At 39.1% G+C, this 473,137-nt stretch overlaps 2 protein-coding genes across 2 annotated transcripts; one reads left to right on the top strand and one right to left on the bottom strand.

Moving 5' to 3' along the window:
- Nucleotides 1–34,244: 34,244 nt before the first annotated feature.
- GABBR2 (gamma-aminobutyric acid type B receptor subunit 2) lies at nucleotides 34,245–398,357 on the top strand. The gene is made up of 19 exons (XM_063298738.1): nucleotides 34,245–34,970; nucleotides 84,205–84,342; nucleotides 136,240–136,410; nucleotides 168,403–168,504; nucleotides 178,917–178,982; nucleotides 180,766–180,966; nucleotides 186,482–186,718; nucleotides 244,427–244,487; nucleotides 288,907–288,987; nucleotides 290,047–290,197; nucleotides 297,854–297,986; nucleotides 304,106–304,213; nucleotides 307,253–307,375; nucleotides 379,858–379,968; nucleotides 381,703–381,927; nucleotides 383,859–384,041; nucleotides 390,644–390,773; nucleotides 395,570–395,687; nucleotides 396,280–398,357. Exons 1-19 carry the CDS (start codon nucleotides 34,671–34,673, stop codon nucleotides 396,443–396,445), a joined length of 2,805 nt encoding a protein of 934 aa, XP_063154808.1. The 5' UTR covers nucleotides 34,245–34,670; the 3' UTR covers nucleotides 396,446–398,357.
- Nucleotides 398,358–406,822: 8,465 nt separating this feature from the next.
- On the bottom strand, nucleotides 406,823–461,502 carry ELP2 (elongator acetyltransferase complex subunit 2). Its single transcript, XM_063298739.1, has 22 exons — nucleotides 461,334–461,502; nucleotides 460,220–460,298; nucleotides 455,058–455,128; nucleotides 451,493–451,649; nucleotides 450,176–450,253; nucleotides 449,031–449,095; nucleotides 447,483–447,549; nucleotides 446,857–447,000; nucleotides 446,062–446,157; nucleotides 445,348–445,448; nucleotides 443,930–444,061; nucleotides 441,557–441,706; nucleotides 439,690–439,878; nucleotides 438,252–438,321; nucleotides 434,893–434,988; nucleotides 434,697–434,754; nucleotides 421,939–422,011; nucleotides 418,694–418,886; nucleotides 414,795–414,916; nucleotides 413,260–413,399; nucleotides 411,342–411,455; nucleotides 406,823–408,161 (listed from the first exon to the last, which is right to left on the bottom strand). Exons 1-22 carry the CDS (start codon nucleotides 461,463–461,465, stop codon nucleotides 408,005–408,007), a joined length of 2,484 nt encoding a protein of 827 aa, XP_063154809.1. The 5' UTR covers nucleotides 461,466–461,502; the 3' UTR covers nucleotides 406,823–408,004.
- Nucleotides 461,503–473,137: the final 11,635 nt, after the last annotated feature.

Genomic DNA, 473,137 nt, shown 5'->3' with positions numbered 1-473,137 from the left:
ACAGATATTCTGTCATAAGTCAATCCTATTTCCAATTTCCATATCAGTCTTAAAAACATCCATAAAAAATATTTGTGCACACCATTTTCCCTTACATATTAATATACGACTTTCCCTAATGCATTTTAATGTACTTTTGGCTAAGAACTACATTAAAAATATTGGAAAAGTGTGCATTTTGAAAAATAATTGTTCTAGATTAACACATGTTGATCTAGGAAGGGTGTATTGGCTCAGTTAAAGGCTTAATGAAAATTCTCCCCCATTACTAATTGAGTGCCAATTTCTAAAAAATAATGATTCTGTGTGCCAATATTTTTTAACAGGACAAAAAAAAATTTGCAGAAGCATTTGAAGGGGCACTTCGCAAGGTGCCCCTCTTCGAAGCACTAAGGCAAATGCATCTAGCAGCATGCTTTATTTCAGAAGATGTAGTTAAATGTTTTGAAAAGGAATGCTGTGGTCACTCCAGTGGACTTCAGAATGTGCCCTTTGAATGGTTTGTATTTTGTATCAAGTCGCTTCACTTGGCTTCAGAACCTAGTTCTCATTCCCTGACGAGCTCTAGCTTCCCAGTTTTGCTGATCTAGTTTTACTGACATTGAAAATACTGATATCCTGATTTTGTTGACATTAACACATGCAGAAGGTAGGATCTGCTTTAGCCATTCACAGGAATATTTGGAAGCTGGTAGCTAGAACTATACCAGTCATGGTGCCAGCCTGTCAAGTCAGTGCATGCTTTTTTGAAAGAAATAGCTCTTTGAATTTACTAGGCAAAAGATCCATCAGTGTTTTTGTCATAAACGTGAGTCTGGAACCCTACAGGTATAGAAATAGGTATGGAACAGGGGTCTCATGCCAGAGAAAGCGTATAGCTTTGCTTCCTCTCCTGTCTCTAATGCAAAAGGCTGTCTTTTGGAGATGGTTTGCAAAGGAGGACAGACACTGGGACTCTGTTTTATATGGATAAAAGGTAACTAGTGCTGTATCTTCTTAAAGTTCATTATACTTTAAAGGTTTAGTTAAGTTTTAGAGCAATTTTAAAATACCCTTAAGCAATTCATGTTCTAAATAAACTGATCTTAACATAGAATTTTACTGGATAACTATTGTAATGTTATGTGAGAACGACCTTGGGAGACGGGGTGGGGGTGTGGGGGGAAGAGATGCCTAGGAAACGATCAAATAAAATGGGGGGGGGAAGCCTGCAGCTGCATAATGGGCACAGAAAGAACCTCGGAAAGGATCCTCCTGAACTTATCAGGCTATAAAAAGAGATGGCTGGAGATTTGTACTTTCAGACTTGCAAGATTCTGTTAATGTAGCCTTACAATAAAGTAGAATTAGCTCATCTGGTTGTGTTCCCTGTCTGGTCTACCTAGGAAGGCTGACAACTATATAGAATACAGGTACAGGTAGTCCTCAACGTACAACCACAATTGGGACTAGAACTTCCATTGCTAAGTGAAGTGGTTGTTAAGTGAGTCATGCCAGATGTTATTACCTTTTTTGCAGCAGTTGTCAAATCACCATGATCGTTAAGTGAATCACATGGTTGTTAAGCGAATCTGGTTTCCCCCATTGACTTTGCTTGTTGGAAGCCAGCTGGGAAGGTTGCAAAAGGTGATCACATGGCTCTGGGATGCTGCAACTGTCGTAAATACATGCCAGTTGCCAAGCACTTGAATGTTGATCATGTGACCGCAGGGATGCTGCAACGGTCGTAAGTGCAAGGACTGGTCATAAGTAACTTTCTCCAACGCCATCGTAACTTCAAATGGTTACTAAATGAATGGTCATAAGTCAATAGTCCTTGTTTAGTGACCACAATTAGGACTGGCAACTTGGTCATTAAGCAAAGTGGTCGCTAAGTGAAACCACAACTATGCTTATGATTTTACTTCAGCTTTCCTTTGCTTTACAGATCTGTGAAGGTTGTAAATGTGAGGATTAGTTGAACAATTACTTTTTCATCACTGTCATAACTGAATGGTTGCTAAACGAGGCAGTCAGTAAATGAGGACTACCTGCATAACATGCTTTTTAAAAAAAATTGAGAAACATTTGGATAATGTCTCTGTGGTCTATCATGTAACTATGCATTCAGTAAAGGAAAATGCCATGCATGCATTGATGCTGATATATTAACATAAAGAATATATGCATGTATGTATAAGAGATCAGGGTATTGAGTGTGTCCTGAGAGTATTTTATGAGTAGGTTTCAACTTGGGAACTATACCATGGACAAGATATTCCCACTCTGCAGTGCCTAGCAATTCCCCATAATGCTTTTCTTTCCTGTCTGTCTTGAAGAGGGTAAGCAACTTGTTTCCCAAGTGAGCTGCAAGAGGAAGTCACCCAAAGAGATGGGATCAAATTTATTTGGCCTTTTTTGCAGTTTGGATTCTTTAAAGAATCAGATGGGGACCAAAACACTTCTGAAAGGTAAATCACTACCATTTCCACACTTTAAAAACAAAAGGCCAATTTCAGATAATTTTGAGAGCAGTTAGGAGAGTTTTAGGTGGAAAAGCAGTTTGCTTCCTAGAGGCTTCTTACTGCCATTCCCATCCTTCTTTTAAAAAAAAAACTTTTTGCTGTCCAAAATTGCCTTTTTTTTGTGCTGCATTTCAAAATAATTAATCTGTGGCCAGCTGATTGCCCATGTTTGTCAGGCTACTCTTATCCCTTCACTGTGTGCAGGACAACGATCCTTCAAGCCATTCAGGACCAGAGTACTAGCTGAATGGATAAGCCTGCTCATCTGCATGATACAACATGTAATTTGGTATGAGCCACACTGCCTTGCATTCTACTTTCTTCCCCGGATTATTCTCTAAATGTCTGATTGTGTGCTTAAACACAATTGTGCACTTTAAAGTAATTTTGTCTTTGTGGAGTTGGCATTTAAGTGGCATGTTGTGCATGCATCTATGAATAAAATTATAGCTTAAAGTTAGTTGGAAATAATTTTGTTTAATATGTGAATTATCTGTCTAATTGCATTCTTAAGTCCAATCATCTCACCTTGTTCTGCTATATTTAGGTCTGGACAACTTACCATGTTATATGTTAATGTAAACCATTATCAGCATGTTGTTACCACATTGTTCCTGAGTAAACAGAAGAATAAGGACATATTTTGCATACTGGAAAGATGATGCTGGTGAAGATCAAACACCACACTCCGTAAGATATGTGGTTGGGAAAAGAAAAATGGCTGCATATCCCTGTCATATAGGGAAATGAACTGCATTTAGCCAAAATCCAGATCATGAAAGGAAATGGGGTAATTTGATACAGCTCTGAATCCACTGGGTCCTGACCCTAAGCTTCCAAGAAGCTTTGTTTCTACTGTGTTTCTCAAATGCTCTGGTGTGTTGCACACATTAGCAGTTGTGCTCAAAAAAGGGGGATTATATTTTAAAGGATCATTGTTTGAAAACTCATGCCCTGGTTTCTATATAATTGGCACAATTCATCCACTTACAATTTAATCCAATGTATTAAAAACCAGATGTGAGTTTGTGCTTTTGTGTTTTCCCATAGTAGACTACAGAAGGAGAGATTTTCTTTTCTCACCGAATGTTGGAAATCTCCAGAGAGATCTGGGCCAAACGAGGCTGCTTCTGGACTCACAGCTTCTGCATTACTGAACTTCATTTTTCGAACTAGTTGATGCAAATGAGCTAATGAACAGCATTATTTTTATAAGAAAACGGTGTTATTAAAGCTATTTTCCAATGCTGTAGTGCCTAGCTAGCATTATATTTTATCAGTCCTTGGTCTTCACTGAACAGACCAGAACAGAAGAAATAAGGGCTTAAAATATGTTTGACAACTGCAGAAGCAAGGAAGTGCATAGGAAATTGAAAACATGGAAAGATTAGAGGAGGAGTTGGTATAATGTGCGTTCACTGGTGGTAATGATTTTTCAATATCAAAAAATTGACTTCATTGTTACTTTCTAGATAGGTAAGTGGTATGTTTAATTCTGACACACAAAGTGAGGGATCAATACATTAGAAATGTCAGCAAGAATATGTGCACTGTGAAATTATAGAGTACTTGGATGCTATTTCTTCCTACTTGTCTTAATATTTGCATTTTCTTACTCTGTTTAATAGCCTTGAGAGATTTTTGTCACTTGGAGCTTTGCAATTGCTGTTTTTACCTGAGTCCTGAGACCATTTACAAGTATGATTATTTGGCAGTAATTTCATAAATATTACTGTATTTTGTAATGCCTAGTGATATATGTGTTCTTCCAAAATTTGTAGAATCACATGTGAAGATTGCGTTTATGGTTCTTATAATGAGAACCACATTAATTAATTAATGAGATTAATACAATGCAATAAAATATTTGTTTTAAAGCTCACATTTCCAAGTGTTTTTTTTTAACTAATCACCTCTAGTCTTTTTTTTTTTTTTGACAACTTCCTTGTTCTGATAATATGAGTCTTTTCTCTCATGTTACTGTTGAATACAATACTAGGGTTAATTATAATGCAATGTTTACATTCTATTTGCATTTAGATAGCTGCTAGGTTTTGATCCATGAAATCTTAGGAATCTCAATAGGAGAGGTCAAACAGATTTCAGAAAGTGAAATAGACATTCATGGAATCATAAATAACACCAACCTTGTGACAGCATATCCGTATGGACAAAACTAAAACCCAAGTCAAGTCTAGACCAATTATAGTCTTGCCATAATGGAGAATATATGTAGCTCAGGATCGAACATTGGAACGGGAAATGGAGGTTGCATTGATGATGTTATCTAGCCTGGTCATGAAACATTTCCAGGAAGAGAGGCAAGCTCAGAAAGCATCAAGAACCCAATTTCTTTTATGCACCAAGTGAAGTTTACCTTGGGCTCTTGAGGAAGATGGTGATTTGATCTGCTGTATATTTTCTTAAAAATATTTTTAATGCTCTTTGTAAATTCATTTTTTTAAACTACATTCTTTGTGCTTTGATTCTCTGCTACATGCTGATAATTTGCTAATTGTTTTGATGCTTATAATGTCAAAAAGGCAGCATGTTTTTAAAGAAAAATTAAGATACTATAAGCTTTTCCTCTGTATTGGAAAGAATCACATTTTTTGTGCTATGCATAGCATGTAGTTTGCAATGGCCACTCTATGATACCCTGATTATTTGGATCAGCCTATATAGTCTCAGAATTAGCTGAAATAATATGAATGGAATGTGGGCACCATGTGTCATGCTCTCAGATCAAACATTCTCAGAACAATTGATTGGACTTGCATGCATGTTTCAGTCAACACGTGTATTCTTGCAAGTCGAAGGCACGGGAGGGGGAACATTGGAGTGTGAAATCATTTTATTTGGACTATCTTGTAATGCCAAGGTCGTTTGCGAGGAGCCGTTGAAGACAGCTTACACTAACTGGCACGAGAGGGAGGGATGCATACCTGAGATGGGGAGTGGGGGGGGATTTGAATTCACTGAAGATGTTTAATGGGGAAAAAAGTGTGGGCTTTTCCATTTGCATTTTTTTCATTTGTACAGAATGCTACACACCATTAAAGAGAATTCTAAGTAATTGCTTATTAGTCGGATTTAATGGGAAGTTGAATGTTCCAGTCATCACACCATGGCTGCTATGGTGGTAGTGCCAGAGTTTTGCTATTCTCAAAATCATTACCATAGTAGCATGGCCAATCAAAAGACAAGATATCTGGTGGATCACCAAGAGAAAGATACTGGGGTGCTTAGAGGCTCCAAGGTGAGGATTTAGCAGTGTACCACAAGAATCTCAGTGGGACCAAGGACGTCTCTATGCTTTCTGCACACATTACATTGAATATTCCCGTAGAAAGTGATGCCGTGTCTGGGGGCTGTGGGGGCCTGGATGGGGAACAGGCTTCAACTGAACCCTGGTAAGACCGAGTGGCTGTGGGTTAACGGTTCTTCTGTATCCGGGACATTAACATCTCTGGTTCTGGATAGGGTTGCACTTCCCCAGACAGACCTGGTGAGTAACTTGGGGGTCCTCCTGGACTCATGGCTCCTGCTTGAAGAGCAGGTGGCAGCTGTGGCCAGGAGAGCCTTTGTGCCGCTACATGCTGTGCACCAGTTACGCCCCTTCCTGGACCAGGAGGCCCTTCGAACAGTCACTCATGCCCTTGTTATCTCTCAGATAGACTATTGCAATGTGCTCTACATGGGGCTACCCTTGAAAAGTATCCGGAAGCTTCAGCTGGTCCAGAATGCAGCTGGGTGAGCTGTTTTTGGTGCCCCCAGAAGGGCACATGTAACACCAATGCTGCGTGAGCTGCATTGGGTACCAGTTTGCTTCCGGGTCCAATTCAAGGTGTTGGTTATTACCTTTAAAGCCCTACATGGCATGGGACCAGGTTTCCTGAGGGACTGCCTCTTCCCCATTACATCAACCCGTCCCACCTGATCATGCAGAGAGGGCATGCTATGGACCCCGTCTGTAAAAGAATTTCATCTGGCGGGGTCCAGGAAGCGGGCCTTCTCCGCAGTAGCTCCCGCCCTGTGGAACATGCTGCCCCCGGAGGTGAGATTGGCCCCATCGCTCCTGGCCTTTCGGCGGAGTCTGAAGACCTGGTTCTGCCGCCTCGCTTGGGGTGGAGAGGGGAATAGAGTTACATGGGGGTGGTTGTTATAGACCACTCCTCCCACACTTGGACTGTTTTAGATCTTTCATCGCTTGATTTTTATTCTTTATTTTTATTTTTATTTATAGTATTTTTATTGTATTCTATTATTCTGATGGTTTTAATCATTTGTTTTAAACCGCCCAGAGGCCTCTGACGGGAGGAGATGGGCGGGGATAAATTAGATAGATAGATAGAAAGATAGAAAGATAGAAAGATAGAAAGATAGAAAGCATACATGTTGTTGCAAACATGAGTGGGTCTACTTTCTGTAAATACTCACTTTTACAGGAAAAATTAAAGAATCATGCATAGGACCTTGGGAGGATCTGAACTCATTTTGGGAGATTTACTCTTGGGATGGTGATAGTGGTGATGGTCTTTCCTCACAGTGTTGCAGATTCCACCATCTCGGAGAATTCATAACAAGACTTGAGACATATTAGGAAAAGAGAAATAAAACTGTTATTTTTTAACCACATTATAGATGGCATTCTTTTTCCGCCTATTTTATGGATAAGTTGTTGAACTTGGCCCAGTGGTGGACTAGATCACTGTCAACTAATTGAGTCTCAACACTGGACTCAGAACCTAGGGGAATTGCTTGCTCCAGATGAAGTTGCACACAGTCGACCTGAAGGAACAATTTCACAGGTTTTTTTCTGGCTGCCCTGGACTTTGCATGGCATGCCAATAGCCACAGTCCAAACAAGAATAGGACCACTTTTTATTTTCTCCTAAATATTATGTTTTGTTGCATTGTTTTTATTTTAACATTTTATCTGATTTCAATGGATTTACGTTGGTAGCAAAATCCCCATACACCAATAAACTGCAGTTTCCTCCCCATCAGCAGTTAGGAGACATTTTTCAGTGTTATAGTTCCATCTACTGATAAAGAAAAATACTGCAGATTTTTAATTTCTTGTTAGCAGATGGTATCATATCTGAAGGCTTTTTTTTTGGTACTGGGGATGCTTCAGGGTGTTTAAGGGACTTTAAAAAAAACAAAACACACACTTGCACAATAAAATGTCATCACCATGGGGAAAGGGGAGAATATGGAGCTCCATCCAACCTCCTGTGGTGCTCATGCAGCCAGGAGAGGACTGTACATTTGCACAGCCAGTACAGATGACCTTTGTAGCTAGAAGCACTTGTCACCATTTGCGGCTAATATTTCAACTGTGCCCATTCTAGACAAGGATCATTTGGCCATAGTGAGTCATACATTGCTAACCTCAGGATGGGTTCCTACAATGTGCTCTGTATAGAGCTGCCCTTGGGGCTGGGTTGGACCTAAGATACTGCCTGTGATGTCTTACTGTATAATATTTATGGTACCCAGTTTGCTGTCATAGCAGGTGGCAGCTTCTAGTTCACCTTGGCCATCTTAGATGGGAGATCATCAGGAAATTCTGGCAATGTAGATCAGACTGGGGAAAAAATGCATTCAGAAAGAAGGCAAAGGCAGATCTCTTCCAAGTTGCTGCCAACAAGATTACATAGATATATCCATGTAATCAGTGGGAGGTGATCTCAACTTGAAAGGAAAAAAAGTCTACCAAACCATATTTAATGTGCTGGAATTAATATATAAAGCTATGAAAAACTCAGAACCAGTTTACCTAACAATGTCTGCAACTATATAATATTTGCCTAGACAGCTGCAATCCCAGGATACTCCTGATCTCCATGCGACAGCTTGCTGCGTGTCAGTTGGAGGTGATGCAGAGAAAGACCTTCTGTGTGGAGGCTCCTGCCCTGTGGAATAGCATCAAAAAGGTATTTCAGGCCTTTTATATTGACTTTCCCCAGGGACTAACACACACTATCCCACCTTCCTCAAATAGAACATTTTTATTCTGCTTTTATTGTATGGTTTTCTGTTATTGTGAATGGCTTTGGGAAGTTTAAAATAAGAAATGTATAAATATTTTTAATACATCAATTTTAATTAAATAATTATAAATTATAATCTTGAAATTTCTTCCAAAAAAATTACAAAACTTGATCCTTTCATTACAAACTGCATACTGTGTAAAAGTGTATCAATTATTCTTGCAACAGGTTTGGGTGTTGATATTATTGCTCCATTCCTGAAGAATTAGTAAGATAACAGGAATAATGATTATTTTCAATGTAAAATAAACCACATTTTAATCATTTTAATTACCATTTTTATCTATTTGATCCATATCTCTCTTGAAATATTTTAAAACACTTTGAGGCAGACTTGTAGAATGTTACATCCTCTTATTTGGTTAATGTAAAATAGAACATAGTATTAACATTTTTTTTATTTTATTCCATTTCCAGGAAATATGTAAGTAATATGTGTTCTACAATGGTGCTGTTTTAATGGTTAATCAATAGATTAATTTCATTTTATATGGAGTCAAACACCATTAGAGTTTTAAAGGATTTCTTATTACTGATCTTTGATTGTAACAATAAATTTGATTTTATTTAAAGGATTCCTTTAAACAAAATCAAATTTAACCCTAACCCTATTAATTATGACTAACTGTTCTATGGTGATCTCTCCCAGTCATTGCCAAATTTCTTCAGAAAGTCAACTTGTTAAGTTCTTCAATTCATGTTGACAATACAGTTCTCCTGCTTGACTACTTAATGGGTGCCTTGGATTCTGAGGTTTTTTTTCCTTCAACAGGAAAATTGCTTGAGCAGAGTTATGCTCCAGCAGCAGGCCCTATCAACAGGAAGGGAGGGGAAAAAACATTTGCCTTTGCTGTCTTCCCCACGCAGTCTATTGTATTCCAAAAAATCTACTCCAGAGGGATTATTTAGAGCATAGAAAGGAGGACTCAGTGAAAGTCACATCTGCCGTTCTTCCATGGACTGTAAGCTGTTTCACAAAAAGAAAGTTCCCTTCCATTTTCAGAACAAAACTCAAGAGCTAAACCAACATATTTCATCTGTCATTTACTAGAATACCGCTGCTTTTTTATTGTTTTCTGTAGTTATCTCAAAAATATAACATCCCTATCTGAAAATATTAAAATTGCCTAGGTGTACAAGGAACAGTCATGGTTCAGTTCAAAGTGCATGGTTTGCATAGAGGAAGTTCCACACCATTTCCTGATGTCTTCAGATCTAGTTGGAAAAGACCCTTTTCTGAAACTCTCAAAATCCATGTCCTGTCAATGCAGATGATGCTGAGTTAGATTGACAAACTACAGTTAGACTACAACCAAGTATGATTACAGTCCTGAAAATGTAGAATCTATTTAGGGTTTTTTTTTAAATCATTGACCTTTGAACAGATTGTGAACTCATTCTGTAATTGTGGATACTTCAGTATTCAAAGATGCATACAAGGGAGAAATCAGTAAGTCTGGGGAAATTCCAAAATTTGCAGGTTTAAGAACTACAGCAGCTTCAGAGACTTCAGAATGCTCATTTATTGTTCTGGGGAAAAACAAAGGAAAGGAAGGAGTGAAAATAAAATGGAGGACCCTAAAACTAGAATTCTTATCAGCAAAACACACCCATTAAGATACACTTCCTTCTAACATCAAATGTACTGTTTTGAAAATATATTAGGCTTATTGTTTGTTTATTAAATCAATCTCCCTAGATAATTATATTCACTAGTAAAGTAAGAAAAGGACTATCAATATTTCTTCTCTCTTATTGCCCATGAGAGAATCTGCTGAGCGTGTAGGACTCGCAAGAATACGTAAGGGTGAAACAAAATAAGTAAATGCAATGCAATACAGGAAATACTTCTGCAGAAGCTCCTAATAATTTACTGTGTTGTAGTAATAGAGCTTGAGGTTGTTAGGAAGGGTATAAAAGAGTGGTGAATTATAAACCCTCTGCAAGTACTGGAGATACTAAGATCTAAGATCTAATACTTTGAGAGTATTTTTCTAAGATTAGAACAATATCCTCAAAATATATGGACTAGATTAGAAAAATACCCTGAAAATATATGGACAAGCATCAGCTTAAATAGAAATAACAGATTCTTTTTAGGTGGACAGGAAGAGTACTTTTCTCTCTCTCATTCATCCAGAGCTACAAAGAAGTAAAAAACAACAACAAAGATTTACTGAGTCTGCTTCATTTACAAGCAGCCCCAATTGCACAAATGCAATTTTCATGTGGATGTAACAGTATCTGTAAATCACTGGAGAGAAATTGTTAGCGAATAGTATAGTTTCCTGTGCTGCTTGTAGCAAACATGCTTTATTTTCCACAAGTAGAGTAGGCTACTCAAAGTACATAGCATATAAAATTATATTGTGGGGAAGAAAACAAATCTAAAGCTCTAACAAGGGGGTTAACCTTATGGAGCCCAGGGGCACCACTAGATGGCAGCCACTGACTTCCAGAATAATAATAGGATCCTACATTAATTTACTTTTTAAATTTAAATGACAGAAATCACATGAGATATCTGTGCTCTGACATGAGTTCTCACCACTTTCATTATTTTTTTAAAACAATAATTGATATCTGAAACATTGCATGACAGTACCCAACAGTCGGTAAGGTTGTTATGGATGCTAACGTTCCCACAGCAAAGAATGTGTGTGAGAAGTGAAGTTAAAAAACGTTGTTACCTGCACCATATATGGAAATTTGAAGTGAGAGACAGAGAAAAGACACTTCTAATCTTCCCTCTCTCCAGGCCATTTCCTTCTCATCAACACACACAAACACACACACACACACACACACACACACTGTAGTAATCCTGGATGGGATTGAAGTAGGGAGATGCATGCCAGAAGATTAAAATCCAACAGGACACACTATCTGGAAGATCTTGAAAGGGATTTTCCCTTTCCAACTCCAGAACACTTCTACATCCTACATGCTGTTGCGGTCCCACTTATTTATCTTTACAGTATAAAAGTCACTTCTCTCTCTTTATTAAAAACTTCAATAAAATTATTTAAAAATAGTTAAAAATGAATACAAACTGAACTAGAAGAAAAAAGAAAAACAGAAGTTCAGAAGGTGCAGAAAAAAGGAAGAGAGAAAAGTAGAAGAGAAAAGAAAAAGGCAACAAAGACAATAGTAAAGAAGTGGCTTCCAACCTTCATCACACTGAGCATCATACTATCTTTTCACCCTCTTTTAAAGTTACAAATGAACAAACTCTTCCCCCATAGCCTAACTTTTATCTATCTTTTTTCAGTCCCAGTTCAGAAAAAAGTACATTAGGAGTTACCAGGAATATCAAACAAATATTTATCCCTGGTCAGATAGTCCAACTTTAAATACCTTCTTTTTGCTCTGCACAGTCTTGATCTTTAAATCATTCCAATAGCATCACAGGATTTGATCTTTCATCACTCTTTGGCATTCAATAGGATTCATCAAAGCTTTCACCAGCCTATTTTGTAAATCCCATAAAGAGGCATCGTCCAGGATTTCTTGCTGCAGTTGTTCCATTTCCAGATCCTTTTCTTGATTTGTCTTCTGTATTCCCATTTTGGTAATCTCAGTTTTGTCGTCTTCCATGCCTTCAAACTCTATAATGTCTATGTCAGGTAAAAGTTTTTAAAAGTTTTTCTCATCATCTTCTAAAAATTTATCCATGGAAATCTGTATCCTTTCTAAGATACTAGTTATTAATCTCTCAGCCCATGTTTCAAAACACTCTTTAAGATTAAAAAAAAGTTATAGCCGGCTTAGCCATTTTAACTCTTTTCTGCCTGGTCCTTTAGTTCTCTCTAGTGTCCATTTGTAAACTTCATCAAGCCTCAGTTCCTAATATGGGTTTAGTTCCATTTCAGTCATTTCTCACAAGTATATTATTTAATTGTATACTTGTTTTTCAAATTTTACAGCAAAAATAACCAATATTCCAAAACTCTCTGGTCTCCCAATCCATTTAAAACTTTTTTGAAGCAAAATCCTTTTTCTTTTTCTTTCTGCTAATTGTATATTATTTTAAATTCTAAAGTCTCTGTTTAAAATTTCTTAAATCCAAGCAGCAGCTACAACTCACCAGGTGTCAAACTAAACTTGCAGTTTTGAAGGTTCTCTTCAATTAGTTTTGAAGGTCTCTAATATCCATAAAGCGGTTAAATTGATTTGATGTGATTTGGAGATGGCTGGCTTAATGTCCATATTAAAGGCTCTGCCACTGCTGAGAGCAAAGATGTCACCTCCCTTGGCTCCTGGTGCTCAAATCCACGGGAGACCACTGTTTTATGATCTCCTCGTGAAGAGCTACCTTTCAGAGCACTTGTGGGCAATCTCCCATTCTCTCCTTCTCCAGAGAGATTCGAAGGACCAGTCTACTCGCCATTCTTTCATTCTTCACAGCAGTCGTCATCTCTGCTCATTCATGGAGACATCTTCAGTCAGCCATGACTCACACTGGAAGCCACAATATAAAAGTCACTTCTCATTATTACTTCTTTGTCACTAACAGGACTTATGACGAGGCTGCCTGATGCAAGGCAACGTTTCTTTCTCCGGTAGATCAGGTCACAAACTAGAAAACAAGCAGTTCATCCAAGCAATTTTGTTACAAATTGAAATGCATACATAATGTCCTAACAGCCAGGAACCACGCTGAGACAAGAATAGGTCTCTAGTGTTTTATTACTGCTACATGACAGAAAATCCTAACAAACTGAAGAAGCGTGGGAAAAACCCAGACATATAAACCCCAAAGGCTAAGGCGGGCCTGATCTGTCTCTTTGAATGGCTGCTTAACTCCTCAGTACTACGCATGCGTTTTCCACCCTGGATGGGAGCCCCCTGCTCGCCATCCTTACTCATGACACATAAGTTGCTGCTGCTCATCTGAATAACTGCCTGCCAGTAAATTCTCTGGAAAGATTCAGGTGGAAAATTCCAGATTTTAAAGGGGTTTTGAAGCCAAGCCACTGGGTATACAGATAGATCTAAGATAGAAGCCAAAGACATGGAGGAGCAAAGAGGGGACTGTATCTAATTTTAAAATGGCAGGTGTCATGAGTACTGATGGCAAGCAGGAGGGGCCTCTATCCAGGGGGGAAAACGCATGTGTAGTACTGAGGAATTAAGCAGCCATTCAAAGAGACACAGATCAGACCCACCTTAACTTTTGGGGTTTATCTGTCTGGGTTTTTCCCATGCTTCTTCAGTTTGTTAGGATTCTGTTTTATGTAGCGGTAATAAACACTAGAGACCTACTCCTCGTCTCAGCGTGATTTCTGACTGTTAGGACATCAATCCTAACAACCTCTTACTCCCATCGAAAGAGGGAGGAACAAAGAAAAATAAAGGAGAGACATTTGGAAAATGTCTTCGGAAAACCAGGAAATTCGGCAAGCCATCCAACAATTGGCAGCAGCCCTGCAACAACACCAACAACAAGTAGATCTCCAGATCAACACATTACAAGCTGCCATGCTACCGCAGTTACAACCAGCTCCGATTAACCCACAACCGGTGCCAGCAGCAGCAGCAGCAGCTCCGCCAGTAGTCTTGAGATCCCAGGGCAGTCTACCAGAGAAGTTTGGAGGAGAAGCAGGACAGCTGAGAACCTTTCTCACACAGTGCACAATGTTTTTCGACAGCAGACCGGCAGAGTTGCCCACAGACAGAACCAGAGTCACCTTCATTCTAAGTCTGCTAAAGGGAACAGCAGCCAAATGGGCTATTCCCATGGTAGAGAACACCGACCCAATTCTCAACGACTACCAGAATTTTCTGGCAGGGTTCCGAGCACACTTTGACGACCCGATCAGAGAGGTCAATGCCAGCCGGGAAATTCGGAAGCTCAAGCAAGGCAACAAGAGAATGGGAATCTACATTGCTGATTTCAAGCTGTTAGCAGGAGATCTGGACTGGAATGAGAGTGCCTTGAAAGACCAATTCAAACAGGGGCTGGATGAAGAAATTAAGAATGAATTAGTGCACCAGGGAACACCAGCTACCCTAGAAGCCTTATATCAGTTGTCTGTGGTCATAGATGCCAGGCTAGAAGAGCTCAGACAGATGCAGCCGGGGAGAGGCAGGGGCCTCAGGACGCTTCCAGGATTTCCAGCTCTCTCCACAGCACTTCCTTACTCAGGACCAAAGGAGCCGATGCAGATCGGGGCGAGCAGGAGGCTTACTTCCGAGGCTGAGAGACAGAGAAGGAGAGAGAGAGCCCTCTGTTTCTACTGCGGAGTCCAGGGGCACATGGTGAGAGCTTGCCCAGCGAGAAGTCAAGCAAATTCCATAAGAGCCCCAGGGCAAGCAGCTGAAACAAGAGCCACCTGGGCCAGAAGAGTTATCAGACCTGGAGAGCAGCACTGATTCGTCCTTGGAGGAGTTTTCCTTTGAAGACTTTCCATCGTTGCCCAGTTCCCATGGGAGCTTAGAAGGAGACGTAGACTCTTATCAAGCCTCTGGAAGGGAGGGGGCTGAAATGGAATGTGAATCTGGAGGGGAGGGTGATGTCATGAGTACTGATGGTGAGCAGGAGGGGGCCTCTATCCAGGGGGGAAAACGCATGCGTAGTACTGAGGAATTAAGCAGCCATTCAAAGAGACACAGATCAGACCTGCCTTAACTTTTGGGGTTTATCTGTCTGGGTTTTCCCATGCTTCTTCAGTTTGTTAGGATTCTGTTTTATGTAGCAGTAATAAACACTAGAGACCTACTCCTCGTCTCAGCATGATTCCTGACTGTTAGGACATCAGTCTTCCCTATACTATTACAAGTGCCCACTTGGTGCAATGGGTGAAATTGTAACCAGCAGGTGCATCTATGCATCCGCTGGGAATATAAGGAAGCCGGCATTTATCAAGACACCTGCTCCCTAGTTGTACACTTTGCTAGAGTGTCTCAGAGCCAGTGCTCTTCACAGAGCACAACAGGCCATGAAAACTGGAGAAGATAATTAGCCAGAGAATAATAGCTTGGTAATAAATAATTTCAGCTGTGGTCCAATGTACATATGAAAACAAACACAGTTTTTAATAGTGAAACCACAGTCCCATAAAATGATTGATATTTTAATACAGGATGTTTATGTAAATCCTGTATTTACCAAAAATAAAAGTAGCATTTAATGTTAGGTATGATTTGTTTAGCCTAACCATGGATTCTTGGAGCACCTAAATCCATCCCAGGGAACAAATCTCAATTTGAAACCATGAAAAGAAGATGGCCTCTAAATTTGGGATTGCTTTAACCAAGGTTTGTGATAGCTGGAATCTTGGTTTATTTCTCAGTTGTTTTGGATCCTACCCAAGTTTCTCTTGCCTACCCATTGAGATGCCAAGAGCAGCCCGCACAACACTGCTCTTTAAACTCAAATCTTGCTTTCTTTCCTTCAGACTCCATGTTTTCCCTGCCAACAATATTTTTGTACACAGAGACATGCATGCAAAACAATCTACCCCATAACTACAGAGGCAAAGAATACAACTGACTGTAAACAAAAAAATAGAGTTCCAAATAAAAAAAGAATTATTTACTGCTGTTAGGGACACCATCTTTGGTGACAGAGACAGAAGGAAAAGAAAACATAGATGTGTAGGCCTGTCTATATGCATTAACAGTGTTCTTAAACTAAAAATAAAGAATGAAACTTACCTCTTTAAGGTGAAACCTCTCCCGTATCTCGCATCATAAACTGAGAATTAATTCAACCAAATAAACATCATCCTACACAGTGTTGCCAGTTGGGCAGGTTTTGCACTCAACTGGGCTAGTTTTGGAGATCAGTTGTGGGAAATTTTTGGCATTTGCGGGTTGTGTGTGGTTTTTTGGGCTATTTTGGGCTATTTTCAAGGGTGTATACCCTTCTGAGCAACATATCAAATTTGTCATAATAACTGCAAAATGCATGGCAGAGACAGCAGCATTACTGAGCCTGATTGATTCAATAAACCCTGACTGAAACAAATCTTGACTTAGTGATATGCGTAGAAGCCAATGTCTCCATAGAGTGGCTAATGGATAGTTCATAGTATATGAGAACAAAGTACACCAGATAGAAGCTGATTTGTTTGGTATGTGAATTGAGACTGAAACACTGTAGATAGGATATAGGTAAAGGTAAAGGTTTCCATTGACATTAAGTCCAGTCGTGTCTGACTCTAGGGGGCGGTGCTCATCTCCGTTTCAAAGCCAAAGAGCCGGCGTTTGTCCGTAGACACTTCCGTGGTCATGTGGCCGGCATGGCTACACGGAACGCCGTTACCTGCCTGCCAAAGCGGTACCTATTAATCTACTCACATTTGCATGTTTTCAAACTGCTAGGTTGGCAGGAGCTGGGACTAGCAACGGGAGCTCACCCCATATGCAGATTCGAACCGCCGACCTTCCAATCCGCAAGCTCAGCAGCTCAGCGGTTTAACCCACAGCGCCACGGATATATGTACGTATAAATGTGTGTGCGTGTAATTTCCTTACTTCAGAATGGCATTCATAGTATAAATAAAAACAACACTGACATTACTGGTAACTTGCATAGGTAAGCAAATAGATTTTGGATTCTGTCAGACGGAGTAATGTCCTTCCCAATCACCACTAATCTCCTTTAAAGAGTTGATAGAGGTTTGGTGTTCAAAGACTGCCAGGAAGTTAATTCTGTAAAATCTCAACTTTCATGCAAAGATTATTGGGTTTGGAGTTCCTTAGGACTTTCTAGCTGTGATAACCATGCAGCTGCCTTAGCATGTCATTAGCACTATGCATGTAGCAGATTGCATTCTTGATTTGGTTTCTGCAGTTGGGTGGAAGGACAATATTTCAAAATTGGAGAAATAATTTATTATTTCTGTTGTCTTTGTTAGTTCACTTTAAACTGAGGTTTAAACTTTTGGTGGACATTGTCCTGTGCAAGGAGAAGAATCCTTTTCAGTAATATGGCCCCAGAAATTGATAAATTCCACTGGATTCTAGAGGGTTCTGCGGATATAGCTGTTACTTGCACTGAAATGCTGGAATGCAGAGATGATTTAAATCAGCCTTTCTCAACCTTTTGACCCTGGAGGAGGAACCCTTGAAATATTTTTCAGGCCTCAGGAAACCCCTGCACGTTCAGGCTCAAATATAGGCCAGCAGTTACAAAATCATTACATTCGTTTCATGTGTAGGTCTGTCTATATGCATTAACAGAGTTCTTAAACTAAAAATAAAGAATGAAACTTACCACTTTAAGGTGAAACCTCTCCTGTATCTCGCATCATAAACTGAGAATTAATTCAACCAAATAAACATCATCCTACACAGCGTTGCCAGTTGGGCGAGTTCTGCACTCAATTGGGCTAGTTTTGGAGATCAGTTGTGGGAAATTTTTGGCATTTGCAGGTTGTGTGTGGTTTTTTGGGCTATTTTGGGCTATTTTTAAGGGTGTATACCCTTCTGAGCGACATATCAAATTTGTCATAATAACTGCAAAATGCATGGCAGAGACAGAGATGACACCTGCGCTGAGTTGGGTTCGCTGGCCTCCTCCCCTCTCCCTGCTCCATCAGCACCTCATTCCCCAAATCCAGCTTCTCCTTTCTTAACCACCCCCTCACTTTCCACCTTGTCTCCTGAGGACCCCTTTGCAAAACTAGAGGGGAGCTGAAACCTTGCAACCTCCAACCCCCCCCCCCCAATATTTGGACTCCTCAACCTCTCCTGAAACCTTGGCACCCTGATGCCAAAGCCTCTACCACCACCACCACCACTTTTTCCTTTCCCCCTCCTGCCCCCCCGCCTTTGTGGGTGGCTCCTGCTGCTGCTGGTGCCCAGGCCAGCCCAGGCCCAGATTGCCTGAGCCCCACCCCCAGCCACTGTGCCTGCAGAAAAGCAGGTGTGCACTGGCAAGGAGACCCCCAGCAAGGAGAGCTGCATTTCCAAGTCTCCCTCCTCAGCTTGTGCTTTGCTCGCCTCCCCACTTGCATGCACACGTGCAATCCCCGCCACTGCCTGAGGTCCACATGCACTTCAGTGGGCCAACCCAGTGTTGGAGGTTGGAGGGTTTTTGTCTGATCTCTGCTCATCGCTGTAAGAGTATGTTGCCTGATTTGAAATAATTTTTTTTATTAATCATGATCTTCCAGGGAACCCCTAGTGACCTCTCGAGGAACTCTAGGCTTCCATGTTACTCCGGATGAGAAACCCTGATTTAAATAGTGGATACAATCACACCAGAATGTCCAGAGCCAAGGCTCTTTTTCACATACCTGAGTAGATGGTGGTGAAGCAAAAGCAGGAATCACTAGAATCAGGTGAAGAATAATTTTGTCAAGTCTGATCAAACAGAGTTCAAAACTTATTATTGAATCTATTATATGACTTTTATATTGATAAATACAGAGTACCATCTCCCTTAATTTCACACATTCTCAATACTGTTCAGCAGAATTTCGGAGTAGTTTATGGCCTGTTGTCAAGACAGGAACGGTAGAATCTTCAGTGATGCTGTATGACTAGCTGTTGAGACATTTGGATGATAAAGTTCCTTACATTTGTTTTTCTATGGTTCTGCAGTGACGTACAGTGTAGATCCATTAGTCAAAGTGCTCAACAAACTCATCCATCTAACTCATATAAATATCACAATGTTTTCAACTTCATCGCTCTTTAATCTTATCCAATAAAGCCACTCTCAAAGGACTGAGAGAGCTGTCCCATGAGTCTGGAGGTACTCAGGGGTGAGTCTCTGAGCTAAATCAGTTTCAGTCAGGTTTACTATATACTTTTTGGAAAATATTTCGCTTTGATCACCCTGTGAGATGATCTTTGCCAATAGAGAAGCAGGGAGAGTGCAACTTTGACGCCCAGAGTCATCATGTGTGATATGGGCAGCAGAGAAATTTGATAAACAAACAAACAAACAAACTTTGATGATTTGCTATATTTTTCACTGATCTTTGATATCTACATTATCTTTCTCAAATGGCTATCTGGGTTGGTATTGGAATATTGTATTGTAGTGGTTTTCTATTAAGACTACCACTTTCAGAAAATTAATACCAGAACATTTTTCCTTTGCCCTTCAGCAATTATACTATGGGATTTTAGACAGTTCTATTAACCCCCTACCACCAAAGCTAGTTCCAAAATGCTAGTAGTTTTAGGTCTAATTTCAAGCCATTTTTCAGGGACTGGAAAGTTTTAAGACTAGGGATGGGACCAGTGTGCCCTTCAGAGATTTCTCAATCCCATTCCCACTCTTAATTTTGAAAGGGAAAATGTGCCTTCAAAGTTCAGATATTTGTCTCCAAAATTCAGGATGAAATGATATGGGATCTTGGGGAATTATATGGAACCTGCAGTTTTCCCACTTCTGCCCTATACTTTAAGCTCTTTTACCAGTTCTATTTGCTTATTTAAAATATTTATGGGGTATTTTTCCAATGGAATAAACATTTACAATAATATATATGTATGCACTCATTCAATTTATATCAATGCCATATTTAATAAAAGACCTACAAATAGTTTTTTAAAAATTAAAACAGAGCTTCTGCAAAATGTGCATATGCTGGGTGAACTCTTACACTTTGTGTTATACGTTCTGTTGTAAAAGGGAGAAAGAGGAAAGTCCTGCAAGGTCAATCCTGAAACAAGAACCGTGCCTGTAGAAAATATGGTGAGAACATTTACCTGTTGGCTCATTACTTAATTTGTATGCGTTGAGTGTATGTGTTTTAGACAAACAGATAGAATGAATTGAAATTTCAATATGTATGAGCAATTCATAACATGGTTTCCATGTGTTTACATAATATATTGAATTTGTCTAAAAACCTGGACAGCTTAAAATTAATTGGCATCCTAATTCCACTTACTTGGAAGTTCTTGCTAATTTCCATATTAACCAAACTTTATACTTTTAACAACCTTCAATCATATTTAAGCCTCACCCTGACTTATGTAGTTATAAGTATTTCATTTGTGTATGAAGTGTAAATCTAAGAGACTGAATTCCCTGATTCAGAACTCATGTCCTCTTTTTCTTAGTCTGATTTAAAATAAATGCGATGAGCTTTCAATCAATTCCCTTGAGCAGACTTCCCTTTAATTTGATAAAACACTTTATCAGACTATAGTCAGAGAGCTAACATTCAGTAGAGTTATCTGAAATGAAATCTTTGCACATTTGATTTCGCATTAATAACTTGCTACAGAATTGTGCTTCAGGGCTAGTCCTGTGTGTTTCTGAATATCTACATTTGTTCAGTGCAATAAATAGGCTGATATAGTACTATTCTAATGAGTCTATATCTGTTAGTACTGCAATTATAATTAATTTGCTAACTTTTTACAATAATGTTACAAAAATTTTAAAACTTGCAATTATATGAATCAAAAATTGCCAGTAGGAATATCATCAAAATTTCAGAAAACCTAAGCCAAAAGTGTAAATATGAAATATTCTGGGATATATTTGTTATTGGAATATCCATTTTCTGAAATTTTATGCACTATTTTGAAATTATTTCTCTAGACATATTTTCAATTACAGCAATAAAATAATGAAACAAAAACAATCATTAATTAATGGTTGCTAATACCATCTATTCCTTTCTTAACTCACCATAGATCTAATTTGCAGGAATGCACTATTTACTGTAATTCAGCTATATCAAGGTAATTATTAATTATAGCCACTAGCATGTTTTTAGAAAAAAGCTTTGTTCAATTTTTGGGTAATGGATAAAGTGAAATATGTATACGATTGCAGCCTAATAAGTGCTCATCTTCTTGAATATTTTCTTCTTACTATATTATATTGGTTTGATCATTCTTCCCAAACAGTGAGAAAAATTATGCAGATGTATAAAACTGATATATAAGAAGGACTTTAGCATACATTAGAAGGTGCAGATTGGCAAAAGAAACAGAGATCTTAATTTAATATCTGTGGGAGTCAGGTAATTAAAGTATATTAGAGGATATTCATCTCCTGAAAGCAGTAAGACTGAAGAACTCCCTGTACACTTCATAACAGAAACCTTGTGAAATCTAAGATACCAGGAAATTATTAGTAACAATTTTGTCAACAATGAGTTTGAAAAGTCTTTGTGTTAGAACGGAATAGAATCATTTTCAAACACCTGTTTTCCTACTGTCGCAAATACTGAATGCACTGATTATAAGCCAGTTCTGCGAAGAATCTTAGAATGACCAGTCATGACAAAAGTGATGCATTGCACCTGGCAATTAATTTAGTAATGTTTTGATTCTGTGATTATTCACTGATGATAATAACAGAATTAACAGCACTGCATTTTACAGAATAGAAAGGGCAGGACTCTTAGCTGAGGGCACAAACCACAGGGCAAGGAAAGTGAAATAGTGAGAAAGGTTAACAAGAAAGTAATGTGTGATTATTTCAATTACATGTGCTTATGTTTAGTTACCAGCTTAGTAGGACATGAAAACTAGGGGATAGTGTGAAAGACATCATGCAAAAAATGCATTTAAGAATGAATTGCAACTAAGAAAATGTGTATATATGGACAGAGCAAGAAATTGCTGGGTGAACATCCTGAGTTTGTGTCAATATACTGAAAATATGTATAATGTATGAAATATGGGCACTAGAAGGTTAGCTTGCTATGTAGTCTTGAGATTAGAGATTCTAGTTTGCAGAATGTGAGCATGCTTAGAGTAAAAATGGCCTTTGGTGTACTTGTACCTATACTGGACAAAATGTACCCAAACTCTCAACTCTGTCCTTACCATTGATACAGAATGCTGCAAGGGGCACACATACAGTTAAGGTTAGTAATCTAGTCTGCATCTTCTCTAGCTTACTAAATAGCACTATGTGAATACCTTGAGTGGAACATTGCAAGGAATAAATTGTAAACAGCATGAAACAAATGAAAAAGAAAAATAGGTATGTTGTGTGTTTTCAAAGCTAAGAGAAAGGAGAAAGATAAAATAAGTCTGAATTAAGATGGTCTGATCTTGTGGGGTGGAGCTGATTAATATATATGCAGGGAAGTGAAACTATAGGTTTAATTATGAATGAAAGGGCTGACATTTATGTTAGAAATTATGAATTAGTGTCACTGAGGCATAACAGGTGTATATGTAAACAGGAATCCATGGGTTGGTGTTATGTTCTAGTGAGTGGTGACAATAGAAGAAACCCGACATGAGTTTTGGAAAAACTGCAACATTCTCAAATGAATGAAATCCGGGGGAAAAAATATTCTATAGGTGATGTGAATAGGTGTGATATGAGAATATGGAAAAAGTGATTGAGCCATTTGAAGATCCAAGAATGAATAAGAATGGTTCTTGCATTTGAAACAGATTTTTTTTACTCATCAGTGATTTACCTACATATGGGAAATGAATGAATATAGATCTAAAAGCATTATTCACTTGCTTATAATGAAAGTTGAAAGGCTTAGAGATCATATAAAAGTGACGAGAGGTCATTTTTGGGCGTGTCAAGAGTGGATCTTGGGGAAGAAAAGGAAATGGAAGAAGAGAACGAAGCAAATGAAGGAAGAAAAATGTTGAAAGATAGATTAATCTCCCAGTAGAATGAATGGGGAGTGGATATATAGAAAGGGGATGTGGAAACTGGTTGCAAGAGGGACAATTATGTTACAGAGTGATCATTGTAGGAGGAGAGCTGTGCTGGCCTATGGTACCATAAATCAAAAAGCATAAGCCATTGCATATGCATCTGATCAGCTGCAGTTTGCAAAAGTGTATGCTTTCGTTACTTTATAGTAAAGTAAAACATGCTACAGGCTCCTTCTGATCTTTGGTTAAAGCGTGCAGCCATCTTACTGGGAAGTATGAAAAAGTGTGCATATAAGCTCGATTGCTGCAAAATATGAGGATGAGAGAAAAATATTGTAGGAAGTGTATTGGAAGAAGAAGTTAATTGAAAAGAATATAGCCAAAGAGAACAAGGAAGTGTTAAAATGTTAAAAGGCAAAGGACAAACAGAGTGATTTGATGGAAATATCATTTTGGGCGTGGGTAAAGGCGGCTACACAAAAAATCTCCAGTGGAGCGAATGGAATTGAAAATAAATTATTATTAAATTATTTGGATAAAACTGAAGTGAGGGAATGTTGGAAAAGTATTTCAGAGATCTGTATCAGAATGATAGTGGAAGGGTTAAAATGATATGAATGCTACAACTGCTAGCATCCAAGGAAAAATTATGAAAAGGAAATTGTAAGTAAGTGAATGCTCAAAATGGTATGACTGCAGACGTTAGTATAACTGGAGAAAAGTTAAAAATTGGATGTTGTTTGCTTACAGAATGGCTATATGATTTATTTAATGTTTGTGAACACTGCATCATTGCCTGATGATTGGAATGATGCCATTATTTTCTCCCTATATATATAAACGGAAATGTGGTAAGAGTAACGCAAAACCAGCAGGGGAATAAATATTAACTATAGCTAAAAACATGGTTTGCAGAATTCTGATTAAAAGGGTGTAAGCACTGACAATGCAAAACTTTGGAAATGCAGTGTGGCTCTTTACTGGCCAGGGGTGTGTAGAGGCTAGATTTTTGCTTCTTAGGAGGTCTTTAAGAAGTATATGATTTTGAGAAATATTATGTACATTTGTTGGTTTAGATAAAATGTGTGATACAAGAAAGAAGTTTAAGTCATGAACATTCTGTTCAATGTGATGTCCCATTGGTTGTTTAATGTATTTATAGAGAAGTATATAAGGAATACTTGTCCCAGTGGTAGCTGCAGGAAACAGCAATTATGCCAATATGACATGCTTGCAATGCTGTTATCATGCAAATGCCTCCTGTATGTACGTGGCTATGGCTGGACTTAAACAATGTTCAGACTCGTTTAACCCAAATTCCATTATATAATTTGTCAATGGCTGCAATATATGTAAAATAATTTCACTGTGATAGTAGTGATATAGTAATCTTGATTTCAATATTGATTAGTTTAAGATTTATGCTATTCCATTCAGCTGAAAATTTTTCCTTTTCCAACTAACAAAATTTATTAAAGAGCATAAGCTTTCATGAGCTGCAGAGACACACAGAGTGGCTAGATTAAATTAGGATGAAGTGGGAATGGGGAAGGGAGGGGAAGACACCATCTGATGAAGTGAGCTGCAGCTCATGAAATTAGGCCTTTCAATAAAATTTGTTAGTTGGGAAAGGTGCTGCCAGACTCCTGATTTTTGCTATCTTAAACTAACACAGCTCTCTTCCTACAATGCCTATCCATCCCAGTAGTGGTTGGCCCTTGGCATGTCATGGATGTGACCAGAGTTATTTAATTTCTTGACTTAATGAAGCTATACACATTTGGACCTTGTTGTTGTTGTTTATTTGTTTAGTCGCTTCCGACTCTTCGTGACTTCATGGACCAGCCCACGCCAGAGCTTCCTGTCGGTCATCAACACCCCCAGCTCCCCCAGAGAAGAGTCCATCACCTCTAGAATATCATCCATCCATCTTGCCCTTGGTCGGCCCCTCTTCCTTTTGCCTTCCACTCTCCCTAGCGTCAGCATCTTCTCCAGGGTGTCCTGTCTTCTCATTATGTGGCCAAAGTATTTCAGTTTGGCCTTTAATATCATTCCCTCAAGTGAGCAGTCTGGCTTTATTGCCTGGAGGATGGACTGGTTTGATCTTTTTGCAGTCCAAGGCACTCTCAGAATTCTCCTCCAACACCACAGTTCCAAAGCATCTATCTTCCTTCTCTCAGCCTTCCTTATGGTCCAGCTCTCGCAGCCATATATTATTACGGGGAACACCATTGCTTTAACTATGCGGACCTTTGTTGTCAGTGTGATGTCTCTGCTCTTAACTATTTTATCGAGATTTGTCATTGCTCTTCTCCCAAGGATTAAGCGTCTTCTGATTTCCTGACTGCAGTCAGCATCTGCAGTAATCTTCGCACCTAGAAATACAAAGTCTTTCACTGCTTCTACATTTTCTCCCTCTATTTGCCAGTTATCAATCAAGCTGGTTGCCATAATCGGGTTTTTTTTCAGGTTTAGCTGCAAGCCAGCTTTTGCATTGTCTTCTTTCACCTTCATCATAAGGCTCCTCAGTTCCTCTTCGCTTTCAGCCATCAAAGTGGTATCATCTGCATATCTGAGATTGTTAATGTTTCTTCCAGCGATTTTAACTCCAGCCTTGGATTCCTCAAGCCCAGCATGTCGCATGATGTGTTCTGCGTACAAGTTGAATAGGTAGGGTGAGAGTATACAGCCCTGCCGTACTCCTTTCCCAATCTTAAACCAGTCCGTTGTTCCGTGGTCTGTTCTTACTGTTGCTACTTGGTTGTTATACAGATTCTTCAGGAGGCATACAAGATGACTTGGTATCCCCATACCACTAAGAACTTGCCACAATTTGTTATGGTCCACACAGTCAAAGGCTTTAGAAGAGTCAATAAAACAGAAATAGATGTTTTTCTGAAACTCCCTGGCTTTTTCCATTATCCAGCGGATATTGGCAATTTGGTCCCAAGTTCCTCTGCCTTTTCTAAACCCAGCTTGTACATCTGGCAATTCTCGCTCCATGAACTGCTGAAGTCTACCTTGCAGGATCTTGAGCATTACCTTACTGGCATGTGAAATGAGTGCCACTGTTCGATAGTTTGAACATTCTTTAGTGTTCCCCTTTTTTGGTATGGGGATATAAGTTGATTTTTTCCAGTCTGATGGCCATTCTTGTGTTTTCCAAATTTGCTGGCATATAGCATGCATTACCTTGACCGCATCATCTTGCAAGATTTTGAACAGTTCAGCTGGGATGCCGTCGTCTCCTGCTGCCTTGTTATTAGCAATGCTTCTTAAGGCCCATTCAACCTCACTCTTCAGGATGTCTGGCTCTAGCTCACTGACCACACCGTCAAAGCTATCCCTGATATTGTTATCCTTCCTATACAGGTCTTCTGTATATTCTTGCCACCTTTTCTTGATCTCTTCTTCTTCTGTTAGGTCCTTGCCATCTTTGTTTTTGATCATACCCATTTTGGCCTGGAATTTACCTCTGATGTTTCTAATTTTCTGGAAGAGGTCTCTTGTCCTTCCTATTCTATTGTCTTCTTTCACTTCCGCGCATTGCTTGTTTAAAAATAATTCCTTCTCTCTTCTGGCTAACCTCTGGAATTTTGCTTTTAATTGGGCATATCTCCCCCTATCACTGTTGCCTTTTGCTTTCCTTCTTTCTTGAGCTACTTCTAGTGTCTCAGCAGACAGCCATTTTGCCTTCTTGGTTTTCTCTTTCTTTGGGATGTATTTTGTTGCCGCCTCCTGAACAATGTTGCGAACTTCTGTCCATAGTTCTTCTGGGACCCTATCTACTAAGTCCAGTCCCTTAAATCTATTCTTCACCTCCACTGCATATTCCTTAGGAATATTAGTGAGCTCATATCTAGCTGATCAGTGGGTCTTCCCTAATCCCTTTAGTCTGATCCTAAATTGTGCAATAAGAAGTTCGTGATCTGTACTACAGTCAGCTCCAGGTCTTGTTTTTACCGACTGTATAGATGTCCGCCACCTTTGGCTGCAAAGGATGTAGTCAATCTGATTTCGGTGTTGTCCATCTGGTGAAGTCCATGTATAAAGCCGTCTCTTAGGTTGTTGGAAGAGAGTGTTTGTTATGCAGAGTGAGTTGTCTTGGCAAAATTCTATCAGCCTATGTCCTGCTTCATTTTGTTCTCCCAGGCCATGCTTACCTGTAATTCCAGGTGTCATTTGACTGCCCACCTTAGCATTCCAGTCTCTTGTGATGAAAATAACATCTCTTTTAGGCGTGTTGTCCAGTAGATGCTGCAGATTCTCATAGAACTGCTCTACTTCAGCTTCTTCAGCATCTGTGGTTGGGGCGTATATTTGGATCACTGTGATGTTAGATGGCTTGCCCTGAATTCGAATTGAGATCATTCTGTCATTTTTTGGATTGTATCCAAGCACTGCTTTAGCCACTTTACTATTAATTATGAAGGCTACTCCATTTCTTCTGTGGTCCTCTGGTGGTCATTTGATGTGAAGTGGCCCATTCCAGTCCATTTCAGTTCACTGACGCCCAAAATGTCTATCTTTAATCTTGACATCTCACCAATAACCACATCCAATTTGCCCTGGCTCATAGATCTTACATTCCAGGTTCCAATGGTATGTTGATCCTTAGAACATCGGATTCGCCGTTCACCACCAGCACCGTCGGCCACTAGCCGTCCTTTCGGCTTTGAGCTAGCTGCGTCATCACGTCTTGGTCTAGTTGAACTCATCCTCTGTTCCTCCCCAGTAGCATTTTGACCATCTTCTGACCTGGGGGTCTCATCTTCCGATGGTATACCAACATATCTCTGGTTGTACTGATCCATTTAGTTTTCACGGCAAGAATACTGGGGTGGGTTACCATTACCTTCCCCAGGGATCACATTTAGTCTGACCTCTCTGTCATGACCTTCCTGTCTTGGGTAGCCCTTCACAGTTTAGCTCATGGCATCATTGAGGTGCTCAAGCTCCAGCACCATGACGAGGTAACGATCCTTTGCTGAAGCATTTGGACCTTATGGGATGTAAATTGGAGCTTGATGCTGAATCTCTTGAACATTTAACTTTGTAGAAAAATCCTACTTTAAAAATAGCTGGGAAAATGTTGTATGGGAAAGTATGGGCAGAGTGTAGAATAGTTACTTTATATCAATCACTTTTTAATGATGTTTAAAGGACTTTCAACAACTACAGATAGAATTTTCTCTGCCTAATACACATCAATGGCAAGATAATCAACTTAAGATGGTTTTGAATATGGACCAGGCATCTTAGCTGCCTGAAATAAGCCTGAGGTGTCATCATTTTAGATGAGTCTGTTTCTGAAATAAACCAACTTTGAAATTATATCCAAAATTGAGAAAAGATCTTTAAAGTTGAAATTATGAATATTTATAATTTATGGAATAAAAAGTTGGTATATCCAATAATGGAGTATCAATGAATCCAAGTTTTTTTTAAATGTTAAGTTTGCTTCTTTGGACTTGAAATTCAAATTAATTTATCAGAAGATTTTGTTCTATTGGACCCCTCAAAGAATATATCAGAAAGGATGGATGGTAGATTTTCCCTGATGGTGAGATAAGAAATTTGAGGTACATTAACACATATGATTTGGTCATGTCCAGTTTTGGTTTCCTTTTGGAAGAATATTGTAACATATGTAAGTAGATGTCTGGGTAATGTTTTAAATTAAAGATGTCAATGTTATTTTGAATTATATACCAAAATTGTGATCTTATCATTTTAAAAGTATATTGGTTATATTGGGCATGGGAATAGCCAAGAGAATTATACTGAGTGATTGGAACAGTACTATTACCCTGGATTCCAGTCACATTTACCTGGCCCACCAGAGCGGGGAGGCAGGGTATGTTGCACGTCCCTTCAGTTAGGGAAGTACATCTAGTGGGGCCAAGGAAAAGAGCCTTCACTGTGGTGGCTCCCTCCCTTTGGAAGATCATTCCCCCAGAAATAAGATTGGCTCCCTCCTTGCTCCTATTCTAGAAGGCCCTGAAGACATGGTTTTGTCAGAGGGCCTGGGGACCCTAGATTGCTTTGGAGTGGTTGATATGAATGCGTTTGCTGCTGCCGTGGGGTGTGTATTGTGTTTTAATGGTTTTTAATTCTGTAAAGCACCTGGAGTCAACATGTGTGAATTGGGTGGTCTTATAAATTTATTTAATAAATAGTAAATAAATAAATAAAATATCAAAGGCTAAATTCAAGAAATGTATAATTTATCCATTTTTGAAAAGGCAGTTTTTTTCCTACTACTCAGAAAAATGGCACAATACTTTTTCCTTTGGCATAGATTTCTTACAATTTTAATGCACAACACATTGTTATTACATGATTAAATGAATATGTGATATATCTAGGTGATTTATATAAACTTACGTTAATTTTTAGGGGGGTTCTGTTCATTTGTTTATTTTTATTTTTGCTTGTTTTGGTATTACAATTAAAAATGGATGTGACCAGAGTGTATTTCCCCTTGCTGTTTCAGTACAAAGGCAACTGGTACTTGGTACTGAATGATGTTCTTGGCAGTAGAGGAAGGAAGGAGAAAGCAAATTCTTTGCAGCTGTTCTTAGCGACGATTAAAATAGGCCAAGTGGCCTTTTGACACTTAACTCATAGTAACGCAAGACTTGTTTCTCTTTGTTATTCTAGGACAAAGCTATCATTTTTTTAAATCAATAAACATAAAACTAGAAAAGTAACATCTAACATTAAGAATTCTAGTAGTATAATGGTGTACAATCACCATTCTTACAATTAACACTGGGCTATTAGAAATAAGATTGGTTTTAAGTACTCAATAAATAACAGAAAAATAGACCTTCTTAGAAAACCTCAGTATTGTCATCCAAGTCTATTTGTCACATAACCAAAAAGAACCATAGCCTTTTCCAACTTGGTTCCCTTCACAGATATTATGACTATACTTCTTAAATTCCCTGTCAACAGTCTGGGGAAGGTTAATTTACATTATGTGTTTTATTTGACATATTTTTTCAATGGAAAGCAGTTGTGCCTAGTTTGAATATTCTGAATGTAATTATCTTATGCCAAGACCAGGCTGAAAAGGCCAAGATTTACCCTAGCTTCAGTCTTAGTAGGCAATGTTTGTATTGACGAGATAGACTGTAAATCTTATAGAGACTTCTATGTGAAGATGATTAAGTGGGTAACTATTGATTTGACAAAATGTGTAGTAGTAGCTTTTTCTTACATGACTGTATATGATTGATGTATATATGTTGCATGGCTGGGATTCACAATAATGCTTAGCAGGATTTTGCTCCTGCCAAAAGAACTGTTCTTCATGATTCCTTCTTTCCTGAAAAGCTACTCTGAAAGGATTAAATTTAACCCAGTTTCTTCTTCTAAAAGTTCTGTTCTGTTCATTGCCATTCCTTTTTGTTGTCAGCATTGCCTGTGGTCTTCTTGCTTATATATCTATATCTATATCTATATCTCAGCACTGCATATTGTACTGTATTTTTCCACTTGAATGTTTAATCATATTCCAGTTTTTCTCTTTAGTTCAGATTTCTTTGCTATCTTAGTGCAGCTCTACTTTTTTAAAAGTTTATTTAATTGTATTTGTTTGAAAACAGCTTATCTTCTTCATCTTTGTTCGGTTCAGTATATGTTTAGACATTTGTAATGTTATCAATCAAATGATGACATAATACTAAAGCAAGAATACATTCACAATGCTCTTTAAAGATCTTTGGAAATACATCAAAAACTGTGAGTCAACTTGCATTCATAAGCAGTACGATTATAAATAAAGAATGAGGTTCATTACTTATAATCCACTTGCAAAGTCTTACTGCTGGAGATAGATAATCTGTAAAGGCATAGCTGCAATCTACAAAAGGAAGACTTTTCTGGGAAATACATGCTAACAAGCTTTGTTCATGCAGCATCCTTTAACATTTGACAAAGATAGGCATTATTGTTAGAATTAAACATGCTTTTGATGAAGCAGACTAGTCCATAAAAGTATGCACCTAATAAATGTCTTAATCTTTAAGGTAACCCAGAACTCTTCATTGTTTTAATTAATGGTTTTCATTCTTTAAAAACCACAAAGAATCTTGAAGCATCTTAACAATGAACAATTTATTATTGCATCTGCTTTTTTTGCTGCATCAGATACAGGCTTATTGCTATGAACGTGTGAGGTTTCTTTTGGTTAAACTGAATGCCTGCTTCATATTGAGCCTCCTACTTAAAACTATAGTCCACTTTGCTAATTTCAAATATATGAATACATGGTTTATTGAAAATGTATTTTTATTCATGCAGCATGATTTAACTATACAATAAAACAATACAGTAGAATGTCAAGGACCTAATTGTAGTTTCAGAATGTTTCTACTTACAAACTCATTACATCAATCAATATCTTGTTTCTATTTAAAAAAAGTCATTTCCTGGCACAAACAGTTTTCACAGATTCACATTTTATTATGCTAGTTGCATTTTCTGTCCTTGCTTATTTGAATACTGTGTTAGAGACTCTTTTGATGTCAAGTTATCCTCCATCTGACACAGTTTATAACTATAGCTCTCAATTTTTAAAATGCTCCAAGTTATATTAGATTCCTTCTCCACTTGGTTACTTATACATATGTATATACCTACAGAGAGAGAGAGAGCGCGTGCGCACTATGAAACTGTGAACTACTTTTATGGGGGAAAAATTGACATAAAAAGAAAAACAGCATCAAATTATAGAGAAGCCAAGCTGTCTGTAAAACAGAAATATCTTCATCATAAACAATGTATTTAGCTACCACATGAAAAACTTGAAAAAGATTTCCATGTGTCCATTATGTATGGTGTCCAATTAACATGGAAAGCATGCATTTGCTCCTTTGTTTTGTTGTTGTTTATTCGTTTAGTCGCTTCCGACTCTTCGTGACTTCATGAACCAGCCCACGCCAGAGCTTCCTGTCGGTCGTCAACACCCACAGCTCCCCCAGGGACGAGTCCGTCACCTCTAGAATATCATCCATCCACCTTGCCCTTGGTCGGCCCCTCTTCCTTTTGCCCTCCACTCTCCCTAGCATCAGCATCTTCTCCAGGGTGTCCTGTCTTCTCTTTATGTGGCCAAAGTATTCCACTTTTGCCTTTAATATCATTCCCTCAAGTGAGCAGTCTGGCTTTATTGCCTGGAGGATGGACTGGTTTGATCTTCTGGCAGTCCAAGGCACTCTCAGGATTTTCCTCCAACACCACAGTTCCAAAGCATCGATCTTCCTTTTCTCAGCCTTCCTTATGGTCCAGCTCTCGCAGCCATATGTTACTACGGGGAACACCATTGCTTTAACTATGCGGACCTTTGTTGTCAGTGTGATGTCTCTGCTCCTTAATGTCTTTGCTCCTTAATGGCACAATATTCTTGGAAATGGAAACAGCCTTTTCTAAGTCATTATGGAGAAAGGGCTAAAGTTTGAAATTATGGGCAGTTCCCTCTGAACCTCACAAAGTGACTAGGTTTGTGCAAACTGTGAGCCAACCATTTGAAATCGACTGAATATTTGATGGCAAGTCAGTTCTACCATTAGGCAAAATGAGGCGGATGTCATTAAAGGTAGCCAGGTGTTCTTTATTATTGTAGTTATTGGATGTTTACTGCTAGGGATGGGGGAGAAATACTTGTGTCTTGGGGGCCAAAATTATTCTACTAGCTCTGGGTAGTATAAGTGCTGCTTGCCCATGATCTGTAAATCTGCAGCAGACAGCAGCATATCTTATTTGGTGGCTCATCAGAGACTTTCATAAACTTTTCATTTGTTTAAAAACAATAAAAAAGAAAGTGGGGACTGAGTCATAGATCTCAGTACACAGGTGGTATATAGGGCATGGCTTAGTACAATTCAAGTTATATATGTCTTCTGTGGCACATAACCAAGGGTCTTAAACATGCTGGGAAGAAATTTTCGGGTTCAGTCCTTGTCATTATTTTTAATTTTAAAAAGTGAAAGCATCAAGTTACCTAAAGAGAGTGCAAGCTTTTGAGTTTCAGAGCGTTTATCTCATTGGACTGGAAAACTGAAAGCCTGCACATTATTTTTAACCTTTAATCGATCTAAAAGTATAATTTAAATATTTTCAGGTTCCAGTGACAGAACTTGTAGAGCTATTACTGCCCAAATCAAAACCAAGCAGAACCTGTGATCTGACAAGCTGGGCAAAACTCACCAACCCCACATGCAAGTCCCCAGCAGGAGCTTCATTTACCTGCAGTTTTGGCTACCTGCCCTTACACAACAAAACAGAAGGAGATGGAAAGGACTGTCAAACCTCTGCCAGGTCACAATACGTACCTAGCGGGCTGCAGTTGGTGGCTTCTGCAGAGCTGGAGTAGGCAGCACTAAGCTGGGCAGCTGATCGGAGCCAACCTAAGGCAGCTCCACACTTTCACGTCCTTCACTCATCTGTATTCCACGGACATGAAGGAGCCCTTGATCTTATTCTTGAAGATTTCGAAAGAAAAGAGAACTTTGTCAACGTCTATAGTGCAGGTGGCAGCTGGGCATCTCAGCCGCTTCCAAATGCCCCTCAGCGTATGCCCTTTAACTTAAGAGAATCGTCCATGTGTGCCTGTGCGCGCGCGCGCGTCTGCGAGTCAGAGGGAGGGCATTTCAGCACACAACCGCCTCGAGGAACGGGAACAGACGCGGTTGCCACCTCCCCCTGCCAAACCTTTCCTTTCTGTCTCCCCCGCTTCCACCGGCCGCGTTCTCTCCCTCCAATACCCCCTCCCGCCTTCCAATGGGCTATTGGACGTGCCCAAACCCTGCACCTCCTGCGTCTCCTTTCGGTGTCGGTGTCGTCTTCTCAGTGGCAGCGCGTAGGAACACGTTCCCAAGCAGGAGCACCGGTAGCAGCGGCGGCGGCGGCGGCGAAAGAAGCCCTATCTCGGATAGGAAAGAGGGAAACGGGAGAGGGACCGAAGCCAAGTAAGAGGACCCTCGGGCGAGTCCACGAAGGGACTCCGGCTTCCCATATTCTGGAGCTGCCGCGCCTGTCTCTCTCCTTCTCGCCGGTTGTGCGCGCCACTTGTGCGCGCCGTGTGGTGTGGCGCGGTGTCTGTTTGCAGCAACGGCCGCGGCGGCAGCAGCACGAAGCACGGCGTCGGGAAGGCTCCGGGGGAATGCGGCAGTAGCGTTCCCAGGCTGGAAGAGAGGAGACCCCCCACCCCCATGTTCCCCTCAGTCCTCCTCGCTTTTACGCGCCGGCTTCGGATCCTGCGCCAAGAAGACTGAGGGCGCCCTCGCCCAGCCTGGCTGTGGCTGAGTGAGGGGCTGAGAAGGTGCTCTCGTTCTTGTTGGACTGGGGGTGGGAGGAAGGGGGTGGCGGCGGCAGCTTGGTTGCTGCTGCTTCTTGGTTGCCTTTTAGCCCCCCAAGGAAAGAGCAGGCGCCATTGCCAGGAGGATCGAACCGAGGGGGCCGCAGCGCGCGCGCCCCTTCCTCTCTGCTCGCCGGAGGGCAGCGGGCGCCCGGGTACTACGCTCCCCCTGACGGTCCCCGCAGGATGCCTGCCTTGTCCTGGCGGCCGAGCGCGGCCATCCCTTCTGCCTGGCTTCTGCTGCCACTGTTCTCCCTAGCTTGGGCGCGGAGCAACTCTCGGGGACTGGCGGGGTTACCCCCCAACGCCGCCTCCTCCCCCACGACCCCCATCGCCATCATGGGCTTAATGCCGCTAAGCGACTCCGTGGAGAAGGGCAAAATCGGCCGGGGGGTCCTACCGGCCATGCAATTGGCAATGGAGCAGATCCTCAACGAATCGCTGCTCAACCCGTACTCTCTGGACCTGCGCTACTACGACACTGAGGTGAGTGTGGGGAAGGAAGCTCACTGTGTGGCCAGCGCCGGGCACCTTTCGGCGCTGGATTGGGAAGGAGGCGTCGTTGTCCTTGATTATGAGAAATGGGGCCGACGGGAGGCCGGTGTGTTGTTGGCCTGGGATGACAGACGTTCGTGTTAGGTGTTCCTTGCCACTGCCACTTGGGCTTTATGATGCCACTTCAAAGAGCAGTAGCTGGCCTAGGACAGAAATGATGCGGCTCTAACAGGGAAAGAGTAATGAATGTGGGAAGGATGCCAGTTGTTCAAAACGGAGTCCTGCTGGTGTATGTATCTCCCCAGCGTTTTGTTATGACCATCTGCTGCTGCTGCAGCGGTCGGCCGCGAACGGGAATAACACGAAGCAGTAAAGTCACTGGGAAAGAATTCCGGTCGTTTCATACGGAGTCACTTCAGGTTTTGTTTGCACTCCTCCCTCCAGCCCCCCCCCCCCGCGCGCTTAGTGACTGCAATTTAGCATTTGCTGCTTGTTTTCCCTGGGCAGCTTTCTGGCCCAGCAGCCTCGACTAAACCTGCAGCTTTAGCAGTATTGAGCAAGCGCCGCCCGTTATTTAAGCAACAGAGGCACGTCAGGGATTTGTGGTTGGTGAGCTTGGAGCAGGCGCTTGGCCACCTGCATAGCTGAGCTGAGGTGAACTGCATCCTTTGAGTACTTTGAGCGCCACTTGATGCTTTCTGTGATCTCCTGAAGGGCGAGAAGGAGGCTGCTACAGTAGTCGGATTTCTAGTGCTTAGCAGCGGGAGGCAAGCAGGACCGAGAGAGATGGAATGAGTGAGGACGTTTGCCCTTCCTTCTTAAGAGGTGTGTGCCAAAGCATGGAGGAGGAGGAGGAGGAGGAGGAGGGAAGATGCCGGCTCTTCCGGCTTCCCAGAGCAGTAGCAACAACTACCCTCCTTGGACACGAAGCCTCTTTTGCAGCATCCTTCTTTTCTTGTCTTCCAGCCGCACAAATAAATAGCTGCTAACGCGTTGGCAGGTGCACATTTCTAGCCCGGCACACAGTACACAGATAAGCTGACATGCCTGGAGAGCCCAGAAGAAGCGTAGATGAGACTATTTAACTGGCAGCTGAAACACTTAGTTGTGAATTCCGTTCAGCGCAAGCCCCTAAAGAGTTAATCCTGCAGCTTTTCTCTTCGTTGTTCGTAGTATGTCTGCCATGCATAATTCTTCTTGCAAACGCTGGTTTTCACATCCGTGCGCTTGGAGTGAGAGAGAAGGCCGATGGCTGCGGACCATACAGAATTCGTAGTAGGCAGGTTCTTAGGTTATTCAGCGTTGTTGTGGGATTGACCAAATGAAGTGCGATCATTGGGTGGCCTTTTCCCCCTGCAAACCTAAGAGGCTGATTGTTGTCTGCGAACGTGTTTGCGGCAAATAAATGTTGATTCAATGTTGAACCTTGCCTGAAGGGGGCAGCATTTTATTATGTAATGCTTGGGCCTGATGCTTTCTATCAAGGTACCTGCCGTTAAGAAGTTCCTGATGAAATTCAAGGTCTTAACTCTTTTTAAGTGATAGCACATAAGCTTCTGTTATTCTTATAGGGTGTTTGCTGTAAAAAATTATGAATGCGGGGGGCTCTTTTTCTCTTGAGATAGCAATTCAGGAAGAGTGTAGCTGTGATCAGACTTAGATTGCAATGACTTTTATATAGGAAAGATAGTATGGGTAATGATGAATTGTTTAAGAAAGGTAAGAATGGCGGTGGTCCTCCTTTTTGTATAGTATAAAATGTTTGCCAGTAAATTATTATCTGTGTCCCATTTGAACACAGGAAACAAATTTTGGGAAACAAAATTATAAGGATAAAAACAAGATAGGCAGATATTCAACATTTTCCCACATTTGTCAGATTTAGAAAAACTTTATTGGAAAAGCTTTGAAGTATGTATAATATTCCTGATCATCTGAAGTTCAGATAAACAGCTATGAGATTTTCCTAAGGTTACATTCATAATACTATGTTTTCATCTTCATTTGGGAAACGGGACTTTAGCAAAGAGAGAGTAGAACCAATTCCTTTGCATCACTTGATAACTTCAGCGTCAAATGACAGCAGGCATGCATGAATGCATAGAGGGAGAACCCTGCAGATGGACCTTTTTCTAACATCACCTCAAATTATCTTTATCTACGCTACAATGCTTTTAGTACCATGGGCCATATACTCTCAACTGTCTGTTGAAATGCATGTATAAACCAGGAGTCAAATAATGATGATTTAAAACTAGTATAGGAAGAGCTACCATTGATCTTTGAACAGCTTGCTATTGTGCACATATAAAACTAATATTTTCATTATTACTCTGTTCCAGTTTTAACTATACGTAGTTATATAAGACTGATTATCACTGAAAGCAATGAGATACGTAAAGATAACATTTGCAGCTGATGCATATTCAAAGAAACAGATGCATATTCTATGCAGATATTCAGAAAAGGAAGCATAGATCTTCTGATTAAACAGGTACTAAGTTTATAAACATATGTAGATATTGAAAGCTTCATTCATACATGAGTTAATGCTGACTTCGAACTAGTGACACCATGGTATCTTAGGTGGGCTTTACTAGAGATTTTTACATAATTTTCTTCTTTAGATTGATTCTGTTTCAAGGTAAGAATGCATTTGCATTTAAATATAAAGAGAAGGAAAAATGCCATTTAGAGGGGTATGAGAAATCACTTTTTGTGTTTTTGATCACTTAATATGAAGGCAATGTTACCTCTTAACACTGTGTTTCTAACATAATACTGATTTCTGAGGTATTATTCCATAGATATCAATATATTTAGATATTTAAAAAATAATGAAGACACAGAGTAGTTAGGCTAGGTGTTTAATATTTATATATTAATTCCACAAATCTATAGCTACAAGTGCTCATAAAGTACATCACATATTATGCTTTATTTTTTTTCTTCCCTGTTTTTTATGGGGTGTGTGTGTATGGCATTTTCAGAATCAGAAATAGTTTCCCAAAGGAGAAAGGGCAGGAGGGAAAGAAATTGTAGTCTTTGTTGTGGGGTTTCTACAAATGAGACACTTCAAGGTTATTCTGTGCAGAAATGGCAGAGCCACAGGAAATATGGAGCAGTTATAAACAAGAAAAGCCACAAATGAGCTGACCGTGGTGCTACCTTATTGCGACAGCATAAGCAAATTGGAATCTATAGCATACATCCTTTAGGGTAAAAAATTGGTAATGCCACTTAGTTTCATTGTAATAATAATTTCTGTTGAATAGAAGGTGGATGGCAACTTCAAGGAGCTTGGCAGTTAATACTCACTTCTTTGGAATGTTCCTGACAGCTTTCCCCCATCAAAAGCATTCAGATAAGACTGCAGTTTCTAAAATGCTCAAACTGGTGTTGGGGATTCTGGAATTTGTAGTATCAGCGCATCAGTCAGATGCCAGGCTGTGGAAGACTGATCTAAAAAATGATAGGAGGGTGTACAATAGGCAAAAGATCCTGATTTCTTTCTTCCACTCTGTAAATAAAAGCTTACCTTTCTGGGATTATAACAAGACTCTTTAGAAATTTTGAGCCCAAAATGAGAAACTGATGTATGTGGTTTATGAGGCATCAGGTACAAGAGTGCAGTGCCATCAGACCATTATAAGGTAGCTACCATTTACTGAGTTAAGAATTTAGAAATGGGCTTAATATATTGGAATTTAGTAACAGTACAGCCTTCACACTGTATGTTTTCCCCAAGGCAATACTATATTATCTCCACGGTTACTTCAGCAGCAGTTCAATTTTACCTCCACAATGTGGGGATGCTTCAGATGCCTGGATCAACAACTAGAATTCCCCAGCCAACAAAAGCATTGCATAAATATCCTGGACCAGATTGAAGGCATCCAGGTTGGACAAGGCTGAGTCAGTTCAGAGGTGGATAGAAATAAGGGCCAGCCTGCAGTTGCAGATTGGTGTTCAAGAGAACTGAGAGTTCAGTCTCTTTATTTTTGGAAAGCTACAGTCAAAGGTTTACTGAGGAGAGAGATAAAAGAAAAAAGCTACATGTTAATTCCACTTTCTCTTTTCTGATGAGACAAATAACATATTCAAAGGAACTCAAAAGGCTGCATTCCTACATACAGACTACTTATTATTATTTAATAATTTGTGAAGACTTTAACTGCCTAAACATGCACAGGATTGTTCTTGGAATCTTTGTGCAGGAAATAAGATAGCGAAATAAATGTTAAAAGAATGCAAGTTGTGCTGGCGTTTTCTCTGCAGTACAGTATTTAAAATGGTTATATTTCATCGGTTAAATACTTCAGTTGGCTTAATAGGTTGCTTTTATCTAGAAACAGAAGTGTAAAACCTGAGGCTCCAGGGCCATTTCAAGACTGGGAATTATGGACTTGTAGTCTGATACACCTGGAAAGCTCCAATCAGTGGAAGGCTGACCTTGGACATTTATACACTGGCTAGGAGTAAGAATAGACAATAGAAAAACCTTGCTATTTATACTGAATTCTAGAGGGTAGGATGTTCAGGGTCCAAATAAATACATTTCTTAAAAAGATAAGTGAATGAAAGACATTAATTATACACAGGAAACCAGATGCAGTATCCTTTATCTGATAAGCAAATATTTACTTGGGATTATTTGTATATTATTACTTACTAACACTAAAATGTTACAAATTATATAGTCTCCTAAAATAAACTTTAGGACTCAGTCACATCATGGCAAGCTGAAATTAAGCATTACAAGATTTCTGTTTAGATTAGTATTTAATTTAATTGCTTCATGAATTAATACAGTGCCATTCAAGTTATGCAATATTTTTTTTAAAAAATAAAATAATGAATTTCTAAACTGAACTATTTCCATGTGACAGTGAGAGGTATCTGCAGAAAAATGTCTACCTTACATCACTATAAATTTTATAGGTGATGCTGGGTGTGTAAAAGAATACATTACCTACTGAAGTGGTATTCTATCTAGATAGCTTTGTGTTTGAACACTGTATGCTGTCTTAAAAAATGGCACAAAATTCACATGGGCCATGGATCTCAAGTAGACTCATATCACATGTATAAGGTAAAGGTAAAGGTTTCCCTTGACATTAAGTCCAGTCGTGTCCGACTCTAGGGGGCGGTGCTCATCTCCGTTTCAAAGCCGAAGAGCCGGCGCTTGTCCATAGACACTTCCGTGGTCTTGTGGCCAGCATGACTACACGGAATGCCGTTACCTGCCCACCGAAGCGGTACCTATTAATCTACTCACATTTGCATGTTTTCGAACTGTTAGGTTGGCAGGAGCTGGGACTAGCAACGGGAGCTCACCCCATCACGTGGATTCGAACCGCCGACCTTCCGATCGGCAAGCTCAGCAGCTCAGCGGTTTAACCCGCAGTGGCACCGCGTCCCTTCACACATGTATGAAGTTTCTGATTTAAATGTGCATGGAATCCAGCACATTTATTGATTGATTGATTTTGCACATCCATTGTCCCTTTTTATTCAGGCCTCTGTTTTGACAGTGCCATTGTTTACATGTATACTTGAAGTAAGTAAGCCCTATTGAGCTTTTTATCAAGGAAATTTGAATAGTATTTCAGCTTTGGTTTTTAAAATAAGAGATTAAATATTTTAAATATTAAGTCATGTTAATGACTTAATATTTAAGTCATTAATATAGTTTTATTGTAAAATCAGGCAGCATGAAACCTGTATGTTCCAAATGTAATTTCCTAGACAACTTTGAATGTTCTCTCTGTTGAGTTAGGTAGCATCATGGGGAAAAGTGTGTTTCATAATGGCTTAAAGAAGGAAACAAGATTATGGTCACAGAAGCAAAGACAGATTTCACATTTTCTCATGTCTAGTAACCTAATATTAATTATTTTAATCTGCTAACAAACAAAACCTTTGATTCTTGCACTTCATTTTTTGGGTAAATATTAAATGAAAGGGTCAAAGTATATGATGATTCTGCATTACATACTCATTTGAAATTACACATAATGTTAAGCAAAGTTTGTTTTAATCACAACAAACATTGCTTTTCATTTTTATTGAAAAGCTATGTAATCACAGCTTCTTTGGCCGATCCTTTGTTGATTGTTCCTTCTGTTTTGCCAGTAATCAGACGTTATCCTAAACATCCTAGCAACAGTACAGAAGTGTTTTGCTTACATTTTGTATTTTGTGTTCATTTGATTTGGGATCTGTGAGGTAGTTTTATTTGTTCTGTATAGGGGGTAAGGTGTATGTTTTGCTTATGTGTTGGGTGTTCATTTTGAATAACTGTGGGACTGTTCACAAATATTTTTCTGAACCCTACCAGTTTCCATTCTGTAGAACAGGTAATTGTTGAGTGTTGTGAGGGGAGATAAGCAGTTTAGGATGTGGGAGTCAGATCTCCAACTTTGTGTCATGCTCAGTGAGAAGTTCTGTGTGGTAACAAGAATGAAGTTAGACATTTGGGGAAAAACCAAGAGAACACTATTTATTTATTTATTTATTTGTTTGTTTGTTTGTTCAATTACTATCTTCTGTGAATTTGTCCTCAGGAGTGGGAATATTCCCTTTTTGACTGCTTGTCAGTAGATGAGTAAGTGTCTTGTGTGGGGCACAAACAAACCAGGAATAAGACAGGATTCAGATTAACTCATAGCCCAGAATTAAAACAAATCAGAATACATCAACTATTTTCAAACCAGTGGGTTTTTTTTTATTTATGAAAAAGGAACTGTTGGATTATTGCCTAATGTGGTTCTGACATTTCAATAAGTAAAGTAGGGTAAATATGACGTGACCTTGTGTTATGTGCAAACCAGGCAGATATTCTCTATCAGTAAAGCCTGAAGCCTGACCTAATAAGTGGACAGCTCAGTTTATTGGCAGAAGAAAAAAATGGAAGATTAAGACCTGAGACTGCAATGTTTGTTCAGTTTTGCCCATTGCAGCTTGGGAAATAATGACAACTTGATGTGCAAAAATCAGCTGGTGACACATACAATACATGCAAACGTATCAAGCTGCATATTTGTTGGTGTACAGAAACTTTGAAAACGGTATTTTAATATATCATAATTTCAATGTACAGACATGCCTGTATTTTAAAAAATTATTATTCTAATTTGTGCATAAATTTGTCCTCTACAAGTGATGATTTCTGCTAGCAAAATGTCCAAAATGACAAATATTTAAAGTAAGATCTGGCAGAACATTTTGCCAATACTTTGAGAATTGTTCTTGTGAGGAACTGTTTCTCAGCAGCTCTGCTATGAGCAGGTTTACTATCCAAACTGGATAATCCAGCATTAGAGAATAGTTTATATTTTAATAACAATTGGCTGTGATCTTAGAGGGACATGGCACCCTGAGAAGGTATCAATTTCAGAATGTCAGACAGTTGAAGCCAGTTTCCTCCAGAGGTGAGAGCTCCAAATGAAGAAAGGAAGTCAGAAATAAAGTGACTCTTAAAGGGCTGTTATCCGGTGTAGGAGCAGGCAGAAAACTATGAGTATATAGAAGTGTTTACCATACTTCCAAACTCAATTCTGCCTCAGCAATGAAGAAGAATAGGGGTTCTGTCTACATGAGAAATGGGGGGATGAGAAAGGTGAAGTGGGAATGCCTTTTTGATGCCAACAAGTGGGAACAGAAGACTCTCTGCTGTCAGTTTTCCAGTCATTGTGATGATGCCAACTGAACAGCTCTTTCCATGCCAGTTCCCTTCCCCGTGGGAATGAAAGGGAAATTGGCTCTTCAGCCACCACTCCATGGGGGCTATATAGGGAGCCAGGGGGAGGGTTTTTTCCCTGTTATCTATGGATTGACAAGAAAGAGAGCGCAGGGGGGGGGGTCTTTGGCACAGTGGGAGAGACCTGACTCCTGCTGCCAAAAGGCTGCAAATCAGCAGCTAGGGACCACGGACGAAGCATGCCTGTCATAATCTCAGATGTTTAGTAGGAGCAGGCAGGTTCCTGCCTCTAATCTTATGTTGATATAATGTGCATTGGACCGACCAGACAGCACAACTTGGGCTGGAAAGATCAGGAAAACCCTCCTTTCCAACTGTAGCAGAAAGAGATGAGTTCAAACTGCCTTCTCAGTGGGTCAGGGGTGAGTTGAACATGATCTCATCCATTCATGTCTTCCACAATCCTTGGATGAAGTATCTCCAATCCGTGGTTAGCAGGTCATATGGAAGACCCCCTAAGAAAGATATGTACTTGAAAAGGGGGGTTGGCTATTTTAATAATTTGCATGTTGCTTACAATCAGAGATACAGTAATGAAGAGTGGCATTACCTCACACTCTCATATCTAAATTTGGACTTTGTCATGTCACTCATTTCACAGAATAAAGGTGCTTAACAGAAGCAATATTGCCTGCAGTTCATAAAGGCTTGCAACATTCATGCAGATAAAGAACTAAGTACAGGTTTTCAATTAGGGTTTAGATTAATTGCCTTCCATGGTGATTTAGGCTCTTGAAATTAAAAGGACAATATGTATAGTAGAAGAGGAAAAGGAGAAGGAGAAGTAGTAGCTAGGAAAGATTCCAAGTCACGTTTGGTAAGGCTTCTGAAGGGAACTTCCTCAGAAGCAAAAACTATTTTGCACTACACTGGGTCGAAAGCAACTCTCCTCACACTATATTGCCTTCTAAATGTATTGGGTTGGAAAACCTATCATTTAAAGTCATACCAAGGTATTTTGAGTTGTACTTCAACTCATCTGGAAGTCATCAGGTTGAAGAACCTGGTTTAATGTGTATAGTAGGCTGGAATTGCATTTTGTATTTCCTTATTATCTTTTAAAAACTATCTTCTGTCTTAGCTGGAAAATAGCTGTGATTTCCCAGCTACTTTTCTCACACAGCTGTTTTAAAGGGTAAACATTGCTCTGCCTGAAGTATAAAAAAAAATCAGAAAATATACATAGGGATAGGTACTTTGCTAGAATTCTACATCATAAAATTGTTGCTCGGTTGCTTCTGATTCTTCTTGACTCAATGGGACTTAGTTTTGCCAGGAAATTTTGTCCATCATTAACTGCTTCTTTGAGTTCTAACATGTCCTTGCTTGCCTTATCAGTTATAGTATCTTACAATCTTTTCTTCTGTCGGACTCGGTTAACTGTTCTTGATTTTTCAAAGTATTGGGGCCTTCTGCGACGACTTTTGCCTTCATATTACATGTCCAAAATATTTCAGCTTTAGCTCCATTGTTAGTATTTCCAGTCAGCACTCTGGTTTTATTTCATTTAGTATTGAATTATTTGTTCTTCCTGCAGTTCAATGTATTCTCACAATTTTCTCCAGCAACACAAATAAGAGGTATTAAATTTTTCTTCCTTCAGTCTTTTGGATGATTCAGTTTTCACAGCTGGTTCAGTCATGTCCACGACAATGCATACTTTGCTGTCAGTGTGATATTTCTGTACTTTCACATTTTGTCTAGATCTATTATAGTCTTTCTTCCAAGTAGTGGAATCTCTTTATTCCTTGGCTATGGTCACCATCTTATAAAATGCTACATACCAATGCTATACATAACTTTGCAGCATTAAACTTTCTGTCTGCATCTAGCCAGTGCAGCAGCTGGACATCTTTTCAACTAATTCAGCCACATCATAGACACCAGTGCTATTGCTTCTTGCCATGTGTTCTTTCCCAGTAACTTGCTAATCTTTCATCTTCCAGCATCAAGTTAACATTGTCCTGGTTTTGAATGTCCATTTAGTTTTTTGGGCAGGATACTGAAGTGGGTTGCCATTTTTCCTCCAGTGGATCATATTTAGTCTGATCCCTTTTTTATGATCTGCCCATCCTGGGTGATCCTTCCTGGAGTATACATTCCGCATAGTATCGTGCCATTGCAATGCTCAGGCCCCTTCACCACTACAAAGTAATGATCTATGATTATGTGCTATCAAGTCAGTGTCTACTCGACCAGATAGATTTTCTCCATGATGATCTGTCCCTAACCTGGTCTTTCAAGTCTTTAAGTGGTGCACTCATTGCCACTGTAACTAAGTTCATGCACCTTGCTGCTGGTCATTCTCTTCTTTTCTTTCCTTCTACCTTTCCCAGCATTAGAGTCTTCTCCAGAGAAATGATCCATGAAGGGAATCATAAAGTTAAAAGGGCCATCTAGGTCATCAAGTCTATAAGAGGGGAGGTGGTTGTGTATCTATCACCAAAAAAAAAAAGCCCATCCAATCCCTCACTGAGTTTTCTACCCTCCCATCTCCTCTACTTAAATTCTTGGGTGTGTGGGAGTGGCTGGTATCACCTACAGATAATTATGCTACCGTGACCTGTTCTTGAATAGGGGTATACCCCACTCCCTCCCCAGGACAAAACTTTTAAGCTTTAGTCTAGTTTTCCCTTTTAACCAGGATTGTCAGTCTCAAGTGGTTCTGGAGGATGAAGGATTTTCATTTCAAGAAATACAGCACAGAAAGAACTTGAGAAAGTAGGCTAGCTACAATAAGTTTACATGAGGCTGAGATCTGTATACCAAAGCTAGCACGCATTAGCTTGATCAAAGAAAGAGAGAGAAGAACAGAGAATTGAAGCAACAACTAAGGCAATAAAACAGAACAAATGTAGCAATGAAAAATAACCTGATGCAACTGCCCTATTTTTTCCCCTGCCAATTTTACTGGCTCTAGTTTTTCTTGGGCTTTTGAGCAGAGGGCACACTCAGACAAAAAAACTATTTCTTAACATCTTTGCTCCACTGTGGACTTCCAGCCAATGTTGCCTGGTGCAAGGAGAGAGAGAAAAAAGCCTAATTTCTCCCTTGACTTCCATCTCCTTGCCTCTCAGTGGAAGAGGGCAGAAGTTTTAGTGATACAGTGCACATTCCAGCATGCTACTCACAGCTAGTCAACAGCTAGCCTGCATGCCCCTAGCTCCATTACAGAGTCCAGCATCCTTGTCAAGGCTATCCAGTCTCTTCTTGAAGATATCTGGCAAACTGAAGGCCATCAGAGAAAAGGACAGTGCCCTCTCTCCTAGGGTTCTGGAAAGCTCTTAAAACCTGGCTTTAGTCCCAGGCCTGGGGTTGACAAATTAATGTATTCTGGAGGGGGCTGTTTTGTTTTGATTTGTGTTGCCTTTAAAATGGTTTTAGTCTGGGCTGCCTGTGTGGTTTTATATTTTATTTGTTTTTTATGGATTTGTTGGTTCTGTATGCCACCCAGAGTCCATTAGACTTGGGGGGCTATAACAAATTTGAATAAATAAATAAATACACAAATAAATAACTAAAATCGTGTCTCTAGTGAATTGCATCTATTTAACTGGAATCTGCATTTCTGTAATTTAAGATGGTTATTTTCTGTCCTGCAGTCTAGGACAATAGGTCATAGCTTTTTATATGTGATTACCCTTCGGGTAATTGGAGAGTGCTATTATATTTCCACCTTGGTCATCTTTTTTCAAAACTAAGCATACACAATTCCCCAAATGTCTCTTTATCAGATTTCTATTTCCTTGATTGTACTGGTTGCCTTTCTTTTGTACCTGTTCCAGTTTGTCTGAATCCTTATTAAAACATAGTATTACAAGCTTATTATTTGGTTGGGGAGATGTGGGCAAACAAAGATGGAAAATAGTAAAATCTCTTTTAGCTTCAGTTCACCACTCTCCTGTTTCCAGTCTAGCTAAGGACAATTGTGAACTCAGCCTTCTGCTTATATGGCTTGCTGAGCCTAAATAAAATGCATTCCCAAATGTGAATACTATCTCTGCAGTGCATAGCTTTCAGTGCTATGTGACTTTGGATGAATATTCCAGGCAGACAGGAATGCTGATTTGGATGCACTTAACATGTAACTGGCATTTTCCCTTACGTTTAAAGAATTGTTGAGGAAGAAATGTTCACTTGGAGAATGTTGAATCAAATCAAAATTTATTTATCCAAACTGAAAATAAAAATTTTATACAGATCTTCTATATAAAACAGAAAACCAGAAAACATATAATGCTTAATTATGAAAAGGTAAAATGCATAGCTAGTTGCCTTCTAACATGGAAACCATCTATTAGATCTTAATAATATCCGAAGTTTGCTTACAGCAATCATGATTGAACAATATTATGCTACCATGTTTGATGTTTCTAAGGATTTGTTGGTAATAAGAAAAACATATTCCCTTCCATAGAACATCTGGAGCAACTTACAAGGAAGGACAATATTAATTCAGAGCACTATGAATGGTACAACGGATACCTTAGCAAAATATGTGCTGTTGATCCAGTGACACCCTCCATGCAAGAGAGATTCTACAGTATCTGGGAAGGGAAGTTTCCTATATTTTGATTCCAGACTAACAACTTTTATTCAAAGCTGTAAGGCATTTTGTGTGTGACTTGTTGGGCTATGACAGTGCTCTTGGTGTAAATGTGGGGGCAAAGTACACATTAGGGCAGCCTTTCTCAACCTTTTGACCCTGGAGGAGCCCTTCAAACATTTTCAGGCCTCGGGGAACATCCTGCACATTCAGGCTCAAATACAGGGCAGAAGTTACAAAATTATTACATTCGTTTCATGTGTAGGCCTGTATATATGCATTTAGTTCTTAAACTAAAAATAATGAAACGTACCTCTTTAACGTGAAGTTGCCCAAATTTGAAATATTTTTTAAATAAATCGTGATCTCCCAGGGAACCCCTAGTGACTTCTTGTGGAACCCAGTGCCTGAGAAAGTGCAGTGTTATTGTCCAGCATAGGCTGTAGCTCACCCAGTGAAATCAGTAGACAAATCACTACAGCCAGATTGATTGCCAGGGAGATACACTACAAAAACAGAACAAACGAAGATCACTGCAGGTTATCACCTGTAAGTTACAGCTCAAGCCACTCAAATGCATTATTAATAAGCTACCCCACATTTATCCAACAGTACCATCACAGGCTTCAGAAAACTTCACACCCTCCATTACAGATCTCAAAGTAGCCATTTTGGAAAAAAGACATTTTAACAGCACAATTGAGCAAGAGCTTGCTAAACTCACGAATATCAAATGGTTTTAGGCTATCTCAGAAGGTCTCAGCTACACAGTGGATTTTAACACATAATTGTTAATTGATAAGATACTTGTAATTTGTCCTATGTAACCTGCATCTACGTAACCATCCTGCCTTCCCCTCTCTTTGCCCTCACTTACCTCATCTCTGTTTAAATCCTACAGCAGCTTCATGCATCTGATGAAGTAAGCTGTAGCTCACAAAAGTTTACGCCTTTTAATAAAATTCATTCGTCTGAAAACCTGCTACCAGACTCCTCCTGTTTTTGCCTACCATAGACTAACATGGTTCTCTTCCTACAGTGTTTATGTATGTATGTATGTATGTATGTATGTACGTACGTATGTACGTACAGAATTTATATGGCTGCCTATCTCATACAGTGATTCTAGGCAGCAAACAGCAAGCAAGAAAAACAGGATAAAACAAAATCACCCTTCCCCCCATCTATTATTTATATAGAAATGCATGTATTTTACTTCTTTAGAATTTTTTTTAAAAATTGCTGTGATTAAACTTTTCCACAGGGATAGGTTTCTATGGAACTTCTTTGCACTGTAGAGGATTCTGCAGCATATTTTAGGGAACACACTTGATTCTTATAAGATCTCTCTTTTCCAGTTGGGCCTCCCTGTCACCTTGTATGAATTAAGCCACCATTGAAACATGCCCCAAACTTCCTTTGTGGCTTCACCTTGCAGGGAAAATAGGACTGCTTGACAAGGTATCATTCAGAAAACTTTACTAAAAATGACCTAACTGAGAAATGCTTTCTCAGTTTCTAAAGAAGCAGAGATGAAAAACTGTGGACTTAAGAACATTTCTAAGGACATGCTGAAATGTTTTTGTTGTTGTTATTGTTGCAAATATGCAAAGAATCCTTGTCTTTGGCAGAAACCATTTCCCAAAGTCTTATAATTTAAAAGCTACCTGTTTATAATAAACATAGTTTTTTCTTTGCTTACATACTGGCTAGTTTTGTCTTCTACTGTAAGGTTAATCATGTTAGCTGTCATTTAACAGCTTTATCAGTGTCCCCCTAGATTTCCCTGTTGAAAGGAGGACTTAAAATGCATTAGAATTATTGGTAATTTCTCCTTGCTTCTCGGTGTATTCGCATGGAGATAGCTGCTATTTCTGAATTTCTGATGGTAGTGATTGACTTCTCCTTTTATTGTAAATGGAAGTACAGAAGTAATACAATAACTAAACAAGATTAGAAACTACTGCCAAAGCATAGTTGTGCCATATAACAGTGCTGCAGCATGTCTTCCAGTTAGTGACTGGAATTTCTTCAGCAGATGTTTACTAGTTTTTTTTATTTAAAATTAGTTAACAAGTGTCAAGCACTTGCACCATCAGAATTTTTATTTGATTACAAAACATTATACTAAAGCAATTTATGCTCATACTGAATATTGAAAACAATGATGTAAATATTAAGTTCATTTCAGAATTCAGACACCTTTATTCTGTTACCTGTGTGAGAGCCAACGAAGCTGAGGCATGGGGTTCAATGGATATAACAGGTGTTTCCTAAATTGGCTTTTCCTAAAAGTGAAGAGGATGACTTGACCCTCTGCCTTAATCATTTCATGTTAGATAAAGAAAAAGGGTAATTTTATGAAAATTATGAAGAAAATACATTTTAAGTTTTCTGATTCTGAATAATTTGAGACTAATCCAATGAGCCTGATAGCTGGTTTACAACTTGCAGAAGGAAGTTCTTCAGTATTTTCTAGAAGGTCCTGATTAATATTGGTCAGAAATAGGATTAATATTTAGCAAAACTCTGTAAAACTAAAGTGCATTTGTCCTTGGATCAATTTTTTTAGAAAAGTGGAAATAGCCTTGGCTGAAAAAATAATTTAACTGCACAGACTCTTGAGTGGCTTTATTGACATTTGGGCTCAATTTTTAGACATATCAATAGTATAATTCCTAATAGATTGCCTCAGTCTAGACCAGTACTTTTCTTGTTAGAAATATTCAATATGCATATTGAAAAGATTATATCTCTTCTTAAGAATGCAAATGTATATGCATATACATGTATTTCATTATTTTGTTTAAATCTTTTGCTGATCAATGTATGTTTAAATAAAATAAGAATAAAAATACATGAGTAAACATTTTCACTATGCATACATCAGTAATAGCAGACACAAACAAAATACAACATTTTTTTAACACACCAGAAATATTTAATTGGCTGGAGCTCCATGGAACATGTCCTCAGTGTATTTACAAAGTGAATCTCCAATTTACACTTCATTGGGTTCACTGCTGATACACAGAAGTGGCAAATGTCCTTGCCGTATAAAGTGTGAATTGGCCCAAACATAGTAAGAATTGTCAGTATTTTAATATTTTCATGTAGACTCATGAAAAGGCAAAAGAAAAGTATACTTTCTGGTATCATCTATCTATCTATCTATCTATCTATCTATCTATCTATCTATCTATCTATCTATCTATCTTCTATGATATTGACAACTTTAAGATGCTGGTTGGGGAATTCTAGGAGTTGAAGTCCACACATCTTAAAGTTGCCAAGGTTGAGAAACACTGATATATGGTATAGTGAATGGACAGACCTCTATTCACTCAGGCAAGTCATGGCAGGCCCTCTCCTCCATCACATTCAACCAGACAGCCAATACACATTTTCCAGACACATAAGCAAACAGGCAAAAGAATTCATAATGACTTCGAATGCAGACCGGTACACCAGGGATAACCCACGACCCCTCCTTTTTGGACAGAGAGAACAAAAGCTTTGGTGTTAGCCTCCAAGAAGGGGTGGGTAGGTGGCAGAATTTTGCCCAAACAAAACCAGGAGGAGATTCCCCAGCTTGTGACTGGAACACCAAAGTTGGAAGCATTAAAGAGGAAAATGTAGTTGGATTGTATGGTCAAGGAAACAGAAATGAAGCAGGAGACTGACGTATCAATTTCTGGCACCCCAATGATTTCTTCATAGCTAACACTGTCTTCAAACAATCAAAACAACACCTGTATACATAGACATCACCAGATGGAATATATAGAAATCAAATTTATTATATTATTGCTAAAAAGAGGTAGAAAAGCTCAATTGTAGCATGAATTATAGCATGGCCGGGTGCTGATTGTGGAACAGATCACAAACTGCTCATGTGCAAGTTCCAAGTTAAGTTAAAGAAGAATAAGAAAGCCAGTCAGTTTATATGATATGACCTCGAATATATACCCACCATTTTTAAGGAGAACATCAGGAATTGCTTTGAAGTCCTGAAACTTGTTAATAGAGAACCAGAGGAATTATGGAATTAACTTAAAGAAGTTGTTAAGGATAAATGTGAAATGAGACTACCAAAAATGGAGAAACAGAAGAAAACAAACTGGATGCCAGAACAAACTGTGGAAATTTCCAAGAAGAGAAGCCAAAGCTAAGAAAAACAAAAATCTAAGAAAGGAACTTAACGAAGTTTCAGAGAGCTGCTAGACAAGACAAGAAGCAATATTATAACAACATCTGTAAAGACACTGAAGATCAAAACAGATATGAAAAAACAAGGAAAGCCTTTCAAAAGATTTCTGAACTCAGAAGGAGGTTCCAGCATCAAATTGGTATGCTAAAGGACACCAATGGACAGATGGTAACTGATTCAAAGGAGATCAAACAAAGATGGAAGGAGTATATTGAAATAATGTACAGTTGAGATGTCAACATCGAAGATATGTTAGAAGGTATTCCCTACTTACAAGAACCTCTAGTGCTAGAAGATGAAGTTAAATCAGTACTCCAATTATTATCTAGTTGGAAGACTACAGGAACTGATGGAATGCCCACAGAAATATGGCCAGCAAGAGAAGAAGGATCAGTAAAGGTTAAAAGGATATTTAACAGAGTATGCAAACTATTGTATAATATTCTTAATTTCACATGCTACCAAAATAATGCTTAGGTTCATCCAACACAGATTAGAGTCCCACATGGAAAAGAGAGATGCCAGATGTTCTAGCTAGCTTTGGCAAAGTGGAAGGAACACAAGACATTACTGCTGATGCACACTGGATAATTGAGACAGCTAAAGAATACCAAAAAGAAGTCAGTATGTGCTTTACTGATTATAGAAAGGCCTTTGCCTGTGTTGATCATGTTAAGCTGTGGAATGTGCTCAGAAAAATGGGAATCCCAGAACATTTCATTGTCCCCATGAGAAGCTTATAGGAACAGTACTGTCAGGAACAGTATGGACAGAAGATGGTGAAACAGATTGGGTCCAGGTTGACAAAGGAGTGCAACAAGGAAAAAGGAAGAAACATCAATAACCTGTACTATGCTGATGATACTACCCTGATAGCCAAAAATGCAAAGGATCTACAAGCTCTAGTAATAAACGTCAAGGAGCACAGTGAAAAAGTGGGACTAAAATTAAATATAAAGAAGAGCAAACTAATGACAACAGGTAGAACAACCAACCTTAGAATTAACAATGAAGATATCAAAATGGTGGATAGTTTCTGCCTTTTAGGATCAACCATCAACATTAAAGGAACAAGCAGTCAAGAAATACACTGCAGTCTAGTGCTTGATAGAGCAGCTGTGAAGGCCTTAGAAAAAATATTCAAATGCTGTGATGTGTCTATACCTCTAAAGAATTGTGCAGGCCATGGTATTCCCTGTGACACTCTATGGAAGCGAAAGTTGGACTTTGAAGAAGCAGGATAGGAAAAGTATTAACACATTCAAAGCTCCTGAGAATACTGTGGACAGCCAAGAAAACAAACCAATGGGTCATCAAACAAATCAACCCAGAATTCTCACTCAAGGCACAAATGACCAGGTTCAAATTATCCTACTTCGGACACATTATGCAAAAACCTAGCTGTCTGGGAAGGCTCTAATTTTGGGAAAGGTGGAAGGAAAGAGACAGACCAGCAGCAAGGTGGATGGACTGAGTTATAGTGGCACTGAGTGAACAAGCGCAAGACCTGAAAGATGAGGTTATGGGCAGATTGTCATGGAGAAAGTCTATCTATGGACTAAGAATTGACAATGACTTGATGGCTATAATCAATCAATCAATCTACATGATATAAGACTGTGAAGCAAATTATAAATAATTTTAGAAATTCAGTTTTGTGACAAATGTGTGTATGTATGTGTGCGTGTATCAGTCTTCTGGTTTTTGGTGTGAAATGGCTGTGCAAAATTTCCTTCAATTAGGCAGCATTTAAAAAATGCTTAAAAAAGCAATCCTAAAATTAATTTTTACATTTTGGTGCCAGTTTGAAGCTACAACTTTCAAATGTTTTACCTAATTTGAGATGCAAAGGGTTGAAATGACAGGAAAAGATCTGCAGTGTACCAAAATAATTTATAGGAATAGCAGAGGAAGTAGAAGAGAGATGGAGCAAAATGTCTATAATGTAAGGATATTTTTTTCTCCTTTAGATACTGAGGTATTGAAACTTGATGGTTCAGCTGCCTAAATAAACATTTTTATTACTTCTTGCTTTGCAGAAAATATAGATCCTTCAAACAGTGAACTTCTAGGATTTAACTGCTATTGCAAACCATAACCTATCACTTAATTGTCCAGCACTGGTGGGCTATGTTGGGAGTGATAGTCAAACCCACCCTGGAAACATTAGATTGGTCTAGTGACTGAATGTCTGCAAATATTTTCTGCTTGTACAAAATGCCAGGGGGTTGTTTTAAAGACTCAGTGTAGTGTGTGTTCAGTTAAGCTGCTGTAAAACAAAATATAAAATTGATGTTACAAATTTACTTTAACATCTCTGAAAGATAAATGTTAGTAAAATGAAGTAGCTAAGATATTAAGCAATTCATCTGATGAATAAATAAACTTATTTTATCTATTAGTAATCTAAAATTGTAATTGTATATACTTTGGCGAAAGTATTCAGTCATGTTAACATTCATTAAATGAGTTTGCACTACCCAGTCAGCATTTTTATCTGACAAATAAAATATTAAAATCATATAAAACTACTGGCAAAGTAAGACATTTCAAATCTAAGATGACATGCTTTTAAAAATAAAATTTACTCAACTATTCTGAAGCCAATTTTAAGACAATTAGTACATCGTTTTCAAACCACAAATGTCTATACCATTCACATTGCAAATATTGCAAATATATAATTTTGAAAATATGTATATAAATTTAAGAATTTGCTAGACAGACTGGTGGAATGAACACAGTTTAAGGGGATTTGACCTTTATTATTGTCACATAAATTTTATTTACATTAGAAAAATAGAGAAATAAGCCTGTATTCTTGCCCACATTAATAGTGAGACAACTCAGCTATTTCCTTGCCAATTAAATTCCCAATTCCCAATAAAATAATATTTCCCAGAAAGGAAAAATAAATACATTATAGAAGAAAAAAGATAATAAGTTTGTTTATCAAACTGATATGTTGCCTGACTCCCAGTGACACTGGGTGGTTCCTGCTAAGTCTACAGAAAATTTAATTTGTAATATTTAATTACTAATATTGGTGTACACATTACTAATTAGGCCTTCTATATCTTGAATTGCTAAGAATAGAATCTTTGCCATAGCGTACTTATTTTAAATATCATTTCCAAATAAAAATGAGATTACAGTGTTCATATTATGAATATTTAAATTTCACAAGCTAATTATGAACAACCCAACATACATGCTTATAATGTCCTTGGACTTTTATTTTATTAGAAAGACTCCTTTAATAAATTATTACATTGAAACATAATCTAAAATAAGGGTAAATTGACTTGGATGAATTTTTTTCCCAAGTTCTTCATCAGTACTCAGCCAACAGACTCCAAGACTTTTTTTTAATGTTGTAGCTAAAGCTGTATGTTGAGATACATGCATATGAAGTTGAATCCTAAATTTGGTTGAATGGACTTGTACAGTTTGATATGAACTTATAAGATAGTATCATTTATTCAATATTTTACACTTTTATCTTACTCTTTTATCTCTTTTTTACCCTGCTGTATTTTATTGTATTTTATCTCACCTTAGTATATTTTATCTTATCTTATTGCATTTTATCTGTTTTATGGTACTATATTTTATTGTGGCTGATGCCCAACTTTTTGATATGGTCAACTGACTAATCAATAAAGTTATATTACTATTCAATTTATATCCTGCCTATCTATTCAACAGTCACTCTAAAAAGTTTGCTGAGTTGTAAATGTTACTGATGATGTGAGATTTTGGTAAAAAATTGTGGGACACTAGTTTTCCAATTTTCATTGGGAAGGGCATACATCCAAAATATTTGTCCAGAATACTAATTGACACTGAACTTAGGTTCATTTAAAATTATGTTCAAGAACTGACCTAAGTTTTGGAAAGGGGATATTTCCTGGTCATAGCCTGGGACAGGGCCAGCTTTCTTATAGGTAAAATTTGTCAGGAGGATCAAAAATTTAAATAAAATAAATAAAGTGTTAGAAATTGCGATAACCCAGCCATTCTTCTAACAGATTTTTTCTTCCCACCAAACCTATCCCTCTACTGGAAAATAAAGAATGTGTTCTTCATTTTTTAAACTATTATGTCTTGCAACCCTTAAACTAGTTTGATATCCTCACATGAGAATATTCCCTTTTTTATTAGAGTTTTTAAATACAGTAAAAGCATAAAGAATCAAAGATAAAAAAATTAAAAATTAAAAAAGCAATTATAGAAATACAACTTCCACCCTTCTTTCTATTGAGTAGTTACCATCTTACCATCTTCCCCTCCCTCTTTTTCTTCTTACTTTGTAATTCCCTTCCTCCTCCCTTTTAACCCCAAATCCATAAATCATCAATCTTTTCTTGTTTCAACAAAAAGTCCATAAGTTTTCCAGTATTTCAAAAGGTATTTATCCCTTTTCCCCTGACCAAACTCCTCAGCTCCACCATTTCCACCAGTTCCATGAGAATATTTCCAGTGTTGACATCTCTGCAGTGCTAAACCCAATTGAAGCCTAATGTAGGAAGTTACAATCTCTAATATAGACAGTTCCACTCTTTTCAGATGAGTTGTTTGTATTGTTAAGGGATCCTGCTTGTTTCTTCAAGTACCCAGCTATTGCAAGATTGGAGAGATGGAGCTGGTGAGCTCTCTGAGCTGGTTCAAGGCTTCTCAAGTCCTTACAAATGAGTAATAGAGGATAAAACACTTCTTATTTTTTTGTTGTTGTTGTATATTCGTTTAGTCGCTTCCGACTCTTCGTGACTTCATGGACCAGCCCACGCCAGAGCTTCCTGTCGGTCGTCAACACCCCCAGCTCCCCCAGGGACGAGTCCGTCACCTCTAGAATATCATCCATCCATCTTGCCCTTGGTCGGCCCCTCTTCCTTTTGCCTTCCACTCTCCCTAGCATCAGCATCTTCTCCAGGGTGTCCTGTCTTCTCATTATGTGGCCAAAGTATTTCAGTTTTGCCTTTAATATCATTCCCTCAAGTGAGCAGTCTGGCTTTATTTCCTGGAGGATGGACTGGTTGGATCTTCTTGCAGTCCAAGGCACTCTCAGAATTTTCCTCCAACACCACAGTTCAAAAGCATCGATCTTCCTTCGCTCAGCCTTCCTTATGGTCCAGCTCTCGCAGCCATATGTTACTACAGGGAACACCATTGCTTTAACTATGCGGGCCTTTGTTGTCAGTGTGATGTCTCTGCTCTTAACTATTTTATCAAGATTGGTCATTGCTCTTCTTCCAAGGATTAAGCGTCTTCTGATTTCCTGACTGCAGTCAGCATCTGCAGTAATCTTTGCACCTAGGAATACAAAGTCTTTCACTGCTTCTACATTTTCTCCCTCTATTTGCCAGTTATCAATCAAGCTGGTTGCCATAATCTTTGTTTTTTTGAGGTTTAGCTGCAAACCAGCTTTTGCACTTTCTTCTTTCACCTTCATCATAAGGCTCCTCAGTTCCTCTTCACTTTCAGCCATCAAAGTGGTATCATCTGCATATCTGAGATTGTTAATGTTTCTTCCAGAGATTTTAACTCCAGCCTTGGATTCCTCAAGCCCAGCTTGTCGCATGATGTGTTCTGCATACAAGTTGAATAGGTAGGGTGAGAGTATACAGCCCTGCCGTACTCCTTTCCCAATCTTAAACCAGTCTGTTGTTCCGTGGTCTGTTCTTACTGTTGCTACTTGGTCGTTATACAGATTCTTCAGGAGGCAGACAAGATGACTTGGTATCCCCATACCACTAAGAACTTGCCACAATTTGTTATGGTCCACACAGTCAAAGGCTTTAGAATAGTCAATAAAACAGAAATAGATGTTTTTCTGAAACTCCCTGGCTTTTTCCATTATCCAGCGGATATTGGCAATTTGGTCTCTAGTTCCTCTGCCTTTTCTAAACCCAGCTTGTACGTCTGGCAATTCTCGCTCCATGAACTGCTGAAGTCTACCTTGCAGGATCTTGAGCATTACCTTACTGGCATGTGAAATGAGTGCCACTGTTCGATAGTTTGAACATTCTTTAGTGTTCCCCTTTTTTGGTATGGGGATATAAGTTGATTTTTTCCAGTCTGATGGCCATTCTTGTGTTTTCCAAATTTGCTGGCATATAGCATGCATTACCTTGACAGCATCATCTTGCAAGATTTTGAACAGTTCAGCTGGGATGCCGTCGTCTCCTGTTGCCTTGTTATTAGCAATGCTTCTTAAGGCCCACTCAACCTCACTCTTCAGGATGTCTGGCTCTAGCTCACCGACCACACTGTCAAAGCTATCCCCGATATTGTTATCCTTCCTATACAGGTTTTCTGTATATTCTTGCCACCTTTTCTTGATCTCTTCTTCTTCTGTTAGGTCCTTGCCATCTTTGTTTTTGATCATGCCCATTTTTGCCTGGAATTTACCTCCAATGTTTCTAATTTTCTGGAAGAGGTCTCTTGTCCTTCCTATTCTATTGTCTTCTTCCACTTCCGCACATTGCTTGTTTAAAAATAATTCCTTATCTCTTCTGGCTAACCTCTGGAATTTTGCATTTAATTGGGCATATCTCCCCCTATCACTGTTGCCTTTTGCTTTCCTTCTTTCTTGGGCTACTTCTAGTGTCTCAGCAGACAGCCATTTTGCCTTCTTGGTTTTCTCTTTCTTTGGGATGTATTTTGTTGCCGCCTCCTGAACAATGCTGCCAACTTCTGTCCAGAGTTCTTCCGGGACCCTATCTACTAAGTCCAGTCCCTTAAATCTATTCTTCACCTCCACTGCATATTCCTTAGGAATATTAGTGAGCTCATATCTAGCTGATCTGTGGGTCTTCCCTAATCTCTTTAGTCTGATCCTAAATTGTGCAAGAAGAAGTTCGTGATCTGAACTACAGTCAGCTCCAGGCCTTGTTTTTACCGACTGTACAGATGTCCGCCACCTTTGGCTGCAAAGGATGTAATCAATCTGATTTCGGTGTTGTCCATCTGGTGAAGTCCATGTATAAAGCCGTCTCTTAGGTTGTTGGAAGAGAGTGTTTGTTATGCAGAGTGAATTGTCTTGGCAAAATTCTATCAGCCTGTGTCCTGCTTCGTTTTGTTCTCCCAGGCCATACTTACCTGTAATTCGAGGTGTCATTTGACTGCCCACCTTAGCATTCCAGTCTCCTGTGATGAAAATAACATCTCTTTTAGGCGTGTTGTCCAGTAGGTGCTGCAGATCCTCATAGAACTGCTCTACTTCAGCTTCTTCAGCATTTGTGGTTGGGGCGTATATTTGGATCACTGTGATGTTAGATGGCTTGCCCTGAATTCGAATTGAGATCATTCTATCATTTTTTGGGTTGTATCCAAGCACTGCTTTAGCCACTTTACTATTAATTATGAAGGCTACTCCATTTCTTCTGTGGTCCTCTTGTCCGCAGTAGTAGATCTGGTGGTCATTTGATGTGAAGTGGCCCATTCCAGTCCATTTCAGTTCACTGACGCCCAGAATGTCTATCTTTAATCTTGACATCTCACCAATAACCACATCCAATTTGCCCTGGCTCATAGATCTTACATTCCAGGTTCCGATGGTGTGTTGATCCTTAGAACATCGGATTCGCCGTTCACCACCAGCACCGTCGGCCGCTAGCCGTCCTTTCGGCTTTGAGCTAGCTGCGTCATCACGTCTGGGGCTAGTTGAGCTCATCCTCTGTTCCTCCCCAGTAGCATTTTGACCATCTTCCGACCTGGGGGTCTCATCTTCCGATGGTATACCGACATATCTCTGGTTGTACTGATCCATTTAGTTTTCACGGCAAGAATACTGAGGTGGGTTGCCATTACCTTCCCCAGGGATCGCATTTAGTCTGACCTCTCTGTCATGACCTTCCCGTCTTCTTCTTATTTATACAAAGGCAAATATGCAAAATGGAAAACACCAGTCATTTTATCCTGATTCAATGGGATGTGGCCCCAACGTAAGTTATGCTAATGTTAAGGCATCATAGGATTCTTTGTATAGATGTCTTATTTGGATTTTCCAAAATTTTCTGGGAAAACAAGAAGCAAGAGTATGGTAATATTGTAATAATTTTTCCTCCTTATGTCAGAAATAGAAATAGGTCAAATACCTTTTCTCTTTTAAAAATTCTGCACCTCATGTAATAACAACACCTTGGTGATCAATATGTATAACCCTTTGGACTTACTTCTATATTTCAGGAGATCTGTTACAGGCAGAGGCTTCCATGGAAATATTGGGGAGGCAAATGATGAAAGTAGCATTGTGCCATTGTGATGCAGGCTCCCCCTCTTTTGTATATGTGTCATAACATTGCATATATGCAGAAAAAAAGTAGAGCTTGCATCATAATGGTGCAAAGCTGCTTGTGTCGTTTTAACAAAAGAGTCAGATTCTGTGCATGCCCCTGCATACGGACTTGAGCTACTCAGTTCAGTCTGAATTCATGTGAGTTACACACATCCATTATTATGCTTATTAAGAGTGACTAGGATAGTATATTCTGCGGTGCATTTACACAAGGGGAGGTGGGAAGAAAGAAAAGAAAATACAGCTTGCAAATCACACTGATACCCATGTTACTCGCTGCTTTCCTAGATTCCCTGTCATTTACAAGAAATATCTTGATGGCACTGGGACCAGCAACATCAACACCAAATTCAACATGCTGTCTAAAAACCACCTTCCTGCTCCATTTGCTTGAAACACCCAGCCCCTCCCCCCCCCACAACAAAGCTCTGATGTGAGTCCACAGGACAAAGACAGGCACGGACTCAGCAGGCCAAGTGGAGATAGGCATCAGGTATGAGCAATACACCTCACACGTCTCCCTCATTTGCAAATAACATTTCAATTGCTACGTCCCCTTCCCTTGTTCTTGTGCCCTTGCCAAAGGGTGTCTTGGGTTTTTAGGTTGGTGCATTTGGATTTAGGAGTGTCGTTTTGTTTTGTTTTGTTTTGTTTAACCAGTTGTGGCTATAGATCCTGCAGTAAACAATAGAGTATAGAATGCAGCTGAATGCCTGCCAGTCATGCAGTAGGGAGACCTACTCGGTTTGGGGTCCTTGATATGCGTCTCCTTGCTTGCTTGTTTATATTATTGCCTGTCACTTTATATGCCACCTCAGCTCTTCAATTAAAAAAAAAAAGTGCCTGACTCAAGACACTGATGATGAAATTTCATGACTGAAATGAAGTTTCCCCAGACCAAGTTCACATTACATTCACTAATCATACAAAGTATAGTCAACCCTTGTATTTACAACCATACATCTCAACTTCATCCATTGTACATGCCACTGTAAGTGCTACTACATATACAATAAATACATTTTTTTCAGCTAAGGGGTAAATTGGCCCCAAGATAAGAATTGGAATTAACCCAGAATTCCTTGTATTGTAGGAGGAGAGCCGTGTTATTCTAGGGTGGCAAAAAATCAGAAGGAGCCTGGTAGCACCTTTTCAGACTACTTTAACACATTTTATTAAAAGGCATAAACTTTCATGAGTTGCTAGTCACCTTGGTGGAAGCAGTTTACCAAATTCTGTTACGTGATGTATGGATTGGGCAACAGTTTTAGGGAAAGGGAGGTATTGCGAAATGCACAGAATAAGTTCAGCACCCTTAAATGCATTCAAGCTTGTCAGTTCTTATAAAGAGTAGTATCCTTCACTCATTAACCTGTCAAAGAGATAGTATCATCATTTTAACATTCTTTTCTGGTATATTATTTTATTCACAAGTGTAAACCTTAAAGAGCAGAAAAGGTGTGAATTAAAAAAAGACTAAAATAGATGGATTTTGCTGAGGAAAGAAAATTAAACTGTTTCTTTTATTTCTAAAGTGAATCTCCTTTCTCTTGAATCAAGAACATATAGTTGCAACTATTGCATATAGCAACAGATCAAACATTCATATTTAGAATGTTTTCTTATACTCTAAACATGCTTCATATGCCAGTGTTTTTTTCTTTTTTGCTCTGAGGAAAACTGGTGCTCTGACAATCTTTTTCAGATTAAAAAGAAGAATTTCACACACAGGAAAGTTAAATGTTTTGCTCTTTGAGAAAGTTTATTTTAGGTCTAGCACCCCTATACTAGATCTGAACACTTTGAAATGAAGGGCAAAATCCAGGGAGCTTAATAATACTGTCATTCTTTTTATTTTTTGAACATACAAATCTGAAGTAGAGGAAAAGCTAATACTTAACTACGGTGGCTTTTCAAGAGAAGATGTTTGTCTGGATTTGGAATACAGGCTCCTCTGAAAATGCTAGAGTATCTCTTGATAGGGAGACTTGTAGATTTGCAATAATGCCTATGAAAGAAATCTTTCACTCAATTTTCTGGTCTCAAAAATTGTGTGTTTGTGTTTGTAGCTTTAGGCTGAAATTGTCATGCCATCTGAGATATAGGCTATTTTGTTTGACCACTTTGTATTTTCCTATCGCTTCCTTAGAATCCTTTTTCAAGCTTGTTTCATATTTATCTCTTCTCAGATATTCTAATGCTTAACATCATGCCATTTTGCAGAATCCAAAAGGTGGGGAAAATTTGCTGAGACTTTGTAACTGCAAAGAAGCAGCAGTTATGCTGCACATGTATCCGCTTTTCACTTCTGCTTTCAAAGGCTTTTGTGCAGACACACTGACAAATGTTTCCCTGATGTTAGAAAAATGGTCAGTTAGAATATATTGTGCTTGTAAACGGTTTGTGAGACTAAATGCATAGAATGAATGGGTTGAAAAGTCTTGATAATTTGAGTGGTAGAAACCTGGAATAATTTTTAAAAGTGATTATTTATTTATTTATTTATTTGATTTAGGTGCTATCCAGCTCCAAATGGAATTTGGGCAGCTCACAATATAACAAGCAGGACAAAAATATAATATAAATAAAGAACGAGATGGTGAATCTGCCAACTACACAAAGACATCTACAAAGACATCCAGCAAGAGGTTCCAGCTACCCTAGCCCAGAGCCTGGAGGAACAGCCAGGTCTTTAAGGACCCTTGGAATGCCATCAGGGTGGGAACCACCTGGATCTCAGGGGGAAACTCATTCCAGAGGGCAGGCACCATGACAGAGAAGGAACACTTCTTGGATCCCTATATATATAACACTGTTTAATTGAAAGAACCCAGAGTACACCAAACCTGTTGGCTCATATTGGTTGGTAAATAGGCAGTCTCTTAGATAACCAGGCCCTGTGCCATGTAGGGTTTTAAGAGATTATAAACAGCATCTTGAATTGCACCTGGAAGTGAACTGGCAGCTATCACGTAGGCATAACAAGGCATGCCCATCACTGCCCAAGTCACTGCATTCAGGACCAGTTAAAGCTTTTAGGTGGTCTTTAAGAGCAACCCCATACAGAGTGCAGTGCAGTAGTTGAGCCGTGAGGTGACTATGGATAAGTTGTCTGAAGGGCCTCCCAATCCACGAATGGACGCAACTGATGTACTAGCTGTACAGAGGCCTTTCTGGCCACAATTGCCACTTGCTGATTGAGCAGTAGCAGTGAGTCCAAGAAGACCCCCATATTGCATACCACTCCTGATTGGGAAAGTGCAGCTCCATCCAAGGTTAGAGAGGGAATATTCCAGATCTAGGTGGCCATAATATCCACAGCCACTTGGTCTTGGTAGGACTGATATGTTGATAGGGTTGATATATTCAATCTTTTATTGACTTTCTAGAACATCTGCCTACTCCTTTTGCAGAGAATGTGGGCAAGTTTCTTATCACCTTATTTTTATGCCCAGCATAAAGAAATGGCTTATTTTGAAAGGAAATTTCTAAAAATTGGTTCCTTTTTAAAACAATGATCTGCTTCCAGTAGTAAATTTAAATTCTGTTTACTTATTTGCAATAATTTAAACACACTTTCAGATACTGTTTTTGTTTAATTTGCCTAATAGCATGCTACTAATATTTACTTTCTGTTCACTCAAATGAAACAACAGCAGTATATATGCTGTCTACTAGCTTACAATTAAATGACCATTTAAGAACCTAGAAACTCAACTTGAATGAGTCCAAAATTACATTAAGCAGTGCTTACAAAGACATGTTTGAAGATATTAATTTCTTTTTGAGCATGATGAAGACATTTGTATTACTGTAGAGGCATTTTAGAAATTCACAAATAACATTTTAGATGAGAGCCAAGGGGAAGTAAAATGCCGAGGTGGGATAGAGATTAGGCCTGCTTGACTATAATTAGTGAGACTAAATCTATCCTGAGCCATGGAAACTCACTGGGTGACTTTGGGTCAGCCCAACAACTCACAAGGTTGTTACTATGAGGATGAAACTGGAGAAAGAGTATAATGTTCGTTGCTTTGAGCTTCAAGAGGAAAAAGAAAATTGGTTCTCTAAAATCTGTTTTTCTCGTTCTTCTCTCCTGCTTATAGTCTTTATTAAAATACATTTATTTTCTGTTTAATATACTTTATATTTCCTTTCTTGCCCCACATTATTGATGGCAGGTTTTTCTGGAGATTTGAATGCAGTGACATGTAAAAGGAGTAAATTCTATTTTTCTGTGTGGTGAATATGTGTTAAAGATGCTATTTGGTTCCCTTATTCTATGTCACTAACAGAATAGGCACAATCCTATCTATTCAGTCAGAAATAAACCCTATTGAATTCAGTGTGTCCTAGTCCTAGAATTGAAATCTTAGTTTGGCCTTGTCTTCGTTTAAGCTTTCAAGTTATGAACATACAAGTTTGCTCATAGGGATCACCTGTCACCACATTTTACCCTTTCTGTCCTCGTGCAACATAGATTTGCTGTCTGTTCTTTCGTGTACTGAAGTAAAAATACAAGCATTTCTTTTTACAGTGGTGGAAACTATAACTTGGAATCTCTTTCTTGAAAAATATGGACAAACTTTCTGTTCTTTTCCTGGTGGGTATCCAGTTTTATTCAGGAGAGTACTTCTTAGTTTGAACTACCAGATCTTGAATACAAAAATCCAGATGGCAGGAAAGAGATTAAAAACTCTTTCTTGCTATCCAATGATTGCCCCAATTTTTGTAACCCATATTTGATAGCTCTATTTTAAGTCTCATTTTGTCAACAGTTAATATTTCTGTGGTTGATTTTTAGATATTGTTTCGTTTTTTTCTTTTAATTTGTTAAATTAGTTGTCTTGGTTTTAATTAATTGAATAATAATCAACATATTGAATAGTTAATTAGCTAAATCATTAAATGATAATTATGCTATTAATATGTTCCAACACTGAGATTTGCTTTTTATCTCAGAAAGAGGAATTGAACCTGCATTTGGGCTGTATCACTTGATAATGCATGTGGGGACTGTCATGTTCACTGTTCCAATGTGCACTGTACATCGTAACGTTTCACATGCCATGTTGCTGACCTCCTGCCAAGCTCTGTATCTATGTTCATGTTAATGGGATGTGTTTGGGTTATGTGCTCGGCTCAAGGACTTTTCCACCGCAACGTCAAGAGCCGTTAGGAGCACCTGGGATTGTGAGCCTGGGAAGATTCTACGGGGGGAGGGATCTCATTTGTACCGAGGGGTTTTTAGTTTGCATTTGGTGCGCTTTTCTCATTCTCAGCTTTCTTTGTACTTGCATACTATTCTTAAATAAACCAGATTTTATTCAGCTTTTGCTTGTGAGTCTGAGAGTATTTTAGGATAGGCAAACATTACAGGGACACTGATTGCTCCTTTATATAAATACAAACGAACAAACAGATCTTCATGTAGAAAATAAGTACAGTAGGAAATTCATAACTTATTTTTCTAATGCAATTGTAATAAATAACTTACCTGCAGAAAATTAAGTGCAATATGCTTTTTGCTCAACAGGTTATTTTTCTATATAAAACAGCATTTTTTGTATCAATGAGCAATGTATTTTTTCTGTCAATTGACATGTACTATGAAGAGCTATATGCAGGACATTTTAAAAAATCCTTTGTTTTTTCTAGCAAGTGTCGTTTTCCTTCTACTTTTATTTTGTACGGTAAGCTACTCAGCTGGATAAGTCTCCTATTTATGCTGGAGCAGCTAATGGCACACTTTATACAATGCATGCGGTGCATCTTAAAAATGATAACTAAAAAAAAATCTCTGCCTCAGTGTCAGTAACAGCAGCCAGAATTTGCAGCCACAGAAAATAAGCAAGTGAAAATAACTCCTTCTAGCATGGAGATAATTAGTGGGAAAAGTTCCACCTATTTAATTTCTTCATGCCATGCTTCTAATAGCACAGGAACAAACTGGCAACCTTGTCAGTAGAGTGACAGCCCAAATTCCTTTCAGAATTCTTAATGTACTGTGGAGTTGTAATTCTGTTAAGAGTAGATTTCTGAAACTGAAGAAATCCTTATACTCCTTACACTCTCTTTCCTTCTCTCTCTTGCTCTCTTTTGGCTGTATTTGTGTAGTACATTAATCCATGGTTAATAATATTTATGGAATTAACATCTTTGCATAGGTTTATATAACATAGGATCACAAATTAAAGATATTGTCTGGGATTGCATTAGATAAAATGTTGGTTGTCTGGTTCTGATTCAGTGACTTGTGTGAACCCTGAACATTAGGATGAGTAAACTATGGTTCAGTTAACTATGTGTATGAATGTCTTGGAAACAGCTGCTAAACCAAAGCCCACTTTTGTGTAAACCCTAGTTTTTTCCATGTTTTTTTTTAATGTTTAGTGTGTATGGTCCTATAACTTCATTGGTGAAACCAGGGCCTCAACTGGGGGGGCACCAAAATAAGCACTGGGGGTGTGTGTCAAAATGAGTGCTGGGGGGGGCGCCAAAATGGGCGCGGAATCCATGTTTGCCCTGGGAGACACAGACCCTAGTTGCGGGCCTGGGTGAAACTCTTAGTGTAAAAGTATGTAAACAAAGCCAAACTACATTATAGCCTGTCCCCAGGAAAAAAAAATTGACAGATTGATGTAATTATGTTGCAATTAAGTTAACATTACATAATTTTTAGTGTTCCCTAAAGATGAGATTTAATCAAAACAGCAGTTCTGAATTCTGTTATGAATTAGTCTTTGAAAATTAATATATCCTGCATATCAATAACTCCTGTTGTCATGTTCACTGTTTCAGTGTGCACTGTACATCGTAACGTTTCACATGCCATGGTGCTGAAGCGCTTTTTTGTTTGGGAGGGAGCTGCTGTGAAACCTTGTGCCAAGCTCTGTATCTATGTTCATTTCAATGGAATGTGTTTGGGTTATGTGCTCTGCTCAAGGACTTTTCCCGTGGACCATCAGAAGCCGTTAGGAGCACCTGGGATTGTGAGCTTGGGAAGATTCTACGGGGGGAGGGATCTCATTTGCACCGAGGGTTTTTAGTTTGCATTTGGCGTGCTTTTATCATTCTCAGCTTTCTCTGTGATCCTGCATACTATTCTTTAATAAATCAGATATCTTTATGATCCTGCTCATGAATCTGATGGTATTTTAGGATAGGCAATCCTTACACCTGTTTTAACTAAAAAAGTTCATTGTTTTAAGAAAACATCAGAGCAAGATTGGCTAAACTATTACTTGGTAACTCTGTACTGTAAAGCACAATTCAGGTGAAACTGAAATTTCTATGGTAGTGTAGGTATCTAACAGCCCTGTCATGTTGGAAAGGTATAAAATCATCCCGTAGCGGTCAGAGAGCAGCAGGGCTCAGAAGATAATTTATCTTTTTCTTTCAGCTTTGAGAATTAATTTGATCTCTGTGCTGTGATCTCAGCAGCAGTAACTGCCAACACCACTCTAATACCATTATTTGGAAAGTCCCTACATGGCTGAGAGAAAACTTCTATCATTAAGAGTCCGTCCTGTAGACTCTTAAGAGCAGCGAGAGCTATACTATCCTTCTAAATGGCTATTCATTTTTTTCTGAATAAAAATCTACATAGCGATAGTATCAATTTATGAGACTAATTTGGGTTAATTTATAGAAATGTATTAAATTAGCTGAAAGGGGTGTGTTTTTATGAATTCTTGTGATAAAATGTATCTAAGTTATGCCAAATATCAGATCTCTGGTTATTTCTGGATATTCACTGGAACACGCTTATTTCACTTTATCTTTCTCTGAACTAATGGTGTCTTATGACCCACAGTTGTTCCTAACAGTTCGGATAATAGTGGTTACTCCCAAATCATATCACAAGGAAGTATTGTAAGGCCAATTCTGTAATTTTCAGAGACTTTTAATATGGAGGCAGCCTGCTAAACACAAGCAGAAAAGGTATGATGATCTATACCACTAAATTCTAACAGTTCCATTAGAGGCCACTCTGAAATAATTCTTTAATCATGCAATATTATAAAATCTTATTTGAGTCATGAGCCAAAGTTAATTAAAGCTGATACAGTAACACATAAAGTTGTGCAGGATATGAACAGAAAGTAGTCCTGTGTTTTTATTGCAATGGAAGCTAATGTACAAGGTGGTCTTAATCCAGAGCTGAGAATATAAAGAATGCAACTGAGGACCCATTTCCCTTGTGTAGACAAATATAGAGTAGGTTTACAAGATCAAGCAACAGTTGGAACATATCACATTGATTTAATTAGATACATCTTCTCCCTTTTTATCAGCATTTCCCATGATTTTATTGCATTTGTATGAAAATCTATTTCCTTGAATTCATACTATTGGACATAATTATTAATTGCTTTCATAATCAGCTTTAAGAGGGGAGCTATACACCGCTGCTGCAACAAAAAGTAGTCAGCTCCGACTTCATGCCCTCCACTTGTGTTTAGGTCTGACTGGAAAATATGGGAGACACTGTTCAACACAACTGGAGAGTGGGAAGATTAAGGATGGATTAGAAAACCTAAAGCAAACATCCAAACAAAGAAAATAGCTGCATCAATGTGTTAAGCTTGTTAACTCATTTCTGGGGGTGTCTCATTGTCAGGGAAATGGTTTTCATTGATTTTAAAATGTTAAAAGAAACTACTCAAAATCACTTTACTGTTAATTTACTGAGTTTACTTCTAATTCCATTCTAGTTTTTTTTGTTTGTTTGTTTGAGTTAGAAGTAAGGTAGTTCTCGTAGCTTCTTACAGAGTTTTCAAAACTAATGGAAAACATTCTTAATAAACAAATACATCTCAAATCTTGTTGGATCAATACTTCAGTACAGCTACAGGTAGTCCTCACTTAACAACAGTAATTGGGACCGGCAACTCTGTCGCTAAGTGATGCAGTCATAAAGCACAACATCATGTGACCACGCTAACTTATGTTGGCAGTTGTAGCAGTTCTGGTTGCTGTTTTTAAGCGAACCCCATGCAGTCGTTAGGTGCAATGTCACATGATCGCCATTTGCGACCTCCTGCTGGCTTCCCCATTGACTTTGCTTGTCAGAAGCGGGCAGTGAAGGTCGCAACTGGCAATCACATGACTGTGGGATGCTGCGACTATTGTAATTGTGTGCTGGTTGCCAAGTGCCCAAATCGCAATCGTGACTGCAGGGACACTGCAACGGCTGCAAGTATGAGGACTGGTCATAAGTCCTCTTGTAACTTCGAATGGTTGTTGAATGAGTGGTCGTTAAAGGAGGACTACCTGTATATTCTTAGTTTTACTTTGGGCAACCTCTTTGTTCCTAACTTGACCAATTTTTAATTACTGGTTTTGCATAAAAATTTGTCCTATTTTATAATTTAATAGTTATTTTGGGAATATTGAAACATTCGCCCAACCCAAGTATTCATTTTATATGTAATTATGTCAAGTTTACATAAAATCATTTTCTTTTCTATTCTTACGTCTACTTTTTTTTCTGACTTTGGGGTTCATTTAAACATGACAACGTTCAGTCTTGTTACAACAATAGCAATACAATTTTATATTATATAATCGCCATCCAATTTATTTTAAAATAAATTCGCCAGGAAGGCTGTTTCCACAATTAAAATATAATTCTGCTGATCCCCATCATAACAAGACAAGTATTATCTGACCTCTTTAACATAGGAGGTATGAACTACATAATGTGATCAGTATCAGGGTTACTGCTACAATGCAGCAAAGAAATATAGAGAACTCTTTTTTTGTCTTCTAATGGTCCTCTGGATTTTTCCCTCACTTTTAATGATTAGTACTCTAACTATCGGAAGTTCCAGAGTAAAAATCAGAATTATGATTGAAAACAAGAAAGAAGAATGAAGAACTGGGAATTACGAAGTTCCACGAATCCAGTATTTTCTTTCTTTAACTAAGGAACAGACATATGTTTTTCAAGTTCAGTATAGGAGTCATGATGTGCTAAGCTTTAGCCAGTCCAGACAGATTTCACATCTCATGGATGCTGAACGAGACTTGATTGGAATTGTTTGGAAAGGCTACTCATGTACCATGCAATAAATCTTTAGATGACATACAGAGAAAAATGGCATTCCAAGATCTGGATTATTTCCAGGAAAACAGATGTTGGTTCCATAACAATATGGATTTATTTGAGTACGTAAGTAGCAGAGTGGATTTGCTAAGAGATACCCAGATTATGAAAAGAAGAAGCAGGATTTGAAGGTTTGCATATTGCATTTGGTGTAAACGGAGTACTTTCAGGAATTTATTTGCTCGGCTGAGCATTTCCAAGAGAGTGAGAGGCCCTGGGAGTTGAAGAGATAGTGAAGGTATACATTCTGTTTTTCTATTTTTGAAAGATATGAATCCCTGCTGTCAGTGGTGGTCAAGCACCACTGTATGGCTGATGTGCACTTGGTTCCTCTTTCCTGTATCTTAATAAGTAAAAAACAAACAAACACCATGTATGAAGGGTGTCCTGTTCAGACTATGCAGCCAGACAAGGTCTTATAAAACACACTTTATTAAATGACTATTTACAATAATTAAGTCCTTGAATACAAAGACTCAAATCAAAAAGCCCGACTGGCAGAACAGGCAGCAAAACAGGACTCTCACTGGACAGGTAGACTGGATGCATCTGGAACGCAGTGTGCTGGAAGCAACAGATCTTGAACTGGAATGGTGTGCTGGAGCTGTTCTGATGCTGGATCACTGGCAATCTGGAACTGGGTTGGGTCTGGACATGGCAACTGGAGCTTGGAAGCAGGACTTGGTTGGAAGACCTGGACTAGGTGGAATTCTCAGGACTGGAGACTTGGAGCAAGACTCAGAACTCGGAACAAGACTGGACTCAACTGGACACCCTGGACTAGGCTAAATTCTCTGGACTAGGAACTTGGAGCAAGGCTGGAAACTGGAAGCAAGGCTGGACTTGGCTAGAAGTCCCGGACTAGGCTGAACTCTCTCGGCTGGGGGCTTGAGGCAAGGCTTGGAACTTGGATTGAGGCAGGACTTGGCTGGAAGCCCCGGACTAGACTGGATTTCCTGGATTGGAGACTTGGTACAAGGCTTGGAACTTGGAACAAGGCTAGACTCAACTGGAAACCCCGGACTAGACTGGGTTCTCTGGGCTGAGGGCTTGAAGCAAGACTTGGAGCTTGAAGCAAGGCTGGACTTGTCTGGAGACCTCGGACTGGACTGGCAACCAGATCCTGAGCAAGATAGATGTGAAATTCCTGGACCCGACTGAGTGGACGAAGCACCGTTGCTCCAGGCTGAGAACAAACAGCATCACTGAAGTTTCAAAGTGTGACTACGCTACTGAGGAGATCGCAGAATTTCGAGGCTGGAAGCAAAGTGGAGGCTGCTGGGCATGGCAGATGCTGATTCCTCTGTTGCAGCATACTCGGGATTCAGTCCTTCCTCGTAGTGGAGTGAAGGTGCTGGTTCCTCTTCGGCAACAGACGCTGTCTCTGATGTCAGCAGGGACTCTTCTTCCGAAGCTGCAGGCTTGGAGGATTGGTTGTCTCCGGCAGCTCGCTCTTTGTGTGGCTGCCTTTTATTCCGTTCTTTGGCGCGCTTGGAGTCTCCTGTAGCCAATCGGGCTGCCTTCTCCTTCACGCGCTTTTCAGCCTGTCGTTGGCACGTGCTGATTGGAGGATTCAAATCCTTCCCCAAATCTTGCCCAATCAATGCCGTGGATTCTTCCCGTGCTGCTGACTCATCCTGGAGTTTTGTTTTCCCGATCTCAGCCCAGTAAGTTTCCCTAATTCTTTCTTTTACTACTGAATTGGCCTTCTCCAGAGTTAGTTGGCCTACATATTCAGGTGACAGGCCAAATCTGCAAAATTCACAATATAAACATACTCACTATTAATGAAGTTCAGCACTAAATTTTAAAGTCCAGTTTATAATCCAGTTGTGTTTGAAACTGCAAATTGGTTTTAAAGTATTGCATTGTTTTAGAGATGAACATAGGTTTTCTTTTGGTGTATTTGTGTTCTTCCTAAACATGTTGGGGCTTCAGTTCTTTATCTGAATATTAGATCCTAAGCATGGCAAGCTGATGGACATATTTGGAATTTTAAATGTATATTTTTTTGGGGGGAGAGGTATTGTCTCTTCACGACATGGCTATTATAGTAGGCATGGCCAGATGTAAAAGACCCATAAACCACTTCCTATTGCCCCCAAGATGTTCTTCAGCATCCCTCTTTTATGGACAAATAAAGCTCTTAGCAGTAGCTACCGCCATTTTTATTTTCTAAGGAAATACCTGTCAGGCTTCCCTAATGATACTCTAGGCTTCTCATTTTGATTCTATTAAAATAATGCTTAAAAAAAAGTTTGATCATAAAGCTTGCCCTGAGCTACACTGGTATCTATTGTTTGGGAGATTAAACTAGTAAATTATTTAAAAATGTTACATCTGCCTAAATATAGGCATGATGTAACTATGTGGAATTCACTGTTTCATAAAGGAGATTTTAGCATATTCCTTTATGTCTTTGTGGAGAGGTTTGCATTTGTTACTGTTTTTTGATATTCATTTTTGCAGAGATTAGATTGAAAAAGAATAAAGAAATGCTGATTTAATGTTTTAAATTTGATTTTGCTTTTTTCTGTGCTGTTTTATAACTGTAATATGATGTGGAACATAAAAATCCTGATAGGCTGTTGCCGTCCTCTTTTTGACCAAGCAAAAACTATAAAGCATTTTTTATTTGAATGTTCTAACTCTTCAGGATTCATGAACTAGACTGTTTTTGATATTAGTGTAGCTGGGAATGTTTGCAGATGAGGATGAAATCCTTCTACCTCATGTGACTGAAAAATTGCTAGGCTTATTTTTTTTTTAAAGCCCAAGGGAAAAACTAGCTACTCAAGAAAAGAAACATCCTTACTTTTTTCTTCTTAAAAAAAAAAGGTTCTGCATGGTTGTGAACTAACAGCCTTCTCTGCATTAAGCAACAATATTAACCACTGTGCTATTTCAACAGTGCAGCTAAAAGGAAGTATAGAATTGATTAAAATAGAATAGAGTGCAAAGAAGTATTTTTTTAAAGCTAGATTAATAATAATAATGAAAATAATTACCCTTGGAGACAGCACAATAGAAGAGAAAGAACTGGAGAAAAATATAAAGATCTGCAAATAGAAGTAGAATGACTGTGGCAAAAGAAAGCAAAGATAGTACCAATAATACTAGGTGCCTTGGGTACAATTCCAAAACATCTGGAGTACCACTTGAACACCATCAGCATTGACAAAATCACCATCAGTCAAATTGCAAAAGGCAGCTTTACTTGGAACAGCTTACTCCTGTGACGATACCTTTAATATTATTAAACAACAATTTCTGCCTATCCCAGGTCCGAGGAAAGGACTTGATAGGTGGGGAAAAATGCCAAGTCCAGTCTAAACATCTGGATGACTGTGCAATCAACCATCATAATTTATTAAACTCGTATGCTGCCCAACTCTCAGTGGCTCTGGGTAGCTCACAACAATCAAACAAAAAAATTAAAATAAAATCAATAAAACATAAAACATAAAGATAAAAGATGGCAAGCACAATGAAGTGAGGGGTCTCATTCTCCCTCACCAAAGGCCTGAGTGAAGAGCTAACTCTTCATGGCTCTTCTAAACAACAGCAGAGTGGGGACCATCCAGATCTCTGGGGAAACCTTATTCTAGAGGGCAGGTGCTGCTATAGAGAAGTCGTGCTTCTGAGGTTGTGAGAGATGACATTGTTTAATCGAAGGAACCCAGAGCCTGCCAATTCCACTGAATTGATTGGCCAGATAGATATTATGGGAGACACTTGGTCCCTCAAGTAACAAGGACTTAGGCCATGTAGGGTTCTAACAACCAGCACCTAGAATCATACCTGGAAGCAAACTGGCAACCAGTGTAGCTTGCAGAGCAGAGGTGCTACATGGGCATATTGAGGCATTCCCATTACTGTTCATGCCACTGCATTCTGGACCAGTTGAAGGTTCCAGGTGGTCTTCAAGGGCAGCCCCATATAAAGTGCATTGTAGTAGTCAAGCTGCAAGGTGACTAGGGCATGAGTGGCTGTCTGAAGGACCCCCTGATCTAGGAAAGGGCACAAGAGGTGCACCAGATGGAGTTGTGCAAAGGCCTTCCAGGCCACAGCTGACACCTGCTCATCAAGCAGGAGCTGCAAGTTCAGGAAGACCCCCACGTTGCATACCAATCTTGAAGGGGGAAGTGCTTCTCCATCCAGGGTCAGAGATGGAATATCCCCAGATTTAGGTGGCCCAAGCACCCACAGTCACGCAGTCTTGGTAGGATTGAGTTGGAGATGGTTCTTCCCCTATATGACATAGATAGATAGATGCATAAAGAAAGAAAGAAAGAAAGAAAGAAAGAAAGAAAGAAAGAAAGAAAGAGTTGATAGATATATTAACTATATATGTATATAATTGCAATTTAATTTTTTGTGTGTGTATACATGCATGTACACATGGAGAGAGAGAGGGAGAGGGGGAGGGAGGGAGGGAGGGAGAAGTAAATATGTCCAGGAAGACCAGCCCATAAGAAGGAAAGGAACTGGTGGTAATTTTGCTGAAAGAAAAGTGGAATTGTGCAATGGGAGGCTGTGGTAGCTTGTAGTAGCTTGTAGTCTGGACTGTTTATCTGGCAAGGTGTTGTCAGAGTATCTCAGTCCAGATAGGATTTTCTTAAGCCAGATAAGAGTCAAGCTGACATAACTATAGGACAGAACCAGCTGAAATGGTAAGCGTAGATATGCCAATAATTCAAGACATAGATAATGTATTCTTTCTTTTAAGGTTTTTAATACAGACTTCATGCATTTCTTTCATAATACCATTCTCCAACGTTTTGTCTAATTCAGCATTCTTAGCTTCTATCATGGCATATAACATACCTTAGATTCTGTACAAAAATTACAATGAAGTAATCCACTGTAATATTCAGTAATTTGTCCAAGTTCTTTAAACAAGTTATACCTTTTCTCCAGCAGATCCAATTGACTCTGAACTTGAACAATGGCAGTTGTAATAAGGTTCAGAATCTCCTTCTTAAATAATATAAAGTCAAAGGTAGTTTTTTTGGCCAAGTAATGACTCTAGACCTCCTTTGATAACATATACAAATTAATCAACCACATTATTGTTCCAAGCCAATTTTGTTGTGTCCCAAGCAAATTGTTATGGAAACATATGAGTAGGTGGGACTCATAATAGGCAATTATTTTTGTTATTGTTGGCAACAACTTTAACATCTTACTTGAAAATACTGCATAATAAAGTTTGCTGCAAATAAAGTTCTGTGCACTTCCAGTGTCAATCACCATCTCTCGTGGCTTCCAATGAATATTCACAAATTATTTTTCTTTAGAATTTACAAAACAAACTCTTTCTCGTCCCCATCATTTTCTGTTGTCCTAACAGTTCTTACAAACTATTTCCTTGCATGTGGTTCTTTTATATCTTGGTTATGTGATTCATCCCCAGCTTTCTTGTAACAAATTAATGCTAAATATCCTTTTTTTTTTTTGCAATATAATGTTCATTGCACTAAATGGGGCAATAATCCACAGTGATAACAAGGAATTTCTGTCTTTGACAGACTTGAATCCTGGAACACTGTGTCCCCAGACATTTTTTTATTGTATTTTGCTGGCCTTTTCAACATCTTTTGGTGATGAACCTGATTAATGGTGATATCTATAGAGATACTCTTCATTGCTGCAATAGGCAACTTTCTTCTTCAGCATTTTTGTATAATCTGGCCATGGTAACTGTTTAATCCAATGTCAAATTTTCCTGCTGCAAGTATTTATCACACAATGCTTTGTTAATGCGTGCTCCCAACATTTGATCTCAAATAAATTCTGCTTCAAAATTTCCATACTCATTTAGCTGACTCCATAGGTGCAATAACATATGCATATATAGATTCATTAGGTGCTTATATTCTATCTCCAAATTTAAACCATTCCATCACAACATTTCTACATGGATGAAATAATTATGCAAAGCAGTTTTAGATTGTGAAAAGGTACCCTTTTCTCCTGATAAGTTTGAAAAATTAAATGACACTTTCTTGGCTTAAATAAAGGCAGTAAGATGTAAATATGCGTTAATATACTTCAAACACATTCACAACCAACATGTGAAACACTTTTTTTCCTTGCTAATGTGTCTATTCTGAACTTGTTAATATGGTTGTCATAGTATATAACATGGAAAATATTTTTTTAATCCAGATAAAAGCCTCTATTTATCTGACTGATTAATCTGAATGATGTCAAATTCATATTGTCCTAATGATTAAGCAAGAATACCAATGTAATTTCTGGATATGAAACATCTAATCTTCCTGACCAGCTGACCTCTCCTGTGATAATTGGAGAGATGGAAGGAGAGGCCTTAATATTGATCAGTGTGACCCCTTTCAAGAGACCCACATCATGAGAGGAGGTCACCCACAAAAAGGCAAGATCCTCCAGTTGGCCTCCTGACTGATCTTCCGGCTCCCCTTCTGCATCAAGGGCTAACAAAATACGCAGCAAAGATTTTTTTCTGGCAAGTCCAAATAAACTCTATCTGTGGTGCAATAAATTGTAGGGTTCTGTTAAGATGTCCCATCCTAGGAAGTTTAAAAGAGTATGAGTACTAAGGAGAAAGGCGTGTTCAGCAATAAGTGGATCCTCACAGCCTCAGAAAGAGAGTAAGGAGTCGGACTTTTCCCCACCCTGCCCATGTAGATAGAAGTCCCATAGGTAGGGAGATTGGGGAAAGAAGCAAATGGCTATAATTGGAGTGGAGCTTCTGGGCATTTGTTCCTTTCTCAGACTGAAGTCTGTCCCATATCTGAGTGCTGCATCCACTAAGATATCTAAGTCCTGTCTTCTCCAGTCTAAGATTGCACTGGTAAGTCTTCTACCGATTTCAGGTAAAAGTCCCCTAAAAATGGTCCACCCAGCTAATAAGCAAGTAGCAAGGACATTTGGATCCACTCCAGAACAGGGATAGAGTGCAATACAAAAACAAGCAATGTAATGTTCAGGATGCTCCTCAGGTCTGTTTTACTGTATGTTTTCAATCTTACCTCAATCATGTTGGGCAGGAACCATGGCAGTATTAGATTCTAGGAGGTGGTCCCGGTATTCTCTGAGACAGGTTCCTGGAGAGTCATGCATCCTGGAGGTTGTCAACTCAGGTTTTAGCTAAAAGAGCTTATTTTTGCTCAGGGTGAGCAGATCAGAAGGCAGCATTTTAATGTCACCCCAAATGGGGTTATAAATGGCAAATGGGCAAACTAGTTTCTGACAAAACTCACTAGGCTTTCTCTTAATTTAGGAAAAGTTGTGCTCCAATTTATATCATATCCTCTGGAATCCAGGGAACATGGACTACAGTAGAAGGCCCTCCTTGAATGTCTGGATAGGCATGCAAGGGGGCAACAGTAATGAAAGCATCAAGAAGGGTAGTTAGGAAAAGTCCTGGAAAGTTTTGTGGAATGAAAGCAAATTGAGCCACTTTGGATCTGGACTGTAATCTTCTTAATCTTCTATAAATAGTCCTGCCAAGGTGGCTTACTCCTAGTTACTTCCCTGTATGGTTTGGGGTAAGGACATAGGGCCCATTATAAGTCCAAAATAGTTAGGTAGTCTGGAAGTGGTCCAAGAAGGTTGGCAGGAGTATCGAGTAGGGTCATCTGCTGGAGGTGTGTTGGCATGCAGGGGGGAGTTGCTGGTGCTGCCTCCCTCATCGGAAACAATGGTGTACAGGAGGGGGTTGTTGTTGCTGAAACTGTAAGTGGTGGGATTGCGTTGTGGAGTCTAGGGAAGAATGACTGGGGTACCCATTCCTCTAAGGAACTTCTGATGCAGCGGGTTGAATTTTTGGAACACGAAAATCAGTTGGAAATACAGAAGCTCATTCAGCAGTGGAGCAAGCACTCACTGACTCAGAAGGAACCTGCTAGAGAAAGACCTGCAAGGGCACCCACGATCTCACAAGCAATTGGGGTTTCCCCCATTGCACATCTAGTGGCAACACTTCCCATGAGCAAGATCGACAGGACAACGCAGAGGGAAATAAACCAAAGAAATGTCCCTGTGAGTGTTGGCAGAATGCTGGGAAAGCCTTTAGCCCAGGAGAGATCAGAAAAGTCACACACCAGGCATTTCTATAAAAATAATTTATTTACAAAAAGCAAAATGAAAGCAAAACATATTTAAAGGACTTAGCTCTCATTGAGAGCAAGCCTGGCTTGCTACATATCGGCAGAGAGAAAAAAAAGAGAGTAAGAACAAGTCCGGGCAGGTTTCCTCCCCCCAGGCAATTTGCATGAAGCACGTGAGAGGAGACAATCAAATACAACCTCTTCACCCGGCCAAAATGATTAGGTACAATAGCAGTCTTAATCGTTAGTAGGAAAACCTCAACACTCCCCTTTTTACACTATAGATTAAGATGCAAACCAATCTTCTCTGACAACTTTATATGTCTTTCCATTCACATTACTTTACCATTATCTCCCCTTTGGTTTAACAGAAAGCTACCATCCTTCCTGTGTTTTTCCAAACCTAGGTTGTTATAATTCCAAAGCTTTTTAATGTGAAATGGCTTTTCATGCAGGCTTCAAAATCAAGCCTTTGTTTTTCTGTTGATGTGAACAGCAGCAAATCATCAACATAAATGCACAGATACATACAGCCTTGTTTGTCCTTCTTCATATATACACAGGGATCTGCTTTTCCTTTTTCAAAACCAAAATTCTGCAGTTTTTCATCTACTTTTTGGTTCCAGGATCTAGCAGCTTGTTTTAACCCATATATCGACTTCTGCAGTTCACAGACTAGATTCTCCCCTTTTTCATAGCCAGGGGGTTGCTGCATGTATAATTTGTGATCTAAATCTCCATAGAGAAATGCAGTTTGAATGTCATAGTGGTTAACTGACATTCCTTTCAGTGCAGCAACTTTTAACAGTAATCTAATTGATTCACCTTTAGTAACTGGTGCAAAAGTCTTGTCAAAGTCTAAATCTTTCCTTTGAGTGAACCCTTTTGCAACCAACCTTGCTTTATATTTTTGGATTTTGCCATCAGCATCCCTTTTCAGTTTGAAAACCCACCTACAACCCAGACAGCGTTCATTGGGAGGTAGATTTACCAGTTTCCATGTTTTATTTTCTTTCAAGGATGCTAATTCCTGTTGCATGGCAGAATGCCAATTTTGTGCAATCTCTGGTGGTAAAGCATTCACTTGTTCTAAAGACTCAGGTTCTGTGAATATGTGAAAAGCCTTTACTGTTTCAGCCTGAAAACGTGATGGAGGAACGCCTTTATTACTCCTCTGAGATCTGCGAGGTAATACAGGGCTTAAATTTTGACTCCTATCACTTTCCTGAGAAGCATCTGTCTCATCAGACAGATCTTCAGTTTGCTTTTCTGGTTTAATGTCCTCATCAGGCAAAAGATCACCATCAGCAAGTCCTTGCTGTTCTCTTGTGGTGGTCAGATCAACTGGAGAGCTAGAATTTAATCTCCCCCAGTTTTGTTCAGCAAAAGAAGCGCTTTTGCTGATTATTAATTTCTCTCCCATTATGAACCTGTAGCTCCTCTGGCTTTGTTCATAGCCAACAAAGATGGCTTTCTTTGTTGTGGGGCCTCCTTTCCTTCTCTGTTGTTTTGGAATATGAACCCATGCAGTGCTACCAAACACTCTAAGATGGCTTACCTTTGGTTTCACACCATAAAACAAATGGAATGGAGTGTCCTGAATCACAGAGTTATACAATCTGTTTTGTACATAAGTGGCAGTCGATATTGCCTCTCCCCAGTACTTAAAAGATAATCGTGAATCTTTAATCATGCATTCCATTGCATTTTGCAAGGTTCTGCCCTTTCTTTCAGCAACACCATTTTGCTGAGGGGTGTAAGGGTTAGAAAGAATTTGTTCTATCCCCTTTTCCACTAGGAACCTTCTGAATTTGTGAGAAAGGTATTCTCCTCCTCTATCACATTGGAGTGCAGATACAGGCCTAGGGAATTTTCCATTTGCCCATGTCACAAAACCTTTAAATTTCTCAAATGCCTCATCTTTATGTTTTAAGATGTAGATAAATGTGTATCTTGAGAAATCATCAATGATGGTCATTGCATACCTTGCTTGTCCAAGACTTGGAGCAAAAGGACCAATAATGTCAGAGTGTACAATTTCCAAAGGTCTAGTTGTAACTCTGTCACTGTGCTTACTCACAGGAGCTTTTAGTGTTTTGCATTCTTTGCAAACTACACAATCTAAGTATTTATCACAGGGTTTTATCTTTAGGTCAGCACACAGCTGTGGCATTTGTGCTATATACTTGAAATTAGCATGACCAAATCTCCTGTGCATCAGGTGTACACATTGGTCATGATATGGCGTGTTGCCAACTGCAGCCTTGCAGCTTGGCTTCCTTGCATTTTGCACAATGTACAAGGAGTCTTTTAATATACCAGTAGCACACAATTTCCCATTTTTTCGTATCTCACAACCATTTTTCTTAAATGTTATGATATACCCTGTTGCAGCCAATTTTGCCACAGATAAAAGGTTTGATTGTAAATTTGGCACATACAACACACCTTTTACAGTTTCTCCTAAGCAGGATAAATACAAGTCACCTTGTCCCATAATTTTGGTCACAGACCCATCAGCCAAAGATACACTTTGTCTTTCAGTTTTAGACAGTGACACAAAAGAGCTTTTACAATTACATAAATGACAACTGGCCCCAGAATCTAACACCCATACATCAGAATTACCCTTCTCAGCAACCTGTGCAATTTGGGTTGTCTGAAGAGCCTTCTTCTATGTTGCCCTTGTGTTCTTCTTCTCTGTCTTTCTACTCTTGGGTCTCATGGCACAGTCTCTTTGCAAATGTCCAGCTGAACCACAAGTGAAGCATCGCTGGCTAGCTAGCGCTGTGGCCTCAGGTTCCTTTCCCTTCTTTTCCCTCATTTTCTGGTCTTGCAGCTTTCCAGAAGAGATGGGGGGGGGATCTTTCCTCTCTCTTCTCCCATTCAGCGAGTAAGCGCTGTGTAACATACGATGGGGTGAGGTCTGCTTCAGGCATAGCCTCCAGGGTACAAATCAGCGTGTCCCACGTTGCATTCAGTGAGGACAGGAGGATATATGATTTTGTGAGAGGTGTAAATTCCATTCCTCTCTCCTGCAACTCAACAAACAGCTGCTGAATATAATGCAGGTGCTCAGGAAGGCTATCTCCTTCTGCAAGGTAGGCTCTGTACAGCTTTTTCGTCAGAGTAACTTTACTCCCTGCTGTTGCCTTTACATATAAGTCTCTCAAAGCGTCCCAAAGTTGCTTTGCAGACTGCATGCCTCGCACGTGGACTAGCTGATTGTCCTCAACTCCCAAGATAATGGTGGCTCTAGCCCGCTCATCCTGTCTCAGCCATTCGGCACTGGGATTTTGGGGGGTTTGCTCACCAATTGGCAGCCATAGATTCTCTTTGCGAAGATACATTTCCATCTTCAGGGCCCAATTCAAATAGTTGGTCTCTGATAGGCGCTCCAGAGGCATCACTGAGGGCTGGGAGGTAGCCATGGCTTCTTCCTTCTTTTGCAAGTCACCTCAGCTAGCTTCTTTGTCCTGTAGACCGGCAGTTGCTGGAAAATCTCCAGGCGGCTCCAAAGAAAATCTTCACAGGTCTTTGCTACCTGCCTTTAAATTGTGCATGAGGTGTGGAGCTGATCTCTCTTTTCTCTCTGGGTTTTACTGGGCTTACTGGGCTGCTCACTGGGCCCATAACCTGTTGGCAGAATGCTGGGAAAGCCTTTAGCCCAGGAGAGATCAGAAAAGTCACACACCAGGCATTTCTATAAAAATAATTTATTTACAAAAAGCAAAACAAAAGCAAAACATATTTAAAGGACTTAGCTCTCATTGAGAGCAAGCCTGGCTTGCTACATATCGGCAGAGAGAAAAAAAAAGAGAGTAAGAACAAGTCCGGGCAGGTTTCCTCGCCCCAGGCAATTTGCATGAAGCACGTGAGAGGAGACAATCAAATACAACCTCTTCACCCGGCCAAAATGATTAGGTACAATAGCAGTCTTAATCGTTAGTAGGAAAACTTCAACAGTGAGTGCTAGTGGTTGCCAGGTGACACAAAAGAAAGTGAAGACACAATCCTAATAACCCTTCCTCAACAGATGATTGCTGATTCTTGCTACAGAAGAGCTGCCATCACTTTAGTGTTTCCCGCTATCCCACTTCTGATACCAAATTGTAGCATAAGTTTCCGTTTAGAATTTGTTTCAGAAACCAGACCACCACCCCAGTAGCAGGCATCCCGTTTCTTACAGTACCAGAGGCAGCAGAAGCAAACTTACAAAGGGGCAGGAATGCAACCCTGCATATAGACTTAGGCAAATTCCAATAAACATATGATCACTACAGTGGAACTATTGATTGGATAGAGCAACGTAATTTGTATATGCATGTTGATGAGGTAAAGATAGTAAGGTAATGAGGGCTGACTAACAAAGACAGTAGCTCATTGAGTTAGACAAAGGCTCTGCTCTCTGAATAAAATTACCATTAATGTATTACTGTCTTGTAGGTGTTATCTCCCAGCAGCCTTGCTTCCCAGTGCCGTTTCCATTTCTTAGTTCCCTAATCAACATTTTTCATGTCTAAATATTTTATGGCTGAGGCAACAGTTTATTTCCCTGGGAAAGTAGATTTGAGGAGTGGGTAATTTATTTGCCTTACCTAATGCCATTTTCTTTCTACTTCATAGTTTACAATAAACATCCTTGGAATTCTTATATTTGTACAGAAATAGCTTCAAGAAAAGTCTCTATTATTTGTAAATTCTATTACGGAAAAGGCACATTTGAGATTGTATATACAGCTTAATTATTAGTAACCAATATTTGTTATAAGAAACAGCTAAATAGATCATTTTCAGGAAATAGAGGCATTTTCAAATGGGAATCTTTTTTGCAAATCAGTTTTGCAGTTTCAGCTGGTCTTTGACTAACTCCAGCAGACGAAATGTGTAGGCTCTGACCAGGAGGAGTGAGTTTCTGTAGTTTCAGTTAGTGTACCCACTCCAGATCCGTTTTGGCAGAAGTGGCCTCTGTTATGTGAGCTTTTGCTACATTACAACATACTCCAGGGGCACTTCTATACAACCATCAACAGCCAATGTTCCAGCCCTTTAACTTTTTTAGTTGCAACTGTGCTGCCCTATGAGAGTCTCACTTGATCTTGATCTACTTGAATTGGTCAGTTTTCCCTCCTCTGCCAGTTGGTTAACTGTAGAGTGGAAAAGTCAATGTTCCTCACATGCTTTGTGATGAGAGAGGAAAAAAAAAAGACCCAAATGGCCACTAGGAAGTGGGAGGCTGGACAAGTCAGGAGTTCCCACCAATGGGTAGCTTCCCACTATTAGCTCCAAAAGGAACATATTTTATGTATTTCCTCTAAAGTACTAGCTGAGTTGATTGGCTTGGCTTGTAGAAGAAGCCCCTTTGCATTGCGGGGATGAAGCACTACTTCTGGATCCAAAGCAGTCACTATATCGGAAGGAACCTGGGTATGAAGGGTGTCTGTTGTTTTTCACTACAGCTCCTACTGAGCATGGTTTGTTAACAGGGCCTCTTTATTCAGAGCATGTGACTTTGTTGCCACTTAATCTGTTTTGTGTTTCTGGGACCAATTCAGAATACTAGCTGGTCATAATGCAGTTTGGGGCCATGCTAGCAGAGGGACTGCCTGCTCCTTCATGGCTTTTCTGCTAGTTCAGGAACTTCTGCAATATGCCCTGTCACTATCAAAGGTGAACCGGTTGAATACATGCGACAGTGATGACCCCTCGGTATTAGAAAAGGTTCTTTTGTGATCTCTTACTGTATTGCCTTGTTTTAAACGTAGTCTTCAGAAAAATTTAAAATTATTTCTGTATATTCATGCTTTCTATGTTGTTTTGCTTATGATGGATGGTGTTGTTTCTTGTACGGTGGGTATTTTAAATTGTTACTGCTCTATTATGTGTACTGAATATTTTGGGGGAGTGGAGTTAAATGAGGAGCTGAAGAACAATATATAAATACTTATATAAATATCTAAACAGTGGTACAATAGAAATGTTGCAGGCATGTGATGTAAGGAATGTCCTTATAAAGTAACATTAATAATAACCAGTTTGGGCTAAGTACAAAATTAGATTTAAAAGTAGAACATGGATTTTGATAGACATTTTATTTATTTATGTAACATGCAATATATGATTTAAATAAATTTAATCATATATCATTTAATATCAAATTACATTTAATGAATTGTTTGTTTGTTTGTTTGTTTTCCCCAGTGTGACAATGCAAAGGGTCTTAAAGCCTTCTATGATGCAATAAAATATGGACCTACACATCTAATGGTTTTTGGTGGTGTATGTACAACTGTAACATCCATCATTGCTGAATCCTTAATAGGATGGAATTTGGTCCAGGTAAGTAACACTCAATTTTATATAGAAATATCTCCCATGCTTCAAAACATTTAGAACATTAGCTACATAATTCTAAAGGGGGTGACTGACTTGCATGACCTACTTCAAAATCCACAAACAAAATGTGGGTAGAGTTCAAAGAAATGTTTTCACTGGTATAACTATCAGTAGGATAGAGAGGAAATTATTTTTTTCCTCTGCATTTCCCATGAACTGTCATCATCTGAGAGTGGTATGGAGGTATGGAGAGTTTCAGTTGCAGGTTTTGTGAGGATGTGCGATGCTGAAGCATGTAGAGATGAATTGTGTAACTGTATATCTGTTTGGATTCAACTGGTTGCAAAGCCAGATTCAAAATGGGATCTTGAGGTAAAGTTAGTTAGATACAGCAATTCATTAACAACATTCTGAGACCATCCACACAGACAAGAACAAATTACTTCTGAATTATTAATTTGATATTACTATAAAAATAGTTTGGCAGGGATTGCTATAGGCATGATCAAAGGCACTATTAATTAGCTGCTTAATTAGAAGATAGGGGATCCTGAAGCTGAGAGATAAGTGCAGTCTGCCACTGAATACATTGCAAGGGATTTTGTTTTTGTATTTGCAACAATTAAAGTACAGCTAGTTGTATTACAATTCTGAATAATAAAATCTGATTTTAGAATAAAAAGGGGCTTAGACAGATAGCTATTGTTTAGAACAAGTAAATGTGCAAAGGGATACTCCTGACTTCTTCTGAGCTCTGGAAGGGCCAAATTTGTGAACCAAATGCCATGTTGTATCACATATATGTATTCTTTTTTTTTTTGTTTAAACTGGTCAGTTTGGATTTTGTGGTAAATGGGGATGAGCCAGAAACTTCTGTGTCTGGGCTATTCTCAGGTTCAACACAGGGTATCTTTATGAAATTAATTACAAGTCACCAGATAGTATTAGCAAGGTTTCATTTGGCAATCGATTTCATTCTTTTTGATATGGGTAAACTTTATATAATCACTTTGAAATCAGCTTTAATATATTACTGTATGTTTTTAACACATAACTTTGTCTATAACTGACCTCTGAACAATCATTTCATTGTACCAGTCAAAAATGACTTGATGGCACATAATCAATCACAAATCAATGAAAGCCTAAGTAAGTAATATTACCGAAAGAGGATTAGAAGAAGGCTGTAGGCTGGTAGTCTTAGCACCTGTCAGAACTACTAGCTATGATAGTCACCTGGAAAATTCATGTTGTGTGTAGTTTTGTTGACAAGTTCCTACATGAATCAGTAACGCAGTGTAGTAAGTCTCATTCCCAGGACTTTATTCATTAATTCATTTTAGGAATTTGAACCCAACAGTATTTATTTGCAGGTAAAACATGCATCTAATGGCACTGTGAATCTGCAATCTTCAATATAATCTAGTGAAAGTAGTGAGTATCAAAGATGACCACTTGTCTTAAATGCTATTAGTATACCCATTTTATAAGAACATATTCATGGTAGATCTCTGTTCTAGGTTAGGATTTATACTGTCAAATAGAAGTGTACAAACCATTTCAAAATGTTTTGATCTCAACACAAGAGATCAAAATGTCAAAATGGCTTTTTACAATGTCCCTTTTTTAGTTTGAACCAACTGTATCAAGTTTGAAATGGGTTGTTGTATCATCACCAGAAGCATTCTAATGCTGTTCTGCCTGCATCAAAAATGTTTTGAAGCTTGAAACAAGAAAATCTTGTGGTTTGGTGTTCTAGAGCAGCTGGTCCATTTCAAATTCAAAACAGATATTTTGAACTCAAAATGAGCATTTCAGCTTAAAACATTTTGAACTTGACATGCTTTTCTTACCTCTGATGTTAACCTATATTATGAAAGAATGCAGAGGAGATCTGAGTTAAGATTTCCTTAAGTCTTGATGATTAGGACTTGGCTAACAGAGAGGTGGCTTTTCAAGTATTAAGATATGTAGGAGAAGAGGGCCTCTTGAAGATTATCCTGGTTTTAGAACCATTTCTCTTACATGCCGGTGGGGGCTTTTCCTGCATGACTTTCAAGGGAATACATTCTCCTAGGCTTTGTATCTGTTCCCCCTTTCTCCACTGTCTCTTCAGCCAAGGTTTCTGAATTGTTTTATGATAGTTTAATTATTTATTAGTTTTTAAATTATTTCTCCTTGTTTATCTTATTTTGTATTTTTTTTAATATTATTACCATCCTGATTGGATGGAAAGGCAGGTTATTAATAAAATAAATGTGATTGATGCCATATCAGTAAATATTGATTAAATGTGTTGATATATAGCCATAACAATGCAGTTTTAATTGCGTATTTCCACAATTCTGTTTGATGAGCAGCTGAAGGATAAATCTTACACATTTGTTGGCTATTGTCAACAATAGATGCCATGGTGATACATAATCTTTCTTGACATAAGACTTTACTGGAAAAAGAACTGATTAACAATAAATGCTTTAAAAAGGAGGAGACAGAAGGTTAGAAAGCTATTGATAACATGTTACTGAAAGAAATGATGGAGAATTCAGTTGTAGCTTTGAATTTTCTTCTTTGACGCTCCTTTTTTCATTTTTTACTGGGAAAAGCTATAACAACAAGGCAGCCATGGGAAAGGATGTGTATACTTCAGGCCAGCATCAGAGGAAGAGTTAGGTTCTTTCCTGAAGATTATCTCCGTTTTAGAGAAAGGAGCTATGCAGATAATATTCTATTCAACTGCTCTCAGGAAATGTATCTGCTCTTTACTTCAAACCAGTTATTGATAACCTGTTGGATTTTTGGAAATTATTTTAAGCTTAGCAAAACAGAGTTCCATTTTTAAATTATTTAATAAGTTAAATAACTCCAGTTATATTACCTAATTTGCATGTTGTTTTTTATTGGATGATACACTGCATAAAGTGTAGCTAGTATGAATGGAAACAAATCTGACTGATTAATGTTGGTGTAAGTGGCACCTTTAAGGAGACAAAGAATTACAACAAACTTTTTTATTGAACAAACCCTGCAAAACCTCATTCAGTAAGTTGAGAAAATAAAATCTTATATAAGACCTGAATTATTTTAAAATATGGAATAGGTAAACAAAAATATTTATGTGTTCATGGAGCATTTTTTTAAAAATCAGCGGTAACTATACAATGGCATATACTCTTCTTCAAGAACATTGAGATGATTAGGTTCCCAATGATCGAGGAACTGTATATTTTCTTCCATTAACGATGTCAGGGCAGTTCAGGCAGAAGGGAGAATCATCACTATTTTCTCCCCCTTTCTTCCAACAGGATGGTCTCTTGGTTTTCTGTCCTTCTGCAAATGGAAAAAATTCTTCTTTTGTAGAAGTGCATTTGAATCCAATATTTTCTTTCCTTGTTATTTTATTGGACTCTGGTACATCTATCCTGCACCCCCTCCCCCAGATGACTGCCTTACTTTCATTATACCATTGGAATGGAATTTGGGAAATCTAATTTCAAATTCCATTCATCCATGAGGTTGACTGAATGACTTCTGACTAATGGTTATCACTTAACCTAATCCACTTCACAGGGTTATTATAAGGTTAAAATCATGGGGGTATTTCTATGTATATTTTCTTGACCACAGACAAACAAACAATCTAATGTGTAAAATAAACACTCCAAACCTAATATCTAATTAATTAAAAAATGCCCAAAGTAAAAATGTGATAGATAATATAAAACCCATAAAAACAATAAACTCTGTGACATTAGTACCGAATTGATTGAAAGTCCTTATTTCTTTGTTAAAAGGAGGCAGTTCATGAGTTCATAAAGAAAGTATATAAATTATCCTCTGTTTTTACCAATTTTGACTTTTCAAAGTTGTATCACAATTGTTATAGTTGTATCTTAGGTTCAGTGTCCATAACAGATTCCATAGACAGTTGCTTAAGAGAACATATGCATTTAGAGAAACAACATTGTAATAGGATGACTTCAGCAATCTCCTTATCTTCCTGCCTGTTAAAAAATTGTAAGTGTATTCACAGTTTATTAAAAGATTGCATAACACTTTGATTTTCAGCCCTTTGCTCATGGAGATCCAGCTGTCTGGGTGTCTGGTCAACATTTCACTGAAGGAGATGCAAGAGCAGCTGAAAATACTCCTGATGTAACTCTGTGTCTTTTCACACAGAAGCTGTATTTGCACAAATAAACTAGTGTGCTGTGTGAATCCAGCCTAAGAGGTTCGTTTATAGTTCAGTATGGTTTAGGAACCCAGATAACTGAGTTACTAGGTATAGCATGTTAACCATAGGTACCTCTGTCATTTGAACACAGCCCCTATCTCACTCTTGAAAGAAACAACATCTGTGTCAGCTAGAAAACAGATATTGGTTGGGAAATTGCATGGCTGAAAATGAATCATATTTTCTAGATTGATTTGGGGTATATTTGCTCATTGTCATAGTCTGTTAGAGACCCCAATAACCAATAATTAATTGTTCTCTTGGCAGAGCTGAGGAATCACGGTTAGAGCAATAGTATCACCTGGAATACAGCAGAAGCTTAATCAATGTTAAGACCTCACAAACTGCCTTTGAAATTGCCACAGGCCTCCCAAGTGGCTTGATGTTTGGCACGGAGGACTACTGTCTAGGGAGCACAATGCTACTTTGGGCATGTAGAACGCTCAGTATGCAGGAGTGAATAGTGGCCAACATTTCAGCGAATGTGGTGAATGTCTCAAATGGCAGCTGATGCTCTTGTTTGTGATGCATTTTATAACTTATTTTGATGGCTGATCATAGATTTAGCTAGGAATATTAGAACCATCCCCATGCACCAAGATATCTAAGTAAAGTGAACCAAGTTTTAAAAAAAACTGATAGAAATGGGACTTGGACAGATTAGAAGTAATTTGCTATTGCTGCAGTTTCTCCACCACCACCATAGCCAGTACCAGTCTCTAAAACATTGCTCAACATCAAAGGAAGTAAGGGAGGGAGGGACTCCTGTTTTTGAAGCTTGATTTCTGGCAAATGGGGCTTTGAGCAATGAAAGCCTCAGAGCTGCTTGCTACCTTAGGCAGGGTTTTTGATGCTGTTAAATAGGTTGCCTTATGGCTATATTGTAACAGCATTGTGTAATCCCAGTGGGAATTTCACACTGCTCCGAGCTGGAATAGCTTCTGATCTGATTGATGTACAGATATTTGGAAGACAGCTGGGAAGTTTTTACAGAGTGCATGCATTCTGTCTCATTGTGGCCTACAGTATAAATGAAGATGGTACAAAAAGGTGGCTGAAGTTTGACAAGATAATGGCACTATTTCTCTGCCATCCTGTTTTAAAACTTACAGATATAGGGCTACTGCTGCCTGTTAAAACAGCTGCTACTTAATGACAAAGTGTGCCTGCCTGCCTGTACTCTAGTAATTCATTAAACACTGGAAATAGCATTGACATATGGTAGTATGTGTCATAATGGATAAATTATTCTGTTAAAAATAAATGTCTGTATCACTCCTGATCAATCATAGCTTGAGCCAATAGTGATACTGCTGAACTATTTAAAAAGATGATAGACTGTTCCAGCTGTTTACTCAAGGAAGCACAAAGGAGTTTTTTTTAGTGTCTTTGCTAATCTTTAAAGCAAGGATGTGATTTCCAGTTGCAATTATGTAAATGAAGGTACAGGTTCTAATTGGAAGACTTCTTAGTGTTGGGAGGATAAATCTTCACCACTGAGTGTACACTTCAGGTGTTTATGGCTGGCATATTTAATTTAGCACTGAGAAGCGTGAGGCAGCAATGAAATAGTGAGATTCAAGTTTTAATTTATTGTGTTTGTATATGCTCAGTGTACTTTTTGAGCATCTGGTCCAATATATTGTATCGCCTGACTCCTTCCTCTCTCCATTGGTTCTTCAGTTGCAAGGATCTAGACATTCATATAGTGTAGGTAAATAAATGCGTATAACATGGCAGAAGGAGTTTAAGCAAGCTGACAATGCAGTATAGCATCAAAGGATTTGTCGCTAATACATTTATTATAACATATGTTTTTGTGGGCTATTTATGTCATAATAGTAAAAAGTTTGCATTCATATAGTACCACTTGTTACTGTCTTGTTTTTGTTAGAATTGTCATGACTATCCCTCCAGTTGCTGACATCGTATTGTCAGGACCAGCGTGTATCAAGTTGAAAAGAAGATATGAATAAAAGAGGAATCAATAGGTAGTTACCACACTCATAATGGCTAGATGAGCATATCTAATCTAGAATTTAATGTAGGAATTGGGCAGTATTATGGCATTTTAATTTCTGCCTTGTTACTAAGAGAATACACTGTTATTTGCCTGAATTGCATCAAGTGTCCTTCTCTGACTATATTCATTTCGAGTGCAGTAGGAGCAATGGCATCTAGATTCTTCAGGATTAGCACTCTGTCTAAATGCACAGTATATGGATCAAGAAGGAATTACTTAATGAGGATTAAGTTTTGTTGGCAAAGTTGTTTCCATTAAAAAAGAAGTCACATAGTTTTGTTCTTTTAACTTCAGGAGGATATATACTTAGAAATGTCTGGAGCACATTAATTGCAAAGAGAGAAATGATCAAATACTTGACAAATAATACATGTTTTACCATGGAAATTGTCAGGGAATTATTACCACAAGTTCCACAAATTATTCTTCTGTGTATGCATGTGTGTATATGTGTTCCCTGGACAAAGAATAAAAGTAACCTTTTTTCGGAAAGCATTGGTAGACAAAATATAAAATGGCTAATTATGGCAAGGGTTATTTGAAAAACAAAATCAAAGTGTGCTGTAGCTTGTTATAGTATTGTGAAATTTCCTCCTACTCCATTTAGCAATAGATTTCAGTTTTATAGACTTAGTTCTTAAAATCTGAAAAATTTCAGATTTTCTGATAATGATTTAGGAATGTATTAATATGTGTCATTTTTATTCAATTACCTGAAAGTATAGGATTGTTCAGGGTAAGGAGAAAGTCTTTTGTTGTGTCTAGACTTTTAAAAACTTTCTTAAAGTGATAATTTATGGTTTTAATTTTTCTGATTTTCAGTTTCATGATTGGGCATATCTTTAAAATTCTGTATTGTATTGGAACAAAAATATTAATAACATGCTGTTATGGAAAGCTTGTATTTGGCACCTTTGAAATCTTGACATGTGCTTGGTTCTAAGTGTAGTAGGAAGTTGGTTGTATTTCCATCATTTGGGTGGTCAAATTTATTTGGATGATATTGAATGAAAAATTAATATTTGATCCCTGCTTCCATGAGAAAGTGACTATTTGGAATAATACATATTTTAAAATGGGAGGTAAATATTTTTGTTGGAAAGCATGGGCTGTAAAAAGGATAGTTCCCTTAATCATATAATTAATTACACTTTAAACACTTTTGAAAGGTTACAAAAAGAATATTATTTGCCAAAGACAACTGAATGGTAATACATTCAGCATATGTTATGCTGTTTACTTGGATCAGAGTCATTGGCTACTTGAAATCCTTGTGCTTTTGAACATATTAGATAAAGCTTTTTTTAGAGACTAAACTAACAAATCAGATTTATCAACAATGAAACATTTTAACTAAAATTTGGATTATTTGTTTGAAGTGTTGTCAAAAAGATCTTTGTGTTCCTGGAAAGACTCTTAGGTACCAGATACAAAACACTGGCTTAATGAAATGTGCCAGCTCATAGTTTTTGAGTTGGCTCTTTCTCAGGAAATAGTGGACAGGATGATTCCATGTGGTAAGTATTCAGTTTGTTTTTTAAAAACTAAGTTGTAGCACTTTCTATATAGGTATAATTATTGTTGTATTGTATTTTGTTATGATTTAGATTATTTATTGTTTTATATTTAAAAAAATATCCTATTTTGTTCTATTTGAACTTTTCTGCTTTGTAGTTTCAGTCTGAATACTATATTATAGGTCACAAACTCAATATACATATCAAAACAATTAGATTAACTATAATAAAATAAGGCAGATAAATAAAAGAAGAGGGGAAAAAAGAGGAAAAGTACCATGTAATAAAAAAGGGAAAAACAATATAATGCTCTATATTATATAGAGCTCTACACTGTATAGCCAAAAAAAAAATCAGCCCCAAATTAATTGCCATTAATAAGACACAGGTTCTATATGCTACACTTACAAGCTTTTGTTATTTTAGGGTCCTTATCTGCATGAAGGAATTTTACATAAAATTCATCTGAATGTCAAGGGAATGGCCTAATAAAAGCTCCATATGCATATCTCTATACAACTTACAACAAAGTAAAATGTGGGCCAGTGATTCAGTGTTCCCAGACTGGCAAAGGCAAGTCCTTTCTGCATTGGGAATCTTCTGAAAGTTGCTCTTGTTGAAGAAATACCCTGAGAAAAAAACCCAGTGGCCTTCTCTCTTCTCTGCCACCTGGTTAGTGAGGGCTCAGATCCAGTCCTCTACTTAATCAGGACATGGTATAAAAGTATCCAAAACTTTATTAAGAGTCTGCAGAATCTTGGTCAGACACTGAAGTAACGGTCCTAGGTGAAAGACCCCAAATACACATACAAGCACGCTTATACAGTCAATTTCACACATGGCATTTCAAACAGTGCAATCCCATTAGCCAATCCACACTTGGTCACTTACACATTTCTAAGCAGGTGGAAAATCCCAAAGTTTTTACTTTTGTATAGGCATATAATAGAGAAATTTCCATAGCAACCTACTACAGGTAGTCCTTATTTAGCAACTGCCTCAGATAGCAACTCTTTACAAATATGATGGTAATGAAAAATTCATTTTCTGACCAATGCTTGCATTTATGATAAAAGCCTTCAGTGTGAAACTGATTAAGGTCTGGTCTGTTTCAGGCAGCAGCTGTGAGCTGGCTGGAGGGTTCCAATCAACTAATTAAGATTACAGAGTTGAGCTTGTTAACTTGCCCTTAGCACTTTTTAGGGAAGTGTTGCACTAAGGAAAAAAGCAGCTCAGGAAGAGATAGCTTGCTTAAGCAATCTCACCACCTGCAAGATGGCAAAAAAAGGAAAAAAAAAATAACGGGTCAGGCACAGGACACTGTACGAGAGAACTTTATCTGAATAAGACAGCAGCAACCAGTGATCTTCGCAGCATCTCTCTCTCTCTCTCTCTGTCATGTGTTCACTTCACATTGCTTGTGCTGGTCTAAGACTCTAATAAACTGACTGACTGACTGACACGTGTTCACTTAGCAACCATTTTGCTTAATGACAGAACCACTGGAACCAACTGCAGGCACTAAACGAGGACTACCTGTATAGGATTTGTCCTGTCATCTATAGCAGTTTCACCATACCCAAACTGTACCCTGTATCTATGTAAGCATGGCAACTGTTTGCTTATCTATTCTGTGCTGTTTCAGCTAACTTTACATCCTAATAATGAAGCCTATTTGGCTAAGGCTAAATCTCTTTATTAAGACTGAATTCCTCATGAATCCCCCAAATTCCTCTGGGTCTCCATCTCTTTTTGTGTTTACTGTATAAGGATGACCCTACCTTAGAAGCTGTTTCTGTTCCTAAAAGCCATACTCTGTGTCCCTCGCTCAACTTCAAATGCTCTTGTTCAAGTTAGAGCTTGGTTGCATTTCACTTGGGGCCCACCTGAGACTTTGTTGTGTCAGGTTTTGGCTGGAACAAATATTTTGGGTTGAGTCTCTAATAAATTTCACCTACTGGATAGGTTTTCCTCATCTCTGAGGAGGCAAATTGATTCTCATCTAGAATATTATGGCTTCTTACTCCATACATTATCTTTTCTCGGCCCAGATGAAGCCTTAATCAAACAGAGGATTTGGAATTTAGATTACTAAATAGGATGGCCAAAATTATCCACCCCTATTATAGTGCAATTGCAGGTTCCCTGTGGACAGCTCCTAGCTCTGTAACATCCTACATGTTTCATCTAGAAAACTTTTTATCTTGGCTTGAAGTGGCATATTACCTATTATGGAGACTATAGACAAATATGCTACAATAGTCTCTTGTACCACAATTGTATGTGTTTCCACTCAAATAGAGAGGTTGAGTCAGTAACCCATGTATTGTTACATTTCTTGTTATTCCGCCCAAGGTGTCTGGCACTCATAAACCTGATTACCAGAATTCCTGCTTGTTTTTCTGATCAAGAGAGTACAAGCTTTCTTCTGCAAGACCTAACTTAGACAACCACTACAAAGATTGCCAAGTTTCTAGCCATAGCTATGACTTGCAGAAGCCAGGTGATACCTTCTTGTTATTAATTGTTTCAGGGATTTTTTTGCCCTGTATTTTAATGTTTGTGTTTTTGTGTTTTAAATTTTGTATTTGTGTTTTATTGTTTTATTTGGGACTGTAAAGAGCCAGTTTGGTCTAGTGGCTAAGGCAGCAAGCAAGAAACCAGGAGTCTGAGTTCTAGTCCCGCCTTGGGCATGAAAGCCGGCTGGGTGGCCTTGGGCCAGTCACTCTCTCTCAGCCGAACTCACCTCACAGGGTTGTTGTTGTGGGGAAAAGAGAAGGAGGAAGGAGTATTAGGTATGTTCACTGTCTTGAGTTATTTATAAAAATAATAAAGGTGGGATAGAAAATAAATAAATTAAATTAAATTAAATCAAATCCATCTCTTATGCTTTCCAATACAGTTGACTGCAAAATGTCAAAAAACAACATCATAAAGGTCCTATAAAATTCTGTCCATTCCTCAGTTATAAGGTCCTTATTTTCCAGCCAGTCCAGCACTATATAGTTTACTGAGGAGGAGACATATCGGGCAATAATATTAAAATAAAACTTAAAAATAATAAAAAGCACATGAATAATGCACATATCTTATTTCTGTATCAACATTTCAGGCAAGGATACTAAAAGCATTAACTTTCCTTATTCCACTTGTATTTATTTCCAGATTAATCAGGAAAAGGGGGATTAAATCTGCCCGTAACGAAGAATTTAAATAATTTAAATAATCTTCATATGGTTTAGTGCGCTCTACTGTGGGATATAGTGCAATGAGATTTCTGTACTGATCAAAGAAACTTGATCTTTATGTAGTTAATAGTATTTTAGGATTAAAAAATAAGTGAAAGATGGATAACAGATTAATGGAAAGCAAATTAGGGAGCACTCCTAACCAATAAGCAGAAGTAACTGAATGGCTCATGAATGTTGCAGAACTTTTAGTTTTCTGTGGACATTGACTGGAAAGAAGTTTTGGAAACACTTAGTTGGGGGTGTTGGGATTGGAATATTAGCCCCTGCATGTTTTTCTTCCCAGTGTGAGCCATTAGATATCAGAAATTAATTAAACAAATTAAATAAGAATATATCCAAAATGCTATCTTAAAAAAGGGAGATTTTGTTATTAAAAAAAGCATTATGGCCAAGCAAGATGGTTTGTTACTTAGGAATACAGAAACTAAGGAATACAGGTAGTTATAGAATTTTGTTTTATAATAATTATGTACCTATATACCCATATGCATTAGCCACAGTTAATGTGGCAAAAATACTAATTCACCAAAAATAAAGGGCCAGCTATTAGTAGTTTCTTGTAAGATTGTAGTGAGAAGGGCAGAAAATAATTATACTTCTATTTAGAGTAGAAAGACAGCATGAGTAGATAGTAAAGAAGCAATCAGATTGCAATTCTATATACATTGATCAGGGAATAATCCTAGTGAATTCATTGTGATATGTATGATAAATATTTGTAAGATTATTCTGTTAGTATTTGGAGTAAAAAATTGGATATTTTAAATCTTAAATTATATGGCTGGACTGCCACTATCTAGTCCTTTGAATCCAGTTGGTTTAAAGGGCAGCTAGATGCATAGTTGCTGATTCTATTTTTTAATGTGTTAAGGATATTAAAGGGTAAAAAGCAGCTATAGTACAGAGATGAGAGTTACAGGTGGTATATGTCTAGTAGTCTGATATAAATGTAATCAGAAATTACTAGCCATATATTTTTATTAGCATATTTAATAAAAAGTGAATATTTCAATTTAAGTGGTCATTTTGGAAATTTAAATATTTGGGAAGGAAAAAAAAGCATTAAGTAAATACTGGAATATAGTGAATATATAGTAATTTCAACATACAAGCAATATAGCAGAAAAATAACATAACAAATAATATAAAAATAGCAGCCAAGAAAATTAATAAACACTCTAACCATGAAACGGGCTGACCTATGTTATCAGGGCCCCAGGCTCACTGACAAAGCTAGGTTTTTAGTGCCTTGAGAAAGGTCAGCACAGTTGGGGTAAGTCTAATTTCTGGATGGATGATGTTCCAGAAATAAGATCATCTGTTTTTGATGAAGAATAAAAGTATAAATTTAGACAAAAGAAAATGAAGGAGTTTGTGTAAGGAGAAAGTAAATTATAATCAATTTAGTTATGATTTTACATAAAGCACACATTCAACAGAAAATAAACAATGGCATATAAAGTACTGTATAGCAACTTTTATTTATAGAAGGATCTTGCATTTCTGATACCATCCACTAAAAAAAATTGTAGAATTGAAATTTAACTTCATGGATACTGTACAAAATATTTGAAACAGGAGAAGATATATGCTAGATTTCTCAAGAGCCAACCATTTTTTTCAGAGATCATGTGCTAAAAGTGTGAGAAAGCACATTCTTTTTAAGGATATAGATGTAATGGTACATGAGATTTCTCAGTTATATTCTGAGTGTAAACCAATGTTATTTAATTGTGCAAGAACTATCTTCCCCTATGATAAATGAAACCAGTTTTATGCATAGTTTTAAATAGGAGAATTATGTTTGCTAAATATGATAAAACAATAAATCTAGTAAAAGAAAGGATTTAAGAAAATGTTGGGCCAGTTTGAAATGGTAAAATTTACTGTCTGGCTGATTATATCTTAAAACTCCCTTAGTTATAGGTTTATTATATTTCAAAAAATAATTTCACACAGATAAGTTATATGATTTAAGAATGGTGGTTCAGGAAAAGAAGACTTTTTCTATTCCTTGGAAATGGATTGTAGAGTAATGGATACTGAAAAAGCTGCTGGCTTTTTTTTTTTTCTTTTTGGCCATGAAAGATAATAGGAACTCTGAAATCTCTAGGACAATGGCTTGTTGTCTGAAAGTTATAGTATTTCCTGGAAATTGCAAAAAAATTACCCCTTGATAAAAGACCAGATGGACAAATCCTGGGAAGAGTTACACTGACCAACACTTGGAATGACTTTTGAGATCACAAGTGCACTGTGGAAGTTTTGACTGCTGAAGAACTCCACCATACTCTGATGGAAGAACTCCTCTGCTATTTGATAATGTATTAATATTGATATTTTAATATTAATAGGAAACATTAATAAATAATAAAATAAAATAAAAACCTTGGTACAGTCATAAACCAGAATAGAATCAAAACATAGGTTGTTAAAAATAGAGGTAATAATAGTAATATCATAATAGTAATACAAGCCAAATCTTGATTCAGATGTCTTATTCAAGACAGTCCTTGGGGATTACAAGCATGTGCCTGATCCCTGTTGCAAACAAATCCTACATTTTACAAATGAAAATGTAATCTTAGAGTCTCTCACAGCTAAAAGAAATTAGCATAAATTTAATCTGACTGACCTGGAAAAGTTTTTAGTAGAGGTTGGATTAAGATTATCCAAGAGTCAGAGTATAATTTACAATATGGTAGAGGTTATTCAGTTGATTAAATCTTGCCTGAACTGCATGGACAAAGTCTCTGGAACTGGACTTTTTGGAATCTGCCCTTAAGAATGCCAAGGACAGAGTACTGAAGTGGGCTCTAGGGAATGCTCTAGATATTTAAGTGAATAAAAGTAAAGTGCTGGAGCAAATATCTGGGATTATTTTTAAGAGAGCAAGAAAATATTTAGGTAATTCTGGGGCTCTATGTCCTAGATCCTTTGAATGACCCTTTAGTCTTATCTAGTCCTTAAGATACTTGATCTTCTGGAGAAAGTGTCCTAACAGGCAGGAACCACGCTGAGACAAGGAACAGGTCTCTAGTGTTTTATTGCTGCTACGTAACAGGAAAATCCTAACAAACTGAAGAAGCGTGGGAAAAACCCAGACATATAAACCCCAAAGGCTAAGGTGGGCCCGATCTGTGTCTCTTGGAATGGCTACCTAATTCCTCAGTGCTATGCGTGCGCTTTACAGCCTGGATGGGAGCCCCCTGCTCGCCATCCTCACTCATGACAGAAAGTCCATATAGATGCAATTGGTATGTGATCTTCTTCTATCATGTGGATCTAAAATTATCAGATTATATTAATGGAAGCAAGCCAACTGGTGCTAGGTTAAGTCTTAACCAACCTGTCAAAATGGCTAAATTGATTTTCGCTTCAATTTTGGTTAACCTGTAATATTTATTTATTTATTTATTTTATTTTATTTTCTATCCCGCCTTTATTATTGTTTATAAATAACTCAAGGCGGCAAACATACCTAATACTCCTTCCTCCTCCTATTTTCCCCACAACAACCACCCTGTGAGGTGAGTTGGGCTGAGAGAGAGTGACTGGCCCAAGGTCACCCAGGCAGCTTTCAAGCCTAAGGCGGAACTGGAACTCAGTCTCCTGGTTTCTAGCTTGGGGCCTTACCCACTAGACCAGACTGGCTCTATACAGTATATTGTATATATATTATTATTTCTTTAATACAATTGAACTGTACTGATCTTACGATCTTATGTGTTGGTCTGTTTTTTACTTATTTAGTATGTCTCTCTAATGATCATGTAGTTCAAGACTGATTACGGTGGCCTGTGTAGGAGAACAAAATTATTAAACAGAATTATGCCTTAACTTCGTTCATGACAATTCTGTATACAGTAACTCATGTTCAGAATAATGACTTATTTTCTTGTTAAGAAGCAGATACGAACTAAATTCCATTGTGTGTCTTTTGGAGTGGAACAGGTTTCGGAGTTTACGTATCCTTGAAGATGATTCCATCTTCCAGTCATTAATCTCAGAAACAGAAACTGTCCTGTACAGAAGCACTCTTATCCCTAATAAAATCTGGAAAGAAGAGTTTCACAGTTACCAAATTTCTGTTTTACAGTGATACTGTTACCCTTTTTAATAGTGAGAATTACATGAAAAATCCCGAATGGATATTTAACTGGGTGTGTAATCTCAGTCATATTATTCAGAAACATTGTTTTTTCTCTTTCTTAGGAGTTAAATGGTTTAGCTTCCAGACAGTGTACAAAATGGAAGAAAATGCTCTGTGGGCTGCCATTTGATCATCACTACCCTATAGACTGGCTTTTTAACATTTATGTGTTACTTAAAATTTTTTTAAATCTGTCATACATATTCATAATTTGAGAAATAAACATAGTGCAGAGTTCCTAAGAGGCACAAGTTCACTCTGACTGCATTTCCTGTATATTAACAGTTGTGCTGATTTACAGAAATCACTGAGTTGGAAGATCCCATTTAGATCAAGCCCAACTTCCTGTTCAGGGCAGAAATCCCAATGTAAACTGCTCTAACAGATTATGTCTGGCTTTAGCTTAAACCCTACTACTCTAGGCAGAGTAATTGGTTCCACCATTGAATTACTTTTACCATTAGGGCATTTTTCTTAACATTCAACTAGCAACTGTTTTCTGTATCTTTTATATTCTCTCTCTGCAGCAACAGAGAACAGATCTTGGCCTTCCTTTGTGACACCCATACAGATATTTAAACAGTGATTTTATGCCCAACCGTGTCTTCTCCTCCCACAGTATCTTCCCATAGAATTTTGCCTCTGATCCTCCCTGCCCCCCTCCCTCCATCTGTCTGAATCTGTCCCCTATACTTCTGAAAGTATAGAATCTGACTAATGCAGACTGGGGTGGAACCGTTTTTCCCTTGATTTGGAAACTATATATACTTCTGTTAATACAACTTAAAGTTGCATTTCCTTTGTTTGCAGTCATGTCACAGTGATCATTATTATTCACCCTGTGATTGTCCACCGTTCCAAGATCTTTTTCACATGCACTGTTACCAAATCAGATGTCAACACTGCATGCCTTGTGCATTGGATTCTTTTTTCCTCAGTGAAATCATCAAATGGTTTATTATTTATTAGTTTATTATTATAAAATGCATAATAATAAATACATTACAGTGTGGCATTATCATGCTTAACTTCAGGAGTCAGATGATCCTCTACTCTTCCCTCCCTTTTTGTCTTACAGAGTGTGAGAATTTTTTTTCTTTTTCTTTTTTTTTTAAGGTATTTTCACTCTTGCACTCTGCTCCCCTTTCCCAGATGTGGCAGTTAAACAGTCTGTTGGAATTGTATGTGTGGGTTTTGAAAGGGGACAGGCTGAGATAGGAAAAGTAAAAATTTCCATCCTCGTGAGTGATGGTTGCAATCTTTATTGGGGCATTTTATGCTTATTCAAAGAAAACAAAAAAGTAGAGAGAGAGGCTGGCCAGACTGAGCTGGCATGACTGGGCTGTGTGGACAATGGTATCCAGCAAATGGGGGTCCTCATTGGAATGGAGGGTTTTGGTGTGCAGGTGGATAGTGACAGCAGGAGCAGGAACAGGTTGCAACTTAACCGTCCATGCGGTGCAGTGACTTTTTTGGTGATCTTCCCTGTTTTCCTCCTGGGCCTTGGAAGGACTGGGACCTGCCTGGTTTATAGGATTGCAGGCAGACCATCCAGAAGCTTCAATCAGTCCAGAATGCAGTGGTGCATACAGTTCTGGGCAGCCTGTGGTTTTTCTGGGTTATACCACTGCTGTGTAAGCTGCACTGGCTTCCAGTTTCCTTCCAGGTGAAAATCAAAATGCTGGTTATCACCTTTAAAGATCTGAATGGCATGTGGCCAGGTTATTTGTGGAACCACCTCTCTCTGACACCCTGGAGAAGATGTTGATGCTAGGGAGAGTGGAAGGCAAAAGGAAGAGGGGCCGACCAAAGGCAAGATGGATGGATGATATTCTAGAGGTGATGGACTCGTCCCTGGGGGAGCTGGGGGTGTTGACGACTGACAGGAAGCACTGGCGTGGGCTGGTCCATGAAGTCACAAAGAGTCAGAAGCAACTGAACGAATAAACAACAACAACCTCTCTCTGAGGTTATCTGTCCATCCACCACATCAGATAGAGTGGGTGTGCTCCAGATCCCCTCTATTAAACAATGTTATCTGGCAGGACCTAGACAGCAGACCTTCTCCATAGTGGAGCCTGCCCTATGGAACAGCCTCCCCTCTGAAATGATTCCAGGCCTCCCTGGAACTAGCATGTGGTATGGTGGATATATGTATGCATAAATCAAAATAAATTAACATGACATGAAAAAATGTAATTGAATCTGAATTAGATTCATCAAGGAAAGATATCAGAAGTCCCATAAGAGAATTTAACAAAAAATGTATGGATTTGTAGGATTATTATTCTAAGTTAAATATGTTGTCAGCTAAAACCCCAGAAAGTTGCTTTAAAGTAACATTTTAGTTGTGTATTCTCTATTACCAATCTTTAATGCTCAAGACCATCTGGATGGAGGTTTGCTATTTGAAACATTTGCTATTGTGATAGAATCTCCTTCACTTTCTGAGTGAAGCAGCATAGAAGACAGTGGCGGAGGTGATAGCTATGTGCTACATCCAGGGATCCTTTGGGGCTGCCGAACAAAACATGAAATAAAGTATTGAGTGTCCAGGAATCTCAGGTTGCAAATTCAAAGAAAAGTAACGTTTTAGAATATATGGCTTATAGAGATATGGAATGGAATAAAATGAGTGATTATATAGCTTTTAATCCCTTCATATGGCAAGGAAAATCTAAATTAATTAAGCAAAACATGAAGCACTATGCATATTTGCAGTTAAACATAGTGCATAATTCAGCTTTTGAGGTGATCCTGTGTGAAGAATTTGGATTGTCAAGGTACAGCCCTGACCGTGTCCCACGGATTAAGCTTGCATTCTTTCTGTGTGCGGAAGAGGCATATCTACAAAGCAAATCCTTGTTCAGGGCAAAGAGAGCACTATAACATCTTAATAAATCTCACCAGCTGTCTTTCTCCTGTCTTACTAATCACAAGAGCACACCCTCTGTGGCTCCTTGTTGGATAGGGCTACCTTTGGTTTCTCTTGATTGCTTTCAGGTGAGGAGCTACCCCAAAAGTCTGTTCTACGCTGATCTCTAACAGCACCATTTGGGTGACGTGCAGTGTGTCTAAATTACTATTGAACTAAAGCAGTGCACATATGATGACTTTAGCAACATTGTGGAAGATAAGTATATGGAAATCCCTACTTCTTCTTTTGACAGTTGTGCCTTTGACGGGCATAAATTGACAGGAGGTTAAGGTAGTGTGGCTGCATGTCTGCTGTTGGCTGCAGAATAGAAGGACATGCTTGCAGACAAATTATGCAAGCTATCAATTTGTATAAGTGTCATAAACATGAAAAGAAAAGCTGGTGTTACTGAGTCAGTTTTACTTTTGACAAAGTGTAAATGTTCTTGATAATTTTATTAATGGGTCCCCAAAGAATATTTAAAAACAAGTGGAGTGAGTTGATATAAATGTATAAAGTGATAGAATCACTGATTTGGGGAATTTCTTTACTTGTAAGAATCTAGCTTTGCTTTTATTGTTTTGGATCGCAGAATGAGGATAGGTTTCCTCTTGATTTCAGAGTAAATGTGATCTGTTTTTAAAAAAACTTTAGCCAACTTTAACCAAATGTTTCCATGCATTTGAATTACAGTACACTTATTAAAAATAATAGAATGGATGTATGAACCAGATCAGAATTCTAACAACAAAAATACTGTTGCTTAAAAATAACTTTTTTATTCATGTCAATAAATATTATTGTCATGGTTTTATATTAAAAAACCCTATACAGGTAGTCCTTGCTTACTGACTACCTTGTTCAGCAACTGTTCAAGTTATGACAGTGCTGAAAAAATAACTTTACGACCAATGCCCACATTTACAACCTTTGTAGCGTCCCTCAGTCATGTGATCACCATTATCGTCAATATTTGTTGACCTGTGCCTGACCTGTTGTTTTTCTTTCCCCCCCCCACCTTGCAGAGCAGAGAGATTGGAGAGGAAGGGATTACAAGACAGTAAGCAGGCACACAATGGGGAATACACATAGAAAGCAATGTGCTGGCACTGGGAGCCACTAGCATGCTACGCAAAACAATTTCTGTAGGCAATCTCCTGTGCCTGACCTGTTTCCCCCCCCCCCCCTTGCAGAGTGGAGAGATTGGAGAGGAAGGGATTACAAGAGAGGAAGCAGGCACACAATGGGGGAATGCACTGGGTTGTTTGCATAGCATGCCGGTGGCTGCCAACACCAGCACATTGCTTTCTATGTGTATTCCCCATTGTGTGCCTGCTTTCTCTCTTGTAATCCCTTCCTCTCCACTGAATGTAAATACAAACATTAATTCCATTCTTGTTAATTATCCCAGCGCCACGGTGAGTATTCCAAAGGGCAGGAGAGTGGTTAGGAAGCAAACAAAAGCCGAAGGTATGAAACTGATTAGTCTTATGGGTTTTGAGTCAGAAAGTTCAGTTGTGGCCACGTGATTTCCCATGTAGTGATGGAGTTGCTGGTCCCAATTGTGGTCACTAAACGAGGACTATCTGTAAATTCTACTAAACTTAGTTGATACTTGAATATGTCCAACAGTGAACAGCTTAGCCAAATTCAATATTAAAACATTGTGTACCATTTCTTAATACTGACAGGTACAGAACAGTGTTCCCTGAATTGTAAGTAAAGTGACACAAGAATAGGAAATAAATTCTATCTCTTGTCATTAATGCATACTAATCAGTAAGTTGCTTGCAGCAACTCAGACTTAGTAGTCTGAGATTATGGCCATGGAAGCATGAGAAGGAGAGGTTATTGTGCTTGTATTTTTTAAGTAATCAGGTTAGTCACTGTGAGAACAGAATTAGATTGGCCTTTGATCTTATTCGGCATGGCTGTTTATGTATTTGTTGAGTAATAAACTGCCACTTCTGTGTGCTGCATAAATGTGGATTTCTTTCAATGAACATGATGTCTTCTGGTGCAACTTGAGTATTAGGAACTGTATCACTTTACCAATAGAGCCATTTTCTCTGATTATGTAAGAAATTCCTTTCTTGGGTCAGCAATCCTAGGTGCTTAAGCTGTATCTTGTTGTTTATTCATTCAGTCGCTTCTGACTCTTCGTGACTTCATGGACCAGCCCACGCCAGAGCTTCCTGTCGGTCGTCAACACCCCCAGCTCCCCCAGGGATGAGTCCGTCACCTCTAGAATATCATCTATCCATCTTGCCCTTGGTCGGCCCCTCTTCCTTTTGCCTTCCACTCTCCCTAGCATCAGCATCTTCTCCAGGGTGTCCTGTCTTCTCATTGTGTGGCCAAAGTATTTCAGTTTTGCCTTTAATATCATTCCCTCAAGTGAGCAGCCTGGCTTTATTTCCTGGAGGATGGACTGGTTTGATCTTCTTGGAGTCCAAGGCACTCTCAGAATTTTCCTCCAACACCACAGTTCAAAAGCATCTATCTTCCTTCTCTCAGCCTTCCCTATGGTCCAGCTCTCGCAGCCATATGTTACTACTGGGAATACCATTGCTTTAGCTATGCAGACCTTTGTTGTCAGTGTGATGTCTCTGCTCTTGACTTCTTCTTCTGTCAGGTCCTTGCCATCTTTGTTTTTGATCATACCCATTTTTGCCTGAAACCTCCAATGTTTTCTAATTTTCTGGAAGAGGTCTCTTGTCCTTCCTATTCTATTGTCTTCTTCCAGTTCTGTGCATTGCTTGTTTAAAAATAATTCCTTATCTCTTCTGGCTAGCCAATGGAACTTTGCATTTAATTGGGCATATCTCCCCCTATCACTGCTGCCTTTTGCTTTCCTTCTTTCTTGGGCTACTTCTAGTGTCTCAGCAGACAGCCATTTTGCCTTCTTGGTTTTCTCTTTCTTTGGGATGTATTTTGTTGCCGCCTCCTGAACAATGTTGCGAACTTCTGTCCATAGTTCTTCCGGGACCCTATCTACTAAGTCCAGTCCCTTAAATCTATTCTTCACCTCCACTGCATATTCCTTAGGAATATTAGTGAGCTCATATCTAGCTGATCTGGGGGTCTTCCCTAATCTCTTTAGTCTGATCCTAAATTGTGCAAGAAGAAGTTAGTAATCTGAACTACAGTCAGCTCCAGGTCTTGTTTTTACCGACTGTATAGATGTCCGCCACCTTTGGCTGCAAAGGATGTAGTCAATCTGATTTCGGTGTTGTCCATCTGGTGAAGTCCATGTATAAAGCCATCTCTTAGGTTGTTGGAAGAGAGTGTTTGTTATGCAGAGTGAGTTGTCTTGGCAAAATTCTATTAGTCTATGTCCTGCTTCGTTTTGTTCTCCCAGGCCATGCTTACCTGTAATTCCAGGTGTCATTTGACTGCCCACCTTAGCATTCCAGTCTCCTGTGATGAAAATAACGTCTCTTTTAGGCATGTTGTCCAGTAGGTGCTGAAGATCCTCATAGAACTGCTCTACTTCAGCTTCTTCAGCATCTGTGGTTGGGGCATATATTTGGGTCACTGTGATGTTAGATGGCTTGCCCTGAATTAGAATTGAGATCATTCTATCGTTTTTTGGATTGCATCCAAGCACTGTGTTAGCCACTTTACTATTAATTATGAAGGCTACTCCATTTCTTCTGTGGTCCTCTTGTCCACAGTAGTAGATCTGGTGGTCATCTGATGTGAAGTGGCCCATTCCAGTCCATTTCAGTTCACTGATGCCAAAAATGTCTATCTTTAATCTTGACATCTCACCAATAACCACATCCAATTTGCCCTGGCTCATAGATCTTACATTCCAGGTTCCAATGGTGTGTTGACCCTTAGAACATCGGATTCGCTGTTCACCACCAGCACCGTCGGCCGCTAGCCGTCCTTTCGGCTTCGAGCTAGCTGTGTCATCACATCTGGGGCTAGATGAACTCATCCTCTGTTCCTCCCCAGTAGCATTTTGACCATCTTCCAACCTGGGAGTCTCATCTTCCAATGTATACCGACATATCTCTGGTTGTACTGATCCATTTAGTTTTCATGGCAAGAATACTGTGGTGGGTTGCCATTACCTTCCCCAGGGATCGCATTTAGTCTGACCTCTCTGTCATGACCTTCCCGTCTTGGGTGGCCCTTCACGGTTTAGCTCATGGCATCATTGAGGTGCTCAAGCTCCAGCACCACGACAAGGTAACAGTCCTTTGCTGAAGAACGATCCTTTGCTGAAGAAGCTGTATCTAGCCACCTGATAAGTACTACAAACACATAGCAGCTAAAGTAGAAGCAAAAGTGGTCTGGATAGAAGCACATCAATACAATACAGGTTGCTAGGGAAATACTTGAAAGTCCGCCACATATAAATCCAAGTTTTAAAAAGGGACACTCCAGTAAAGTTGGGCAAATTAATTCAGTCTCATTTCATCTCTTTTTTAAAAAATTGTTTCCTCTTTTCAAATACCTTATGTACATCTTTAACTCTTTATACGCATATCCTAGTAAATAGCTGTTGGAGTCTGGCGTGCTGTTTTTCTTCACCTCCATCATAATAGAAACAATGAATGAGAGGAAAAGGAGAGAGGGGTGAATCAAAAGGCATAGATAGGAGACTGCAAATTGAGAAGGACTGAAAAATCCAGATGTTGGGGAAGAAAAAGTACCTAGCACCATCCTTTTCAAGTTAAAATCTATCCCATTCCTTTGAGACTGATAGTCCTATGAGGGTCAGGAAACATTATTGATGGAAAGAAATAGAGCCACCTTTCTCTCTCTGCCTCCCCTTTATATATTTCTACTGCAGTAGAGAGTTAAGTTTTCTGATTGTCAATCTTCAGTTCTAGCAACAATGAAATGCCTCTCTCTCCAATTAATACTGCAGAAAACTTGAGATTACCAAGGCTGTAATCTTGCTTTAGATCTGATCCTCAAAGGAAAACCTGAAACTCAGAAGCATCTTCTTTTTCATTTTAACTTGCTTGTTAAACTTCCATAACAGCCCAAGCAAATCTTATAGTTTTGGCCTCCTTACTATGCAGGAGATCCCTCTAGATATTTGCCAGGGGAAAAGAGCATGGTGTTTGTACAGTGCTGGAATCTGAAGATGGGAAGCCTTTTAATATGCCTTTCCTTCCTTCCTTTCCCCAACAAACTCTTTATTTCCAACCCCATCTTTCAAGGAGCAAGTAGTCCATGTAAATTTGAGATATGATGACCTATCATGAAATTGATAGACATATGTTAAAATATTCACAAAACAAAACAGAATTTCATACTGGTGTAAAATTTTTAGCCAGGGGTTTCACAGGTATATCCACCACTATTGTGAAGTATCAGTCCTCCAGGAGGTTAATTGGAAAGAAAGCCAGATGTCTAATCTGTCTCACAGCTAAGATAAAATGGCAATATAGTCATAGTGCCCAGTGATTGGATGGGAAAGGTTGTGTGTGTGCCCACAGCAGATTTAGATGGCCAGTAGTACAGTAGCTGGGTGGATCACTGCACCTTGACTACATCATCCCCAGGCATTTCACCAAGGCACCTTAGATTTTCCCTATAGCAAAAGAAGGAATAGGTTTCATGTCTACAGTCCTAAATACTTCTCTAGATAAAAAGCCTGATTGAGAATAGTGGGATTCACTTTTAAGTAAACATAGGTAGGATTGCAATGTAAGACTTAAAAAATATGATGGTATTTAATTCCATATGATGATATATAATTGAATTACTGAATTATTCTTCACCTTGTCTCACTATTGATTGTTTGATACAACTTTCTTTCCAAATGAATGAACAGGCAGATTTATATAGTACAATTTCAACTCTGTTTAATCTGCCTTGGTTATGATTCTATTATGTTGATTTATACTGTATAAAATGTACAGGCTCTGCAAGCAGATGCAGTCTGAAGGAAAGGTTTATGGCAGATATGTCATAAGGAATATTTGTTCATGTCCACTGTTAAGATTAGAACACTGTTGAAAGCTCCTGTGGCAGCTGCTGTTTTTGCTGGCCATAAATGCAATTTCCACACTGAAATGGTCTGTTTTACCCTCTGTTAGAGAATCCATACATGAATTAATGCTGTTTCCCAGATTCGTTTAGAAATACTAGAATAATCACCATTCCAATGGACCTTTTACGGATTAAAACATGTTTTTGATGCACAAGCTGTAGGTTCTTTCACTCTCCCCTCACGCAATTTCAGCATTTTTACTTAATTAGAGTATGGCAATATGGAATGTTGAAGAAGGAAAGCAAGGATGTCGCTTCCTTAACTTAAGAATCTGTGCCATACTTATCTTGTGATGCCTGAGGAGTAATTACAAAAAGGCTGTCTTACCCTGTTGGTGCTCATATCTCAATATTTTCAACAAGATTAGTAAAATATATGTAATATCTTAAGAAACAAAGTTTCTGACTATGCCTTGTTTTTGTTTTGTTGTTGTTCCCTGTCATGCCAAAACATCATTGTTTTTACTGCTCTTACAGATAGTGAATTTGTTTTTCTACCAGCATCTCACTCTCTTCATAAAAAACCAAAACCACAGAGGGGTCTTACCACATACAAGAAACACTGACATGAAACTCTGCAGAAACCTGCAGGTAATATGAATGGTTTATTCATTCATATTGAATAAGCCTGCAAGTGTCCTACATCGTTTAAGAAAAGGTTTTGCTAGAAAGAATCTCTATATTGTATCCTCATACAATAACTAGAAACGTTTGCTGAAATAGAATTTAGATCCATTCATATTTCTATGAATGAGCCTAGATCTCCTGGGAATAGTCTTTGCTTTAAACTACAGGCATGAAAAAAATATTTTATTTCTTTGGTATTATCATCTGTCCATATGGTGGCATGAGGATTTTAATCTGTTAAAAATTGAATTTTTTTCTATGCATATCAAAACCATTATCCATCATATGCACATGATTATCCACAATTGGTTTAATTGCATATTTTCTTACATTGATCAGGCCTCCATTTTTTATTTTTGCAAATATAGATGCAAAACCTGTTATTTGTTTGGGATATTTATTTACATACAGTTTTACCTTGACATGAACAATTATGATATCCATGGCATCAGCGGCATGTATTTAGCTTGCTTTTGGATAATTAATCATTCATTGTGCCTGTGGTTTCTTGGGGTCAGTTTCTCAACATCTTGCAAGATTATTGTAACATGCTTTCTGTGATTATGGAATAAATGTAGTTTCTTGGCACCACGCACACACTCCTTTCCTAAGCATTATACCTGAAATATACAGTATTTAAATTTTATTATTAATACAAATAAGTTAATTGTATTTAGGCAACTTCCATTAATTTCCTGATTATAGCTGATGACCTTGAAATAACTTTTCCTTGACCCTTCTCTCATTATGTGCCAAGGAGAGAGAGCAAACTGATAGCTGCCCCAGCAGTTTAGTGTCTTAGTGTTCATGGTTATTTTTAGTTTTTAAAAAAGTTATTATTTTTGGAGGTCAACTGAATCACCTGTGTTTTCCCAAGAGTGTAAAATGGAGTCTGGAAGGAGTCCAGAAAGCACGCAGAGTCATTCATCCTTTCATAAAAAATTGCCTATAAATAGCAAGCTTTTGGTGCTATAAAAGGATGGAAGCAAAAGCCTAAAGATATTTAATCTATGGCATAACTAACAACTGCTTAGAAATGTGTGGCAATTTAGAAATGAAATGCACTTCAGAAACAAAAGGGGAATTGTTGTCATGGTTGTTTCAGGTTCCTTAGAAATGCAAGTAGTAATAAACTGTTCATTTTTGCATAATCCTGGCACTAGTGGAAAAAAAATAATCAAGTTGTAAAGGGTCTTGCTCCCCTGAGCCTGCCCCACCCAACCAGGACAGCCTGTGGTGCATATAGCAGTGATTGCTTATTTTCTCCCCCCCGCCCCCACCAGAAACAAAGTATAGGAGCAAAACCAAAAGAAAGAAAATGCCTTTCCTGAGGGTTAAAAAGGACAAGGGCAATTTAAACCCAGTGACTGATCTGCAGAGATCTAAGTCTTCTGAGGCATGATATCAACTTACAACCTCTAACATAGAGACTGGCATCAAAAATGTCTTTTTAAAATAGTATTTGCTTTATTAGAAGATACACAATAGCAAGGGAGACATGGATGGATGTTGAGCTTAGAGAAAAGAGCAGGTGTTAACAAAACAGCAGTTTGTTTGTTTATTTATTAAATTTATATACGTAGCTACCCATCTCAAGAAAGTGACTCTGGGCAGTTAACAATAACAGAATAAAAACAAAATTATAAATAACATAAATAACAGCTGAGACAACCCACAATGACACTAAAAATCATCACAGTTAACATAAACAAACGGGCTCACCCATACCATCAAGGCCCCAGGCTCGACAACAAAACCAGGCCTGGCAAAAGGCTAGCAGGGTTGGAGCAAATCTGATCTGCAGGGGAATGATGTTCCAGAGGGTGGGCACCATGGCAGAAAAGGCTCTCTTCCTGAGTTCCGATAGATGGCAGTCTTAAGAGGATGGATAGATACCACTGGGGAGAAACAGTCCTATAAGTGTGGAGTCCTTGGTGCTCCCTGAGCTTGGTTGTTTGCTAGGTAACATCATCAGTGTGAGGTTTACTCCCTGTTAATATACAGTAGCTTGCACTGCCAGTGTTGGTGGGGGTGTGGTTTTCTCCTTGGTGGTTCCTTGATTAGGGTGTTGTTTTCTGCTTGATTGTTTGCCTGGTGTTGATCCCTGCTTATCTGGGTGTTGGCTGCTGGAGAGGATGTGTTCTGGCCTTTTGTTTCCTTCTTAGTTTTTTATTGTCTCTTTTGAATGGTGTGTAAATGTTGTTTATCTCTGTGTCTATTGATGGCAGATTTGTCTGAATGCCAAGCTTCCAGGAATTCCCTAGTGTTTTTGGATTTAGCTTGGTCTAGGATGCTCACTGTTTCCCAGTTGAAATTATGGTTGAGTCTGTCCATGTGTTGTGAGATTAAGGAGTTTTCATCGTATCTGTCCTGGGACAGACAGGCAGGAGACTAGCAGAGCTCATCCATGAACACCAACTAACAGTGAGAAGACTGTGGTGGTTGCTAGCTGACTGGCTGATCTTGAAAATCTGCAGGTTTTTAAGGTTGGGGATCAATGTAGTTTTTCATCCAGATATTTCCTGCTTGCATTCCCACTGTTAACAGTGGGGAAAAAGCAACAAATACGCCACTGAGAATATGTCCGCTTGTCACTGAATATTGCTAACATGATCTTGAAGGGCTTCAGCTGGGGGTATTCACTGGACTGCCTATGTCTCTTCTGAAGGAATATCTTGTCACCATAGCAATAATTAGATGTAGTCAAACAAGTAACATAAAACATAATAAAAATAGCCAACGATTTTTTTAAAAAATTGTGATTATTTACCATGTATTTATATTAATTACTTTTTTACATGAGGAAGAAATAACCTCTTTAATAACTCATTACTTGAACTCAAAGCACATGTTGTTACCATAAACATTTATAGGCAAGGATTTTCCTAATGCAAAATTAATACATCATGAGTTTTATTGTAAAAATGAAACATTGGGAATGCAAGATTTTCAGAGATGATTCTCTTGGTTTCTCCCCCCCCCACCCCAAGGTTCAGATAATTTAATTCAGTATTTTCATAATATGGGTTTTCTTCTAAGCTATCTTTCTTGCTTTCTTTTGCATTTTATGTCACAAAATTCAGAGAGGTATAAATATGGAAGTAATATATCAATGATTTGTGTACTCTTTTGGGATAGGCAAACTCAACACATTTCTGCCCAATCTTCAGTGTGTTTTTGTGCAGCTCCATGGTTCTTATTGACATATAGATACTGTACATACTCATTGCTTTATTTCCATTCAGGCTAAGCAATATTATGCAAAGGGAAGACAGAGATTAAGAAGTAGTAAGTAAAGGACATTAAAGACAGAGATTAGAAAGAGAGAAAAGGAAAACTAAATTTCTTTGCACCAATACCATTCATGATATCTCTTCATACCTTTCTATTGTTGCAAACTATCCTTGTTTCTATTACATCCATATCCTGGTCCATACTTTGCTTTTTGTTTTTCAAACTTCTCACCTCTCTCTTTTTAAGGATCTCATCAACTCTATCCCACCACAGCTTTCTTTTTCCCTTGACCCATCCACTCGCTCTTCATGTATTTGTTTTATAATTTGATTCTCATTCATTCCTTATATGACAAAACCACTTCTTCAAAATGAATATTGATCACTCACTTTTGTATGCAATCTACATTCATTTATCAACCACTAATTCTTAACCCTATTTCTTCTTGCTTTGATTGATTGATGATTATGTGCCATCAAGTCATTTTTGACTCCTAGCGACCACATAGATACATCTATCTACAGTACGTAGTCACTTCTTGCTTTACCACACACATTCCCACTTCATTTACCATATATACTTGTGGACAAACCGAGAATTTTAGGTGCCAAAATACACCCCCATAATTGGGTTCAGCTTATCCACAGATGGGCTTATCTGCAAGTACATATGGTAATACTTTTTTAAAGTACCTGTGTATCCCATATGTACTTGCGGATAAGCCCATCTGTGGATAAGCCAAACTAAATTTTCATGGTATTTTGGTTACAAATTCAAGGATCGGCTTATCCGTGGATGGGCTTATACATGAGTATATACTGTAACTCATTTTCACGTTTTTTCTAATATATTCAACTCTCACTTCCACGTAACAAACTGGACAGAAGTATACTTTTATTCAAAGCTATTTTAGCTTCCCCAGACAAACATTGATTCCTTGCAATTGACCACCCCCTTTCTACCAGCATATGCACATTTTACACTTTTTCTATCTGTTTTGCCAAGTCTAATTAATATTCTATTAATGTATACAAATATATTTAATTAATTTCAGGACTGTACTTCTCATTGCATTATAGAACATACCTCACATTTGCTGCTAATCTTTCAGGTTCATAGCCAACAATGTGGCATCATCAACATTCAATATAAATCTATATTCATGTCCCCAACCAATACATATGGAATGACAGTGCAAGCATTCCTTATACGGTACATTTATTCATAAACACATCAAACAACTAAGAGGACAATACAGATCCTTGCTTTATTCCCTGCTCAGTATTGAACCATTCAGTAAGCATTCCATTAATTTTCATGCAAGTTGTATTTCCTTTATGTACAGCTGTTACTACATTCAGAAACCAACTTTCAACTCCATAATTCATGCAAAACACTCCATAACTTAAGCCTATTCACTTTATCATACATTTTCTCTAAATCAAGAAATGTACAAAAAGTTTCTTTCCCACTTTCATACATATTGAAGAATTAAGATCTGGCCTGTATACTATCTGTCTGGCAAAAAGCTGCACTGCATTCCTCAGTTTTTGCTCAGGGTGATGTCTTGTACCCTTTCATCAGGATTCTGCCAAACCCCCTTCCAGCCATACTTAATAGACTTATTCCTCTGTACTGGTTGCATTTACTGGTTTATCATCCCTTTAGCACTCTTCCAATAATCAGGCATGGATGCAATCTTCACTTACATGTTAAACACGTCTCACAGTTGCTCTATAAGCAAGTCACATCCATATTTTAATATTTCTTCACTTTCACTGTTGGGTATCTGTAGCCTTAATATTTTGTAACATGTATGATTTTTCTTTCATCCATTTGCTCCTTGGAGAGTAACATTTATAGTTTTCATTCTAGTTCCATGTTCAATATACTGTATCACATTCTCATTCAGATCTCCAAACTATTTCTTCCAGCTTTCTGTCACTTCAGTTTCATCTCAAGTCATTTCATTAGTTTCATTTTAATTCCATTCAATCTGCTGGAAGCTCCTTGTTTAGCCCTCTTCACCTACTTCCACTTTTTAAAGAAAAATTCCCATCAGAATGGTTCTACTATTCCTTCTGACTATTAATTGTAACTGTTCCTTATCCTTTTACTGCATTCTTTGCATTTTTTTCTCAACTGTCCTCCTTTTTTGCAGCACTCATTTTCTTACATTCATTTTGCTTTATCTACAGTCTCATTTTCCCACTAAGCATCCTTTTTCATACATATTAATAATTAATTGATTAATAGCTAATTATATTTTGCCTTTGCTCAAGGTGGATTACATAATTTTTTCTAAGCAACTTTCACATCATCTTTCCTTATGTTCACATTCTAATCATTCTGTTGGGAGATTGATCTATACAGGACTCATACTTTTCCCTGCAGTCTTTCTGCTTTCACTCTAGTTTGTTTCATTTCTTTCCCTTTCTTCCATGTCCATTTTTTTCTCAAGATCCAGTATTGACACTACCAAAAATTCATCTAGAACCTCTTAGTCAGGTTTCAGGCTCATTCACTGGAATGATCACATGCATCATTTGAATACCTGCTTCTTTATGCACTGCAGTATTCTGGATGGCCCTGTTTTGTACTTTCTGATATACATTTTAGTCCTTTCATCTGTAATTAAACCTACATCTTCATTTCTCTGTATTAATTCCACTTCAAAAGATCAGACCACCTTTATTCAGGTCTGTTAAATCTTTCTCCTTTTTCTTAATTTTACAGAGACACAATATATTGATTTTCATTTTATTTCATTCATGCTCTTGATCATATATTTCAGTTCTATTCCACCCTGTAAAATTCCATGTAACATGATCAGTATTCCCTCTGATTTTTGTTAAACGCAGTGCACAGCACATTTCTCTTGTGCAACTTTTTTCGACCAGAATTCGTATGTGTGTGCTGTGAGGTGAGTGCACCCAAACCAGTGTAATACAAATAAAATATAAACATTTAAAATTTTATTCTTAATTAGCAATGAAACCAATTTTACAGTATATTACATGAAACTCCAGCAATGTATACTAGATTGCTAAACTGTTATAAAACATATTAATTGATTGTAATGTTTTCAATAATGACTCTGTGTATTTTGAACATAGAAAAATGAGTTGCTCAGTTCCAAAACTGAACTCATACGGTGATGTTTCCACACAATCAAAACTAGAGCTCTCCTTTATTTTATTCTCTGGAAACCTGGACATAGTGAAAGTTTATAAATATAATTATGGAATTAATATTGACTTGATTATTTTCTTGAGAGTTCATAGCTATAAGAGTTTTTCCTTTATCACTCCATGAAATGGAATCATTGGTATTGTCCTCTAATATACTTCAATGCTAGATGAAATGCTTCAAGAGTGCCAAGCTGCATTTTTGAAAAAGCATATATAATGAAGTCAGCTCTGACAAAATATCATTCAAACTTTGTAACATTATTTGATATTCCAAGCATTTGAGCTCTTTGTGACAGTATTTAGAAATTGGATTATTATTTTTATCTTGCTCAAAGTATTCCAAAAGAAGATTGTAGCTGTGCATAGTTTTTTTGACATTCCAGCTGCCTAGATAACCAGCACACTTTATAGATAGACCTGGAAGCATCACATTCAAAAGCACTCACTAGTTCTTGAAATTTGAATTTTGCGTGGAAGACCAACAGAACTCTGTGCAGACAGTTCTCATTAAAGTTTCAATGTGTCTTATCAACTTGACACTTTCCATGAATCAGGAATAACCAGATCTTAATAGTATCTAATATAATATTGCTGTAAAATGGCACTTTTCAGTTGTGTTTCTACACTACTGAGTCTATCTGGTATCATGAGGCATAGGCAACTGTGAATATCAAAATTTTAATTAGGTCAAGCTTGTATTTTTATACTGCAACAGCATCATAACTTGTAATTTACCACATTTGTGCACATGAACACATATACAGCTTAGTGGGCCTTGCTCTTTGACAAATGGATTCATGATTCATTGCCCATCATGCCTTTGGTTAACTGAGGCTAACACTTTCTACTAAGAAAAAGAAAGAGAAGACTGGTTTATCAACCTGGCCAATCCAGAATTTTGTAATAATGATAAAGAAGCAATGTCAGTCAGTTTTGTCAAATTCTGGTCAGTATGCCACAAGAGTTCCTGGAAATGTTTCTGAATTAGAATTTTTAAAAATCATGCGGTCCAAAACATAGAAAATGGCTATATCCAACATTACATTAAGAGACCTCTGATCCCAAAGCAGACTACCATTCTTTCCTCTTTCCCTTCTACCCACTGTATATTATCCAAATCAGCTCTAGAGGCCTCCAATTAAATATGTTTGCAGGACTTCAGGAGTACAAGGGGCATGAAGAATCCATTCTTGAGGCTAATGCCATTCCCTCAGCAAATCTACAGTTATATGCAAATCAATTTATTTATTTATTTACTCACAATACTTTTATACCACTGTAGTTCAAAATAACTTCCAGTGGTTTATAGCATAAGAACAATAAAACACCACAGCTATAAATAAACCAATTAAAACAAGTTAAGTAATAATAATACCCCATATGCACCCTGTCTCAGTGATGACAGTTGAAACTCAAAGACTCTTTGGAACAACACTGGTTTTACAGCCTTTCTAAATATCAACAGGGTGGGTACCATCCAAAGCTCTGGAGGGAAAGGCTGTTCCAGAGCAAAGGGGCTACAGTGGAGAGACATTATGATATCTTACCTTATGCGGGGCAGTTTTAAACATTCTTTCATTATATTAGCCTACATGAAGAGATTTGTTTCATCTGAAGGGGAGGTCCTGAAAATACCTGGGAGCCTGGGAGCCTAACTGTGAAAGGATTTATAATTTATAATTAACACTTTGAATTATGCCCAGATGCCTATTGGAAGTCAATCCACTCTCTGCAAAATCGATATGGCTGTAATGGCTAATAATCACTAGCAAGTAGACAACTGTGTTTTGCAGTTTTTGAGTAGTCTTCAAAGCAGCTCCGTGTAGTCTAACCTTGAGATGGTAAGAACACGACATTTTTTCTCAAATATGTATATTGCTAAAATGACACTCTCTGGTTTGGTAACTAATTTGTGTAACTCTGAGTTCAAAAGATTTTTTGCGCCTAACCAGAATCACTGTACTTAAACCAGAACTGCCATATCTGGCCTCTGAAAATCCAGACACAGTGCATGTCAGCAATGATTATAATCTTAAATTGTCCCTGGGTTATATAAAGCCTGACTTGCATAATTCTGACATTATGCAAAGGGGTCTGAAAATGAGTGCCATAATTTGGGTGTATGTACATGGTGTGTAATCCAATGTGCATGAAAATTGATTTATGCAGGGGTTACCAGACTTGAATGTTTGAGTCACCTAGGACTGCCTATGTTTATCTGAAATTATCTGAAAAAATTAAAATTAAATAGTAGCAGTTCCATAGTTGCTTTAGTGCTTAAAAGATAGATACATTTTCTCAGCAGTCTTTACAACTGTTGTGTAAGGAAGATCAGTATTAAATTTATATTGCTTGTTGTGACAATATCCTTGAGGTAATAACCTGATGAATTCATGGCTGAAATGAGAGTTGAATTATTCTTTTGATCATCAGTCTTGTCATGGCCTAGTTTCAAGCTTCAGTAGAATAGAGCCAGATCACTGCTTAAAAGAAAAGAGAAAGCCATTGATTAAAGACATTAACAAGGGGATCAGGTAACCCTGGTTTTTTTGGCATGTAATACATTAGTCCATTGATGATGTTTGTTTATTCAGAAGGGTTGAATCCTGACAGAATCTCTCCCAGGAGAGTTGAATCACTAGAGAAGGAATAGAAACACTTATTATTAGTGTTTAAGTCTGTACTACCAGGATTTCACAAATTACAAAAAAAACACCAACTACCCTCTGAAGTTCCAATTAAATTGTGAGAACAAGTAATTGTCCTATGCTAATTGTCTAATATTCCGATGTCATAATCTCAAATTCTTTCCTGTGACTATTTAAGAGACTGAAGTTGGGTGAGCAAAATTCTTCAGCATCATTCTCTTGGGAATATGTGGCACAGTTACACTTGTCAGTGAAAATGTTTCTGTATAGAAAACTGGAACTTTGGTGACTTTATAAATTAGCTTATTAACAAGCAAAATCCTATGGGAAGCCCAGACTGGTTGTGCTGCCATGTCTTTAATATAGTATAATCCTCTTTTAAAATTCATAACTTGTGCTGTTGCAGAGTATAGGTCCAATATAATCCAAGGACTTAAAGACATTTATTGGATAGATAATTCTGTTCTTAATTTTGGTTCAAATATTTGCTTTCTAATTATGTTATTCTATAATAAATGGTCCTTTGCTCATTCTATTATAATAATAAAGATGTTGATCTAATAGGTAGAGTTAAATTTTATAAAGAACGAATTATAGCATCCCTATTCTTTGTCACCTTTTTCAGTCAGCAGTGTCTCTCCTTCCTAACTGTTGTACTGCTGAAAACCCATTTCTTTTGTTTGTTCACTTGGGCTGCTCTTACACTTGCACCCAGATAGGAAAGAAAAATAGAAAATAGAAGTGATCTTATTCCTATAAACAGTAAGGCATATTAAACTTTAAAGAAGGAAAACCCATACCCTTTGCTGATGTGTGAGATGTAATCTATAGATTACATACATGAATACATACATATGTACATAATATAGATTACATGCGGCATAGTTATAACTATGTGTGCATACATGCTTGTGTATATATACCCTTACCAGAAACCATACTTCTCAACTGGGCGGAGCAAAGAGAGAAATAAAAACATCAATAAATAAAAAATAATTTGAACTAATACTGTAAATAAGGCAACTTGTTTGTTAAATTCATTGATAGACTATCTTCATATATACACACAAATCACTCTCATACAAATTACTTTCTTTAACACCTACACACAAATACATGCATGCATTCCCACAGTGGAAATCTAGGGTTCACAAATATAAACCTATGCGTGACATTCTAGAGGGGACGGATTTGACCTTGGGGGAGCTGGGGGTGGTGACAACTGACAGGAACCTCTGGCGTGATCCATGAAGTCCCGAAGAGTCAGAAGCGACTGAACAAATAAACAACAACAAATGCCTATTCTTACTCCCAAGTAAATAGGCATAGGCGATTGCTGCATCAGAAAAGGGGAGATTTTGAGGTATTGAGCACTTCTGATAGAGATTTTGGATTTGGATGCAAGCACAAGGAAAGCTGCGCACAGTTATTCTATAGTGATGTCATGAGTGAGGATGGCAAGCAGGGGGCTCCCATCCAGGCTGTAAGGCACATGCGTAGTACTGAGGAATTAGGTGGCCATTCAAAGAGACACAGATCGGGCCCGCCTTAGTCTTTGGGGTTTATATGTCTGGGTTTTCCCACGCTTCTTCAGTTTGTTAGGATTCTCTGTTATGTAGCAGTAATAAAACACTAGAGACCTATTCCTTGTCTCAGCGTGGTTCCTGGCTGTTAGGACATCAATCCTAACAAACTCCTACTCCCATCGACAGAGGGAGGAACAAAGAATTTAAAGGGGAGACATTTGGAAATGTCTTCAGAAAACCAAGAAATTCAGCTCGCCATCCAACAATTGGCAACAGCCCTGCAGCAACACCAACAACAGGTAGATCTACAGGTCAACACATTACAAGCTGCCATGCTACAGCAGTTACAACAACCAGCTCCGATTAACCCACAACCGGCGCCAGCAGCAGCAGCAGCAGCTCCGCCAGTAGTCTTGAGATCCCAAGGCAGTCTACCAGAGAAGTTTGGAGGAGAAGCAGGACAGTTGAGAACCTTCCTCACACAGTGCACTATGTTTTTCGACAGCAGACCGGCAGAGTTTCCCACAGACAGAACTAGAGTCACCTTCATCCTAAGTCTGCTAAAGGGACCAGCAGCCAAATGGGCTATTCCCATGGTGGAGAACAACGACCTGATTCTCAACGACTACCAGAACTTTTTGGCAAGTTTCTGAGCACACTTTGACAACCCGATCAGAGAGGTCACTGCCAGCCGGGAAATTCGGAAACTCAAGCAAGGTAACAAGAGGGTGGGAATCTACATTGCTGATTTCAAGTTGTTAGCAGGAGATCTGGACTGGAATGAGAGTGCATTAAAAGACCAATTCAAACAGGGGCTGGATGAAGAAATTAAGAATGAATTAGTGCACCAGGGAACACCAGCTAACCTAGAAGCCTTATATCAGTTGTCTGTGGTCATAGATGCCAGGCTAGAAGAGCTCAGACAGATGCAGCCGGGGAGAACCAGGGCCCTCAGAGCGCTTCCAGGATTTCCAGCTCTCTCCGTGGCATCCACTCACTCAGGGCCAGAGGAGCCGATGCAGATCGGGGCAAGCAGGAGACTTATTTCCGAGGCTGAGAGGCAGAGAAGGAGAGAGAGAGCCCTGTGTTTCTACTGCGGAGCCCAGGGGCACATGGTGAGAGCTTGCCCAGCGAGAAACCAAACAACTTCAGTAAGACCCCCAGGGCAAGCAGCTGAAACAAGAGCCATCTCCGCCTCTGCTTCCAACCAGGGAAACGCCGTCGGTCTCCCTCCACAGAGCTCAGCAGGGAGACCATCAATCAATTAAGGAGGGCTCATTCCGAGGATTCCAGGCAATCCTTTTACTACTTACCAGTAATAATGCACGTCAACCCAGAGCACCAGGTCAAGCTAGAGGCCCTCGTGGATTCCGGAGCTTCAACCAATTTTATTGATGTGCAGACCGTACAAGACTTCAACATCCCGACCATAGAATTGCCATGTCCCATAGAAGTGGAGACCATTGACGGCCAGCCCCTCAAGGCAGGGCTGATTAGAAGGTTCACAGAACCGGTGCAACTGACTACGGGAGACCACACTGAGTGGATCCAGCTTTATGTTACTGCATCGCTTAATGTGCCTGTAATCCTAGGCATGCCTTGGCTGAGGATCCACAACCCATTGCTAAACTGGGCTACGGGAGCAATCTCCTTCCCAGCTAAGGAATGCCAGCACCACAAGATTCAAGCCTCTCTCCGCTCTCCAGCAGCCAACGCAGTCACGGAAGCAGGGGGGGTCCAGTTGCCAGCCAAGTATGCAGATTTCACAGATGTTTTCAGCGAACAAGAGGCCACAGCACTACCCCCCCATAGGGACTGTGATTGCACCATTGAGTTGATACCAGGAGCCAGGATTCCAGCAAGGAAACAATATCCCATGTCTCCCAAAGAACTAGCCACCTTAAAGAATTACTTGGATTCTAATCTCCAAAAGGGGTTCATCCGACCGTCTACTTCCCCAGCGTCTGCTCCTACCTTCTTCGTACCAAAGAAGCCTGACCCGTTGGCACCTGCAACCCAGGAGACACCCATGAGAGTGGTCCACGATTTCAGTTTTTTAAATAAACAAACAAAAAAAGCAACTTATCCGCTGCCTTTAATCTCTGATTTGCTGGATCGTTTACAGAAAGCATGCATTTTTACCAGGTTGGATCTCAGGAATGCGTACAATCTGATCCAGATGAAAGAGGGGCACAAATATCTAACTGCCTTCGACACCAGGTCTGGTAAATTTGAGTACCTTGTTTTGCCCTTTGGCTTGTCTAATGCAGGAGCCATATTTTCCAGATTTATGAATCAAATTTTCTCTGATTTACTAGATAAGTATCTGGTCATTTATCTAGATGACATATTAATTTTCTCTGAGGATGCTACAACTCATGTAACCCATGTACGTAATGTCTTACAAAGACTGAGAGAGAACAAGCTATTCGCCAAGCTAGAGAAGTGTGCCTTTGATTTAACTGAATTACATTTCCTGGGCTATAAAGTATCAACAGAAGGCATATCCATGGATCCTTCTAAGGTCCAGGCAATTCTCTCTTGGCCACCTCCCCGAAATGTTAAAGAAGTACAAAGATATCTAGGATTTTGCAATTTCTACAGGCGGTTCATAAAAAACTTTAGTGACAGGGCTAGACCCCTCACACAGCTTTTGAAGAAAGGATCAAAATTCATTTGTGGGGAGAGAGAGCAAGCAGCCTTCCAAGAATTTAAGCAACGCTTTGCATCCCAGCCGCTGTTAAGACACCCTGATCCCACGAAGCAATTCATAATGCATTCAGATGCTTCCGATATTGCCGTTGGGGCGGTGTTATTGCAATATACAAACAAAACCAAGAATACATTGCTTCCATGTGCCTTTTTTTCACGTATGCTCTCACCAGCAGAGAGAAACTATGATGTTTTTAACAAGAAGTTGCTGGCAATTAAAGCAGCATTCCAAGAGTGGAGGCACTGGCTAGAAGGTGCAGCCTTTCCTGTGAAAGTTGCACCGATCACAAGAATTTACAGCTTCTACAAAACACCAGATCCCTCACCCCACGCCAAATCAGATGGAGCCAGTTTTTCTCCTGTTTCAATTTTGTTATTTCTTATGTGCCTGGGGCGCAAAACTGCTTGGCAGACACCCTGTCTCGATCCTTTCAGGCAACCCCCGCTACTCACCAGGAGGTACAGGCTACTATATTACAACCTCACAACTTTCATCAGTCTATGAGGGGGAACCAAACAGAGATTTTAGCAGCAGGCAGACAAGCAGAGGACCTATTTACAAGAGTCAGAGCTCAGCAGCAACAGGACCCGTATGCCAGGGCCAGGATGGATGACCTCCAGAGGGCCCCGCAAGACACTGCCCCCCCATTCAATGTGGAGGCAGGAATCCTCTGGCATAGTGGGCAATTATATATTCCCCCTTCATTGAGGGAGGATGTACTGAGACTTTGCCATGACCACCAAATGGCAGGCCACGGAGGTGTTTTCAAAACTCTCCATAGAGTTCTGAGAGACTACTGGTGGCCTAAGATGACTGCAGACATAAAGGGTTACGTTGCTTCTTGTCACACCTGCAGACGAGCCAAGCCTCTCCCAGGGAAGCCCATAGGACTCTTGCAACCCCTACCCACCCCCAGTAGGCCTTGGGATACAATCTCCATGGATTTCATCACTGATTTACCCCCGGTCCAGGGACTGACTTCCATACTAGTGGTGGTGGACCTTTTCACAAAAATGGCGCATTTTATTCCTTGCAAGGGCCTCCTGTCCTAACAGCCAGGAAACACACTGAGACAAGGAACTGGTCTCTAATGTTTATTGCTTATACATAACAGGAATCCTAACAAACTGAAGAAGCATGGGAAAAACCCAGACATATAAATCTCAAAGGTTAAGGCGGTCCTGATCTGTGTCTCTTTGAATGGCTGACCAATTCCTCAGTGCTACGCATGCGCTTAACAGTCTGGATGGGAGCCCCCTGCTCGCCATCCTTACTCATGACACCTCCCATCTGCACCAGCAGTTGTTCATGGACCATGTTTTTAGGTATAGAGGCATGGTGAATCACTTGGTGAGTGACAGAGGCCCACAGTTCACTTCCAGGTTCTGGAGGGCCCTTTTCCAGTCATTAGGGGTCCAGATCCACCTGTCATCAGCGCATCATCCTGCTAGTAACGGGCAAGCCGAGAAAATTAACCAGTGGTTACAGCAGTATCTCAGGTGTTACACCACTTATCAGCAAGACAATTGGCCAGCCCTGCTCCCCATGGCAGAATTTACATATAATAATTCTGTACAGTCCTCTACCAAGATGTCCCCTTTCCAGGCACTCTACGGGGTTAACCCTCGGGTGTTGCCCACCTCCTCCCAGCAGGGAACTGTTCCAGCCGCGGCTGATTTTCTTAAAGAGCAACAAGCCGCACAGGAGTTGTTAAAGGAGCAGCTGAACAGGGCAAAGAGTACTTACAAGAGAGCCGCAGATGCTCACAGACAGGAAGGGCCAGCGATTGCGGTAGGAGACAAGGTGTGGCTCTCTACCAAGTTTTTGAACTCTACCAGACCCTCCAAGAAATTGGACTCTAAGTTTGTGGGCCCTTTCACTGTGGTACAGCAGATAAATCCAGTGGCTTATCGTTTACAGCTACCAGCATCCATGAACGTCCATCCAGTGTTTCACAGATCATTGCTAGCCAAAGACCCTCCCCCAAGTGCCTTACGATCGCAACTGCCCCCCACCCCCAGTAATTGTGGAGGGGGAGGAGGAATACGAAGTTGAGGAAATTCTGGACTCTAGGAGGAGGGGAAGGGGCATCCAATATTTCATACACTGGAAAGGGTACCCTGAGGAAGTGCGCACGTGGGAGAATGCCAGAGATGTACATGCTCCAGCACTGGTTCATCGATTCCATCAGCTTTTTCCTCACAAACCCAAGCCTCGCACTCTACCAGAGATTCCTCACTTGGATGAGCAGGCAGAGGAATTCGTAGGTTTGCACCTTCCACCCCCGCCTGAAGCCTTGACTCCAGTTACAGAGGAGGGGGGGGCACAGCCCTCCACCTCAGGCGTGCATTTCCCAGGGGGGAGGGGGGACGACTCTTCTAATTATCTAGCTATTTTCCAGCAGCAGCCACCTGGGCCAGACGCATTATCAGACCTGGAGAGCAGCACTGATTCGTCCCTGGAGGAGTTTTCCTTTGAAGACTTTCCATCGTTGCCCAGTTCCCATGGGAGCTTGGAGGGGGAGATGGCCTCTCATGAGACTCTGGAGGGAGGAAGGAACTCTGGAAGGGAGGGGGCTGAAATGGAATGTAAATCTGGAGGGGAGGGTGATGTCATGAGTGAGGATGGCAAGCAGGGGGCTCCCATCCAGGCTGTAAAGCGCATGCGTAGTATTGAGGAATTAGGTGGCCATTCAAAGAGACACAGATCGGGCCCGCCTTAGTCTTTGGGGTTTATATGTCTGGGTTTTCCCACACTTCTTCAGTTTGTTAGGATTCTCTGTTATGTAGCAGTAATAAAACACTAGAGACCTATTCCTTGTCTCAGCGTGGTTCCTGGCTGTTAGGACAAGTAAGTCTCATTGAGTTGTCTAGTCTTTTTCTTAGTTAGCTATGCTTAGGAATTCTACTTCTGCTGGGTCAGTTTCTTAATCTCATTTTCTTTATGTAGACATCTTCTAGAGGAGACTCTCCACTACAGATACTCATCCTTTACATATTGAGGTTAATTTCCCAAGTAATTGTCTTTTAAGGGGGGTGGGGGTGAGGAATCTTACATTTCCTAGAAGTAGAGTAATAGTGATGTTGTGGAAAGCAAGAGAATGGCTGGAAGGTGCAGTAATGAGATAGGAATCAGTGAAGTGATGGTGAAGCAGGAGAGAGGGAAGAGCTGCTGTGGGGGATAAACATGATTGCTCTGCCTTCCTTTCATCGCCTTTAATATGAAGAAGGTTAATAGTTGTAATGGAAAACTTCCAAATGCCAGATTTTCCCCTTCAACTTTGGGACTCTCACATTAGTTGCAGAAGATACTAGACAACAAATCTTTTTGTCCCTGTGATGCAGTTCCAGGGGCATTAGGGTTGTGCTTCTGATGCCTATGTCATTTACATAGTTATAGACTAAAAGAAAACAATTTAAGACTCCTCCTTTAGATCTCTCAAAGGCAATTCTTGTTGCAAATGGCTAAACAAATAGCCATTTGTTTGAAAGTTTTGTGGAATAGTTTCCAACTGAAAAAAATAACAGCAAAAATACACATTTTCCTTCTCCAAGGCACTGTGGAAGAATTAACCTTGATTTTACTATTGATTTACAACATCTGCTATCTCTGGTAGCATTTATCCCTACTATTAGGGCAAGTGTGTAAACCGGTTTATTTATCAAACTATTTAAAGCCTTGTTAAGAAGCACTTACAGGTACAACTATGCCCCAAATCTCACATTTAAATGGTATATTAATGATTCATTTGAAGTGAAGAAAGTGAGAGGAAAATATACAGGGGGATGCTGATTAAAAAGTTTCAAAGTAATGCTTGACCACTGCTATTTCATTTCCAGTCCATCTTAGTCTTAACCACTTACTGGAATATCAGCTCCACTGAATTTTGATGGGCTTTTTCTAGATAAATATTCTTGAAAAATATGCGTAGGAAAGTTTTGTATGCAAATGTCTGGTTTCATTCATTCATTCATTCATTCATTCATTCATTCATTCATTCATTCATTCAGCAATTATATGTTCGTTGATTTTTTTTGTAATGCTGATGTTGATATTTCAATTACAATCTGGTAACATTGATCACCTTTATGACTTGACATTCATAATGGCAGTTTCTTCTGGCAAGCAGCCAAGTGCCAAATTCCTTGGCATTCTCTGTCTTATAAATGTGTATCTGGCTGTTTGGACTATTTGCTTGTAACAGAAAAGAACTAAGTTCTGATTTTGGGTTTTGATGATTAAATGGTTTGATTTTAAAGAAATAATGTTACTAAATGTTTAATTAATAGCAAGAGATTAACTCTTATGTGCTTTTATATCTGTGTTGAAGAAGGTCAGAAGTCACCTGTCTTACATTTTTCTGTCTATTCTTGCACTGTTTTAGTTTTTCTTGTTTCTTTTTTAGACTTGTATTCTATCTGTTCTACAGTATATTCTGTATTTTGTATTTTAATTATGCAGTGTTGTGAAAGTTATATTTGGTTAAAGTTTTTCTACAAGAAAGCAGCTCTCTTCTTTATCTCTGCATATGCTTAATGTGCTTCCTTCTTATAAAAATGCAACGTGCATAGGTGTCCTTTCCTTATCATGATGATTCCAAAATTATGAAATGTGCATTGTGACATCACAACACAAAATCTCTGCTTTTTCATACTTGCGTTGCAATGTCACATGCAAGTCCAAAAGGAGCAGAGCTTGCATTGTGATATCACAACACATGTTTTGCACTCCTTCCCGCCCAGTGGACATATTGTAGAATGTGTACTATAATTCCTGACTGTCTCACAGGTGAAATAGAAGATACTAATTGGAGTTGGAGACTATAGGCAGTTAAGTAATTTGATTGTTGTTTCTGACATCATGATGCCATTTTCTACATCATCAATACATCTTCACAGATTTATAATTCATAATCTAGGCCTTGGTTATACATACTAGGATTACCTTATCTTTCCTGGCAGAATTTCAGTTTAACATTTGCATAATCAGCAAAAACTGAAAGTTGAACCTTCTTCTGCCATTCGACTTTTTCTTGGCTCAAAGGTGGAATGGAGAAAAAGTCTTTCCTGTTACTTCTGCTGTAACAGGTTTGTTCTATCATTCTTGCAAAGTGATTGTGAATTATATTATCTACACAATGCTCACGCAGTAATAAAATATAATAGATTCTGTACAAAAACCTTCAAAGTTTATTCCCAACTGAGTGTTCTGAATAATCATTTGCCAAAAAACACTGAATACCCATCACGTGTTTAGAAAGATCACTTCCATTTATGGATTTAAAATACATTGCAATCCTTTACTGATCACTCATTTTTATGTGACAAATAGTTATCTGTACTCCAAATACTTGTAAGACAAATTAGAGGTAGAGAGCTGACATGACTACCCAATTGTGATTATAAAGCAGTTACTGTCACAGCTGTTTTTACACTTACAAGTGCTCAGCTCTAAAGATGTCAGCTGATAGCCTTGTGTAATATTAAGTGTGAGTGTGAAGAATAACTGTGAGAGAAAAACTGTATTTAAGAGTAATTAAACTTTCCACTTGTTTTACCTGCAGAAGAATAGGTGTTCATATAGTAAATGGAGCCCTGCACTTAACATGATTTAAAAAGATGTTTCCTTCTGTTATTGTGCCAACAGGACTTGAGACATAAAGCACAGTTAGTCTAGGGAAGAACTAAGACCTTTGAGTCTGTGCTACCTTTGGTGGATTGCATGCCTGACATTTCCACAGCTTTTAGCTGAGTCTGTTTTTCTTGGAGAGATATATGGTATGTGTAAGGCTGTTGCAATTTACCTTAGCGAGGTACTCCTCAAGGCTGTTCCTGATGCTCCAAGGCCTTTTTCAACCCTTCCAGAAGCCAGCTGAAGGAACCAAAAGATGCTTCTGCACATGCACAGAAGTCTCCCCAAGTGACTGGAACTTCTGCACAAGGCATGTGATGCAAAGTGAAGCAATAGGATGTTTGTTTTCAGATGCCGAGAAAGGCCTTATTGCTTTGCAGTCCTGCTTTGAAGGGGTGCTTTGTGTGAATTTATTTATTTATTTATCCTATTTCTTCACCGCATCACTGCTTTCTTTCTTGCTTGCTTTTTTGTCCTTGAGTTGAGAGGAATGTATCTTGGTATAAAAAGCACTACCCTCATAGTCTACCATTCTACAGTATTGGCAGTACCTTGGCAAAAGGCCACTCAGTGCTACTGCCCAAATGCACTATAACTCTGGGTAGTTTCAAAATAGTGGTTGGTGGAATCTCTATCATCCTCCCTCCTCCCACCGTGTGTCACCTATCAGCAGAAAAATTAATCACCCAAAAAAGCATCTACCAATAATTCCAAAGATTAAAAAAAACCCTGGATAATATTCTGATTGTGGATGAAGCAGTAGGGGAACACTTGAAGATCTCCCAACCATGCCTCATCACATGTTCAGAGGAGTGATTGGACAAAGGAATCCAAATTGCCTCCATCTTGTCTTATGTGTCCTCATCCAGTCCAGAGGAACCATAGGAGGGATGGCAGGAAGCATTGTCATTAATTTGTATTCTGGTAAGTGAATGCATTTGGACTGGCTGTGCTCATCATAGCTGCCATTTTGTGAATAATCCAATCCCACAGTAGCAATTTTATAATAATGGTAGTATCATATACTCAACATTTCAATCATGCCCCTTAAAGATTACTCAACCCTCTAAAGCTTGCATCAACAATTGTATTCTTATGTTTAAATGTTCCCTTCCTCTTCCTTCTTTTTTCTTTTTTCTTTACCCCAGTCCCCCATCCACAGTGCTTATAGTGTGGCTGGAGGTTATGGGGGCTAGTGTTCTCATAATTTTAATCATTATCTGAAAGATATTTCTGGTTTGGCAGGTGCAGCTTGTCATACAAAGGTGAGGAAAGCTGCATGAGGTTATATTCAGGCTTAGCAGAAGTTCCCCCTGTCAGTTTAATGTCTTTTCAATTTGTTCTCAATAACTCTTGACACACTGTCAGTTCTTTGTACATCCTTTGAACGATTTCCTGGCTTTTGCTTTGTTTTTTGTTTTAAGTTGGCTGATGGACCGACCCAGATATCACAGAATGACATGACACAATAATGTCATTCAATGATGAAAAAGGCTTCATTCCCATGGCAAAAACTACATTGCAAGGATTAGGGTGAAAACTGTGAGCTAATTAGCCAATAATTCTTTGACAAACATGTCTCTAGTATAAAACTATTAATATGAATGAGATGAGAACATGTGGAAAATAAACTAAATAAAATAAACTACAATTTACATGTATTTTTCTTTCTTGGAGCCTGTTTTTTTTCCATAGCATTTATAACTTCTATCAATATATTTGGTCAGAAATAGCTAACACCAATGGTTAAAGCAGAATTCTTATACCTGGAGACTTTCATCCTAAATCAGAATCAAAATTCTATGAAATAATCTGAACAAAAATTAATTTTAAAAGCTTCCTTGATTAAGTTCTTAGTTTGTTGTCAGACTGATAAATGATTGGCAGTGGCTAATTAAATTGCTTTTTTCACAAAGGTACACATTTGATTGTTGATAAATATTAAATACACATTTTGTAATGCATCAACTGTCTATGACCATTATAAACTTTAACTAATATAATAAGCTTTATTTAAAAAGTATTTATTAATTCAGTTTGGTTGCCTGAACCAAAAATAATAAACAAAAACTTATTTTTGAACAATGCCTGAAAACATCAAGCAATTTTCATTTTATGTTTTTGTTAGAAAAAACAGAATCATATATAACTTTACTTATTTCTTTTGAGCTACTTTATTAAATAAAAGAACTTCAGAAATAAAAACAGTGACATACTACAAAATGTGTAAATATACACTATAATGACAATATGCTATAATACTTGAAACAAGTACACCTTAATCTCAACAATGGATTCCACTGTAATCTAGGGTCATGACAAATTTAAAGATATCCCATATTAGTGCACAAATGTGAGGTTATTTTTTCTTGTATTCAAAAAAATTGATAGATTTTTTTAAAAAATTGGGGTCCTGCCCTCGGCCCTGACTATGTGGGGTCCTGCAGGGTTTGGTGCTCTCCCCTCTCCTATTTAATATCTATGTGAGGCCACTGGGTGAGCTCATCCATCACCAAGGAGTGTGGTACTATCAGTACGCTGCTGATACCCAACTATATATCTCTGCTCCAGGTGAATTAAGTGATGCCGTGGACACCTTATTCTGGTGCCTGGAGGCTGTGAGGATCTGCATAAGGAATGAGAGGTTTCAGCTGAACTCTGGCAAGACTGAGTGGCTTTGGGTTTTGGGTCCTGCCAGTTCTGGGACAATGCCATCCTTGGTGCTGGGTGGGGTTGCACTACCCCAGACAGACCTGGTGCACAGTCCTCCTAGACTCTCGACTCTTGCTCAAAGAGCAAGTGGCAGTCGTGGCTAGGAGGGTCTTTGCACAGCTTTGTGTTGTGTGTCAGTTGCACCCTTTCCTGGATCGGGAGGCTCTGCTCACTGTCACTCATGCCTTATTCACCTCCAGATTGGACTATTGTAATGTACTGTATATGGGGCTGCTCTTGAAGTGTATCTGGTAGCTTCAACTGGTACAGAATGCAATAGCGTGGGCAGTGTGTGCCTGAAGAAGAGCACATATTACATCTCTGTTTTGTGAGTTGCATTGGCTGCCAGTTTGCTTCTGGGTCCAATTCAAGGTGCTGTTTTTGATCTTTAAAACCCATTATGGCATGGGGCTGGGATATCTGAGGGACTGCCTCTCCCCGATTGCATCAGCCCATCCCATTAGATCAAGCAGGGAAGGCATGTTATGGGTTCCATCCACCAGGGACTTGCATTTAGTGGGTCCCAGGAGGCGGGCCTTCTCTGCTGTGGCTCCCTCCTTGTGGAACATTCTCCCCCCTGAAATTAGGCTTGCTCCTTCTCTGCTATCATTTAGGAAGTCCCTCAAGACCTGGTTATGTTGTCAGGCCTGGGGGTCTTTGGGAATGGGAGACATTCTTAGATGGCTCCACTATGATTGATGTTCTTGCTCTCTCTTCAGGGTTGGTATATTTTTAAAATTTTAATAATCATTTTATCTTTTTATAATGATTGTTTTTATTTATTCAGTGTTTATATCTCATTGTTGCATGCTGCCCAGAGTTGACTTGTGTGACATGGGTGGCCATATAAATGTGAGCAATAAGTAAAATAAATAAAAACTATTCTTTGTTTTTTGTTATTCTTTGATTTCGCTCAGAATATAGTTCATATTTTTGAAATATTTGACATTCCCTCATCTGTGGTCTTATTTGGCCAATGGAGAAACAGTTGGTAATTTCCAATATCTTGCATAAAATACCAAGTCACTGCTGTCAAATTAATTCTTTAAAAATTGTTTTGCTTTTATTAATTAAATACAAAAACAGAAAAAAATAGTCACTTTAATTCTTGAACATTCTCTGCCATGGCACCTGCCCTCTGGAACATTCTCCCTCCATAAATTAGGATGTCCCCAACCCTGTTGGCCTTTTGTAAGGCTTTGAAGACCTGGTTATGTGCACAGGCCTGGGCCCCCAAATGTGTAAAGGGCCCTGTTTCCTGGCTGTATTAACACCTAAGGTTATAATTTTCTTGGGGTGTGTGTGTGCGTGTGCATGCACATATATGTTTATGTATATGTATATGTGTATTATGTTTGTGTTGGTTTTAACTGTTTCTATGATTGTTCGCTGCCCAGAGTCACTTGTCTGAGATGGGCGGCTATAGAAATTGAATGAATGAATAAATAAATAAATAAATAAAAAATGAGTGTGCGTTATTTTTTTGAATTTAATCATTAAAAATTCCTGATTTCTTTTTTCTTCCCCATTTAAGGTGGAAATTAATACTGTTACATTTATAGTTTTGTGTGCATTTTTATTAGTTTAGCACAAAAAAAGTTTTAAAAACAAGTGTATGAAAGAATAACAAATATCAAGAGGCCATAACAAGCAACTTTTCTTATTAAAAGCTACTCTTGAAAATATTTAACTGAGGAGTGGTTGCTGGGTTCATGTGAGAGTCACATATTCCCTTTCTTCAGCCTGCTACATCTATTATTTTTCTATCCCTAAATTGCATTTCTGGAACATTTGGTACATTGGTATAACACAGTGGCTAACACTGTGAGCTGTAAATCTGGAAGTCCTTGATCCCAATAGCATTCTTTTCTGTGACTTTTATTCCCAATTTACAGCAAGGATGGATAACCTGAGGCCTAGAGGCAATGTCTCTTCCCCTGAGGCTTTTGAGCAACCTGTGGAGCTCCCTATTTGTCCCCAAATGTTTGTTTTAGTTGCTTAATAACAGTCTGTCTACATAATGTTTAAGGCTAGTTATCTGAAAATAAAAAGTCTTTTTTCAGTTATAGACCTTGGTATGCTACACAATCTGTTGGCTTTATAGGTTGTTGTAAGAATAATGCATTGATTATACAATCAGAAGTATTGTAGAAATGAATTATGTTACTGTTATTTTTATTGTTATTAATACTGATTAGCATTTTGTATTTAGAACATGTTCAAGTCAGATAAATGTTAAAACTTTTTGTTGGCTTTTCAGTAATCACAGTCTCTTGGCATAAGATCCTTCCATTCTTTTACTGGAAGACTACTAGAAATAAACTAAAGGGGTCCTGGCATCCACATACAGAAGGAATGTCATGGCAAGAGAGCCCCTTATAGACTCCCAAAAGCATGAGACAAAAGTTATTTACAATGTTTTGCAAAATATACTGTATAAATATGTGCTCCATAGTAATAATTTTAAAAATTATCTGGATTGGGGAAAAGGTCACCTCTAAGTGAGGCTAGTTACTTTGTGACTGATGCCTGCTGTTAGCAGCCTGCCAATTGCAAATGAAGTATAATCTATCTATCTATCTAATTTCTATCACCGCCCATCTCTCCCAAAAGGGGACTCTTTTAGTAGTTACTTTTACTCCCAAAATAAATCTAATAACCTTAATGGGTTTTGAACTTATATTTTAAAGATCAAAAAATCAAGTTTTGAAAGGTCATTTACAACTATTCTGTTGCCTCTGACTGGCTTACAGTGATAGGCCCTTGAACTGCCAGATGATTGGTCAAATGGTCTTCACAGAGAATAAATATTCAAACTGGATTAGTTGGAATTGTGTGGTCTTATTGTGAGTAGAGAGAGTAGGCAAAGGAGAGTCTAGGAAGAAGCAAGAGGGTAGCTGCAAGGAACCTAGATAGGATGGACTCCAGAAGCAGTTTCAGGATAGCTTTTGCCAGCAAAAGCATTTGGCAGCAAGAAACAGAAGGACTCCAGGAAAGACAACCGTTACTTTTTAATTTTTGTTCATAACCTGATGAAAGTTTCACAGAAAGCTGTAGTAAGTCTGAGGAAGGAAATAGGACTCAAGATGGCAAAGGACAATTTGAATAAGAATGGAGGGAGCTGTATTCAATCTGATACCCTTTCATTGAACTCAGGATCAGAGGGAGAACTTTAAGTATTTTCTTTTATGAAACTAAAAAAGCTAACTGGAGTGAAGGAAAATTAGCATATACATTTTGCTTAAAGTCTTTAAGGTTGTTAAGGACATAACTTCAATAAAATGTTAGTTCACAGGTTATTAATGACATTTAATCTTAAATAAATAAAATTCTAATTTGTTCATTTTAAATAATTACCCATTTCTATTTATCCCATGTTTAAATAACCACTGTTGTAATATTGATGATATATTCAGAAGAGGGTTTAATTAGTGTTACAATGTCAGCAGTAGAATTTAAAGTGTAAAGAATTAATGTGAATTTATAGAACAGGTTAAGGAAGAAATGGGAGGCGGGAGCATTTCATATGCTGCCTTGAATTCTCCAAGATAAACCTGGGATATGGACCTAATATAAAATAAATAAATAGGCAACCAAATACTTCAGAGTTTGGTAAAGATTGTAAAAATCCATTGTTAGGTGGCACGTTCATCATGTTTTGTCTTGGCAGAAGGACTTAACACATCTACTCACCATTTTTTCCCATTTGGTAGTGGGAACAGTCTTAGGTGATCATTTCCTCTGCTCCTTAGACTGTGAAAGGTTTAATGGTTAAGATGGCTTGAAGGAGACTGCTATGGGAAAGGAAATGGATATAAATTGAATATAAATGTCTTGAATTAACAGTGCAATCAGTGAGTACGGAAAGCTTTTCCTATGCCTTCTTTCACAGTATTCAGAATAGCATTACAACTTTCTGGATAGGCTTTGGGAAATGCAGGTACTGTCAAGGAATGGGGAAAAAAAATCTCACTGAGAAGAAATCCTGTTCAGTAATGTTATAGAATTGTCATGGTATAGTAGTAGGGCATAACCTTGGCACTAAAAAAATGTTTCAAGTTCAACCCCCAGTATCTTCTCCAGGGCCGAGGCAAATGTTGTGCTTACAGAAAATGCCAATGGTCTCTGCAGAACTTTGCAAAAAATTAATACGAAATTATTTGAGATGATCATCTACTACTGCATATAGCAGAAGCAAGAAAGATAGTTGTAGCATGTGATAAAACTTGGACTAGAGTTTACCTCATTGGACTCATAAAAGTTGTTCTGAGTTGGCATGAATATTACTGTACAGGAAAATGAAATGGAAGAAATACAGACAGTAACATTTACATTAAGTTTATGTTGTACATAAAAAGCAATAATTCCTAAAGCAATAGCAGTATCTTAAACACCCTGGTATTAATAAACTGATCTAAAGGATCAAGACTCCTTTGAGTTAAGTTCAACCCTGATGACTACATGGTTATATATCCATGTAATTTTCTTGGCAGCAAAACAGAAGCTGTTTGCCATTACCTTCTTTCAGAATGGTTTTTGATTTCCCAGTTTTCCCTACAGCTGTGGGATTTCCTGGTGATCTCATCTCAATTACAGTCCAAACCTGCTGAGATTTTTCAGCCAAGGTTGGTTAGGTACTGCCACCTACTGTTAATTAACTTCTGCAATGGAATTATCTTGAATTAGATTTTACTATTACATACATTATAATCCAGATATTTTATTCTGGGGCATAAACATTTCTTCAAGAATAGCTATTTTAGGTTCAGTGTCCTGGAGGACTGAAATGTTCTCCTGTTGTTTCTCAATATTTCTCTTCTTGGTATCAGACCAATACCCGTTTATTCTTTTTTGTAAGTTCTGCCATCTTAATTTCCTTGAGGGAAGGTTATGTATCTAGCAGGCCCAGTCCAGCTCATGCAAACTAGCTGCTGCTGCAGCTATTATTATGATTATTTGGATATTCATGGGCTTTTTCCTAAGGGCATGATGGGTCCTGGCACCGAGCCTCCTGTTTCTCTTCTACATATTGTGTGTGTATACCTGGGCACATGTGTGCATGTTTGTATTAGCAATTTTGCCAGACTATGGCTGGTTGGCAGTCATGATGAATTATTGTGGAAACTTGTTGTTGCTAATTTACGCAACAGCCCTATATGTCTGGTAGCATTGTGTGAATGTTACCTGGGAATAGTGCTAGCGATCCTCTGCAGGGCACTTTCAAGAGCACCCTCACACCTAGCATTGGTCTGGTTCATATCCATCCATGCAGATGTGTCTATAGATTTCTAACTATTACCAGTTGTCATTCATTATTTTATCTGATTATGAAGTTATTTTTAGCAATGTGCACTCATTTTTAGTATCCCACTGACATTTTGTAACAGGAGGATATAGACATACCCCTATTTTTTCTTCATCTATATAACACTACCATTTCAGTCAATTTTAGATTAATAGATAATGCTGAAAGTTTTTTTAAACAACAACAATTGTTTTATTTTACAGCTCTCATTTGCAGCAACAACACCAGAGTTAGCAGATAAGAAAAAATATCCTTATTTCTTCCGGACAGTGCCATCCGATAATGCTGTGAACCCAGCAATTCTAAAGTTGCTCAAACATTATAAATGGAAACGAGTAGGAACTTTGACTCAAGATATACGAAGGTTTTCTGAGGTAAGACCTGCTAAATGTCTTGAATTAGAAGTTGGTTGCAAAAATGACCTGTTCTTGATATAGAGTGAAGCTAACAGTGGGGACTAAGAAACATTTCTAAAATAATTCATAAGTAACCAATTGCTGAACTAGCAGAAATTGCATATACATTTTCTGAAGACCATTTCTGAAGACAGATCAGGCATTTTATATTTGAAGCCTGTTAGGAAGGTTTTTTATCTAGCCCTTCTCTGTGATACTCTACTTTTCTGTCTGCCAAGAGTTATTTGTTTAAAAAAACTTAAGTATTCAGACTGCATAGCAGGAAAGCTTGAACAAATAGGTTCCTGGACTGTATCATTGTTGTTATTTTTTGTTAAGCTTAAGAATAAATATTATTGTTGCCGATAGATATTCATATAAAATTGTGTATACTTAGTACTTACTGTCCAATACTGAATGTGGGGTCTCCAAGGTCAAAGCAGAAACAAGAATAATCCAGCAAGGCAAAGGTATAATTTGACAAGCAACGTTTTTGATAGAATTGATCTGATGGAATTAAGATGTTAGTGCAGCCTTTTTTTCAGGTTTAAAATAAATAATAGAAATCTGGTAAAGTGAACCAGGACAATTTAAAATGTGTGTGTGTGTGTGTGTTTTCTATGCAGCAGTCTTCTTTGGCCACAGTGCCTGGTGATATTCTGATCAAATCCTTATTTATCTCTCAGTGTATAGGACACAGACTACAGGTTTACCATGCAGAAATTTTGTATGAATATATTGTCATATTCAGCCTACTTTTCTGAGTGCTAAGAATGAATATTGTTAATATTCCATTGGCTCCAGTAATTAAGGAGTATGTTTCATGTGATCAATACATGAACAAAAACTGCTATTATCTGGAAATCTTAAGAGAAAAAAAGATGCACAGACCAATCAAAATTAAGTAGAGTGGATAACATTTCATAAGCTGCATGTGGTCCAGTGAGTCTGTATGCAGGGAGAGGGGAATTTACCTAACTTCTGCCATCGATGTGTCACCATATCTTTTGGAGCTTCTACCCATAGCATACTGTTCATAGCTAAAAGTGAGGTAGTTTGGGCTTTCTTGGTATAAATTACCTACATTATATCCTATCAGTTTTTCTTTAGTATCTCCAGCCTACATTTGGTGTTCTATTTTCTCATCATAGTCTTCTGCAATTTTTCATATCCTGAGATAGGCAAACATACATGCCCAGGTCTTACCAATTGTAATGAACCATAGTCACACTTGCTGAGGACTAAAAAGTTCTACCTATGCTTCCCACCAACTTTGGTGGCTGCTGTTGCACTTCTTTAATTTGCTTAAACATTATTCTGCTTGGACTGCATTTGAATGAACTGAATTCTGGATGTGATTGTTGAATCATACCCTTCTATGGTTGTTGAGTTGGAAGAATTTTCCCCTCCTTTCTTTCTGGATTCTGTTGGTGGCAAGTGTGGAGCTGAACATGTTAGTGCAAGGTAGAAGTCTTATCTTTTGATTGTTTGTGGGTCTATGCTTAGATTTTTGAAGATTGGTACTGTAGAAATTAATTTAACCATACTGTAGAAATTAATTTAACCATACTGTAGAAATTAATTTAACCAGTTTTTTTGCCTAGTATCTACCCAACAGCTGTCATTTTGGCCAAAAACTTCATCTTAGAAAAGTGTGAGATACATATTTGTTGAAAGCTGATATATTTAACAAGACATACTGTATATACAAACACAAATAAGGAACACAAGACACTTTACTAAAACTGATTAACAATATAGAAAAACCTATGCTAAGATAATGCTCTTTGCAGAATGATACTTATATTCTCTTGCTACAAATAGTTAAAGGCTTACAGCCAGCTTATATTGGGATGACACCTCCAGTCAAATCCAGGGAAGACAAAACTTAGCTCAAAGAGAGATGTTTATAACTGGGACAGCAGCCCATCTAAAATACATCCACTCAAAAACATATGTCATACATTATCTACTATTAAGGACATATATGAGCTGGAGCCCCCATCTTTTTGTTATATTTCAGAATGTTGTGACAATGTTCACGATCAACTTCAAAATAATAATAATAATAATAATAATAATAATAATAATAGTAATAATAATAATAATAATAGTAGTAGTAGTAGTAGTAGTCAGGATTAACCATGAATACTATGCAAAGGAAAAGTGATTCCTTTTTCAATGAACAGAGCATGACTCAAAGAAAATACTAGAAGATTTTACTTCCTGCCTTGTAATTTTGGTCTCTGCCTGTATATTATAAGAAAGAGGAAACACAGAAGCATGGGTATGTATTAAAGGTGCAGGTTAGTAAAAAAAAAAAAAAAGGAAAAGTGATATAATGTAAGAATTACTTAAAGCTGGATAGAACATAGTCTGGTCTGCATATTTAATAAAATTGAAACAGATGGAGAAGCCCAAGCTCAAGCATTATAATGAGATAGGAAGGAATGGCACATCAGAGTTGGCAAAACTAGGATATATGGCTTCACAATAAGAGCAATGTGGACATTGATCATGAGGTCCAAGTACTTTAATCATTAGGCCTCTGGCTGCCAACTATAAAGGACAAAGGAAAACAACTTTTATAGTTCTCTAAATCTAAATCCAAATAGTCCCAAAGGAACAGAGAATGTGGATGTAAGCCAAAGCACAAGAAATTAAAGGTTGTATAAACTTATCTAGATGCAAAATGTAGGGACAGCTTTGAACAAAAGAGGAACCAGAGCACCTAGCAGAATTGGAAGGCTTTAAGCTGGGCTGGGGAACACCACACAAAACAAGGTCACAGTACTGTATCAAACTGACCAGCAACAGGAAAGCAGCAGCACTGGGAAAATGCAAAGTTACAACTGGAGGATATCACCTGTCTCTTCCTCTGTCCCCACCAATTCCATGCACAGTAAAAGTTTAACCTAGAAGCACCCATGATGTTACTGATAAGGGCAAGTGAGGACATTTTCAGAAGAAATGCTGAAAAAGGGAGGTATTTTTATGCGCAGCTGACAATGTTGGCAAAACTTATAAGTAGTTCTCTGAGCTAAGATTTGAGCCTTTGCCTGATGGATAGTTTGAACCAATAAAGAGGCATGCAGCCATAAAATCATGTAGAAAGAAACCTCAAAATCATATAGAAGTGTGGAGTTTTGTCCTAAAATAGCAGGTTCCTGATTTCATCATTCACTAGCCAAAATGTGTGTCAGCCCTCCCAGGTAAACCAGACAGAAAACACAACTAGATGAGCTACTTGTACTTTATTGTTGAGCTACATTAACAGAACCTTGCAAGTCTGAAAGTACAAACCTCCCACCCTCCCTATTTACCGCCTAACCAGTCAGGGCAGGTCCTTTCTAAGTTTCTTTCTCTGCCTGTTACTCAGTTGTGGGCTCCTCCCTCTATTATCCAATCATTCCCTAGGCAGCATCTCCTCCCCACCGCCACCCAAGGTCATTCTCACATTCTATTACAATGTGTGACTGATTTTTTTGACCATACACTATAAACTTATTTGTCATAAATTTAAAAGAAGTGTGGGTGTCTATGCCTGGATTGGCTCAAGAAAAGGTAGGGACCAATCTGAACTTTTCAAAAATGATTTCATATCTTATAAACCCTCAGTCTTTGTAAACCTGAAGCATATTATTGTAAGAGATAGATACTTTTTCATGTGAGATGTTTGATCACAGATTTCACATGGGACTCACTCTGTTCACCTTTCCCAGGTCACTAGACCTCTCTCATGATTGTGAAAACTTCTTCTTAAGGATACAAAATGCTGTAGCTTGCTTTTTGACAACTACATTTAAAAACAACCAAAAAAATAGACCCCACTATCATAGCCACAAGAAAACAGGGATAAATGGGTATTGCTTTCTTTTTATCTTTTCCCCAAAACGGTGCCTTTTACAGCTGTTCTGATTATAGAAGCTCCCATAGATTTATGAACCAATGGGAATGGGGTTTTCATATGTTGATTTGACATAAATTTTTCACTGGATGGGGACTGTTATTCTGATCCAGAAAATTGGGAGTAATAATGACCACTAGCTTGGGGATTATTATGAAGTCATGTATACATAAAAAGGATTATAAAACTAAGTGAAAATTAGCATGTGAGGTTTCCCTTCCCATTGTTAAGATAATAATACTGTACTTGAAGTATGAATAAAAGCATTAATGTAATTAACACATTAGGAGGGGCTGTTCCTTCATGTCAGATACTGTAGCAGTTAAGGCTTTGATCTAGAATTGGGCAGACTAGGTTCAAGTCTACTCCAGTTTGTGGAAGCTAACTAAATGATTTCAGGCCCATCACTCTCTCAGCCAACCTCTTGTGGGGAAAAATGGAGAAGAAATGTTGCCTTTCGTTCCTGGAAAGAAGATGGGATAGAACTCTAATGTAATAACATATTCAGTGCATGTCTTAGCTTATTATTATCATTATTGTTTTATTCCTATATAGAACATACCATTCCGGTATTAAATGGCAGAGGGAACAAAGGCCAGTCCATACTGCTTCATCAGTTTGGCTGTGTATCTTTGCATATACTTGCAAAGTTATTTACAATGTTTAGTCAAGTCAGGGTTTTTCCATAGCAGGTAATTGGCCTTCCTTATGCACCCCCAAGGGCTTAATTTGAAGATTATGGGAAAGGTCCCAAGTCTCACTGAGGCTGCACAACTGTTATTCCCAGGTATGAGATGTGTGAAGGAGGAAAATGAGACTTGATTTAGACCCTGAGCTGATTGCCACCAACCAAACATGGGTTCAGAAAGCAAAGCAAAACAAAACAAAAAACAACTCATCTTACTTGATTGGCAACGAGTTTCTCAGTAAATCTACCTTTTTGTTTGTAGTTCATATTTTGTAGATCTTTCAGTGTAAAGACTGGGCTGATGTAATACACTGTCTTTTAAGTCTTTTGTTTAACTATGATTTACTGAATAGTATTGTGGCATATTTTTTGTATATTTTAATAGCCTACTATTTTTATCTCTTTTCACTCTTGTTGAGTACAGTTATATTTTTATTTTTTTGTTATGCTAGCTGTTGTGGTGGATTGTTAGAACAGAGGTTGGTTATACAGTTTTTTATTATTACTATTACTATTTTAATTTTATTGTACCAGTGTATTATGGTTGACAACAACTCCTTTTTAAATGTAGACTCAGCAAACAAAGGTATGTTAATGCTCATTTCTGGAATGCCTTTACAGTGCATTTGGGAAGAATGATAGTGAACTCTTCAGGGTTCCACATGCAATCTCTAGCTCCCCACCTGTGGCCATCAAAGCACCTCAAGATCATATCATCAAAACTCAGCCACCCAAAATAAAACCCAAACCCTCATGAAAATAAGCATTGAAATAGGAATATGATGCTTCAAGGTTTAAAACCTTGAAAGAGGTCAAAATTGTACCTTCAAAATTTAGCAGCAGAATGTTCTGTTAAAAAATAGAGAAAATATGAGTGAAAGGTAGTGCAAGGTCTCTGGAAGATGAAACATATCCATTTCTTCCCTTACCATTCCTCTGCATGATTTAAAAAAAAATGGTCAAAAAACTTCAGCCTCATCTCATCTGGACCTCTCTGATCCAGAAGCTAAGTGTCAGCCCCCAACCCAAATAGGTTGCCCTTCCCTAACTCTAAAAATAAATGCCATTTTCTTGTTCTAAAAGATGGTGGTTATTGGATTGTTTTTGAGATCATAAAGATGGTATATTGTATCTGTGTACTGGGAACTAATTTGATTAGTCACTACATTCACTATGTAGCTGCTCTGATTATTTAAAATAAAGGATTGTGTGTAATTCAGGAAAGAATAGAGTACAAATTATGACGACTTGCTCCTAAAGCTATAATTGTTAGACTGTTATGTATCTTGAATTGGTGCAAATATGACTGACGCACATTTGTGTGTCTTTTCACCTGAAAGTTCAAATTACAATGCATATGTAGATATCTTTCAGCAGGTATACACTTACTGTAAGAGCAATCCCAAGCCCTGTTCCAAAGCAGTCTCCCCATTTATAGGTTATATTACTCGTAAGTGCTTCATATCTTTTACTGTGATTGCACTCTGCAGTTATCACAGCTATATTTGTGCATTTTAAAAGGGTCATCAGAACAATAACCTCAAAGTTCAGTTTCAAATATATTGGACATAATATTTAGGATTCAGTAGATAGGCAACTATTTGCTTCCAAATTTCGCTTTATTTTGTGTCTGGCCCACCCTGGCTTGAATATGGCATTGGCTACATTCCCATATTAATTAATCCAGTTATTCCACAATACCACTTGAAATTACCATTACTTAAATTCATGATATATGACCCCTCTTTATAACACAAGGATTAATTTCCTCTAAAACATTAATCAGGTTCTAGTCGCTAGCTGCTAGTAGATTTCTTTCTATTAACTGCAGCCTTTTACTGGAAGCTTTTACAAAGTACAGGATGTCATTTCAAATGTTCTTTAAGTAGCTGAATGCTCACTTAGTCCAGTCATTGGTTCCTCTGTGGCATTTATAAAACAAAGCGGCCGGAACTTTGCGCCCAGGATTCTCCAGCATGTTTTGAATGAATTTAGAAGCTGCATTGAAATGCAGTAAGACTTAATTTAATATCGTGTAATGATGAAATATTTCAGTCCTGCTGCACTCATTGTTTACTTTGTATTTGAGTTTGGGGGATTAATTTCAATTTTGTCCTTTTGAAATCCTACCAAACATCTGTTGTGCAAGATAAGAAAAAAAAAAGGAATTTGTTTAGATTTTGGCAGATTTAACAAGTGCTAAGGAAAAAGAATGATCAATGTTTATCCTTGGCACCCACCTTCCAGCAGACAAGCTAGCCATTGTACTTTTAAAAACCTTACTAAAATATGCAGAAGTGGTATTGACATATGCTGTTTCCCCTTAGTGTTTTCCACCAATACCAGTTTCACTTCTGAGATACATAGTACAGGACAAGTAGTCAGTCACAAGGAGGATAACAGATTAACAAAGACAGTTGCCTTCAATTTAGGAGCAGGCTGACTAGGACTTGATAAAGTCTAAAGAGATATGCATTGAACTGGGAGGAAATGTTACCTTTTTAATAAATGATTGCCTTTTAATATTTTCCATGCATCTAATCATTGTGGTAATTTATTTTCCCTATTCTAGATCTTAAAAGGTTAAAAGCAATGAAATATGTCCACCTCTGCCTGGAAGTTAAACTTGAAAAAGCCTTTCATTTTCAAAATCAGTTGCTACATGTGGAGGTGTGTGTACATGTGTATTTGGGTGAATTTGCAGATCTGAATTTCTGTGTGAGTATATGTTGCACATATCAGAGTATTTGTGTTGGCATGCACATTTTGCCTGAATGATGGGTTATTCAGATTGAAAAGTCATACTAGAAGCCAGAGTTTTACAGAATCAGGTTACCTGATCTTGCACATTTGGAGCCCATGCTACTCTTTGTAATGTTGGCACTATATCATAGGAGGAAGAAGACTAGCATTCTACTAGTAAATTGCCAAATTCTGGAAAGTGTTGGATGACTGTATCCCACTATGTATAGCTTATAATAGAAATATGAAGGTGATCTATAGACTGATATTTACTAATTCACAGTGTAGCTTGCTCTGTCACGATAAATATTTATGACATCTTTAATTAAGATGTGGTTAAATTTTGTTATGAGCTCTGCTATATTCTAGTCTAAAATTGTTATTAATAGGCATATTTTCTTGATTAAACCAATTCTTTGAATAACGTGTCCTCAGTCACATCATTTCCAATTAAGTAGATTGCAAATACAGTAGGGCCTCTCTTAAATAATGACCTCTTTGAAACTAAGCAAGATCCAAACTGTAATGAGAATAATGTAGCAATAAAAAGTACTCTGTACTTGAGTTGACTGTCAGTCATTCTCATTGAGGGTGTATCAACACAAATTGTAAAAACAACGTTGATCCAGGTATGTAAACACGGACTATTACCTTAACTGGTAAGAGCAAGATACTGTATATTCATAATTTTAAAAGATACTTATCTTTTTATATTGATTTCTCATCTTTAAATGTTTACTTAAAATTAGTTCCTCTGAGTTCACTGGAGATAATTTGGTAGAAATAATGGTTAAGATAGAAATTTTAACGTCATTCAAAAGTTGTCTAGAATACAGATATAAATTACTTTTAGCTATAAATTACTCATTAGCTTTCTTCTGGGAATCCTAAGAACTGTAGTTCTGTGGAAAAGGGAAAAGAAATTGAGATCTTTAATGGAGAATTTTGTTACCTTCACCAACCTACAGCGTGATTACACATTGTGACCCTTATATATGCAGACATATCTGTGCTTGCAGGTTAAGGGGAATTATGCAAAACATAAAATGTAAGAGAAAGTAAGAATGCATGCATGCACGCATGCATGCATGCATCTAAAGAAGATCTTCTTAAGGTCCCACCACTGTGAAAGGGATTTGGATAGAAGACAGGCTTTTGCAATTGCCCTCACATTATGGAACACACTGTGCTCAGAGGTGCATTCAGCCCTTTAACTCTTGGCATTTAGGGAGGTGTTATAAACCTTACTTTGTAAAAAAAAAGCATTCAGCAACCACTTTTAGCTACTTCATTATCTTAATGGTTTTATCAAAAGTAGTTTAGTAGCAAAAAGTTAAGGGTACTGGCAATTGCAGCAGAGAGCAGAGGGAAGGTACTGCCTGTAAGAATGGGGATTTGCAGGCTAGGAGGTATGCCTCTCTGGAACACCAACAGCTGAAGGGAAGGAAGAGATGCTCTGGGAACTTCCAGGATGGATGGGTTGGTGGGATATACCATGCTGAGATATTGAGGAGAGGGACAGAATGAAAGGTGCTGGGAAGATTGGCAGCTGGTGGGACATTAATGGCAGCTGAAGGAAAGAAAGAGGGAGGGAGGGAGCAAGGCAGAATAGAAAATGCCAGGTAGATTAGGGCAGGTGAGTTGTTTGGATGTACAGCAGCAGGTGCTCTTGAAGGGAAGAGTGGAGAGAAGGGCAACATGTACCAGCCTTGTCTTACTCTTCCCCATAAAATCACTCCAGAATTCCTCTGGGATTCTCTGGATTTTGTTTTGTCTGAGACCCTGGAACAAAACTTTCCAGCTTTTGTTTCTGCTGAACTACAGCCAATTGAAAATGGTTTAATAGTACCTCTGGATTCAGATGGTTTATTCTGTGTTCAAAATGAAACGTTTTTTCCAGGTTTGTGCATGCTTCTCTCTGTGGGTGTATCTGGTGACTGCCACTTTCATAATATAGGCTATCTGTTCCGTTTATGCACTTATTCCCTGGCTACTGCTCACATCAGCTACAACAAAACCTTTGAAGATTTGGAGAAGAAAGTAAGGCAATATTGCATGTTCACCTGAAAATTAATCTTGATCTATTGATCTAGCAGCAAGTATTGCAAGTGAGGAAATGAGCCAAACTGTAGCAGCCACAATAACTCCAGACAGTGTAATTCAAACAATATAGCAATGATAAACTGAAGGATGTGGAATTACTATTGGGAGTTCCTTGCAAAATGCTTGCTAAGAGAAAGACAGTGTAGAGGTGGGCATTACAATTGATCCTTGAAAAGTCACCACACATATGGGAGGCCCCCACTACCACCTAAGGGCATTTCTACTCTGCAGGCAGTTGAAGAAGTAGGATTTAGACTGATAATATTATAATCTATTCAATATAACATCTGCTTTGGTACTAAATCTCAATTCCTTTCTTTTCATGAGGTTTCTGGAGGTTGTTTTACAAGGACAGGGGTTTTTGTGGGATTGGTGATTGATTAGGACTAAAGTTACAAAGCAGTAATTTTTGGACATTCTTTTTTATTAACTAAATACAAAAAAACCCCCAAAAAGAATATACAAAACTATAAAAAAAGAGGGAAAAAAGGTGAAAAAAACATGTAGGGCATATATTCACAGACATATATAAAGTTGTACAATAAACATTCAACTAAATGGAAGCCATCATTTGTTAATTATCTGCACTTATCTATATTAATCAATTCTGCAGACCACAGAATAGTTAGAGCCATATGTTTGTCTTTCCCCTGCTGAAGAATAGGCCTTTGGGCTGTAGTAAGGTACAAAAAATCCAGATAAATCCAGAAAGAAACTATTTTGGACATTGTTTTCATCCACTTGTGTTCCTCTGGTGTGACAAGGGATAAGGTGATTTAGAATGAGATGACAGTTATTGAAGAGATGAATTTTGTAGAGGTAGAACAGGAACATGATGTCCTAACTACCAGGAAACACACTGAGACAATGAACTGGTCTCTAATATTTATTACTAGTACTTAACAAGAATCCTAACAAACTGAAGAAGCGTGGGAAAAACCCAGACATATAACCCCCAAGGGTTAAGGCGGTCCCGATCTGTGTCTCTTTGAATGGCTGAACAGTTCCTCAGTGCTACGCATGCGCTTGACAGTCTGGGTGGGAGCCCCCTGCTCGCCATCCTTACTCATGACACATGAGTTATCTAGACTTCGTATAGAACTGCTATAGTTGTTGCTGTTATTAGATGCAGCATTATTCAGTGGAAGGGAGAAATAAGATACCAGAGTAAAAGGACAACTTTTGAGAGAAGAGTTAGCATTTTGAGTTACTGAGGTACAGTTCTTTTAATACTGAAATCTATTTTTGATTGCCATCATGTTTTCCATTTGCAATGTGTAAATAGATTATTTAAGGTCTGGGGCTGTGCCTTGTTTAAGGGGATCTGAGTCCTCCTGGGGAAGGGAGACTTGGAGGTCTACCTTACAAGGCCATGTGGAGGAATTTGAAGAGTATCTGTTGGACAAAATCACTCACATTTGTTCCACATTGGATGCCAGCTTTGGTACAGGTCCAGGGGAAATGATTGGGGTACAGTCTTGCCCTGATATCTGGAACAGTTTGATCCTTTTGGGCCTGAGTAAGTGGACAGGGTCCTTATGACTGTGAGCTCAGCCACCTGCTCCTTAGATCCATGTCCCTCCTGGCTAGTTAAGGCTACCTGGCGGGTGTTGTGTGGTTATCCTAGCAGTGGTTAATTCTTTTTTGAGAGAGGAGGTTGTTCTGCCTTCCCCAAGGAGGCATTGGTTCACCCCCTCCTCAAGAAGCCATTGTGGGATCCTACCATACTGGACAATTTTCATCCAGTATCAAATCTACCTTTTTTAGGGAAGGTCATGGAGAAGGTAGCCCTGGATGAAGTGGATTATCTGGTCCCCTTTCAGTCGGGATTCAGCCCTGGACATGGGATGGAGACAGCATTGGTTGTCTTTTAGTTGATCTCTGGAGGGAGCGGGGCAGGGTTGGTCCATCTGTCCTTGCTCTTCTTGACTTCTTGATGGCCTTTGATACCATTGACCATGGTATTCTTCTGGATTGGCTCCGTGGGCTGGGAGTGGATGGCATAGTATTGTGCTGGTTCACTTCCTTTCTGTGGGGCTGGTACCAGTCAGTATTGATTGGTAGAGCCATTTTGATGGTACCAAAAAGTATTAAAAATGCCATCCTACGGGTAGAAATAGGTATAGTTTCATTGGATGTCAGAGCATGGTTCCTTCTTCTTACCTTCTGGCTAAAGTTAATTATGTTGCCTATAGGTTTAGCCCCATTAATATTTAGAGATCATTTTAAGTCATCTTGGCTAAAAAAAGCCTTAGACAAAATTAAATTGCTGGGCTTCTCTATGGAAAGTCTGTGCTCGTTAGGATTCGATAATGCTAGAACCACCCTGAAACAACGAATCTGGGATATAGATCTCCAAACAAATTTAAGTAAGGTGCTACACCCCAATATCTGTCATTATCTTCCAGAAGGGTTTGTTCCAGCTTCTTATTTATCATCTATCACAATTTTGAAATTTCGTAAAGCTTTCACTTTAGCCAGGCTGGACGCACTGCCCTCAGTAGTCCTATTTGGATGTTTTAAGGGTACTCCTATGCACCTTCGGTTATGTCCATGTGGTGACGGCTCAATAGAAGCCCTAAGTCATATGTTGTTATACTGTTCCCTATATAAGGACTCTAGACAGATCCTTATATATCCATTTTTGAAGAAACTTCCAGGCAGGGAGAGTGATTTTTGTCTAATGCTACTTCTTTCAGACAAGGACCCGAAAATATCTTCCCAGGTTGCCCAGTTTTGTGCTACTATCTGCACAATACGCCATACCATCACTTAGATTTAGAATGTATTAGCATAGTATTTTATTTCAATTTATTTTAGGATTTTCATTCTTAATTAATTTTGGATCATAGTATACTAATTGCTTTTGTTCTCTCTATATGTATTAATGTAAGATTGTTGCTATTGTATAGTTTTATTGTGTCTTAGGGCTGTAATAAACGTGATGATGATGATGATGATGATGATGATGATGATGATGATGATGATGATGATTGGGAATGAGAGGTACCACCCTCAACCCTTATTATGTGCAGTTCTGCAGGCTTCGGTACTCTCTCACTCCTACTCAACATTTACATGAAGCCACTGGGTGAGATCATACATCACCATTGGGTGAGGTATCAGCAGTATGCTGATGATACTCAATTATTGTCCTAACAGTCAGGAATCACGCTGAAATGAGGAGTAGGTCTCTAGTGTTTATTACTGCTACATAAGACAGAATCCTAACAAACTGAAGAAGCGTGGGAAAATCCAGACAGATAAACCCCAAAAGTTAAGGTGGGTCTGATCTGTGTCTCTTTGAATGGCTGCTTAATTCCTCAGTACTACACATGCGTTTTCCCCCCTGGATAGAGGCCCCCTCCTGCTCTCCATCAGTACTCATGACAGTTATATACAGTATCTCCACCCCTGGCAAACTAAGTGATGAGGTTGATGTCTTGTCCCAGTGCCTGGAGGCTGTAGGGGTTTGGGTGGCGAACAAGAGGCTTCAGCTGAACCCTGGCAAGACTGAGTGGCTCTGGGTTTTGGGGCCTTCTAGTTCTGGGACTTTACCATCTTTGGTACTGGATGGAGTGGCATTGCCCCAGACAGACCTGGTACACAATCTGAGCATCCTTCTAGACTCACAACTCCTGCTCGAGGAGCTAGGATGGTGTGAGGTTTGAGCCTGCTTCTGACTCCAAAAATGAATTCGGAGTCAGAAGGGGAAAACGAAACCAATCAGGAAGGATTTGGAGAATCAAAACTGGGAAGTGACTCAGCAGAGCAGGAGAAATCGCAGGCGCTGATTGGACAAACTCCAGAGGGAGATTTGAAGCCTCCAATCAGTGTTCAAGAGAGGAGAGCAGAGAAGCACACAAAAGAAAAAGAAGCCCAAAATGGGCTGCTAATGGGAAACAGTGGGAAAAGGAGCAAATAAAAAGGCAGGCGTGCCAAGAGCAAGCTGCCGGAGACAACTGATCCTTCGAGCTCACAGCACCTGTGGAAGAATCCTTACCAGCATCAGAAGCCTTGCCTGTAGCCAGTGTGGAACCAGCACCAGTGCCTTCTGCCCTCGCAGAACCGCCTTCTGCATGGGTCGCTCCAGTAGAGCCTCTCCTTGCCGTCCCAGCTGAGCACAGCCTCGCATCCAGCTCCAAGCCTCATCGCGTCACTCCAGCATGATCCAGGTGTGCCTCCAGATCTCAGCCTTGCCCAGACGCTCCAGTCCAGTCCAGCCTTGCCTCCAGATCTCAGCCTTGCCTAAGTGCTCCAGCCCAGTCTAGTCTTGTCTCCAGATTCAAGCCTTGCCTCAATGCTCCAGTCCAGTCCAGTCTTGTCTCCAGAACCAAGGCCTGCCTAGATACTCCAGCCAAGCCTTGTATAGCCTCTGTGTGCCAGCCGGATCCAGCCTGCGTGTCAGGATGCCAATCTGAGTGTTCAGCCTCTGCTTTGCCATGCGCTCTAGCTCCTTCCAGTCTTGCAGCTTCAATCAGAGGATTGGCCAAGTTCTGTCTTGCTGTCTTGCCACAGTCTGACCCTGCAATGTTGCCTAGGTGTCCTTTGCCACCTGGTTGGACTTGATTTGAACTACATAGTCTAATCTATTGTAGAACTTTTACTATTATAAATAGTTATTCAATAAAGAATTTTATTAGTACTCTGCCTAGCCATCTCATAGTCTGAACAGGACAGAGGGCCTTTGCACAGCTTCATATTGTGCATCAGTTGCACCCCTTCCTGGATCAGCTGTACTCACAGTCACTCATGCCCTGGTCCCTCCAAAATGGACTACTGTAACGTGCTGTACATGGAGCTGCCCTTGAAGAGCACCCAGAAGCTTCAGCTGGTGCAGAATGCAGCTGCGCAGACAGTTATGTGTGCTTCTAGCTGCAATTCAAGGTGCTGGTTTTGACCTTTAATGCCCTACATGGCATGGGACCAGGTTATTTGAAGGACTGCCTCTTCCTGTTTACATCTATCTGTCCCACCAGGTCAGGCAGGAGGGGTATGCTGCAGGTCCCATCTCCAAAGGAGCTCCATCTGGAGAGACCCAGGCAGTATGCCTTTTCTGCTGTGGCCCCTACCCTCTGGAACATCGTTCCCCTGAGATGAGATTAGCATCATCTCTGTAGCTTTCCAGAAGGCCCTTAAAACATGTTTTTTTCACCAGCCTTGGGAATCCCAGGGAGAGTCTGCAAGGTAGCTGTATGAGATTAAGTGACGCTTGTTCTCCTGCTTTCTTGGGTTTATCTGTTTATGTTTTTACTTTATCTGTTTATTTCATTTATTTTTTGTTTTTAGATTGTTACAGAGTTTTTAACTGTTTTGTACACTGCCTAGAGTCATGTTTGTGAGATGGGCAACTATATAGATATGCTAAAACAAACAAACAAAGAAATATCCATCATATATTCTATACAGCAACCATCCGATTCCATAGTGCAAAATATTTCATAATTCAAACCAGTTCACTTTCTCTAAATCAATAAACATGCAATACACTTTCTCATATTCATGCTTTTCTCAATGATTGCTGAAGAGCAATTACCTGTTCTTAAGAGCCCTTGTTTGATTTAAAGTTGCCTTGCAGTCCCCAAATTATGCTCATTGTTAACTCTCGCCCTGTTCGGCCTGAACTCTGTCAGGCACCTTCCCAGGCACACTTGTAGGTTTTGCGTTCACCCTTCTATCTTTCCCTTTGTATAATGGCACAGCAGGAGCAGTCTTCTCACTGTCTGGTGCAGCTACAGTCTTCACTCACACGAGTCCCACAAAAGTAAACCACAGCAATGTTTTAGCATTTCTTCAGTTATACCATCTATCCTTGAAAGCCATATCTGAAACACTAATATTTCTAGTAGTTGTTTCAATAATACTCTTCTAAGTATCACTGATATTTTCATTCAGATCTCTAAAATACCCCTGCTAGCAGTCCTTCAATTTAGTTTCATCTCAAACAATTTTCATCTCTTTCATTTGCAGTTCCATTCACTGTTGCTAAAGGTGCCTTATTTATCCTTTTCCACCAACTTCTAAACCAATATTTTTAATGCCATCAAAATCTTTCTTCATTTTCTCTGCTTCTTTTAACCATTCCTTGCTCTCTCTGACTACATTCTTTGCAGCTGTAATGATTGCCTATTCTGACATACTCAGTCTCACAAGGGGATTCTTTATGAAAACTGATTTATTGACAGAATAGTATGCAAATACGAAGAAAGCTGAGAATGAGCAAAAGCGCGCCAAATACAAACTAAAAACCCTCGCTTCAAAACCAGCCCCGCCCTTCCTCCCTCCTAGCAACCACCCCCTCCCAGGTGTTAGCAATCGTCACCCACATCGGCCTGAGAAAGTAACCTTGAACAGAGTCACTAACCCAAACATACATTCCACAGTTGCAGCAAGAAGATTACAGCCTGGCACGGCTGGAAATTTCCACCCCGCAAACACAGGGTAGAAAAGTGACATGCGAAACGTTACGATGTATACAGAACATTGAAATGATGAACATGACAGCAGCCTTCTTTTTCTCGTTGTACACTTTATTTATACATTTGTTAGGGGGGAGGGTTTCCCCCTCATTTATAGCCTCTTTCATTTCCTCATTCCAACAGGCATCCTTTTTCATACTTCCCAACAGCAAAACTTCTTTGCTACTCTGTAACATGGTTCTTTCCAAGCAACTTCCACGTTCTCTTTCCTTACCTCTCTTTTCTATTCATCCTTTTGGGGGATTAATTTATCTTCTAATACTTTTTCAGATAGGACTCATACTTTCTCTTCCTGGAGTCACTTTACTTTCACCCTGATTTCTTTTACTTCTTTTATTTTCTTCCATGTCCACCTTTTCCCAAGGTTCACTTTTCACATGACCAAAAAGTATTCTCTACATTCTCATGAACTTTGTACAAATCAGTCATTCTTTTAGTTTTAGTGTCATTCCTTTGCTGTATGAATAGACTTATGGTTAATATGATATTCAAAACAAGCAGAACTTTTTCTAAGCAAATACTCACTAGAGTCTCCAGATGGACCAGTCATATCTTAAATGAACATATTTTCCAAATATGTTTGGCAATTCTATTCATAACTTCCTGTTAAAAAATAGTGAACAAAATAATAATTGATTTATTGTAGAAAAATGTGCAACAACTGTACAGTTCAGTACTTTGAAAACGAATTATCTCTACTGATTTATTTGGAAGTAGCTGCCATTATAAATTAGATGTACAAGTTCTGGCAAGAAATGTATTTGGGAGAGAAAAAATCATTCAACTCTCAGTGGAATATTAGCAGATCTGAAATTTATTTTCTATAGCATTGGGCTGAGGCTTCATTGGGAGTTTATCGCTTTTTAAGAAAAACAAAAGGGACGCGGTGGCGCTGCGGGTTAAACCGCTGAGCTGTCGATCGGAAGGTCGGCGGTTCGAAACCGCGCGGCGGGGTGAGCTCCCATTGCTCGTCCCAGCTCCTGCACACCAAGCAGTTCGAAAACATGCAAATGTGAGTAGATTAATTGGTACCGCTTCGGCGGGAAGGTAACGGCGTTCCGTGAGTCATGGAGTGTCCTATGGACAACGCCGGCTCCAAGGCTTTGAAACGGAGATGAGCACCGCCCCCTAGAGTCGGACACGACTGGACTTTACGTCAAGGGAAACCTTTACCTTTACCTAAGAAAAACATGAAAATACTGGTTAGTGTGTACAGGAAAAAGAGATGTGTTGTTTCTTTTTGTTTTTGTTTTATCCAATTTTACTATTTTTATACTTACATATTTTACCTATATTCATTCTTACCGATACTTAATTGACTGTTTCTTAGATTTACCATTTTAAAGAAACATTGCATGTTTATGAAGAAACGTAAGTATTGTAAATGTACCCTCCTTGTCAGTCAATAAACTCAAAATTTACAGATATCCCCAGTCTACATCTGCATGAGGGAGAGATGCTCTCTGTCATGTACACAAAAGGAATTACCCCATTACTTCCCCTCTGCAGTAAAAAGAAAAAGAAAAAAAAAGTTGGTTCCTCTTAAAACAAAACAAAAGAAAGAAAGAAAATAAAAGGGAGAAGAGGCTGGACTGAGGCCTAAAGAGTAAGGTTTTCTACAAGTCTCTGAGAATGGGTTGGAATCTCCAGAAAACTAGGGGAAAAACCCAGGTAATTTGAAGTAAAGGAAAATACATTTCAGAAAATTGCCACTGTAGTAGAAACAAGTAACAGTCCAGCTAGGAAGCTGTGCTAGATTTAATTTTTGTTTTGATGGGATTATCCTTTCTTTTTCTTTTTTCTTTTAATGCTTTTCCCCCCTTTATTGTGTTGTTATAAATCTTGATACATTGTATTATTTCAATACAGTGATGTTTATATAACATATATAAAGGGTTTTTTAAAATATAATTTTTATTAATAATTTTGATTACAATAGTAAAAACAAATACAAATTCAGTGCAGAGAAAGAGAATAGAAAAAAGAATAAAAAGCATAGGGAAAAAGAAAAAGAAAGAAGAAAAAGAAAAATATATAAAGAAGTGACTTCCAACCTTCATCACAAGTATAAAAAAATTTAATAACTCTTCACCCCCTATAAGGTTAAACAGATATCTCTTCATCGCATATCCTATCCCTTATCTATAAGCAATTCCATAAAAGATGAACTCTTCAATCCTGGTGTCAGCAAAAAGTCCATAAAGGGTTGCCAGAACTTTGTAAAAAATGTCTTATTTTGTTGTTGTTGTTTATTCGTTTAGTCGCTTCCGACTCTTCGTGACTTCATGGACCAGCCCACGCCAGAGCTTCCTGTCGGTCGTCAACACCCCCAGCTCCCCCAGGGACGAGTCCGTCACCTCTAGAATATCATCCATCCATCTTGCCCTTGGTCGGCCCCTCTTCCTTTTGCCTTCCACTCTCCCTAGCATCAGCATCTTCTCCAGGGTGTCCTGTCTTCTCATTATGTGGCCAAAGTATTTCAGTTTTGCCTTTAATATCATTCCCTCAAGTGAGCAGTCTGGCTTTATTTCCTGGAGGATGGACTGGTTTGATCTTCTGGCAGTCCAAGGCACTCTCAGAATTTTCCTCCAACACCACAGTTCAAAAGCATCGATCTTCCTTCGCTCAGCCTTCCTTATGGTCCAGCTCTCGCAGCCATATGTTACTACAGGGAACACCATTGCTTTAACGATGCGGGCCTTTGTTGTCAGTGTGATGTCTCTGCTCTTAACTATTTTATCGAGATTTGTCATTGCTCTTCTTCCAAGGATTAAGCGTCTTCTGATTTCCTGACTGCAGTCAGCATCTGCAGTAATCTTTGCACCTAGGAATACAAAGTCTTTCACTGCTTCTACATTTTCTCCCTCTATTTGCCAGTTATCAATCAAGCTGGTTGCCATAATCTTGGTTTTTTTGAGGTTTAGCTGCAAACCAGCTTTTGCACTTTCTTCTTTCACCTTCATCATAAGGCTCCTCAGTTCCTCTTCACTTTCAGCCATCAAAGTGGTATCATCTGCATATCTGAGATTGTTAATGTTTCTTCCAGAGATTTTAACTCCAGCCTTGGATTCCTCAAGCCCAGCACGTCGCATGATGTGTTCTGCATACAAGTTGAATAGGTAGGGTGAGAGTATACAGCCCTGCCGTACTCCTTTCCCAATCTTAAACCAGTCTGTTGTTCCGTGGTCTGTTCTTACTGTTGCTACTTGGTCGTTATACAGATTCTTCAGGAGGCAGACAAGATGACTTGGTATCCCCATACCACTAAGAACTTGCCACAATTTGTTATGGTCCACACAGTCAAAGGCTTTAGAATAGTCAATAAAACAGAAATAGATGTTTTTCTGAAACTCCCTGGCTTTTTCCATTATCCAGCGGATATTGGCAATTTGGTCTCTAGTTCCTCTGCCTTTTCTAAACCCAGCTTGTACATCTGGCAATTCTCGCTCCATGAACTGCTGAAGTCTTATTTTAACCTTGATCAAATAAATGTACTTGATATTCCTTCCTTTTACTTCTAACAATCTTTAATTCAATAAAATATTGTCATAGGATTTGATTTCTCTTCAATTCTTTATCCTATCACACAGAATTGTACCAGGATTTAATAAGCCTCTTTTGTAGATCCAATAAGAAAACATTTTCCAGATCATTCTCTTTGTTTATCATTTGTATTTTCCTTTTAATTTTTAAAACTTCAGCCAAGTTTCCAAATCATTCTCTTGGCCTATTATTTGTAGTTCTACTTTCAGTACTTTCTCTATCTTGTCAGATAAAATTTCTCTGTCATTTCTTCATTAACATCTTTTGAACATAATCTATCCATAGAAGCAGACATTATTACTGACAGTGTTGATATTGTAGTTACTAATTTCTGACTCCATTCTTCAAAGATCATCTTTAATGTTTCCAATGTTATAACATTTTGTGTCATTTCGTAAGTCCCAGTATTAACTAATATCAAGAACAGGTTTGTATTTTTTTTCCTTCTGCTTAGAATCTTTAGTACCCGCTAGTGTCCAGTTTCCAAAATCATAAAGTAACTTATCTTTGTTATGACTTAAAATAGCCAGGATAGCCAAAATAAGTCTGGTTCTCACAAGAAGCTATTTGTTTTTTATAGTTAATTCTAAAATCTTATAGTAAAAGTCAATATTCCAAATTTCTCTGGACCCTTAATCTGGTTATAACTTCCTTAGGTCAAAATATTATTTAGCTTTTTGCTGTTTATTTCAAATCCTTTAACTTCTTAAGCATATAATTAATTTTTATTTTGTTCTGAGTTGGATAAAGCTCATGTGATGACTTTTCAAACTAGTTGTTCTGAAGGTTTGTAATAGCTTTAAGATAGGCAATTTCCAAAAGTGCTTAGAAAGTGAGATTTGTGAACTTAGGGTCCTTTAGAAAGCCCTGCCACTGTTGCGAGCAAGATGCCTAGTCCCATCTTCTCCTGGAGCAAAAGCCTACAGAAAACTGCTGTCCTGTTGTCTCCTTGCAGTAGTAGTAGTAGTAGTAGTAGTAGTAGTAGTATGGATTTATTCAGTCAATGACCAGCAAATATAAAAGAACAATAACAGAGTAAAACAAATTAATTCAACAGTATACTAAAAGACATATCACATTATATTATTACATACACTCCTCTAATACTGCATTAATATAAGGAGCAGCCATCTGGAGCGTATGTGGGTGATCTCCCATCCTCTCCTTATCTGGAGAGGTTCCAAGGGACTGGTCTACTCACCAGTTCCTTGGTCTTTGCCATAGTTGCAGGCTCTGCTTTTCCAGAGACATCTTCAGTTTGCCATACATCCCCTAGAAGTCCAATATAATTAAGATTATTGACATTCTATTATTTAGAGAGTTAGTTTGGTGCAGTGGTTAGGGCATCAGATTAGAAACCAGGAGACCGTGAGTTCTAGTCCTGCCTGAGACACAAAGCTGTGTGGAAAGGCAGCAAAGGGTTTGAGAACCCTGTTTTGCTGACTCACTGGGGTTAGGTGAAGCTCCCCCAGAATGATAGCTTGTGGCAGTGGGAATAACCAAACTGCTACCCCAAAGCAGGAGGCAAGGCCAAAGGGCTTCTGGGAGAAGTTGGAGACCTCCAGCTTCCATATTACAGATCCACTACAGTTAGCAGCTGAGATTTCCAGCAAAAACCACCTGAATATTTTTCTGCTGAAAGTCAGTTTTTGCTATTTGGGTCTTACTTAGAAAGCAAGATTATTCACAGAATAACCTTTTATAGGAGCAGTTCTGCTGTGAAGCCAAAGTATTGTAGATTGTGGAAGCAGACAGGCAGCAACCCACTGTTAGTTTTTTAAAACATCAATTTCCACAAAGCAACAGCACTTTTTTTCCCCTTAAAGGCCACGTGCAGTATTAAATCCTGTTTCTTTTTCACTGACTGCCTTCCAAAGTTGTTTCTTCCAGTCTCCATCCAGGCAAGTGGAAAACATCCAGTAGCTTGTGAACCCAACATCAAAAAACTTCAGTATACATTTAAGCAAGTATTATTTGGCCATCAATTTCCATTAAAATATTTATTTTATTTTCATTTCTTGAATTTATATTATGTCATTTCACCCCCAAAGGGATCACAAAGTAGTTTAAAATGGGTAACAGAAAATAATACAAAATAAATATGTAGACTACTATTTATCAAGCAATGAATTATTATTAAACAGTGATAAAGCTATTCAAAAAATAAAAGAAAGCTGTGTCTTGATGTTATTTCTAAATGTCAAGAAATTGAAAACTAATTAGAATCCAAGGGGAATATATTTCCATAGCCTGGAACCAAGACAATTGGTCTCTCCCACATGAACAACAAACAGGTCTGTGAGGAAAAACGTCCTAAAAATAAACATCTTCTGCAGATAACCAGGCATTAAATTAGTTGGAGCTTTAACAGTGAAAAAGTAATGCCTCAAACTGAGTTCTTTAAACTATTAGCAACCAGTGCAGTTTTGGTACAGAACACTACTTAACAACCTAGCTGCTACAGTAAAAAAGACTAAAATGGGGAGGGGAAGACCAAGAATGAGACTCTTCTCCTGTAATCAAAATGGATTACAGTAACAGAATATTATCAAAAGTGATCATGGGAGCTCTTTCTATGTGTCTCATCCCAGGTTATTGCAGTAACCATTGTGAAACTGATGAGCCAAGCAAGTGATGATAGTTATTCTCTAAACCATGGTTGCTGACAATGTATACTGGGGCGATAGTCCCCAGTTCCTAAAGTTTCTGCCAGAATTCTATAGGATACAACCATGTGGAAATAATTCTCATGTTGCTCTGGTAATATATAAATTAATGTAAAAATCATCTTTGATTCTTCTGACTTCCTTCTTGAGGTCTTTACTTTCTCTTTTCTTTTGACTAGCAAGCTGTTTGTCAGATTTCCTAGTCTGGGTGACTAATTATAATTTTATATTTATGAAGGTTTCTTTATTACTGTATTCCTGGAGTATGTCTTTGTGCTATATGCTTGGCTTTCCTCCAGTGCTTGACATAAAAATGTCTTCAAAGCATTCTTAATTCTTACCTATCAGCATCCCAGCATTTTCATTTTGTTCCATTATAGACATTGTATTCAATAGAATGTTCCCCAGCCTAAAACTTAAATCTTTTCTTTCTGTCCTACTGGAATCTATTCTGGAGGTGTAGTTCTTGTTCTTTCATTTCTTCCTGCACATTCTAGTTTTCTAAACATCAAAGTGTTTATCAGAATAAAATACAAATGAACCATTAGCTATTTGTTGCTTTATAAGCAATCATAAGAATTCTGAATATTCCCAGCAAGCAGTATACTTCATTTTTTTCTGGTACCAATTCATTATCCTCCAAAAGGCTTGTGTAGTAAATGAAGTTTCCTGAAGCAGCCTTAGTTTCAATAGTTGGAGGTTACCAGTTCATGGACAATGTAGGAAGATAAGAGAAATTATAGCAGCCACCCCATCAGACATCTGCTGCTGGAAGACACTGTATCCTGTAGAATTCATGAATCTACAGTGATAATGTTGCATTTAGTGGAACCCAAGACTATGAACATGATTTAGAATCCCATGACTAACACTGCTAGCTGACTGTCTATGTATAGGTAGCCTATTAATATTTGTAAGCATGTTGTTACTTTGTGGTGTTTCACCCCCAATCTCTGAATGATCTTACTAGTAGTTTAATGTAAAAAATTTTTTAAAAGAAGAACAAATTGGAACTTTCCAAGTTACTACAGTATACATTTCACAGGCAGAGAATAATAGCCCAGTCTGTGAAGTTACTGAAGTACTGTTTCTTCATATAGTTTTCTTCTGGATAAAAGCCAAGATGGGTAAGGTTTCAGAGGCAAATAATTGATTGCACCACAACCGGCATCTTGTTGATACCTCAGACAGCAAGAACATCTGAGGTCCTGCTCTGGTCCCAGGCTTTCACTCTCAGCATCTGGCTATTGGATGCTTGGTGGCCCTGGGTTCAGGCTGTTGCTCCTGATGGCTAGGTTGGTGTGTAAGAAAGCTGCCCTCATTCATGTTCTTATTATGCTGGCCTGGCATGTTTAACCAAGTCCTGATTGAGCCTAGGGGGGTGTACCCCTCTTGAGTTGTAACCTACCAAGTTTCAGGTTCTGCTCCATTTGAGACTCAGGGAAAGGGAAAGAGGGTGGCAGTTGTCATCTGTGAGTTGTTACAGACTTTCAGAGGCTCTACTCCACAGACAACAGGATGTGGGGTGCTCTGGCTGAAGTTGGGCTTAAGGGAGCAGTTGGAATTACAACTGGTGTCCCACCCTATGTGCTGCCCAGCAGGATCCCTGCCTGAGCTGCTGGATTCCATCACTGGGCTGGCAATAGAATTTCCAAGGCACTTAGTGCTTAGAGATTTCAATCTGCCTCCTAGTGGTGTTAAATCCAGGACAGCTCTGGATTTTTTGGCCTCCAAGGCAACCATGGAGCTGTCCCAAATCCTTGATTGCCCGGTGCATACTGGTGGCCACCCGCTAGATCTGGTTTTTGTCTCAGGGCTATTGAGATGTGATCTGGTAGTGGAGGAAATTAATATCAGTCAGTTGCCATGGTCAGATCACTTTCTGATTGCCTTTCAGATCACTGAGGTACCCTCCCACTCCTGCAGTGGAATCCCACTGGGTGACTAGTGGATCCAGTGGGATTCCAGAGAGAGTTTGAGGTTTTCTCTGAAGATCTGATGGGCAGATTGACTGAAGCCTTAACTGCTATCTAGAATGGGTGGGTAGCCAGGGCCTTGGACTGTATTGCTCCTAAACAGCCTCCCTCTGTGCACCAATCCCTGGATGTACAGTATCTTGGTTTACTGCAGAGCTCCAGGAGATTAAGCACCAGAAGAAGACCAGAGTGAGCTTGATCAAACATGGGTAAGAGCCCATATTCCTAATTATCTCATGGTAATAAGGGCAACAAAGCATCAGTGTTGTGTCCACCAATAGCCATCCGGTAGCCCTTTATAGGCCCTGCTGGGAAGGGACAGGGCACCGAAACATCTGCAGAGCCACTGTGAAGAATATTTGGCAGATAGTCCCTCAGATCCACTCCAAACATGACTGACTGGGCAGGTCTGGCTGAAGTGTGATCTGGGAAGAGTTTGAGTCATTGATGGGGGTTCTCTGTTTTGTTAGGTTATCCACCTGTTTATTGGACCCAGGTTCCTCCTGGGTTGTTAAGGCAGCCAGGAAGGAACCTGTAGTTGTGTCAATGAGGTGTCAGCCTCATTGAGAGAGGGAGTGGTGCGCTCCCTCCTCAAGAAGTTGGCCTCGGACCCAACAATTTTAAACAACTACCATCTTGTTTCCAATCTGTCCTGTCCCAGCCCAATCACACCCAATACACCAGGGAGGCAGTTGTAAAACTTTACTGAGAAACTGGTGAGGTAACGAACAGGTGGCAGCAAAGAAGTAAGAGTGCAAACAGAAACAAGCCCCCAAAGTCCCGCGAGCTTGCCTTAAGAGAGTTTCACGTTCCAAACAAGATTTGTCAGTTAGACGAGTCCAAAAGTCAGGAGTCAGGTCACGAGGTTTCTGATCAGGAGTCAAGGCACATGGAGTCCAGTAAGCAGATGGTTGTCTCCAACAATCAATCTGGGCTTGTGGCTCCCTTTTTATAGAGGCAGACCTGGGTGGAGCTTGTTTAGGAAGGCGGGCTGCTTTCTCACAGGAGAAGTAGGGAGGGCAGGAGATTTGTACTTTCAGACTTGCAAGATTCTGTTAATGTAGCCTTACAAAAAAAATAGAATTAGTTCATCTAGTCTTATTTCCTGCCTGGTTTACCTGGAAGGGCTGACAGCTTGTTAAGAAGGCAGTGGGTCTGCAGCTGCAGAGAAAGCAGATTATGGAGACCTGTTTTAGTCAAGTTTCAGGCCAGGATTCAGTTCTGAGACAGCTTTGGTTGCACTTGTTGATGACCTGTGGTGGAGCCAAGATGGAGATAGCGCATCCATCCTAGTACTCCTTGATCATTTAGCAGCCTTCAGTACCATTGACCATGGTACACTTCTGGACTGGCTGTGAGGCTTGGGAACTGGGGGCATTGTTTTACAGTGGTTCTCATTCTTCCTTCATGGCCATCCTAGTTGGCAGACCAGGAAATCAAGTCCACAGGACGGCTAAAACTACATTTGTTGACACTGGATATAATAACAGAATCTTGCAAGTCTAATTATGCTATAACTTCTCCACATTCTTGTACTTTAGTGAATTATGGAAGTGTCTCCCTGAGCTTCTTCTGCATATTTGCTGTCCGTTGTGGACTTAAGGTATGTTTTTCCTTTTGTCACTTTGGTGATGGAGCCTGCATACCGTCATCAAGGTCATCTTTCTTTTTCTCTGTGTTGGGTGAGGTCATCTGCCAATTTGGGATTGGGGATCATCAGTATGCTGATGATACCTAAGTATATGTTTTGATCCCCGGCCAGCCAGTGAGGCTCTTGAGGTCCTGTTCCAACACCTGGAGGCTATGTGAGTCTGGATGGGGAGGAACTGATAGACTCAGTCCCACCATCTGAGTGGCTGTGGATATTAGGACCACTTGGATCTGAGGACTTTCCATCCATACTCAAGAATGGTGTACAATCTGAGGGTCCTCTTGAACTCAGAGCTCCTGCTTAAAGAGCAGGTAGCAGCTGTGGCCAAGGAGGGGCTTTGCTGAGTTCCATATGGTGCACCGTTTTGCCCTTTCCTGGATTGAGAGGCCCTTCGGACAGTCACTCATTTCCTAGTCACCTCAAGGCTTGACTACTGTAATGTGCTCTACATGGGGCTGCCCTTAAAAGCTACTCAGAGACTTCAACTGATCCAGAATGCAGCAGTGCAGGCAGTGATGGGCAGGCATGATGGCCTTGTATATGTATACCTCTGCTCCACAAGCTGCACTGGTTGGCAGTCTGCTTCTGGGTACAATTCAAGATGTTGGCTATTACCTGTAAAGCCCTTCATGCCATAGGACAGGGTTGTTTGAGGGACTGCCTATCTCCTAAGGTTTTCTACCTGGCCAATACGTGCCCACAGAGTTGGCACGCTCCAGATCCCTTCAGTTAAACAGTGTCATCTATCGGGACACCAGGAAAATGCCATCTCTTTTGCTGTGCCTGACCTTTGAAATGAGACACCCCTGAAATCCATGTGGTTCCCACCCTGTTGGCATTCTGTAAAGCCTTGAAGACCAGGTAAAAGTATGCTAGGATCAATGAATGAAATCTTTCTAGTTTATAACCAGGTTCACAGTGCTGAAACTGAGGCTAGTCTGCCTGCTGTGACTTGTTTCAGTTTTGGTTTGCATTTTATAAAGAAATTACCAGTTTCCCCCCCTCCCAAATCATGTAGTGACTCACCCTATAATTTCTGCATCACAGGATCCCTGAGAAGAGAAATCAGGTGGTTCCTGTTGCCTTCCTTTCCCCATGCATGGCTAGATCAGAGCATCTGTCACTTCTCTATTTGTCCTCATTTTCTATGGCCTGCTAGTGCCAGAGCATACAGACTCCAGCAATTTTTCTCACTCGTCTCCAGCATGTCAGGGTTGAGGTTGCCAGACCTCAGAATGCCCTGGAAGTGTGATCTTAAGACTACCTGGGAAGGTTCACGGCCGGCTATGGAACTCAACCAATTTCATACATTCATAGTGCACTTGGTAAGCACTGTGCCAGCCAAACGTCAACAAACCTCAAAAGGGGCTTAAGTAGCTTTCTGTTTCCTGGCTATCACCTATTAGAGATACTCTTATAGCAAAAGGAAACAGTAAAACCTTGTATAGTGGCCCATTGAAATCCACATATAGATTATATTTAGTTTTCTACACAAAAACAGGAAAGGTAAAATAAATAGGGGGTCTGTGGCATACCTAGCCTAATCAGTCTTTTTCTGCTCTTACCTGATGGGTAGTAAAGTTTCTAAAATGCAAGTTCTCATATGGCATAACATTAAATACAATTTTTATGGACTGGATTTTAAAATGTCTGGCTTATTTCATTTTTTAAAAATAATTTTTAATGAAAATTTTGATTACAATAGTAAAAGCAAATACAAACTAAACTCAGAGAGAGAAAGAGAGACAGAAAGAAAGGAAGAATAAAAAGTGCAAGGAGAGAAAAAAAAAGGAAGTAAGATAAGAAAAAGCAGAGAAATATATAGAGAAGTGACTTCCGATCTTTATCACAACAAGTATAAACAAACTTAATAACTCGTCACCCCCTATAAGGTTACAAACAGATATTTCTTCTTCCCATAACCCATCCCTTATCTATATGCAAATCCATAAATCATCAACTTTTCAGTCCTAGTGTCAGCAAGAAGTCTGTAAAGGGTTACCAGAGCTTTATAGAAACACAACTTAATATTAATCTTGGTCAGATGAACTAACTTTATATTCCTTCCTTTTACTTCTAACAGTCTTGATCTTTAATTCATTCCAATGTTGTCATAGGACTTGATCTTTCTTCACTGTTTATTTTTCCCATCCCAAAGGCTTCTTTGTTTTGTAAATCCAACAAAAGTCCTTATCCAGGTCATAATCTTGGCTTGTCATACATTTTATGTATTCTTTCAGTTCAGGATCTGTTGATTTTATCACATATGATGAGAGCAGCTTCTTCTATCATTTCTGTAACACTTCTGTAACTTTTAGTGTTGGTAATTATTAGGCTTTGCAGAGCTTTTGAAAGAAGTGTTTCACAATGCTCCAGTGAAACTAAGTGGCTATGTGTACAGATACAAGCACACACAGCAACTGCCCAAAACTTGCAAATGATACAGCTACTTTAACTATTTGAAAATAGGTGTTTTGTATGTATTCCTGTACATCGAAAATGATCTCTTTCAAGGCTTTTCCCAACTCTTGTTCTTACAATGTGTACTTACTAAATTGTTGTAACTTTTGACATGTTTATCTCTTAAGAAAAAAATCTCACACTTTACTTCTCTTGTTTATGTGTTATTTTTTCTTTTTAGTCTTTTTTCCTCATTTTCTCCAGCTCCTTTTGTTGTTAGTTGCTATATTCCTTTCATTTTGAGCTCTCTTGTTTTTTTTTTCTTTTTCTCTTCCATCCCATCTTCTTTCTCCTGTTTCTTCCTTTTTCTCTAGTTACATCTTTGCATCCTTGTTAATGCCTGTTTGTCCATCTTTCTCTTTACACACACACAGATACTGGAAAGTACTTCATTAGTAATTTGATGAAATGTCAGAACTAGTAAAGTAAGTGCTAGCTGCTGGATAAACACTTCAGCTTTCTGTTATCAATAAGTGAAATAATTTATCAAAATATCATACATGATAGTATGACATTAAGGCTATGTGAACTATAATTTTTATATTAGTTTTAAAGTATTGTTTGACCTTATATTTTGTATCTGTAATATGTTGATTTTTGTCCTAATTACTTTGAGTGCTTACATTGCCAGAAAGCAAATAAATAAATACAACTTCTAAATTTTTATATGAGCATGCAAAGTTGCATTATAACTTATTGATTTTTCCCAGAGGTTACAGTGCTGTGGTAGATAATCTGTGTGTTAATACGTAACATAAATCCTAAATCTTTAAATTTAATCCCACACCAATATGCATTTAAGTCTTACCCAGATGAGCACAGTAAAAGAATTTTAAGAGAAGCAACTCTTACATTTCTGCATGTTCCTCTCTCCCTTTCTGTGACCAGCCTAGAGTGTGTACGGATGCCTGCATAGGAATTCTTTTTGTCTTTTTTGATTGACTTGTGTCATTAGGAAGATCTGTGTGCAGAGATAGCGAGCGTAGTACGCCTTGTGACAGGGTCTTCACCCCAACAGCTTTGAAGGCATGTTTCCCTCCTAGTGAATTTTATTTTATAAGGCATGTAGGACAAATAGGTTGTAAACAGGCATGCTCAGAGACATTTCAATTCTGGCTAATGCAACCAAGATGACTTATGAGTGGTTCTTTTAGTATGCCTCATGTATGACCCAACTAGAGAGGCCTGGTGAATTGTCTTTTCCTAATACTGTATGTATCTTGACAATGTCAGAAAGTTTCCTGTCCCTTTTGCGGGTCATGTCAGGAACTATGATAAACTCCCCATTTTTTGATGTAAATTGGAGTAAATTGGAGTAAACATGAAATCAAATTCAGCAGCACCAAGTAAAACTGGTTATAGAAAAAATGTGCAGAACATAACTGTGCAAAGATTAGCAGAGAAATAGCTGAGAAAGCAGTTACCTTTTCCCCCTGAATGCATTGGACGTCCCTTCTTATATACTAGCCATCCCATCCTAAAATATTTCTCAAATTAAAATTCTAGGTATGGACGTACACAACGTCTGAATATCTTTTCCAGCACCTTTGTTGCTCCCCTACAAATGCTAGTCCACAGAGTATTTGACTGCTGTTTCCTCTATTGTTAATAGTTGTTCCAAAAAGGTGGAAGCTATCCAGCGCTTCAGTATCTTCACATTATATACTGTATACACATGCACATATGGACATGTATATACATATAGGACCATCTGTCTCTGGTTATATTGGCCCATCCCACATGCTGTTCCAGGCTTGGCATCCTCCAGGTCCTTTCCTTGTTTCTATGTCATATGGTGATATCTAGGAAGTGTGCGTTTTCTATGGCAGCACCTCCTCTTTGGATGATCTCTGCCCTCAAATTTGATTGGCCCCAATCTGGTTAGCCTTTTGGAAGGCATTAAAAACTTGTTTTTTCCCCTGGGAATTTGGACCTGGTAGTTATATGTTCCTGTCTTCAGTGGTGCTTATTGGATTTGATGAACATATGTTTTGTCGTATCTTCATTATCATTGATTATATTATTTTAATATAATGATAGCCACCCAGAATCACTGGTGAGTTATATGGACAGCCAGATAACTTAAGTCTCATCAATTACAATATAAGCTTGTTTCTAGTTCCATTTATTTTAATTTCTTTGTTCTGTACTTACACAAAATAATAAAAAAAGATTTTACATGTCAAGTAGTCATACTTGAATCATTTTATTATGAAGCTGAATCTAATATAGTTTATGTTTCTAAAATATATATTTAACAAGTTTCCATTGAAAATAACTTGCAATAGAAATAAAGTATTGATGTGACTTTGAATGCATTAGTGAAGAAAATGTGTGAAATGTATACATCATATACTCTGTGATAATATTCAGCACTGCAGTTAGTTGTTTTCAGTTCACAGTTTGAGTTTAAAGGTTAATGTAGAATTTATCTGGGTATTACAGATTGAAGAGGTGCAATACAGTTGTGTGGAATAACTTTCTACAGTATACAATTATTCATTTGCACTATAATAGCTGAATTATGGATCTTACTTCTGCAGTACAGATAGTCCTTGAGTTACAACAGTAATTGGGACCAGAATTTCCATCACTAAACGATGTCGTAATACAGCACAAGTCATGTGACAGCATCACTTGGTGATGACAATCCCAGCACTCCCCATTGCGGTTGTTACCCGAATCCTACCTATTGTTAGGCGAGGACCCACCCTGATCCAAGCCATTCCTGGCTTAGTCTCATCCAACCCCAAGCCTTGGTAAGGTAAGAGATTGCCTCCTCTTCAATCCCCCCTGCCTATCTACCCCCATCGCTGCCCTTTTGGCTGCCTTGCACCCCACTGCCTCTGCCACCTTGCTGGCCTGCACTCTGCTCGCCCTGCTGGCCTTGCTGCCCTGCACTCTACTCACTCAGCCACCCTGCCAGCCCTGCTGGCCTTGCCACCCTGTGCTCCACTTGCCCTGCCAGGTTTGCTCGACCTCAGAAGCCTTCCAAAGCATCGCAAGAATGGTGCGCACTATTTGGAGAATGGCATAAGTGGCCTTGGGAAGAAGGCCTGGTGCGGCTAGCAGCTACCTTGCATAGGGCCAGGCCAGCTGTGTCCCATCAGCAGCAGGAGGAAGACAGCGAAGGTCAGCTGAGTGTGGCAAGGCCTGCGGAGCACAGGGCAGTGGGGCTGGCTGGGGCTTTGCACTGTGGTGCTGTGATGGCTGGCCGTGTCATGGGGCTTGAGGCAGCACACCTCAGCAGTGGCGGCAGCACAAGGGCTAAAGTAAAAGTTGGGGCAGTGGCGGCTAGCTGAGACTGTTGAGGGCCCGGGCCTCTACTTCAGCCCCAGCACTGCCACCGCTGAGGAGTGCAGCTATGCAGGGTGGCCTAAAGGGCAGTGATGGGGGGCAGACAGTCAGGCGGGGGGAGTTGAAGCACCCCTGCTGTCATAAGTGCAGGTGGGCTGCCAAGCGCCTGAATCTGGATCACGTGACCGTGGGGGCACTGCAATGGCTGTAACTTTGCAATACCATTTGTTCAGCACCACCATAACTCTGAACAGTCACTGAACAAATGGTCATAACTCGAGAACTACCTGTACTTGTCTGAAAAACCCAACTCTCTCTTCATATTATTTCATATAAAATGCCTATATTAAATGTTGACTTTAATGTGCATCTGTATAGTAGTATTAAGATACAAGACAGCGAAATATTCAGTACAAGATACCTATACATTTATTTTGTCATTCTTTTATTCTACAATAGGTACGGAATGATCTAACTGGAGTTCTCTATGGTGAAGATATTGAAATATCAGATACAGAGAGTTTTTCTAATGATCCCTGTACAAGTGTCAAAAAGCTTAAGGTAGGTGCAACTATTTTGCTAGGTTAAAAAACTAATTGGGCAGCAAAAAAAAAATCAGTGGCTTAAAATAAGCAATTTTAATCGGTCTAAGTTTGAAGACTTCCATTTAGATTTTGGTATTTAGGATAGTTGCTATTATAGTCATGATATAAAAATTATTATATATAATATTAAATTCTATAATGGCATAGGAAAGATATGATTAATACAGTTATAACCAGATTGCCAACAGAATTATATGTACCGGGGCAAGAATGCTTTGTGTGCTACAAATTTTACAAGTTCAATTTCTTTTTCTTTCTAAAAATGCAAATTAATATCAGGTGCTAAATTTTGTTGAAGTATAAGGACAGTATTATTATTATTATTATTATTATTATTATTATTAATAATAATAATAATATGCTGCCCAACTCCCAGTGACTCTGGGTGGTTTACAAATTGTTAAAAACATTTAAAAACAAGGAACAATACAAAAACAAAGGAACAGAGATGGCAGAGAAAACAAACCTCAATGGGAACAAGGAAAAGGAAGAAAAGAGACGTCAGTCGTCCTCACCAAAGCCTGGGTGAAGAGACATGTCTTCAGGGCCCTTTGAAATACCAGTAGGGTAGGGGCTGTTCATATCTCGGGGGGAGCCTCATTCCAGTCAACAGCCTCAACAGCCTCACGTGGCCAGCCCAGAGTCAAAATTGGGTATCATCAACGTAACCCCAAACTGGCAGATGACCTTACCCAGTGGTTTCATGTAGATGTTGAAAAAGAGGGGAGAGAGAATAGAATCTTACAGCACCCCACAAAGAAGGAACCTAGGGTGAGATCTGTCCCTGCCAACCAACATTGGAACTGGCTCCAGAGAAAGTAAGAGAACCACCATAAAATGGTGACCCCAATCCCCAACCCATGGAGCCAGCTCAGAAGGATACCATGTTTGACAGTTATCAAAAGCCGCTGAGAAATCAAGAAGCCCAAGGATGGATGCACCACCACCATCCTGACTCCACTATAGGTATCAACAAGAATAGAATCTTTGAAAATCAATGGGAGTGAAATTAATCATGACTGTCTGTTATTGATATATTTAATACTGTGGAGTCCTTGGTGCTCTCTGAGCCTTGTTTTCTTGCAGACGTTTCATTGCCAGACTAGGCAACATCTTCAGTGCAAAGAGGGAGTGGGCCTTGCTCTCAGTTTATATAATGTGGCTTGCCCTGCTTGTGTTGATAGGGGTGTTGTTCTCTCCTTGGGAGTTCTTTGATTGGGCTGTTGTTTGCTGCTTGGTTGATTGCCTGAGTTAATAGTTCCTTGATTAAGGTGTATTGTGCTGTTCGATGGTTCATCTGGTGTTAACCCTAGTGTTGATCTTTGCATATCTGGGTGTTGATTGGTGGCAAGGGAGTGTATTGGTCTTTTGGCTTTTCTATTGTCTCTTTTGAATGGTATGTGAATGTTGTTTACCTCTGTGTGTCTGTTGGTGGCTGCTTGGTCTGAATGCCAGGCTTCCAGGAATTCTCTGGTGTTTTTGGATTTGGCTTAGTTTAGGATGCTCACCGTTTCCCAGTTGAAACTATGGTTGAGTCTGTCCATGTGTTGTGAGATTAAGGAGTTCTCATCATGTCTTCTGACTGCTAGTTGGTGTTCGTGAATGCGCTGTGCTAGTCTTCTGCCTGTCTGTCCTACACAGTGGCTGTTACAGGCTTTGCATTGTATGTTGTAGACGACTCCTGTTTTTTCTTCTTCGGCTATTGGGTCTTTTGGGTTGCTTAATATGTTTTGAAGGGTTTTAGTTGGTTTATGTGCTACAGTGATGCCATGTGGTTGTAACAGTCTGTTGGTGGTTTCTGAGATGTTTCCGATGTATGGTAGTGTTATCCTTTTCATAGTTTCCATTGGTTGGGTTGTAGTGGGTTGGGTGCTGAGGCACTTTTTGATAAAGTTGAGCGGGTATCCATTTTGTTGGAAGATGCTGTGCAGATGTTCTTTTTCTTTTTTCTGGTGTTCTGGATTGCTGCAGTTTGTAAGTGCTCATCTGAATAACGTTCTTACACAGCTTCTCTTGTGGGAGGTTGTATTGTTACTTTGGTAGTGGAGCACTTGGTTGGTGTGGGTAGCTTTCCTGTAGACTTGTGTTTCTAACTTACCATCATTTCCTCTGCTGATGAGGATGTGCAGGAATGGTAGTGAGTTGTTGTTTTCTTCCTCCCTTGTGAATTTTATTCCATTAAAGATGTTATTGATGGTTTTGTGGGTTTCTTCCAGTTGTTTCTTTTGTATTATGACAAAAGTGTCATCTACATACCGGATCCACACTTTGGGTTGTATGTGTGGGAGTGCTATCCTTTCCAGAGCACCAAGGACTCCACAGTTCAACCCTGAGCTACAAATATTTGCTTTGAAATATAATACTGAATACAATTGAATCCATCCAATAATCAGAATATTATATACAGTAGGCACAGAGTACATGTGATTTGTTATAGAAAAGGAAACATACACTTTAAACAACATAGGTAAATTAATATACAGAGGCAATGGACCACTTGTTAATCCTCAGACATTGGTTCTCATTCCACACTGACATAATTTATCTACAATAGAGTTGTGCACTTTTCATTAGCTGTGAACTCTAAAAACAGCCACTCTCATTCAGTTAACTTTAGAGAGTTTAGTCTCAAACTCAAGCTAGAAACTGGGATAGAATAGGAGAAACAAAAACAGGAGAAACATCTGTGTTTTTCAAGAGAATGGGATTAATTTTTTAGAAATGATAGGCATTCATCAGGCAATAAAGAATGCCAATTTTATAGGAATCCATGCAGGGCCTATGCTTTGTGAAAAATCTTTGTTTTTTTTTAAAAAATGCCTATAATGTTGTTTTTTGGGGGATAAACAATAATTTCATGCCAAATTTCTGACAAATAAATTGACAAGAAAGATGAAAGGATGCTTGTAAGGAATGATGATGTCCCTTTATGAATGTAGTGGAGCCAACTGTCAATAGGTTAAGGTGAACATTTAAACTTATTAATGTTTTTTATAAAATAAATCAGTCACTATGCCAAGTAAAATAGTTAACATGGTTCACAAAACTTCTTCATGTAATTGATCAGGAATTAGGACAAGGTGCCTAGTGTAAGTAATGATGAAATGATGAAGGATCTTAGGATCTTTCTCAACCTCTTACACTGTTATTCCCTACAAGACGTTGTGATTTGGTGAGCCAATCTGATATGAAGGCAAGCCTTGGTTACTGAACCCAAAACTCTTTGGTCCACAATAAGAAATCCCAGCCTCTTTTGTCATTGCTCTGTCCTTTGTAGTACACTAAAGTTTTACAGCATACTAGAGCATTGTGGAAATCAGAAATGGAGTGAATTAAAACCCATCTGTTCAACCTGCAGTTAAAGAAAATCTGTTCAGAATTACTTTGGGATTGTACGTAATTAGTCCAGAATAAACATAGATCTCAATATGTGCCAAAAATGAGAAACTTTATCTTAAAATCAGTGTGCTGTGTGTGGGGTATGTGTTTGCGTATACAGTGGGATGTTTGGTGCGTAAATGCTGGAATGTGAAGTCATAATGATGAGTAGAATCTTGTCACCACATTATACATACAGATAAACAAGTAACATAGCTGAAAGTTTGAGGTCGTTTGCATATTCTATACCGAGCAATAATAACATCCCTCTTTTCAAAAGAAATCTACTAGTGTGATTACACCTAAATACACCTTCTGGTCTGCTTATACCTATCTATCCCTGATATAGGGGTTTGTCTACCTTCCCTACTGGTGACAGCCAGGAGGGGAGGGGATTTGAATCACACTTGGGATTGTTTGGTTGCTGGATGTGCGGGCACCCTGCCAGTGTAGTGATTTGTGCGAGAATACTGGGAGTGTAGGTTTATCTAGAGGTGCTGAGTGCTTTGCAGAAGCACCTCTGGGTTTAGTGGACCCTAGAGGAGGTTGTAGATGGATATGCATATGTATGGGGGGGGGGCTATGGGCTTGGGCATGGACCATTATGGGCAGGGGAAGGGGGAAGTTTCTGGAGGGTTGGGGGTGGGTCATAACATCTTGGTAGTGACATCTTGGTATGGGGAGATATGATGGAAAACAGAGTGGGCTGCTCTTGGGGACTGTACCACAGGTATACTGTTCCTATGGCTGTTCCAGCCCCTCAAACTCACTCCTGGGTCCTGGTGGGCTGACCTTCAAGGCCCTGGGCTATTAGCTGCTGCTGTTGAACACCAGGTCAGTCTGTAACTGGGATACCCTCATCCATGACTTGATTGTGGATGAGATGGCTGACCTGGTGTGTATTACTGAAACCTGGCTGGGGCTGGAGGGGGGTCCTTTCTGAAATGAGCCCAGCTGGTTTTTGGATGTGGCATCAGCCAAGACTCCAGGATGGTGGTAGTGGGGTGGCAATGGTCATCCAAGATACTTGGGAGTCATCCAGGGGTGCTGCCCTATGGATTGCCAGGCACAGTACCCTATTTATTAAGTTGGGCTCTAGGAATCAGCTGGGACTGTTGCTATTGTACCTGCCTCCCTGCTGCATAGCAACTTTCCTGCCTGAGCTTCTTGGTTCCATGGCCAGGTTAACAGTGGAGTTCCCCAGGCTTATGGTCTTGGGGGACTTCAATTTCCTTTTCTGGGGGCAGGGTCTGAGGTAGCTCAGGAGATAATGGCCACCATAACAACCATGGGTCTGTCCTAGCTCATCCAGGGCCCATAATAGTGACCAGGTTTTTCTGTCAGAGAACAGGAAGGTGTTCTGGATTTGGAGGAGATATTGGTTTCTCCCCTGTCATGCTCAGATGACTTCCTGATGAGCCTCTGGCTCTGTGGCATCACCCCCACTGCAGGGAGGCTGGGCCTATTAGATCAGCCCACCCCAGGTGACTGATGGACCCAGCTGGATTCTAGAGAAGCTTGGGATTGTTCTGGAAGGTCTGCAGCATGGTTTGGCCAAAGCCCTGGTGGCTGCCTGGAATGGGAGGGCAGCTGAGGCTTTGAATTGGATCATGTCTGAGTGGCCTCCACACCTATGGATCCTGGAACTCTTCTTGGTTTATGGAAGAGCTGAGGGAGATGAAGCAGGTTAAGAGACTTCTAGAGCCGCAAATGACAAAGAATGAACCACAAATGACAAAAAGTGAACCTGACTGAACACTGGCTAGAGCTGCTGTTTGAGCCTACCTCATGGCAGTAAGGACGGTGAAGCATAATTATTTCTCTGCCCTTATTGCATGTGTAGATAGCCATCCAGCAGCCCTGTTTTGAGTGATCCAGACCCTCCTTGGAGGGAGTAATTCTGGGGTTCATCTACAGGGTCCCTGTGAGGAATATGCTAAGAATCTGATGGGTAAAGTTGCTTGGATTTTCTCTGCGTTGAACTCCGGCCTTGGTGCAGGACCAGTGGAGGCTACAGGAGCTAAGTTTTGCATGGTTATCTGGGAGGAGTTTGTTCCTGTTGAGCCTGAGGAAGCGGACAGGGTTCTTGCAGCTGTTTGTTCAGCCACCTTCATGCTAGTTCCATGCCCCTCCTGACTGGTCAAGGTTGCCCAGGCAGGGACTTGTGATTAGGTCTGGATGGTGGTTAATTCTTCCCTGAGGGAGGGTGGTCCCATTGGCTCTTAAGGAGGCAGTGGTACACCCCTTCTCAAGGGTCCATTGCTCAACCAAACCAATCTGGACAGTTTTTGTTGTGGAGAAGGTGGTTGCACTACAGCTTCAAAGTACTCTGGATGAAATGGATTATCTGGACTCCTTTCAGTCAGGATTCAGGCTGGGGCATGGGATTGAGATGGCATTGATCACACTCTTGGATGACCTTTGGTGGGAGTGGGATGGGGGCAGTGCATCCATCCTTGTTCTTCTTGTCCTCTTAGGAGCTTTCAGTACCATTGATCATGGTATCCTTCTGGACCAGATTTGGGAATTGGGGATGAGTGGCCCTGTGTTGTGCTGGTTCTCCTCCTCCCTCTGGGGCCAGCTCCAGTCAGTGTTGATAGGAGGGGAGAGGTTCAGCCCATGGCCCCTACTTTGTGGGGTGCTGCAGGACTCAGTCCTTTCTGCCCTCCTGTTTAACATCTACATGAGGCCACTGAGTGGGGTGATCCAACAGTTTGGGGTAAGGTATCACCAGTATGCTGATGATAACCCAGCTTTATATCTCCAGGCCATCTGGGTGATGCCTTGGACATCCTGTCCCAGTGCCTGGAGGCTGTGCAGGCCTGGATGGGGCACAACAGGCTTCAGCTCAACCCAAGCAAGGCCTTGGATGTTTAGACCTTCCGGTGCCAAGGATTTCCACCTTTGGTCTTAGATGGGGTGGCACTATGTCAGACAGACTTGGTGCACAATCTGGGATTCCTCTTGGACTCATGGCTCTTGCTAGAAGAGCAGGTGGCAGATGCGGCTAGGAGGGCCTTTGTAGACCTTCAGGTTGTGTGCCAGTTTCACCCCATTCCTAGACTGGGAGGCCCTGCTCACTGTCACTCATGCCCTCATGACCTTCTGTCTGGATAATTGCAATGCACTCTACATGGGGCTGCCCTTGAAGGACATTCAGAAGCTTCAGCTGGTGCAGAATGCAGCTGCATGGGTAGTAAATGGTGTTGGTTACTCAGCACATGTAACACCACTACTCTGTGAGCTGCAATGGTTGCCAGGATGCTTCTGGATGCAATTCAAGGTGCTGGTTGACACCCTTAAAGCTTTCATGGCTTGGGACCAGGTTATCTGAGGGACTGTTTTCCCAGTTGTTTCTACCTGTCCAATCTGGTCCAACAGGATGGACTCACTCCAGGTCCTGTTGGCAGGGCCCAGGAGGTGTGTCTTTTCTACCGTAGTACCTGCCCTATGGAACATTGTCCTTCCAGAGATTAGGATGGCCCCAACCCCGCTGGCCTTTTGTAAGGCTCCAAAGACCTGGCTCTGAAGGGTCCCTGTGGTAATGCCCACTGATTGTGACATCTTCCTTGGCTGCTATGTATTTTAATTTTGTATGTATGTATGTATGTATGTATGTATGCATGCATGTATGTATTTATTATCCCACCTTTATTATTTTTATAAATAACTCAAGGCAGGGATCATATCTAATACTCCTTCCTCCTTCTATTTTTCCCACAACAGCAACCCTGTGAGGTGAGTTGGGCTGAGAGAGAGTGACTGGCGCAAAGTCACCCAGCTGACTTTCATGCCTAAGGCGGGACTAGAACTCACAGACTCCTGGTTTCTAGCCCAACACCTTAACCACTAGACCAGACTGGCTGATAGGAATTTGTTTTTAATTTATTTTAGAATTTTTATTGCCCAGAGTCACTTGTTGAGATGGGTGCCAATACAAATTTAATAATACTAACAATAACAATAATAATAAAAAATGTTAAATACATTTAAGCCTCCTGTTTATGACATTTTTGGCTTTCATATTTTTCAGTCTATTTGCATTGCCCATGTCTCTGTCGTTATCCTTTCCACAGTATATGCTATTTGCATGCGGAATGGGTAGTTTATAATTTTGACATTTAATACATTCCCCCTTAAGGATTGACCAGAAGTAAGAGATAAAGGCTCCCTAGTAGGAAGCAGAAATTATTCCAGTTGACTGACACTTAATGCCTTCAGTACAATTTCCTAAAGAAAGAAATAGGGCATACAAATCAAAACTCTTAACGATGTTTATAACTTTTTATTTGGGGGGCTTCTCAGCAAAACAGATATCAATTGGTTTTGTACATTGTATATTATTGGAAAAACCTGAGTTGTATGACTCTCAATGACCAAATGCTGTCATTTTTTATTTAAGGCATTTTGATGTATATTTTTCTGTCATTTTAATTTGCTCAGATAAATATGATAACTTTTAATATTGGTTTTGAAATTGTAAATTAACCCTTGATGGGAGTGTGTCTCATCTCATTTTTAGATTTGGAGTTTTCGGAACATGGAGTCATAAATATGAAGCTGGTGTGCATGTGTGTGTGTGTGTGTGTGTGTGTGTTCTACTGTGGATTTTTTTCAGGCTGTCATCAAAGAATGTAACAATTGCTACTATCCCTGCCCTCTGTCCCCCACTCCTCACAAAGCATAACATCCTGTTTATTATTCTGGCATGACTTCCAAATATAGTCTCTGGATACTATGAATAATCACATTCCAACTTTTTAATACACAGAAGAAATGATGGATATTAATACTAAATAAATAAATAAATAAACAGAGTTGCATTCCCACTTGATATTTCTCTAACAATTTGGAACATTTTCTTTTCTTTTTCTCTTTCTCTCTAAATTTTAAGGGTACAATTGATAACATCAGAAGGTCCTCAAAATCTAGCCCTAACAGTTTCAGTATACTTCTGAGAACAGGAAACTGCTGCAATTAGAAATTAAGAAAGCAGACTGAATAGGTTTTTCTTCCTATAATGAACTCCTACTCCCTTTTCAGAAACTTTATAGAGCAATCAAGCTACCTAATCAAGCTACCATTGCTGAACCTGGATTAGTACTAAAAATAAATTAGAGTACCAATAAATAGGAAATTGTTTCTATTAGTCCACATAAAGAATTGCCTATATGCAGAATGATTATTTGCAGAGGATAACTGATACTGAAATTCTGAAATCCTTAAACTGTTGTATTTTTAGTAGAAATTCACTAAAAAGAAATCAGAAGAAGTCTGAGGGTAGTAGTGTAATCCTAAGCATATTACTTAAAAGTGAGTCTTAATTGATTTCTATAGATCATCCAGAACAGGGTTCCCCAAAGTGGTCAGTATCAACCTCCAAGGGTCAATGGGACCATCCAAGGGTCAATGTTGTTGTTGTTATTTGTAGAACTATTAGTTAAAGTAGTATTTATTAAATTATTTTCGTGTAATAAACGTTTGGACATTAATGAACAATCTGAAACTTTATGAAAGGGTCAATGAGCTGAAGAGTTTGGGGACCCCTGCTATAGAATAATGTGTTAAGGTTTTAAGCTGCATGGCATTCTAAGAATTATTGAAAGGAATATAAGGAGACTGTTGTTCCCTGATATTCTGATATACAATGTATGGGGTTACTGTCTCTGTGAGTTTTGGCACAGAAAATCATAATCTTGTGAGCTGTCAACTCCAACTTGGAGTGGTACAGCTGGATGAACATTTATTATGGTGATGAGGACCAAATCTCCATGGTATTGTGTTCAGGAATATACTGCATTCTAATTCAGTCTGTCCAGTTTAACATATCTCATAGCATGAAGGAGAATCTTCCTGAACATCTATCTATTTAACTATTTCCCTATTTCTATCTTTCAAACACAAATGCATTTTACAAAAGCCTTTCACAAATTCATTGGAATAAATTTCAATAAAATATTATGATTAAAATATTAATAAACTATAACTATTACAAACATGCTATGTACTACAGAACCACAGACCTGGAGTGATACAAATAGAGAATTACTTTCAAATAAGGTTGATTTGCTTTGGAAGGATTAGGGTTTAATTATTCCTTTAACAGAACTAAAAGAACTATTGATATGTAATTTTAGAAAAAATATTAGGAGATGCTGTTCCTCTGCACTGCCATTTTATGTATACGAAGAAAAGGCATAACTAGACTTTTGTGGGAAAGATCCTTGATGTTTTCTGTTCGGATTCTGAAAATGAAATAACTTCCATTGATGATACTCCTTAACGCATCTTTCAGTGATGATCTACCAGAGGTGAAGCTACCCAGTTTCTATACAAATTACAAAATAATTCATTTTGGAACCTTCAAAGTCCAATGTATAGAAGTAGGGGCATGCAAAATGTTCTTGTTCAAAATGTTTCAAATTAGCAACAGTTTCAGTCTATGCTGAGCTGCAGTTTCATGAGAAGAGGTTTATGCTGAATACATAAACTGGCATTTTATCATTGACAAATATAATATGGATACATAATCCTTTTCCACTTATCTCTGTTAAATTTACTGCCTACATCATTACTGAAGTTAATTAGTAGCATGAAATTGCACTGGTTTCCAGCATCCATGGATGATGTAGCTCCTATAACCTTCTTTGAAGCATTTTTTAAAAATTTAATATTGCAATGATGATAATTTCTGTGCCTCCCATGTAGTGAACATGCAAGAGGACCAGTCTGTTAATGTACTGATAACCACTGCACCTCACAGATAATATGAAAACATTATATATGAATTTTATTCTTTCTTACCAATAGTGCTAGAGTTCACTGCTTTATTTACAACCTCTGGGGTTGTTCATGTACTGAATGGTTCATGTAGCACAGAAGTTTGTAGACTGAAAATATGAATTGATTTTTTTTGTGCTATGTACAACAGCATTTGAATAATACAAATAAAAATATCAATAATTAATATGTCTTTTTCTTCCATTGCAGGGAAACGATGTTAGAATTATCCTTGGCCAATTCAATGAGGAAATGGCAGCAAAAGTATTCTGCTGTGTAAGTGAAAAAGGAAAAGAGAGAAAGAAAAGTTTTGTCACATACTCACCCCAATAATTAAATTAACCATTTCTTAGTTCATTTAAATGTTTAATATTTATTAGCAATTCTGGTAACATACTGTATATTGTACAGTTTAGCAGAATTTCCTTAAGTTTCCTTGGTTTGACATGTAACTGTAATATTTTAGCTTGACCTGAGTACGGATTGCAAATGTTTAGGGTTAGGATTGTGAAGGCTGCATTAATTTAATGTGTACAAATTCAAATGAAAATATCAATAATTAATATGTTAAGTGCTGCTTTTGTTTGGGAAATCTGGTGTTAAGCTGGATCTGATATGTGCAGATTTTGATAAGGCCAAACACTATCTGAAAACTGGAAGAAAAATTAAATGTACATGCATTTGAATAACTATATAGTGTCTTCAACTATATTAGTCTGGCATAGCAGATCTAATTATTTGTATCTTGGTAGGCTTTAACAGATATTAGTCATTGAGAATGCATATCTGCTTTGAAATAATTAAAATAGTCAGGAAAAATCATGCAATAAATTATTCAGTCATTTATAACAAAGTTTAACATGATACTTTCCATTTAGTTATATAAATAAATCTATCTTTTACTCTTCTTTTCTGTAAATCCTATTATGGAATTCTCAGTAGAAATTTATCCCCAAGTCTGTATGGATGATAGCCTATATCTGGATGAATCAAACAACTGGCTTTTCTATCCTGGACAACTGTTGGTTTTTATGCTTTTTACAACAAGCTGAGTTGCAATGATTTCCTAATCTTGGCTTTAATTTTGAATTAGGATTTACCAGTTAGGAAAATTACATCAAACATGCAGCAATAGGGATAATTACAACCTGATACAAATTAGTTGGAACTGTGTGTTCGATGCAAATAACTTGACAAACTTTTTTATAATTACAAGGAACATTTCAGAATTTGATCCTTAAAAAAAATGGTATGAAGTACTTGAGAATTTCTGATGGATAGTTTAAAATAATTAAGATAAATAATTAACTGTATGTTTACATATTCTAGGCTAAAGTTCTGCTTTCCCAACCGCGGTATATATTAATACATCAGCAAGTTCTTGTACTGTATATCCTCCTGTTCTTGAACAACCTATCTCATCCAGTACATTACAATTCAGCCGAAAGCACTTTTGAACTCTCCTAGCTTCATGAGGGCTTCAGCTAGAAATAAATAGCCAGATCGCAGAATGGCAGATAGAATTAAAGCATACTTGGTGACTAGGTGAGGAAGTGAGTTTCTACTACTAGAGTCCCACAATAGTTATTACTTAACATAGATACAAATACTCTGTTGCACTTTCTCTAACTTTAAACCCTCATTTAAAGTAGCTTAGACTGAGTCAGCTACAACTGAAGTGCTTAACCTAAATAACAAATAAATAAATACTTTCTAAACTTTTTTTTTGGGACATTTTATTTATAAAAGCAACCTTCTATCAGAGCTTTGCTTCTCCTTTAAGCCCATTTAATGCAAAGGCATTTGTATTATAGCAGAATTCAGTCAATTGGACCTTTACTTTTCTAAGATTTTGAATTGTACACAGACATATGAAATGAGAATTTCCTTCATTAAAATAGATATTTTATATTTACTTTTTCAAGATATAGTTTATAATATTAAAAGAGATGTTAGTAGCTTTTGTAGCTAAGTAAATAAAACCTTAGTGAAATACTTTGTGATATGTTTTACCTTTCACCAATAAAATTGCTTTTCTTCTTTCATATTTCTACTGTAGGCATATCACGAAAAAATGTTTGGCCCTAAGTATCAATGGATAATTCCTGGGTGGTATCAGAGCTTTTGGTGGGAAAAAGCTATTCCAAAGCTGAATTCATCACACTGTCTTGGTATAAACCTTCTGGGTGCTATGGAAGGTTATATTGGAGTAGATTTTGAACCCCTCAGTTCCAAACAGATAAAAACCATTTCTGGAAGGGTAAGTTAGTTTATTGTCTTCTGTTTGGGGCATTTGAAGTCATCCATAAAAAAATTGTGTTTCTACAGCATTGATTCCTTACCATAATGCATTACAACCCAGCCCTAAAAATTGATATAAGGTAAAGGTAAAGGTTTCCCTTGACATTAAGTCCAGTCGTGTCCGACTCTAGGGGCAGTGCTCATCTCCGTTTCAAAGCCGAAGAGCCGGCGTTTGTCCGTAGACACTTCCGTGGTCATGTGGCCGGCATGACTGAACGGAATGCCGTTACCTGCCCGCCGAAGCGGTACCTATTAATCTACTCACATTTGCATGTTTTCAAACTGCTAGGTTGGCAGGAGCTGGGACTAGCAACAGGAGCTCACCCCGTCATGCGGATTCGAACCGCCGACCTTCTGATCGGCAAGCTCAGCAGCTCAACGGTTTGACCTGCAGCGCCACCGCGTCCCTAAAAATTGATATACCTATATAAATATAAAACTGAGAATTGGACATGATTCTTCAAGTAGGAATGCCAAGGGTTGTCATTATACTGTCATTATATTAGAGAAATAGTAGTGAGGGGTATGTGGGAGAAATGAAATAGATTAAGTAGGATGTAAAAGATTACACAATTTTCTGATACTTAGCTATCTATTATCTATGTTGTTGTGCTTAAGTACAGTAGTCCAAAATGGACTACTTTGTTCAAGTGTAAAAGGAGAAGCTTGTCAACTCTGGAAGTGTACTCTCTGTACTCTTGTAAGATGCATTGACTTTTGTCGAGGGCAATTCCCTCTGCAAAACAGTTAACAGGAGGAGCCAGTGGTCTCCAAGCTTTTTGACTAATAATACTAATGTACTGTACCCTCTCTGGAGCACTTTTCCAAAGTGGAATTTTCCATATAAATAAAACACTGAAGCAACATTGCCTGCTTCTGTGAAGAAGATTTTAAGTCATTAAAAATGTATTAAAAGATAAAGGAATTCTGTGCGCTTCAAGTGTGGGAATGGGGAGAGCAATAGGACAATGTTCTCAGCAGTGGAAATAGTGGGAAAATAGAGGAACCATGAAGATTACAAAGGAAAAAAAAAGGAATGAACAGTAGACTCATGTTTGTACCGATGTGTGAAGGACTGGAGTTTCTATCAGATCATTAATGAACGTAACCAATTATTTTAAACTCAGTTTAGCCAATGAATTTCATCATGATAGTAATGCCCTAAACATCCTACTTATTTCCTATGTAATATAACAAATACTATTTATTATTTCCAGTGGTGTCCACTTATTGAATTGACATGAAATTGTCAGACTCTCTGCAGAATGACCAGTGTGGCAGATTTTGTAGCAGGAATGACTTACTCCAAAAATAAATAATTGATAGGCTGCTATCAGAAGCAGATGTGGGCTGCCAAGTTCTGAAGAAATTCCATGTCCTATTGCCAGAAATCCCCACCTCCAACTAAGCCCTAGAAAAAATATATAAAAATATAAAGCCCAAGAGAGTAAAACTTTGTAAAATTACCTAAGAGCAGAAGGGATAGCTTAGAACTGTGCAGTCCTACACGCTGGAGAAGATTTTAGTTTGAAATTTCATTTTAAAACAATGCAGCCAAATGCCAATATATCAAAAAAAATTTTAATGTAAACCATGTAGTTTGGATCACAAACATCTGGATCATGAACAATGTGGTAAACCTTTTACTGTAGTCACTATAGTAGGATCCCTAGGGTTACAGCTCTTTCAAGGAGAAGAAAGTTGGTTCCCCTGTCAACAGCTCCTGTCTATAAAACAGAATTTAGAGATGGTGTCTGCCAGCTTACTTGGGAAGACTACTGATAATAGTATCAGTTCTTTGAGGTATCCCAGATCAATAAACAGACACCACAGAGATTCAAGAAATGAAACTTTATTGTTGTACTGTATAATAACAGTACATAAATTTTTAAACAAGCAATGCGTGGAAGTGGAAGAAGACAATAGAATAGGAAGGACAAGAGACCTCTTCCAGAAAATTAGAAACATCAGAGGTAAATTCCAGGCAAAAATGGGTATGATCAAAAACAAAGATGGCAAGGACCTAACAGAAGAAGAAGAGATCAAGAAAAGGTGGCAAGAATATACAGAAGACCTGTATAGGAAGGATAACAATATCGGGGATAGCTTTGACGGTGTGGTCAGTGAGCTAGAGCCAGACATCCTGAAGAGTGAGGTTGAATGGGCCTTAAGAAGCATTGCTAATAACAAGGCAGCAGGAGATGACGGCATCCCAGCTGAACTGATCAAAATCTTGCAAGATGATGCTGTCAAGGTAATGCATGCTATATGCCAGCAAATTTGGAAAACACAAGAATGGCCATCAGATTGGAAAAAATCAACTTATATCCCCATACCAAAAAAGGGAATCACTAAAGAATGTTCAAACTATCGAACAGTGGCACTCATTTCACATGCCAGTAAGGTAATGCTCAAGATCCTGCAAGGTAGACTTCAGCAATTCATGGAGCGAGAATTGCCAGATGTACAAGCTGGGTTTAGAAAAGGCAGAGGAACTCGGGACCAAATTGCCAATATCCGCTGGATAATGGAAAAAGCCAGGGAGTTTCAGAAAAACATCTATTTCTGTTTGATTGACTATTCTAAAGCCTTTGACTGTGTGGACCATAACAAATTGTGGCAAGTTCTTAGTGGTATGGGGATACCAAGTCATCTTATATGCCTCCTGAAGAATCAGTATAACAAGCAAGTAGCAACAGTAAGAACAGACCACGGAACAACAGACTGGTTTAAGATTGGGAAAGGAGTACGGCAGGGCTGTATACTCTCACCCTACCTATTCAACTTGTACGCAGAACACATCATGCGACATGCTGGGCTTGAGGAATCCAAGGCTGGAATTAAAATCACTGGAAGAAACATTAACAATCACAGATATGCAGATGATACCACTTCGATGGCTGAAAGCGAAGAGGAACTGAGGAGCCTTATGATGAAGGTGAAAGAAGAAAGTGCAAAAGCTGGCTTGCAGCTAAACCTCAAAAAAACCAAGATTATGGCAACCAGCTTGATTGATAACTGGCAAATAGAGGGAGAAAATGTAGAAGCAGTGAAAGACTTTGTATTTCTAGGTGCGAAGATTACTGCAGATGCTGACTGCAGTCAGGAAATCAGAAGACGCTTAATCCTTGGGAGAAGAGCAATGACAAATCTCGATAAAATAGTTAAGGGCAGAGACATCACACTGACAACAAAGGTCTGCATAGTTAAAGCAATGGTGTTCCCCGTAGTAACATATGGCTGCAAGAGCTGGACCATAAGGAAGGCTGAGAGAAGGAAGATCGATGCTTTTGAACTGTGGTGTTGGAGGAAAATTCTGAGAGTGCCTTGGACTGCAAGAAGATCAAACCAGTCCATCCTCCAGGAAATCAAGCCAGACTGCTCGCTTGAGGGAATGATATTAAAGGCAAAACTGAAATACTTTGGCCACATAATGAGAAGACAGGACACCCTGGAGAAGATGCTGATGCTGGGGAGAGTGGAGGGCAAAAGGAAGAGGGGCCGACCAAGGGCAAGATGGATGGATGATATTCTAGAGGTGACGGACTCGTCCCTGGGGGACCTGGGGGTGTTGACAACCGACAGGAAGCTCTGGCGTGGGCTGGTCCATGAAGTCACAAAGAGTCAGAAGCGACTAAACAAATAAACAACAAATAATAACAGACTCTTAAAAGCCTGTCCAAATTTCTCCCTGTCCCAACTTATACAAAAGAAAATCAAGCTGTGGCTATTTGAATTTCTTTCTCAGGCTTCCTTCTATCTCTGGACTGTGTAATTTCTTGTCTGTGTAATTCCCTCCTTAAAGGCTTGTTCCTTCCACCCTTAATGGCTCCCCAGTTCAGCTCTAAGTTCCCTTACACATAGGGGTAAAAGCAATCACAGAAGATACTGTGGTAACACTGAAAAGGAAGAAAGCCAAAGTACAAATCCTTGCTCATATATACTGCTGCTTTTTATTACATTATTTGCAGCACATTGCTTACTGTGATTTGATTTCATGAGTTGCTGTTTGTGCAACTATTCCGTGAGGTATAATGTCTCAACCAACTCTGAAAGCAATTTTCTTTTATACAAGCAATAAGGAAGAAAACTAGATACCTTGAATCTGTGTAGGATAATTGGCTATTTTGGATAAATGTGGGATATTTGACTGTGTAAATCTATCCTAATTTGGATAGTATGCTTCAGCAGCTAAAAAAATGAAAAATTCTTAAAAAATATATTTTGTGGAATATTACAGTGGGAAAAATGTAGCAAGGAAAATTTTTATGCAGAGAGTTATGGATATAAGTGCCCAAACTGATCTGGAGCATTTATTATTTATTTATTCATATTTCAAATTTCTATCACAGCCCATCTCTCCCGAAAAGGGGACTTAGCTAAAAATAGATCTTTAAAGTGGTTGGCTATTAACGAAACAAATTTTCAACCTGAAAAATACCTCTCTATGAGTCTGCCCCAATCTTTAAGAAGGGCTTTTTCCAGAGCGAGATTTGAGTTGTTGAATTCGATGGCCAAATATGGGCGCTTTCACAACATTCCATACTATGAGAGAACTTGTACATGTGGTCTGCCTGATATTGAAAATATTTCTCATATCCTGTTTAATTGTCAACTATATGCATCTATCAGCTTAAATATCTATCTCCACTAGTGGAAAGAACAGCTTACTGGGACCCGAATTTTAGATTGTCTTATTTTCTCCAGGGTAATAATATATATATTGTACGCAGAACTGCTGTGTTCGTATTGAAGGCTGGGGCTTTAAGATCCCAATATATTGAACAAATTGGGGTACCCTGTAAAGACGATTCTCTCATCTGATTACTGCCTCCTTGTACTGTGATCACATATATATGTATTTTGTTTTGTTGTATCCCTTATTATTTGATTATGCTTTGTTTATATTTTAATTTTATCTTGCTGTATTGATAAGGTCAATTCGACTAATCAATAAAATGAAACAGAATATTACAGTGGGAAAAATGTAGTCTTGTACATAATAGAAATGCTTAGTTATGAACAGAGTCCTGGAGGGGCAGAGAGAGTAATACCTTGTTTTCTGTGATTAGTGGAAAATACTTACAAGTATCTTATGCAGAACTCTATGTGTTTCTACCCATTAGTTCCAATATCATAGTATAACTAAACCTAACTGAAATGCATGCATATACTTCCCCAGTTCCATCTCTTTCTCTTTGTATATTTTATCCCCTCTGTTAAAATTTGGAGGGTAACTATTTATAATATGTATGCAGTTTGGTGGTACCATATAAGACATTGCACCTGAGGGAGGCAGGGAAGGAAGAAAGGAAGCATTTTCCCCCTGATATACTTTTAATTATCTTTCTTGAGGTTCACGTAGTTTCAAAGGACTGACAAAAGTTTTAACTGGTCTTTCAGTTTCAGACTCAGTTTGAGGTGTGGACTTTTAACATGCTAAAAGTGAATCACTTTTCACATTCTTTCTACAGACGCCACAGCAGTATGAAGAGGAATATGATCAAAGGCGTGGAAATGTTGAGTCAAGTAAGTTCCATGGCTTTGCTTATGATGGAATATGGGTAATTGCCAAAACACTGCAGCAGGCAATGAAGATTCTTAATGCTACCAACAGAAACCAAAAAATTGAGGACTTCAATTACACCAACAAAGAACTTGGAAAAATTTTCTTGGATGCAATGAATCAGACCAGCTTCTTTGGTGTAACGGTAAGTTGCCTTATTTTTTTACCTGAAGTTTGTGGCTTTATTTCTTCTCAACAATAATTGAGAATAATTGAAGTAAAACAGCACATATCATATAGGGTAAAGTTCTGCTAGCTACAAATGCAGGAAAGAACATTTTAAAAGGTTGGAACACAAAGTTAAACTGAAGTTTTAAGGCTCTGCAGCAGAGCCAACAATCAAGAAGATCTGGCTGATGAATAAGGAAGAACATGGAATTTCCCTGAGAATTTCAGTGTGGAAGCATGAGAGAGATGGGGATTCTAATTTGAACTGTTGCATTCAGAATTGGAATGTTTTTCTTGAATAGTTTTTAAAGGTTCAAAAAACTGTGATCTTATGTATATAGAATTAGGGAGATGCTGCTCAATCTGCTTCTCTGAATTATTTTTAATATAATTTGCATTAAGCACAAAATAGAGTAGATATTCACCTTTAAGGTCATTTTGCATTTTGTATTACAGAAGTACTGTATGTCTAAGATGATAGAAATTGAAAAAGTAAATTGAAAAAGTATTAAACACTACTAATGGAGCCATGATTGAATAAAGGTTCCTATTTAGGGGAGAACAGGTAGAATTTTGCAGTGGGAAATAGATCTTACTTAGCCCTCTGATGGGGAACAGTCCTGAGTGAATCCTATTTCATTTTATGCCTACATCTTTTGGTCCCTCTTAGGGGCAAGTATATTTAACTAGGTTTGGATATATTTAGGCAGGAGCACTTTTCTAAATTCCCTTTCAGGGAATTCTGTATTCATCACTGATTCTTATACATGTATTTAAGGAATTTATATGGCCACCCATCTTAACAAATAACTCTTGATACCAACAGGAGCATAAATACTTCACAATTAGTTCTGGTTCCATTTCTCTCATGTCCTAACTGCTTCACCATTATTATATTTATTCCTAATCATATATGTGATCACAGATGTGAAACATTAATGAAGATTAACTAAAAAAGTGAAAAACCTGCATTCAGAGTTGCCAGTTTGGTATAGATAAACCCTTTGATACAGGGTTGATACAGCTAAACTTACTAGTCTCAGGGTAAAATCTCCTTAGCTTTGCACATTTGAATCTATTGCATTTGTTTTTTTGTTTTTTTAAGCAGGCCATTTAGTGTACAGAAGAATTATATTTTGTAGAGCTAGACAAAAGGAAAGTTAAATATGAACAATGTTTATGATACATAATGAGCTTGCCGAGCAGAAGGGATGTAAATATTTTATGGGCTTCCCAGTTTGGTCCCTTGTAAAGGTCAGCCAGGAAGTGCATCTGTTTTAAAGTGTGCAAGAAATCTTTCATAGACTACATGGAGATAAAGAATTCTTCAGAGCATTTTTTCAGTTTGGCTTCTTGTCTGAGAACATCTGTACAGATAAGCCTTTGCTCATATAGCAGAGGTATTCCAGAAGTGCCTGGCCTAAGAAATGTACCTAGATATTTAGAATATCTAGGATATTCAGAATAGGATATTTTAAATAATCACTAAGCTGAGAATCAGTTTCCTAATGGGAGATCAAGGAAAATGTAACTTGAACCACAGGGCAACCAACAGTAAATGCAGCAGCATGGCAAACATCAGAGAACTCAAATACAAAAGATGAGCTTCCAAGAATTAATTAGGAATTATTCCTAATAAATATGAGATTTGATGGTGATTGCATTGCAAATAATAACAATAATAACAAAAAATACTTTTTATGTATGTGTTTGTCTCCAATAGCTGTGGTAGTAGCTATAAGAGGAACCCTGTTTTTCTCTGTAGCTTGAAGTTGGAAATGGGCAGGAATCATCTACCCATGTTCTGCTTCACTCCACGATACAGTTCAACAGTGCTGAAAATTCCTGCTACTGGGATTGGCCCCTCTGGATGGCAGAGGCACTAGATACTACGAGTTCTGCCTATTCCACTTGGCAAAATGAGACTTCATATATTCTTAGCTATTCTCAGATTCCCCCATCACTCTAATTAATTTAGGGATTGTGTATTTCCCTAGTTTTCTAGGGAGACTGTTTAGGTAGGTAGTCATTATCAGAAAGATCAACATCGATCACAATATCATATTCCCCAAAAAACTGTTTAGAGTACTATAAAAATCTGGAGTCAATGACAACTACTAGCAACTTTGTTGCTAAAAAAATACATTTAGAGGGAACTAAACAACCAGCACTTATTCTAAAAACATCACTGTAAGGATTGCCTATCCTAAAACACCATCAGACTCATGAGCAGGATCACAAAGATATCTGATTTATTGAAGAATAGTATGCAGGATCACAAAGAAAGCTGAGAATGAAAAAAGCGCGCCAAATGCAAACTAAAAACCCTCGGTACAAATGTGATCCCTCCCCCTGTAGAATCTTCACAAGTTCACAATCCCAGGTGCTCCTAACGGCTTCTGATGGTCCGCGGGAAAAGTCCTTGAGCAGAGCACATAACCCAAACACATTCCATTGAAATGAACATAGATACAGAGCTCGGCACAAGGTTTCACAGCAGCTCCCTCCCAAACAGAAATGCATGTCAGCCCCATGGCATGTGAAATGTTACGATGTACAGTGCACATTGAAACAGTGAACATGACATACTGCCCCCCCAAAAGAAAGAAAACACTAAGCGGCAGGCTTCAAAGGGTAAGCTAAGTGGAAACGGTTAACTAAATCAGGAGCATTAACGTGGCGAGCAGGCACCCATTCAGGATGAGGAAAGTGTTTCCAGCGGATCAGGTACTGGAGGGTGCCTCGAAGCTTGCGACAATCAACGACTTCCTTGATTTCAAAGTGCTGTTGGCCGTCAATCATGATCGGAGCAGGAGGAGGAGGTTGGGGATGCCAGCGGGAAGAGTGGTGGACAGGCTTGAGCAGGCTGCAATGGAAAATAGGGTGCAAGCGTTTCAAATTGTGAGGCAGGTTCAACTTAACAGTAACTGGATTGATAAGACCAACAATAGGGAAAGGACCAATGAACTTGGGAGCAAGTTTTTTAGAGGGTTGTGGGGACTTGATGAATTTGGTAGATAGATATACTTGATCCCCAATTTTGAAATCGTGTTGCAAAGAACGACGTTTATCTGCTTGGAACCTGTAACCAGCCTGGGCATCAGCCAAAGCCTGTTGAATCACCGGCCAGGAATCAGCCAGCTTAACAACCCAGTCAGAGGCAGAACAGGACTGGGGAGGGGGTTGTGGCAGCTCAGGGATGGGAACAAAGTCGTGACCAGAAACCACACGAAAAGGGGTTTGCCCGGTACTTTGATGGACAGCATTGTTGTAAGCCACTTCAGCAAAAGGCAGCAAGTCCACCCAATTGTCCTGATGGTAGTTAATGTATGCTCTAAGAAATTGTTCAAGGGCGGAGTTCAAAATCTCAGTAGATCCGTCAGTCTCAGGATGGGATGACATGGACAGCGCCTGTTTGGTGCCAATCAATTTTAAAAATGATTTCCAAAACTGGGAAGTGAACTGTGTCCCGCGGTTGCTGACCAAATGGGAGGGGCTACCGTGGAGACAGTAGATGTGGATGAGAAATAGGTGGGCCAATTGCGGGGCCGACGGGATGGACGCACATGGAATGAAATGGGCTTGTTTGGAGAAAAAATCTTTTACAACCCAAATGAGTTTTCTTCTGACTGGGACGTAGGTCCACAATAAAAGCCATAGAAATCTCGTCCCAGGGACAGGACGGGCTGGCCACTGGCTGTAGAAGCCCCTGTGGTTTCCCTCCTTTTCGCTTTGACATGGCACAAACAGGACAGGAAGCAACATAGTCTTTTACATCACGCCTTAAGGTTGGCCACCAAAATTGACGGCAAACCAAATGCAAGGTTTTGACAAAACCAAAGTGTCTAGCAAGTTTAACATCATGGGAACGCTGCAAAACATCAGCTCTTAAAGTTTCAGGCACATAAAGGCAGTGTTCCACCCATGCTAGACCATCTTCAAAAGAAACATTGTCTCTATTAGCTAGCAACCAAGTGTCAGATTTCAGTGCCTGGAGAAAGTCCTTCTGTAACTGACAAGGAACTTGCACTTTCTGCTTCTCAGACTGGGCTGGGGGTGGGGATGCCTGCGCACGGGTCTGGCTCCGGGTGACAGCAACTAAGCCCAGTTGTGGTTCAGTGACAACAGTCCCAACCACATCTGCTACTTGGTCAAGGTCCTGAGGTAAACGTGACAAAGCATCGGCCAGAAAGTTTTTCTTTCCCAGAATAAATTTTAACTGGAAGTTAAAGCGACTGAAAAATTGAGCCCAGCGAATTTGTTTAGGACTGAGACGCCAGGGGGTGCGGAGGGCTTCCAAATTCCTGTGATCGGTCCAAACCTCGAAAGGGCATTTAGCACCTTCCAGGAGGTGACGCCAGGCTTCCAAAGCGGCTTTTACAGCAAAAGCCTCCTTTTCCCAAACATGCCACTGGCGTTCAGTTTCAGAAAATTTTCTGGCCAAATAAGCACAGGGTTTTAAGTGATTTTCAGAATCTCTCTGTAACAATATAGCCCCAACTGAGGAGTCAGAAGCATCAACTTGGACCACAAAGGGGCGTTCAGGATCGGGGTGCTGTAGAATAGGCTCAGCAGTAAAGAGGGTTTTTAACTTCTCAAACGCTGCCTGGCATTCAGGCGTCCAATTCAGCACTGCCCCAGGGTGTTTTACTTTGCGTGTCTCTCCCAAGCCCTTGGTACAGAGTAAATCAGTGAGGGGCAAAGCAATCTCAGTGAACCCCTGGATAAATTGGCGATAGTAATTACTGAACCCGAGGAAACGTTGCAATTGCTTCCGGGTGCGGGGACGTTCCCAACTTAAAATTGCCTGAATTTTTTCAGGGTCCATTTCAATGCCCTTGTCAGACACCCTATAGCCTAGATAGTCAAGTTGGGTCTTCTGAAACCCACATTTGGAAAGCTTGGCATAAAGCTTGGCATCTCTAAGCTTGCTTAACACCTGTTTGAGGAGGCGTTTGTGTTCCTCCTCAGTTTCAGTGTAAATGAGAACACCATCTAAATAAACCAGGGCTCTTTTAAACAAATGATCATGTAATACTTCATTAATCAATTGCATGAAGACTCCGGGCACCCCTGCCAACCCAAAAGGGAGGACTCTGTACTGAAATGAACCCAGTGGACAATTAAAAATGGTTTTCCACTCATCTCCAGCTCGTATGCAGATGCGGAAATAGGCTTCACGAAGATTGAGCTTGGAGAAAATCTTGCCCTTAGACAAGTGAGCTAACATGTCCTTCATGAGCAGCAGAGGGTACTTGTTGGAAATTGAGACAGAATTTAACCCCCAATAGTCCATACAGAGTCGAAGCGTGCCATCTTCCTTTTCCCGGAATAGCACAGGGGCCCCAACTGGGGAATTTGCAGGTTCAATAAACCCCCTTGACAGATTTTTGTCAATAAAGTCCCGTAATGCCTCAAGCTCCTTCTGAGTCATTGGATAAATTTTTGGCTTGGGCAATTGAGCATTGGGAACCAACTCTATTGCACAATCGGTTTTCTGATGGGGCGGGGGTAGCTGATCTGCTTCCATTTCTCCAAAGACATCTGCAAAGTCTTGGTATCGATCGGGCAAGCCGTCTAAACGTGCCAAACTAGTGCGCGGCATGGCAATTGCAGCCCTTCCAACCCCCGCACTTGAAGCCCTCTCCGCAGTAGGGGCTTGGTAAAACCCATCCTTAAAAGTCAGAGTTCTGTGTTCCCAATTTATATGTGGGCTTTGATAGGTCAACCAGGGAATCCCCAGAATTACCAAGGGGTTGCCAACAGGTGCCACTACAAATTTTAAAGTCTCATGGTGGCTGCCCATTTGCATTGCAACAGTTCCAGTGAAATGGGTTGCTGCCCCCCCCCCCCCTGCCGTTGAACCATCCAACTGTGTGAAGATCAAAGGCTGCTGGAGGGGAAAGCTAGGCAGGTCCAAAGCAGCAACCAGATCAGGGTGAATCAGACACCTGGAACACCCAGAGTCAACTAAAGCCCAGACCTCTGTAGTCTTTGTGCAGGAGCCCAATTTCACTTTTACTGCTAGAGTGGGACAGTCAGCACTCACCATAGCATCCTCGCGCCCATCCTCCTCCACCTGCCCGCAGGCGCTGTTCATGGCACCTGGCTGGCATTTCCCGCCGGCTCTTTAGAGTCATCTTCAGCCTCTCCCGAGAAGTAGAATACTTCCTCAGCATTGGCTGCCCCCTTGGCTGCTGTCATCCACCGCGAGGGGGGCGGCGATTTGGCCGGCAGCTTGCCCACTCGATCTCCAGCCTTGGCTTTTGGGCAATCAGCTGCTTGATGCCCTTCCTTTCCGCATCGGAGACACTGACCCCTCGCATAGCGTTGATCTCTCTCCTCTTCCCAGGCTCTATAGCCTGGCCGGGCAGCAGTTGCAGCACTTCGGGGTCCCCTCATGGTGGCTGGTTGTTTTTCAGGTCATTTGGTTTGCATGAAGGTATGCTGGGCATGCTCAGCCTTGCCGGCCAGACAGATCCATTCATACAATGTCTCTGGGTCGTCTCTACACAACGCCCACCGCAGGGCATCCCTGTTGAGTCCCTCTTTAAACTGTTCTATTAAGGTTGACTGAGACCAGTCGGGGATTTTCCCAGCTAAAGCCTTAAACTCCAGGGCGTAATCAGCTACAGACAGTTGGCCCTGGGTAAGATATTTCAGTGCCTTTTTAGTTCTTGCCTTGGCTAGAGGATCTTCAAAATGCAGCTTTAACGCCCACATGAAGTCCTCAAAATACTCAAGCTCAGGGGAGTCAGCCTCACTTAATTGAACATACCAGTCAGCCGCTCGTCCCTTCAACTTGGTGGCAATGACAGTTATTTTAGCCTCTTCAGCAGGGAAGTATGGTCCAAACTGCCTCATGTAACTTTTAGCATTAGTGAGAAAGAAAGATAACTTAGTTGGATCCCCATCAGACTTGACAGAAAAGTCTTTCACCCCCACTCCTGTTGGAGCTGAATCAGTGGCTGCTTGAGTGGTTGGGCCCCAGGTTACAGTAGTTCTCCCTCCTCAGGGTGGGGACACTGATGGTCGAACTCTGCGGGGTGGAGATTCATCCCGGCGCCATCTCTGGCCCCCTCCGCCAGTGGTCCAGGTGAGGGGATGGAGGATGATTGCATGGAGCTGGAATCTCCTTCGCGCCTTGGCTGCCCCCCCCTCCTCCCATGACAGAGACAGGTTTTTTAGCATGTACTCCATTGATTCTATTTTGGCCTCTACCACTCTTAGCCTTTCAGGGGTTTGAGATTCCTCCCTCCCTTGCGTGTTCGGCTGTCTCCCTGTTGATACCATGGTAGATTCTACGTTTGGAGTCAGCGGGAACCGATACTTCCAGGACGCCTGGGACGTCCCTGGCTGGGGTTCTCCCATTTCATCCCAGGTGATGAATTCTGCGGGCGATTCGCTGGGTGCCGGTTGCTCTGGTGCTCTCCCATCGTCAGATTCCTCCACCTCAGGGCTGGAACTCGAATCCTGCCAGAAATCTGAAGGTTCTGGGGTGAGGCTCAGTTCTCCGCTCTTGACCGTCAACTCGGGCATCAAGCTAGCCGGTTCCTCAAGTCCCCCGGTTGTGAGCTTGGACTCGGCCATCGTTAACTATTTTCCCTCAGAAGAAACTAATCTTGGTAGGAGCTAACGGTACAACTTTGGGATTCTCAGCTTTATGTAATGGTTGCCTATCCTAAAACACCATCAGACTCATGAGCAGGATCACAAAGATATCTGATTTATTGAAGAATAGTATGCAGGATCACAGAGAAAGCTGAGAATGATAAAAGCGTGCCAAATGCAAACTAAAAACCCCTGGTACAAATGAGATCCCTTCCCCCGTAGAATCTTCCCAAGCTCACAATCCCAGGTGCTCCTAACGGCTTCTGCTGGTCCGCAGGAAAAGTCCTTGAGCAGAGAACATAACCCAAACACATTCCATTGTAATGAACACAGATACAGAGCTTGGTACAAGGTTTCACAGCAGCTCCCTCCCAAACAGAAATGCGCGTCAGCACCATGTCATGTGAAACGTTACGATGTACAGTGCACACTGAAACAGTGAACATGACAATCACTCTTTTTTAGCATATTGAGATATTACCTGCTAAAACTTAAATAACTTCTTCTTTCTCAAAATCTGGCAACAGTCTTGTATGTGGAAGAGCAGCAGACTAATTTTGCTTCACACATTGAACATAAAGGATATGTCCTAACAGCCAGGAACCACGCTGAGACGAGGAATAGGTCTCTAGTGTTTATTACTGCTACATTAGACAGAATCCTAACAAACTGAAGAAGCATGGGAAAAACCCAGACAGATAAACCCCAAAAGTTAAGGCAGGTCTGATCTGTGTCTCTTTGAATGGCTGCTTAATTCCTCAGTACTACGCATGCATTTTCCCCCCTGGATAGAGGCCCCTTCCAGCTCGCCATCAGTAGTCATGACAGGGTATGATTTAAAACAAGGGCATCTGGTAACTTTATAGATTTTCTCATCTATGGTGAGATTTTCTAGCCCTAAAGTAATTCCTTGATCTCTCTGTCTGAGCAGTGCAACAGTTTTTTCAGTTAAATAATTTGCTAACCAAACATTTTACATTTCAGTGCTCAAGGATTGCCCGAAGTTCAAGAACTATTAGGAATATTGAAATGTTTTATGCATCCACTATGCCTTCTCTGTGTATTTTGTTAATGAATGAAAAGCTATTAGCCTGGAAGTGACTTATGAAATCGTGGGGAAAAAAAAATTCTGCACAACCCATAAAGAAATCATCATTCCATTAGACTGCATCACATGTGTAAGAAACTCACACCTAAAATAACTGAAACAGACTATGCCTAAGATAATACCATCTGTAGAACAGAAAGAAATGACCATTAATATGTTACATTTTTAATTTGTATAATTACAAATGTAAAGTGTGCATGGTAATAAATGTGTTCGTTAGCTCATAAGGACTGATTTCTTAGAGAGCTAGGATGGGCTGCAAAACCGAGTATACATTCCCGTTCTGAATACATTTAGTGGCAAACATGGGTTTATGGTGTGCAAATCATGACATAGATTGAAGCATTCTTGTTTTTCAACATATCCTAGTTCAACAACAAATGGTTTTGGCCTGGAATATACAGTACGGCCTTAACTGCCAAATAGCAGCTGCAAAAGATATGAATAAAAGGCATGTGTAATATTTTTATTGGACATAATTTGTTATAGAATCTGCTTATTAAATTACAATTAATGATATTCAGAAGTAGAACTTAATGATTACTATAATCATATTCTTATTGAGAAGTAGTTCTTTATTCCTTGGACTACTGGAGTTTAAAATTCTAATGCACATAGCCTTGGATTTCATGTTTCTATAATCTGGTGTAATATTTTAGAAGACACCTTTAATGTATTAGCCATTGCAGATAAATCTTTATTATGGACATGGAGCAAATTTTGCAAGCTGGGTTGTGATGAGATTATCATTTGACAACCGTTCAGCCCATTGATCACAGCCAAATAAATACAGTAAAGCAGAGTTAGCATTTATTACATTTATCATACACATTATTTCTGTAAACTTTATGAAAACCCTATATGATTTTAAAATGGTTGTTTTTGTTGTTAGCCACCTTGAATGCCTTCTAGGCTGAGTGGATGGATTAACAACCACAATACAATCAGTTTATAAATAGCAGTTCTGTTTCCTAAGAGGAAATTTTAAAACATCCGTGTTCCTGAGAACACAGACTGACTAAACTGTGGATTGAGGGATGCCATTGCCACAAGACTGAAAAGAAAATTAAATGTCAGTAGCTGAAAGCCAGAAATCATTTTAAAAGATAAAAGTAAATAAGGAAAGTATTAATTAAAGCAAGGTTCTTGCTAGAACACTTCCTGAATATTAATATGTATTCTGTGCTAGTTGTTAGATCTATTGTCAGTGATCTTGAATATTGCCATGATCAATATTGTGGGGAATAAATCAATATATTAAATGCAAAATAGAACTATGATTTTAAATTCAGAAAAGCAGTGCCTTTGACAACATTAAATGGTCTTTTAGTAAAAGCAACTTAGTTAGATTTGGAAGGCTACCTGACTCTCAAATGACTCTGGGCAGCTTGCACAGTTAAAAGGAGAAAAAGACACAAACTTGTGTTCCCCAGGCAAATCATCATTACATTCGAAAGCAAACCACCAGGGGCTCAACAAACAACCTAACTTCAGGCCTGGAAGTAAAGCCACTTGTATTACCTCTGGCTTAGTATGATTTGCATACTAATAATATGTATAATTATCATCATCATCATCATGATGATAACAGAATAAATAGGAGATGAAGAAGGGAAGGGATTTAAGGAGAGATTATATTGTTAGGTAAATTAAAGCATGTTAATGGACATAAATGACAATTAAGCCAGCATTGGCTTAACACATGAGTGAAACTGCTTAGAGGATGCTGTTGTAGGAAGATGGAGAAAGAGTATCTTCTGATAACAGATGCCATTCCATCAGTGGGATTACATCATTAATTATAACTCACTGTATTCTGTGTTCAACTTAATGCAGTTAGTGAAAAATATTTTAAGTTCAGTTTCAGAGGGTAGTTAAGGTTGCCTTCTTTTATCACGAATACATTCATTAGTAGTTGTATCTGTGCTATGGGATTTTCCATGTTTGAAAAAGAGGTTCAGTAACTGTTCCATACAGTTATAAAATGTTGGTTTCCACAAAATATAACCAGAATGTTGCTTTCTTCCCATGAGTCACATCAAAGTGTTAACACAGTTCTGGTTGGCTGGCTGAAGTGGGGGGAAAGTCTGTCCATGTCCCTCTCTTATCCTGCAACATATATTTTTTACAAGGTATGTATATACGCAGGAGAAGAGATTTAGAAACTGCTTTGATGCTTCCGATGAACAAGGTCTGCTTTATTTCCAAGCTGAGTTTCTCCATTAAGGGTAATGAGTAATCACCAAGTAGATTTTCATAAATTTTGTGGCAGCATTATAACAGGCATTGATCCTTCTGAGGAGCTGAATTGCAAAAATACAGGTTGACAAAGAAGCATCTGCATTGATTAATTGACTGGAGACTACAAAGAAATTAGAGCAGGAGTTTTAAAGTTTTTTTATACCCATAACGTTTTTGATTTTCACTGGAATGGAATGAAATTTGCCAGAAAACTATGATAGATGAAATGAGGCATTTATCATAGCAATCATAGCAAGGGGTTTCAAGCTATGCTTTTTTAAAATCTGATTTTTCAGATGACTATCTATAGCAAGTTCATTTGCAGACAGACTGTGATGACATTTGTTTTGAGGACAACTCTGGTCCTCAAGGAATCTCTGTGGCAATTTTCATATTAAACATCCCCCATCCTGTGTGTGGTTTGAAGAAGGAAGGACTGAGGCAAGAGTACAGAGATTAATTTACTGGTCTTTTCACTGAAAGGAGTCAGTTGCTAAGGTAGTCAGCTAGCTGAGTCAGCTCACAAAATATGAGGTGGGAGAAGTAATTTCCAGTTGGAAGCTCTAAATTCCTACTGTTGGTTACAAAACTACGTTTAGCCTCTGCCTTTCCACACCTGACGATTTCCACTATGGAGAATGTCTGTTTGAAATATTCAGGCATTATGTAACTCTTAAGAAAAAGAAAAGAAGGAATAGGAATGCCTTTCCAAAAGAAGTTCAAAACTTTAAGGGCAGCTTGCTTGGATTTGACCGCATTTCATAGGGCTCCAAAGTGGCCCATTTTTATTTAATTTACAATGAATACCTATCACTTTATTTTGTGCACAGGAATTAGCTTCCATGAGTACTTTTTTGAGTAGAAAGAAGGCAGAGATTTTTAGAAAATAAAATTAAAACACAGTATTTGTCATAGATTTGATTGAGCTACAATTCTAAAAACTGGCTTCCTGTAACAGGAACAATTCTTATATTTTAAATGTCTGTTAAAACGCATTTTGCTTTAGATATTATGTTCAGTACTGTATCCAGAATAATTTAGTATATTCCTGTTTTGTTGCTAATTGTTGCTATTTGTCTGGTTTTAGCTATGGTGCTTTTAACATTCATTAATTTTAAGGAAGTTTTACTAAGCTACCTTGCATCAAGCTAGAAAGCAGGAGGCTGTGAGTTTTAGTCCCACCTGAGGCATGAAAGCCGGCTGGGGGACCTTGGGCCAGTCACTCTCTCTCAGCCCAACTCACCTCACAGAGTTGCTGTTGCAGGGAAAATAGGAGGAGGAAGGAGTATTAGGTATGTTCACCACCTTGAGTCATTTATAAAAATAATAAAGGTGGGATAAAAAATCTAAAAAAACGATTAAATCAATGTAATGTAAAATCTTTCTTGAGTTCAGCTCAATCTTTGGTGACATCCATGAATTTTCATGGCTGCAATTTAGGAGTGGTTGCCATTGCATTTTTCCAGACTGTTTCTTTGCCTTTCCTGTCTAGCACAGAGCCATGATGGTCTTCCCTCCAATCAGGTTCAGTCTTGCTTAGCTTTTCAAAATCAGCTAAAGTCCAGTAGATGCTGCCACCTAGATAAATGTGATATTTAAAGTAGTCAAAATGTCCAGTTAGCAAATCCAGAAAAAAATCCATATTCCTATCCATGAAATACTAATCTTGCAGAAATATGGATTTTTAAAAAAAAATTCTTCAGTTTATATAGCAAAACATCTACCATTTAAACTTCCACCAGCTACCTGAACTGGTATAAATCAGAAACGCTGCAGAAGGCTGCACTACAATCTTTCGATTCTGCCTTTTGCTGTACGCATTGGGAAAGGGGAACAAGCAGTAAATCGGATGTGCATTTTAGTATGTGCAAACACCCTTGCCAAGGAAGCCACACTGCCTCAATAAATCATACTCGCCAGGCTATACTGCTGCGTGTTAAACTTGATTAGAGCTGTTGGCTACTAAGTGATCCAGCAAACTGTATTTTAAATCACTGGTCTCCAGCAATCTGAAAGCATGGTACAAGCAGATTGCCATGAATAGGAGAAGCCTCATTACCAACTCTTCATCCCAGTGACTCTGTTCAGAATAGCTGGAGCAGTGGGGACAGGTATAACGGTGGCATGGGAACGGAAGCAGATACGTGTTTGTTTGCTTATTGTGTGGCCCCCCGTTTTCCAGTGTACCAGTGAAGTGATGATTCTGTTCCTGACCATCTCTCTGCTGAGCTTTCTCAGTAAGCTGTGCCTCTGAACAATTGGTTGGATTGGCAAGCTATTCCAGCAGAGAGTAAACTCAGCCTGCTTTTCCTCCTCCTTCTCACTAGCCACAGTTTACCCACCACTTTCAGGGATATTGTGAATCCCACCTTTGTGTTTCTAAGCGATAAAGAAATCAAAAGACAAAGGGGAAGAACAAAAAACTATTTTCTGGACAGCAGCTGGATTATTTGGTTTGACGTGTAACTACTGATTTGTAGATGATGTCATGAGAGTGCTGTGCGTGTGTGTGTGTCCTGAAGATGTAGGATATTCTCTGTATATGGTAGGACAAGTTATTGCATTGACACTATTGACATTGAAACATTCTGGCATGGACGTGTGTGATGTTTCTAGTCAATTTATCTGTCTTTCAGAAATTCATAGATTACATATAATGGTTGCATAATGCAGTGTAACGTGTTGATGAGGTCAGTAGGTGATGGTATGAAAAAAAATGTTTGTCTTTCTGCATTTGGTTATCTCAGCTATCTCAGTTTTATTTGAAACATGAATCCCTTCTGGTTTAGACCACATATATTAAGTCTATTTATCTTTTCCATCCTGTGAGTGATGTTTTAAATACATTGGTTATACTGCTTGCAATCTGTTATTTGGTGTCAATGTACTGTAGCAGATAGGCTGGCTAGATGGTGACTTTGGGTGTCTATTTTTAGTATTCTCCTCTTTAATGTTTGGTTTCTAATGCCCTCTAAAAATTTGGAATTCTTGATGTGGATGCTGCTGGGGCTGACAGCAGTGTATGAATCTGAATCAGTTTCTAAAAGTGTTAAATTGCGCAGCTTTCTGGGACCTGAACCTAGCTTTAATTAATCACACATCTGGCTCTTAATTGGCTTTCCAGTAATTTTGTACTCCAGTTAGTTGCAGTGAATGAGGAAGCCTGAACCTGGGGACAAGCTATTTATAATATTGATTTTTCACCATAATGTTGCCCTCGCATATTTGCCATCTCTATTTTGTCTTTTTAGAGAGGTGGAAACCAGAATTGTGTAGTGTTCCAAATGTGATCTTACTGTATAAGACATTGGTACACTGGAAGTTTTATTTTGATTTTGTGTCCTAGAATGGAATTTGCCTTGTTTGTTATTTTTACTGCAAGCTGCACACTGGAGTGCTACTTTATTTTATTTTGTTCAGCCTCCAGTTTTATGGAAAAAAAAGTCTCAGAAACAACAAAAAGATATAGTCTGCATATCTCTGTTGAGAAGTGAAGCTGTTGTATTCAGTAGGGCTTGTTTCTAAATCTAAAGTTGGGGTCCACAAATGCTTTGGCCCTTCAGCACATTGTTGTTGTGAGTGCCATGAGGAGGGCTGCCCATTCATAAAATGACTCTGGAGGTATAGCAAGTAAAGGAGTACCAATTTTTCTGAGAGCAAACTGATGAAGCAAACAAGCTGCTTTGATCATATCATACATTGTGTACAAGGCAAAGCTGGGGGTTCCGTTCCATCTTTTCTATCACTTTTTTGTGCTTCAGCATCCCTTTTCCAGCAAGCAAACTGAGGAGTAACTTGAGAAGAACTCTGGTGACAAATGAAAAGTGGAGTCTGAGCTCCAAACACTACATCATATATTTGTTCATCTAACACCAAATACTAAGTGGCAAAGTTCATATCCCCTAAAAAAAAACAGCCAAAACATGAATTCTCCACATACAAACACGTACATGTAGGTCAGGCAAAATGTGCATGACACCAAAACACATAAGCACATACATACACTCACTGTGAGGGGTGGGGGAGGCAAAATATACATAAAGTAAACACATATTTAATCCACGCAGTGCCCTCATGATTCTCTCTCATATCCCAGATTACCTTTTCTTTCCCCCTTCTTTCCCTTGTCTTTCCCTGGCCATCCTTAAAATCAAACCTGGGCTCCAACCATCTGCTTATTTAAACTTACAAGTATGGCTCTGGAAATCAAAAGCAGTCTTGGATAAAGATTCACCTCTTTGTATCATGCCAGTCTATCAATCTGGTCACTTATTTTCTTAATTTAAAAAATATATATTTAAAACTAGGAAGGACAGGAAGCCTGGAAGCAGCCATGGGTAGATTGGAGCCCCTAGGAGACATACTGGGGCTTTTCTAGAGTTAAGAAATATTAGGATTTTTCTTTTGCTGCTTCTTTACATTCTTTTTTACCTCTGTCCCCTAAACTTGACTTTAAAACCTATTGCAGGAATAGGCAGAATTTAAATCCAGTTTGTTTCATGAATTGACCTAAAAAAAAACTATGTCAATTATATTGAATTTCCATTATGAGTAATTTCATTTTTAAACTGCATCTGATGGTTATACTTTCAAATATATTGCTTTAGTATCTTTTAGGATCAGAAATAAATTAAAAAATCAAATTTTCATTTTGCTTTAAGATTACATCCTTTCATTTTGCTCTAGAGTTCCCAGAGCTGTTCTTTTTGAGAATATTCAGTTCTATTTATAAGTATGTGTTGTATTTCTGTTTAAATCATACTTAATTTTTATGCAAATTTTGTTTCATGTTATCTTTTGTTCTCTTGTTTGGTAATGGATGCCCCTTTTTTTCTGTGCTACCTTAAGTGGCTGCTTGACAAGCAGATGCTAGAATAAATAAAGATGGCTCTTGAAAGTAGATCACCCTTCTCTACTGTAGGTTTGGAAAAAGCATTTTCAGTTAAGACATCAAATGGAATGCTACTCAAGAGTGATATAATGAGACCTGACAGATGTTTGAGATCTCTCTTGTTTTTGCAGCCCGTGATGGCATGAAAAAGTGACAGATTTATTGAGTAACTGGTAGTCTGTTTGCAGTTGGGCAGATAATGTATTGTGTAGGCCTGTTTAGTGGCACTGATTATGGGGAACTGAAAAAACCAAGCCATTTGACCAGTCTTTCTGTAGGTCTCACGGGGTAAACCAGATAGGACTCACAACCAGATGAGCTAATTCTACTTTATTGTAAAGCTACACTGACAGAATCTTGCAAGTCTGAAAGTACAATTCTTCCACTGTCTTCTTTACAGCCCAAGAAACTAGGGAGGGTCCCTTCTGAGCCTCTTGCTCTTCCCACTATCTAGCCACAGGCTATGCTGCCTCTTATCTGACCATCCTTGGCAGTGCCTCTTTGCCCAGTCTCCCAAGGTCTTTCCCACAGACCATTACATCTTCAGAGTGTAAGGACTTATACTGAAGTTCATACAGTAGATCAGTTTGGCCAAGAATAGCAGCCCAAAATCACTCAGTCAGATTCCATGGTTGAAAATGGACTTTAACTTGGATCTACTTTGCTTTGTCATTGGGATGAATTTAGTGTCATTGCTTTGATCACCTGTGCTGGATAGAAAGGAGGAATGAATATGGATTTTAATAAATAAAATAAAAAGCTTTCTCTCCAATCAGTGGTAAATTAAGCATTGACTTGAAGAAAAACTAGTTCTTTTGCCCTGTCTTCAAAAGCATACTTACTTTTTTTGAAGCCTGAATTTTAGGTGTAATTTTTGGACACATTATGAAATCTATATTATAATTTCTAGTGTGCTTCTGTTATATGATTTACCTCATTCATTGAATTCCGTTTTTCCTACTGTTTGCTTTGATTTGATCTATTCTTCCAAACAAGCCATCTGCAGTTGTTCAGAACAAAAGACATACATCAGTTCCTGTGTATGGGGAAAAGATCACTGCATGTGGATCTTCAAAATAAAAAGACAAAGCAAGGTAAACATGGGTGACAGATATCTAAACTTCAAGGAAGATGGAATGTATTATATTACTGTAAAATGAGTGGTATTAATGGAGAGAAAAGCTAGGCATTGCACAAAAAAGGAATATTGTATATGATTTTAACTTCTCTGAAGGATAAGTCATTGATGCCAAGTTGTAAAAGTCTTCTGATTCTTTATGTACGGAAGTAAAATTTCCAGAAACTTGAAACAGGAAAAATGTTTTTTTCTGGGGGATTTTTTTGGGGGGTGTCTAGGAAATGGAGGTTTTGGGGGAATTGTAGTTTATGCAATACAGTTTTGCATGTGTTGAACCTAGTGGAGAGAAGAGCAGATTGGGTAACTTCTAAATGTATGTGCCTCTTGATTCTGTTGATTCACTTTGCTTCATCTTGACCCCTTGTGAGGGAAGGAAGCTGGGGCTGCTGTCTGCAGTTGGGAAAAGCAGCTGCAGCCAGGCAGAAATGCTTCCCACCCTACTTCCCCAAGGCTAAACACATCCCTTCTCCCAAAGGGCAGTAAAAGTTTACAGCCCCAGAAACTTGAAAGGAGATGGGCTCATTTATTCATTCATCCCCTCCCCCAGTTTACTCATGAGCTTGACTGTTTTTTATGACTGTTAGCCACCCAGAGTCACTGGTTTGCGATGGGCAGCTATATCAATTGAATAAATAAGCAGGCAAGCAACCATCCACACCGTTGTTCCAGGTGTCTGGCTAATTGAGCAACACCTACACTGTTTAACCTACAAAAGCAGGCTCTTTGGAGGGTATTTAGCCTCACCCAAGCCCTTATTTTTTTTTTTGGTCATTTGAAAATCATTCAAATTGACATACCTTTTTTTTTAAAGGTCAATTCACCCCACCCATCCTTACCCCACCCAGGCCCTTAGCCTACAAAAGTGTGGGTGTGTAGGAAAGAAAAAAGAAGACAACAAGCAGATGAGGAAGTGGAAAGCGACATCTGAAATGCACAGCTATTACAGGCAAGCAGGAGACCTATCAGTCAACTGCCAGGACCACAAGCTACGGTAAACAGCCCATTGTGGTATGACTCCTGCCTGGAGCTTGGCTTAGAGTTTGGCCTGGAGCTTGAGAGCAACCAGAAAAGGAGCAACCACACTGAGTGTGAGGGTTTTTTGTTTTCCAAGGACAGCACACACCACAGCATTGCAAATCTGTACATAATGCTTTATTGCAGCACATACTTTCCCCAACAACAGGCTATTACTCTGAGTCAACTCTACCCATCTAGGACTTGCGAAGTGCTGTTGCCACATTTTTAACACTCAGTCCTTTATACTCAGTCTTTTAATACTCAGTTCAAACAAAAGTCTCAAAGTCTATAAAGCAGCATACAACCTTTGCCTTTTTCCAAAAGTTCTTGCACTAGTTGGAATGAGGTGCTGCCTCAGTGTGGTTGATTCCTTCTAGTTGCTACTGAGCTCCTGGCAAAGCTCCAAGTGCTGCTCTTAAGCACTGTCACTCCTGAGCACTCCAGCTGAGCTCCCAAGCCAGGATATGCTGCTCACTACAACCTGTGGTCCTGGCAGTTGAATGACACCAATCTAAGCGATCCAACAACACTCCAATCTCCCACAAGAGAAGCTGTGTAAGAACAATATTCAGATGAGCACTTACAAACTGCAGCAATCCAGAACACCAGAAAAAGGAAACAGATCATCTGTACAGCACCTTTCAGCAAAATGGATACCCGCTCAACTTTATCAAAAAGTGCCTCACCACCCAACCCACTACAACCCAACCAATGGAAACTATGAAAAGAATAACACTGCCATACATCAGAAACATCTCAGAAACCACCAACAGACTGTTACAACCATAGCATGGCATCACCGTAGCACATAAACCAACTAAAACTCTTCAAAACATATTAAGCAACCCAAAAGACCCAATAGCCGAAGAAGAAAAAACAGGAGTCATCTACAACATACAGTGCAAGGACTGTAACAGCCACTATGTAGGACAGACAGGCAGAAGACTAGCAGAGAGCATCCACGAACACCAACTAGCAGTCACGATGAGAACTCCTTAATCTCACAACACATGGACAGACTCAACCATATTTTCAACTGGGAAACGGTGAGCATCCTAAACCAAACCAAATCCAAAAACACCAGAGAATTCCTGGAAGCCTGGCACTCAGACCAAGCAGCCATCAACAGACACATAGAGGTAAACAACATATACATACCATTCAAAAGAGACAATAGAAAAGCCAAAAGACCAATACACTCCCTTGCCACCAATCAACACCCAGATATGCAAAGATCAACACTAGGATTAACACCAGATGAACCATCAAACAGCACAATACACCTTAATCAAGGAACTATTAACTCAGGCAATCAACCAAGCAGCAAACAACAGCCCAATCAAAGAACTCCCAAGGAGAGAACAACACCCCTACCAGCACAAGCAGGGCAAGCCACAGTATATAAACTGAGAGCAAGGCCCACTCCCTCTTTGCACTGAAGATGTTGCCTAGTCTGGCAATGAAACATCTGCAAGGAAACAATAAGGCTCAGAGAGTACCAAGGACTCCACAGTTGAATGACAGTCCTTTTGCCTGCTTGTAATGGCTGCAAATCATTAGACGTCTCCTCCACTTCCCCGTTTGTATGCCATTTGCTATCACCTTGCCTCCTACACACACACCCTCCTACTCTGTCTTAAAGTTTGTTTTTGCAAAATAAGAGCCTGGGTGGGCTGAGGCTGCCCCTGGACGTCTCATGTTCTTGAAATTGCTAGGGTGTGGCTTAAATATCAGAGGCAAGTGGAATGCTGGTTTGGATGCTTGTTAGTAATATTGTGGGTTAGTGAATGAATGTATGAAGGAAATGGGTTGAGAAGCATTTCTGCTGCCTTTCCCAACTTCCTCACACTGAGGCAGCACTTCATCCCAACCAGTGCAAGAACATTTAGAAGGAGGCAAAGGCTGTATGCCACTTTACAGACTCAGAGACTTTTATTTGTTGTAAGGACTAACCATCATGGTTATTTACATGACTACATTAAATTGCAAACCCTAGGAGGATGGAGTTAACGCAGGGCAACAGGAAAGGTGTGTGCTACAATAAAATATTTTGTACAGTTATCTTCTACGCTGTGTTGTGTCCAGTCCTTGGAAAACAAAGAACCCTCACAAGTGGTGGTAGAAGCAGGATCCAAGACTGCAGAGGATGACCAGGACATGCCAATAGGTGTGCGATAAGGAGGCCAAGTAGGAACCAGTGTTTGATACCTACTTACTAAGTACCCTGGCATCACAAGCATGTCCTCAGACCCAAGCATCCACCAGGCACCAGCAGATGGAAGAAGAAAAGGCAAAGATGGCTGCTGAAGAGCAAATGCAAAAATATGAAGCAGAAGATGAACGTGAAAGCAAGCTTGACCCAGCTGAACTATGGGCCAGTATTATGAAGGAAATGCTTCAACAACAGCAGGTAGAATGTGCACATCTCTTCAGAAGAGAAGAAGAAGAAAGGAAGTGGCAAGAGACTGAATGTAGACATCACCTAGAAAGAGAAAGGGAGGAGAGAGAAGCTTGAAGGATGGAGTTTAAAGAGCGAATTTTTCTTCTCAAGAACACAGAAGGCACTGGACAAGAGTCTCCAGGTTTGGCTAGCTCTGCTTCTACTGTAGGAGGGGGTGGAGGTCCCTGGGTTAGGGATATAAAAATCCATAAATTCAGTGAGGATGAGGACATAGAGGCATTTTTCACTATGTTTGAACATGTTGTAGTGTCATGTAAATGACCGAGGAATGATTAGGTTGATAGGTTAGCCTGGTGTTTGCCAGAAAAGGCTCTAAGGTCTTCCTCCTCAAGAGGTGGTGGATTACAAGAAAGTAAATGAGATGATCCTCCACTGTTATGAAGTTACAAAATAGAGTTACAGGCAGAGATTCTGGGAATAAAGTACCAGTTACAGAAAGGACTAAGAGAACTTTGGGCAAGGCTGGCAGACCTAGCTAGAAAAGGGTTACAGCCAGAGGGACATAGTATGGACGATATTATGGAGGAAATTGTTTTGGAACAATTCCTACAGGTTCTTCCTGGTCTGGTTGAGTTTTGGGTACGAGAGCATCACCCAGATGCAGGGATTAAGGCAGTGTCCCTAGCTGAACATTACTTTGCAACCAGAAGAGCTGAGGAAGCTAGAAGAGGACATGGAGAGGTTGGAAAAGGGAAGAAAAAAGAGACTGAAAAAGGAAGTATAAAGGGAAAGGTAACCTTTTTCCAGTCTAAGGGAGGTCGAACAAACCAAGGCGAGGATAGATCCTGTTATAAATGTGGCAAGGCAGGACGCTTAGCTAAAGATTGTGAAAATCACCAATGCCAATAGAAGAATGTTAAAGGGGAACAGAAAATAACTTCCAAAAAGGGGGGAGGTATGTGAGGGAATGAAGCTGGGGTTGCTGTCTCAGTTGGGAAAAGATTTACTATTATTATTAAAGATTTATGTCATCAGTTTTCAGGGTTCTTTTTCTTCTCGGTTTATGTAGTTTTTTTATACTCATATTTTCTGGTTTGAGCAGAGCTACATTTTGAATCATAAATTATTTTGTTTCTAACAGAAATTTCATATCTACAGTGCATGTCTGTTTTTTTCTATATACTGTAAAGATTAGCAAAGTAATATTGAGGCCCAAGTGCTGCTGTGAAGCATATGGAATACACATAATAAATTACCTTTTATAGTATTTTACTTCACTAACTTTAAATTCAACATCCGATGGAAAAAAGGTAAAAAATTATTGTAAAAAATAAATTATCTTTCTTTGTATTGTTTCTTGGCTAGACAAAATGCTGCCGCTGGGTTTTTTTTTTTTTTAGCTTGGAAAAGCAATCAGTTGTCAGTTCGAGTGCTCAGTGAGTTGTAATTCTTCACATATCACTGCACCCCAGTGCCAATGGACATGGTTTCATTGTGAAGTACCCCCTCCTCTGTGCACACACACTTTTTCTCACTGGAGAGGTGCTCTAATTGTGAACTATACTTATAGAGCAGGGAAGAATTTTAATAAAACAGGGAAATTAAATGCTACAATTCATTTATATAAATTCATAAATTCAACATAGATTACTAAAAGATACAGGAAAGCAACCACTTTAACCTCTAGTATGAGAAGAGGCCATGCAATTTCTTCAGTGTCAAAGACATACAGTGAATCATAAGCATGCAATAAATCAGTGGGATTTCAGTTTTGTTTAAAGATCTCTGTGCAAACAGCTCTAATTGTCGGATCAGAAAAAGAAATACCACATGCAGCCCATTTACCCATAATTCTCTACAAAGTAAGAGACCCATACAAGCATGTTTATTTCATGTGCATTTCCTCCTTGTATCAAGACAAATACAGATAAGTAGTTTAATTAGTAGTTTAATATTTAATAAATATCCTTTGAAAAATATATTCAGTTGCTTTTGGCATTTCATTGTCTGTTGTTTTTAAAGTATAGCCCACAGCCTTAAATTAGTGATAGTAGCAGTAGCAAAAGTATGTAATACAGTAGCTGAATCTAAAAACCCTTTCCATAATGAGGCTGAACAAGTGCTCTTTTCTCTTTGGGTCCTTCCCTTGTATATGGACTTTTCTTGCTGGCTAGTGTTAAATCTGATTTCCTCATTGTCAGAACACTGGAACTTAGTTAAATAAATAGGTTACTAAATCAGGATCAGATCAGACTTTAAATGTCATGAACAGTGATTGTAACTATATAATTGTTATATAATTATCTTGGTTTTGTATAAGTGCTTCAAATTCTGTCATCTTTCGCAAAGTCCATTCTTCTTTCTTGAGATAACTTTTTATTCTTCCAGCAGTGTGTAAATTCCTACTTTCATTGACTTGTTCTTGCTATCTCTTTAACCTGTTTCCTGAAGGGTCCCCCTATTTTGATTGGTCCATCTTTTCTACTTGCTGTATGTAGCCTGGATTGGGTGCTTGACTGGGTGATAGAAATACCTGCACTTAATGCAACATGGAATATCTAAAGTCGTAGACAGAATGTTGAACCCCTTACCTAAGAAAAAATTATACTATGAGCAATCCTATTTTAAAATAGCGAGTAAATCCACTTGGGGGACAAACTGGGCCTTTGATGATAACATATCAACTCAGTTTTGATGAAACTGCTTTAAATCCTTTTTCAGCATTTAAGCATGAGCCTTATTTACCTCAGAATGCTTATCAGCTCGAGCACTGCTTACTCATTTTATTTGGTCCAGATTATTGCCTCTTCTGAAATTCTACAGTGATTGGAGATTACAGAAGAATTAAATGTAGCTCTTAGCTGATAGCCTTTTTTTACAGGCAGTTGAAGGAAGTTGATAGAATATAACAAGTATTTTTGCAGCTTTGGGAATGTTGTATTTGAATGTCCTATCCAGATAACCTAGTAAAAGACTGCTTTAGATAAAATGAAATTAATTTCCTATTATTTTAAAATGAGATTGATATTCCCCCCTCCCTTTTTATTCTTATTTTATTTTGCTTCATATAGAGAATGTATAGTAATGGCTGGCTGCATTCATGTTGCTATTTGAGGTGCAATTCAGGAGTTAGAACATTAACTCATACGGTTTAGCCCACATGACCCTGGATATGTCACTGTATGGATAGATGGATAAGTTTTTTATTGTGTTCCTAGCATTTGGAATCTATCTAGACATCTAGAATTGTGGATTTGGGGGCATGGGTTTGGGTGAAATCAGAGTGGAATGGGTGCCTGCCCAGAAAACAAAATGAGCCCCTCATACCATGCAGACCAAGGCCAAGAGCATGCACAAAAGGCAGTTGTAACAACAGAACATCCCACTTACCAGCCTACCAAATCAAATTGCCTTGGAGGGCATTTTTAAAAGTAGATTGAGACCAAGAGCATGCACAGAGTGAAATAGTATTAGAGCACATCAGGTCAACAAGCCAGACAAAATCTTTAAAAATTATCACCATAGCAGCAGTAGCTTAGCTTCCAAGGAAGCAGATAGTAGCACAAAGAAGTTGGCCAGTCGTATTCTGTCCCTTTTCTTCTTGCATCTGAGTGGTGTCGTCTCTTGGGCAGAACATCTGCACCGCATGGGTTCTGTGGCCTCAGAGACAGCAAACTTTCTGTGACCAGCATGTTCACTGACTGGGGCTCAGCAATATCATGTTTGGCTGTGTTCAGGTGGGAGCTGTTGGAGCAGAGCTGTAAGAAATCACTCAGACATTTTTCTTTCTTGCTTTTTCATCTGCAAATACACTGATTATCTTTGTAATATCCAGTTTTTTGGCAGGATCGTTCTTAATCAAGGCCACTTTGACATTTTTGTGCCATGTTGCTTGACAGGTAGTATTTTATAAGTCTAAGTTTAGAGAAGACCTTTCTGCAGCAAGCATGTACTCAGTAAAACTTGATGACAGAACATGGCTTTATGTCATAAGAATAACTTCCTTTATTGTTGATTTTTTTAGCAATGATATGAATGAATGCAATTGTCCAGGAAGTGTGCTTATCAAGTAATTGATACAAATTTTTACCAGAAGTTCTCCAGATGTATTCAACTTCTCATCAGCAGCTAACAGGGTTGATGACTGCAAAGCTTAAATGCAGAAACTACTTTTTCAGGCTCACAAATACATGTTTTATTTGAGAAATTACTGTGCCCAGTTGTTGTAAAGAATGTGTTTACTTTGAATTGGTTTTCTGCAGCACAGATATATATATATTTATAATATATATATATATATATATATTTGAGAAATTACTGTGCCCAGTTGTTGTAAAGAATGTGTTTACTTTGAATTGGTTTTCTGCAGCACAGATATATATATATATTGCAAGAATGTTGATAACCAAGAGAGAATTTTCACAAATCCACCTGAGCTCATACGATGCTTTCTGTAAGTTTTAAAGATCAGTATGACTTCGAGACATCTTTCAAGCACTTGTCTCCAACAGCTTGCTTCTCTTTGGACATCACCTTCTAGATTCTGTATCAGTATGTTCTGTGACTGCCTCTGTTCAAAAATATACATCACTGGAGTTTGGTATCTGAAGCTTCACGTGCCACAATTTTACTTCTTTTTTTTTGAGTGAAGTCAGCTATGAGTATCAGTCACCTAACCACTCATTCTGTTCCTGGTTGAAAAAAGTCAACATGACTGACAGAGATTTGGTCTAAAATTGGAGAATAGAGGAGCCATTCCTGTTAGATTTGTACACCAGCTTTGCTTATGGTTCTGTAATTGATTTTTTAAAACTTCCCTTTGGAAACAGAGGATATGGACCAGGTGTCTGGCATGGTCCATTTAAAATAACAAAATAGTTTTTTTTCCTGCATCATTTTTTCCCTTCTATATATTTTTATTGTTTTATTATAAAACATGAATAGTACGTTGTATTTGAGTACAATAGAGATTATTAACAGTCTAATGTTTAGATAACTTCAACCCTTAAAGATAAAGAAGTTTATATCAATGTTAACTATGATTTCTAAGATCTCAGTGTTGATCAGCATACAACTGTTTAAAATTTTGAATCCAAAGCTAAATGTGGCATTAATAAACAACTGAAAAATACATTAATACATTTGACAAAGGTTGAAATATGTTTTATCATCATAAGGGATTCACTAACATAAGGGAGATGCCTATGAGAAATGCTGAGAGATGAAGGTGACATGCAGACTACTAGTTGAGGCTCAGCAGTCTGTTTTGGCAAATAGCATTCTGTGCACTCAGTAGTTCTTTGTGGTTCAAGGGGTTCTTTTTGGTCTGTAGGAAAATCTCGAGTGGTTGAGATAATAAACTGTAAATGTTATGCTTCATTTTCCTGATCACCCTGATTACCATATACAGGCAGTCCTTGTTTAGCAACTGCCTCGTTTAGTTCACAGTTATGACAGTGATGAAAATGTAATTTTATAACCAATCCTCGCATTTACGACCTTCACAGGTCTGTAAAGCAAAGGAAAGCTGAAGTCAGATCTTAAGCCCAGTCACAGTTTCAATTAGTCACTGCTTCACTTAATGACCAAGTTGCTGGTCCCAATTGTGGTTGCTAAGCAAGGACTACCTGTACTGTATTCTTCTTCAAACCTTCCACATTTTTTCACTGTGTCTTGAAAAAATAAACGAAACTTTGGGAACTTGCTTTTTCTTGCTTTCTCAATTTTTGTTTCTTTGCATCATACAGTTTTTGTTTCTTCCCATCACTGTCACTGCTTACTGTTTAAAACTTGGCCTAGCCAGCTCTCCTGAATTCTGACTTTTTTAAATTTTAACTCCTCAAAACAGGGTTTATTGAAACCTCACAACCATGAAGAGGTACACGTGCATGCTATTCTGCACCCTATTTAATAAAGCATGTTTTACAATTTATGACTTAGCATGTTGTGCGATAACTGTGACTTTTTTGGGGTTGTTAGAACCCCGGCATTGTTATTACTGGGTATTGCCATTTTTATTAGATATGACCAAGGAACTACAAAGTCCCTGTGTGTAGCAAGAATACTTTGGTCAGAGAAAAGTGAGGAACCAGACCCCGTGAGGGACTTGCACATGGGAGCTACTCTCCCATCTCCACTGGCCACCATGATTCGTCTGCTGTTTTCCTGAGCTGTCCTGGCATGCAGTGTGCCAAGAAGCTGGAAACTTCCCATTCTGCCCAGACCCCACCCTGCTGTCTGTGGACAGAGGAGGATTCAGGGACACTGGAGGAGCCGTGCAGAGCAGGTCCATCCCAGGGAACTGCCAAGAAAAGCCATAAGGAGAATGTGGAGCTGTCCGCCTGCATATTAATGGGTGACAGCAGCCCCGGGCAGCATTGGGAGCAGAAATGTACATCTGACAGCAGCTTCTCCCATTTTTTCCTAAGATCAAGTGTACATATGAGTCAGCGTTGGAATTCTTTCTTTTTTCAACAAAAGCCCAAGGAAGAGGACTTTCCAGCTGTATTGTGATTTTTCTTTTCTGTTTAAACCATAATTTCCTGGATTTTTTTTCCATTACTATGGTTGATCACACAGTCAGCCAGGTGTTTAGACTGGATTTGGCATTTTTGACCACCTATTGAGTCCTTCCAAAGGATCTGGGATAGGCAAGATGTTGTTGTTTAATAATATTAAAAGTATTGTCACAGGATATAAGGTGTTCCAAGTAAAGCTGCCTTTTGCCATTGATTGATGGTGTTCAAGCGATGCTCCAGATGTTTTGGAATTGCACCCAAAGCACCTATTACTATTGGTACTAACTTTGTTTTTTGTTTTTTTACCACAATCGTCCTATTTCTATTTGCAGGTCTTTATATTTTGTGATGTTCTACAGTTCTCTTCTCTTCTCTTCTCTTCTCTTCTCTTCTCTTCTCTTCTCTTCTCTTCTCTTCTCTTCTGCTGTCTCCAGTTTATTGCAATGTCCACTATCCAGACTTTATTGTCTTTCTTATCAACAGTTGTTAAGTCTGGGGTGTTGTGTGGCAGATGCTTGTCTGTTTGAAATCTAAAGTCCCAGAGCACTTTGGTTTCTTCATTTTCTATTACTTTGTCTATTTTGTGGCCCCACCAGTTCTTGCTTGCAGGCAATTGGTATTTCTTATAGATATTCCAATCCACCACGGTTGCTACTTTGTCATGCCGCTGTTGGTAATCAGTCTGTGGGATCTTCTTGCAGCAGCTAATTACGTGGTCCACTGTTTCTGCAGCTCCTTTGCAGAAGCGGCATTTGCAGTCTGTTGATGTTTTCTCTATTCTGGCTTTGTATGCATTTGTTCTTAAGGCTTGGTCTTGTGCAGCCAGAATTAGCCCCTCTGTCTCTTTCTTCAACTTTCCTGCTCTTAGCCACTGCCATGCCTTGCTGTTATCTGCTTTGCCTGCTAGTTTTTTATGTACTGGCCATGTAATACTTTGCCTTGCCATGTCTCTTTTCTATTTTTCATTTGGCCTTTCTTATAGGCCAGTTTGGCCTCTTTGGTATTCAGTAAGTCTTCATGGTGTATTGGCTTTAGTACGTCTTCTTCACTGTCCTTCAGATATTCTTCCAATGCCCTTTTTTTATTCTTCAACTGTCTGGTGTACTTGCACCATTCCACGCCCACCTATGCACCTAGGTAAATAGAGTCTGTCCATGTCACTACATGGATGAATTCATTGTCATTATTTTTCTGGTCTTCCTATCCAGGGCTTCTAGTTCAGCTTGAGTCCAGTCCACTATTCCAGCTGTATATCTAATGACTGGAAATGCCCAAGTATTAATTGCCTTGATGATATTTCTTGCACTGAGTTTGGACTTTAAGATCTTCTTCACTCTTCTGATGTACTCATTACTAACCTTCTTCTTGACTTTAGTGTGCTTGATGTTGTCATCCTGAAGGATGCCCAGGTATTTGTAGTGATCTTCTTCATCCAGACTCTTGATGTTATTTTCATAGGACATCTTGATTCCTTCAGTTTTCAATATTTTTCTCCTGTTGATGGTAAGGGTGGCACATTTGTCAAGTCCAAACTCCATTGCAAAAAGGCCAAGGAAGATGACTTTCCAGCTGGATTGTAATTTTTTTTCTGTTTAAACCATAATTTCCCTCCTCCTCCTCCTCATTATTATTTGGATATATACTTTTTCTGTCATTCAGTTTGATATTATAAAATGAAAAATGCTTTTGAAAAGGGTGAGGTATGTAGAAGATGGGGCAGTGATGCACCCAGGATAGGGTTGTTGTTTTTTTTCCCTTGGTTTGGGAAGAATTGAGGTGTTTTCTTTGTTTTGTATTAAGATAAGCCTAATTAAAAATGCAAAAAAATTATTTGAAAATAGGGCTGCTTTCTACTTGGATTCCCAGTGCAATAATTTGTTCTGGAATTTAATAGAGAATAATATTAAAATAGATTAAAATAGTACTTTTGGATCATGTTCTGAAAAATGTGTTGTGTTCCAAACAGATTCTGTACTTAATTCCCCATCTCCTCACCATAGCAACTCAAAGTCCCTCCTACGTTCGTTGATACCAATGATTGAGTTAAAAAGTCAGCGTTGAAACAGATGGGCTGTGTGTTAAGTGCTAAAATGGCATAGAGTAATCTGAGAACAAGGTAGGTAACCATTGTATGATCTGACCTTAGTTCTGTCTTGTCAGGATTTCATCTGTATATCTCAATTTACATTTAGCACATTAAGGCAATATTATCTCATCTGGTATCTCACTCAAATACAGGTAGTCCTCGACTTATGACAATAATTGGGACTGGAATATCCATCACTAAGTGATGCGGTCATAAAGTGTGACCGCATTGCTTAGTGATGGCAATCCCTGCAATCCCGGTTGCTGTTGTTAACTAAATCCCATGGACATTAGGCGAGGCAACTTCTTGCCGGCTTCCCACAACCAAAGTCAGTGGGAAAGCAGGCAGGAAATTGCAAGTCCCAGGCCAACAGGCAGGTAAGTGGCTGCTGCCAGGTGAGGGAGGGTTGGGGAGGATGTGTGAGGATGCGAGGGGGTGCGCAAAAGGCACCGTGTGGAAGGATGTGCGAGGGGATGTGTGAGAGGCGCTGTGTGAATCAGGGAGGGCGGGGGATTAGGGGATGCACGAGAGGTGCCACAAGGGTTGGGGAGGGTGTGAGGGGTCCGTGAGAGATGCTGTGCAAGTCAAGGAGTGGGTGGGGGTGGGTGGGAGGGTCAGGGACTGCATGAGAGACACAGGTCGGGAAGGGGGTGTGAGGGTGTGGCATGGATCAAGGAGAGTGCGTGAAGGTGCGGTGTGCATCAAGGAGGAGGTGTGAGGGAGGTGCGGCAAGCATCAGGGAGGGTGTGTGGGGGTGCACAAATTGCCAGCATGGTGTGAGCTCAGAGAGGCTGGGAGAGGGTGTGCAGGTGGGGGAGACTTACCCCAGCAACTTGCAACTTCCCCTGCCTGTTTCCCTATTGACTTTCTGGGGAAGCCGGCAGGGAAGGTTGCAAATGGCAGTCACGTGATTGCAGGCGCTACAACTGGTCGTAAGTGTGAATGGGTTGCCAAAGGCCCAGATCACAATCACGTGACCACGGGGTGATGGTACGGCCAGAACTCTGAGGACCAGTTGTAACCACCATTTGTTCAACGCTGTTGTAACTTCGAACGGTCGCTGAACAAACGGTTGTGGGTCGAGGACTACCTGTATTAAAGTGCAGTCATATCAATCACTGTATGTTAGGAACATGAAACATGTATGTGTGGGGGGGTAAGAAATGTTACCTCCAAATGCATTTTCCCCAATCTTTATTTCTTCCACGGTCTCTTGCAGAGATTGATGATAGAATTTACTTTTTAACAGTGTGTTTTTCATGGTTAATAGGCAGAACTCAGATGCAAGCAGAATGCATTCAGTAGCTTGAGTATGTGATTCAGCCTCTTTGCTAGTAAACTACTTAGTCCATTGATCCTAGTTGCAGCCAATTAAGACAGATTTTTCTGGATTTAGAAAAATAGGTGAGGAATCAGCAAAATGACTTGATACATTAGGCCTACTGAGGGAAAGAAGCAAGAAAATACAAACAATTCTGTGGGAACATAAGAAAAGTAGAGATAAGGTAATATCCTAAATGGAAATTCCAAGAATTCTCTCCCTGGTCACAACAGCTGTTGAGGCTACATTGTTGGTATATCATTGTTATTCTGCAAGGAATAAACCACAGAAATGCCCTGGTACCATGGTAACAAATTGTTTGGCAGAGTGAAAAGGTCAGGTTTCATTGTTCTCAGGTTGGGGTGTGGAAAAGGTTAAGTGTTGGATGACCAAATAAGCAAAAAGCTCCCTGCATGCTTGGGGAACTTGCCTGGACTTTCTGCCAGTGGTTTCAGTTTCTGTTTCTGTTTCTGCTCAGCAGCAGCTCTTTTGCTCAACGCATGTGCTGGTGTGTGTGAGCTTGTAAATATGCCTTTTTGTATTCAAGTATTTTGACCCATCCAGGGCTCTGGATGAGAAACTGTTTATATTCTCTATGTTTTGTTTGAATACAACTTTTTTGCTGAAATGCCTGGTGTCTTCTTTCTGAGCCCTTGTGCTAAACGGCACTCTGCACATGCTCTACATGCACCAACATACATCACATTCTGTATGGCAAGAATTCTGTAGGTTGGAATTCAAAATATACTAATAAGGACCTCTTTAATAAAGTAATTATTCCAGGAGGATGTAGCATAGAATAAAGTGCACAGTTTCTAGGCTGAGGCTGTACTTGGTCTTTAAGATGCAATTTAAAATATAGTGGGTGGGAAAATACCTAAATTTCATTTCATTTAATTAAAATTAAATAATATTATTATTCTTAAGTCCAGAATTAAATAAGGTTGTGCAGTGCTTTGAATTCAATTCCAGATAGGTGCTTTGGAGTATGTGTGTGCGTGTGAATGTACTGTAATACCAGCCTCCAGCAACAAGTTTGAGCAGTCACAATTAGTTTCAACACATTTTTTTGAAACTGCTCAAAAGGATGATTTTTAACATTTATATTTGAAAAGTTTGAACTTTCTTTAATTAGTATTTTAATAGTTCTTTTTCTAAGATTTTAAATTATCATTATAAATATCTCTAGAGTTCAAACATTTTTCTTTGTGTTGTTTCTTGCTTGTATTGTTCCTTGATTTTTTTAATTTGTTTTAAATGCATTGGAGAAAATAAAATACAATCATATTTTTTCCTCAGCTATTTTTAGATGTTTTGTTGTTTTCTGAATAAGTTGCTATAGTTTCAGTATGTATTTAATACTGAATCCCCTGTTCTTCCTTTTTTAAAAACGATCCTTTGCCTCCTTTTCTTCCTTGGAAGTGACATATCTCATTCATACCACTGCCTTAAATTCACTGAGTAGCTCACTTAGCTGAGCTCTTTTGGTGGACATTAAATCTTTTTAAAGCACTTCCATAGTTGCATCTTCTCTCTCTGTCTCTCTCCCACCTGTCAAACCAAACCAAACCAAACCAAACCAAACCAAACCAAACCAAACCAAACCAAACCATCATCCTTGCATTTGTAAAGTGTAAGAATACCCAGAAGCTATATCTGGGCTAACCTTCAATTGCTGTACTTGATTAAATCAATGGCCTATCTAGTTCAGCATCTTTATCCCACAGTAGCCATCCAGATCTTCAGTAAAGATCGTTACCTTGCCATGGTGCTGGAGCTTGAGCACCTCAATGATGCCATGAGCTAAACCGTGAAGGGCCACCCAAGACAGGAAGGTCATGACAGAGAGGTCAGACTAAGATCCCTGGGGAAGGTAATGGCAACCCACCCCAGTATTCTTGCCATGAAAACTAAATGGATCAGTACAACCAGAGATATGTCGGTATACCATCGGAAGAGGAGACTCCCAGGTCAGAAGATGGTTAAAATGCTACTGGGGAGGAACAGAGGATGAGCTCAACTAGCCCCAGACGTGATGACACAGCTAGCTCAAAGCCGAAAGGACGGCTAGCGGCCGACAGTGCTGGTGGTGAATGGCGAATCCGATGTTCTAAGGATCGACACACCATTGGAACCTGGAATGTAAGATCTATGAGCCAGGGCAAATTGGATGTGGTTATTGGTGAGATGTCAAGATTAAAGATAGGCATTTTGGGCGTCAGTGAACTGAAATGGACTGGAATGGGCCACTTCACATCAAATGACCATCAGATCTACTACTGTGGACAAGAGGACCACAGAAGAAATGGAGTAGCCTTCATAATTAATAGTAAAATGGCTAACGCAGTGCTTGGATACAATCCAAAAAACGATAGAATGATCTCAGTTTGAATTCAGGGCACGCCATCTAACATCACAGTGATCCAAATATACACCCCAACCACAGATGCTGAAGAAGCTGAAGTAGAGCAGTTCTATGAGGATCTGCAGCACCTACTGGACAACACGCCGAAAAGAGATGTTATTTTCATCACAGGAGACTGGAATGCTAAGGTGGGCAGTCAGATGACACCTGGAATTACAGGTAAGCATGGCCTGGGAGAACAAAATGAAGCAGGACATAGGCTAATAGAATTTTGCCAAGACAACTCACTCTGCATAACAAACACTCTCTTCCAACAACCTAAGAGACGGCTTTATATATGGACTTCACCAGATGGACAACACCAAAATCAGATTGACTACATCCTTTGCAGCCAAAGGTGGTGGGCATCTATACAGTTGGTAAAAACAAGACCTGGAGCTGACTGTAGTTCAGATCACGAACTTCTTCTTGCACAATTTAGGATCAGACTAAAGAGATTAGGGAAGACCCACAGATCAGCTAGATATGAGCTCACTAATATTCCTAAGGAATATGCAGTGGAGGTGAAGAATAGATTTAAGGGACTGGACTTAGTAGATAGGGTTCTGGAAGAACTATGGACAGAAGTTCGCAACATTGTACAGGAAGCGGCAACAAAATACATCCCAAAGAAAGAGAAAACCAAGAAGGCAAAATGGCTGTCTGCTGAGACACTAGAAGTAGCCCAAGAAAGAAGGAAAGCAAAAGGCAACAGTGATAGGGGGAGATATGCCCAATTAAATGCAAAATTCCAGAGGTTAGCCAGAAGAGAGAAGGAATTATTTTTAAACAAGCAATGCGCGGAAGTGGAAGAAGACAATAGAATAGGAAGGAGAAGAGACCTCTTCCAGAAAATTAGAAACATTGGAGGTAAATTCCAGGCAAAAATGGATATGATCAAAAACAAAGATGGCAAGGACCTAACAGAAGAAGAAGAGATCAAGGAAAGGTGGCAAGAATATAGGGAAGACCTGTATAGGAAGGATAACAATATCGGGGATAGCTTTGACGGTGTGGTCAGTGAGCTAGAGCCAGACATCCTGAAGAGTGAGGTTGAATGGGCCTTAAGAAGCATTGCTAATAACAAGGCAGCAGGAGATGATGGCATCCCAGCTGAACTGTTCAAAATCAAGATGATGCTGTCAAGGTAATGCATGCTATATGCCAGCAAATTTGGAAAACACAAGAACGGCCATGAGATTGGAAAAAATCATCCTCATACCAAAAAAGGGAAACACTAAAGAATGTTCAAACTATTGAACAGTGGCACTCATTTCACATGCCAGTAAGGTAATGCTCAAGATCCTGCAAGGTAGACTTCAGCAATTCATGGAGCAAGAATTGCCAGATGCACAAGCTGGGTTTAGAAAAGGCAGAGGAACTAGAGACCAAATTGCCAATATCCGCTGGATAATGGAAAAAGCCAGGGAGTTTCAGAAAAACATCTATTTCTGTTTTATTGACTATTCTAAAGGCTTTGACTGTGTGGACCATAACAAATTGTGGCAAGTTCTTAGCGGTATGGGGATACCATGTCATCCTGTATGCCTCCTGAAGAATCTGTATAACGACCAAGTAGCAACAGTAAGAACAGACCACGGAACAACGGACTGGTTTAAGATTGGGAAAGGAGTACGGCAGGGTTGTATACTCTCACCCTACCTATTCAACTTGTACACAGAACATATCATGCGACATGCTGGGCTTGAGGAATCCAAGGCTGAAGTTAAAATTGCTGGAGGAAACATTAACAATCTCAGATATGCAGATGATACCACTTTGATGGCTGTAAGCGAAGAGGAACTGAGGAGCCTTATGATGAAGGTGAAAGAAGAAAGTGCAAAAGCTGGCTTGCAGCTAAACCTCAAAAAAACCAAGATTATGGCAACCAGCTGATTGATAATTGGCAAATAGAGGGAGAAAATGTAGAAGCAGTGAAAGACTTTGTATTTCTTGGTGCGAAGATTACTGCAGATGCTGACTGCAGTCAGGAAATCAGAAGATGCTTAATCCTTGGGAGAAGAGCAATGACAAATCTCGATAAAATAGTTAAGAGCAGAGACATCACACTGACAACAAAGGTCCGCATAGTTAAGGCAATGGTATTCCCAGTAGTAACATGGCTGCGAGAGCTGGACCATAAGGAAGGCTGAGAGAAGGAAGATCAATGCTTTTGAACTGTGGTGTTGGAGGAAAATTCTGAGAGTGCCTTGGACTGCAAGAAGATCAAACCAGTCCATCCTCCAGGAAATAAAGCCAGACTGCTCACTTGAGGGAATGATATTAAAGGCCAAACTGAAATACTTTGGCCACATAATGAGAAGACAGGACACCCTGGAGAAGATGCTGATGCTAGGGAGAGTGGAGGGCAAAAGGAAGAGGGGCCGACCAAGGGCAAGATGGATGGATGATATTCTAGAGGTGACGGGCTCGTCCCTGGGGGACCTGGGGGTGTTGATGACCAACAGGAAGCTCTGGTGTGGGCTGGTCCATGAAGTCACGAGGAGTCGGAAGCGACTGAACGAATAAACAACAAAGCCGTCCAGATGCCTATGGGAAGCTTAGAATATGAGTGCATAGCATCCTTCTGCTTATGTCTCCCAGCAATTCACATTTGGATGCAAATTACATCTGGCTCATACATACCAGACAGATGTCTTCCAGAGTATGCTGGGATGTAACTGTAAAAAAGATAAATGATTCAAGCGTTACACCCTAGTGCCCTCCACAGCATTGCAATGGATCCTTGGGGTACACCTTTGGATCACATGATATAGCCATTTGGAAGAGCAAAATGTGTCATGTTATCTCCCTTCGAATTATGTATGAAAATGAGTAAGTTATTTTCCCCTTAGAGCCCTATTCATTGCAATGAGCAGTCAGTCAGACTCTATACCCATTGTAGATTGACATGTCGCTGTAGTGGAATTCAGCATGAGCTGGAGCTATACATTTTCTGTAAGAACTAACCCAGAAAAACGTGTTTTCTTCATACATCTTTTCATTTGTTTACCTCCCTACCTGTTTATCTTCAGTAATACAAATTCTCTACGCAGCTCACAGATTAAATGCAACGTTAAAAGGTGATAATTATTACAAACTGAAATATAAAATATGTATTTGTTGGCTGAATGGACACAGACCAAAAAGACATCAAAATCAGAAGAAACTAGAGACTAATTGAGAGGAAGAATGGCATCCAGGAGCTGAATTTCATAGTTAACATACTTATTGGAGACCAAGTATGATGTAACTGAGTCAAGCCCAGCAGAAACTATTAAAGATTGTCATGTCTGGCAAAGCCCTATATGGCAAATACTATAAAAAAGATTTTTTGGAATCAAATCCTCCTCCGCCTCCTTGCAAATGCCACTGGGGTATTACCATATACAATAATGCATAAATATGCCTATGCTACCCTCATTCAGGGAAGTCTGCAATTGGTAAATCACCTGGAATGTATTACTTTAGAATTTAGTTTGATACACTAAAGGAACTTGAGTCTCTGAGTAACTATGCTGAATATCTTAGGATCCTAAAACTGCAGAACGAATTCTTAGAAAGTGAACACCATCAAACAGTATCTGAATCTTGTCTGGATTGAGTCAGGTGTAATTGCTCATCTCTGCTTACTACTGCTGCCAAGCACATATTTGGGTTTAAGCTGTATGTCTCTCATTCATATTGGATTTTCTATATATACACTGATGATTGAGCAATGGCTGTACAGGGAAAAACATTTGAGGAGGTAGGACAATGTCTAACTGAAGCCCTGGAAGAACTGGATCGATACTATCTTGATAACCAGTTAAGGCCAAACCCAGCAAAAACTCAGGCATGTGCCTTCCATCTTTGCAATAGGCAGGCTGCTAGGAAGCTGCAAATAATATGGAAAGGAGTGTTATTGGAGCATTGCTACAACCCTAAATACTTAGGGGTTACTTTAGATAGGGCCCTAACATATAAACAGCACTGTATCAATACTGAATTGAAGGTCAGTGGAAGGAACAACACTCTTAGGAAAGTAACGAGCTCTACTTGGGGTGCCAAACCAAGGGTCCTTAAAACAACAGCATTAGCTACTTGGCAGGTGAATATGCCTGCCCAGTTTGGTATAAATCAGCACATGCTGGGAAAGTAGACGCTGCTTTGAATGAAACTAGCAGAAGTATTACTGGATGTTTGAAACCTACCCCGCTAGGTAAGATCTACCACCTAGCCGGCATTGCCCCGCCTGCTGTCCGTAGAGAAGCAGCAGCATATAGAGAGAGGTTTAAATCATCAATATCCAAACAACACCCTCTGTATGGCCTACAACCAGCTCCTCAGAGACTAAAATCCAGGAAAAGTTTCCTTAGGTCGACAGAAGATTTTGGTGAATTTAAAAGTAGAGTGGACCTGCTACAAAGAACCAACACTGGATGGAAGCAGCAGAGGAGCTGGCACCTGGATTTGACGAAAGTTGGGAAGTATGGAAATTGCTGACAGACTGTGCGCGGGCATAACAAGATCCAGAGATACTCTGAACAAATGGGGCTATCTCGTGGCCTCTGCCCTTTATGGCTGTGGAGACACGCAGACAACAACACATATGTACACTTGTCCTCTGTGCCCTGATCAATGCTCATGACAGCACGACAGAACGCAATTAATGTTGCCAGTTTCTGGGCAAGATCTGTTTAACTTTTATATATTTTATATTTTACATTTTAAATTCTATGTTTTATAGTATGCCTTATTCTAACTGTCATGCTTCTGACGCGAATAAATAAGTTGGATTTTCTCTGATGCCAGGTTTTGCAGTCCTGGGGCTGGGGGGAAATGTTCCTTTGTGACAATTATCTATCAGGCCTGTGAGCCTAGAATGCTGATGGGTGGGGATGAATTGGGATTTTACCCTAAAGTAAACATTCAAGAAAGAAAATACCAGGATTCATAATTCATTCCATGACTGAAGGATATATCAGGTCATACTTTGAAGGGGATATTAAGTTCTTCAGTTCACACTGAAAAGGTTTAATGGAAGAATTATATATTTATAGGTTTAATGCTTTGTTGTTACCTTATATATCATTCTAGCTTGTTTATTTTTTTCACTATCTGTTCCTTTTTCAAATTCTAAGGATCACTAGCTTCTTGTATAGAACATATGCTTGTACAGTATCATATTCTGGATCATATTCTTATACTTCAGTTTTCAAGTAATTTCTGTTTCCTGATCTTTTTCTTTCTTTTTCTCTTTACATTTTCCTAAGTATCATTTTGTAGAGTTTCAAAATTGTATTTGGTGTTTTGTTTCTAGACACATTTTGGAAACTAAAAAAATAAATAATTCAGGTTACTTATGACCTTTTTGTCAATGATTTTCAGTACTAGTGGTGGCAGAATTATTCAAGACCATTCTGTTCTTAGTATAGTGTATACCTATAAGCTGCAGGGAAATTCTGAAATTCTCTTGGTCATATGTTTGAGGAAGCCCAGCATTTTCTAAAATATTTGAGAATATCTGTGCAGACATCTTTTGGGTGTGTGAGTTTGGGGAAAACACATGTATAGGCTGATGGATATGCAAAGTAGGTTACTCTTTTTATTGAAAGTGATATTCGACAGGATGGATATGGAGTTAATATTACTATATAATACTATATTTAAAAAGGTGGGATAAAAATCTAATAATAATAGTTTTGTAATCTGATATTGCCTTTTTTATTTTAATCTTTGTTGTTTAGTGTTTTGGAGTGTAGTCCATGATGCCTACTGTGGCACCATACCTTCAAGTAGAAAAAATAACAGATACAGAAAACAGCTCTGACCCTAGCTTCAGTAACATGAATAGGAACCAATCAGCAACGATTCCATATTATTCAATTATCATTAGAACATGTCCTAAGATGACTAAAAATATGGAAACAAAATATCTACCCTCCAGTATGGATTAGGTTTTCAAGTTCAAAATATTGCACACATAGTCAGATTAAGCACACCATTTCACAGAAAAGATGTGTTTTACCCATATGGTAAGAGTGATTTTACACCAATAAAACATTGCATTATGAAAAATAATTATCCTGGACTAGATGGAGCTTGGTCGGTAGTAGTTTCAATTATAGATCCATTAAATATCTTTACAGGGCTTGCAAAAAGTATGTGTTTCTTTACAACTAGCAATGTTTATCTGTTGTTTATCTGTTCACATGCTGAATGACCTAATTAATTTCTAAACATCACAGTGTTAATTAATTTCTAGTGTCACAGCATTCTGTCTTCTGCTTCACAGTATAAGATTAAATACAGATTTCTAGGTACAGTATTTGCAGCATGCACTACTGAGATCAGAAACTGATTGTCATCTTAAATTAAACAATAAAACTCAATATAGTTTTAGAATTAACTTCCTTTTTTATTTGGAGGAGTCCAATATCTCAGACACCACAGATTCATACATAGCTGTAACCCATTTTTTACAGTATTCTATGAAAAGAGAGGCTTTTATGAGTTTTGGGAATTTCAATAGAAGCTTTTACTATTCCTATGAGCAGTAGATTTAACACATTGCACTGTCCAGAAAAGCATCAGCAGAAAATGTAGATTTCTACTCTGAGGAGTTTAAATGTAAATGCAAACTCTGTGGAATATTACAAAGGAAAGAAAGGAAAAGGAAGAGGTTAGTAGGTTGATAGTAGATGAATATACATCAGAGCAATTACAGATGCATCGTTGTTCCTGTTGGATTGAATGGCTTCTAAAGTAGGGGCGTCCTTATAAACACTGAATTGTGCACCATATAACAGCAAGCCCAGGACCTTTGCTTTATACAGTTCTATTGCTGCAGGGATGTAATTATTGCCATGATGACTAGCATATTTTCTAATTTTGCATTAGAAACTTTTTGAGGTCTACTAGAAAGCTCACTCAGTTGGTTGTTCCAGTGGCAGAGGGTTGGAAGTGGTACTTGAAGTCCTTGACCTGATCAATTCATTTTTTGTTAATTTTCCATTTATCAGGGGATTTAAGGCACATTCTAGAGAAAAACTAAAATCTTAGTTTGGGAATAATTGATTTCAAGAAATTCCCTAGAACAATAGGACACTAAAGCAGCTAGGCATCTGCCCATTGTACCACCTGTGGCATCTAGCACTCATAAACCCAATAATCAGAACTTTAGTCTTCTTTCTGACCAAGAAATTACAATCTTCGTCTGCAAGACCTAACTTGTACAACCACTATGAAGGTTGACAAGTCTCTTGCAATAGCTATGGCTTGCAGAAGCCAGGTGATATCCTCTTCTTGTTATTAATTGTTTCAGAGCTTTTTGTTTTGTTATTTCTTTTGTTCTGTACTTTAAATTTTATATCTGTGTTTTATTGGTGTTCCTGAAATTTAAATTCTGTGTTAGTGTTTTATTAGTCTGAGACGATAAATAAATAAATTCTGAAGTTGTTCCTGTTGAGATCAAGGAGTAAGGAAATAAAGTTCACAAACGAGATGAATTTAAGGAGACATTGCAGTAAATGTCATTTGAAGAAGCAAAAAGCTTTAGGGCAGTTATGGAAGATAGATTTGGAACACGGCAAGTAGTGATAACTTCTGGTGGAATTGTGTTGTCACATCACCGCTTGGTTAATTTTGCTATAGCTTTGTACAAATATTGCTTGCTTTGTATTCCTCACAGGTTTTTCTCCTTTCCAAGGAAAGCTGTCTGTTCAGATTAATTGGACACTGCTTTTCCTTCTCTTGATAAATCATCTATAATTAATTACATAGGGAGGAGCTGTCTCTTTAATGTAGCAAATTCAGGCATGATGAGCTCTGCTGTTGGAACTAGACAAATTTCAGACTGGAACGGGCTGCACATTCTTCATGGGGAGGATCATTTATTAGCCATTAAAAAAACATATCTGATGGCAGTTGGAAAAAGAGTAATCATTACATCTCAGGCTTAGATCTCTAAGTGGTGACTATATTTTACTGTGTAACCATATTTAATATTCATGTATACTTTGCTTATGTTAATTTGCATGTCAAGGACATACATTCTAGCCTAACTTTTCCCCTCAGTGCTAGTTTTCTGAATGAAAAGAGGAGCCGCTATATGGATGAAGATTCATTCATATAATCCTTGCCTGATTGATGTAGTATAATAGCTCAAATGTTTTACAGTGAGTATTATGACACATTTTAAAAGGTCTTCTTCAGAAAACCTAGAAAGTGTGGATTCCTTACGTAAGAAAGATAAACAAAACAGATTAGAAGTATGACTAGCAGTCAGAAGTCATGATGAAGACTCCTTAATCTCACAACACATGGACCAACCCAAACATAGTTTCCACTGGGAAACTGTGAGTATCCTAGACCAAGCTAAATCCAAAAATGCTACGAAATTCCTGAAAGCTTGGCATTCAGACAAATCAGCCATCAATAGTCACACAGAAAGAAACCATATTTACACACCAAAAGAGTCAATGAAAAAGCTAAGAAGGAAACAAAAGACCAGAACACATCCTCTCCAGCAGCCAAAACCCAGATAAGCAGGGATCTACACCAGACAAACAAGCAGGAACCAATACCCTAATGAAGGAACCACCAAGGAGAAAACCACATCCCCACCAAAACTGGCAGGGCAAGCTACTGTATTTAAACAGGGAGCAAACCTCACACTCGCTCATACTGATGATGTTACCTAGTTGGGTAATTAAAGTCTGCAAGCAAACAACCAAGCTCAGCGAGCACCAAGAACTCCACAATTAGAAGTATGTGGTAACCCTGAAATTAGATTGTAAACATACAGTATTAAGAAGGCGTTAGGCATTTTCTTTGAAGGAAAAGTTGAGTTCCAACAATGTCAAATTCCACTAGGAATCTACTAGTTCAGCCTATCTGCCAGGTAATTCTCTCTCACCTCTTGGAAATAAGGACTGATGGTTTTCTTCCTAGTTCAGGCTAAGACTCATGAAAATAATACTCTTAAAGCTATAAAGTAACAATGCTAATACATTAAACATTTTAGCTATCAGATATGAGGGTGATCTGGCTATGACATCTGTCACCCCATTAATCACCAGAATTGATTTGGATGATCTGGCTGGCTAGAGGGGTATCCTCTTCTTCCCTTACTGCTTCATGTGCATCCCTCCTGAAGCTGTATGCTTGGTGGAAGAAGATGACCATCCTGATTGGTTTGTACCATTCCTTGTTCAAGGGCACATGATAACTGTGCTCCTTCCAAACAAGCTCAAGGTCCATCAATTTGGAGAAAAAAATACAGATTGGGGCTGTGTATATCATTCAATGCCACTTTGATTATGTCTATGCCTTTCTAGGCCCTCTGTGCATGGAAAGGGCCTTGAATCAACTGCCATATATTTGGGAGGACATAATTGCTTCAGTACTCAGAGAACATGAGGTGTTGCTATAATTGAAGCACTCCTCCAAATTATTTGCAGAATCTTTTTATAGGTGACATTAAAAGTGGCCTGTACGTACAGTAGAATAAAGTGACATAGCCCTGATTTGCTATAATGGGATTATATCATGTGAAATTGTAATTTTTTAAAAAGAATCTTCTTTATAAGTTCAAAATAAACATATAAGAACATAATGGAATTCATTCTAGTTTATTCCTCAAAGCCTATCAAATCATTATATAGCATTGTAATAAAACCTAAGAGAATGCTCTCCTTCAAACTGAGTCTCACAACCTTATTTTAAATGGCTTAGATCCTATCTTAGACCTTCTGAAAGTCATTTTCAGATTTTTATGAGCTTAGTTTATCTACTGATATCTAGTTCTGTATAGACTTCCCCGTGTCTTTAGAACAAAATTCTCTTGGGATATAACTGTTATGTGTCAGTTTGATTTAGTTGTATTGCATTAAGATGAAGGCCTTTCTGGAGGATTGCTATTTCAAAGATCAGCTGATGAAAATGGAATAGTTCCCAGCTTCGGCTGGAAGGAGCCTGAATTGGAGGAAGGAAGCACAAAAAGCATCAGTGTTTAATGTAAGAACAAATGAGCAAGATATCAGTCAACCTGTCTGATCTGGAATTAGAAGAATCTGAATTGCCTAAGCCCATAGGAGTGAAAATGTATGCATGCTGTTGGCCAGAGATAGACACTAAAAATCCAATTTAGGAAGACAAAGAGGAAGAATTGAAATTACTTGAAACCAAACACATTGGAATGGAGGAAGGGCCGAAAAACTCGAAAACACCTTTATGGATTTCACCTCAAGAACTGTATTATAGAAGAGAAATGGCATATAAAGATAAATGGTTGATGTACCAAGACTTTCTGGAAAATTACCAAGGGGAATTTAAAATTAAATCAAGAGAACAACTAATAGCAGAAAGATATAGCTGTCAATAGTTTTCCCATTTACAGTTACTTGAAAGATTTATAATTGATAAAAAGACTTATGGTATGGAGCAAAGTGAATCAGAATTTGAAATACAATTGTGTACTGATGATGAGCATGTAATTACTAAAATATACAAAATTTTGTTGAAATTTGAAACGGGAAGAACAGGTTAAAGAATGTATGATAAAGTGGGCTAAGAATTTTGGTTATAATACACAGATGGATCAATGGGAAAATATGTGATTAAAAGGTTGAAATTTACATTGTGTTATGATCTCAAAGATTTTGTTGTTTATTCGTTTAGTCGCTTCCGACTCTTCGTGACTTCATGGACCAGCCCACGCCAGAGCTTCCTGTTGGTCATCAACACCCCCAGCTCCCCCAGGGACGCGTCTGTCACCTCTAGAATATCATCCATCCATCTTGCCCTTGGTCGGCCCCTCTTCCTTTTGCCCTCCACTCTCCCTAGCATCAGCATCTTCTCCAGGGTGTCCTGTCTTCTCATTATGTGGCCAAAGTATTTCAGTTTGGCCTTTAATATCATTCCCTCAAGTGAGCAGTCTGGCTTTATTTCCTGGAGGATGGACTGGTTTGATCTTCTTGCAGTCCAAGGCACTCTCAGAATTTTCCTCCAACACCACAGTTCAAAAGCATTGATCTTCCTTTGCTCAGCCTTCCTTATGGTCCAGCTCTCGCAGCCATATGTTACTACAGAGAACACCATTGCTTTAACTATGCGGGCCTTTGTTGTCAGTGTGATGTCTCTGCTCTTAACTATTTTATCGAGATTGGTCATTGCTCTTCTCCCAAGGATTAAGCGTCTTCTGATTTCCTGACTGCAATCAGCATCTGCAGTAATCTTTGCACCTAGGAATACAAAGTCTTTCACTGCTTCTACATTTTCTCCCTCTATTTGCCAGTTATCAATCAAGCTGGTTGCCATAATCTTGGTTTTTTTGAGGTTTAGCTGCAAACCAGCTTTTGCACTTTCTTCTTTCACCTTCATCATAAGGCTCCTCAGTTCCTCTTCACTTTCAGCCATCAAAGTGGTATCATCTGCATATCTGAGATTGTTAATGTTTCTTCCAGAGATTTTAACTCCAGCCTTGGATTCCTCAAGCCCAGCTTGTCGCATGATGTGTTCTGCGTACAAGTTGAATAGGTAGGGTGAGAGTATACAGCCCTGCCGTACTCCTTTCCCAATCTTAAACCAGTCCGTTGTTCCGTGGTCTGTTCTTACTGTTGCTACTTGGTCGTTATACAGATTCTTCAGGAGGCATACAAGATGACTTGGTATCCCCATACCACTAAGAACTTGCCACAATTTGTTATGGTCCACACAGTCAAAGGCTTTAGAAGAGTCAATAAAACAGAAATAGATGTTTTTCTGAAACTCCCTGGCTTTTTCCATTATCCAGCAGATATTGGCAATTTGGTCTCTAGTTCCTCTGCCTTTTCTAAACCCAGCTTGTACATCTGGCAATTCTTGCTCCATGAACTGCTGAAGTCTACCTTGCAGGATCTTGAGCATTACCTTACTGGCATGTGAAATGAGTGCCACTGTTCGATAGTTTGAACATTCTTTAGTGTTTCCCTTTTTTGGTATGGGGATATAAGTTGATTTTTTCCAATTTGATGGCCATTCTTGTGTTTTCCAAATTTGCTGTCATATAGCATGCATTACCTTGACAGCATCATCTTGCAAGATTTTGAACAGTTCAGCTGGGATGCCGTCGTCTCCTGCTGCCTTGTTATTAGCAATGCTTCTTAAGGCCCATTCAACCTCACTCTTCAGGATGTCTGGCTCTAGCTCACTGACCACACCGTCAAAGCTATCCCCGATATTGTTATCCTTCCTATACAGGTCTTCTGTATATTCTTGCCACCTTTTCTTGATCTCTTCTTCTGTTAGGTCCTTGCCATCTTTGTTTTTGATCATACCCATTTTTGCCTGGAATTTACCTCCAATGTTTCTAATTTTCTGGAAGAGGTCTCTTGTCCTTCCTATTCTATTGTCTTCTTCCACTTCCACGCATTGCTTGTTTAAAAATAATTCCTTATCTCTTCTGGCTAACCTCTGGGATTTTGCATTTAATTGGGCATATCTCCCCCTATCACTGTTGCCTTTTGCTTTCCTTCTTTCTTGGGCTACTTCTAGTGTCTCAGCAGACAGCCATTTTGCCTTCTTGGTTTTCTCTTTCTTTGGGATGTATTTTGTTGCCGCCTCCTGAACAATGCTGCAAACTTCTGTCCATAGTTCTTCCGGGACCCTATCTACTAAGTCCAGTCCCTTAAATCTGTTCTTCACCTCCACTGCATATTCCTTAGGAATATTAGTGAGCTCATATCTAGCTGATCTGTGGGTCTTCCCTAATCTCTTTAGTCTGATCCTAAATTGTGCAAGAAGAAGTTCGTGATCTGAACTACAGTCAGCTCCAGGCCTTGTTTTTACCGACTGTACAGATGTCCGCCACCTTTGGCTGCAAAGGATGTAATCAATCTGATTTTGGTGTTGTCCATCTGGTGAAGTCCATGTATAAAGCTGTCTCTTAGGTTGTTGGAAGAGAGTGTTTGTTATGCAGAGTGAGTTGTCTTGGCAAAATTCTATCAGCCTATGTCCTGCTTCGTTTTGTTCTCCCAGGCCATACTTACCTGTAATTCGAGGTGTCATTTGACTGCCCACCTTAGCATTCCAGTCTCCTGTGATGAAAATAACATCTCTTTTCGGCGTGTTGTCCAGTAGGTGCTGCAGATCCTCATAGAACTGCTCTACTTCAGCTTCTTCAGCATTTGTGGTTGGGGCGTATATTTGGATCACTGTGATGTTAGATGGCTTGCCCTGAATTCGAATTGAGATCATTCTGTCGTTTTTTGGGTTGTATCCGAGCACTGCTTTAGCCACTTTACTATTAATTATGAAGGCTACTCCATTTCTTCTGTGGTCCTCTTGTCCACAGTAGTAGATCTGGTGGTCATTTGATGTGAAGTGGCCCATTCCAGTCCATTTCAGTTCACTGATGCCCAGAATGTCTATCTTTAATCTTGACATCTCACCAATAACCACATCCAATTTGCCCTGGCTCATAGATCTTACATTCCAGGTTCCAATGGTGTGTTGATCCTTAGAACATCGGATTCGCCATTCACCACCAGCACCGTCGGCCGCTAGCCGTCCTTTCGGCTTTGAGCTAGCTGCGTCATCACGTCTGGGGCTAGTTGAGCTCATCCTCTGTTCCTCCCCAGTAGCATTTTGACCTTCTTCCGACCTGGGGGTCTCATCTTCCGATGGTATACCGACATATCTCTGGTTGTACTGATCCATTTAGTTTTCACGGCAAGAATACTGGGGTGGGTTGCCATTACCTTCCCCAGGGATCGCATTTAGTCTGACCTCTCTGTCATGACCTTCCCGTCTTGGGTGGCCCTTCACGGTTTAGCTCATGGCATCATTGAGGTGCTCAAGCTCCAGCACCACGACAAGGTAATGATCCTTTGCTGAAGGATCTCAAAGATAATTTTTATAAAGTAATTTATCTTTGGTACATGATGCCAGAGAATCTATCAAGAATGTATAAGGGCACTTCAAATGTATGTTGGAAATGTGAGCAACTTGAAGAGACATTTTATCATGCTTGGTGGACATGTAAAAAAGCTAAAAAAATTTGGATTCAGATACATACTTAGATACAGAGGATATTAAAGATTAATATTCAGTTGAAACCAGAACTTTTCCATTTAGGATTAATGGATAGTTAGAAAAAAAACCCATGGAAGATTGTTTCAGTATATGATTACAGCAGCAAGATTGCTATATGCACAGAGATGGAAAGTTTCAACACTGCCTACTATGGAGGAATGGTTGATGAAGTTGACAGATTTTGCTGAAATGGATAAAGTGATTTCTTTGATTAGAGAAAAGACACTATCTACATTTACTGGTGACTGAAAGCCTCTTACGGACTTTTTGTGTAAAAATGAAAAAATGAACTTGTGATTTATGGTTTTGACGATTAAACAGGACAGATTATAGAAAGAAGAGTAATATGTATTGTTAGAGAGGTTAAAATATATTGTACTTATAAGTGCTGTGAAGAATATCGGAAGCCACTTCCTTATATATTTCTTTTCTTTCTTTTCTATTTCTCTTTAACCTTTTTTCTTTTCTTGCACTTTCTGCTTTTTTCTTTAATTACCTTCTTTTCTCCTTTTCTTTTTTACTGTCTTACTTTATATTAGTTTGTGTTAGTTTTTAATCTTCTTGTTTAAAAGCTTGAATAAAAAATATTTTTAAAAAAGGAATGGAGGAAGGGCAAGAAAAATGTTAGTTGTAATTATATTTCAATAACTTGGTCAGATTTCTGTATTTAGATGTATACACAATTCAAAGACTCAGTCATATTTTAACAACCATACTTTCTTGTTCCTGACTATCTGGTATCTTGGTGGTGTTTTTTTTTTAATATTGGTAGGTTGATGTTTAGGATCCAGAGAAATGATGACTTGCTATTGTGGCATTGTTTGAGCAGAAATGGGCACAATCCTGCCCTAGGCGCTGCATGGAAATTTTCACAGGGACCAACTCATAGTAAGGCTGGCCAACTATATTCTCATTCTGGAGCTTAGAAACAAGGGAAGGACAGAGCCACCATGTGCAACAGCCATGCCAGTTTTCTATCAGGACCTCTCCCTTAAACAGCAGAAAAGTCAATTTCTTGCTGACTGAGAGGTCAGGAAGGCTTTATTTACTCTTGGGATGATTCAGGAGAGTGCGGAGGAAATAGTGTAACTTGAGTGGAATGACAGAGACAGTTTCCCAGGGTGCAATCTGGAGAGGAACTTATTGTAGGCATATGATATATTGAACTTTTCTTTTTAAAGTTAAATGATGCAATGTGTTATATTCAGTTTGGAATAATTAGCAGAAGCAGCTACTGCCAGGCATAACGGCATTTTTTTTCATTGCCGGGATAATGCTGTCAAGCACATTGAACTGATAATGTTGATAGGACAGGGAAAAAATTGGAGATACTACTCCCATCTTCCAAATGTTGCTAATTACGTATCCAAGTGGTTACTGCTAGAAACAGTGCCTTCCAGCGTGATGGAGAAATAACAGGAGAAGATTCTCTTGGGTATATTACTGGATGCTTACGACAATAAGAAGAGTGGCTGGTGATGATTGGATGCATGCTTTTTTTGGTCTCAGCCTCCTCTTCCTCCCTCACAATTTGAAATCTCTATTTGTAGAAGAAGAACTGCATATACAAAATGCAAAAGGCTAAATGTCATGTCACAGGACATTTATCTTGCCTTCTATATACACATCAGTTGAAATACCTCACATATCTGAGGCCCTGTAGCAGCTACAAATCCAGTTGATGATACTGTGTGTCTTTTACTTCAACAAAAGAAATGCCAGAAAACATTGTGGACCTACCTACCCAGTATTAGACTATGTGAGACGTGGTCTTGGGTTGTAGTCCTTTCTTGATTTTAACCACCAGAAGCAGGTTTAACAAATGCAGACAAGTACTGGGATAATAAAACTTCTTATTTATATTGATGTCATTCTATTGGCTGGCACTGCACTTTTCAAAAGATACATATCACATGCATGGCTTCATTCATCCATTCCTTACTAAACACATAGCTTAAGATAATCTTACAGTTTTGCAGTAAACATGATTCTGCTTGTTCAAGCCAGATCCTCAGCACTTAAATACAAGATTTAGCTGGTTTCAAACACTGGACAAAAAGTCCAATAAATCACAGAACAGATATGAAATGCATTTATAATAAGGTGATACAACACTGAAAATGCACAACAATTCAATTCTCACTGATTTTGCTGAACTGTGGATTGGTCTGTCCCAAAATGGGGCTGGCTGGTTTCAGATACAGTCTGATATGTGGCTGTTCAGGACAGAAAAACATTTTTTTTAATGTTCCATTCTGTTTTAATTGCTGGGATTGGCTGTTGTTTTGTCTCTTGCAATTGGGGTGTTAAACTGTGGTTTTTGTTTTTGTTTTAATTTATCTGTAGAGCATTACAGCAGGAGGTCCTATTTCTGTTGGCTTAGACTGGGTGCGGGGCTGATCTAGGTGGAGTTTTAGAGTGAAGTAGCAGACATTTAAGGAGAACATGGAACAGTATGATGGAATGTCTTGCAGGCCCTGGGAACATGGGGCAGAAACAGGACCGTTGCAAGAAACCCTCAGCCCAGGGGACAGGGAAAGTGTGAGAAAGAGGCTCCGCCTTAATTATACTAGGTACTGTGTAAGTTGAGGAGGAGAATGGCTTTGACCAGCTTTAAATATTCTTCTACAATACCCAACCAGCAACAAAGACCTTTCCAAAATGCCAAGTGGTTCTTGTTTCCTGGTTTACCTGGTTTGAAACACTTGATAAATAGTGAGAGAGCCATTCTGGATCTAGCTGCCATTGGAAAAAAACGGGGAGTAGTGAATGAGGAAATACCGGATTCATACAACTGGATTGATAGTGATGACTGGTGGTGAATATCTGGTTGTCTTTATGCTTGCCTCCACCACCCAAATACCACAATAGGTATTTGGGCTACCATGATTAAAGCTTTTTTTCCCCTTTACTTTCAGTTGGGTGAATGGTGATTTTAGTAAGGGAAAGAGATAGGGATTCCCCATTTATCCCATTCTTTTGCTTTTCAAAATAGTCCCTTTTTGAGCTTAAAATAACATTTTCTCCTCAAAAAAACCCTTATCCCACCAGATAAGACCAGCTTGCTCTTTTGGAGAAATTCATTCTTCTAGTTTGTATGTGTGCACATATTTGTGTCTTGATACTGATAACACTGCTACCTGCTACATTATGCTGTCCCATGCACACACTTGTGCTTGATGACCCATGTTATGCTGTCAGTAACCACTGCAAGGCACTAAGTAGTCCACATTGCCAATTAGAAGTAAGGTACCTGCTCTTAAATTCAGCAAGATCCCTGTGCAGTGATTGAAGCCACTTTCAGGCTACAAGTGGCAGGTGGTTCCAAGGCATCAGATGTGATGAATATTTTTAGGCAGATGAGGGCTTTGGATAGTCATCCATTCAGCCTGGTGGAAGATGCTGGATTTAGTACCTTCTCTAGCTAGTTGCTCCTGTTATCAGATCCTCTCACAGACTGCCTTCAGGAGGCAGATGGTATTCTCCCTGTATTACTCACATACAGTGAAATTTGTGAGACCTCGAATTTGTCTGGTCAGAGTGAAGTGCACATTTATTACCTCTTCCTTCCCATGCACTGAGGGTCATGTGGTGAGTCTGAAGTGAAGTCAGCCTCTGTAGGTCACAGTATTTCCCATGGTGCAGAACTCAAGCAGAGGTTAATGCTGCTTCATGCTAAGAAACTGTAGTCACATGGCAGAGGAGAGGTGTGTGGCTATGAACTTCATGGTTGAGAGCTGGTGGTCTGGGTAGACATAGCTTGGCTTCATGGTCATGGACAGTGGGTCCAACTGTCAAAGGGCAATGTTGCCACTGGTTGCATTGTTCACAAACTGTACTTTCCAGTGGGGGATAATCTGGAGCTGCCCACTACATCATCTGAGCTAACACTGAAGTTGCCACAAATGCTCTTATAGACAAATGCCATAAGACTTCTGGCTATTTCCACTGGAAAGCAAAGAAGAACAGATGTTAGACCAGCACCAGGCTGAGTTCCACCTATCCTAACAACTCACCAATGGGTTACATTCTGAGTCAATGGAACAAGCCATACTGTTCCTGGCTCATGCCACCTAAAAACAGTGAGATCCAGGTGGCTCACTTAGCTGTCCCTTTCAGTTCCTGAACAATCACTGGCTGAGACCCACACTGTAGGAGAATCCATTTCACTGACTTTTCCAGTATTTCAATCCCAGAGCAACTATACTGAGTGATGGTCATACCAGAAGAGACCCCACTTGGATCTGTTTAGTTCCTGCACCATCTGAATTGCAGTGAGATTAATCTACCCATCCCATACCTTCTCAATTTCTCTCAACCTCACTGTCATGCCCCTTCTACCTCCATGGCCAGTGATGATGCTCTGGCCATCAGCAGACAGAGCATCATCTGTAGATGGCTCTGTACAGCCAGGGGTACAACTAGGGTTTGTGTCACCTGGGGCAAACATGGATTCCATGCCCATTTTGGCACCACCCCCAGTGCTCATTTTGGCACCCCCCCCCCAGCGTAGTGCGTCAAAGAACAGGGTCGAACCATATATCAGAGTTTTTTGACTGACCAATTTTTAAGCTACATCCTGAGTTGCCTCACCAGCCAACCTGAATGATATGAAGATGCTTGTATTTCTCTAAGTTTGCATATGTCTGTGTGGCAGTTCCTATTCATGCAGTTTTATAGTTAATACCTAAATATACCTGGTGCTATTAACTCACACGTTTCTATCAGAAAGATGTGTTCTTGGCTGCCACTAAATTTTCACTTTTGCATTAGTTAAAAGCAAATAAATAATTAAATAATTAAATAATTAAATAATTAATTTTATTATTATTATTATTAAAGCAAATTCAGGATTGGGATTTCTTGTCTGCATGATAAGATAGATTGGCATTCCCATTAACATTGTTTGGAAGAGGAAGCACATACAGTGATGAATAAAACAAATGGTTGCATTCTCATTTCTGGCTGCCTTGCTGATGCAGAGATAGAAGGGGTCATTAGGCAGACGTCAGCAAACATTCATTAGCAAAGAAGTTGATGGGGTCATTAGAGAACTATATCAGTTCAACAGGAATCAAAGAAAATGTAGATAGAAAAATGTTCCCCATTTTAAAAAAAGCTTTGGCCACTCATTTAAGTAAATAGATATAAAACTGACAGAAATAATTTTTCATCTAATGCACAAATACTCCCATTTGTTGTTCTCTTGCAAGTATAGTGGCATAAATGGATTCAGAAAAGAGTTATACAAATTAATGATCCATCAATACTGACCAATTGAGATACATTAACTATTAACATGGGAATGCATCCTCATTCTTAAAGTGTCTCCAGCTCTCTGTTTGCTGGAAACCGAGAGTGCACAACAGAGAATGTGTCAGCCCATAATTGTTTAATAGCTTCTTGAGTGCTTCCACTCTAGCTTATGCTGAGCTGTTGTACTTAGAATCTGACAATTCCTTCTTCCACAAAATTATTATCTACTTTGTAGATATTCTATGTAACTGTATTTAGGAGGAATGTAGGAACAGTAACAGCAAAATAAACAGCTTAAAATCCATTAATATATTTGGTCACTTAACCACAAAAAGCATACAGTATAGTTGAGCTGGAAAGTGTAACCTTCTCCAGGACAGACTCAGTCTTCACTTCCTGATTTGCCTTTCAGTTAGTCAGGATAATGTTTGCTTTGTTAGGACTCAGCTTCAGTTTCTCTGCCTTTATTCAGTTCATTATTAATACGAGACAATAATTCAGAATTTGAAAAGCTTCTTGGATTTCAGGGGTGTACCCTGAAACACGAGCTAGAGCTGTTATTAAGGCCTGCTTTGTGGCAGTAAAGGCAGCAAATACTAGTATTTCTCTGCCCTTATTGCATCCAGGGATTGCCATTTGGCAGTCAGTTTAGAGTGACCGAGTCCCTCCTGGGAAGGTGAAGCTGGTAGTTCACTTGCAGAACTGCTGTGAGGAACATACATCTGTCAGATAAAATTACTTGGATTTGCTCCAAGGGGGACTCTGGCCTTGGAGGTGACCGAGGCTCATTCTGACTTTGTTATCTGGGATGAGTTTGACCCTGTTAGTCCTGATGAAGTGGATAAGGTTCTTAAAGCAGTAACCTTGGCCACCTGTATATTAGACCCATGTCCCTCCTGGCTAGCTAAGGTTGGTCTTCGCAGTGGTGAATTCTTCCTTGAGGAACGGTAGTCCTGCCAACATTGAAGGAGGCAGTGGTTCACCCTGTCCTCAAGAAACCATCACTGGACCCTGACCTTTTGGAGGGAAGATTGTTGAGATTGTGGTCATGCTCTAACTTCAGAGGACTCTGGAGGAAGCAAATTATCTGGACCCCTTTCAACCAGGTTTCAGACCTGGGTACGGGATGTAAACAGCATAGACTGCATTTGTGGATGACCTCTGGTAGGAGCAGCTTTCAATACTATTCATCATGGTATCCTTCTAGATTGACTCCAGGAGTTGGCAGTACAGTCTTGTGTTGGTTCTCCTCTTTCCTCTGGTTCCAGCCAGTTCCAGTTGGTGTTGATAGGTGGGAGAAGTCTGACCCAAGACCCCTTTTGTGTGGCGCACCTCATATTTGACTCTCAACACATATTTAATATCTACAGGAAGTCCTTGGCTTACGTCCATTCATTCAGTGACCATTCACAGTTACAGGGGCACTGAAAAAATGGACAAATGATTGGTCTTTAAAGTTCCAGCCATTGCAGCACCCCCACAGTCACATGATCATGATCCAGGCACCCAGTTCACAATTACAACATCGCAGGGAGCCGTGGTCACATGATTGCCATTTGCGACCTTCCCTGCCGGCTTCCCACAAGCAAAGTCAATGGAGAAGCCAGCAGGGAAGATCACAAGTCACTCTGGTAAGTCACTCCCGCTTTTTCTCCCACCTGCAGCCCCCCCCCTGCCCATATACAGCCTCTGCAGGCTCTCCCAAGCCCTCCCCCAGACTCCCGCAACTTGCATATGGCCTGTGCTGGGCCTCTCAGACCCTACCCCAGACTCCCCACCCCCTTGCAGTTCCTCCTCAGCCCCGCAGCACCCCTGCGCTCCCCCACACTCCTTACCTGAGACTCCTGCTTCTTCCCACTTAATGACCAGTGAGTCTTGGGGTTAAAATGGCAACCAGGACTGCCCGGGATTGCCATCACTATGCAATGCAGTCATGTGTCATCCCGCTTTACAACCACATTGCTTAGCGATGGCGGCCCCAGTACTACCTGTACATGAAGCTGCTGGGTGAGGTTATCAGACAACACAGGGTGAGCTATCCTCAGTATGCTGATGATACCCAGCTCTGCATCTCTACCCTGGGCTACCAACTGATGCTGTGGGGGAGGGGGTTACTTGGTGTCTGGAGGCTGTGGGGCCCTGGATTCATTTAAGATACCCTGTATGCAGTAAGTTTCTATCTCTAGTTCTGGATGGGGTTGCATTACCCCAAACAGAATTGGTGCACAATTTGGGTGCCTGCCTGGACTCATGGCTCCTGTTCAAGGACCAGGTGGTAGCTGTGGCTAAGAAAACCTTTGCACAACTTCATCTTGTGTGTTAATTGCACTCTTTCCTGGACTGGGAGGCACTGCTTGGTCATTTTCTTTGTGGATTATTGCAATGTCCTCTACATGGAGCTGTCCTTGAAGAACATCTGGAAACTCCAGCTGGTTCAGAATGCAGCAGTGTGGGCAGTTAAGGACATGCCTCAGTACACCCATGTTACCCCTCTGCCCCACAAGTTGCACTGGCTTCTAGTATGTTTTGGGTTCAATTCAAGGGTTGGTTGCCACCTATAAAGCTCTTCGTGGCATGGGGCTGGGTTTTTTGCAAGAGTGCCTCTCCTTGATTGTTTCTACTTGTCCTATCAGATGCAGCAAGAGACTATGATGTGGGTTCCATCAATTAAAGAATGTCACCTTGTGGGACCCAGAAAGCAGGCCCTTCTGTCCCAGCACCTGTCCTTTGGAACACCATGAGATCAGATTGCTTCCAACCCTGCTGGCCTTCAGAAAGCCTTATGACCTGGATCTGATCCTAGGCATGGGGGTCAGGAGTTTGTTGGAGCCAGTGGGACATTCTTAGTTTATTAAAAAAAATTTTACCTTGGCAGTCAGTATAGCTTTTATATGTTGGTTGTTTTTGGTTTTTTATTATTTTTTTTAATTTGTTGTTAGCTGCCTAGAGTTACAATGGTGAGATGGGCGTCCATATAAATCTAATTAGATGATGATGATTATGGTGATGATGATGATGATGATGATGATGATGGTACTTTTTCTATGTTTTTTAAGACTTCCCGGAAAATAAGAAATTAGCAAAGCAGAGAGAGCGCGCATTAGGACTGCTCCCTCTGCTATACTACTCTTCAACTCAGGGGTGGGGAGTTTTAAATATTTTTTTAAAATGGCAAATCCAACCCACAATCTGAAGTGATATAGCTTATTTTATTTCCTTAGGACCCTTACTCCTCTTCATGCATAGATTTGGCTGTTTTAACTTCCTTCATATGGTTATCAACCTACCACCATGCTGTCATGATTAGAATTATTAGAAGCCATTTGGATTTGACACCACCCATTCAAGACATTTGCAGTAAGCTTTGTCATGGAAATCATGGTCATGGAAATAATTATAACATCATAGGGCAAAATACATTTTATTTTTTTCCATTGTCCAATACAATACATATCTTGATTTTCTCCTGGATCTTCCAAAATTCCTATGCAACATATTACTTTTATACCTTTTCAAAATATATGCATTATTACATCAAAGCCCGACTGACTTTACATTAAAGACTGTGCTGCAGTTTCATGGATATGAACAAACGGCAACTTGTGGCTTTGGCTTGCAGAATCCAAATCCCTGGGAATCTCACATGTTGCAGTTCTGTTGTTATCGCTGTTGTTTTTAAAGGGCTGGATTATCTGGGGGACTGCCTCTGTCCATGGTTTATGCCTGGTGAGGACGATCTGGCAAAGTGGGCATGCTCTAGGTTCCCTCAGTTAAACAGTGTCATCTTTGGGAACTCAGGAAGTATGCTTTCTCTGTAGTAGCACCTCCCATCTGGAAGGCCTGAGATCTGGATGACTCTCACCCTGATGATGTTCTGGAAGGCCTTGAAAACCTGGCTATTCTCCCAGGCCTTTGGGTAGGGTGGATAGACACCCCTGTTTAAGATGGTGTGTTGTCTGGATTGCCGTCTTATAAATATTTGTAATTCTATTTTGGATTAATTTTGTTATATTCTTATTTACATGTTTTTATGCTGCTGTTTGCTTTGTGAGCTGCCCAGAGTTGCACAGACATCAGAATTGAATGAATGAATGAAGCAAATTTCTAGATTTATGCTTGGTACAAAGTACTTCAGAGCCAAAACACTGGGCAGATAAGATTTTCAACGTATGATAGTTGGGGATTCATTGCCATGCCTTGTATACTATCCTTCCCTATGAAAAAAAAAGAAGCGAAATAGACAATTCACAGGAAAATAAATCTTGGTGAAGCTGCTCAATTTCTGTATTTTTTACTGGGAAATTATGATTGCCTCATTGCAGCACTTAGCTCAATTTTCATTTTGACCTTCAAACTGGTTCTGGTTCTATTGATTCTATTAAAATGTTATTTTTTGTTAATTGTTGCCTCATGCATTTTGTAGGTTTAGTTTTGTAGTACATATGTACTTTTTATTGTGAGCTGCTAGAATATTAGTACTTAAACTGAGCAGCCTGGATTTACTTCACCTAGTATTATTTCTTGGAATATGTCATATTTCTAGTATATAAAAGCAAAGCAATTAGCAAAACAAAATATTGTATTTGATACTTGTGCAAGGATGAAAATGAGAATTCTATAAATGATAGATTTATGCTAGTGGAATATTGTAACTAGGTATGTGCTGCCTAATATATCTTTTGAGCTCAATCCTTATATGCTTCTTTACATTGGAACCTATGTTTGGGAAAATCATATCACCTGGGTTGACCTAATTCCCTGTGGTGGTGGTTGTTTACAACTCAGAAACAATACTCAATCTCAGTTTACAGATTTAATATGGAGGGTTTACAGCATGGCTCCAGAAAGGCTCACACCAGTTCAGGAAAAAGTGCAATCACACATAACACTTCCATTATGCTCCACTGTCAATCTAGCACTTTACTCAAAACTAGTGTTGTACACAGATATTTTGTTTTATCACTGTGATGATGTCCTAACAGGCAGGAACCACGCTGAGATGAGGAATAGGTCTCTAGGGTTTTATTACTGCTACAGTAGACAGAAAAATCCTACCAAACTGAAGAAGCGTGGGAAAAACCCAGACAGATAAACCCCAAAGGTTAAGGCGGGTCTGATCTGTGTCTCTTTGAATGGCTGCTTAACTCCTCGCTACTACGCATGCGTTTTCCCCCCTGGATAGGGGCCCCCTCCTGCTCACCATCAGTACTCATGACAATTTCCTTGCACTCCTGTAGTCCTACAGGATTCTATCTTCCAATCCTTTATCTACTTTTTGGGAAGGTGGGCATAATGCCAAATTAAACACTGAGCTGCAAACGCCTGCCATTTTGCTTTCTAAGAATGCCTGCGAGGTTTATATGGGCTCAGAGACATTACTGAAGATAAAGGTGATGCTAGAGGCTGATGCATTGTAGTTTAGCATTGTATTATTATTACTGTTAGAATACTTCAAAAAAAATACTGTAAATAGATGGAGAGTCTGGGAACCAAGGACGAGGACCATGGGCATAATGCTCATGAGGACAAGTTGTCTACCCCTACGTTAGATAATTAAACTTATTGTTATTTAAAATAAACTGGAGTTGTGTAAGGGTATCACAAACCTTATTATAAGGTATCTATTTACTTTATTTAGGGTCAAGTTATGTTCAGAAATGGAGAGAGGATGGGGACCATCAAATTCACACAGTTTCAAGGTAGGTGATGGATATTATTTATGCACTGCATCTATATTATTATGACTGCAGATAGTAATTTTAAGATACAGTATAGTTTGCTTTGTTTTATACTTTATGATAATATAAAAGAAACAGGATATATGGCAATAAAATCCAGCAGATTACGTAGTAATAAAGGACTTACCTTTCTTTTAAAAATAAATAGGATCATTTATGCAGAGACTGAATAAATGTTGTTTTTTTTTTAAAAACTGGTATTAAAGAGTAGGAATATGATAGGCTACTTTTATTCCTTCTGAAAAGTGAAATAGAATTTGCAAATTAAAATAGTTGCTCTAGTAGAATTTTTCTCTCCCTCCCCCTTCTTCCTCTTCCTCTTCCTCTTCTTCCTTCTGTCATCATTTAAAACAATAATATGTTTTGAGAGATGAGTATTGATGAAAAATTGAAATAGTACAATGGCTTTGGTTTATTCTAGCAAGAGGATATATTCAGGAGAAGATACACAATTTAAACCTGACACTTTCCAGATGTGCTGGAACTGGAGCTCCAAGACTTCCCAGTGTATTTGGATAGCATTAGGTTGACAAAGGTTGCCTTAAACCATCCTTTCCAGGCTCATTATAGTCACATACAACATGAAATCATGCTTATCATATGCTATATTCCTGTGACATGTTTAGAAGATAGTATATATTGTATAGAACTGCAGATTTTTTTTAAAAAACTGATTAACAACTGATTAGCATTATCAGATAGAAAGCAAGACAGATTAATAAATAAATTGTGAGTATGGAAAGGATTATAACCTCAGTTATCTGTATTGCAACTGAAAAGTCAATTAATTCAATTACATTTGACTATTTCTGTGAGTTAATTATCTATGTCCTTATTGAGCTATTAAAGAATTACTGAATTTACTTAGCATTATTAAGCAAAAGTATATTTAGTGAATTATTTATTTAAAACTAATTGATAAGTTACTTTCCCAACAGCTTCCACAAACGAAAGTTAAAACTATAGTAGTAATTTTGTACTACACCCAGACACACAAAGGATCCTTAGTAAAGATAGTAAGAAGCAAGGCAGAAGGACACATCTGGAATAGGCCCTTGGATTAATTCCAGGTCTACCTGCTGACTGTGTTTCTCTACCTATTGGAATAAAAGAAAGATGAAGATGATCCCTCTGTAACACCAAGTGCCTTATGTGGCCGAATCTATATAGGTATCCACATTCTATAATAACATGATGAATTCCACTGTCTTTAGAGAAGCAGGCTGCAGAGACCTTTCCTGATTTTGCAATCTCAGGTTTCTGCAAGTGTAAGAAGATACAGATTCTACTGAATTATGAATCGGAGCATGAAGCAAGGCTGTATCCCGTGGCCAAAAGTGTCCTGAATATGGGACTCACCTTCCCATTCCTTATTCAAATCATCTGGTCCTATTGTAAAAGGCTATAGGTCATCATAGAAATCCTAACATCCAGGCCACTTGCTATAAAGCAAGCAAGAAATCAAAACAGTTTACAGAGATATTATTCCAAGTCTCAGCTCACAGGAGCAATGGATTTGCTTTTAGGGCGTGCTCAGCTGTTGCATTAATTTATGAGAATGAAAGCAGAATCTGGTCTGCCAAATGATGATAGAGTTCAGACAGAGAGATACATTTTCTTATGTTTCAAGCTTTATATAGGGTTTGAAATGTGTCCAAAAGCAAATTTGCAGCCAGCTTAAAAGCAACAGAAAGACTGCATTTGATTGGTCTTTTACAGTAAGTTAACTGAAGGATAAGGACTAATATGCAAGGTTTGAAGGGCCCTGCTCCAAAGTTCAGCCCTCAAAGCCTCCTCCCCTACTCAGCAGAAAAAGCAGGAACATCTGAAATCATTATTCTCCCTGATCCTACCTCTTTGGAGGCTCACAAGCACAGTCCAGTTTAGCCATCCAGTGGTACCCTTCAAGGAAGGGAATACATAGTGGAAGAACTATTTGCATGTTCTCCAGATGAAACACCTGCAAGCTTGGCTCTGTCAGAGAAGACCTGCTTGAAAGCCATCTTTGTATTCTGAAACAGCCCTCCCTGGGAGCCAAATGATGTCATTGAAGGAGGTTGAATTTTGGCCCCTGTTTTCCATGATGCTTTCCAGCTCACTTAAGGGGAAGTGTGAGACAGATTTCCCAGTTGAGTTAATACCACTTATTGAAGCTTTCTAGTCATCTGAAAGGCTTTCCTCATAAAAATGCATTGGAATAGAGCAAGTATGAAAACTGCAGACTCTTGGTACTAATATCTCTGGTCTCTGAGATCAGAGACATAATGTCCTACAGGCATATATTATAAATAAATAAATACATACATACATACATAAATACATGCATACATGCATACATAAATATTTAGTACATATTTTAACATCCTAGGTGATGGCTAGATTATCTGTTAATCACAATGAAGACTTGTTTGATTGTATATGCCCGTAGATGGACCTGATCAGATACTATCTACCAGTCTTGAATTATTTAGAATGTACACTTGAAATGTTATATGCATATACATTATTCCCCCTAAAGCTATTTCTAAGAGCAAAGAACAGATTCTGACAACATTTAAATTTGGAAACTGGCAAAAGAAAATGATTTCCTTCTATCAACTATTTGGTCCTGTTTTACTTTGCACCTCCTGCTGGTTTTTCATTTTAAGCTGAGGTACTGGTTTTGCATTTAGCTTATATCCTAAGCATGCAGGAGCTGTCTTCACGGTCCTTCATCATTCCTCTGAAACTGTGATCAAATGGCATTATCAGTTGAATGACTGAAATGAATCAAGATGCATTGGAAGATGTCCTTAATAGGAATATTTGTAACTGTGCTGAGGTTTGTCATCACCCTGATGCAGCCCTAGTGTGTCCTACACCTTGTCTTACTTTTTAATAAGCAAGGAATTATAATCACCCCCACCTAGGAAACAATTGAGAGGAACTCCTATGAAATTCCAGAAGAGATTATTCTCAATAATCTGTGCTAGCCTTCTGTTCAGGCCTTTTATCTCAAAACAAAATTTTCTGCACTGTCCTCAGAGCATTATGGAATCCAGGTGTTGTAAAAGTCTCTAAAACAGGCAATTTTAACCGTTCCCATGCCTCAGTAGAATTGGGCAACAAGATTAATTCATAGAGGTGCATTTCTGTTTGGGAAATCTTTTGTGAAATGGAAGAGCTTTGGATTGTAAACAGGCACATTCAGAGCTATCACCTATGGATGATACAACCAGGATAGCTCATGAGTTGTCCTTTTACTGTATATCATGCCTGGTTCAGCTAAAATGGCTGATGAATTATTTTTCTAACAGTATCTTGACAATCTCAGCAACCTGTAAAGCCAATGTCTTGATGTTAAGAAAAGTTAATATAGTGGCTGAAGTGATGGTTTTAAGAAGAAAATTTGCCTGTCTGTTATACCTTACAAGACTGATGTCAGTACTGTATATCTTATCACAGAAAGGAGGAGAGAGATGTAAAGTTCAATGTATTCTTTCATCATTATATATTGTCATAATCCAGTAAAAGTTAAACATGTTTAACATCTCTGAAATAAATTGAGTTAGAAGTTTGTGTACTTCTAACTTTCTATAAATATCAAACTCTGTAAATGCCTTTATTGCACTGATTAGAGAAAGGGGGAAGTTATAACTTATTCTGGATCTGAAAAGCCTTATTTATCAGAGTTCCAGTGAAGAAAAGTACCATCTTTCTGGTAAAGTGAAAGGAGTGTCAGGAGCCAGGTGGCTGATAGGGAAATGCTGCACATTGTTTTGGTCCATTGAAGCTTTGCTGCACGTTGTCTATTTCAAGTGAAAAGAAGCAAGCTGTTAAAGTTGTGTATCATATGTTGAAGTGTAGTGTACAGTTCAGTCTTTGTATATTCTAAATGATCAATTTGAATCATTGTAAATGATTTTTTGAAATACCTTGCATAGTTGTAAATGTTCTGAATTTGTTTAGCTTCTCTAGGAATACATCTACTAGGCTAAAATTCTACGTAAGAAGTACATCTCTTTTTTCCCTGAAACCTTTCACAGTTTCTTTCTCAGATAATTTTTTTTTAAAGCCAGTTTTATTTCTGGGACCACAGCCAACTTGATAGGATATATGAAAATATTATGAATGGGCTTTGATTAGTGCTAGTTAAAACCCAAAAGATTTAGAAGACATCTTCTATGTAATCTGCCTAGAGAAACTGAAAACTATTTCTGTGCACGAAAAATAATTAGGTAGAAAATACTGAGGATTGTTTTACACGTGCATGAACATTCTTTGCGTTGTCTGCAGATTTAACTTTCAGCTTAGTTCATGAACCAATTCTGTTTAAAAAGCATTGTACTGCTGTGATTTGAAAATTAAGTTCGTGGTGTTAATAGGCCCATCTAACATACAGATATTGCTTGATGCCTTGGTTGTGAAAGGGTCTGATCCACCTTTTTAACTGTTTGGTCTTTGTCACTCATGTTTGTAACTCCTAGAAATATATTTCAGGTCAGGAAAAGGACACAACTTTTTTTAAATGCCACTTTTTCTTTTTTGTTTGATACCTCCTCTTTTTTGTAATTTTCTAATTTGCTGCCCATAATAAAAGCCTCCCTAAATGTGCTGTATTTTCCTTTAGTAAGCCAGAAAGTAGGAAGAAGAACCTTTTCATTTTTCCTGAATTCTTCCATTATTATATATTGTCATAATCCAGCGAGAACTAGAAATGTTTACACTCTGTGAAATAAATTGACTTTAATGTACATAATTTTTGTTGGGTTGTAGTAAACTTCCAAATCACTGGCCATAGCTCTACATTGTCCTGTATTTCTAATAGAAATATAGACCGTAAACCAATAGTTAAGTAAAGCCCGCTGAATTCAGTGGGCCTTTAGTTTACATAACTTTCTGTGGATCATATTCTATGTGATTTTTAAACTGTTTCTATTTGTTATTTATTATTTAAATTTATTTCAACAGATGACCCTTTACAACCAATTAAAATAACCACAGTAAATAGAAAGAGTTTAAAAGGTAAATTAAAAAATAGCACATGCTTGGAGTGAGTCAAAAGCATACAACACATCGCCAAAATAAGCTCACCCAACACCCCAGCCCAATGTTCAGGGGAAGACCCTGATCTTCAGCACTTTTTGAAAAGCTGGCAAGGTCAAAGCCATTCTAATCTCGGGAGGTGGGGGGGCGGGGTATGTTGTTCCACAGGGCATTTGCAAGACAGAGAAGACATGCTTCCTGGATCTCATTTGATGGCATTAATAGGAGGGACCTGGAGCATGCCCACCTTGTCAGACCTTGTAAGGAGCAGAGATAATTGGAGATAGACAGTCCCACAAATAACCTGTCAGCCCTACAAGACAGACCAGACTAAGAAGCCAATGCCATGTAGGTCAGGATTACTTTTATTACTGCTATAGTAACAGAATCTTACAGTCTGAATGTGTTCCCCCCCCCCGCCACAATTTATCTTTGTATGAATTAGGGAGGGGCTTGTCTGAGACATTTACTCAAAATGGTTTCTTGGCCCGGGCTCTAACCCTGTGTCAGATCCCCCCGATCAAAGGATTCACAGAACCCCTTATCAGAGCATCTGCCATTGTTTCCTTCTCAATGGGTGTGGACTCTGTGTCGCCAGATGGGAGGGGGCGTGAGGTTGGAGTGTGAAGTGTATTATTATGGCTATGGGAGACATCAAGGACAATGGCTTGAGATACACCAGAAACACCACCTGGATGGGAGGGGGGTGACATAGTTTCATGGGAAAGGGAACCAGTTAACGGAATGTAGTTTTAAATCTAGGTTTAAGTGGGAACTCTCCATTCGCAGCTTTACCTCTGTACCATTCATTTCACTTCATTAAAACAGTTAAAGGAACACAGCCTCCCGACTGTTATTGTGTGAATGCTCGAATGGACAGGTGGTGACGTTAAGCTGCGAATCTCTTTGTGTTCGAAAACTCTTCCTGAGAAAGTAACTCAGCTGAGAGTTAATGAAGCATGCTGAAACACGGGAAATCCCGAGCGAAGCAGCCATCGCCCCTGCCGTCATCGGAGAGGACCATGCTGCACGCCAAGGTGGAAGAAGAAAGAATTGAGTCGGAAGAGAGCTCAGGAAGTGGTGAGAGTGAGTGTGAGACGGAACCCCCACTCAGTACTACGGAGTTTGAAAGCGCGCTCCTCTCACTCAATTTCGTACAAGGTCCTCAGACTCCAAGCGTGATAATAGAAGAACCTGTGATGGGACCTTCACAATCAGGTGCCAAGGAAGAGGAGGGAAGAGCCCCTCCACCCTCCACCACAAGTAAGGGTGCTGAGCCCAGGATCCCGCGGAATGGGGTCAGACCACAACGGGACACCGCAGGAAATGCGGGGATTAGAGGAGAGGATGTCTTCTATGGAAGTGGTGCTGCAACAGGTGTCAAAGACCCTTGAGACCATGGCGTATCCTTTGGCGGAAATTTCGACCCAGCTCTCCAGAGGGGCATCGCCCAACTTGCAAGGAAGGCTCCTCACCTTAACCCTGTCCCGAGACTTCAACTCCTCTGTGAGGCGCTGGCGGAGCAGAGGCCACCAGGAGAGCCAAGGCAAGTGGAGGAGAGCAGCAACCAGCGAGCCACCTGCAGTGACCCCCAAAGAGATACAAGTTAAATTCAATGGCGATCCCTGACAGCTGGTGTTCTTTTTAACTAACATGTCCATCTACATGAAGGAATATGGGTCCTGCTTCTCCACCAAGTACAAAAAGGTGAGTCAGGTAGGCGCGAGGCTTCGCGGAACCACGGTGGAATGGTATGTGCAGCTGAACAGACTGTGAGATTTCATGAGGGCACTGAGGGAGCGGTTCAAAGACCCACTTGATAAGATGAAGGCGAGGGGGGAAAGCATGGCAGAGTATGCCATGGAATTCAAAGCCCTGGCCAGAAAAGTTATGGACTGGTCAGAAACCACCAAGATTGACTACTTCAAAGGGGGCTTGCAGCCGGAGGTCTTAAGGTGGGCACTCTGCCACGGAGAGCCCCGTACCTTAAAGGAGTGGATCTGCCTGGTGGCGGAGGTCGAGAATACCCAGTACCAATTCCACAGACAACTCCGAGCGCAAGCGACGGGGAGAAATACTGGAGCACCGGTGCAGTTCCCCTTTGCCCTGGGAAAGCAATTCTGTGACAAAGAGGATCCAAAAGACCTCACCTGGAAGAAAGGTGGCTGTTTCAAGTGTGGCAAAGACACCCACTGAGCGGCAGAGTGCCCCCGCAGAGAGCCTGATGCCCCCAAGGGGGGAACCAAGCCGACCAAAACCCCACTGACTAAATGCAAGGCAACTGCTGCGACAGCACTGGCACACCGAGACCCAGATGTGAAATCGCTGATGGAGTCGAGCGAGGACTCCGACCAGGAGGAGCAGAAGCCGGCGGAAAATGAATTTCACCTGTTCTAAATCGCTCGCGTGAGCAGGTGAAAATCTCTGGGCGCAACATGCCTACTTCTGAGGAAGAAGACAAAGAAGACCCTCTGCTTGCTTAAACCTGCCCCGGAACGTTCTAAGTGGCACCAGCCTGCAGCAACCCCCCCACCCATCATGGTTGATGGCCATCAACACTTTGAAGTTAAAGACATTCTGGACTCTCATTTTTATCATAAATCTCTCCAGTATTTGATTCAATGGAAACATTTTCCTGATCCTGAGTGGGTTGATGGATGTCATGTTAATGCTCCTATTCTAACAAGAAAATTTCATTCAAAATATCCTTCCAAGCCATCACCCTACTAACCCTGTTCTTGCTTCCCAGCCCTAGTTCATTTGCATTCTTATTGCTTTACATTGTTTTCTCTTTAATCTTCTTGGGGGGGCAGTATGTCAGATCCCCCCCGATCAAAGGATTCACAGAACCACTTATCAGAGCATCTGCCATCGTTTCCTTCTCAATGGGTATAGACTCTGTGTCACCAGATGGGAGGGGCTGTGAGGTTGGAGTGTGAACTGTATTATTATGGCTATGGGAGACATCAAGGACAATGGCTTGAGATACACCAGAAACACCACCTGGATGGGAGGGGGGGGTGACAAAGTTTTGTGGGAACGGGAACCAGTTAAGGGAATGTAGTTTTAAATCTAGGTTTAAGTGGGAACTCTCCATTCACAGCTTTACCTTTGTACCATTCATTTCGCTTCATTAAAACAGTTAAAGGAACACAGCCTTCCGACTGTTATTGTGTGAATGCTCGAATGAACAGGTGCTGACACCCTGCTTATCTAACTGTTGCCTTGGTAGTGGCTCCTCCTCCTGACTTTCAAGGCCATTCCCTATTCCCTCTACATAACCCAGCTGTACGACACACAAGGTTTTATAGGTGACAACCAGGACCTTGAATTGCAGATGGAAGCCCAGTGAGAGCCAGTGCAGCTCACAAAGTAGATGTGTTACATGGGTGTACTGAGGCATTCCCATAACTACCTTCATCACTGTCTTCTGGACCAGCTGTAGCTTCCAAGTGGTCTTCAAGGGCAGTCCCACCTAGAGTGCATTGCAATAATGCAAACGGGTCACAGGAGATGACCAGAGCATAAGTGACAGTGAGTATGGCATCCTGGCCTGCTGAGAGTCCTCTGTGTGTCTCCCATGGAATTCCACCCTCCACTCTCCCAAGTCCCCAGCGTCGAATTACAGGGATTTCAGCCTGTAAGCTGAAAGCCTGGGGCTCTAATGAGCTCAGTTTAAGACATGTACTAGTCTTTCACAGTTTTTCTTTTGAACTATATGACATGATAGTATACTTAATACATACTTCCCTGCAGAGGAAGAACTAGTGGTTAAATGCAAAACAAGTTATCCTTAAGAAAGATTTTCCACCACTATTTGTTTTGTAGAAGAAATCTCCAATCTAAAAAGGACAATCCAGAAGAGACAATAAAAAACTGAAAGAACAATATAAATACAGTGTATAACTACATACATAAAATGGAAATAAGTGTTAATTCATTATATAACTAAAAATCAGTAAAAAAGTAGGTAGTATCTGTTAGCAGATTGCTAGGAAAGCCTTTGGTCCAGGAGAGATCAGAAAAGTCACACACCAGGCATTTCTATAAAAATAATTTTATTTACAGAAAACAAACATATTTAAAGGCTGTTTGCTGAGAGGAGAGATTTCTCTCAGCTGTATATTCTCTGCAAGCCTACACAGAAGGGAAACTGAAACTAAAACAAGTTCAGGCAAGTTCCTCCCTTAGGCAATGCAACCATTAACACGTGAAAAGGGGACAAAAAAATTCAACCTCTTCACTCAGCCAAAATGATTAGTTACCATAGTAACCTTAATCTGTAGTAGAAAACATATTAACACTCCCCTTTTTATACTACAGAATAAGACACAAACCAATTTTCTTTGACAACTCTGTATGTCTTTCCATTCACATTATTTTAACATTATCTCCCCGTTGGTTTAACAGAAAGCTACCATCCTTCTTCCTGTGTATTTCCAAACCTAGGTTATTTGTTACAGTTCCAAGGCTTTTTAATGTGAAATGGCTTTTCATGCAGGCTTCAAAATCAAGCCTTTGTTTTTCTGTTGATGTGAACAGCAGCAAATCATCAACATAAATGCACAGATACATACAGCCTTGTTTGTCTTTCTTCATATATACACATGGATCTGCTTTTCCTTTTTCAAAACCAAAATTCTGCAGTTTTTCATCTAATTTTTGGTTCCAGGATCTAGCAGCTTGTTTTAACTCATAGATTGACTTCTGCAGTTTACAGACTAGATTCTCCCCTTTTTCATAGCCAGGGGGTTGCTGCATGTATAATTTGTGGTCTAAATCACCATAGAGAAATGCAGTTCGAATGTCATAATGATGAACTGACATTCCTTTGAGTGCACAATTTTTAACAGTAATCTAATTGATTCACCTTTAGTAACTGGTGCAAAAGTCTTGTCAAAGTCTAAATCTTTCCTTTGAGTGAACCCTTTTGCAACTAACCTTGCTTTATATTTTTGGATTTTGCCATCAGCATCCATTTTCAGTTTGAAAAACCCACCTACAACCTAGACAGCGTTCATTGGGAGGTAGATTTACCAGTTTCCATGTTTTATTTTCTTTCAAGGATGCTAACTCCTGTTGCATGGCAGAATGCCAATTTTGTGCAATCTCAGGTGGTAAAGCATTCACTTGTTCTAAAGACTCAGGTTCTGTGAGTATGTGAAAAGCCTTTACTGTTTCAGCCTGAAAATGTGATGGAGGAATGCCTTTATTACTCCTCTGAGATCTGCGAGGTAATACAGGGCTTAAATTTTGACTCCTATCACTTTCCTGAGAAGCATCTGTCTCATCAGACAGATCTTCAGTTTGCTTTTCTGGTTTAATGTCCTCATCAGGCAAAAGATCACCATCAGCAAGTCCTTGCTGTTCTCTTGTGGTGGTCAGATCAACTGGAGAGCTAGAATTTACTCTCCCCCAGTTTTGTTCAGCAAAAGAAGAGCTTTTGCTAATTATCAATTTCTCTCCCATTATGAACCTGTAGCTCCTTTGGCTTTGTTCATAGCCAACAAAAATGGCTTTCTTTGTTGTGGGGCCTCCTTTCCTTCTCTGTTGTTTTGGAATATGAACCCATGCAGTGCTACCAAACACTCTAAGATGGTTTACCTTTGGTTTCACACCATAAAACAAATGGAATGGAGTGTCCTGAATCACAGAGTTATACAATCTGTTTTGTACATAACAGGCAGTAGATATTGCCTCTCCCAATACTTAAAAGATAAATGTGAATCTTTAAGCATGCATTCCATCGCATTTTGCAAGGTTCTGCCCTTTCTTTCAGCAACACCATTTTGCTGAGGGGTATAAGGGTTAGAAAGAATTTGTTCTATCCCCTTTTCCGCTAGGAACCTTCTGAATTTGTGAGAAAGGTACTCTCCGCCTCTATCGCATTGGAGTGCAGATACAGGCCTAGGGAATTTTCCATTTGTCCATGTCACAAAACTTTTGAATTTCTCAAATGCCTCATCTTTGTGTTTTAAGATGTAGGTAAATGTGTATCTTGAGAAATCATCAATGATGGTCATTGCGTACCTTGCTTGTCCAAGACTTGGAGCAAAAGGACCAATAATGTCAGAGTGTACAATTTCCAAAGGTCTAGTTGTAACTCTGTCACTGTGCTTACTCACAGGAGCTTTTAGTGTTTTGCATTCTTTGCAAACTACACAATCTAAGAATTTGTCACAGGGTTTTATCTTTAGGTCACCACACAGCTGTAGTATTTGTGCTATATACTTGAAATTAGCATGACCAAATCTCCTGTGCATCAGGTGTACACATTGGTCATGATATGGCGTGTTGCCAACTGCAGCCTTGCAGCTTGGCTTCCTTGCATTTTGCACAATGTACAAGGAGTCTTTTAATATACCAGTAGCACACAATTTCCCATTTTTACGTATCTCACAACCATTTTTCTTAAATGTTATGACATAGCCTGTTGCAGCCAATTGTGCCACAGATAAAAGGTTTGATTGTAAATTTGGCACATACAACACACCTTTTACAGTTTCTCCTAAGCAGGATAAATACAAGTCACCTTGTCCCATAATTTTGGTCACAGACCCATCAGCCAAAGATACACTTTGTCTTTCAGTTTTAGACAGTGACACAAAAGAGCTTTTACAGTTACATAAATGACAATTGGCCCCAGAATCTAACACCCATACATCAGAATTACCCTTCTCAGCAACCTGTGCAATTTGGGTTGTCTGAAGAGCCTTCTTCTGTGTTGCCCTTGTGTTCTTCTTCTCTGTCTTTCTACTCTTGGGTCTCAAGGCACAGTCTTTCTGCAAATGTCCAGCTGAACCACAAGTGAAGCATCGCTGGCTGGCTAGCGCTGTGGCCTCAGCTTCCTTTCCCTTCTTTTCCCTTGTTTTCTGGTACTGCAGCTTTCCAGAAGAGATGGGGGGGATCTTTCCTCTCTTTTCTCCAATTCAGCGAGTAAGCGCTGTGTAACATACGATGGGGTGAGGTCTGGTTCAGGCATAGCCTCCAGGGTACAAATCAGCGTGTCCCACGTTTCATTCAGTGAGGACAGGAGGATATAGGATTTTGTGAGAGGTGTAAATTCCATTCCTCTTTCCTGCAACTCAACAAACAGCTGCTGAATATAATGCAGGTGCTCAGGAAGGCTGTCTCCTTCTGCAAGGTAGGCTTTGTACAGCTTTTTTGTCAGGGTAACTTTACTCCCTGCTGTTGCCTTTACATACAAGTCTCTCAAAGCGTCCCAGAGTTGCTTTGCAGACTGCATACCTCGCACATGGACTAGCTGATTGTCCTCAACTCCCAGGATAATGGTGGCTCTAGCCTGCTCATCCTGTCTAAGCCATTCAGCACTGGGATTGCGGGGGGGTTGCTCACCAATTGGCAGCCAAAGATTCTCTCTGCGAAGATACATCTCCATCTTCAGGGCCCAATTCAAATAGTTGGTCTCTGATAGGCGCTCCAGAGGCATCGCTGAGGGCTGGGAGGTAGCCATGGCTTCTTCCTTCTTTTGCAAGTCACCTCAGCTGGCTTCTTTGTCCTGTAGACTGGCAGTTGCTGGAAAATCTCCAGGTGGCTCCAAAGAAAATCTTCACAGGTCTTTGCTACCTGCCTTTAAATTGTGCATGAGGTGTGGAGCTGATCTCTCTATTCTCTCTGGGTTTTACTGGGCTGCTTACTGGGTTTACTGGGCTGCTTACTGGGCCCATAACCTGTTAGCAGATTGCTAGGAAAGCCTTTGGCCCAGGAGAGATCAGAAAAGTCACACACCAGGCATTTCTATAAAAATAATTTTATTTACAGAAAACAAACATATTTAAAGGCTGTTTGCTGAGAGGAGAGATTTCTCTCAGCTGCATATTCTCTGCAAGCCTACGCAGAAGGGAAACTAAAGCTAAAACAAATTCAGGCAAGTTCTTCCCCTTAGGCAATGCAACCATTAACACGTGAAAAGGGGACAATTAAATTCAACCTCTTCACCGGGCCAAAATGATTAGTTACCATAGTAACCTTAATCTGTAGTAGAAAACATATTAACAGTATCATTGCTGATAAATTATTGCTATGTTACCATTTGTAATGAATCCTATCAAGTTGCTGTGATAAAAAAAAACTCAAATTAAAATATAAATTCAAAGACAAATGCTTAAACAGCTGGAAAGGCAATTTTTTATTAATGAAATTAGATATACTGTAGTTTGTAAAATAGATTTGCTAGCTCATACGTGAAAAAAATGGCTCATTCCATAACACTTAATAACAAGGCTGTACAGGACTTGAAAAATGATTCAGAAGTACTTCAGGTCTTACAGCACACCTCTTGGCTATTCATTAAAGCAACCCATCTTTTTCAGATTTGTGCATGAGCCTGGAAAAAGATGCGACTGCTTTATTTCTTTATTTTTCAGATTTTTGCCTGCATCCTCCTGGCAACTTTGAATCATAATTATCTATATTAAGTTAAATAGACTTACCAATAACAAACAATTAAGCCAATCATAACACAAATAAGAACAGCCATTGGTACAAACATAAATGAGCTTCAAAACAGGAATGCTAGCTTATAAAAGTAAGTTTTTAGATTACATTTAAAGGTAATCAAAGATGGTGAAGTCTGTGAGGCAATTTGGAAAGAAACTCCACAACATTGGGGTTACTGCAGAGAAAGCTCTGGGCCTAGTTAATTCCCAGCAGGCTTTCCTTACTAGTAGCACCCACAAACTTTCTACTTGTTAAAGCAACCACATTTTTTTAAAATCTCACATAGAAGCCTGAAGAAAGGCTGCTTTAATAAATAATAAAGATGTGCTGAGTTTGTGTTTGTTTAAAGTCTGAAACACTTTAAAATCATTTTAGAAGCATGCACAGCTCTGTGTGGTGATTTCTTCCTCTTGTCCTACCCACCCATCAGAGTTGCTACTGAAGCTGTTGCAGATGCACTTAACTGATGATAATGCAAGCCTATGTTGCCTATCCAGCTGTATTCCAAATTTGTGGTTAATTGATTGATTGGATTTATATCCTGCCTTTTCAAAGCAACATGCATAGTTCTCATTCCTCCTATTTGTTCCCACAACAGCAACCCTGTGAGGTGGGATGGGCAGAGGGCAACCTACTGGCCCAAAGTCATCCAGTGAGCTTCTGTGACCGAGGGTGGACAAGAATCTGGGTCTCCTTACTCTCTGTCCAACACCGCTGTACCACATTGGCATACTTCTAAAAATAATCCTATACATGTATAATCAGAAGGGCCATAGTGAATTTAAAGAGGTTAGCAGTTTAGTTTGCTAATTTTATTTCCTATTGTATGTGTGGTGTTTTCTTTTTTTATTAATACAGCACTGAGCATTTGAGCAGTAATCCAAAATTAAGGCTTATGTTGTTTCTCATTATAAAAAAATACAAACTCACTATGCAGAGCTGTGGGTGGGTGAAGCTTTTCCTGTCATTTTTTAGCTGTTCAAAAGGTCAGCATAAAAAAATGTTCTAATACAAAGCAGTTCTTGTCTGACTTTGCTAATGTGACATTTGGAGCAAGGTTGTGTCAGTGTGATGTGACAGCAGGCTAACATTGCCTGGCATTAACAAATAGCATTAGGTCTAGCTAGGAGAAGAAAACCATTCACAACCCAATAAATCCTACAGCTTCTCATCCAAATGTTGAGGAGAAAAATCTTAGCTAAATATAGCATCTTAAATGTTAACACCCCAAGCACAGTCCAACTGATGTTAGATTCTCACTTTAGTGGGTCAAATCTGATCTCTCAGATAGCTCCACAGTATTTGAGAGATCATTTTATCGAATGTTCAGTTTGCCAAGTGACAAGGAGATTGCTTAGAATATTAACTGTATAAGTAGTTCAATTTAAAGTTCAATTTAAACCTCCCAGAGTCCTTCCTTCAGGGGGAGACGGGCGGTGATAAAAATTTAATAAATAAATAAATAAATTGCTAGTTATCACCTACAAAGCCTTACATGGCACAGGACCTAGTTATTTGAATGTCTGCCTGTCTCCTGTTTTTTTTTTTTTTTTTGCCCATCCTGTAAAGTCAGACAGAATCTGCATCTTCTTGGTCCTGTTCATTAAGCAATGTCATCTGATGTAGGCTGACCATATTTCCTTGAGACAAAAACGGGACATTGGGATGGCAAAACGGGACATGGTTAAACTTATGTAATATTCCGTATTCACGAAAAAGACAATAAAAAAGGTTATCGACAGTAAGCTGGGAAGGTGCAGGAGGGGGAGGTGCGGCAATGGTTGGGTCCGGAGAGGCTGGTGCAGGGGTGCTGCTGGGTGGAGAGGTTGAAGGAGGGCTGAGGGCAGTGGCAAGCTGGGACAGGAGGACAGGAATGGAGGAGGACTCCCTTTGTGAGAGGTTCTTGTCTGTTCCACTGAGATGACCATCTTCCCATTCTGTTGTTCTGTTTCTTTGGTTTTCAATTATTATGCTGCCCAGCATCAACAAGAAATGATGATTTAGGAATTTCACATTTAGGAATGTGAAAAATCAGTGTAGGACTAAAGCAGTTAGACTTGATAACAGACTCTGATCCACCATCCATGCCTGCAATCGTTCAAGATTATTATTATTTTTTTAAGTATTAATTTTTAGGCACATGTCGTTTTCAAGGTGATTTATCTTACTTTGAAAATGCACCATTAAGGAAATGAGGTTTTTATACATTTTAGAATATGTATATATTTCAACAAAGCATTTTCAAGGTGATACACAGAAAAATAAGGCAACCATTAAAAAGCTTCTTAATTCTAAGATTTTTGTTATAGTTTCATCAGTACTGCTTGAAAAAAAGGGCATTCTGTAAGTTTTGATCAGGCAAATGAGATCAGCTACTATGAGCTGTCAGAATTCATAATAATCATCCACTGCTGGATACGTGGAGAAGGGATATGAAGAAAAAAGTTTTCCTCCCCCCCCCTTTTTTTTGGTACACGGAACACAGACATATAGAGATATATTACTGGGGATCAGGTTTGACAAATACAAGGTGGTATCCAAAGAGCTATCAGTGTTGGTATCAAATTTTACTTACCCTTTCTTGATATTTTGAATGAAATAAACTTTAAAGCATCTATAGTGCTGAATGAAAAAGAACCGCTGGGTACTCTGTCAATTGATATGGCTAGAATTTTTCCATCTTCCACAAGTGTGGGTATCTGAAGTGATAATTGTTTCCAGAAATTATGGTAACATTTCAGGCTGCATAAATAGTTAATGAGGAAAGTAATTATAGCTGGGATCCTCATAACACTGAATGTTTCATTCTCTGCTGTAAAGGAGGGACTTCTCTTTTTGAGTTTACTCAGCATAAACCTCTAGCTGGAGCAAAGCCATGACTGAAGTGTGCTGTCAGACTAAATATATCTATGGAATGGGCTTTAGGGTTTTAACCCAAAGCGAAATTCTTCCCTAAATGCATGTTGTCAGTCTGAAAAATCTATTTCTTGCCTTCTTTAGCTCTCCTGTACAAGTCAGCACTATATTGGATATGTCTACTGTCTTTTAATACATCATATGGTGTATTAAAATCCAGAACTATAGACTGGATAAATAGTTGGTCTTCACTATCCACATCCGGCACAGCTAATGGCCTATTGCTATCCCCAAAGTCTGCTCGATTAGCACTTGCTCCTTTTCTGAAGAAATACATATACTGTAAGAAAGCGTATGCTGCATTTCCTGCTTTGCAACAGAATCCAAATAAAGCAGGTTAACCAATTCAAATATCTTGGGTCTCTGGTGGAAAAACAGAAAACAGCATCAAAACCAGAAGTAAACTGAAGGATTGGCCAGGCTGCTTCTGTCTTTGGATTACTAAACTGGTGTCTGTGGAAGAAACAAATGTGCAAATCTTCCAGGCCCTAGTCCTGCCAGTCTTCTTGTATGGATCTGAGGCATGGACACTGTTAAAAGCAGACCAAAATAAATTTGATGTTTTCCTAATGTGGTGTCTACAGCACATACTGGCATGGCTGTCTTAAGAATGATAACATCATACTGAGATGCAGTGAACAACCTACAGTTATAGATGAAATACAAGAGTGCAGAGTCAGATGGCTTGGACATATACGTAGGAAGAATGGCAGAACATTGCATCCTTCCAGGCTACTGTGAAGAAAGTGGTCTGCACTGTGGAAGGTCCAGCAAACAGCATCAAAGAATATGTGGGCAAAGCAAGTTGAAGATGATCTGAAAACCTGAGCTCCATTTGAATGATGTGAAACAAGCAGTCCTCAATCAGAAAACATGGAAACCCATTATTGGAAATTTGTGTATGATGACAGTGCACTGGTTCTGGAGGAGGAGGAGGACGAGATTGGTGTTGACGTTCTAAATTACATAAACAAGATAATCCCAGGAAACTATTAAATGTGCTTGTTTTGAGACTGACTTTAAGGAGCCCCATACATGTTCTTAAATAGCAACAAGGCTATAAGGCTATCCTTGCAGGCTGATTATATGAACTTTTGCCATTGTGACTTATTTGGTCAATTATTACCTCCTGGTAAGGTCCCTGGTCATTCCTTCAGGCTGCTGCCTTTACTCTGCAGTCTCAGAGTATCTCAAGGGATATGGTTTCAGGTATCTGGCTTTGTTTGCTCATCACAGAGCCCTCTTATGAAACACTCCATTTTGAAGACTAGAGTTTAGGGGAGAACAAGAAATTGACTTTTGACTATAAATATATATTATGGAAACATGCTGAAAAATATAGTTCTAATCAGTTAAATATAACTGCTGGAACATAATTCCACGTAAGAATCTTGGCCTACAAAATACTGAGATCATATTCATAGATCTTAGATTAATCATTTATTTATACATTATTTTAGATTCAGTTATTTTCAGTTAGGGAGATTAGAAGAGATGGACTTAACCTCTAATTCTCTTGATTTATTTTTTGATAGAAGTTATGCTGGGTCTTGCCAAGCAATGCATTTTTTTCTAAATACTCTCCAGTCAGCTGCTTAAAAATCAATAGTTTTGTGCACTATTGACATCAAACTTACCAATCTGTAGTTAGCTGGGTCTATTTTCCCCCTTTTTGGAAAAGAACATTTGCTGGTCTCTAGGCCTCCAGCACTGTAGCTCCATAATTTCTCAAATATTGAAGAAAGGGGCTCTGAGTTGACATCCTCAAGCTTCTTCAAGACTCTTAGATGTAAATGGCTTGAGTTCTGGAGATTTAATTCATTTACAGTAGCAAGGTCCTTCCTAACCATCTATTTCCTCTCTCCTTCTGCTTAAGTCCATTTGATCAGTTCTCCTTTGGGGAGAAGTCCAAAGCAAAGTATGAGTCTATAAGCTCATATATTATGATCCTACCATTGTCTTTTTGCAGTGGGCCCACCCCTTCCTTTTTTCTTTCTTCTACTAATGACATAGCAAAAAAGCCCTTTTTGTTGCTTTTAGCTTCCCTTACAAGTTGAAATTTCTTTTGTGCTTTAGCCTTTCCAACCTTCTTTCTGCAGATATTAGCTTGCTTGCTGATTGCACCCATCTTATTTCTTAAGCATGTCTCTTAACTCTTAGCTCAGTCAAAATCTCACTATGAATCCTCAATGGTTTCTTAGGCTGCCCTCCTTTTTTTCCCCTCAATCAGTATATTTCTAGTATCTTATTTTTGAGACATTTCCAAGCTTCTTACGCTCTCTTTGACCTTTCTGTCATTGTGATCCCACTTAGTACTTCTTTAAGCTTGTTGAAATAAGCTCTTCTGAAATCTAGTCAGCATGTTTGGCTATGCTCCAATTTCTCATTTTGGAGTATCTTGAGTCTCCAAATAATGTAGTCACTTCCTCCAAGGTTCCCATTGCTTTGACCTCTTCAACCAACTTATCAGACACTTGGTAGTCAACTCAGCTGAAAGATCCCCACAAAGTCATCTTTAACAAGATTTATTGAAATTATAAGAGATGAGGTTATCAAAATTAGTGATTTGAATACTTTCAATTTAGAATTTTTGAATACTTTCAATTTATTTAAATGTTTTAGTTCCTTAGAGTGGAGCCTTTTTTCATTCTTTTCCTATTGCTTTCTTGTGAACTGGTGAATTTCTTTTCTTCAAAATTCTAGAAAATGAAAGTGATCAGTAAGGCCACTAAAGAAGTTTTGGGACTATGAAGTCTTGGCCAAGTCAGCTTTCCAACAGATTTCTAAGTAATTTCTAAGTAGTTAAAAGTTTTCCATTATTACCACAGTGGTCCTACTTGAAAGTTCTGGACATTATCCAGGTGTTTTGCCTGTCTTGGCAGTCTACAGTATACACTCTCAATAATATCTTTGTTGTTTCTCCTCTCTTGTATTCTTTCTTAAATGTTCTTGACATTGTGCTCAAAATCAATATATGTATGTAGTTCCTTTACATAAAATGCCACTCCTCCTCCCTTTTTGTCTGGGCTTTTCCTTTTGAATTATACCCTTCAAGCTTTGAAATCCACTCATAGGTCCCACAGGATTTTGGTAATACCTACTAAATCGTATTCACCTTCCTGCATTAGAATTTATAGTCCTTATTTCTTTTCCATACTCTGCATTTGTATAGAGACATTGGAATACTTATGTGACATAACTTAATCTAGTTCGTCCTGAATTTAGATGCTCATTATTGGATGCCTTCACATCCTGCATACCCCTCTCAGTCGCAGCACTGAATATTGCAGTATTTTCCAAGCTCTCTTCTCCCTCCCTCCCTCACAAGATTTACTTTAAAGCCTTCTGGACTAGGTTCGAAAGATACTTTCCAAGCACATTCTTCCTAGTTCTTGTGACATGCAACCCAATCACCTATGACCAATGAACAAAAGTCAATCTCTCTCATTCTTGCAGAGCAAGACCTTACCAAACATAGATATTTAAGATGAGGGACCTCAAAATATGTGTGTAATAGTTACTTAATGACTCATCTGGTTCTGTTTATAATGCCTTTGCTGCTGTTGTTCAGTCATTCAGTTGCTTCTGACACTTTGTGGATATTATTTTCACAGTATTGTCTCATAACTGCTTCTTTGAGTTTTTGTACACTGATGCTTGTGACATCAGTGATAATATCTAGCCACTTTGTCTTCTGTTAGCCTCTTTTTCAGTTGCCTTTGAGTTTTTGAAGATTCAGGGTCTTCTCCAATGACTCTTCCCTTTGCATTATGGGTCCAAAATATTTAAGCTTGCTTCATTGTTAATGCTTTCAATGAGAGGCTTGGGTTTGCTTCATCTAGTATTGAATGATTTGTTTTTTCTGCAGTCCAAGGTATTACTGATCTTCTCTATAATCTCAGTTCAAAGGTATCAAATTTTCTTCATTCAGCATTTCTGATTGTCCAGCTTTCATAGCCATGTATTACAGCTGAGAAAATCTTGGCCTTAACAATATGTACCTCTATTGTCAGTGTAATGTCTCTGCACTTTACTATTTTGTCTAGAGCAGTCATAGTCTTTCTCCCAAGTAGTAGACATCTCTGTATTTCATGGCTACAGTCACCATCACTGTGAATTTTTGAGCTGAGGAAGATACTCAGTTACGACATCAACTTCTTTTCTACCTTTTTACTTTGTGTTGCATTTCTTGTTAGTATACTATTAGTCTGCTGAAAAGCCTTCCTTATTCTCTGCCCTCAGAGTAGTATCAATAGCGTATCAGAGGTTGTTGATGGTTCTTTGGCAGTTTGAAATTGAAATTTTATTTATTCTGTTCCAGAATTTCTCTTGATATATTTTGTGTATAAATTAAATCAATAAGGTGTTAGCATATAACCTTTGTTTACTCCTTTCTCCATATTGAATCATTAAATGCTCCTTATTATAACTGTTTCTTTCTGGTCTTCATGCAGGCAGATGAGATAATCCAGCACAACTGTGTTTTTAAGTGTTAACCACACTTGGTATGGTCTATAAACTCCACACTATATAGTCAGAAGGCTTAGTATAATCAGTAAGGTTATAGATCCCAAAAGATAATAGATATCTTTTGGGAACTCAGTTGTCTTTAGTAGTGTGATCTTGGGTACCTCTGCTTCTCCTGAAATCAGCATGTACATCTGGCAGTTCTTGTTCCACATATTGCTGAAGTCTTGAATGCAAAATCTTGAGTATTATCTTACTAACATGAGATAAATGCAGTTGTTTAGTAGTTATATTCTGTACTGGAATATAAATTAATATTTTGCAGTCCCTTGACCACTGTTATGCTTTCCATGATTGTTTAAAAACTGCGAGTAGTATTTTAATTGCATTATATTTCAAGGTTTTGGGGGGAGGGGGGTTGGTACAGTTCTTCTCTTTATTTGTGCCATTTCTTCTTTGTATTATTACTATTATTATTATTGTTACTATTATTATTATTATTTTACCATATTTGTAGACCATCCTATGAGTTAAGAATCTGGGCTGTGAACAACAAAACACAAATAAAGCAAGAAAACAACTATAACAAAATAATAGAAAAATACAAGACATGCCTATCCAAGATAAAGGTCTGCAATTCACTGGGACTGAAGGCGAAATGCCAGGATGGAACAGGGCAAATCTTCCATTGGGGAAAGAGGATTCCAGATAGTGGAGGCCGCTATGGAAAAGGCCTGTGTCTAATACATACCCCACGTACATCTCACTGAGGCAGGGGCACTCTTAGCAGGCCCTCTCTAGATGTTTGGACAGGACAGGCAGATTGAAACTTGGTAAAGCACTGCCTGATGTATCCTAAAACTATACTGCAAAAGGCTTTATAGGTGATAACCAGTTCTCTAAATTGGGTCCGAAGCCTTTTGATATCCAGTGCAGGGACCTTAGAATTGGTATTACTCTACAATGAGTCAGCCTTGCCACTACATTGTGTATCAATCAACTGCAGCTTGCAGATCATTTCCAAAGGCAAGCCCAAATAGAGCATGTTACAGTAGGATAGCCAAATGGTGATCAACATGTGATAGATGTTAGATAATAGAACTAAGTCCTACAGAACACACAAAGGCGTAACTAATGACTTGAGCAGGAACAGAACCATTGTAATATGGTGCTCTCAATTTCCACGCCTTGCAGATGGTCCAGAAGGATACTGTGGTTGATGGTAATCAATACCACTGAGGCATCTAGTAGAACAAAGATTGACAGCACTCCCCCATCTAGATCCTGATGAAAATCATCAACCAGAGCAACCAATGCTATTTCTGTTCCTTTCTGAATGGCAGGAATCCTGATAATCCATTTCCTTTAGGATTCTCTGTAACAAATCCCCTCCCCCTTCTCAACAACATCCCTAAAGTAGCAAGATTGAAGACTGGAGAATGTTGTAAAAAGTCTATGGATCAAGAGAGGGTACACTACCACCTTCTTCAAAGCAACAGCATTGCCCCCTCCTTCAAAAGAGTGTTGGCTACTTTCTGGATCCAGCTACTTATGCTCTCCCGGATGATAAAAGGATCCAGGAGGCTTGTGAATGTGGTATGCAGATGGCAGCATTCATATTACAGAGAATCTTCTACTTTTCCTTGGGTTGTATATGCTCAAAAGAAACCCAGACAGTAAAAGAAGATGCCATCTTGCTCACCATAGTAGACTCTGCCCAACTGGCATCTGACCTAGAGCAGATAGGAACAAATTTATCTGGTATGAAACCCACAATTAATCTGGTAAGTCTCTAGGTGCTTTGAACAACCTATCTTTCCCTAAAAGGATCCAGGTTAGTTTGAAAATCGGTACCAGGTAGGAATGTTGGATACAATAAGTACAGAGAACAATTGATACCTCAATTCTGTTTTGTTTACTGTTTTGGTCATTATGTAGGATCAATGTAGGATCAAACACAAGTTTTACCAGTACTCAGTTGTGTCCACTTCTGGTCTTATGCCGATGGTGTCTTTTGATCACTTCATTTCTTTCAGTCCCTCAGGAACCATTTGGGATCAATTGCTGGTAAGAGACCTTGCAGGAGCAATCTTATCCAGCACTCTGGCCACTTCTGAATTCCAAAGGTCAATAAGACACAAGACAAAACAGATTGTCACAAAAACCCAAGCCTGAGATAAACCATTTTAAAGGGTCTGCTGCCTATGTAAAGGTCCTGAGCATCAATGGCCTGCAGTTTGATACAGAAATGACCTGACCACAAAGGATCAGGGATTAATGTTTTCCATTCTTCAGTCACATTTCATCTGCTCTGAAGTAAAGGTCAGGTCTAGTGTGCGCCCACCCATATGCATTGGGGCTGCAATTATTTGTGATAAACCCATGATTTTCACAAAGGCCACAAACACATGAGCTGCACTGGACCCCCCCTCCAGGGTGTGGTAGTTGAAGTCACCGAAGAAGAAAAATGTTGGTAACTGCAAGACCAGCTGTGAAACAAGATCCAGGAATTTGTGCAGGACCAGTATTGAGCAGCTATATGGTTCATAATCAAGCAGCAGCCCTAGCTTGGTACTGTGGCTCCTTGTCACTGCAAAAGTTTAACATAAGGTCATGGCAACCTCTCCTCTCCAGCCTTGGCATTGTGAGTGCTGAATACCTGAAACATGACTGGACAGATTTCCAGCAGGGCCACATCCACCATCACTGCCTAGTCAGGTTTCAGTAATATACAGTATATGAGGTCTCTGAGTTCAGCCATCACCATATCAGAGACAGACGCATTCTTGTTCTGCACAGATCTGACATATATCAGCAGTCCAATGTGCCTGATAATTTGACCACCTGGATCCAGGATTGGGGCCTCTGACCCAATGACCCCCTTCCCATCATGGCGTCAGTTTGGGTCTCCAGTGCTCACACCCAGAGGCCAAAATTGTCCTCTTTTTTTCCATCCTTACATGCCCCAGCCCATAACATGCCTTACCAACATCAGCCACCATGCCCAGGGTACTTGTGTGGGTTAGCCAGCTACTCACTCCACTAATCCAGACATGCTTAGCATCCCTATTAATTACCTAAGCCACCAACTGACCTATTAATCCCACTTACACCTCCAAACTAAAATCTGTCAGCACTTCCTGACTTCCCAGAAATCGTACAATCCTCAGCACCTGCCATCTACTAGATGTAGGGCTGCTTCCACTCTTCCAGATCATTGGATTGTCCAGCTCAGCTCCCAGTCACTTAAGCAGTCTGTACCAGAACCTAGTGATGGGTGTCTCCTTTGGCAGTATTCCCTTCCAAGATCTTTGACAGACCCAACCAAAACTCTCTTCTGGTGCAAGCAAATCATAATCATCCAATGCTGCTCAGGTACCAGCAGTCTCTGTGGTCTGCCTGAATAGAGCTGCTTCATATTTGTTTGCCATGTATGATTTTGATGTTGGCCATCTACTGATGTTCATGTGTAGAGTCTTCTTTTAGATTGCTGGAAGAAGGTATTTACCATAAACATTGAAATTTCTTGGCAGAATTCTATTAGATTGTTCCTCTCCTAGACATATCCATACTCAAAAAAATAAGCTTCAGTTTATGAAATGTGCATTAACTAATATATAGAGGTGTACATGTACATGTGGATGCACACATATTCCTGAAAAAGATAAAATACAGTTTAATCTCACCACTGTAATCTAAAAAAAATGCTTGCTTCCTTCTCATTCACAAATACAGAAATTGGCAAAAAGTGTATCTAGTCCAGCATCCTATTTCCAGTTGTTCAGATGCCTGTGGACATGAGAACAGTAGCACTCTTGACTTCCAGGGGAGGTATGGCAAACTTAAGACAGCTCTGTTACGGCAGAGCCGACAACTGTGGCAAAGACTAAGGAACTGGTGAGTTGAGCCATACCTCTCTGGATAAAGAGAGGATGGGAGATCACCCACATGTGTTCTGGACAGCTGCTACTTGTGAGGAGATCGGAGGACAGTGGTTTTCTGTGGGTTTGTGTGCCAGGACACGACAGGATTAGCCATGTTGCTTGCAACTGCGGCAGAGACTTTTAAAGGACACTAAGTTCACAAACCTCACTTTCTAATCACTTTCAGAAATTGCTCATTAACTACTTTTAAGCTATTAGAGACCTTCGGAATGACAAGTTTGAAAATGCCATGTGAGTCTGCCTTCAATCCTAAATGAAAGAAAAATTTAATCATAAATTTAAGAATTTAAAAAATATTAAATAAACAGCAAAAAGCTAAATAAGATTTTGGAAAGTTATAAATGGACTAAGGGTCCAGATAAAATTGGAGTATTGAAACTTTTACAATACGATTTTGGAACTAATTATAAAGTACAAACAGCTTATCATGGGAAATAGATTCTGTTTTGTTTTTTTACAAAACGTAACATAGATACAGTAAGCAATTTCATGATTTCAAAAACTGGACACCAGAGGGGACTAAAGATTTTAGGTAGAAGAAAGATATACAGGCCTGTAAGATGATGCAAAATGTTATGACAATAAAAACACTGAAGGAGACTTTTGAAGAATGGAATCAGAAAATAGTAGCCACTATATCAACAATTCAGTAATGCTGTCTGCTTCTATGGATAGACTATGTATAAAAGATGTTATTGAAGAAATGACAGACGTAGAACAAATTCTATCTGACAAGATAGAGATGGTATTGAAAGTGGATTTACAACTGACAGGACAAGAGAATAACTTAGAAAAGGATGTTTCACTGGATCTACAAAACTGGCTGAGGTTTTAAAATATAAAAGGGAATACAAATGACAAACCAAGAGAGTGACCTGGATAATTTTTTTACTATTGGATTTACAAAAGAGGCTTATTAAGGCCTTGAAGAACTCTTTGAGATGGGACAAAGAAGAAATGAAGAGAAATCAAATCCTACGACAATATTTTAGTGAACTAAGGATTAAGACTGTTAGAAGTAACAGGACAGAATATAAAGTTGATTTATTTGATCAAGGTTAAAACAAGGTATGTTGTTACTTCTGGTTACCCTTTATGGACTTTCTGCTGATACCAGGACTGAAAAGATGATGTTTTATGGATTTGTTTAAAGATAAGAGATGGAATATGGGATGAAGAAATAAATATTTGTAACTTTAGAGAGGGTGAAGGTTTACTAAATTTGTTTATAGTTGTTGTGATGAAGGTTGGAAGTCACTTCTTTATATATTTCTTTTCTCTTTCTTTGTTATATTTTTACTTTTCTCTTTCATCTCTTTTTTCTTTTTCCTTGCACTTTTTACTCCTTTTTACTCTGTATTCTCTTTTCTCTCTTTAAGTTCAGCTTGTATTAGATTTTACTATTATAATTAAAATTCTTAATAAAAATTATATATATAAAAAAGAATAGTAGCAGTCTCCCACAGTTGCTCTCTATCTTGCCTCTGATATTGAAGTTAGCATATAGTCATAATCTCTAATGTGTTGCCATTATCTGAGCTACAACAATCCAGATGACCATTAGATGGCAGCAGATGGTTATATGTGTGTCTTTGCAGCCAGTTGTCCTCCCTTTTTTACTTTTACCTTTTTGTGCTCCAGATATGGTAACTCTGATGTAATAACTGTAGGTAGTCCTCATTTGGCAACCACAATTGGGACTGGTAGCCCTGTCATTAAGTGAAGCAGTGGCTAAGTGGGAAATCATGTGGCCATGCCTGTACTTTCCTTTTTCCCCACTCCCTCGCTCTTTGGAATGCTTACCTTGGTGCTGGGATAATTAGCAAGAGGGGAGAAAAAATGGGTCAGGCACATGAGAAGAGATCGCTTGTTTTTTTCTCCCCCTTCCTCATAGAGCAGAGAGATTGAAGAGGAAGGGATTACAAAAGAGTAAGCAGGCACACAATGGGGAATACTCTGGTTGTTTGCTGAGTGTGCTCGTGACTCAGGGCTGCTGGCACTAGCATGTTCCTTTTGATGTGTATTCCCCATTGTGTGCCTGCTTACTCTCTTGTAATCCCTTCCTCTCCAATCTCTCTGCTCTATGTGGAGGGGGGAGAAAAAAAGGGTCAAGCATAGCATAACACATACTGACCATAATGGTGATCACGTGACTAAGGGCTGCTGCGAAGTTGTAAATGTGGGCATTGAATGGTCATCGAATGAGGCAGTCAGTAAGTGAGATCTACCTGTACTTCTATCCTTCTTTTTAATTCTAATCCTCCTTTATCTTAAATTGGTAGCTGTCATCAGTCCCTGATTTAGATTATGAAATAGGACAGTACAAGTTAACTTGCTTAAGCTTCATAAAATATTGGGGCACTGGGTAATAATATCGTCATTGGTCTCTTTTACCTTTCCCCTGCCTCACCACCCTCTTTGTTGATAGGTTCACATTTCACCCTTTGTTCATTTTTCTTTAAACAATTAATCTTACTGTGATGTAAGCAATGTGTTACATTTTTTCTCCCCCCCCCCCCCCGGCCATCTGGTCTTTTGCTAAAAGGGAACATCTGGCATTGGAAGAGATGGGTCCCATGTGACAACTGGAGCCAGGAATTTTCTCTGATTTCCTAAGAAAGCCCATAGGTTTTCCCTTTCCAGCCCTGTGATCTTATGAAGCCTGTATTTCCATTTAGAACTGGTAGCTGTTCTATTAGGTAGATCAGATTTAATCAACAGCTGCAAATGGTACTTAAGAAAATGATCATAGTAAAGTGGGTCAACATGATTTGGAAGTGAGTCAGGCCTTTGGGAATCCTGCCCAATCATTTGTTTTAATGAGTATTTCAAGGTTTTAAAACTGGCTTACTAGTTTTAATCAGTGACAACCCACACTATACCGAACTACCCAAGTGTATATAAAAACGGTCATTAAGCTCTAGTTCATAGAAGCAAGCTCTTTAATTGCAAGCTATAAATGTTTTATTTTGTGTTTTTTTCCAGTGATCTTGCATCTTTTAAAACACCCAATAAAATGCTTGGTTTGGTATCCCTGTATCTGTACACTTCAAATACAATTAATTTTATATTTGCAAAATATATTATTGCTTGTATCAAATATTAATTTGATATATGCAATGATAAAATTACATATATTTCAGTGAAAAAACCCTCTTAAAATTAAATTATGTTTGAGGAAAAGTATAGATATATACAAACATGTTCAAAATAGAAGTCCTTTTTTATTTTGCTAACTTTCATTTATATATTCTTTAATTTGTTTGATTTATACCCTTCCTTTCTACTCAAACAAGTACTCAAAATGCCTGATAAGTATTAAAGTACAGAACACAAAATATATTTTTAATTAAAATATATTAAAATTAATCAAAATGTGTGCATTTGAACAATAAGTTTAATTATTATAGCTTCATACCTTTCAGCTCTCAAATTTTGGACAACACACCAATGCAGACACTGAAAGAAAGAAAATGGCAGATTGCTTTAGGAATCTCACTTCTGAGAGGATAGTTCTGCTTTTAAGACATGTTGATGTTAGAAGTTCAGTTTTAAATATATGCTTAACATTCCCACTGAAATCCAAAGATTATAGTCAAAATTGTGTGAATGTAAAGCAATCAGGGCATCTCAAATTGACCTGTGTCCAAATGTCTATTGTTCTATTCCTACTTCTTTCTAGATTCCGTAACTATAGGATAGCCACTTGCTCAAAGCCAAAGCTTATGTATATACATAAATGCATTAATTACTGTAATTTAAATGGAAATACAGTACATCTCACCAGAGTAAAAAGCATATGATCAGATGGCTTTTGTATAAGAGTTCCATGTCCCTGTTCTCTCTTTTAAAAGTTCTTAATTTTTTTTTTACTGAATTTGGACACAATAGTCTTTCAAATGGGGAATGACTTGGAATAGAGCAATGACAAGTGAACTCTTTATAGTAGCAAACTAACTTTCCTTTTTCCTGAAAAAATGCTGCTGAAAATATATTGGGAAATACATTAATTAAAACTTCATGTTAAATAAAAGCAGGTGAAATATTTTCAACTTCTGATACTGTTAAGTATATCTAAATTTACATCAGGGCTAACCACCAGAATTTTTTCCATGCTATGTTGAAGACTTGGAATATATGATGCGTTAATTCAGAACAAGACAAGTTTCTAGAAACGCCATTTCTATTAACATGGCTATTCCCATGCATTTGGGATTAAGATTCTAGATTGACACCTGTCATTAGATAAAAGTCAAGACTGTTTACAGTAGACTGTATCCACCTGTTTGGCAGTGTATGGAACTTGCAATGTCAGCATCATCTGTTAAAAGTTAAAAATAAAGCTACCATCCTGTGTGCTGTGAGTTTTGAGTTGTTCTTTCTAGTATTAATGAAACAGATGGCTCTCTTAGAAACACTCTTACAAGAAGAATGTGAATTAAGAGTTTTTTCATTAATTGATACTGTTGTCTATGAAGTTTGATTTAATATCTTCTAGGAACAGTATATAATTAATGCTGTGTATTTAGCTGGAGTGAAAGATAGATAATGTATATACTGAGAGCATGATACCATGAAATGTTGCATTTAAGACAATAGGGAGGAAAATTTGCAAAAGGGCTAATAAGAAATAATTCATTCTATAAGGAAAGTCAGGAATAAAAACCATTTCAGATTTAATAATTGAAATTTCTTTTATTCAAAACTGACATATTTATTTTTGCAAAACAACATATATGAATTGTAGTCCTGTCCAACCCTAGTTATCTAATTATACAATCCTATTCCAGTTTACTCAGAAATAAGTTCTGCTGAAGTGAGCTTATTTCTAGCAAAACGTTGATTACAGTCTGAAATTCCATCTCAGTTCTCATTCCAGTTCAATTGATTATTGAACTCAACTAAAGCTTGATTAGTATATTCATGAGAACATAGCATAATAATTTGTATTTATTTTATTAGATACTGTTTTGCGGTGGTACATGTCCAGATTTCTGGTCGGTAAATGTATGAGTTTTTCTCCAAAAATAATAGTGAAGGGTGATGCTGGCTGGGGAATTCTGGGAGTTGAAGTCCACACATCTTAAAGTTGCCAAGTTTGAGAAACACTGGTTTCAGTGCTGACTAGAAGAAGGGAAACCTGAGTTTTAGGCATGGAAGCCAGCTGGGTGACTTTGGGTGAGTCACTTTCTCTCAATCGTAAGAGGAAGGCAATGGCAAACCACTTCTGAAAACATTGCCAAGAAAACTGCATGGACTTGACCGTGTAGTCACCAGGAGTCAAGACTGACTTGAAAATGGAATGCGTTTTTTGGATAGGTATTTGAATTCATACTGGATTTGGAATGTGCACCTAAGTGCTAATGCATTTTTTTGGACTGCACTGTTTTCAGTGGTATGTTAGTGACACCTGCTTATACATTTTGGCACAAGTAGGCACAAGTAAATTTCTTTTTAAAGAATTTACATAGTTGCATTTAGGTGAATGTTTCAAACCAAAAAAACAAAGCAAAAAGAGATTCTCATCCTGTTGATTGCTTTAATTTGGTGTGTGAATTTCACCATTGTGAATAAAGAGTCCCAATTGATTGATTGATTGCATAACATTTGAATTCTTGATAAATACTTATGATTGCAACACGGTTACAAGAACAGGTATTTTTCTATATATATACTAAAACTAGAATACCAGCTACTTGTGCCATTAAATTTCAGCTTCAGAATGTTTTGTTGTGCAATAGCAAAAGTGGTTTGTTGTAAGACAGCAAAATCCACGAAAAGTAAGGAGTGCACAACTGCTGCCCGGTTAATAATTAATATATTGGAATATTTTGTGTGATTCAGCCTTAAGGCAGAAATGCAAAAGAAGAATCACATCACAACTCCACTATGACACATTTTTATAAAATTGCACATACTAATCTACTGATATGGAAAAAGATAGTTACTATAATTACAATGATTGTATTTATCAATACAATTAATCTCACTGTAATTAAGTTATGTGTATGGCTGCTTAATATGTTGTCTTGGTATTAATGGCAATGATTAGGACAGTTTCAAATAGATGTATTTATTTTATTTTTATAGTTTGTATTTTGTCTTTCTGCCCGTATGGCACAAATGGCCTCCTGATAGCTTTTCAGAGAGAGATTTAATGTAGTGTAGTGTAGGTTGATGTTGTGTAGGTTAGAGACTAGAGTTGAGATGAATCTTCAGTTCTAACTTGATTATGGAGCTCTTCGGTGACTTTCTCTCAGACCTACTTCCCTCACAGGTTGTTGTAAGGATTACATGAGGGAAACCTCTCTTCCCACTTTGAAGAAAGTAGGATGTTGTTATATAAATAAAATAAATGAAAGGGACTATGTAAGGCCATCCCAAATATCCTCCCCTCCACCTCCAGGGCCAGTGTCACCTACTGCCTTCTGGGAAGAATCCTAGAAGCTTCTTTGTTTGTTTTAAAATAGCTTCAACTGTATTTTTGTTTACAGTTGTTTACATTGCTTGTAAACCACTTTGTATTAACTTGAACCATGGAATATAAATAATTTTAACAAATAAATAAATCTTTTGTGGAACAGAACAGATGGCCTCCTGTTCAACCCTTAAAATATTCAGCAAGTTAAAAATAGTTTTCTTTCTCTGCTTCTCAAGTTTTAATCAGCATCGAAGGCATCTTTTCCTTATATTATACAATGTATCCCAGCATTTTCTGACAGGATGATGCTCAAAATAATATCTTCATAACTTTAGGCAATTACTGTTACTGTTGAATGCAAAGTGCTTCAAACAGGAAGCATTAGAGTGAATAGGGAGACTTTCTACTCTACAGCTGTTTCTATATATCTCTCACTGTGGACTGTGAAAAATAAAAACGATTGTGTGAACTTATGCAAAGCCAAGAGTGGAAAAGCCACAGTGGACATATCTTGGTCCATCATGCCAAAAACTACAAATCCATTGTGGAGTCATAAGCTGGGCATTAGAAATATAAAGACACCAGATCAGGTTATTGGCTTATTTTAGTTTCTGGGAGTAGCACGCCAGGGCTTTAAAAAGGAATCTTGGCCCAACACAGAAACAGAGATACTATGGGATGTTTTGCATGTCCTCTAATTCCGAACCACTGTCCTTACCCAAATAGTCTCTCTTCGCTAATATATTTGTTGAAGCATAACTTTCATTAGGATGTATATCAAACATTTATATGCCGCCTAGTTGACTCTAGATAATATACAAAATTACAAAATATAGCCTCAACAAAACCCCCATCCACCCCATTAAAAACAGATCAATGGCACAGAACTAAATGATGCCCCCTAATTTTTGTCACAGACCAAGCGTTGCTGAAAAAGTACAGTCCCAAGTGTCTTGTAGAATGCCAGAAGAGAAAGAGCCAAATGTATTTCTGGGTGCAGCATATTTGCTAGTGTGTGGACAACCATGGAGAAGGCCTCCATCTGTCCCACACGCCTCTTGTTTGTGTTAATGGCAGGAGGCTAAACCAACTCTCCCTAGATGACTGGGCCAGATGGTATTGGGCAGAATACTATTTAGTAAAGCAGTCCCTGATATAACCTGGCGCTATGCCATATAGGACTTCATAGGTAATATCCAGCACTCTGATTTAGCTTTAAAGTCTTCTGGTAGTGACTGCAAAATAGATGTAACTCTGCATGTTGATCCAGCTAGCAGTCTGCCACAATATTCTGAACTAGTATAGCTCACAAAACATCTTCATGTAAATGCAGTCTCATGTAAATCTTATTACAATAAACTTGTTGTACTGTATAGTGATCAGGACATAAACGACTTTTAAGGATTCCTGATATTCACTTTTGGTCCTATGTCATTGTTAGTCTAGGTGGTTATTTTCAGTTGCTTCATCTCATGTAATTTGTGTGAAAACCAGGGAACTACACAAGATCAATGATTGGGAAAAACCTTGAAGAAGCAATCTTGTTTGGCATTCTGTTTATCTTCAGATTCTAAAGGTCAACCCATCACATCATCTGATAAAAACCCAAACACCCTCTAAAAACCTTCTAGATCCCTCAGGGGGTTGTGACAGACCATCTTAATAGATCCTTCACTATGGAGTCCTCGATGCTCTCTGAGCTTGGTTGTTTGCTTACAGATATTTCATTACCCAACTAGGTAACATCATCAGTGCAAGCAAGTGTGGGGTTTGCTCCCTGTTAATATACAGTAGCTTGCCCTACCAGTTTTGGTGGGGGTGTGGTTTTCGCCTTGGTGGTTCCTTGATTAGGGTATTGGTTCCTGCTTGATTGTTTGTCTGGTGTTGATCCCTGCTTATCTGGGTGGTGGCTGCTGGAGAGGATGTGTTCTGGCCTTTTTGTTTCCTTCTTAGCTTTTTTATTGTCTCTTTTGAATGGTGTGAAAATACGGTATGGTTTATTTCTGTGTGTCTTTTGATGGCTGATTTGACTCAATGCCAAGCTTCCAGGAATTCCCTAGCATTTTTTAATTTAATTTGATCTAGTATGCTCACAGTTTCCCAGTTGAAACTATGTTTGAGTCTGTCCATGTGCTGTGAGATTAAGGCATTTTCATTGTTTCTTATGAGTAGTAGTTGGTGTTATGGATGCTCTCTGCTAGTCTTCTGCGTCTCTGTCCTACTGTACATAGTGGCTATTACAGTCCCTACACTGTATGTTGTAGATGACTCCTGTTTTTTTCTTCTTGGGCTATTGGGTCTTTTGGTTTCCTTAAGATGTTTTGGAGGGCTTTAGTTGGTTTGTGTGCTATGGTGATGCCGGGTGGTTGGAATAGTCTGTTGGTTGTTTCTGAGATGTTTTTGATGTATGGCAGTGTTATCCTTTTCATAGCTTGTGTTGGTTGTGCTGTAGCGGGTTGAGTGGTCAGGCACTTTTTGATAAAGTTGCATGGGTATCCATTTTGCTGGAAGATGTTGTACAGGCAGTCTGTTTCCTTTTTCTGGTGCTCTGGGTTGCTGCAATGCATTTGTACTCGTCTGAATAACGTTCTTACACAGCTCCTCTTGTGGAAGGTTGGGTTGTTAGTTTGGTAATGGAACACTTGGTTAGTGCGGATTGTTTTTCAATGGACTTGCATTTCTAATTTGCCATCATTTTCTCTGCTGATGAGGATATCCAGGAAGGGTAGTGTTTTGTTGTTTTCTTCTTCCTGTGTGAATTTTATTCCTTTGAAGATGTTGATTGTTTCATGTGTCTAGCTGTTCCTTTTTTATTAAGACGAAGGTGTCATCTACTTACCAGATCCATATTTTTGGTTGTTTCTGTGGGAGTGCTATAGTTTCTAGATGCTGCATTACAGTCTCTGCTATGAATCCTGAGAGTGGTGATCCCAGGGGTGTTCCTCTGATTCGTTGGTATATTTGTCCATCAAACCAAAATTAGGTAGTGAGTCAGAGGTTGATGAGGTCCATGATTCTGGGTATTTCAACCTTAGTGTATTTAGCTAGGTCGGGTGTTGTGCAGTACTGCTGCCATGGATTCTTTACTAACTCTGGATCTATGGATGTAAAAAGTGCTGTGAGATTGAATGAAACCATAATTTCATCTTCTTCTATTCTTAGGTCTTTGATTTTCTGGAGGCACTGTAGTGGGGAGTTGATAGAATATTCGCTCCCCTCTGTGAGATGTCCAAGATTTTTTGTAAGTTCTTTGGCTATGTTGAACATTAACAATACAATTGGATGAAAAGGTATGTTTGGCTTGTGTATTTTTGGGCATCCATAGAAGCGTGAGAAGACAGGTCCACTGCTTTTCATCCACCACTGTTCTTCTTTTGTGATTTGACTTTTCTTGATTAGGTCATTGAGGGTTCTCAACATTCTTCTGTATTCAGTTAGTGTTTACTGGGATGTAGGTTTCTTTGTGCTCCAGTAATTCTTTTTATATGTATTGTGTTCTGTACATGATAACCATGGTTCAGCCTTTGTCTGCTGGGAGGATAGTGATGGTTTGGTCCTTCTTAGGTTTTTGAGGGCTGATCTGTCCTCTGCTTTGAGTTGGTTCTGCTTCTGCATTCTTCTGGTCTGTAGTATGATTGTCTGCCTTGTGTTCTCTTGGGTCTCTGTGGCAAGTCCTGTGTTTTAAATGCTGCTTCTAAGGCTGCAAAGAATTGTAACTGATTAGCATCAACTCTGTTATAGTTGAGACCTTTCTGGAGGATATTGTGTTCTGTGGTGGATAGTGGGTAGCTGGACATGCTGACTATTTGGGTTCAGATACTCTTTGCTTCTGGGGTTTAGCTTCAGCAGTTTGGTTTGGAGTTTTGTTTTCCTTTTTTTAGCTTGTCTAAGAGATATAGTAGTATTGGTGGTGGTTGTCAGCATTTTTGTATGTTCTGGGGTCAGGGATTGTTCCAGTTGCTCCTTCAGGTTATCTATGGTGTACTAGTATTTATTTAGTCAGAGGTGACCATCCATGATCATTAGCCATATCATTTTTCAGCTGCTTTGTTATTTTCCATCCAGCTGTGCAATCTATTGAAGGTTTGTATCTGACACTGGTGGGCAGGGCATGCTGTCATAGGCATTAGATCCTACTGTATGCATATACTAGGGCATACTGTTATAGGCATTAGATCCTTCACTGTTGCCTATGTCCAGGGTGCCAAGTGATCTGATCATGGCAAAGGACAGATATCACCACCCGCCTTACTTAAGTCAGTTTTCATCTGCTCCAAAGTTTAAAAAAAAACGTATCTAGCATGTGCCCACCTAGATTACTTAGGACAAGCCCATGGTTGCCATGGAGGCCATGAAATCATGGACCAGTCTGGACTCTCTCAGAATATAGAGACTAAAGTCCCTGAGAACTAAATGCTTTGAGGATCCAATGCCAGCACTGCAATGAGATCAAGGAGGCCTGCTGCCCTGAAGCAGGATGGTCAGTACATTAGCACAAGCCCAAGTTGTCCCTATGGCCCAACCTCACATAAAGGCACTCACATCTGATTACCTTTGGGGCTATGCTACTGGCCACTGACAAGGTCTCCCAAATGTTCATGGCAACCCCTTCTTCCTGGCCTTAGCATTATGGCTGCTGCATGTTCCAAAACCCAGAGGGGTAGTATAATGGTATGTGGGAATGACCTTGGGAGAATGGGCAAATGGACCCTGCCAAGGGAACAGTCTGATAAGAGACAGCATAGCCTGCAGCTGGATAATGGGTGGGGCAAGAGGCTCAGAAGAGACCTTCCCTAGTTTCTCAGGCTAGAAAGGAGAAGGAGACATGGGGAGAAATATACTTTCAGACTTGCAAGATTCTGTCAATGCAGATTTACAATAAAGTAGAATTAGGCCGACTGGTCATGTTTCCTATCTGGTCTGCCCTGCAAGGCTGACAGGTAGACTGCTGTGCAATGAGGTCTCAGCAATACATACCAGGTCTGCCAACTCATCACCATATGGTGGATAGATGCAGTTTTATTTCACACAGGCCTAGCATTTATGAGCAACAGGATGAGTCCATGGTGGCCAACAGTCTAGCCACTCAGGCCCAGTGTTGGAGCTAGTGAGGTAAATGGGAATTGCACCAGTGTACGGATCTCCCTTCACCTGTAACAGCCTATCCAATTCTGTCCACTTTGAACAAGACACCCCCTTCTCACTTATGAGGCATTTCATCTAGATATAGGCAGCTGCAGTATATGAAATAAAATATAATTCACTGTATTAGTCCTCTTTAACTTGCCTGTACTCTATATGCATGTATAACCATATTATGATCTGTATTGCTTAACTGGGCACCCTTTAATTATTAAATTATGGGAATTTTATTGTAAGTCTGAATCATTTCAAAAAAATCCTTTCACAGCAAATACATTTCTAAACATCCAAATGATATCTAGAAATTAGATTCTTGAGCGTATAGCAAGTGTCTATTCCTAAGAATAACTTTAGGAAAGAGAGCTTCCCATTGTGTGGGGAATCATGGGAAACGACACGTAATTCTCTTGCTTGTTAATAGAAGAGAAACAGTTACTTTTCCTAGAATATTCCATGCTGTAAATTCCATCAAGCAGTGGACTAAAATTAGAAATAATGCTCCTGTTAAAAGTTTCTGCCAGCTCTTGGACAATCATCTAACAGCTTTCCATAATTAATCCCTTTGATTGTAAGAATCTTCTGTTTTGAAGCTGTCATTTACACTTAATATTTGATGATAGTCAGAAATCAATGGTGTCAAAGCTGCTGTTGGAGGTAATAGGAAGTACCTTCATTTGTTTACAGTTGGAAAGAGTTGTATTGTGTACATTTATTAAAACATTACTGTAGATGTATGAATGGGTAACAGTAAGTCTGTAAAAGACCTTCCCATTTGAATAGAAGTTGTCTTTTAAATGTTTAAATTGTTTAATTTTAGTGATTAATATTTAATGTTGCTATATTTATAAATGTATAAATATATGCATCTACAGTATATAATATTTGCTATACTTTTTAAATAAATCTGATGGTAAAACAGTATATGCTACCGATTCAAACGTAGTAGCAGTGGTAGTAGCAGTAGAAAATTTCTCTCATCGATAGCAAAGGGTACACTCTGGGGAAAAAAATTGTGCAGAGGAAGTTAGTATAAAATATTTTTAGTGTATAGAGTAAAAAAAATTGTGTGATTTTAAAGTAGAAAGATTCAACTAGTGAGATGAGTACCATTAAAGGGGCTCTTGAAAAGTGAGGTTTATAAATTATATTTCAATGTTGTCAAAGAAGGCCGCAAAAGTAGTTGTTTCTAGTCATGTTCTTAGTTATGGGAAGGTTATGTATCTAGTTTCTTGGGGACGCCTATTTCTTGAATTATAAATTATTGGATTATCTGGATCGGGAGAAACTCCTAGCTGATAAGCAAGCAGGATTTTGGGAGGGCAAATCCACAATGGATCAGTGTACCATTTTACAATTCCTAGTAGAAAAATATGAACATGGGCAACACCACCCCTTATATGTTGCCTTTACTGACTTAAAATCAGCTCTCAGTTCTATTCCAAGGGACAGCTCTGGTAGAAGATGTCCCTCATATCCATGGACTTTCTCCAATTAGGATGCTGTATGAAAATACAGTCACCTAAATTTGATGGGATAGAGCTGGCACCTTACTGTGGACATCCCAGTCTTTTAAGTAGGCTGACCATACGTCCCATTTTGAACAGGACAGTCCCATTGTTTTAACATTTCCCGACCGTCCCGTCATTTTAATATAAATGTCAATTTTGTCCCGTTTTTTTAAAAACGTTGGAGGCATTATTGGGAAAAGTGGGAAAAAATTGAAATTAAAATTGGGAAGGAGGCTGACTTGGCAGTGGTTCTCAATCTGGCATGAAATCTAGAGCAGGAACCACAGGAACAGCTGATCAGTGGTGAGCAAGAGGAAGAGTCGCTGCTGCCAATCAGTGCCGTGGAAACCAGTCAGAAAAGCACACCCAGCGGAAAAGAAACTGATTGGCTCTCAGGCCAAAATGGCAGCAAGAAAATAAAATAAAAGGGCGCACCAGAGAGGAACAGATTGTCGGGGACAACTGTTCACTAGACTCCTCCATTCCTGTCCTCCTGTCGCAGCTCGCCGCTGCCCTCAGCCCTCTGCTTCTCCAGCCTCCTGCCACCTCATTCCTGTCCTCCCGTCCCAGCTCGCCACTGCCCTCAGCCCTCTGCTTCTCCAGCCTCCTGCCACCTTGTTCCTGTCCTCCCGTCCCAGCTCGGTGCCTCCCTCAGCCCTCCACTTCTCCAGCCTGCTACCTCCTTTCCTGTCCTCCCATCCCAGCTTGCCACTGCCCTCAGCCCTCCTGCAACCCCTCCATCCAACACCACCCCTGCACCAGCCTCTCCGGACCCAACCGTTGCTGCACCTCCCCCTCCTGCACCTTCCCAGCTTACTGTCGATAACCTTTTTTATCATCTTTTTTGTGAATACGGAATATTACATAAGTTTAACCCCATCCCGTTTTGCCATCCCAATGTCCTGTTTTTGTCTCAAGGAAATATGGTCAGCCTGCTTTTAAGGGTGCAAAAAGGTTATATTCTAGCTGTCACCATGATAATTTTCTGAATCTGAGCAAGATAGGACCAAATTTATTGTGAAACTATGGAAGAAGCTGGTAAAAGAATGACTGAGTTTAAAAATGGTCCAGGTTGGGCCAGGAGCTGTGGACAAAAAAAAAAAAAATCAAAATTTTCTCCCAATGCTTCCTGCAATTGAGCAGCAGCATGGAATGTTGCTAACAACTCCATTCTAAGATTCCATCCCTCTTCCTTCTGGGTCATGTGACTGTTGGAGGTCCCAGCAAATCAGCATGCCTCATTAGCATGTGGATGAGTTTGCTCTAGGATGCAAATTCTCTATGTGCTTCTGGAGGAAGCTGTTGCCCCTCCCACATTCCGCACTTCCTCCTTCTTCACCATCCTGGAAGGAAGCATGTGGCTGCAGCTCTTTCCATCTCTGGGAACCATGCTTGGCCCTAGACTGAGGAGGTTCCCCCTTTCTCCATGCAGCCTTCAGCAGCAATGAGGGCTGAGAGTCAATTCAGTTTAGGGAAAAGAAAGAAGAAACAAGGATCATCATTTTCTTCTGAATGGTCCATGTAACTGGACCAAATAAATCAGTAAGACTATTTTTACTTTCTTTTAAACCCATTTTGTCTAAGTCTGTACTTCTTTATGCTTGGGTGGGCTAAGTGTGTAAGATCAATAAACTATATTTCTCTAACATGCTCATTAATGCTATTTTAGATAATATTCTTTTTCTGTGCACATCTTCTTCTGTGTTAAGCTCTGCTCCATTCAGTGGTCCTAGCTGTCCACTAATGGCTTCAGTGACTCAGAGCAGAATTATTATTAAAGGGTTGGAAAGAATTCCAAGTGGCTGTAGTCTGCATGCTTTTCCCACTTCGTTTCATGATTGACATTTTTATAAACTTTATATAGTCACTACCTCAACTGAAAAAGAGTATTTAGACTTAATGTGCTTAATTTTTTCTTTTCATTCTTTATTCTTGATGTGTCAGTGATACCTCTAATTATTCTTACCAATTGTCTGGCAGATAGGAAGTACAATCTTACTCATTTTTATCATGCATATTTTTTCTCCTTTTATTTTTTTTCTTAGCCTGAATGATTGATCATACTTATAACTTCTGTTAATCAGTTTTATTATCCTGAAGAAGGATTCACAACTCTGCAAATATCTTGAATATTTTATGCTCTGCAGTGGCCTTTTTCTCCACAATTCAGTTGTATCTATTTTTGGTTACAGAAGAATTCCACTGAAGAAAGATGCCCTGTATTATTAAAAAGCACCTATCATTACCATCATCATTATCCTTTCAAAAATCAAACTTGGTTGAATATAAGTAATTTTGAAATGAAATTATACCCCCCAAATAACACAGTGGTTTCAGGATATTTGGGAACATAATTTACAGTTTGTAAATTAAAAAATAAAAAAATCATACTCTTACCCATAAAACAGCCTTTTGAGCTTCTAATAACCTGTAAAATGTTCATATAGAAGAAAATTCTAGATCATTTCATTTCTGGAAGAAAAAATTCTAGTTCATTGGATATAGAAGATATGAACCTATTCAGATATTATTAAAATGGGAGTACTAAGCATATGGACACTCCTGATAAGCCCCACTGAATAGCTCAGATAACATTAGCCATTTTAAGATAACCATACATTTGCTGCAACTGTCTACATGAGAAAAACCTACACTCTTATAACTGAACTTACATTGGCAACCATACAAGTAATTTCTACTGTAAGATCCTGGGTCACATGGAGGCCAACAAGCATGCAGTTGCTTCATTCATTCATTCATTCATTCAAAGAGGCCACCTGACTCTTCAAGACTGGTCAGTTTACAACTTTAAAAGCAAGAAATAACAACAACAACAACGATCATATACAACTGAAAGAAAACAGATACAAAATAAATTAGAACATTCTACAGCCTTGCAACTCACCCTAACCCAAGGCCTAGGAGACAGCTAGTTTTTCAATGACTTTCTGAACATCTTCAGGATAGGAGCCATATGGATCTCTGAGGAGATGCTGTTTCAGAGGGCAAGTCATGTTTCCTAGGTCCTGTAAGACATCCCTTAATTGAAGGGATCTGGAGCACACCTACTTTGCCTGATTTTACAGGACAGGCAGAAACTATGGGAGATTAGTGATCTCTCAAATAACAAGGCCCTATGCACCAAAGGGTTTGATAGGTGGTAATTAGCACTTTGAATTGCACCCAGAACCCAACTGGTAACCAGTGCAGCTCACAGAGCAGTGGTGTCACATGGGCATACAACCGTCTGCCCATTCTGTCACATTCTGGACCAGTTGTAGTTTCTGAATGGTCTTCAAGGGCAGCCTCATATACTGTACAGCAGATTACAATAGTCCACTCATGAGGTGACAAGGGCATGAGCAACTATTTGAAGGGCCTTCCAACGAATGCAACTGGCACACTAAATGAATCTGTAGAAAGGCCTTGGCCACAGCTTCCACATGCTTTGCAAGCAGAAGCTGTGAGTCCAAGAAGACCCACATATTGCTCACCAGTCTCTAATGGAAAGTGCTACCTCATCCCAGACTAGAGGTGGAGAGTACCCAGGACCAGGAGCCCCAAAATCCACAGCCACTTGGTCTTGTTAAGATTGAGCCTGAATCCGTTCTTCCCCATTGAGTCCCACTTGGATGGCCTGGGATCATGATGTGCAATTAGGTATCTTCAGTATACTGTCAGTCTTTAGGCCTGGGAATGGGATGGGAAAAAAAGGTCACTCTGATTGATCACCATTGGGAATTGGACAGAAGGACTTCAGCCCTCCTGTTCTGTTTGATCTCTTGGTGGAGTTTGATATCATCAATTATGGGATCCTTCTGGACCATCTGCTGTGATGGGGATTGGAGAAACTCTTCTTCAGTGTTTCCACTTCTATCTGAATGGACTAGTCAGTTATGGCAGGAAAGTAGTCAAGCCCATGGTACTTAGATGTGGTTCCACAGGGCTTGGTCCTCTCCCCCTTGTTATTTAACATCTATATAAAACCACTGGAAGAGAACATCTTTTGATTTGGAGTGATGCATCACTATGTCAATAATGTTGAGTTTAATATCAACACTCTAGGGCAGACCAAAGATGTTGTGGAAGTCTTGACTCAGTGCCTGGAGGCTGTGAGGGCCTGGGTGGGTCACAGGTTCCTCCTGCAAGACAGAGTTGATATTCATTGGTGATAGAACTGTTTCTATCCCAGGCCCAACTTCAGCACTCAACACCTGGCTATTATGAGGATGTTCCAGTGCTAATGATATCAGGGTTGCATTAGTAAGTTTATGGGTCTGTTTTGTTATAGTATGAATTTTATGTATCTTCCTTGCTTGAGTTCAGCAAAGAAAGTGATATATAAAATCTGGTATGCCTAAGTGGCTCCATCTCTGTGGCATACCCTGCCCCTGGTGAGTTCATTGGCACCTTCTGCCATGATGATTAGAAAGGTGGTGAAAATGAAGCTTGTTCACAGAGCCTTTAATCTCTAATTTTAATTGTAAAAATTGCTGCTGGTTAATTGATACTGGGGATGATTGATGGTTTTATGGATTTTTAATGCTGTGTACTGGTTGTATGGGTTTTATAGGGTTATATTGTAAACTTTCAGGAGTCTTTTTGAAAGCTTGGAAATACACAAAACACTCAGTAAAACACATTGCTAGATACAGGCAAAGGTGACCCTGGTGAAAGGACAGTTTCTTCTCTAGCTCATCAATTGGTAAGGAAATGCAAATCATCTCTAGCCATTCCTACAGTGCCTATAGTCAAGATGATTGTAGACTGTTGTGCAATTAGCTCTGAGTGTCCTAGGGATGATGATGCTGACCATAGAGAAGTGCCTTTATTGTCAGGGTGCTTGAGAATTTCTGCACAATTTTCTTGGTGGTGTTTTTCGGCAATTTTATTGTTAGACTTGTCAGAAAGTGCTATTGTGACGTTCATATTTTCATTACTGTAAAGTCTCCTGGGCTGCCTGCACATCCCAACCAGAAAAAGCCTAATAAAAGCTAATTATTCATGATATCTTCCTTTAGGATTTAATGAAAACATGGGAAGCTCTAGACTAGATGTGTGCAAAATGTTTCAAAGTTGAACTATTTTAAACTCAAAACAAGGTGTTCCTCTCTCTCTGGAAGTGCTCTGATACTGTTCCAGCCTCACCAGGAGTATTCTCTCCTCCAGATAGGCCTGTTTTGAGGTCAGAACACTTCCAACAAGGTTAAAACCCTTTGAAACATTTTCCACACCTGTTCTACAAATCCCTGGAGAGATGGTTGTACAGTGAAGGGCTAGATGTTCACATACACTCTTTGGCTATCTCATAACTAAAGAAATACAAATAATATCCTACCCCATCCATGAGAATTTTGCTGAAATGCTCTTATCCTTTGAAATATGAGAACTGTGATGGAATGTGAAGGTGACCTTGGAAGACAGGAGGAAAAGATGCCGCCTAGGGAATAATCAGGTAAAAGAGAAAGGAGCCAGAGAGGAGAGTAACAGCCAGAGAAAGAAACGTAGGAAGGACCCGCTGTAACTACTCAGGTGGTAAATAGGGAGGGCAGGAGGCCTGAGTAGTTAGGGCAGGTCCTTCCTACGTTTCTTTCTCTGGCCATTACTCTGTTGCAGGCTCCTTTCTCTTTTATCTGATTGTTCCCTAGGTGGTATCTCTTCCTCCCATCTTCCAAGGTCACCCTCACATTCCATCCCAAGTACTGATAAAAACATTCAATAAATTTTTTCTGCACAGCACTACAAAGATCCAAGTGTTTTGTTTTATTATTTTATTTTATTTTATTTCATTTTATTTATTGTTAGTTTACATTCTGTCTTTTTATTCAAGAGCTCCAGGCAGTATATATAGCATTCCTTCCTCCTGTTTTCCTCCAAAGCAACTACTGCACAAGGTAGGTTGGGCTGAGAGAATGACTGGTCCGAAGTATCTCAGGGAGCTTCCATGCCTAAGAACAAGAATCTCCCAGATTCCATCCAGCTACCACACCACACTGGCAGTCTAGTGATAGGAAAGTTCATTGGTTCATTTTGTGCCTGGCCACTTTAGATCTCTGTCCCTTTGCTCATTTAATTATCTTGAATGCCTCATTTTGGGGAACTGGAATTGCTCTCAACGCTGCTATTTGAAGTTCTGGACTTAGCATGGTTATGTACTGGGAGTTGTTTGGACTCTTTATTTTTCAGATGTTCTCTAATCCACAGCTCTAAAAATAACAGTGTGACCCTGGAAAATGTATTCATTCATGGCTATAGTAATTTTAGAACATTTTGGGAACAACTTAAGCTATGTAATTGTTGTATACTGTACAATATGGTACTGGCATGATGCTTATAGTCTTGCCAAGTTCCATTCAGTTTCTCTGAGTCATTTCATATGCTACCTTGTCTGTAAGTATAACAATAACAAGAGAGGTAAAAAGGTAAATATAGTAGCTGTTAGAAATGAAGAAAATGTGAACTGACAGAAACATTTCCAATTGTTTGTTTCTCTGCAGACAAAAAGGAAGTGAAGGTGGGAGAATATAATGCTATACTTGATTCACTGGAAATCATCAACAATTCTATCAAATTCCACGGTAAGACAGGATTATAGAAAGGGCACATGATTGGTGTATTTCTGTATAAGGCTTAGATCACATGCAATGCAACACAAATAGGGCTGTTTCAGAAGTGCTACTGGGAAAAGTCCATCGACTGCCTTAAGAAATCTATAGTGATTGTCTTGCATTGAGACATCAACTAAGGGTTTATTAACTTTCTTACACCACCTTTCCTTGGTGATATGGCTAAATAGGAACTGAGCAAAAAGATACTCTAGAAACCAATAATATGAGTCTTCTGCCATAGTTGCTGAGGGAAGGGATTAGTCCTCACTATCACTGATCCTGGCAATCAATGCTAAACATATGAAAAGGTAGATTATAAGAATATTTATTTCCTCCATTCAGTTCCCTCCCAGAAGTCTAGAGAGTTTTTTTGTTCATATCTGGGATGTAATACCTTCTTACTGGAAAGAGGAGTAATATTCAGAATTTAAGAAGCAGAAAGACTGTACCTTTTGGATAGGAAGCAATTTTTTTCTAAAACTCATCTTAATATTTTTCAGGTGACTTTTAAATCTTTCTGAGAGGTCCTAATCTGGAGATTTAGAGAGAAACCAGAAACCAGAATATTTAATTCTAGTAATTCATGCTAACATTCTTTTAAGCATTATGCTTATTCGGGGCAGTGGCTTTTAAAAAAACACCGAAATTAAAAATGGGGCTGTTGATTTATGTGTTACATGTGCTTTTTCTGTAAACAATGCATGATGGAATGGCTTAAATCTTGTGAGACTTGCCAAATCTTATTTTGACTTGAGTTATAAGGGTGAATCTACTGATTCTCATGAGATTTGGAGATCTCTGGGATGGTGCATGATCATTCAAGTTCTCCCAGTTTTGTTCAGTGCCTAAAAAGATTGCAGATTCAGATTCAAGAATGCACTGCTCATCAGAGCACGATATATTGGACTTTTGTAGTTTACCTCTGACTTAGAATTTCATAGGAGGTAAATATGTTAGAAATAAGGTTGAATAAACAAAACTGGGATGGGCACAGATTTACTTACTTACATTTTTTTTTTTACATTTTAGGGAAAGAACCTCCAAAGGATAGAACAATTATCCAAAAGCAACTTCGTAAGATTTCTCTGCCCCTCTACAGTATTCTCTCAGCACTCACTATCTTGGGAATGATCATGGCCAGTGCTTTTTTGTTCTTTAATATCAAAAACAGAAATCAAAAGTAAGTTGTACACCTTAGATCAGGTCTGGGGAAACTTGTATTTATTGGAGGCTGTACTTCTTTGTGTTTGGGAGGCTCCCACCTGATTTTCCACTTCTCCCCATCCAGTTTACTCTAATACTGTAATATTATATATTTCTACGGAGAGTTCACTCTTACTGAACTCAAGAGGAGTTATTCAGAGTAAACCTATACTGGGTAACACATCATGTGTGTCTCTGATTTCAGTGGATCAAAGACGTTTTTAACTTTCCTCCATTGGAACCTATGTCACAATAATACTTAATTTTGGCTATTTTTTTTACAATAATTAATGGTACTTTAAAATATCTTTATGTTGAAACATTTTATTAAATCTTTTCATTCTGTTTGATCACCATTAGTGTTTTCCGCTGTGTACTGTTAGCATGATCCCCAGCTAATTAAACCACTGTGTAATGTAACAAGTTGTTTAGTATAACAGATCGAAGATATTTAATCGTAATAATACTGATCTGAACTTAATTATATATATTTTTTCAAATAATTTTATTAAGAATTATAAATGAAAAGAATAAACGCCAGTACCAAAAAAAAATACAAAGGAAAGGAGAAAAGTGTGAAAAACGAAAAAAAGTAGAAAAAGAAAAAGAAGAAAAGAAAGAAGTAACTTTCCCCTTCATTCCAGCAAGTAAAAACACTATTGTTATCTAGTGTTATCTCACTATCTCTAAATATAATATAATCTCTCTTCACCCCATATCTCATCTATTGAATAAAAGCAAAATGCTTTGTCAGTCGTTCTTTGTCAGCAAATGTCCAGTATTTCCAGTATATTCCATTATTTTTCTCCTTTAGCCGTTGTCGAATAAGCCAACCTTGTATTCCTTCCCTGAGTTTTTAAAAATATCTTTTAACCCCTTCAAAAAGAGTCCCAAAGCTACTTTTCTGTTCATCTGTGTTTCAAGCTAAAAATCTTCCAGAACTTTAACAGATTTCTTTTGTATATCCAATAAGTAAAGTTTGTCCTTTTGTTTATGACTTCTAATAAAGTCCTTCAAAACCTTAACAGAGCTCTTCTGTATATCTATTTTAAAAAACTATCCAAGTCAGTTTCTTGGTTCAGTATTTGTAGGAATAGGTCATCCATCAGTTCCATTTGTGTGCCCATATCTTTCTCCGTATCTTTCTCATTACTTTTTACATTTAAGTCCCCTTTCAGAGTAATTTCAAAACCATCCATTGTCACTTGTTCTACAGTTCCATTATAACATGCTCTGTCAATTTTGTCAAGCAATTTATCTATTTTATCAAAGAACTCTGCAGACAAATATTCCCAAGTTTGTATTATAGATATTGGCTCCATTTTCTTTCCTCTAGCTCCCTCTAGTGCCCAACCTTCAAAGTCTCCTTATCATGAAAAAGCTCAAAACAGTCACTATCTTCCCAAGGGAAAATTTCCTCTAATTAATTCAAAGCTCTTTGTGAGCATTTAAAATTATAATTCCAAGTCCATCTGAGCCCTTAATCCATTGTTAATCTTTCTAAAATGCATATTCTGAGTACCCTTTTGCTGTTTAATCCAAAAAGTAATATTTTTCAAAAGCTTTTTAAAAATCACATTTGAAAGTTATTTCTCTAAGGAGAAGGTGACTCACCAAGCGAATACAGTATAACTTGCCATTCTGAAGATCTTTGTGATGGAATGTATTCCTGAAGGACAGGGTGATGTGGTAGATTTCAGCACTGCTGCTGGTTCACAGGGAGGGAACACATTCCAGACAGATAAGAGCCTTCACAGCCCAGACACTGTTGCTGGGAATGTTGAAAGGTTCAAAGTAGCTCCCCACTAGAGCCCTTCTAGGTTATTTCCCCTTAGGTCAGTTGAGTAGCTTTAGTCTGGCAAGATTCTATGTATATGGTGAGAACAATAAAGAACTAGAATTGGAGATACCGGCTCAGCGTGGTTCTTGGCCTGGTTCCTGACAGTCTTAATCCTTTTAAGGCAGCAGGAAAAAAAAAAACCCAAAGTGATTAAGAAGTGAAGTTCGGTTGATCTTACTGTCCTTTAAAAGGCTGCATTAACAACTGTGAGCAAAGATGGTTCCTCCCTCGACTCCCAGCCACCCAACCCATAGGCAAACCCCAAAACAACAATTCCTGTGGTTTACTCATGAGGAGTGCCTGGGTGGAGTCACATGGATGATATCAAAGAACTCTCCTTAATCCGGACAGCATTTTGGCGACCAGGATCCTGCATCCTGCGCCAATCATCAAAATGCCACCTCACTGCAAAAAGGGATGTTCAGCTTGCCACGGCTGTCAATCAGAAGTCCTCTGATCTTAATTTAATTATAAAGCAAGTAGATAGGTTTCTGTATTTCTGTAATTCTACACAAAAATCTGCTTCACTGATCCTGCCTGAGAGAGTTAATTCTTAAGCTGTTTCTAGACAAAGCCATTTCCAGATTTCTGTATAGTCAAATAATGCATCTATCTCTTATAGTTGACATAAGGATAATTTTTAAATAAAGAAATATTATTTTTGTTATCACTGGAGGTCATCAGTATACTTACATGTCAGTAGGTGAGTACATTTGTCATTTTATTTTTACCCTCTTAACAAAGCTACTGAGCTATGTAAAGCAGTTTGGGAATCTATGATTATCCAGATATTGTTGGACTACATACCTTATCATTCATGACCCTTGGTCTCTCAGCCTGACAATCGAAGAATGAATGATGACATTTTGTGGGGCTATGCCTCACTCAAATGTCAAACTTTCCTGGATCTCCCTATTTTAGTCACTTGCAGTATTGATTACGTGATGGTATCTCATAATCTCTTTTGGCTAATTTATTATTTTGTAGAAGGATGTCTTCCAGTTAACAATCTCTTGCTTTTATTGAAGCACTGAAATTAATCCTTTAACACACACATACATTTAGATATAGATTATTGCCTTGTCAAATTTCAGAACTATTTAGAACTGAGGGTCTTTTCCAGCACCATTCTGTAATCCCAGTGACTATATTATCTGACCAGACATTTGACTGATACCAGGATTTAATAAAACCTGTGGGATTTTCTATCAAAAGTTTATGTCAAGAGACTCTTAATATATCTTAATAATGAAGCACAAAGCATACAGTTCATAATTAACCAAAACTCCTTGCTGTAGTTTTGCAAGTAACTGCTAACTACTTATTTACCAGCAGTTTCAAGCTGGCTTGTTTCATTCCTGCAAATATATGGGAGATGCAGTTCTGCTCCATTTTTGTGGGAGATTTGATTTCACATCCTGTGCTAATTTGGATGAGCTACTGGATCATAAAGCTGATCCTGCAAATGATAGAGCACTGATAATGTAATTAGTAAGTTTTATAATTAGTAATTATCTCCTCTCAGTAATCACTTAATGCTGGCCATTTCTCAACTCCATGACAATGCTTACCTGGGCCAGATGTATTTCAAAGGGGTCTCTGTCAATTTCCTTGCAAAGAGGGATGAAGCAGAGGTATATTTTAGTATCCTTACTTTTCAATTTTTACATTAACTCATTGGTTAAGTATCTAACTGATGCAGGTCGTTCCCCCCCTCCCCATTTGTTAATAGACTTTTACATATTTTATTGTGTCCAGTTGATGCAGAGATCTTCTCTGACACAAACAGGTATGAGAATTGCATTAAATGCACAAGCAACCTTTTTCAAAACTGAACACCTAAATATTGATATGATAAAAAAACAAAATTACGTTTCTTGTAAAAAAAACTATTGGTGGCAGTTAGCTGGGAATTTAATTTAATAAATAAACCATTCTAGCATTTTAAATGTATCTCAGAGTGCATCCAGAATAGTGTGGTCACTATTAAAAAAAAACCCCAAAACCTGTTTACTGGAGGGTACTGTTACAACGTACTGCCTTAAAGGAGGCAAAAGTACTACCCCAGATACTGTAAGAATCCATATTTACTCCTATAGAGAACATGAGAATCTAGACATTATTCAATCTAAATTCCTGCCTTCTGTTCCTGCAGTTTCCAGATGTGCGTGAAATGCAGAACCATGCAGAATTAGTTTTGATGAAAGCATGAATCTGCTTCTTCCTTAATCTTTGGATAAAAGTTGCCTTTGTACTATCAGCATGGCCCTTCTACAAGATAAACTCTAAACGATAATTTTAAATCTATGTGAAAGAACATCTTGGTGGAAAAACTCTAGCTTGACTCTCTCTTTCTTTGATCACCAAAAGGCCAATTAAACAATATAGCTGGCCTTCAGTTCTACAAAGAGATAGGAATTCAATTTCCAGTCATTCAGTCATTTATATGCAAGATTGGGCTAATAACAGCATTGCCTCTGTTACCTACTTTTTCTGTATCACAGTGCTGAAATAACAGAGGGATTTATGGTTCTTCAGTTTAAAAATCTTCCCTCAGTGCTAATGATGGGCAGGTTATCAGAATATACAATTGAAACAACATCTCTACCTTTGTGGGACCAGTGAGGTGAAGACAGTGAACTCTACTCTCCATTTCATAAAGATGTTCATATTTACTATAAGAGAATTTTCCAGACTGAAGTTCATATTCTATGATTTTATTTATTTATTTATCACATTTATGTACCTGCCCATCTCACAGAACGTGACTCTGGGTGGCGTACAATAAAAACATATAATAAAAACTAACAATTAAAAAGCATTCTACAATTAAAAACACCAGTAACAGTTACCAATGACAGAGTAGCAGAGAGAGCTATCACGATAGGCAATGCAGCCATCGCACTAATTTACCACTTCCTTGAGATCCCCAAGCCTAATGACACAACCGTGTTTTAAGGGACTTCTGAAAGGATGTCAGGGATGGGGCCAGAATGTTCCCCAGGGCAGGAGCCACAGCAGAAAAGGAGCCATCTCTGAGATTCCACCAGATGTAACTCCTTTGCAGACGGGACCCGTAGTATTCCTCTTCTGCTGGACCTAATGGGATGGGCAGATGTAATTGGGTGGAGGTGGTCCCTCAAGTAACCTGGCCCCATGCCATGAAGGGCTTTAAAGGTCAAAACCAGCACCTCGAATTGGACCCAGAAGCAAACTGGTAACCAGTGCAGCCTGTAGAGCAGAAGTGTAACATGTGCCATTCTAGAGGCACACATAACTGCCTGCGCCACCACAGTTTATACCAGCCGAGTACTCTTCAAGGGCAGCCCCGTGAAAAGTGTATTGCAATAGTCTATCCAGGAGGTGACCAGGGCATGAGTGACTGAGGAGAGCTTCCCAATCCAGGAACAGGTGCAACTGATGCACAACACGCTGTACTAAGGCCGTCCTAGTCATGATTGCCACCTGTTCTTCCAGCAGGAGTCATGAATCAGGAGGACCTCCTGATTGTGCACTGGGTCTATTTGGGGCAGTTCAACCCCATCCAGTACCAAAGATGCCATAGTCCCTGAAACAGAGGGCCCCCAAACCCTCAGCCTTTCCAGGGTTCAGTTAAAGGCTGTTGTTCCCCATCCAGACCCCCACAGCCTCCAGGCATCAGGATAGAACATCAACAGCATTGCTTAATCCACCAGGGGCAGAAAGATATAATTGGGTATCTTCAGCATACTAATCCTACTGCACCCCATGGCAGCAGCTGATCTCACCCAGCAGCTTCATGTAAATGTTGAAGAGGAGAGGAGACAGCACCAAACCCTGCAGAACCCCACAAAGAAGAGGCCGAGGGCAGGAGCTCTCCTCCCCAATCACCACTGATCAACCACAGAGAAAGGAGCAGAACCAGCACAATACAATGCTGCCTGCCCCCAATTCCCAGAGCTGGTCCAGAAGGATATCATAGTTGATGGTATCAAAGGCCGCTGAGAGGTCAAAAAGAAGTCAAGATGGGTATACAACCTCCATCCCATCCCTGCCAGAGATCATCTAAAAACGCAACCAATGCCATTTCCATCCTGCACCCAAGCCTGAATCCTGACTGAAAGAGGTCCAGATAATACACTTCATCCAGAGTCCTCTGAAGCTGCTGCATGACCATCTTCTCAACCACCTTCCCCAAAAAGGGTACTGGGTGAAAATTGTCCAGTATGGTGGGATCCAGCGATGGTTTCTTGAGGAGGGGGTGAACTAATGCTTCCTTAAGGAATGGAGGAACAATCCCCTCACTCACGGAGGAATTCATCACTGCCAGACCCCACCCACAAGACACCCCCCAGGCAGCTTTAGGTAGCCAGGAGGGGCATGGATCTATAGAGCAGCTGGCTGAGCTCACAGTCCTAAGGATGCTATCCAGTTCCTCAGGTCCAATAGGTTCAAACTGATCCCAGATAACAGGGCAAGAATCTGCCCTGGTCATCTCCCTAAGACCTGCAGCAAGGCCAGCATCCAACTGAGAACAAATTTGAGTGATTTTGTCTGACAGATGCTGAGCAAATTCTTTCACATGACCTTGTAATAGGATCTCCAAGCCCCCTCTACCCAAGAGGGCATGTTCACCTGAAACAAGGCTGCGGGACAGCTATCTACAGACTCAATAAGGGCAGAGAAGTATTGCCACTCTGCCACCTTTACCACCAAGAGGTAGGCTTTAAAAGCAGCTCTAACCCGTGTTCAGTCAAGTTTGTCCCTCATTGATCACCAACAATGCTCTGGATTCTCCTCTCTCATTTCATCTCCCTCACTTCTTCCGTGAACCACGGAGAATGATGGGATCCAGGAGAGGGGAAAGGTCATCTATGTGCTTTCCAGTCCAAAGCCTCAGCAGCCCTCTTGTTCCCAGTGGCCATCAGGGCTTCACATGGACCATGCAGCAGACCAGCAGGTACAACCACTGGCTCCCTCTGAAACCCATCAGAGTCCATCAGTTGCTGAGGGTGGACTGATGTAACAGGTCTTGCCTCCCTGCAGTGGATAGTAGCAACAGGGAATCCCATGGTAATCAGGGCATGATCTGACCATGACAAGGAGGACACTAAAAGTTATATATATTATATAACTTATCAGATCAAAGTTTGGGCATTTCCAACAGCATAGCAAAGCTCTGTACCATTGCTTGCTTCACAAGTTGTCTGCTGGTCAGCCCCATTTAAAGTGTCCAATTCGGGCAAATGTTTCTGTCCTATAGTTTTATTCTTTTTTCTGTATGTTATTTTTGATAACAGTGTATGCTCATCTCTTACCATAACAGTTAAGTGTATAGTTTGTTGGTTAGGACTGATAAAGGCTGAAGCATTTGAAGAATCAGAAGTTACCTACTTGTAACTTAGAAAAGTTCTTTGTGGAACATTACAGGGCTTTTTCTGTGGGTTTTCAAGTCTCTTCACAGAAGACTCTTTAGGAAAACAGTATTTTCTTATTCTTATTTAGAATAATTTTAATGATGAAGTTATATCTAATACATGTACACAGTGCAGTATAGTATTGTATCCTGCAGTATTAGTGACATGCCTTATGTTCTGAAGTTGTTTTTGGTTGTTGTTCTGGTTTTTTGAGCCCCTTACTGTCATTCCCCCTGTTAATACTTCGGTTTTTGAAGGAACTGTAGCTAGAATAGTACTGCTGAAGATAATAAGATTTGCAATCTAAGACGTTAAAAGGAGGTAGGCTGATGAACTTTGACCTGCAAACATCATGTTGAATTGATTTATAGTAATTGTCTTTTTTCTTCTCCCAAAGGCTGATAAAGATGTCCAGTCCTTACATGAACAATCTCATTATTCTTGGGGGAATGCTGTCCTATGCATCTATATTCCTTTTTGGGCTTGATGGATCTTTTGTTTCTGAAAAAACTTTTGAGACCCTTTGTACTGTAAGTAATTCTGAACCATTTTATACTCTTTCTATAGAAATTCCCTGTACTTTTATCTGCAACGACTTATGCATTTGAAGTTTGAAATACTGCAACTTTGATTAAGACAACCAAATATTTGGAAAAATACAGAGGACTTGCATCAAATTTCAGTAAAAAGTGTTTATTTACAATGTTTAAATTTTAGTGTGATGTTAATGGAAGAAGGTGGAAGCCTGTGTGTGCCACAGTGATTTAATGATCTCAGATGGCTACCAGTCTACTTTAATGGTATGTGCAGCAAACCATGATGAAGCCAAAATAACAGCACATGCACAGTGACATCACACAAATACTGCAGTTAGGAACTTGTGCTCCAATGTCTTTTTTTAAAATACATTTTAATTAAAGAGTTTTACAAGACTAAAAATATACAAACTGAAATAAGAAAGACAGACAGACAGACAAAGTGCAAAGGAAAAAAGAAAAAGAAGAAAAAAGAGAGAGAAGAGAATAAAGAATGTTTAACAAAGTGATTCCTGATCTTCCTTGCAACAAGTACATGCAAATTAATATTTCCCTATCCCTATGAGATTACATACATAATTCACTTCTTCCCATGACCCCTGCATCCATTCACAAATCCAAAAATCATTGTTGTTTCTGTCCAAGTGTCAGCAAAAAATCCATAACGGGTTTCCAGAGTTTTATAGAAATAGTTCTTATTTTAACTCTGATCAAACAAGTCAACTTTATATTTCTTTTGCTTCTGACAATCTTGATCTTCAGAGTTGCTGTCATGGGATTGAATTTCCATTCAAACTTTCCTTCCTCAAAAATTTCTTTAGGCTTTAGAAACCCTCTTTTTGTAAATTCAACAAGTCCTTGTCCAGGTCATTTTTCATCTCTTGGTTTATCATTTGTAATTCCACTGTGATTATCATCTGTGCTTTATAATCAATGGTTCCTTTATTTTCCAATATTTCTACATCAGCTGGGATTTGTTTCACCTCTTCATCCTGTCTGTCCATAAATTCTTCCATGTTGTTCTCTTTCACATCTTTACTTCTTGTTTAGAATCTTCTTCAAATAATGCATTTATAGATACAGAGATTATTGCTGTCAGTTTAGTTATAAGCTTCTCTCCCAATTCTTCAAAAATCCTTTGAAATGTCTCAAGTATCATGCCTTTGCCATTTTGTAAATTTCACTTTTCTTTTTCCTGCCTGGAGCTTTAATCCCCTCTAGTGTCCCATTTCTGTATTCACAAGATCTCAAATTTCTTTGTTTCTATTTTCAACTTTCAGCCAATGAACTCTTTCCTAATAGTCTAAACGATCTTGTTCCCAGGAAAATATTGTTTTGTTTACTCAATTTTTCAAAAATCTTAGCAAAAGTCCTAATATTCCAAATTTGTCTGGTCCCTTAATTTGTTTAAAACTTCCTTAAATTAAATTCTTATTTAGCTTTTTGCCAGTTATTTCTTATTCTTTAAATTCCTTAAACTGCTAGTTAATTTTTCTTCTCTTTTAGGATGAAGTTTTACTCATCAGGTAGCTTTTCAGATTTGTTGCTTGGAAGACCTCTTTTAACTTTGAAATAACTGTAAATCCAAAAGTGATTAGATAGTGAGGTTGGATGAACCCAGTATCCTTAAAGGTTCTACCACAGTTGAGAGCTTAATGGTTTCCCTCGTCTCCCAGAGCTCAGACCCGCAGGACAACCGCTTTCTGAGGTCTCCTTGTGAGGAGCAGCTGTCTGGAGCTCAGGTGGGCGATCTCTCGTCCTTTCTTATCTGGAGAGTTTTTGTTGGACCGAGCTTACTGCCGGCCCTTTGGTCATTGCCATGTCATCATCTCTGCTCTTTCGGCGATGTCCAGTTCGCCATTTCCTCACCTGGAAATCTCCAACTTATTTTCCAATGTCTGATGCAAGTATATAAGCCATACAATTTCTGTGATGATGTCATAATGCACATGTCTTCATTTGTGCTTCCCCTGGATAGCTTTGGTCTTCTTGCAGTCTGTTAAGCAGTTTGAGTAGCAAGCTGTTACCAACACCCAATTCCAGATTTTCCTTTGCTACACATCCTTTCTTGAGTTATTTTCAGTCTGGTTTGTGGACTTTAATCTTGACACAACTTTAATCCAGTGATCCGTAGCATACGGGATGCATATCTCTCTCTGCTATTTCTTCCTAGTGGATTTTAATATTGTAGACTATTGTATTTTGATGAAATCTTGAGTGTAACTGCATAATGTCTAAAGTGGTCCTGGAGAACTGTAAAACAACCTATCCCTTTTAGCTATTTTGCTGAAGCAGTTTATTAATGTAATTTATTAAGCTTTTAAAAAGAAGCACTGAGTTATTATTTTGTATGGATTTCATGTTAATTTTTTTCCTATGGACTAATAAGTCTATGATTAATAACCTTGGAAAATACAAATCTGGGGAAGACTGCCTTAGCAATGTTTGTTCTAAATGATACTTTATAACAAAAGAACTTTTTGGAAGGCAGTACTATATTAGAGTTCATACTTAATTAGAGTACTGTGCTGGTCAAGAAGACAGTGGAGGAGGGAAAGTAGATGACATAATAAAAAGGTTTGGAAATAGGAAAAGCCTATCAGAACAAGCAAATATTTGTCTAGTGTTATTCTGCTAATATGCTGTATATGTACTAGACATTATTTAGCTTTAGAGTACCAATGTACCATTAATATCTTTTAAACAGTTGGGAGAAATCTAATTGCAAAGTTAAATGTAAAGTTAAAAGGTAAGTATCCAAATGTTGAAACAAAGCAATTAATCCTTCGAGAGGCCTTAATTATAAAGTATGAGAAGAAATTATAGGGGAAACAGAAAATTCTACAGCTAGAAGGAGGAGCTAGGACATTAAAAATCAAAAATATTTATACTGATTTTTTAAAAAACTAAAAATTAGCTGGGAATTTTATATCTGTTTTCCAGTGAATAAATATTTGGAACTTTTACCACTTGTCTGCATAGTTAAGTACTAAGTGATGTTTTTAGGCATATGTTATCTATGTTCCCTCACTTATGGGCTTTTAAGCTTTCCTAACCAGTATACCTATCAGTATTATGCTGAGTTTTTTTGTGTATGTACCTGTAATTTTACGTATTTTTTAAAAAATGTGCCAGCTCTTTAAATGAATACCTACTGAGAAATTCAATCATATAATGACCCTTTTTAGCAGAAGTATTATTTAAGATTAAGATTATGATGGCAATCTGCTTGTTTCCTATGGCCAAACCTGTTTTATATGCTACCTTAAAAAAAACTGTTTGCAGTAAGAAAAGTAGATTGAAATTGGTTTTATTATTATCTTGCTTTTCTGCTCAAGCAGAATATAAAAATAGATTCATTCTAAATAAATAAAAACAGTACAATTAAACACATGAAGTCAATTATAATATCTTAATTGTAACACAATTGAGGCACAAATCTGAATAATTTGCTTGGTCCAAATGGTTCAGGAACAATTACAGGTGACTCACAATTGAAACACACCTCTGGAGACAATTAGGCATTAAAGGTGCTGTCAGGTTGCAGATATCCTCTTTCAGAAATCTAACCCCATCGAAGGCAGATTAACCCCCAAAACCATAGTTTGCTTTCCTACTCACTAATATCCCCTTGTGTCTCATCTGTATTTAATTTCAGCTTGTTTACCATTACCCATCCTATTGTTGAACTTGAGGAGAATTAAACAGCAGTAGAGCATAAGTCACTTTTCCTCCAACATCCAGCCTCCTGGATGACCTTTTTCAGTGGCTTCATTTAAATAGTATGCAGTGTAGAAAATAAGATGGCTGTCTGTGGCACACATAGGCCAACATCCAGGGAGTTACGCTACCTACTGGACATGCCCAAATAGGAAGGACTGCCTAATGCCCAAATGAGCAATCCAGGAGGATATTGTAATAAGGCATATCAGCAAGAGAACTATTATGGCCACTCCTTTGTTCTCAGTTCCATATCCCAGAGGCAGTAATTTCTCTGTTTATTAAGGGTTTTCACCATGATGTCTATATTATACAGATCAGCCAGATCAATTTGTCAGTATTGTATTCAGGTGACAGTGGAAAAATATAGAATTGACTTCTTCTGGGATATGGGACTGAAAGCCTTTTGGTGTCAGGAAATCAGGGAATGGCCATAATAGTTCGTTTGCAGGCTATTGATATGATCTATCTATGCTCTCAAGGTGCCTGGGATGGACTGTTTTAACTGGTTCATGGTTGTTATGGCAAGAGTTTTAATTAACTTAATTAACCGCCCAGAGTCCCTCTTTTGGGGGAGATGGGCGGTAATTAAATTTGAATAATAAACAAACAAACAAACAAACATAAAACCCTGAAAATAAGTGATGAACACTGGACTAAGAAGCCTCAACTTGGATATTACAGCTCCAGAACTTGAAATCTAGAGTAATAGAAATCATAGTGGCTAGCTCAGGAAGGGAAAATATTAAACTATTAAATAATGGTTTTGCCAGCAGGCTTGGAACGGGAGGGGGAATAGCCATACCTGGGCATGTCTAAAACCCTAGAGTGATTCTCGATGGACCTATTACACTCATGGACTGATAAAAAAACTCTCAGCCATCTAGATTCCATTATATTTTTATTTTTATTGTATTTACCATATTTATAAATGTTTCTGATTTTAATTTTGTTTTTTATTGTAAACCACCCAGAGTCCCTTCTTGGGGGGGAGATGGGTGGTGATAAAGTTTGATCAATAAATAAAATAAATAAAAAAATAAAAAGGCCCATTTAATACAGTGGAATTTATTTTTGAGAAAACATGCATGGATTGTGATGTTTGTAAAATTAAATGTGCCCCTTTGTCTTCCACTTCCTTTTTTTCCTTGAGCATAATTGTGTGGCTTGAATATTATTTCCCAGCAGGCTACATTATTTCAAGCAAGACAAAATTTGGTCTGTTTCTGTTAGTGTCAAGATACTGGGCACTCTGCTATAACCCTGTTCTGTAACACTGTGACTTGATGAGTAGCATGCAAAGAGACAAAAGCAAAGTGATTGCAAATGCTTAAGTAGACAGTATTTCAAGTGGACCCAAAACATCTAGATGCTTATATTGGTTTTGAGAAGACATCGTCTTCTAAAGATTTAATTGATTAAGATGCTGTTGAAGTTGGATTCCTAATGTTTATCTCTATTGCCTAGTGTTCTACTTGGAACAATAGATTTGCCTTTAATGAAGTGCTTAGTGAAAAGTAGAACAGAGAAACTGGTGAAAAAATGCTAAGAAAGCAGCTTTTTGAATAATCAACATTGCCAGCTGAGCAGTCTGTCCCACACTCAGATACTTACATTCCTGCACTTCCTTTTTACTCTCATTGTCTGATATAGGAGTAGGCAGCCTTTTGACAGCTAATTTTTAAAGATATATGTAAGGCTAAGGACTGCAGTAAGTGGTCACTGACATGTAGTATCATCAAAATGGATGGCTATAGATTAATTTGGGGATCCATTGAGGAATAGCAGGGTTTTTCTTTTTTGTTCTTTTTTCTTTTTGCATGTGTTAACCCTAAATCAAAGCTTATATACCATTTTAATTCTTTTTTTCCTGCTGAAATATGATGGGAAATTGCATTTGTATTTTTAACGATTTGCCACCAAAATTTGATAATAAAATCTGTGGGAGTTCTGGGAGGGCTATAGGTTGTCCATTATCAATGTGATGTGTATGCTTTCTTTATTTCAGTTCTTTTTTAACTGTAAATTTATTTTATCTTCTTGTACAAATCCAACTGAAATCTGTAGAAATTAAGAATTGAATTTTATATTTCAGTTCCCTTCATTTTGGACTAATTTAGGGATTCCTTAATCTTCAATAGATAACAATTTGCTTTTTTTTCCCCTGTGCAAAAATACAGGTTTAGTTATTATTTCTCATTCTGGTTTATAACTGATTCATAATTTCTTTGATAAGTTATGAATGTTGTTTAATAGGAGAACTTACAATTCCAATGTTTTGAGACTGTTTTCTTGCCTGAACCCTTTTCCCTTTGCCTAACCTACATATTGTTTGCAAATCATTGGATAATAAAACTAGATAGAGAGAAAAATGGATCTTTTCTTTGTTTCAGATCCGGACGTGGATTCTAACAGTAGGCTATACAACTGCATTTGGGGCAATGTTTGCAAAAACATGGAGAGTCCATGCAATCTTCAAAAATGTAAAAATGAAAAAAAAGGTGAGCCTTTTTAAAAAATAGTTCCATTAGCTCATGTCTGGATTGCCTCTTCTACTTTTTCTCTGATTGCAGATCAAAAAACAGTATTAGAAATCTGTACTGATCACTTGTATTAATATGTTGCCTATTTTCTGTGGCTGCTTACAGTCTTGAACCTTATATTTGACACTCATACAAAGCCATATATAATGTCATAAACTGGTATCTGACTTGAATCAGGTTTAGAAGTCCCGAGATGGAGGGGCTTGACTTGTGAGAACAATCCAACTGAAGAAAACACTCTTAATATTAAGCCAGAAGCCTCTGGAGTTCAGATTGATTGTCACAGTTGCTTTTATGGCCTGAAAGGAAGAATCAGCCTGATGTACACCCGATTTACAGATGTTATAACAGTTTAAAATCTCGGAGGAGGGAACTCTTCCAAACATTCCAGAGTCTTGTGTTTGCATTTTTAAAATGCTTGATAGAATAGATTCATTAATTCAGTAGACTATGCACATCACTAGGTATAGGACAGCCAGTTTCTATTGTGTAGTATTATAAGTAGTATTATAAGGTAGATGCATTGATGCTGGATATGATGTGCAGTTTTAGATGTTAAATACCATGTTCTGCCAACATGGGTGTAATTTATGATTGAGGCTGTATAGCTTGGACCTGGGCATATTGCCACAGTCCTTATTTTTTCTTGTCTAGCTGTCAATCTAGTCTGATGCAAATTGTGGTATATGATTGCCAAGAGCCTTTGTCTCTTTCTATTTCATTGGCTGGCTCTTCTTTTGTAATCCAACGTGTCACTGGCCTTTTGTCAAAAGCAGATTTGGCAAATACAGGTTGAGGAATTACATATTCTGTGGTGTAATCTGTATAGAAGAAACAGTGAACTGTTGGAAATAATAGAGAACAGAGCAAAGAATATTTCACGCCTTTCCTGTTCTATTTATAGAGGATTCCATATTTTGTGAATTAAGTGCAGACTGTGAGGGTGGCATGGGATTTTCTATCTTCTGTTTCTTAAACTAACAATTTTCTCTGTTGTCCTTCAAATTCAAAGTTGCTAATTTTAATTAGGCAAAGGTCATAAACTCTTAGGAAAACTTTTGCTTACTGCCTTTAAAAAAATGCATGGGAAGTATGGCACAGGTAAATACTGAATCACATATATACTAGGCTATAATTTAGGGACTTGATAGGGTTAATGTGATATGTGAGTCCAGTTATTGTCATTTATATACCAAGATCTGTGACATAATATGATGCAGAAATTCAACCACTTAGATAAGCAAAGTGTAGCTTAACGCAGTATGTGTTATTGCTATATTGTGGAGAGACATAAATAAAAAAATGCTGGTGCAACCAAACAGAAGTTGATTGCTGTTTGTTTGTTTGGAAGATTCATATGACCACTCAACTTGCCTGATTGATTGTGACCTCAGGCAGTGAACATCAATAATAACAGAGGAAAACACAAATGATGATTAAAACCAATGATATCAAAAACCAAAGCAAAAGATGACATGCCAATAGCATACAGTTGGTCAACATACACTCCACCTCCCAAAGATGAGCTTTTCTATTATCTGGCCCAATGCCTAGGAAAAAGTTCAAGTTTTTAAAGCTTTCCTAAAGGTGAACAGGGACAGAGACAGCCAACTCTTAGGGGGGAAATCATTCAAAAATGCAGGTGCTGCAACAGAGAAAGGGTACCTCCTAGATATGAAATTACTTCAGGGAAGCAACTGGAGCATGCCCGTCCTGTTAGGACATCTGGGAAATAATTAGGGACAAGTGGTCCTAAAAATAGCCTGGTCCTATTCCATATAGGGCTTCACAGATGTTAACCAAGACTTTGAATTGCACACAGAGACCTAATATAGCTGGCAAAGTAGTGCTGATACATGAGGGTACCATGGTAACTACATGCACCACTGCATTCTGAATCAATTGCAGCCTCCAGATAGTCTTCAAGGGTAGACCCATGTATTGTAATTATGGATATTGAGGGACCACATGCAGAGCCTTCTGATCCAGGAATGGGTACAATTGCCACACAAGCTGAGTTGTACATGGGCTCTCCTGGCCGCAGCTGCCACTTGCTCTTCAAGCAGGAGCTTTGAGTCCAGGAGAACATTCTGGGGAAAGTCATTAAGAAGGTGATCTGGCAACAGTTCCAGAAGATACTGGAGGAAACTGATTATCCGAACCGTTTCAGTTTCATTTTGGTTTCAGGCCAGAGTACAGTATGGAGATAGCATTGGTCATGCTGGTTGATGACCTTTGGCAAAACAACACCAACTGGAACCAATCCTAAAGGAAGAAGGAGAACCAGAGTAACACCATGTCTCCCACTCCCAACCCCCTTAGCTGGTTCAGATGGATACCATAGTTGACAGTACTGAAGGCTGCTGAGAGATCAAGGAGGACCAGAATAAATGCACTCTCCCCATCCAGAGCCCATTATAGGTCATCAACAAGTGCAACTAATGCTTGGTACCATGTCTAGTCTGAACCCAGATTGAAAGTGGCCTAGAATATGTTGCTGAATATGTGAAACAGGTACATTAAACCTCCAAGATATGTAAAACAAGTCCATTAACCCCATCCTACCCCCGGATGGGGTTATATTAGTATCATGTGTAAATGTGAGCAAAATTTCAAAAAGAAGCTGACTTAAAATTTAACTGTAATTTATCCTGAATTATTTCAGTATGAACTTGTGCATGAAAAAAAATTAAGGTGTTTTGTGTTTATGGAGAATGTATTTAAATTCCAATTTTTTAATCTTCTATTGACATAATTCTGTTTGATTTATATATTTGGGTTGTTTAGACTGTGCCATCAAAACAAAAGATCAAACAAATGTAGCTTGAAAAATGACCTTTTCCTGTGGTCAAGTAAATGAAGATCTTACCCATGCATAATTAAAATGCCTCATTAACAATGGTGTATAGTCTGATTTATGGCTCTTAAGAAAGATTCTAAAGGAACTTCTGAATTCTATGTAAATCTGCCCCTATATTCTCTTTTTTGTTTCACTAGATCATTAAGGACCAAAAACTAATGGTGATCGTTGGAGGAATGCTACTGATAGATCTTTGCATCTTGATTTGTTGGCAAGTTGTTGATCCCTTGAGGAGAACAGTAGAAAAGTACAACATGGAGGTATGTCATTTCAACTATTTTATTTTAATGGTTCTCCAGTTAGCTGTTTAAGATTGTAATTCAAAATAAAAATATATTACAAAATGTCAGGAATAGATCTTTTTAGTGGACTGGGAAGAGATAGATAGATGATAGGTAGGTAGGTAGGTAGGTAGGTAGGTAGGTAGGTAGGTAGGTAGGTAGGTAGGTAGATAGATAGATAGATAGATAGATAGATAGATAGATAGATAGGTAGGTCACAAATGGAATCCAGCATCTCTACCATGCTTAAGAGGTTTTAGATGCAGTAATATTGTAAACACAGGGGAGTTGTCTGCTAAAAGTCTATAAGAGATGGTGTTGCAATAAATAATAGATTTTCAGACTCCATTAGCAGAATTCATGCGGAACTAATGCAAGCTAGACATAAAATAAAGGCATAAAATGAAGTCATCTGTTCCAAAGATCACTGTATCAAAAAATAAGGTTCCATTGCTACTGTGGATCTTTAGGTACTATAATATCACTGTCTATTACTTTGCTTAAATTGATTTACGCAGAATGACTAGTCCGATTTTGGTATTGTTTTAAAAAGGGTCACCCTGGAAATATAAAAGTCAAGGATGAGAGAACTCACAGTGTGTTGTTCTGATTTGCCAGTTGTGCGTGATAACTATTTCTAGAAGGAAAGGAAGTCGAATTTATTTAAAACAGAGTAAATTAATAGTGAAAAGTTTCTCTGTCTGCAGTTGCTGAGTATTGCACATATGGGATTTGCATCTAAGTGAAATATCTGAAAAAATAATTTAAAATGTAATTTCTATTTCATATTGTATATCCCTATATTCTCTGGAGGGCCAGTTGGTTAAGGTGCTGGAGTAGGGCTAGGGAGACCTGAGTTCTCGTACTTCCCTAGGCACAGAAACCAACTTGGTGACTTTGGTCCAGTCCCTTTCTCTCAGACCTAGGAAGAAGGCAGTTGCAACCCACTTCTGAAAATGTCAAGAAAACTACAGGGACTTATCCATGTTGTCACAAGGAGTCAAGACTGACTTTAGTAAAAGGTGAACGATTTATGCAATCTTTATTTTTTATTTATTTTATTTATTTGAATTTATTAGCTATCCAACTCCAATGGACTCTGAAGAAAAACTGACTTCATGGCCAAAATACTCCCCTCCATCACAATTCCTGTAGTACATTTGAATTATAAGCAAAAATACATTGAAGCAATAGCATTGAATAACATCTGGTACCTACCTACATAGGTTCTGAGAGGTTCTAGCATTTCTTGTGGGTAATTATGGCTGTTTTAATGCTTTTATGAGACTGTTGCATCATTTGACAAATCATACTGTTGACTTAAAAAAACTAAGATTTGAAAAGGAGGTCAGATGTTTGTTATAAATTATATTGTTTCTGCTATATTCTGTTGATGGCCACCATAGTTCTGTTTTTGTACAGCAGAGATGGCTAATCATTGTGTTCTTGTACTATACTACTTGTGGGTCACTTTTCCAGGTACTGATTAGGTGGCCCTTTCTGAAATAGACTGGCTTCCCAAGAAATTATAAGGCTCTGGCATAATAATATACCTTCAAACATTAAAGACTGCATATTTATGGAGTTACACACACACACACACGTGTGTGTGTGTGTGCTTGTATGTGTGTGTATACAGGGTATATCAAAAGTCAGATCCCATAGACAATTTATTATATAAATTACATTAAATGTTCTAATTGGTTGCCATTTTCTTTTAAACACTTTCTTACTCAATTGACACATGACCTTTGAATGTTTTCTGTGAAAAAAAATTAATAAAACATATTGTGATTGACCTATGGGGCCTGACTTTTAGTACCACTCTAGGCATGTGTGTGTATGTGTATGTATGTGTAAGTATACATGCACACTCCCAAATATACATGCATATACATGTATGTATATATTTTAAAACTGGGACTTTATATACAAAATTTAAAGAGACATTTGAAAAATTAGTTGAAAAAGTTATTTGTGCTTCTATCTGATTCGTACAGTAAAGCCAAAGGAAGATAGCACACTAGAAAAGCAATATGCTATGAATGCAAAACATTGTACAGCTAGCTTCTGCCAGATATCTTGGAAAATTAGGGCTACTCAGGTAGGCATAATTTATTACTAAGCAAAACAGACTTATTCATGTTCAGTGTTGAACCTTTTGTTAAGAATTCCATTTATTTTCATGTATGGTTTACTTCTATCAGCAACCAACCTTCAATATACTCACATAAAATGTTTTCTAATTTGTACCTATATATGTTACCACATACTGTCTCTGAATCAACATACAATAAACTTCCTTTCTCACATTCATGTATTTCTCAATAAGTACCTAAAGAGCAAAACCTGGTGTACTTCCCAAAGTTTAATAATTGTCCACCACTTGTACCTTCTGAATTCTGCCAAACACTTTCTCAAAGCAAGCTTAATAAACTAATCCCCTTATAGTTTTTCCATCCATCCTTGTTACCTTTCTCTTTTATGAGAGAATATTATCATAATTCTTTTCACTTTATTCTAAGCAGCTTCCACATCAACTTTATGTCCACTTTCCATTCATTCTGTTGGGAGATTATCTAATACTTTTTTTATATAGGACTCATACTTCCTTTTCCTTCAGTCATTCTTACTTCATTCTAGTTTCTTCCTTCCTTCCTTCCTTTCCTTTCCCTTACCAATTTTTCCCAAGATAACTACTAAAAAATGATGTGTCCAACATTTAGAACTTCTGATCCCCATTGTATCCTACATTAATTATCTTAATCTTTTAACATAATCTTTCAACATCAATTATAAAATATTTCTGTGACAGGTGTATACTTAAACCATGTATCTGAAAGAAAAATTTTTGTTAAGCAGATACTCACCAAACTATTACCATTTGGTTGCCAAATGTCCCAGTCACTTTTTCTGTATATCCATCTCATTCCCATCCATCTCTTCATCCATGTACTGTATATCACCTGATTATCACATTAATTGAGTTGCACAGTTTTTCATTGTACTTCTATACTTTATTCATCCAACTTTTTTCATAAATATTGCATTTTCCTCTCTCTGTTAATTCCACAAACATCATGCCACTTTCCCTTCCCTTCCCTTCCCTTCCCTTCCCTTCCCTTCCCTTCCCTTCTTTCATAAAATTGTATAATTGGAAGGGACCTTAGAAATCATCTAGTCAAACTCTCTGCTCAGTTCAGGATTTGCTAGAACATTTCTGACAGACAACTGTCCAGCCTCTGTTTGAAGATCTCCAGAGAGAAAGAACTCACCACATCATGTGGCAGCCTATTTCATGCAATCTCATACTATCAGGAAGTTTCTCCTAATGTCTATCCTGAACCTCCTTCCTTGTTGTTTTAACCCATGGGTTTGGGTCCTGCCTTCTGGGTCAGCAGATAATAAATTTACTTCCTCTTTTGGGTGACAATGCTTTAGCTATTTGAAGATTTATCATTATCTTCCCTTAGTCTTTTTTTTTTTTTTTTGTAATTTAAACAATACCAAAATCCCTTACCAGTCCCTCACAGGGCTTTGTTTCTACACCTTCACCATTTTGGTAGCTCTTTGAACTTCCTCCAATTTGCACTGTCCTTTTTGAACTGTGATGCCCAGAACTTACTGTAGCAAAGTACTCCAGTCTGATCGCCGCCTGATAGTATATAAAAATTATTTCCTGTTATGTAGATTCTAACTCCTCTTAATGGACCCCATTAATGGTAGCTCTTGGAAGCCTCAGCTCATTTTGAGATTTAGCTTTCCCTCCCTCCCATTAATTCATGTGCTTTACCATATATTCCTCTTACATTCCAGGTCACAATCTTACAAACATGGTCACCAACATATGGTTCCATGAATATTGACCTTTGTGGTTTTGTCAACATAATGGTTTTTAGTGAGATTAAAAAAAAAGAGTAGATTAGGTTATTAGCCTTAGTCATACCCACACCATATACAGTATTACCTGATAATAATAAAGGTAGTACTTGTCAGTTCTAGCACATTTTTCTGCAAGCATAAGCAAAGCCCAGTTTTATCCCAAGCATGCTCTTTTTTCTTTTGCAAGCTAGGAACTCTGATTTAAAGCACCCTGCAAACCATCATATTGGTCCCTGCATCCAACCAACCAACTAGGAGCTACATGCAATGTAATGCTACACTCAATATACTCTTATATAGCAAGTTTCCAAATATACCATATTATATTACAGAAATACACATTTTCATTTTATTTTTTTATATGCTGCCTTTCCAAACCAAATTTCCCAACTGGCTTACAATTTTTCTAGACACTTTTCCTTTCTGTATAGTTTTTTGAACAGTTTTAGACTAAACTGCATTACAAAATTTAGAGAAGTGTTAATATTGAAATATTATAAATATTAACACTTAATACTTCTGTTTGCTCACTAGATAGGGAAATGCAAATTATGTGTGCAGTCAAAACTATACTAATTTCTCTTCTATCACTCCTGTTGATGTGCAGTGGTCACCAGATGCTTATACTGATTTAACTGGGCTGTGAATTATTTACTAATCTTTTCCATTCACTAAAGGGAGATGAGGCTTTTTTTTTAATGTCCAAGAGCAATTAGTCTCTGATTTAATCTCTTTCACTATACAGCTGTGAGATGAACTTGGTGCACAAATAAAATAAAAGATCAGTATCTCCCTTAAAAAAAACTCATAATGCTTCTAACTGCATATCATGAATCTGATATTTTGTGTATTATTTACCTACCGGGGTTTTCTATATACCTGGAAGAGTTGGGAAAATGGACAAGTTATTGCAAGAAAGACAAAGACTATGGTGAGAAAAAGTATCACTGCTTTTCTCTTTATTTAATGAGATACTGACTTTTTTAAAGTTCTAGTATTTATACCAATCTCATCTTCCGAAACTAACTGAGAAGGGAAATTGTAGGAAAAGAGGGGGGGGAACCTACAAATGGCTTGAGACCAGCTAACTGAAGGACTGACTTCATATCAACCTGCATAGTCCTTAAGGGTAATTTCTGTTGGAGGTCCTGGCAAATCAGCATGCCTCATTAGCATATAGATGAGTTGATCCCATGATGCAACTCTCCATGCTTCTGAGGAAGCTGTTTGTTGTCCCTCCCACTTCCTCTTCCTCCTTCTTCCACCGACTGAGGAGATAGCAAGCATGCTGCTCTCTCTCCCTCCAACTTGGGCCATGTGGTGGGTCTAAGAATCTGAAGGATTTATCCCATTTTCTGCATGCAGCTCTTAGCAGCTGTGAGGGCTAAGAGTTCATTAAGTTTAGGGAACAGAAGAAACAAAGAATCTTCATTTTTCCACCAAAGATGGATGCAACTGAATCAAGAATAAAATCAGTAAGACTCTTTACTTTTAAACCTACTTTGTCTAAGCATGTGGTTCTTTATGCTTGGGAGAGCTGAGTGTGTAGGATCAATAACCTGTATTTCTCTGACATGCTCATTAAAGCTATTTAAGATAAGATTCTTTTTCTGTGCGCAGCTTCTCCACTGTGTTAAGCTCTGCTCCATTCAGTGATCCTAGCTGCCCACTAATGGCTTCAATTTCATGGGTCTTGTTTACAAAGTGCCTCCTTTGTATGAAGACAGTGTATTTCTGGAATGCATTATCCAGAGTCATCCATTTAGCATGGTATTTGGCATTCATTGGATAGACTGATATTTTAGATCTATTGGAGGTTTTAAAACAATTTTATCTTTGATATCATATAGATTTGTAAAAATTTGTCTTGACTTGTTAGTAGACTTCCAAAGACTTTATGTCAGAAAGGCAGAAATGTAAATATCTTAACATTGTTAAATAAATAGGAAGCTGGTAATCTGTTATGCAAGATTTAGTATTCTCCTCTGTCCAGACTGTATTGGGAAACTTTTATTTGTGACAGAACTTGATGTGAGGATGTATAAACAGTCCTATGTTACAGTTAGTGTATATCTTCTCCCATTGCACTTCGAAGTTGTCTTCCCCAGATTTAGCATATATTGATGAAATTCAGATTAAGGGAAATTATTGAAGGGTGCAAACAGATTGATGTAATTCAAATTAAGGGATTATTGAAGGGTACAAACAAGAGTTGACATAAGTAAAAAACAGGGGGGATGAGGTTGCAAGAGATTAATAAAAATAATCAAAAGAAAGAAGGCTTTTTTACACTACTGACTGTGTTCATATAAAAAATTTAGTCCTTCCTGAACTGGCTTACAATTTTTCTTCCTTCCTAAATAACCATATGTGATATTAAATCATTGGGGAATGTTCTCATTTACTTTAACAAAATGGAAAATAGTAGCTCTAGTGGCCATAAGAAAAAATTCCCCGAACTATATTTTGAGCAATATTAGATCACAAAGTAAGTAAGCTTTCAAGTTCTCCAAAACTTTTTTAATGAGATAAGATAATAATTTAAAAGGGAAAGGAAGAAAACAAGTGGTGGATTTTTAAATCATGGAATCCATGCGCTGAATTGTAGTTTAAGGTTCAATTTGGGAGTTGGCACTAGGCATTCAAATTAGGCTCAGTTGCAGCCTTCACAACCTAGTGCCCTCCATATATTCTGAACTCTAGTTTTCCTCATGCTGAACCAAGAAAGCCATTGTCAATGTTCACTGAAGTGATGGATGCTGCAATCCAACGTATCTGGAAGATATCAGATTAGGTAAGATTGCTGTATCAGGTACAGGAACAGAAAATGTTTGATTCCTGTTTTCGAAAGTATGAAACAATATGGCTTTTAGACCCATTTATGGTGCTATTAATATATGCCATCTTAAAGAGTATTTAAAATATCAGAATAACTCTTCATTCATTTTTTCTGCACTTATTACCTACTTCACAGCTGCTGTTTTATCTGCTGTTTCCAAGTGTTTCTCTCTTCACTTTGCTTTGCTTTGACAGTATGCATATTTGTATATCTGTTTGTGTTCCTGCAACTATCTTCTGCACACACAAGATGTCTTTTTTTGGAAAATTAGAGCATATGCTATTAGCATACCTTGATTTCTTTTCATCCTTTCTTGATACTAGAAATACCTTGATGTGTTAGCACGATAATCCCAAGAGCATGGCCTGGAAATGCAACAACCTTTTAAAACTAAACAGGTCTAGAATTTGTCAATGCCTGCATTGAAGTACATCTGGACTGTCCAACATTTCTAATTCAAGTGTAAAAATTTCCTTTGGAATATGTAAGGTTGCTTATATGTAACACTTGTCTGTAAGTCTTTAATGCAACGGTGTAGCCTATTTTATGTATGAAAATATACAGTGCATAACTAAGTTTTTATGCAACTGGAATGCTCAGATGTGCTATGGCAGGGGTAACAAATAGCACCTGCAGCCACCTTAAATTGCAGCAGACCCCAAAATTAAAATAAAATAAAATAAGATTAAATTAAATTAAATATAAACTTTTTATTTGCCTGGAAAAGGACGGCACTGACCATACTTCAGTTGACTTTCCAAAAGAAATATTAATTTTAATTTATTAAAATTTATTAAAAGAATAAAAAGTAAGAATAAGAGAGAAAAACCAAAAAGGGAAAAAAAGACAATAAACCAAGAAACATGGTATTACAATTAACATGTAAAAATGACTCTTGAAAAAAAAAATGTTTCCAATCAGGAATCATCATTTTGAGCAGTCTTTCCATTTTGTCAGAAAAGGGCTGACTGAAGGCTGAGAGGGAACACATTTCTTCATTCTAGGATTTTATGTCCAGAATGGTAATTTCTTTCCAATCATACAAAATTATCTTTTTTAGCTATGCATCCAGAGATCCATATGGCTCCCACCCTGATGATGTTCCAAAAATTTCTGAAAATTTGACTATTCTCCCAAGCTTTGAGGTAGGGTGGTTGTGAGCCCCTCTAGGTTTCTTTTTTGCTTGAGGTGTATGTTTATTTCTTCTGGATGTACATGATCTATTTCCTCCATTTTAAAGTGTAAGCCACCCAGAGTGTCATCTGAAGTTGGGCAGTCTCTAAATCATCTCTCTATCATTTCTCTCTCTCTCCCCACGCCCCTCTCTCATCTATCTCCAGTTGGATTACAATTTTTGTTACAATAAGGGGTCCTTGTGAATGTTCTAGCTGTATGTGAAGATACTGTATATCAGCATGTAAAACTTTTTTATATAACTTGTGTGTTAAGTTGTACAAGGGAATGAACTGAAAACACTGGAGAGTCAGTTGTTGTGATTAATGTTGAAAGGTCGGTGTTCCCATTTATCCCTCCTTCTCTGGTCTTTTATTTTAGCCACACAGATTTTCAGGTCAGGAGGAATCACTGAAATAATCACTTCTGATATGTTGTATAACTTTCACAAATTTCATTTCTTACTGTATCTCTTTGGATCCTTCCAGTGTTACAACATACTCATTTAAAGCATCAGCCAGCTAATTAATATGACTATGTGATGAAAAACATGGGCATGTTTTACTTGTAATTGATGCATTTGTAGGTTCTAAGTAAAACATAAAACATTTACCAAATATAAGAGATATGTTTTAGAAGGTAGTTGCTTTTAACTTGATATTCCCAGGATATTTTTATTAATGTATATATGAGATCTCATTATGAATTATAGATTATTGTTTAAGGAATAGCCCTCTCTATTTTTTCCATTTGTATTGCTTATTCCAACCAGAGTCCAAATTAGCTTCTTCAAGAGGAACATAGTCATCATCTACTCTAGCCCTCAATTGTTTTGCTCCAGTGTGATTGATTGATTGATTGATTTTGTGTTTTTAAGTCAGTGTTGACTCCTGGCAACTGCCTGGACAAGACCCTGCAGTTTTCTTGGCAACATTTTTCGGAAGTGGTTTGCCATTGCTTTCTTCCCAGACTGAGAGGAAATGACTGGCCCTAGGTCACCCAGCCGGCTTTCATGCCTGAGGCCGGACTAGAACTCACAGTCTCCTGGGTTTTAGCCTGGTGCCTTAAGTACTTTACCAGAAGCTGTTATTGTTAGTGCATGCACAGAGTGCTGGAAGGCGTTTGGCCCAAGAGATCAGAAACAAGACACCCGGCATTTCAACAAAAATAGTTGTATTCAAACAAACAGAGAACATAAACAGTTTCCATCCAGATTCCTGGAGTTCTTAAAATCTTCTGTTTACAAAAAAGCATATTTACAGTCTCTCACACATGCACATGCTGAGCAGGAGCTGGCAGAATGGTTGGCTGGTCTATACAAGTGCAAAAAAAGAAGCAGAGAGAAGGTTTCAAAATGCAGCTTCCCATCTAACTCTTAACCTTCTGACCTCTGCCACATTTCAACCTGAGAACAATGAAAGCCTGACCTTTTGACTCTGCTAATACTTAAGAAGTAATTTGTTACCATGGTACCAGGGTGTTTCTGTGGCTTATTCCTTGCAGAATAACAACGATATACCAACAGTTATTTTCATCTTTTTATACCAAGTTAATACATGTATCACTAAATGCAGCTATCTGAATTTTGCAAGTCAGAGCACTTTACTTTTATTTATTTATTTGTCAAATTTAATCACCACCCATCTCCCCCACAAGGAGTAGTTTATGAACTAGCAGTGAATATAGTAAATTTAGATTGAAACACAGCTTTATCTAGGCTAGTATAATTTACTCAGACTTGCAAAATTTTATCAAGATTCTAGGAAGATACAGTTTTCAGTCTTGTTGAAATACCTTTTAAACAAGATGTGCCAGGGTTAGAAGCTGAGTTTTTCTGAATGGAAAGCACATGATCTACTGAGTAACAGTCCTCCCCCATATTAAGCATCTTGCTCATTTTTGATGTGGGAACAAACATCAAATGACTCTCTTCATATGAAAACTGAGTGTCCTGCGTTTTCAGTAGTGGTATTTTGATTGTGGAACATCTTTTCATAGGACATTGAGCTAGCTCCCTCTTCTGTTGAGACATGCTTTTCAGTAACATTAAATACAATTCAATATCTGTGGTTATATTATCTCTTTTATTAATTAATGCTGCATCCTACTTTTGCCTTTTGTTTTAATAGTGTTGTTTTATGTTGTTTGGTTAACCTTTAGCTATCTCTGGGACTCTATTGTGGAGCCAAAAGGCAGAAAACAAGATTTTAAAAAAGCTCATTGTTTTTAAATTCTTCTAATTTAAAGTGTTCAAAGCAATAGCTAAAACACAAATATATATTTTTGACAGAACCCATTTTAAATTTTATATTTTGATAACATAATTGTGTTTTAAAGAATTCGAAGAGACATTTTAGATACTTAATCCAGACAACCTGATTCCAGGCCAAAATGTCTAAAATTAATGAATTAAATTAAAGCTTGTGCTTTTAAGGGTTGGTTTATTTAAATGAAGTAATAATTTAAATAATATAAATAATGTTTAAATAAAAACGTTAGTCACTGTTTTCTCTGCAGCATTGAAGCTTTTGTTTTCTTCTTAATGTATGTGCAGCAGAAGTTCAAATGCCCTGTCCATAGTATTCATAGCAGCCAAAAGTCATGCTTTTGTTTTTCTCTTGGTCTGAACTATCTGCTGAAAAGCATCTGCTTACTTATGACAGTTTCTTTAGACAACCTCTCCCTTGCCGAGACATTTATTTATTTGTTAGATTTATAATCCCATCTTTATTTTGTACAACTCAAGGTGTTGTGTTCAGCTCAGGCAGTGAATAATCTCATGAAGACAGGGTCTGCCCATCTCCATGCGTAAGGGTGAAATATTGAAAACGGGAGACTGTCATATGTAGCTCCTGTCCTGATACAGAACCTTGGCTGAGCAGGTTTTGAAACCATGGAGTAGCCAGGCTTTTTCCTCAAGAGTTGAACGAGAAACGCCAACAAGGACAGAGTAACGAGAGTGGAACTGATGGGGCATGCTGCACTTTTCTGCTACACTTGATGATTTAGAGCAGGAATGAAATGCCCAGTGCTTCTGTCTTTGTGTTGTTTGCCTTCTGCTTCCTTCCCTATTCTTTCCCCACCTCATAAAGTTCCTCCAAACATCAGGAGTTATACGAAATTAAAAATGAAAATTGTAGACAACTTTTCTTTCCCAGAGTTTGGGCCGCAAACATTCTGGCAGCACTGCTCTTTTTGTCCTGCAATCCGTGTATTTATTTATGACAGTAAAGTATGTATGTGTTTCAGTAACTATCAAAATTTAAATAACCATTCATATATAATTCAAACTTATATACGTGATTTAAATTCTATCTGCCAGGCAATTCAATCAGTTTTAGATGAGAAAGAATTTTATCAGAGAGAAGTGTGTAATAAAATCTAGAATTAGATTGCTTGACGTAGTCTCTGAGGGTGTTTAATGTACTGAAGTCAGAGCTGATTTGTTTTTTTTTTCTTTGAAAATTATTGCATTCCTCCATTTCTGCCAGTTATTAAAAGTGTGTGTTTGTTTGTTTGTTTTTAGAAAAAATCAAATATGTCTGCATGATAACTCTCATTTGCAAATCAGCCACTCTAAACTCAGGAAGGAAACAGCTAGAAGCGTGAAGTAAGAGTTGCTCATTTCCACTGCTCCTACTAGCCAACTTCTGGTAACCATTCCACAAGGGGTAAAAATGAAAGTTTGACCTTGCTTCCATTAAAGACCCATGCAAAACCTGCAGTTGCTTAAATACAGCTGGCTTGAATCTGGTTAGAAGACATGTTCTGCATTCCTATAAAAATAACCACCTCCCCTTCTTTTTTTTATCACTTTCAAATCAGTTTCTAGGGAAACAAACAACATTATGATAACTGGAAACCCGCAGTAGAAGCTGACTCAGCTGGTGGCCAGTTTTGTTTCTGTTTCCATGGAAACAGATTTGAAATAGGCATAAATAATCTCACAAAACACAGACAGTCCTAAGAAGGTTGGACAAACATATATCCTCAGTCATTTACCTGGGTCATTAAAGACTGCCTTGAAGACTAATATTTAATAACAATCATTCTATTTTATGAAGGTCACTGACCAAGACTCAAGTTCATATATTTCATCATTAACACCAACAAGAATATAAAATTCTAATAAAATCCCTTAGAAAGTATATAAATATTCTGTTTAACTACATTCTTTCCTAAAGAGGGACACGGGGCCCATCAAGCAGCCAGATTTTGCAACTTGCCATGTAATTGTGCAATCTTGGTCCCCAAGTAAAATTGCTAATATAAAAATGATCTGAGTAACAAGGGATTTTGCAAATTGTAGGACATAAACAAGAATAGCAAAAATCCTTATAAAACCAGCAATATAGAGTCATGAGCCAGCATTTTGATTATACTCTCTCCACAAGGGCAAAATCTTTTGTAATACTACAGGGTATTTTTTAATACCTGCTTTCTCAAACTGCAGAGAGAAGGATATTAAATCATGCCAGGTAAATGTGCTAGAACATTTTGCTGTGAAAAGATGTTCCAAATATCTTGCTGCCTGGAGTTTACTTCCAATTATCTTATTTCTGATTATTACAGTTATAGTGATTGTGTTCTGTTTGTCAAGGATCAGTTATCCTTTCCCTTAGTGTTGTTTTAGTTCCATTATATCCCATCCTCAGATTAACATGGTTAGACCTAGTCAGGAGAAGCTCAGATTAAGCCAATAATGAATTATTCTTAAATAGAGTCTGCACTCCACAGTTATCAGTCCTGCTTTACTTCTAACTGATGTGCTACATTTGGGATGCATTTTGCTCCTTCTTGTGGTCTGTTTTGTTCTCCAGACCCAATTTTATGCCATAAAGGAGTTGTGCCAAAGGTGTAGCTGTAAGTGATTTAAATACAGCTGGGATATATTAAGCCTCTCTTATATAATATTGGATAAGATGCTGCACTTGCTTCAATGCTCCTCTGTGGGCAATACATAGGAAGTGGGTTTCACAATTACTAGAGAAATGAAAAATCATTCCTAGGTAATTGAAGCCATTCCACCTGCCAAATAATACCCAGTAATAATGCAAGTCCAAGTTCTGGGTCTTTCTGTAAAATTCATTGTATTAGTCTTATGGTAACTCAACTATAAATGTTGTTCCTTATGTAAAGATGTAAAGGACTAAAGAGCTGACTTCAGCCCTATTGGTGGTTTGCAATAAAATTATATCATCTGAATATTACAGCACTGTAATATATCTATTCACAATTTCAGGGTACAGAATTTTGCTTTGGTTAAATTCTCAACCATTGGATTAATATAGTAATTAAAGAGCAATCCTTATTTCCCACTCTTTTGGTGGATATAAGCTTAGAAAGTTGGCCAAGAACTTTAAAATTAGTATTTTCATACATTTTATAAATAAGAGTAAGTAAGCAGCAGTCAGCTGATATACTGTAGCTCTGGGTCTGTCTTATAATTTTATCTCTGAAACATGATCAAATGCCTACTTAAAATCAATGAAGTCGCATATATTGTAGATATATATTTCTCCTCCAGATAACTTAGCACAACTCCCAGTTCTGTTTTATTCCTACCTGTTCTAACCTGCTTACTCTCCTGCTAGAATACTTTTTGACTAATCAGTCTGTCAAAATTCCAGTTTAGGTGTCTCATTAGATTTTACTAATAATATTACACAGCAGATAGGTGCTGTATTTTCTTCCCTTCTTAGATATTAGAATAACTATTGTTATGCCCTAATTTCTAGAATATATAGCTATGCTGTCTATATATGGGAATAACATGGCCACTATTTCAGATTACCCTAGTCCCCAGCACTTTTCCAGGTTTTCATTAATTAATTAATTTAGAAACCTTGGAGGTTGAAGAAGGAATGGTCTCCAAAACTCTCCAAAGATATAGGACAGGACTGCTCCACATATAACTCTTGAAAATATTCCTCCCATCTCCTTACTGAAACATGAGATTCCAAGTAGGAAGGCTTAGTATTGATATGGAAAGATATTAATCTCCCAAAATTAGAAGTGTCTTTTGATTAGCTATCAGGATTTGGTTGCATTCTTCTATTACCACTCTCTCATTCTTTTATTATCCCTTTTCTTTTTCAGGACAATCAAATATTTTTAGTATTTATTAGATTGTAGGACTATTTATCTTGGAATTTTGGCAGGGTAGATCATAGTCTTTCTAGTAGAAACCATGCTTTCTAAGAGCCATTTTAGAGGAAGGTATATGTCATAATTTTAGTCCTGCCTCATCACTGGGAGTTTACTAATTTACTTAAACATCTAAAAGCTTGCACATCTGGGTGTTCTGTGCAAATTAATTTGTCCTCTGAAAACATTTTTCTCTTGGCTTGAGAGAAAAGCTGCCTTATCTTCATCCAGTTTTTAGTCATTGTAGTTCTGCACTCAAACTGCTTTCTCAGTTTCCTGATGCACAGCTCCCAGCCCTCCCAGCTTTCCAGTTGATTTCTACTTATATCATGCATTGTCTCTAAACCATGGTAAGACAACATGGTGCTGGTATGCCCTTGGTGCTCATCAGGCTCCTTACCCATCTGACTTTAAAAAGATTCTTTGAATAAAATAATAAATAGACATGCTACACAGCATCTATTATCATATTTATTTAGAAGAATGCTTAAGGGTCTATAAGAGAAAAGCAGAGGGGGATAATTCTCCTTCTGGTAAATGTCAGCCATTTTGTGAATGCATTAGTTCCCATGGCAGCCATTTTGTGAGTATGCTAACCACCTATTCTCATAGTTGCAAGTGGCCTGAATAGGTACTAGAAACTATATTTAGAATATTAGGCATACTTGTTACCACATATCATTTATGAGGTGCATGGAGTATAATCCTGAGAAAAGGAGTATGCGTGTGTGTATGTGTGTGTGTGTGAATTCCTGTACATGGGGCAGAGCTCATCTTTACCCCCAAAGAAATAATGGAATAGGAACAGCAGAGGAGGGAGTGAAAAACTGTCAAGCCTGACCCTTGGCTCTGATGGAAAATGCAGATTAATGAAGGACTCAAGGGCAGCAAAATCCTCTACCTCAGGCGCCTCTTCTGAGTACATGGGGACGGCTTAGCCTAGACTGAGTGCTGGGTTGCTGCTATTGGTTTTAATTCCTGTAGGAGAAGAAGCTTTGTTATGCTTGGAAGACTTCTACACTCTGTGCTGCTACACTCTGACGAGGAGAGAGGAACAATATGGCTTTTATTTTACCCTAGAGTTCAGGGGTGTAGACAAAGGGAAAGAGGCCTTGGGAATTGTTCCATATATAATGCAGAGGTGGAAAGTAAGAAGAAAAATACTGAATACTTGGCGGAGGTTTTAGTGCTTTGTTTGCTTATTTGTTGCTAGTGAGAAAGATTTTCTCATTGTGAACTGTAAATTTGCAAGGCAATTAGGAGACAGAATTTAATTTTTAGAAAGAGAATTGCATGGCATGATGCAGAAAGGAACCATGAAAACCAGAGTGGTGTAGAGATTCAGGTATTGGATTAGGCCTGGGGCAATCTAGGTCCAAGTCCATCCTCATCCAAAGGAATTCACCAGTCATTCTCTCTGGCCCAGGATACCTCAAAGAGTGGTTGTTTGGGAATTAAAATCAAGGGTGTGATTCTCTTGTAAGCCATCTTGAGCCTCTGAAGAAAAAGCGGAATATAAATCAAATAAATAAATGAAGATATGCCCTTGTCTTACATGTTGGAATGTGTATGAATGTGTGACAGAAAGAGCAGAAAGGAAATAAAGCTGACTTATGTGCTCTGTGGAAAGTTACCCACATAGAAAGAGGTATCTGAGAACACTCTAGCAAGAAAATAATAACACATTCCTAAGCCAAAAAGCCAGGTCCTGATTTAAAAGTTTCATTCCCTAGGAGGGCTTCGATTACCAGTCATAGCAGCAAAATACTATCTATTCAGCGTGCTTTAATGTAATTTCTTCTTTGACCCCATAAAAACCTGAATGCCTGAAAGTTCTGAATGCTTCATAAGTGTTACCTTTTAAAATTCAGTTTCAATGTCCTGGTCATAGAAACAGGTTTGTAGCAGCCCACATATTGTTCCTGACTCTCCTCATGGAGACCAGAGGAAAACCAGCACAGAAGTTACCCAGTGCCACCCCCATCAGGTCCATGCCATGGGGCATCATGGGTCCACATTCCAGGAGAATGGGAACAGGCCATTCAGTTGTCCAGAAGATGATCCTGAATGCATTTGTCTTGCTTTGCTCTTTGGGGGTGGGAATCATACATGCCATCGTGCTCTGAGCATGTCGCTGGTGCTGTCTAGTTCTAAACCATTTTTTTTTCACCCTGAATCAGTGGGCTAATTAAGAGATAAGATGGCTGGAAAGGGTGCTGGAGGGGGCATATTTTTCTCCCGTTAGAGAAGAAAATATGACAGTATGAAAGTCTACTGAATTAAGGTAAGGGATTGTTCTTCACTTCAGTTAGGGGACTATAAAGGAACTGTAGTGCAGTGTTCTTAGTCTCATTGCCAAAGAGGAAGATGGGAACAACAGCAGAATCAGCTGCCTCTGCTGTCATTAAACACCCTTTCTTTTGATGGTCAGTCTTGAAAGGCGCCAGCTACTACTGCACAGGAATCTTTATTTTTGCCACAAAATATTAACTCAGCTAGCCCTCTAGAAAAAAATCAGATTTGCAGTATGTCATCTGTAGCCTGACATGGTACAATCCTCAAATACCTCTTCCATATGTTATTGTAAATGTGTAGGTCAATCCTGAATTAAAACCATAGAAAGCAGAATTCTATTGATATGATTTCAATATTAAGATACGAATACTTTACATTTCCGATAGCTAAGTACTAAGTACTAGTTAAGTACCGTTAGACTGCTGCACAGTCCAGCGGAGGTCCTGGCCGCAACCTGGAACAGGGAAGTGGCCGGGGCCTTGGACAGGATCGCGCCTATGCAGCCTCTCTTGCCCCATTCTACCCAACACTCCCCCTGGTTTACGGAGGAGTTGCGGGTTTTGAAGAGGGTTAAGAGACGCCTAGAGCGCTGTTGGAGGAAGACAAAGACCAAAGCTGACCGAACACAGGCTACAGCCACTATTAAGGCCTACCTTGTGGCGGTAAGAGCAGTGAAACGTCAATATTTCTCCACTCTTATTGTGTCCGCAGAATGCCACCCGACAACCCTGTTCAAAATTACTCGATCTTTATTAGGTAAGGGGGGCTCTGTCTCCCACCTACAGGGCCGTGCGGAAGAGTTTGCTGAGCATCTGCAGGATAAAATCGCTCAGATTCGTTCCAAGTTGGACTCTAAGCGTGGGGCAGAGTCTGAGGAGATGCTGAAGGAACGTACTTACCCTGTTATCTGGGAACAGTTTGATCCTGTTGGGCCTGAGAAAGTGGACAGGATCCTCTGGATTGTAAATGCCACCACATGTCATCTAGACCCCTGCCTCTCCTGGCTGGTGAAGGCAGCCCAGGAGGCAACATGTGGTTGGGTCCAGGCGATGGTGAATGCATCCTTGAGAGAGGGAGTGGTTCCGGTGGCCTTTAAGGAGGCACTGGTGCACCCCCTCCTCAAAAAGCCATTGCTGGACCCCACTGTTCTGGACAATTTTCGTCCAGTCTCCCACCTTCCCTTTTTGGGGAAGGTGGTTGAGAAAGTGGTGGCATTAAAACTTCAGAGGATTCTGGATGAAATGGATTATCTGGACCCTTTTCAGTCAGGTTTCAGGCTGGGATATGGGACAGAGACTGCATTGGTCGCGCTTATGGATGATCTTTGGTGGGAGCGGGATGGAGGTAGTGCATCCATCCTGGCTCTCTTGGACCTCTCAGCAGCTTTCGATACCATCGACCATGGTATCCTTCTGGGTCAGCTCAGGGAGTTGGGGGTGGGCGGTGTGGTTTTGTGCTGGTTCACCTCCTTCCTCCAGAGCCGGTCCCAGTGGTGATAGAAGATGAGGGATCTGACCCTTGACCCCTGCTGTGTGGGGTGCCACAGGGTTCGGTTCTCTCCCCTCTCCTATTTAACATCTACATGAAACCGCTGGGTGAGATGAGGTACCACGGGATGAGGTACCATCAGTATACTGATGATACTCAGATATATATCTCTATCCTGGGTGAAGTAAGTGATGCAGTGGCTGCCCTTTCTCAGTGCCTGGGGGCTGTGGGGGTCTGGATGGAGAACAACAGGCTTCAGCTGAACCCTGGTAAGATGGAGTGGCTGTGGATTGATGGCTCCTCGGTATCCAGGAAGTTGTCATCTTTAATTCTGGATGGGGTGGTACTGCCTCATTTAGAACCGATGTGTAATTTGGGGATCCTCCTGGACTCACGACTCCTGCTCGAAGAGCAGGTGGCAGTCGTGGCCAGGAAGGCCTTTGCACAACTTCATGTTGTGCACCAGTTATGCCCTTTCCTGGATCGAGATGGCCTCCAGACAATCACTCATGCCGCTCATCCCCCATAAACTACTACAATGCATTCTACATGGGGCTACTCTTGAAGAGTATCCAAAAGCTTCAGCTAGTCCAGAATGCAGTGTTGAGTGCCCCAAGATCAGCACACGTAACACCTTTGCTGCACAAGCTGCATTGGGTTCCAGTTTGCTTCTGGGTCCAATTCAAGGTGTTGGTTATCACCTTTAAAGCCCTATATGGCAGGGGCCAGGCTACCTGAGATACCGTCTCATCCCCTCAACATCAACCCATCCCACCCGGTCATGCAGAGAGGGCATGCTGCGGATCACGTCAGCAAGGGAGTTTCACCTGGCAGGATCCAGGAGGCAAGCCTTCTCTGCAGTGGTGCCCGCCTTTGGAACATTCTGCCCCTCGAAGTGAGGCAGGCTCCTTCGCTCCCGACCTTCTGGAAGGGTTTGAAGACCTGGTTTTGCCGCCTCGCCTGGGATGAGAAGAGCAATAGCTCTTCCTGGGGGTGGCTGGTGATGTAGAGTTCTCCCTACGGAATGGAAATCTCCCACTTGGATTCTATATTTATATTTATTATTTTAGTTTGGTAGATGCTGATTTGGTAATTTTAGGTGTTGAGGTTTTAACGGAGTATTTTATTGTAAACCACCCAGAGTCCCCCTCTTTGGGGAAGATGGGCCGTAATAAAAATTTGAATAATAATAAATAAAAAGTACTTGACTGCTATGCAGTGCCGTCCTGGAGGCAATTAAGAGCAAGAATGAGAAACTTGTTAAGAGCTGGAGTTTGTTTGTTTGTTTATTAGTCAAATTTATATGGCCGCCAGTCTCACAAACAAGTGACTTTGGGCAGTGTACAACAAAGGAGTTCAGAGAACTTCCCCTCTCTATTGTAGAAAATCTCTTCATAGATAGTATGAATTTTAAAATTATTTAAGAGAAATTATCCTTCAACAGGGCCTAATTTGTTCGATATATTCTAATATAGTTTAATTACTTCAAGTTAACAGGAATACAAATCAAACATTCTCTAAAGAATTTTTATTCCGGTTGCAGAAGGTAAATCATTATTGTTTTTTTTTAATTCTAGCAATAGCTAATGAATTTAACTACTGTAATTCACAACTGCTTCAAGAGACTTACCAGATCACAGCTCTTACCTTCTATGCTTTTGTAGATTCCTAAAAAGAGAAAGAGATTCTGTTTTTTCTACAGTTTAGAGAATGATTTAGAGCACAAGCTGTTTTGAGTGTGTTTGTGTATGTGTATGTGTGCATGAATATGTATGTATATATGTACAGTATGTATATGTGTATATATATATATACACACACACACATACAAACCCAGGCTTCCCATTGCTCAGCCTCGAAGAGGCTTTAAATCATTCATATGTCATTTAAATCATTTCTTTGCTTGAAAAACTTCCTTCTAATTTTCCTTTTGAAAGGACCCAACTGCCCCCATGATCTGCTTTCCATTCCAACAGAATATGTTGTATAAAAGTGAAGAGATTCAAGTCTACCCTTGAATCCTTGCTAGCAGAATCAAAGTGGCAACAGCTCAGCTTGACTTGACACCATGATTTTATTCTGCTCAGATACCCCAGCTCTTTGCTGCTTGCTACTCATCCCAAAGGTGGAAGTGAACATGGTGTCTAAGATATGTTACCAGACAATGCACTCTTTCTAAGACAGGAGAACCACAGAAACAAGAGCAGGAGTGATTGTTTGTATTCTCATGATACCCCATAATTGTCATTAAAAGTACTGACAAGAGCTTTAGTGGAAGAAAATGGTAAAGAGAATTTGAATTGAAAGAAAACAACACTCTCCTTGCACTAGTTAGAAATGTTGTGCACAATGTAGAAGAATAATTCTACATGAAATAGTATTGCAGGAAAATAATTTGGACTGGAACTATGGAGGAAGGCTTTATCCCTTCCCATCCACTTGAAGCTGCTCATTGCCCTGTCAAGGAAAACTTACAGATAATGAAAGTTTTAAATGTAGGAATATAGCAAATCTTTTTTTATTATTTTTAAGATCCAGTTCAAATGGAATAACAAATGGGCATCTTATGCTCATAAATTGTTCATAAATGAGGTTTTATGAGTTGCCCAGTATGCTATTTCTAGCACTAGAAACTAATTAATAGGATGCCTGCCACTATTTCTCACTGAAAAGTGAACATTATCTTCTGGTTTGGTGCATCCAGATGTAAAAGACTAAAACATAGGAAGAAGAAGTAACACAGTTATCATTGCATCTTTCTTGACATGGTTCATTTGCCGTGGGCTTTTAGATTTCATAGTAATGAAGATGAAAGATTGATTGGCTCACTGCTGACCTACTTTGAAGAAATGAAAGAGCAGGTGGCTGATTTTTAGCTGACTGAAAACAAAAAGTGCTAGAAAGAGGTATAGAAATAAATGTTCTGTGAGGTCTGCCTTTGCATATAAAGCCATTTCAGGAAAGAATCATTTACACATGCTATGTTTAAAATAATTTCTTTTTGTTATTGTTGTATTTATTTGCTTAATTACACAGTTTTTGTTCCTGCTTTTAATAAACATATTGCTTAAGCAGGCTGTAATGCACCATTAATACATAAAGCTTAATATTTTAGATGGTTATCTGCAAAAATTCATTCTAATTGAAATATTTCTAATCTCTGCATGTAAAAAAATTCATCTTTGTCCAAATTCAACATTGGTCAGTTCTTGGCTATCCATTTTTATGTAATATGGGACCATTACAATAAAATATAGTGGAACAGGGCAGTAATTGCCGATTTCTTTATTTATCCCACTTGGTTGGTTGCTCTAAAACCAGATATTTATTTCTCTGTTCAAAAATGCAGTTTGGGCTGGGCTTGAGAACTAAAGTCTGGGGCCCCAAAGATAACCATCCAAAGAGAAGCAACAAAAAGGTATAGAAGGGCTCCATGGTTATTGCTAGTTGCTATAACATCTTTCCTTATTTTTAAGAATATTTTTTACCTGGCAATCAATGAACACATGTTGATAGGTGCTTGTTTTATTATTTTCACTTTAGAAAATTGACCTTTATATTTTTGGCCTTAGGACCACAGAAACCACCCAGTTTGTTCCTCTAATCATCATGGTCCTTTAAACTGAGTTTAAAATGTGAAATGTTGCATGTGCTTCAAAGTAGGAAGAGGAGAAATTTGACCGTGTGCTTCATAGCTGAAATAATACACTATTAATGCATTAATAATACATGTTATTATTTTGTAAGACCAATTAATGTAGCAGCTAAAATTGCGTACCTGCACACCTACTCACATTCTATAAGATTGGTCTCTCGCCCCATTAGAAAAAAGTTTCCCTTAACATTTTGAGCAGAGAGGCCTATTCCAGCCTTGCTGTTATTTGTTAGACAGAACAAACTTGGGTTTGGTAGGTTAAATCGTCTTCCAAAGCCCCTACGTTATCTTCTGCCCACCAAATTGCAAGACACAGTTCCCAAAGGACTGAATTATGTTGATATTTCTCAGGTTACCAAGCTGTTTAAATTCAGGCCTTGGTTTTTTTCCCCTGAAAGTGTTGGGAGGAAGAAGGACAGGTTTTCTACCAGCTATTTGTTTGGGGAAAAGTGGGATGTGTAGGGATGCTTTGTGTAAACTGCTCCATGGCAAGTGAAAATTAGCTTAGGAATTTATTTCTAACACTTTCTAAACTAGTTCCATACAACATACAACATCATTTTCCAAACTGGATAATAATTTTGCTTCCTCAAGTCACCTCCCAGGAAACTCAATGCATGGAGCCCCATGAGACACAAGAAGAATTTTTTTTTTCACAAAAAATTGGCTCCTACCAGAACAAATAGGGGAATTTGTTTTTTTAAATAAGATTTTTTTAATTTAATTTTTTTTTATTATACCTTAATAATCTTAATCCAAATCATTAACGATAAATGAAATCAGCCAAACCCTGAAAGCAATACAGATAAATATTCTTAAACCCTTATCCCACTTCAGAATAAACCAGAACATTTACATATCCCCACAATGCACACAGAGTTTGTTGTATACCCTACCCGTTAAGATAGCACAGACTCTTGACTGGTGTTCAAACATGCAGCCCCCCCATTCCTTCTCCCATGAATAGTTGTATTATGTGATTTCTCTGAACCTGTAGGTCAACCCTTAGATTGTTTAGCCATGGATTAGATTGAATTGGATCATTTCCAAGAAGAATTTTAGCCGAATGATTGTATCACGCCTCAAGTAGAACTCTCTGGGTTATTGGGCTTCACTGCAGAATAATATGAATGTTTGATATAAGTTATTGCTAATACTCACAGACAGGTGCATGCGCACATGCACATAGAGTACAGCACATACAAGAAGATTCAGTTGGATGCTACTGATGATAATTCTCATAGCCCACCCATGGCTTTTCCTTAATTATAGTACAGATCTTTTAATGAAAGCACTATGTCAGATAGATAAGGCTGACCCTTTAATCTCATGATTGTTTGTGCAAAATTGGTGGGAAAATCTGAAAGAAAACAGCATTATTTTTTTAAAAACTATATGTTTTTGAAGCTGTTTTTTCTAATTATAGCAAAGCTATATATGGGACTGAGGACAAATAGCTTTTGTTATCTGAATTACTGATGAACTCTGTGTCATAATTATGAAGCATAAGGAGGAAAGTTCCATATACGGTTTTACCATATGAGGTTTGTGAGCAGCTGAATTAAAATGATGAAGACAAGTCTCTGAATAACATGTTAAAATGCACTGACATTTCTTTAAGGTCAGAAACCTTTCCAAACAGAGAGCTCTTAAAAATAAATGTTTTGAAGCTAATTTAGTGAACCAGTGATGTCACAATTCTGTAATTAGATTTGAAATGTTTCACTATAGTCCGAAAATTGTTTACATAACTTTCAATGACTGATTAATTTAGCCATTAATCCATCCAGTATTAAGCACCAATATGTCCTCTTGATTTAAGTAAGAGAATTGACATACCTTGACCTAGTGGCATTTAATATGCTTTTAGTTAGATTATATGTGTTCTTCCTTGACATCTTTTACCATATCCAAAATGCTGAGTTTTTAAAACTAGATACAACTAAAGAGAAAAGATTTGGAATCAGTAGTTCAAATTCCTATAAATTTATCTATAGTTAAGCACAGATATTTGGATTCTCTACTGAGCCCTGCTTGTGCATTATTTACATTAAAATTATCATTAGGACAAACTGGTTCTTGAGAAGTATGAGCACTGATTTACTGTTTTTAAACAATAGCAAAATGAATTCGTCAGAAAGCTATGCTCTCTATTCCTTTATTACAGTATTTGAGTTGAAAATAGGTGTTCCATTGAGACAGAAGTTTTATTGTTCTCATCTGCCAAATGGGCAGACATTCAGCTTATTTTATTCTGTTCCATTGTTTCCTCTAACTGGTATTGCTTTAGGCCACATTCTATTCAACTTTTGCTTCTTTTTCCTTTCTGGATTAAATCATGGGAAAATTTCAACTAGTGAAAGATTGGCATTGGAAAGGTTGTTATCAGAATGCTATATAAGATCCTCTGAGTTGACAAGAGGGTGATGTTGCTGACAGTTAATAATGCTAATTAAGAGTGAGCAGGCAATGAAAATATTCCACTGAAAGTTGTTACAAGTGCCAAGAAATCACCCAAATAAGACTTTTTGTCACTATTTAACTTGATCAGAAAAGCAGATGAATAGTTTCGACTCAGCTCCAGTTTCATCTTACTTAACTTCCATCTATATGTTTAGAAGCTCAGAACTGGTACAACTGCTAGAGCTTTAGATGTAAAAAACTTTTTCCAAATATATTTAAGTGTAGGTGGGTTTATTTATTTTTTTATTATATTTGTATTATATCTGACAAGCATAATTTCCTCAACAGTGTTTTAAAGGATATTATAAATACAAGACTACATCTTGACATCATGATAGTTTCTTGAAAGTTCTTTTCTTTTGGTACTTTAAATATTAAAGTATAGTAAGTTAAATATTTCAGTAGAGTAAGAAAGACTTGGGAATTAAACAGTAACTAGACACGAATTGAAATTGATATTTGGAAAATATCAATTGGGAAAAGCATTATGAATTTTATCTGTATAAATTTTATATAAATTTGATTAGCGATTCATGTTTTATAGATTTATGGCCAGTAGAAACTTGGCATAAAGGATATAATAGACAAACATATCTGTTTATTTTTCTTTTCCTTTAACACTTGTATGCTTATCCATGTATTTTCCTGTTTAACTCCTTCAAATGAAGAGAAACTACAACTTCTTGCTTTGATGTTTATCCCTTTTGGTTAGAAGATCATCAATTATTTAGGATTCCAAATCCATGGAGCCCAATACTTTGAACAGAACAGTATGAATAAAGCATGCTGAAGATCACTGATTTAAAATAGGTCACAGTTTCCAAAAAGACTTTAGCCATCAAATAGTTGAAAAATCTGGAAAATCCTTCCTTAATTAATCTGCATTTGTTAGCTATAATACAGGGCTCCAGTGAAAAACCATAGGAAGTATATTTTCCATTTGCATGAGTTATCTTTGGTGTTCTTTTTTAGGAACAATTCTTTATAATTGAGAACAATTCTTATTAATCATGCTCATTATTTAAATTATTTCATCTGAAAATGAGAGGTTGAAGGCCTTTAAAAATAGAGAATTCACAATTCCCTTTCTCTTGTGGAAGGCAGCTTTTTATGGTTGTGACATTGGCTGGTCAAGCTGGAGAATCATGTGCGTTATGATGAGATCTTCCCTAATGGACTTCCACTTGAACCAAGAGATAGTTTTACCTACCCTTTTTCTCTGCATTGTTGGAAATATCACTTTGGATATTCTTCATGTCCCTGCTTTTTACTTGTATTACGCAGCACTATTTCACTGTAATCTTAGACTGTGTTAAACTCTGAAACTGAAGGAGTTGGTGGGAGCTGCACCTATTTGCATGCTATAGATAAATTCCTGTGAATGCTTCTGTAAGCTGTGGAACATCTAGCACAGGGCTCTGCAAAGGTGCATATTGGTATTATTCATTGTTGTCTATGCAGAACAAGTGCAGTTACAGATAAACAGCTACTTATTTCCAACCCAAAACAAACTGTTCTGACCTCTTCCTCTGAGGCTGAAATAGTCTGTTTTGAACTCCCAACAGTTGTTTTGCATTCAAGGCACTTTGCACATCTCTGCTTATTTGACTTTTTTTTTAAATCAATAGAATATTTATTTTCCTCCTGTTGGTTTTGCAGCCAATTAAGGCCAAATGCAACCAGATAATGGCAAATTAATGAACTTGTCCAAGTGCCTTCCATCTACAGTTTAGAGCTAACTGTCCAGAAAGTCAGAAGTGTGTTACTTCCTGAGCAATGGCTAGGAGCAGAACAGAGAGATTAATGATTGAGCCTAGCTGTCTTTGGTAGTCTACATTCCAAGGTTGCAAATGCAGATCAATTAAATCAATGCGATTCAGGAAGGCTGCTACCCTCTTAACAATAACCCTCACTCTACTCAGATGGACTCACATCTGAATATGCACGTTCATAGGATTGCACTATGCAAATAGCAATTTATCCAAGCATTCTACAGAAAGCACTTCCATAGATGACTTTGTATTGATGGGGGGAAAAAGTGGTGGTGGTGGGGAAACCGGCTGCTATTTGTTGGTGAGTTTATTGTATACTTGTCTTTAAGACGGCTGCAACTTAAACATTCTTATCTGAGAATAAGCTATACTGAAGTTAGTGAGACTTTCTTCTGAATAGCCATGCAGAAGGCTAATATTTTCAACTTACTCTTTGATTTCTTTTGAGTAGGAATGCTAAGAAAAAGTGTCTGCTACTGACGCCTTTGCTTAGTTGGGGATTGTTTTTCTTTTTCAATTCTATCCTTTTTAAGTATTCCATCAAAATTGGTAATTTAATTTACTTTAATTAAAACAGGCAGGTGGGTCATCTATTCTGCAACTAGTATATTTGTTTCCTGCTTTCAAAACAAGTACAGTAGTTTGGCATCTTTGGGGAGCTGGAGCTGGCAAGGGAATGAGGGCCTGGGACAGATATGCCATTATGTAAACTGAGTGTAGGTGCCACCAACAGCTCAACCTGAAGAAAGGGTAACACTCTTGGTTCTGGTGGGAGAAAGAAAAATATATTAAAATATTAAATATTAAAAAATATTTGTCAATGAAAAATTCATGGAATGTGTCAATGAATTAATGTTCTACTGGAAAAGGAGATAAAAGAATAAAATACAAGGAATAAACAAGGAATTTACAAATATCATGGAGGTTGTAGTTTTCCAATATATCATTAGCTAACTATGAATAGCTAAATATATATTGCTTTAATTGTTCGGCAATTGCTATTAAGCTGTAAGCAAAACATGAATGTCAATAACCATGGTCAAAACAGTCTAAATCATTGAGTGAGATTATAAACTAGAATATATTCTATGCATGTTGCTAAAAGTCTGTTATGATTTGGAAATCATGTAAAATTGAAATATAGACACTAAGCATAAAGACACCCAATTTTGGGTGTGGTACAAGTCCATGTATCTAGCAATTGTTTCCAGTTTGAGTTTAACTTTGTGCCAGATTTACTTTTCAGATAGGAAGTTATTCTAGACATCCAAGCATACCCCCACATTCCTCCACTGAAGGGATCAAACAACTTTTCCAGTGCAAAGCGTATATCTTTGCAGCAGTAAGCATAGACAAGGCTATGTTTGGATTTTAAACCTCAGGGTATGTGCATACACATATGTATGGCTAGATTCAGATGCAGAAGGTGATTTTCACTTACACAATAGTGACTTTTGTCTGCAATATCTCATACACTGTAGTTGAGCCCTTGCTTCTCCCGTGGGAACTTAAGAGTACAGTCTGAGTTCCAAGAGAAAGGATTTTTACAGTGGCCTGGTTATAACTCCTGAAAATTTTCTGAACAGTTAGAGTCGGAGGAGAAAAAAACTAAATAGAAGCTGTAATTAGTACTGAACAACTAACCGTAGTTGGCTGTTAGTTGTTAAATATAAATCTAATTTCAGAAATTAATACACATAGGCAAAGATATGATTGTCGGTGGGCCATGTTTAGTGACTCTCAGAAGATTTAACAGATGCCATAAATTCTGGTCATATTCTTAAATTCATCTGTTTCCTCATTAAGACAGCAATGTAAAAGAAGCTGTCTTGCTTGATTTATATTTCAAAAAAGCTCCCCAAAAAGCTATGCAAATTGTTATATCAAGAAATGTGGAATAACAATAAAAATTAAGCAGGTTAACTTTGTTTCAAAATATGTGAAGTAATCTCTACAATGTTCTGTTAAAATGGCAGCTGATTGATTATTGAACTGCAAAATATTTTCAAAAGGTAATGTTGGAATGTTTTGAGCAGATTTCTGGAATCAGCTACTTTTTCTGGGGGGAGTAGAACTGATTTGCAAGCCATTTGATTAAAAAAAAGAAAGTATGAGCAGGACTGTTGTGGACAAAGCTTTCTAAATGGAAATTGGGTTGCTTTCTAAACTGACCTGAATGCAACAATATGAAGATTAATAAAGCCACATCTTAATCAATTAATAGAGCCACAACTTATCTTTGTCTCTACGACTCCATTAATACTTCAATTGCAAAATATCCCTTAAAAATGCACAAATTCTCATATTTTACACAAAGTTGATGGCATGTGAATTTTAGATTATATGAGTAGTACAAATCACACTCTGAACATACATACGTTCAGCATGTATTTGATTCCCATATTAATAGCATTAAGTAATTGATTTTGAAAGTAAGTGCTTTTTTAAAGTAAGCAGGACTTGCCCAGTGCTATGAATCTGACTAATTAAACTAGATTAATAGTGAAAACGTTGGAGTGAATTATGTCCTAGGAATATATCATTAATGGGCTTCAAAGAGAATGTTCAAGGTCCTATACAAAAGCCCTTTTTAAGCATCAGTGATAGTGAAACAGGAAAATTATACATAAAAATTGAAATGAGTGAATAGCTGTACATTGATTATATTTCTATATCCTTTGGTTATTCATAAAATACATGAAACGTAGATCCTATAATTAAATGTTAGGTCCTATTTTCACAGGCAACTACATGAGGGCCAGAATCTGAGAGAATATATCCTGAATGTTCTGTATGGACATTCTACATTGAACTTCAAGTTTTCATTGAACAACAATGAACTTCTATATTCTTTTATTTCTGCACATATAAGAAATAGTGTACAATTTATTTAATTAGGAATAAACCTGCTCTCAATTCCTAATGATCCAGGATGTAAATGCTGAGATGTTGAGATAATGGATAAGCCTTTAAAATTTGGACAGTGCTGATTCTATAATACAATACTCGCTATTTAAATGCTTTTATAGTTCCACACAATCAGGAACTTACTTCATGGGCTTCTTGTACAAAGGTAAACATTTTGGATAAGTGAGTGAGTGAGTGAGTGAGTTTTGCCTGAAATAATAAAGCTGTTTTTTTAGAATACAGGAATCCTGATTATTGTAAAATATGTCTTACTAAGAGCTAGCCTGAACTCCATTACTTCAAATATATGTGAACTTTGCTAATATATACCAAGAAGCAAGAATTGTTGCATCTTTGCTTATCAGCATGTTGATAAATTCCACTAGCAATAAAAACTTACAGTGTACAATGTGGATACTTTGCTTGATCAGAGATCTATATTAATATTCTCTTCTGTAGGTAGAAAGGTGAATTATCCTAGCTTAAGCGATCTAGAATTCCCTCTGTACTGCTAATTTTACTTTTGTTGCCATGGTGCAGAAGCCACGGAAGCAGAAGAAAAATAAAATCAAGCAATGAAGCTTACAAGTAGTTTCTCAAGGGACTGTATGGTAAATGAATAACATATCAAAAATTGGGTCTTGCATATTTCATTGAACTGAGGTGGAGAAAAACAATGGCAACTTAAGTATTCAAAATAAAACAAATCACTGCTGGGCTGTTACATTGTAGCATCGCTATTAACTATGTAACAAGGTCTCCTAATATGATACTGCTCTTTACACATCGTTAAATCACTTGGCCAGACTTTGGCCCAGTACAATGGAATGGCCACATTTTAAGTTAATGTAATGACAGTGCTAAGAAATCAGTGGTCCAGTTTTGGCATTATCAGTTACTAGGCAGTTTTAATCAAGCCAAATCTCCCAATGTTAACATCCACCATTCATTATGTTAATGGTACTGATCTGTCTGACAGGATTGTTGGACTTCTGAAATAATGTGTTTCCATTCATCCACCCACCCACCCACCCCTCTATCCATCGATCCATCACTAGTGTTTCCAGCAAAGCCTGTTTCTTTGCCAACTGGTATCATTCACTAGTTGGCTTTTATCTGACAAGCCTGGTAACATATTCTTCCAGATGGCAGCCTCCTTTTTATTTTCCAGATGTCATCATTGTTTTAATTCTACAGATTTTGCAGATTGTGATTCAATGATTATTGTTAAAGAAAAAAAAATATGGAAAAATAGTTGCACAATAATAAATTGACAGGTGGTCCAGATTCTAACTGAAACTGCTTTAATTGGAGATATGTAGAGGCAGACAGACACTGAATTGAATTCTGTGACTCTGTCAATTTATAATACCCCAATAATATTCTCATGGCAATGGGGACAGCACCATTTATGATAGCATATTTTTCTGCTGGCTCGAAGGCTGCGGTATAGAACCTTAACTCAGCTGTATGGAACAGCCCTTAGTTTAGACTTTGAGGGATGGCCCCATGGCATTGTTATATAATGGTACTGTTATATAAATATATACATGGGATTTTATTTTGCTTTCCTCTTCTGCAACCACCAATCACAGTGCTTAATGTGGGATGGAACAAGGTGTGGAAAGGTAGAAGGCTGGGTTGGTTTAGCCACTTGGGAAGCTTCCTGTGAACAGCTGGCAGGCACTAAGAGAGTATGTTTGGGTTGAAATGGAAAGGGGCTCTCCTATTGCTCCTTTCAAGCCCTCCTCCACTAAGCCTGGGTTCAAAACTAGTCCAGCTGACAACCTAACAGGCATGGAAGAGAAGGGTGGTATCAGGAAGGAGTTCTCCTGATGTTTCTGCTTGGTGCAGCCCCTGCTCCATGCCTGTGACCTGTCAGTTGTGCTGTTTTCAAACGTGGATCTTGCATTCTTCTGAAAGAGTGCTGAACTCAAGGGGCATCTGCAGTGGGGGGAGAGGGGAAGGAGGGAGATCAAGAGCATCAGAATGATGGGCATGCCTGAGAAATAAAAGCCCCACCCCTTTTTACTTGTATGTGATGCATGCAACACACATTAAAAGAGGCAGAGCTTCAATTGCCTAGTTGCACCTGACAGTTTGACATTGTTCGTACCCCCTGCAGTTGCCCCTGCCTAAACCCACATTCAGAAAGAAGGGTTTTACCAGGTAAAAGGCACAGAAAAGTAAAGGTTGAATTGGGAGGGACCAAACAACAAAGAGCAAGCTCTTCTCTTGATTAGCCCTGCAAGGCAGTAGCAGTGGCAGCAGTGAGTGACCAAGGAATCTAGTTCTGCTTGTGTGGCACCTAGGAAGCCATGGAGAACACAATATTGTAATCAGCCCATGCCTTGTAGAATAACCGCAGTCATCACCAAGACACCTGGTGCCATCAAAGTTCGAACAGCATCCCCTCCAGGATGACAAAAGGAACTGCAGCTGCATGACAGTGATCTTGGGAGGATTGACCAGTCAGAACAATAGTTTTAGTGCTCCTGCATGTGTTCTAATAAATAATAAAAGTAGGGAAAACAGTAAAAAAAATATAGCCACACAAAACCTCTTGCTGGCAGAAGACGTAGAAAACCTATAAAGCACCCAGTGTGAGAGAACCATCTACATGGCTGGCAAATCCTGGCTCTTTCCTAGTTTAAATCAACCCTCCAGGCACCTCAGGTCTGGTACTCTTTCACAAAAATGCCAAACCCATCCTGCATAAAATCTGACAAGCATTATGGTGAGGGCTTATGTAGACAGATGCCTCTGCAGAAGCCAGCTGTCAGATCTCTCCTGCAGTCCAAGCCCAAAATGCTATGCAAGGCAATACAAGGTCAATGAAGCATGTCAGATCATATCCACAGCATTAAAAAAAAATGTTTTGGGAGAAGAGGGAAAACACAACCTTAAACCCAGAACAGCAAAGGACAGTTTTAAGCTACCTTAGCAAAAGGAGGATGAGACAAAAAAGAATGGCACGAGGACATGGCAGAAACATGGTCATGCTGTGGTTAGAGGCAAGCGAAGAAGGTCCCTAAGTCAAATGACTGACAAAGCAATATATTACAGGAGGATTTCTCCAACTGAAATCTATTGCTTTGGTCTGGAATTGACCAATTCCATCCCTACTGTATATCTACTTGAGGTTTTTTCAACAGATTTGAGATCTTTAAGACAAAGATTAAGTGAAGGTGTTTATTTTTAGGTCCAGGAGGGGGATTGCTTTTATAAATTACTGCAGTAAATTATTATTTATTTTTATTCATCTGGTTGTCTTGGTTTTTTTAAACCATTCCTTATATTGTAAATTACATCCAATAAATATTTTCTTCAGAAAGTCAACTGATAGGTTTTTAAACTGAGTAGTGAACATGGAAGAATAAAATAGAATTTATCACAGGTAAATAATAAAAACGGAACTGAGAAGGATCTTAGAGAGAGTTAAGGGTATAGGCTGGTAGCCACAGGAACTTTGAAAATAATGTGCATAATAAATGAATTGTGGCTGGAGACTTGCTGTATTTAAATAGGCTTTTCTGGTCTTCCTGCTCTTTCCTCAGTCAACAGATGCCTTTTCCCAGCTATTTTCCATAACCTCAAAGGAACAAACGATGTGAAGTTTCTTCAAAACATGTTTAAGTTCAGTATGAAATATAGAGTGATATTGTTCCTTTTTGCTTTTAGTATATTTTAGTCCTCAGTATTTAATTTGAGCTTGAATATTGTTTCAGAAGTATGATAGCCGATAGAGAGTTTTAAATAGAAGTACAGTATGAGCCAGTTTGATGTAGTGGTTAAGGCACCAGGCTAGGAACTGGGAGACCGTGAGTTCTAGTCCCACCTTAGGCACAAAGCCAGCTGGGTGACCTTGGGCCAGTCACTCTCTCTCAGCCCTAGGAAGGAGACAATGGCAAACCACTTCTGAAAATCTTGCCAAGAAAACTGCAGGGACTTGTCCAGGCAGTCTCCCAGAATTGGACATGATTGAATGGACTAAAAAAAAAAAGTATGAGAAGAGGCTACGGTAGGGTTGTGCATTATACATACTGCTTCTGGGTGTTTTAGGAACTTTTAAAAATAACTTTATTTCTTTGGTAGTTTATGCTTGCTTTCATGGGCTACTGCAGTATGTTGTGGCACATGCTTCTCATGGGAGGTATTTCTGCTGCTTTAGATGAGTCACCAAACCAGTTGGGGAAAGGCCAGCAATTATATGGATCCATACATAGTTCCATATCCAGGAAGCTCACAGTTTGAGGGGTAATCCAGGATGTAGGACAGTGTTATGTTGGAACCCAGCTGAGAAACCATCTCAGCAGAAGTGGAAAGTTTCCAAGGTAATAAAAAGAGAATCAGTCAGGCAATGAGGGAGTAGATACAGTAGATACAGAGAATCAATTAGTAACAATGAGGGAGTAGATACAGTAAGTTGACACTTCTCTTTCTAATACTAAATGATTAGGCTACTAGAAAAAGGCTCAAGTAAGGTTTTGGAGCCTATCCAATGATTATATAAAGCATCATATGTACATATCTGCACGTCTACTTTACATCAGAAATGGTAGGTGGTTGCTCAAAATTTCTCTTGTGTGCTATGCTAGTTGAGCTGGAGAAGCTGAGAAACTGATAAATCAGTCTTTTAGCAACATGAAAGCAGCATCCTATTTCCAGAGAATAAAGATGTCAGAAAAGGGAGTCTTCACTCTGCAGAAATGGAAATTATTTCTTAGAAGTAATCTATTTGTTTGAGGTGAGCAGATATGTTCTTGGGGGCTAGTCATTGTGGACAAGGTAATCATTACAGATATAAACAGCTGAGTTTGGAATGTAGACCACATGGTGAACTGGCTGCTTGTAGTAAAGATGGTATATATCATCTACCTAGCTCTGTAGAAACTGCTAGGATTGAATGAGTCAGTGTACATTGATACCAGTTATATAGAGAAAGGGAGTCATAACAATCTAAACTGAAGTTATCTGAATTGTTATCTTTTCTAGCAGGGACAGCTAGAAAGGAAAATTGAGATTCCTAATATGTGGATTAGACAATGGTATAGAGAGAATTCAGATTTATTATGCTTTGGAGAATATTTTGGGAGACCTACAAATGCAGCAGGCCGCATCCAAAATGCTTTGGCTTAAGATGAAGAAGATAACATGCAACCTCTGGTAGTAATTTTGAATATCAGGATTTTACTTGAGCCTCCAAAACATTGCTAGATATAGAAGCATTCCCCCCGCCCCACTGTAAATATGGTTCTTTAATGGATTGTGCAAGAGCACCTGTAACAGATAGAATACCATTCCTCAGTAGTTAAACTAATTATTTATAGCTTTCCATCTTTTGCTGATTCAATTTCATTTTATTAGTCTTCATCTATAATGATCAACAAGTTCAGAGACACGCTCATCACTTTTACCACTTGAATTGAATATAAAATAGAGTTGGGTGTCATTTATATACTAGTGACACTTAACTCCATATCTCCAGATAACCTCTCCCACTGCTGGCATGCAAATATTAAAGAACATTGTAAATGAGATGGAATCTTGTAGGGCTCCTTAGATAAATACCATGAAATCAAAAAGTCCCCCACTAGCTTTTACTAGCGAAGATTCTTCCTGTTCCCAGCTCAGTCAGCATATCTCAAAAGGGCACCATGATGAATAACATTGTAATAACTTTTATATTTCATTTTAAAGCAGATGTATACAACCATTTTGGTAGCTGAGGGTGCACTTAACATTTAGAAGGAGGCCAAGATGGGTGATAATACAGTGGGTGGGACTGGGGGGAAGGGTGTTTTTCTTTTAGGGAAGTTCTTCTAAAACTACAGTAAGCCTGTTTTAGGGATTATACTAAAGATATGTTACCAGCCTGAAAAGGACCAAAAACCACATCACCAGTTTCCCGCAGTCCTGTTCAGAGGAGCCTCTGGGGATTTAAAAAAAAAAGCTTAAGAGACCACATGTGGTCCAAGTGCTGATCTTTACATTATTATTGCAATAATCACTATGCAATAAGCAACTGAGCAGTAGGTTTATACTAGTATTTCAGATCTGGGAAGGACTTACATAAATTCTCTCTCCTTCCCCCTTATACCAAAGAGAGTCAAGGTGGGGGCAGTCTTGAGTTTCTTCTTCACTTCCTTCTGTCTTTCCAGGCTAAACTCGTCTTTTCATAAAAATTGGTGTATTTGTTCTCCAAAGCCATCTCTGTGCTTGTCTACAAAGAGCTGAAGCTGAGAAATTGCTCTTGCCTAAGTGACTCGGTGCTTGCACAAGGGACCTTTCACCTTTCACCATCACAAGACTCTCTAAAGAGCCAGTTTGGTGTAGTGGTTAAAGGCACTAGGCTAAGAACCAGAGGATCATGAGTTCTAGTCCCTCTTTAGGCATGAAGTCAATTGGGTGTCACTCTTCCCTAGGAAGAAGGCAATGGCAAACCACTTCCAAAAATGTTGCCAAGAAAACTGCAGGGACTTGTCTAGACGGTCACCAGGAGCCAAGACTGCCCTGAGGGCAAATACACACAAAGATTCTGTAATGAGTCTGTGGTCTCTAAGTATCTGCTAAATCATGAGGAGAATTTAATGCAAGGATGCACTCACCAGATGGCAAACAAATGGAAAAATTTTCCTTCCTCATTGGCTTCAGATGGTAAAAATGGCTGGCCAGTATTATCACATAATACATGGTCATTTCCTAATGTTCAGTTGTTGTTGTTACCATTTTTTAACTACATATGTTTCTGTATTTGTGCCTCCATATCCCCCTGATATTCTGCTTCATTTTACTGCTGTCAAAATGTTGTTCTAGAATAAATAATCTACAAACTGCCTAATTTATTTCAGAATGAAAGCTCATAAAATAAAAGCTAAAGGATCCAAAAGATGACAGGAATTGAACTTTTCCAGTGGCAGCTTGATTCAAAGAAAACAGGCCCATGAAGTGTACCGACAGATGGCAGCTGTGGGTGGAGTTTGCTCTTAATGGGATGCAAATCAGAATTTTAAAAACAAAAATAGCCTTCTTTTCCTGAAAAATCATTGTGTAAAAAAATATTAGCTATGAGTAACAGAATCTTGGTTTTATGTTCAATGCTACATAAAATAACTCCATATAACTATTTAAGAACCTGACTTTTTAAAGCTGGGAAGTTTAAGAATCATGATGTATTTTGGGTTCCTATCATGCTAAGCCATAAAATGGCTTGTTTAAGTTTTGGCTTAGCATATTTTGTAGACCTCACTACTATGGCTTCTTTTAAAAGCCAAGTTTTAAAAAAACATGACTTACCAAAGTTTTATGATTATTTATTATGATGATCATTAAGCTGAAATAAGGATATATTCATATTGAATTTATCTGAGGTAGAGTAAACAGTCTAATTAGATATTACCATCTGATGTATACAGCAGGTCCTACCACAGAATATAGTTGCAGTATCCTTTCCAAATAATAATCTGATATTGCATGTACTCTCTTTAGTCTTATAGACTTTAGGCCATTCATTCTTTATGGGTCTGCATTTCATAAAACATGGGTCACTGCCACACCTTCTCTGCACCACATTGGCAGGTGTGAGGTTCAGTGGAATATGCCTTCAAATAAGCTTGACAAAAGAATATTCAACCTGGGTCATAGCAAAGTCCTTCCTCTGTTTGGGGATAATGAGTTTATTGAAATAATCTGCCAAAGTAGTTTAGTCCTAATGACTTCAGAGGTATAATAACTGGCATCTGGCTTAAGACATCCTAGTAATCAATGTCCCAGACGAATGGCCACCTTAGCTTTGTGGAATATTTACATTCAGCAAACCCACAGGCTAAAGCTTACCTTCAAAAGCCCTCTTCTATTAAGTTTAATAATTCTATCAGGTTAAGGGAACCAATCCCACTAGAAAGAGTAATATTTTTAACAAGAACTTTAAAATGTACTATAGAGGTTGTGCCTTAGTACAGCCTTATTGCCCTTCTATGTGTAGCACTGCATTTGAGACTTACCATGCTAACAAAGTCCTTAAAGCTGTCAGTTTTGCATGGAATGGTAAATGTCATTCACCAGATGTCCTGTAGAATCTCAAGATTGCAGCAGGGGGCATTCTTACCTGCATATTTAGGTTGTGCCCTCCTTGATCCAGATTCTTGGAAAACAATCCCAGATATTTTACAATGTTCACCTGTCATTCCCATCACATTAGGAATCCCATGTCTATGAAATTTAGCCCTCTTGGCAGACAGTTTTGTCTTCTGGTGCCTCTCAGTATTCAGTCATAACTCAATTCCATATTTCTCAGGACAATTTCTTTCTGAGTAGTGTGTGCATTTGTACAGGCAGTTATACACATTGAATGCTCCCTACCAGCCAAATACTGCAAATTAATCTGTAGAACATTAACCTCTGAAGCTGTTGTCTTTATGGGCATATCAGGGTGGTTTATATGTTGGAGTAAGACTGGGGAGTCTCAGCTGTGGAAACTAACTGGGTAACTTTCGCCCTAGTCATTCTCTCAGCTAAATCTACCTCATAAGTTGCTGTTGTACAAGTAAAAGGAAGAGAAATCTCAGGCCACCTTTTACTGGAGAAAAGGTGGGATATAAATAAACTTCAGGAAGTAACCATCTTGTATATCCTTTTTACTGTAGTGAAGTGTGTGTGAGTGTGTAGCAGCACCAGTATAGAATAGGAATTAATATATTTGATATAAGGAACATTACTAGCTATATAAAGTACTTGGAGCTCCACCACCATGTAGTCTCGTCCAGTCACTCTCTGGCTGTCATGTGACTTAACAAGCAACATCCAGAACAATTATATTTGCAGTGGCCATCAGACTCCCTAAGTATTGTCTCTTGGAAGACAGTAAAATCTCACAAGGCTTGAGAAAATATTGGGAGTCTTATGGAAATCTTTGTCAACATGGCCTAGCCTCTTCTTGTCAACAACCACTTCCTGGTCCTGGGCTGCCACTGCCACTGTTCTCTTTTGACAGAAGTGAGCTGCTCTACTGCCTTTCTCTGAACGTTATGGCATATGGCAATGCTAGTTGTAATATGGTCTGAATGAAAAATACTTAAATGTATAATAGAATGTGAAATACTTTGTTTAAAACATTTTTAAAAGCAAGAAAGAGAAAATGCAGTATTTAAAAGCAAAGAAAGAAAATAAAGAAAGAGAACCCACCAGAAAGAAGACCTCTTCTGGATGTGCTAGTAGTATTTCTCTTCCAGTCTCATACAGACATGCACACATGCATACATACACACACTCCCACACCAAAATAGCACATGCCATGAAAAGTTCAACAACTTATTTCTACTGATCATATACCCTAGGCAACGTTCAAAGTTTAAAAACACCAGTACTAGGTGGTATTAGGACTGGTATAGAACAATAAGGCAGATGAACACTGCTGAAAGCAAGCAAGCAAGCAAGAAAAGAAAGAGTCTATTATTAATTCACAATCATTTGTTGATTAATAGAAGCAGGGAACTATTTTCATGCCACTCTTCCTCTTGAAGGACTTTCTTTCAAGAAAACAGCAAGGCTTCATAGCTTGCTGATGTAGCTTTATACATCTTCACTGACAATGTTGCTGCTGCATCTGTGTCCTTGGAAATGGGCAGTGCATTAAGAGGGACCAACTTTTCTGCCACTGAAATAAAGAAACGCCTGCTGAATAGCACTTACTTTCTATGCTAAAATGTCTGAGCATATGCAGAGTGCATTTATATCATCGCTAACCTATCACAAATTGTTATTCATAACAGAATATCTTCAGTCCAGGCTTGAGCCCCTCATATTTTTAATGTAGAAATTAGAAAGGAGACCACCAGGTGCTCAGAAGAGGAAAGCTGCATCCCCAAGGAATGCAGTTGAAGCACCAAATTAAAACGAAGGATCTACATGGGATCTACAATCATTTGGAAATCAATTGGGTATTTTAGAACACAGATTATTTAAAAAGTCCAAGATTTCTTCTCAAAGTTGGTTAGGTATCAGCTGATGGACAAGGATATTGTTACAAAATTTGCAGCCGTATCTGTAACTCTTTTTACTCTTTGGGTCACCCCTTGGGTTCATGTGTGTATTCAGAAATAAGCCCTCTTGAATTCAATGAGACTCACTGCTAAGTAAGTGCTTGTAGAAATGCAGCTATTCTGTATGTTCAGTAATATTAGGACTTTCAAAAGCCCCTAGTGATTCTCCAAGTATTTGTTAAAACAGCTGGAGCCAGACAGTTGGTTCTAACTTGAAAAGAAGGCATCTATGCAGAACACATAGATGTGGAGAAGGTCCAATTAGCAATCAGCAGTTATGAGCATTGATATAAATCCCCAAATGCATGAACTGGAAAGTGGCCAGAATACCTTTTTACTAAAAGAGAGGAGTTAAAAATTGATGTGATAATTATTAATTTCTAGCTATAATAGAAATATTTTTCTTTAATGGTATGAAACATTGTTGAGTTGGCTCTTTCTCTCTATAGCTTTGTGGAATGTTTAGAGTTGAGTCATTTCTTTTCTTTGAAGTGTAAACACACCTTAAGAGCGATGCCAGATATTTCAAGTAATCTGTATGAACATGAAATCTCTCTCATTAATGTCTTGTAACTTTCTGCAAAATGCAGATAAGAAAATAAACAGACTTGAGAAAAAGAAAAAAAAAGCTCAGAAATTCTGGAAGGAACATGATTCTGCCAGAACAGAATTTCCTTTTCTTGACTTCTTTCCCATCTGTGTCTATTAAAAAAATACAAGTACAGTGGAAAATTAAAGCAACTGTGCACATGTTATTCTCTTCTTCATAAAAACAATCCATAATGCGAACATGGTACGCAAGGCCAATGCTATTCTACCTGCTTCAAAGGCAACCTTTCTGAATGGTGTTTGTTTTGAAATGTTTTTCATCTATGCCATTTGATTAATTTTGAAATGTATTTTAAACAACATTCATTGATGTCCATTTAAAAATTGATTTGACTGGCTTAAAACAAAATGACAACAATAATTAATATCTTCTTTCATAGTTAATTAAGGGAAATTATACACTAAAAATGCAAACATCAGGGTATGAAGCTAATTACTTAGGCGAGATTATCATTTAAACACGATCAGTAATAAAAGCCATCACAAAAGTATGTGTAACATCCAGGCATTTTAACAGTTGCTTTTCCACTGATGTATCTTTTTCGATTGAACAAGAATGCTATTTTGCCATAATGCAGTGCACAGCTAGTATTAGAGGTTGAAGAGAGTTTATATTCCTTGCAATAACTATTTATTTATTTATTTATTAAATTTATATTACATTACTATCATAACTCCCTCAGCCCTCAATCCATAAAATAGCTATTTCTCTCATCGTTCAACCAATTCTGGAAATGTATCATTCCTACAATAAATCCTATATAACCAATTCAGCCTTGCAAAAAAAAAGTCAATAAAATAAAATAATAAAATAAAATCTCTAAATTCACCCACAGCAGCCAAGCTTCTATGCCTCCATTAAGGGCAGCTACCATCCTTAGGTCACAAAAAGTACTAATTTTCATAGAAAATAAACCACATCCGGAGGGATGTCACCTGTTCAAGAGTGATCCTTCCCAGTAGATTGTTCTGGCTTTTTTAGCCATCTTCTCTTTATTGCTGACTCAAGCACTAGTCTATGGTTTGCCCATAATTACCAAATCTCATCCTCTAAAAGTAGCTGTGAAATGTTTTGCGCATTTGTTTTATATTTTGTTTTTATTATTTTAAACTGTTTAAAAGCTCTTACATGAATAAGCAGAAAGTCAGGGAATAAATTTAACAAAGAAATAAATAATAGGTTTTCTGTTTTGCCCATCTGTGTGTATACAGTTTGTTCCCCAAACCTCATCATGTATTGATGAAATAACAGCCTCTGTCATGAGATTCATCTTCTGAATTAATTTTATGATCAACCATCATAATCCTTAATCTCTTCTGCACTTTTCTGCTTAACCAGTGTAACTTTCAACTAATAAAAATGCATTTCAGTATATTTGTATCTGCCTTTTGGGAATGTGTTGTGTGGGGACATAAAAAGTCAAACACCCTTCTTTGGATGCCCCTAGCTGATGACGCTGACCTTCTATGCCATGGTTGTTTGCTTCTAAAACTAAAGTTCTTAAATTCCCAAGTGATGTTTCCTCCTTTTGCAACTGAACAACTCAAAATGGGAGATGAATCTGCTGTGAGGTAACTTTTCCCCTTAGATTTCATTACTCATTTACATGCTTGAGCTCTTCTGAAATAGCCCAGCAGAGAGGATGCTATGCAAATATAGAAGCTCCTGTTCCTCAGGCTAAAGACTATTCTTCCCCAATGGCTTCCCAAGAAACCTACTTGAACAGTGTTTAGCAAACACAGTAGCTGCATTGGCTTGGCTTTGAGTAAAAGGAACAGCTACCTTCTTTTTGCTGAATAAACTACTAATCAGGTTACTATCCAGTTGAGAATCAGGGGCTTAATCCATCCTTCCTAGCATCGATGCTGAGTAGGAAGTCTGGGAGTTCTGGACTGACCTGTCTAGGCTACACCAGCTTGGAAACACTGGATTAAGGCAGGAGTTCCCCAAAGAAACTCGGGGCTGCAAGCAACCTGGAGATAGCTCACAATATTTTTTTTCAAATACTACTTTGTTCTCCACTGCAGTGCTCTGGGCTTTGTTCCTCCTCTTGTCTGCACAAGCCCACAGTGGGTATTTGTGGTATTACAAAGGTTGAGAACCCCTGTAATATATTCTAGATTAAATGTTAATTATTAAAAGCAAGTGATACATTTGTTTTTAACCTAAAACTAAATGCCATGAAGTCTTTTTTTTTTTTAAGGAGGAGGGAAATCTAACAAAATCATTTATAATAGGAGACGGGGGTATTGAAGAGTTTGGGAACCCCAGGCTAAAGGGATCATGGATTCATTCAAAATTCGGAAGCATTGCCTCTCTGAACCTGGAAGAGACTGCTAGAAGCAGGCCTGCCCTTACAGAGCCTGATTTTCCACTCTCAAACACAGGCCCGCAACTGTGTCACCCGGGGCAAACATGGATTCCGCGCCCATTTTGGCGCCCCCCCCCCAGTGCTTATTTTGGTGCCCCCCCAGCGCGGTGCCTGGGGCACATGCCCCGCTTGCCCCACCCCCCCGTTGCGGCCCTGCTCAAACAGTCAGTTCCAGTTGCCAACTGGAACAAAGCTGTGTGTCAAAGACTGCTAATCTTAGGTTACTCTCACTCTTGGGACTTCTTATACAAATTCTATTAATAACCTTTTCCTCCTAAAATATGTTGGATCATTAATGATGTTGTTACCACCAAGAGTGGAAAATAATATGAAGTTTAAAATTTGCTTCTATTGATTCATTCTGATATATAATAAATGGTTGAGGAAGAGAAAAAAATATCACTATTTTCTTTCTTCAAATCCCATCATTTTAATTCACAAAATAAAATCTTTTCTGTGAGATTATTGGCATAGGTCATAGCATGAACAGGTCATCAAGTTATTTTCGACCTTCTCTGAGCTGATAGGGAAACTGAAATGTATTTTTGCCAACATTTCCTTTCTGTCTAATTTCACTGCATATGTTGTGAAAAATTCTGCTTTCTAGTCAGGCTGGCTGCATCATTCCCATTTGCCATCCTGCCATCTGTGGAATAATTAACTTTCTTGACTTAATAGAAAATCAGGAGGAATTAAAACTGCTTAATTTGTTTCCCATTGCCTCTGAAAGATCACCAGTTAAAGCCTGCTATCCAGCTTGCCAGAGGCATGTTTCCATGATCAAGTTGAGCAGGCAACTTATTGCCTCTTTAAAGAAAAGCATTTCACTGCAACAGCAAAGCATGTTCTATGAAGCTAAATTATACATCAGTGCAGTTGATGGCCGGATTAATTCCTGATACTCAGAAATGTAACTTCTTGTTTTTAATAAATTCTACTTGTACTTCAGATTTTGCAAAAAGAAAGACAGAAAGAAACACTATGTGAATATCTTGCAAATATCTCTGCTTGCTCAGTTACGAATGTGATATGTGCATTGTTTGAAAATGTGTTTTTGTATCATTTGGCAAGATTAGAAAAGATTTTTGCCCTGGGATGAGAAGATAATGACAGAGTATCATTCACTTCCTCCCCTTGTTACAGATAATGTGTGATTATTTTTCAGTTACACTTTATTTATTTATAATTTATTAAACAAACTTAAATAGCCACCCATCAACCTGAAAGAACTCTGGGCAGTGAACAAAATAAAAACACAGTACACTAAAAAGACAATTTGAAAACAATAAACAATGCTGAGGCCCTGATAAAACAGGTTCATCCATCAATCATCCCATGCCAGCTTCATCAACATCCTGGCCCCAGTGCCTGGGAGAAAAGCCAGGTCTTCACTGCTTTCCTGAAGGCCATCTATATCTCCAATGGGAGGCTGTTCCATAAGGCAAGCACCATGACAGAGAAGGCATGTTTCCAAGGCCCCACCAGGTGATATTATTTCAGCAAGGGGACCTAGAGCAGCCTACCCTACCAGATTTAGTAGGATTGGCAGAAACTGTCAGGGATAGGTGGTCTTGCAAGTAACCTGGCTCCATGCCATGTAGGGCTTTAAAAGTGATAACCAGTACTTTGACTTGCACCTGGAAGCCTACTGAGGGGGAGGGGTGTTACACAGGCATAGCAAGGTACACCCATTACTGCCTGTGCTCTTGTATCACTTAGCTCACAGGTTTGACATGCTTATATAAGATGTAGCGCTTTGCTTAACCGGTTTTTTAAACTTATGTTTTCACTTATGTTGATTACATTATTACATTTATTATAATGTATTAAAAAGGAAATCCTTACAAATGCTTCTTAAAAATATTAGTTTGTTATTTCAAATATATTCTTGAATTATTAAGAGTGCTAACTGATATTTTTCCCCTTCCTACATATTTAAAATGGGACTTATAAAACATAGAGGACAAGTGGATAATGAAACAAGACATTGCAAAAAGAAGAATAAAGTATTAACAAACCACCATTTATTTGGTTAAAAACAACCAATAATATAAAAATTGAAAGCTCAAAATTCTCTTTCAGTGTATATATGACTTAGACATCTGCTTCCAATTGATTGGGTAGAAAATGGAATTCAGGACTAGAAACTAGCAAAAAGATGGTTCAAATCTCTGCTCTTGGACAAATCACCTACTGCATAGGGTTATCAGAGGATAATAATATAAAATATGTCAATTTGAGGGATAGGAAAGATATTAACAAGACAAACCTTGAATTAGATATAATGCTGTCTTATAAAAGCCATGTTACTGTGAATGTTTGGATGTCATATTATTTGCCATAATATGGCAATTGTTAATTAACAAGAAATCATCATCAAATAAATCAATTATTATGGTGAGTGTAGGTTGTCACAGCTGCTATCTTTTGGTGAAATGAATTCTGGGTAATGCTGTGTGAGACAATGAACATGTGCTGTTTTGCTAGCCATGATGCTAGCTCCTTCAATGCAGATTTCAAGCTGAACGTGGCAACAGATGTCACATCCTTGTACACTGCCTGTGTTCATGGCAGTGGAATGCCCACATCCAACTGCTAACTGCCTTGTACAGTAGATAACAACTGACAGTCTTTCTTCTCATTTAAATTGTTTGGATGTTTCTAAATTTCTATAGCTTCTTTAAAAATTCTGGGGAAATATCTGTTATATTTTGCTGGAATGCTGACATTCTCCAGGTCTATTTTGTGATTTTGCCATTGTGAGTAAAGTGCAGACCATGCTGACAGTCCTGTTTTAAGTCTAATGCTCCTTTCATTATCTTTAATTCCCCTTTCTGTGCACTTTGTCATTTAGATGTCCATCAGGGTCTCACTTCGCTAGAACATCCAAGAATGGCAAAACTACCTTTGTTCTCAACTTCCACGGTAGATTATTATAGAGCAATATAAACGTAAACCTCGAAATAACCTCCCTTAAATAGCAAGAAAGATGATAAACTGTCATATAAAGTAGAGATTAGTGATTATGGGCATTCCACTCCACTGAACAAAGGCAGTGTTTCAGGATGTGGCATCTGTTGCCAAGTTCAATTTCAAAGTTCTCTGAAGAAACTAGCTGTATGACTAGTGAAACATCAACACATGTTCATTGTTTCACATGGCCTTACCCAGAAATAATTCCACTAATTATGATATTTCTAACTGAAAAGATCAAGTTAGGGACAGATTGTCATAAAGAAAATCTATCTATGTGGTTGCTAAGAGTTGACACCGACTTGATGGCACATAATCAATTACTTCCAAAGTGTTTAAAATTGTGAAACAAGTAAAGAATAAGAAGTTTTTTTACCTGAATAATTAGCAGACAAAGAGGAAAATGAAGTAAGAGTGGAACAGGAAAGTAAGCAAATTGCCAGGTCACATAATTGATCTTATTGTGGCTGGCCTGAATAGCCACTGAGACTATAGCTGCACAAGAAGAACAGTCAAAATAATAGTAGATCCCAATTAACCTCTTTCTTGGACACAGCCGCTACATTTGATAATATTCACATATTATGCATGATCATAGCACTTTTCAGTTATTAGAAACAGGCAGAGAATGCTCATTAATTTCAATCTCTCTCCATATGTGTGTGTGTATACCCTAAAATGGTAAGTCTTCCAGTGTGCTAATAATTCAGCCCTGTTATGAAATTCTGAGATACTCTTGTAATTGGGAGGAAAAAAGAGGTTAAGTGAAAACTGACATAGGAAGTTCTTTGTAATCTGATCACCTTTTACTCACTTCAGTGAAGCAAATCTAAATTCTGCATAGTAACCAAGTAAATACTGACTTATGCAATGAAACCTCAATTTATCAGTCCTCACTACAACACCCTTGCCATGTAACAGAACAAATTTTCATGGCAATTTATATTATTTCTATAATGATGTCATTATACAAATGAGAACATTTTACATCAATCTGTGTCATTCACATAATGACATCAACATGCAGGAGATTTAATTTGCCTCATTTGAATAATGACATTGTCACACAAATGATATAAATCTTCAGTGATCTACTTCTGTATTTACTGGACTTTTGTGAAGAATGGACATCTCCCTGCAGTTAATGGGTTAAAGTGAGGTTTTACTATATATTGTATTAGATAATATGTTAGGCATATTTATCCTAAATAATGGATATTATTATTATTATTATTATTATTATTATTATTACTACTACTACTACTGTTGTTATTCTTTTAAATAACGGACGTCTCCTTGCAATTAGTTTTACCATTGGACACAATTGAACTGATTAAAAAAAGTAGATTATCGTAAATAAGTAGCTGATGTTCATTAAAAATAGTTTTTCTCAGGTCAGTTACATTTTACTCTGGTATCCGTATGAGGTGCTAGATTAGGATTCTCTGTTCAGTGTTTTCCAGGATAAGTCACTAGAGTTAACTTTCATTGGCATATGATGTTCAGATATGCAACACTATATGACAAACTCCAAATCCTTTAAATAAGAATCTAGGGGAAAATGTTATACAGATGGAATGCTCAATTAATTACTGTAGAAGAGCAAACTACTGCTGCTTCTGTCTTTCTCTAAAGCTCAGTGTCCAGTGAGAGCAGGGCTTCAGACCTGTTACTGGGGCCCATTCCAAACTTACATTACAGGTCCTCTCCCAGACACATGCTCTGATCCCACTCTGTACATGGGGTGTCATGAGACATAAAGGTAGCTTCTATTTTGATTTTGAAATCACATTTTTTAAATTTTACCATGGTCCAAACAATGTCTTTTCTACCCCTTTTGCTTGTTGGAACAATTTAGGAAGAGCCTGCCTCCTGAAGTCATGGCTGCTCCATCAATGGAGGTTTCAAAAAAAAAAAAAAGATTGGACAACCATTTGTCCCAGATGGTATAAGGTTTCCTGCACTGGGCAAGGGATTGGACTAGAAGACCTCCAGGATCCCTTCCAACCTTATGGTTCGGTGATGATATGATGATTCTAGTTGGATATAGTTATCAACATTTGCTAAGTATTTTGAAACCTTTTAGCCAACCCTAATTAATCAATATATTAAGAAAGACAGTTCGGTGTACTGGTTAATGCACCAGGCTAAACCAGGAGACTGTGCATTGTAGTTACAACTCAGGCACAAAGCCACCTGGGTGACCTTGCGACAGTCACCCTCTCACAGCCCTGGGAAGGAGGCAGTGGCAAACCAGTTCTGAAAAACCTTGCCAACAACACTGCAGGGACTAATCCAGGCAGTTGCCAGGAGTCAGTACTGACTTGAAGGCATCATCATCATCATCATCATCATCATCATCATCCAAACATACTACAAGAAGACCTTATCTATTAATAAAACTAAATGCATTGATTTTTTAAATTTATTATTAGATTTATACGCTGCCCAACTCCATCACAACTCTGAGTGGCACATAATGAAATACCTAATCTGTCTAAGCATGCAATTCTTTATGCTTGGGAGGGCTGAATGTGTAAGATCCATAACCTGTGTTTCTCTGACATGCTCACTGAAGCTATTTTAAGGTAATATTCCTTTTCTGTGCCAGCTTCTCAGCCGTGTTATAAGCTCTGCTCCATTTCAGTGGTTCTAGCAGGCCACTAAGTTGGCTTCAACTAACACATACCAGTTTAGCCCGTTGCACTAGTTTCATCCTAGCTGTCTCTTGGTCTGTTTCATAGCCTGGAATGGCTTAGAAAATCAAATATTTCCCTTGCCATGGAAATACTGCTTGATTTATCATGGATACAAAATCTCATGATCAATTGCAGGGTATTTTCAAGATCAGTGTTAAGGATTGCATTGGCAGTGATTCAGGGTATATTCTGAGGAAGGTGATTTATTTCTTCTTAAATTGGTCTAGAAGGGATTTATATCTCTGGCATTCTCACTAACACTGATAGGTCTCTCATAATATTGATGACAATGGTTTCAGATGGATAGGGACAGAGACAGAGGATGATGATGATGATGATGATGATGATGATAGATTCATGCCTATAAATTCACTGTTGGGATAAAACTTGCTGCAGTATTGACTTGTTTTCTTTTACCTATGCAGCCTATGGCAGGAGATTGCGTCAGAAAATAATGTAAAGTACTATTCATAAAACTACAAAGAAGCCCATTTTTCTACATCCTATCAATCAGGATTGTTCTACTTGTTTTCAAGAGTTGGGCAGTTTGAAAGACATGCAAAGTCAATTAAGTATAATTGTTGCCGTTCCCAGTACTTTCTGCTGATCTTCCTTAGAAGACTTAATTCAAAACACTATGCTCTTTCATAAGACATTTATAGACAAGTACATAAATCTGCTTTGCATTGAGTCATTGAGTCATTGATCAATTTATTGTTATTATTTAATATATTTGTGCTTTTTTATCTGAACTGTTATCTAGGGATTTAGCTAAAAGTGTTTTTAGCCTTCATCTGGGGTAGAGATTAAACTCAGGACATTCTACATGCAAAACATGTTTTACCACTGACACAAATATGGATAGACATTTTTATCTCCTTTCCTACCTCCAGCTCAAATGTATATTGAAGGAGAAACTGTACTTGCTGCGTACCAAATGGAGATCACAACTGCTTCATCCTAGCATCAGAAATTATTGTTCTGTTCCAGCATGCCTGAGAAGTGGAGTTTAGAAATAACTATGAACTGTAGGTTCCTGCTTGTTTTCTGAGCCCAATTTTTCCCATTATGGGAGGAATTACATAACATCTCAGTGAGCAAGAGTCTATGTATCTTACACTAAAAAATAAAGTTCTGCATCAAGCATGCATATTCTATGCTGAAAAACCTAAATGCTGTAATTTATATAAATTGTTCTGAATATTTTATTCTAATTGCTAATCAGGAAAAAAGGCTATTCAAGGCACTGGAAATCCTACCGAATCTCCTGGTTCTAGTGATTTCACCAGACACTATCCACACACACTTTCAAATCTATCTATTTTATAGTCATAGAAGAAGAATCTATAAAAACAAACACTAGAATTCTCTGGAAATGTAATAATATACATTTCTGCAATTGCTCTTTGCTTTCATTAAATTGTATGAGACATTGTAGCACAGTTGAGAGGCTACTTCAAAATTTCAATATTTTTATGTGTGTTTTAGAGGATATGTCTAAAACTTTTCAACCTTTTTCACATATTTATAGCAATATGGACTTGAAGGATGTAAACAAAACAAATATACTAGAGATGGAATTGGTAGCCACAAGTATGAAGACTTTTGGTACAACGTAAGCCACTGTTATACAGAAAATGAAGTAGTTATGATATGGTAATTCATATGAGAATGATGCAATTCAGTTTTAAAATCCTGAGTAGATTTCACCAAGGTTAGGTCACATATTTGCTTCAATAGATATAAAGCTCAAAAGCAGGCATTTAGTGCTCTTATACAAAAGCACCTTCAGCAAAGGATCGTTACCTTGTCGTGGTGCTGGAGCTTGAGCACCTCAATGATGCCATGAGCTAAACCGTGAAGGGACACCCAAGACAGGAAGGTCATGACAGAGAGGTCAGACTAAACGTGATCCCTGGGGAAGGTAATGGCAACCCACCCCAGTATTCTTGCCGTGAAAACTAAATGGATCAGTACAACCAGAGATATGTCGGTATACCATCGGAAGATGAGACCCCCAGGTCGGAAGATGGTCAAAATGCTACTGGGGAGGAACAGAGGATGAGTTCAACTAGCCCCAGACGTGATGACGCAGCTAGCTCAAAGCCGAAAGGACGGCTAGTGGCCGACGGTGCTGGTGGTGAACGGCGAATCCAATGTTCTAAGGATCAACACACCGTTGGAACCTGGAATGTAAGATCTATGAGCCAGGGCAAATTGGATGTGGTTATTGGTGAGATGTCAAGATTAAAGATAGACATTCTGGGCGTCAGTGAACTGAAATGGATTGGAATGGGCCACTTCACATCAAATTACCACCAGATCTACTACTGTGGACAAGAGGACCACAGAAGAAATGGAGTAGCCTTCATAATTAATAGTAAAGTGGCTAAAGCAGTGCTTGGATACAATCCAAAAAATGATAGAATGATCTCAATTCAAATTCAGGGCAAGCCATCTAACATCACAGTGATCCAAATATACGCCCCAACCACAGATGCTGAAGAAGCTGAAGTAGAGCAGTTCTATGAGGATCTGCAGCACCTACTGGACAACACGCCTAAAAGAGATGTTATTTTCATCACGGGAGACTGGAATGCTAAGGTGGGCAGTCAAATGACACCTGGAATTACAGGTAAGCATGGCCTGGGAGAACAAAACGAAGCAGGACACAGGCTGATAGAATTTTGCCAAGACAACTCAATGTGCATAACAAACACCATCTTCCAGCAACCTAAGAGATGGCTTTATACATGGACTTCACCAGATGGACAACACCGAAATCCGATTGACTACATCCTTTGCAGCCAAAGGTGGCGGACATCTATACAGTCGGTAAAAACAAGACCTGGAGCTGACTGTAGTTCCGATCACGAACTTCTTCTTGCACAATTTAGGATCAGACTAAAGAGATTAGGGAAGACCCACAGATCAGCTAGATATGAGCTCACTAATATTCCTAAGGAATATGCAGTGGAGGTGAAGAACAGATTTAAGGGATTGGACTTAGTAGATAGGGTCCCGGAAGAACTATGGACAGAAGTCCGCAACATTGTTCAGGAGGCGGCAACAAAATACATCCCAAAGAAAGAGAAAACCAAGAAGGCAAAATGGCTGTCTGCTGAGACATTAGAAGTAGCCCAAGAAAGAAGGAAAGCAAAAGACAACAGTGATAGGGGGAGATATGCCCAATTAAATGCAAAATTCCAGAGGTTAGCCAGAAGAGATAAGGAATTACTTTTAAACAAGCAATGTGCGGAAGTGGAAGAAGACAATAGAATAGGAAGGACAAGAGACCTCTTCCAGAAAATTAGAAACATCAGAGGTAAATTCCAGGCAAAAATGGGTATGATCAAAAACAAAGATGGCAAGGACCTAACAGAAGAAGAAGAGATCAAGAAAAGGTGGCAAGAATATACAGAAGACCTGTATAGGAAGGATAACAATATCGGGGATAGCTTTGACGGTGTGGTCAGTGAGCTAGAGCCAGACATCCTGAAGAGTGATGTTGAATGGGCCTTAAGAAGCATTGCTAATAACAAGGCAGCAGGAGACGATGGTATCCCAGCTGAACTGTTCAAAATCTTGCAAGATGATGCAGTCAAGGTAATGCATGCTATATGCCAGCAAATTTGGAAAACACAAGAATGGCCATCAGATTGGAAAAAATCAACTTATATCCCCATACCAAAAAAGGGAAACACTAAAGAATGTTCAAACTATCGAACAGTGGCACTCATTTCACATGCCAGTAAGGTAATGCTCAAGATCCTGCAAGGTAGACTTCAGCAATTCATGGAGCGAGAATTGCCAGATGTACAAGCTGGGTTTAGAAAAGGCAGAGGAACTAGGGACCAAATTGCCAATATCTGCTGGATAATGGAAAAAGCCAGGGAGTTTCAGAAAAACATCTATTTCTGTTTTATTGACTCTTCTAAAGCCTTTGACTGTGTGGACCATAACAAAATTGTGGCAAGTTCTTAGTGGTATGGGGATACCAAGTCATCTTGTCTGCCTCCTGAAGAATCTGTATAACGACCAAGCAGCAACAGTAAGAACAGACCACGGAACAACAGACTGGTTTAAGATTGGGAAAGGAGTACGGCAGGGCTGTATACTCTCACCCTACCTATTCAACTTGTATGCAGAACACATCATGCGACATGCTGGGCTTGAGGAATCCAAGGCTGGAGTTAAAATCACTGGAAGAAACATTAACAATCTCAGATATGCAGATGATACCACTTTGATGGCTGAAAGCGAAGAGGAACTGAGGAGCCTTATGATGAAGGTGAAAGAAGAAAGTGCAAAAGCTGGCTTGCAGCTAAACCTGAAAAAAAACCCGATTATGGCAACCAGCTTGATTGATAACTGGCAAATAGAGGGAGAAAATGTAGAAGCAGTGAAAGACTTTGTATTTCTAGGTGCGAAGATTACTGCAGATGCTGACTGCAGTCAGGAAATCAGAAGACGCTTAATCCTTGGGAGAAGAGCAATGACCAATCTCGATAAAATAGTTAAGAGCAGAGACATCACACTGACAACAAAGGTCCACATAGTTAAAGCAATGGTGTTCCCCGTAGTAACATATGGCTGCGAGAGCTGGACCATAAGGAAGGCTGAGAGAAGGAAGATCGATGCTTTTGAACTGTGGTGTTGGAGGAGAATTCTGAGAGTGCCTTGGACTGCAAGAAGATCAAACCAGTCCATCCTCCAGGAAATTAAGCTCACTTGAGGGAATGATATTAAAGGCCAAACTGAAATACTTTGGCCACATAATGAGAAGACAGGACACCCTGGAGAAGATGCTGATGCTAGGGAGAGTGGAGGGCAAAAGGAAAAGGGGCCGACCAAGGGCAAGGTGGATGGATAATATTCTAGAGGTGACAGACTCGTCCCTGGGGGAGCTGGGGGTGTTGACGACTGACAGGAAGCTCTAGCGTGGGCTGGTCCATGAAGTCACGAAGAGTCGGAAGCGACTGAACGAATAAACAGCAACAACATACAAAAGCACATTCATTTCATGAAATGTTGCTTTCTAGTTTGGTTTAAGATGAGATTACATCCCTAAAAGAATTGTATGCTCTGGAAACTGGACTTTATGCTGTTGGCAGTCTAGTCTGGGGAGAGTAAATGTGTATGTGCATGCACTATCTCTGTATGTTTCACTTTTAATTTGATTTTTCCTGTTTCTCAAATCATTGGATTTTTATTTGAAGACTACCAAAAATAATTGTGCTGGCCATTAGTAGAGAGTCACTATTATAGATGCTAGAGTAAATTACTAAAGCTTCACATTTTCTGGAAACTAAAAATAGAGAGTTGAATCACACATGCAAACTGTCCCAATATTCCAGGCACAATTCCAGTATGCAGTAGAATGTATTACTTTCAGATACAACCAGATAGGAGAACAATAGTACATTAAACAATCTTTTCAAAGTTATCTGTTACAGTCAGTGCTGCATTGCAAAATAGTCAATTGCGGGGATAATAAATACAGGATATGACTATAATCAGTATTTATCCTTGACATATTCTTTTTTCAGTATATAAATATAGCCTGTTTTTCAACTGTGAAATGTTGGAGTGTTTAAAATAGGAAGTTTGGGGTGATATAAGACTTAATTTTACTATTTCAGTTCATTGCATGAACTGAATATAACAGCAAACATCAATACTCAAGTCCCTGTAGGTTTATTGGAAAAAGAGGCCACCCATATGATTTTGCAAATTAAAAAATAAGCATTAAATTTACTTCTCAAAATAAGGATGGCACTATGAAATTCCAATATCTGCATCTTCTGCATCTGCTGGGAAGGGAATTTATAAATTCATGTTGGAGAGAGAGATCGTTGCCTAACCGTAGCTGGGCTCCATTGCTGTCCATTGACAGAAATCAATAATGACTTAGGAGAAGAGAAAAATGTTAATATGTTTTCTACTACAGATTAAGGTTACTATGGTAACTAATCATTTTGGCCGGGTGAAGAGGTTGAATTTAATTGTCCCCTTTTCACGTGTTAATTTTTGCACCTAGGGGGAAGAACTTGCCTGGATTTGTTTTAGTTTCAGTTTCCTTCTGTGTAGGCATGTAGAGAGTTAAGCAGCTCTCACTGAGAGCCTGTAAATATGTTTGCTTTCTGTAAATAAAATTATTTTTATAGAAATGCCTGGTGTGTGACTTTTCTGATCTCTCCTGGGCCAAAGGCTTTCCTAGCAATCTGCTAACAAAAAAGACTAAAGAAAATTGAAGTCATATATAAATAAATCTAACCATAACTGCTTGGTTGAGGGCAGATGAAACAAGGCATGTTAAAGATTAGCAGGGCAAGGAATTTAAGCTATCAGTAAGAAAGGAGGTGGGGAACAGGCAGATTTCTTCTGCCTGGTCCCTTAACAGTTTTAATGTCTAAACATTACTGTGGGCAGGCAGGGATTTCACCATGAAGTCAAAAATACTGTCCTTCGTGGTATACTTTGCTCTCCCCAGTAAGAGAGCAGTAATGCTCATGGCTAGTAGCCATCTCCGTTCCTGAGCCTATTATTAGCAAGGTGATGGTGATGGTGGGGAGGAATAAATATCCTTTGCAAATGCTACACTGCCAGAAAATTCAATCCCCACATCTTCCACTACCTGTGATCACTGAGAACAGACTATGAGATGTTGCAAAACTCTCTGAAGCTTTCGGTCTTCTTCTGAATATCAAAGCAGGCCATGAACGCTTTTGGTCTCACCTCTGGTTCTTAGCTTAAATGAAAATAAGAGCAAAGTAAGCCATAGTTAAGATCATTATGGATGGATACATTCCTGAAGCATTTTGAAAAATCAGAGCATTTTTCTTGCCTCCTCCTGAGAAGATTCAGACTTCTGTTGATGGGTCAAAAGGACAGGCTTTTAAAAATTAATTTACAAATTATGGGCAAAACAGGCACATCAAACAAAGGCAGCTCTGGGCTGAACATTTATAACCAAAGGCAAACAGTATCAAATGTCCGTGCAAATGTATCCATACCAAAAACATTCCGTAAGAACACCTTCATACCTCAGCTCTTAGGTCAGGATTAAACCACGTGGATGAGGATCACCCATCAGTGACATCAGAACTCCTATTTTGGGTTGAACAACTACTGTAAGCTTTTCAAAAGAGCCTGGAGATATCCTGTGGATGCTCATATGTACAGTAACTTCTTTGCCTCCTTTTGCATAAGAATAGTGAATGAAACCCAGTTTTTCTGTTACTTTTAATAACATTGGATATAAACATTTAAATTGGGTATAAACTTCTATTCTTTTGAGTCTCTCTTCTACACCAACTTACCTATGTGCTAAAATTGGCTGGAGAGGCCTTGCTTTTGGTCTCACCTTAGCTCTGATGAGATTAGAAGTGATGGCACCTCAATTAAAGGACTCTGTTCAGGGGGATGGCAGGCTGCGTCCCCCACTCAATCCCCACCATCTAGTTTCAGATGACAGTTTAAAATGTATTTGTTCCCTCAGATACTTGTAGGCAACACTCTCCCAGAACTAATTTCCCATTACCTCAACTGCTATTTAAAGCATTTTATTTTGGATTAATAGTTGAATTTGTTGAACAGCTAAACACTGCAACTTTATGGCCTATTGTTTTATCATAAGTTCTCCTTCCTGCAGCCCTCTGAGCTGCATTGGGACAAAGAGAAGCATACTGTATAGTCAGTTAATCAGTCAGACAGAGAGTTAAATTCTGTGCCATGCGAGGCTCCAGTTGGTATACTGAGAGAAATACTAACGCATCTGCTTCAAATCTCAGCTAACAGTGCAAAGCATACACCAAGAGAGATATTCTCACCGTTATCTGAGATTTGGAGCAGATGCATTAATAAAAACACAGTCGTTCTCAGAACCAAAGGGCATATGTTTGGGGAAATTGTTGTTTCAGTTTAGAATGCTCACAAGTGGGAAATTAATTCAAGTATTTCAAAGAAACACTAATCAGATTATACTGTACATACATTCTGACTTCGATTCTTGTCACCATACTTATTAGCGCGTATTCCATATTCCCAAGTGCAAAATGATGAAACAGAGAATTAAATATAGGTAATATCAGAATTTTGATAAGTGCTATGCCAGAGAGGAGAACTTCCCCTATCAACAGTGTTGCTAATTTTTCTATATAAATAATTGCAATTTGTTTTAAACCCATTAGCTTGGAAGAATTACATTAAAAAAAGATTCACAAAACTAGTGAAGGAATTCAGACATTCTGATGTTCCTAAAAATGATTTTTAATATTTACAATTCATTTTTAATTAAAATTGAATTTAAGTACCTCTCTGGCAATTGTATTTTCTGCTAAGGACTTGTACCTATTGTGCACTGATGTTTTGCTATGTTCTTCATTAACTTAGGCCAGAGGTTCTTCTACCATACAGACCGTCTTCCATACACATTGTGTTACCAATTGTGGCAGGCATTTTGCTCCCAATAAGAAACAATAAGAGTTTTTTAATTCCAATTTCTTGAATTACCATCTGATGCCATCTAGTGGTTTTAATGGAGAACTGTGACTCATATCTGAAGTAAGGTATTTTACAGCTTCCTTTTTATCAGATTAGCCTGACATACTACTTCCCCACATTATTCACTTTTTTTTAATGAAATGACATGAATATAGCTAGTGAGTGGTTTATGATTATAGTCTGTTAAAAACTCATTCAGCAGGCATTCTGGCAAAACCAAGGCTTAATGATTAATCAGTCACCAGTGTGGCTGTGATCTGATCTTTCCCCAGAGAGTACAACAGAAGACAGTAGTTGATATTTATGGCCTTGGTTCTCAAGCAGAAATCTATTGGCTATTGATGAAGATTTCCCATTAAAGTGATTTTGTTCCAAAGATGGAGCTATATATATTAGAATAATGGAGGAAAGAACAACTTAAGGAATGGATGTAAGGATTAAATATTTGATGTTGAACTAAACCATATATGGTATGACTCAACTGGCATTGTACCTATAGTGTAGGAAGGGAAAGAGGGTAAATATGAAGACCAGCAATGAGTCTACCCACACTTTTCTCCTTGCAGCTTCTTTTTTTCCCATCATTTCTTTCCTGTTGGGTTAGAGGAAATTATTTCTCTACCTCCACACACAAATCATGCCATCCCTTCCCCCTCCCTAGGGGATTCAGCAACAACTCAGTCTTAGCCACTATCATATTTAGTGTCACTCTACAAAAGGTTCTTCTATTTTCTTGTGCCCATCTAGACTGTTTTTATTTCTTAATACACTATTATTTTTACTCCATCTTTTTCATAATAAAATTATAATTATTTTTTCAGTACTTCTGGACAATGGATTTTTTTTGAAACCTTAAAAATGATTGAAAATATAAACTAATGAGAAACAGGTGGCACAAAGGATGGCCAATTAGTTGTAGACTTCAGTACTTTCCATTATTGCAGAATTAATGAAACAGTCTTAAGTAACTAGATGCCCTTTTGTTTACATTCTGTATTTTCAAATGAATGTAGCCCATTCTGACTTTCAGGTTCAGCTTTTGGGGGTTAGTCATGCTTATTACCTATACCTGTACTCCCTTCACTGGCCAAATATGTTCACAGGGTCTCATAAAGCAAAATCAATTAAACAGTAAGTAACCACATTGAAGTTAGATGGCATTTGACATCCTACAATAGTACTGCTCCACTGTTCGTGGTCCCTTCTCTTTTAATCTATTTCAGTGGTTTACAGTATGTGTTTTCTTTTCAGTTGTAGAAAAAGTGCTTTAATAGGTTGCACCAATGGGAGATGCATGGCATGACAGGTAGTATAGAAATATTTTAAATCAACATTAGCAATCAAGAAACAATGTAGCCAGGAACCAAGCTCACCCAGCAATCCACCTTGAATTGGAACGGATTGACCGATTTTGGGAGATTGGTAATGGGAAGATGGCTTTTCTGAGAAGGTGATGCCAGACAGAGCCCAAAAAGGTCTCTAACACATTATCATTTTAGATTGGCACTCAGTACCTAACTTAGAACCAGACTATTTCAGTTTGCTGCTTCAGGTGAAGGAAAATATGTCACCTTCTTTTATTCCATGTATGGCAGTCAACTGCCTAACTTGGCAGCTCCTTCAGTACTGATAATGCACCAATAGCCACAGGTTCTTAAGGGCACAAGGGAGGCCATAAGCACATACAGGTCTGCCCTCCAGTCTCATCCTAGAATTGCTTCAGATGTCTTGGAACTCTGTTGGGCTGTGTCTGTACTTCTTGTCACTCTTAGCCACATCAAGCATGGCAGTGTCTTATTAAGCTGTATATAACATCTTGTGCATAAATGTTAAAACAAAGGAGGAGCTATCAAGTAAATCTATATAGACAAATGTGCTGCACAAAATCTGGACGGGCAAAACTTGTACAAACCTTTCTATAACTCAGTATGGAAATTGCTTTTATGTAATGCCTCAAAGGGGAGAAAATCCAAATTTCATCATCTAGAACCCAGTAATTAATACATGTTATAAAAGAAACCAGCAGACTGACAAAGTGGACTATCCCATTTTCATTCTAACAAGCGTATGTGAAGGTATTGAAATGGACCACGTTCTTATCTGATTTCTTTTGTGAAAATTTTAATGCATAAACGAAGAGGGAATTTCTTCAAAGAGATAAATAGAATGGGAGACCATGGAAAAAGAATGTATTCTAAAACTTGATTGCTTTGATCCAAGACTGTAAGTTTTGTGCACTTTGCAGATGCACCTAGGTTTGAATCATGACCATTTGTCTAATTTAGTGGGTCATCTCAAAATGTGACTGAATTTAGATCCATCTCATAGATTACATGCTATGCTTATCTTCACAGCTAATATTTATTCTGGATCAGAGTTCTGGAAGATATAGTCCTCAACACATATGAAGGAAATAAGACTGCCACAGCTACCAGCACCTTCTCCAGTGCAGATATAATATTTGATATTATTGATCATATGCTGCACTTCTTCCCCACACTCCATAGATAGGGTGTTGTACCCATAGCAGATCCTTCTTAACTCTCTGCCATCATCCTCAGCTCTTTATCACCCTTCAGGTTGAAGAAAGGTGCAGCAATGCATCTTACTAAGGTTTCACTTATGGAAGCTTAAGCTGAAAACCTAAAAGGTTAAACTTCTGTTCCAACTCTTTTCCATGCCAAGAATGTGTCCTGCAACAATTCTGCTCTTAAATATGCAGGAATGAAATAGAAAAAAAATGCAGCAACTCTGACTTCTGCATACCATATGATCTACCCTATTATGAGTACAATTCAATATAAAAGTGGAATTCAGATTTAAATAACAATTGTTAAATAATAGATTTAAACAAACAAATATTGGATCTAGATGTTGGAAATTTTGCATCACAAGAATTTGGAGGGAAATTCCAACTCCATTCTGAAAACAGATCTATGCAGGATTCTTGAAATACCTAAATAATAGCCTTTCCTGAATATAGACATAACATATCTTTCCAGGTTTATATTACAAGGAAAATAATAAATCAATAAAATACATTTTAAAAGTATCAGCATGCTGGTATGATTGATTGATTGATTGATTGATTGATTGATTGATTCATTCATTCATTCATTCATTCATTCATTCAATCAATCAGTTTCTTAGCCACCTCAATTGCCAAAGTAATACTAGACAACGTGTAACAATATAATATAAATAAATTAAAAACAAATCCAACAGGTGTACTATCATCCTGGGAAAGAAAATAATAAACAGTTCACATTGGAGAAACAACAATATCATGTGTGAATTGTTTATAGAGTTTTTGCTGATACCAGGATTGAAAAGTTTATTATTTTATGGACTTGCTTATAGATAAGGGATGGGATATGGGATGAAGAGATATCTGTTTAACCTTTTAGGGGGTGAAGAGTTATTAAATTTGTTTATACTTGTTATGATGAAGGGTGGAAATCACTTCTTTATGTATTTCTTTTCTTTTTCCTCTTTTTCTTCTTTCTTTCTTTCTTTTCTCTTTTCTTTAAGTTTAGTTTGTATTAATTTTTACTATTTTAATTAAAATTCTTAATAAAAATTGTATTTGAGAGACAACAATATCACAACTGAGTGAGAAAATGAAAAGAGTATTTTTTTTCAGAGCATTTGTACAACTTACTGTGACAACTTGCTGTATAATATGATCTCATATTAAACAGTAAGAACACCTCTAGTGTTTCAAGATATTATGTACAAGGTTTTGGGAAATTTTGGTTTTGCTAAACACTCTCGATTACAGTGATAAAACAAAAAATAATTATTTATTTTCTATATTTTTAATTGTGATTGGAGCATATTACTATTTGTCCCTCTAATCCAGCCCTGTCTGCTACGACTGCTACCTGACTCTGTTAATTGGAGATGCAGGGATTGAAGCCAGGTCTTCGGTATGATATTTTTAAGTAGGTGAACTAAACTGGTTAGTTTTAATAAAGTTGTTCTAGCTGTTTTCATTCTATTACCAGCTACACTGGTGGGATATGTTTTCTCAGAAAGTTCTAAAACCAATCCCAAAACACATGTGCACATGCAACACACACACACAGGATTTGCTTGGAACAAACCAGCTCCCCCACTGGAACAGCAGTAGCCACAGACCCCAAATTCTTGCACTGATCACTCACCCTGCCTACTGCCACCTTTTCTTCCCCCATGTATCTTCTTCTGTCCCCCCTTTGGTGGAGCACTACCTACCAGTGATCCCTCATCTTGTGTACATTGATGCTGTAGAAGGAAGTCCAAATTCAAACCCTCACTCAGCTCCTTTCCATCTCTGCTACCATGATTGCTATTGGAACTTGAGGCTCTTAGCTATTACTCTGCCAGCAGGGGAGAGAAGGAGAAGGGTTCTGAAAGAGAAAAAAAGCTCCAGAGATCTCCAAAATTGAGAGCCCACCCTCAACAGAGGCTGCTGCTATAACACACAACGTGATCAGCAGAATGGGAGTATACTGTATAGTGGTTTGCCTATGTAAGTGTACCCCAGAATTTGAGACCTCCCTGAAATTTGCTTGTCACCTCCAAGGGATCATAAGCCATAGTTTGAGAAGATAAAATAGATTGGTATAATTCACACATTTGCCAACACAGTGAGAAAAGCCAGTCATCCTTTATTCTCATTATGCAAATAAGTAACCAAGCTTCCAAAAAAAAAATAGCAATTTGACTTAGGCAGACTTTATGAATCTGCAGCAAATGGGATCAGTACTACCATTTTCTGAATCCAACATGTTATAAAATATAGTCACACACCTGCAGCTGAAGGTTGTATAAGAAAGAGCACATTTAGAATTAGTCTTATGATCATCTTAAAAGGAGAAGGGGGAGGAATGATCTTCTGGACTCAGAGCAAAGTGCTGGGCATCACACTATAGGCCTAAGTAATAGATGACCTCTATATGTATGAATCTCCTTGTGTGTGGTGTGTTAGGAGGTCAGGAAGTCCTATACTGATATTGCAGTTGTGGAATGCATTCCAGAGAAAGGCCTCCCAATCCATATTAAACTTGGTGATCTGTGGTTTAAAAAATATTTCAGTTCCTCCAAGTCTTTGGAAGGTTATGGGAAGACAAGGGATTGTTTTACCTTTTTGAGGGAGGACTTAATAGGTGGTGGTGGGTGTTGTTGTGCAGATACTCTCTATTCCTGTATCCACAGGAACTACATGGGAAGGAGCAGTTATTAGATTGTTTACATTGCTTACCTGCCTAGAAAGGTAACCCAATGGAAGGAACCATCTAACTGGCTCCAGCCTGATGGTCCTAATATATGAGTATTACTAGAGCAGGATGCAAAAGGAAGTGTGAAGATGTGAAAGTGACTTCATTGTGGCTATCTTATGAACATAGGCATCTGTTCCTTATCATGAAACATGCATCATGACATTGTAACATAAGCTCAATTTTTTGTATTTGTGTTATGGCATTGCATGCAACTATCTGGGGCAGAGTTTGCATCACAACATACGTTTTATCACTAGCCCCTCCACCCCCGCAGATGCCTATCCATATAATTGGTCCGTTAATATTTTTCTTAAAGGTGTCACCTTTTCGGGTCCCTGTCCAAAAAAATATGTGCCATTGTCCAGCCTTGAAAAGGTAAGGGTAAAATCTCATTTGAGCTGAGCTCAACTTGAGTTGAGTTTTCTTGGCGACAATACAGCAATGGTTTGACATTGTGATATGGTCACGTACAGATTTGTTTAGAACAGATTGTCTTCCTTATGGCTCATTGCCTCTTGGAGTTTTAAATATGCAGTATACATACTTAAGGGGGAAGATTCTTTCCTGAAGCCAATATGCTATAGTTTCCTTTTAAGAAAATATAGATGTTTCGCAAAGTAACCAAGTTGGTTAATTAGCAACAATGCAGCTGTATGACACAGAGAAATAGTATGTCATTACTTACTGGTGATGTCTGATGCACATGGAAGCATTCTTCTCTTATTTAACACTACAGTGGAAAAGATGAGTTCCTTTCAGAAAACAGAATTCCTTTGTACAAATAGAGGATTATTTAACATTTCCATATACATAGCAATTATTGTTTTAAAAAACATGATATAATAACTGCTTTATGAGGGCACACTCAAATTCCAGTGAAGTACCCAATTAAGTTCTATTGCCAAAACTGATTAACTTAAGGTAATCATGGTGCTGTTTGTAACTATGCTGTGGCCTGAGATGTCTTTATCTTCATGTTTCTCCCTATTTTCAAAACTAATTTGCCTTACTTAGCCACAATTGCTTCAGCCTCTTAAAGTTTAAGTGTATAAGTTCATTAGACAATAGTGGATGCATTTCTGATGGCTTCTTGTAAAAACAACAATACAGGATATATAAAGGTGTTTTTTTTTTCAAATAACCCAACACAATAGGTCACATACATCCCATGTGAAGTGAAAAAAAGATGAATGTTGAGTATTCAGAAATTTAGGGGAGTGGGTCATTCTAGAAGCTATTGATATATAAGCAGACATTTGTGGATTACAAGAAGGAATAAACTTGGCTGATCTGGTGAAACTAAATATAGAGAAATCTCCATTCCTGCTCTCTACAGGAAGAAGGATTTAAGTTTAATCTTTCTTAGATAAAGTTTTTTAAAGTTTTGTTTTTTAAATAGTTTTGCCAGACATGAAAGTGCAATGCCTGAATCCCAAACTCTGAATTCTAGGCTGGATTCAGACTCAGGGAAGCTACTAGGAAAGCTGCATAATATTCTCCTGCTCCCCATAATCTTTATGTTCTCCCCTTTTCCCCCCTTGAAAAATAACAATAAGCCTGTATGTTCTTCAATTCTTACATTGCCCAGGGGCCACAGACCTGATCCTAGATTTCCTGCTGTGTTAACAACATTGTGAATCTCAGTGGAACTTTTTGCATTGAGTTTACTGTCATGCCAGCCTCAGGATTTCAAACCAATCACTTTGATAAATATGATTGCAATATTGAATATTGATCCTTACTTTTTAGGTGATTGTAATGTGCTGCTATTTAATGCACATGATAATGTGGCCTTGAAATTGTGATGGGTAATGAGCCACAATAGCATTCCTGAAGTGATTCTCATGCTGCTCCTAACAAGGCCTGGTACTGCTGTCCTAACTGCCTTTCCATTGTGCCTGACAAAGATTCCTTACCAATGCAGCAATACATGCTTTCAAGCGATGCTTTCGTCGTCCACTAAAAGCAGGAAAGCAAGATTTGCATTCATTGGATTGGTTTGGTGCAAATGAAGGCTGAACAGGTTCTCAGACACTGGCCAGTGAGAATGACTCAGAAGCTTTGGGGTCGATAGGACCAAGAAGCCTCCAGAGCATAAAAGGCAGACCTAGAGCAACTGGGAGTGTGACTGCCAAGAGCTTTTATTCAAGCTGAATAATTGCTGGGGAGAGCAGCATGTAGTTCCCCCCTTTTGGAGGGCCAAGGCTTGGAGGCTCTGCTTTTCAATAGGCCCCCTGGAATGGCCTCCCAGTAAAAGATTAGGTTAGTTCCTACTTTAACTACACACTTTCCAGAAGCAGCTGCAAATGGAGCTGTTCTGGAGGCATTCAGGAAGGTGGCACCATGAGCAAGGTTTGTTATATAAGTTTTACTTTAAGTCAGCTGTGGATGTTTTCGTGGCTGATTGTGCTTCCTGTAAATAACTATTTTTTAAAGAGTGGTAGTGCCTTGAACAACCAGTACGTTTTCAAACTGTTTAGGCAGCTTTGCAACCTATGTCTATTCTGCCTCACCCTCAGCTTCCAACGTTACCATCCTTATGAAGTTACCATAAGAGACCAGCAATTTGTATCCTTTGGAACAAGAACAATAGAATTTGCATTGATAACAGTGAAGCCATTTTGATTAAGTTTGCTCTTTAAATTAAATTTGCTTTCTAAATTCAGTCTCAAGAATATAGTGTTGCTACATGAGGTCAGTAAGTATCAGAAGACTGGTCATTTACCTGGCAATATTTGCACTAAAATGCAAAAGTATACAAATATGCTTTCTTCACTGTACATCATACAAATTCCTAACAAGTTGAAAAGCTGTTTAATAAAACTAATACTAAAAAAAGCACCACATGTTTAAAACATTTTAAAAGTCTTGTTCTAATTTGTTCTGTAACTTACACTATTTTTGCTTGAAATGATACATAAAAGATTGTCAAAATATCCAAACATAATGATACTTTTCAGAGAAGTTAAAGGTATGTAGAAACGTGAGCAGTATTATGTGAACAAATATTAACAGGATTTCATATTGCTAAGGCAAAAATAGGGAAACATTGCATGATCACCATACTAAAACAATTTGAAGCATAATTAGCACTTATTTAGTACTGGCATTATCTCAGCAGTCCTTACAACCCACTCTTGAAAAATCTTGTCTGCTAGCAATATCTGTGCTAATTAAGGATATTCCAGAGAGGTACACTAGGCAATGATGCTGTGTAAGTTGCTTTTATCGGCTCATTTTTAGGAGTGGTTAGAGCTTCAAAGAAATGGTTGTGGATCAAAGACATGGCAAGGTGCTAGAAGAGGCTGGTAAAGAACCACACACCTGGTTGCCGAAGGTGAAAATGAGTCATAGTCGAGTAGTCAGAAAGAGCAAAAGTGTTGAAATCACATTTGTTTCAGGCAAACACCATTCCATAAACAGCAAGCACGGATGTATGAGGCAGCTGAGACATCTACAGACATCCCTGAAGCAGGGATGTCTAGCAGGGATGTTTACAGGAAAAGTTAAAAAAAAAAATCAGGATGATGCCTTTGACCATATGATCAAAACCACCCCTTTTATGTGTGTGTGGATATTGCACCCATCTGCAAAGGGGTGAGGCCATCACAACTGCCACCTTGATTTTTTTGAACACCCCTGGGGAAAGGCAGGTGAAGCTGGGCTGCGGGGAAGTTGTAGCTGCTCTAAAAAGGAATAAAGGGGAACAAACCTGGATGGAGATGAGGCAAGGGGAAGAAGTAACGGGTGGGGGTAGACAGCATTTCTGTTTCGCATTACTAAGGAAGCAATACCTGTTCTTCCGACCTTTTGACCACAACTACTGTATGTCTACTCATTCCTTAGTTGTCAAGAGCTTCTTCTGTTCTTATCCTCAAATGTGAGACTACTCAATTGACAAATAATGACTGAGAGAAAATCCTTCTTTTCCTATTATGTAAATACATGAGGGAGTATTTATTCTGCTCTATCTTTGCCTTAATAGCTATGAGATTGGAGACCCAGAAGCAGAATTACATCAAACCTGAAAATACAACTGAGGTTTCTCACCAGTGGTGGGTGTTTCAATGGCAGAAGCTAAATTTTGTCCCATTTTTGCAAGCTGAGTAATGGAGACTTTTGTGACTCTACAGAGGCTGGCAGAACAGGCTCCCTCATCAATAGCAGCTTTTTTTCATGTGCAGCTGCAGTAAAACAAAATTAATTGGAGTGAAAGGTTTGTCTCAGCCGTTCCCTAGTGGAGCATAAGCAGACCTAGTTATTTACTTCTGGTAGTCACTGGAGCCAAAAAGAAAACCTATGGCTTGAAAACATTCATTTTAAACTTGTCTCCCAGGCTAACAACTTCCCTTTATTTTATTGTTTGTTAAGGGCAACTTCAAATACTTCTGTCTTTCCCCTTATTTTAAGGAGGCAATAATCTGATAATAGTTTAGCAATAACCTCTTTTATATGACAGTTATGAGTAGTCAGTCAGTGTGAAAATCTGTCTGGTAGAACTGTGCTAAATGGAATCTGGTATGACATCTGCTGTGGAAAAAAATTAATTTATTTAAGGAAAATACTGAATAAAATGTTCACTGATCTAAATGGAACAATGTAGAGCAATCCTACATTGAATCTGAATCTCTTCTGAATCTCTAGTCAGAACTTAAGTCCTTTTGAAGTCAAGAAAATTTACTCCTAGGTAAATTTGTATAAAGGACTGCACATTTACTCTATTTCTGAGATGTTTCTGAACTTCTACTAAAGTTGCAGTTGAACAATATACTTTTTTAAAAATCAAAGTTGCACTAATACTAATTAGTGCATTTTTCTATTCAATGTATCCCCAATTAAAAATCATGGAAACATAATGCGTTAAAAAACAAATCAGTTGCCATTATAACAAACAACATGGAAGATAATATTATCATTAGGCAGGCCTGTGCAAATTCTACTCCAGATATCCAGTGTTTACGTAGAGAAAGGTATTTTGATCCTCTGTAATAAAAAAGCTCTGTACTTTGTGATCGTTTTCTTTTTTGGTATATGTAAAATTAATAAGCACCTAAGGAGGGGTACCCATCAGAATAGGAATGGAATAGCTGGAATGGAAAACCTTAATTGCTTTTTTAAATTGGAAAGACTTAACTAAATGAGGTTTGATTTTTTTTAAAAAAAATCTTATCTTCAAATCCACTGAGAACGTTTCAAAGCCCTGGAGGGCTGGAAAGAGAAAACAGAATTATATTTCAAGAGTGTGAATCAGATAATCTCAGCGTGTTAAAGACCAGGTAGCTATTTGTCAGCACCCTTCAAGGGGTTAGAACAAATTACAAATCAATTTGTAAGCACCTAGAGAGAAGCATATCCATTCTTTAATAACATAGCTAATGTAGCAGACTGAGAGACAAAGTCTGTGTAATGTGTCTTGATTTCATGAGACATTTGATGGAATGGCACATGCTATTCTGTCTCGGCTGGAAGACAGAATCAATGTTAGGAGGACTGCCTAAATTGTTAAAAAGTCAGATCCTGCTTATTGCTCATCAGTGACTCACTGTAAGGTTGGCAAGAGGATATTTCTAGGTATTATGCCAATAGCAGTTATTTGCATGAAACAGTACATTGATACATTGGCAGATAATGCAAGTCTAAGTTAATCAGTAGCATTTCCATTATATTGACTTCTTCAGTATCAGCCTCTGCTGATACTTCAGCATTATAACCACATGTTGACTTTTTATTATAGTGTCAAAAATTTAGACCAGCCTGATACCTGTATATTAAGAAGGGATTTTCAAGAAAAGGAAAGTCAGATTGCTTATCTATAACTGTGATCTTCAAATGACCCTCTGTGCACTTGAAAAACTGGTGCCAGTGTAAATTGGAGGTAGGGGCTGTGTCAAGATACTCTCCATGCCTCCTCCCCATGGGCCAATATCTTTGCCATAGTCTCTGCTGGTTGTTAGCTTGTCTTTTCTTGCTGGACTCAATCTGCAGGTCTCTCCAAAAGGAGAATGCAAGACAAGCAGAGACTGGTGCTCTTTCTCCCTGCTTTTGTCACTGTTTGCCTACATGTGGTCAGGATTCAACAACAAAGAAGAAGAAGAAAGGAAAAAAATAATTCGTGTTTGGGGCAAGTCAGCAATGGACCTTTGCTGAAGTATGAGTCTTGGCTGATGTCCAGCAACGCCATTCCTTGATGCCAATACTGTGAACAATCTGCTACAGCTCTTTTGGCCATTGCCTGAACTTTTTTAGACTTGGTGTAACAAGACAGCAGGCTTAATGGCTGGGTCACCAAGACGGAGAAGAGCTTGTATTCTGCTCCATTGATTTCCTCATGTCCTGCCTTTCATCACAGTCACTGCCATCTCTGGTAGGAGCTCACAGAAATGTACAACGTCTCTATGAACAGCATGCTAAGGCAAGGATTATGCACCCCCCCACAAGGGGAGCTACAGTGCACAAATCCTTCCATTTACTCACATGTACAATACACAATCATGGGTGTTTTACTAGCCAAACATACTAAAATATCTAATTTTCCACTCCCATTTTTTTATCTCCCAATGTAGAAAGGGTCAGTCAAAGATTCATTAACTACAGTTTTCTTCACCTTGGTTGTATATGTACACGGATCATACACAAGGACAAATGCTATTTATTTTTCTGTTTATTTTTCCACTGAACTGACTCTATTGGATATGTATGTGTTTGGGAAGAACAGGTACAAATTTTCTTTTTGCTCTCCTTAATGAGGGAGACTTTTAACTCCTCCACAGCAATATCCAAAATGATGAATTTATTTTCCTTCATGTATAATGCTTACAAGATATCATGTTCAGAAGAAAAAAGGTTATTTTAAAGTGCAGTTTCCTAGATCCTTTTATCCTACCCTCTGGGCAAGAATGAATTCTATAATATTATAGAATTCTAGAAACTGCTGCTATCTATTTTATTCAATATAAATATAATGAATCAGATGGAATTTTAAATTGTGTTCCCCACCCCCAACACTCTCTAGTTAAAGCAAAATTGTGTAGTTAAATTAGGAAGGTGTAATGACAGTACAGCATCAAGTAATCATTTGTTTTAAAACACAGCATGCTTATAAAAATCAGTTTCTTATAAATTAAAAAAAAGATTATACAGGACAAAGTGCTAAATGATGGATATATTCCATTGAGAAATTTTCAAGATGGCTATTCCCTTGTCTCCCAAAGCTCTAAACCCACCAGAGACTGCTATCATGCGGTCTTCTCATGAGGAGCAGCTGTCCGGAGTACTTGTGGGCAATCTCAAGTCATCTCCTTGTCCAGAGAGGAATTATTGAAGAGCCAGTCTACTCACCGGCTCTTCATCCCACCACAGTCATAAGCTCCGCTTATCGCAGAGCTGTCTTCAGTCCACCATTTCTTCCTCCAAAAGTGCTAAATGATGGATATACAGATTATCCTCACTTAATGACCATTTGTTTAGTGATGGCTGGGACTTACGACAGCACTGGAAAAAGTGACTTGTTGTCAGTCCTTACACTTATGACTGTGATTGCAATTTGGGTACTTGGTAACCAGCATCCTTCAGTCACATGTTACCATTTTCAACCTTCCCAGTTGGCTTCCGGCAAGCAAAATCAATGGGAAACCACATGATTCACTTAACAATCACTGCAGAAAAGATTGTACAATTGGGTCAGATTTGCTTAATGACCACATCGCTTAGTGACCCAAATTCCAGTCCCAATTGTGGTATTTAAGTGAGGACTACCTGTATTCTATTGAGAAATTTTCTTGGTTCATGGTGACAGAGACAGTGTCCATTGATAGCTCTAAGACAATTGTTCCATCTCTAAATCTCCATAAATTGCTACCCAAAGGTTATTTGAACAAGGACACAAATTCAGGGAACAGAAGCAGCTGGTTTCAGAGATAGAAAATGTTTGAACATCGTTGAGGTAAACGGATTAATTCAGAACATTATTTTTGAAGCACTTTCCAAAATATTTAGAGATGACAATCCACTTTCATGAAAAATGGGGTTACATTGTATATTTTGACAGAAGTCTTCAATGATGCGAAATAAACTAGGTCAGGCAGGCTGAAAATGGTATCAGGTTGAGCACTGTTATTTTAAAAATAATATGTTAAATTTGTTGCAGCATTTGTAAGTTTCCACATGTTGTCCAGCCAAAAAAGCCACCATCCCTAATAGAACTATACCTTAATATAAAAAATTCCTTTTTTTATCAAGTACACGGCAGGATCACCTCAGATAACTGAATATTACTGGATGGTATAGCAGCTGCATATGGTTGAATAACAATGTCTAAAAAAATTTCTTACAAGTGAGGATTTCAAAGTTCTAAGCCAAGTGGATTTCCTCTAGGAATTTGACACCTGGAACATATTAAATGATTTAAGGCTGTACTTGAGCATAATAAATTTTAAAACACAAAGATTGTGGTTTGGCAGTTTAATTTGTAAAAATTAACTGTGGAGGAATTCAGTACTGCTGTCCAATGTCTCTGAAGTTGGGAAGTTGAGTACACTGTTATATGCATGCTCATAGAGACGGAGAGAAACCTTAAATTACTTTGCTAAAACAAAAAGTATGTTATTAAATACCTCCTCCTTAATTCCTTTATAACCACATACCCTGCTACTGCCATATATCAACAAGATGGCAGAAGTGGACAACAAAACAAACACAGCATTCACACACAAGGGTTCCAACCACCCTAGCATTGATAATCCTGTATTCCGTTAACATAAAGCAGATGGCATACTGGGCTGACTTTATCCAAGCTTGGAAATAATCAGGGTCTGATCTGGTACATGTTTGGATGGGAGACCAATACAAGGATTATAAACTAAACTGGGAAGTTGAAAAGCATCCTGCAAAAAGCAATGACAGACCATTTTCAATACATAACATGGCCAAGAAATCTGCATGCTTGTGTCCATACAGTCATTTGGTGATATGCTTATCTCAGCACATTTGTAGGAAACTGAAGTAGGAATTTTAATAGTCTGATGTAAATCCATTCTCATGCTGCACTGCTGAAAACATCTCATCTTCAAGGTGCTTGTTATGACTTATAAAGCCGTACATGGCATAGGGCCTGGTTACTTGAAAGACCACTCATCTTCCATGGTATCAGCCTGGCCAGTTCAATGCAACAGAGTTGGTGTATTCCAGGTTCTTTCGATCAAACAGTGCTACCTATCAGGACCCCACAAGCATTCCTTCTCTGTCATGGTGCCTTCTCTCTGGACTGAGGTTCCCCTTAATTGCTGGGTAGCTCCCATATTGATGGCGTTCTGAATGACCTTAAAGACATAGCTGTTCTCCCAGGCATTGGGCTAGGGTGGTTGGAACCCTTGTGTGTGAATGCTGTGTTTGTTTTGTTGTCCACTTCTGCCATCTTGTTGATATATGCTTTTTGTATATTTGTGGTTTGTTTTTATGCTGTGAACCGCCCAGAGTCAACTGGAGTTGGGCAGCATCCATGTTGAATCAATAGATAAATTTTTGCTTTCATGGTCGAAAATAATGTTACATTTCAAACAAGATAGAGCCTAGCTCAATTTATTGAAATAATGTTATACTTCAGAAAAGCTAGAGCCTAGCTTGATTCCCATTTATTACAATTGATCTACTCTAAGTACAGCCTTATCTAAATCAATCCAGAACCTCTTAGCTGGACATTAATGGTAGCACTAGCTCAATGTAGAAAAGTATTGATGGTGTGCAACATGCAAGCTGCTAATGATTTTTAATAAGAAATGCAGTGTTTGTCCATTAAAATTGACCGGGTAGACATTTAAGATCACTGAGACAAAGATTTGTTTTATTCCAGCTCTCTCTATAAGTACATGCAGTATTGTTGTTTGTAAAATAAGAAATCATAACATGGCAAAAGGTAATTGGGTGTTATCAAGCTATTTTACTTATTTTTAGTATTCAGTGCACATTTCATTCATTTAATACTGTTGTAATGTGCAGTATTTTTTGATACTACAAGGCACCTAGCTCTTGTATTATTTGATTAAATAATATCCACACTCCTCACAACCATGCCCTCCCCAGTTTCCTTAATCCTCAGTATGGAATTCTTGGATAGGAATACAGTAAGATACCAGAGCTATGTGTCTCATTCATATCTTGGGGGTAAATAAAAATATCCACATTCTTGGTCCTCAGCTGTCAGCTCCAGGTCACTGGTCTCTGCTTCCTAGGCTGACTCTTTGTTTCTAAATCTTTCCTTTTCCTCAGCACTTTGGATGCAGAGGTTTTCCTCCTCTCCTTTGTAGGTGATTTTTCTGGAGGATGCCATACATTTTTGTTGATAAGGTGTGCTGCTTTTGTAAAATTAAATCAGTGAAGACCCATGGCTGAGCAAACAGATTGATGGAGAGAAAGGTTACACTGCATAGCCATTTGGATGGTCCCCCACCCCACCCCAACAGTCACACTACACTCTCTTAGGTGAACCATTTGCTATCTCCACCCTCCCACCTCCATGGGTATGAAAGAAAAAAATGACTCCATTATCTCCTTATTATGGATGGAGCTTGATGGGTTTGAGACTGAAGATGATGTACTTTAGGTAACTCTTGCAGGGTTTATCTCAGTAATGTATATATGAAACTGCTGTGAACACTATAAAATACTAAATATTGCCTTCTCCAGTATTGTAGTTAGTTAAAAGAACATAGTTTTAAATGCTTTTAGTGATGCTTAAGTGTTGTAGTCTACAAAGAAAATGTCAGCTATTGAGTGAATTAGAAACACAATATTTATTAATAATAAACATATTAAATAAAATGTATGACAGTGTAATCATTGCATACACACACACACACATGAGAATCAGCATGGTAGGAGAGGGGAGACCCAGGTTCTAGTGCTCCCTTAGACACGAAAGCTGGTTGTGTGATTCTGGGCCAGGCACCCCTACTTAGCCCTAGACTGAAAAGTTGAAAATCTGCCAACCCATACTGGACCATAACCTTGAATGAAGAGGCCTTGATCCTGCAATGGGTTGATTCAGGTTGATAATGATAACAAACATATATGCACATAATAATACATGAAGAGAGAGCAAGAGCGAGAGGGAGAGAGAAGTAATTTTTTTTTAAGTTAGTAGGTCTTATTCCCAGTTAAGTGTGTATAGAATTGCAGCAAAAATGCCCAAAAATGATCTAACAGATGTACATTTTTTGAATAATGAAACTCAATCATTCCAACAACCTTCTTCCATCATACTTCCATTTCTTGCAGGATTTTTCTCTTCAAACCTGCCACAGTCTTCTTTTTCCTCACCTATAGATCTAAATAAATAAATATCAACTACAGCCTCTCTTTTGTTCTCTTGTATCCCCTTGTAGCCCGACCCTGCAGGCCGAGATATTTCAATTCTTCCCATTTTGGAGCATTGTGAAAATACTCACATGACTATCTGGCTTGGCATTGTCTATGCCTATAAAGGCCTACTCATGGTAAGTTTAATGGTAAGTGCAGCTCACAGCCTAGGGGGTGTAATGTTTAGTGTGTTGGCTCAAGATTCAGGAAACCTTACAGTAAATCACAGTTCCGTTTAGCCATGAAACTCACTGGGGTCACTTTAGAACAGTCCCTGTTGCTCTGCCTAGTCTACCTTATAGGGTGGTTTTTGGATGAAAAGGATGATAGGGAGAAATTGTGTACCCTCCTCTGAGAACCTTGAAGGAGTGATAGGAGAGAAATGTATGGAATAAAAACATATACCCTGCCTCTCTTGTTTTTGCTATGTTTTTCTAAACTGAACAGCTATATTAGAGAGATTTATTTCATTCAAATGTATTTATTTATTCTAGTTATAAATAAAATATATTTATTATTGAAATATCATTAAAAAAATAGACATGCATGTGAGATTATCACTGAAAATGCTTCTCTTGTGATAAGAGTGAGACTAATTTCTCAAAGCCTCCATCCCTCCCAATTCAAAGCTATAAGACTGTGGTTCCAACTTTTCCTTCTAACATATTTTTCCTCTGTCTAACAGAGGGGCAGTTTTGGGGAAAGTTGGGAGAGTGGAACATGTTGTCTGGAGCGATTGTAATATTTAGCGACTAAGAGAGGGGAGCTGCATATCAAAAGTTTGGCTGGGACCATGATGAACTGTGTGAGCCCTTTGTCATCAAACATTCTCATTTTCTGATGTGACCATGGGTTTCTGCCCCTCTGAACATGGCTAGTGAAAATAAACAGTGTTGATTATTTGGGGGCTGACTGCTCAAAGTAGCTTCAACTTACTGTGCACCTGTATAAAGTCATTATGGAAATATGCCACTTGCTAAAAACTTCAGTAATTCTAGCCTAACACAACTGTACCCAGTCTGTTGGAAGTGCTTTTAATAGCTCTTTTAACAATGAGCCTTGTTTATAACTTACTGTTTCAGTTACAGAAATACAAATAATATGTTCACCTCATGTGCTGTTTGTTAGATTTCTATCCTGCCTTTCCTTCAGGAGCTTTAGGTGGTACACATAATACTCCCTCCTCCATTTTTTTTCCCTATCACACAGGGTTCTTGAGCTGGAGTGGAGCAACTGGGGCAAAGTTACTCAGTGAGCTTCATGGCTGGGGGTAGGCTTGAACTTGGGACTCCCAATTCCTAGTCCAACACCTTAACTACTCTTTCTAGCTAATGATGGCAGAGATGGGGGAGACTCAGCCGCTCTGTGAGTTATTGGAGCTGCTTTACATTTCTTGATTAGGGTGTGCTTAGTGCCCTCTGGTAAGTGATGTAGTTATAGGACATGTAGGTAGGCACCATAATGACAGTAAGTCCCCCCACCCCCAAAATTAACCACCCTGAAGCAAGATCAAGTCAGTATTAAACTCTTTCAAATCCTATTCATTTTAAAGAAGAGTTAGGTATGGCATCCATCAGTGCAAATTAAATATATTTGTATTTGTCAAACTAAAGGCCTAAAACATAATGCAGGAATCACATTAATGCCTAAGAACAGAAAAAGTAAAACTGCTCCCACTTGGTCAAGGTTTAACACTGTTTAAAGAGCTGCATTCTATGTGTATAATGTGTTTTATCCCTTTCTTTTTTACATGTTTCTGTTTGTTTGTGGGGGGATCCCCCCCAATTCCATATGTAAATGTAATTTAAAAAAAAAATGAAAAATGCAACTGCTTATTTTGTTACAACATTGTTTCCCTTTTCTGGTTTCAGCTATTTGGGTGCTTTTTGGCTTGGGAGACTCGAAATGTGAGCATTCCTGCTCTGAATGACAGTAAATACATTGGCATGAGTGTTTATAACGTGGGCATCATGTGCATCATTGGAGCTGCTGTTTCCTTTCTTACACGAGACCAGCCCAATGTACAGTTCTGCATTGTGGCACTAGTCATTATATTTTGTAGCACCATTACACTCTGCTTAGTCTTTGTACCTAAGGTAAGTAATTTCATATATGATGAATGGTTTTATTTGCATATAATTTTGTACGGCAATTAGGTTGTCGTCTGCTAGAATCCACTGTGAAGTTCCTTTGCACAAGTCTCTTTGGAACGAGGCAGAACCATGCAAAAGAGAAGACTTGGCTCAACTTCTCCAGTAAGGTGAGAGCCAATAGAGGGTCATGGTTAGAGCACTGTAGTGTGTTTCCTGCTTGAGTTACAGTGTATATATATAAAAAAGGCAGGAGATGATAATGGTGGTGGTGGAAGAGGGGGACAAAAATGCCAAATCCAGTCTAAGCATCAGGCTGACTGTGCAACCAACCATAATAATAGCAGCATTAGAATTGGGGAAATAGGACCAAATCTTCACTTCAAATTTTATTGTATAGGAAGTCTAACTGACCTCATAACATTGGCTATGGGGGGAAGGGGGGAGAGGTAGCCAGAAAACTATATAATGCTCTAGACCAAATGCAAATTAAATAAATAAGATGAGTGGATTTTTCCAGGGTCTTTCCTTTAAGTTTTGACAAGACAGGGACCTGCTTTTTACCCAGGCCAGAAGGCTGGATCTAAGCAGTGCCAACTTAGAATGCAGGTGGGGGTCCAAAAGTTAATCTCTGAAGCCACTGTAGTCAAGGTGCCGGAGCAATCCAGTTTCAAATCCACCCTTAGCCATGGAAGCTCACTGAATGACTTTTGGTCTGCCTTTTTGTCTTAAGCCAATCCATCTCACTGGATTGTTATTATCAGGGGAAAAGTGGAAAAGGAACATTGAATATGCTTCCTTCAAAGGAAAGGTGGGATATAATCTAGAAAAATATTCCACCATTAAAGATATCAGAGAGTGTTCTCACCTGACTATCCTTGCACAGGCCTTTTTAAAAAAATCTCAAGCTTCCACTTGAAAACTTCAGCAATACTGGATACTGACAACTAAGTCAAGTGACAGTAGTCATGGTCAGGGCTGCAACTGGGGGGGGCAAGTTGGGCACATGCCCCAGGCGCCACGCTGGGGGGGCGCCAAAATGGGCACGGAATCCATGTTTGCCCTGGGTGACACAGACCCTAGTTGCGGGCCTGGTCATGGTTACTGTCATGGTTTGTTTAACAGTGTTTTGTTAAACTAACATAGTGGCTGAAATCAGATAGTACATAATGACATTATGATTTAATCGGTTGGTTGAACTGGGCCAGTGTCAATTTGCCTTCATTCTGAGACTGGGGTTGTCTGCAGGGGGAGTCCAAAAACTCAAGATGGTATCCAGGACCATGTTTTTGAAGCCCTGCTTCTTCTATATGTGGATCTGCAGTACATGTAAAAAAGGTTAGGGCTTTGATTGCATGGTCATAGTTGCATCTTTACTTTTTTGAGACACAGACACAGACACACCATGGACACCCCCATTTTGGAACCCATATGATTGCCTCTACTGAGTTTGAACGTTATTTCACTATTACCTCTAGACATAGGAAGAGGAGAGCTATATGTATAGTCTATGGTGGCAAAAAATTAGGAGCCTAGGAGCACCTTTTCTGACTAAACAGATTTCATTTAAAGGCATAAGTTTTTGTGAGCTGCAGCTCATTTCATCAGATACACAGAATGGATGCATTGAGGTGGTAAGGAATCATAGCAGTACTGTAGCTACTTGCATATGTTTGTAGGCTTCTGACATTGGCTAAGTGGTGTGATAAGAAATGTTTGCAAATTGGGAATGGGGTTATATGTAGCTGAATAATTTTAACTCATCTGTGTGTGGAAAATGAGCAAGCTGCTGCTGAAAACTTTGCCTCTAAACTTGGTACTTGAATGTATCTGTGTGTTCTATAAAGTTTATTTTATGTTAAGGGATGGGAGGCAAAGTTAGTCAATGAATCAATAAATATTCTTAAGGATTATCTCATTGCTGTTAAAACTTTCAGTTAATTACTCTGAGAACAAATCCAGATGCTGCCACTCGGAACAGAGGGCTTCAGTTCACTCAGAATCAGAAGAAAGATGACTCAAAAACATCAACATCTGTCACCAGTGTCAACCAAGCCAGCACATCTCGGTTAGAAGGGCTACAGTCAGAGAACCACCAGCTCAGAATGAAAATCACAGAGGTATGGCCTGCTCTGGTTGCATCCTGTTGACTTTGCAGGCAAACTCATTTTGTAGAGCCAGGAAGCTATTTCACATGTGGAATCAAAACAGAGGAGATACCGAACGCCACATTTTAAACTGCTCATGTTCTCCTTGTATGTAAAAAAAATGCTGGAAAACCCTAATTAGACTGGGCACCGGCTGCATGAATGTTGAGAGTTTGCCCATTTTTTTTCAGCTACATTGTCTCCTCATTTCTGTTTCCCAATACTGCTGCTGCCCCACCAAATGTAGGATGTATTTTTAGCTACGAACTGATAGTACTTTCAGCCAGGATTTTTTAATCATCATTATTATTAGAACAGAACAATCATCCATTATTTTGCAGATACCGTTTATTGCTGGTATCACTTGTAATTGATTTTCTACACTTCAAGAAGTAAGACATTTTAAAAATAAAACCGTATTATTGAACATTGATTCATTTTTAGTATAATAAATGCAGGTTTCATAACCCACCTATGCCCATTTCCTAAACATCCTAATCCACTTGTACTCTACTGGGAATATTTTAATTATTCTTTTTAGATATAAGCTAAAAGGTGTTTAATGCAATGTGTAATGACAAAATAAGATGCTGCTAAAATAATAACTAACAGAAAGGCTGTGGCCATGTTTAGATGAAATTATTAATAGAATTGCTGAAAATGCTAATGAGAAAGCAAACATTTCCAGTTATCTGTGCCTGTCCAGTACAGTCCAGTAGGGTGGGTGCACTTTGGGTCCCACCAATTAGAATGTAATCTTGCAGGACCCAGGAAGCACACTTTCTCTGTTGCAATTCCTGCCCTTGGAATGATCCCACCTCCCCCTGAGATTTCAGGAAACTATTGAAGACCCAGTTGTTCACCCAGGCCGTGGGACAGGGTGATCATGAAATCTCGTTTTGTCCTTTTGCCTGTTTCTTTTAGTTTTCTTTAGTTTTGGCCTTGTTTTGAATACTTTGCTCTTTGGGTCAGTTGTATCTTGATAGATAGATAGATAGATAGATAGATAGATAGATAGATAGATAGATAGATAGATAGATGATAGAGAAGGTTTCTTAATTGTAAGCCACCCAGAGTCATTTGGGAATCAAGTGGCCCATGGATTAAATAAATAAAGAAATAAATTTCCTGTAATATCTGAATCTGGACCCTTTTATGTTGTTCCCTGGAGTAAGGGCAGCCCAAGCAGACCCTCTGCCTAGGATAGAGGGCTGCTGCTTCTGCGCATACCGTATCTTTTCCTGCCCTCATGTGCCTGCCATCACTAGTCCCCTCCCAGGCAGTGCCAAATTCTGAGGAGTTCCTGAAAGCAAGGATTTGGATCTAATTCATACTCCAGAAAACTGCACAGGTATGCAGTTGCTGCAGTAGGAATTCTCAAAGTGAAGTACTGGAGTGAGTAGTCTTGTCTGAGCCTTCAGAGCACAGCTTTGGGGCTAAACCTTTCCAGGTGGTAGGCTGGGAGGGAAGCCTGGCCCTGATCTTCTACCTTCCCAGTCTGCTGCCTGAGTAGGGCTGTCACTCTACTCCTGCTGGTCCTGAGCAGATGGGTTTTGCACTTTTATAGTGCAAATCCTTGTCATACAGTAATCTCAATAGTCCTTATAATGATCGTCTAAGATAGCAGGACATTATTACTTTCCCCAGGTATCAGATAAAAAGCATGATGAGAGGATATTGGCTTTCCCAAACCAATCTATTGAGTTCATGGAAGAACAGAATCAGAGATTTCCTGATGCAGAGGTCAGGCTTCAAAGCACTTTGTCTATGTCTGTTATCCATTTTGCAGCCAACTGGTGGTAGGGTGGCAAATCTGGGTATATCACTGGGGATATGATTATACAGTGAAAGAGATGGGTTTTTATTTATCCCTTCGCCACTTTAACTCAGTGCAAAAATACCCATGAGAAAGAAAAAACACATATGATAGATTATATGCCATAAATTTTGTGTCAATTCGTAGTGAATTGATAGATAGATTTCCTCTGTTTCCTTCAGGTCTTCCAACAGTGCACCCACTGCCACTGTAACTGAGTCAGTCCACCTTTCTGCTGGTTGTTTTCTTCCTCTCTTTCCTTCCACCTTTCCTAACATTATAGACTTTTCCAGAAAAGTAGGTCTTCATTATGTATCCAAAGTATGATGATTTGAGTCTGGTCATTTATGCCTCAAGTAAAAGCTCTGGGCTGATTGGTTTGATGATCCATTTTCTCATTTTCCCATGGTATTCTCAGAAGTCTCCTCTAACACCAAAGTTCAAAATTGTCAATTCTCTTTCTATCCTGCGTCTTCGAAGTCCAACTTTTGTTTCCATAGAGTGTCGCGGAGAAAACTATTGCCTGCGTAATTCTGATCTTTGTAGGTATAGACACATCTTGGCATCTGAATAGTTTTCCAAGGCCTTCATGGCTATTCTACCAAGTGCTAATCTGTGGTGTATTTCTTGACTGCTAGTTTCTTTATTGTTGATGGTTGATCCTAAAAGGCAAAAACTATCCACCACTTCAATATCTTCATTTTCAGTTCTAAGCCTGGTTGCTGTTACTGGTACCTGCTGTCATTAGTTAGGTCTTATTTATATTTAATCTTAGTCCCATTTTTTCCCTGTACTCCTTGACTCCATTCTCCATTTTGAGAATTACTCCAAAATGTTACTTTTTGGATAAACCGTCTAAAGTAATTCTCCTTCATTCAACTGAAAGAATTGAAAGGGAAATTAAATCAGGAACTTTTTGCCAGTCATCTTTTGGAACTTATTATTTATTAAGAAGACTGTTTTTACTGTACTGTTTTACTGTTTTACTGTTTTATTGTATTTTAATTAATGTTTCATTCCTATTTTATGTAAACCACCCAGAGTTGCTCTCTGAGTGAGATGGGTGGGGAATAAATCTGATATGTAAAGAAAAAGAAGGGAGGGAGGGAGGGATTATCTTCCTGAAATAAGTTGAAGGAGGGAAGGATCCATCTTATATTTTCTGCAGTTATGTACTCTGGCAAGTAGTTTCCACTTTATACTCCTTGTCCTTTACAGTGAGAGTAATGTCCTTAGCTTGTAAGCAAGAGCTCTGCTGCCGGGCACACCTGCCAAAAGAATTCAAGTTCTTGCTAGCTAGCCAACTCAAAGCATAACATTACACTTTTTTCCTATAGAAAAAAAGGGGGGGGGGATTGAATGCAACCTCCTCAAAAATAGTAAAAGGGGCTTCCTTAATTTAAACTTGGCAGAGAGCATTTCCCAACTGCACCACAATTTCATATTGATGTCTCAGTGATTCTTACACTAACCCAGTATTACAATTTCCATAATTAAATGAGATTTTATTGAAAACTTTCTCCTCCTCCCCAGTTGGTACTGCATCATAGCTAGAGCACTGCCATTTTACATAACTGGTAACAATGGAATGGAAAGGAGCAGAAAGTTACATACTCTTCCCAAATCTCTCCCACCAAACTCAGTGGGACATAAAGTTCCAAAATTTAGCTGGATTGCAATGAGGTTAACTGCACTGATGATAGTGACTAAACTGGATATCAAACTCTGTCATATGGAGTTTGCTACTGACCATCTTCTAAGCTTCGGTAGCTTCATATAGGAACATTCTTAGTAAGAAATAGGATGACTTGTTTTTGCTTTGGCTTTCATCTTAGATTAGAAAACGTATTTTTTTAAATCTGACCTGCCATCTTTTACACAGGATATACACTATGTAAAAACAGACACCCCATTCTTCAAGTGAGACCGTATGGAAGTCACATAAAACCTTATATATGAGGGCGTGACATAATATAATATCCATATACGTCTAGTCTGACAGCTTAAGTAAAGAAAGGTGCTGGACTGTATATCCCATTCTAAAGATAACATCTTTTAGACAGTATATATAGGAAGCCTGGAGATGGCCTTGGAGAGGGAATCCAGAAGTTACCAGGTCATCGACAGGTAGACTTGCAAGAATCTGTCACTGCAGTGTAGTTCTAGTTTTCCTGCTCTGGTGTATCTTGTAGGGCTGAGAGCATGTTTGGTGTGTTCTTGTCATTCTTAAAAATATACTGTGTGTCCTTTATTTAGCCCTTAATGGAAGTGAGTTTTCAGTTTTCTCTTTAGGATTGCAAGCGGGAAGGACCTGTTGCACCTTCTTCGCTCCCTGCCATCATCATGGCAATGGAGAGGAAAAATAGAAAGGATGTTGCCATTCCCTTATTTGTTCAATGACTTCACTAAGGGCAAACTCCCTAAAGAAATGTTCCACCTCTCACAACAAAAATAACAGTTCATAATCATAAGCTGTTATTTATTTATTTGTTTATTTATTTATTTTTCAAATTTAGTTACCGCCCATCTCACTCAAACAGCGACTCTGGGCAGTTTACAATAACAAGCAAGAATAAATAATCGTTAAAATACAATAAAACAATATTATTAAAGAAAAATATAATCCAAGACATAGGTGTTAAGAAGTTCTTAATTTAAGAACTTAAATTTCTTAAGAGTCACTTTTATAGTGAGATGGGCAGTGTATAAATTTAATAATAAATAAATAAATATAACATAAATAATTTATGGGATCATCTTCAGGGTGCTAACCACCCCCAGGGTTCGTTACTCCTCCTGCCCCAAGCGAGATGGCAGAGCCAGGTCTTCACTCTTTTCTGGAAGGCTGGGAGAGTGGGGGCCTGCCTCACCTCTGGGGGAAGAGTGTTCCATAGGGCAGGGGCAACGACAGAGTCTTCCTGGGCCCCACCAATCAACATTCTTTCACGGACAGGGTCCGTAACATGCCCTCTCTGCTTGACCAGGTGGGACGGGTCAATGCAATGGGGATGAGATGGTCCCTCAGGGAACCTGAACCCATGCCATGTAGGGCTTTAAAGGTAATAACCAACACCTTGGATTGGACCCAGAAGCAAACTGGCAGCTGATACAGCTCCCACAGCAAAGGTGTTACATGTGCCATCCTTGGGGCACCTAAGATTGCTCACACAGCTGCATTTTGAACCGGCTGTAGCTTCCGGATTGATTATTGGTGGCTGCTCCCAGCCTCTGGAAATCTCTACCAAGAGAAGCTAGGATAGCTTCATCTCTGCATCCTTCCACCAGGGAAACATGGTTTTTCTAACAGATTAGTAATATCTGCTGACTTTCTGCTGAAGTAGGTTTTAATTTGATGGGCTATTGTTTATTTTTATTGTGTTAATTTGAAGAGTTTTAATGTTTTAATTTTAACTTTGTTGATTTATCTACTGTTTACTGTGAGCCACCTTGAATATTATTTTTAGTGGAAAGATGGATGGGGTGAAGTGCAGCCATGCCAAAAGAGATTTCTTGGTATTAAAATCTTAAAAGTGTTTATGAGAGATTCAAATGTACTTCAGTTTCTTTTGAGTTGCTTAAGTTAATATGATGGTTCTTGTTATTTATTAAATCATTTGCAACAGAAAGTTGAGAACAAGCATTTGAAGTGTAAATAAACCTCCCAGCTAATTTAGGTTTTACAATCACATTACAGAGATAATTGAAGCAAGGGCCACTTCAGTCTTCAGGTATAAAAACATTAGAAGGCTTAAGGCTGTGAATCAGCGGGATGACTTGAGAACTTGTAGGAAACACCTCATCAGCTATCTTTAATGATCAAAGTTTTATCTGAGAGTGTTCTCTAAAGAACAGAACACTAGCATTTGTCCTTGTAAGTCTTACCCTGTATTTTCTGCATTAAACAATCTACTTTTGGGGGAACAGCTGAAACACCAAGATGGAGAGATTTTAGTGCACAGTTTTCCTTTTCATTCGATTTCAAAAACACTTGTCTAAATAAAATCATCTCCTTAACTACGCATTTGATAACAGCACCCATCTAGCTACCCAGAGAGAATGTTTTTCCAGACCTTTCACAATGTCATTATATACCCACTAACACCCTGGCGACTGCTTGGATTCTTTCTGCTGCTGGCTACTCTTGGGAGGATGAGCAGAATTAGAGGAAGGAATACTAGGAAAGTTCCCCAGAGGTGCCTGTAGCAGCTGTCAGAATCATAGAGCCTAAACTAGCACCCATCTCTAACAATTTAACAAGGCCTAGTCTTCATATGTAATCCAGGATGACACATGAGAAATGAAATTAGAAGAAGTAGCATTTCCCTCCATCATACAGGTTTCTATTCTGTTATTCATAGACCGAGAACCTGTATGATACATATAAGAAGTTTACTACTTATGGTTGGAGATATGCATGATCAAATGACAACATATTTATTTCTATGCCAAACGAGTGTGATTTTTTTAAAATGTTGGGTACATTCTATCCCATGCACAGGAGTCCTCTGCAAAGAAATAGAGATGAAATAGGAAGGATATTTTTTTGCGGTCTCATTATCTATGGATGTCTCCACAGATGAATAATTGCAGTTTAAGTTCTTTCTTTATATGTGAGTCTTTATGCATAGCTGAAATAAAAATACCACACAAAGCTGGTGAAGAGGAAGAACTTAGTCCATAAAAAGTAGGAAGAAAAAGGAGAATAAAGGCTAGATAACAAATGTTTTCGTATTTTTATAACATGCTTTTCTTTTAACAGTTGGACAAAGCTCTAGAAGAAGTCACAATGCAGCTTCAGGACACACCTGAAAAAACAACATATATTAAACAGAACCACTATCAGGAGCTCAATGATATTCTCAGTATACGCAACTTTACAGAAAGCAAAGGTATGGAATTTGTAAGGCCCAATAAAGATTTGGTTATATAAAAGGCATTGATTCCATATGTCCCTTATGTGGTAAAACAGAGTAAGAGCCAGCACTATGCTATGATGCCACTGTTTTACATGAAAAATGTCAGTAAAATTTTGTATGATTGTAGAAAACTTCATTAATACAGTTCTGCCTGAGCAACCTATAAAGGCAATGGTACAGAGACATTTTGATCTTGGTTGCTTTCCCATTTCTGGAATTTAGTTCACATTGATCTGCATACCTCAGTTCTAATCATCTATTTTATTAGTCACCATCCTGAAGTTCTCATACATTGCTCCCTACGACTTCCTAATCCATGGGCTAATCCAACATGAGAAAGGGATGGGGCAGAGTTTCTCATTCCTCACACAGAGGAATGAATTTATGAATTAAAATAAGGAGCTCTTCATGAGTTCTCTTCTTCACAAAGCTGACTGGGATATTTGGGCAATGAAGTTCAGTGTTTTCACTCTTCAGATACCAGGGAGTTCACCTCCTTAGGTTTTGACTGATGAAATAGGCTTTACTTTGCTCCTCATTATTCTCCATTCCTAGAGCTTTGGGTGAGTCCTGTGGCCCACCGCTAAATTAGATAATGGGTATAGTAGGATGAAGTTAATGATCTGCTATGTAGTAGCCATTCGTTCTTATTTTTGGCAACTGACTTTCAATTAGAAATGGAGCTTAATTCCTGGTGTATATATGGATATCTCCATGTAGTTTGCCTGGTGGTAGTACAGAACTCATTTGCTATTACATTTTCCTAAATGTTTTTACAACTCCATATAATCTAGCCTACAGTCTTATTTTCTGATAGGGTTCCTTTCAACTATTAACCAGATCTGACCAAAGACTCTTCAACGTTTACATATGGCTCAAGTCTTATAGGAGTTGTAATCCAACATATCCAGCTGGGTGGAGGGCTTACATATATTCATCCCACTTCTACTCCTGATGAGCAGACTTTGCATAATTTCATGGTGTTTTTAAAATTTGCCAACCCAGTTTAGACTAGAAGCAGTGAGAGAAAAGCAATAAATTTTGAACTAGACAGTATGAAGATTGGGATTGTCAAGTATAGTCATCTGAAGGCTTCCTAACCCCTTTGTAGCTTTCCTGCAACAACCCAGTCACGTGTTTGATCCATTTCAAAGACAAGAGGGCAAAACCCATAAGAAAGCATGACTGTTCAAAGCCATGTTTGTTCAGTCCAGTATATCTTTGAAACTATGCTGAAGACATGAGATGCTGCAGAGCAGTGTTTCTCAACCTTTAAGTGTTTCAGCAACTTTAAGATGTGTGGACTTCAACTCTCAGAATTCCCTAGCTGGCTGAGAAACACTGGTATAGAGTATACATATGCATAACATCCTGTTCCAGAGAAAGAAAATGCCAGGGCACTCTGGAAGATTCTATTCCTCCTGTAGACCACATTGATCCCACCATTCCAGGGGTGGTCTTGCAGGTTTCTGGAAATAGATCTAGAACAGAAAATTGTTTGGGGAGTTGCAGCTGTGGTCCATTCGTTTTCCCATAGCCAGTTCTTTACAGCCTTAAGACACAGGATGCTTCTGAAGACATACAATCTGACAGGAAAGAAGATATCATCAGCGTACTGATGGCAATTAGGTGCAAATCTGCAGGTGATCCTTCTCTGTAGCTTCAGATAGATGTTAAATACAATGGGAGTTAAAGATAAAAACCTTTATTGATTAATATGGGTTGAATATGGGAAGAAGGGAACCATGTTATATACTTCTGAAGAGGGAAACAGTTTCAGGTATGCCTATAACTGCTGTAAAGAAGATTGGAAGTACTTCTTTAAGTATCTTTTTGTTTTCTTTTTCTTCTTTATTATTTTCAACACCTTTTTCTTCCTTTCTTCTTTTTCTATATTGCTCTGTGTTTATCTTTTATCTTTGTAAAAAAGCTCTTCTTTAATTATATATATAGAGAGAGAGAGGGAGAGAGAGATAAAACCCATAGAGCAGCTGTTCCGCAAAAGAATTCCCAGGAGGCTGGCAAGTCAATAGCCAAAGGACTGAAAAATAGCCAAAGCTTAGCATTACCTACTGGGAGCATTCAGGCAAACACAAAGAAGTGCCTCTACATCCCATATCAGCTAAACATCTGGGAAAGAACCCATTGTTGCAACAAGTGAAAAAGAATTTTAAGCACAAGCCTGGTTTACTCAGGCAATTTTTAAAAAGGGAGCATCAGTGACCGATGATAATGTTTATTCTTAACTTCATTGAAGATGTATTAAAATACCACTGTAAGTATCTTTTAGCTTCTCAGAAGAAAAATAAGCAAATTTATTTGAAATACAACATTGTTGAACTGAAAGGGCCAGGCAGTACTATGAGGTTTCATGAAATAGGCAGAATGATGAGAAATATGATAGGCAGAGAGGATCAAGGCACTCTCTAATGTACCAGAAATCCTCACACTGCTTGTCAAATTATGAAGGAAGTGAGAGAGAGAGAACTCCAGACACAATTACCACAGAACAACTTTTCCAATTCTGGCTCCCTATTTACCATATCTTTCAAAATTCCTGATAGAGTTGGGATTTGTAGTCCAACATATCTGAAGATAAGCAGATTGGGGAATGCTACTATAGAACCTGGGTACTCCTGAGATAGTTGTATTATTATTACTTATTGCATTTGTATCCCACCTTTTCTCTGGTAGCTCAAAAACATGTACACAGAAGTCTCCTCTCCGCTCTTTTTACCGCTCCCCCAACCACAACATTTTGGGTTAGGTTGGGCTGAGAGAGAATGACTGGACCAAAGTCATCCTGTGAACTCCATGGCTGAATGGTGGTTTGAACCTGGTTTTCTCAGATCCAAGGCAAACACTTAATATGACATGACAGTTCATTGGTAAAGTGTGGTGGGTGGTGGTACACAGGTCCGCAACTAGGGGGGGCAAGTGGGGTATGTGCCCCAGGCGCCGCGCTGGGGGGGGCACCAAAATGAGTGCTGGGGGGGCACCAAAATGGGCGTGGAATCCATGTTTGCCCCAGGTGACAAAGACCCTAGTTGTGGCCCTGGTGGTACATGGTAAAGTTAAGTCTCCTTCAAGTCAAACTTGCCTTCTAATGCCTTTGTGGACATATCAATGAAGCTTTCCTGGCAACAGTACAGAACTAGTTTACCTCTGCTTGCCTCCAGGATTTTTTTTTTCCAACTTCCCAATCTAGTCTGCTTGAATTCCTGGGAATCTATCAGCCAAGGAAAGGCCAGACCCAATTCTGCTGAGCTTTTGAGCTCAGAAAGTATCAGCCAGGTACTCCCTGTGTGCCAATTGCTGGACTGATGTATGGGGAAACAAGAGTCTCTCAAGAATGCAGATTTCACGTAGAAATGTTATCACCACTTTTCAAGGATGTTGATTTCCATCTTAAAATATTTCCTTTATAGAATATGATTTATGTACATACAGTATATTTCTTGTATATTAGAGAAGAGGGGGAGAGAGAAAGAGAGAGAGAGAGAGATGAGGAAGTAACTTAATAGAACTGTGAGCAGGTCTTGTTGGATGCCAGAAGTGGTATTTACAGTCATTTGGGAGCAATGGAGTCAGTCACATAAGCAGATTGCGTTTGGTCTGAGGCATTTGGAATGAAACCAAGTTTCAGAGCATATTTCTACATTAGAAAATCTAAGTCTTCAATAATTTAGCTGTTTGTTAGGGGTTATTTTCCTAGAAAGAAAGACTGAGAATAAATGAAAACTACTTGCTTGATTGTAAGGGTTTTAAGTTTTGCTGAGGATAAGGGAAGTGCTCAAGTTCTGTGGTTTGAAAGCTTCCTGAGGCAAGAACAGCTCAGTGTTTGTCATAGCAGCCTCCTTTACTCCAATACATCGTAAACCATGAAAAACTAGGGGCTGGGTGACTGATTTTGGGCAAGAACTACTCTCTCCCTCTGTCTGCATTTGCAATTTCTATTACCTGAGAGAGTGCCCTAAGGACTATTGGATGTTTTTGGAACTCCAGTGGGTATGGTCAGACAAAAAAAAAAAAACTAATTTCTCAGAAGATCAATGTTAGGAATTTCTCCAACAACCAATGAATAAGACAAAGAGGGGGTCTAAGTTCCTTAATACAAAATTAGAAGTTCTGACTTCAGATAAAAAATATCCATTACATAATCAACGTAAAGATGGAACATGGTGAAGTATAAGAGATATAAATATCATGGTTCTTAGTTATGGGTTTGTTGGATTCTGCAAATATAGGGTACGTTCATAATTGAAAACCCCCGTGTTTTGCCTACATTTTTGAGTGTTTTTTAAAAATATTCTGTACTTCATGTAGTTAAAAAAGCCAAATTATGTAAGGAAGTAATAATAAGTAATAAGTTGTACTTATTATTATTCTTTTTCCAACAGAATTAATAGGAAGGGAATAACACTGGAGTTTATTTGTAATCCTAATTTTAGAAATCTGATTCTTTGTGTGTGTGTGTGTGTGTGTGTGTGTGTGTGTGTGTGTGTAGCTTTCGTAAATGCTATTTTTGGGGGGGACAAAGGTCATTTCTTCTTTCTTTACCTAATTTGTTTATAATTTGTTTTAATCTAAGTAATAAACATTAGTATTTCTTAATTACCACAAGAACTATTGTTGTCTAGTTGGAGATATATTTTAGATCAAATGAATAATTTTGAGAAACAGTATTGTAGTTTGCAAATAATATGTAGTATAGAAAAATGCATTATAATGTTCCTTAAATAAATGTCTGAAAATATATTTTTGCCCAGATGGTGAAAAAACAGTGTTGAAAAATCATCTTGATCAAAATCCACAAGCACAATGGAATACTACAGAGTCATCCAGAACAAGCAAAGATTTTATAGAAGATATTAACTCCCCAGAACAGTAAGTACCTTAATTCTTTCTTGCTAGATGTTGACAAGAATTAAAAGTACCTTACTTTTAAATCTGCATATTGATTATACAAAACATGTTTTAAGAAAAATCATTTGAGACAAACTAGTAATTGTCTGATAATTGGGGGAAATTTTTAACGTTTGAATACATTGATATTTATGATGATTGCTTGTGGTTTTTTTCCTAATTTGGGGCTTTATTAAAAGTGTTGATCCCCCTCTGGAGATCTGAAATGCTTATGCTCATGTATAGGGTATCTCTGCTGTACTATAACAGCTTTTCCCTAGTATTAATATTGCACTGGGTAAGTACTGTTTATATTCTGTAAATGAATAAAAGAGAAACACAAAGCAGAGGGTAAAATCCACAGAATGACTTACTAAGGAAAGAAAGAACAGAACGTAGGAGGGTGTTCTGCTCATCGTCCAGGGTTTGCCAGACCAGCTACAGAACTTGTTGAGGTTGTAGTATAGTTCCCAGTGAATGCATCCCAAGGTGAAGAGCCCTTTGCTAGCAGCCCTCTATTGAACACCTGGGTAAATGTCCTTCCTGTTTATCTTTCCACTTTGTATCTTCACAGCATACAGCGTCGACTCTCCTTACAGCTGCCCATTCTTCATCACGCTTATTTGCCATCCATTGGAGGGGTTGATGCCAGCTGTGCCAGTCCATGTGTCAGCCCCAGTGCCAGTCCCCGGCAAAGACATGTGCCACCATCTTTTCGCGTGATGGTCTCTGGCCTGTAGGAGGACATCAGAGCTCCCTGAACTGCTTTTGGTACTCAATGGCTGGACTGAACGTCTTGTGTCGAACTCTTGCCTTCTACATATCCTTACTCTTACCACAGAGAAACTAGCTCTATAAGGCCATTATCAAGGGAGGGCCAGTTCCGCTGCTGGGAAAAAGCATGTGAAGCGGAGAGGTTAGGCAGAGGTTGATCTGTAGCCTTACTTGTGGACGTTTTTATTTCTTCACAAAGAAAGTCACCAAAACCACGTTTCTTCCTGAATTTCTATAGGAGGCAAGGTGGCTAAGAAATCTAAACTTGACCGAAAAAAAAAAAGACAACAGACCCCACTGCAGCATCACTAAGCTTTACATTGCTACTGAAAATGAAACATGAGAAGAAGAAAAGAAATATCTCATCAAAAGAGTGCTGTATTAACTGAAATGTATACCATTTGTATATCAGGGATTGCGTTCAGCTTCTGGAGACCACCGTTAGTTGGGCTGACCTTAATTTCTGGGACTACATTCAGTGAGAAGGAGACTTTTAGAAATAGTTCCAGCATCATTGAGACTTGTACACAGTCCAGCCTCATTCCTCTCAAGACACGCTTGGGGTGGAAAATGCTTTGGGGGGAAGCAAATCCAAGTCCAGGATCTTAGAGCAGCTACAGCAGGCACCCCAGGTTCCGGGAGGGATCCCTTCCTCCTGTTAAGACATCATGCTTGGTGGAATCCCAGGGTGACCTTCTGCAAATAGCAGAAAACTGGGTCTGGGGCTGAGGATTGCTACTGAAATCTTAATGTCACAGGGTGGATTTTTCTCCTGGAGTTTGCTTGATTTAAACCACAGCATAATTAACAGTACAGTTAACTGAGCAGAAGAGCAAGGGGGCGGTAGGGCCCTTAGGCACCACACTTTGCTGCTGCAGTAGAATTCTGCAGAAGCAGAGAGCATATACTGTAGACGCCACCTTTGCTTCACATCTGTGTGTGTGAGAAACAGTGGTCGTTGAGAATAAGATAGGCTGAACCAAGTTTGCCAATATTGGGCAAAACATATCCTTTGGGCTTTGAATTTAAAAAAAGACAAAAACACAAATATGGTATAATTTGAAGCAAAACATTTTTTTCTCTCTTGTGGATTCCACCCGAGAGAATAGATTTAATCTATTTCCTCTCTGGGAGCAACTGAATCTGCTATTAATTAGAAAGCAACACGAGAGAACTCAAATGAAATGGGCTTCCATAACTTACTGTTAAGGTTTGATCCACACATGTGCTGCTTGTACCCTAGTGGTTCTAGGACAGCTTGCTAGGATTAAGATTATCTGGGCATGCATAATCCAAAGAGAGGCACCTGGGCCCTTTACAATTACATGGCATGGAGAACTTGAGGAGATGCATTTCCTTCCTGGCTAAACACATGAGAGATGCCACATTGTGTGAACTTCCAATTGCTATGTAGTTCTGGGCCACAATTCCTTCACCGCTGCAGGTTGCGCATTCAGCATGGGAAGGGCTTAGATGCAAGGGCTAAGATTGCCCTTGCCTTACTGCTTCCTAGGATGTTCAAGTGAAAGCTTAGGTCTATGCTTTTTCATGCCTCTAGGTTTGCTGATTTTGTTTTTTAACTGGTGGAGCTGCTTGTGTCATCTGACATACTGTATAGTTTCACCAGTTGAGAAATACGGATCGTTTGGGAAGGCATCAATCACACAGTCCATCAGTGTCTTGAGCAAGCTTAAATCCCAAAGCATGCCGTGATAAGGATGTGCCGACCATGTGAAAGGCACAGAAGCACACTTCAGAGCCTGTTTGTGGGCAGAAGACAGACAAAATACCTTTCCTTCTCCCCAAAAAACCTGTTTTTCCTTCATCCCAGTATATTGATTCAGAATATTTTGTATTGCTGTAAGAACAACAAAAAAACAAACACTGGACCTATTACCCTAAGCTATTAGCCAGATAAGAAAAATCAAATTAAGCCTGCCATGTCATTTTCATTTTCCCTAAACACCATTCTCACATTGTGATACCAGTTTGCCAAACTGCACTGCTCAGCATTGGAACTGGCCACCTTTTCAAAATTGTTATTAATTAAAGCTTGTAGAAGAAGGTATGGTGAAGAAGAGGTAGTCTATTTCTATTGCACTTTCTGTTCCTACACCACAGGAATGAATTCGTTCCACAAATGTCCCCAGAATAGCATGTAGTGTCTGCACAAGAAAGAGACATGCCAACCGAGTCATTGCCGATGCCTCTGATCCTACCTGCCTGATTGTATTTCCCATGAATCTTAATCCCTTGGAGGCATCACAGAAATGCTCCCTGAACATGCACCATGGAGAAGTCAGGAGGGGATCTGGAAGGGTTCGAACCACAGTGCGTAAATTTACCACAAAGGAAGTAGAACACATTACTCCGTTTGAGCACTAACCACTGAAGGTGTTGTCTGGTGTGGGTGTGGGTGTGCACATGCGTGCACGCACTTGTGCGCGTGCATGTATGTATGTTAACAGTATTCTCTTAATGTATGAATAAACTTCATCAGGACTTTATTTAATACAAATAAATATTACTTTTCAAAAAAGGACAATAATACTGTATATAATGTATACACAAACATTTCTGTAGAAGATATTATTCCAACCTAGCAGGAAACATAACAAAAAAAAATCAAAAGTATTGGACTCTTGGCGGTGAGTGTGTGTCTGTAACTTTGTGAATACTGACTGTGTGCTGTTTCTTAGGTTTAAATCACGCAGTACATTCTTTGTCTAAAATGCAACTGTAGTTTCTCCCACAAGTTTTCTTTCTCTTTTTTAATTTCCTGCAGAAAATAAGACCCATAAAATGACTATAGCTATTTAATGTTTCTGGGGGTTTTTTTATATCCTGCAGCAAAAATGTCCTGTAAAAAATTTATGACGAGCCTAGGCCCCAATGGCATTTTCCAACGTTAGTGCACAAATGCTTCAACCCAGACTGGACCAGTAAGACTTATTTTTTAAGAAGCAACAGAGAGGAAGAATGAGAGAATTTGGAGAATTTCTTGTATACCCCTTATACTGCATGAAAATAAATTTTTAATAAATTGTTGCAAAAATCTGTTTTATTAATAAAATAGAGAAAACCTAACTAACTACTACTTGATGATTCTCTTCTTACAAATACCCTTGTAAAAATACAACAAAGGGTTCATAAGAACATAAAAAGGGCCCATCTGATCAGCATTATTTGGGGAAACAGGGAGCAGTCTGGCTTCCTTTTGTATGTCAGACCACATATGGATTTGGTGGGCAAAAGCGGCACTAGGCTTTCTTCTACGTTTAGGGTTTGATTCTCCAAGAAAAGTCTACACAAAGTGAACAGCGGCCCAACAGCAAACAAAATGACGACAATCATGACTACGTGGGAAATAAGTCCCTGTCGAAGACTAAAGCCGAGGAACTCCCTTTTTCGTCCTCTTCTCTAAAGAAGCCACATGCTATGTTTTGGATTATAGTAGGAAGCAACAGTTGTCCATGAGGTTACAGTTCCCAGACTCGTTACCAAATGCATTGTGCAACTGTAGCTTTGAGAGAAATAAGTGGATAGCAACACAGAAAAAATACCCCATGGAAGGAGGAAGTAATTCTGTACTGAATGTTTCTTTTCTGCAGGTTTACACACCATTTTAGAACTGTTCTTTTTTTAATGTATGTAAGTATACCACACAGCAATCAGTATATATTTCCAAACTGGATTTGATTGCATATATGGAACCTGTATCAGTTTCTACTTGTTCACCTTCCTATGGGTGAACCTCTAGAGTAATAAGTTAAATATGTAAGAAATGAAACGAGAACAAACACGAGCATTACCAGCCTACTGGTGTATCTGATACTGGGCATTTGTTGTCTGTGCACACCTGCATGCGCTCCTTGGAGACAGTCAAAAATACTGAACATTACCTTTTATATTTTCAGATGATTAAATTTTAGGGATATGAAAGGTACCCTTTGCTTCACTTACGTGTTTTGCACAAGAAGGTTTATATTTTTCTTCTTCCTTGTTAATATTACAATGTGAGGACTAATGTGTAAGAAGTAATCCATCTGTGTCCCTGTATCTTTATCCATGTTAAAATGACATACCACGTGGACAACACAGATTGTATATGTTCAAGGATTTGCTTGCAGAGCCCTCAGGAGTCCAGTTTAGTTTATCATAACTAGGTTATGGGGAAATGATAATTGCTCCAACATTGCTACTAAAAGCACCAAGACAGCGACATCGACCACAACTGCTGATGAGGGCTTAAATTCTCATCCAAACAATCCCAGAGTTGCTGAGACAATAGCAAGGAGACAACCTTGGAAGAAATTGAGATCACTGGGAGAGGGCAAAAATCATTATAACTCTCTTATATTAATCCTACTCTCAAATCTATTGTTTGTTTGTTTGTTTTATTTTCTATCCTGCCTTTATTATTTTCATAAATAACTCAAGGCGGCAAACATACCTAATACTCCTTCCTCCTCCTCTTTTCCCCACAACAGCAACCCTGTGAGGTGGGTTGGGCTGAGAGGGAGTGACTGGCCCAAGGTCACCCAGCCGGCTCTCATGTCTAAGGCAGGACTAGAACTCACAGTCTCCTGGTTTCTAGCCCAGCACCTTAACCACGAGACCAAACTGGCTTATTCTAGTCCACTAAATAGATTTCTTTAATAGTGAAGGAACACAATCTTCTCCAGCTAGGATGAAGAAAAGATTTGATATTCTCCACTTCCCACAGTCTGTATAGATTTGTTCACATGCATGTATTCATTCACTGTATGCTTGCATGCACCTACGTGTATACACTTACTGACCAACCTTGTCGTACATGTTCTTCAAAGTCATGGATTAAGCCTTGCGTTTATCAGTTGAAAAAAGGCTGAAACAAATATGAACATACAGGTAGTCCTTGTTTTAATGATCACAATTGGGACTGGCAACTCAGTTGTTAAATGCAACAGTCGCTAAGTGAAACCACAACTGTACTTAACTATCTTCCGCTTTCCTTTGCTTTAAAGACCTGAGATGGTCATAAATGTGAGGATTGGTCATAAAGTTACTTTTTCACCACTGTCGTAATTGCAAACAGTCACTAAATGAGGCAGTCGCTAAATAAGGACTACTTGTATGCACCCTTAAATTCAACAGCCACTTTCACCATGTTTAGCTGCAATATCTGCAACCAAATCTCTCATTATCACTCTCTCATATCACTTTGTAGGAATCTGGTTCATTCTTTCATGGTAAACTGCTTCAACTCAGGAATCCATTGACAGTTTTCTAACATTATTTGCTTGTTTCAGGTTCTGTCTCATTTCTTTGACTTAGTCATTCTAAAACATTGATCTTGTTCTTCATTCTCTTATGGACTTGCTTGTATCTGTGGAATTATTTCGTGCTGCATGACTCACTTGCACCTCAATTTCAGCTGACATGCAGTTTCTCCTGTAGATGTAACATCGAATTCTCGCCTCCTTCAATAATGGCAAGGCAGCCAGATCCTGATTCAACAAAGCATCCTCAAAACCATGAGACAACCATATGGCTATACTTGACAGGTGGCATGAAGTTCTTATTGTGAAAAGCAGTGTTTTGTTTCCACCAGACATTGGTAGAACATTTGGTTTCCATGTAACCCAAAAAGTTACACTTTTGACTTCTAAGTCCATAGAGCATACCTCTAGAAATCTGAAGGGTCAATCAAGTGCTTTTTGGCAAACCTGAGACAACCATCAATGTTCTTCTTAATGAACCTTGACTTCCCTCTTGCTACTTTCCATGAATCCCATGTTTATTCAGTTTTTCTAATGGTGGAAACATGAACACTGATTATGCCAAGGCAAGAGCAGCATGAAGATCCTAGATAATGTTCTGGTATTCTTTATGATTTCCTGGATAATTTTAAGCTGTCCTCTTAAAGTGATTTTATTATGACAGCCACTCTTGAGAAGATTCACTATAGGTAATCTTTGCTTAACAACCACAATTGGGACTGGCAAACCCATCGCTAAGTGATGCAGTCATTAAGTGAAACATCACATGAGCATGCCAGACTTACGACACCAGTTCCACTGGGGTAATTAAGTGAATCACCCGCAGTCATTAGGTGAGACATCACGTGACCACGACTGGCAATTTTACTGCCAGCTTCTCCATTGACTCTGCTTGTCGGAAGCTGGCTGTGAAGCACGCAAATGATGATCACATGATCGCAGGATGCTGTGACAGTTGTAAACGCCTACTGGTTGCAAAGTGCCCAAATTTCAATCATGTGACCATGGGTATGCTGCAATGGTCATAAGTATGAGGGCCAGTGATAAAGTTACTTTTCCAGTGCCATCATAACTTTGAATGGTTGCTAAACAGGGCAGTCTTTAAGCAAGGACTACCTGTGTTGTCCCAAATCTTCATTTCAAATCAGAAATGTCTTTGTAAACTTTTCCATATTGATAGGCATCAATGATGTCAAAAATTTAAGGGGGGACATGATATGCCTCTAGAATTGGTTTGGTGATGAAGGGAGGTAAAATCTGTGAGCTTTATTTAGGGCAGGGCTGGCCCAAATCAGCCCTGTTTAGTAAAATAATAACACAACAGGTCCTACTTGTCCTTTCAGTTGACTTGATTAACAGGGAGGCAATTACTTTTTCACATATTGAATGACTTTTTTCATGAAATAAAAGAAATCCCAAGCTTTGGTGTTACTTGTTCAGTCACAACCCCTTTATAAATCACTAGGATTCACATGAAGCTCTAATAACATTCAGTGATATGTATTCAACATCTCAATTTGCCAACATATAATGAAAGGAAGAGCTAAAGAATGCTCATACAGAATTTCAGATGTTAGTTGTAACATCAGCGAAGACTGAAAATTTACCATACTTTCAGAGCTTCTTGCAGTCGTTGCTTCAATATCCCATCTCCATTTCATAAATAGATTTCTACTGTTCCCTTGCAAGGTGATTTTTCAAAAGTGTGTTTTGTTCTATGACTACCTCAAATGAGAAATTCTAACCTCACTAAGTTATTGAACCTGGAATCATAAATGCTATTCATGTTTAGAACATCACTTTGAACAAGGAAAATACTGTAAGAGGTTTTAGAGAAGAATGTTGCTGGGGTTTGGAGATAGACATGAGTTTCATTCAATTAATGCAGTATTACGTCATTTTAGGGAAGGGAGTAATCTGAGCTCTAGTGTCTAGCTGAGAGTCAAGCCAATCTCCATAAAAAAAAAAAGTAAAGTTAAATTATACACAAATGGTCTCTTAAATTATATATACAAAATTAATTATACAAAATGCTCCTGCACCAGGGCATGTTCACATCAGAAGTTACTAGCCCATTTTCTTTGTTCTATGATACCATTTTGTTCTCCTTTCACTTTCCAAATAGATTCTTGGAAAAGGCAACTGTTCATTTTCCCCCCATTCCTGTGTGTTCTCCTCCGATCTCCTTCAGCATTTTATGATTTTAATAGAAACCACTTGCTAGTCCTGGACTGGAAAGAGCCATTTGCTTAATCATGTATTATAGGTGAAAACTAGGAAGACTGATAAATAAGAAAACCAATCCTAAATACGAACTGAACAAGTAGTCCAATAAATTTTAACAAGATACTGAACACAAATCAAAGACCCTTAAACATACTAATTAATTAATATTCAGGCATATTGGCTATGATATACCACCCCTGCTTCTATTCCTTTCTGAAACACACAAACAGCCTCATAGCCATGCATAAAAATTGAATCAGATTGTTTTATAATCAATTTAATAAAGGAACCTGGCACAGAAGCACACCTTAATAGTTCTGGCCAGGTGTTATCTACTTTGGTTGACCATGAGCCTCCAGGGTCTCTGCATGAAAAGATTTAACTAGAGATTCCTGGGATTGAACAGGAAAAGTAAAAATTTCTTCTACCAGTAAATACAGCTTACCCCTCTGGTTTGATATGAGAACATTCTTAAAACTTATCTTTGTTTACAATGAAAATAATATTGAAATGCCAAGGAAAAGTATAGAAGCTGATCAAATTCTCAGGTCTACACTGGAAATATCCCCCAAAGCAATATGTTTGCTTCACTCTAAATAAAGACAATTTAGACTGAATTCCTACTGCGATACTTACTCTACCACCGCATGTTTGACATCAAATTAGGAACCCTTTCTGTGATTAATAAATTTAACACATGTGAACATGGCTTTTGGATTAAACACAAAGTAAGACTCACTTTCTTTAAGAAGGGCAAAGCGTCCTCCTTAAACTAAAGCCTTTCTTACTGACTCCAGAATCACATAGTCAAGTGTCGGCAAGAAAGACATTACTAGCATCTTTATTCCATGATGGAGCCTAAGCTGATGTATGTAGGATACTAAGGCAGTCAAGCATCAGACCCCATCCATAACTTCTGCTGGTGATGAATGCAGACAATTTTTTTAAAGTAAGAATTACTCAAGCGTTTAAAAAGTGAACACTGCTGCCTTCTACCATAGTAAGAGAAGTCTCAGAACAACTGAATCCTTTCCTTCAGTCCACTAAAATTTTTCTCTGAATCAAATGGCTGCTTTTTAAAAGAAAGACACAGAATGGATCTTGCAACTTCCTTTGATCAAGAGATCCTACAAATGTTACTGATAACCACAAAATCAGCCTATGAGTTTGAAATTTAACCTTTGACTATATAATACTGTACCTACAATTTAAGCTAAACTCTGCTCAGACATAATGTACAGTAACTGTGTGTAAACATTCGTTCATTTATTCATTTACACATATCACAAGGACTCTAGGTGGTTTACAGTAGTAAACCACATCACAAAATAAAAACAAGACAGGACTTCCGGGGAAGAAATGGCAAACCGAAGACAACTGCAGCGGAACAAAGAGTCTCCACATAGTTGCTCCTCACACAAGACAGTGGTCTCCAGTGGGTTTAGAGGTCTGGGAGATGAGGGAATAGCCATCTTGTTCTCCTGAACAGAACTGATGGACAAGAGTCTGCATCAGACATAGTAAGTACAGAGAAGTACTCCTTGCTACTATTATTGCCACCCAATGCTCCTGAACTTGGTTTCATAACTTTGCTGGCTAATGGCCAGAATAAAACGGATCTGATTTCATACCCACGTTTGATGACATTCAGCATTTGTCTTCCACCATTGTCACTGTATGCATCTCTTCTGTTGTTTCATCTTCCAGAAGTCCTGATAAACCAAGTAACTTTTTGGGATCAGCACCCAGAGACAAGCAACATCATCCAAAGTTCTTGTGTCTGTATTCCAGAGCTTGGCAAGGTACATGGTGGAACTATTTGCCTGATCAATGAAGAAGTCCCCAGGGATCCTCAGAAAGCTCACAAGGCCATCAGATGCCTGGGGTGGACTGTTTAATCAGTCTCCCACTCTTGCAGGGGTCAAACGTGCCAGCCACATTTGACAAGGCAAAAACTGGTCACAATGTCCTCCATTTTCAGATCACACATAATTTGCTCCAAAGTCCACCCAGTCATCTACAATTTTCCAATAGCAGTCTGAGACTAGTGTGGTGGTAAAAGGTACTCCCACACACACACGTAAGCTGCATTCTCTACCAAACCTCTGAGATGCCTCCCTCCTCATGTGAATTGCTGAAAGTGCCCTTGTAAGAAAACACTGGCAGCAAGCTGAATGAACCCTGAGTGGCAACAGGAAGAAGACTCGGTCAGGAACCTGTGGCCCACTAAACCACATTGTTTATATTCACTGAACGATAGTATAGCTTGCATGCCAACCAGTAGGAAGGGATAAATATTGAGAAGGCCACCCAGAGGGATTTATCTAAAACACTCCAACATTTTACACTGTCTCTATCTTCTCCTCTCTCTTGTCTCTGAAATATAGTAGCCAAAGGTATGTAAGCTTTTGCTCAAGACTCCTCAGCAAGTTGCCAATGCTTTGCTGGGAGCCTGATGTACACCGAGATGTTTGCATGCTTAATAAATTTATGCTGTAGCTTCAAATTGATTTGGATGTTTTAAGTGAGCCAGGTTTTGGCCACAACACTAGTGATCTAGGCCTCTTGAACCCAGGACTAAAGCAGATGAGCTAGAAGCAAAGACCTGCACCAAACTGCAGATTTCCCTTCTGGAACAGCCAGCCCAATGTCTTCCACCCATCTTAACCCCCTCTAACTGGCACTGTGGGAATTTGCTCCTCAGCATCCACACACCCCTGAGGCTTCCCAGAACCTCTCATACTGTCTCAAATAGAGCTTCCATTCAATATATCACTTGAAGCAATCAACTGCTATCATAGTCATATACCACCCCCATCACTTTACCAAATGTACACTGAAGATTTTCCCCCTCAGTACGCTAGTCTCACTATGGCCCTCTGATGAAGGAGGGCCGATATTCTGTTTTAAAGCACGGCCTTATTCCTGCCCTCCCTGCCTCTCATATAGAACTGCAACTCTATTCATGTTGCCCTTCTCGGCCAGTCTTTGAGCAGCCACGGATAACCGGCACAGTAGCTGCCCACAGGGACTCATTTGTAGTACTTGTGTCTCCTTCCAACTCAACAGTCCCTGCCGTCAGGTCTTCCCTCTGGTCTCTTCATTCCAGGCACATCGGTTCCTGGATCTCTTATTTGTCTTCTTATTTGTCCCACTGTTTGTTCTTCTCTCTCTCTCCCCTTTTCCAACTGCTCAGTCTTTAAGGGCATTTGCCATATCAGAGATTTGTGCCCAGGGGCTGTAACACCACCACCACCACCACCAACAGCAACAACAACCAAGGATCTCCACCCCTTTTTCTACCTTGCACAGGCACCTCTATTCAGGGTGATACAGCTCACTCTTTCTTGTGTGTTTGGATCATCTTCTGGTTTCTTTGGAGGAACCACTGTTTATTCTCCTGCTGCTTCCATTCCAATCCAAGACCACAAATGTTGCAATCTGCCAGCATCCATTTCTTCCACTCTCCAGTTCCACCTAACCACCATCCCCAAAATTTCCCTAGCCTGCACACTTCAAAAACAATGGTCTCTACTGCAACCACCCCTTACCTATTCCAGAAGTTACAAAACTGGACTTCAAAATAGAATCCCTGCACTCTACTGTGAGCCTGCTTGATGTGCAGCAAAAACACAACCACCCTGCAGCTTTAAGCTGAAATGCACATGGTGTTTTTACAAAAGAGAAGGAAACAAGAAACAGCATTCTCTTTCTCCCAGTGTGTGCTCGTCTCTCCATTTGATATCTGTTCCAGGTGTGTGAGGATTACAGTGCACTCAGCAAATAGGGACCTTCTATGAGGAGTGGCCACTGCTAAGCATAGAATGAACGCTTGCTTGTACAGAACCCATGCCCATATTATGCCCATATTTTATTTCTCAGACTGCTTTAATATGTACATTCAGTTTATACGTGTCAGATTGCATAGCTCTCAGAGCTAGAAGTCCAATTTTTGCTTCTTTTCAATAAATCAGTTTAGGAAATGGCTGGTACTCAGGGATGTCAACAATCAGAGTATTCCTGCCCCAAAGTCATCATTTAAAGGCTGTGCCGATTGATATTGAAGATCTTGACACAGTGATCTGCCCCGCAGCTCACCAGCTGCAGCCACTTGCTGCTCTCTGTTGTGTCCTGCCCTGCTCTGCCCACGCGCTTCCTCCACTGCAGTTGTTTGACAGCAAGGGTATGGCTTTGGCTGCAACGAAGACAGAAGCTATTAGTAGAAGGAAACTCAACTCATCTCTCATAATCACAAAATGTCAAACTCAGCTGGACTTTGTCAATTCAAAACATCAGCATTTATCTAATTAACGTGTTCCTTTGCAGCGCTGCCAGAATGGAAAAACTAAACTTGTCACTGCCTGTAGGTATTAAAGATGCCAGAACTATTATCAGTGCAAGTGACATTTCTTCACTTCATCCCATTAATAATTCAAGCAGCAATCTACTTATTTTCACTGCAATTTCAGGCCAAGCATCAATATTGAGAATGATACTGCTACCCAGGAAGCTAAGAATCATACTGGAAAGTTCCAAAGGAAGAGTCAGACTATCAGCAGCTTGAGGTGAGCGCCCAATTCAAATGCAATGCTAAACTATGTGCCCTTCCTCTCCTCCTTCACAGGTTACCTGATCCTTTTCTCCATGGTTTTCATTAATCATAGTTTGCCATTATGTCTACTTTGGCAGCCTGTAGATTTTACCTTGCTCTCAACCACTGCTTATAAATGTATTTTTAAAACATAGCTTCAGATTGTGTCCTGAAGGCAAGCTGCCCCCATGCAACTCATCCAAATGTCACTACAAATAATGATCAAAATCTGGAGGGGGTCTACACACCACAACCTTCTAGGGGTTCTCCCAATGGGCAAAAGATCATGAGACAAAGTTGGAAAATAAAAATGACAGTAACCAGAAAGCTGTATGAAAAAATGTAACCAACAATTTCATTCTGAAATTCCCCATATGTTTGAGGCACACACATGATCTCCCTTGAAGAAAACCAATTAAAAGCAAGTATTAGATTTAGTTCAGTCTTGTCCAAGTAGCTAAATATATCCCAGAATTAGGTAGCTAGAATGAAAAAACTGTAACTTTGTACTTACAGAATGCAGTGCCTATTCAGTAAATTAGATTTGGTATTTATGCAGAGAATTCACATTGTGCCAACTGAACTATGTAAAACCTAGCTATTACTGTATGGAGCATTTATTATTGTATTTTTTATAATAATTATTATTACAATTGTTATTTTACACTGCTGTTCTTCTTGGAGATGCCCAAGTGGACTCAGTGTGATATGGCATGTACGTGAAACTAGGCAAACAACTTGAAGGAGGAACAAGAGGAACAGATGTTCCTGGTATACCAAGTAAGCCATTTGGGCCTACTTAAATGAATGAAAAAGTTAATAGCACAGTGAGAAATTCAAACATTTAAAGTCTCATCAGGCTTTTACAGTCCTGCTGTATAGCTCCAGTTACAACCCAGACCTCAAAAGGCACATAACTTAAAATCCACATGAGAGCCAAACCAAATCTAGATCTATTTTTAATTTGAAGTTTCAAGAATCTGAACATAAATCCAGATTATTAATTCAAATAAGGGTAAGGCTTCAACGAAACCCTGATAAAAAGAATCATGAATATATAAAACCAGCATGTAAGGGAATTTTCCGTATTTGGTGCAGACTACTGAAGTTAGCTAAGAGAAGGGGCTACAATTCAAGAAGCCCCCAGATCCAGTTAAGAGCTCATCTCAGCCATCCTTCTATTGGGCAATCTAAAACTAGTCCCTTGCTCTTCTCTCTCCGCCCCATATCTGTAATACAAGAATTGCATGGAAAGAATACTGACCTATTTTACAGGGTGGCTGAAAGGATTACAGTAAGATAATGTAACATGAGGCACTTTGAATTCCCTACAGTGCTATATAAAGAACAAGTATTATTAATTCTCTCTTTGCCCTTTTCCAGGGCTGAGAAGCACACCAGGGAAAACGGAGGTCATCTGCTGCTGCAGCCTTCAACCTGCTGTGTAGGAATCTGTGATGATAGCCAGTTTGGTAGAAAGGGAAAGAAAACTTTTCCTCTGTGCCACAGAATGTCCCTCTTTCCCATGCTGCACGACTCAAGCTGTTTCTCCTTACTCCTGATAAATGTATGGGCATATGAAGCTGGGTAGATGCATTCCCGCGAATCAACTACAGTTGCAAGTGCAGATATCATAAAGTATGTATGCAATTCAGAGATTACAATCATTACAAAGCTGTGCCTTATTGCTGCATAATTCCTATCAACTTTACCTTAATCACATTCACACACAATTCAGTATTACCATGTGACTAACATTTAAGCAATCCAAACCTGTCCAAAATTAAACTTTTACAATATTAACAATATTACCTCTGAATAAGATCCCCTTTTTAAAAAATGTAAGGGAAACATAAATGGCAAAAAGACCCCCAGAGAAAGGCAAAGGATTCTAGGTGAGCTTGATAAGCCCTTACAAGAAATGGTTCTTGAAACACAACTGGGAAAGGGCCAAGAGCAGCCATACAAAGACCCAGACATGAATTCATTTGGTTGGTTGTCTGAACCTACATCTGTATGGGTTCTGCTACTGGCCCTTTCCTCCTGAGGTCCAAGTGCACCTGAAGAAATCTGAGAACAGGGAGGGGAGAGAAAGGAAGAACAAACAGGGTGATGCTGAGTTGGAAGAGGAGATAAAAAAGATTATGTCCAACTTCACCTTGCTTAACACAAGCCACCTCAATCTATTATTTTGCTTAATGTCCTACTCCTTTACCCTTCCTCCAAGCCTTCTCAGGGACCCCAATCTTTCAGAGAGGCTTTAGAAGGGTACAGAAGGGCTGCAGTGGGTAGAGAATTCATCTTGTGCAAACACACAATATTTGCAATCTTTGTCCCTACAAAAATAGTAATTCAGTAGATGCTCTGTTTATCAATTACATGGCATTAAGGACATTATGGATATTTGTCAGTTTAATTCATCTAACAGCAAGGAAGTTACTGACAGAGGCATTAGCAGAATTTTCTAGGATTCTCTAGGGACTGATAATTTTATTTAAATAGGTATTCATTATAGAATTACTTAACTACATATTTGCATTTTTTGAATGTAACATTAACTTTCTCATTGAAGAATAAGCAATCTGATGCCCTCCACATATTCTGGACCAAATCCCATCACTCTCGGTCAACACGGACAGTGACAAGAGATTGTGGTAACTGCCATTCAAAACCACCAGAAGGCTTCAGAGTGCCTCCCTGTTCTAATCTAATAACAAGGCATCCAGAAAACCGATAAGATCTGCTTATACTACTTATAAACATAACACAAATATAGTAGCTCACCTGTTATCTGTCTCAACACACTTGCACCAGTCAGAAAGTGGCACCCTTTTATCACCTGGCTTCCATTTGTACAAATGAATCTTCCCACATTCTGTCCCAATGGCAATTATGAAGCTACGGAAAAGAAATAGGTCTGTCAGGTGTTAAAGCAAGCATTTTCCTCTGTCATGTATACTTAAGTTTTGAAAGATGTCCCACGTTTTAATCACCACTTCTACTGAAGCAAACTATGCACAAACTATGAGGCAGAAGAGATACTACCAAAGAAACTTCTGCTTCTTTGTGGTAGTCAACTTTGCCCCATGGGAACCTTGTGACTATGGCAGAGTTGGCTTGCACATTCACAAAAGCTGCTATAGCCAGCCAGAGAACAAAACCATCTACCAAAAGGCAAACTTGCTTTCCACTAACACTCTGGTCTTCTCAAATGTCCTCTATTCCGTCAGCTGGTCTTTATCCTTTTCTTTGCTGGGGGGCACCTTTCAAGCAAAGCTCTGGCTACAGTCATCCATTATGTCTATTCTCTACAAATCTCTATGCAGTTTTAGACACACTTTGGAAAAACGATGTTGGAGCTCTTTGTGTCAGGGACAGCAGGGAGCCTGATGGGAGTCAAGGAAGGCATCCAGTGGCACACTGGCATCCACAGGCAACAGGTTATCTATTCTTGAGTTAATGAGCTCAAGTCCCACAGAGAGGTGAACTGGATTCTTAGGAATATATGGTGCATTCCACACATATGCCTTCTTTGCCATACTTTGCAAAGAAGGAATAGTCTATTAATTCCTAGTACGTATGTCCTATAGCAAACCCTGTAGGTAGACGTGATTAAACACAGATAAACCTTGCTAAGTGCACACTTTTTATATGGATATATAGTTAAGGAAAGCATTCCCCGAGATGCTGTAAACTTAAAAAAAGAAAAAATTGAGAAAGAGGAAGGGCTTGGAGCAGTATAAGAAAGATGATCACTGTCAATCTGTTTTTCCTTGGCATAACTCAAACAACAAAGTGTGTTATGTATCATTATCATGTTCAGTCTTCCCTCAGCCCATTTCCAATGTATTGCTTGCCAAATATGATATCATCTTAGATCATGCATTATTTTTAATAAATATTGAGGGAGATGTAGTTTAGCAGCACCTATGAGCCCTCCCAAAAATGTTATTTTGTTAAACCTTAACCTAGATAAAGGGCAGAGGGACAGATGGGATGTAGAAGTTATTGTACAGTTAATCAAATCATTAACTGGTCACACTAAGACTGGTGTGGGCCATCCATTCCCGTCAAAGTCTGCATCACCTCAGGGATAATGGGGTTGGGGTGGGGAAGTGGGTGGCACCACCCATTCTTTCAGATGTTTCTTCTTTTTTTCCAATCTCCTTTTGCTTCAATCTCTTTTGTCACTTCCCAGCAGTTGGTTGTCAGAGCTGTTACAGAGGTTTGGATTTGTCTCCAAAGGGCTTTTAACATTACATCAAAGGTCTCACAAAATTAAATTGAGGGAAACATGACTGTTATCCATCCTGCTCTAAAGAAAGCCCTGCATTTATCTATGGATTATTTTTAGACAGAGGGGAAAAAATCCCCAAACCCTAAAGAGGTACATAACTATTTATATAAAGTTATAATCATGATGGCCTCATCTTCATATCTGTAACATTACATCTAACTGGCATAAATGTGCCCCCTCCAGATTTATGATAGCCCCCCTCTCCTCCTATAGGGCCTAAGGATACAACAGATTATATGCCATTTAACCATTATGACCTGAGAAAGCAAGGTAAATGAAAAAACTCTAAAGTACAGTGCAACTTGGAGAAGATTTCTGGCTTTATTTTAGGAAGCTGACCAATATGGAATACTCTTACTCAATGTGCGAACAAATGACTTCTCCAAGAATACAAGAGGTACATACCTCCCATCAGAAGCAAGTGTATGACTAGCACTAATTGCAGTGACTGAATCACCAACATCCAAGACTGGTGAACAAGGCTGGATTGGGCCCAAGTCCTTATCTTTATTCTCTTCTGCTAAACATTTACCCCAGATCATGACCTGATTGAAGTACAAAAGTCAGTCACATTGAAAATGGAACATTACAAAGCTTATATATATATACCGCCACCATAAAGTAAATAGAGAGAAATTAACCATTGTCCCCAAAAGAAAGAGGGGTTTGCATGAGCCCAGAATCTTAAAATCCTATTTTTCACATCTATTCCATTCAGCTGAATACACACTGATGGTGAGCCCTCCAAAGGACATGAAACTGTATACGCTGTTCAGTGCTACTATTCACCCTGGTCCTTAAGATAAACAGGGTATAATTCCATATAAACAGCAACAGTGACAGCAGTTATAATAAACTAATAATTCATATACATCACCAAGTTATATAAAAACATCATACATGAGACATTGGTATAACTCAATACTGAGCAAATGCTGAACAAATGTCTTTCTATTTAGCCATATAATGCCGAGTTTCATAAATCCACTTGTCTGCTTCAAGCACAATTCCTTTTCATCCACCCAGAGGAACTTTTCACTGCCTTTCTGCTAAACCTCTGACACGGCTTGCGCTTTTCTCAAAAGACTAGCATGAAAGCAAATGCCCCAGCCTACCTCAATTTTTTGCAGAGGAAATGAAGAAAGGGAGATCAACAGCAACTACAATTAACAGCCTGTTAGCAAGCTAAGCCAAAATCTGTCAATCCCTCTGTATCTGAACCATCACTTAGAAAGAATATACTGCAGTAATAGTTTTGGTTAAAACTGTCTCGTGTTAACCAAAGATACTGTGGCATAGGTTTTGTGAGCAACAGTATCAGACAAGGAGGGAATACATCCATTTTTGTGTGGCTGGCTGGGGAATTCTGGGAGTTGAAGTCCACACATCTTGAAGTTGCCAAGGTTGAGAAACACTGCCTTAGATCTTTCTAAAAAATTATGCATGGTTCAAAGCAATCAAAAGGTTGTCCATTCCTGGTATCTCCTGGCCCATACTGGTAGAATTGTTACAGCTTAACATGACTACCCTGTGGGTATTTGTTCAAATAGTTAAATGGAGTGAAAGACAGCCAAAGGACATAAAGAAAGAAGTCACAGAAAGCAAGCAAGAGATGTGTCTGACTATAGTTACTTTATTTACAGTATGTTTATTGGTGTATCTTCTTCAAAACCAAATATAATTTTAAACATGTTCAAAGGCAACAGCTGTAATAGATTTTAAACTATTTACAGACAAAACACTGGCTTACTTATTAGCCATTTTGCCTTGTAAAAATGCTTTTGAGGATTTCCTGGGGAAATCAAGTAAAGAGAAAGTAAAAACCACTCCAAGTTGTTCACTCTCAGCTATTCTTACATGTTGACATGAAGTGCATCATGAGAATCCTAAAGCAAAACAAGAGGAAAAGCAACCTAAAGGCAGTCTTTGAAATGCATTACCTTTTTGTCTCTGCTTCCAGTAATAAAATAATTGCTATCTGGGGTCCAGTCACAAGTCCAAATGATACGACTGTGCACAGCAATGTTCTTCTCTGTATAAGCAAAGAGGCTGAAAGCTGGTTCTGTAATGACAGATCAACAGAGAATACCCTTTCTTATTGCAGCAAACAGACAACCTTCCAGAAAATCACATTGCATCAAAAATAATGAGAGGTTATCAGAAATCTAAAGTTGGGGTGCCCTCCCATATCCTCCTGTGCTTCAAATGACAGGGCACCTCCCTTTGCAATGATGTAGAAGCTTCCAGGTGTTGATGCACTTATATCAGAATATTTTAAAATTATGCAGCCTCGGAAAATAGATCTTGCCAGCATAAAAATATTTACTCCCATCTGGGCACTGCTGATATATTCAGTTCAGATTGCTCTCATAACTCCCCTAAGGAAACCTTGTGAGAAGATAAGGATAAACTATGAGACAAGCCGGACAAAGTTTGAAAACCAAGGCAAGAAAGTTTTGGGTCAGACCATCACAAGCTAGAAGTTTGTTCCTTGGTTGGAAAGAGGCCAAAGCCACTTCAAGCCTAGAGAAAGCAGACATTTGCAATTATAGACATACAGAGAGAGAGAGACAGAGACAGAGACAGAGAAAGTGTCTCACACACTCATATACTTTTTTGCTCTCTTCTCAAGTACGGATTTTATTTCCATATTTCCACATCTTCTTGAGTAAGGACTTTATTCCATATTTTAGAGGAGGACGTCCTGCTCAGGAGCCTACTGCTGGAAGCGGGTGCATCAGTGTGGTTTCAGAAGCTTTATGAACCCACAGTTCAGAACAACCAGTGCTGTAAACAGTGTTCTTTCAGCCTCTGATACAGCCATATTCTTGATCACTTTTGGCCTCTGGCTTTTGACCCTTATACCAACTCTGCCCCTGCTTTCAGATTAGAGATATTATTTTATGCTTGACCATTCCTTTGAGGTTGGTGGCCAGGCTTAGCCAGGCTTTGCATTCTGTTTTTCTTGCCAGCATATTCTTATTGCTCTGCACTCTTCCTCTGACTGTCCTCATCTCTACTTGTCTCAAAACAAGACAAATTCTTCTTTAGGAGTGCTATTGTTCCTGAAGTTGCACATACTCTACGGATCAATGAAAGCATCATTAAATTCTGCCAAATCCCATGCAATATATTCAGTTCTTTCAGCACATTTATCTACAATTTCTGTCTTCCCTTTAAAGCAGTCAATGTTACAGTGTTATACTTCTGGAACCCAACTCCTTCATAGACATTCTACTCAGAAATCCAGTGATTCATTATGTATGTATATTAGCAAGTATCAGACACCATCCTTCCATCAATGAAGTGGCAGCTGTGTCACTAATGGGGTCAATAAAGTCGTCATTACGTTTAGCAATCGCTCATCATTGTAAGGACATCATTAACATAAAAATACTCTAAGTTTCCATGGTGTCCCTTAATAGTCAAACTACTGCCAGAGCTGATTTCGCCTGGTAATGCAAAATGCAACATTTTAAGGTAGAAATTCTCAAATCTGGTGACACTAATGACTCCTTAAAATGGCCTAGGGGTGAAGAAACAGGGAGACCCATCAGCCACAGAAGTTCACTGGGTAACTTTGAGCCACTCACTCTCTCAACCCAATCTACCTCACAGGGTGGTTGCTTTGGGGAAAAATAGGAGGAGGGAGCACTTTATAAACTGCCTTGAAGAAAGGCAGAATACAAATCAAATCAAATCAAATCAATCAATCAATCAATAATAGAATTTGTGTGATAAATATACCATTTATTTTTAATAATTTTTTAGTCTCTATATCTAATAAAACAATGATACAACCTTATAGTTTTATAAAATAAAATGATTTCATTGGAAATATAAAAAAACTGGGTTTCATTTCATTTATTTAAATTACCCATAGAGCTGCCCATCTCACAACAGTGACTCTGGGTGGCGTACAAAGATTAAAACCACCGTAATAGTATATAACATATGATGCCCTGATTAAAACAACAACACCACTCCCATAAAAAAGAGGAAAATGACCAACAGAGCTCACCTAACATCCTGGCCCAAATGCCTGGGGGAACAGCCAAGTCTTCATGGCTTTATAAAAGGCTAACAGGATTGAACCATGCAGTTCTCAGGGGGATGCTGTTCCACAGGGCAGGTGCAGCCACAGAGAAGGCATGACTCCAGGGTCCAACAAGATAGCATTACTGTATTGGATGGAAGGGACCGGGAGCATACAGTACCCTCCCTGCTAGAACCAATGGGGTGGGCAAAAACAATGGGGGACAGGCGGTCCTGCAAAAGCTTGGTCCTATGCCTTGCAGGGCTTTATAGATCATAACCAGGACCTTGAATTGGGCCCGGAAGCCTACTGGGAGCTAGTGCAGCTTGGGGAGCAGTGGTATGATATAAGCATATCAAGAGAGGCAAAAACTGCCCATTCTGGACCAGCTGCAGCTTCCACATGCTCTTCAAGGGCAGCCCCATGCAGAGGGCACAACAGTGATTCAAACAAGAGGTGACTAAGGCAGGAGTCCCCACGAGCAAGACCTCCTGGTCCAAGAATGGGCGCAATTGGTGCACAAGACAAACTGGTACAAAGCCCCTCCAGCTACAACTGCCACCTGCTCTTCAAGCAGGAGCCGTAAGTCCAGGAGGAGTCCCAAATTACACACCAGCTCTGATTGGGGAGGTGCATTACCAGGCAGAGTTAAGATGGAAAATCTCAAGAGCAGGGGAGGGGGGTGCTAAAACCCACAGCTACTCAGTCTTGCCAGGGCTGAGCTGAAGCCTACTCTCCTCTATCCAAACCCCCACAGCCCCCAGGCACTGGGGGAAAAGTCACCCTCTCATTTCAAGTGGTAACTAAGGCCCGTACCAGAGCCCCAAGAACAACCCCAAGCTCCTTCTGGAACCCAATAGGGTCCATCAGGTGCCCAGGGTGGACTGTTCGAATGAGACAGCCATTCTCATTCATCTACATCAAGAAAAAAAAAAAGAATGTTTCCTTGCCTTAGCTCGGCCTCTTTTAAACTACTTGCAAAACACCAGCAAGCTACACAGTATGATGCTTCGGGCACTCTTCCTCCCAATTCAACTAGACTGAGATAACCATCACAACCCATCTTTCCTCCCCTTTCAGCTGGATGTTCAGTGCTTGTAAATCCTCCCCCTCACTCTTGCAGTTTCTTCCTTACTGCAAGCCATTTGCCTTTCCTCCACTTAATTCCCTCTGCAGGGTGGATGTCAGGTCGTATGGTCAGAGATTTGCATAGAAACCTCATCCACCCCCCCCATGTTTTGACAGGCAAATGTGGTGTGTCAAAACAAAACAAAACTCTTAACCTTCACTGGATTCAATATACTTTTGCATGAAACCTAATTTCTGATGCTGATTCCAACTACCACATATTAAGGAAGGCTTGGGATTTGCAGAATTCAAATTAATATTTCTGCTTTAATAGCCTCGAGCTGATATATTTATTTCCCCATGCATTAATATCAATCAGAGGAAACACTAAAAAACCCCAGATATGGGGATGTATTAGAGCAACAGGTGCATTGCACAGCAGGCTTTTCCAGAGACTGCAACTGCTGGATGAGACCTCAAAGCAAAGCAATGCTACTGTTTCACTTTTAGAGATGGAAGAACAGAACTACTTTGAAGCCTTGAAGCCTCTGTCAAATTAAAACAACCCTTCAACATTTTGCACATCCTAGTGCTCAATTTTTTAGGAACGCCATTCACAAAAAAGAAATGAAATCTTAGGAAGGAACTAAAATATATTCTTTAAGAAGTTTTTTTTAGAACCCTATTCTTAAAACAGTTTAAAAAGCTGCATCAATTTTCGACCAGCAAACTTACCTGATTCTGTTGGGTTGATATGATTAGATTTCCAAAGCGACCAGTTCCTATCTCTTGAAACTGCTAGCAAGAATTTATCATTTGGGGAAAAAGAAATCTGTGTCACTGTCAGATTGTGGAAAGGTAAGCTCTGCAGTTGTTTCCAGGTTGTGGTGCTCCACAAAATAATGGCTGCGTATTCTTTTTTAGAAGCCTGAAAAATGGAAAAAGGCAGTACTGAAAACAAGCAGACACAATCTGGGAAAAGGACCTGAGGCCACAACAGAACTGGAGCTTTCCGAGTGAGTTTAACTATAACTCCCATCAAGAAGGAATGTACCAGGCTGGGGCCAATGGGAGTTGCAGACCAACAACCTGTTGGGTATGAGGTTGTGGAAGGCTACTGCAGTGGCTAAAGAGTTAAGAAAACAGGAAACCCATCTTCTTCTGATTAAAAAACATTCTCTTGGCAAGAATCTTGCCCACACTCCTTTGTTGTTGTTGTTTTAAACTATTTTTATGGAAGTGAATGCATGTTTGTTTATTGTTATGAATGTTTTATGCCTCTTTAATCATTTGACTTTAAGTGGTTTACAAGAACATGTAAGTACCCAATAATATAGCGATCAGAAAAAATGGCACTTTTATATAAACATAAAATCAAAGTATTGTGTATCATCAAACAGCAGAAATTCATCACATACTCAAGTATTTCTACCCACTCTCATCCCTGTCCTCAAAAACACATTGGAAAGGCCATGTTTTTAAAAGCTTTCTGAATATTAAAAAATGAGGGTGGGGTTCTTACATCTACAGAAGGGGAGTTCCTACAAAGAATGCTCACCTCCCAGTCCCCTCTTGTGGTACCTCATGAGGAGTGGGGACTCTCAGCAAGCATCCTCTATGGGCATGCCTGGGGCAGGGGGCCAGATTCTATTTGGAATACACAATCTTGGAGGTAGCCAGGCACCTTGAAGTGTACCTGGAAACAAACTGGCAACCAGAGCAGCTTCTGTAATATTGGTGTTACATGGCAATAGTGGGCTGTCCCAGTTAACATGCAGGCCACTACATTTGCTTCTGGTGGCCTTCACAGGCAATCACACACAGAGCACATTACAGTGTCTGCCTTTGAGGTGACAAGGGCATAGCCAGCACCTTCTACTCTAGAAATGGTTGGACTGGTGCACAGCTAAAACTTCATGAATAACCCCCTAAGTGCAGCTTACATCAGCTATTCCCACAGGAACTGAGAGTCCAGAAGCATCCTTAGACTATCAGTTCCTTCCAGGGGAGCACAACCCCATCCAGAGCTAAAGCTGATATTGTTAAAGAGTCAGTTTTGGAATCCACAGCCACTCCATGCCAGGGTTGAGTCCTGACCTGCTTTTCCCCATCCAGACTTTAACAGCCTCCAGGAACTGAGACAACACTTCTACTGCATCTCCCATAGGACCTGAGTTAGAGATGCATATTGATGATACTGACACCAAACCTCTAAATGATCAGTTCAAGTGGCTTCATGTAGATGTTCAATAAGGTGAAAAAGAGGGTCAAGCCCTGAAGTTTTCCATCTTGGAATGCCTAAGGGCTCGATTTTTCTTCTGTCATGCACACTGACTGGAAAAGCCCCATCAGAAAGAAGATGAATTAAGACAGAACAGTGTTCCTAATTCATAAAACTCATAGGTGGTCCAGAAAGATACTGTGGTTAATGGTATCAAAGGTTGCTGATAGATTAAATAGGATTAGTAGGGGTGCACTCCCCCTCTCTAAGCCTCATCACAGGTCATCAATGACAGCAGTCGATGCAATTTCTGTCCCATGCCTGTATCTGAAACCTAAATGAAAAGGGTCCAGACAATACTTTCCTTCCAGAGCCCTTTGTAGATGGCCACCACCTTCTCAATAACCTTCATCAATAAGTGAAATTATGAAACTGGGCAACAGTTGTCCAATACAACTAGGAGTAGGCAACAACAAGGCATTTCCCCCTCCCATGATGAGGAATTATGATCATGCAGTGTTATCTTCCTGGGAGTCCATACAAACTAGGTGGGAGGTGACTGAATCCCACTGCATGAGACCCACTAGGTAGACCAGGCCAGGAAATCAACTCCACAGGAAGGCTAAAATTACTTTTATTGAGATTGGCTATACTAACAGACTCTTGCAAATCTAATTGTGCAGTACCTCCTTCCCCCTTCAGGGAATTACCAAACTGTCTGCCTGAGTCGCTTCCTCAGTCCCTTTTGCCTAGGTAATGGTTTCTGTATATCTATGTCAAGGTCAACTTCCTTACTCTCTACTCATAGTGGCACTGGTCATCTCCCAAAAGATCTCCACCTTTTCAGGATCAACAGGTTCAAACGCTTTCCAGATAACATGATTAGGCATTACCCCTGACACCTCTTAGGATTCTTTCAAGATGGCTTCTAACTCTGAGCTGATGCAAATAATTTTGTGAATTACTCTGCTATTAATCTGTCATCTGGTCCACCATTCACTAGAAGTGTCCAGGCACATTTGTTTGCTTGTTTATTACATTTGTACTCCGCTGCAAACAAAAATACTTCTGGTATATCATTTATTTTTCCATCCCAATAGTCTGATTAACCTTTTTCCCTCTCTACCCTTGTAACAAGCTGATTAATTTGTAAGGTATATTTTGAAAGAGAAGTATTAAGACTGGAATAATACACATTGTAATGGCACAAACTCTTCTCATTAAGAACTAACTGTAATTCTATGAGCAAAACACCCAACAACAACAACAATACCCTACAAGTGATCTTTGCTCTTTCTATTCTTGAACAGAATACCACTTGCATCAAAATTGTCAGGTCTCCCTTGGCTTTTGGAAATCTCTTCATTTTGCCATGTACACTGTGTACAGCTGATAGAAGATATGTGGAATCATCCATGAAATATTTTTATTTAGGCGGCACTTTTATCACATGACTTAAAAAAAATGTATCTCAGCTTCTTATCTTCACTTTTTTTTAATGAATAATGTTTCAACATGAAATCAGCTGTCTAGGATGCTCATTCTTAACTGCTGGGAGCATCACCATCCAGGGGGCTCTGCTTTTAGACTTGAGGGATTCCTGACACATTTGGACATGTGGGAAGCAGAATGGTAGACAACTACTGGAATATTGTAGGATTCTTCTGTTGTCCCTAAGACCATCCAACATACTGAGTGGCCACATATTTAGCACTTTGGATGTGAATTTCAAAGTTACTGTTTAAAAGTATTTTCTTACCTTACACGCTGAGGCTATCACAGTATTTGCATTATTGCAGGCAACACAAAAAATTTCATAACTATGTCCATATCTAAAATAATAAAGAAATGAGATAGTAAAAGGAAAAGTAATCTCAAGGGGAAGTTTCATACATTATTAATCAATTCAAATGTTTTGAAACTTGTTAATCTTCAACAAAACAATTTACCAGTCAAGGAATCCACTTTTACTATGAAATCCGCATATTTCAGAAGAAACGTGGACATATTGTAGGATGCATACTGTCAGTCCAACAAAGTAGACCAGACCAAGAATCAACTCCAGGAAGGCTAAGACTACTTTTATTGAGATTGGCTCTAATAACAGAATCTTGCAAGTCTGGTTATGCTATGACTCCTCCCTCCTTATACCAAGTGAATTAGGGAAGTGTCTGAGCCACTTAATGCGTATTTTCTACTTGTTTTGGACTTAAGCCATGTTTTTCTCCTCGTTGCTTTAGTAACAGTTCTGGCCTATCTCTGTTAAGGTCATCTTCCTTATTCTCTACACACACCCTCATTTCATGCATGCCTGCTGGGCATCACTATCATCATTCATGAACTGAAGATGTGCCCCAGAATACATCCTATATTAGCTACATTGTAGCATCATAGAATAGTATTATTAATCACATTTCAGAAAGATGTGTTTGCCTTTTCAGATCATATCTTTGAGCAACTGCTTACAACCCTCCAAAGAACTGTGGAGTTCCTTGATCTACTGCTTCGAAAAAAAACACATTAACATGTATTACAGCGAATTAATGAATTCTTCTGTCTGAAGTCAGAACAGTATAGAACTACCGTTACCTATTCTTTTATTTTGTGCTATCTCCCCCCAAGTCTCCTTGGGAATTTTTCTATCATAAAGGGAAAAATTCCACATTATGTATCTTTTCTAGCTACTGTTATCTACTGCTTTTATTTTTCTTGATAGGTAGTTTGGGCAATACATAAAAAGAAATTAAAAACTAATCATAAAAATAGCCAAGACACAGTACAAGAAGCCAGATACATTAAACCAAAAAGAAATAATGGTTACAAATGGATTCTTGCCTGAGAACTAACCAACATGGTTCCTTTTTTGGAGCAAACTATAACAGCACTCAGTGTTACGTGAGAACACACCGAAGATTCTTCAGTGATGTATGGGAAGGAAACAGCAAATCGGGAGAAAAGTAGACTTGAACTTTTTCCTACATTTTCTAGGTTTCTATACAAAGAAGTTATCTTATACTGCCCAAATCCTACCTACAATCACTAGTTCAGCCCGTAAGAGGTTCCTATGATAAAAATGAAACAAATTTCTCTTCTTGAGTCCATGAGCATGAGAAAAAAAGCTACATGTTGGCATGAGCCATGGTCTAGTTCAAGTTGCATTCTAAAAACATTTTTTGCATCTCTATAGAAATTCTAATGTGTGCTCAGTGTTGGGAGCCTTGTTTTGTAAATGACACTGCATGGAAGGAATATTTCCTCAAACTACTGATTTCACAGGTAGAACATTTTGGTAAAATGGTGATGGTCTTGGACTAGGACCAGGAAGAAACAGGTTCAAGCCCACTTTGACCAGGGGTAACTTTGGACAGTCCCTCTCTTTCAGCTCACTTCTGAGGGTTATTGTTCTGAGGAAAAATTGAGTGAACAATATTACCTTAAGCTCCTGAAGGAGAAAATTCAGATCGTATGTCAAAATTTCTTGTCAAAGTGTATATGGCTGTGTGCATGTGCATTAAATAGACATTTAAATTTTGTTATGCTTGAGGTTTTGTTTTTTGTGAGAGACCACACATTTCTGAAGTCATAATTCTGTGCATTTCAGATAAAGGACTGCATAAATGTACATGTATCTGATTAGTGTTAGTTTTTAGGTGTATAATACCATTATTTTTGACTTTTCACCTTGCATTTTCTTTACAAGTCAACTGCTGTGTGACAAATGCAGTGATAGGAGTTGGACTTAATGGCCTGAATGGCTTCCAAATGCATCATTCTATAAATTGTCAAAGAAAATGTAAAGCAAAAAATTACCCCAAAATAACGTTAACTTTATACCTTTCAATTAATAGAGGACTTTTTATATAAAAGTAAATCATCCCCTTGTAAAAAACAAGGGAACAAATAAAACATCTACATTCTTAACTATCTATATTATTAATTTAATTAATTTAATTAATTTTTTATCCCACCTTTATTATTTTTATAAATAACTCAAGGCAGAGAACATACCTAATACTTCTTCCTCCTCCTATTTTCCCCACAACAACAACCCTGTGAGGTGAGTTGGGCTGAGAGAGAGTGACTGGCCCAAGGTCTCCCAGCCGGCTTTCATGCCTAAGGCAGGACTAGAACTCACAGTCTCCTAGTTTCTAGCCCAGCACCTTAACCACTAGACCAAACTGGCTCTCAAAATACAAAAATACAAATTATAAATACAAAAAATTATATTTATAAATTATATTTATAAATTATAAATACAAAACCAAAAAGTAGAAAAATAACACTTAACATATTAATGGATATTTACAACCTATATCTGCAAAACAGAACAGTTCAATAACTAAACTGTAACATCTTATCAACCAAAGAAAAGTTTAAAGTCAGTTTGGCTATCTGGATTTATGGGACTTAGCATATATTTACAAAATGGGTAAGCTTCCACACATTTTTCATACTGTAGGTTGGTCATCTATGATTACCCAAGAGTCTTCTTTTCCCTTTCTTTTTCTCTGACACAAAACACAGAGAATTCAGCCAATTTATTAACAAGATAAGTTGAAATCTACCAATGAATATTAGTCAACTTGCTTAATATCTAAAAGGAGATAATCCTCAAAAGACTCGCCTCAAGAGACTTAGGGAATGATACTTGGACTTGGATCTGCCATCCAAAGCACATCATAAAGCACTGTTGTAATATGATTACACTGACCAGTGAACAATCTCACTGCTGACTTTTTATCGGCTGAATTTTCCAAATCGTTTTCAAAGTCAGCATCATATATTACATTAATGATTCGAACGAATATTTACTAGGGCACAAATAACAGAAGCAAAGCTATCTCTGTGAAGATGTAACTTTGTACTTGGTATATTATCCAGAATTAATACAAGATTCTCTGCTTACCAGCAAGACTATTTGGGTCTCCAAATGACAATGAACCACTTATTTTTGTGTGTACAGTAAATAGATTATTGTGGAACAGAACTTTCATAATCACACAATATCAAAAGAGCATCTTTTAATAGCAACCATTTATACATGCAGCTAGGAGTGGTGAAATGTTAATCAAGTGATGTAAGAAAGTATAGATGTGTGAACCATTCCTTATTCATGCTAAGGTAACCAGTGATAATCTAACATCTGGCAGCATCAGATGTACTGTACATGGTGAATAGCTGAAACAAAATTCTAAAATTTGTAAAGGGCATCTGATTATAAGCATTAAACACTACTGCATAAACAATGCAACTGACATTCTATTAAAAAAATGACCTATTGTGGCTATTTCAAAGTTCATAGTTTTACAGTTTGATTGTGATTTGATATGTATTTGATTGTGATTTGATATCAATTTGATATCTTACAAATATTTCAATAGATTCTTATACATTATTTAAATATTCATAAAAATTAATTTATTTTAAACTATGATGCTGAGGCTTCAATATTCTCTTACAGACATGCAATTGCTAAATAGTCTATTTTTGGACAATTATTCCAAACTTATCTATTTCTCTGCTGCTATGGCAACTTTCAACCTACATTTTACATGATTGCACATTGCTTCTTTCAAGATTCTTTCAAGATACAAATACAATAGAGAACCAAAAATATTTTCTTACTGCTTGTCAAAATACCTGAGTAACTTCAAACATGTACAGTAAAATTCAGAGTTTTAAAAATCATTTGGTTTGTTAAACTAACTAGACCAATTAAGGGCTGTTATAATTACATCCCCCATCAGTCTTCTCTTGCAAGGAATCAGCTGAGAGACTTGTATTGCTTACAAAACAATTCAAACTACTGTAACTTGCTGAGAAACAAACATCATTCTTGCAACTATCCAAGAGGAAAAAAGTCTTAGTAAATACTGACTTTCAGGGAAAGATTAGGCCACAACTATCCAGCACCTCTCTTTACTAGTTTTATAATGTCAGCAGAATAGATTCTTCTGATTTACAGTATACTGCATCAGATACTTTCACTTAGTTTCCAATTTTTTTATTAGTGTTCAAACAGAGAGGCAGAAGTGTTATTTTTAAATAAAGTTTTTTGAATGATAGTGCCAAAAGAAATTCTTAACTACTTATATCTAAGCAATGTCTGGGATTTGTTGGTAAAACAAGACAAGAGGTCAAGTGGGCCAGGAAAGGACAAAGCACAATTTTAAATCCATGCTTTTCATATGGGTTGATGAAAAAGTGAGAGGCAAATCCAAAATCAGACAATTTCTATTACTGTCAGAAACCTATATTGGATTCAAGTGGTGTCAACTGGGGAGAGGTATTTTCTTCTACAGACTCTCTGTGTAGAGCGATACAAAATCTCTGCAGCAGCATGCATTGCCTTGTTTGCAGATAATAACAGGCAGACAGCATGCAGAAGGCCTATCTATGCCAGTGAAATGAGATCTGGTAGTTGAAAACTTATTTTCTAACTTAAATTCCTGCCAGATAGGATTGCTAAAGGTGTCAGTACAAGAAGCCTACCAACCGAGGCATAACCATACAACCATTCAGGCACAAGTAAGTATGACAATTTCAGGGATTCTATCTTTATAAATAGTTGTGTGATATCCACGTGGGCTGTCCCGCTTGGAGCTCATCTAACTCCTGCTTCACTCAACTGGAAACATTACTTTGATTCTAAACAAAAAATTTAAATGGAGCCTAGCATGCTGCAAAACAAAGCAACAGCCACCACTTTATTATAGTTTTGAGTGCAGAGACTTGGGGCCTCAAATTATGCACATTTGTGTTAACAACCCAGTTGGTGTGATGTGAAGGAGTATAAAGTCATGATTGTGGAGACTGAAAAATGTGTATTATTCACACTCTGTACTAAACACGGATGATACCCAGAGTCCACTGGAACTGGGTGGCCAATACATTTAATAATAATAATAATAATAATAATAATAATAATAATAATAATACTCAAGCACAGGTACAGTTGTTGTTATTAGTGTTTTGGTGAATACTTGTGAGTTTGTTTTACATCTAAATGGCAAGGCCTCAAAGTCTTGATGTCTTATTGCTCACAATGTGGAGTTCAATGGTTGTTATATATTTTCGAAGGCAATAGAATGTGGGAAATAAGTCACTTAACAAGGCTCAAGATTCTGCACACCTGTCTGTCCATCAGCAAGATAATTGTCCTATCTTAGACAATAATTCTCCAAAAAATGCAACAAATGGGGGAAGTGGGAGGGTGTCATGCGCTGCCTCCCTCTGAATAACATTCAGACACTGGTTTGCGAATCAGGCTCTGCTTTATTGCAGGGCAGGTACAGCGTTGGTAGAAAAAAGCTGAGAGTGACAGGAGCGCGCCGGTGCAGGGTTTAAATACCCCGCGCCGGTCAGCGCCCCCTCGCTCACGGTCACGTCACCCCCCTTTTGTCCCATGCGTTGCCCTGCCGGTGGGTGAGGGTTTCCGGGATCGCCCATCATCAGGTTTCCATTCCTCTGCTGATTGCTTTCAGCTGGGCGATCCCCGTTGTATTGCCGCTGATGGTTTGGGTGGCTCCGTGATTCATTTGGCTATTGTTTGTTGGCCGTTAGTCGTTGTAGGTTGATGGCTACTTAACTTGTACCCCTTCACCTATTTCCTTGTCATTGTCATGTGTGCCATTGCGCTGATGACTTTAGCTCAACGGCACTCATGACATACTGCCCCCTTTTCGAATAGTGTTCTCCCCCGGTTTTCTGGGTTTTCCCCGTGGAGCTGTCAAAACGCCACATTTTTTTTTTTTTTTTTTTCAAAGTTCCCGCCGGAGTAGTTGTCGCCCCTCCCTTTGCTCCTCCCTCTACCACGTGCCTTCCCAGGGTGTGTCCATGGTGCGCATGCTCGGGTTCTGACCTGGCGTGCGCATGCTCCAACCACACCCTGTTTGTTTGGCTCAGTTCGGCGAGGCGAGAGGCGTGGCTGGTCGGGTGCTTCTCAGCTCCAGGTAGGGCCCTTCTTTTCTTATTTAGAGTGCGTCGCCTTTGTTGTGTCTCCTGGGCGTTGCCCCCAGGTTGCCCTGTTGACTTGCTTGCCACTCCCCCGCGGCCGGGGGGCGGGGGGAGGGTGCTGGCGATCGTTTGTCACCACCCCGTGGGCCCGGGGCGGGGGGAGTGAGTCCCGGGGGGGGGAAGGTCCACCCAAGTCGCGGGCTTGGGGGGGGCCCTTTCCCTTGGGGCACGGGAGGCGGGGGGGGCCTGCGGGGGGGGGTTTCGTTTTGCTGACCTTGGTTGCGGTTTGTCGGGGTATGCCCGGTGAAATGCTCTGGTCAGGTCAGGCGCGTTAACGTTGTGCGCCGCCACCCATTCCGGGTGGGGGAAGTGTTTCCACCTGACCAGATAGTGTAGAGTTCCTCGTTGCTTGCGGGAGTCGAGGATGTCCCTTATCTCGAAGTGGTGTTGCCCGTCGATCATTAGCGGTGCGGGCTGTGGCGTGCTTGGGTGCCATCGGGAGGTGGTTGCCGGTTTTAGGAGGCTGGTGTGGAACACCGGGTGGAGTCTCCGGAGGTTGTGTGGCAGGTCCAGGCGTATTGCTACCGGGTTCACTATTTGCGTGACTCGGAACGGCCCGATGTACTTAGGCCCCAGTTTTTTCGAGGGTTGGGTTGACTTTAGGAACTTGGTGGATAGATAGGCCATATCCCCCGCCTGGAACGTCGGTTGTTGGCGCCGGTGCTTGTCGGCCTGCTCTTTGTAAGCAGCCTGTGCCTCCTTCAGCGCCGCCGTGATTACTGGCCATGCTTCCGCGATCTTCCGTCCCCAGTCGCTGGCGTCCACCTGGGGTTCCGGGGGTTGAGGTAGCTCCGGTATGGGGACGAAGTCGCGCCCCGAGACTACTTCGAACGGAGTTTTCCCCGTGCTCGTGTGGACGGCGTTGTTGTATGCGACTTCGGCGAACGGGAGCAGTTCAGCCCAGTCGTCTTGGTGGTAGTTCGTATATGATCGTATAAATTGCTCTAAGGTGGCATTAAGAACCTCAGTGGCTCCGTCCGTCTGAGGATGCCAAGCCGTAGATAGGGCCTGTTGGGTCCCCGTCAGCTTCAGGAAGGCCCGCCAGAATTTGGAGGTGAACTGTGTGCCCCTGTCGGTCACCACACGTGCGGGACATCCGTGTAGCCTGTACACGTGGATGAGGAAGAGTTTGGCTAGCTGTTGTGAGGATGGGACCGACGTGCAGGGGATGAAGTGGGCCTGCTTTGAGAAGTAGTCCTTCACCACCCAAATGGCCGTTTTCTTCTGGCTGGGTGGGAGGTCCACTATAATATCCATAGAGATTTCCTCCCATGGGCGGGAGGGTTCTGCCACCCGTTGCAATAGCCCCGCGGGTTTGCCTGGTGCCCGTTTGGCCCTAGCGCACGTTGGGCAGGACGCCACGTAGGTTTTTACGTCTCGCCTGAGCGCGGGCCACCAGAATTGGCGCCGTGTTAGGTGTAGGGTCTTGAGGAACCCAAAGTGTCCCGCTTGCTTGGCGTCGTGTGACCTATGCAAGATCGCCTGGCGTTGCGAGTCCGGGACGTAGATTCTGCCTTCCCCCCATGCCAGGTCTTGCGCCATCGTTACCTTGTCGGGGTTCGCCAGGAACCAGGGGTCGGTTTTGAGGGCGGCGGCGAGGTCCGTGCGCATTCCCCCTGGTAGTTGCGGTTGGCTTCTTTCCGTCGCCGGTTGTCCCGCCGTCGGCTGCGCCGTAGCGTCGAGCTGCCTCCGTGCGCCGCTTCGGGTGGTCACGGCCATCCCCAGTTGCGAGGCGGATAGGACCGTCCCAATGGTGTCTGGGGCGGGCTCTTCGTCTTGGGGCAGTCGGGAGAGGGCGTCGGCCAGGAAGTTCTTCTTGCCCGGCATGAACTTCAGCTGGAAATCAAAGCGGCTGAAGAATTGGGCCCATCGGACCTGTTTTGGGCTAAGGCGTCTAGGCGTTCGTAGGGCCTCGAGGTTCCGGTGGTCCGTCCAGACCTCGAATGGTTGGGTGGCTCCCTCGAGTAGGTGTCGCCATGTCTCTAGTGCCGATTTCACCGCGAAGGCTTCTTTCTCCCAGACGTGCCATCGCCTCTCTGTCTCGGAGAACTTCCTTGACAGGTAGGCGCATGGTTTCAGGAGCCCCGTGGAGTCTTTCTGTAGCAGGATGGCTCCCAGGGAGAAGTCTGAGGCGTCGGCTTGGACCACGAACGGCCGTTCTGGGTCCGGGTGCGCGAGGATTGGCTCCGTAGTGAACAGCGCTTTCAGCTTGTCGAATGCGGTCTGGCACGCGGGAGTCCAATTCAGCACTGTGCCTGGGTTCTTGGCGCGTCGGGTGTCCCCCACCCCTTTGGTTTTGAGGAGGTCCGTTAAGGGGAGGGCTATCTCAGCGAACCCCCGGGCGAATGACCTGTAGAAATTCGCGAATCCCAGGAAGCTCTGTAGTTGCCGTCTGTTGCGGGGCCGCTCCCAGTTTAGCACCGCTTCGACTTTTGCGGGGTCCATTTCGATGCCGTCCCCGGAGATTCGATACCCCAAATAGTCTAGGCGCTCTTTGTGAAACTCGCACTTTGTAGGCTTCGCATAGAGCTGCGCCCTTCTGAGCTTGTCGAGGACTTGCCTGACTAAGGTTACGTGTTCCTCGTGTGTTTTTGTGTAAATAAGGACGTCGTCGATGTAGACCAGGACCCCTTTAAACAGGTGTTCATGCAGTACCTCATTGATGAGCTGCATGAACACCCCAGGGGCCCCCGCGAGTCCGAAGGGCAGTACCTTGTACTGGAAAGCGCCTAGGGGGCAGTTAAAGGCCGTCTTCCATTCGTCCCCCTCCCTGATTCGGATGCGATAGTACGCCTCGCGAAGGTCCAATTTGGAAAAGACTTTGCCCGTGGACAGGTGGGCGAGCATGTCCTTCACCAGGGGTAAGGGGTATTTGTTGGACAGGGAAGCCGCGTTTAGGCCCCGGTAGTCGGTGCAGAGCCGTAGGGTCCCGTCTTTCTTCTCCCGGAATAAGACGGGGGCTCCGACCGGTGAGCATGCTGGCTCTATGAATCCCCTGTCTAGGTTTTTATCGATGAACTCCCGGAGGGTTGCCATCTCCTTCGGGGTCATCGAATAGATTTTTGGTCGAGGTAAGGGGACGTCGGGCAGTAGGTCGATCCGGCAATCCGTCTTGCGGTGGGGGGGTAGTTGGTCAGCCTCTGCCTCTCCGAAGACCTCGGAGAAGTCGGCGTATTGTTCTGGTAGGTCTGCTGTGTTAGCGGCGTTGTCTTGTGTGGTCGCCTCCGCTCGTCCTACCGTGGGGTTGCTTTTGCCGGCTGGAACTGGTGCTCGATACTCGCCGTCGCCGAATGTGAAGGTGCGGGTCGCCCAGTTGATCCGCGGGTTGTTTGTCGCGAGCCATGGCATCCCCAGGACTGCAATGGGCCGTCCGATGTGCGTGACTACGAACGATGTGCGCTCAGTGTGAGTGCCCATTTGCAGGGTGACCGGCTCGGTTTGTAGCGTGGCTGGTTTCCCTCCCGCTGTAGAGCCGTCCAGCTGGTGGAATGCCAGCGGCGTGGGGAGGGGGAAGCAGCGGAGGTCGAGTTTGGCGACTAGGTCGGGGTGGATGAGGTTTTTTGAGCACCCCGAGTCCACTAGTGCCGCGGCCGTGGTGGCTCCGTTGCCGGTAGAGAGTTGAATTGCTGCCAATATTACGGAGCTTTTGTCGTTTCGTTGAGGTGGTCCGCGTTGCTGTCCCACCGCCTGCCTCGCCACGCGTCTCAGAGCAGGCGGGGAGCATTTCCCGCCGGCTGGTCGGGGTCGGTATTGTCCTCTTCCCCCCAGTAAGCGTCCCAGCCCTCTTTCGGTGTCGCTGTGGCCACGGTCATTCGGCGGTGAGGCGGCGGCCCCGGGTTGGGTGGTTTGGGGCTAATTTTCGGGGTGGGCTTGGGCGCGCTGGTCGGCGGTCGGTTGGCGAAGCAATCCGCCGTCTTGTGCCCTAATTTGCCACACCTCCCGCAGGGCTCCCGGTTGAACTTCTTTTTAGGGTATATGGGGCCGGCCATCCCCCCGTGTGGTGCGGGTACCTTTTTCCCGGCATCGTTTGTGTCTTCCGTGGTTGTCATGAGGAAGGTGCGGTGCGCGTGTTCGGCTTTCCCCGCGAGGTGGATCCACCCGTGTAACGTTTCTGGGTCGTCGCGGTAGAGGGCCCATTGGAGAACGTCGCGGTTGAGCCCCCTTTTGAAGATTTCCAGCAGGGTGGTCTCGGACCAGTCGCTGACCTTCCCCGCGAGGGCTTTGAACTCCAGGGCGTAGTCAGGGACCGTGCGGGTGCCCTGTTTAAGTCTTTGGAGTGCGCTTTTCGCCCGTACTTTGGCTAGGGGGTCTTCGAAGTAGTTTTTCATCTCTTTGATGAAAGCAGGGAAGGTGGCGAGGGCGGGGGAGCTGGACTCGTACAGTTGGACGTACCAGTCCGCCGCCCTGTCTTGGAGTTTGATCGCCACGGCGGCGATCTTGTCGGCCTCGGAGTCATAGGAGTGTCCGTGCCTCCCCATGAACTCCCTAGCGTTGGTCACAAAAAACGAGAGTTTTGTGGGGGTCCCATCGAAGAAGATGGGGAAGTCCTTTGGGGCCCGGGCGTTTTGTGCGGCCCCGCCTCTCGCTTCTCGGGGTGTGGTGTCGGCCGCCTGTGCCGTCTGCTGGCCCTCCGCTGGCCCGTGTGGGTTCGATGCTTCGCTCGGGGTGTGGGCTTGTGCGGGGACGTCGTTGGGTGGCGTGGGGGGCATAAGCGCCTGGAGCATGGTCCGGAGTTCCGTCAGCTGAGCCCGCATGGCCGCGAGTTCAGCTCGTGCCTCCTCGTCCACAGCCCGCGCCGCCGCTGGGGCCGGTTCCGTTGGCGCGTCCTCGGGGGTGGGTTGCCGGCGGGGTTCATCGTCCCTCTGCCGCGGGTCCGCTTCCTCCGCCGTCTGATGGGTGTCTCCGTCGTCCTCCTCCGTGTTGAGCGCCGTGGGGCTGTCGCTCTACGCCCGTTGCTGGGGTGCGATGTGGGGCGCGGGGTCCTCCGCTGGTTTCGGAAGTCGTGCTGCTCCCTCCCGCGGTCGGGTTGCCTCCGTCGCCATCTCCCCTTGGGGTTGGAGCTGAGGCTCGGGTCGGGTGGGGTGGGCGTCCATGGCTCCGGGAGTCCGCGGTGCCTCTGGCCTTGGTCGGTTCTCCTCTGTCTCTTGCCGCGCGGCTCGCCCTCCTTGCCCGCGCCGTTCCGGCCTCATCTTGCTGGTCTTCTCGCCGTCTACTCCTCCCGCGGCTCGTTGTCGTCCGGTGGGGCTCGGCGAGGCTGAGTTTATGACTCTCAGCTTTATGTCATGCGCTGCCTCCCTCTGAATAACATTCAGACACTGGTTTGCGAATCAGGCTCTGGTTTATTGCAGGGCAGGTACAGCGTTGGTAGAAAAATGCTGAGAGTGACAGGAGCGCGCCGGTGCGGGGTTTAAATACCCCGCGCCGGTCAGCGCCCCCTCGCTCACGGTCACGTCACCCCCCTTTTGTCCCATGCGTTGCCCTGCCGGTGGGTGAGGGTTTCCGGGATCGCCCATCATCAGGTTTCCATTCCTCTGCTGATTGCTTTCAGCTGGGCGATCCCCGTTGTATTGCCGCTGATGGTTTGGGTGGCTCCGTGATTCATTTGGCTATTGTTTGTTGGCCGTTAGTCGTTGTAGGTTGATGGCTACTTAACTTGTACCCCTTCACCTATTTCCTTGTCATTGTCATGTGTGCCATTGCACTGATGACTTTAGCTCAACGGCACTCATGACAGAGGGTGAAGTTAATTAAAAAAAAGATAAAAAAGAGATCAGGCCAGAGGCTACAGAGAAAAAAATTCCAGAAGAAATTCCCTGATGCATCCCTATGGGAGAAAGTGCTGGAATATTGTTTAGAATGGAATTCTGTTCTAAGTCACCTTCCTTTCTCCTTTTGGTCAGGCAATTCAGGGTGGAGCATATTCAGCCTGCCCTGTGCTTCCCAATGACACATACATACAAACACACAACAACATGAGAGAAGAGCATGAACAGACAAACATACAACTCATTACTTCGTTATACAGAAGAAACTACAGATGCCTTGTGTGGCCACTGCCGGTAGGACTGTGAAAAATTCCAGGAGCCATTTTCTGTATGCTTTCTGTACCTTATTTTATGACTCTCTTTAGCCACGAATAGACCAGAATTTTCCATGTTTGGATTAGCATTAAAATTCAAATGGTAGAAACACTAGAAAACTGCTCTAATAAACCTTTTGCTTATTAAGCCTATTTAATGGCTTGAAGCATGAAGTAGCATTTCCCTTTGTTCATAGCTTTGCACTGAGGTCCTTCCATGAAGAGTGGGATACACAAACTAGTTTCAGAAAATACATTTTTAATTACATCTTTCTGCCCCTGACCTAACCAAGAACTCCAGATTTAACAGGAAAATTGTATTGTGAACTACACTGGGGTTGAAACTACTTAAAAATCAGGGTCTTTAAATGGTTTCCACCTTTGGGGGGTATATTTTTACATCTATAAACAAAGTAACTTACAACTTTTGGGTCTCAGGCCAAAGTGTATTCTGCAAGAGATGATCTTCTGTGGGAGGCTCTGGAAGAAATAATTTGATTCTGTATTGAGGACTGTTCTTATCCTGAATCTGGTCAATTTGTCAGCTTTCTGAAGAACTGGTTTTGTCCCAGAACTACATATTGAATTTTTAATGAATTAATTTTTAATATTGCATACCTGAAAGACTACATGGCTGAAAGTAATTTTCAGGGTACTGGCTGGAAGCATTACTGAGATTTTCTTCTTCAGTTGTTTGAGTTCTTGTACCTGCAGCTGCAAATGTACAAATGTTATTGCTTTAAAGTCACCAAGTAGGGAATCTGCAAAAAGATGGCATCTGTTAATAAGCACTAAACAGAAAGAAACAACTCCAGTTCCCAGATAAAAAAAATCTAAATACAAGCTAAGCCACTACCTAAACAGCCTGTTAGACAATATTACTCTGCAAGATAAAATAATTGGGCCTTCTGATGCAAACCATGACAGGAGCTGGAACAAGTTAAACCCTCCCAATGGGATGAAAGAAAGAAGCTGGTATAGCAATACATTCAGATTTCCTTATGGACTCTTAAAAGGGGTCATGGTAACAAAATGCAATATGAACAAGACAAGATGAAGGAGAACCACTATTCTTCAAAGTGTTGTACTAGGAACAGGGACAGCCAAGTTCTAGTCCACCCTCAATTAAATTAAAACAAAAGAAAAAAGAGACAAGATAAAACGTTTATGAAAGGGGGAATGACAGCCACCCAGAATTATAATATTCAACATATTACTTTAGGAATGGGATTTACTCCTCAATAGGTATGCATAAGCTTACACTACAAGGCAGTAATTCTATACTGTCAAGGCTAGGCAGGACTTTGGATTCAATTTCAAAAAGATGCTTTGGAGCTTGCACATAGAACTTTTTTTTAAAGCACTGACACCTTTCCCCAGGATTGTGTGGCTACTGTGAAGGACTGCCATTCAATTCTTGGAAAAGACAAAGCTATTTTCAAGAGCTGCAGGTGCTACGTTCATGCTCCCATATTGTCATGACCTCGTTGCAAGGCACAAAGAGCCTCACAACATGGATCATGATCATCAGAAAAGAGAGGAAGGAGATGATTAAATCAACCTTCAAACTAATCACCCAAAGCACCCACACCCAGGAATGGATCTACAACTCAATGGAAGGACCTCGCAAGGTGATACAGATAAGAATCAATGGCACAGAAGAACCCACGCATGATGCCCCGGAGGGTGCACCTGTGGCAAGAGGACAAAGACGGCAGCCGGGAAAACGCCCAACCAACCATCACAAATCCCATCAGGGGGAATGGGGTCAATGGAGGGTGGAGGAGCCCGGGGTCAGGCAAGAGGGTATAAACAGGACCCCATGCCACCACCTCTCCGTTCCCGTTTTTCTCTCTGTCAGAACCGTTGCAATAAACCGGAAATCCTTAATCCCTATTAAGCGAGTCCGTGTCTTATTCGGAACGAGGCTGGCCCTGACACATATGTTCCAAAGAGCCTTTTGAAACGGAATCCAAAGCATTGCCCAACTCCAGTGCCGAGAATAATAATCCACAGAACTCAATGGGAACTTCAAAAGCATGGTATAGTAGTTAAGGTGCTGGACTAGGAGTGGAGGGATCCAGGTTTTAGTTTTCCATCAGCCACAGACATTAACCAGGTGACTTTGGGTTATTCACTCTTTCTCAGTACACCTACCATACAAGACTGTTGTTGGGAGGAATAATAGGTCTTGAACTTAGATATAAGTGCACAGCAAATAAAAATACTAACTACTATACCACTTCTGCATATGTAAAGCTGTATTAAAAATATAGATCTAATGGTTATATATTAGGGCTGTGCAGATGTGAGTATGCCATGAGTGGGCAGGGCACACTCACATAGCAGCTGTCTGCCATTCCCTAAAGCAGCTCTATCTTTTTGTGGGACCACACAGGTACCCTCCTCTGGTGCAGGAAAAGATCCAGGAAAAGATATGTTTGGTTTAAAGAGTTGCAGACAGCTGCCATGAGAGCATCCCCAAAGAGCTGCATGCTGTTCCTATATGTACCACTACATGAAAAACATGTCAGAAACAAATTGCAACTACCTTACTCATTATAGTAAAAGTCCTACTGCTTCATTATCCTGTAGTATGTTCAAGAACACACAACACAGAATGGATTACAATGATATGCATCTATGTCAAAAGTGCAAGTTCTGTTCTCAATAGTTGGGATATAGAAGGACAGGCAGGATGTTTAGCTGACATGCCTTTGATGCCCCCAATATACTTTTTCCTGGGAGAAAAACGCTGCACTTTCGGGGAATTGTTATGGTTAGATTGTCTAGTCTAGTTTTCCTTGAGGGAATCTCACTAAAATGCTATATACAGAGCATTGAAAAATGCATACACAGCACACATCTTTGCTAATCATGCCTTCTCTTCACTCAAATATGTATACTCCCACTTGTAACAATAAATACCTTTATTCATTACTTATTCAGGGCTGAAACTTTCTAAGCTTTGGTATATTAACATAAGAATGCAGAATTAACTCAACTGTCTCCATTTTTAACCACCCCATTGATCCAGAAATGGGATCCTCTGAGAATCATTATTAGTATTCCTCTGCTGACATCTCTTATAACCAATTACACTTTCTCTCTAGGCCTGTTTCTGAAGCAATTAAAGCTTGTAGTTTCATAACAATAACGCTAAAATTATTAATAAAAGGAAGTTCATTCAAAAAAAGGAGACACTTAAAATATACGGAAGATAATAATTTGATCCAGTCAAGATTGTAAGTCATGAATTCTGACTGAATTGCTTCTATTCAAGAATTAAAGTTTTCCGAAAATACGGTACATGGGCTGCTCCTGAATTCAAACAATATACAAGCATGTGGAAACCATGTCTAGCTACCCTGCCATCATCTGCTCAAAGTAAACATAGTGTTAATATAGTTAACTCCACTGAACAAAAGAAATTGCTCAAAAGAAATTAAATACGATAACCTACAAGGACCTGCATGACAAATAATGTAGTGGATAAAGAAAAGATGTATTATCAAGAACCCTTGGGTAACAATTGCTATGCTCTCAAATTTTATTTAAGTTATAATATGGCGTACTTACTTGCTGTGTGTTATTTTATAAGAACTCAATAGAAAAGAATATATGTAGCTCAGAGTTGAACTGTGGAGTTCTTGGTGCTCTCTGAGCTTCTTTGCTTGCAGATGTTTCATTACCCAACTAGGTAACATCATCAGTGCTGATGATGTGTTGGTTTTGGGGAGAGAGGGTTATCATGTTTTGTTGAGTTGTGTCAGAATCTTTAATTATTGAACATGCTAATTTGAATTATGAGATTTACCATCCCAAACATCTGGAGCAAACTAGGAACCCCCTACATCAACAAAGGATCACCCATCTCTCAGCTAATTTCTCTCATCAACCTGCACAGCACAAATATGATCAAATAAGCACTCATATACACAAATACAAAATTAGATTCACATACAGACAGATATTACCTTGAAAGACAGCCTTATTGGACAAACCTAAGGCTGGTACAGTAGCTCCTTCTGGAAGATCCAGCATTTGCTAAGAAGAAAAATGTTATTTATGGTTATCTGAATCTTCTCATTTATAAATAAAGCCTTCTTACAATTTTGTCCTTCAGCATAACTTTCTATGTATCACAAATCTAGAATGCAGTATGTACGTTACTAAAGGTATCCGAATTCCTAGAAAAATCTCAAACTAATTTAAAATCTTTGCCTCAGTTTCAATTTTCTAGGTCATACAGAATTACATGACTACTGAGTTCACACATCATGCTAACCCATACTCTGTTCAGCTATGTTTACTGAATAAAGCACAATTGTTTGGGTCTGTACCTCATATTAAGTAATAAACCATGGTTTTATGTCACAAACACTGTCTCTACAAAACAACTTAAGAAGTAACAAGCATACCATACAGCACCAATTATGAACATAGTCTAAGAAATTTGATTTGATTGTGACTATGCAGATGTTCAAATTTAAAATTATATTCATGTCTCCACAAAAAGGAAGTTTAGTACTACATGCTTTAAACTTAAAATTCTCAGCAGCACTAAAGTAGTGTTCAGCAACCCATAACTCACAGACCACATGCAGCCCGCTAGCCTATAGAGTAGACCAGATCAGGAAACTGACTCCACAGGAAGTCTAGAACTAGAGCATAGTTCTAGCATATAGAGTAAGACCAGAGTATAGTTCTAGGCTTCTTGTGGAGTCAGTTCCTGACCAGGTCTATCTCACAGGACTGGCAATGCCATTAATTCTGTCTGTGCCATTTTTGGTCTCTTCTGTTAAAATTAAGAGTGGAAATGAGAGTCAAAGGCCTCTAGGAGCTTCTTGTTCCCATTCTCATCTTTAAACTCCATTCCCAAGTCCCCCCAAATAGTCTAAAACTGTAGTTTTCAGTCTGATCTTGCCCTATTTTTGTCATTCTGGGAAGTTTCAGTGGTAGCAATGGGAACAGAGAGCCTCTTGGAGGCAAGCTATTCCTATGTCTACTGTTACAAATCTCAATAGCCCCCCAGATTGGCTCTAAATTATGCCCCAAAGAGGCTATTATGGGGGGGCTTAAGAGTGGGGATGGGTGTGAATTGACTCATAGAGACATCCTGCTCCTGTTCTCACCCTGCCCTCCCCAAAAAAACACACCCTGGAAAATGTTGATCCTACCCTCTCCAATGATATTGTACCATTGTCAGATGGCCTCCAGAAGGTCAGGGGGCTCATTTATAGCCCCTGACCACTCAAACTTCAACCACCCTTGAAGTAAAGAATCTCTGAGCTCGTTCAATATTTCTGTAACATACGTTAAAAATTGTGCTCAAATTCAAATGAGAGATGCAAACATAAAATGTAGCAGACGGTAATTTTTTCTTCTTTAAAAACAAGTGAATACACAACTTACACCAGAATATAATTTCTCCAGAGATATTCCAGAAGTACTGCTGAAGTTTTCAATGAAATTCCTAGGTGCGGTAAATAGACGAAGCACTTTCTCATCTGCTCCAGACACAAACTGAAACCGCCCCGTTAGTGCTATACACTGCATATCGTACCCATGGACTTGGGGTCTTGCTATTTCATGCCATGACACCTAGTAAAAAGACCATTGTATTTATACAAGAACCAATCTTAGAATCTATAGGAGAAAAGCACCCAAGAATATAAAATTTTAAGTCCCGTTAATCTATTGTCAATTTTAGAACTACACTTTGCTGAAAATACGCATTCAGTTCATTTCGTACAAAAAATGCATTCTTGCCTCTATCTAGATCTCATTGGAAATGCCAGGAATCTCCTCTCATTAATAAATGAGACGGACGGCTGGCATGTCCAATACATCCCAGAAAAGGACCAGAATCCTATCCTGGTTCAAAATACAACTCTGTCCCCCAGTTTGGCCTCCCCCTGAATTTTTCTTTAACAATCTTTATTCCTCACTAGAAACAGAATACTAAGTTGCATGAATAATGATATCATTAAGTCTAATTATAGACAAGATCTTATTTTTAAATAAATCTTTCCAATATAAACTTCTAAATGTTTATACTCATGTGATATTGTCATAATACCATAGTAGCTAACTACTGATCAATAGGAATACGATATGAATGCATTTTATGAGAGTTTAAGAAATGTTAAGAAAAGCTATTGCTCAGATTTCGTATCCTGTTGAGAAAAAAATCATTTTTTTTAGAACTATCAAAACTTGGCTGTAAAAACCCTAACAACTTCCGGAGTTGGAGATTTCTCTATCTCTTTGCTGCCATTCAGTGTTCATCCAGATTTTTGCAGCGCAGATATGCTAGCTCGGATCTATCTACAAGGGTTGTGTACAAAACAAACACACTGTGGCTGGGACGTTTGGCATAATGGAATCTTGGTTGTTCTAGGTTTTGGCAGAGTCAAATTCCAGAGAATTCTTATGGGACAAGGAGGGCAAGCTTAGAGCACTTCTCCCCTCTTCCTCTGCAGGGTCCATGCACCAGCCTGGCCACCAATCTTCCTAGCACCTTCTTTTGCTCAGCTCCTGTTCGCCCTGTTTTGTGTTTCTGCCACCCTTGAATTCAAGTCCAACATATCCAACCAACCAACCAACCCCTTCCCTAATATCAATCTTAGCTGTGGTAGCTAAGGGGAAGTGGGAAAGGAAGGTGCTACGAAGATCAGAGGGAGCCAGTTTGATACGTTGTATTTGAACCAGTGGACTGGTCAGATACTTCACGTGACAAGAACATGTGGCAGCAGCAGAATAGCTAACTGGCCTCCCTGGTCTTCCCTCCCCCAATCTTCCTAATGTCCTGCTTTCCCTACCTCTGCCTTTTTCCCACTTTGCCAGAACACATGTCCTTTAGGTCCACATCCAGAGCAAACATGCGTGTTGTCAGTCCCATTAGGCAGACCAGACCAGAAAATCAACTCCACAGGAGGATTAGAACTATAATTTATTGAGATAGGCTATAAAAACCGAATCCTGGAAGTCTGACTATAGCTATTCTTCCCCTCCTCCCTCCTCCCTCCTCCCTCCAGTGAATCAGGGAGCAGTTTGCCTGAGCTGCTTCTGAATATTATTGTGCTTCCCAAGACTTAAAGAATGTTTCAGTCCTCTTTGTCTAGATAACTGTTCTTACCCATTCTACCAAGGTCATCTCCCTTACTCTGTATGCACATTGAGTCCATGCCCAGAAAAAATACTCGTATTTCAGTCTGAAAATGGACTATCTAAAACTAGTGATTCCATCCACATAATTTCACAAGTTTGCAAAAAATACCTCTGGGTTGTTCTCTCTTTTCCATGGAGCAAATATCCTTGTTGTTTGGTCAGAACCAACGGAGATTATAAAGTCTCCCTCTGGATCCCACTTCACATCTTGAACACAATTAAAATGCCCTGAAATCATCACTTCTGGAGCCCATTCTCTCTATTAAATCAAAAACATTTATACTGTAATCCATGAATGCGGTAAAAGGTATTTGTTAGATACAGTATTCTCTTCATTGCAGAACTATATCCAAAGTTGAAAATTGATTTATGTATTGGATGTATATTGCACCTTTAATTCTGGAGCTCAAGGTGGAATACAAAACATTCCCTCCTCCTATTTTTTCCCATCCTTGGGAGAAGAGCAATGACCAATCTCGATAAAATAGTTAAGAGCAGAGACATCACACTGACAACAAAGGTCCTCATAGTTAAAGCAATGGTGTTCCCCGTAGTAACATATGGCTGCGAGAGCTGGACCATAAGGAAGGCTGAGCGAAGGAAGATCGATGCTTTGGAACTGTGGTGTTGGAGGAAAATTCTGAGAGTGCCTTGGACTGCAAGAAGATCAAACCAGTCCATCCTCCAGGAAATAAAGCCAGACTGCTCACTTGAGGGAATGATATTAAAGGCCAAACTGAAATACTTTGGCCACATAATGAGAAGACAGGACACCCTGGAGAAGATGCTGATGCTAGGGAGAGTGGAGGGCAAAAGGAAGAGGGGCCGACCAAGGGCAAGGTGGATGGATGATATTCTAGAGGTGACGGACTCGTCCCTGGGGGAGCTGGGGGTGTTGACGACCGACAGGAAGCTCTGGCGTGGGCTGGTCCATGAAGTCACGAAGAGTCGGAAGCGACTGAATGAATAAACAACAAAAACTTTTCCCATAACAATCCTGCAAGGTAGATTGATCTGAGGAAGTGTGTGCTGATCCAAAGTCAGTCAGCAACCTTCTGTGGTTGAAAGGTGAACTTCAACTTGAATCTTCCTACTCCTTAATCACTACACCACATTGATTTAACAAAACATAATGGCCAATGAGGGATGGGCATCAAAAGATCACTGTAAAGGACGAAGAACCTTATATGGCATTCTTGGAAGATAAAACATACTGATTGTTTTTTTATGTTTATAACAAAGGAAACGTACTTTTAAGGTGCCTGCAACACACATTTTTTTTCCAACAAGCAGAGTAGCAGTGCACAACATTTTTGGGGCTGAGGGCCACACCTGGCCTTGGGGTAGCATGCTGAGATCGCACTCAAAAAAAGGAAGTGGAGTCAGGACTAAAACTACTTTTGATTTAACTTACAGATAGTCCTTGCTTAATGATTGTCCTGTTTAGCAACTGTTTAATGTTACGATGGCGCTGAAAAAGTAACTTTATGACCAGTCCTCACACTTAAAAGTGCTGCAGCATCCCCGCAGTCACATGACTGAGATTCAGGTGCTTCGCAACTGGCAGCTGTTTACAACCATTGCAGCATCCTTTGATCGCCATTTGCACACATCACACATCACAAGCAGTCAGTGGAGAAGCTGCAGTAAAATCACTAGTCCTGGTTATGTGATGTCTCGCTTAACAACTGTGGGTGATTTGCTTAACGGCCACAGTGAAGTGAGGTCATAAGTCTGTCACGGTCATGTGATGTCTTGCTTAATGACTGTGTCACTTAGCAACAAAGTTGCCAGTCCTAATTGTGGTAGACGAGCAAGGACAACCTGTACTTTTAAATTTAATTCACATTTACATTTAATTAAAATGATATGGTTAATGTATATATTACTGTTATCTTCCCTCACCATCTCTTCTCTCACACTAAAAATCACAGAAGTGAAATACCTCTGGAAGCCGAGCCCAAATCTTCCAGGGACCATGTGCAGCCCTGGGGCTTCAGCTGTAGAGCCCTAAACAATAGTTTGGGAACAGGTTCTATCCAATGGTATAGCAGATACTATTCAAGCAAAACATAATGAGTCCAGCTCAGAGTGCTGTAGAAAAAACAAATTCAGGTAGTGAGCCTTAAAAGGTCTCTGTCTCAGACCTGGGAAGGCTCTGCTGCGGCAAGAGATCATCCTGGGCCAGATAGACAAAAACTGATCCACCCAAAAGCTGATCCATCCACCTAGCTTCACATAGCCATTTGTTTTTCCCACCCACAAAGGCCAACAAGTCTATCCTAATTATCCAAACTGGTTTAACTGAACTTGTTTGCTATTCATTATAGCTCAGAAAGGGGGGGGGGAAACCCTCAATGCTGCAACTTATAAAAGATGTTTAAAAATATACAATTCGTTACATGGAATGAGCAAAGAGCCATTCTTCCTATATAAAGATATTCCATATACGTTTTTGTGATAGAAATAAACTCTCTCTTGCCTTGTTTGCAGAAGTCTGTTTCCAAAGATGAAGTGCTCCGTGGAAAGCATGAGCAAGAATCATTGAGCCATCTGGGCTGAATTGACAGTCAAAAAATCCAAGTGTATTTCCTCCCACTTCTCCTATTCGGACCTTTAAAAAAAACACAAGATACAATATGCGTGAATGTGTATGCCTTTCCCCTACTAATTAAGGACTGTGAGCAAACGACATATGATTTAGAATTACATTCAAAGTGAAGTTAAAAGAATGTCATTCTAGAAGTATTCAAATGTCTTGCACAATTTAAAAAACACATTTTCAGACCTTTTGAAAATAGAGGTTTGCAAGATCATTTGTAAGTTCATATAAAATGAATAATTGTTTTGATAGTGGTATGTTTTCCCCAGGGCTGGGATCACATGCTACAATATTAACCAGTAATATAATCAACCTCTAAAAATTATTTCACATATTTTTGCATGAAAGCAGTTACTTGTTTACTTGCCAAACTCAAAAGCAGCTTGCAATGTAAAAAGTGCTTCTTCAAACAGTGCCTAATCAACTAAGACTGATTTCCTGCAAAATAGTTGTAAAATGCTAAGCCAGTTCCATCCTTTCCCTATGCAGTGTAGACTCTGTTTCCACGTGTAACTCATGTCAGATTTCCTTGTGACTATGGTTGGCTAGCCCAGTTGCAACAAAAGCTTCAATCTCCAGCTTAAAAGGAACCCTAATTTGTACCATGGTACTGCAACTCAAGACTGTGGTTAATGTCAGGCAGGGAAATCACTTTAGAAAAGAAGCAACAGAATATGCACAAGGCTGGGTCACAGTTTGCAAAGTATGTTTTCCAATATTTTTATTAAGGGCAAGATGCAGCAATGGGCACTGATTGGCTTAAAAAGAAAGAATAGATGAATTTATTAGAGGATAGGCTATCATTGATTATCAGTCCTGACAATAAATTAGAGCCTCCATGTACAGAAGGAGCATTCAATTGAGTAATGCCTAGAGACAGCTGATAGTATAGCTAGAAAAGTCTTGCGTTCATTTTAAAATAACAGTACCTAATTTCCAAATATTAATCATAATAACCGAAAGGAAAACATGTGAAGTTCTTAATATTTACTTATTTATTTTTAATATGGTTCCATCTAAATCCAGAGGAAGTCAACATGAATTTCAAGGAGAGAACCTTCTTCATTGCACAGTGTTCCTACACTTTATTCCCCATCCTGACATCCACATGAAAACTTTAGCTGTTTTTAAGGGGAATCAATTTGTTGACGTTCTGAATATTGAAGCATATTTCTTCTTTGCCTCTCCACTGAAGAAATTAAAATACTTCCTGCCTAAAATCTTTGATACTTGGGATTTAGCTCTATATTTCTTTTACTTTGGTGAGACAAATGGGGGAAACGAAAAACCACGTCTACCTGGTCCAACCACATTCCAGATTCATCATCTGGAGACCACAGGATCACAGTTTTGTCCATTGAAGCAGATAGTAACCTCATTGGCTGTTCCACTCTGCCATCTACAGTATCAGGAAAAAATATCCTCATATAATACGTTTTCATTCATTTTTATCAAATACTGTTTCTATCACATCTGAAGAAAAGCAAAACATTTAAATAGGAACTCTACAAAGATGCCACAAAGAACAACTATACATAGCTGAAGCTGGAAGAAAGATCACAATTTACAATGTCCTCAAATGTGCGTATGGACAAAAATCTTGTAAACTGAATCCTGGATACTGTGATTCTTCAGTACCCGTTTCACAGAATTACATTTACAGATCGTCAGACTTTTAACTAAATTGCACAATATTCATCCTGGTCCCGAGAAAGGAAGAAAATCTTGCCCAAAGGGTCAAATATTATTGTCTCTCCCTTGTAATTAAATGCTAACAGATGCATACAAAATGACTTCATATACTGTACTTCCCGACCTCTGATGCACAACACCAACTTCCACATATGGTGGAAAAAAACATGATGTGATATGTCATATCACACATTTTAAATTCTACATGCTATCAGACAGAAGGGGGGACTCAGCATGGAATTCTCCATTTTGGCAACGAATTCCACATTCCTTGTCATTCTATCAGTAGCCCAAACTGCAAATCACATACTTCTTCTTACCTTTGAAACATGGTGGCTGCCAGTGAATTCCATATACCCAGTTTTCATGGCCAGCTAGCACTGAGTCCAAGGTAACTGCGAAAGATTTATCTACACCTATCACAGAACAAAGCAATCAAAAAAGAGAGTGAAAGAAAACATTCCAGGCTGTTTTTAAAAGAGCCAAAAATGGAGCTCATCTTCTTTGTATTTGAAACTAGATGTACCAGGGTAATAGCTTACTGTCAGAGTCCCACATAGCAAGTTGCAAGAGAATGCAGTTACATTTGTTGAAATCAATCAGAATGGAAAGCATGTGTCAAAGAGTAAATTAATTGTCAAGACTTATCTAGCCATTGTATAAATGACTCAGCCTTGCAAATAATTGCATGACAAAATTTATGACCCTGTGTCTGTGAATTCATCTGTGAAAAAAAGATACGATGGGGCCCGAAGACTTCTGTACATGCAAGGTGCTCGATGCAAATACATCTTTCACACATAAACAAAATGAAACACACCAATAACACCAATAAAGAAAAAAACTGTATGTCCATTCACTATATTCAGTTGGATATAATAATTTCTACTGAATTTATTACAAAATGAAATTCATGTGCAGAAATAGAAATCTGTTATGTCATGGGGGGCACCAGTCAAATTAGTTGAAAGAAAACACAGCAAAGCCCACCCTGTTTCAGCTAATTAATAGCACGCTCTTCCACAATACATTAGAAGAATAAGAAATCTTATCTTTTACTTAACCATGCTGAAAACATTTTTATAGAAAAGTCCAATATAAAACAACAGATTTACCATCATTATTTTTTATGCTGAAGACATTCTCTTTCAACCTAATAGTGTCCTCATCTTGGATTTCCCCAAACAATGAAGTTACATGCATCTTCCAGATTCTTATCAGACAATCCTGAGCACAGCTTGCCAAATACAGATCTCCATCTTAAAAAGAAGAAGTTAAATTGATCATTAAAGAAAGAGTTTAAGGTGGAAATTCAGTGCCCCAAAGAAATAAATATTTATAATGGTTAGTTACTAAACAAAACTGGAACTTTACTCTTTGCAGTGGTTCATGTTTCCAAATTACATTATATTATCAAGTTAACTGCAGTAGCAGGAAGTGTCTATTATCCTTCAAGCCCCTGAGAGAGAGGGAGGGAGGGAGGGAAGGAGGGAGAAGGCTCATGTCTTTGATAAATGGAGGAAAGAACATAACTATTTCTAATATGAGGTATAATTTCTAGTGGTTGTGTGTATTCTGAAGTTCCATGGAAGAGCAGAAAAAAACAAAAAAAAAGTGGCAACAGATATAGAATTCAGTTTCTCAAGACCCTCAGTATTATTTCAAAATACCTAGCTTTCATGGCTACAAAACATGAGAAATCCCTCCTGAAACCTCATAAACCAGATTGAATGAGATTTACCACAAACTGCCCATTCAACTCCTCTTATCCAGTCTTCGTGTCCATATAGTAGTAAAGATTTCTGAAACTGAAACAAGTAAGGATCCTCAATATGCAGCATAAACATATATATTGTAATTTTCCCCACTGTAGTTTGGGGGTTCTCTAACATCCAACTTTGCTGCTAGATACTGAAGTAGCTTTAGTGAAACAGTGCCTGTTTGCAGCTGTCCTGGTTTATTAGATTGACCATAGATATTTGATTCTTAGTAAAATTCCTGACTGGATTAGTGCAGATCCCCCAATCTCAGTGTCCCCCAAATATGTTGCCAAGTGCAACTCCAAGACTTTCATTCCTCATATGGATCAGAATTCAGAGCATTTATATATACCTTTATACATCTGGAGGGTGTCAAGCTGGGAACTACTATCTTGTGTTTTGCACAAGCTTGCTTTGGAACACAATGCAGCTGCTTGAATTCTGACTGGCACTCACTTCTATCCAGTGTTGGGAGAGCTGCATATGCTTCCTAGGGAGTTGCCCATCCAACTTGCATCCAAGCCCCATTCAAAATGAAAATATTAAAATACTAAAATAACAGAAATTTAGTATTTTAAAATTTAGTATTTTAAAATTTAGTATTTTAAAATACTAAATAACAGATATCAGGTAAATGAAGGAGCATATTGACATGCTTGACCTCTGCAGCATGTAGGACAAATTCAGATGCCTCAGGCTCCTAAAGAATTTCCTGAGGTCCCAGGGGAATTTTGTAACAACCTTGCAGGCAGTTTCACGGTGAACTTTGCCTGCAAAGTGGAGATGACTGGAAGCTTTTTCCCCCCAGTGGTTCTGTTCCTTCCTGAATGGGCAATTCCAGTCAATCTGCATGGGGAAACAGTCATGCCCATGGTTATTTCCATGTGGGGTGCCATAGGGCTCAGCTCCCTTTGTCATGCAATTTAATATTTACATTAAATTGCTAAGGGAGATCACTCATTATTTGAGGTAAAGTATCATCAATGTGCTGATGATACCCTGCTTTACACAGCCACTCCAGGTTCCACCAGGGATGCTATCAAAGTCCTAAACCAGTGCATGGAGGCTGTGAAGTGTTTTAGGCAGCAAAGGTGCACAGCTGCCTCAGTTCATATCAGGCCAATCTCTGGCTGAAGTAGAGGACTGGAAATGCAATGGGATTCATTACATCTAACAAGGCCTTTAGCCCCATCTCCTCCCCTTCTCCAGGTTCACCTCTGGAGAAGAACAAATTAACCCCTAATTAGCACTGGATCCTAATAGATTAACCTGACATTAACAAATGAGCATGCTTCTAAACAGTTTTCCTTAGACATGAACATGGCTGATTGGTTATTAAAATGATGCTGTCTAACAGCTGAAGACTGTCATTCTCAAGAAATGCTATCTCTGAAAAACGAGATTTCGAACTTCCCTGAACTTGAGTCTCAGAAATTAAGCAGGGTATAAAACTTTGTAGAAATAAATAAATCAAAAAACCACCACCACAAGAAAAATCCTGTAGACTAAGAAGCAGAAATGATAGCTACCTCTCCAGCCTGTTGCACGTATAAATGAATTCTGCAGTCATCACCACCACAAGCCAGTACTGGTACTGAAACAAAAGATCATTGAAAAGTTGCTGTTTCAACTAAATATACTGAAACAAAAGAAAATAGAAACAAGATAAACCATTTATGGAAGAGTAAATGATAGTGACACTTCCCTAGGAGTAAATCCCATTCAAGTTCTGTGGGATTTACTTCTGAGCAGATATGCATAAGCTTACACTACAAGGCAATAAATTAGGGCAAGGCAGCACTTTGGATTCAATTCCAAAAGGATCCTTTGGCATTTGCATGTAGGATTTCTTTCTTTAAAGCACCTTCATCTCTCCCCTGACCTGTGTGGCAGCTGTGGAGGAGTGCTCTGCAATGCTTGGAAAAGAAAAGGCTGCTTTAAAGCAGCCAGGTACAACATTCAAGTTCCTGCATGCTCCAAGGGACTCTTTAGAACTAAATCCAAAGCACCACATAGACTCTATACCTGGAGGTCTAGCCAACCAAATTCAGTGGGAACTTCAAAGGAGTGATATAGTAATTCAGATGTGGGACTCTGAGAGGAAAGTCCCAAGTTCTACTCCACTATCAGCCACAAAAGTACACTGGATGGCTCTGGATCCATCATTGTCTCTCCTATTACACAGGACTGTTATTAAGAGGAATAACAGGAAGAGGGAACACTATGCTGCTTTGAGCTCTTGACAGGCAGGACATAAATCCAATGAACAACTAAGGAGTGTATTGTACAGCTTTATTAAACAGATTCAAGGGACTCAGTCTTAAAAAATAAGTGCCAAGTCACACCAAAGGCCAAGGACATGCTATAAAAGGCACAATAAAGTTAACAAACTAAAAACCTTAATTCTTTAGGGTTTTTCCCGACAACAACAAAATATCAAAATATCTTGCTCTAAATTTCCACATTTAACTACCACATTTTAGTGTGACTTCAAGAGGCTTTTAAAAAGGAGGTGACTGGCTACCTACCCAATTAATCAGAATATGTGAAGATAAGTCTACCTTAGCAATTTATAAGATCAGATATTAGAAAACTAGCTCTTTAAAGGACAACAGGCACATGCACTGTTAGGCATTTCTTGAAATGATTTTAAAAATTACATAGCCATTCTTACTGTCATTGCCTGGCAAGAAGGACAACGAAACATCCATAACAAATCCATTTCCAAACAATAATGTCTGAAGACATTTAACTAAGGAGGAGAAAAAAAATGACGTTACATTATTCACAGTGATCACTACAGAGATATTTAATTAAAAAAACACAGAAATAAGGTACTAATTATTAGAGTCAAAGGCAAAAATGTGCTTCACAGCACACCCTGTCTCCAACTCCTTAAAGCAGCTGAGCCTTTCCCCATGGCTGCATAGCTGCCACATGATCCCTCAAAAATGCATTTGGTTTAAGGAGCTGCAGACAGATACTACTACATGAGCATCTTCGTGTGCTTTGAAGCACCTTTTTGCCTTTGAATTCAAAGTATTGCACAGCTTTGCTAACTGTAGCTATAATGAAATTCAAAATTTACCCACGATTAATGTAAAGGGTTATACAACCCAGTGAAAATCAACAACAGAAAAGCTGGTTTTAGTCAAGAAAAGATAATAAAGAGAAGCCAGAAGGCATCACAGTATACATAGAAGTTTATGTCTGTAATGATGATCTCTTATTATTTATCCACAGTACTTTAAGAGATGTAATGCTCCTGAACAGTGACTTAACCAGATTATGATGACAAAGATTAAAAGTGTATCTCTTTTTTATTCATCTATAACAAACAGCTTTCCAGACAGTAAGGTGTGTATTAACTTTACTTACTTATTCTTTGTATAACAGTTAAGCCGTATTTCCATGGCAGTTAACAAAAAAGAATAAAACAAATATGGAAGTATTTCAACAAATCTGAAATATGGTCAAAATATGATGATCAAAGAACTAACATCTGTTCTAAACCAGCTGCCACAATCAGTAAAATGTAGATTATTGCAAAAATAGGAATGGAGGGTCTCTGCCAGAAGTGGTCTATATTTTTGCAAGAACAGCAATTTAAAAATGCTGATCTCATATATTCATGCATCTCTGCCTGGTTGGGGATGGCCTTCCCTGTCATCCAAGCAATGCTGGGAGATTCACTGGGGGGAGGGGAAAATTTCACCTTTCCTTCTCTCCAAACTCTTAATTAAATCCTCCCCAGCTGCTATCTAGCTTCAGGTTTACACAAAGTCAAAGAAGTTGATTGGAAGACCTTAGGCTAGAGCTTTCTCAGTCTGACAAGGTTACTGTACTGGGGGTAATACTGGGAATGTGGAATATAAATTTAACAAAAAGATAGGCAATAGACTACAGAAGCAACCTGGAATATGGGGGGCATTACTTAAGATATTCTTTGATACACGGAATCTTCATGGAGCAAAGGAAAAGAAACTATTACCTTCTGTTCCTTGTCTGGACCAGATTTTGACAGTAGAATCTGAAGCTGCAGAAGCTATTAATAGATTTGATCTTATTGTGGATTCATTTGTCATGTAAACAGCATCTAAGGCACAAATTGCTTCAGTGTGACCTTCAAGGTGAACATCATTCACAAGCTAAACAAAAAATTATAAGATTACAGTGAAGAATAACCCTGAAATTGAAACCACATTGTCATGCAACTGCACAGTTTTCAGCTTTGTGCAGCCATGGAAATAACGGACATGTTGTACAACTGTATCAGTGAAGCTTGAGCAGATGAATAAGTAGCTCTGTAACTGTGTGCTCAATTTTTCCACTGAATTAGATCCATACAGCTTTCTATTTGCAATTCATATTAGACTGTATTTGGGTAAAAACTAAAATTTTGTTCAAAAAAACAAAAAAATGCTTTTTTCAATGCCTTTCTGTAGCTATTCTTGTAGTTTTGATAGAATATTAAATGAATTAAAGGTAATTGAACAAAACATATTTGAGAAAAGTTTTAAGACAAGCAGAAAACAACAGAAAAGGAGCACTGATTTCCTAATTACAATAACCTTAGGCCAAATGTTGGCTAAATCATTTAACGTAGCTTCCAAGAACTTCCTAGGTGTCATATGGTTAAAATATGCCTTTTTAGTAAAAATTTCTTTTTAAAAACCAAGTACTTCTGTTCCACCAGTTAATGATGCTTTTGGGTCAGTGCATGGGTCAGTTTTTGGGTCAGTGCATGCATGTGAGAGGTTTTGCAATTGCATAATATTTTTCCAGTCATATATTATATATTACTATAGGAGACTATAGGATATACATTTTATATATATCATCTAAGGCCATATATGTAAAATTTAGTTTTATTCTAGTAACTCTAACAATCATTAGAGTTGAGGGGAAATCATAAAAATGGGAGATGGGAAAAAATTAAAAATGGATTATGGAATATTTTCCATATATACAAGTGTCATATACTAACACCTAACCTTCGTTCACCAAAATAGTTTCTAAAAACAATGTAGGCAGTAAGTTTTTAAAGTAAGACCATGTACAATTTGGGTCATTATAATTATTACATTCAGTGGCCAACTCTCAATTCATGGATGAGAATGTATTTCTTCTTCAGGGAGTGTTGATAATTCATTTTCTGAAAAGAAAGGAAGATTTCGTCTTTCTTTGCTTGTGGGCTTACTTTCTCTCCTTGATTCAGAGATTGGTGGCTTTGTTTCTGGCCTCTACTAGGCCTCAAAGTACTGGACATAAAAGATATTGGTGGCAGCACCCAGTTATTTTAATTAATATATGAATGAATGAATGAATGAGTGAATCCCCTCACCCCCATGGGTGGTATGTGTCTTCCTCAACCTCGGGTCCTCTACCAGAGGCCTGGGAGTTTGAGGGTTCTGCACAGTATCTTAGCTGTTCCTAGCACTGCATTCTTTTGGACAGAGAGCTCTGATGTTGCTCCTGGGATCTGTTGGAGCCACTCTCCCAGCTTGGGGGTCACAGCCCCAAGTGCTCCTCCCACCACTGGGACCATTTTGGCCTTTACTTTCCACATCACGATTAGGCAGAAGAAATACACAGAGAGAGAGAGAGACGCAAAAATAAGTATTGCAGTATTTTATTAATTTTTCCTCAAATTTCCCTTATTTATCTCCATATCTCAAAGTCCTTAGCATAACTTTCATTTCTGACTGTATTTCTAGTAATAAAGGTACCTTATTACAAAAGGTATTCATTTCCATCACAAGCACCAGGGAAGTCTGCAAGGTAAAGGTAAAGGTTTCCCTTGACGTAAAGTCCAGTCGTGTCCGACTCTAGGGGGCGGTGCTCATCTCCGTTTCAAAGCCTTGGAGCCGGCGTTGTCATAGACACTTCCGGGTCATGTGGCCAGCATGACGACTCGGAACGCCGTTACCTTCCCGCCGAAGCGGTACCAATTAATCTACTCACATTTGCATGTTTTCGAACTGCTTGGTGTGCAGAAGCTGGGACGAGCAACGGGAGCTCACCCCGCCGCGCGGTTTCGAACCGCCGACCTTCCGATCGACAGCTCAGCGGTTTAACCCGCAGCGCCACCGCGTCCCAGTCTGCAAAGTATGGTATAAAAAGTCAAGTTGGCAGCCATGACAGTGTGACTGAAGCTCCATCTGGTTTTTTTGTGGTCACATCTTGACTTTTTTTTACTATACCTTGCAGATACCCCTGACAAATACACTATTGCTTTCACATCTACATGCATCCAAGATCAATGAAAACATGCAATTTAACTGTTGCTGTCTTGAGATTTGTCAGCAGCCTTTACCTAGCCCTTGAATTTATTCAAACAGGACAGAACATAGTTCAGGCAATTTTTTTTTCTCTTCTTCCATCAGAAAAACAGATTCATATAGACTCAAGTTCAATCATGCCTAAAACCTAAAACCTATTGGACATTTGAATAAGAAAATAAAAGCAGAATGTCATTATTATATTTGTTTGGTCACACTCAGGGATAGTGGGAAATAAATTCTCTTAAGTCCTTCAGTAATGTCACTGGTTTCCAATTCCTATTCCCTTCCTAGTATTTTTAAATGCGTGATAAACTGTGACACATTTCATAATCCCAAAGCAGCATTCCTGTTATTGTAGAAGAGATAAAGCTGATCTCCAGCACAGCACAGTTATGTCTCCGCTTGCTGCTATAGCAGCTGGCAATGTTTAAGGATGCAAAAGAAGAGAAGCTTAAAAACAAACTCACTTCTTTTCTTTTCCAGCTTTATAGCAGGTTCCAAAGTAAATAGGGCTGCAGTATTAAGGCTGATTACAGAGGATGTTTCTTCTCAAAGAATCAGAATATTTTTGTACTATAGCTCAGGCAAACTATATTTTGAGATTCCATTTAAGCACGGCATGTGGCACTAATTGCAAAGTTCAGATTCCAGAGAATCTCAGGCATCATTTTAGAAAACACAAGTTTCTAATTCTTTGTGCTGCAAGTATAAGCTTTTAAGGAAGATTTTTTTTCCTTTTACATTAAGCACAGACATTAATCATATGTACAGATCAGACTCTTATACAAATAGTCCTCATTTAGCAACTGCCTTGTTAGCGACCATTCAGTTACAACACTAATGAAAAACTAATTTTATGACCAATCCTCGTATTTACAACCTTTGCAGGTCTGTAAAGCAAAGGAAAGCTGATGTAAGATCATAAGCACAGTTGCAGTTTAGCGACCGCTTCACTTAATGACCACATTACCGATCCCGATTGTGGTCACTAAATGAGGACTAACTGTCTAGCTATATTTCATTTCATAGTGTTTCTCACTATGAAATAAACTTAGAATTCAGATGACTAGCAGTAGATCTTTTGCTTTGTGTAACTGCTTAATACAATACAACTGAAGCTGTGTATCTTTGACAATATCACAAATGAGGTAACATCAAGAAGAACATGTTATTTTAGAAATTCTGGTTTGGCTTCTTCTCTCTCTCAACTTACTTTTTAAAAATTATGTATACAAGGATGTTATCTTCACTTACCATTGTATTTCTACATACCTTCTCATTTTGAATTTCCCAAAGAATAAGAAGTTTGTCTGACCCGCCAGATATTAATTCTGTCTCGTAAGCTATGATACAGAGGAATATAAAAGATTGAATAATCCAGGTCAAAATTATTTTTCAAGTAATACTCTGTGTCTGAGCAGCATTTTTTAAGATCAAAATCTATTTGTGAATAATTGTAGAACACAGTCAGCTGTTTTTGGTTTATTTTTTCCTATCATTTCCAAAGAGAAAAATAGGAGGTCTTGCACTCTAAAGATAATAAATCAATATTCTCCAACTTGATTTCCTGCTGAAACTTAACTCTCAAAATACCTACCCAGCATATTTTATAGTCATGTTACCTGGTAATTTTAAAATCAGTCAATAATATTTATTCGGTCAATGACCAGCAAAATTTAAAAAGAGAAAAATGAAGTAAAACAAAGAAATACAATAATATATTACCAACTAATAAAATAGATCACATAATAATAAAGCATTCACTCCTGTATTACTGTATTAATACACCTGTTACCCAGGTAGCGTGAGTCTAAAACATTAATAAGTATAAAATAAAAATAAATATATATATCCCCTAACAATTTATTAATTAAGATATTTCAATTTAAAAGTAATATTTAAAACAAGGGTAATTACTTCTTTAGTCGGTTTTGGTTCACGTAAAAATTATCCAGATTCCCAGGGAATTTATCTATTGGGGCAAAATGTAGATTGCTAATGTCCCTATAAAATTTACAGTGTAACAGTACATGTGAAATGGTTTCAACTTCCTCTTCACCACATGGGCAGATTCACTCAGCTACAGGGATTATACTATACCTGCCTTGAAGAAGTGCAGATGGAAGAATATTGAATCTAGCTTTGTAGAATTTAAAGTATGATTCCAACACATCTGGAGTCCAACGGAGTAAGAAAGGCTACAATAAATCCTGAACAGAATCTCACAAATTTACTACAATAAACTTTTTTCATTCCATCTGCTTTTCAGACATATAAACACACAGAGGTTGAATTAAAAGTAATGTCTCCACCTCCATAACTTTAAATAGGGATATTTTAATAAATGAAACAGGAAAATAATTCTTGAACAGAGGTCGTTATTTTTATTTACTTATCCATAATCATCACCATTTTCTACACACTTCTTCACAGTGACTTGCTTAAAGTTCACTGATTACTCACTGCAGACTTCCATTTAATGAACTATAGCAACACAACATTTTCTCACAGCAACTTCCCACCAAATGAAGTAAAAGAAAAGATGCCAAAGAATACGTCAGAGCTTTTAGAGCATCAGTACTGCCATCTGTTGGTGATTTATAACATTAGAGGCATTGCTTTTCATTTAACCTGTGGGCGGAGGGGATATGTGTATTTGGTATGGATTATAGTCTTCTCAGCAGATACTGAATTTATTATGTATTATATTATATATACACCAAATCAAGCCAACTTACATCTTTCCCTCATTTTTCCCATTCATAAGAAAGCTATCAATAGGATAGCTATTGGTTAAAAGCTTCTTAACCCCTGGCATCCTGGCCCCCCAAGAATCACAAGAAAGGTCAGTCTTCAGTACTAAGCTGTTAAATGTAGCACTTTTGTCACTAAATTAAACCCATTGTAGAATAGGCCATGTGATTAGCTGCTACCTCCCCTGTAGGACTCTCTAATCTTTTTTACCTGATGTACACATTTGGATCTTGCAAGATGATGCTGTCAAGGTAATGCATGCTATATGCCAGCAAATTTGGAAAACACAAGAATGGCCATCAGACTGGAAAAAATCAACTTATATCCCCATACCAAAAAAGGGAAACACTAAAGAATGTTCAAACTATCGAACAGTGGCACTCATTTCACATGCCAGTAAGGTAATGCTCAAGATCCTGCAAGGTAGACTTCAGCAGTTCATGGAGCGAGAATTGCCAGATGTACAAGCTGGGTTTAGAAAAGGCAGAGGAACTAGAGACCAAATTGCCAATATCCGCTGGATAATGGAAAAAGCCAGGGAGTTTCAGAAAAACATCTATTTCTGTTTTATTGACTATTCTAAAGCCTTTGACTGTGTGGACCATAACAAATTGTGGCAAGTTCTTAGTGGTATGGGGATACCAAGTCATCTTGTATGCCTCCTGAAGAATCTGTATAACGACCAAGTAGCAACAGTAAGAACAGACCACGGAACAACAGACTGGTTTAAGATTGGGAAAGGAGTACGGCAGGGCTGTATCCTCTCACCCTACCTATTCAACTTGTACGCAGAACACATCATGCGACAAGCTGGCCTTGAGGAATCCAAGGCTGGAGTTAAAATCTCTGGAAGAAACATTAACAATCTCAGATATGCAGATGATACCACTTTGATGGCTGAAAGCGAAGAGGAACTGAGGAGCCTTATGATGAAGGTGAAAGAAGAAAGTGCAAAAGCTGGTTTGCAGCTAAACCTCAAAAAAACCAAGATTATGGCAACCAGCTTGATTGATAACTGGCAAATAGAGGGAGAAAATGTAGAAGCAGTGAAAGACTTTGTATTCCTAGGTGCGAAGATTACTGCAGATGCTGACTGCAGTCAGGAAATCAGAAGACGCTTAATCCTTGGAAGAAGAGCAATGACAAATCTCGATAAAATAGTTAAGAGCAGAGACATCACACTGACAACAAAGGTCCGCATAGTTAAAGCAATGGTGTTCCCTGTAGTAACATATGGCTGCGAGAGCTGGACCATAAGGAAGGCTGAGCGAAGGAAGATAGATGCTTTTGAACTGTGGTGTTGGAGGAAAATTCTGCGAGTGCCTTGGACTGCAAGAAGATCAAACCAGTCCATCCTCCAGGAAATAAAGCCAGACTGCTCACTTGAGGGAATGATATTAAAGGCCAAACTGAAATACTTTGGCCACATAATGAGAAGACAGGACACCCTGGAGAAGATGCTGATGCTAGGGAGAGTGGAAGGCAAAAGGAAGAGGGGCCGACCAAGGGCAAGGTGGATGGATGATATTCTAGAGGTGACAGAATCGTCCCTGAGGGAGCTGGGGGTGTTGACGACCGACAGGAAGCTCTGGCGTGGGCTGGTCCATGAAGTCACGAAGAGTCGGAAGCGACTAAACGAATAAACAACAACAAAACACATTTGGAATTTTGAGAGCACACTTGGGAAGTTCTTGAAAAATTTGGGATGGCCTTGAACCTTGTACATTCATAAAATGGCTGCTGTGGATAATTTAACAAGTTACAAAGCATTATTTTACTGGAACACTGCTTCCGTATATTGTCCATTCCCTAACGACAGAATACTTTCCATTTCCTGATTATCTTTGCCATGTTTCTAGGAAGGTCTACACACTTCCAATCAAGACATTTGGACTTCAATTACCCAAATGCTTTTGAGACCATTTGAGGTCCAGAAGCACTACTAGAAATAAAGATGTCACTGGCAACTTGCTTTAGAATATTTCATCTCTTTTTTTTAATTATTTTTTTAATGAAAAAATTATGTGGGGCAGGAGCCTTGGCAGGCCACAATGGAGATCCCAGTCTTTCTAAATATAAAACAGCAGGATTACTCAGTAGCTTGATGAAAAGCCCTAAGACAGAGGTACAGAGTTAGCCAAATTCTTCTAGAATGACACCAAATCATCAATTTAATTTATTAATGAAACACACCGAACACAGTAGTCAATTCAGACACATAAAAAATGTCATTTCAACTTCTAAATTTCTAAGAGGTTTCAGTCATTATTGGTGTAGAACATGAAAAATGTGTACCCTTCAGAAATACATTTTGAATGTAAAAATGTCCACCAGAGGGCACTCATACAGCAATACAATAAAACTTTGATTTGATGGACCAATGGAAGGGAGGGATATCAGTTAAAGCTGAGTATCTGTTAAACATAAATTTTAGATAATTGATCTAAATGAGTAACTGTTTTGGAAAAAATAGACTTTGACTATTATTTCAGGGTACATTCAAAGTCCATGATATGGCAGTCCATAAAATCAAGGCTTTCTTGTCATTATAACTCAGATAATAATTTTGAGAACTTACAGGACACAAAAAAATCTCTAGTCTGTACCCAAAAACTGTCCAACTAATTCTGCATGTTTCAAATGTTTAGAGTTGAACATCTAAGATAAATTCCATAATGTAATACAAGAAAACAACCTCATGTGTTGGGCCAGGACGTTAGATAAGCCAGTCTTGTGTAATATTTGAGATGATGCATTATGACCTTGGTTTGTGCTGTTTTATGTTGTGCTTTTGTTTGTTTTAACTGATTATGTGCCATCAAGTTGGTGTCGTCTCAGAGATCACATAGATAGATTTTCTGCATGACAATCTGTCCCTACTGTGGTCTTACAGGTCTTCATGTTTATTACACTCTGTATTTCAATTGTACATTAGTCACCCAGAATTGAGCAGTCACAGAAATTGCATAAATAAAATAACATGAAATAAATCTTTCCAGCATTTCTCACTGCTTTCCCCAAGCTTTGCCTGATCTTTATCAGCCTGCCCACTCTCTTCCAACTTCTGCGTGCTGCCTTTTCAACCCTCTTTCACTTGCTAAAAGTCTGCAGCTCTTTCAACCCTTTAAAAGAAAAGATATAATTGACTTATAGGGCAAAAATGCAGCACATCTTCCAATATATTTTTTCTGGAACAAAACAAACAAAAATGCCACTTACATCAGCAGAGAAGGCTATGACACTGTCTTTGTATCATAGCTCCCTCTACTGATAAAGAAAAAAGGCAGCTTCTTCTTTTAGGTTATTATCCCATACCCTGCCAAAATAATAAAGTTAAATTTAAAAATGAAACAATAAAATGTAATATTGAAAAACAACAAGATAAAATTCGTACATATATAACTGTCCTTGTTCTTTCTTGGAGCATGGCATTTGCCTGAAAAATCCAAAGCCTGGTGTAGCCTTTAAAGCAATGGAAATTGTGTACCCACTTGCTGAGTGTAATGTATCAAGCCTATCATGGGTTTTTTTCAGCCTAACCCTGTTCCTATTACAATACCTTTACTTCACATAATGAACACAGATTTTAAATTCTCTACCAGTACTTTCTATTATTCCAGGTACAAAATAAAGCATTAAAACAGGCACATTCCTTCTAGACACATTGATACTGTACTTACATCCATCTTTTCTGTGAATCCACTGAACACAATTAATTCTGTCAGTATGACCATTCAGTGTTCCCACTACTTTTCTTTTCTAGAGGGAAAAACACACACAGCCAGATTTGTCTTAGTTATAAAAAGGAATGATGAAAAGTTTTGCTCTTAAGAAAAAAGAAAAAGTTCACTGCGGAGACCCTTTTGTCGAAATAGTTTCAATGTTTTCAAATGGGCAGAATAGCCAGGGAGAATACTGAGTAAGATATCAAATATTTCAACTACTCAGGAACTCTATGCAACCATCTGTCAGGCATTAACAAAGCAAAGCAATGCAGCAGTACAGGGATTTTGGGTTGATTGACACATGCATATATGTTGCTGTAAATATTTATCTCCTATTTTATCATCAATCATACCCAAGGCAGCTTATAACTCACAAATAAGCAACTGGGTTTATTCAGTTTATTTGGCTCTTCATTTGTGTTATGTGGAAACTCAGTCATTGTAATTTGTCAACTCAACATTGTGTAAACTAAATACAGTGGCTTAAACAACAATTGCTGGCTAAAAATCTATGCCTAGCGTAACACAAGAAGCCAGAAAGTATGTGCACTTATTTCACTACAATGAAGCATAGCTTGTAGTTAGGCAAGTTTTCAATTTAGCTTTCTTTCTCATTGTTTCCTGATTGCGTGTTATTTTATTCATTTAATAAGTAGGTAGGTAGGTAGATCCCACTTTTTCTTAGAAGTTGCCCACGGTCTCTCCCACCGTTTCATCCCTATAACCAACCAACTACATGATCTAGATAGGTTAAGAGAGAACAGCACTCAGTAACGTTCAGGACTGACCCTCGTCCTCCTCACTGAAGGCTAACTCGCCATTACCATCACTTTCCAAAGCCGCTGTATCTTTAAGAACAGCAGGAAGCAGAAGCAAAGTCAGTTTTCTCCGTTACTGGAAAGACAACCGACTAAGCTGCATCAAGACACACAGGAAGAAGCAGGAATCAAATGCCCCCCCTCCCCGCGCCTCTACCCCATAGCAAGCCTACCACGCACATGTGTAGGGAGCTCGCTAACTAAACGTGAAGCCCACTCAGCAAAATCCTCGACCTCCGTTCCCGCCTCACCTGTAGGTCGTAGAGAATGACTGAGCGACAGGACCCGAACGCCAAAAGCTTTCCTCTCCCCCAAGAAATCACTCCGGGGCCGGCGCGGTTAGCGGAGCAAGCTACATGGCACACTTCTAAGGAGGCTGCCATTTTCTCTCGCGTTCCAATAAGGTTGACTCCAAGCGGCCGCCGTTGAAAGGGTCGTCCATAGAACGGAAGCGATGCGCTCTGGCGAGCGCTTTAACTGTATTGCTGAGCTCCGTCAAGATTCTTGGATTGCGGTCGCAGTTGGAGTCCGGTCTGGAGTGTGGGGAGTTTACAAAACTACGATTACGTTAGAGTTTTCATCCTGATTGATTCGAAAATTCCATAAGAGCCCGTCTGTCTTTCTTACTTTTTCGGAGTTGTCCGTGTTGTTTTTGTAAGGGTTCGTTCGTTCTTTTCCTTCCTTCCGAACTGGTGCGCCTTAGCCAAATTTGGCTGACCTCAAAAAAATCTGAACAATTGTGAGTATGATGCCCATATACCGCTTTAGGCAAACCCACACAGAGGGATCATCTTCCTGCCCTCCGATTCTGGAGTAGTTCAATCCTCCCATCGCACCATTCTACTCTCATCTCCTTAGAAATCAGTTGCCCTTCCATAGCTATAAATCTATAGAAATAGAACAGGATGGTAAACAATTGATTTGGGAAATTTTCAGGAGTCCCAAAATTACTGAGAATCTTCAGGAACTCCCCACTTAATCTGACCTCGCATGTGCAAGTAACTCCTCAATCTGCATGGGCAAAATTACCTAACAGCTAAGTCTGACAACGCACCTATGAAGCCCTGATTAAACAGATTAATAGGGAAGGGATTATGCATGCATGGAATGGTTAATGGATTTTGTGCATTGCACCCAAAGTCCACTAAACCAATCCAAATTGAGCGTTTTTTTTAAAAAAAGTTACTAGATTTATATCACACCTTTATTTTATACAGTTCATGGTGCTATGCATAATGCTCTCACAAGGGCCGCCGCTGACCTGTAAGGTGCCCTTGTGCAAAAGGTTTTTTGCACAAAGAGTATTAGGTCATGTCATGCAGAGCTGTGGCTTCCTGGCGCTTTGTTCTCTCTCAGCATATGCACAAATGCGCAGAGTAGTAATTGGACGGTCTTCTTCCCCCACTGGGGAAGCACTGGGCTACCACTATTCCCATGGTTTGGTACCCTCCCATGTCCTGGCACCTTTGTGCAGTGCACAACTTGCACACCTGCTTGTGGCAGCCCTGGCTCTCACCAATTTTCCTTCACAACAACACAATTAGGTAGGTTGAGCTGAGACAGAGTGACTGGCCCAAAGTCACCCCCAGTCAGCTTTCATTCCTAAGAGAAGACTAGAACTCACAGTCTCCTGGTTTATAAGCCAGCACTTTTGCCATCCCACCAGGCACCTTGCACTAATTAGTAAGCATACACCAAATTTTGAATAAACATACAAAGAATTGCACCAGCTTGATTCAATCTGTTGAAAATCTGTTTCAATCTGGTGAGAAAGATCTTTTAAATCAATGGGCCTCTAGGGAGATATGTTTTGGTTAGGTTGCTTATCATTTGCTATTTTTTTTAGGATTAGGTTTAGGGTCTAAATCTAGCTTGACTCCCAGTGATCCATGGACACATTTTATTGGCAATAACATGGAATTGATTTTGTCATTGCCTTCTTCCAGAATGTTTTTTTGTCTTCCCAGTCTAACCTATAGCCCTAGTGACTTTCTATCCAAATACTAACCAGGCTGCTTAGTAAAACAAAATCATCCATGTGCTGCTACCTGATGAGACCATGTATTTGTAGTCTTGTTGTTTTTTTTAGTAATAATAGGTAAAATCCCCATTTTCTGTCTCAACTAGTCATTTGCTAACTCAGCAAGAATATTTAGAAAAAAGGCTGTCAAATGCTAACTCCTCTTCTGCTTCACTCTTCTTTACAAACATATAAAACTTCATTATTCTAGGAGAGTTGCTGTTAATTTCTACATATAGTTATTAATTTCTACATAATCTTTCCCATGACCTCAGCAACAGTCCAACCAGGAGCTTACAGACATAGGTTCCTCCAGAGAACAAAATCACTTTTTTGAGAGATGGCATAATCTTCTAAAAAAGCCATATAAGGATTCTAATCCTCCCCTTTTTATTTGAAAGAATACACTCCTCCAACAGTGAAAAATATTTGGAACCGTGGGTTTTCAAAGACTTTGGAATATGGAGTTTGAGCCATTAACAGCACCTTATTGTTGCACATTCCACTGATCTGTGGTAGTAGAGTTGAGTGGGAGCTAAGCAACAGACATTGCTAAGCAACAGCTTCTGTTCTGGTTGAAAGATATTGACATGACAAGGTGCAGAAATAGTATTACAGTGAAAGAGAATGACAGGTCTAAAGTAGAATGGGGAGAAGTCTTAACCCATTCTAAGAAGAATTCAAATCCCATTTTAGGATTTTATGCATAATATTATGCATATTGTTGATACCCATTGTTTACTGAAATGTGTTAGACACATTTCCAGAGAATTCTTTCCAAGTGAGGTTGCCAGCTTTTTCTGCTGGCCTGTTCCTAGACATTTAATTGTAGCAGGATACCCAGAGAATTGGTAGATGGAACTTTTTCTGCCAGGGGAAATTTCATCAAAATTACTGATACAGGATCAAGGCCTATATATTATCATTTTACACACGCGCGCACACACGCACACTGATGCAAGTTAAATATTGAATGCAAGTTAAACCCATCTGTTTAAATAAATGTTTCTTTGTTCATTTATATAAATCCAATTCAAATGTTTAAAACCAATTTCTGAACTATGATCATACTTTTTTTAACCAATATGGACAGAGTAAGGGAATTCCATCACTAATATCTACAAATATATGCATGTTAGCAGGATTTATGATAGTTTCTCCACATGTCTTTGTATGATGATGTCACTGCCATTTCACTTTGCTCATGGGGCAAAGTGGATCTGCTCATGGATCAGGAGAATCTAACTTGCTGGCATCTCCTCTGCTATGCAGACTGGCAAGAGACCAACAGGAAATCAACTCAAGCCAAGCATTCTATGCAGCATGCCCGATGGCTTTTCAAAGTCAATATCCAACAAATACAGAAAGTGATCATTTGCTAATTATGGTTGCCTGCAGTACATTAAAACATGCACTCAATCCCTCATGCTGGCGAGACACATTACTTTCCTGGAATAGAACATGCCATCTTAGTCAACAAGTTTTGGCTATTGTTAGCTGCTCCTGTAACCAAACACTTCTTTCTATGCAATTTCTTTAAGAGACTTAACATGTGAATACTATATTAAACTAAACCTCAGGATGTTATAAAATAACTTTGAATGCTAAATTAATGGTCCTGGTTATAATAGTGATGAATATCAGGGCAAACTTTAAAAAACTTTCACATGGCAAACTTTAATTTCTTCAGCCAGATTATAGCCCTTGTGTATATTAGATGCATGGCATGTTTTATGATGGCAGGAATACTTTTTGCTAGGGAACAACTTGTTAATCAATGTCAGCAATGCTTAATCCTCTGGAGTTTTATACCCCAGCCACCCATTAAAATGCTAAGTTAACGATCAGATTACCAATTTTAATTTGAGCACCAAATGTTGCTTCTTCCCATCATTCTCAATATTTAAGACTGAGCAAAGCAACAGAATGAAATAATTAGGGTAGCTGTAAACTAGGGCATGAAGCAATTTATTTCAGATTCTTGTGGGGAATTATCCTTGCCTTTTTCATCTATTCTTCTATATATTTGCTTGCTTGTTTATTATGTTTGTTGATATTTATTATATAGATTTATAGTCTATATGGTCACGTGTGACTCTGGGCAGCTAACAATAAAAACAATAATAAACAGAAAAACAATTAGTGTGTTACATCCCTCATATAAAATATTACTCAGAAGTTCCTCAATACAAGAACCCATATTTTTTATTGAATTTGATTAAGTTTGAAGAGAAAGATAAAACCTACAAAACAAAAAAATACCAAAAAAGAGGAGAAAAACTAAAAAGGTGTGAAAACACACAAAATTTTTTTTCAACATTACAAAAAGATATGACTTCCAACCCTTAACAGAAAGGATATACAAAAATTTTCCATAGTCAATCTCTAACTCTGTATTAAACCAAAACCACATTATTTCTATAAATCATTCCCCTTTAACACATTATAAAAATCACTAAATACCATTGCTCCCTCCCCTTATATTAAAAGAAAAGAATAAATCACCTAATCAACTCCCCCCCCAAACTAACAATTATTTAATTATTCCCTTCCTACTACTGTTCTATACATTCCTGTCTACTGTAGTAAAGATCAAAAATAAAAAAGCATGTAAGTTGTCTGCCATTATAATTAATAATACAAGAAACATGAATTAATATTTTTTTTTAAAAAAACCTTAATAATCTTAATCCCAATCATTAATGATAAGTAAAATTATCCAAAGCCAAAAGACCCTCCAGATAAATATTTTTGGTCCATTAACCCACTTCCAAATAGACCAAAACATTTACATATCCCAATAATAAACCAGAACTATTTTCTTAAAGAAATCAAACAGCCCAACTGCTCCCCTCACAAACACAGACTTCTCTTCAAAAAACATCCCATACATAATAACACCTTCTTTTCCATAACATTCCATCAGAAAGTCAAATTCACTCATGTCTTGCAACCCTTACACTTCTTCAATTCAGCATTGTCAATTTCATCCAGCATTTCAACAGAAGCCCCAATCCCACTTTTAGAAGAGACATTTCCATCGCTGTCAAATCCTTCAGTTCCATCCACAACATCCCCAACCAGATGGCACATTTTAGACCACATATTTTCCACAATGCTCTGAATGTCTTGCATAATAACTTGGCAGGAATCAGAAAAAATCTGCTTAATATCTGCTTTAATATCTCCATGGAAATCAGAGAGAGCCTGGTTAAGATCCTCCATTCTCACTCAGTAAATTATGGTGCCCCCTGGATACTTAACCAGCAAAAGTAAGAGGTAATGGAAAATTTCCAAACTGAGTTAAGATAACAGACAGTTCCCCAGAGAAAGTAGCTGCATGGAAGTAAAATTTCAGAATGGCAGATTCGACGTGTAGGAAAAATGCTAAAACCTTCAAAATTAGCACGAAAATAATAACAGGGAGACAATAATATACTCTCAACCCTCCTTAGTATTGGATGGAAAGCAAAATCCAAAGATTAAAAAGATTAAAATAAAAAATTAATCACAAAAATAACGATAAGCACCAAGAGAGAACATTTCTCCTTAATGTAGAAAGCCTCTCTCAGGGTACAAATACTTAAAACAATAAATTGGGTGCTTTAGAAATGGGGTGGATGGACTTAATGTCCCTTTAAGGCTGCAGTGTGGCTTGGAAATGGTGTTTTCCCAGCCTCCCAGCAAACTCTTACCCATTGATCACGAATGCTGTTTACGATCTCCTGGCTGCAATTCGCTATCCGGAGGACAAATGAGTCAATTCCAGGAGTTTTCCTTGATCTGGAAAAACACTCCTGGGCTTCAGGAGAAACCAGCCTGATCCAAAAAAACTGCCACAATGCCAGTTCTGCCCACGGAGCTAGCAGGCACAACTGTTCAGTCCACCATGTCCCCACCGGAAGTCAAGATCTGTTTAAAATCTTGATGGAAGTCAGAAAAAGTCTGTTTAAAATCCTTGATGTCTCATGCAGTAGATTATGGCACTCCCTAGGAGCTTAACCAATGAAAGTTGAAGATATAGAAAAGTTCCAAAGTATGTTTACACAAAGTGAAAATGAGATAAGCAGACAATTCTCAAGGGAAAGTAGAAACAGAAAGCTGAAGGTTTAAATCAGCTGATTCAACATGGAGGAAAATGCTAATATCTTCAAATTTAATACCAAAATTATAACAGGAAGACAATTGTTTACTCTCAATCCTCCTTTATATTTGGAAGGAAAACAAATTCCAAAACTTAAAAAAGAATTTTTTTAGAAGTAATCCCAAAAATAATGATAAGCACCAAGAGAGCCAGCTTCTCCTTGCTGTAGAAAGCCTCTCTTAGGGTACGCATACTTTAAAAAATATATATAAATTTGGTGATTTAGAAATGGGGTGGCCAGTCTTAGTGTTCCTTTAAGGCTACAGCGCCATTGCCTTCTGAGATTTCTTTCTTTCTTTCTTTCAACTTCCCAGCTTAGCCAGCAGCCCTGAAATTCCAAGAACCTAATTAGGTCCAACCCTGCTTAACTTCCAAGATTAGTCAAGGATGGCTAAGTGCTTCTATTTGATGTGGTATGCTTACTCTACTAATGGTATATATGATTTTGTTGCATTTAATGCTTTGGTTGCATATTCTGAATATGTAAATGCCATCACTTGAATATATCTGGTAGCCACAGAAGGATGCTCAGTGAGAAAAACTGCTTTCTTGTTATGACTGCAAATCTTGATTTCATACACACACACTATTTTGATTTATTGTATGTGTGCAGCTATCTACAGAATTATATCCAATGCTTTTTCAAGATGCTGTGTGGCCACAGAGTTTGTTCATCTCAGACCAGGGTAGCATTAGCAGACACTTCACAATATACTCATAAGGAATTTTATTCCGCCATCAAAAGGATTATGGTATGCTAGTCTGTAACCTTATGATTTGATTAAAGCTGAGGGATGCAGGCACTGGCTTTCAAATAAACAAAAAAAAAATAGGTGTATGTGTGAAATTGCTTTGCATGTGTCCTCTAATCATGTTTATTTAGCTTGCTCGACTCATTTCAGACATTACGTCCTTTGTCAAGAGCTCAAACTCCTTTTCCACTTTCAAAGACCAATGAGCCCTTTCTCTTAATCAGTAAAATTATAGCAAAGTATAAGGCAGAGACAGTGAGTCTTCTGGTTGTTGCTGAACTACAGTTCCAAGAATTTCTCACCATTGGTCATGCTAACTGGAGTATAGATCCCTATTCCTGGTCTTTTTATCTAACATATATATTTATCTTGTTTATGGTAAGAGTAAGATATGAGAACCTCCCTGCTTGTCCTTCTATCTCTATTATATATTCCATTCTAAATATGTACCCATTTTAAAGAACATTTAGCACCTCTTTCCTACTTTGGAGAAAGATATTTATAATACATGAATATTTGGCAGGAAATTCTTAAGAAGATAGGGAGTATAACCTTTCTCTGATAAGCTATTGCCCCATCTCTAAAAACACAGACATGTTTATACTTTCTTTATAGAGGTTTGTAGACTTTTATATCATAAAGGAGGCAAGTGCAATAATAAGATTATAGTTTGCACATTAAGAACCTCTTCATCTTGTTAATCCTGCCCACCGTAAAAAAGCCAGCCTGCTTTTAAATGTTGCACAGTACTTTGGAAGTTATAAAGTCTTTAGTTATCTAGAGAAGGAATTTCATAAAGAAGTAATGAAAAGCATAACCTCATTCCTCTGAGCTGATCTGATAAGGTGGTATTAGCTTTACAACTGTTGATCATCAGGACTTTTTTTTCCCCTAGCAAATTTTCCCTTGGCAATTTATAAGCAGTTGAGATGGCATGCTGAATATTACAGCATTTATCTCTCTTTCAAATCAAAGCAGCACCTGAGAATGCAAAGCATAGCTTATTTATGGGATGTTTGGACTTAAATAAAGTCTGCTTCTTTTTTAAGGACATTTTCTGATACTATCTCTTTCACATTCTGTCCTCTGTCTCTTTTCCTTAACAGTACCTCTTAACTTCTTGGTCAAATTATAAAGAAAACAATATAAAATGTATAAAGGTGTTACTGGGGCAGCAGAGGGTGGGGGTTTCTAAAGCAAACAGCATACAGCCAAAGTATATACCACTTATGAGTAAGGTGTATTAATCTCCCATCTTATTCCAAGGGCTAAAATGACAAAACAAGCATCATGACCATGTGACAGTAGCTCTGCCCTTTTGGACACGTGCGCAGACCTTGCACTGCAATGGCACATTGGTCATTTTGCCACTGGCTGCCTTACCCTTCCCACCAACTGATCCTATATGATCCCTGTCTCCCATGTTTTCCTGTTTGTTAGATACCAATAAACCATTGACCTTTTGCCCCCCTAATGTATGTTCGGGATATATTCTCAGAGCCATGGCATGTCTAACTTGATCCTTAGCAGCACACAAGTACACACACAAGATTAAACCCACCTTCACATGCTCTTCCTCTAATATGATATAAGCCATCATCTGCCAGCAATGCCCCCCTGGATTCTCCACAGGCAAAGAGGTCAAATTTTGTGCAAAACAATTAATGGGCAAGTTTGACTTCAGGACCCAAAACAAAGACAAAGTAATATCAGATTTCAACCTCCCAGGATACCATATGGCAGATGTCAAAGTGCCCATTTTGAAGAATGAGAACCACTACTGAGCAAGAGGTTGCTGGACTGTTATACATCAAAAGGTTTCAGGAAATCTCAGAAGGTCTCAACAGAAACAGCAATCGGTTTTTAACACATTACAATTGTTAATTGATTAGGTACTTGTAATCTGTCTCACATGTAACTTACATCTTTATAATTAATCTGTCTTTCTCTCCTCCCCTCCCAGCTCATCCCAATTAAAATCCTACATCAAGTGAGCCACCCTACACATCTGATGAAATGAGCTGCAGCTCACAAATGCTTATGTCTTTTCATAAAATGTGTTAGTTGGGAAAGGTGTTACCAGGATCCTTTTTTGCCACCACATGGGAGGTAATGCTGTTATGCTGAAAGACATTAACCTTGGTTCTTTCCTCCTCTGCCTGGCTATTGGATAGGCACTTTGGTTGCAGAAGCTGCTCAGACCCAGCACGTGCTTTTGTGTCCTCTCTGGGTTTGGGATTAGGGTTTTGGTCTTAAGTACAAAAAGAGGGTGCAGATTATCTTGTATCTGCTATGCTCCTTCCTCAGGGCTTTTTCCTTGCTTCTCTTCTGCAGGACTAATTCACTGCTTCTCTGAACAGCTTCACTGCGAAGATGAGTTTCCATTAGGGATCCATCTCCCAAAGTATCAGTAATAGGCCCTGCTGTGCCACCACTTCCAATGCCCTAGTTCTGGCTGTAGATTGTAGGCAGTGCCCTGAGTACTGCAGCTGTGGGCGGGGGGGCAGTCAGTTACTGCTCTCAGACATGTGCATTGTAACCCTTTTGTCTCTCAACCCTCTCTTGAAAAATCCTCCGTGTGACTAGATGCTGAACTAGATAAGGGTATTTTTGTTTTTAACTTAAAGACATCTCCAAATGCAGCTGCTTTTTACAGATGAGTGCCACTGTGCTAGATCTCTGAATGTATCTCACAATAATAATACTTTGAAAAGCCTAATGAAGGGTTGGAAGGTAATTTTTAGAGACAAATAGAATTCAGTGGGATAGTTTATCTCCACATGTATAACACAGAACACCATTTCGGCTATCCTTGCACAAGTACAAGTTGCACTACAGAATGAATAGCCCCAGATCCAAAAGAAGGTCACTTGTATTCACTACAAAGAACCAACTGTCACTGTAGCATAACCTATCATTTCAAGTCCTATCTTTTTCATCTACTTCGTATTCAACATTCCCATTTTTAGGACAATTACATGATGCAGAAATAGTTTTTCTAATTATCATGAAAACACTAATAGGCTTAAATTTGTAGACTGTTTTCAACTGAAACAATTTATTCCTTCCGTCCTCTGGGGTTCTGTGTGCACGCTTCAGTAATGCCCTTCTGCTACCCAGGCACGACAGGCAATGCAGTTCCAAACGGCCCAAAGATGCATGTTCTCTTGAGGATACTTACAACTATGGTGATATTTCTTCAAGTGGAGAGCTGTAAAATACTGTAGATGTATTGCAGAAAAAAGGACAATATGAGAAGGGGAAAGTCTGGAGATAGCAAAATCTGCAAGATAAATGAATGAAACTTGGATGAAATATGAAAAACGGCCGTATTTCTTGGTCTCAAAAGGTTAAATGTCATGGAGCCAAAAGAGAAGAGCTGGGTGTCAGAAAGATGTCTGTCTGCCAACAAAATGAAATTTGAAAGTTCTGGGGTGGGGATGGGAAATAGCCTGTTTCCCTTGAATATCACCTCCTGGTGCTCATAATTCGTATCTCTTACTACCACCACACCTCAGCTCAATGCTGTAATTTCAAGCTACCTCCATAACAGACTCCAGAGCTCTTTTATTAACATGCATCTCTCTATCCCTGAGTTGGCCAAAACGTAGGCCAACTATACATCCCATTTTAAATGGGACAGTCCCATTTTAACATTTCCAGACTGTCCCGTCGTTTTAATGTAAATGTCCATTTTGTCCCATTTTCTTAAAAACCTTACTTAAAAATTTGAAAGTTCACATGAACCTGTCAGAATGCAGTCTGACTTTGAGTGGAAGGAGGGGGAGCTCAGCAGAAAGGGTGGGGAAAAAGCCGCAGAGCTCAACCCAGCGGGAAACGTAAAAAGAAAAAAACAGGATCAGCTGATAGGCGGTGATCAAAGGGCGAGCCGATTGGCTTCTGCCTTGAAACAGCAGGAAGAACGTAAAAGTACAGCCAGAGGAGGAACAGCTTGTCGGGGACAACCATTCACTAGACTCTCCAGCCCAGCCTTGCCTCTCACAAACAAAGGAATCTGAAGATTCCCAGTGAAAGAAAACCAGAGAAGTTCCTGCCTGCCAATCCAGCCCATCGCCCAGCCCTGCCCCATTTTGCCATCCCAATGTCCCATTTTTAACCCCGTCCCATTTTGCCATCCCAATGTCCCATTTTTGTCTCAAGGAAATATGGTCAGCCTACCAAAATGTTTGCCAGCACAAATTGCACGGTCCTGATGGCCTAGCTCTGACCTGCATCAGTAGTAGGACCAGCGAGTGGTACTTTCTTTACAGTTTTGATGCAGGACAAGTTAAAGGAAAGGAATTGGTGGATTTCCCTGGTTTTATTTCCCCTCCCATCAAATGTTACTAACTGACAGGAAAACATCCATTAATCACCTCCTTATTGGCTGGGGAGGAGGCAAATTCTGAGATAGCTAGTCTGGCAAGCTTAGCTATCTGTCAAAACCTGCTTGGATGTTTTACCTTCAAAGAGAGGCTGACTATCAGCTGAAAGTCTGGCTCCTTTTGAACATAGGTTTGGCATTATTTTGGAACATAGCTACTCTGGGAAATTGCTACTGAGGAAAAGAGAAGCAGGGGGAGTGTAACCACAAAGGCCAAAATCAACTAATAGGAACTGGGGATATGTCATCACCAGCACTGTTTAGGTAGCATCTTAGATGGTTTGCATGATAAGTCTTGTGTCAGGAAAAGACAGAAAATACTACTTCAAATCTGGAACAACTGAAGAGAAATCCAAGCAGCCTGAACAGTGAGCTGGGGATGAGATGAGGGTGATACCATGAGCATATGTCTTAAATTAGCAGGTCATCTTCTTGCCACAGCCAGAGGGATGTGAGGATGAGCCCTATAACAATTCAAGTCCTTTGTCCATCTTCTCTGGTTCAGTCTCTTCTGCCTTTCCAACTTAGTTTAAGAAACTTTTACCTGGAAAAATGGGGACAGAAGCAGGATCCTTCTGCCTGGGAAACTGAATTAAAACCCTTCCCCCAGAAAGTACTGCAAGAAAACTACAAGAGATATGTAAGCCACACATAAAGTACAGAGGCACAGCCATGTTGCCTATTTCTCGGCTTGCAGTGAAAGGACAAGGCATTAATTAATCACACTGGTTCCAGCTATTATCTGATTCAGCTGG

Source organism: Candoia aspera, chromosome 3 (genome assembly GCF_035149785.1).
Source record: "Candoia aspera isolate rCanAsp1 chromosome 3, rCanAsp1.hap2, whole genome shotgun sequence".
NCBI lineage: Eukaryota > Metazoa > Chordata > Lepidosauria > Squamata > Boidae > Candoia > Candoia aspera.
This window is presented reverse-complemented; position numbering and strand designations above follow the sequence as displayed.

Excerpts from the sequence above, each read along its gene's own strand:
- GABBR2 (XM_063298738.1), top strand. The coding sequence starts at position 34,671 with ATGCCTGCCTTGTCCTGGCGGCCGAGCGCGGCCATCCCTTCTGCCTGG. Across the intron at positions 186,719-244,426 it reads CCAGCTTCTTTGGTGTAACG|GGTCAAGTTATGTTCAGAAA; the intron begins GTAAGTTGCCTT and ends TACTTTATTTAG. Across the intron at positions 381,928-383,858 it reads GCTTAGTCTTTGTACCTAAG|TTAATTACTCTGAGAACAAA; the intron begins GTAAGTAATTTC and ends TAAAACTTTCAG.
- ELP2 (XM_063298739.1), bottom strand. The coding sequence starts at position 461,465 with ATGGCAGCCTCCTTAGAAGTGTGCCATGTAGCTTGCTCCGCTAACCGC. Across the intron at positions 451,650-455,057 it reads GGGAAATTCAAAATGAGAAG|CTTGTGAATGATGTTCACCT; the intron begins GTATGTAGAAAT and ends TTTTTTGTTTAG. Across the intron at positions 413,400-414,794 it reads CTGGAAGCAGAGACAAAAAG|GTCATGATCTGGGGTAAATG; the intron begins GTAATGCATTTC and ends TACTTCAATCAG.